The sequence below is a fragment of the Manacus vitellinus genome, unplaced genomic scaffold (genome assembly GCF_001715985.3).
Source record: "Manacus vitellinus isolate BGI_N305 unplaced genomic scaffold, ASM171598v3 scaffold_1_pilon, whole genome shotgun sequence".
In the NCBI taxonomy this organism is placed as follows: Eukaryota; Metazoa; Chordata; class Aves; order Passeriformes; family Pipridae; genus Manacus; species Manacus vitellinus.
This window is the reverse complement of record NW_021939396.1, coordinates 50,388,131-50,933,691: the sequence shown is the minus strand read 5'-3', so window position 1 is coordinate 50,933,691 and position 545,561 is coordinate 50,388,131. Positions and strand designations below refer to the sequence as shown.

Below are 545,561 nucleotides of genomic sequence, written 5' to 3'. Positions count from 1 at the left end.
CTCCAGCTCCAGCCACCGCTCCGCCCGAGGCTTCCTGAAATAGACCCCGCGCTGCCTGGGGCCGACTCCGCAGCGGCTCTGCCCGCTCTGTGCGCAGATCCGCCCCCTCTGTCAGCCAGCCAGGCTGCTCTCCTCCCGCCGGACAAACTACTTTCCTCGCACGCTTTATTATAGGGGCGCCTCTGCCCGCCGTTTCCTATCAGAGAGCCTCATTTGGTAAGAAATTTTAATTTCCCAGCCATGAACTGTATAGTGTTGCCCGTTTATTATTTCTTTTCCCCGAGCTAAGACTTCATGAAAACGCTCTCTCCAGGGACTGGCAGCAACAAAATAACACCCACTGCATTATCTCTCTACTCAAGGCAGACACAGGTTCACCGAGAGGCAGAGCTGTGTATCCGACGGCATCAGCAAGTTCCTGGCTGTGGCTAAACTACAAAAGGCGTGGATCTGTCCTTTTGGAGCAGGGGGACATGAAATTACAGCTCTTACATTTGCAAAGCACCTGGAGAGTAAATGAAAGGGAGGAGAGGCTCAGGCGTGGGAAAGAGGCACAGCCTAATGGGGAGAGCAGAGCAGCTCTAGTCGGGATGTTTCCGATGCCTCCGCTCGGGCACAGCGGGACCTTGGAGAAGCCGCGGTGGCTGCCTTATTTGTCAGACGAAGGCGGTGAATGCGTGCTTAGCTCCTGAAGTCCTTGGGAGGCTCAGATCACCCACGTCTGAATGGTAGAGACTGCAGCGTGCCCTGGGGAGGACAGTCCCGGGCATTTGGGGAGGGCAGCAACCTGAAGCACTCTGTCCCCCGCTCCGCTCAGCTAGGATCAAGGCATCTCGCCGAAAGGCAAAAGCCCCAGGAGCTTCTGGAGCCTGAGGGCACCGCGCACCACGGGGCGGGTGGCCAGGGCGAGACCACGCGGCTGGCGCTTGGCAGTGCCAGTCCGGGGCCGGTGCCAGGCCACGTTGCCCGGGGAAGGGACGAGACCGCTCGGATATCCCTGGCCTCCGTCTCCCAGTAAACGATTCCTACGAATAGGCAGCACCGGCGCTGCCGCATGAGTATGCAACAGGTAGTCCTTACTTTGTAAAGGCTGCAGAGGTGAAAAAAATAACATTCAAATCAGAGCTGTATTTACAGGTCTCCAGGAAGTGGGAGCAGCTCGACGGCACCGCCCCGGGCAGCCGGCGTGTGCAGCGCCAGTCGGGAGAGCGCCCTGATGAGCGGCCTGCCGGGGGGGCGGGAGTCCAGGGCGGCTCCAGCCCCCGGGAGAAAGCTGGGGCTTAGGGCGGCAGCAGAGAGGGGCCGGTGGCCAGAGTCCCTCCCTGTCCCCGGCGGAGGGACAGATCTCCTCGGCAGGGCGGTGTGGTCCTTCCGCGAGTGGGCAGGCGATGAAAGCCCTGCTCCGGGGCAGCCAGCGGGCGATGTGATGCTGTTGTTGGGTGGTTTTTTTTCAATCTATTGACAAATTCAGCTTCTGTTAGTGCTCACATTTTCCACCCGTTGGCACTGCTGCCGGACAGTTCGGTTCCCGCATCCAGATGTGCCTTCCAGGTCACACGGCAAAGTACCTTTTGTGGTAAAGACTGCACTTGCTGCCGCCGATAGGTACATCTACTAGAGCTACCGGGAGGACTTAGTTGGGCCAAGCCCTTTAAAAATTATAGAAAATACTCTGAGGAGAGGAAAACACAACAAACCCGCTGACAGATGTAAGCCCCCTCATTCTCTCTCCGTGGGCAGCATTAGTAATTTACTTGATTGGGTGAGATAACCAGAAGCAATGTGAAGTGGCTGAGTTGATTTAGAAGAATGGCTTATGAAATATATACTACTGTTACATTTTAATGATATAGCATTTGTGTCAGGCCATCACACATTATCGGTGTTTCCTACCAAGCTGTGGTGCTCCTAGTCGGTTTGCTCTGGGTTTGTTTGTTTGTTTTGGTTTTGATTTTGTTTGTTGTTTTTGTTTTTGTTGTGGTTTTTTTTTGTTTTGTTTTGTTTTTTAGTGGGTTTTTTGTTTGTTTGGTTTTTGTTTTGGCAATACACTGCTGGTCAGTTCAAGTAATTCTCCTTCACAAGAATGCTAGAGAGTGAAAGAGATGACAAGTGCTGTTTTTCACAGTGAGAAATAGTAATTATTATGGAAACACTATTATGGATGTTGTCCTACATGAAAGATGTCAGAATGGTTGTTTTGTGATACTATACCCACATTCTCACTTAGTTTAGGCTATAAATTCCAAGAATATATGGGAATTCCAGCTTCACCAACTAGATTTTCAATGTGTTTATGTCTGTGATGAAAGGGGAACCACTCTGATAATTTATGAGTACCCTGTTTTGACTTTGCCCCATGAACAGAACGGTTCAATTCAAAAGGAAAATGAAAGGAAAAGTATGGCTCAAGATAAGCCACTTTTCTACAAACAATAGCTGAGGGACAGTGCCAGGCTTCTTTGCACTGGAGGGAAAAAGAATAAGGAAAGTGAAAAAAGGAGCACATTCACAAAAGGCTGAGAATTGTCTGGGAGAATTAATCTGAGACACTTGAGTGCCTGATGGAGCCCAGTTTCCTGTGGTTGCCTTGTAAATTTTACTTTACAAATACATGAATGAATATATTTTAAAAAAATCTTATTTATCTTTTTTCCCCACTAAATACTTTGTTTCAACTGCTAAATGCTTTATGTTTAAGATGTCTTGTTATATCACTGTGCATCACTGACCAAAACCTCCTGCAGGCAAAGAGGACTAAAACTCATCCTGACTTCTGAGGAGGTGCCCTTCATAAATGGAGACTCAGAATAATTAAAGGCCCATGACATGGCAGGGTGACCTCAGATCAGAAAGGAGACTGGAGAGTAGATACCTCTCTAAACATGTACCTTTGTGTTCTGTTCATCTTCCTCTCATTGAAACATACAGTAATGTTTGCTGTCCCAGGCAGCTCCAGTTCAACTATGCATCTTAATAAAGTGATTTATTTACATTAATGCTCAAACAAAATTGGGCTGTGGCACTGAAAACATGCTGCAGTCACACCAAGATCCCTTTACATTGTGTTGGCAGTACAAAGCATCTAATAACAAAGAAATGCAGCCCCTGTAACCCTCCCTGGGCACGTGCATGGCTGGGTGCAGATGGCAGATTTGTGTGGTATGAGGCCAGCTGTAGTATTTTGGCTGTGTTCCTCTGTCCTCTGCTGTCTGAGCAATGCCATTTGGAGATCCTTACAAGAACGGTGTAAATAGGCATGGCGTGAATGAGAATAAGACCCTCATATGAAAGCTAAGTACATACCACAGAAATCTCCATTGGGTTAGGCAAACGCCCACTAAGGATTACTGTTATCATATTACTTATTTATTTATATCAAACCATTTTTTCCTTTACTTAAAACTTGCTAATGATTCTCATAGGAACATGCAGTCACAGACTATCATGACCACCCTAATTCTCCTCTCTCTTTCTTTTTATTTGCTTGTAATGTCCAATTGTTTTCTCTTATCGTAAGTTAGTCATACCCTCCCTCGTGGTGGAACAGTTTCTTATATGCTTGTGTAGCTCTTAACATAATAGGACGTCTGGGTGTTGGTTGAATAATACAAATAATCAGACATAACACTTTTACAACACATTTATTTTGGCAATGCTGATATCCTTTGTCTGATTAATGCTGACATTTGATAACTGAGTTGTATTTGCACAAATAATTATGAAAAGTAAATGCTAAGCCCGACTACTTAGATTAGCTATCGTACATCTTACAAAGCATAAGACACCGTTTTTGGCAGTGCAGGACTGTTTAAATTCTTTTCTAGGGCTGAGGCACGAGAGAGTTTACAATTGCTTAGAGAAGATGTGAAGAGGCTCAATCTAAATGCAAATCTGTGCCTCAGCCAGCCCAGTTTACAGTAGCCTAAGCTGTTATTTTCTCCTATTTCAAATCCCTATTTGAGATTTTCTTCAATGACACCATAAAAGCAACCAACTTATAATGGCCAGGCTCGGAGTTATAAGGGAGCACTGATGTTTACAGAGCTAAATCAAAATAGTAAATGAAGACACAAATGCATCCATACAGGCCATATGTATGGATAAACCGGCATCAATCAGGTTGAGTCTATCATTATTGCCCCTTTATATGTTGCAGATCATAAGCTGTAATTTCTTTGTGGCCACATTGTGCTCTGTGATTATACCATCCCAGAGGAATCCTAATCAGGGCCAGCAGGTGTTACAGTGACACGTTAACAACAGCAACGAGGCATAGCTTCAACAGAAAAAATGTGTGACATCTTCAAGCTCACAAATCCCTTTTTTTTTTGTTGCAATCTCTCTGTCAACTGCTATCTCTCCCTGGGGAATTCAAAGCCCCAAAGACCTTTTTTAAAGCTTTATTCCTAGTCCCAGGAGTTATATCTAGATTGTCACGGCTTGCTCCTTATTTGTACAAAACCTGATTATTAAAGGTCTCAGTTCTTTACTGGAGCTTCTGTCCTACAGTAACAATATTACTAATTGCCATAATTCAATCAGGGAATGGAAATAATTATGTGATTAGGTCATATAAGGGACTTTAGCAGTAGAAGAAGAGTATTGGCAGACTTAAGGCACATTCATCCAAAACTGTCATCCCCCAAATCCCATCACGCAAACCCACAGACTCCTAACTCTATTGATAATCTTAATTTTGGCCATAAAGCTTCCTGGATGAGCAGAGCTTTTTCCTTGTATGTGTCCACACCTGCTCACTCAGAGCCCCTAGGTATCATGTAGTCACCACTAAGGCTTTCTACAGGGATTTCTGGTAGGGATTGGAGTCCACACAAAACACAGCTCTGATGAGAGAACAGCAGCACCTCACCTCTTGCAGAGGGCACGGTAGCCATGTGTCAGGGCAGTAAGTGAGAAGTCTGGCTTTGAAGCCTTCCTCAGACTGCAGGAATTAAAGACCAAACTCCCAAATACCAAGGGGCTGTTGGGGCTCGCTGACCGCTATCAGTAATTCCTGCTGGTGCTAAGACTTTGTGTCTGTGTGGGATCAGGCTGGGAAGCAAACATGGCTCTTGCACCCTTGCTGGGGGGAGAGCAGGCAGGAGGTGGTTCCCATAGGTGAGGCCATCCTTCCCTTCCCCAGCGCAGAGCTACCCCTTCTCCCAATTCCTCCAGCCCTGCCCAGGCTGAAATCTACAACCCCGTTACAGGTGGGTGTTCCCAAGTGTGCACAATTCCTCTTTCAATGTTCAAGGAAACGTCAAACAGCCAGAATGCAAAGTCCTATATGCTCAGCACCACAAGGCAGGGTTTTTTCAGTCTAGTGTTTGCTTGTGAATCACAAAAGTTCATGCTGAACACTGACTTGGTCTGTTACACACTGTCCCACCTTTGCATAGGACAGCAAACTGTCATGTCCAATGGGAAAAAAACCCTCAAAAATTAATATATCATGCTATCATACTAAGGGGCATCTGTGAACCTCAAACACTCAGGAGCACATGCCATGCTATTAGAGTTACTGCCTATTTTAGAACTAAACAAAGCAAATGTGGTTTCCAATATTAATGAATTTGTACTTTTCCTTCTCACAAACCACCTACCATGTAAATAAACAGCCACATGCACACTTTAAAATTTATCATCTGCTCCACACTGTAGGCACAGGTACTTAGGATCTGCTAGCAGAGAACTGTGTGTCACTCATTTTTCAGGGATCATTTACTGCCTTTCCATAAGTCTCTCTTTTAATTGATACAGTTTCTTTTGTCCCTGGTTAACTCCTAAATGCAACAGGTGCAGTTCAATCCAGGTGTTTTTTGGGGGGGAAGGGGAAGCTGGTAACTATGCTCAGTCAAGACTTTGAAAGTCATAAAACATTTCACTGTTTTGAACCCCTGGATGCCTGATGACATGCAAAAGGAAGAGACTAAATAAGTCAAGAATCATAGAATCATAGAATATTGGAAAAGACCTCCGAGATCATCAAATCGAACCCTTGATCCAACACCACCGTGGTTACTAGACCATGGCACTAAATGTCACATCCAGTCTCATCTTAAAAACCTCCAGGGATGGTGAATCCACCACCTCCCTGGGCAGTCCATTCCAATGTCTGATTACTCACTCTGTAAAAAATTTCTTCCTAGGCACTTGGCCTTGTTGAACCTCATCCTGTTGGAATCAGACCATCTCTCCAGCTTGTCCAGGTCCCTCTGAAGAGCCTTCCTGCCTTCCAGAAGATCAACACTCCCCCCCAACTTGGTGTCATCTGCAAATTTGCTAATGGGACACTCAATCCCCTCATCCAGACTATCAATAAAGATATTAAACAGAACTGTGCCCAACACTGATCCCCAGGGGACACAATAGTGACCGGCCGCCAACTGGATGCAGCACCGTTCACCACCACTCTCTGGGCTCTGCCCTCCAGCCAGTTCTTAATCCAGCACAGAGTGCTCCTGTCCGTGGGCTGCCAGCTTTCCCAGGAGTATGCTGTGAGAGACAGTGTCAAGGGCTCTGCTGAAGTCCAGATAGACCACATCCACAGCCTTCCCTCATCCATCAGGTGGGTCACCTGGTCATAAAAAGAGATCAGGTCAGTCAGACAGGACCTGCCCTTCCTAAACTTGTGCTGGCTGGGTCTGATCCCTTGTCCATCCTGTAGGTGTCATGTGATTGCACTTAGGATGATCTGCTCCATAACCTTGCCATGCACTGAGGTCAGGCTGACGGGCCTGTAGTTTCCCAGGTCCTCCTTCCAGCCCTTTTTGTGGATCGGTGTGACATTCGCCAACTTCCAGTCATCTGGGACCTCCCCAGTGAGCCAGGACTGTTGGTAGATGATGGAGAGGGGCTTGGCAAGCTCTTCTGCCAGCTTCCTCATCACCCTAGGATGGATCCCATCTGGTCCCATAGACTTGTGGGGATCCAGGAGGCTCAGCAGGTTGCAAACTGTTTCCTCCTGGATTACAGGGGGGCTATTTGGCTTCCTGTCTCTGTCTACCAGCTCCAGAGGCCAGTTGTCCTGAGGACAGTGTGTCTTACTGTTGAAAACTGCGGTAAAGAAGGTGTTAAATAGCTCAGCCTTTTCCTCATCTTTGAGAACTATGTTCCCGCCCATGCCCAATAAACAATGGAGGTTTTCCTTGTCCCTCCTTTTGCTACTGATGTATCTGTAGAAAGACTTTTTGTTATACTTAACAGAGGTGACTAGATTGAGTTCAAATTGTGCCTTTGTCTCTCTAGTTTTCTTTCTACATGACCTAACTATTTCTTAAACTCTTCATGAGTAGCCAGCCCTTTTTTCCATAGTCAGTAAATTCTCTTTTTGACCCTGATTTCCTTCAAAATCTCCCTGTTCAGCCAGGCTGGCTGTCTTCTCCACCGGCTCGCTTTTCGGCACACTGGGACAGCCTGCTCCTGTGCATTCAAGACTTGCTTCTCGAAGCATGTACATCTGTCCTGGACCCCTTTGTTTTCAAGGGCTGTTTCCCAAGGTACCCTCTGAACCAGTCTTCTGAGTAGGCCAAAATCTGCCCTGCGGAAGTCCAGGGTTGAAGTTTTATTGCTGGCCTTCTTTGCGTCCCTGAGTATGAGAATCATTGAGAATCAAAGGCTGGCTCTAATCACAGGCACCAAGACAGGAACAGCTCATTTTGGGTCTTTCTTCATAGGTAGTGGGGAGCTGGCACAGAAAGATAGCATTAATTTATCAGGTATTCAATGAAGAAAAAGAAAGATGGGTCGTATAATTGTTATTTACTGAAGACGGATGCTTTTCACAGTTCCTGATTATTGAAATTGATATCCATTACTGGATATATTGTTTGTAAAATATAGTTTGATAAAATATCAACACCAGAAATACTTCACGGAATTATGAAACATCGTACAAGCTGAAGAGACAGACTAATGAAATGACTGTTTGTTGGCAGTGTGATTAGTTTGGATATTCTGCAAGGGAAGTGTCACCTTACACTGAGCAAAACATCAGTTGGAATATTATAAATTATCTATTTCTAATAGTACAGCTTTCTGAAGAAAGCTGCAGAAAATATCATATTCTGCACACACACACATAGCTCTGATAACTAACCAATATCCCAATATAGCAAATATTCAGTAGGATTAACTTCCTAGATATATCTGTGCCAAATTTAGCAATTAGAGTCAGTATTTTTCCACAGTGTTTCATTCCCACTGTATTATTTCCTCCTACCCTTAGCACCTCTTCAACTACTTCTTTTCTGACCGTGACTAAGCAGGCTGTTCCCAGCAGAAACTAAATCCCAAATTTTTTTCATTCCCACTTCAATTCCTCCAAAGATGCCATGAGCAGACATGCCATATTCTTTATTTTATCTCTTTATAGTCATTTCAATTAATCTACCTCCAATTGATCCTAAACCTTTAGGACCTCTGACTTAAGTGCCAGTTCCCTTCAAAGCTGTTTTTGATTTAAGTCTGGTTTTTGAGACAGCTGCTCCCTAGTTTTCTTCTTGCCTCTGAAAAAATCTCGAGCAATTGCTTCTTACAAATACTCTGACTGTGATGGTTTAGGAGTTGCTTTGTCCTCAATGCATCTGCTGTTCTATTAGGGCTCAGGAAAGCTGGTTATTGAAGTCTGCTTCACAGTTCCTATGTTTCCACATGGAATTTCCTCTCCAACTCTCCCATCCGAATTTAGGGCACATCATTGCATCCCCATATGACAATCAAGCTCTTGATTATGCAGCACCTTTGAGGCAAGTGCATAGCTACTTTCTGCAGTTTAGACTCATCCGAGAAGGCTCCACGATAAGTTGAGAAATCAATGATTTTTAAGGAACATGCAAACTCTCACTCATCAGTGATTAAGTACCAAAAAATAAAGGCCCAGAAGAAGAAGAATCAATGAGCAGGAATGCCATATCCTAACATAAAGAGAAGTATAAGCAAGTAAGATTGATTTTCATACATCAGAGGGATGTTTGGAAAACAGACCACTGATTGTAGGGAAAGACCTACAATCTCAGCACAACCTAAGTCATCAAAAACACTACTAGTGGTATATTCAGGGTTCTATGGTCTTTCAGTAAATAAGGCATCAACTTTAATTTTTGAATTTAAATAAATATGCTAGCACTTCCTATTCAGAAGTTGAAGAGGAAGCTTTGCTTACTTCCTTATCTTGTAGTGTATTACAGTTTGTTTCTCATCAGAAGCAGAATGGATAGTGTTGTTGCCCTGCACCTGTAATAAGAGATTCAACAATAAAGATTTTCACTAAAACAGGGAATTAGTATTCACTGAAAAATATTTTCGGATCAGCAGACACCTGTACCATACGCAAGAAGTGTCCTTAGCACTGAATTAGTAGAATTTCAAAAAAGGCTCAAAAATTTGACATCTATTGTATCTTTACAACATTTGGGCACTTTTCTTTTTTGAAGCTAGATTGAAGCAGTTCTTTATATTTATTACATTTATTACCAGAAATGCTGGTGTTTTAGAAAGAATAAGATACCATATGATAACTAATTGATTTAGTGCATTTCAGGTTGCAGAGTTGAGCTCAGAATTGTGTTGAAGGGTCTTGCCAAGGCAGGCAAAATAAGGAGGAAGAAAAGTTTTCTAGTAATCTTAACTTGTAAGAGAACTTGGAGTCTGTTCTCCAGGTTCTGAAGGACGAAATATCTCTTTGTCAATTTTTTGCCTGGCAGTGGAATTAAAGTTCTAATAGTCTTTATTTAAAATTGTGAGAGGACAGCACAGTGCTAGCATTGACTAGTCTTGTGATGTTAAATGTACATGCCTTACCTGTGCAATAACTAGGCCAATATTCACACAAAGATCTTTTTACATTAAAGACAAGATAAACCAAACCCTCAGTTTATTGTATATGTATCTTGATCTGGGAGTGATTACAAGTTCACACTGCTGTCTTTCTTACACTGGCACTGCGACTTCCTAAATTAGTTTATCCTAATCCTTGGTAAGAACAGGCACTTGTTGCAGGGATGCCATGGAGTAGGTGTTCCAGGAGTGTTATTGTTGCGGCAGGAGTACGAACCAGCCCCCTTCACAGCAGGATGCATTTGCTGGCAGAGGTCTCACCCTGACCATAGCCCCTCAGCCCTGAGCTGGGAGAAGACAGAGCTGGGGTTCAGTTTTCCACCCTTTCTCCTATCTGAGCTGCCATGGGCTTGGCTGCCTTGCAAGGGTTTTTGTCCTCCATCCCCAAGAAGGGACTGGTGAGCTGGGTGGTTTGCTTATCTCTACCTAGCTGGGCTGTATGAATGATCTGGGAGTGCAGGCTGGAGTGTGAGCTGGAGTCCTGCATGTGCTGGCTCTGCTGCTTATTTCCCTGCAGAAGGTTAAATCCATTAACTATGGTGGCACAGCTTGTGACTGCTTGGGAAAAAAAGAGTAGGAAGATTTCCGCTTCCAAGAGGGGGTGTCAGCACAGAAGTGAAATCACAAACCAGCTACCACTCTGAATACAGAAGATGATTCAGCATTGGATGTACCATAGACATTAATTTGAAATAATAAATGAAGCCATTGAGACTTCCATAGAACAACTAACTTCCTTCCAAATACCAAGAGCTTATGAAATGCACAATAAACAATTTATTTCAAATTTTCTGAAGAGTTTTGATAAAATCTGACTTTGGAGGTTCTCGACAATTCATCTTGTCATGAGCCAAAAATTTACGGCAAGGTGGCAAGTATATAGGGATAACTGGCAAAAATGGAAAGCTGTTAATTGTTGAACTTGTCAAGGAATATCACAATACAATCGGCAATTTCAACCTGTTTACTTGCAATTTAGAAGATAAAGTGAACATCCTCATTCACCAAAGCTGCTCACAGTAAAATACCATTCTGGTGGCTCAAAACTATGACAGACTCTAGGAAAACCTTAACGAAATTATGTAATAGACAACCTTGTGGTAAATTAAATTTAGATCCATGCAACACTGGGGACTAGAGATGAGCAAATAATTTTTTCAAAAATGTATTCAGCATATTTGGGTTTTGCATATGCTTGCAAAATGATGAAGAGACACACCCTTTCCAAGTGGATGAAGAATAGCCAGGTGATGGAGGGCAGGGAGGAGGAAGGGGCTGGCAGAGGCTCCGTGAGACACTGTGGCTGTGTACAACACCTGCTGGAAGTGCCACTAACAAATCCACCCCACATATCACAGACCTCTGTCATACTAGCATGTCCCTCTGCTTTCTGTGTTCAGTGGTGCAGAAGCCCTTCACCCCTCTAAGGGTGAGCAGTTTTGCTCTGAGGAGTGCTAGCATAATGTGGCAATTCATGAGAAACATGGCAGTGCAGTTCCATTTCAACAACAGTGAGTTTACAAATGCCACCTCTCATTTTTAATTCATGGATACATTAATTTTGTATCATTTGCATCATAACTAGAGCCTTTTCTGCAAAGGGAGGAACACTAAGGATCCATTATTTTTATTCCCCCCTCCCCCCCCCGTATTCTGCTTTGCTGTTAGTCACCTTCTCTACATGAATCAATGTTATTTTTCCCAAGAAACAGGCATGTGGGATTTATTCAGGCATAGCACTGATATTAAAATTGGGACACTTCCCTTTAGCAATAAAGGGAACAGTGAACAATAGTATAAAGCACTATAGCATGACAGACATCACTTATCACCAGACTCATACTTTTTGCTGTCCATTAAGAGCAATGGATTCAGATGTGGCAGTGTCTCTGCATGCCACACAACAGGTTGCCTCCTCATTTCTTCTGGACTTTTGTACTAAAAATCTTGGTTGCCACATTTCAGAGATGTTTATCTATTTTTATAACACTTCTGTTCTCCACTGAAGACCAAGAAAGGTCCAAGTACCAAATTGGTACTTGTTGCTAATTATTTTTAAGTTTATCACAGTTTGTAAGCTCTCTTTAGTTCCTTTAATTTTGGACTCTGTACACCATCCTTTTTCCATTCAAGACAAGAGTTCACTATCTCAGGAGGCAAAGCCATGTACTATTTTAACAGACTCCACAAAAGATGAAAAAGTTATTAATGAATCCTGTGGTCTAGATGAACAGCTATTGTGCTCATGTGACTGCATGAAATACAAAAAGAGGATAAAAAGGCAGGTTCATTTTCAGCATTTAGATTCTCTTCTTTTACAATGCTTTCCCTTAAGCATGTCCCTGCATTTGTTTCCCTCTCCCCTTCCCTCCTCTCCCCTCCCCTCCCCTCCTCTCCAACTCCTGCTCATTTGAAGTATTAAAATCTCCTTTGTCCTTTGGGCAACATTAGTCCTCTCTTCAAATCGTTCTTGCCTGCAGCATAGTTTTTAAGGTCTTATCCTCCCAGCTTTGTGGAGCTACCCATGCTTCCGGCTTCTTTCCAAGCATAAAATATAATCAGGGTAAGAAAGATGCTGTAGGCCCACAGAGTTTGAAACCATTATATTTAAGTCTGGCAGTAGGTCAAGGCAGAGATGCAGATGCAAAGCTGCATTTTGGTATATATTTTATGCCTGATCTGTAGTAGAGGTGAGCTGGGTAAACTACCAGTTGAAACCTCATGTGATGGAAAATCTCGTTGCAGGGAAATATACCATCAAAAAGAGAATAGGGAAGGAGGGGGGAAAAGGTAACTCAGTGAACTCATTACCTCACTGTGGGATGAAACAAGGTGACCAGGAAAACCTAATCATGGGTATTTGGCAGTGTTTTCCTACCTTACCTCCTTAAGAGCAAGTAACACCCGTTCACATTCACAGACCTTCAAATAAAGTTACTTTTCATGATGGATGTAAAAATATGGCTTCGATCTCTTTTTTCTTTTTTTTTTTTTCAAAAATGGCACATTAATGGTGTTTGCCCTTGAAGAATTTTCAAGAATATGTACTGACTAGTTTGATGCAAAATTAGGAAAAGACTAGGAATTCCCTCATTTCATATAATATTTGTACCATCACAACAGTCCTTCAACCTCAGAGATCAGCCCCAAAGTTAGAGGTCAGATTCTCAGTCCTTATCTCAATGGCTTGGTAATGTTCCTCTGAACAGAGGAAAACATAAACTATTGGGAAAAATTCATAGGAAAATATAAGCTGTAAACTCAGTATTCCCAGATGATATGCTTTACTTTTTGTTCTTTGGTATCTTGGTGAATTTGCCCATAAATATGTGTTGCTACTGCATGTTTTATCTGATATGGGATATTAAATAATGCTAATATTTTTGCTGGGTATCATTTGTCTCAATTAGTATGCATATTTGAAATTTTACATTGTATTAAATGAAGAATATAATCCAATAAAAACTATCAAATGTAAGGTTAAGAATTGAAATCTATATTGTTAACTGAAGGCTACCCCACACTATAGAGCAAAGCGTTTTAAAGAGTACTACACAATACATTATGGATCTAAGCTTTTCAAAGAGGATATGCAGGATTAGGGCTACATTTAAATCCAAACATGATAAAAGGAAAAAAATAAATAGGCAAACCAGGACCACTTTACAGTGATGTTATGCAAGAACTTACATAGGAAAATAATTCAACCCCTGGTTCTATCTTGTTATGGTATCAGGAGCTAAAAAGGTATTTAAAAACATAATTTTTTTTTTTAACTTGTCCTCATCTGATCTGATACCATAAATATCAAAATACTTTAATCCAAACTGTATGGTTATTGCTATCACAGTGCAGAGCTCATTTTGTTTGTAAGCCTCAGTACTGCATTTTCTGTTTCAGCACATTTCAGCTTCTCTTCAGTACCAGCTCAGCTTTGACATTTTGGGAGTTTGTGACTACTGAAATGCTGAGCTTCGTGACACTTTTCAAATAACTGCAGCATTATCTATACTACATTCTATTTTCAAATTTGTGACAGATATTCTCAGTACTGACTCAGTCTTGAAGTCCCTTGCATTTTCAGGGAAAACTGCTAAGATTACGCTATCCTTTGGGACTATGCATACTGCCTACATAATATATATCTATTTTGTAAGCAGCTTATGGTAGGAACCATGTATTACATAAAGTTGAGTGTATAACCAATGCCCTTATTTAGTAATAATAACCCATGTTCTCACTCCTTCTGATTCCAGCGCCTGGTGGCAGACTGCGATTTGTTTGTGAGCAGATGAGTGGTAGCACAATAACATCTACGAAAATACACTTGTTATTCCTGCCTTTCCCATTCAAAGATGAAGGCAGCAAGCAGCCAGCGGCATAAGCTCTTTGGTAATCAAAATGCATAAGAGGCTTCTAGATCCTACCCGTGTCATTCCATCTTCTACCTCCCCAGGAAGAAATGCTGTAATGGAGACGGCAGCATTTTCCTCAGGAGGGTACCACTGCTCCCTTCCTTCCTTCTCTCCCTCTCTCTCTCCCCAGTACTCCCAGAGAAATATGTTGCCTTTGGAAACTCACATGCCAGAATATTATTCAAAGATTCATGGTTCCTGATTCTCGCTACAGTTCGCTCTTGCGGCTTTGTTTACTTGGCAGAGTGAGGGAGGGAGGAGGGAACTGGATTAGCCTCAAAACCCCACAACAAAAGGCAGAAAAGCGCTGCCTTAGGCATTTAATAATCTGCCTTTCTAGAGAATTACTGAATATGCCGGAATTATCTCCTGAAAATCTGGTGTATTTTAAAATAGTTATTCATAGCACTTAAGAAGCACTTCATATCAGAATAGATTTGAAATCAACAGGAGTTTTGTTCTTATCTGGTAACCACTGTTACATACCATAAGAGAAGAACAAAATGTTCTGGGTTTATCCACTTTACCTTTAGAAGCCTAAACATTACACTGATAAAAATAATCAGAACCACTGGGATGGGAGCACTTGGAAAAATAAAGGGAAACAATTCAAATTTTTTGTCAAGTGAATAATTACCTTCCCATTTGCAAAGACCTTTACAGATGACAGGGGACTGCGCTATTTCCCTGAACATAACGTGGAGAGAGGACTGGAGTCTTGGTTTCGGTTTTTGGTTTGTTTTTTTTTTTTTTTTTAAGAAAGGAAGAAAACTAGCTACTCTTTGCTCATGGCATTGGACAGATACCATGCAGTGGCTCAAAACGCTAATTTGTTTAATTGCATTAGTCCACTCCCCTCCTGTTAGGGGAATTCAAGCTTCAATGGCAAATTCAATGTCCTAATGAGATTATGGTGATGTTCTCAACATGAGGCTGTGGGGTGGCTGTAAGATGGGCAAAGGAGCCACATGTTTCCTTGGTGACTGGTTGAGTGGTTAACCCAGGTAAGACAAGTTAGAGGGAAGAATCAGTCTGACTGACAGCACTTCATCCTTTAAACTTCAGTTCATGGCTGAGCAAAGCAGAAATAGTGCCAAGCAATGACCATGGGGAAATTACCCTTGTTTTCATCTCTGTCTCTTCCAGCTGATGTCAGTAGAAGGAGACAAGACAAAGGACCTCAAGCTGTGGTTAAGATCATTAAAACAGAAGAATATAAAGGCATGGACATGCCTGTACCATCTATTAAATATTAATTTCAGTTGTTATGCTGTTTGATACTATCGTTATTATTATACCTTTAATCCATTTTATATACTTTTATTCCTTTTTTAAGCTCCTTCATAATGAAGGTGCCTTTTAGTCAGCTCCACTAGCTAATCAGATTGCTTTCCCTTCATTACTCACTTTGAGCTTTTAAAGCCTGAAGCCTAAGCTAACTGGAATATATGCTCACGATTTAAGTAATGTGGAAGAGCTGAAACTATGCCAGAAACAAAGCACATAGCTACGTTTTTATTGCTGTCATATTGAGAGCAGGTGAGATGCTTTTGAATTAGGGGACTATTTAATCGAAAATGTGCCCAGTTACTGTACAGGAGTATAACAGATGTGTTTATCACTCACAAATTTCAGTGGAAACGACTAACAGCCTTTTTTGCCGTTTGTCCAATAAATTGTGTTAAGACAAATGCAGGGCAACAGTAAAGAGATTGTGTCTGTCAGCAGAGACAGACAAGAATTTTGGGGGGTATATTATTTTTTCCCAAGGCAAAGATATTTCTGAGTCAGAGGACAGTGCTGCCCACAGGCAATTAAGGAGTCTATAACCTACACACACAGATACCCCAAGCCTGGTTTAGTTCACAGCAGTGCAAATCTAGAGAATTTCCACTGCTGTCAGTTAAGTTAAGCTGTGGTCAAAAACACTCATAAAGGCAAAATTGTTCCCTCTTTCACAAGACTGTGTATGTGAGGAAAGATTGGAGGTACAGACCTGTGGGTAAACCTGAGTGAAGGGCTTCAAAGACTACATGAATCCAAAAGTGATAGGAAACTTACTCTGACCACTGAGCACCAGTGGCGGGTGATTTGCCTCTCCAGTATGTGGCTGCTGCTCAGGAATGTGGTGGTGGGGAAGAGCAACCTGGTGCAAGGGCAAGAAGAAAGGAGAGACCATTACTATGTGACACCAACAGTAGCAATTTCTAATTCCTCTACACTCTAATTTAGTACAACTGAGAGTGTCATCAATTGCTGAAATCTTTTCACTATTTTTAAAGCGTAGGGAGCAAATGGAAATCACATTTTAAAGATGGAAACTTAATTAGGGTTTTTGAGAGCTAGTCATTTGCCAAAGGAGAAGTGACAAGGGCAGTTCTACATTCCTTACCTCTTCTCTCTTCTCCTCTGGGAAGGTTTCTGTTGTATCTGCTGCCGGTCCACAGAGTGTTTCCTTTATTGTGGATTTATCTGTGATGACTCCCGGCAGATCAGTTTGATGCAGCCAGTCATCAGCAGTAAAATGGAAGAATCAATAGGTTTTTCAGTTTGTGTTCTTGTTTCCCTCAGCACTTTTAGGAAAGGCTCTAATTCTTACAATCACATCTTGACCTTGGTTCCCAAGAAGATCTATTTTTGAAGATAACTACACTGTTATCAAAGTTTGCTAGTTATATGTGTAGCAGCTTTCATCCAGCTAGATTCAGATTAAAGGTTCCTGCAACAATTAGGCCGCTGAAGCCAATGGCTGTCACAGCAGTGGAGCCCTTATGGCCCCACAAGGCATGCTGGGCATCTGCTTGTGAGGACCGTAGGCTTAGTGGCCCTTCCCATGACAGCTCCTGCCAACCTTGCTCTGCTGGAGTCACACTTTTGCCTCCTAGAAATACCTTGTTACCCCCGTCATGATCAATTGTCTGTAGTCAGTTCTTCAAAACACGACCTTCTTCAGTCCTTCAGCCCAAATATTTATGAAGTGAATGGCCACTTTTGCTCATTAGGTTCTCACAGTTCATGTGGGCTGAGAGCAGTAGCTACTGTTGTGGCTGTGATGCATATCTGCTGCTCCTCCTCTTTAGCTCTGGAATTTTTTTTTCTGAAAATTTTTCCATCTCGGCTTTCTTCAAGTTTCTTTGTTGTGTCCCGTGGGTCTAGAGCTCAAGAGAAGTTGTTCTGGTGTACTTCTGAAAGTTCACCAGGCTCAGTAAGTTAATAGCTTAAGAAGTTGAGAGGCTGGGGAGAAGACGAGATATTCAGAGCACCTTTTTAAGGTATTTGATACATAATCAAATACAATCAAATATTTTGATAAATAAATTAGGAACCTAATTTCTCTTGGCTTTCCTAACAGTGAAAGAGATGACTCGTCCTGATTCCATTTGGTGGAGGAACCTAATTTAAGCATCCAGATTTAGATGAGTTAAGTATATGATGTGATGACTCCTTCCCACTCCTGTTCATTTTTCCACTGCTCACATGGCTGGGAAATTCAGATGTATGTTACTATTTTTTTTTTTAGCAACGTGATGTGACCCCTTATTGTTAATGAGAAGAGATTAATCTTTGGAAATGTGAGGATGAAATTACACTCTTTCAGGACTAGAGCCACGAGCTAATATAATCATGTAGAGCCTAGGAAAGAGCTATGGAGACACCTGAATCTCAGATCTGAAATTCAAGTCTATAATGAGAAAACCAGAACATTTACTAAGCAATTATTTAAGTAGGCTCAGGGTCACAATCCTAACCATTTCTGCTTTGGCCAGGAACAGAGAATAGTTACAGAGTAAGGATGCAAACGCAGACCTCCACCCACAGTTTCAGTGGGAGAAAAAGTCATCTTCCCGCTGGGTTTTGCCATTGACTAATCCTGCGAAATCAAGAATTTTTATTTGCATGGAGAGGCCTAGGAACTAAAATGAGGTCTTAAAATGCAGCCCCAACAGTTTTTGGAACTGAATTTTGGGTGTGTAACTTACACTCATGACAGTCTTTGGCTGTACTATGTTTTGAACACAGCTGCAAGCACACATGTAGTCATTCCCTTAGAAACATCCATCTTGGTTATGGAAATACTAGAATTATTAGAAAATAACTACTAGTCATTATGAGAAATCACACTCATCTGACCAGAAGGACTGTGAAATATAGGTAATATTTGGGAAACTTTAAAAAAAAAGGGGTATTAAGGCAAAGAAATGCCAATATATACCTTTGTTATGTTGCATCAGCATAAACTATAAATAGATGGGAGAAAATGCTGTCACAAATCCAATTCAGAACTTGAGGAATTGCCTAATTACAGCTCTACCAGAGGTGAGTGGTCAAGGACACCACTCTTCTGAATGCCAGCAACATTTTCAAACTACTTGACATATGCTTAGGTGCTCGGCCATCCACAGGGGAGGAACAAGAAAGTATAATGTAATGGCCTTTAAGTAGGTTCATCCAATTGTCGTGGTTTAACACCAGCTGGCAACTAAGCACCACACAGCCACTCAGTCACTGTCCCCCTGCCAGTGGGACAGGGGAGAGATTAGGAAGATTCAAACCCATGGATTCTGATAAAGATAGTTTAATGGAACAGAAAAGGAAGTAAATAATAGTAATGATAAAAGAATCAGAATATACAAATCAAGTGTTGCACAATGCTGTAGCTCACCACCAACTGACAGGTACCCAAGCCAGCTCCTGAGCAGCCAGTTTCCCCTCCCAGTTTATATACTGGGCATGATGCCATATGGCATGGGACACCCCTTGGGTCAGCTGGGGTCAGCAGTCCTGGATGTGTCTCCTCCCAACTTCTTGTGCCTCTCCAGCCTTCTCAGTGGCAGGCCACAAGAAGCTGAAAAGTCCTTGACTTACTCCAAGTTGCTCAGCAACAATTGAAAATATCAGTGTGTTATCCCTGTTACTTTCACACTAAATTCAAAACACAGCACTGTACCAACTACTAGAAAGAAAATTAACTTTATCCCAGCTGAAACCAGGACACCAATGTAGAAAATACTTACCCACATTAATGCATCTCCCTTTTGGTTCTACTGTCTTGCTCATCACATGGAATGTCATGTCAAATATTGCAATACTAGGAAAAGAGGTTTTACTAGTGTAATTAACATAGTTTCAACAAAAGCTGAGGGCTAGTTTTCTGTGCCACCACAGAAGTAGCCCTACATATATATTTCAGAAACAACCAAAGTACGTACAGGTGGTCTTTAGTTGAAAGATGCTTTCACTCATATGCTACCCTTTCTTCCTTCCTGCCTTCCTTCCTTCCATCCCACCCCCTCTAATTCTTCTGCTCCCACTGCAGTAGTGCTCTGGAGGCTCCTGGCAGTCCCATCCCATAGTTATGAAATGTGCATGAGACTTTCATGTGACAGCTCCTTGGATCCTGACCCAAGCATCTGAGCCCTGCTTGTTCACTGGGGTTGCCAGAGGAGCACTGGTGTGCAGCTTGTGCAGCATTCAGATGCCCCCCCCTTTTGACCAGCAAGAGGCTGTTTGATGGTTCATTTGGGCACACCAGGAGCTAGGCTCAGCTAGTGTTGACAAGGTAGGCATCTCCCCCACTAATTCTGACAGGCTGACAATACAGGTTTAATACTAAGGAGCACAATTACTTCTCCTTGTACCCCATTAATATTTGTTTGATTAGTCTCATGTCTTCTTCCTTTGCTCTCCCATCTAAATTCTCCCCTTTCACACTCTCATCTAAATTCAATCTACTTGTGACATACTCCCATCCATTATCCATTCTCTGTTTTCTCCTCAAATGCTCCTCTAATTCTCTTCCCCAAAGTAAGAGTGGCCAAGCGCACCGAGCAGTTAAAGCCCAGATAAGTGGTTACTGAGCTTCCAAGTCCTCCTTAACACAGGGTTAAATGAGCAAGAAGGGGACACAATGGCTCATGCACTCAGGGGAGAGGTCAAGGTGCTAGCCATGGCTGAGACATACTTTCTAATGATGAGCTTTTAAGGGAGATCAAAGATTAGGTTGACCAGACGTGCTACACTTGCAGTGTGGCAGAGAAGGAAGGAAACAGGTCCAACTCCCTGAGGTCTATCTTCACTGAAGCCCCTCACAGGGGAGGGATGAGATGTAAAGAGAGATGGAAAGCATGAGGCACCGAATGGCACAAGTGACACAGGGTAGATCTGACCCTCAGCTGAATTACTACCTGGTGTGCAACATTTGAGATTTGAGGTTTTGACTGTCCCACATACCTACTTATATTTGCATCCTTCCTCTTATTAGTTTTAATTACTCTTATGTTTTGCTATAATAGGAAGATGAGGACCTTAAAAGACACACCACTTCCAGAAAGCCATTACTGCAGCATAACCCCCTCCTCTCATGGCAGAGCTGGGACAAGTCAGACTTTCTCTGAAACCACTGACTTCCTAAAGTTTTTCAAAAAACTGAAGCAAACAAAAAAGGTCCATACTGATTTGATGGGAATTCAGTTTCTAGATGGTAGCTGATTAGAACTAGATGACTGATTCAATTTTCAAGCCTGATGCCTGTTGATCAAGCTGATAACTAATGTACTGCAGGGACTGCTTTCTGACCTATCCAGAGATGGGCAGGCACCTGGAGGCAAATGTCTAATTTTCATTTAGACCCCTACATCAGACAAACCTCTTTTTTTTTTGCTTTTTTGTTTTTGTCTCTCTAACACTAATATTTACTTATGATGCTTACTTAGAGCCCTGCAATGCATAGCAAAAGTTGGTCTTATTGCAGAGAAACTGAAGTTCTCTTTTTCTCACTGACCAAATTGTATGCTGTGTCCATTTGGTGGGAAAAGAGAAGTGGACAGAATAGATCTCTTCCATTCTCCTTTGGGTTTCATTATCAAAGACATTTTCTATTTCAGTAGACACCCAAACTTTCTTTACGAGCTGCTAGCACAGTCTAGCACAATTGCCACAATTTAAATATCTCCTATACAAATACATTTTATCCATCAGTATCTTATGACCCAGGAAAACATAAAACTCAAATTACTCATTAACCTTAGCTTCCTGAAACTGCAATTACTGCCCTGTGCACAGTCAGTAATTGAATTGAATGCGGGTAGCATGCAAATGCCAGCCAGTGCTAGCTACTGCTAAAAAGCTAATCCTGCACGCTTACCAAAATTGCATGTGGCATACAGACAGCAGGTAGTAAAGCTAGAGTGTTAGAAAGGAAAATGCATAAAGTAGCATGTGCAGGGATTAAGGAGATGCAAAAGATCAGACTCACAGGAACCCACTCAGTGGGAATAAACACAACATTATATTAGCTCAGGTTTATGGTTACAGTTAATAGCATGCAGACTTTCGCACTGAAAAGCATTTTCTGAGTGGATGGTTTCACCACAGAATCAGATCTTGTTTTTCTCCCTGCCTTTTGTAATTCAAGATGCTAGCTGGCATTTTACATAGCCTAGTGTTCCTTGCCCCAACTGTCAAAAAAGAAATCAAGACATTACAAATAAGGACTGGATCTAACACAATGAGATTCAGTTTGAAGTATACTTGCCTTTCAACGTTGTTACTTTCTATTTTTTTTCTCCCATTGAATGATGAGTGTATGCTTTTCCAGGTTTGTGGAGAGTGTTTTTACATTTTTCAGCTTGATCTAAGTGTAGATGACCCTGGTCTCTTGCAGCTACATTTAATATCTCATCATGGCCCTTGCAGAAATCTCTCACTAGCTGGCTAAGTGCATTTATCATGAAATCTCATATTCCTCTCACATTTCACTTGTTTTGTCTAGTTCCCTGGTTCCAGCGCTAATTTCTTACTTTCTTTCTTTGCTACTTGAAGGTGCTCCAATAAGTAAAAAATGCCACTTAAGAGCTCGAACGCCACAGTTTTGAACTCATACAAGGCATGCCTATGCTAGCACTGGCTGGCATTTGCATGCTACCTGCATTCAATTCAATTTTAATTCAGATAAGGATCATCCCCTCTTGCTGCACCTTGGTTCACATCATAGAACTTCATGTTTTATGAAAGGGATTTCTACTAGAAGACCCTAAATCACAAGCTGTTCTTCAGGAGTGCAAGTAACAAATTCCAGCTGCTATCAGCAGTCACTGCCTGAGGACAGACTGGAGCAAGGCCAGAGCCATCTCTGCCCTGGAAATGTCCAGCACCAACACAGTTTGACAGTGCCACTCATTTTGGATCACATCACTTTTTAAGATTGACATAGCATCCATAGCATAAGTATACACAACTTTCTCCTGTTTATATTTGGTGGTGCCTCGCAAGAAAGCCCCTACAGAGGATCTACAGCTACCTAAAGAAAACAATGTTATATTGATAATCTTTTTTTGTAAGCGATGCCTCTTTAATCTGACGTTTGACTAGTTGTCTGGTTCTCCTTGGCTAAACTTGTCTCAGCCTGACTGGAAACCTCGGTTTAGCTTGCTGAGATGTAACAACATTTTTTTTTCTAATGATCAGACACATAATACCCATTCTGTGTAATTTTGCATATTTTAGTCATGTGATGTAATAGTTTTATAATGGTGGCAGCTGGCTATTCTACGTAGAAGGATGTATTTGGGACTCGAACATACAGCAACCAGTGCAAATATATAAGAACAATGGCAAAGTATGACAGCAAAAGCCTTCAAAGTGGGAACACTGGATGTGGTCTAGACAAATCAGTCCTGGACTGATAAGAGGGGGCTTGGGATAACACTAGGGATGCAAGTACTCACCAACGGTAAATTAAAGATACTCACAATTTGGAGCTGGGCAAAACCGGAGTTAGGAGTAAAAGAGAGCAAAAGGCATTGCCCAACACAGGTAAAATGCACTGTATATTGTAAATGCAGATGTAATGTACTTGCAGACCAGTGAAGAAAGAATAAGGTCTAATAAAGTGTCAGTAAACAGAAAAATAGCCCCAAGTGGAACCTAGAGGGAGGAAGAAGTTGCCAACATTGTATTCCTCTTGGCAAAGAGGAAGAAACCCAGTCATCATCACACTCCACTCAGTGTGTGTGTGCGCTTGTGTGCTTTTCTCTGCAATAATTTAAATTGATTTTTTTTTAATACAGTGAGAAATATTAATTTAGTAAGATAATTGGGACTGTGAAATTTAGTAACTGGACTAATCGAAGTAAATGTTTATTGCATTTTATTTAAGTCTACTAAAATGTCAGTTAGATGAACAATAAATTCTTGGCTTCTCAAGTAAGGTTTGTCCCCATTTTTGCTTACAACGAGATTTTGAGAAAAACAAACTGATTTCAATTAAGATGTATTTTGTTGCCATTTTGAGTAATCCCTGTCTGGATTCACAGGGTTCACAAAAACCTGCAAAGGAGAGTTATTTGAGTTCAGATTTGTATCCAGAACAGCACCAGTAGTGGAAGTTAAATGTAACCAAGCTTAAACTTCTAAATATGTCAACATGGGGATTTTCACTGCTTTTAAACTCCTTTCAGTCTGCTCTTAAGATGACAGAAACACTGCAACCTGCCTGTGCTTCCCTTATAGTGGTGACTATACACATCTTGTGCAAAACCCACCCATCTTGTCTGCCCTCCCACACACATTCCACGGAAGAGAGTTCTCTAAGGGACATTGGAGTGACATCATTTTGGGATAGCTGGTAGATACTGTAATCAAATAATAGAAGACATGTAGAAAAATGTCATGGAAGAATATCTGTAATATTCAGCCATCACAGACTGCATGAAAAGGGAGATCCACTTCATCTAATTTACTTAGATTTATAAAAGCCATTCAACCACATCTCTCACTGAAGGTTCTTAGAGATACTAAGATGCCATGGGACAAAAGTCCTCTTCTGGTAAAACTACTGATTAAATTATAAAAAGCTGTTGTGTAAAGCAATGCTGAAACCCCATTTTTCAATGCAGTGCCGGCCTTCTTGAAAAGAGATGGTAAAAGAAAATATGTACAGACGAGGGCTGTAAGGATGTTTAAAGGTATGAAATGGAAGCAATAACAGGAAGAACTGAAGATAACAGGGCTTGCCAAGACTGTAAAGGATATGACTGATGGAAATATTTGATAAAAGATCTTAAAATTATCGGAAGTTATTTTACCATAGAAATGGTGAAAAGGAAACAATTGTTCATCTGTTTCTTCTGGTAAGAGAGCGCTGGGGGATGAAACAAATTAGCAGATAATAAATTCAAAATAAAGAGAAGCTCTTTTTCCCATAGTGTATTGTTATGCTGTAGCAATTGCTACCACAGTGTACTGAAGATATCAATAAACAACATGGGTCTAAAAAAATGCAGGCAATCGGACCAAATCTTGGAAGAAAAATCCATTGTGCTATTATGATTCATTAGCTCAGGGACAGCAGAAATTTACCATCAAGACTTCCTGCCTAGCAACCTTTATTTTCTTTAAATCCTTGCTTATTTGAGGATTGCAGTAGGGAAAAAGTCTCCATTTTAAGTTTGTCTATAACGCGGGATTAAGTTAATGAAGCTTGAGCAGCCCCTTCCATTTCTCTGTTCTTAAAAATCAAAACTGCACTGGAGCAAGGAAAGCAATGCCCTTATGCAGAGATCATCACTGGCTGCAGATGGATGTTCTAGTCTCCTCTTTCTCCCAGTGGTTATTAGAGCTCTTTGCATTTTGTCTCCCTCCTGATATGCTCTCCTGATTTGCCCCTAAGACTCCATTAGGGGCAGCTGCAGTAACCTGCAAGAAGGACTGTAGTCAGGAACCTGTAGCATAAAGTAATTTCATAATTTGGCAGGTAACACATTTTGACCGTCCTACCGCCTTCCTTCCCTCTTTTCAGGCAAGCTTAGACAATTCCATAAAGCCTGTGTTTACACTGCTACTGTGAATCTGCATCACTGTGCCTGAGAAAAGTGCTTGATTGCTTTCTTCAGTACCAGCCAGTTTTTAGGGACACAAAATCTTATGCCAGATAGGGAAGGTGTCTGTAGAACTGTGTGTACTAACACACTGAGACACACATGGTAGATTTTATAATCTTTAAATGCCACATGAGAAGGCTTTAGAGAACATGATAAGGAATCTGGGTTAGAGGAAAATATAACAATTTTAATTTTAAAAAGCATCTTAATTCCCTCATGACAGCAAAAATCACAGCCAACACCAAACAGGATTCCTCCTTTCTAAGAGCCAAAATCATCTTCAGGAAATAAAAATTCAAACTTATAACTAAAATAAAAAATTTCATAACTATCTGTTAGGATCTAGAGGAAGTTGGATTCTTTTGTAAGGGCTGGCACTTAGCCAGACTGACATAAAATTTTGTTTAAATGGGATTGACACTATAATCCTCTGTAATAGAACAGTATCTTCAAAGAATAATGTATAGAATCAGATCTCTGAAGTACTTGATTGTAACATATAAAGTTTACCTTTACAATTTTAAGGAAAAGCAGTCTTCACCAGAGATAGTTTACCGATATTTTGGCCAGAGTTGGAAGAAAAAATAATTTCACTCAAGACCATCTAATCACATAATAGTACAAAGAACAAATTTTATGGACAATTCTAAAATTGCTCCAAAAAAAAGAATGAAAAAAGATATTATGAGTCCTGATAGAATGAGAAGTAATAAATCACACTGGTTTTTTTGGGGGTACATTTTGATTCATTTATTAGGAAATTAAGAAGGCCCATCTGGATACTTGATATTGAAGTGGATCCTCAAGAAGTACAACAGGTTGCACCTAACATGCAGATCACTGGAAGTTAGCTAAAAATATCCTTTTTGTCAGAAAAGACACTTAAGCAAACACAACTTTGCATGCAGAAAGAAAGGTGTCTTTTTAATCCTTCAGTATTTCTTTCTTCTACCAAAACAACACACTTGGGCATTTCTTTGGCAATATTTTTAGTGCCCACAGCTATACACCACTATTATACTTTAAGTTGTTGCTTTGGAAAAAGCAGGAGTTTTGACGAAAGAGACATTTACACAGCAGGAAGCAGTGAAAAGGGTACCCTTCATCTGACGGGGCAGGGAACACCTCCACTGGTGGAGCTTCACTGACCCCTAATGGACAATCTCCACCAGTGCACTGCCCTGGCAGGAATTTCAAGTCATGCCAGAAAACCTAATAATACTCGAAACTTCTTTCAGCCTAATATAAACTCTGACATCTCAGCTTTTCATTATTTAGTGCGAACATATTTATGCCACCTTCGTATTTGACCGTTTGAAATGTTCTAAGAAGCCAGAAGGAAGAGAAAGGTGAACAAACACTATGTTTAATGCAGCCATTCTGACATCTAGTTAGGAGAGAGCAAGGTCAACTCTTTCAAAACTACAGGTTTTACATCTTTCAACAAAAAATAAAAAATGTTAAGGACTAAGATCTCCAACTGACCCATTTAAACTGTTTTAAAAGGAAGAGCTGCAATAGGCACAATCAAGAATCTGTATAAACGATGGCAGTAATTTGAAAGACAGAGTCCAAGTATTTATGCCTTTTCTCCCCCAAGTATGACTATATCTGCCATCAGGACAGCAATGAACCGTTTCCATTACAGGGAAAGGATTCTTTGCTTCAGCAAAGCTACTACTGTTTCCACTGAATGAAAAACTGCCAACGCAAGAAGGGAGAACGAATTCATGCTGGTTGGTGCAGTTTCTTTTTGACTTTCACAAACTGCAGAGATGAACTCATGAGAATGAACTCCCAGTATAGGAAAGCAACTTTGTCTAGAAAAGGTTTTTGTTCATGTTGTTTACTAGCTTGGTAGCTCTGCTCCCCTTTTCCTATATACCTTGCTTTCCTTCCCACCTCAGAAATGTACCTGCTATAAATCTTCCAAACTAGTGAGATTTTGACATGCAGAAGGTAATGGCATGGAACAAAAGGATCCCAGAGCTGATGCTAGCACTGACAGCTAGCAGAACAGCCCCATTTAGAAAAACAATAGCACTAGACTGTAAGACAGCTACTGGCTTCCATGGCTAACTGGATTAACCAGAAATCCTTGCCTAAGTCAAAAAGACTCACCAAATTTCCAATCCTGCTTAAATCTAGCACTCTAAGTAATGATCACTTCATGACACCCCTTTCACAAACAATGATGATAAAAAGGCAAACCAATTAAGGCAAGCCCTTTGCTGCCAGAAATTCTTTGCCCTTCAGTGTGGTGACATAAATTACAGATTAAATTAATTTAATCTCTGGTTGACAGAGCCCCTTGAGAGGCAGTATTGAAGGGTAAAGGAATCCAGGAAGGCTGGACATCCTTCCAGAAGGAAATCTTAAAGCCACAAGAGCAGGCCAACCCTTGTGCTGCAAGACAAGCCAGCAGGGAAGACTGGCCTGGCTGAACAGAGCTTTGGCTGAAACTCAGGAAGAAAATGGAGAGTTTATGGCCTTTGGAAGAAGGGGCAGGTAACTCAGGAGGACCTACTCCCTGTAGGTTATACAGGGAGAAAATTAGAAGGGCCAAAGCCCAAGTAGAACTTAATCCGGCTACTGTCATAGAAGACAATAAAAACTGTTTCCATAAATACATCCACAACAAAAGGAGGGCTAGGGGGAATTTCAATCCTTTAGTGGATGCTTGGGTAAACACAGTGACAAAGGATGATGTGGCTGTCGCTATTCCTCTAGCACACACAGCAACAGTGCATCATTTGAGACATCCTCAGAAGGCAGTGGTTTTCATTTTTTCCCATATTGTGATCAGGAGACAGAAGAGAAATTTCCAGTCTTTCTATGTTCCTGTTGTTCGCTTCTGAAGAAATAATCTGTTAATTCAACCCACTGGCTGAATGCCCAGGTCTAAAAGTTTATGGACACAATCAAATATTATTTCAGTCTCTTGATAGATATAAACTTTGGTTTTGGTACAAGACACAGTGCTAATCTTACATAATACAGTTTCAGGAATTTACTCGATTAAATCCTAACTATATTGAAATCAGCAGCAAACCATCATTCAGTGGCCACGATCTATAATTTTTTCAATATTTCATTATTTCTGTGATTCAAGAAAGTCAAGAAACCACCACTACTTCGGAGCAGATGTTACTGTCCTATTTCTGACACTTCTGTGATTTCTGCTTACCAAAAGACACTCCCGTGTATTTTCTTCCATCATGAAGAAACTGCCAGGGACTAGAGGACCTCAGTAGCATCTGATGAATTTAGTGGTAAAGCATGTATTAGAAGGAAACAGTCCCACACACTCCCTGAAGAGAGGGAATGGGACCCCCTTAACTGAGGCTTCTAAAGAACATTGATCTGCTAACACAGGTTAGAACAGACTGAGAGCTGCAGCTAGTGGCCACCTTCCCTTTTTCTTTCCATCCTGTGATCTCTCTCAGTGGTTGTTAAGACCATTCAAACACTCCATCATTAGATGTCAACAAAGGTTGGGCTGACTGCTGAACTTCCCTATGAGGCAAGGGAGCAGCATGAATAACTTTCTTTTCCCACCCCTCTTTCTGCATCACACCACAAATGTCTGCTAGGTGGAGCAAGGACATAAATGCAGTGGTTTTGACTCATATAAAATCTGCAGAGATAAAATCAAGAGCCAGAACCCTCTTCACAGTATAATGGATGCAAAGCAAACAGGTTTCCTGAACTTTTTATGATTTCCAATGAATGATCAAATACATTCAAATACTCACAAAAATATGTCCTTCTCAAATGCAATAGTTTTTAATTTTTGGTACAAGAGACTGAGATTCCAATCTGCCTATATACAAACAGCACAGAACTACAAAAAGAAAGTTTATCTAAGTCAAATGTCTTAATTTTTATTAAATTCAAAAACTGCAGGAAAAAAAAAAATCACAAGTTTCTAAGTACAAATAAAAACAAGTCAGCTAAAATAAAATAGTTGTCAAGTTAAAATCCATTTTCCATAAGATTCCCTTCCTTGCTATTGCCCACAGTATCATCAGAACTAGTAGAAGTGCTTTAGAAATTTATTTTACCTTGCCAATATGATAGCAAACTGTAAGTTTACCATGTAAAAAAGCAAACTGTTTAGGCACAAGGTGGCAGAAGACACAAATATCAACCATGCTTTCCTTAATTTGTCAGTAGAAATCCAGGTATGCTTAAGACCTGCATGGTATTGTATTCAAACTGTCAGAGCTTACTCAGTGAAATAAGGGCTCTTTTTTTGGTATGGTTTTGTTTGTTTTTTGTTTGTTGGTTTGTTTTTTTTTTTTTTTAAATGTTAAAGGTTTCTTGTATCTTTTTTCTCCCATAAAACAGAGAGAAGCTGTTTAAGTCAGCAGTATGCCTTACTGTTCAGTGCCAGTGTTCTGGCTAGAAGAGTGGCAAAAGCGACAAAATGTGTTCCAGCACCAGAGAACGTGAAGTAGAAAAGCTGTAGTGTAAAAAAGACCGGTTCATACTTGTGTTTTCTGTGTAATTAATAGTCTGGCGACCACCTGCTAAGACAGCATGACAGGCAGTCACATGCTATTTTTGAAGATATGAGCTGGGCTAGGTCATCAGCTGCTCTCCCAACAGAGCAGTGATCAAGGTGAACAACTAACGTCTGCTGCTCTTCTCACTACACCTAAAGGAACTGTCAAGCAGAAAATTAAATTATAACAAAATTAAAACAAGTGTTGTTCCATATTCCAGATTCTACCTTTTACCCATCACTTGATTCTTGCCATTCTAATAACAGGTGCAGTTCCACTGTCATTCATAAATACAAAATTTTATTTGCACTTCATTAGTTTAGAAAGACCACAATGTTTTTCAATACCACAACATTCAGGACACACCAAGTTATTCAAATATGTATCTACTGATTTACCACAGCTAAACTAAACAGTGCATTTAATAAAAGATATACCAAAGATATAATTCACAAGTTAATTATCAGACAAAATCCTAACACAATATTTGCTTGATGGGAATAATTTCCACCATTAGGAAAGAAAATAATTTTACCTTAGGTTCCCTTCCCCCCAACCCTACAGATGTCCAGACAAAAATACACATATATATTCCTTAACACAGGAAAAGTATAATCTTCATTTTTTTTTTTTAAGAATTTGTCTAGGACAGCAGCATTGCTTTTTATACTTTCTTTTAGACCTTGAATATATATCCATTCTTTTATTGAAACTTAGTGATTCTTGTAACCCAAGTTTATGTTTATGCAGAAAATTATATATGCTATTTCAAAGTGCAATCTTAGATCTGCACCAGATGTGATGTCTTGGTACACAAAGAAAGGGTGCAGCATTAAACAAAATAAATAGAAGACTGCCAAAAATTAAACTTAGCTTTTCAATAAATCCAGTCAGCAGAGGATGCTACAGCCAAAAAGTGTTTTCACTACATTAAAAGGAAACATAACGCCCATTATGGAAGCTTTGTACATAAAGTCCTCTGTTTTTAAAAAATTTGTCTTTAAAATAGTTAGCAAAGCACCATATACTTATCTTCATACCAGAAGAGCTTCTGCCTGCCTGTTTATAATAACAAAGAACTATTACAACATTTATGTCAAGAATAGGTATAGATTTAATTTTTTCTTCTCCTCAACTGGATGTGTGGCAAACCCCCAACGACTGTACAGTATTTATAACACTGGGGCAATGAACAAAACATCATTGTGAGGGAGAGGGGTAATAATTAATGTTATAGTTGAATCCTACATAGGATTGCATATTTGCATATTTACAAGTTAGTGTGTAGCTCTGACTTGAATAACAAAGTGCAACGAGAAACTGCCAAATGATTGTAGTGCAGAGTAGTACAGATACTTTCTTTACCCTCCTGCTCCTATTTTTCACTCTGTAGGAAGTAACAAGTCAACAGCAACGGACATGTGGCCTTGGAGGAGGCAGTTCTGGTGGGATTTCTGGCTCTGGCTGCAGGGACAGGATACTGTTGGACAACTCATTTCTTATAACATCCAGTGGCATCTTAAAGAAAAGAAAAATCACCTGTAACAGTCATCTGCATAGAACTCAGCACAAAGAACTCACTTCAGGAGTTCACTGTCAGCCAAAGCCTCAATTTAAGGATCTTTTGGATCTTACTAGTGGAATACATCGGTCAGCAGTCTGTGAACTACATCATGCCCGCTACATGTTATCCAAAAATTTCACGTGACCGTCTGTACTTGCCCTCTACATCCTCCCAAGCATGTGCAGTCATTATTTAAACACTGACCATTTATGTGGTCAGAGGAACTACCACCTGAGTATTTTACCTTCTTCAGAATGTCATCAACAAGTTTTAGAAATATTTCATCCACATTAAAATTATCCTTGGCACTTGCTTCACAGAACCGCATCCCGGTTATTTGCTGTGCAAACTGATGGGAGAGAAAATAAAGTAACTCCATGAAGATATGCACAAACTGCAAAACATAGCAAATATACCTACCCTCCCCATAAAACCTTAGGAAAAAAATCAAACACACAACTTTCCCCAAATCTGTGACTAAAGTCTAATTCAAATAATAATCCTGAATCTGCATGGTACAGCAAATACTGCAACATACAGCTAATTTTTGCTTAAAATCGGTTTATTGGGAAAGTGTTCTGCATTTTTCCAGACTTAAATCTGAGAAATTCCCGTATTCAGTTGACACAAGATTGCTGCAGACAAAAAGTAAGAACTTTTCAGACGAGTTAATCTTAACCTTATTATTCAAAATGCAGAAAAGGGAAGCACAGATGTAAGAATTAGCCTTGACTCTCTGGCAGAAAACACTTCACTTCCAAATGTTTGTGTATGCCCATACTGATATTGTCCTGATGAAGATAGTGCTATGAGTATCACACTGATGATATGAGTACCTTGACTGCTTGTCACTCTTATACTCTCTAACACTTTTGGAGTTGCATGAGAACATAACAAATATGAAAACAAAGGTGAGCTCAGTAACCAAGCAGGGCTGTTGCCTGTCCAAAAACAGTACTGAAAGAAGGCTCGCAAACATGTCCTGAGTAAAAGCATCTTCATTTGTGATTCAAGTCTTCACTTTCAGAGCCCAGAAAGGGGTATCTCCAACACTACTGTATAGTGTGAGCCTACTTACAGCTTACTTTCTTTAGATCATACTGCTCCAGCAGGAACATATATAAACTGCGCGTTCTATAGAAGTAAATACCATATGAATTTTGCCAGATCAACACCACTCTCAATATGCTCCCTACAACTAACAGTCTGAACAAGAGCAGCCATAGACCATCAACAGCAGTGCCACAGCAGCTTTGCTTCTAGACCTGTCCTTACCTTCTCCCCCTGCTGTCGAGTAATCTCTCGATCAACTTCACAGTCCAGTTTATTTCCAACTAATAGAAGCTCTGCATCTTCTGAAGCATACTGTAATTAAAACATTTTTAATTAACTAAACTTAGAAACGTAAGATTTTGTAATGCAAACACAATACAAAAAAGGGCAATTCCTCTACTAAATGGGGAAGCACACCAAATCAGTTTATATGTAAACGTTCTTCCCAAAAATTATTTCAAAAATTTTTAACTTCAATTTTTAAATTCCATCTTTAAAACAAGACTTGAGAACTAGTTGTTCCAGTTTATCTAAGAATGAACATAACAACCTTATTTCACAGATAGGAAATAACCCCCCTCCCTTTACTGCACAGGTAAATGAATAATGTTACAGAATTCCACTGACACTTCTAGCTGGGACAATTCTAGTTCAAGGAATTAGGAACAGACAACCATTTTGCAACAAAATCAAATTAATGTTAAATCCTGGCTAAAAGAATCCAGTGAAAATCAACTGGAAGCAGTTTAAAAAATCCTAACTCAATGCTGTAAAATGTCTGACAGAGATTTCTCTGGGGGAAAAAAATGCTTCTTGAAAAAAGCATGTAAAAAGAAAATACTTAAGGCATACCTTATCAATCATTTTCATCCATTTTGGTAAATCGTCAAATGTTTCCTTCTTGGTGATATCATACACCAAAATAATTCCCTTGGCACTTCTGTAATAAGCTGAGGTAATGCTGTTGAATCTCTCCTGACCTGCTGTGTCCCTAAGAAGCAGCAGCAAACATTGGCACAAACATTTCACCAATTTGCAAAGTACAGAATAACTTTTTTTACATTTTAATAATAACACCCCCACACTCATTAGACACTCTACATTTCCTCCTGTATGTGTGAATTTCAGGGAAAAAAATGGAGCAGTACTTTCAATCATTAAAAGTTTTCATATTAGAGCTATTTATCCCATACTAACTTCACCAAGAAAGGCCACCAAACATTTCTACATGTGTCTGAGAATGAAGCTGTCCAATGAAAATGTACCAGCAGATAAAGCTGGTTTTGCATTGCTGGAGTTTGTTTTTTCTTTTGTGATCCCTTGTTTTGGTTTGTTTTTTCAATAGCTCTGAAAAAAATGAAAAAATAAATGGATACATCCAGACACCCAACTATAACACAAGCAATGCATTGATCATTTTGATTTGAGCTTTCAGAGTCTTTTTGGATCAACCACAGCAATTCAGCCACAGTTCTAAAACTACTTCAGAAGCTACTGTCACAGAAGTCAATGAAAAGAATAAGCAATCCCCAAATGGTACAAGTTTTGAAAGTAGATACCTGGCTTTCACACTTGCATCTACTTATCTGAGGCGTTCAAATAACATTTCCATGCTCACTGTCAGCACTGTAGGTATTTCAGACAGGGTGCATTTACACTGGAGATTATTATCCAGCAATGACACTAAGTCACCCATACTAGCTATGGCTTCTGTTCCAAAGTAGATGAGACAGAAGCATAATTTTTTACTGAACCATGAAAACCCGTGCACTGCTTTTAATTGTATCAAGACTGCTTAGGGAAGATTTTTGGCAGTTATAGTAAAAATACAGCTGGTGCAAACCCCAAGTCCTAAAATGTGACTGGCATCTCAACTGGAAAGGAAGTTATATGGTACCCCAAAGTGATCAAGCATTTGTTGCTTGAGTTCAGCCCCCAGATTAAACGGATAATTTTGAAATTTTACTTAGACCAAGTCAGAAGATGGACCAAATTTAAGAGTGGATGGAGAAAAATGTGTGCATTTGCGTTTGGACTCAAAAGTTCAACGTGAACCCTCTTCAACAGTCACATTTTAGACAAAAGGAGGAGGAGAAGAATGAATTTGGGAATGAGATTAACAATGGAGACCTGAAACACTTGTTACCAAAAAAAAAAAAAAAAGTGTGTTCACAAAATGCCACATCAATTGTCCCAAAGATTTAATCCTTTTAGGGTCTGTGCACAACAAGCAGTAGAACAAACTACCACAAACCTATCTTACTCTTTATGAAATCTTTAGGAATTTCAAAAAAGCAAGTTTAAAAGTGAAGTACTTAACTTTCTCTTCAAATTGCCACAAGCGTACTTGATAGCAAAAAATATGTGGCAGTGAATTCACAAAGTAAAGCAGTGTCCACTAGAAAAAGATTTTGAACCTCTGCTTCATAGCCTGTGGAAACATATTGACTTATATTTCACAAGCCAATGACATTGCAACATGAGGCAGAAGAGAACAAATTCCTATTGCATCCATTTTTATTTGATTGTTATTCAAATCCCATTCTCAGAACTTCAGAATTACATTCATACAAACCTTTGGGAACCTACAGAAGGTGAAAACAGGTAGCCTGTCTCAATAAGGTCATGCACTAGTAGTATTGCAGACCAGTTTTAGATGGTTAATTGGTTGCTTTCTTATCACTAAAGAGGCATTTTTATTAAAGCAATACAAGTTCTGGCAGCTGAAAATACATATAATAAGTAGTAGTCAGAGCAAGTAACTACTTTATTTTCCATTACTTCTTGGCTACGGTCAGATTTATTTATGGAAGGTCCTTTGGACGTTCAGTCCATGAAAAATTTAAAAATTCTAGTATGAACCGTTGATTTTCCACATATGGATAACATTGCTCTACTGCTTATGAACAGAATTCTCAGAATTCTGCCATCTGTTGCTAATCCAGCCTACTGATCAAGTATATTGAGGATTGGATGCCTTTGGTTCCATCATTCTGAGCAGACTAAACTAGGATGGAAGGTGGAAGGGCATACCTCATGTAGAAGAATATAACAATTTTAGCTTTGTCCAGAATAATGGGGAAAGCTGCTTTTGTTGTCATTGTGGGTTTTTTTGTGGGTTGGTTTTTTGTTTGGTTTTGGGTTTTGTTTTGGTTTGTTTTTTTTCCTGGCCAGTCTTTTCCCTCTTTTCTTTACCTCTATCGGAACACAGAAATAAAGAGGGTGTTTCAAAGTCACCTGTCTGTGCCTCCAGGTGACTGCTAAGGAGCTTCAGCAACTCCATCACAGAGGGGCCACCAGGGTACCAGATCACTGGGTCCATCCATTATAAAAACCAGAGGGGAAATAAACACACTAATGTTCACCTACCCTCCCTGAAGTCAGTCATCAGCACACTGGTTAAGTAAGCAATGAAGAGAACTACACAACATTATGCAACTCTCCCACTCCAGCTACCTCCAACTCCACATTTCCCCTAGTTTGCTAAGTGCTGTATCGCCAAGTCCACCTGGTACTATCAGCTTCTCCTCACTCTATAACACCCCTGGGCTCTTTAAAAGTTTATGGTATTCCTAGGTTGCTGCACCCTCAGATCCTGTGCTTCCCATTTGTGTAGGTCCTTCACCCAAATGTCACACAACTTGTAGTCTCGCTTGCTGGCTATTCAGGACACACCACATGCTGTGCCCAGTTTAAAACACCCGTGGACAGCCTGGCTGCCCACTACTTAAAATAAATGGCCAGATGGCTACTGACTGACACCTGCCAGTCGTGCCAATTACTGTGGATTATGGCTCACTTTCTCCGCCTTGCTTTAAGTCATCGACTTCTCCACACTTCACACAACCTCTACTGCTGCCACAGGTTGAAATGAAACCAGTCAGCAGGTTTCTGATTGTAAGCGTGATATTCTAATCCTTGTTTCCTTTGAAAAGTGGAAGAAAATAAGCTGAATTTGTGATCTCTAGCATTACCCTAAAATTGCATTTGCTGTCAAACAGTAAGGTGAAAACTGAAAAACTATTTCTGCAATAAGTAAGTTTAGAATGCAACACCAAGCTACCTAAGTAAACTGCAGTTTGAGAAGAATAACACGTTGATCTTTTGCATGGAAAAATCCCATTTTCATCTTATTTTTCACACAAATGTGCAGTAAATCCTTCTAATATTCAGGAAAAAATCACAACCCTCAATGGAGAGCTGCCATTAAAAGCATATCCAACTTCAAATGCCTTCCTTTCATGTGCAGTGCTGGAGCAATAGTTTGCTACACTATTTTCATCCATGTATTACACTCCTGCAGCTGGAATATTTTACTAAGGATAACTATTGAAGCACTAATGGAAAGGTGGAAGAAGAGATGACCACTATTTTACTGGGCTAACAGTACGTAACTTCATCAACTTCATAAGTGGTACTAAGTGCTACTAGTTCTTTATTTGCTCTGGTCAGAATCAACGCAATAGCCTAAGTCAGTTGAATTTAATTCAAACTCCAGAAGTCCAAATAATAAGTTACTACAACTTAAACAATGATCTAGCATAACTGAAAAAAAAAAAAAAACAACAACAAACCATCAGATTTCTCTTTTTTAAATGCTAAAAGCCTTTTGATTTTTTCAAGAAAATTTTCTAAAGGAAAAATACTAGTATTTCTAAATTGTAATCAGAAACATACAGTGAATGACTCCTTGACCAGCTATACTCTGCAATTATAGAATCCAATCGCTTGATTGTTTTTCTGCTTCCAAAACAGAAATTGGACACAAAATACAAACATACATTACACCAAACAAAAGAAATTAAAAAATCACACAAAGCCCATTTTCAAGCGTTGATATGTCATATTCTATGTCATACTGCATAAAATACAATACAAATACAGTTGATTAAAATATGTTTGGATAATTTTTCTTTTACATAAATGTACTCTGTGTCTATCTACACCAGTTGAAACAAACACATGGACAGACTCAAAACTGTCTCTGGCTCTGTACTTAAATTACTTTTTTATGAGTGGTGGTGTGAAGTGGCAATAGAAGAGAAAATATTTTTAAAACTTTAATAAAAATTTAACACTTAATTTAACACTCACATGCTCTATGCTTTTATGGAACCTACAGGCAGTATTTTAAAAAATGCTTTAAAGTAATTTTAGAGGTTAATTCTACTTGTCAAGATGAGTTTTTTTCCTCCCATAATCCAGAAAGATACTTAAGATCTTTTATTATATAAATAATTTATTTCAGAGGTACTGAACAAAAGGAACTACATTCTGTTATACTCCAGGACAAGGATTTTCCAAGACAACTGATCCTTAGATCACAGAGCCGGCAGAATGTGCACTGAGAATGCACCACTTTAAAACAACCTTCAGAAGCAAATCAAGACTATTTTGTTGCCAGGACACTGGCTACCTTGGGCATTAGGCCTGTAGAGGTAGAGAGCCCCTTTGGCTCCAGCAGGGAACTCGGTGCAATGGCAGGGCACCACTGCTTCCAGCAACCAGGTCCTTTCAGAGGGGAGGCTGGAAGTGACTGCTGGTCACGTCAGCTGCTTGTGTGAATGAGTGCCCAGATGACTCACGGAAGAGGGCACAGTCGGACACCTCACTGTCCTACTGAGCAACAACCAGCACATCTATGCTTCAAAGCATCAATGTGGAGCTCCTATTATTTGGTCTGGGTTTCCAGCTTTGAAAAAGTGCTGATTCACAGATGCCTGGATTCACTTAGACACTCGAACTATCCAGTAGTTCTGGTTACCCTACCCCATGGCTTGAGCTGCATGCACACATTACTTTTTATAGAACACAGGAACTTGTTTCAGCCAAGAACTGTGATGCAGGACCTGAATTACTGCATCCCACTACTTTTGGCAACCCAAGGGGCACTACTACTGTTCCAGGTAGCACAGAAAAGATGGACACTACTCTCTGTCCTCAGTGGTGCTCTATCATTGCATAATTTAAGAAGTACAAGGTTGTTTCCTGACTGAAAGTCATGGAAACAGGGGAAGCAGGGACCAGATAGGAACAGGTAAAGCTAGAGGTGAGAGGGGATGCCTCTGTGATCCTTAGGGCATGGTATCCCATTACAAAGGGAATACAGGTGATGAGTCCTTTTGTATACTACTCTACTAACAGCAGCAGGTGTGAAAGCTGCTTTAAAAAGGACATCTTGCACACCCAACTGATTGAAATATTCAACATGGTACTACTTTAATATATCTTTTGATAAACTCAAGTGGTAGAGCTCTATGGAAAACATTCTGCTGACAGAGTGGTCAATGGAGAAACAGGTCAAGTGATCATAAAAATACCAAATTTAAACTTTTTTTAAACTGTTCTTGTTTGACTTTTAAAGTAGAATCAACAAATGACTAAAAAAAAAAAAATCCAAACCCTGATGCTTCAAAACATAACTTTAGTCATTTTAAGAAAGCAAATAAGCATAAAGTTCAGAAATTATCTGTTCACTGAATAAAACATTTTTTGTAGTAAAGTTACTGCAATTATATGTAAAACTACCAGGAAGTATGAGGCAACCTAAATTCTGTCACTGTGTAGGTATGAAAAGAGACTGACTTATGATTAGCTATGCAATTGCAGTCTGCATTTCTAACTTCCAAGTGTTTGACTTACTAAATTGCTTTCCTCTTCAATCTAACAATTGAAGATACAATAAGGAGCTGAGGGAGCTGGGGTTTTTTAGCCTGGAGAAAAGGAGGCTCGAGGGAGACCTTATCCCTCTCTACAGCTACCAGAAAGGAGGTTGTAGCCAGCTGGGGGCAGCCTCTTCTACCAAGTAACCAGTGACTGGACAAAAGGAAACGGCTTCAAGTTGCACCAGGGAAGGTTTAGATTGGATATTAGGAAAATAAACCTCTTCACCAAAAGGGCTGTCAAGCACTGGAACAGGCTGCCCAGGGCAGTGGCTGAGTCACCTTAAGAGACATGCAGACATGACACTTAGGGACATGGTTCAGTGGTAGACTCGGCAGCAACGGGTTATAAATTTGACTTATTAATCTTAAGGGTCTTTTCCAACCTAAATGATTCTGTGATTCTGTGTTAATAAGAGTTTATAAACAGGTCCAACAAAATACATAACAGAATTCAGCATAAATTAGCAAAAGGAGTGCTTGTCTAACTACTTTTCTAAAAAACTGGAAGTAAGCCAAGACAGTTTTAAAGATTCAGTATAAGAACAACATTTTAACAGCCACAGTTAGAGATGAAGTGACACTTAGGAGGAGGATGTTGTGTTCGTGGATTTTATCATATTTTAAAATATTATCTCATTACACTGTGTTTTCCTTGCTATTGTAGCAGGGCTCCACACAGGAGTCATCATCACAATTTAGCAATCTCTCAACTTTTAGTTTTAAGTTTCCTATATCCTACTAGCATATTCTCAATATGTGGAAAATAATGGTTTAAACATCTCTTTTCCAACAAAACTTCTCTCCTATAATGTAGTTATTCAACAGGAGAATTTTTTTGTATCAGCTTACCACATTTCACAGCAAGCATTCATATTAGGCATACAGTAGTATTTCCACATCAGAATTTTTTGTTACCTCTGTCAGCTCCAGCAGACCCTGGCTAACAATTGCTGGCTCAACTGCCAGTCTTGTGGTCATAGGTTTCCAAACAGGGACAGATGAATGAAGACATGCCACTAACATTCAAGTGTTAGGTGACTGATGAGACCAAAGATGAAGCAGCAGTTAACTCAGAGGGAAGCAAGACAGACACATGGTGTGACAGACAGAGTTGATGGTGACCTGCCAAGAGGAGTTAGTAAGCTGAATTCACTGCATCCATGTAGTTAAGAACGACAAACCACCAGAATATCCCAAAAGTGTAACAACAAGAATATTTAGAGCTTTTTCCCCCCTCTATGGGTTGTTAGCAGCTTAAACAGTTTAACTACAATGCCAATTATGCATCATACACTGTTAATAAACCAAAGCTAAGCTTCTACATAGTAGTATATAAGGTTAATGTATAGAACATAGCTGGTTTATTCTCTCATAATAATGTTTATGTATTGTACTACTCCGTAAAACAAAGGAGCTGTTAAACTCAATAATTTCTAAATAAAAACTAACATGGAGAACCATTTTCCCACACTGTTTAGAGTGGATATAATTTACTTAAGTCTCAAATGCCCTTAACTTTGAAATTATTTCAAACAGCATCAAAGAAACAGCACTGCCTATACCAAGTTTTAGAAAAACAGTTTAGAAAATACTTCATAGTTGTTTTATAATTGCTGTTACAATGAAGGTCAGTTTTAATCAGTCCAGAAAAATAAAGAAAACAAAGTGTACTTTCTCTAGTGTCTATTTAGCACAGTCACCTTTTGTTGTTTGTAGAACTCCTATTTCTTCTGTAGGGGCTCGAGTCGTCTGTGATGCATTAATATTTCAGTAATTACATTCATGCCCTACTTCTAACTTTATCTCTCCTTCTCCTCCTTTACCCTCACAAAAATCTAAGAGCTATTTGGTTTTGCTTAAGTCTTGTGGGAATGGAGGAGAGGAGCAGTAGGGTAAGAGCTAAACCAGCTTATAACAGTTAATAGGAGTATTAGACAAGCATATTAATTCATGCTAGAACATAAAATTAAAACATACTGCTGGTTGCATATTTGTTTTACTTACCAGATTTGTAATCTAATTTTCTTTCCTCTTAGCTCTACTGTTTTGATTTTAAAATCAACACCTATAAATAAAATACAGTAAACAGAAAAGGAGGAATAAGAAGCAAAAGTAATGAGGGTGTAATTATTATTTTTTGATACCTTTTTTAAAAATATATCAACTTGTAACAATCTCAATAAGCAGAAGGGTTTGCACCACTATGGGCCAACTCAGGAACATCATGGGGATTTCACAACCACTATATAGCCTGTGAGCCATCCAATTTGGCAGCATCACAACATAAACCTTCCACTTTGTGCAAAATTTCCAGCAGCAGGTAAACCCAACATAACAGTAAAACAACAGGCACAGTATGTTTGTTTCTCCCCTGTTCACCTTGACTGTCAAGGACAAGCCTGCTCTACTTCCAACTGGCACAGATGCCCGGGAGGCTTGGAGCAAAAACAATCCCTCCACATCAGTTCTGCTGTTGGTGAAGCAGGAACAATATATGTCTGGTTTCCAGAATAGATGCTTAGCATCTGCTAAGTGCTGTCCTAGAAGTGCTGCAACTATGGTTGGTTTATGAAGAAGTTTGTCAGCAATATCATTCTTAACTCCTGCAAATATTTATTAGCAAACTTCTTAGATTTAAAGAGGGTATTTGATTTTTAAAATTTATTTTATACCTGTACGGTGCTTTTATTGATCATCTCAAATCCAGTCACATTCTGAATGCATGCTAAATATCAAAGATAGAACCATGAAGACTTTGTTATACAGAAAGATCTATCTTCTATAAAAAATAATAATGCTGGCTATCAACAGATAAGACATACTACGGTCAAACAATACCTAGACACAAAAGCTTACCACCTTAACTACAAGAATATTTCAGGGAATAAATGCCCCAGCATATTTGTAGACTGTGAACCTGTTCATTTTAGTATACATTTGCAGGAAGATTTTTGCTTCAGTTCTTCCTTCTAAACATCACCATCCCTTCTAACAGTGCTAAATCAAAGAGGGAGAAATGAGAAGACATGGTTCAGAACGGCACACTTAGAACTCACACAGAAGTGCAGAAGCATAGTGTGTTGGAAACACTTTTGGTATTTCACATACAATTGTACACTAAGAATAGGAATGAAACTGAAGAGGAAAAATCATTTTTATTTTCTTTAACAAAAACTACACATTTTCTCAATGTCTACCCTTGGTAAAAGCTGAGTGTCCCTGCTGATATTGTTAAGAGTTGAGACTGAATTGTATCTTTGACAGAAAGGACTGAACTTGGTCCTTATGTCCATATTTTTAGTTTGCAAAGCAGGTGGACGTTGTTCAGCCAGATGAAATAAGCAGAAAGATCACTGACCTTTATTCTCCTAAACAAAAATCCCTTCAAACAGCTTGCAGTTGCACATTATGCAGTGATAAAAGTAATGGTCACCACCAGGACATTTGTCCTCCTTCTCCATGTCCTTAACAGTGTCTAGCACACTTATTCACAATTCTTGGAGCGCTAATCAGGACATACAATGCTTTCACTTCGTTTACCAAGATGTATCTCATTCAAGCCCCAGGAGCTAAAGAGTTAAACTGATTTGTACTATACAGTCTAAAATTTTAAAGGTAATTTTCAAGCATTCATATGCAAATTGAGAAAAAATATTAGAATTATTAAAATTTCAGAGCATTTATTAATCCTAACTTCAAGAAATCTTTTTCTACACTTCTGAAAAACGACCATCTGTGTCGGTGTAAAAGCAGAAGAGAAACGATCCAGCTATGTTCTACTATCCAAAGTGTGTGAAATAGGAATTTCTGTAATTACTGCTTTCCTATTAACGAGTTTTTTTAAAGAAACATAGAACCATTTCTATGGTTTTAAGATTTCCTCTACATAAATGCATTTAAACTATAGAAACATTTTCCCTAAGGGTCACAGCTTTTTCTACAACAAGAGAGTAACTTTACTTGATAAGGACATGATCAGCATTAACTGAAATTGCTTGCTTCAAACTTCTCCCGTCCTCAAGGAAGTTTGAATATAACTGCGCACACATTCCCAAGCCCAATTCCCAATCCCGCCATTCTGCCATACACAACCTTCTAAATGATTTGCCATTCATGTGACATTAAAAAAAAAAAATCTTCCTTTTCTCTCCCACAGAAACATAAATAGAAAAAAAGAATCTACGATGCTCACACAGGTGGGTATACTTGTCTCAGGCCGACAATTTTACTTGTAGAGGGACTTGATGTGAGTGCTGAGAGAAGACAATTCTGCTGTGTAAAGGAAAAGCCCTATTGTCACACACGAAAAAAGTCTAAATCATCTCTGATCACAAACTAAGTATTAAAAAACGCCACAGGGATTTCATGTAAGTTTCAATAATTACAAAACTAAAATATTTTTATTTTTACAGAAGTGGTTGAAACACTGCTGCCTTACACAAACAAATAAACAAAAAGCTTTTGTTGTATTTTTAAAAAAGAAAAATAAATAATGAACTATGGAAAGAAGATCCAACTGTTACAATAAAGTACATTTTCAACTTGGGACTTTCTGGAACTAGTAGGCACAATATATGAATTAAAAAGTAGGAAAAAAGCCTACACATTAAAGAGATCGTTTCAAAATAAATGTCAACAGCATTCTTATTTCAAAGGCAGATCTTTCTATTAATTATCTTAAATTCATACTATGAAATATTTCCCTACTGTTAAATTTTACAAGGAACAATGCACACAAGTAAGAGTTTTGGAAAAGCAGATTCTTCTATAGAACTGTTTGAATCATTTAACACTTGAGTCAGACAGAGTGCCAGAACTACGCAAAGGTTGCTCAACTGCTTTTTATAATTAGTAATGCTCTGCAAGCATCAACACAAAATCAAAAGCTTTATGTCTGCCAATACTGAAGAAAAAAATCTGGCAGCTTTCCTTTTGCACACGAAGAAACAAATTCCTAAGCCTGTCAGGTTTCATTAGCATGTTCCACCATAGACTGCCAAAGCCAGTGCTTCGAGTTTACATACAATTTAGTAATTCAATTAAAACAACAACACAATAATTTGTTTTCCACTTCAATATCAAATATTGCATTGAGTTAAGAAAAAGTTCAATGGAAGAAATTATTTAGCTTGACTTATGTTAATGAAAATACCTAAATGAAAAGTTTTGTTATCCATACAATTACTCCAGCATGGCTTTAAATATAGTTCAATAAACTAGAAGAATCAACAATTACAACTGCATTAATCTGAAGAATTTATCTTATAAAAAGAAAGGATTTTAAAAGGCTCTCTTTAGCTGCTACAACACCAGCAAACTATGGCTGGTTTGCATGCTATCTAGTTTGCATTTTAAAGGCCGGCTGGCTAATTTATTGTCAATGAAAAACCAAATATACACATGCCAGCGAAGCCAACAAGTGCATGTGCTTCTGATCATACTGAAATGTGCCCTTTGCCAGTTCACAGTGATTTAAGGGGAATCAAAGGGCTTATTACAATCTACCCTCCCATTTAAAAGTTGGCCTCCTGTATATCAGGCTTGCCCAGACCACAGGCAACCAATGCATTCAGCTTATCTAAAATTGTAAACTCAGACCACAAGTAAATCTGAATCCCCACCTCTATTTTTATGAGTTAAAAGTGTGTGTGTTTTGGATGGCATATTCTGACCCTCATTTTTCACTGGAGGCCTTTTTGGGAAGTTCAAATATCCTGTAAGAACTAATGAAAAAGGCATAAAAATACAAATCTCAGCCTCTGGTTTGTGTTTCTGATTTTGTATCTATTTAAACATTTGATTCAGCTTGCCCTACAACTTAAAACTGGAAATGAGCTGCTGCCCTTTCCCCACAGCCTAGATTTGTGTCAAATAAGGCATTACATGCAGCAGCACCTACGTGGTGTGTGTAACGAAAGATTATTAGTTCAGGATTTTCAAAATTTTATATAATGCACATTGGTTTTGTTAACAGCACATGAACTTCAGATTAAAAATATACTTTGTGAAAACAAGAAAGTCTATTACAACATGCGCTCAATTGAAACCATGCAGGAAAAATAAAGGGCTAGTAGAACAGAAGGGTTTTTTAAAAGTATATTAAACACACAGCCAAACAACCTGTCTGCACTCTTTTCAAAACTGAACAGCCCTAAAAGAGAACAGACACTCAAAATAGAAGTGCACTAATGAAGTTCTAGATAAGGGCAAGTCACTGAGGATGACGTATCTTGTCACTGAACCAAACTTGAGACTGTTCCAAACTTGAGACTGAAATCCCATAAAAATGAAGCCTAGCCCAGAACAAAATATAATAGATTAACTCCTCACTCTAAACAGAAACTAAAACTTATCTACTAAGGTACAAACTAAAACACACACAACTGGGTCTGTCCTTTCTCTTTAAAGCTAAAAAAAATTGTTTAGAAATAAATAATAAACTTCTTCCTATGCTTTTTATGTTCACTTTTTCAATTTTTTTTTTCCCTAAGTGGCAAAAAAAGGAAGTGGAAACTGTTTTGCTTAATGCACACAGAGTGACCTTTTGGTGGCCAAGATTTCCTGGTAACAAAGCTAATGGAGGAACTGGGAAAACAGATGTAAACAGAGCACAAAAAAGCCCCTCCAACTAAAATCAATTCCAATGGACTAAATTTTCAGAGGCCTATTAGTGATTTGCATCAAAGCAATTCAATCAGTGAAAAATAATCAGACCATGTTTAAAGAAACAGAATCAGTTTAAAAATTCAGAGGTTATATACTAATTAACCATTAAAACAGACATATGATTTGAAGACTACGACAGTTTATTTAATTTGGACATCTGACAGCATTATGCAAACAAATTTTCTTACTTATGCTACAGTTAATGACAAAGGTTGCATGATTTTCAAAGTAAGAACCATCTTTATTAGTCCTGGTCTGTAACTCAAACAATACAATACTTCCACCTATCCAGAAATTGTCAAAGCCAATGAAAAGGTGCTCAGTAGCTTTGATACTGATTTCTAGAGTCTTGCATGGCGGTAGGGGAGAAGCAAGCAACAACAAAAGGTACATAGGGAGGACAGGAAAAGGTTACAGAAACTGTTCCCAGAAAAAACCCGAAACCATTGTGTCTTATTTTAATTGAAGCTGTAGGACAAACAGGTAGTTTCTAAAACACACTAACGTGGAAATACCTCTTTCAAACTGCACATTATAAATTTAAAGATTATAAAAAGAGATTTGGCAGCATTTAGTGTTATGTCAGATATAAGCCCGTTTGGGGATTATTTTAGAGGCAGGTAAAGTATGTTGTCCATAGAGCTTCAAGTGTGTAATTCTAGAATGATTAACATGCAGACATTCGAGACCGCTTGCCTAAAATAAAAGTGTACCCACATCTCAACTGGCAACTGTGCTACAGACCAGAAAGAAACAGATACCAAATATTTTTTTTCTGTTGGTGTAATACACATGCAGTGAGTAAATTTTGAAGGTGAATTAAGCGATTTTTTTAAAATGTCCAATATACAGATTCTAAACATCTCAGATGTTTGGTACTTCCCAATTCAGTGAGAATGAAGGAAATTCTGATTTCTTTATATTCTTGTGGACAGTAAAATTATAAAGCCTTTCACAAAATGTAGGCTTTTGACACTAGTTAAGGTATTAAGTTCAAAGCATGCACCAAAATGTTGACAAACAGAATGAGGTGGAAGAGGAAACTGGAGGGAATATGGCTTTCTGTGCCTTCATAAACAAGACTTATTTTCAAACTGATTACAGAACAGGAAAGCATACTGAGGCACTGGTCTACAACTACCTGACCTGAAAGGAAAACTGAATTTGAGGAAAAAGTAAAGTTATTTCATGAGCAGCACTATTCAGATTTTAAAAAATGGAATCTATTTCAAAATCAGACTGAATTTATCATTTTGTTTTGGGTATCAAGTTTCCCACTCCTTGGGATATCAGAAGAATTAACTTGTAAAAGTGTTGCTATACAATTTCCAGAAAGAAAGTCCCTAACCAAGAATCATATGGCCCTATTTTCTTTGCTACTGACATGCCCAGCTGTTCACAGAGACAGAGTTTGACAGCTGCATTCCACTCTCCTCACAAACTAAACTGCCCATTTGACACCATTCAAGTGGCCTCTTCATCTTGCCTGTTCTTTTACTTGCACAGTCAGTATATGTACTAACTAGGGACTACATGGTACTGTAGTCCTGCAGTGTTGATATAACCCAGTACCTGACTATTTCTATCAGCTGAAGTTAACATCTAGTTTACAAATGAAGTAAACAAAGTCGACTTCAAATTGACTTTTCTTTGCAACCTCTTGTTGACTAAAAACCCCATACCTCCCCAAAACCCTATTCCTAAACACTAACAATTTATATTACCTACCTACATTTCTCTATTTTCAATTACAGTTTTGTTCACTTATGAGGATTCAAATGGTTACACATAGAAAACAATTGTTGAATAAATCAAATGCTGTAAAATACACTTAGCTGACACATGCGAGACAAACAATGACTTGTCAGGTGCTTTCACTTTCTGGAGTCTCTGGAGTGTCCATTACAAGTGACCACTCTGCTCCCAGATGTAAAAGGCTGGTTCCAGGGGACACAGGCTTCTGTCAAAAGTTGCATTTCCTAAGACAAACAAGGAGGTTCACACATGCTCCCTAATTATCTGTAGGTTTTGTGTAAGACAAAACTGTTTTCTGTTTGAGTTTCCAGACTCCTGCTCTCCTCTGTTTGTAGTTTGGCAAGACACTGCAGCACACCATCAACAATGTACTTATTCGGTTTATTTACACTATTCTGCACTAGTCAAAAAGCCAACACATAGAACCAGATGTATTAACACTTTGGATATGCAAAAGCAATAACAATCAATAAGAACTGTTGATTTTCACAGAAATACTTATCTCTGATCAGAACTTTCTTTTTTTGTACAACAGCAAAAATTTTTCATGCTGACTATAGAGCTGATTTTGGATTAAAGCAAGAACATCTTACTGTTACTTTGCCATGATGTGGTAAAGCAAGAGACATCTACTTCTACTCTTTCTTCCCTCTCGCCACCCCAACTAGACTTTCAGTGCCATGTTATGAAAGGGTGGAAAAAATCCAGTTCTGAAAAACGACAAATAGATGCTTTTAAAATGAATAGCCCGATACTTCTAAGTGAATTTAATTATGTTCTATGACAAGCTTATGGGAATGAAACTGAACATTTATGTTGTTAGTCCACATTTTTTAAGGATAAAGAGAATGAAGAAAGGGTTTCAATTGTCAGAGAAATCCAAACATATGTATACACACATATAAAAGTATAATGTATGTATTTGTATATCATATATATGTATGTATATATATTAAAACCAGACGCTGCCTTACATAAGATTGCTCTGATAAAAGACAAAGCTAAAGTTTTCACAATTGTTATTGTTTATTTGATGGACATTAGGAATTTTGCATGGAGATAGGTATTTTAAAAATAACTCATATGGAAAATACCGCTTGGAAGGAAAAGCTATGGACCTCTGTAAATCTCAAGAGTTGCCAACCACCATACCATTTCACGTGGAGGTGAAACAAAGTCAAAGAGGATTTCTGTGAGGTCAAAGGAGTCTTGCACCACAGTGCCTTTACATGCCACCGATCTGGATCCTTCAGGCTACAATTAGTCCAGAACAGATCACGGGTCACCACATTCCCATTGTGATCCACAACGAACCTTCCCACTACAAACTCCACCTATGATTTTGCTTGCAAAACAGGACAGAAGGAAGCTTTAGTGTTCACTACAAGTGGTAGTGTAGTTTCCTATGAAGAGCTGCTAAGAGCCAGCAATGCATGAGGCACAGAAATTGCATTGGCATTACCAAGGGCAAGGCCTCTTTCCTGGAATGCTTTTAGACCTGGTGGAAAAGAGCTGAAAGATAAGACTAGGTCTTAAGAAACTTCACATACTGAGCCAGCATGTAAAAGAAAACCTGAGGAGCTAAACTTGATTTGAGGGACCATGAGAATCAGCATCCCAAGAAGTGAGTCAGTGCAGAGCCACAAGTTTGGGAGAGCAGGAACCTCAGGTTCAGAAAATAAACCCCAGAGAGAAGTGTAATGCCTGTAGCAGAATTAGATGGACAGGAAATACTGCTGAGTACAGGAATTCTGTAGATCTGTCATGGAAGAAAAACAGCAGGGAGACTGGGAATGAACTAAGATTTGGTGGATGACGTAGGACACACAACCATGAGACTGAGCTGTAGTTGTACAGATACTGGGAAGAGAACAGAGGCCATTAATTATTAAATAAAGGCACTCTGATGAAAAAGAGGGTGAGATAGTACAATTTTAAAAAATCATTTTATAAATTATAAATTTATAAAGATCACCACCACGATGGAGATCTGAATTACAGTGTATTCCTTTTAGGATAAGAACTACTTGGGGTAGGGTAAGGGGAGGAAGTCATGGAAGAAGCAGAGGTAAACACTTTTCCTTTGCCCCAGTCCTTGAATGTTCTTACAAATGTGGAAATGAGTATTTATCCATTACCCTTTTTCATGCCATATTTGGCATATGTGGTCTCAACTGTCAAGTTGGAAAAACCTCCAAGTCATAGTTTTGGATTCTGCTCCTGTGTGAATAATGCAGGTGCATGGAGATCAAATTTTATTTTAAAAGAAAAAGTGTAGCTTTATGTTTGTTGACAAAGATAATACAATGTCAGTATACCCTGGTACAAGCATTATTCCATTGCAGAAAAGAAGTTAACTACTCTGGATTTAACACTGGCACAGAGAAAGTAATTTCACATTTTGCAAAAATCAGTAAATATTTGAGCATATTGAGTATTCTCAGTGCTATGTAAATAACAGATTAAATAGACACAATATTCTATGCAACTAATTTAATGCCCAAAATAAATACATCAAAAGAATTTTAGATCAACAGCGCATTGTGTGCCATTATGAATAATGTGCTGAAATCTGCCAAGCTATTTTTGAACACTTTCAAAGAACTTCAGCATCTGAGATGCGACTGAAGACATGTTGATATGTTTTCATTACAGAATTTACTTTACCAATCTGGCAATGTAGGCTTCTTAAATTAGCATTAAAATACTGCATCTTTCTTAATTGAATCCCTACATCCCCTTTTCAGCAGAAACACTCTACTTTACAATGACACAGCACGATTATCCTAAACAGCCCTTAGGGACAGGAGACAGAAAAGTTTTAGGACGTTTGCAATTCTTACACTGTTAGAGAAGACTTCCAAGTAGCCTGTGCACTTTCATCCAAAAGCTCAAGGTGTTAAATGTTTTTCTATTTGTCCTATACATCTACAGTTTAATATACAAGCATAAATGTCAGGTTGAGACAATTAATGTCAAGGTAAGGAAGTAAGCATATATTCTAGCATTTCACTATAAATACAGCTTTGCTAATATAAGGTAGGTTCAATAAATTTTTGTTTGGTTACATAGTCTTTTCAATTTTAATCTCAAGATATATTCAGTTTACATAAGTTCCTCTGAAACTGGATCAGTCACAGGGTTTTCACTGATGTTTCAAAACACATTCTCCACTTGCAATTCTTGAAAACCACTGCAGTTAAGCAGTGACAAAGGAAGAGCTTTATGATTTCAACTGTGTATCAAAGGCTGAACTCAGGTTGTTTTGGAGTGCAAGGTATATTAAATGTATCTATATTAAATGTAAATAGCAGAGGTTACTTTTTCTTACAGAGCAAAAAAAGCAGGGTGCGAGCTGACTGTGAAAAGCTCTTTCTTTTAGCAGTCAGAGGATCTGGGGGAATCTCAACAGCTCTCAAGTTAGTCAGAGGACCTTGAAAGAATGCCATTACTGTCAAGTCCTTCTGCGTGTATTTTGGCACAAGTTGATTTCCCTATGCTGCTTTATGTTGGCACACTTTGTACACCAAACATTACATAACCTTCTGTCTAGCAGCATATCACCACTTATTTCCTGTTTCTTCTCTAAAATAAGGAAGCTTCTCTGCTTCAATCACTGTCTCAGTTATCTAGGGAATCAGTTTTGCTTACAAGGCAGCAGCCTAGAAGTCTGGATCAGGGTCTAGAGCACCTCCTCTAGAGCAACTTCCCAAGATTCACAGCAGGAAACTAACCCTAGTTACACAGAGCAACCCAGGCTTGAAGGAACCCTTAATGTAGGTCAAGCCAAAGATACAGGAGAGCTCAAATCAATGTTTAGACCTAGAGAATTTATTAAGAAACATTCCATGATTAGTTCTAATTCAGCTGTACCATAAATTTAATTAAATCTGCCCATCTACAGAAGCTATCAGCATTTCTTCATTACAACACATCTCTTGAGGATTAATGCCTCAGATATGCTATTATTGTCTTTCTAACTTCAACAATGTTAACAACTTCAAACCAAAGAATTTAAGGGTGCAATCTGCACTATCAGATTTGGATTCCTAGAGAACATAGGAAAGAATTAAAAAACTGATAAAACACACATTAAAACAAAAGTATAAGTAACTATGTATTATTTTGTCACAGGAAGATGGTTTTGGATAGTAATAACTCAGCTTCTAAAAGGCATTACAATCACTTTTCATCAGATGTTTCCTCACATTCCAAGCTACAATTAAGCCATGTATTTTCCAGTGACACAAGACTTTAACAACCACCTTTCTGCAATACTCAAGAGTTCAATTTCTAGGACAGGACTCTAATAACAATACAGACTAACTAGCTTGTTTTCCTACCTTTACACATTTGTGTATTAAAAGACAGCAGGCATTAAATTACCTCCAAGACTTGTACAGATGACTAAACTATGAATAAGACAGCACACTACAGAAGTAGGAGGTTCTCCTGAGTTGTGTGAGGAGCCAAACACGCGGCGTGCTCAAGAGGTACTACTCTTCAAAAAACCAAAACTTCCTCGGACCTAACATCACAGAAGGCTTCTTGAAGAAGGCGTAACAGCCACCTGGAGTTAATCTAACTGCGGTCTGGAAAAGCAGCTGAATACACTGAGAAGAGTACGTTGGATACACAATGAGCAACTTTTCAACTCCTGAAATACTTCTGTCTCCTTACATGCAACATCTAAGACTTAAGCACAAAAGCCTGCTTTACCAACCATCTCTAATATTTCCCTTTAAACTGTTTGCCGTTAGTAAGGCTGAAACTGGACACCCAGCACCTTCTCAGAACTTCCAACGATAACTAGGGCATCCGCGATCTTTCCGAGCAAAGCTGTGAAGTTCGGCACCAAGGGCTCCCGCGCCATCGACCCCCTGAGCTTCCCACGGCCCGGGAACCCACTCGGCGAGACCCAACGCCGCTCCGCTGGGCGGGAGGCTGGGCGGGAAGGGGACGGGGACCACTGCGCACCCCGGGGCGGGGAAAGGTCTGGGAGGGAAAAATGCCTGCGGGGGGCAGGGGGGCAGCTGCAGGAAGCGGGAGAGGGGCGGGGGCGGCCGCGAGCCCGTTCCCACGGCCGCCCTGCGAGCACCGAGGGCAGGACAGTCCCTTCCCCCGGACGGGACGCGCTCCTCTTACCACGGTGACTCAGGCCCTCCGCAGAAGGTGTCGTGTCCGAACCATGAGGCTGTCCACCCCCGCGACCCGATGATGATCACCTGCAGCTTTGCGTCGGCCGGCGCGGCTGCTGCTTCCTCGCGCGGGACTGCCCCGGAGAGCCCGCGACCCGCCGCCGCCCCGCCCCGTCAGCGCCCCCGCCCTGCCGCTTGCGCAGCCCCGAGCCCGGCTCATCACACGCAATGCGCGGCGCCGCGCTCCCTCCCCGCCTCCCCGCCACCGGCGCCGCCACTGCGAGGCAGGGGAGGAGGGGCAGCAAGGACGAGACGACCGCGCCCGGGCCCTGCCTGCCCTGCCCTGCCCGAGGGGAACGCGAACAGCCACAGGAACGGGAACTGCGCGCGCCCCGCCGGAGCGGCGCGCCAAGCCGCGCCGCCGCGCAGCGCCTCTGCCCGCCCGGAAGCCGCCGCGCCGCCCGCGCCGCAGTGCCGGGGCGGGGAGCGACCGCCCCGAGCGGCCCCTGGCACCGAAGGTGGCTGGGGGCTGGAGCGTCCCTCTTGCGAGGAAAGGCTGAGGGACTTGAGCCTGTTCAGCCTCGAGCTGAGACAACTAAGAGGGGCCCTTATTTATGTGTATAAATATCTAAAGAGGGCGTGCGAAGAGGACGGAGCCAGGCTCTTGTCCCTGGTGCCAAGCAATAGACAGGAGGCAATGGGCAAAACTGATGCACAGGAAGTTCCACCTGACTATGAGGAAGAACTTGTTTTACTGTGCAGGTGACCGAGCACTGGGACAGATTACCCAGAGAGGGTGTGGAATGTCCCTCGCTGGAGATACTCAAGAACCACCTGGACACAATCCTGTGCAAGGTTCCTTAGGATGACCTTGCTAAAGCAGGGAGGTCAGACCACATGGCCTGCTGTGGTGCCTTCCAACCTGACCCATTCTGTGACTCAATGATTCTGTTTCACCTAAATTTATCTTCAGGGAGTCAAGCAGAGCCCTTGAGTGTGGCAGCACATGCGGGCCTGGGATCAGCCAGGTTTGGATTTCACTGTCAAATCTGAACCTGGTACCTGCTGGCTCATGGGCATGGACCTTTTCATAACAACCTCCAATACCAGCTCAGTTGTATTCCAAGCAAAGGAAAACATGGCTCTAGAGGAAGTAGAATAAGAAATCATGTGAAGGAATAATTATCAGGATGAGTGTTACTCATTGTAATATTTGAGGAAATTTTTAACTCTCCAAGCACTGAGGACCAAGAGTTCAGAGAATAGAGATTTTTCAGCAGCAGCCAGAGGCAAAGAGCACAGAATCACAGAATGGTAGAATGACCTGAGTTGGAAGGGACCTTAAAGACCATCTAGTTCCAATCCCCCTTCCATGGGCAGAGATACCTTTCACTAGACCGGGTTGCTTAGAGCTCCATCCAACCTGGCCTTAAACACTTCCAGGGACAGGGCATCCACAACTTCTCTTGCAGAGGTAGGAAGGATTCATGGTTTTAAATGAGATCTAGAGGCAGAGATAGCATCCTTCTGAACACCAAAAGAAAGCTAGTGGAGATGTGAGAAAATTTGGTCCCCTTTTTTAGATTCTCAGTAGCATTTTTAAGATAAGGAAATTCTACAAGGGAATGTCAAATTGGGATTTACATTTAAGAAATCATTGCCGTATAGGAATGATTTTCTCAACAGCTAATTTTCTTGAAACAAGACCATTTCACAGGATGGCTATGTTGTCAAGAGCAAAAAAAACAACAAAAGCAACAGAAAAAACATTTTTCTTAACTGCCACTAGTTTTCATTGCCAGAATTATTGGCAGTCCTTCAAGCAAGTAGAATGGTCTAAACCTTAAAACAGGCAAACCAATTCCATAATTTCTTGTGCATTACTCTCACCCCCTCCTCTTCTTATTGATTATCCGTAGTACTATAATTAGGTATTTTGAAGGGGCAATCCATCTCTAAGAGTGAAATAATCTAGCAAGTAGAGCATCATAACAAGATAACCTTTTTGGTTTGAGTTGGGGTTTTTTATCCCTTAGGTTCTTCCTCCAGAACTATAATGTTCTCCAAAATCTGTAACTTTGATAGATTCTCAAGACGGCTTAGCTCTTCCTGAAGGATGCAGAGCACTAGGTATGTTGTAGACATACAGTCTACAGTTGTAGACTGTTCCCCCACATTCATTATTGGTCATTAGAGGAGCCTCAGTTCCACATGCTATTTTGTGTTCTACCAATTCACTTTCAAACAAGCTAATTCAAGCAAATCTAGATTGACCACTCTATTTCGGTACCTGCATATAGATATTCAGCAACATCAATATTCATTTTCAGTCCTTCATTAGATAAACTGAACTGTGAATACCAGGCTTCAATTGCTTAGCCTTGAGTGGTTTGTGTCTCCAGTTCCTTTGTGCCTCCAGTTTGTCATGTTTAGCAATCTGTCACCAGCCATTGCCTACCTTCCTTTTTATTATTCTCTGGCTATTAAGTGGGGTCATCTCATAGATTTTTCATGTTAGCTAGTCTCTGGCATCCAGACTTTTCCTTCAGCATCTATTTTCAGCTTCCCCACACTGACATACTGAGTATCATAGAATTATAGAATCGTTGAAGAGAATATGTCAAGTTGGGAGGGACCCATAAGGATCCAACTCCCAGCTCCTCACAGGACTGCCTAAAACTAAACCATGTGACTAAAGTTGTTATACAGGTGCCCCATGAACTCTGACAGGCTTGGTGCTCTGTCCACTGCCCCGGGGAGCCTGTTCCAGTGAGTGACCACAATCTCAGTGAAGAACATTATTCAAATGTCCAATCTGAACTTCCACTGATGCAACTCTCTCGTGTCTCACTGGCACCAGTGAAAAGATCAGCACCACCCTCTCTGTTGCCTGCCTTCAGGAAACTGTAGACTGCAATGGGGTGCTCCCTCAGCCTTCTCTTCTGCAAGCTGAACAAACTAAGTGACCTCTGCTGCTCCTCCTAAGTCTTGCCCTTGAGGCCTTTCGCCATCTTGGTTGCTCTCCTCAGGACACTTAATAGTTTCATGTCTTTCTTGTATTGCAGTGCCCAAAACTGCACACAGGAGTCAAGTTGAGGCTGCTCCAGTGCAGAGCAAAGCGGGACAATTCCCTCCCTCGACCAGCCTGATGGCCCCCAGCCCTCCTGGCTGCCAGGGCACTGCTGATTCATATTCAGCTTGCCACCAACCAATCCAATAGACCAAAGACTTGCCATCAACCCAAAGCAACCAGTAGAGCAATAGATTCTTATTTGTCAAGATCAAACTAAAAATCTCAGGCAAAATACGAAGTATTTGGACAACTTGCAGTACTGCAGAAATGAGTTTGTCATACCCTCAACTACTACACTCCAAAAAGAACGAGGTTTTTTTTTCCCCTAATAGGTGGGTGTGGATTTTCTTTAGAAAACCGACAATACTATCAGTAGCTGCTGATGGAAAATGTTTCAAATAGACTTTCAAAATGGTCTTCTGAGTTTTGCTGTTTTATATCAGACAACTTAATTTGTTGCATGGAAGGAAGTTGAGAGACACTGGTGCCTTCATCTAGATTTCTTCCTCTCCTACCCGTGACAGAAGAGTCATTATAAAAACATGGAAAATGGGTTCTCTGGCTGTGCTGGAAAGAGATGATATATAGGAAATGTAAAGTCTGATTCATGGCATAAAGAAATTATTCTGAATTAAGACTGAATATGATTTTAATTACTTGTATTCATCTCAGATGACTTTAACTTCTTTTAATTTTAAAAAATGTGTTTGATTTCAGGGATAGAAGGTGTTAGAATCTGAGCTGCATGGTTATAACATAGATCAATTTGACTGTGTGATTTTTTAAAACCAAAATACTGTTATCATTCACTATGTGAATACTCTTTCTGTTATAATGAGATTTATATTGGTATGATTCATACACTTTCTCTAAATGGGAGCCTATATATATCATGTATTAAGTGCATGTGTATCAGCAGAATCATATCTACCTACATACCTACATACATATATATATACACATAGGAATGTACTGATATTACTATATAAAAATTTTTTGGTAAAGCTGTACAACTTTTATGGATATTCCGGCCTACCTTTCAACTCATTTATGTACAGAAATAAAAGATGACCATGGGGAAAAAAAACAATCAAAAACTAGCTCAAAAAGCAGAGAAAGAGATGAGATTTTGATTTCCTTGTAATTGTTTCGTGAAAAATAATCAATATGCTAGTAGGTAGTATAGTCTGAGTTGCAATGTTTTCATTACAAATTAAATTGGTATTGGCCAGCAGAAAAAAGCTTGGGGCAAAGCTCACATAGTTGGTACAGCAGCAGGGATGAAATAGAAAAAGAGCTTCTGTCCTCTTGAAAACAAAGAAACAAAAGAAAAGAAAAAACCCCAAGCCCCCAAACTTCTCATTTTATTAATAAGCATTTGTATGGAATAAGAGCTATTTTAATACTTTATCCCGCTGTGTTCTTGTGGCAAATCTTAGCTAATATTTCCATCCCTCCTCTACATTTCGGGGACTCTTAGGGCAGCCGGTGCATGTGTTTATGTTCAGAAATGTGAAAGGAGCCTTGCTTCAATGTGACAAGCTGTTTGGAGATGTCACTTCATGTTTGTACATTTAATTTCCACTGTACAGTCTTCAGTATATGTTCCCTATATGTCATCTGTCATGCCCAGATCTAAACTCTTTCTTTTCATGCAGGTTTTTTTGCCTTCTGTTGTGTCTTGTGCTCTTCTAGGTGAAATTTATTTCAGGAGAATTATTTAAAAGAAAATACATGAAGTGTTCTTTTGGAGAGAGTGGGGAAAGCAGGGCTGACTGGAGTCTAGATCTGTGACTGTCAAACCCAGTCTCTCTAAGCTTGAAAGATATTGAAGAAGTATTGACCTATTGGTCATTGTTCCAGTGGAAGGGACTCTTGCTACTCAATGGAGTACAGCATTATAGTTAATTTAAATGTCTCTTTAATCAATCTTTCTCACAGTCTGTTGCATGATACTTATACCATCACATCTGAATTATGTTACTATTATGATTAATTTGTATTTTCAGTACACATCTAAAGGGATACCACTACGCCTATATTACAGATGGGAAACTGAGGCCTTGATATTTATGGCTGTGTACTCTTTTAGACTGATTAAAAAAAATCTAGATGATTATTTTATATGTTAAGTCTTGACTATTTCCTTCATGAACTTGTTGGAATATGCTTCTTTTGGAAAGTGAAAAAACAGAAAAAGGTAAGACCATAGCAATCAAAAGGAACACAAGATAGGGGCTGGAAGCTTACACGTGCGTGATGCCAGAGTAGTCTAAAAGCAGGACTTCAAGGCTTCTGCTATAGTACATTGGAAAATTTATAGCACCTCAGAAGAGTGATCCAAGAAATAGTAGTCTTGACCTACTCTGCAAGAAATGCTAAGCATAGGGGTATAGCTAACATCTTTATTCCCCACAGGCTTCAAAGTTTTATAGAGCTTCTTCAAGGTGCATAGCAGAATGGAGATTCTCCCTCTCAGATAAATATCCTAAAACAATCTCTCATCAAATAGAAATTAACTCAGTGGCTTCTGTTGGCTTAATTTTTCCTTTTTCTACTTTATGAATTTGTGAAAAGGTATCAGTGCTCTGAATCTATATGCAAATTTTTTTTAAAGAAATATTACCTTATTTGCTTTGTTTGCAGAAACTTCATCAACTCTGATTGTTTTTTCCTCCTCATTTCAGAGTCATCAACTGTAAATCCCTTGTGAATTTTAGATATACTTTTTAAACAGTTTTTATTCTGAACAATAAACCTCCTTTTTAATATGTTTATTCCTTTTCACACTCAAACGTTTTATTTACTGAGTGAGTGGACTAAAAGAACCTTTTTCATAGGCCATCAGAACCCATTCTAGGATATGAAAGAATAAAAATATTGAGTGATATCACACTATGCTTTAGTTTCCCAGTATATTTTTCCCCCGAAAATTCAATATTAGCATTATTGCATCCATATTAGTTTCATTTTTGAGAAGTTTCTTACATGGGTGGGATATTTATCATCCAGTGTCAACGTGTCAGATTGAGTATGATTAAATACAAGAAAAAAACAAATGAAAATTAGGAAAGGTCCTTCTGTAAACAACTCTGTGGATCTTTTATTGTATTATCAATTTTAAGCAGGTCTTCTCATTGATTTCAGTGTGGAGTTTGGTTAAAAATCAATAGTATGAGGTGGCCTCCTGATTATGCATTTGTACAAAGACAATAAAAGGATTTTATGTGTGGGAGGGACCTCTCTACTGGTACCATCAGTGTGAGAGTTAATGGGCTGTGTTCTGATGGCTATCACTTCTGAGTAAATTTTCCTTTGACACATCAATCACACAGAGAACAGATGTACAACGTAATCCATACCTTTCTTCATGCAGGAGTGAACAGCTTTCCACATCTTTTTGTGATCAGGGTTGATTTCTACATATGCAGGGACCCTTGGGAGTGGTAGAAGGAAATAGCTAGGAGAAGCTGGCACTCACTTAGCCCTTGTTTTTTTAAAAAATTTGGAGACGAAGAACACCTAATACCCTTTAGCTCTTGCCGTGGAATTGTCTGGTCTACCACAGGAATTCCTAGTCTGTCCTGTGAAGGCGAGCAGCTCCCCCTCCCCAGTGGAAGGGTCTCATAGAACTATATTTTGCTGAATTCCTTAGTTCACAGAAAAATACTGGCACAAAGGAGCAACATCTTTCTCATCACTGACTTCAGTGGAATGACTTAATGGCTGCACAGTGCCTTTAGATTTGGCTTTACTTCTGTAGTCATGCTTTACATTCAGCTTTTCCAGCTCTCTGGTTTTTTTTAATCTAATGGGAGATTTTTGTAAAAGAAGATGGCAGTTTTGAAAGCTTCAGTACATGTATAAGATCCACACACCCATCCATCCATCCATCCATCCATCCATCCATCCATCCATCCATCCATCCATCTATCCAGGTAAGGCTGGCTTAAGTTCTAGATGAACTGTGGGATGTAGTGAGGGAGAACAAAGAAGTCCAGCCATGACCAGTATGTGGCTTGGATGGCTGCTTCAGCCTCTGGTTATCAGTGTTTGAAGCAAGTCCCACACTTCTCTTGGTCCACCCACATCATAGCCCTTTGTGATGCCAAAAAATGTAATTCAATGACATCTATGGAATCGAACTGGTACATACTTTTTTTTTTTTGTGATTGAAGTTTCAGATAAAGTTCAGAAGAAAACTAAAAAATGTACGAAGTGGTTTTGCTGATGCCAGCATATTTGCCTCAGTCCTGTTGCTTCAAATAAAATATATTTGCTATTGAAGTGAGAAACTCTGTAAAGAGTAAAAATTAAATACTGAAGATGAATGGATCAACAAACAAATTCTTAGAATAAAATTAAAGCTAATGATCCGATCATTTCTGACTACTGTAATATGATAAAACATGAAACATACTTTCAAAGTATGCAATCTTATGGAGCTCAGGTTGTTATAATAAGCTTGACTGACCAAGTTGCCTCATCTCTTCTAATTCTATGTTTTTCTTAGCAATTTCAGAAAGATATTGTTGGTTAAATGAATTTTTGATTCATTTAAACAGAAATAAATTCTGAGGTTTGATAATCAATATTGCTAATTATTATTATTAACTTGAAGGCCTAGATTTTAAAATGGAAGGGTTACAATTAGATGAAGGCATTTAAGTACTTTGCTCGCTATAAATAATAGCAGATTTTTTTGTAAAATGTGGAGTCTTTATATGAGTCATCTTCATTGTAACCAATGACTTTTAAAAACTCAAGAGGTTTTTCTTCCTTGTATTTGTCCGTGAAATAAAGGATAAATTAACTCTAGTTAAAGATCTAGCTCTCAGAGAAAGTAAAAAGTAGAATGTTTGCCCTCACATGCTAACACATTTACACATGCACATGCACACACACACGTATGAAAATTAATATTTGCTTTAAGTTCATTAAATGTTTGCTTCAAGAACTCGGAACTGTTAACGTGCACTGTTTATGCATATCAAGACCACTAGGTGCTGCCTATTCACTGCAGCAAATGTTACAGTCTCTTATAGTGAGTGAGAGGAATTAAGTGAATTATTCATAGTATCAAACTGAATTTGAGGCCTTTTGCTTCCCGCTGTAATCTGAACAACTGAGAATAAAGCTAAAAATATGGTAGAGGGCTTATGTTGTGTAATTAGGAGAAACATTTCCTTGGCCATTTAATTTTGAGCCCTCAATTACTGACATGGTGAATAAAAGGTATCAGGAAAATCCTGCAAAAAGCCTTTCCAGTGTTTTAAGTAAGGAGAACACAAAAAACCCTCTCATATTCTAGTCTGACTGGCATAGGAGGGATTTACTGTCAGGCAATTACTAAAAATTGAAAATGTAATTAAGGTTCACTTAAAAGTTTATAATCTCACTTTAACTCTGATGCTCATTATCATCTTAAATGCGACATCTATTGTTTTTTAAATAATGTGTGAAGAGCTGGGTTCTTACAGTTAACACTCAATCCTTCCTAATATATTTCATTACCTGCTAATTCTGTACGTGCATCTGCAGATTAAGGATAGACAGGAACAGGAGAAGAAAGTTTATTCTACATGGTTATAATAGAAAAAAATAATTCAAATATCTAGCTTTATACAAGCCTGTCCATGGTAGTTATAAATATGCTTAACAGTGAAATGCCAGCAGCAATCACATGTGAGCTGCCTACCCACAGATAAATGGAAGCCAATGGCTGCAACACATTTCATGGAAACCTTTGTGATTTTACTGTGCTTCACAAACCTGTATTTCTATCCTCTAGAAGGTGGACTACTGTATGAAGTACTGGATTCTGCACCTGGGACAGGGCAACCCTGGATGTACTTAGAAACTGGGGAATGAGAGACTGGATAGCAGCGCTGTGGAAAAGTACTTGGAGTTCTTGGTTGATGGCAAGTTGAATATGAGTCAGCAGTGCCCTGGCAGCCAGGATGGCCAACTGTGTCCTGGGGGGTATCAGGCAAAGCATCACCAGCCGGAGGGGAGGAGATTGTCCTGCTCTGCTCTGAACTGGTGTGGCCTCACCTTCAATATTGTGTGCAGTTTTGGGCACTGCAACATAGAAAAGACATTAGGCTATTAGAGAGCATCCAAAGGAGGGTCATGAGGATGGTGAAGGACCTGGAGGGGAAGCTGTATGAGGAGCAGCTGAGGTCACTTGGTCTGTTCAGCCTGGAGAAGAGGAGACTGAGGGGAGACCTCATTGCAGTTTACTACTTCGTCATGAGGGGAAGAGGAGGGGCTGACACTGATCTCTTCTCTGTGGTGACAAGTGACAAGACCCAAGGGAATGACCTGAAGCTATATCAGGGGAGGTTTAGGTTGGATATTAGAAAAAGGTTCTTCACCCAGTGGGTGTCTGGGCAATGGAACAGGCTCCCCAAGGAAGTGGTCACAGCAACAAGCCTGATAGAGTTCAAGAAGTGTTTGGACGATGCTTGTAGGTGCATGGTGTGATTCTTGGGGTGTCCCATGTAGGGCCAGGAGTTGGACTTCAGTGATCCCTGTGGGTCCCTTCCAACTCAGAACATTCTATGATTTCTATGACTAGTTTGAAAATAGATATGGGACAAGAAATAGAAATAAAGAGCATTGATAGTGTGTCTATATTAACATTATGAAAAATGAAACATTGAAATAAGTTGTGCAGTATGCAGAAAGTAGGGTTATTGCTCCTATGTGTGTTTGATACCACTGTTCTCTTTTCTAATGAAGAAGTGATGAAATTTCATTTATCCTTTGACTCAAATGGAGCATTTTTTTTTCAGTAGTAAGAACAACAGAGATGTGAAACTAATGTTGAAAAGCAGAACTGAACATTATAAAAGTTTTTTCAAAGATTTAGATAAAAAATTTCAAGAGTATAATTGTTCTTTCCATGTCACTAAAATGACTCTCAGAATGAAGCTGTACCCACATTATTTTCAAAGTCTGGAAAAAAAAGTAATGCTCGAGTAAACAACAAAATATAGAAAATTAGTAGTCTAGGCAAAGAGATTCATCACTTCTGTAAAATATCTGTCTATTAATAGACAGATATTAATTCATAGATAATATATTAATTCATGTAAAGATTGTCTTAAGAGAACTTATATTCAGGTGACAGAACTCCCACAGAGTAAGGTCATAATTAGAGCATGGGTAAGATTCTGAAGCAAAGTTTAGAAACTGTAAAACCCTGCACATTCAACTTTTCCTTTTCCCTCTCTTTAATTGCAAGATACAAATTATATATCCCACAATGATGTTATCGTCCAGAAAATTTAACATGAATCAAAACACACTCAGTGTTATATTTTTCAGCAGGAAATCCCAAATTGATTGAAACTAATGGGAGGTTAATTTTTTTCATCTCTAATTTCACTATAGTGAAAATCCATCCATGTTTCGTTTTAAGCACTGGCTAGGAGGTGCAGGCTGCTACCATTTGTGTGGAACATGCACAACATTCCTTTCCACGTCCCTGAAACCCTCGTTTTTCACAGCCAGTGCCACATTTGGGGCCATCCAGTCAGTGTTCTCTGCTGCAGATGTTCTCTCCTGTTACAGAACAAGAGACTTGGCATCAGCTATTCATACTGGCAGCACTGTGTGATATTCTTTGAATATGGTCAAAACAAAAATGTTGTGCCCTGGATGTGGGAAAAGTCGAGCTCATCTGGTCCATGCCACTACTTTGTAGTGCACATTTTGCTTCCCATCAGTAAAAATGTGAATGACTTGGGGAATAGTCTAATTGTCTGCATCATTCCCTTCTCCAGGAGATCTGCCAGAAAAACAGCTTTCAATCATATCTGGGAGCGTGGAGGAGGTGCTGTGGCAGAGCCTGCCCCAATGAACCAGCCGTGTGGGGTCAAAGCCTTAAATTCTAAATTCCTGAAAACCACCAGTTATTTAATGGTGTTATTTTCAGCTACACATGGTAAGCTTGACCAAAGGACCTGCCTAGTGTATTTCACTGTTCAGAAATTAGTGTGTAAATGCCAGACTTGCGTCTGATCTCACAGTTGCCCAAGTTACAAGGTGTAACTTTATTTGTAGTGAAGCTGGCTTCTTTATGACAAATAACAAGATCACTGTAACAAACATTTTATTTTCTGGGTAAGAAAGAACATTTACTCTACCTAAGGAATGTAAAAAGGAAAATATCTGGTAACATCTTCTACAATTAAATCAATTCATATGCTGTTAAAGTTCTACTTGAAAGGATATTAAATAACAATAATTTTCAAATTAACTTGGAAATCTGAAGACATGCCAGTGTGGATTTCCAGCATCGTTTTAGAGAAAATGAAGGAAACTAGAAGTTCTTCTTATTTACTTAAATACCATACAAAGTAAAAACAGTTAATTTTGTTAAAAATAACATAATAAACTTAAACTGTTAATCAACATAATTTCATGGAAAATAGATATTTCCAAACAAACTATTATGTTTATTTTATAGTGAACTGTGGATCTGATGGAACAGGACAGTTGTATTGATACACTATTGTTGGATTTCTCCAGTGGATTTGATATAATGCTGTACATTCTGAAAAAGAGATGATTATCATGGGACAGCCAGCATTCACAGCGTATAGATTTAAAGTTGGATTACTGAGAGGTCTTGAAATGCCCCTGATACCAGGCTGTCAGACCTGGGTGTCTCAAGCAGGTTCCAAAGGGGTCATTAGAGTACTTCAACGCTCTTTTTAAAATCAATTGTGGAGATGATGACAGAGAATCTTTGCCTGGATGGTTTAAAGATGACATAAAGATCGACCAGGGAGTATAATGAATACAAGTTGCTTTACAGAGAGGACCTCATTACCTAATTAAATGCAATTACTCAGTCCAAAGAACTGTGATTCAGAAGAGCCACATCTATAACTAGAAGTCATTACAGGGCACCGCAAAGTCTGAGCCAGCACCAAGTACTCTTCAGCAGGGCTACATTGTCTCGGCATGTGATTTTGACTATGCTGTCTATCGTATTCGAATGAACTCTCTAGGGGCCATCTCAAGCGTGTCTGAATTGGATTGGATCCAGTTGTTTCCAATTGGATTGGATCTTGCTTACTCTTGTCTTTGTAGATGAATGACTCAAAGAATAGCTGAAGGTTCACTGTAGGTGATCGTCTCAAAATCAAGCATTCAGGCTATGTTTTAGGAAGAAGGAGCGAAGGGAAACAGGGAAGTGACTTTGCTAGTACACATAACAATAGTAGCAGCATTACTAGAATACTGTTTTAATTTTTCATAGCTATGCTATGAAAAGGGATGTGGAAATGTGATTGAAAGGTGCAGAAATGTACAGAGCAATGTCAGCATGAGGTCTGTAGATATCCCTGCTGGTTAATTGGCTTCTAACTTTCAGAGAGTTTGAAAGAAAGCAGAATACCTTTCCACCAGTGGCTCGTGTTCATATTTCACTTGCATGGACTGTTCATTACTTGTTTAGAGAAAGGCTGAGCTAGAAGTATTCAGCATTGTTCTGAGAGTCACATCTGCCTGCTCTCCAGTCTGTGCACTGAAGCAGTTTCTCTCTTTAGGCAGTGGGACTAGATGATTGTTGTAGGTCCCTTCTAACTGAAATATACTAATTTAGTGTGGACTAGTCTGTTCTGCAGAGTTTGCCTTATCATTGGTCCTTTCTCTTCGGGCTTTTCCTCCCCCATTTGATTTTTAAGAGGTCCATATCTTGGGACGTTCTTTTTATGGAAGCCTATTGCACACCTAGAACAAGATGAGTAAAGGAGATTAACCAAATAAGCCATGCAGAAGCAATTGCATAACACTGTAGGTTTTTTTCAATTTAAACCTGTTTTTTTTAGAAAACGTTAATCATTGTATACTATTCTAAAGACCCTCTATAATTACCTTTTCATTTTCACTGACTTCACTGATAGTAGAGGGTGGACCAGTAATGATCTTTGACTACATAGCACTTTCTTCCTTTCAATGGAAGGACAATAGATAATTACAGCTTATTAATGGACAAGAGAACAGTTATATGCATACAGAAAAAAATGTTACGGTCTCATTCAAAGCTGCAGAGGGGAAACTTTCAATGCATAGAGGCATGCTGTTTTATCAAAAAACTTGTTTTTTGTCTTTCCCCAAACACTGATTCTTCAGAAGCTCAGTAATATTTTGCACACTGCATTATTTTGTTATGTAGCAGTGTGCAAGGATTTGCATCTTATGGAAGGAGAAATCTGCCCAAATTCAAAGATGTTTCTGATTTGATTTATTGACTCTAGTTCAATTATGTCTATCTTTTTTAGTTAACTACAGATTTGTAAACAGGAATTTTAAGTGTGATGTAAAATGTTCCTGCCCCTGAAAAACTCTTGCAATCTGCCAGCATCCTGGATGACATTTCAATGTGTGCTTTTGCTATTTTTAAAGATCAATTTTTTATGTAACTTCAGTAGCAACAAGTGTTATTTGAATTTAAATGGATTCCAGAATGTGTTGTAAGTCTTGTGGCTGCAAAAAACCCATATATCTCATTAATAAAGCTAGGCCACCTGCCTCCTGACTTGATCAGTACATCAGGTGTTAGGAAGGGATAAAACTATGCTGTAAATTGTAGCTATTTGTTTGCACTCCAAACCCTTTTAATTTTTTTTAAAGGGAAGAGAAATATGTCCTCTTCCCCAGTACCTAACAAATATTGCTATGACTCAGAAGTGCAATTTGAGATTAGGTTATTTCCATTTGAAAAGGAGCTTTGAGAAGAGCGGATATATGGAAGATGCAAAACCACCGAAGTCTTTATAGACCACAATTTCTGAACTGTAATAGACTTTTTTTTTATTACTTACTGTTAATAAGATGCACCACAAGATGTCTCTCTAACAACAAAAATAGTCACGACATTCAAAGCTGGTTCTAAAAATAGTTGCTGAGCTCTAGAGTGGGAGCAAGTTTACTAGCACAAACCTGTGTGTAGTGCTGTTGAAGCTGAGGAGAAAGAGTATAACCACCCAGACAACACCTCATGAATCCTTCTTTTTTTACCTGCATGTTGTAATTTGTTCACAAAAAGCAACTAGAATGTAAGAGAACTTACTTAAATGTTTGACAGTAAATAGCCATGGCCACCTGTGACAAGTTAACAGTGTATTTGTTACATGGCTACTGAGTGCAACGGCAGGAGAACTCAATGGGCATTTTTAGCTAAAGAATAATTTCAAAATAATTTATACCCAATTTTGTGTGAAAAAATGAAGCATTTCTTCTTAATTTGTACTATCCTACTGAAAGAAAGATGAGTATGTTTCAAACTTCCATTTATTTACAAAAATTATGTACAGAGCTGTTATTTGACTGGTTTGCTTGTTGGAAACAAAAACTTGCATGTGTGCAAAAGTGTGGGAAGAGAATATGCATGTGGAGAATACATAACCAGTTAAAGTATCAACTGCAACTTGTGTGCTGTAATAGTCTTAAGCAGACACAGTCAGAAGTGACTACTGGTAAAGGCCATCTCCTAGGAAGCATGCACTGGCTTTGCTGGAGATGAAGAACCAAACTTTTATATTCTTGTCCTTTATCTCATAGATTATTGTCAAAAACCCGAGTTTTTGTATCAGTAGCAAAGACTAAAACAAACTTCATTCTTTTAAAACTGTTTTTGGAGAGCCATTGGGTAGGTATACACAGTCCCAGTACAGGACATTTCATGTCTTGGGTAAATGAAAGATGCAGACACTAGTCTAACTTGACTAGTCTAGTCCAGTCAAACTCTTCTTGGAGCTTAAGTACAAATTACACAACACAGCAGAAGAAATAAGGTCAGCACCTAGGACTGACTCTCCTAGTCTTGCTCAGCAGATCAGGACACAGAACTGAGAGGAGAAAGTCAGAAACTTCCTTAGTTTCTCCTCATCTGTCGTTGCTGATAGTTGTAATTCAATAATTGCCTGTGTGAACACTTATGTACTGTGTTAGGACAAAAATCAGTTAAATTCACCTGTTTGAATTTCCCCCTAGATGGAGCAGAAGAGCCCTTGTAGTTAGTTAAAAACTTTCAGTCAAGAGTTATACACTATCCAATTCATAGCAAGGCAAAATAACAGATTAGTTTGAACTATCTTCAGCAGCTTGCTAAGATAACATGTCCTGAAAATGAAGTGCTCCCATAGTCAGACATAGCAGAGATGTGATGCTAGAATATTTTTTTCCTTCCCTCTCAGCTGCTAGCTGCTGCCTCAGACCCATACCTGACTGTGGAAAGGCTTAGGGAGTACTAATAAATCAAGGGAAGGCACAGATTTAATGTCTTAGTGGGTTTGCTGTGACTGAACTTGGGATAGAGAGCTTAGCCACAACCCAGTGTTACTATGGTTCTGATAGAGACCACTTCACAGAGGCTTGTGGTGCTAGTAATGAAATATAAGAGGATTACTGTTTTGGACAGAGATTTATATCTAGTCTTCCCAGCTCTAATAAGAAATGGTCCTAAGCCACATAAAATGGGATTTAAGACTTTCCTAAAGTTTAGTTGTGTTCTGAATGGGGACTTTGGTTCAGGGGAAGTATTTATAAACTTACAGATCCCGAAGTGTCTACTGTCTGAGACTCCCTATCTCTCTCTACAGCTCCCTCTGGAGCAGTCCAGCAAAATCACTGTGATGAAAGTTCTGCCTTGCAGTTCCTCGGCCCCAACCCTGTCCATGTTTCTTATAAAGGGCTCTTGTTGCTAAGCTGGGCTCTTTGGTTACTGCCCTTCATGTAAGTTATCCTTCACAGGGGTGAGCTAAGCTCACAGACAATGCCAGCGGAGTCCTCCTAATTTGTTATAATGTGACCACGGTTCGATTGCTCATGTGAAATCAGGGAATAGACTGTGTCTGTTGACTGACACCAAGTGAGATGATGCATTAGACACTGAAATGGCTGAATTAAACTGGAAGTCATGGCTGACTTCTCCCTAGTCTACAATCATCCTGATCATTCTCTTCATTGGAAGAGTAACCTCCAGTTATGATCTGTTGCAAAATTTAATCTGAAGAAAATGACCCATTTTAGGTGGTAATGGAACAAAAAAGGATCCCTAGATCTGTGGAATGGACCATGTGGATTATATCCATTGTTACAGAATCACAAGATAGTTGAGGTTAGAAGAGACTATCCCTGGAAGTATTCAAGGCCAGGTTGGCCTGAGCAACCTGATCTAGCGAGTGACGTCTCTGCCCATGGTAGGGGGGGTTGCAACTAGTTGATGTTCAAAGTCCCTTCCAACCCAAGCCACTCCATGATTCTTTGACCTTCTGATTGAACCTCACTGCTCAAGCAGGGCCCAGAACCATGTCTAGTCAGATTTTGAAGAGCTCCGCAGATGGAGACTCCACAACCTTTCTGGGCAACCTGATCCAGTGTTTGGGCACCTTTATGGTAAAGAAGTGTTTTATCATGTTCAGATGGAATTTCATGTGGTTTAATTTCTGTCCTTTGACTCTTCTCCTTTAACTGGGCACCACTGACAGGAACCAGACTCTGTCTTCTTCACTCCTTCCATCAGTTATATATATAAATTGGTAAGTTGTCTCCAATCTGAGCAGTTCCATCTCTCTCAGCCTTTCCTCATGCTGCAGTCTCTTCATCATCTTAATGGCCCTTAGCTGGATTTGCTCCAGTAAGTCAAAATCTGTCTTGTACTAGGGAGCCCAGAAGTGAATTCAGCACACCAGGTGTGCTGAATACACAGGAGAATTACTTACCTCCTCACAACACTCCTCCTCATGCAGCTCAGGAGACTGTTGGCCTTTGTTTTTTTACCACAGGAGTGCATTGCTGGCTCAGAGTCAGTTTGTTATCCAGCACGACTCCAAGGTCTTTCTTGCCAAAGCTTTCCAGCCCATTGCTCTCAGGGCGTGCTGCTGCCTGCTATTATTACTCCCTCTGCACTTCCCCTTGTTGAACTTCATGAGATTCCTTTCTGCCCAGCTCTCCTGCCAGTCTCTCAACAGTGGCACAACGATCTGGTGTATCAACCACTCCTCTCTCTTTTGTATTATCCGTGAACTTGCTGAGGGTATAATTCTGCTGCATTCTTGAGGTTGTTAATGAAGATGTTGCCCCCGTAATGGAGCCCTGTGATTTGTGCCACTAGTGACTTGCCTCCAGCTGGACTTTGGGCCACAGATCACAACACTCTGGACCTGGTCATTCAGCTAGCTCTTAATCCACCTCACTGTCCACTTTTCTAACCCATATTTTGTCAGCTTGTCTATGGTGATGTTACGGAAGTTAATCTTGAAGTCTTTACTGATGGAAAACAGTGTCCACTGCTCTCCTTTTGTCCACTAAGCTAGTCATATATCACTGTAGAAGGCTATCAGGTCAGTCAAACATGTTCTCCCCTTTGTAAATCCCTGCTGACTCCTCCACACAACCTTCTTGTCCTTCATGTATTTGGAAATGCTTTCCAGGAAGATTTTCTTTGTTGTCTTCACAGAGGCTGAGGTGAGACTGGCTGGCCTGTAGTTCCCTGCATATTTGTTCTTGCCTTATTGAAGATCGAAGTGATATTTTCCCTCTTTCAGTCTTCAGTAATCTCTCCCAGTTGCTATGATTGTTCAAAGTTAGTCAAGCTCAGCCAGCTCCCTCAGCACTCATGAGCACAGCCTGCCTGTTGGTTTAAGTGCTCCCTGAACTGTTCCTCCTTTAGCGGGGTAAGTCTTCCTGGCCCCAGACTTTCCCTCTGGTCTTAGGTGCCTGGGGTTCCTGAAGGATGAGGCAAAGAAGGCACCAGGTACCTCAGACTTCTCTGTGTCATTTGTCACCGGCTCCCTTGATGCAGTTGACAGTGGGGCCATGTTTTCTATGGTCTTCCTTTTGCTATTTATGAACTTGTAGAATAGTTACTTCTTGTCCTTCACATCCCTTCCCAGATTTAACTCCAAGTCAGCCTATATATGTCAGACTCTATACTCCTGGGTTACCTGCCTCTGATTCCACCCTTTGTACACTTATCTGTCATAGCCATGTACCTGCTGAAAATACTTCAGCAAACATGGAGCAAAGCAAAAAGCTTCTTCATTCTCCACCAGTCCTTTGCAAGACAGACTATGCTGAGTTTGTCAGCTTCTCCCTTCATATGGGCTCGTCATGGCTTTAGCACCTAACTGCTGCCAGCAACTTCTGCCCCAGAAGATGCATTGTCACTGTGCTGTAATGGAAAATATTGGGGAATAAGGTTCTATTCCTACTTACCTGGCTTAAAACTGAACTAGGTGTTACAGAGATGAAAACACTGCTGATCTAGCAAGGCCAGCCCTCCCAGCAGCGCCAGGAAGAGAGCTGTCAGAGCGTGAATAAAATCAAGACTCTGGTGGGGATAAGGCAAAATACAATGTACACTCATTTCTGCAGAAAACCCAGTGGAGCACTTTGCAACCAGCTGGATCTACCCAATGTGCAGCACAGGTTGTGCAGCAAGGGCTTCCAGGCCCCAGTGCCACAGTGGGAAAAGAAGGAAGCACAGTCGCTGCAGCAGCATCTTGTGATCTGCAGCAGAGTCGTTGTACTGGGCATTGCCATTGGATGTTACTTTCCTCTCCCATGTTTCTATTTGGTAAATCCTAACATGGACTTTTTTGTCTCTTGGTATATATTTACAAGAACAATGTATTTTTTAATAAATAAAGGTTAATGATAAAGAACATAATAAATATATTGCATATGTTGTTTCATTTATTTCTGTTTAACAATTTGTTATTGAAACTTAAACTGACAAAAGTGACTTGGCCAGTTGGAACATGCAATCTGCTGTATTGGTCTTTGGCAAGTGATGTTTTGGGATGCACAGGACAAATCATCATTGCAGTTAGTGTACCACGGAGACAACTGGAAAAATAGACAACACAGTAAAAATCTCTTGATCTTGTTGTAGGTTAAAATTCATAAATCTTTACAGATTTAAAGGAAGGAAAAATGTATTTTTTATTTTGTTAGGATTAAACTATAGAACATTAATAACACAAACAATAGCAATGCTTTGTAAATAGAAGTATAATAGTATACTCTGTGCGTTCTCAAAAGTTAGCAATTTCAGTAAATTCGGTACAAATGAAAATAAAGCACAATAAATTTCATCTGTGGTGTTCAAATATATCACTTCTCTATTGTGAAATTTGCAATCTGTGACTCAAGTAATGATACTTGAAAGTCTGAAGCAATAAAGCACAAAACAGTAACTCATACAGAACACAGAAATTGCATCAATATGCACTCCACAACAGGGAACAAAAGGAAAGAAAATTATGGTTATGCCCTCCCTGCTTTCAGAGACAATGTGGGGATAGGGTTAGGGTTAGGGTAGGAGAGAATAGGAGAGGAAGATACCTGTTTGAGAAAAATACTTCATTAAAAAAATTCTATTGACTTAGTCAGCAGTGAATAGTATTCTTCGTGTATTAAAGCATCAACCAACATATTTCATCTTGTGAGATCTGTATCATTAATCCATACATGCCCCCAGTGCAATGCTAGGTTAAGTAGGTGCATGTGGTTTATCAAAGTGCAAATATTTTCTTAGATCTGGCAGTCTCTGGGAAGATGTCACACCACTAATCAGCATTAGAAGAGGCAAAATATTTTTCCCCTCCATGTGGGAAGTTTATGTTCCTAGACAGCTGACAGGACACCAGAGACTTTTATTTTCTCATTATTAAAGCTGAGTGTGCCACCAGCACATGGCCAGTTTTAACTGAAAGGTGTAATTCAGAGCTAATGTTGATGAAGATTTTGGCTCAAGGGATACACTGAATGGACAATTTAACTTTCCAGGAATCAAGGGTGCCTGTGTGTCCTCACACGATTGAATCTGATCAGACATCAGAATTATTAATTTTCAGTTAGAAGCTGAAATACTGAAGGTCGGGCTGCCAACACAGTGTTGAGCCATCAAAGCACATGTTCCAAGAAGATGCATATCAGCATCAGGCTGCTCCTGAGCGAGTAGCAGTGGAATGGGCAATGCCCTCCTGGTTTTCTCTTACACTCATCTAGCTAGGAGAAATAAAGATTAGCCCTGAGCGAGGTTGCTAATATCACTTTGAAGAATATATATAAAAAGTCAAGAGGCTGTAGCACCAAATCCCAAAGTTCATCTCCTGGGAAAGAGCAAATGTTTTCCACTGTACACCATAAATTCCTTACTGGTGAAAGAGCTGCCAGTTTAAGAGCTGAGGTTCAAAATTTCCAGGTTTTAGCCTGCTTTGGCACACAATATTTTGTGTATTGAATACTATTGTTTTCCTATCTGTAAATTTAAGGACAGGCACATGTAGTGTTTCATTGTCCTAAAGTAGTTCCTGACACCTGGTCTGAGTATGCCAGGAAAAGCATCTTGCCTGGTTCTCGTTGTACCAAGCTTTTCAGATGTCCTATAAAAATCAGTGCTATATCAAAACATATTCAGTATAATGACTGTATTTAGTTTTTTCTAGTGAGGATGTAGCTATTAGCAGAGGCAGCAATAAATAGGTTAAAAAAAGATGAAAAAGCTGTTCACCTAGCAAGAGTATTTTTCAGGCTCGTATGCTACCACATACACACGGGTCTTTCAGGGTTAGTCCTCTGAGCATGGGGTGCATGAGTTCCTTAATATAGATAAATAATCTGTAGCAGAACTAATCCCCTGGAAGAAGATACTCATATGCCTGTGTGTGTGCAGGGCTCAGCAGTTCTGTATTTGCATTGTGCAGTTACAAATGCCAAGTTGAATGGCACTTAAGTGGTTAAATTTTTGCATGAAAGAGATACCATAGCACTATAGTAGATTGTCTGTGCATTGGTCCAAGGCAGTGTTTTCTACAAAATTCTGTACTAAATTACAATAATAATACTTTATTTGCTTAATGTCAAGCTATCATCAATCCCATGCAAATTGTTAGCTTTGCAGCAAAACACCATGTAATTGTCACTACAATCTTAAGCCTCAGCAGTCTTGATTTTCAAAATACCATTTCATCAATAAACCATTGTAAAGGCTTTAAGCTCCAACAGGAATGCAGTAAAGAAACTCTTTTCATCTGTGATGTCAATAAGCTGAGATGAGAACAGAAACTAGATTCATCCAAGTGACAAGTGGATATATATATTTTAACCATAATGAATAAATGACATCCCTATTAATTATTGATCTGCTTTCAACATTAACAAACAGTTCTAGTGATAACAACTAAACTTTTTTTTTGCATTAGAAAAGTAAACTGACACATACCTAACATAGTCAATTAAAGCCTAGTTCGATATTCATAAATGCTAGCTTAGTATATGGAAGCTGAGTTGGTAATTACAACCAGAGCTATTCATTTTCTTTTTTAAGAGTAGATATGTGGGAAAGCCATTTAGTCATTACTCAGAATTACTTGTTATCTTTGATGAACTTAGTCTGTGCTTTCATCTGGTACCAGACTTCATGCTAATGCCAATCAACAGTGTAAATATGCAAAGAAAAAATATTTGGGATGCGAATTTTAAATAAGCTTGGTGTCATTTTCGCTCCAGTCCCTCCCATTGAGTCAGAGACTGCAGTGGCAGCATCCTCTTCAAAAATGCTACCACTGGGACAAGAGGGGATATCATAGCGCTTAGAGAAATCCATCTCTATTCTTGTGACAAGAAATGCACTGCAAATGGGCATTTTTCCTGTCCCTCAGTCCATTCCATTTGTTCCTATTCTTATACCAATTTCGAGCCACTCACCCATATCCTGCCCATTAGAACTGGTTAGTACGTGCTGTTCATTTATCATACAGGAAATAGGCTGCTTCACCAGTCAGACGCTTTTTTACAGGAAGGTATCCATTTCAGCAAGGGCTTTTTCTGAAGGTTTGAAAAGCAAGAGAGTAGAGCCCTGTGTCCCATGGCAGCCCTACCATCGCCAGGGGTCACAGGCGCAGAGTGAAAACCGGTATCTGTTTGCTCTGTTTTGTGCAAACAGCGGAAACAGGTTGTTTTTATCCATGTACAGAGAAAAAAGCACAGCAGCAACAATAAATGTCACAACCTGAAGAGCTGCCACAAACTAGAAATGTCATCCTCCGGTCAACTTTTGGAGGCATTTAGTTTGGAGGTCTAACTCAGCATTTAGGGGACACACACACACACATACAAAAAAAACCCACCCCACACCAAACCAAACAAAAACAAACAAACAAAAAACCAAAAGAAAAAGATGATGTAGCTGTTTTTCTGAAATTGACTTCTATTTCTTTTACATCCTTACAGTTAAAATATCTATTTTAAGCTTTACTGTAGTGTCTGTCATCATCCCCTTTAGGTACTGCAGAGGAAATTTTGAAACACAAATACTCAATAATAATAAGAAGAAAAACGATAACAATAAATATGAATGTCAAGAAGACAATTACTCCTATTTTTGCCTTTGAAAAGTTCTCCCACTTAATCATTAAACATTCCCAGAGTTCTCTAACCTCAGTACATTTATCTGTAGGGAGATTAATGTTCTTTTGAAGTTATGGGTCATTTTTCAACATGTTGGTTTCCTCCTGTTTTCTGTTCATTTTTCTCAAGATGCCTCTGCTCCAGGGAGAGGCTGGTTAGTACATTAGCTCTTCACCTTTGAAGAGCCGGATGAAAGCTTTTAGCCTTTCGTACTTGTTCCTTATATTTACTCAGTCATAAACCACAGCACAGCTACCAGAGAAACAGAAGGAAACATAGAGTGGGACTTGAGCAGGAGGCATGGGTAATGTTAGTACAGCTGTGAAGGAAACACTTATTAACGCCAGCAGACCTAGTTAAATCTGAATTAGGCTGTCAGTACTGAAGTCAAGGTGCTTTATCAGTTAGACCAAGGTGAAATCAGGACTTAACCCCCCTTTTTCTGCTGGTTGCAGATTCAGTGCCTCACTCTAGCAAGACTGTAAGAGCTCTCTCCCCACCTTTGAAGAACAGACATTAACCTTGAAGGATAGCTATTTGCATAAAATATGTTGCAAATACTGGATTTCTGAACACAGGCTTCTGTTAACATATTTCAATGGAAGCACATTAAAAAAAAAAAGATGGTTATTTGGAATTGTCACGCATTACAGTGAATACAAATACACTCTTATAAATGAATAAAATGCTAAAGCTTCTTATGTTAGGATCTGTCAGTCAGTCTCAGTGGAACTTTATCCTCTTCATAAAGGCTTAAATTTTCTCCTGAAATAAATATAAATCAGCACCTCATTCTCAGTTATTGAAATGGCGGTTTGCTTTGTTTTCCTTGAGGAAAATCAGATGAGATCCAGTTGGCAAGCTTGTGATAAATGCCTCAGTGGTCAGACTAATCACCTTTAATCATTTCAAGCCCTCAGCCTTTCTGACATAAAAAGGGAAAATCCAGGCATTGCTGTCTGCACCTTCCTGAGAAAAACTGTCTTTGGGCGCAAAGCCCAGCGGAGGCCACGACCTGGGAAAGAAGGGCCAGAAGAAACAGCAAAGTCAGTTTAGCCTAGCCTGGAAATGTTCTTTGTCCCAGGAGAATGCTTCTGTGGCCCTTCAGGCATGCTTTAACCTAACTGGGGAGGTGCAGGGGAATCAGAGGGAAAAATGATATATAGTGCCTCCAGGTATGATGGGCTGTGCAATTAAGCAGAGAGGTGCTATTCAAGAGCTTCAGAAAGTAAGCTTTGAGAAGCTGGCTTCTCAAGCAAGTGTGTTGTTTGTGATTGCTCGCTCCCAGGAAGAAGGCCCTCAATCTCTCTTCGAATGAGGATGTTTTATAGAAAGTCACAGCAAATATCAGGCCAGGCATCAGGCACTTCTGAGGTCTCACTGTCCTCAGATTTCAGAAATAGTATATATAGGCCATTTTGTTATTTACACTGGAAATCACAGCTTCCTAGCAGAGACTGGGGAGGTTAAATGAGATTTGTTAATACCTCTGGAAGTCCTGCTGAGCTGAGGTCTATGGTAGGTCTAAAGGTGTTGATAGTGTCTCTGTATGACAAGGAGACAGCAGATAGAAATCAAAATGTTTTTTCATCGTGAGTGTGTTTTGGGACCACAGACTCTGCAGTACCCATGAATCATCTCTTATCCTGTAATAATAAGATGTAGAAAAAAAATTTCCTTTGGAAAAAACAAGAGAGCTTTTGAAGTCAAGTTTCTACCATTTTGCCCATCTTTCAGTTATAAGAGTTGAGAAAGACAGGTATTTTCCTCTTCCTCTTCCTCCCTCTTTCAGCTCTCATTTCTCCAAGATCTTCAAGCTCTGCCAGGCTCTGTCTGTTGTGCATGAGGTGCTCTTAGAGCTGACTGGTTCCAAACAACATTTAGGAAAAAACTTCTGGACTGGTACCAGAAACAAAGTGAATGGAAAGGAGGGGATAAGTATGTGTTACAGACCATTTGTTTCCAAACTTTTCTGTCCCCCACAGCATCATGCAATCAGATCTTGATTATCCACATTAACAGAGACTTAAGATGGCTTGTGTAAAGGAAAATATAGCTAACACAAACCATATGGCAATTAGACTATTGGAATATTGAGTGAAAAAATTAATGGGAAGGGAAATAAGACCAATAAAACTCTTAAGAGTGGAGCATGGTGGTCCCCATGCTAACACTGATTTAAGCTAGTAAGTCCACACTTAGCCCTGTAGAACCTGCTTTCAGATAAGGAAGAGCTGTAGAAATCTTTTTCTAGGAGTGGGTTACTTACCTACCCCTCAAACAGTCTGCTGGAAAATGTTCCAAAGGTAGTGACTCCAAAGAAGCTGCAGGACCTCCTTCCTTCCTGCATTTCATGAGGAACAAAGTCACAATCTCCTGGATTCTGTCCTGTCTTAAGACTGAGTTCAGTAAAGGACCCTTAATAGTCATGTCCTTTTCTGATTGGTTGGGTTAATGTAGTACCAAGTTGTTCTAATCTTCTTATTTGACAAAAATAAAGAAAACTTCACAGGGTCCCTCAGTTTACTCATCCCTTGCCCAGCAGAGGTCAGAGCAAGATCCAAGCCCTAGGCTTATTTTCTTTTTCTACACAAAGGTTGAGATTGACTCCTGTATTTTAATGCCATTGTAAAACACAACACTCACCCTTCAAGAACTGCATTGCAAACCTACCACTTGAAAAATTGGGCTTTAAAATTATTAATCCACTCTGGCTTCTTTGTGGTCTCCTGGAATAAAAGAAATATTTGTCTGTGCTCAGCAACCAGCCACTGCAGTTTAAGTTCCCCAGTGGTCAGCACTGAGGGACAGTACATGCAATCACAAAAGATGAACACCAGTTAAAGCTCGAGTGTGAAACATTCCACCTGCTTAATGCCTTGCCTGAGAAATGAAAGGCCAAGGATCAGAAAAGGTTCCTGACTGATGAACTGAAAATGACAGCCTTCGAGTAGTTCATTGCTGAGTTGTCCCGTCAGGCTTCAAAGTGCTTTTCTCATCAAGAAGATAAACCTGAAGAAATTGCTTGACCAAGATGTGTAAGAATAATTTGTTTGCGAGTTTACTGTGTTTGTCCTGTCCCAGTACACTCCAGGTCTCAGTGGAAGGAAACGAGAAACAATCCCTCTTAAAAAGGTTTCTCTCAAAACCAGGTGTCTGCTGATAGTTTGATTGAGATACAAAAAGTCTTTGCTGTTTGGGAATGTTGAGTGCTACCCTTTGGGATTAAAAGCAAAGACTCTAAAATGCACTGTGAACCAAATCCTGGGATTTCAGGACATGATGAAAACATATGGGGGACTTCAGATGTAAAGCAATTGTGAGGGAAAGTAGTAATAAGGAATCTTACAATGATAGGACTAAAACCACCAGATTCCCTGTGTGCTGTAGGATGTCACTTGTCTTGAAATCTAGCTCACTTATTCCCATAATACTGCAGTGAAATGACTGGAAGGATCCTGCAACCTCTCCTCTCCCTACCTGCTACGGCTGTCAGAGTGTCTTCTGGTGAGTCTAATATCAGACTGTAGTTCAGTAATGGAATACTAAGTGGAAAAGAACTCCATACACATCTGGGAGATAGAAAACCCCAAGGAAAAAATCTGTGCATGTTTGCAAAGAACAAATTGTACCACCCAAGCTAGATTATTTTTGATAGAATTACTAAATTAATGAATGATGGGAATGAAATCGATTAAGCCGTTCTGAGCTTTCAGTAAGGTATTTGATATAGTGTGTCACAAAATCTGGTGTGAAAAATGAGTAGCCATCTGAGCTGGAAAGAAATTGTCATGGATTGAATCAAGGACTTAAGAGGAGGGAAATAAAGCTCAAAAAATAAATGACAATGACAAACCAGAAGGACATATTTGCTCTGGGCTCTCCAAAATCCAGTGTTCATTTCACTGGTATTTCATGCCCCATTAGGGAGCTGTTGTGAAAGATGGAGGTGACAATAAATTAGGAGACTCACCTGAGTTGGAAATACAAGCAGAAATTAGTAGAAAGATGAATTTCCCCTCAGCCTCAGATTCACTCAACATCATTCACACACATACACACACTCTGGAGCCCCCCCAAAAAACATCCAATCGAACCTAATATACTGGGAGAAGGAGAGGGAAAACCAGCAGGACTGAAAGGTGCGCCTGGAAGGAGTGGCATGGTGAGGTCGGCACAGACCCTGGTGCAGAGAATGAGTGGAGACCTTTTGACCGGTTGATGTCTGGTTCAGCCCATGTTATCCAACTGAAGACCCTCCAGGCTGTGGGTTTTGGTTCTCTTTCACAGCTTGCTTGGCCTGACAGATGTGCTCTGCTTGGAAGGCTGAGAATTCAGCAGAGACATACAGAGATGGGAATTGCAAAAAAGAGAAAAATTGGCAATCCTACTCATGTGGCACAGAAAAAGATTATTTTAAGGAGTATACAGGAATGCTTCATATCATGTCATGGGAAGCTCCTGTCTGCACAGTGATGATGGAACTAGGCTTCAGCTTTGCTATACTGATTTTTATTGCCATTTCTATGTCTCTTCAATAATAACTAGTAATTTCTCTCCACTTCTCAGGTAAGCTGCACCTTTTGAAAATATTACTTCTTGAAAATAAGCAGACAGATAACCCACATCCTCGGATAAGCCCCACAAAATGGCAGTGCCCTGCCCTGCTTGGTGCCAAGGAAAGGGAAGAAGGAACAATTTCTGTGCCTCACTGCATAAAAGTTCTTTGATTTGCCCTCTCCTGTATTCACTTGACTTAAAAATATCTCATGGCTGTGCACATGACATCTATACTACCAACTTCCAAGGAATTTCTAAATAATGGGGTGGGTATGGTCTTTTTTATCTTCGTGTCCTACGTGGAGAATTGGAGGTGACACAATCAGGCTAAAGGGTCAGCATGGGTCTGTGACATAGCCTAGGACAAACCCCTGAGCCCCTGATGCCTTACAACTGAGTGCCAACATAATTTTTCTCTAACTTCTTATACATTTATTTCTCTCCATCACTCTTAATATTTACTCCCAAATGTCATTGTCTGAAACCACTTGTAGATCTGGAAAGTGCCTTTTATTCCATTATATGTGTTGCAGCAATTTCGATTCTGAAGGCCTTAGACCTTCTGTGACTCATTTTTTCAGGTGTTTTCAGATTTTTGAGCAAGTGAAGTAGCAAACCTGAGTGATGGTAAAACTTTGCCACACAGAGAGACTAATTTTCTTCTGTTGCAGAGATTAATGTTATTCTTTTTGGATAAAAAAGATATCTCCTGGCTGATGACCTTTGCTCTGACACTGGGCAGGAATGGCTCCAGATTTTTTTATTTTCTCTCTTTCTCCAGAACCGCTTTGCTCAGCAGCTATTTGTAGGATACTGAAAAAGCCAAGGAACTGTGCCAGTTCCTGCTGAGAATCAGTGATGAGCTCTTGTGCTAGGGGAAAAGGCAGTAGGAGCTGAGCCCTTCTGAGAGAAAGCTGCCTTGCTAAAGACCTGTCAGCTGCTGCCAAAACCAACAAGGCGAGCAGCCCTCATGGGCAACTGTGAACCCACAGGATTGGGAGGTCTTTGCTGGTGGCACAGTCCACTGGGTAAAAACACCTGTGGTTTGAAGGAGCCAGCAGTCCTTTCTGATTAACAACCTCTTACAAAACACATTTTCATCTAATTTACCTCTTTTGGCTTTCAAATAAGCAAGTAATGTCACACCTGCTAAGCAGCTAGAATTATGCGGCATAATAAATTAAACTTTTTAATTTGCCAAAATTCCTGGCTTATGCCGTTTATCATTCAGAGTCATCCTTCAGAGAGGCAGAATTGTTTCCTGCATGACTGCATATGAGAGGGGAATCTTTTTCCATTGTCCTGCAGCACAGGATGAGGCACAGTGGGCAGTGGGTGCCAGCAGCAGAAGCTCTCCAGAAGGGTGCATCATTAGTGAAGTCGTTAACCCAGGACACTTGTGTTGCAGTGCTGCGTTTTGCACCATGTACCTCCACAGCTGCTTTAGGCTGGGAGACTGGTCCACAGGTCCTGCTGTTTGGTTCCCAACGGCATAGTGCAGGCGCCTTCCGCCAGTGGGGCAGCAATGAAGAGGCAGCTGCTTTGCTGATGTCAGGTACTGTGAGAAGTCCTTACAAACAGGAGTATGATACTCACATCAGTGATGCTGTTCCAGCTGAGTAGGCTGGCATCAACTTCAAATGTTCTGCCATACGAGGAGGGAAAGTGCCCTTATGAAGCTGGGTGGTTTTGGCCTCCCTCTTCCTGTCCCCTGACTCAAGGCTCAAAGCTGCTTAACCCATGAGAGAGGGAATCAGCAAAGAGGCTACTTCTGTAAAAGCTTTTCAGTGATGGAAGCTGGGCTTTGAAGATTGTTGTCTCTTGAAAACTGTATATCTGTTGGAAAAATATTGATGAGATTGCGTTTTACATTAAAGAGCAAGGTGATGCTGCTGCTTAACACAAGCTCCCTGGAAGAGAAATCAGAAATGTGAGCTTGTCCCAGGTCTGGTAACTGCAGAAAAAATGGAGTGCCTGTACTCTCTTTTCCTGTGAAATTTTTTAGTGTATTTTCTCCCAGTGCCTTTCCTTTCAGGCCAAATGTTGAACCATTTTCATTGTTTGTAAAATGGTGGTGGGTTCTCTTTCCTAACAAGAAATAAAGACTTGTTCATGGACTGGAATAATTTGAGATCAGGGAATGTAGAGTGGAGATATTCTACTGAAAAAGTAATTTCCTCTTGAAGAAATATTTGAAGTCACAACAAATTGTTTGTTGAACAAATCTATGAAGAGTTATCTAGGCACCAAGTAATACAAATGAATTAAACCGCTTATAAGCATTTGCCCTTTTCCATAAGCAAAAAGTTCATATCAAAACAGATATGTGGATGTGCTGAGAGAAAAATAACTGCATTTAAAGAACGCAAAAATGGTCAAGCAAAAACACAAAGATGAGGGTGATTTGTGGTACCTTGAAGAGAGAGAGTTTTATTTGGACGCTACCCTTTCTTTCTGTAAAACATACACATAGCTGCTGGGAAAACAAGTTGGGAAGGAGCCAAGAAGAACAGCAGTGAATGGCATGAACCCCGCAGAGGGAAAACAAAGACCACCAACTGCGTGCAGCACAGCTTGGCTTTCCCTCTCTGCTGCTGGCTTTGCTCGGGCCAGCAGCACAGCCCGGGGTCAGAGGGCAAAAGGCGGGTTTCATCTGCTGGCCTGGCTGTTGGGAGCCTCCTCCCATTAACTGTGAACAGCCTCCAGAGGACCTGCAGCTTCTCTTGACATTCTGCTGCCTGTTTTACAGCCCCGCTGTTCCAGCAAGGGCCTGTGCCAGGGCCACAGCCCTGGGCTCAGGGAGATGCCTGCGGAGCAGAACACCATGTCCTGTGCCCGCTGTGCCTTAGCCTGCAGGGCAGTGCTGGCTGATGGAAGGGCTGTAATAGACTAAGCCACAGACAGAACTGTTTGGAAAATTATCCTGAAAAGGCTACAGTCCTAATACTTCAGGAGCAAACTTCGTCAAGGCTGGAGGTGTTTGCCAGTTCCTGTTTGCACTGGTTTCCCTCTGTGTGTCCTTCTGGATAGCCTTCTCCCAGTGGGATCCTGGGCTTTTCATGGGGAGAGTAAAAGAGCTGTGAAATCTCAGAGATACACATGCTTACATGAGACACCAAGACTGCTCTTTGATATCAAGCAATCAGAACAATTAATGGAGGTTTTATCTTGTTGGGGTCTCTTCTGAGAGAAGACAAACTCTTAATCAAGTTAAATATGCACATTGCGTATGTGATACTGATAAACAGTCTTCTGCTCTATATCCCTGCTGTTAGGGATACAAAAATCCTTTGTTTAAATTAAGACTAAGTTATTGCTGTTCACATCTAAATTAAAGCGTGGAAACCAAGTCTGGAGTAGTTACACACATCTCTTCCCAAAGGACTGAGCCATATTTATTCAGTCTAGGGATAGATGTGGGAGGCTCAGGGTCTGTATAAGCATATTCATGCCTATGATGTGCTGATACTGCTGAGCCCCTCTCAGCTAGCAATGCAAACGCATCCTATGGGTAGCAGAGTGTGTCTTGCTTCAGCTTACTGCTGGGCCTGGAGCAGCAATGTGACCTATTCCAAGTCCAGTGGTGGAACAAACCCCTCCCCATGGGTCAATACTGTTAAATGTCTTCTGGAATCCAAGTCAAGTAAGTTGGATACCTCATCACCACGTGAAGTGTATTTAGAACTTCACACCTGTGAGTTATAATAAAAAAATATGCTAACATATACAGCAATAAGGTGTGATTTGTGATGTTAATGACTTTCCCCTCTATACACTTACTGACAAAATATATTGCATAATTTATGGAATTGCTTTAGCGCTCAGAGCACAAATGGCACCTCCTGATTGGCTCGGTTCAGTGCCATATGTTATATACAAAATGTATTTATACTCAGTGAAGATGTAAATTGTAAGGAAACCTTGAGTACAATGATAAAATTATAAACGCATTTTCTGCTTGTTGAACAGAGAATTTATATTTGTAATCTTATCTTGGTTGTGTTGCAACAGTCAGCTTGGCTTTTGTTTTCACCCCTAAAGGCTTTCTTCAAATATTCCCTCACTAGAAGCATTTCTTGAAGCTCTACAACTAGACAATTAAGTGAGTACAAAGAGCACAAGAATGACTCCACACTGCAAGTATCATGTCATGTGTGGTAATGCCTTTCTTCCTCTCAGTTTATTTGATCTAGTGATATGTTACACTGAGAGACTGGCTTCCAAGTCCACATTCAACTCAGTTACAATAAGTTCCATGAGAACATTGCTGTTCATAAAATACATAAATATGCAAAAGCTCGAAAGCTGGAGAGTTAAAGTGATCCAGGGATTTTTCATTCTCACTAATTGATGAAAGCATTTCAATTTTAAACCCTCCTGATATAATCTGACACACACACACACACACACACATATATATAAACTGCATTTCCGCAATTGTTTATGTTATATAATCATAGAGCAAGTTACTTTAAACAGTAAGTTTGTCCTTTCTGAAAGGATTTAAGTGTAAAATATGCAAGAAGAGAGGAGAGAGTGGCCATGGTGCCCCTTGTTACATGTACATCATCATCATCAGTCTGTGGAGGCAGACAAACCTCTTCAAGATGTGTCACCCCGTGGCCATGGAAAAACAGTTTTGGAGTAGGCAGACTCCTAGCAGGGTCCTCAGTCAGATGGCCATGATGATTCAGAGCCTTGGAGCATGCATTTTTTTTGAAATACAGATTTCTGACAATTCTGGTAGACACTGGCCAAATTGGACAAGATTTTTATTCTTTCCTACCTCCTTTCCAGAGAGAAATGAAGGTCTGTTTAACTGCTGCCAACTTCGTTAGTTGATTGATAGGCTTGCTGGCCTGGCTGAGCACTGCTCTGAAGGTTAGGTTTCCTGAAAGCAGAAGGAAAATCCCCCCATGACCACTCTGGCACTTGTCGAACAAGCAATTTGTCTGACTGGTTGCTGAATGTATTAATATTTGAAGTTAATTTGTCTGCTTGAATAATCTGGTGCCAAATCATGTAGCCATTTATCAGCTGTACTGGGAAGACACCGCTCTTGTCTGACCGCTTCTAGAAAGTAACCACCATAATCTCAGTACATTTGACACAGCTGGTTGTGGAAAATTACATTGCAATATTGTTCTGACTGCTTGGTTACAAGAACTATTTAGTAGGTTTATATGCAAGGTTGGACTAAATTATATCTTCGTTGTCCAGAAGAAGTGTAACAGATGAATTTGCAGTTGTACTAAGCAGTACCAGTTAGGGGAGGGTGTACGATTCTTCCTAAGAGTCTCAGCTAAATAGAAATCTCATGCAACATGTATTGAAAGAGAGCATTTTCAGCAGAGGTTTTGGGAGGGGAGAGAATGCTCTTTTTAAAAAGATGGAAGGTAAATACCACCCAAACCAGTAAAACTGCCCACCTTCAGGAGATGATATTCTGCCCCAGGCTGCACCGCTGACAGATGTGCTGGGATGGCAGGCAGGAGAGCAATGCTGTCAGCATGAATGAGAACCTTTGCTGCAGAACAAATGGTTGGCAAAGCTGCCTGTCAAAACAGACACAGGATGACCACAGACTGATCCTTCAAGTGTAGTCAGACATTCAGAATGTGGGTCATAGTGATTTGGCAAAAGGAGAGGTTGGCAGCAGGAAGGGAGGAAGGAAGGGATGAGTGCCAACAGAAGGAGAAAGAAGCTCGATTTGACCAGCAGGCTTTATCATCTGATAAAAAGACAGTACAGTTTAATGTACCAAAAGCTTTCATTTAATGTATCAAAAGCTTTTATTCAAATCAACTACAGCAGCACTCGCTTATGTGCCCTTTTGGCTGTCAGGCCGAGGTGTAGCTCCACGCAAGGCAGCCTAAAGAAGGCAGAAGACAGACTGATAGCAGTTAATTCGTTTATTGTAATTGAAAGAGATACAGATTTGTGCATATGCCATCTTCTTGCTAGGACTTCACAGAGGTTGGTACAGGCAGGCTAGAAGAACCTGTGAAGAGTGGAGTATCTAGTTTGGGTGATGGCTCGTATTTTGCTCATATCCTATCAAGAAAAAAACTAATTTGAATAAAATGAAGCAAAAGAATTGCAAGCCACTGGCAGATGGTTTTTTAACAGTGCTATCTCCATGGATTTGCTCAAAAGCTGGTTGTTTTCAGATGAAGACTGTAATCGTTCCAAAACGCAGGGCTGCAATCCACTGCAATCCAGAGCTGCAATTCAGCGCGGCTGAATGTGTGCTGATCCCCTGTAACAGCAAAGCTACATTTTGTTTTATGTGGTGTGTAATATTGATTAAATTCCTGTACATGGCCAACAAAGGGTGTGCAAGAGTTTCCCAGGTGTGCAGTTTCCCACCAAACTGTGCAGACTGGAGAACATGGAAATGAACAGATAATGAAGCCTTTGAGGACCAACAGCAAATTCCATCCCACTTCTCACGTGGCAAGACAGTAACTGTATTTCACTGAAAAGACTTTCCATCCCCAAAAGGCTTTATATTATAGCCTGATTGTTATATACCGTATAAATCAGAATTTCAAGGGGACACAACAACAGGCTAGTTCTCTATGCATTCAGCTCAGCTTCTAAAGGTTACAAATACAGAGAGTAACAAGATGGCATACATACCAGTGTCTCTTTAGAGGCTGTCATTACTAGCCTGATGTGTAAAAGGAGTGTTAAGTATGTGATCCATTGTGGTGCTCTGCCCTCTGAGTAATCTTAAATTGTTAGTTTCTGGGAGAGCAACTCAGTGGGGTCAAATGCCACCCCCTTGAAAAGTATCTGCAGCTGTGCAGGCCCAGAGCTCTCAGGCAGGGTTCTGCTGCACCTGTAACATTCATTCATGGCATAGCAAAAGCTCTAGCAGAGGTTTTTTTTGCTGCAGTAACTGCTGGTTATAGACATTACTTAAAATGAATTGAATACTGTACAGATACAGAGAAGGCCAAGTGTCTGCCCCAAATTTTCTGCCACATACAATTAAATTAAATGTTTTTATCACTTTGAGTGAGTGGGTCAATCTGTTCCATCTATTTAGGTTCATTTTTAAAAGGTAGTTTTAATAACATACATCATGGGCTTAATTTTAAGCACCTAGGCAATCCTATTCATTTTATGACAAGTGAGCTCCTATTTAAAAATTTTTCTTGAAGCATATTGTTGACTGATGGATGTAGACCTACAAACACTTCAGTGCTCTGGTGGACTGACGCCAGCCAGCAGCTAAATCTCCACAGCTACACTTGCACAGTCCTTCCACCCTTGATGGGATGGGGAGAGAATAGGAAGAGCAAAAGCATGGTAATTTGTGGGTCAAGATAAAGAGAGTTTAATAAGCGAAGGAAAGTGGAAGGAGAAAGTGGGAAAAAAACCCACAAACAATTTATGCAAAAGCATTAAAAAATTCACCCACCTTCTCCCACAGACAGACCAATGCCGAGCCAGCCTCCTAGAAATTGCTTTTCCCCCCTCCGCCCCCATTTTGTTGCTGATGGGGATGATGTACAGTAGGGGATATTCTGTCTTTGGTCAGTGGAACTCATCTGTCCCAGCTGTGTTCCCTCCCCCTCTAGCTGATCTTGACCATCTGCAGGCTACTTGCTGGGGTAAAGGCAGAGAGAGAAGCAGAGAAGGCCTTGACGCTGTGCAAACACTGATTGGCAATAGCTAAAATGCTGGTGTGCTATCAACACTGTTTTAGTCACAAATAGAAAACGCAGCAACATATGGGCTGCTATGACAAAAATTAACTTAATCTCATCCAGACTCGATATAGCATCATGACAGGACATGCACAAGGACTGATGAACTCATATGCAAAATCTGTGTGAGTATCAGACTGATTTTTTTGTGCAACTTGGACTAGACAAGAGGGTATTACTGTGAACATTTGTAGGACTAGGCATTCTGATTGAATTTACTCAGGCCTGGCAGCAGTATTAATGTATGTCTAGCATGAATGAGACTTAGGCTTTAATTATGGCCCCTGAGCACATCATCACAAAAAAACAATTGCTAGAAATATCACAACTGTAGAGATACAATTAAAAATCTTCAAGTTGCTACTAAAAACACATCAATACAAGAGTTTCAGGAGTAAAAATACCATTGCTTGGAAAGACTGCCAGTGAACATGAGATATTAATCTCCCCTGACACATTCCCTCAGACAAGCTACAACAAGCATCACTCTCACTCTTCATTGTCGAAGCCTATTTTTCCTGTGCCTTTGTACATTGAATACTATCAGCAATATTAAAAAAAAAACATGATAGAGTGTTTGTAGACCTCAACCTCTTCCAGACTCAAATCACCCTTCTATCTATCTCAAGGCATATTACTCAGAAAGAGCATCACATGCTCTGGTGACAGGACTGGGAAGGAAGAGGGAGCACTAGAGGGCAATGAATCTTCCAGGAAGGCCCTTGGAGGTGGAGATGGGACAGCCTTGCTCTGAGAGTGGGTGAGGAGCTGGAAAGACAGACTGGAGGAAGTGGGGACAGCAGAGGATGGCTTTCAGGATTGGAGCAGATTAGGTGAGTTTGGAGAAATAAGCAATGCAGGAGTTGCCTTTTCAGCCTTTGGCGGAAAAGTCTGCTTGGAAATACCCAGCAGAAGTGAGGAAGGCATTTTGCTGTTGCTGTTTATTGCAGTTTGCAAAGGGTTGACAAGGCTTTGGAGAGGTTCCTCCATTAATGTGGGCTGGGATGCTGAAGGGGACTGTCGCCAGCTGAGTGGGGGTGTGCAGAACAAGCCCCTTCATGCCAGTGGTGTACAGAAAGCTCCGGTAGGCAGAGCATGCGACTGGCTGAGGCAATGCAAATGCACCCATCAGTTTCACCATATAGACAAGGTCTACAAAAGCAACCAAACAAATGAGATGCATTAGAAAGAACATTATTTTTCACATGATCTGTTGGGTTTTACTGGTACTGTGCCCCTAAAATTGACAGTGGTCATTATCTTCCTTAATAAGCATCACACAATAGACCTAAGCTGTAAAATTTTCTTCCATTCCTAATTTATTTTTCTTTTAATAAAGCCTCATGTCTCACGTGAGATATGGGCTGCATGAGATTTTGTAGTTCAAGGATCCAAGTTGATAAAAAACATGTAAAACCAACAATAAATGTAAAATAATCTGACAAATCATTCTGTTACAGTGATCTGCCAACATACCTTGCTGCTTCTGAAAGCAAATGCACGACTTCTTGAAGTTACTTTGGGAGGTAGAGCAACCAAATTGCCTTTGAATCAGAAAGCTAATGAGGCTGTAAAAACTCAAGTAAACTTTGAAACTTACTTTCCTTTAGTCATCCTTGATATGACGGAGAGGGCAGGGGGAGAAGAGATGAGACACAATACAACAATGAAAGGACACTTAGGAGCTGATCTTGCTGTGAGTGTTTTGGAGTGAGTAATGCCAAGGGGCTTTAGGTTTGCTACTGCCATTACAGCCTCTACAGGCCTCTCCAAAGGAAAATGCCTGGAATACCTGCTGCTGGAAGTGTCAATTTATCTTCATTGCCACATGTCAAAACCAAGTCTGTTATGTCTTCGCTACATGCCATTAAAGGACTGAGAAGGAGCATGCACAGTAAGCAGCTGGACCTGGGGGAAGACCTATATACAGTGAAATAAAAAGAAAAAAAATTCAGAGAGATTAAAGATGAGCCCTAACCAGATGAAGGAGAAACCCAAAATGAAGATGGTCTTGATGCTGCATAGTACCTTCAGATCAACTCTTTGTGGCACAGACACCCTTTTGAGAAACACTGCGTACAGCTGGTTAAGAAGTTTTTTCTGTTTTAATTTTTAACCTTACTAGATGTAGTCCTTAAGCTAGTTAGTACTCCATGAAGGTACCTGCCAGTGACAAACTCATTTTGCTGATAAAGAATCCCAGGAATCTGTCAGGAGCCTTGATGTTACAAAGATACAGCTTACCTGCATGTGATCACTTCTCTCACCATCCCCACTGCTGTTCTTTCAGAATAGCTTAACAAAAATCATCTACCTCAAGTCCCAGAGAGATGATGAGTTGGGTGATACATAGGGCTGACCATTTAAAGTATTTTCTTATTCAGTTATATACCTCTTATATATTGGGCATTGAAGAAAACATCCCTTCCTCTGTTCCAAACTCAGACTGATGTCTCCCTAAGTTCTGCAGCTCTAGTGGGCTTGCATTTGTGTAACTTTCTTCTGAAAAGGGAATTTGGTTTATTAACACTTACAGTGGCTGCCACTTTTGTTGTCTCCTCTAAAATGGCACATTCCAGATGACTTTCAAAGTTCTTGAATACCAACCCCCCATGTTGATATTGTCTTTCTCCTCCCTTCTGATTCCTTATATTTTCTCTGTTCCTAACTCCTGAATTATAGAATGGTTTGCACTGGAATACAGTAGTCCAAACCCACTGCCATGGGCAGGGACACTTTCCACTAGATCAAGTTACTCGGAACCTCGTGCAACCTGAACCCTTGAATGTTTCCAGGCACCTACCACCTCTTTGGGCAACCCATTCCAGTTTTGCCACCTCCATTTGAAAAAATTTCTTCCTAATATCTAATCTAAATTGACACCCTTTTAGTTTAAAACCATTACCCCTCATCCTATTGTAACAGGCCCTGCTACAAAGTCTGTCACAATCTTTCCTGTAAGCCCCCTTTAAATACTGAACGGCTGCAGTAAGGTCTCCCTGGAGTCTTCTCTTCTCCAGCCTGAACAACCCCAGCTCTCTCAGCCTTTTTTCATAGGAGAGGTACTCCAGATGTCTCACCATCTTCACCTGTTTTTTCTTCTTGCCAAAATATTGTTTTACCTAAGCCTGGATTTCTCTATCATTTGTACTGATTGATAGCTGTAGTGTGAGAATGAAGACACAAAGCTGCTTGCTGTGCTTTCTTTAGCTGGCTCCAGTTTTATGGCATTGTAGTTCACAGAACGCCTTTTCGAACCACATCAGACAGACTGTAACATATACCCTATAACTTCTGACTTATGCCTATGTGGAATGAATTAGGGAAAAAAGAGAAATATCAGTAAAACAATAAGAAACACTGCAAACCTCTTTTCTCCTCAACTCCTTCCATCCCTCACTACCAAAGACTTACCTGTGCAAGGAATGTCTGCAAGAGTACAGCAGGTGGAATAATGTCTGTCTGACATGGGCAGTTTCTGTCTTCAGGAGAGATACCCACAATTCTTGCTCCATTTCAATCTCATTCACATTTGGGATCACATTGCTGGCATCACCTTCTGTCCAAGGGTTCCTTTGGCACACTATCTGTCTTACTTATACTTTTTGAAACACTGGACATGCCCACATGTATTTCAATGGATACATCACAGATCCCAACTTTTTATGGTACCATAATTATTACAAAGAAGCATGCTTGGCTGGCATACCTGGTCTGTCAAGATGGTTGTGAGGAATATGATGTTAGAGGTTTTGATTTTGTTTCTGAACACTAGGCTTCTAAAATGAATCAGAGCACATTCTGCAACAGGCTGAAGGTTTATCCAAGGGCCATCATTCTTCTCAGGACTGGGGTTGGTTTTGCTAAGTTCTTCAGTACCTCTGTGCAATTTATAGCAATGGCCAGTATGTGCCGGCTACATTTTAAAGCAATTTTAAAAGAGATGCTTTCCAGCTGCAGAGGAAACCTATCCTCGTGTCTTCAGATCTGAATTTTGGGAGTGGTTTTGAACTGGGAGTTGACAAGCTGTGAGTCATTCTGTCCAAGCTGGATCTGTTAGATTCAGAGGTTCTCAAAACATGTTGACTGATACATTTATATAGCTACTGCCCCCATTCCAGATGGCTAGCACGTTAAAAGGATCATTTTAAGAGCTGAAATACTGTGCAGTCTGACACTTCCTTGAATTTGGTTTCCCATATAGCTTTGGAAGGCTTCAGTATTGAGCAGTTGCTCTGCCTGCAATGTCTCCTTGACACTTCTGGATGAGACGAAGTTCTGCAGTTCCAGCAGATGGTGGAACAAGCCATTTCTGGCTCATTTCTCCCTTTTGCTGCTTTGTTGCTGCACCTCCTGCATCCATAAACACCAGGTAATTCCCAGCATGTTCAGACACCTGTGCGTGCTTCGTAGAAAGGGGAACCATTCAAATGCAGTGGAAGGTCAGTAAAGCTATTCGTAGGACAGGCAAGAGCTTTAATGCTTTAACTTGTCCAGTGGCAGTACTGACAACAACTCTAGTAACAGTAGTTTCATGAAATTTTTAACAACTTTCCCCCCCCCCCCCAGTCACTCTAGTATTGGTATCTTTAACATCTTTAAGAAGAGGAATTGCAGTCATTCTTACCAAGAACAAGTGCACCGTCACCCCTTTCGCAGCAGCAGCAGCAGACACAGAGCGAATGGCAGGGAATGCCCAGGGCTGCAGAGGGATGCTGTGACAAGACTGAGCACCACTAGCCCAACATCATCTCTTCTTCAGAGCAGGGCATCTTTCAGGTTCTTCATTTGTGCACGTGCATCTTGAAACATATGTTCCATCTCTTTTATATACTGGCATGGCACAACTTTGCTCTGGTGAGACCCCACCTGGAGTGCTGCATTTGGCTTGCAGGGTCCCCAGCACAGGAAGGACATCAACCTGTAGGACCAAGTCCAGAGGAGGGCTACCAAGTTGATTACACAAACTGAACACCTCTCCTATGAGGAAGGGCTAAGAGAATTGGGTTTATTCAGCCTCGAAAAGAGAAGGCTTCAGGGTGACTTAATTGCGACCTCCCGGTACCTGAAGGGAGCCTAGGAGAAAGATGGAGAAGGACTTTTACAAGAGCATGTAGTGAGAGGACAAGAGGGAATGGCTTCAAACTGAAAGAGAGTAGGTTTAGATTAGGTATTAGGAAGAAGTGCTTTACTGTGAGGGTGGAACAGGTTGCCCAGGGAAGTTGTGGATGCCCCATCCCTGGAAGTGTTCAAGGCCAGGGTGGATGTGGCTCTGAGTAACCTAGCCTAGTGGAAGATGTCCCTGCTCATGGCAGGGGGGTTGACTAGATGATCTTTAAGGTCTTTTCCATTCTATTATTCCGTGATTCTATGATTCTATGACCTTGCTATTGGCTGGATCAACACTGGATAACATAATAAACACGCTCTGGAGGTAGCTCAGTATTTACTAGATTTAATCTGAAAAGAGGCTTAGTTGAAGGCTCTCAGATGCCAAGAGATACTAAATTAAACGAGATTTTATCATGTATGTAATTATTTATTGAGCTGAGAATCCATACAAGGTAAACAAATGTTTACACTATCATACAGTAAGCATTTCCAGGGCTTAATAAAAATGATTGTCACTCACTGTGCTTCACAAAAAAATCATTTTAATGAATAAATAATTTGATGAAATCAAAAAATATTTACAATATAAACAAATGAAAAAGCTTTGGATATATTAATCTGAACATCCTGTATTTTGCATTTCCTAACTGTATTTCACTCAAGATTCTCTCTCTGAAATGGGACAAAGTGGATAGAAATTACAACTCAACAAAGTTAACATGATTTGGTACATTTCTTTCTGTTAGTTCAGATAAGCTACATATGATTAATTTATTATGCACGTGTTAGAATACAAATATAACTAAAATAATATATTATCAAAATGCCAGACAGCATTCTCCACAGAACAGAAATGTACACTAGGCTGTGACAATAACTGAGAATCACAGGCAACGAAATATAACAGAAAAGTACAAATTCCTTCATAAGAATATAATTGTGCTCTCTTATTTACCAGAGGACTATGCTGCTTCACCACATCAATGGCTATGTATGAATACGGTGTTCAACAACTGCCATGTGGTTTGGTGTACGTTCATATGGGTGTCAAGCAGCGGCATTATGGTGGGAAACGGGCAGTGCAAGCGGTTTTATAAACACGTTTTTGGGCTCTTAAAAAGAGCCAATTATACAAAGCAGTATAAGCATAACACTGAGAAGTCTTCATCTCATTTACAAAGATATCATGAAGCGACTTGCTTTGTTTGTGGTGGTGAAAGGAGGAACTTTGTCTGTGCTGTTTATACAATCAGCCAGAATTCAAGTATTCCAAAGCCACTTCATAGCAGAATTTGTATTGATCCTGAAAAATCAAAAGAAAACCACAAAGTCAGTTACTGAAGAAACTTAATTAAGGGGATCAATATTTCTCTTCTGTTGAAATTATTTACTATCAGCTGTCGTTAATGGGAACCAGTTTGCAAATCCAATTTATATTCAGATAAGAAAATCTTTATATTAACCAGACAATAGACACTACACATGGTAATTTACGGTACTGCTTATGCTAGATGTGTATTCAGCTGCTCTAATACACTTGCATGAGAAAAACTGGCTGTATGTAAGCACATTGACTTGCAACCCTTCTGTCATCTGTCAAAATGCTCATGTAGCCCTTTACCAGAATTGGAGCTATTGAAATTCCTCCCTGGAAATGTTTATCTTAAAATAGATCCCGTGTTTAGTGGTTCCCAGATTGTAACTTTTATTTTAATGTCACTCATACACTTGCTACATTTCAGGGCAAGAGCCACTTACTGCTGGTCCTCTACATGCAGCCCGGACCCAATCTGAAAGTCTGTCCCCTATCCAGTACAACAGGCTTGTGAGATCAAGCCTGAGCTAAATTACTTGAATTCATTCCAGTTTATTTTTAACAATTAACCATGATGCACAAGTTAGGTTCTTAACAGCTCTCTTTTACCCAGAGTAAGTTTTCCGGGGCCATCCCTGTGCTCCAAACACAGACCTGCTGTTTTTACTTGCAACTGTGTGGAAAGAGAGTAAATCCTAGGGAAATCCCCTTCCTGAAGGATGCAAACCCAGTCTGCATCCTTCAGGGACAAATGGTCATGCCTTGGCCCTCTTCACATCTTCAGCAGAACAGAGAAGCCAAATGCTTTTGACTGACCTTTGCCCACTCTGCAAATTTAATGATGCAACTTTTAAATGATGCAGTCACTGATGCCTTCACAGTTTTGTATATGCACAAATATCCTTCTTGTTTTTTCATTCTTGCTACTCACAATACTATAAACATTCAAATGAAACAAAAAACCTGAAAGAAACAGTAGGTGCAGATTCCCAGAATCCAAGGGCTCTGGCTTTTGAAAATTCAGTTTGGAAACACCTGCCAGTTTTATGACTATTTCTGATACTGAAATGCCTCTTTCACTTATGCACTTTAATCAATTAATGAAAAGATAACTAGGCACATACTGTCATCTAGGAACAACAACAGACAACTAGCTGACAGCACTCAGCCTTCCCCATCCCCACATCACAAGTAGGAAGATGACAATTACTCTTTTCATTGAAGTAAACATTTTAGAGGATTAAGTCTTTTGGCCTGTACTTGTGTCTTTGGGTCACATTTTAGCTGAGAATAGAGTCCACCTTAACATGTGGAAGACCACGTGCTATTACAATAATCAAAAGGCCATCAACAAGCATGGACCATTTCCAAGTTCTTTTGTTGAGAGGTTTGACTTTAAAAGAAACTAAGGTTTACATATAACCTAAGTCATAAATGAGTTGTATGTGAGGTTTTAAGATGCTGCAAGGTTCCATAAACTGCTTGTGCCTTCTTCAGAATGAGAAAAGAATAAAAAAAAGTAGAAAGGAAAGGAGTATTATGTAAATCCCTTTTCTGCTTTTATTGCATATATGTTTCTAAATAAATGGAAATTATTCTGTAACTATAAAACAGATCAAAACAAGAGATCAGCCACTCATCCACTTCCAATCGTCCATGCTCATTTTATGCTGATTTACTGATCCAGCTGAATAAATGTCATTTTTAGTAAACAGGATACCTGTCTTAAAGAGCAAACATATATTATTTCCCACTGTCTTCACTCATGAGTGTCTTTTGTACATTTTTATTATTCACTTGACAGTGGATATTAAAAGGTATATTTAAAATTTTTTTCTAGGACAACTACAGGTAAGTAGAACAACATTTATCACAAAATGCTCTGGGCATTCCATAATAGAGATTTTGTAATACCAAGTGTTACCTTGTATGATGGCTGAAAAACTTCATAGATTTCCATATTGTATGGATGTGGTATTCAAATTTTTACACTTGGAGGAAAACCAAAGGTTTCAATGAAATAAGAGATGAATCTCTAAGTATGGATGTAAAGATGGCCTTTTAGCTTGTCAGAAAGTGTCCAACAGGTATTGATAGAGCAGTCTTAAAACTATTTTTGTGAAATACTGTCATGATTCTGAGCATTTAATCTTTTACCATAAAATTTTACAAGGTAAATGAATATTATTGTTCTCACTTTTCAGATATGGAAACTGAGGCAAAGACAGATTAATGTAAGAAAGGTCATAAAGGATAAATTCAGTAACAGGAGTGGGAAAAAAAAATCATGTGTCGCAATTCCCTTATACCATGAAGCAATCTACTTGAAAATCAAAACCTTGCTAATTCAAATATTTGTTCCTACAAGGTAGCAGACCAAGACTGAAGAGATGTCATTCTAACTCTGTTCAGTCAGTGCATTACGTGATAATGGGGAAAATTCTGATTGTCCCCTGCCTCCATTTCGCTGTCTGTAAAATAAGAAAAACAATACTGATCTCCTTCACAAGTGCTTTGAAATTTCAAAAAAAAAAAGTCCCTACAAGGCCTTTCAATGCCTTCCAGATATTCTCAATAACACTCTCAATTTACTAAAAGGTACTTTTATATTCTAAAATAAAACACTTAGCTTTTGATTAAAAAAATTCTCTTCTGCAAAATGGAGACAACTGCCTGACAAATCCATAGCTGGAGAACTGTCACAAATGGGAATTTATAGAGAGTATTTTCTTCAACTGTACATCTTCACACAGGTAATTTTCTTTTTTATTTCTATAAAATAAATGAATAAGATATCAGTGTGTTCTGTGGACTTGAGCTCTGGGAGAATGGGGAACAGCAGGCCTGCCAAGTCTCTGTCCAAACTATACTACTTGAATGAAGATGTAGGACATTTTTCTTAATATCTAGGAAATAAAAATGTATGGTTCTCAGCATGATGATTCTCCTCCTGAGAATATAAACTAGAGGAAAAGAAGCAAACTAAGCTGCTCCCTCCCTAGTGAAAGCTTGGTAGTTTCTCGCTGATTCAAGATTCACAGTTCCACATTGCTGGCTCATGGTCCTATGGTACTGCTTGTAATTCCCGCTCCTTGCTTTGCATAGCTGACAAAATCTGGTCTTTTTCCATGTGCCTGGTCAGAGCAGGGCCAGGGGAGGGTCTTGTACTTCACAGGCAGGCTGGAAGGGAGCACTGAGATGGGGGATGTGGTGGCAGCCACATCTCTTCTTCCACGTGAGAGATGGGGCACAGTGATACATGTGGTGGGGAGGTGGATATCCCTGCCCATCTCCACATGCACCTGAAAACCTCAGTCTTTCTGCCCATTCTCCAGTGTGTTTTGCACTTGGACATTGTTAGCTCACCTGAGGGGGGATCTCCCCTAAAATTACAAGAGCTTGGGTCATCTTAGGGAGATGCCTCCTGCCTCACCCTGGGCATGCTGTAGAAAAGTTGCCAAAATGACCCAAACTTGTTTAACCAGCACTTGCAAAATTGGATCGGATTGGGTTAGCATCCCTGAAAGCACCCAGATGCTGCTTCCTCCTGACTATGACGTTAAATCAAATACAGCTGCCTCTTAAGCAGCCACCTCTGCAGCAGGATGTTGTAAAACAGTGTCTTTTATAGCCCAGGTTTCAGAACAGGTTATTACACTACACCCATCCCCAAGTACAAAACTACACACTGGAGTGTAAGAACCTGCTGGTTTAAGCTGTTCTGCAGCTCTTCTGGCATAGCAGCTGGCACTTCAGCAATTCTCCTTTCAAAAAAAAAGCTCATAAAACACTCTCTAGGAAAATAATTGCACATGGCCCCCTGTTTCTGAACTTCTTTAATCTTTCTATGAGATAGAGCAACCATAATTAAATGCAATATTCTGGATGTCAAACTGAAATTCATGGCTTTGATAAATATTAGGCGATTAAGCTATTTATAAAATATATAATTTGAAAATCTGGCATTTCATTTTACATAACTATTATTTCTACCATGCAAGGGCTGCTCTCCACTTGGCTCAGCCTGCTAGAAACGAAAATTAATAAGGATGTTCATCTGAAAGTTTAAAACTCTTAAAAAATTCAAACGAATGGAGACAAAGTCTCCTTGGGAAAAAAGCAGTGTAAAAATACTCTTACAAGTGAAGTGACTTCATTATCCCCTTTGAAAATGACTTGCTTGCTTTGTGAACAACTCCCATTGCAAATCCTGGAAATCTTACTGAGTCTTCTGAGAAAAAGGAACATTTTCTATTTAGTGGTGCAGTTAAAAAGCTCATACCAGAAGGTCCACCATGTTAGGCTTATTGTTCCTCAGTGTTTTCACAGCATGGAATACGTCAACAGCCCTCTGATGTCGAAGCATTTCACAAACAATACTGATTGCACAAAATGTCCCACTGCGGCCACCTCCATTCCTACAATAAAAGCGATAAAATGGCTCGGTTACAATTGAGTCTATGTTACAAGTTTGTACAGCAACAGGGATGGCTACAGAACGCATGAGTTCCAGCAGGGAGAAGCCACAGAGCATTCCTGGCCTCAAAGGCTACTGAACTCTAGGCAAAACACACATTTTAATTGAAATTAATGTGATGAAAGATCTCAAAGCTGTGATTCAGAATTCAGCAGGCTGACAGCCTGAAGGGAATTGAATGGCTGAGTTTTACACCACTCTTTAGTGAACACTAGAGACAAAGTCCTTTCAGATTCAGTTCAACGCTGCTTTGCACTGTAAACACACATGGTTGCAATGAGCATCAGGCCTGGAAATGTTATAGAGAAAGCGAATCTCTGAGTTCTTTTATTCCGGATCCTAGTGCTTTGCTTCTGGATGCAAGGGCATTTCAGAGGAACAGCAAAAGCACCAGAAATTTCATCTGTGGGAGTCTGTCTGGTGGCTGCACACTTGGTATGGCACTGGCTGCTGCTGCCATGTTCCCCTGGCTGATGCTCTCACCCACTGGCAGCAGGCAGAGGGGATAACTTTTTTCGAAAGGACTGCTTTTAAAAAGTGTATCTAGTTCCCCTCCACCCACAGTATCAGAGGATGAGAACCCAAAGTGACTTGCTAACAAAGGAGCCAGGCACAAATGCTCATACGCATGATCAAATACAGCATTTAATAACACTTTATCCGTGGTTATTTTTAATCTTCAAGAGAATCTCTTTCTTTCTGGAAACCCCATTATTTCTACCGCAATTCTAATCAGAATTTTCAGGCTGCGCTTCACCGAAAATAATAAACCTTAATAATTACCAGAGTGCAGACTAGTTAGGTATCAGGTCTTTCAAACCAGCTTCGCAAATGGTTGATTTTCAAAGGAAGATACAACATTGCACATCTGTCACATCCAGGCAGTATGAAAAGAATGCTCTCTGCTGCCAAAACATTGCCTGATATTGTGGGACTCTGAGAATTTTAATTAAAATAAAGTAATTTAAAAGGATTATATTAGAGCTTTTTCTTTCTTTACTGCCTGGAAGTGACGCATGTGTGATGTTGTACAACTATTTAATATCATCAACCACCTCAGAGATAACAGTAATTTGCACTTCAAAAGGATCTTTTCAGCTAAAGATCTCAAAACATTAATTAATCACACTGCACAATGCTTCTTTGATGAAAGTATTATTATCCCCATTCTACAGATGGAGAAACTGAAGAGCAATGACTTGTTCAAGGTCAGTGATACTGGGAATTATTATTATATTCTTAGATTTTCCTCCATCATTCTAACATGGGGTCCCAACTTTTGAACATGGTTTTCCTATTACCATGACCCTTCTCCATCATGGCAGCACCTTTAAACAGATGTTTGGAGGAAGACAAATATAACTTCAAGCACTGAAGACTTCGTCTCAGAAGATCGGCTACTGCCGAGAGCAAACAGCATGTACAGGTATTAAACCACATCAAAAGGAGGATGGTGGCAGAGTGGATGAGAGTCTGCATCAGTGGATCACAAAATCACAGGAGGACAAAAATATATAACAGTATTAGAGAAAGGTAAGGCAATTACAGCATCATCGTAACTGGTCTATCACACCACTTTTGCTTCCGTGCTTTATGAGTGGAAGAGAAATCACCCTTCAATGCTACCTATTTCTACAGTTCTTATCTCTAGAAATAAAAGGTACATTGTTCTGAAGGTACAATTCTGATTTACTCTGAATAAATATGCAACTTTTCCATTTGCAAAAGTCCCTGGACATTTTTATATAAAATAGAGTTGACTTGTACCCATCATCTTCTCACAGGGGTCTAACAAAGGACAGAGAGGGAATTATGCAATACTGTATTATGCAGTTCCAGAATAGATAGATGCCTCTTCATCTCTTCACTAATCTTTTAAAATCTGGCATAAATTCTGTAACAGTATTCTCCTACTTTCTCTCTTCCTTTTCCAGTACTTACAAGCAATGTACAACTGTGCGTCCCTCTCCCCCATTGTATTCTTCCTGCCACTTATCCACTTGACGGATCAGCTTCAAGAAGGAGCGCTTAGAAACCGGAGTGTCTCTGTACATGGGCCATCCCAGGAATTGGAACTGCTGCACCATCCGATAGCCGTCTTGGGGCTGTAGAGATTCAGAAAAAAAGCAGGAAAAATAACAGCATTTTTTGGGGGGGGAAATAATTTAGATATTTGAATCAACAAGGAAAGTTGTTCAAACAGATGATTGCTAACAAACTGCTAATGTAATTTCAACTGCTCTTGAGGACTTATGACTTCTAATTTCCAACTAAGTTATCAGAACAAGAATTTTTAAATACGGTGCTATACAAATAGTCTGGAATAGAGCAATAATACAGCTGCATGATCAAGTAAATAATTAATTAATATTATAGCAGGAACTTGGTAGCAAAGATGGAACTGCAACACAACTTCAGTTATATACCCTTTTCACATACATGCTTCAGCAATTTTAAGAACGTTTATGTGTTTCTGTCTTTTTTTGTAAGAAAGGTCAAAAGCTTTCAAGATATTTTGAAGCAGGAAACATTAAAAAAACCAAACAGAACCCTCAGATGTTTCTGGCTTATAACATATATCTGCCTATATTTTGTTCTATTGTGTTCTATTGCAGCAGTCAGAACCCCTTTGGTGAAATGTTACTGAACAGTTGCTTTATGGTGATTTAAAAAAAAAGGAGCATAGAACAAGTGTTAGTGGCAGAAAACTAGTCCTTTGAAAAGGGCATAATAAACATGCATGTGAAAACTGGTTTTGTAGTCTACAATTTGCCACTTTTGTCCAAAGTGAGGGCATTTTAGTGCCACTCTTAAAATGAACAACACACAGAAATGCTGACATTACATTTTATTCTCTAGAGTAAGAGTTAATAGAGAGCATGTAAGATTAACAAGATACAGGAATAAACCAAACTGGATGCAGCATTAGGTATGTTCTCCAACCAGTTTTGTCTGCTTTATGTCAAAATTTGGAATTTACTGATTTCCTGTCCAGTTGCTTTCAGCTGATGGCCCCTCTTCCCAAAGCACAGAGCAGCCAGGCCCAGCGCCTGCTGAAGCTCACATTAACGATGCTGGAGGTTGTGTTTTCATATTGCCACACTTACTGAGAATACCAGGCCTTCATAGTATTAAAGAAGTATCTTGAAGTTTACAATCTGTTTCCCTGTTTGGACATTAGCATATTTTTGGGTGTGCTTTTGGAGTCTTTCACTGTACTGAGAGGTACCAGATCTCTTTTTGATCGATACCAGCCCAATGCAAAGGCTCCCTGGATGAGAAGAGATGCCTGGTCTGCAGTGAAATCTTTTTTCCTCTCAGCTTGAAAGACATGCCTCGTTTAGTCTTCTATTACCTTTATGGGAGCATAAAAGCTCGATATGAGAACCCACTTGCCCCTCTGAAGCTCTTACATATTTTATGAAGTGTGTTTAGTGGGACAGGATGTACACTAACTTTGGGACTGCTACTGAAAAACATGCCTGGTATTGCTGCACAGCTTTCTTCACATGACACAAGATACAAATATGCAAGATGGCCCATTTCAAACTGCTGAAAACAGCACCAGTTTCAGCATTTCCTGGCTACCACACAGTCTGAATACTGCATTTATTTCATTTGCATTTAACACACTTATGATATGCATTAAAATATTTTTTGCTTATACATAGAAGGATTTTTTTCTCATTCATTATGGTGTGACTCAGTATTGCACCATTGCTTTCAAATAAGTAAGCTGAAAAATGAAAATGGTTCTATGTGAGTTTAACTTTCATTTTTTTGGTTTGAGTAGAGTCAATTCATCTACTGATACAGAATTGTTTTGCAAATAACATCCTTACTCTGGCTGCATTATAAATTCGAAATATCCGGCTGATTATGTCTTCTTCTAAATCAGCTGATACAAACTCCACCTGAATAGGACCGTGCCGGTGTACTCCATTTTCTGGCCAGTACTGAGGGCATAGCTATAGAAGACCACGAACAAAAAAGAATACGGTTAATCATTTTGAATTTCATGCTGCCTCAACATACTTTTTTGTATTTTAATTTGTGATACATGTATTACTGAAATTCTAGTACAATATCGTTATAAAATACAAAATCTTCCACCGGTTTTGAGCACTCTGCTTTTACAATGCCTTTTCATGTAACTGAACATACTATTTCTTGCTGCTGCACTTGCTGTTCTCTGGTATTTGGAGTAAAACAGTTCTGACACTCAATGTTAATTCTGCAATGCATTTTGACAAGACAGGAGATACTGACAAGTATTACCATATCTCAGAGACAGCGTGGAGCCTAAAGACCAAAGGCCTGGTATCTCCAACTGCCCTGAAAGGTTACTATTAGTTCAAGCTACATTAGAATGTGTGATTTATACTATGAAGGGTTCATCAATTCTCAAAACTGAGGACTTAACTTTCACATCTGTTTCACCCGTGACCAATGATATCCTCTAATATCAGCATTCCTTTAAATTTTCAACAACTGCCTAATTTCTTCTGTGAATGACACCTGAAAATATAATCATGCTTTCTTCAGTGCTCAGAAGCCACTAGTTCTAGGTACCTAAAGATCACAAAGTAATATTACCATTATCTTGCACAGTTTTAGTTTCTAATAATATATGATGGCTTAATCCAGGAACCAATTATCATCTATGTTAATACTTTAAAGATTAAATCAACACTTTGAAAGGAGGTTTTTGAAGACAGACTCTGCCTGTCCATTTTTTTTTCATGAAAATCCTAATGATTTTTTTTTTTGCCAGGGATATTTAGAGCAGTTCAAGCATATAGCTTTTGTAAGCATTCACCAAAATTAAATATGAACTCATGAAATTTTGTTTGCTTGCAGAAGCATTGATGTCAGATTTGGAACTTTTTATTTTCATTCAGTAAAACAGCTGTGGTCTTCATTCTGCTGCATTGCTGTTGGTGATCCAGAGCAGAGCTGACAAATCACATTTACTCCAGATGTTGTTTTGCATTTCTTATAACACTTAGTCCTCAACAAAGCTGTTTAGAGATGGCTACATTTTAGGAAAACATAATCATTTACTACATCAATTAAAATGAAAACAGGGTCTGATTTGCAGGAGATCACTTTAACAAGTTAAAACCAGGAATTTCAAGTAGAAAAACATATTTTCATTTATTTTAACCCCCCTCTATGATTTGGTCTGCTGAGCAAACTGCTTTCCAAATACTGTCTAAATCTTTCACAAATTTTTTTTATGAAACATGCTAGTGTACAGGATAACAAAATAAAATGCATACAAGCGGTGCAAATTCCAGTGCTCAGATCATTTAACATGTGCACAATTTAGGACACATGTTCCAAATACACAGGAATACTGCTTTGCAGATATTTGAAAAATACTTAAATGATAAAAAGCAAAGATGTTTGCTGGAGCTGTTTTAGGAAGCCAAGATTTTCAATTTCTAAAGAAACCAAAAGCATTTAGGTCTGCACATTTTGCATGCAAGTGATACTAGCAACTCTCTTTAAGCCAGAGTCACTGTGGAGGGTTGAATTTCATTTCCCAATAGAGCATAACAATCCACATAAATGGTAATATCGAAACAGAACTTTAAACACTTCATATATACATAAATAATAATGATAAGAGTAATTATTAATAAATCTGAATGTAATGCGTGTTTTTAATAAGCTGTGCCCTCTCTCCACTTCTGTTTGCTCTGAGGGTTTTGAGATTTATTCCTAATGAAAAGATTGTTACTCACATTAGAGGTAAAAGGTTTAACATACTGCAGAGGCAGGTGCATTAACTGCATATCCCAATAGCTTTTAAATCCTGTGAGGGTAATAAATGCTTGAAATAGCCATGCCCTATTGTAAATTCAAAACACATCTGACAAATTAAAAAAACTCTGTTCAGCAGTCCCTAACAGCCTGACTCCCTTGAGTCTTTCCTTATTCACTCAGAAAATAATCTTAGATTCATGAATAAAAGTTTTGTCTTTCATTTCTATTTTTTCTCCCTGTAGACAGCGAAGGGCTTGAAATCAGAAATTCGGTCTTTAAAATAGCGTGTAGAATTCCTACAAGTTCCTTTGAAAGACCAAACGGAAGATTAGTATCTTTTAAAAACAAATTCTACATGTTAAAATTTTTTTCTAAGTGTGTGCAATACTGAACAAAGCTAAAAAGATTTTTGATCATATCACAAATAAAAATGACATGCAGTCTTCTATAAAAAATCTATAATTGCTCTTAACCAATAATTAACAAATATCTACATATTAGGAATCCAGATTACCACCACATTATTCCAGCAAAGGGTTGGTGCGATTTTTTGGAACTAAGGAAATTATATCTGTGTAAGAACTTGGAATTGCACAGTTGCGACCCAGGCTCTAGGACGCTTAGTGATTAATCCTAGTGATTAAACTGCCAAACCAGTAGGTTCGGTTTTCCAATTTTCTGAACAACATCTACAGCATTGTACAACCCTTTTGTAAGGTAATTACATTCCCCCACATGTTCCATTGCCGTGTTTTCTCTTAGGAAGGAAGCTTAGTCTCCAATCTTGTTTAGATCCTATCTCCTTGCTAATGACGACATAATTTTGTGCAAAACACAACACAGATTTTCACACTGGGAACATCTATTTCCCTGGTTAGCAGACCAAGGTCATTGACCTGTATCAGGCAGGCTAATGAATAGCTGTTGGCTTCTGTTTGTGACTTTTGGCTATCGTTAGTACGTTTCAGACGAGTCAGAATTTCACAGCCATCATTTTTGGGTTTTAGCAGCTCTTCCCAAACCATGTTCTCTTAGAATAAATTACAGGCGCATGCACTTATGTGTGTGTGCATTAAGATTTTGGTGGAGAAGCTGCTGATGGTCTGATTTATTCCCCTTTCCCTAAGTGTATCCGCAAGCTACAGATCAATTTTTTAGCATGTAAGTATTTAATGTTGTTTTATAAAACTAATTACATCCTAAAGCTCTTGGGAAATGCTGAAGCACTAGCTCTACTCTTTTAAATGAAGCAGTTTTCTGGACTTACTTGTGCAGGATCTACATCATTCAGCATAACTATTGAAGTGCAGTGATAATCTAGGACCAGTCTCCAGAAATCTTTGACGGTATTTGGTAAAGGATGCTGTGTAACTATAAAAGCTGATGGTTGCTTGTAGCTCTGCAAAGAAGTAACGAGACAATGAGAAGAATGGTAAGAGGTAAAAATTCATTTAGCAGAATGTCAGTCATAGCCCCAAAACTTTGGGACTAAAAGCACTATTGCTATTTCCTATATAATTAATATATTGTTTTCAGCTCTTTCTTGAGATCTTATATGCTTCAAAGTTAATAAATCGCGTTTGGGCAGAATATAACTTCTGCAGATGTTATATTTCTAAAATGTATTTCATGCCACAGGCATAGAGTAAAATCATAGAGTTGCTTCCAATTCAACTCATACAAAATTTTGAGCAACGGGTTTGTTTTGAGCTGCTAATGGACAGATTAATCTTCGATGTTTGCATTTAGCTCTAAATTTGAATGATGCCTGTGAAAGGAAATATCTAGTTATTTTTCAGAAATATTATTGAAATTCTGGTCTATCTGACAGCACTGAGGATACCCAGGGGATAAATTTTAGTGCTCTTTGTTTCTTTTAGTACCAGAATATGTCATTGACTGAGCTGTTTGTTGGAACTTTTCCACTGCGGATCTCAAACTAGCATTTTCACTTACATCCTCCTGAGTAGAAGGTTAGCGTGGCCATACTGGAGCCATGGTTGGGATGGGGGGCCCCTGCCTTCATTAAGGAGGGGGGGAAGTCTCTACAGGCCTTGAACTGAAGCATTTGTACCACAACAGAGATACAATCTGATCAGCTATTTGCAGACACGTGTTGTTATTCTTGGGGCTGTCCTGTGCAGGGCCAGGATTTGGACTTTGACCCGCTGGATGCCAAGAAGATGGTGCCAGGCTCTTTTCAGTGGTGCTCAGCAACACAACAAGGAACAATGGCCATAAACAAAAACACAAGAAGTTCCAACCTGAACATGAGGAAGAATTTCATTACATTGAGGGTGGCAGAGCACTGGAACAGGCTGCCCAGGGAACTTGTGGAGTCTCTCTCTCTCTGTAGACATTCAAAACCCACCTGGAGGTGTTCCTGTGTAACCTGCTCTAGGTGACTTTGCCTTGCCAGGGGGGTTGGACTAGATGATCTCCAAAGGTCCCTTCCAACCCTAAAAATTCTGTGATCCTGTGATCCTTATGGGTCCCTTCCAACTCAGGATATTTTATGATTCTATGATCTCTCTTTCAGAGATGATGTTTCAGCAGTGAAAGAGGGAAGAATCTTCAAAGCAAATATTAAGGGACGGCTCTTTCTGAGCATTACTTAATTCACAGAACAAATGGTGCTGAACTCTCCAGGAAAGAAGACAATATAAGGGCATGGTTGGAAAATTGCCGATTAAGAAAGCTCTGTTCTAATATGAAATGTCATTGACCTACTCTGAGAATCTATAGAAGTCACTTAAACTTTTGTTCTCAGTTTCTCTGCATAGACAAACATAAAGATACTACTCCTACCTTTTCACAGGAGTGTTTTGAACTTAGGCTTATTTTTGGAAAAGGCTTTGAGAACTTGGAAGGAAAGAAATTCAAAAACTGCTATAAACTGTTATTACCCTAGTTTCACTTTTTAAAAAGGCCATTTACAATGTGTTAGTTCTTTGCTAACCTCTGTTTTCTTGTTGTTTATGTGTTTGACAACTGTAATGACTACAGCTCTAAATCATCAAAAATAGACTACAAATATCTACAGACTGTAAAGGCAGTTTAAGTGTCTTTTTACTGTTACTCTATTAGCAGATTAGAATTACCATAGATGCGCTTGGAAAAAAAATCCACACACACATGAAGAGGAACCATTCATTCAAACAGAAATAAATGGAAAGACTGAAGTAATGGCTTGTGTACTATCTTGTGCTGACAGACAATTACTTTTTTGTTAATTACTGTTTAAATTATAAACAAAGGGAACTGAAATATTGCTGCAAACCTTATTATTCTATTTAACTGCCTTAATCTCTTAATAGGTAACTCTTGTTTTCCTAGGCCAGATGGTTAAAAATTCAAGCACTAGGGAGAAATCCAGACAGATTTAATTTATCAAAACTCCCTAAATTGCTCTCTGCGCATGGCTTTGGAACCTTGGCTGTGACATAACATATGTGTGATCCTAAATGTACTTGGAGGTTTAAAGATTTTGTGCCATGCTTTTGGAAAACAAAACAAGCTAGAAGGATTTCAGTCTTCTTATGCTGACTTCCATTTTCTGGCATTGCTCAGTTTGTAGGGCTGCTTATTCCCTTTTTATTATTAATGACATAGTAGAGACTTACATCCATCAGTGCAGCATTGATGTAGTTACTGCTCTCCCCATCTATCGTTATGAGGAAAGGCAGGCATCTGTCTGGAGGCAGAACATCCATACAACGATTCTTTTCATGATTTCGTGGTAAAAGCGCTATGCTGCAGTCTTCTACACGCAGTGTCGGAGTCACCATGTTTAAAGTCTTTCAAAAAGAGTAAACAACACAACCGAAAAAATTACCACAGCAGTGAAACCAACCCAAAATATTTAAGAATAGATCAGCTCAGCATTCAGTTTCAGTGGGAATCAATATGCAGAGAAATGAAAACACATCACAGTCAGCAGGGTTTGGAAGAAAAAAAAATCCTGGAAGCAAACAGATCTGAAAAATAACCTCAAAGAGAGCTGCAGAGTAGCCTGCCTTCTAGAGAAAGGACAGTAGAAAGAATCAACATATTTCCCTTGAGTAAAAAGAATATTTTACTACTACCCCATTGCATTCTTTCATGATTCAGCATCAGTCAAGAGCAGTGACAGACGTTATTTTTCCCTTTTTGCAGTCCTTCCCTCCCAGATCTGGTCCACAATTCACATGGTTATGAACAAGCAATTAAGCAGAAGTCTTTAGTATAGATAAACTATGGTTTCTAGGCAATGTTAGCCACTACTTACCCTGAATTCCTCTTTGATTTGGCTGGAGTTAGTTTGAGGATCCAGTTTATTCATTTCATAGTAAGCAGACCTAACTTGAGAAGCTGGAATAGATGTGTCTCCACAAAGGCAGGCCTCCAGGATAGCATCATGGATGAATACATACTGTTCCTGGTAAAGTAATTAATATATATAGTTACTGACAGAGAGAGCTTAGGGTATTAGTATTTTTGTAAATAAAAAATAACAACTAATATGGTTTCTACTTCTCTCTTGAGTTTAACAGCACTGAAGCAAGACCAGAAGGAATAACCACAGCTAATAAAATGTTATCCCACTCATTTAGAAATTAGTATAGAAAGACTGACTTAAACTAACTACAAGTAGTTAGAGAAGTGCAGTAACATTCCATAATAAAATTCAGCATGTTTCTGGTATTCTCATTCCTCTATGCAGATCTGTAGGTGCTATCACATAACTGAGCCTCAACTAGATGTACTCCAGAATGAATCTTTCCCAGAGAGGAAACACTCGTGGTTTTCCTTTTTGTAAAAAACCCCACAGTGAACCTTCAATGCAGTGTAACTGTGCAGTTGTTTGGGCAGGAATTCTTCGGGTTTTTGCGGGGATTATTTTCTGCGTATGATTAAATAAACTACTTTCTGGAGGGTGCCAACTACAAAGCTCTATCTTTATGGGCTAGAAGAATATTGTTTTTGCAAAGCAGTATTCCAGTAGATTTAACAATACCTCGGTCTGCACCATGTTAACTCTCCGGGATCGAAGCTCTCTCACGCAATTGTATATGTCTACAACACCTTCTCTTTCTGCCATATCTAGCATGATGTCAATAACAATGAAGCATCCAGTTCTGCCAGCACCAGCACTGAAGTAAAAGAAAAGCATAGTTAATGTTTGGCAGTGTGTACTGGAAATGTGAGGTGTAATGGTTCATCTCACAGGTACTCGATCAGTTGGATGATTACTGAAATTGAGCTAGGCATTTGCAGGACTTCAGACTTGATATTTACTCTTGTTTATATATTGCATATTTCATATATACGTATTCTTGTTTATACTTATAGTGGGTAGAGCTCCAGTGGCTTCAGCAACCTGTGTGGGGATGACACAGTACAGGAGAAGCAAAAGTAGGTCCTGGGTTTAGCACAAAACACAACAGAGAGATTTCTATGTTACCAACCTGCAGTGAACAACCAGAGGGCCAGCATTTGGTGGGCTCTTGGATTTGACCTGCCGCACAAATCCCAGCAGGCCTGTTGCATGGTAGGGTACCCCGTGGTCTGGCCAGCCAGTGAAGTGAAACTGACGTATTTCTCGAATCTCATGGGCACCTCTCTGTTGAAAAGGCAAGGGTCGAAAACTTCAAAAGCCTGAGCCTTGCTGAAAAGCATCCACCCCCTACCAACACAGTCTGTACAGACTGTTGGAGAGCTTTCTCATAGCAGGAGAGCAAGTTCAAAGTTTAGCTATCAACTGGTTTTAAAGCCTTACAACCAAATTAAGTAAGCACTAGATTGGCTAGAAACCTTTAGCAACAAGATAGATGCTCATCTCTATATTTAAGCACTAGGTTGCTTTGCAAACTGTGGCCCTAAGATGCATGCCATGATCACAGAATAGGTCAGCAGCAAGGCTGAACATAGAGTACAGATGACTTTTTTCCCCACTGCTCTCCACAGGAGCTTTGCTGCTGACTTCGGGGAACTACAGCTTCAGCACGATTTTCCTTATCATTTGTCTCCTTCATTGGTCTGAAAGAAACAGCTGAATAGTAAGAAACCTTTTTGCAACTCCAATCATAGGGGCTGCATTTGTAGTCCTGCACATGCTAAACCTTCAGATGATTTGCCACAGTCCACAAGGACACAGATACAGTGAGACAGGTATGAATGAGAAGCTGATTGTGTAAGTAATTTCCCATGTGACTTTCGGGAGCAGTCTGGATATTAGAAGTGTGTATGCTAAGTTTTATTTTCTTAGTGCTTGTATTTTCCCTTCCCCCTCTAAAAATGTAGCTGCCAATATTTTATTCTTGGGAGAAATCCACAGTCTGGAGGCCATCATACATACTTCATCAGCAAACAGCAAAATTATGGCATATCATGTTTAGGCTAGACTAAATGTCTACAATATTAATAGTTTATAGTTTACAGTTTTTCTTCTTAAAGACATATTTCCTGTCTTGAGCTGGTTTGCATATAAAAGGTCTTACTCTGTTTGCATAATAAGTAACATAAGCTTCCTAATTTATTACTAGTATGCATAGTCTGGGATTTTCGATGGTTGAGAAATTTTGGCCATGCCAGGGCTATGTGACTGGGGATAGTTTGGTGTATCTTGGAGTCTTTGATAGTCTGACAGCTCAGGCTGGGGGTATGTGGAAACAGGGCATTTGCTCAGAGGAATATCTCATCTCCCTTGGAAACTGTGACACAAAAAGACAGGCAAGGGACAGGATTGAGTGCACATGCAACAGTGGTGTAGACTGAGGAGATCACATCCTTGCAATAGAAATGACCTTATCTCCTAAAAATCAATTTTAAAGCATATTGAAACCCAGGAATAGACAAAACAATTTGCATTTTAAGACAGTCTAGCAAACACATTCGAATGCAATTTGGTCTCTGTACTCTGAGGATTTCAGAGTGTGTTAGTTAACACATCTCTTTGCTACTGTAAACAAGGCCTTCAACTTAAATAGCTGTGTGTAGGTAGGGTATCCATGTCTCAAACACTTTTATATTGCTTATAACAACTGCTCACCATCCCTTAAGAAACAAAGATCCCATACAAAATAGCAATGCCATGACTATATAAGCTGAGGACCGAAGTGAGTGCTCCATGCAAATACTTCATGCTGTATGCAGCCCAAATTTTCAAACAATTTACAAAAAGCAAACTGCCCCTCCAAAACAATGTGCCCAGCTGTTGCACAGATTAGGTTATGTCCTGTGTATCTTGTGCATTAGTTTTGAAAAGGCTGTCTGTCATGCTGACTGCCTTTTTGTCTATTGTTGATAACAGCTACTTAGAGAGGGTTTTGCATATAGGGTACTTATTTATAATGAGTTTCCTTATTATACCTCCGAAAGAACGATTTTCATGTCTGTAGTTTCCTGCTGGTTTCTAAACCCAAAATAGCACCACAACTGTATGAATCATAAAGCATATGCTCAGTTTGGAAAGACTGTATTTTTTACTTTTTCTTTCCACTGAAACGAATGGTGTACATTGCTAACAAACCCTAGGATGTTAAAAAATGCTACAAATGCTTATGCTGCTGCTCTGTGTTACTATATGACTAATTCATCTGAGTTAACTATTGTGCTGTTAAGGAACTGCTCCAAAGGAACTGCTCATTCACACAATGCAAAGCGTATCTAGGAAGTGGTCTTCAGAATCAGGCTGCACTTTTGGGTTTAATTTTCTTAGCATTATCCCCCTACTACTCAATATCCATTTAAAAAAAATTAAAATAAGTGATCAATTTATCTTCAAACAAATCAACTTCTAAACTGTACTTCAGGAGCATGTGATTAACAAAAAAGATGGTCAGAAGGGACCTTTGGAGGTCTGCAGTCCAACTTCCGACTCAGAGTGGGTCTGTGGGCAACACTAAATCTGCCTAGCTGAGCCCTGATGACCTCCAAGAATGGAGATTCCACAATTTTTTTGGATAACCTACTCCAGCACTGCACTGCTCTCCTCCTGAAGGAGTGTTTCCAGTGCAAGTTTTCCATACTGCAACTTCTTGGCCACTGACTCTTTCTTTGTCACCTACTACCACTGAGACAAAAGTGGAGAATTTGGTGCCTCTACTTTTCTAAACATATTTGAGGTCGTTGCAGGCTGAAATTAGATCTTCCTTACTCCTCCTCCTCATCTCTACCACACCAAACAAGGCTAGTTCCCTTAACCCTCTTCTTTGCAGTTCATATGTGCTAAATCCATAATTATTCTGGATTTCAGATGATGTCGCCGGATGTCAGTCTGTACTGACACTGGGGTTTAGGCCATATAAGGCACAGAACTTTGCGTTTTTTTCTTGTTGAATTACAAAAGTTCCTGTTAGCCAAATCTTCAAGTCTTTTGGAATTGAGGTTCCAATGATAAGTGTTCCAACACCATCTTTCACTTGGTATTATCTGCATGTTTGCTTAGGGTGCTTTCTGTCTCATCATGCAGCTTGACTTTGAGAACTTGAAAAGCATCAGTCCCAGTACATCAAAAATATAAACTTGAGAATTCTGGTGGAAGAGATGTATGGATTTGACCTTCCAGTACCACTGGAAGAGTTAAAAAATATGGAAAATAGGGTAAAAACAAATGTACTTTACTCAAACTACACTGACACTGCTTTTAGAGGCTTACTGAAAAACTACCAACTATTAAAAAGCAGTGTCTAAATAAAATCTTTTCAAATGGAGATTTTTTAAAAGAAATAAAATGTTTAGTGCCTTTTATCTCTATCTGTTCTAATGCACTTATTCAAGACAGTTTGGTTATGTTCAACTGTAAAATCCTCTAGGTCTTTTTTTCAGTCCCAGCTAAGAAGTGAAAAGCTAACATCAAAGCATAAGCTTAAAATTTGCAGAATAGAAATCAACCAGTGCTTCAGCTACTTCAAAGTGTAGCCACCGTTTCTCATCTGTTTATTAAAAATACCTAAATGGAAGGAAACAACAGGCTTGAATGAATTCAATGTACAATATGTATAGTGGTAAACATGATACAATATTTCAGTTCATTCAAACCACATAATTCTATTATCATTAGCCTCAGGTTCCTGTTTTGATGCATATTTAAGTATTAGACTGAAGAATAAAACAGGAAAAAAACCTAATTCCTTTGTTACTCTGAATGTAGGTACAGAAACCCTGTTGGGTCATCTTTTTGGCAGTTTCATCTACCTGGGTGCAGAATTCTTTGATGCTAAAGATTCTGTTCTTCAAAACCGTAATTGAATACTATTTCATCATTACAGAGAACCAGCATTTCACAAGAACTGCAACTAAATCAAAAGGAGCTTTCTAAGCTAATTAGTGGAAAATCTACTCATGGTGATACTGAGGGAACATAACATCGTTGTGCCATTAGGAACATCTAGTCTTCCAGAGAGGCTGTTTCCTTGGTGTTCTGCAACTCAGATGAGTCCTGATGTGTACCATTAAAACATTTCTGTTCTTTACTGAAGTCTGAATGAAACTGCTGAATTGACACAAAATGCGTGACAGCGTTGACTGACCCTGCTCACTTCAGTAAGTACCTTCTTTGTTAATTGTATGTTTTCCATATATTGTAAGCTGTTAGGGAGAGCTACAAGTTCTAGTAAGCATCAAACAAATTCATGGTATTATTCTAATAAACAATAATGCAACACACTGATTGGAATTCTCCATATAAAGACAGAGTCCACATGAAAAGGTAAATTGCCTTCAGAAGAAAAGTAGTTTGTTACAAATATATCTCTGCAGAGCAGGAACACACACTGGCCCAACAGATAGCAGTATTCTCCACCACTTCTGAATAATGTTGCATGCAGCCTCTGGTACAGACAGAAAATGATTGCAGGGAACATAAGATGGGAAAGCAGCACGAATGTGTTTTTCAACTGATTGTTGGGAGGGAGGCTTTGATTTCTCCTAGGCAAGGAATTAACTTGGAACACTTTTTCTAACTCAGGCAGGGGCCAAAAGTGATGAAAAGCACATAGAAGTTGCTGCATTTAAAGAAAAACACAGTTTACCGTAAGAGGGCGGTAGTCGTTTACCCAAAAAAACCTACAAACCCGGCATGTCAGTCGAAAGATTTAACTTTCCCTCGTCGAATCTCTATATAAGTTACTTCAGCAGACATCATTGTATTTAAGAAAACTGAATTTGGAAACTTACCTTTTCTACAGCAAATGTTCGAATCACATATTCAGCCAGGAGCTCTGTTTCTATTAGGGTAACTTTAATGTCTTTATATATCTCTGTGTCATCTGGCCAGTATTTGCAGCATTTGACCTTTAAAAAATACAAAATAAATTAAGGTTCATTTATTTTAGAAGGTTCACACTGAATCCATTCTGTATTTTGTGCAATGATTTCTGATTTAAAATGCAATCATGCACAGAACAGTCACATTTTCTGCACATGGAAATGATTAATGTTTAAGGAACATTGCCTCTTCTTTTTTTTAAGACAGTTTTCAGAGTTGCAGGTAAGCTTTGTGTTGTGGTTAGTGAAGTAAGGCAAATTTGTATGAAGCACAAGGGATATTTATACCCTGCACAACTCAGTTACAGTAACAGTTCATTTCCTGTGCTTTCCAAAGCAAAGTGTGCCCAGAGGAACAACTACCACCAGAAAGTTTTTTTCCTCAACCTCTAGGTGGTGATTTGTCTCAAAAATATCTTACTCCCTTCTATAATGAAAGTGTTTTGCAGACAGGAAGGACACCTCATTGCAGTTTACTATTTCCTCATGAGGAGAAGAGGAGGGGCAGGCACCGATCTCTTCTCTGTGGTGACCAGTGACGGGACACGATGGAATGGCCTGAAGTTGTGTCAGGGGACATTTAGGTTGGATATTAGCAAAAGGTTCTTCACCCAGAGGGTGATTGGGCACTGCAATAGGTTCCCCAGGGAAGTGGTCACAGCCTGACAGAGTTCAAGAAGCGTTTGGACATTGATCTCAGGCACATGGTGTGACTCTTGGGGCTGTCCTGTGCAGGGCCAGGAGTTGGAATTTCATGATCCTTGTGTGTTCCTTCCAACTCAGGATATTTTATGATTCTCTACTGTTAGAAAAGCACCTGTTTTCTCAGATTAACTTTCCAAAGGAACTGATGAGAGGTCAAATAGCAAAACTCGATGACTGAAGTCAGGAGGTGAGTTTTACGTCCAGGCTTTAACATTAATTTACTAGACAACCCCAACCACTATGGTTAGGATTCATCACTCTTAGCTTAACCTAAAATGAGTAGGACCAATGCCTTCTAGAGGTGCATTTATTTTTGTTAACTATGAAAAAAGGTTAGATGATTGCCTTCACCTAGCTGTTTGGCTTTTTAATGGCTGAGGTTAGGTGAGATGAACTCCTCTTTCTCCCATACTGCTATCGCTAGGCTTTTGGGGTTTTGTGTTCTTGGCAAATTCATCTTGGGAGATGGAAAGGAGGTGTATTTTTTGAACTGTATTTCAGATTTTCTAGGCCCTGGTGTGATCTAGATGGGATAGACTTCACAGTACTTACTGTATACAACATGCACTGTTCTGCTATTTTTTTAAAGTGGGTCGCTGTGGGGACTGTATGTGACAATGTAGATAGCTGACAGACTTAAGAATTTTCTCCTCCTTCTGATTTGTGTGGACAAAGTGGTGGGCAGGGAAGCTGACACATTACTTATATGTCTTTCTCTTACTCTGCTTTATTATGTCAGTAGCTATGCTATCACCACTGCATCTGGGCATCATCCAGTAGTGCGGTACGTGCTAGGAGTGGCATCTGTTACACATCTGCTGCATGGAATGGTTTCTGTCTTTTTCCTACCAAAGGGAAAATTTAAAATGGATCTTTTAATACATGTAAATGTGGCTTACTTAAATATGCACCTAAACGAGTTGTGTAAAAACCCCAAACACTTCAAATATTCAAAAGAAAACTGTTAGAAAAAAAAATAAAAAATTAAACTTCGCAACAGATATGAGTATTTCTGAAATCCATTTTCATGCCAAAATATTTGGATTACTATCATGTCTAGTCTTGAGCAAAAGATGGAAGCATGTATAAGCATACAGTGAAAACTGTAATGCATGATTTAAATGATTTATTTATACAACGTCCAGGTTCAGTATATAAAGGATTATATACTTGTCCTGTCAGGCAGAAGAAAATACTTTTCTCAGAATTTATTTCAAGGATGTAGGTTATAATCATGTGCAACTCCTCTTTACTGTATGAATAGAAGAGAGTTCTTGCCACATTATAGTAGTGACATTGGTTGATAAAATAAAAAGTTTGTTCAGGCAGGGTCAGTAGTTATGACCCTTTTTCTGACTCATTAGCAGGATAAAACTTAAATCTGAATAGAACTGAGTTGAAGGGCTGGAAAAACACAGCCCCACATCAGGATCCTCTTCAGAGAAAAAGAGTAGCCTGGTCAGAAGCCCTGGCTCTCAGCCACAAAATTAAACAAGCATCTTAACAGCTTATTCCTGCTTACACAGCTGATGGAAAGCTCCTAGAGCAAAGCTGAAGTTCAGGTAGCTTTATAAGCAGGTTTTTATTTATTTTTCTATGCTTGTCTTCAGACCCAGTAACTGCATTAGTATTAGCTAAGAAAAATTCTTGATAGTCTTCACATTTCATCTCGTATTAAGGGTGGTTTCTGGACAAGTAGCAAACACCAGTCTATAAAGCTCCCTTCCATAGCAAGAGGCTTGGAGTTGGGATACTGGACAGTCCTTACAGCGCTCAGCACTCCTGTACCAGGGAAAAGGGTAGCAAGACTGCTCCCCCCCCACGCTCAACAGCCAGCAAGCTGACAGGGTGTCAGTGGGGATGAGAAGGTTTCCACTAGCCAAGGGCCAAGCTGGGGGTCATTGCCAGGATGCCTAAATGACAGGATGTCTGACAAACCTGTATTTATCTTTAAAGCATATCTATCCGCTGTAAGCAACGAACAACCATTTCAGAAGCATTAAACATTGCTGCAAGCAGTTTAGTAGTTACTACTGCTATCTATTGTTGCATCTACTTGATATTTATTCAGATCTTATCTTGTTTGAATGTATTTCCAAAAATCCTCTGGTAGAAGTTAAGTGAAAAACATTGAAAGCTCATTGTTTTGTCTGTATTGTTAAAATAATCCAGAAAATTCACACTGTTCAAATCCCTCAGGGCCAGCAAACTGACCCTTCTATAATCATTGCCATGAACTCTTTGAAACAGGGTTTTCCTATGTATGGCTAAGATGATTTTTGTCTCTTCATGAAGAATAAGGCATTTTACACTGCCTCTGGGCTGGAGCAACACACTGACAACCCCTTCTCTGGAGTCGATTCCCTTTTCCTGCCTGTTCACATATCCGTTCCATAGGTGGAACCTGAACTACACAAAGACAGCCAGCACACGTAGGAAGGGAGCAGCTGCAGTGGTGACCCTGCACAGCACTACGGATCAGCACGTCTCTTTGTTGCTACCTTTAGCTTTGTTTTTTTCTGACGGGCACCTGCCATCCTCAAAACAGCTCTAGTTTAGGAAAATAAACAATCAGGGGGAAAAAAAAGCAACCCTGGCTGAACTAAATTGCTCAACCTTGAAGGAAAACATGCCCGTTTCTAACTTGCTAAGTTTAGACAGTCTGGATTATGACTAAAAACTAGGGACATTCAGAAAGACCAATTTAGAAGAGCACAGTCCCCATCTTATTATGCCTCGACTGTTGGATTTGCTTCCACTCTTTTTTTGAACCTTATTTAAGATGATACAGTGGAATAATTAGGGAAGCATTGGGGGATGTTGCACAGAAGTTACAGCCTTTTGTGCCTCATGCAACTTGGGCCCACCAGGGATTTCTTACTCAGCTGCACAGGGGATTTTGAGCACAGAGTAGACTGGAGTTGAGCAGAAGGATCCATGACAACACAATTTCCTGAAAACTCTCCCAAGTGGAATAGGGGCTGTAAAAGCCATGGGAACGGTGCCAGAGCCGCAGTCAGAGCCACAGACCAACTGATGATTCACTCACTGGAAGGGAAAAAAAACCACCACCCAAACTCAACTTTATTTTAATTCAGGCGTTTTTCCTACTTTTGCCTCTTGTTCTGCAATGCTCTGCACATGCTGAGCTCAGGACCTGGGAACTCCATGGACACCCAGTTAGCCAGAAGTTAAGTAAATGCTTAAAGATCCATCTCCCATTGTCTCCAGGACCACTCAAATAAATGCAAAGATGTCTTAAAGACAGAAGTAGATTAAATAGTGCAAATCAAAATCACATTTATAAATGCTTTTTGGATCAGGGCCTTTATTTGCACAAGGAAAGACAATTGCAACAAAATAGAATATGGTTTTACTCATTAAATATGAGAAACACTGCTGGTAACATATGCTCATTTTTTCTTTTTAGCATAGCTTTAGCTATCGTAACTTGATGAATCTCTTTTCCATTTTATAAACATTTGGTACATGTTTTACAAAAAAAAGCCTACTAACAGAAGGTTTAGCTAAATAATTGATACATGATTCCAGAACTGAATATTAAATGCATTACTTTTTTTTCTCCACACAGTTGCTACCATAACAGTAAATATCGTCCTCAAAGCAGAAAACATAATTTTGAATTCTCATCTGAGCAGAATTATAATTGAGAGTTTGTTCAGATACGCCCCACATTTATATACTAACCACATGCCAAAAAATACAGATGTTCATCACAAGATGAGATAAAGGGGTGACTGCCAGAGACACAATGAAAATGCTCTGGTTTAATCTATTCATCCCAAGGTACACTGTCCAATTGTTTCAAACATATTTATTTTACTAATAATTTTAGAAATTTGGAGAAGAGGATTATCTACATCCACCCTCTCATTCCATTAAACTAAAACAGTTTAATATGACAAACTCAGAATTAAAAATGAAGGTGGAAAGTTGTTGTTGGTAGTTCTAAATACAACAAACAATGTAGGCAGTGGATGGCTAACAAACCCAAATTGTGACTTCTGAAGCTGTATATTGAGCAATTTGGCAATGTGACACATCTAGCTAAAGGCAGTATGAAAGCCAGGACAGTAATTCATTTACTTAGAGGTTTGGAATAGAGTAATATTACAGACTTAATATGTGAGCGGGTTGTGAAATATACGTCGTAGTCTGTACAGAACACTTTAAATAACACTGATTATTCAAAGTTTCCAATTTCCTTTGATTCTGAAATACTCTTACCAAGAAGGTGATTTAACTGACTATGCCCTGCATGGATTGTCATTAGTGAAGAGCAGTATTATATATTCTAATTTAAAATTAATCCTGAACTAAGTAATGACGATAATGCAGACATAAATTTTGAAACCTCTTGGATATAAAATGAAATAGCCAACCAAGCTCACTGATGAAAATTTTTAACAGATCTTACAGATGTACCTAGGATAACATCATATACTTTTATTTGGCTGACTTGAAATAAAAGGACATCCAGTAATTGAAAGTATTTTTATCTAAATACTTTTCAAACAAAAAATGTATTATGATTTAAGAATGTTTTATATGTTATAAAACAACCTTTGACAGAAGATAAACCCCAGTCTTTCTTTTTTTCATTTTCTTTTGTTTGCTTTCAAGCAAGTCAGTTAATTGTTTTATACCTCTTTTTACAGGTTTCTAAAAGGTAGGGAAGAGTATTAAGAATTACAACTTTTGAGATACTGTTTGGTGCCATCAGATGAACGGGTCTCTATAGAGTCAGCCAGAAGTCTTTATGTTGTTCATAGCTTCCAGAGGAGGGGAGGTGTCTCCATGAATTTTACTAGCTCAGTCTGACTTCTTCCAGGGATGGCTCAGAGCTGACATAATTCTCCACCTTCTGCTGTTCTATGTTGCCTCAGCAGTGCAACCCTAAGTCACCTACTGAATGTACTCTCATATCAACTTCAACCCAGAATAGCTGGCTTTCTGGACACGTCCAGTAGTAGCCATACATTAACGCTTTTCACCTGAGAAAATGAGTGTGATCCCTTTCTTCTTAAGAATCAGGGATACTGTTAGCATGCCATCAACCTGGTCGCTTGGGTTAGATGAAATTAAACTGACAAGCCAAACTCATGGTGTGGTCTTTGGCCATAAAGAAGAATTATTCTAGAAGAATTGCTTTAGGGTAAAGGTAGACCAAGGTAAAGCTGTTCTAGTGTTCCTGTCTCCATTGTTAATACCAACAAAAAAATATGAATGGTTTCCACTTCATTGCTTATGTTTAGGCAATTTTGTGCACCTTAGTACAGCCCTGGAGGAAAAAAGGTTGAGCACAGAACACATGAGAAGGGTGGTCCCATGCCAAGATGAATGATGGTTACAGGATTAGCTGAAGCTCCTCACAGCTTCTCTTAATTCCTGATACAACTGTGAAATCATGAGTATATTACTCAGATCCTGTGCTCCAAAGACCTGATGTGCCTGCATTGAGCAGAACAGCCTGTGCTCTGAGCCATGCTTCCATTCCAAGAACAAAATCATGCCATTAGCTGAGTACAGAGCACCACCTAGTTAGTGGATTGTATCTGGCTCTAAAACCTGATCAGCTGATGCTAGGTTAGAAAGCTCTCCATGTTACTTTACTGTATAAAGTAAAACTGTGTCAGTGCCTCCAGGATACTTCTTCCCTTACAGAGAGACAATTTCACTAGACTGCTAAGGTGAGGAAACCTGCAGTTATGAAGCCATTTTGCTAGCCCCGACATCTCAAAGAACCTGAGGCCCTACCTCTTTGCAAAATGCACTTAAAGTTACATCCTACACCTTGGCAGCACTTCAGCTAGGCCAACAAGGGGGTCACTGCATTTGTGTATCCTTAAACCTCTTTTGTTTATTTCTCAAAGTGAATTATCTCAATTGGATTAGTAAGCATTAAGATATTAATCTCTGTTGATTAACATTCTTTGAAACATAGCTTTTACTGGAGAAGAGAATGCATCAAAACACTGAGAGCTGAAACTACGTCTGCTTTGAGCGACATGGGACAGTGCTGAACGCTTGTAGCTTGATGCTCTGTCTGATGATTGCTAATCTGGGGACATCTTTATTATATGATTGCAAAGAGTCCTTCCTTCTCTTTCCTGAAGAACAATGTCCAACTTTTCCCTAAGGGCTCCTCCCTTACTATATATAATGCAGTAATGTAAACTTGTTATTTCTGGTTAGAAGTCTAGAAAGCTGAAATCTGTTTTGATGACTAGAAGGGTTCACCGACTTGAAAGTTTGATTTTTTTTTTCTGTTTTTCTCATTGATACTCTGTAAAAGTATAAACGGTAGTTTATCTGATAAGAGATACTGGAATTAGAGTGAAACTGAAAGTATAACAACAGAATATAAAAACATGTGCTTATGTACCATAAGAACAAGTCCCTTTTTTTGGGGGGTAAACATTTTTAAGAAAAAGTTTTCTATATATGGGAAAGGAAACTATAGATTTAAGAAGCTGAGAGTAGAGTTACCTAGAGGTAGGTAAGGGATTCATATAGCAACCTTTTCCTCTCTTATTTACAAAATGTGGTTTCTTTCTTTCAGTAGAAAAGTTAAAATGAAATCTTAGTCACCAGTATGCACAAAAACTCTTTGGCACATCTCCTAAGGAGCACTAACACCAGTATCCGGAATTAATTCCAATGTAGGTAATTTGGCTTATTACATTTAGAGGTAGCTTCAATTAGACAGAGTGTTCCTCCATTTATACTAAATACAAATGTGCTGTTTGTGAGACGTGCTGAAGAGCCACTGTGTTTCACCTCTGCAAGATCACTGTATTGGGTGATCTGAATCTTAAACACAATTTAAGTTTATCTTTGTTTATTATAAAGTTCTTTTGCATGGAAGTTTCTCAAAAGTTGTAAAATGCATAAGTGCAAGCTTCATAATAGATTTGTGTTAAAAGATTCTGTTTTCATTCTAAGTGTAGGTAGCAAATCCATTGGAAATTTCACATAGATTTTATGTTGTTAGAATTTCCAATGAAGTTTTTGGTTTGCTCTTGCAACCTGTTTTAAGTAAGAAGTCTTTGGACAGGGCTTTATTTAGCAGTTTTTCTTGGATATCTAATGTCTGCCTAAAACAGAAATGGACCATCAGGTAGATCTGAAGATCTAGTTCATCATAAAGATTTCTGTATTTTTTTGTTGAGGAAACATATTTTTATCTGTTTTAGAAATGTCTGTTGAATGCTGACCAAGGCTGCACATCCTGAGCACCCAAGACATGAACATAAGACTGCTCAGGGCTGGGCCCACTGATAGGCTTTCCTGAGAAAAATAACTCTCTTCTGACAGCATTTATCTTACAACAGGGAATGCTTTTTAGCCAGCCAGCATCAAGGAGATACTCCCTCTCTGTCACAAGACCATTGTATGGATCTCCTTGCTGTCACATGGCATCCAATACTCTTTTACGCACGAAAAGTCAGAGTTATCCACATTTTTGTAGCAATGCAGATAAGTGCCACATGTCAGCCGCACGTCTGGTAAAACAAGCAAAGGAAAAGCTAAACCACCACTGTATTCCTTCTTTTGCCCTATGCAGACAAGCCATTCTGGCTGCTGGGAGGGAATTGTCACCCAGGAGGAGTGTGAAATGGCTATCAGGAAAGCACACCACTCCTGAGAGATAAGCTGGCAGTGAGAGGCTGTTTTGGTAGCACTAAGGTGTGCATGCAGGCACAGGGGCTATTTACTAGTTTACAGCTGACCTTCATTCTCCTGTTTGTGTCACATTCCTTCTGTTGTGGTCAACCTCGCTTCCTTTCAAAAAATGGGTCTTTTGTGTGCTTATTAACACTATTAGCCCTGGCTGCTTTCTAATTCTGGATAATAATTGAGAAACTCTAATTACTGTAATTACTATGCTCCTGGGGTGAGGTTTTATTTTTTATAATTATTTCTAGTGATTTTGTTTGTGAATACTTTTAATATAAAAGAGCATGTAGACAATCATGAGTCCTTGCACTGCATTTATTTAACAACTACCTCCACTAAATTTCATCAGTGCCCTTCACCATTTATTAATCAGATACTACTTAATTTCTTCTGCCTCAAGCAAGTGGGAAAGCGACTACTGACAAATGACAAATAATGTGACACGCCAAGTTTGATTCTGCCAACTAAGAATTAGTACCAGCCCAACAAAAGCAAAGATGGAGGTGACAGCTAGATGGCACAATTGAATATATTCTAAATCTTCCCCACATGACTCTTTAAGGAGGAAAAAATGCTTCAGTGTGTGCAAACACTGAAACAAAGCAAGAAGCAACCTTAGACTTTGGCCAGTACATAAACTCCTTGATCCATTCCCATTGCTTTCCACAGAAGGATCCAGTTGTGTCTTTTGGAGCTTGTACTCCAGAACAGTCTCTTGGAGTAAGCAAGATGTTCTCTTGTGTCTATTTTCTGATTACCCCAACACTGGTGGGATAAAAAGTTTTGTTTTTTCTAGAATAATCCACCAGATTATGCTAAATTGCTCAGGAAAAGATGTCCCCTGAAATTACACTACTATCTTCAGTTGCTTTTTCACTTACAAACATGGGCATAGAGGCCTCTTGCATTAATATAATCCAAAATACATTATTTTGAAATAGCTTGTTGTCACACTGATGTAATTTTATGAGTCTTGATTCTTGGTTATGCTTTTTACTCGTTAGTGTGTGGTTTGGAAAATTCTGAGTCTTGGACAAAAATGTAGGTATATTATACCATCAATTACTTGTAATTTCCTTTTTGTAAACTTTATTGTGAGTGGAAAGTTGTTGACCCCAGCATGAAGAAGACAGGGACTTTTTTCTGAGGCTGCTTCAAGGGTTGTTTATTTGTTTAGAGTTTTTTTGTAAAAGTTCTTATGTTAGCCTAGGCCAATCTCAACTAAATACTGCTTCATCATCTGTTATCAAAGAACTGTTCATGCAACTCAGCAATGATTTTCCTAAATGACTGTGAGACCTCATTTAGATTTTTAATAAACAGTCACATTCTAATGAGGTCTTCGTAAAACTGACTAAATATGTTTAGAAATCATTAGCTTAAATTATCAGTACAAAAGTCTCCTTAGGGAGCCCTGCAGATTTTGTGATAAGACTTCTGGCAGATGGATTAGTGTAACAGCGCAAGTGAGTTCTGAATTTCCACACAAGCAGTGTAAATGTGAGTGACTGGGTAACAGGCTACTTGATAAAGAGCTAAATGTCCCTGAGGTGGGTTCATTAAAGAGAGAAAACAATCAAAACACATTTCGGTGCCATTTAAATACCAGGTGCACAGCAGTCTGCAGGTGCCAGAAACACTGACAAGGGTCCCTTGCTGGAACACACAAGAGCTTAAAGGGATGTGTGGTTTTGACAAGTGTGCCTCAGATAATGACAGATATTGGCTGATGTACCTGGACCCTGCTGGAGGGTAATGTGGGGACTGAGTCATTTGCAGCAGGTGCTTGCATTAGGGACAGCCTCATGGTGATTCCTCTGCCCGCAATTAAAACAGTCCTGATGCATAATGCTCCAGGGCAAGAAGCAAGTTCCTAGCACCGATTTAATGACTATCCAGCTAGTCCTGGTAAACAAATACACATAAGCCCCCTCAATGATTAATTCATGAAGGCTGTATGCTGTGTGGCAAACATGTTAAATAGATATCCCTCTTTCCTGAAAATACAAGGGAATTTTCCTCCTCAGCTTACAATGGGTCAACAGGGTGAAAAAATAAAAATAATAGACTCCTATAAATCTTACACCAGCAATAGCAATTGAAATAGAAACCCTCAAATTTGGGAAGGTTATAAAGTTTGCCCTACAGGAATGTTACCAAAAGGTCCATTAAAATCATTACTAATCAAGGTGGCACCGAGCTTGTGTTAGGGGTTGTGGGACAGATGGTGTGTTTGTAATTTGCCTTCTTGTTACTGATGTGTCCAGCTCTGGGAGTGGCACAAAAACACCAATGGAGGAGTGACTGCATTGTTCTGTGGCTCATACAATTTCATTTCCATTAAAAGCTCATTTCAATTTCTGCTCTCTAATCTCACCTATGCTGGCCTCCAGAGAAAGTGAGAACAAAGTCATTTCTACCACTGCCAGAAACAACAAAGCCACAGATCTGTATCCCACTAGGACTCTTGCACCCTGAAGAAATCTTCACAGTGGCACAAACCATTATTTGCTGCTAAGGGAATGCGCTGTGTACCTAAATGCTGAGAATGGAGGCTGCCAACACTGGCACCAAGACTGGCGTCTCCCTTGCTGGCACCCGACAGTTCACTCTAATTGGCGCTTTCAAATCCTGACTTTAGGAAAACAGTATGTGGTTTCATGCAGTATGCTATTTTTGTTCTCAGACTTGTTTATTCATACCCTGAAAACATCCCTTTTTAAGTTGTCCACTTGGGTACTTATGAATGTGTATAAAGCTTTAACAAAGAGGTTTGCTGGAGAGTCTCCTATTCTTGCAAATCCATCCATTTTGAACTGATATGTGACCATCCCGCTATTTCTACCTTTTTCTTTGCTCAAGGGACTGAGGAGGAAGCAGCCTCCATGATCCTTTTCTGTCTCTGCAATTAGTTGTACATGTGTTCCTGCAGCAGGTGTTAATTGCAGTCAAAACCCCCATCTTTTTTATATCTAAAAATAATACTGGCACCTGATGTGTGCTTGAGCACACAGATAGCTTAAATGTTAGCATTTATATTATCAGTTGACAAAGGACCTATGGAAGAATAAACTGAGGTTGTAAAACTGGACTTGCTGAAAAGGACTTAAACTTACACCACACAAACAGTGCTCTCTCTCCTCATGCAAATGCCACAGGGCAGAGGGGGTATCAGACACTCCACCAGCATGAAATTAAAAACATCTCTTAAAACCATGCAGCTCACACTGAGATGTGTGCACTTGACTTCTTATTTCAACACTTCGATTTACAATAATTGCAGTAGTTCCCATAAAAGCAGTGGTTTTTTTTCATTCCAAATGAAAGCTGTATGCCAAGTTCTCAGGCAAATTTTCTTGAAAAAACATCCCAGATGAGAACTAAGACACCAGTGCATAGACAAAGCAGTAAATGAAAAGACTCAGTTATTGACAGTTGTGGGAAACAAAGAACAAGATTCCATTCAATACTTGTTGAAAACAAAATTAGCTATAAAGATTTGTGTAGGAGGCTTACTTTAGAAGTTATCAAGCAAAGAAAGAGAAGTACACAGTATCAACCAGGTAACTCAAGCTTTCCTTTACTACGCAGCTCCTGAAGATAACCTCCTGATAAACAAATTTAGAGTACAAATGAGTAAAACTAATTTTTTCTGGTTTAGTCCAGAAGGCTTACAGGAAGTAAAACCCAAACAAACCAGATTGATTTAGACTAATATACTATGAAGCAATTTCATACTTCCAACTACTTTTCCCAGACATCTGTTTCAGAATTAATCCCCTTAGCCTCCCTTAAAAAAAAAGATGATTCCATACTTTGTTCTGCATCAAATTCCCCGATTTCCTTAACTGAAATGGTATATCTGAGATATGTACAAAGATATGGCGCCTTCTTTCTTTGGCAGTCTTTGCAGACTCTGCTGTACATAATGCAGCTTTATCAGTTACTTTTTTATTGTGCAAATGTTATCAAAGCCAAGCATCCAAGGCACATTTAAAAACAATTGATAATGAACCTCTTAACACAGGCAGTCATAAATATTTTATGTGCTATACTTAGTATATAAGCATCTTGTTGGTCTTTTATTTAATTTCCATAAGCAAACACCCTGGATGTCTTTCATCTTTTTAAGTACAAAAATCACTTACCCTTCCCACTTCTACGAGATTAGTAACCATGATTATGCTGGCTGTGTTTTCATGCCATACCATTCTCCAGAAGTCATATATTGTCTCCTGCATTGGTCCTGAAACAATAAATCAAATGAAAGGTTACAATCAGAAAGTCTCATGATTGGAAGCTTGTCTCTGGGGAACTTTGAGAGGCCATGACTATACACATATATTCATATCACTATCAGCATATTTTTCATTTAGGGTCGGTTAATTTCTTTTCTGTCATCCCACCTATCTGCATTTAAGTATTTTCCTCCTGAAATAGTGTTCTGAAAGAAAGTTACTTCTCCAGTGCTTAGGTATTTATCTCCATAATACCCAGAAGTGCAATTATAAAAAATGGATAACATTACTCTTTCTTTTTAACAACTGGATGATAACCTAGGGAAGGTGTATTTGGAATGAAATGAGCCTCGATGGACTCTGTGGCCTTTCCTGGTTTCTAATATTTTTCTTAGTATCCATCAAATTAGCCCGGCTCCTAAACTGTAGTTCCTGAAGTGAAACAGTTTTTCTGCTGCAGTATATCACTTTGCAAAACAGTGGGGAAAGTGGCAAAGAAACCTGACATGCCATGGCAGCATGTCCTCTGCAGTGCTTTCCCGAACAACCTGTGCACTTTGGTAGATGAACACACTGGGCTTCCTCCAGCATTGTGATGAAGCTGGGTACCAGCCCACAGGAAATGCTAAAGAAAGGTAAAATGTTGAGAACCACCACGCCACTTTGCATATGCCTGGTCCTGCCTGTTTCTGGCCTACATGCCCCACCCTTTGTGTTTGGAGTACCACTCCAATTTTAAACCACTGCTGTAAAATCACTGAGCCAGTAAGAATAAACAATATAAACTATAAACTTAACATCCATACTGAATCCATTACCAAACTGTCACACTAGAGTAAGCAATTAGGGGTTTATTTAGAGCAATGACTTAAATCAGCTAATTGGAGAACAAATGGATAATGTATTGACCTAAATGTTCCTTTAGTAAAGAAGTAAAAACTCTTAAAGCATTACAAAACAAATTGACAGATTTCGGTAGTTTGCACCCATGTTTTGGTACTTTGAGCTCCCTTTGAAAATAAAATCTTCACTCGTGAAATAAAGTATTTTGTGGACAATGTAGTTATACATTATTACTATATTATGATGGCAGGGGGGTTGGACTAGATGATATTTGAAGGCACTTCCAACCCAAATCATTCTATGACTTTGTGATGCTGTGATATTATAGGCAAGCCAAAACCAACTCATGAGGCAAGTAGCACCACAGTTATGACATAACTTACTTAGAACTCAAATTTAAGAAAAAGGATAATAGTCTAAAACTCTGAACACTTTAAAATTCCAAATGATAATTTTATCATCTATAATTTGCATAGATCACTTAAAGAACTTATGCATTCTCTCCCTTATTTAATCTGTCTTCAAAAATGCTGCACATAAGTTTCACAAGTCTTCTCATAGTCACCTAACTTCTCTTTAATTGTTTTGGTTGTTCATGTAACAGGAGAAAAAACCATTTAAAACAACAGGAAGCTATGATGGTTAGAACATGAGAAATGTCAGAAGGTCTTAAAGCAGAAATAACAGGAAAGTCTAAAATTACAGTTTCTGAAATTACTAAATTCAAAATGATGCTGTAGCTGCAAAACTGGACATCTTTCTTTTTTTCTTTTAATTAACAGCAAGAACAGGTGATACTTTTGTGAGATTTCTTCTGAATTATGACAAGAATTAAATCACTCTCTATCATATGGAAATTTACAGTAAGTATTTTACTTCTACCAAAGTGTCCCGGATATGTAATACAGTCATGGTCCAAGTGCAATTTTGAATGTCACAGTAATATAATTAATACACATTATAGTGAGAGTTTAGCTTGTGTGTGTGTGTCAGTCACAACAACATTGAAAGGTTTGTGGCAGCCTCTCCTACTGATGAAAGGAAGGAGACTATTCTACTCACTGCAGGAAAATACTATCTCTGTATAGCGTCTTCCTTTCTCTCAGATTTCAAACAAGTATTGAGCAAAACCACTATTGCTATCATCTTGTAAGGACCACTGCTAAAAACAGGATTAGGGTTTTACACAGAGTAGTGTCCTGGAAACAGTCTGCAAATTCATGACCCCTTATTACTATTATTTAAGTTTGATCAAGGACAAAAAATAACAATACTATTGCTTCAAGAATCCTGGTTTAATGGAGAAAATCTAAATGGCTCCACTGCATTCTGTCTCCATGGGACTACGAGACATTTCAAGAAATTTCATCTATTTTTGGTAACGCTGCAGGAAAACTAAGAAAAGATCTTCTGTCCACACAGTTTTCTTTTCCCCTTGTGAGAAGCCAGAATCTTTGAGAAACTGAGGGGCAATGTAGCAAGTTTCTCTATGCATTAATACAGTTTTCTTTCCCACAGATTCACTTGAGGTACAAGACAGTTGGGCCCCAGTTTGTAACAGTCATTTCTTTTTGACAGCTCTGGGATAACCTGCAACAATTTATTCCTGATTTAATTTTTTTTTCCTTACAGACAGCATAATTTTGTCATGATTTAAATATTCCTACATTTCAAATCCTGAAATCATACAATACAACTGGGAAGAGATCCTAAACATTAATTTATTCCAGTAGAACTTGAATTTATCATTCTCTATAAAGAAAAAGATAATAAGTTATAAGAAAAATAAATCTTTGAATAAAGTAGCAGCTTTTTTTCAGGCCAGAGAGAGAGTTGAGTTCTGACAAGTCTCTCAAGTTCGACTCTCAAAGTACTTCTAGGAGAAATGTCCTATTCTGCAGTGCTGAGTATGCTCTTCTCAGTCTTATTGTCCAAATGATAAGAAAAATCATAATTAAAAGTGCGTGACAGGATTTCCGGCTCTCCTCATGTATTCTCATGTGTCTTCTTGCTTTTCCTCTCCAATTCTTACATGTAGCCTCCAAACTTCTTTTATGTTCAGAACACCAAAAGAAAAAAATCCCACCCCAAAACCTACCTTAAAGTTTCAGAAAGTAATTCTTCTATACCCCATTTTTCTTTTCTTCTTGACATTTTAAAAATTATTTTCTGACATATGCATAAATTATTACTTGTCTCCAGTGAGAACTGAAAAACATTAGAGACCAGGTAGGGTTGGAGGATTTATTGTCCTGAACAATCTGATTCCATGCACTCATGGCAGGGAGAGAAAGAGACTCTAATTGTTCTAAGCATCAACTTAACAGATGTGTGCACAACAGGTAGAAAGGTTATTTGCAGCAGTTGCCCCCTTGCAGAAGGAGAAGGTCTGAAGAGAAGGTACTGTGCTACCTAACAGTCAGCCTGTAGCGTACCCCATTAGGCCCACATAATAGTACTTGGTATCAAAGATCTCAGCTGTGAAAAAAAAGAAATCAGAAACATACTGCAACCAGAAGATGAAAAACAAAGGAAAAGAAGAAAAAGAAGTCAAACCTCCAAACCCCTAGCTAATTAAATGCATTATTGAAAAAAACTCAACAGAAACAATTGGTTGTATATATCACTACCACTAGTTGTATTGCCAGCAGTTGTTAGTTGCTGCTCTGGGAATGCAAAGATTAGGAAATGGAACATCACACAGCTTTTAAGAATGGTTTAAACTCTTAAGAAACTGCTTTTGTACACAAAGATTTCTAGAGCCTCTGTTTCTCCTTGCTATCGTGAGACCCAGTTTGAACAACCAGTATTGCTACTGGGGTATGTGATCAATCTGAAAGTGATGAACCAGCGCAGAATACAGGAAAGAAAGCAAGCACACCAAGAAACAAGTAAAACCTGAATCTTGAAATGTACCTGATACTTACTCAGACACAGGACTTGTAATTTTTCAATTTCTAGAAAAGCATCTTAAACAAGGAACGAATAGCTTCTAAAACATTTTTTCTAGCATAGAATGTCAAATCCACAAGCTAACATTTGGTCCACCAAGTTCAATGATAGATATTAAAGCTAGAAATGTGCAGAAAATGAATAGATACCCTTAAGCTCCAAAGGCTCCCCAGGGACAGTGCACGGGCACTGGGAGCCATAAGTATGTGCTGATAGAGGCAGTGGACTGACAAGATGCAAGACTTATATCTGCAGCAGTTAAAATCCATCTCGAGAAGAGTGCAAAAAACCTCCTCCCAGTGAGTAGATGCAACCACACCGCAAGAAGAGGTGATTATAAAATGGTCCCTTCACCTAATGGTTACTGCAGTCTCTAGTAGCAATGACAACCGTCTTCACTTTTTGCTGAAGTCAAACCTACTGCTTGCTACTGTGACTGCTTACAACTTGACTACCGAAGGACAACTAGCAAATATGCCTACCTAGAGGGAGCTGCATTTTAGCCCTCAATCTTTACTATGTATGTTCCATTCAAAATGAACTTGAGACACAGCAAATGTTTTCTTATTAAGAGATACGGCTGCATGGCAACAACAACAAGAAGCCCAAAAGCAATGATTCCCTTTGCAACTACACTGTCAAAAAATCCCAACCCCATTACATAGCAGAAATTGTCTAAAATACATATGAAAGCATAAAACCAGAGAGGGAAAAAATATTGCGAGAGGAGACTAAAAGATAATAGATTAAAGAATTCAAGAACTCTCATTTTCCTAATAAACCTCTTATCTGGGACAGATATAGCTGTTAGTAGGATAACTGAAAGAGTATTTCACAGACTGCAGGCAAGAGAACACATCCCGTTAACTGAAATACATTTTTCCCCTACTCAATAAGGCAATGTGCCCAAGATTTTATCAACAGGAATTTGCAGGTGCATCATTATGTGATCAGGTTTTCATGAGTGTTCTGTTCTGTTAGCCTCCCAGTTATCTCATGGAAAGCTCATAACTGGTCAGCAGCTCTGCAAACCTGGACACCTCTTTCTGTGACCAGGTGTAGGCTAAGGAGTATAAGATTGGATTCTACTTTTTCATAAAGTAAACCACCTTCATCTTTCTATCTAAAATAATCAGCTTACTATAAAGAAAACGTGTAGATCCCAGATGTGCTGACTTTGCCAACTAGCAAGATAAATTGCTGGTCCAGTATTTTTTTGTAACTGCATGGCCACACAGCAGTACAGCTCTTGTTGGATCATCTCTACCCTCCCCAAATGAGCTGGTTTCTGAATGGAAGGTACTTTGAGGATCTGACCAACTGTCAATAATTTGATTTGTCAAGAGCAGTCCTCACCATATGCTTGTTAAACAGTTATGATAGAGCATGCATTTACCTTTCACTCACACTTCCAGGAGTTCTTAAGGGTTTAGTGCCTCCATGGAAGCCAGCAAAGTCCAGAACAAAGCTGTGCTATAAGAACTTAAAAAACTCACACAGTCTTTCTGCCCTAACTTGTCTCAAAACCGGCTTAGACATTTATTTTCTACCATAACGTATACACTTTAAATGCTTACACAGGAGTGTTTTCATAGGCACAGTATGTATGTTCCTATTATGTGAATAATTTTGAAATCTGGGATAAAACCATGGTCAAGATATCATAAACCATATGGGCCTGCTGCTCACCAATAGCTATCCAAATGCATACAGATCAGTCTTTTGTATTTTTAGTTCTCAAGAATGTAATGATGAAAGAAAATCAGGTCATATAACCTGGATGTCTTCTAATGCTTTAATTAAAGCCCTCCCAAGTCTTTTCCAGAAACTAAAACAGCATCCAGGGTAAAACATACCCCCGTGCCAGCCACCTGTTCACTTTTACTGAAGTCTCCTGCAGGCCTATCACTGTCACAATTAGTACAGTAAAAGGCAACAGACACTTTTACTGGCAAAACTTGGCCATAAATGCTTGAGTGTTATTTATTAATTGCTGGTTTCTAGCTGTCATACTTCAGTATTCCTTATTGTTTGTTGCTTCTGTGGATTCCAGCCCCACACATTTTATGCACTAAAGAATCTCAATGTGTAATGAGCTGAAAAAATACATACTTGCTTTTATCCCTTTATTTCCTTTGAGTTACAGTGTTGACTGTGATGGCATTTGAGAAGCACCTTCCAACTTTGGGCTTACAAATTTTAAGTGTTACACAATCTTCATCAGGGGTATATTGTAATTATACAGCTATGCTGGATTTCCTGATAAAACTTTCTTAGAAATTGCTCTTGTCTTGAAAAAAATATAAATAAACAAAGAAGTGGATGGACTACCAGTGAGGTTGGTTCCCTATAGGTATGTTAAGCCAGTAAGGAGGGCTGAGGCTATGGCTATTCTCATGTGAGGTACGGAAAAAATCTGCCCCTCAGTTTTAGACTTATTTTAAACAATTTCTTGATCGTAGTAAATTCAGAGATCGCACACGGAGAAGGTACTTGTTTGCAGAGGCAGTAATTAACTCATAGTCAGGTAAGAAAAGAAACCATTTTGTAAGAAAAAATTCTAGTAGAACTTAATTCCCAAGCAAATAAAATTGTTCTCTTTCTCCTAACACTAGTTTTAACCCAGGTTTCAAAATATACCATGCATATAAAATATATGCAGAATCTATATTTGAGTGGTAGCCAGTCCACCATTTCTTTTTTTTTGCCTTTTGCAATGCTACCACCCTATACTGCAAGACCCCCAAGAAAACAGTACGCAGCAGCACTGTTCTACAGTAAGTCACCTCAGCTATACTCAAGTGAGTTAATCAGGACTGAGATATGAATTTAAAATGTGTTTTTCATTATTTCCTTACTTAGATGGATTGTCAATAAGAAGTAGATCTGACTGAATCTTGTTAGCTTGACATTTCAGGAAAACACTGCTTATAAGCTGAAATACTTTATCGGGACTAATCCTGCCCAGTGCAGCTACTGGCAACACAGAGGTTTTCTACTGTATCCTTTGCTCTGGAAAAACACAGCTTTCTCTCATTACCAGCCAAGGGACAGCAGAGTGAATAGTAATTGGCTGATTTTCAAGCACAAACTAAATCCTACCTGCTTTGAGCCAGCCAGTCAGCAAACCCTGCCGCCTGCACATTGCTATATGTGAAAATTGGCTTTCACAAAATGAAATGTTCAAAGCGCTTTCAAGTCCCATTAGCTTTCAACGAGGCTTACATTACTAAGTGACTGAGGAGCATGTAGAAATTCTATCTATAGCTCCCATGAGACTGGCCAGTGCTTTGGCTGGCTTTCTATACCACCTCCTCCTATATTTAAGGAGTCAGCACTATAGACCTCTTCCAGGAAGAAGAAAAGCAGAAGACCATTCTGTAAATTCTCCATCTCTTATCAAATATGAAAAGAAAATAAAAATGTTGCTATTTACAATGTACAGTAGTGATAAGCCAGAGTCCCACTGTTTTATGAATTACAGGCAAGTGTCTCACAGACATCTAAAATAAAAAAACCCTCCATTCTAAATTCCCAGTTTAATATAGAGATGCTTAAAAATATATATCCTTTGAGTAATGACAAAACTGATTATTCCAGAGGATTTCTTCCTCTTTAAAATTGCTCATTTTGTAAAGCTAGATAATCAGTTTGAAAATACATTTTTTTATAAGAGTATCTATATACACATACACATCAACTGTTGGCTAGAGCTGGATAATTTCTCTTGCTGGTATTTCCTCTGATCCGATTCTGCAGTGACTCTGAGGGTAGTCAGATGGGAGAATGTGGTATTTATTTTCTGGAATACCACATGGTATTTTCTTTTCTTTATTGATATAGATCTAACTGGGCTGGAACAGTGCACATCTCAATGCATTATTTTGTCTGCATTATGGTACCATCTAGAAATTCCAGTCCAGGACTGGAGCTCCACTGTAGCAGAAGTGCATTACATATTAAATGCCCATGAATACACAAAAGGTGTTCATGCCCCTCACAGTCACAAGTCAAACATACCTTGGAAGACAACAGAAGCAAAGTAGGGTTTGAATGAACTGAACAGTCTTGGTATAATATACAGAAACCACAACATGCCAGCCTCTACCATTCCTGACTAATCTTATGTGTTCCTGTTCCACATTAGTATTTCCACCATGTTCAGAAACAAGTCATTGCTGTACTTATTTTTAAGTCTGAGACCACACTTTATTTGTGTACTCTTGACAGGTGCTGTTTAAGACTTTTTTATAACACTGCAGCGAATGCTGCCAGCTAATTTTCCATCTAATAAAGTGTTACACACTTATTGACTGACATTTCTCCACAGCTAAATTTCCAATACTAGCTCAGTTTGTTCTATACGAACAAAATAAAATGAAAATGTCATATGGTTTCCCAAAGAATAAATAGCACATTTCCATAACACCGTTTGACTATTCACAGAAGTACTGCAGACTGGGAACAGAGGAACTGGCAGCAACAGAAATGGTCCAGATTTATACAGTTAGCCTGAGATTAGGCAAAGTTGAATGCAATAAAAGCTGTGTACATAGTATTAACACCCATGTATGCATCCTTATGCCATTCAAGAAAGTGGCTTTTTCTATCTTAACTGCAGGAAACTAAAAAAACCCCATCAAATCAGTGTAGTTGTAGTTTGATGTGGTTCATCCATTTTCACTGAAGAACTCTTTCTTTCACACAATTTTGCTTGCCACACAGCAGGGATGTTGAATGGTCTGTTCCTCATTAACATTTTCTGACTCTGGATAAATCCAGTATCTTTCAAATTTTGAATTACACGTAGCACTCCTGGGGGTTAGGAATTCCCTAGTGAGGGCTGTGGAATACCTGAATAAGGCTGGAGCCTTGAATCTTTACCTCGCAGCTTTTAAGACAGCACTGCTAGACAATGGCTCGCAGGGAGCATGTTTCAGTTTCTTCTTCTATGAAACTGGAATACTTTGAATAACTGTAATTACAGAGGCCTTGATGTATTTTCTGGTGGAGTGTACTGGCTATAGAGAAACATGTCTCACTCCCACATGGACCTTCTTTCTCTCTATGTACTACAATTACTACTGTAATTGTTTCACTACAGCCAAGCATGTTGGGAGAATGACAGGTGACTCATCTGGGAAACTGAGATACAGATCAAATAGCAACATGAGGTATTGTCTGAGGTCACAGCTCTGACTAAAGGCTTATTCCAAGAGCCTTGAGACCATGGTTCAAACCTGAACTCTCTCTGTGAAAGCAGTCCAACAGAAAGTTTCAGTTTAGCTGAATCAGTGTTTTCCGCTAAGAAAGCTGTTTTTATTTCTAATTTGTGCATACTTCTCAATAAGTGTGATTTGCATCACGGAAATATGAATACCTATTAATCACTCATTCTAAATAGCTCATCTGAGCTTGGGAAGACTAACAAATAGAGAATTTATTTTGTAAAAAACCATGCTGTCTCTCCAAAACAAAAATTTTAGGTAATTGACTTGTTGGACTGGGTTCTTCACATCAACTTGTAATGCAGAATGAATTCCGATGATGGATGAGAAGTTTAAGATCATTTTATCCCCTTCAGTAGAAAGTTCCTTAGGGAATGGACAAAAAAACCTAATTAGTCTTTTGCATTTCTACTTTCTACTTTCATGTTGAGTCAATAATAAGCATCAGGATGTAATAAAATCATCACTATTCTCTAGTTCAAAAATATGAGTTCATTTTGGCTACTTGTTTCTTTTATTTTTCCCCAAGGACCTTATTGTGAAGGAATATTGCTCATGCATGTGAGTAAGATATTCAGATGCTGTATTTTTTAAACTTGTACTGGGAGTTTAAGTGCATTAACGAGAACGTTTTACCTACATGAACAAACAAGATAATTTAGTCTATATTAAAGCCTAAGTAAAAATGTTAGAAAAAAAATGGTCTCAATTTATTGTCCTCATAGATATCTCATGAGTGAGATGTATCACTCACAATATATTTTTCTATTTAAGGCTAGAGATCATTGGTACATTCATTTCTCAGTCATAGAAATAGTCAGTAGCAAACAACTGTTATCCAGATCAAGACACGTATGAAAGTCATTAAAAACAAATGTGTATTGGATATTTTTCCTTTTAATATTGAGATAATGATGGTAAAAATTAAATCTGCACGACAACAAATTCTCTCAGCACTATTATTTGTTGTTATTTTTTGGGGAGCACACTGGTTATTTTCACCAGGGAGATGTTCACTTGTTATTTTCAAGCAGGAAAGGGAAATGCTAACCTTTTAATTCTATTTTTCATTATATTTTATGGGAGACTGCAGTATTTGAAGTACACTGTAAACAAGGAAAACCATTCCAACATGCCGAGTGTATTTGTGCTTAGTACAGACACAGTAACATGAGCATGCTTGCAACAGAAGGAGATTAGCAGCAGCAGAGGGAATCTCCACAGTCTACATCTGAATATGCATCTGCATGGAAGAATACAGATGGACAGGGAAAGAAATTAATGCAATAAGCCTGTATATTTTCTTTTTTCCAAAGCCAGTGCTTAAAAATCAACCAAACTGTCATGTTCATTGGTGGCCATATCAACACAGAGATTTCAGTTGCCATCAAAGGATACATAATAGAGAAAAGATGACAGGTTTCAAAGATTTGGATATGGTAACAAGACAAAAAAAGAGCTGCCTTATTTGTTTCTTGATACATTTGTTTCTGAAATACATTCTGTTTGTAAATTTGCTACACCCTTTTTTTTCCCCAGCAAATGAGAAGACAAAAAGCCTTCTTCCTTCAGGCTGCTGAAGACCAGCTGGAAAGTAAACTTTACAGAAAAAAAAGGATGCTTTGTGATTTTCCTGACAAACTAAATTTTTCTGCTCCTTCTGCTTTAGCATTAGGCTTCACTGATTAACAGGCCTTTAAACACTACTCTGTCAAGGGTGCTAGATACCCTCCTCATCAAGTCCAATTTATGACTGATTCTTTATCAAGGATGAAAAACTTATCATCAAAAATCAACTCTTCATAATTTGCATTGCCCAAAATACAGACATGCAAGTTAATTTATAAGGCTGATGTTGTATACATCATATTTTTTTTGTCTGGGCAAAAAAACTGGATTCCAGTTCATAATATAGGTAATTAAGAGTCTGAGCAGCATTAATAGATGGCCACCTCCATAATGTTCTTTTCTGAAAGTGTTTGGCTCACAAGACAGTTTGCTCAGCTGTTGAGTGTCAGGAAGAGCCTAACTTCCTTGTTTGCAGAATATATTTTATAGTCACATTTTTTTAAAGAGCATAAAGATATTACTTTTTACACAGTCTTGTATTTTTTATATTATAACCTTGAAACATTTCCTTTTGCCTGATTAACCTCTGTCAACTTATTTACAGAAATCTCTCATTTCTCTTACTTCTTACTTCTGATATGCAAAGGTCTGTTGTAACTATTCTAGACTCATTTCACAACAGAGAAATCAAAGCAATATCTTGTCTTTGAGAAAGAGATCTATATATGCTCTGAAGACCTTTATGTCTGATTTACTGCTGCTCAGACTTTGTGGGGGAGAGGATAGGAAGAATTGCTTTTCCTTCCTCTGTGGCTTTGACAATGGACTACAGAAAAATCATCAGTTTCTCAAACTGTTGTTTCACAAGCTGCATTAACAAGCAAGTGAAAGAACAGCCTGCATGGGATTTGGGAACTTTTATGGGCAAATAAATATTAAGTAATTATTTATAACATATCTAGAGCTTTTTTTACTTTCAAAGAATTTCCAAAGGTTTATGAAAGGCGGGCATGTATTCTATGCAAAACGTAGCCAAATATGTGAAGAAGTGCCTCCGTCCAGTAACGAATCTATCAGCAGTTTTGTAACAATGCACCCATTTCACTTGGTCTATACACAAAAATTCAGAGAAATGACACACTGCAACAAAGCCTAAGTCAACCTTGTATCACAGTAAACTATGCTAGCTCTGCATTTACAGCCTTCTAAGCTGAATGGTAAGCAACAGAGGTGTCTCATTCCCTGTACAAACAAAACTAACACAGAGCTGATTAAGACAGACAGAAAAATACAGAAATGACAAAAATGGTGAAAGATAAAGTGTTCTGACAGGTATCCCTAAAATCTCCTATTATAAAAAAAGAGGAAGAGAAACGCTGGTATTCTCATGTACCATAAAGTGGCAACTGTTAAAAAGTGTTTGATATTTACTAGTTTCTAGTACACACTGTCTCTTTTTGTACTCAAGTATCAACTTTTAAAAGAAGCTCTAATGTTGTAATCGTTTTCATCAGCCTTTGTTGGGAAATGGTACCACGGCAGCTAATGTGAATTTGCCATATGGCTTTACAATATAACCTTGAAATATACTTCCATATGTAAAGGGTCTATTACTCCTGTATGTGTTTGGGTTGGGGCAAAAAGTAACTTTGGCATTTGTCACCACTATTGCAAAACAGATGAAGGACGTGCTTCAGGAAGCCTCACTCATTAAAAGGGGTGCTTAAGAACGGGTTCATATCCCTCACTGAAGACGGATTGCTTCAACCACCTTTTTAACATTTTAAAGAAGTAAAGAATAGCATCAAACACAGTTGAATCTTCAAGATTAATACAGGCACATAGAATTCGATCACTTCATATATATATCAGAAAAACAGCCTGCCTGGGCTTAGTCCTACATCCTGCAAAAAATGACAGCACCTATAAAGCTGAAAAATTGTGTAGAACTATTTTGCTTTTCTGTTATTCATTTCTCCCTGAAGTAATTTCAAATGTTAATATTCACCTGGAGGCTAAAATCATAGAAGCAAAAGTTTCTTTGTAAAGAGAAGTGTTGAGCTTCCACACTGCTATAGTTTTGACAACTTTTGCAACATAAAAACAAAACACATGCCAAGGAAGTTAAGAGTATTATTATTCAATGCAGTATTTCTGCTTCAGATGCCTAAAAGAGAACTTTCAGTTTGAAAGAAATTGTATTTTTGTTTCTGAAAACCCTTAATAAAATGTTCACTAAACATATACAGTCATGTGTGGAAGAAAGACAAGTATTTTGCAGAAAAGAGAAGGAATATGAAAGGGGTTATTACAGTGGCAAGTTTATTCTGTTGTAGTCAAGACTGTAAACATTTCCATTGTAAATATTTATTTTCAAAAGTTTATAACTTATTCCTTAAAAAACTCTTTCTGACTGAAACTTAACTTGATGTCTCTCTACATAATAAGCAATACAGGCAGCAGTTTAGCATCTGCTTTAGAATTGGATACAAACAAAAAAAAAGACATTGAAAGGCTACACTAGGCCATTGTTTCTAAAATGGCTTTATTTTCAAGAGTCATTATTTTTAGAGTCATTAAGATATGCTCTGAAGTACTTTCACAAATTATCTTAGATCCGGTTCCTCTGCATGCTGCAGCAAGCAGAGACAATCTGAACTGTGGGGAGTATTCAAAAGTCTGAGATGCACAAATGAATGTACTTTATATACAAAGACACGCAGGTTGCATGTGAGTATCTGCTGTTTCGCATGTGATTGATCTGCTTGAAAAACAGCCCTGGTGGAAATGGCAATGAGTGATGCTGTAGAACTATATTAATATTCGTTTGTCACTCACAATTTAGTTGCTGGTGCTGTGGTGGAGGAAGCACACAAAACCTTTGACAGAGGCTTGCTAAAAGAAGCTAAGTGATAGCTCAGTTAACTACCCGAATTTCAGGACACAAGGAACAAGTGAATTCAAAACCAATTATTTTTTTTCCTGCTTAGTAATCAAGGTGAGACATGCAAGATCAACAGTCATACAGTAGTCAGAATATCCAGCAGTGTGTATAAGTACTGTACGGATATTCAACCCAATGCTCTCACTGACAGACCTGGTTAAAATTCATTGATTACCGAACTCCTGTTAAAAAAAACCCCTAGCTGCCAGTAAATTGAACAGATCATACAAGAGCTCGATATTTTGCTATAAAAAAAAATATATCCATGGGAACAAGGGATATATAAAGCAAAATAATGAGTTTTAAATTGCACCAGCTTGCTGGTTCTGCATGACCCAATACGCTGGCTTTTGACAAGGGATTCTTTTTAATCATGGTGACTCAGGTGCAGATCCCATCTGTTGATGCCAGACACAGCAGATAACCAAAAGCCTTTATTAGCTGTAAATTCAATCTACCCCTCACATTATACTTACCACATAAAGGAAAATTGACATTAATTTTATAATTGAAATTGCACACTCTGAATGTGTTACTCTTAAAAATGGAAGTAAAATCTTTTTTGATTCTTAGGTGAAAAAGCCTTCAATTAGGAAAGTCTTTTAAAAAATGTTTCACCCCTAAATCATATTAGCAGAAGGATGCTATAAATGCCAAGGTGGAAATCTACCAGTTTGTATGTCAAACTCTGGTTAGTATGGAAAGCAGTAACACTTTAATAAACAGGTGATTAGGCAACTCCCAGCTCTGTTAAAAGCAGATTGGTAGTCTATTACAAACTGATTAAATTTGCCACTTCTTCACTTCAAACAATTATATTTGCTCATTAACACTTGATATGTTGAATGCAGCTTAAGAAGAATATGGGAAAATTAAATATCAATCATTCTAACTCCTCAGAGATTTAAAACTGACTCACATAATGATACTTTCCTTCAAAGAACAATAGGCAAGTGCACCTGTGAAAGCTGCTGTGGAGGAGAAAAGGGAGAATGGGAAAAGTTATTTAAAGACTGATGAAAAGTAGACATCGAGGGAATTAAACACACAGCTTAACTGTTGTGCTGCACTGATGTGTTCATACATATCTATATGAAAGTGTGTTCTAAAACAGAGCATACACATGGTTGGCTGTACTGCAGGCTGTGGCACGTGACAGGCTTACTAGTAAGGAAGACAAAGAATAGAATCATAGAATATCCTGAAGTCCAATTTATCATAGTCCAGCTCCTGGCCCTGCACAGGACAGCCCCAAGAACTGCACCATGTGCCTGAGAGCATTGTCCAAACACTTCTTGAACTGTGGCTTGGTGCTGTGACCATCACTCTGGGACATTTGGAGGCATAGTCTGTTTAACCTGTGGGACAAACGTCTTTCCTTTCAGAGCCTTAAAGAAGTTTAGGAGATTATTCCCCCTTACATTACCACCTTTGCAAAAGACAGAGATGGCATCTTAATGGAAGCATTACTATTGTGCAAAGGCTTTGTCAGAAAACTGGGATACTGGAGATAACACTAACTAGCCTTTAGCTGCATCTATTGGGACATTGCAGAGAACTATAAAAAGCAGATGAATGTTTTTAACCCTATTCTGATGATGTGAAAGGTGAGAGAGAGGAAGGAAAAGAAACTTTCTCATGTTTCTTCATCAGGCCACAGAACACATAAACCTTCTGAGATCAGTGCTCTTCATTCCTCCAAACTAGATATACAAATCTGCTTTCCAACTGGCCTTAAAAAGTAAGAGGCTAAAGATGTATCCAGCCAGATAATTTTGAACTTGCTGTAAATTGTATGCCCATTTTAAAATGAATTTTATATTCTTTGAAGAATTAGTTTCTCACTTACTGCACCGTGGGAGGCATGCGTGGCTATTTACCATCTCTCCATCCTTGAGATGCATCCCTGTGTGCACTTACCTGCACCTACACAGTAGACACTTATGGGACCTGCCCCAAAAATTGATAGTTGGAACAGTTATATATCCTTTACATCTTGGAAGAAGATTAGTTTATACTTCTGTTCTTGACATCATATCAAGAAAAAAGTGTGGCAAAGAAACTGTTGGGACTTGCTGGTGGATGTGGTACATGGACCTTCAATATATTATTCATACATAATTACATACTTGGTTTTAAGATCTGAAAGTACAAAACCTCAAGCTTGGTATTTGCTACTCAAGTATTATGATGATTCTGATAAAGATTATGATTAAATTGCATTTAAACTTGCTTCAGGTTGGGATCTCATATGTCCATAAGAAAACTGTCTAGGAGATCTTCTGGTGAACTTCCTGATAAAAACTGTATTACAAACTACAAGCTAAATGCCAACTGTTTATCTTTTTATTTTTGGTTTCAATTAAAGGTGAAAAACAGCAGCATTGTTAGCTAAAGGTTAAATGGATCAAACCGTTACTTCTTAGAAGAGGAGGTGTAAAAGCCCAAAGAGAATTAAACAAATGTTGCGTTTTTGTCCCTGCTTTTCTGTCTGTCTGAAACCAGGACATTGGCTTGTGTGCAGAAACTGTGGACTAAGGAACAAAGTGGGAGGGTAGCTCATATTCTAAGATCACAAATTCTAAAAGAGTAAAATTCTGGTCTAAAAGTGTAATATTGACACTAGTGAAGTGGTTCTAGAAATAAGGTCCATGTCCTGCCCCACTGTCACCTGACATGAAGTACTGCTGCAGTTGAGACTGAGAAGAGCTAAGGTACAGCAATGTAAAGATACCAAGCCTCCCACTAGTGGAAGTGGGGACTGGAGGCTGCAGACTCTGGGATACTTAAGAAACAACAGAAATCTCAGCAAGAGCTCTTATTTGACATGCCCAACATTTTATCTGCTTTGATAAAAAGTCATTATGAAGTATATGTAACCTCTAAATCCAACACACGTTAAGATTATTCTGAGCGTATTACACCCAGTACTCCAGTTGGGTCCCTTAAAAGGTTGAAATAAGATCCGTGGGTGTAGCTCAGGTCCTTCAGATCCATGAGAAAATGCAGGAAGCTCTGGCACAGACTACCTATTACGGAAACCATTCCCTCCAAGCAGTGGAGGAGCAATCAAATTTTCACATGTATGCTATCCAAGCATAAGCAGGAGATTGGCATATTGTTCAATATTGTGATTAAGCATTCACAGAAGACTCGTCTTTCCCATTTGTTCCAGCTCTGAACTTGACCAAAAAATAAATAAGGACTGCAACAGAATGTGCAAATTATGTCTTTCAAGACAAGTACAAATTCAAAATTAATTTGTGTGTCGACAAAAGAATAGGTTCTTGTTCACAAGCAAGCTTTTAAATGATGGCCTGTAAAACTGTCTCTGTAGAGCCCTGTGACGAATCCCCCTGACAGTGATTAAATGTCTTTGGGTCCTCTACCAAAACTTGCTGGCTGAAAAGTTTTGTATTTTATGGACCTGAAGCCTAGCTATCACTCAAAAGTTAAGAGAATATACACTTTCATGACACTGTTGTCTCTCTGAAAAGTTTACTGAATGTTTCTACCATGACTAATTTCTTTTTCCATGAGTAACAACATGCTGAGTAACTTCTTCCAAAAAGGATGCATTTTCCTTTTTTTTAATCAAAACCTATTTTAACACAAAGGTAAAGGACTGCTTACTTAAAATACTTGAAAATTTGATAATAATTCAGTTTCTTTGCTTCTACCCAAGTGATTGAGCCTGCTCTATCCTGGATATTGACTGTGGCAAGAATGCATATTAGACAGAATAATTCACAATCCAAGTACCAAAATCTCTTAGCCTCACATAACCAAAAAGAAAGGATGATAAACTTACCTTGTGTAGCAATGTAGTGATTTGGTCTATGATAACCCTAAAAGAAATTGGAAAAAAAAATCAGCAATATGCACTTTGGCTATGTTCCTATGAATGAAATTTCATTTAGAATAATATTCAGGAAACATCAGTACAGGTATCAGATACAAAAGTTCTTTCCAATTGAGGAAGGGCAAGTGAGAAGGGAAACAAGAAACAAATGTGTTTTGTGCAAGATACCTAAGTTGCAGACTTGTACATTCAGGGCCAGAAGTAATATGTTCTTTCAGTCCCTTGTTGGCTCTGCTGAAAATGAACAGCATGAAATCCTCTCTAGCACTTGCAGCTAATGGCATCAGATGTTCTTGGAGTCTAAGATATACCTTCACCTATTGCTATTGACTGCAAAGTCTATCCCCTTTTTAACAGTTAAGGAATGTCAGATTTACATTCAGCCTGGTGAAGGGAGAGGGAGGATGATGTTCACTGTGCCCATGGTGAGCTGTTTATGTTTTATTTCTGAATAGTAAAAAGTAAGGTAAATTCTTTGACTAAATGGTTTGGCACGAATACACTTTTTCTAATCTAAATAGGAAGTACATAAAAAATTCTGTTTCTCTGACGATGAGAGCAACTTAATCACAAGTTGGTCAAGCAATAAAGATTAATACTCTATGTCTTCTTTGCAACATTGCCAAAATGTAATGATAGCATTTTTATAGTATTTGAGTTTCTGATGTGATGGGAGCATCACCAAATGTTTAGATGTTGGTAAATTCAGTTGTAGGAGTGTTAATATTTGAATAATGGCAATGATGCATTGTGAGTCATCAACAGGAAGAACTTAAGGCTGTAGCATGCATGCCATTGCAATTTCTTTCTAAAAGAGCAAGAGGAAGTATAGTGATACAAGGTGGGAAAGACTCAAAACAACCGAAGATACTTTGAATATTACAGAAATAATAACATGAATTACAGAATTGATTTCTTTACATGACATTGAAGCAAAATATGGAAATCTGAACTGAGAAGTGTTCAGAGGTACAGAGCGGATTTTTTTTTCTGCTGCATGTTACCTAATCCTTAGTGGCTGGGATCAGACACTTCTATTTCCCAGTGAAAAAGAAAAAAAAGGGAAGAAATACAACATAACCATTGTGTCTATGATGGTGTCATTCCCTTATTATCATGTTTATTCTGACAACACGACAACTCTACTAATAACTGCATGCAACAGCAAAATTAAAGCTGCTTCTGTAGTAGAAAAAGCAGCATTTCCCATGGAAACCTGAGTAGCAAGATTATAAACAAACATGCTGTGTTTTGTGGTAGAGCTGTCTTTGGAAGATGCCTGCAGTCCTACAAGCTTTGCAATGAAGCCATCTGCTGAGGATGAGGGACTTTTTTGGTGCTCAAGTGTTGTTGCTTTTAGGACCACATTCTCTCCATCCTCTTGTACTCTTTGTAAGCAAAAAAAAAAAAGGTTGCTATGCAACTATCTATCAGCATTTTATATGAGACTGTATGATATAAATCTTTATTCTTCACATCTTGAAATATTTTAGAGTTAGATCAAAATCTCACAGAAGAAGATTCTACTAGCATAAAATGAGAACAATTCTAAATGTTGGAGAAAATGTGAAAGTGAATTCAAATCTAAGTCCCTAGTGTGAACTCTTTCCTTTCATGACAGATTACTCCCTTCAGAGTTTAGTGAGGCATCTAACTAAATATATTTCCGTACGTGCCTTTACTGCTTGGTGACTGCGCTATTCTTTCAAACAGGAAGGGAATGAGCAGAAATCTGAGCTTAGCTTAGTGATTCTTGAACATGCTTATAGACATCAACAGAAGGAGGTATCTTCATAAAGTTCTGTCAGTCAGACTTCAGATTGTTACAACTTAAGCACCTACTTTTCTTGTATAGCTCTAGTTCCTCCACATTTTGAGAAAAAACATCTGTTACGTTCCTGTTTCATACCACTAATTAAATTTGAACTGCAAACTGTGACATCATTTTTCAAAGATGCCACTGATGAACAAGAAGTCTTCAGCAGACTAAGTTTCCCATGAAGCAACACTTGTTTTACTTAGCCTTACATCTAGCGCTCCGTGTAAACAGTAAAATTATTATCTTTGCTATCTATAGATTTCTGGTTTTAGATAATATTGACTTTCTAATGATTTTCAATTCTAGTTTTGAGCTCATTCTTTCAACCAAAAACACCTTGTCTCCTAAAGAATTCATTCTAATGTAAAACATTAAGTTAACATGATGCAGAATGAACAAAGAAGCCACTCTCAATAATTAAACAGCCTACATATTTAATGAAATGTCTTGCTTGCATTAGAAGTACTGGTTAACAGCTGCAGAATATACTTTGAAGGCGACTTAAAAGTGCAGAGATGACAAGAGACTGCAAATCTCTGCATTAGGCATTACAGAGTTTTGTCACATTAATATGCAAACAGCTTTCTTTTAAATGTGGAATGATGCCAAGCTGTTGACAGAAAGTGAAAATAACATTTTGCTAGCCCACATAAGCACCAGCAGGCAAAGTAGCCATACAGTGTTGCTGGCAAGGTTTCAGTCCAGTGGCAGTTGGAGGAAATGACTAATTTCATTCACTCATCGACAAAACCTTTGAGGCTTTTTTTTTCCTCCAGTGTACACCTAGCTTCCAAAGATAGCACTTGCCAATGCTAAGCAATGTTAGCATCTGATATTAGCTGTGATATCTATTACAAATTATGAATAATGTGAGAATAATAAGAGTTCCTTGACTGAACACAACATTAAGCTTGTTGACTACATCAGTATACGCACATCAATATAATTTCCATTGATGTAATCGGAACTTGTTTCTCCTTCAATAGGCTGCAATCTCACTCGAGAATGATCATCTGAAATGGGAACAATGGAGAGAAAAAAAAAGTAATTAAAAATACATTCAGTAAAAAAGCCTTCAAAATTCCTTTCAAGTCAAACTAAAACCTCAGCAATTGCAAGTTCGGTCTTGTTTGGCTGTCCATGAAAACACTGTATCTACATTTAAACCTCATTTCAGTCATTCATAGGCTTTCTAAATCCCCTCTGATTTTCAGTATGAACATCTTAAATATTCTAATGTGCAACCCACTAAAATTATGATTTTTGCCTTGACACTCCCTGCTTTTGCCAAGAAAATAACATTAAGTTGTCAAAAGTTTAATCACTTGGAAATGCTTCTACCAGTACTCAAAAGAAGCTGAAGTTATTCTACAAGACATACTGCCACCTCACAGTTTTTGAAGGAAACTCATTATGTTTTCAGTAGGGCAGAAAGCAAAATAATGACAAAACCCAAGCAGCCAGACAATTGTTTTGTCACTGAATTTTCCTCTACTGTGGTCATCTATATCTATCCAGGAACGTACAAACATTTCCAACTCTATTTTCCAAATTCAAATCCAAAACACCAATGGCATGAATTTGTTTTATGTCGGCTGCCTCATTTTCTTTATGATGTAGTAACACTGCTAGAGGCTAGTTCCCCACCCTGCACAACAACATCTGTATGCTGGCAGGACTTTTTCTTCTCTGAGACTTCATAAGCTCCTCTTGATTCTCTCAGTTCAAAAACAACAAAGCACAACGTTTTTTCCAGAATGCTGCGCAAGTTGTTGCTAAAACAATTTGAGGGTATATCTCAAGGATGGAGAGATGCTTAAGAGCCACTTTACTGCTGCTTTGTTTAGGAGTTACTTTTGCTAATTAGATACATGTGTATTATTGTTTTTGCTGCTCGCCTGCTGAGCTAATATTACTTGCAGCTGATGATAGACCTTCATGACTGTCATTATTTTGTTGTAAATGTAAATAAGCATTAAAACACCTGAAACTTGCCACCCATGTTCTGAACAGCTATTTTTTTCAGCTTTAAAATTCCTAAAAGATAACAAATGAATGAAAGAACATGAAGTGGCTTAAAAACTCAATCAGAAGTAGGATAATATTTGCCCACATTATGGTGGAGGGAGAATGGGGGAAGTTGTTCTTAGGATAACATTGTTTTAGAACTACAAGTCAAGAGATTTTCAAATGGCTGAGAAGGAAAGGAAGACGTAAATCCTTTACTTCATCCTCTTTTATGCTCCAAGTCTCAGGAACTAGAGATCTCAGAGCCTCATTTATTTCCCTAGGATTCCCGTGGAAGAGAGAAAGGGTACAGTTTAAAGCCAAATATAGTAAATCAGAATGAATTAAAATTCCACCTCTAAGTTCCACACAGGTCTTACTTTGCTATTTTCTTGTGATTATTTCATTTAACAGTCGTCAAGAAAGAGTTTTTCCAAACATGCTGGAATATTCAAATCAATTATGTTAATCAGGTTAGCCTTTTCAGACTCTTTATTCACTTTTCTGAGAATAAAAATTTATAGAGATGTGACTCTCCATTACATAACCCTTGCTGGTCTGATCCTACCATGCTATGCTTATCCAAGTGCTGTACTATTCTCTGCTTAATTAAGCTATTTATCAGTTTCTTCAGAACAGAGGCTTGGCTCACAGGACCTTAATTCTAAAAATCCATCTTACTTAAGAAAGATACTAAGAAAATTTCTAAGCTCCAGCCATGGCTGCTGCTTTTACAGTTTTGGGACCTGACAGAACTTCTGCTAAAGTCAGCAGACTCAGAAGTCAAGCTTGCTTGGACTCATGGTATGCCTTCATATTTTCATAATTTCCTGCATCATTACCTTATAAACATTCTCACCAGGACAACTCAGGCTAGCAAAGATCTTCAGTTTTATATTCCTGGATGTATTTAGGACAGGGTTCAGTTGTCTAAGCACAAACATCTCATACCACTTTATACAGCCATCAGGACATATTGCCTAGCTTTCAGCTGCCACTATGGAAATAACATGTCTCTCATGTGTGCTGTGTCACATTTGTTGGCCCTGTACAGATGTCCCAGGTCACTACAAGTCTATGTTTAGCCAACTGAACCCCATATTTAATGACTTACACACAAGTGAGTTCCATATTGGGCAGAACAAGCTTAAATTTCCCACTAAGAAATATCTTAAAAATATAACATCCTGTTATTTCTTTCTGATTTATACAACTGATTAATATGCAGTAGCATCTTTTCTTTATAGATTTCCTGTATTTTGTTCCTTTCTTTGCTTACACCGTTCTTTCCTTGCCGTAACTCTTGTTTCAGATAGAGCAAAACTAAAGAAGTTACTGCACATCTATATCTTCATATCATCATTTGCCCTTTTTTCTTCCTATGTGCATCTTTTCTAGTACTGAATTCTCAGATAGAGTTCTGTGAATTTTTTAGGTAATGGACTGTTCAATACCCATTTATTTGTGGTGAAACTGGAGTGACTCCCTTATTTTATCGCTTTGAAAACTCTAGTTGACTCCTTACTTCATGGCAACACTTCTCAATTTGAAAAAAAATCCTTCAGTCAACAAAAAGAAATGTTACTGTGTCTTTGCTGTGTTTATGTCAGGCAGATTTAGGCCTAAGAGGTACACAAGCCATATAGTCTTCAACATGAAGGTTGATTCTGAAACAGCCTCTAGGTTAACTGTCTAGATTTCTAGGGTATTTTTTCCTTTATACTTCAGCTGCTCTTGACAACTTTTATAGCTTTTAAATACTCTCTTTTCCATCTCATTGTTATTTTGATACCTTTCCATTAGGAGATCAAATCTAACTTTCCACTGATCACTTAAGCTTTCAAAATTAGTTATGATAGAATCAATTTGTCTTCATAGAAAATGGTAATAGATAATAAATATAAGCATTATATTCTTACTCTCCTCACATTACCCACAACATGAATATGCCACCCTTCAGACTGTGATCTCTAACAAGTCCCTTGAGCACCTGGTTGATTAGCATGCCTTGCCAATGACCCTTTCTTGGGACGTGCCTTGCTGATTCTTTGCAAATCAAACCTTTTATAAATGTCTCACCTAAAATCTTTAGCTGCTTTTAAAAGCTGTGATCAATATTCTCTTCTCATTTAGTCAATATTGAGTTAGGTAAAAATAAATACAGAACCCCCACATCCATTCCCAAATTACCTCAAGATCTCTCCTGAGGAAAATCCAATAGATTTTACCAAAATCCAAGAATAACCCTATACGATTAAGGCAGAAATAGAATCCTTCTTATGTAAAGAAAGATTCATTTAGCAGATTCATGATGGTTTTAGTTCCTAATAAGTAAACACAAAGGTTTTTGCATTCACTAAAGAAGGAGCATGTTTTCTGTGGGTGACTGGACTGTGATCATGATTCAACTTTTTGATGCAGTGGCTCACAAGTTGTAGCCACTCATACAGTGGGTAGGGCACGCTTGTAGCCAATTAAATGCACATCACTTGGGTAACATAAAGCATACTGCAATTTTGACAAGCTCCTGCAATGCTGGCCACTTGGTGCTATTGTTTTAGTTCCCTCTGAGAACAGTAATGACTACAAGCAATAATGTAACAGTAGTATCTTGGGAAAAATTTAAACAAAGAGGTTAAACAGAGAGAAAAAGATTATATTAAACACTTAGCAAAAAATATACATTTCATTATAATCATGCACCAAGGCAGTGGCATCTGAACCCCAGTATTTTTAAGTGTTTGAATACAGCATAAAAAGGCAATTTATTAAAATGCTTTTAAGCTAAAGCATATACTTTAATCAGCTATCTGGGACAAATTTTAAAAAGTGGAGCACTGAAATTGTACTTTCAGACTCTGAAAGAAAAAAGGATCATTTATCCAGCAGCACATTTATCCAGCAGATCACTGATCCAGAAAAACACATGAAATTAAACAGTTAACTACCTTATTTGCATGCATGTATTTAATGGACGACAAACTGTTTAGGCAGTTTCAGCTTCTCTTTTAAGATGCTGCATTTAATTCTAATAGATATTAATTTTAACTTGTGTGATCTTTGTTCTCACAGCCACATAAAGAGGAAGTGTTTTTGATAACAACTCCATCCAACTCCTTCCCTTTGCTAAACACTGAGGACATTTCAAGTAAATTGAGGTCTAAATGCTCTGAGTTATATCTGGCCTCTCAGAAAGCCTTCAGTATCACTTGTAATTCCATTGATTTGTGAATCTAATATCTTGTTTTCCCTTGGCTACTCATCACTTCATTACCTCAGACATAAGGCACTAGTAAGTCTTTTAGTTTTCTTCAACCAAAGGGTGTCAAAATGTAAGAAAATGGCTAACATGACATTAAAGAGGGGACTGACAACACTAAACCTGACTAAAAGAGGGGATCTATTTTAATAGACTTGGGCTGAAAATAAATCTCCACAAAGTAAGGATAAGGATAAAACTTCCTGGTATTCTTATTTCTACTTAAATGATTAGTCATTACTCAGCTAATGTATTGCTACATCCTCACCAAATAACAAGTTTGTTACACATTAAATATTGCTGGAGGAAAACAAGCAAAACCACATTCAGCTAACTTAGCTCCTTTTGTTTATGCACCAGCCCATCATGATATCCACATTTCTCTAGAAGATTTCATTTCCTTTTTCAGTATGTAGAACCATATACATCCAAAATACACAGCAATACTATCATGTCCACTCAAAATGATGTGGCAGATCACCTCTTGCTTGACAAGCACCTCTTGCTTAATTTGCCTCTGCCTCCGCAAGCATTTGCAGCAAGTTACAGAGCTGTTTTCTCTCTATAGACCATCTCAGCCTAGCTGGGCCTATTCATACCACCTACTGTAAGTCACGAAGTTAGGAGATGTTCTCTCTAGACTTGTTACACATGCACTGCAGAGAGGACAACCAGAGGCGGTGATTCAAAAGTATTCAAATGGGTTCTATTTCTGAATCATTTCTCTAGAAGACCTGTCCTTCTCTCTGTTAAGTTCATGTGGTATATTGATGAGGAAACCTAGGTAGATCTGTCCCTGGACAAGTGCCTATATTAGGTGCTGAAGTTAAGTCACTGTAAATATACACTACATGCTCCTTCCACAGGTTGTCTAAATGCTCAGACAATTTGCACGGCTTTTCTATGCTGTCCCACGTACTTAAGGTTATAAATGATTTCTAAACTGCAGCAGTATCACTCAATGATCCCTCCTTAAAGACCATCCTTCATGCTTACAAAACTTCTGACATGCTGTGACGGCTGCATATTTCTCTGTTTACACCTGCCTCATGCTTATCTGGCTGGCTGGTAGAAACAAATACGCTCCATATCTTAAATTTAGATTTTAAAGGAAAAATCAGGGAAGGGATCATCTCCTACAGACACACTGAGAACTTACTCTTTAAGTGCAACAATACCAGTGTGTAAATAATATATTTGTGGTGAACTTGATAAATTTTCTGCCCCCATGTTCATGTGCAGCATCTCATCACAACGCCCTGCAATCTCATAATGCCAGATTTAGGTGTCACTTGCCAAACCATGCTACCATCTCCTCAAGTTATTTGATTATTAGTATATCCAATCTTTATCAAGCTTGGCCTTTTTAAGTAAAACATACAGATTATATTTTTTTTCTTAGAGGTTGCCTAGCATTAGAAGGGTAAGTCGGGATAGTTGTCACTGTTATTGAGGAACACTTAAGCAGCAGTATTGTCTGCTCCTACAATATCCAGAACCTAAACCCAAGGTACCGACGTGACCATGGGTACTCTTGCACCAAACCGACAGGAGTAGTTTCAGAGCTGTTAAGAGCCGAGTTCTGGTTAAAGGTGTCATTCTCATTAGCCAAACGCTGATCACAGGATGAAAGGTATATAGAAGGTTAGTTCAGAAAATGCATTAAATCTGACAGTTTTCTCAAAAAAAAAAAAAGTTACATCTTCCCTCACTTTTCTATTCTTAATTAGAGAAAGGGAAACCTGATGTGAGCACAAGGCTGGTGGTCATTCTTATCCAGTTCTGAAGGGAAGTTAACAAAGTGCACAATTATGTTGTCAACACTTACATGCAATGATATTCCCATATCTATTTTTCATTCTGTTCTCATCTTTCTTAGCCGAATCCCATGGTGCAGACTGTCCTTCAAAGAAACTCTAAAAAAGGAAAGAAAGTGACATTAAGAAAAGCAAGCCTCAATAGTTACCTTGTAGGTAAACAAAGGAGAAAGGCAAACTGTACTTGTGGATATTGTTGTTAAAGTATCATTTAACTGATTCTTTTATTGAGCAAAAATATGAGTCTCCTGTTTAAATGGTATTTATGCATAGCTTCAGACGTTACTTAAAATTTGACATGAGATTATCTGTGTAATAGCAAGAAGAATTATTTGCGAGTGAAGTGCTATTAAACCTCTCCAAATTTGCATGCTTGCAACACTGAGAGTCCTTCATTTCTGCTATCCAGATTCCCCACATAGTTCTCATACACACATATGAAGCTGAAGGAGCTTCATCATCATGTTGGAGTTGCTCCAGTATTCGAGTGCAGAATTACGCACTGCACTGACACGTTTTATTTTTGACATATCAAGTTTCATTTACTTCTTGGCAGATGACCTCATTCGTCTAAACATATATAGGTATTTGGAAAATGTGGATTCAACGAGCATACATGTATCTTTTTTTTCTTAAACACAATTTACAATACTGCCATGATGATTGTTTTCTCAGACAATAATGTCATTTTGTGAAACATGCGATCTTATTCACCCAACCTCTATGCTCTAGCTAATAAAGTTCATGCAAATAGGGAAGTTGAAAGTGCTAAAAGTATATTTTTACATGAATAAAACACAGAAGCTGCCAAAAGGGCAGCAAGCAAGTTGTTATACCCTATCCATTCTGTGCTTTCTGTGGTCTAAAAGAGAATTTGCACAATTTCTTAATTTATGCACTGTATCCATAAGTCATATAAAGTAGATGCATTTTATCATTTCGTATTGAAATATTAATCTTGTGTTAAAAATATTTAGTTGCCAGGCAAACCAGTGGAATTCTATCATGATGATGACCAGTCTTAATTCATGTTTTTATCTTTTTTACTAGAACGATTAAATATTTTGATTCAGGAGGGACATGAAGGTACATGATTAACTTTTCTGCTAACAGAAGCTCAAAATGATTAAGCACTAACCTAAATAGGGAAAACCTTTGGAAGTTTTTATCTCTTGCAAGACCTCAGTACATTCTGAGTGGTTTAAAACAGATAACACCCATTAAATAGACTACCATTAGTATCCTTTGCCCTCATACTTGAAAAAATGTTGTTCAAATCTCAATGATTTCCAATAGCAAAAAGCAAAAAAGTCAAAATAAACCCTAGATCCCTTGCTGAAGTCAAAGGGACACAAGGGCATTCAGTGTCTAAAATGGATATTTCTTTAATAAGTTCACTAGAGTGCTGGTTTCCAAATTATGATATAGAAATTCTTGGGAATACGTTGATTATTTCTAAAAAGTTTGTAAATAACAACTCAAGAAAAACAGAAGGATTGTCAAATGACTTCAATCTGTTTGTCCTTCATCTCTCCACATTTTCCTTAGAAAATTTTTAATGGTTTGCAAATTGAAATGGTTAAAACCCATTAATACTAATAAATTTCTCTTTTATCATGGCATTCCATCATTGGGTACAGCTCTGAGAAATGCAGATTGTTACTAGGATAGATAAGCAAAACCCTGTAAATTCTAAGATGATTTATAGCTTTGGGGCTGTTTGCCAAAAAAGCATCAATTGTTATCTGATTATAGATTTGCCAATGGCATCTAAAGCAAGCAAGCCCTCCCACTCTAGAGCACTCTCCACTCAGGCAGGATGAAAAATACTTTTGTAATAAGCCCAACTGAACTGCGTAAGGAATGACTTTCTGTGGGCAAAGATCTATGTCTCAATTTCTTGCAAAGTTCACATTCTCAGAAAACACAGGATACTGCACAATTGAACACAGTTAAAGGCAAAATAGAGATGGAAATGTTCAACAACAAAGCTCCAAAGATAGAACAAACTAATCATTCATCTGATCTAAAATCTGATGTGGATTTCAGGATTTTGCATTTCAGACGTCTACACAGACTATTGAAAATTCTAGCTTTCTTATAGTCTCTGACAGAGACTAGTTCACAGAATTGATCCATAAGATATTACCCAGCAAGTGATTTTCAGTTTAATTCACTAAGCATTACATGTGCTGCTACAGAGAAAGTCCTGCTGGTACAGCTTCTGAGCCTACAGCAAGCAAAATGGAAGACCCAAATATACTCATAGGGACACCTTGCTTCTCTCTGTCCCATTAATGAACTTTTACAAAACCAATCAAATAAAGCAATCTCTGGAGACAACTGGGAAAGATTTACATGGTATTGAATTCAGGGAAGATATATAATAGGCAATGTACTGCTTTGGGCAGCTCATCTACATCTCATGTGCTAATGAACGGGTTCAATTTCTCCCACCTGTCTGGATCTTCTGAAAACAATGATAAGCTTAATGAGCCTTACAGATAAAACATCTCCTAACAATATGTCTGCAACATAGATAATTCTCTGCTTTAGAACACTTATATATCAAACCTCACACAATAGTGAAAACAAAGAGACAGATTTACATTTCCAGCTACTGCATATTGACTTCACTTTCTTTATTAAAAATGTATAGAAAATGAACTCCACATATATATTTTTCTTTGGGTTTTTATCAATAAATTAGTTAATGAAATAAAACATATCACATAGGGAAAATAAGACAATTTATGTAGATTCATTTTTCTTTTTAATTCATTTTGGGATACACATTGGTATTTCAGTGAGAAGTGTACAGAAAAGATAATTTGAAGGAAGAGGTATTACAGTGCAAAAGCATAAAAAGAAACAGTTATTGTAAAAGACAGCTGGAGTGTCATTTCCTAAATTCCCCACGTGCTGCCATTACGCAAACCGCAACAGAACGATAATCCACAACGTATTATAGGGAGAAATCTCATTTGTCCCACAAGTAAAGAACAGAGCAGATATCTCATAACAGATGATCTGTCAAGATCTTTCCTTACTTGTGAGAAATATATGTTTCATTACAGAAATTTTTCTAATCTCTTTCTGACATATCACTCTCCAGGGAAACTGCTGCATAGCAGCCCACACATTATCTTTTTGGCTATTCATTCTAATTCATCCTCAGAAGTTTCTTAAAATTGTGGGCCATTAGGAAGAAATATGCCCCCAAACAGCTTCACTCCACCAAATGCTTGGCAAGGGCAATGGAGAACTGAAAATGAGTGTAGGACATTTCTCATATAATTTAAAATAAGCATTTCTTTAACTCAAATCACACAGAACTGTGGTTACCCAGCCTCCATGATCTTCTTGAAAAATGAAACACTTTTTAAGCCAGCTGTTGTTACAGCAGACATTTCAGTACACAGTGTCAACTGTCATTCTGTTAGTAGAAAACATTTCAATGATCAGAATAAAACACTTTCTGAAGAAAAATGAATTACAGAGAACTGCTTTATATGCAACATGAAAACTGGTCAGTGATGCAGCAGCTGGACCATCTTAGGATGAATGTGATATTTTTGCATGCTTTAACTCAATACTGCGGTGGTTTTCCATTAGAAATTAAATATTTGACAAGGGCTAATTCACTGTGACCCTCAGACTAGAAAATAACTGCCATATCTCAAATGAAGAGGGACATAATAATCGCAAATACAGATTTTTAAAATTATTCCCTTTCCTCATTTAAAAGTCATAAGGCAAAAAATATTGGAAGGGACCTATATAAAACTACAATTTGAAGAGGCTGGAATGTGGAGAATAGGGTAAGATCTTCAGAATACAACTTATAACTCTGTTGATTGTCATTTTTGGCAACACACTGTCTATCCTAGATTTTCATGCTTCCAAGTAAGGATAATAAAAATAATACATCTTTGTGAGCGCTTTAAGATCTAAAAATGTAAACTCTTCAGTGAAATTACTATTTTTATTGTTAATTAAAAGCCAAGCAGCAACTTTTTCAAAAAATACTTCATAGTTGCTAGGTGACAACAGTGCAGACTCCTACAATGTCATTTACAAAATGCAAGCTCTTACAAGCAAAGAAATGAGAAGTTAAGGGCATCATAAATCTTGCTCTGCCTACTTAATAAGCAAGAATATTATTCATAGGTACAAAAAAATGCATATTGCACTGTGTAACAGTCTTAAGTTTGATCTGTGGATTTGTTTTTAAATGTATGACTCTTTAGGATATCTGTTTTTCTCTACTGACTCTGAGTTTCTCCACTGATAACATTCATTTTCCATTGCTATTTCTAGATAACCAGATTAAAATATATTTTGGCAAAATTATCAATTTGACCTATTCAATTATAAATACCTCTGGATTTGTTTTTAGGCAGAGAGTTATGGAGAGTGTCTAATTTAGGCCAGACCAGACAACAAACAGTGATCCTAATGGAGGTCCCTGTCTAAACTCAATTAGCTACAGAAGAAACTTATATTTCTACTGTCATCATTTGAATTGCAGCTAAATTAGATGCATAAAATGCCCTGAATTAGATAGTGAAGATTCACTGTTAGTTTTACCTAGATATACCACCTTTCACTAATGTTATGTCCATTTTATATGTAGAGATTACAGATGGGAAAAAATGCATCCATTACAGTCTAAGTTAATATCCTAGGGCCACATAAGACTCTTCTTTGTATTTACAAACCCTAGTAAATATGCATTGCATTTTAAGCAAGTTCAAAAATGTTTGGAGGACAAGGATCTTCAGGCTCATTTAATGAACAGCACAAGATTTATGAGTACAGTAAACCTGTCAGTTCATTGGTTTTTCAGTATTCAGAATCTGCTAAATATCTGATACGTGAAGCTGTTCTTGTGACTTAGCAACATTAACCGTTTTGGTTTTTTTTAACAGAAAATTGAAATAATCACGTTCAGTTTGTTGATAACTGAGTATTTAGATTATTAAGGAATTAAGAAGAGTCATTGATAGTTACGTTAAAAGAAATCTGCAGGGAGGTCCAAGCTATGAAGCAACATTTTTAATCTTCTAGTCACTTTGAGGGAAGATTTTATCATTGAAAATGCATTACCTGTAAGTAATAGATCACCCCAAGTGTTTGTGAGCAGTGGTAAATGATTTCACTGATGGCAACCCACTGTATGCAAGCAGCTCCTCATACTTCAGTCATTGCTTTGGTCACTGAAAGCATTTGTGGATGACAGCATGCCACTAGAGAATATATTCACTATCAGCTTTTCCTTCCCTGTCAGCTTCAATCACTGAGAATTATTTCCAGTTTTCAAATAATGGGATTTAAAAAAAACATTTTACTATGCCTACCCTTGAAAACTGTCTGTTGCAAGAGCCAATGTGAAAATCTATCTAATCAATGTTAACTGCCTTCAGCAGTTATAAAGCACTTACCAGTGTGTTACTGTAGCCTAGGTCTGAACACAGAAGGAAAAAACCCCCAACAATAAAGACTGTTGCAATAGAATATATTCATGTTACTGCTAAAACTACCCTTTGCTGTTCAGAATTTTCTGGTAAAATTAGGCTGGTAGTTTACATAAAGTTTTCTGTGTGTAAGGTAAAAGATGCAGATCAGTCTTAAAGCACACACACAGTTATAGTCTGACATACAGCATCTCTCTAATATTGTTACTGATGCTCATTTATGTGGTTGTGCCTCCTTGAACTGATGTAAAAAACCCCAGAAACCTCCACTTATAAAGGCTTGCATAGCCAGAGGTAGGAAGCAGAGTATTTTCCTTCTCAGGTGCATTTAGGTTAGTCTGCATTACACATGAGAAGAAGCAGTGCTTTCAATTAGTGTATTTGCTAATACATTTGTATTTTTAAAGTCCCAGGATTTGGCACTCCCTGGATAGCTGGCCAGTCTAGTCAACCTATAGCTGCATAAGGAAAACATACTAAAATGATCAAAGTGCTTCAGTGTGGTGCTATGAATGATATAGATACTTGCAGCAGTCAGCATGAATTAGATCTAGTTGACAATAGCATTAGCAAATATAGGGGAAATTCATTTAACGCCACAGGACAAGACGGTAGCTCAGTTACAAGAATAGAGAAGTAACTTCAGTGAAAAGTGACTTTAGTCACTGTGAAAGTTGTGAAGGTTTGTACACCTTTGGGAATAGCAGGTCGTGAGTACCAGCCATGGTGAAGGCTAGTTTTTAGGTGCCAAGTGCATTTGAACAAAACCAAGAATTAGGTATTTTTTTCCTACTGAGCATTGTATCTGAGAATCCGTAGGGTTGCTTGGGGACAGGACCCAGAGGATGAGGCCCTCTGAGAGACACTGTAGGAGACCACATAGCATGGCTGGAACCACCCCACAGACCCACATGACTTCTTTCCTGGAATGTGTCCTCTCTCCTGTGGAATAGGAAAGTTGTGCAATTTGTAAAATTGCATATATCAGTGATTGAAATATTTTGGTAGCTTAGTACATTTAGTCTCCAATAACCAATTGTCATTTGGTCTTAAACCTTGACAATACTGCAAAAAAGAGTGCCATGGTGCACTTCTGTAACAACTGATAAAAAGTTACTTTCTACATATTTTTAATCCAACCTATTTATGAGATCTGTTGATGTAACTGCTTATCTTGTCATCCAACATTGAAGATAACACCTGTAAGATTCAAAGCAGGAATAGAAATCTTTATAGATTCTGCAGGGTGGTCTAAAAATTTGATAGATAACCTAGTTTTGATAGGCTTTCAGAGCTATTTCCATTTTGCCCACATAAGTTTTAAAAACTCTGTTACTTTCATTCCTTTAAAATTCTTTAAGACTCTTGTAAAAGGAAAGATTTTTAGAAATATGGTGAAATGTGAATTAGTAAGAGGACTGCAATAGAACATACAATTAAAATTCTAATTTAGAAACTTATTCCCTGGCATACTAGATGGCAATAACTTAACCTCATTAATCTTCCTGATTTATCTCCAGCAGAAAAATATACTATGTTGATAGGATTTTATGATCCTTTTTTATAGAAAGGACCCTCTGGGTACAATAGACACACTTGCACTGTAACTAATATGCAGGACATATTATTTTTAACTTCTGGGTAAAAGGAAATAAAGTTGGTCTCAAGCAGTGCTTATTTCCTCTTATGAAAATAAATGTTCTGCTTTTGGAGGATTTAACAAATACTTTTCATGTACAGCCTGTGGGATTTTCTTATCTCCCCATTCTTTTCCCATGTTTTCTTTTCCACACAGCACGTAATTAAAAGTTTTGTTCACAACTATCATATCTTGTATATTTTCAAGAAGAGAGTGAACTTGAGCAACACTTGTGACCGTAACGTCTGTAAACATGAAGTGAATGAATACAGGCTACTCTGAATACCAACTAGTTCTGTGCTTTGATAGGAAACCTCTTTTGGGGAACTACAGGAAGACATTGATCACCACAGAGGCACTATCCATCCTTTTGTGAACAAAATTATCTGCTTCATTATTCAGTAACTCTGTCATCTCCCTGTGTTGTTCCAAAGGCTCTAATTACACGTCAGTTGTACACACGAGTGGTGCAGTCATTTATTTCTTAATGGGAATTCCTACTTACCAAGATGCAGGTATTTTTCACTACAAGGATGGTGTTGCACTGGAACAGAGAAGTTGTGGATGCCTCAACCCTTGAAGTGTTCAAGGCCAGGTTGGATGGGGCTCTGAGTAACTAGTGAAAGGTCTCCCTGTCCATGGCAGGAGGGATGGGACTAGATTATCTTTAAGGTCTCTTCCAGCCCAAACCATTCTGTGATTCCATGATTTACACAAAAGGGGGAGGACTCAAAGTTACATACAGTGCTTTGAATGTGTAGGTAAGATAAATTCTAGATTGGTTTTTTTATACCATCTTTGAAAGGCTAACATGTAAATACCTCAAATGACTCAGATGGAAGGAAAATATTCAGTCTGATCACTATGACATGGTTTGAATGAGGCCAAAGGGGAGAGGTATCTTAAGATATTGTGTGACACCAGAGACACCAGCTGTGAGCTAATGCTGGTAGCCAAGGTACCATTTCAATCATTTACTAGTTTACTACTACTACTACTACCACTACTACTACTAATGTTACTGTTATTATTGATCATGATTATGGTGATAATGTGCCCCTTTTGCCCCCACCTTTGAAAACTTGCCTCACTTTCCTGTATTAGAGGATGTGTTATCCAAAGTAGCTCTTGGCTGCCAAATTATCAGTGTAAATGACTCCTTTTTCCAATGTCACAGTGCAACTTGTGCTGCTTTTTTGTTGCAGTTGTTTTACAAGTAACCACAAGGACAGGCCCCTGGAACTTCCAGACTGAGCAAGCTGCAATGTTGCTGTTAAGGGTGCCACAGGCTTTGATTATTTGCATCAGGGATCTGCACTGTTTGCTAAGACTCCTTGAGTCTTCCTGTTGAGTAAGCATTGCAGAAGAAAGGAAATAACATCCCTGTTTTACCCTAGTAGCAGTTTCCTCTTCTTTCCTCCTTGGCTGCAACACAGTTTCTCATCTCCTTTCCCTCTGTTTGGAGTTACATCTACATAAGGATATCTGTATGCTTGTGCATTGCTACTCTATCAGAATTTGGAAAACCATGGAGTTGTCTCCTCTTGTTTTTTGTTTCCAATTTTTATTCAAGAAATTCTTTTTTCAGTCCCTTTCTGCCAAGCAAAGCATTCCTTCCACAATACTACTTAAAACTCAGAAGTATATCACCCCTAGATTTTCTCTGTTGCACTCAGAATGTTAGCAGGCAGATGGATTCTAAAAACTGTTTTTAGGTACCTTAGAGCTTTGAGAATATTATTTGGAATCTTTTTGTGCACTTTAAGTTTTAATTCAAAAAACTAACAGAAGATTTAAATATTTTTTCCTGAGTCTAGCCCATTTTTCCTCCTAAAGATTAGCACTTTGATATTTGATTTACTTTACAAATAATAAAAGCTTGCCCCAGAGAATGGTTTCAAAGAGTAATGAAATGTTATTAAAGCAAAGCATAAAAATACAATGTGCTATGAAAGAAGTAGGCAAGAACTACAGATTTGTTCTTTATACAGTAAAGAGAAGAGTTTGCAATTGGTTTAAAATATAACGAAAAAAGAAAACAAAAGGAAGGAAGAGGAAATTAAAACGAAAAATTGAGAGAGCGAGAGAGAGAGAGGGAAGAGAAGTAGAAAATACAAAAAAATTTAGTCATTCTAAGAAATAATCTGTATTTAGCTGAAGTGGTAAGCTTTGTGCTGTAGTCATTACAATTTTCTCTGTTCACTCATGTTTTACACAGTGATTGATGAGTGCTGCTTCACTCATTGCCTGCATATGTTACAAAATGCACAAAACAAGGCTTAAGGCTTCCAAGAAACTCCTTCTGAAGTAAGTGGGAAATACTTACTTTCCATGGCAAAATACTTACTTTCCATGACTTGATTGACATTGTAAACCTGTGACATTATTCTTTCAGCAACTATATTATTTGAAGAGGTACTATTTATTTAACAGCTGTGCACTTCTGCTTACTGAAGATTATTTCTAATGAAAGGTGATCAGCATTAAACTGGTGGACACATACACTGATAAGAAAGGTGACTTCTGACACATTTCTAACTAATCCAGTAATATTTTGATCTGATTTAATTTGAATACATCACTGTAATTGAGACAGTGCTCTGAGCTCAGAATTCACAAGAACTGCCTGACTCTAAATTATCAGCTCACCCAAGCACAGAAAACCTGATACGATCTTCAAATCCCCCGTAAAGACAAGTTGTTTGTGATTTAGAACCACACAATTTGGAAAAACCTTGAATGTAATAAAATTCCCTGAAGCAACAAAAAATGGCATGTGGAAAAACGAAACAAAAGCAAACAAATGTTGAATTTGAAAAGTGAACAAACCCCTCCCCTATCTTCATCCAAGTTGTAATGTACACACAGCTGATCTAACCTTTCAGAAGTGATAAAACACCCCTCAGATTTGGCTCACTAAGTGAGCCTCAAGGGTTTTCATGAGTGTATCTAGGCTGCTCTAGTTAATATAATTTGAATAGAAGATAAAGAAACAAAGCTCACATAATAAGATTTTAATTCTGCTACAGGGCGACACTGACATCACATTCAACTACAAGATAAAAGCCAGAGTACACTAGCGTGCACAGATGGAACACAAATATTTTGCACACTGTTGTTTTTCCCAGTGTGTATAACAGAGTACTTTTCAAAGGAAGTAAGAGAAGTAGTGTGGAAAATATCCCTCTTTTAAATTTAGAAAGACAGCATAATTCAGGGAACAAAGGAACAAAGAATTTATTTGGCGCGCCAGGTCCTTCTCTCACCGAGTTTTTTGGGGAGAAAGACCCTGTGGGTGTACAACTTATACATTTTATAGTTTTCCAAAATCCCACCCTTTTCAGATAAGTTCTAATGTATTCCTTTTTACCTAAAAAGGTTTCTTCTCTCTGAAAAGGGGCTTTCCCTTTATCCCATTTGGCTGCAAGACATTCCCTGTCAAAAGTGATGGATCTTCCTTTGTTCTTAGCCCAAAGAGAAAACAAACCTTGTGTACAAAATGGCCCTAAAAGATTTAATTTTTAAGAATTTTCTCATTTCCCTTATCCCGCCGAAAGAGACCCTGATACCCAAGTTCAGGTCTTGGAACTTGGATATCTTACAACTTCACGATACGTCTATTATTAAAAAAAAGTATTTTTATTTCTCATAGTAGGGTATGCTAAAATAGATAAGGGTCTACTTCCAGTGCCCTTTCAAAAAAAGGACAGCACTTCATTGTGCTGGTTCATTACATTTTTTGATCTTCACAAGAAACTTTGGTGCCTCAATGTCTGCTTTGCTTGTTTGCAAATAACACTATTTGCTAGCATATATGAAGTCAATTAGTCATTCCTCTGGGTTTGACTTTTAGCCCAGTATTTTCCTTGTTCTAAAGAAAATGATCTCCTATCTAAAGCTGCATGTCTACTTATCACTTTTCCTGGCTAGTATCCAGTCCCTGAGCCTATTATTTGCTACACTGTTCTGCTTGGGGGAGAGCAGTAATGTATGACAGTAGAGCCACTGAGTACTTCCACAGCAACAGGAGCTCCTGCTACTCCACTATTCAAAACTCCTGGCTCCAGTTTTTAAAGTTATGTTTCCTTTTCCCAGACACCCCTCTGCAGGCTCTCACTCTATAATTGCTTCCTGTCAATAATCTTCCCTTTGGACAACTGCACACTTACTGGGAAGGAGTGGGTGGGTAAAAACTTTAAAAAAAAATTGGTGTTGGTCCTAGATGATTTCCCATCTCTCTGAAAAACCATTGAAAGAACAATACTGAGTATTTAAGAGCAAAGAAAGATAATCAGCATAAAAACAGTAGAGGTAGTAATGGGATTGACAATTATGACAAGTATTGCTGTCAATTGTTAACCTAATTATTTTTAGTTTGCTCACTGTATACTGACAGCCAGCAGCAATTCAATACAGCTCCAAGACTACTTGTTAGAACAGAGTGTCTGCTTAGGCACACTAGCAAAGAGCAGCAGCTTACCAATCTGAATTGCCTTATTTTGATGTTTGAAATGTATATACAGCACTTTCTCATTCAGAGAGGCATCCCTGCAGCAGTTTATCAACCAAGCTTAAAACCAGACAGTTTATTTGAGTATATAATGTATGGAATCAAGGCTCCTCAAATGACCTAGGCTCAGCTAATGGGTCATGTGTAGACGAAGTACTCTGTGGAAGCTAATAATGAGGGACAGGCAAAAGGAGTTTCTGTCCCTAAATGCTGCCATTTGAAGACCACTTCTGCATCATTAATCTAACATCAGATATGTAGTACTAAGATTTTCCCAACAGAAAAATACAATACACAAGTGACAGCTTCACTACGGCATGTACAGGAGCTTATCAATGGACATTCAGACTGTCCAGCTCCCTTTCCCTGTAATCAGCTAGTATATTCCTGATGCCTGAGAACGAAATCTTCAAAGAGCCTTGAGAAATCTTCTGAACTTGTACTGACCTTGTGCAATACAATGGAGATCTCTGGATATCGAAGTGAAAATGTCTCTTCCTTTTTATATCACTCACACAGCTACACTCAGAGAATATATGCTGCAAGTGAAGTAAGTATTGGACTAACTAAAAGAAAAAAAACCATCTCCATCCATAGTGACGGAAATGGGAATTTGAGTGTCATCAGTTACCTACTGGGCAGAACTGCAACACAGATGTCTCTTCTACTCTAATTTCGTGGTGTTTTACAATCACTGTGTACAAGTAACAGTACAGTTTAGTAAAACAATGACCCAAATGTAATACTCACAGAGAACAGACTCTGGTAAAAAAAGGAAAGAAAAGTGCTATTGTTTGACAGATTAGTCTTTATTCTAAAGGACAACATGGTGAGGACACGAAGGTGAGTTGTTTATGAGTAAGGGAGCTAACTTAAAAGTTATGAAGTCTACGTTAACACAAGTGGACTATGAAATAAGAAACTTAACAAATAAAAGGTTAGTTACAAAGGAAAAAATGGTGTAAAATACTGTTTATACTCACAGCTTTAAGAACAGAAAAGGAGTAATCATAGTACTGCACTTAGATCACACCCATGACATTATTCTGTGGATTTTTTCCTGGTGTACAGCATCCTTGTGAACATGTCACCTAGATACTCCTTTGTTCAGATTCTGATTGTGCTGAGTATCAAAACAATTCTTCAGTAATGAAGACTGAGGTTTAACGACTTAATGTATAATTCTGGTTTTTGCAATCTGCTTCTTCATTTTCTCTTTTGGATTAACTGAGCAAAATACAGCAATTTATCAGCTCTCTGTGGACATTTCAAGATTTATATACATTGCAGCTCTACATTTTTATTCCTTTCATTAGAACACTGCACTGAAGCTAGATTAATTGAGGCAAGCCAACACTGTAAAAGCTCTGTTGAATAGCAGCAGATGCCTTTATTCTCTGCATCTCTCTATAAAACAAAACTTTTAAAAATTTGAATCACTATATAAATATTTCCCTTACAAGACAATACAAAGATTCCAGGCATCTGTCTCTCATTAAGCCAATTACTAGTTGTTTAAAATAATCCAATAAAGTCCATATTTATTATGTTTCTTATTAAAAGTATTTTTAAACTCTATGTGCCAAATGCTGCAAATGGAACAAGATAAAATGATGAAGAGTGAGCTAGATGGACAAGAGTGACTTGACAATGAAATGTTCCAGTCCTGACATTTGGTGGAAGTTCTAACTTTGAGAAACACCCACTTAAATAACAAGGGGAGGCTTACTGCTACGAGACTTGGAGATGTCAGCTCAGTAGGGACCAGAGCAGGAGTACAAGGGGGGACATATATTAAGGAGTAAACAGCTGGAGTGTTAGGGAGGTCAGCTGGAGTGTTCAAGAAATTCCTTAGTGACCTGGATGATAGGGCAGAGCGCACTCTCACCAACCACAGAATCATTTAGGTTGGGAAAGACCCTTAAGATCATTGAGTCCAACCATTAACCCAGCACTGCCGAGTCCACCACTAAACTGTGTCCCTAAGTGTCATGACTACCCTTTTAAATACCTGGCAACTTCACCTCTTCCCTGGGCAGCTCGCTCCAATGCTCAACAACCCTTTTGGTGAAGAAATTTTTCCTGATACCCAACCTAAACCTCCCCTGGCACAACTTAAGGCTGTTTCCTCTTGTCCTGTTACTTGTTATCTGGGAGAAGAGATCAGCCCCCACCTTGCCACAACCTCCTTTCAGGTAGTTGTAGAGAGCATCCATGCAAAATGTCCACAAATGTCCAAGAAATATCCATTGCTAATAACAATTTAGTTTGCATGAGGACCCTTTTACTGTCTGTAAAGTACCTGGATTTAGTGCAAATCTGTCAACATAACGTGGTGGTCCCATGTCCCACTCTGGTTTCTTACCTTGCCCTAAGTCAGCCTCTGTAAGTTGAATTTTAGTTCCATAAAAATATATTTAAAAGTGTATCTGAGACAACATCCCAAAAAAGTATGGTTTGCTTTTTTCATATTAGGTAGCTGAATTTGAAAGTTACCGTTCTCTATAACTTCATTGTAGTCATAACTGCTGGCAACTAAACTTGTCCTATCAGTTAAAATACAAATACTTGTTATGATACCAGGAAAAACCTGAATTCTAGCATAAACCCAGGTAATTTTTCTGTTTTTCATTAGAAGATGATGAAACTTTTCCAGGTGTGGGCAGAACTGCATGGTGAATGGAGTACTTCACTGCTTTATGCACATGCATTTCATGTGCACGGAGGTTTTTAAAATGTGGTGTGTATTAGCAACACCAAAATAGTACTTTCTGTAGTGTATTTTTTTTTCCTTTTTCTGCATGAAAATAGAGAGGGGAGCAACTTTTTTCATTTTTTTTATATTATTGCACTACTAAGCTTGAGCGCTACAACACAGTGCTCTTCCACACTAAAACAGTCATATGGGTAGCACTATGCAAATATTTCATTACACCAAAAAAATCACTTACAGACTAGTCAGGTTTCCAGGGACTCTGGCACTTGCTAAACAGCAAATCAGGGGAAAGAGGACACACAAAAACACGGCCTGTTCCTCCCTCAATCCCAGAAGCACAGAATCACTACCCTAGTATAACTCCTTTCCACAGCTGTTTCCACACCCTGACCTCCACAGTCAGGACATCTTCTCTGCTGTTTCTCTGGAGGAAAAAGGAGATTACTTATAGCTGAAAGAAGTAAAGCAGGAATGTAGTCCACCTCCTGCCCCTCACTTTCCCTGGTGTTGGGAAGGAGGACCCCCATCCACTGTACTGCTTGCTATGCTCAGAAGAAGGAGGTGGCAGTGGCCTTAGAAAAGGAATATTTTAAAAAGATTCAATCAGATCCCCTATAAGATATTCAAGGCAATTCCACTGTTGTGCACTTTAGCTAAAAGTTATGTCAAAAGGAAAGACATTTGCTTCCTTACTAGGCTGTCCTTCTATCTCAGCAAAGATCAAATATTGACTGATGGCATGATTACAGTGTTTTTAAAAAATGCCACCAAAAAATCACAAACACATAATCCCAGTAACAAGAAATAAAAAGCAATCCACAAAACAGTTAAACTTCAGAGAAGCCCTACATGCTGCAGATAGCATGGTTTTTTTAGCTTTCTTTGTGTGCCAGACACACATATGCTTAGTAAATATCAGTAAAATAAACAAAAATGCTATGCAAAAAACTGACAAATGGAGGGAAAATATGTCAATCTGAAACCAGATCTACAATTAAACACATAAAAACCATGAGCAATTTATGTGGTTTTTCTTGGATTCAAACATTTTTGTATGTTTGTTATGTACTGTTGGTTCTATAGACTTGATTCACAATGTAACTATCAAAATGCAAAATTCAAGCTGGTGATGTTGTAAAAGAAGAGACAATTAAAAAGTCACTGGTAAAACTGAAGTGTGTACAAAAATACCAGAAAAGCATCAAGACACCAAATTTGTTTAGATTTGAAATGTTTTTCTCAGTGCAAAACCAAAACAAATGCTTTGGTGTGGTTTGGAAGCTTAACCTGCTTAATTTCAAAATTCATACAACTGTATCCCTTTTGCTCCCCAAAACACAAGAAGTGGTTTACTGCTCACACTAGGAGTTTAATTCCACTACCTCAATGTACTGTAAATAATACAACTCTCTTGAAAGGGTCTAATTAATGGAAACAAGGTTCTTTGTAGAATAAAGCACTACTCAGAATAAAAGCTAAAGGATTAGGTTTTAGCATAACAACTACACGCACTTTGAATAAAAATATTTTGCAACCGGATTTCTTTTTTTCTCTTTCCCTTTAGAGCATCATTAACCTGCAGCCCCAGTCCACAGCAGTCCTATAGTCCAACAAGCAAGACAGTGGGCCAAGAAAACAGCAACTAAAGTAAAAGAACTAAAAACCACTGAGAATGCTAGCTGACCTAAAGAATAATTTTTGTTCTTTATAAACTGATGTTAGTTCTATAAAACTGACTACCAGTATGGGGGAAAAAAAAGAATTACCATTTCACATCACATTGTTTGCTTTGTATATACAGGAGCATTGATTTATTTTCTTCCTCTATATGTGTGTTAACAGCCATACTGGGTCAAAACAGAGGTCCATACAACCGATCAGTTTTTCTACACCAGAACTAGTAGTAGATGTTGACAAAAAAGTATGAAGAACAGAGCAAACAGAGAGTGAATCTTTCCCCAGCATACCCTTTTAGCTTCTAGCAATCAGTGGTTTTCCTGAGCAACGTCTTCCTCAGCCAGAGACTGCACACAGTCATTGTGTTTAATAATGAATTTGTCTAGCCCATTTTTTAACCCATTTATAATTCTGGTTTCACAGCATCTTGAGGCAATGAGTTCCACGATGTAATTATGTGCTGTGTGAAAAATATTTCCTTTTGTTCACGTCAAACCTGCTGCTTAATAGCTTTGCTGGGTGCTCCCGATTCCCTGTAATATAAGGAATAATAAATAATTGCTGTTAGCGTGGCAGAAGTAACACTGATCTCTGGCACAGCTCAGAATTTCCTAGTGGGATATTACAGCAGCCAGGAATGAGTGATATTTCATTACCCTGGAAAGCAGGCAGAGACTTGGTACTGGAGCTGATAAAAGGTATCAGCTGTGTCACTTTAAGGATTTCCTTATATAATCTTTACAGAGTTTCTGTAAAGTTTATGCCAACCTTAGAGAAGCTGTGTACAGCAGCATTACGCAGAGCATAAAACCTGGAGCTGAAGTATGAATGGGTGAATGAGCAAGACTACAAACTGAAAATGCAGTTTTACTGTAGTTTTTTTGTCCAACTTGACCAGAGACACCACCAACAAATAGAAACAGCCAAAGATAAAAATTAAGGCTAAGTGAACAAAAGCTCAGCCTAATGCAGTGGACAATGTTCTGAAATACTCTTCAAGCTAAGAATACAATAAAGTGTTCTGGCAATGACTAATGGTTGACAGTACATGGAAGAGCAATACAGGGATCACAAAAGGCTGAAGAACTGTTGCACACAGTCTATCTGAAGATTAAAAAGTATGTGTCTCGACAGTCACGCTTAGGTTCAGAGGATCTCGGAAGGATGTGAAAAATCTAGAAAGAGCTTTACACTACAAGCTTTTCTCCATCTATTTAAGTTTCCTCTGTGCTTTCCTACCTATTCGTATGGGGTTGGAGGTGGCTGCTTTTACTGTTCTTTCATGAGCAGAGGACACAGGATCTGACCTATCTTTCTAACATTCGTTATGTCATACTGGAAGTTTGTTGTTTGTCCATTCTTCTTGTAAGGAAAAGCACAGAGATTGCTCATGTGAAGGTATTTACTGTTAACAATGTGAATTATAATACCATCTCACATTAAAACTCTAAGCTCTGTGATACAGCCAAGTATTTAAGCATCAAAGGCAAAGAACTCCTGTTGTTTTCTCCCAGACTAATAACAAACTAAAACTTTATGCTTACTTCAGGAACCAATACTGCACTGCATGGGAGCCTCCACCACCCCAGAGCAAGCTGCAGGAGACATTCTATTCAGAAGAGACTGTTGTCGCTGTATGCATAGCACAGAGACAAAAATCTACAATTTCACTAAAAAGAGCTTATTGCCCCTTTACTGCAGGCTCCCTTTGTTAGCTGAAGGCAGCCACAGCTATATCTGCTTCTGAACAGCCCAAGCCTGTGCATCAGGGAAGGTCCTCACTTCTTTTTATTCCCTTTGGTGTGTGGTGTAGGAGCAGAGACAGCCTGTCTCTTAGAGACTCAGACATCTCTTGTAGATATAAGAGCTTCTTTTCTGTTATATATTAAGAATAGTTATTATTGAACAGGCAAGCACCTTAAAGCTAAATGAGTAATAACTAAGCTCAGCTGATTTTAACTTTAGAGAAACATATGCCACTTATTTTTTCAACAGACCAAAGCAGAGCACTGTCAGTCATGATTATTTTTAAGATGTTAAGGGGAAGAAACCTCATCATTTTTGTGTACAGATATTCAAGCTTCATCACCATTACATGAAAATGTCTAAACTATCATGTGTCTTATGTCCCTGGTGCTGCTTCCATTTATGTGAATGGTAAAATGTAAAATAAGAAAGAACGTATATTAAAAGCAGCTTCAAAACAATCCCTTAAATCCCTTTAAAACCGACTTGACTTAAAAACATGCTTAAGGTCTTCCCTGCCTTGGCCTCCAAATTGTGTTGTAAACCTAAACCTTTCAGCTCTTGTGTGTGGATTTACGTTGAGTGACTCCAGTCTGTTGTTTCTGTCTTGTGAAGAAGTTGTCAATATTATGACTTTTCATCAGTCTTGAACTGAGCTGCAGTAACTCCAATAATTTTACATGGTTGATGCTGCCATCATGTAATTTCTGAAATCCTGACACTCACTAACAGTATTTCACAAGTCCGAAAAGCCAGCCTGCTTTTCCTTCTTCTCACCTCCTTTGTTGCTTTGTTTCCGTGGGTTGTCCAGACTTCCCATCAGCTTTGGCCTGGAGGCCAATTTTCTCCCCATAGTTATCCTGCTAGTCTTTGCCTGAGCAAGATGCCTGCATTTTCTCATGGCTGCTTGGCAGGATATGTCCTCTACACCTCTTAGATGACTTGCTGAGGACTCAGGGCAACTTAACTGCTAATTAATAGGACAGATACAAAGCCAAGCAGTTAGAAGACATCACGGCCTCACAATAGAGCAGGCAGTGGCATGACTGAGATCCTGTGTGAAGGGTATCTGGGGAGCAGATATCACACTGAGGCAGAGGCAATGGCAGGAAACCAGCAAGAGAGAATAGAAGCTTGCCAGCCCTCTTGTCATCCCAGTGATGACCTGGCAGATTTTCAGTGAACTTAACACTTCCCACAGACTCTTTTGGGCCCATCAAATCAGAATGTTGTAACAAAAAGAAATCATTCCTGCTAGAAAATGATGATCATCTGTTCCACTGACAGGACAATTACTAAAGTACTACAGAAAACATGTAAGAAGTCGTCTTGAAATCTTGTATTCCAGTTAGAAAACTTCTTAAAAGGTACACTGAGCCACAGGCTACATGAGAATACAAATTTTCAGTTCCTGAAAAATTTATAATATTTAAAATTTATTACTTTAACTTATTTAAAACAAATACATTATAGTAAATATTGTGTATTTTATGTATTCTGTAGATAAACTGATGCTAAATGTAAACCCAATAGCTAAATTATGCTAATTTGATTTGAAAAGGGTTCCTCTCACTTTACAAACCGCTAGGAATAATGCTCTGGTCACAAGACCAGCATTGAATTAAAATGCCTAATTATTTGTAGTGAATAAATGCAACCTATAGAAAACACATAGGGTGCATATATAATTAATAATAGATTATAATTGCATTTAGCATCATTTGCATAATTTAAAATGGAATAACTACATGACTGATTTTTTATGTCTTTTTAAAGGGCACTAATAAAATATGAAGAAGGTAAGGAGGCTTATATGAGTAGAAAGTAATGAATAATATCTTGAACATTAAAGCACAATATATTATTCTGTGCACATAAATTGGACCAATTCATTTTTTCAGGTGCAATGGGAAAAGTACAGTACATCAGCAGTTTTTAAAAGTAAATAATACGTTAACTGAAGAAGGGATTACAGATTCTGATCAAATATTCAATGTCTTATTTGAATAATTAATAAGTCAGGCTGGTGCAAATATGCAGCATATAGCCTGCAATGTTTCAAAAACTTCTTTCTTTCAAATCATACCTGTCACTAGCATTTAGAATGTTTAACCTATTACCCTACTGCCGTGAGCATTAAAGCCATTCTTGCAGATTTCCCTCTGGAAACTCACATTATGACCAAAATGAAGTTCAGTGGCCCCATTTAGTTTCCCGCTGTGGTTTTCCAATAGCCCATAATGATGCATAGATTGGCTAAATATGAAACTAAACCCTAATTTCAATAGGTACAGAGAGAGCACAGATTTCATACTAGCAAAAACATAGTAGCAAGATCGGTCAGAAGAAGTGACTTGACTAACAGACAACCAGAGTCAATTTATACTCTGAGAAGTCTGCTCAGTACAGTTTGACTGTTTCTCAACCTGTGGCTGCCAAAGGGGATGAACACAAGAAAAGCTGGAGAATAATGGTGCAACAGATTCCACATGCTAAAATAGCGATGTGTCCATGTTGATTATTGAAAGAATAAGAATATACTGCTGTGTACATCCAAACATGAGGAAGCAGCAAGATGGAAAAGGTTAATTCTTCTCATTAAAATTATATAACCCCTGTGTTAATTACTTGCACTTATCAGATGTGGATACAGAATTTCCAAAGATCTGCTTAGTACCAAGTTGAGAACAACCACTGAAACTTGGAAGCTATGTCTTTTATTGCTCCAATTTTACATTGCACATGCCCACAAATCTTTCCAGAATAAATTGAGAAAGATTTTACAATGTCTTTAGAGAATAAAGATACTAATGATCGAGTCATAGGTCAGGAAAAAGGGGAGCAAGATTAAAATAAGTTTTGAAAGCTTGCTGTGGTGGCTGGACCCAAGAGGGGAAACAACTTCCTAAAGTAAATTGAAACTTTATTACCATGGGATAATTAAGGGCCAGAGGAATATCCACAGAACTGCATGCAACAGTTAAAATGATTCCATTTTAAATGCTTAAGCAGACGCACTTGTTAAGGATCAGGAATAATCAAGAGGTGCTTATTATGCTTTAAATTACTTTTAGGTTTTCAATCCAGCTATACTGAAATATGAAACGAATGTCTGCTAAATATCTGTACATGGAAAAGACTCCCAGGGCATCTTCAGGACGATGAGAAATGACAGCACATTTTTTATTCCTGATATATTTTGTACTCATTAGTATGTTTGCCACTGCATGCACCAGGACTACCAGACTCAGTAGATGCAGAGAATGACTGAAATAGCTGACAGAGTTTCTACATAAAAACAACCTGCACTTGGTTTATCCATTCAATTGATTAGCTTAAGAATCTATATCTCATGACTTTTGAGTGGGCCAACATTGTCCTGAGTGGATCGACACCACCAGAGTCTATTTTAACTGCTTAGAGGGATACAATGGTCATGAAAAACACACTTAAAAGCTACCAGGCTTTCCTCAGGACACAGTTTAAACTTCACATCCAAGACTGAGACTGGTAGACTTATATGAAGAAAAACATTGGGCTGAATTAGTCATCCTTGTTCTTTTTAGGCATCCTTGCTGCCTAAGATCCATAGACAGTTCAGATTGTTTAGGCTACTGAGAAGAAGAAAACAAGTTCGTACCCAAGTAAATCATAGACTGATCACTACCAAAAATAGCTGAATCACAGTATGAGCAAACAGCTGCCTATACCCCACTGAGAATAATCCTAAGGATACTGGAAGCGTTCTAGTCCTATACACTTCTGCAATTTTACTATTCAAACAGATAAAAGCATAAAGCCTTTCTAATGAAGCCATGACCTGTCTAAATCTATTTCCTGTGATAAGAATAAATTCTAATTAAACCTGCTTAAACAAAACAAATTAGAGAGTTGTTTCTGCATATACATGCACTTCTATTTAAATTGTTGGAGAGTGCATTTAGGAAGACTGGGAAAGGGAAACAGTGTGATTTAGAAAATCCTGGGACACCTTGACCACTAGGCAGCTAACCACACTGTGGCACAAGGCAGTGTCATGTGAATGATATTAAGCACTGTGACAGCACTTCTCATACATTGGAAATCTGTTAAGAAGAGAAATTCAGGGCTATTAAGGATAGGTTTAGAATTGCATAAAACTTGCTGACACACCAACAGCCATTCAACAAACTAAGTGTCCCTCCTCTGAACCAAAAAAAGTCCCAAATAAATTCCCATTAACTGTCATACAGTTAAAATTGTGGACAACTGATTCTTGCTGATCAACAATGGGAAGTCACCCATTCTTCTCTGAGACTTATTAAAGAATTAAATGGATATTGCATGCACTGGGAAGCTGTGTCACTAACATCGGTTGTTTACTAGTAAATGTAGTTTCAGGTTTGGGATTACTTTATTTCAACAACCTGGTATTGATCTGGAGTACCTCAGGATGTCCAAACCAAAACATGCTTTGTGGATATGGCAGTTGCTCATTTTTACTATTTCTTTCAACCTCCCTAGATATGATCTCCTCAATGCCAAGTCTTCCAGTGTCCAAGAGTCTGGGATAATCCCAAGCAGGAAAAAATTACCTGGGATTGCTGGAAGGCTGTTGTAGATCCCAGAGCAATCTGAAGAAACTGGATATGTCCTCCTTTGATAACGGAGGAATATCTACCTCACATAAAAGACCTTCATATCCCCATCAGTTGGAGTTACCCTCCATTCAGAGAATACTGACAAAGTAACATATGACTATAAATCAAATCAGTGCAACTTTCCAGTATTAAAGATTGACGATTCAACTGGGCATTTGGGTTCCCAGCTCCATCTAAACAGATGAAACTTGTTCTGAGCCCCATCTAAACAGATGAAACTTAAGAAATAATAATAGTGATGATCTCTATAGTTGAATATTTCTAACAATTTTCCACATAGCTTTTATGACAATAGAGAAACCATTACCTGCTCTTGGTTCTTGAGGACACAGATGCTGTCCTTCCTGTACTTACAACTGTGGACTAATGACCCCATTCCCACCCAATGTTTCAGAGTCTTTCTGTTTTCTGTGTAATTTGTGTCTTGTGGGATAGGAAATAACCTGCATTGATTGTGGTATTGACTGTCTCAGCTGGTGTTGCAGAATATCAAAATCAGAGAAAAAGGTGTGATAAAAATGTACAGGTTGGAAGCGAGGAAGGTTAGTTGCAGTCATGAGGAATATGCAGGAAAAAACAGCACCAGCTGGGTCCTATCAGTAGCTATATTAACATAACATAAAAAAATACCTATTTTTTCTACTATTTTCAAGATTTCAAAACACGGCCCCTGAAGCACAGGGCTCAGAAGTGTCATGTGGCAGCAAATTTGTGTTCCAGTTGAAACCAAAAAGAAAGAAAAGATGCGACTGGAGACTGGGTTTGAGTGACAGGATTCTAGTCTGCTATGGTTTTGCATGACAGCAGAAAATGGAAATTATATCATACTTCTTTCCTAAGTCAGACATCAATCTAACAGTGGTCCGGAGAAAACAAAACCTTAAGTAAGCACCTATGGGGCAAACTTCCTCCATAAAAAATCTCTGGCTTGCCTGCAGTACTTTCTGTTCCCCAAAACAAGGATCTGTATTTCTCCTGATTTTAGAGAGGTTTTTTTGCCCTATTTTGCTTCTTAAAACCATTTTGTATTCACCCCAGATGTTCCACTGGCCGGTGAAAAACTTGGTTTCTTTTGACTATTACACATCCACCTTAGCATATCTACATTACCATAACTTCTGAAGCTCCATTTCAATGAATATACTGCTGTGAAGACAGAATTTCTTTCATACCTCCACTTATTCTCAACACTCACCTCCAAATACTCTTTGAATTATCCATTTTTTATGATCACCTTTGACCACAATCCCCCAAAGTAAAACTGAACAATGACCATGGCCAGATAAACTATTTTTAAATAGTTCTACAAATCTATAATAGGTGCTAAGAAGTCCTAAACTGAAACGAATTCTTTAACACACATTAGATAATACATTTCATGTTCCTGACCTTGAGAGGCACTCTGAGCCTGTATTAATCTATTTAACTGCGATGATTATGACATTAATACAATTACGTTGGTGCAAGACATCAAAATGGAGACCATACAGCACAAAAGGGACAAAATGAGTGCAGTTTTATCTTGACTGCATATAACTTTACTGTATTAGAAACACTACTTGTTTAATGATATGTGTAATATAATTTCCTGACTGAAACAGTTAACTGCCAGAAAACTTGAGAAAGGATGTGTTTCACAGAAGGAGAAGGAAGACAAGAGAGACAGTGGAGGGAAGGCCCTAAAGATAAAGCCACATGGAGAAACCTTTTTATTAAACCCTGATATTGACCCAGTCCTGTTAGTGACAGTAAGTGAGGCTGATCTGAGCAGGATACCCTTTGCAAATCCTTGATTTTCAAAGAAACCTCTTGTTTTGAGATAATGGAAGCTCAGAACTCCCTGTCATGGAACATAATGTGAAATTGATTTTGCAAGGCTCTATCTACACAAAGTTGCACTGGTTTAATTAAAGGTGTGGTTTAAAATCAATTCTGTTAAACCAGTCCGAGCTCCTGTGTGGACACTCTGAAATCGATTTGAAACTGTCTTATGTCAACTAGCTTTAATTTGGCAAAGAACCAATTTACACTGAGGAGGCACTGATTTAAGTTCATCCAAAAATAGGGTTAAAAATAAAACATATCTGAAATTATAAGATTTTGTTGAATTTCTCTGTTTCTGCCCTAGCTATGCCAAGCTATGCTGGCCTCTAGTAGCATAGTCCATGTGTTTAGGAAGGAGATTGGATTCTACGGATTTCTGGCCTTTTGACAGACACACGTTCTTGAGAAAGAATACAGTGTAAAGCACTGTGATAACATGGGAGTCTAAAACCAAAAGGTGAAAAGTGTAAGGAAGAAGAAGTGACAGATTGTGAAGATCATTTTTCTCTTCTTTTCTATGTATTTTCTTTCTTTAATGCAGAAAAAAGATGAGCAATAAGCCTTCTTCATGGTCAGTAAAAGCTTTCCCATGTTGTAGTATTGGGGAACAGCTTAAATAACCCACAATTAGAGTAGGGGTGCACGGGAAATCAGGTCAACATTATCCTGTAAGTCTAAAACTGCTGGAACTGAGCTGAAATCTCTCCTTTCTTATGGCTCTGGCAGGAGATAGAAAGGATTTTAAAGATCCACTGCAGACTAGTTGTGTGGAAATTTCCCCAAGTTCAAGAATTTCTGTGCAATCCCAATCATTCACATTCCACTAGGCTGCAAATGAAGGCCTGCATTTGAGTCCACAACTTACAGAAATGCATCCACATTTTTTCGACACCTGAGAAACTCAAGAGAAGCAGGCAGTGAACTTGTTTCTGGTGTGCTGCTAAGGACACGTCTGCATTTGCTCTGGTTCTACAGGCAGAGTAGGCACAAGATGGGATGCTGCACCACTCCAGCCAAGAGGCGGGGCTTGATCCTGCTTGAGGGAACAAAAGACTTCGCACATGCCATCGCAGAAACAGGGTCAGTCTGCGCAATGTTTTCCTGCTGATACTCAACCAAAGTCTTTTCAGTGATGAGCAAAAGCATCTCTGCTCCTCCCAGAAGGAGAACAAAAGGGCACAATCCTGCAAAGCAGGATGTTCCTTCAAACCCCCATGCACTGGGAGCAACAGACACTCAGTATCCCAAGTAAATCCTACTGCAGAATTGAGCATTAAGTACCAGCCTGCCGCTGCTTAAAGATGATTTTTCAACCTTTATCTTTTGTGCCAGTTATTTTACACCAAAAACTTGTACATGACACCAATAGGACTTAAAAACTACATACGTGTGCTTAGAGGGTGAACTATAGCCTAATTATTGAGAATAGTGGCCCTAATTATTAGGTTTTATTTTAAAGTACTTAAAACTATGCATGACAGTAAGTGCTCTATATCCTTGCAGTCCTCTGAAGTGTTCCTAATGGGTAATGTGCTACTTTACTTTCTCTTGAGTTCAACAGATGTATTTTCAGAGTGAATCCTGGGTGAATTCCTCCTGAATCAAACTCTCTCCCTGGTGAGACTATATAATCCTGTTGTCTTGTTAGAGCAAAAACCATCTATGAGACTTCATTCAAAACAAATCCCCTGTCAAACTATTTCTTCCTTTTCATTTGGACATTTATCCTCCTGATAATATATAAGCAAAAAATTCTTTTGTTGTCCAGTTCAAATTTGTAAAGAGGACAGAATCAGTCTGACAGCAGTGTAAACAAAGAGATTTGCAATCTTAGCAGTGCTAGAATATATTGGGCAGTTGTTCATTGCATATGGAGGAAAACCAGCAGTACAGTACTATTTCAATGGGAAAAACCCCCTCAAAGATATGGCTACTTATAGTTTATTCTGATTATAAAAATTTCCATATATAAAGAGGACTTTTTCAGATGCAGTTGCACTATTTCAAGTTCCCCTTCCCTGCCACTAATAACAAACTGCACCCTAATGTCTTGCATCTACTGGTAATTAGTCACGACTACACCTACTGTTTGTAATGGGATGCCATTCATCACCTTGGTAGGCTCAGAATTAAGTGATTTTCCTGGAAATTGTTTCTCAGCAGCATCATTTGATCCGCTGTAGTTAAAAAGCTATGTTATTGGTTGCACTATAAATTCCATTTTACAGTCTTCATTTTTTTTTTGTAAATTAATTGTAGTTTTCCTCTAGGCTTAATGCTGGTATAAAAGGTTTTGGCTGATGAGCAAGTCTTTTCCAAAGACAAGAATTTTCAATTCTATCATTTTTAAATAACAGTGGCATAAAAAACCTCACAGGAAGAAACTTGTTTAAGTCAGCTACACAAATGAAAGTTGACAAGTGATTAGCTCCTTCTGGGAATGAATTGTTATCTATGTTTTAGGGGAAAAAATGTCTTCAGTGACTTTGGAAGTGGCCTGAAGCATGAGTTTTGGAAATCTAATTCTACAAATACCAGTTTAAACAATTACGTATTTAAGCAATTCTTATATCATGAAGTTGGCATGACAAAGCGTGAAGTTAAAAAAAAGCCATCTCTTGTAAAATGCAAGCAGTATGCACATTTGTAAAAACTCAGCAATGTACAAGTAATTGTGTTAGTCGTTTTGAAGGACCTGCAATGTGAATATATTAGTTCCTACCTTTGAACCTCTAGAGCAGTGCATACCCATGTATGCCCAAAGAGAAATTGTCTCTTGCCCAACAGGATGGAAGTAATTTAAATGACTTTTGCTGTTTGTCGTCCCCCCTCTCTTTCCATCACATAAAAAAAACGAGATTTTTTTTTTTTAACTGGTTTATACTTTGAGAAGACAGAATTAAAAGTGAATCTGCATCATTCTCCTTCTTGCTGGCTATGTCAGAGTCACATCACAGTATCACCCATTTATACTCTCTGATTTCTTACATTCTAGTTTCCATGGAAAAGAAACTTAGGGCTGTATACTGGGGTAGGACATGCAGTGTAATTTGGACAGGTTCCTCAGCTGGACAAATAGAAACTAACACATACAGAGGCTGACACAGGCTTTGTCAGGTGTAGCCTGCTCCCAGAAACAGGGGAGTGAACTGCTGGTGATCAGTGTTTGCTTTGTGGAGCACACAGCAGGGAACAAGTGTTTTTTTAATTCTAATCACACCATCTTGGGTCATAGTCCACATCAAGTATTAGAAGTCAACAGAGTATTTCAAAGGTGACAGCTTCAAGTCTGCCTACAGATCAGACCCCACAAGTTCTTATGCATCTTCCTACCTGATCAATCAGAATTATCTCAAAAATTCTTATACATTCTTTGACAATTTTGACAATTTATAGTCCAAACCTGACAATCAATCTTATGTACCTTTCCCCTGTGAAGTAATATATTTGTGCTACTTTGTTTTGTGGGTCCAAATCCACTGCATTGTAATCTGCAAGGAATTACTTGCTGTAGACATCTTATCAACCCATATTAGTGTTTCTGTATGTGAGAATCATTCGCTATAGATTCACTAGAATAAACTACTTAAAAGCTGAGCTAAAAGGCAGAGAAAAGTGGGCAAAAGACATTTATTGTTATCCCCTACCAATTAAAATATTTGACCTAAGCAGATTTTTAAAGGGTCTCAAATCCTCCCTCACATTAGGCAAGAAATGCAAGTTGATAAGTCTCTGCTCATTCAAATATATGATCTGGATGAGGAATGATGCATTCTTGAAACTCTTTAGCAAGGCTGAATTTTTGAAATCAGGCATAATATTACCCTTAATTTTTGGCACCAGAACAAGTTTTGTTAGTTTTTTGCTTTTTTCACTTCGCAAAGTGACTCATCTCACAAGGAAGTCAGGATCCACAGTGCAGTATGCTGAATTCCTATAGTATTTGCTAGGATGTAGTGGTCATGACATTTAAAACAATGATGATGACAGGGCGGAATAGGTTAATCTAGCATGAAATGAAGAAACAGAACTTGAATTAAAAAAAAAAAGGAAAAAAACCAGACTATAAATTCATATGAAAAATAATGAGGATTAGAGAGAGCCTCCAGCTAGTCCAAAATGGTTCAAACACCACAAAACAAATTTTATAGCCCTATGGGACTCTCTAAAGATTTTTGCACTTCCTCTCCATGATGAATACTGTTATCCCAAGAAATACTGCTTGTCGAACTTGATTTCTAAGCTAATATATTGTTACAGGGTAACTGCAATTAGACAATCTGCTATACAGAATGTTGAAAAAAAGCTTCATTCTTCAGTAGTAAAAGGAAAATATGAGAAGTTCTCGGACAACGCTACTGGACCTGTTTTTTTGAATACGCAGTTTCATGAAATTAGAATTAAACAGAGATTTCCAAGGAAGGTCGTTACGTCTCACTCCTCATCCTGGCTGGCTACAACCAGAAAATTTGCTCATTGTAGAGGTGATCCTTTACATTCAGTATGTTCCCTCACACAAGAAGCTGGTTCACTTGGTTGAGCAATTATTTTTCCTGTTCTGTGGTACAGGTAGCAGACAGACATAGCCAACAGTGCAGAAGACAAAAAAAATCAGTTCATTAGATCTGACACTTACTTCATACTCCTCTTTAAATCCGTAGCCTTCTGCACACTTCATCTGGGTGATGTGCTGTAGCAAGTCAGCCACACGGATGGCTGGATGGAGCTGTCCGGTCTGGTAGGGCACATCCACTGGATCTCTCTTCTTGTAGGTATGGGATTGGACCAGGCTGCTTGTGTCACTGACCATTGTATGGGTTTCATCTAGAAAAAGAGTATCTCACAATGTACTGGCTCATTTTCACTTATTAAAAGAAACAGAAACTATACAGATTTCTAGAGGAGTGGCAGAAATCTGACACCATCAGCATTGCTTCTGTCTGTGAGGGCTACACCAGAAGAACAGTAAATCCATGGAGTAGTTTGCACAGGGAAATTGTAAGACCGATTGGAAAGATGCAAAGTCCATAGTTCTACAATGGAAGCATTGCAGAGCAGTCCAAACTCTAATATTGCTTTAAATATCACTAGCTGATTACATTTGAAAATGGGCATTTGGTTTTAAACTGCAGAGAAGTTTCATTCTGAAACTTCAACAAGCTCCATGGAATGAAATAGGACTTGTATTCTTCAGAGATTACTGAAGTGCTATGTCTTACACTGCAAATTTAGAGCAAATGTTTGGAGTGAGCAAAATAAAAAGACACAAAAAATGGCTTATGGTTTCATCAAGCTAGGACTGCAATGGAAATGTAGATCTGAAAACAACATTTGGAGACACACTACAAGAGGACAAATGCAAAGGATCATCTGATAAGGAAAAATGTCTTGACTGACTACTGAACATGCTTTAGGACCACGGTATATCATGAGCCACCACACTAGGCATGGAATGTTATATGTCAACTGACATGCAAGCCAGCAAACAGGAGACCCCCGTGGGCTGGTTAAAATTTTTATGAGACACATACTCTCCCAACCCTCCACATTTCTTGCATGGGGCAAATGGGCAACTTACCATTGATTGGCACTTTTAAGAAGATACATATCAGGAGAAAAAAAGAGGAGGAGAAAAAGGAAACAGGGCATAAGCAACAGTACTACATTAATAATTACAGGTAATTTTATGTTTGTAATTTAGTCTTTACAGAATGATTACCTAAATGAGTCAGATTCTGATCCCAGTTTCACAGTATAAATTAGATTTACTGAAACCAAGGTATCTTACTGTGAGTCAATTCACACAGATGGAACTGAGATCAAAACCTACACTTAGCAGTAAACAGATAGATGTGCACTATACCTAAGGAAGCAATACAGCTTTCTTCCTGCTTAGATGGAATTCTAAAAAATTTTTCAGACTTGACAAAAGAAAAAACCCCAACCCAAATTCTGTGGTCCAAGTATCATCATAAATATTTTATCTGTTTACCCAAATAATATTTTATATATATTAGAGTTTTGAATTTTAAACAAAATTTAAATGCGGTGCTTTGACTTAATCAAGCTACTCCTCACTGGCTACAGACTAAATAAAAATACGAAATCTGTATAATGTTCATAAAATATGGTATTTATCAAAAAATGTTACTTTCTAAAATAAGCTGTATAAAAGGGAAGCATTAGAATAATACGTCCACATTCATAAGTTAGATATATTACAGCAGAAAGTTCCACAAATACTCTGTATGAAAAGGTCCCAGATTCTCATGTACAACCCAAAAATACTAACACACCTTGTTAAAGGTGAGATTCTGGTTTTGGTTATACAACTGAAAATTGATGATAAAGCCAGAAAGCTCAAGGAATCATATTTCAAGGATGATTTGAAGTTTTCTTTATTCCCACTAAGACACATAAAATCTGGTCCTCAGTCAATATGAACTGAGCATTTACAGCTAAACCAAAAATAGCAGAGAAAAATTTATGGGTACGTGTATGGGCATTTCACTCCCTTTTCTGCCAGTCTGCTAACCTGATCTAACACAGAGGAAAGGGATTTACCTTTTAGTAATAAAATTTTACAACATACTTGTAAAGTGATATAAAATTGTACTGCAAAGCACCTCAGGATGCATGGCATGAAGCGTGGTATACAAGTGTAGGTACAGTATGTTGCTGCTGAAATGGCACCTGAAAACTACAAGGTGGCTAAGACACAAAAGACAAAAAAAGTGTAGAAAGTTGATCATGATTTTTTGGGTTGCTTATTTAAATTTCAGAAACAAGTAAGAAAACTTGGGGATTGACTTTTTTTTTGCAAACTGCAAAATTTTTTGCAGCCCAGACTGTTAGTAACTAAGATGAAGGCAAAGTTATCAGATAGCAGGGTCTTGTACTATGAAAGCAGCAGTTTAATACTTATTAATCTCTTTCCTGTGAGCTTCCTAGTTTTAGAGTAATTTTCCTCTCTCCATTTTTTAATCTATCTTCATTATTACTATTTTTCTCTTTTTGGGAGTTATCTTTTAAGTTGTTCTAAATAAAGTTCTTTCAGTCCTTGATCTATATGGTACATTAGGAGCCACATATATTTTTACTTTGCCTCAGTACTGCAGCATGAGCTTTTCAGGCTATGAGGTTTTCTAAGGGTGAGCTTCTCCAGATGAAGTGTTCATATGCAATGGAAAGTTTGTTCAGTTTAAATACTCCTATAGCTGCATTCTCCACTTACTCATTCCCATAGAGGTGTACAACACTTGTTAAATAATATACTTATTTACTAGTTAGATGAACTCCCAACATGGAAAGTATCTGGAAATGCAGATCTGGGCTGAGACTCATTTCATTTTCCAATTTTAGAAATATGCACATCACCGATACTAGATAAACATGACCTACAGTCATGCTCAGACACTATAAACTTGGCCACTATTATGCAAACTTGTTTGGTTTGTTTTTTTCTTTTTTTTTTTTAATTTCAGGGTTTCGCTTAGGTTATTAGGCCAATAATGAAAGTTTTCCTCCAAATAGAAGAAACTTTCCTCATCTGAAACTAAGTAGCCAGACTGTTGTCTTTTGCATCATTTAAAGAGCTCATCACTAATTACCAGTTCCTAATTCACGTAAATAGTCCAAAGATCTTGTTGTACATAAATTTGGAAACAGTAAGTGTTTTGTGTGGCTTTTCCAGCAAATTTTGAAAACTGAACTCAGCCATTCACCACATGTGTAAGCCTTCCCAGGAGGTCACACTGAAAAGTTCATTTAGTTCTAACTACAGGCTCAACCCTGCAGTTTAACACAACTTCTTTTGACATTGGAAGACAGCAAGAGCCAATATTAGTTGCAATTAAAACCCAGCATACTATATTCCCCTACCAATTCAAGCATAGCTAATTTGATTTACCTCAGATAAAACATTATTCTATTCAGACAGTCATAAACACATATTGGTAGAGAGATCTGATCTGAATTGAGTACCCTTCTTAAAATGGTGTGATATTTTTCACATGTAAGGTTACAAAAATATTTCTTTTATGCAGTGAAATAACTGGAGCAGTTTCTGAGATGAGTAAGCACAGGTTTGCTGTAGTAGACCATAAAATGCACGTCTAACTAATTAAAAATTTTACAGACTTAGTAAAATCAGAGAATTTATTTTTCCCAGTGTGTGTTTGCCTGATATCTGAATTACTTGTTTAGAGATTATTTCTTGTGGGGAAAAAACCTACCATAATTTCACCATTGCTATTATACAGAAAAGGATCACAAAAACAATCAGAGAAACCATTAACTAAAACTTAATAATACAGAAAGGAAATCTCAAAGTTTTTCTCCTGATAATAGTACTTTTCTCCTTCCCCACCCACAAGGTCAGAAAGAACATCTACTGGATGAAGCGTTGAATGAATGCTAAAGCACACAAAAAAAAAATCTAACATCTCAGGCAGTTAAAAGGCACCGCAAATTTCATTTGCATGCAGATTATTACATTGTTACAGTCACTACCATTACCTTCTCCCAGATTTACATAATGTATAAAACTAGCAAAGTTCCTTCTCAAAGTTATCACAGTGAAATGCACTGCACAAGATCACCTTCCTAAACTTCTGCCTCTTATATCCTTCACTCTACTTTTACATAAACCTGTTTAACTTACAGTTTAAAGGCAGGAATCTGTTAAGAGGTCTTATGTTTTTTACAGTGATTTAAGAAAAACTACGATATTTGTTGTGAAATTATAAATTGAAAAATGAGGAAATAGGCTTGACATTGAAATTTGAATTCTTGGTTCAGTGCAATGTTATATTTTGACTTATTATAAAAAAAAATGCCCCTGTTTAGTAAATTAGCATGGGAAGGTGTAAATGAATACAAGCCACAAAGCAGTTAGAGTTACTTAAGTACTGAAAATGCAATAGCGCTTCATGCTTATTATTTATCACTGTGCAGAAACCTTCCTCATTTTGACATTGGACAATAGCAGGTTATCCTAAATTTCCAGTGGAAATGCTTTACACTCTGACTGTATGTTGTTAACCTACAGTTCTTCTGTTTTATTTCATTTCTGTGACACCTGATGCATAATAAAGTATATACTTTAAATGTCATGTTATCATTTTGCTGTTCAAAATACCATCTTCCCTCTAAAACTTCACTTTGACAAGCACATCAGAAACTCTGCAGTATTGTGAGATGACATGATGGCTGGTAGATGGCTAAAACTGTATTTTGTCTGATTTTCTGTATCCTGAATAGTCTAATTAGGGAAAAAAAGTTATTTTTAAGAAGTGACATCTTCAGTCCTGAGATAAAACAGAAAAAAAATGAGGGAAACTATTTGAATTGCTGCGATAATCAAATTCTTTTGTGTCACTCCAAATACATGCATAAACATTTCCTTGCAAATTCACTTGTTAAAATTATTTCTCTCTTTTCTCCCCTGACTTGCACTATGACAGTAGTAATCAAGCCTGATAACTGTCCTTAGCACCTCAGTGTAGCCAAGTCTACCACCCCTTCCCTTAGCTTAAAACTCCAGCATTTTGCATACTATTGTCTGTACCCCGAGAACTGCAACTTCTGAAATTACTTCAGCAATAAACTTTGATAAAGGGAAATGTTCTCACCTAAAATTGCAGTTGGCACAAATGGATCTGTCATACATCATAAGCAGGTCAATGCAGAAAAGGTAAAAAGAGAGAGAACAGTAAATGATTGATATATGTTCCTGACTTTTCTTTCAGAAAGCGACTGTAAGCAACCAGCATGCTGCTTATATATGTATTAAATTTTGATGGCAAGAAATATAATAACATGAATATGTACAATTTTATTATGAAAAGGTCTATATAGGGTGGAAACCAAGAAAAAAATCGGTTACCTGGATAGTAAGAATTAGGCACTGTTGTGCTCAATGTGTTAGTTTTCATTGTAAATGAAGATGGTGAAGATACAGCTGTAAAGAGAAACAAAGCTGGTTAGAGACAGCAAAAGTGATATGCGGCTATATAAGCTGAGTGATACAGCATATGTGATTGACTGGGCTTAGAGTTCATCCTGTTGTGTTACTTGCACTGGAATCAGGACATAGGGAAAACCAGGCATGTCTAGTGACTGAAATCGCTCATCGAATTTGATCAGTTCTCTAAAAAGAAATGTCGTTGGAGAACTCATTTTGATCGGTGATGGCAAAAATACTTCTTACATCACAAGATTAGACTGAATACTGATGCTTGAAAAAAGACATCACAATGACAACAGGTGTTTTTGACAGAAACTGATCTTTAGGAAGTTTTCTTAATAATACTGTAAATACTGTATGCAATTATTATACTAGGGTTTATTCTTACCTCTCCTTTCTTTTTATGCGGTTTGTTCAGCCAGGTGGATAACATGCACAGAGATACTAATAGACCCTGAATATTACTCTTTGTTTAAGACTGGTTTTCAGGGAGTAACAAACAGACCAATGCTTACATTGGTATTTAATCATTTAGCCATTTGTAAAGCCAATGGGAAAGCCCAATGGATCAATTAAGTTCAGTTTGCCCCCTGGTATACAAAGATCATGCAAATTATGGTGGTAAACACAGATACATTCAACAGGTGGGAGTTAATCTCAACATTTTACAGAATGTTCAGCAAATGAGTCATCAAAGGCTTTTAAGCAAAGCTCCTTTCAAATTCAGCCTTAGTTATTTGTCTACACAGATCAAATTCAGTTCCATCAGTGAATGTAAGCACATTCCAGATACTTGTAAATGAGTTAACAGGAGTGTGTGAAAAACAGTTGAGAAATGTAGGATCTGCTGGATGAGGACTGAGATTACTCCTGCTGGCTTTCATCCATCTTTTTTTTTTGGTTGATCTTCTAGGGCATAGAGTTACCAGCCCTTGTTAAGATGGGGCTATCTCAAAACTGGCTTAAATAATTCTGGCAGTTACCATTTATCCTATAAATTAGTATATCTTAGACAACCTTCCTTTGATTACATCTCCCAAATGAGGAGATTACGTTTTCTTGATGGAAAGAATGGTATTCCTTTTGGGTACACTTGGATGCAGAGATTAGTTGAGGTCAAGGCTGCAGAAGCTAATAAAACTTGCTCAATAAAGAATGCAGGTAGAATAATGAAGTTTCACAGGAAGTAGGAGTGTTCTAAATCTCTTGACTACAGTGCCTTACACAAATATTATTCCTAAACACTGTCAGACTGCTTATTCTGGTGACTATGCTTCTTATGGAAAGTCTAATTAGAGGTTCTAGCCCTCGAGTGGTATAAAAAACTTGCTATGGCAGTAATTGCAAACAGGTTTGAGGTGGTTTACATAAAGAGGATTGAGTCTTAGGAACTCACTGCAGCTTCTTTTGTAGTTATGACCATTCAGTAACACTACTGGAAAACTACATCATGATGATGGAATATGAAGTCAAACCTCTGGATTTTCTCACAGGAGTGAGCAATCTTATTAACTTCAAGGGTATATTCTCACCAGAAAGGCAAGTCTGATTTGAAAGACCTACTTCAAATCAATTTCAAAAATAACTCAAATGCAAACTAACATTGCAAATTCTGAGCCTAACACTGCTGAGAAAAGTCTCACAGTATAAACCTCACAGAGTGTTTGTACAATTGAGCTCATCAAAGAGAAATTCTTAAGCATATGGTTGAAGAGTGGGAGTTGGACCTTGCAGATTGTTAGTACTTGAAACAAAATTTAATCTTTGACAAATTTTGAAGATGTTAAAAACCACTGGTAAAAAAACCTGAGGTTCCTTATGAACTACAGAATTAAGAAATTTTTTGAACAGAGTCATTCTTTCTAACAGTTATAAACCCCTGTTTTTTTAGTCTTTGCTTAGTGCTAACTCTCTGATAGGAGTGAGAGTTGACTAAAATTCTAATGCAGGAAATTTTATATCACAAATTTTATTTATTTTGGGATAGATCCAAGAAGACCCAGGATATAGAATCTCTTATGAAATTGCAGAACAGATAATTCCACTGAGTTTTTCCTTTGCACAAGCATCATCTAAAACTGGAAATAATAAGACAATCAGATCATCATTATTAAGTTATGACACTCAAAAATAAATTTATCTTAGAAAAAAGAAGTGAGCAGGGGAAGCATTTGGATGACTTGGGACAGCGTGAGGAATACAAAATTTCTAATATAATAGAGATTGGAGAAAGGTAGAACTACTGTTTCAGCGATGTCATTGCCCTTCTGCAGAAGAAAAGGATGGACAGAAAAAAGCTCAATTATCCTTATTATTTTTAAAGAAGTCTATTCTTGATGTCTGACTGTCTTGCTCATTTGAATAGACACTGTAATGCTCTGCACAGTGGGAAACTCTGGGTCCCATGGATTTTCCATGACTGAGTAATGAGGAATATTTTAAAACCCATTTGCACCTTTCTTTCACCTTCAAAAAGAAAAGAAAAGAAAAGAAAAAAAACTTACATCTCCCATTTAGATTGTGAGTGTCCATGAAAGAGAAAGCTTCGTCACAGTTGGTGCCTTGCTCGGTGTAGCTTTTATCCATTGAATTCACCATCACTGTCATTTCCTGCCGTGTACTACTCAATGTCTCTTTCCGCTTTTTAGCCAATTTTCTTAAGAAATGAATGATGAGAAAAAAAAAAGAAAAAAAAACAACTCTCAGTAAGCAGACATAGTCTTCATGTTATTTATATCAGTATTGTAGTTTGTATCCACATTATTAAGTAACATTTACATTTGTTTCTGCATTTCTGAAACCTTAAATTTTAGTCTCATGTCTTTCAATCTGATAATCAAAGGATAGTTGCCAGTGCTCTGACTTATGGTCCACATCTTAATCCTTGGGGACCACCACTGAATTAAAGGGGACTACTTGGATATGAAGGTGATGTGACCACCTATATATGAGGTTAGATCTGTTTAAATATGTAAATAAAAATGACAGGAGAGAAGATTTCACTGGAACTGACAAATCAGTAACAATGCTCACTTCACATGTGTAGAACTGTCTGGAGTTGTTTCACTGAGACACCATATAACACAGCTATCTGTTATTTACGTAACACTGTATAGTATATATTTAAGCACTTAATACACATTGCACACTCAAGTGACGTTTTAAATTGACTTGCATTCCTAAAGACTGTTTTCTGTCACTCCTGATTTCAGGAAAACTAGTTACATGAATTAGTTGCTTCTCAGTGGAGTGACCTATCAGAGACAAAATCTGATACTACAGTATCATAGAACTGCTTTGGATGCACACAACTTTTTTTTTTCATATCTGTCTGTTTCAGTCTAAACTAAAGTCTGACCATCTCCCCCCGAGTTATGTTGAACTACATCATAAAATAAGATGTCTGAAACTCCTGTTTTTTCCTTCAAGCTCTGTGAAACATCTGTGATCCTGATGACAGTGGATCCCATAACCACTTGGCTTATTTCCCTGGCCTGCAACTTTGTCTTAGACTGCGCCTTTCTCCCAGTTCTTACCTACAGCATTAATTTAAATTGTTCAGATTCCTTCTGTTAATTCAATGACTTTTCTTCTGTGGAAAACAGAATGAGCTACCTCATTCATCTGCCAGGAATATCTTTTACATATCTTCAACAGAAGTTACAGGAGTTTATTATCTCATCTAGGTTTTCTTCCACTTCTAGAGGCCAACTGCATCAAGCATAACCAACTTCTGCCAACTTTCAAAGTCTTTCTCTTCATTAACTCTCATTCATCATGAAGAGATGATTCCCACCACAGACAAAAATTTTATACCAGCCTCCCCTTCATTTTCAAAGAAGCACATTTGTCTCCACTCATTCTGCACAGGAGGGGCTTATTGTAACCCTCCCTACTCGTATCTCATTATTTTGCTTCAAATTACTGCCTGTAGACACACTTTGCAAAGTCCTGATATTACTGCTCACTATGTTGAGCAGTAATGCCTCTGAGTCTTGTTCATGTCCCCCATTTACCTGTTGTCACGCATGGCTCCCCTTCCAATCCTCTTTACCCTTAAGCTGAAGTTACATACAGCTACTCCCAACACCTGCCAACAACTGAGCAATTCCCAGCTTATCAGGGTTGTGAAACCAGAACCTGAACAGTGACAATGACAACATCCACAGTGTGGTCACTGAAACTTCATCTCTAAGTCACGTTACCATGCTTATTTTATTTCATGGCTGTGCAGACCTTAGGAAAGTACTTCAGGACAATCCAGCCCTAGAGCAATGCTTCAGGAAAGCACGCAGAAGGAGCTTTTCTTCATGAGCTTTCCCTTTCTTCAGGCTGGAAGTAACAGTTTCTTTTTAACCAACTGTCAATCCAATTAGCTACCTAAACCCTGCATACTCACTAAAGCCAGGAAACTGCAGTATACAGTGGCCTTCCCCTGTAGGTCCTTCAGTGGACCTGTGAGTACTATCTCTATTCACAAAACCTTTAATTGCTGTTAATCTTGCTAGTTCATCACTTTATCCAAGAACCTTTGCATCTGAATAATGTACTGGTGAACAGACAAAGAAAAGTTATTAGGAGAATCACCCTGAGCAGAAGTATACTGATACTAATCCATATCTGAAAATCCACAATGTGGTAAAATACATGATACCAGCAACTAAGTGGGATTACAAAAAAACCCAGTCTCACTAGAGTGTACATCTTGAGCATCTGCTATTACAGGGAATGTCCTCTGTTTTACAGTAAAAATTGTATCCTTCACAAGGAAAGACAGAGTTCTTGCTTATTGCACCAAATTTTATACAAGTCAGATAGTTTTCTTAAAGAAATTACACTAACATTTTCTTCTTTCCTTAATTCTTAGTTTTGGCCCCATAATCACTCAAAATAGATTTTTTTTATGACAGTAACAACTGTACAGTACTTCTAAATCTGAATCTAATTCTGGAAACAGGTCTTGTGGGAAAAGTTCAAATCTGAAAGAACTGTTATAGGAAGAGAGTGATACCAGCCAGACTTCTGTACTGTGAACAAAAACACCCACTGGACTTAGTCAAGTAAACTTTATCTGAATATAACACTTTTAACATCTGCAGTTTTCAGATATTGCTGAAAGTGTTGCAGTCTTGCAGTCTCTGCAACTCATCCATTCCTTGGATCTCTCAATCCCCAGGGGGCTCTAGCTATATGAGATTTAAGACACTTGTAAAACCAAGGTGCCTTACATCACTATCACCACTCATGCACTTAGATTTGAAGCAAATTTTGGGGGGAAAAAAGGCTTAAATATTTGATCATCTTCACTCACAGAAAAGATGATCAAAGGCTACTCTCTGATGTTTCCTCCTTCTTAAACGAAAAGAGATCTACAACCAAAGGAAAAGAATAACACAGATGGAAGCTCCCAGATGATTACCTAGGATGAAATTATTTTGTAGGGAAAGCAAAAATTATCAGCTTACCACACAAATAGTGTTATCATCACTATATGAGGAAAGAGAATGTACTACATCTCAGAAATGTACATCTCAGAAAAGAGAGCCTGATATTCAGAAAAATCTCAAGACTAGCTAGGAACTGTTGGAATTTTACTGCACAAGAAATAGCAAGAAGTCAACTAGCATAGTGGTAAAAATACGGTAAAATGCAGAGCAGACAAACATACAGACTTCTGCTGCAAAATTGTGCGGAATTTAGAGTATCATTTATTCTGTTCTGTTACAAATCCTAATCAAAAAAGCCTAGGAAAATCATAAGCTAAACACTTCATCACAATCTGTCCCCATTTTATATACCGCTGTGAAACTCTCGAATGCTTTTCTCCCGTAAAGTCCCCTCTAGGTGAAAGGATCACCCTGTAAAACTTTTGCAAGCGTAACTCAATACCTTTCTCAAAATCTTTCTTCTCTGTAAGTTCTCCCCCAAACACCTCCAACAAATCAACTCCAATAACTGCTAAGTTTCTATATTGTCAGCCTCTGTTTGCTTCATTTTCCATCTATTTTCCTGTATTCATTTCTCTGTCCTGTCTTGACTTCATTAACAGACACTTTTGAACCTAGCTTGCCTTTTCCCTTTGTGTTTATAAAGCACTGGGCACAAAGAACAGGGCACAATGGAACACCACCATAGTTATCAAAAATAAATGTAAAAAAAAAATGCTGACTGAGGTTGTTAACTGGAATCAACTGAGGCCCTGGAAAAAATGTGCCTTCCATTTTAATTTAGGAACAGTGAGAAAAGCATATGATTTTGAATCAAACAAAAGCACTCACTTCCTGCTTCCCCATTCCAAACTGAGTAGTACTGTCCTTTTTGTATCAGTATTCCTCCTTTCCAATGAGGAAGATATTCACTTGAGACAAAATTCAGTGTTGACAGATATAAAGTCATGCAGATGGGAAAAATAATCCTAATTATACAGACACAATATTGCATATAAGTGACTTCATAAACTACAGAAGAAAGAAATCTGGTAGTCACTGACTTCCTGAAGACAAAAGTTCAGTGCTATCTATAGTCAAAAAGGCATGAAGTCATCAGAAATGACTAGGTAAGGAATAGAGAACAAAATGAAAAATGTCATTAAGCAAATGTATTAATCCATGGAGCTTTCGCATTTTGAACACTGCATGCAGTTCTGCCACATGCCTATCCAAAAAAGACTTTCTCAAACTAGAGAAGATATACAGAGAAATAATGGGAAGATCAAAGGAGCAGATCCTACCAGAGGAGCAGAGGTCCTTAAATAGATAAGGAGTCCCTAGTTTAAAAAAGAGGCAGTTGAACTGAGAATATGACAAAAGTATATTAAAAAAAGGAGAAAACGAAGAAATTAAGAAAGAATTACTGTTTCTCAACCATGTTAGAACCAGAATCAGAGAGTATAAAAATTTTTTAAATACAAAAGTAAATACTTTCACAAAACTCAGAAAATGCTCTATTCTGCACTGGTATAGCCTCACCTTGAGTACTGTGTGCAGTTTTAGGCACTACAATATAAAAAAGACATTAAGCTATTAGAGAGCATCCAAAGGAGGGCCATGAGGATGGTGAAGGACCTGGAGAGGAAGCTGTATAAGGAGCAGCTGACGCCCCTTGGTCAGTACACTGAGGGGAGACCTCATTGCAGTTACAACTTCCTTGTGAGAGGAAGAGGAGGGACAGGCACTGATCTCTTCACTCTTGTGACCAGGGACAGGACCCGAGGGAATGGCCTGAAGTTGTGCCAGGGGAGGTTTAGGTTGGTTATGAGGAAAAGTTTTTCACCCAGAGGATGGCTGGGCACTGGAACAGGCTCCTCAGGGTAGTGGTCACAGCACCAAGCCTGACAGAGTTCAAAAAGCGCTTGGACAACGCTCCCAGGCACACAGTGTAATTTTTCAGGTATCCTGTACAGGGCCAGGAGTTGGACGCAATGATCCTGATGGGTCCCTTCCAACTCAGCATGTTCTATGATTATATGAGAATTATGCAACATATCACCACAGGACTCTAGAGATATCAAGAGTTAATATTGGTAAAAGAAGAACTGATTAAGGGCTGAGTGGAAGACAGTGAATGCATTACCTTATCTTTACTCTGTTTCTGTATTTATGTAAAGGTTTGTCACTGGCCACTATCAGAGACATGATGTGTACTTTTATTTCAAAATTTGATGCCATTTTTTATTCTATTTACAATCCCTGCAAAGATTATGCAGAAACGGGATGTAAGTACATTATTTGCTTTTCTAACACTCAGAAATATGCATTTTTTTTTCATTCTTTAGGCTACTTATGACACCAGCAGTATTAACTAACTCACAAAATAATTATTTTGCCCATCTAATTTGGTTTTGTAGAATATGCTAAAAGAAGACAGCTAATTTTGAGGAACATGCTTTAACCTGAAACAATTCAATGAGCATAACTGATTCAGCGACATTCAGTACGAAGACGTAATTTTATAACAGTTCTCCACAAGAACCATGTAAGAAAGTCTGCGAATATAACTGACTTATTCCTTATTTGTGGAGTTTTTATACTTTTTTCCAACTTATGTTGCAATTACTTTTTCTTTTAACAACAAAACATCCTTCTCAATAAATGTGAGTGCTTTCTTGTGTTCAACAATGGGTCCTCTAAGGCAGAGACAAAACCACACATCACATGTCATTGTGAGAATTACATGTGTGTGATGGGAGTTTAGATTTAGTCTATCCTCTCTGGTTTGCAATAGTATGCATTTGGTAACATTGGGTATTATTCTAACCTGCATTAGAAAATGAAAAATACTATTTTCCATTTTTTTATAAAATTGTTTTAGCCATACCTTGAATCTCCAATGCCTCATTTGTATTCTTTATACTGCTTTTTATTGTTAAAAAGTCCTCATAGAGAACAAGTTTTAGGAACCTGAATATCTAATCCAATTCAATCAAAATGGTAAAGTTCTTTAGTTGTTATTAAATAAATACTATTACAAGTAATTAATATTTTAGTCTGGTTTACATTTCTTATCAAAACAGCACCACTTCGCACAGAACCCTTTCTATCTCCCACAAATGGACTGAAACACAAATATGAAGCAATTGAAATCAAGTAAGGAAGTCAAATATAAGTAGTAAGGCATCAGTGATAGTGAAGTTCTGCTCACCATGAACTTCTGTCATTCAATTTCACATTTATACGCTTTATATTGAAATGCCATATGTTCAAGACTGCAATTTCACAGTGACATTGAACTGTGTTCTGTCAATATTCTATCAGACAGGAAATAAAGTTAGGAGAATTATTTTTAAAGGCACTACATTTTGCAGCAAGAACTAGCAAGCACTTAATAAAACACTTCAAAAGTGGTTCCCACTTCAGGAAATAGCATTTCTAGAGAACAACCACAGGGAAAGCAGTTGTCAGGAGAACTAAACAAAAAGGCAAAAGGTAGGCAGGATATCACTGAATTCTGTTGTTTCTTGCTTATGTTCCCTTAGTATGCAAACCTGTAGTAGATTACAAAATTATTCTTTGTCCTAAGAAGTTCAATATATATTTTGTATTGACATCAGAACAAAGTAGAGCTACAACAGCATGGAAGACTGATGTAGAGATTATGAATATTTTACTATAGCCAAGGGTGCATAAGCCTTTTTACCTGACTTACAAAGGGGTGGTTTATTATAATTTCTTTCAGGTGCCTTCTCTTTGTTGTAATTATCAACTTCCTGCTTCAAAGCAAATGCTAACATTATTCATTTCATTTTTATCATGCTCTTGCATTCTCTGATAAAGAAAAAAGAATTAACTTTTTAAAAAATGCTGTGATGACGCTCAAATTTTGGGAACAGCATTCCTGACACTAAAGGATTTAATTTCCTCCCTTTTCATCACTGTGACTTTCATTTTTTTTCACAGACTTTAGATGCACTTCCAGTGACACCAAAACTAGTACTGGGAGATAAAGAGGACATCCCAATACTAGCAGGACTGTCTAGAAAGGGAGAACGAGAAAAGAATACAAGTAAAGGGGTGGGGGGAAGGATTCCTTTAACTCACAGAGTTACAAGATTTGAGTGTAAAAAGAGTGCAAACTTTTTACATGAAGGTGAAGGTTAATGAAAATGGTTTTGATTCTTACTACCATAAACAAAACCAGTTTTGATTTTTGTGGTATTTAACTTGCCTTTTTACTCACTGCATATAAGAACTTTAATGGTCTTTTTTGTTACTAATAGATTGGTTCAGTAGCATCACAAGAAATCAAAGCAAAAAGAAAAGTTATTTGGCAACATCCCAATACCAGTGTAAGCTCACAGGTAGAAGTATGGCAAAACTTAAGAAACAGTGGATCAGAAAAGAGAAAGAGAATATGGAGGTGAACGGAAAATGAGAAGGAAAAGATGATGGAAAAGTAAGGTACAGAGCTGCAGTCACAGATATGCAGCTCACCTACTTTTGCTGCTAAGTGTTCTTGAATTCAAGTATAGAGCACCTGCTTTGAGATTTGCTTATAGTTACATAATTAAAAACTCTGCTTATTTGTTTCTTAGTTTCTGCTTTATAGGAAATCCTATATCAGGTTATCTGAGTTTCTGCAAGTGAGGGTTATAGCATCGAACTGAAGAACACCTCAGGTCAAAGAAGGCTGACAGAATTTCTTTGCTGATGCAGTGGCTGATGCAGAGGGGGAACACCTGTGACTGACCGATTGTGAAAAAAATGGAGCTATGTGGTGCATCAGATTAATGTAACAACATTTATTTGAAATGAGCTGACTTTTGTCTTAGCTCTCAGAGGAAGTTAATTTCGTGGTTACAGTTTAGTTCTTATTTGTCCATCTAAGAAGACCTCAGTATATTTTAGTATGATTGACAGGTTCTTCAGGGAAGGCTCTAGGCTATGGCAGTAAAAAGGAATTTGAGAAGCTTTGGCAGAACTCTATATCTGCAAAACTTCTGGCTGCACTATTTTTGGCTCAAGTTAGTCACTGGTCTTGGTCTACATAAAAATGTGCTCACACACCTTAAAAAAAAAATTCAACACCCTTCTGCCTCCCCAATAGGAGAATAAAACAGTAATGAGACATAAGCAGCAGTATTTTTTGTAATTTACCATTATCTAATTTTGACCATGACCTTGAATATTGTAAGTAATGAATCAGACACTAAAATGCCCATTCTACTCAATTAAACTAAGGAAAGAAAAATGAAAAGCACAAATTCTCTGAATTTGTTTCAAAATTTAAGTTTTGCAACATGAATTTTGATCTGTGTTTTGATTCTTACAATCCTCAATTTAACCAAGAAAAAAGTGAATACAATGTTTAATTGACCTATAGGTCCTCCTGAATTATAAGGGCATGTAAGAAAAATACACAGAATATTAAAACTTTTTTCCCCTCAAAATTAATACAAGGTAAATGCTTATGAATATGTTAATTTCACTAAAGACTTATTTACTTAAGTGATTAGAACAGCCGTGTGGAACTACTTGCAGGATGTGGATCAGGGTGCCACTTGGAATATGGGGGAGGCCAAAGTATGACAAATCCTTTACAAGCACAGGGAGGAACCCAGTAGCCCAGCTGGAACACTTGAAGGCCAAAAAATCACGGAGTGACAACAAACTGTGTGCTTGTCCTCTCTTCCTAGTAAAAGAAGATGACAGCCAGGCATCTGAGAGGGCTGTTATGGTGAGAATTGCAGGGACCTGGTGCAGCTGGGACCAGCTAAATCAGGATATGGAGATGACGGGTGAAACGCCTGCATTTCACCAAAAAATATCGCTATAGTATTTGACACAGGAGCAGATCAGCACTGAAGCCTCTCTTATGGCTGATGGCCCTGCTCATTAAACCAGGAAGTCACACTTTCTGATCCATTCCACCTTGAATTACTTTCTTCAAAGCAGCATATTTTTAAAGGTTTTGGAGAATTCTTCCCATTAAAAACCATGTATAACCAACCACGAAACCAACCAACCAGCCAACCAACCAACCAATGCATTAGGACGTTCTGATAGAAAAGGAAACGGACTTTCAAGTGTTGTGTGGTTGAACAGGGAGTTCAGCCTGGATCTCTCTCAACAGACAAATCCTGGACAAGGAGAGATGGAGAGAGCTGTGCTTGTTCAGCCTGGAGAAGAGAAAGTTCAGAGAGGATCTTCGTGCTGTTTTTAACTACCTAATGGGAGAGTATAGAGGAGACAGAGCTAGACTCTATGAACAAGGAGAAAGGACAAGATACACTAGACACAAATTGCAATTCAGGAAATTCCTATTAGATCTTAGTAAAGTTTTTGTCACCACTGGGGTAGTCAAACAGTGGAACAGGTTCTCAGAGGGGTGGGATCTCAATCCTGGGAGATACTCAAAACCCTGATGGACAATGTCCTGAGTAACTTGATTTAGTTTAAATCTGCTTTGAGCAGCAGGTTAGAAAAGATGATCTCTAAAGGTCCCTTCGGATACAAATTATTCTAGGACACCCACTAAATGTTCCGGTAATAGGGTTTTTTTTCATAAAAAGGAAGATATGGGGATTTAAAGCATTACAGATTTGAACACAATCCTTAATTGTGCCTTTTCTTGGAAGAGTCCTACATGTGAGATTCAGTCAGAACCAATACAGGATAATACTAGTAAAATTACAGTCAAATAATTAAATATGATGATAGATACAGACTCTTCCTATTTAATTATATCATTTTTAATCATCATTTTCTGCCACATGTACTAAACCACCCTTCTAACTTAAGGAGCAAAGCTTGTGTAAATATTTTTATCAATAAAGCCTTTTCATCAGCGAGCTAGTTATAGTCACGTTGAACTGCATAATGTGAATGTAAAAATTTTCAGTGAAAAAAGACAAATTATGTTTTGATTTTCTAAAATGGTATTAATAATAACATGTTCTTATTTTAATGAAAATTAAATGTTCAATTTTCCATTATGCTTCATTTGTATTAATTTCTGGTACATTAATTGTACGTAAATGTAAAATGACATTACACTACTTTACATGCTTTTATTACTCTATTTCAATTTTATTGAAATGAAGTATTTGAAGACTCTGAAGAAATCCTTTTCTGAAATATATGGTCACAGGAAAGTTCCACACCTGACCTTTCCTTTGTCTTTCTCTTTACTAACTCTGTTTGAGGAACAGTAAATGAAAATCCACACAGAACCTCCACTTTCTCTTTTTTTAGCATATATGCCATTTTACTTAGAATTACAGAATCATTAAGATTGGAAAACACCTCCAAGATCATCAAGTTCAACCTTTGACTGACCCTGCCAATTAAACCACAGCACTAAGTGCCATATCCAGTAGTTTCTTGAACACTTCCAGGGATGGTAACCCCACCACTTCCCTGGGGAGTCTGTTCCAATGCTTAACCACCTTTTCAGTGAAGAAATTCTTTCCCATGTCCAACCGGAACCTCCTCTGGCACAATTTGAGGCCATTTCCTCTTGTCCAATCACTGGTTGCCTAGGGAAAGAGACGGACCCCCACCTTGCTACAACCTGCTTTCAGGTGGTTGTAGAGAGCAATAAGGTCTCTCTTGAGCCTCCTTTTCTCCAGGCTAAACAAATCCAGATCTATATTTAAGAAGAGTACCTAGGTTCTTTTGTATGAAAATACATATACATACCTCATTTTGTTTTAAAAGCCAAAACTTGGAAAGAAACTACTTAGATGAAGAAAAGATGTCTATGTCATATTGGGCTCACAGAGAGATATATTTCATCCATAGTACTGTGTATGTGGATATTAAAGATCCTGTAAACAGTAGAAGAATACCCTACTCATAATATGTTGTAAAACATATATTTTGCATTTGACATTGCAATCCTTCCCCTTCGTCTCAACAGCTTTTCTTTTTCCTCTTTCCCCCATCATATTACCCTATGATCTGAATAAAGAACTAAACAGACAACACTGGGGCCTACTCAGGAGGAGGTAGTTGCGTGATGTGCAGTGCCAGACAACATGAACATGAAAGCTTTTCACAGGAATACATCCACGACAGATTTTGAAATTCTCTTCCAGAAACTAATTATCATTTTAGAAAAGGCTGGCTAATGATGAAAGAAAATACCTTCTTATCCCATAGCTGTCAGTTTTAAGCAGGGTCTCAAACTCCTGGGGATGGTGTGCACTGTAGGTGCCCAAAATCCCTCTGCTTTCACAAACGAAGACAAGAGGCAGCGTTAAACTAATGCAAATTTGCGCTGGGATGGTTTTGCCCACGCCAAATTTTCACCATATTTTCAGAGGTGTTCTCACTCAGCATGAGGAATTGCAAGCTGTACGGCAGATGTATCTATTATGTGGTAATCTCACATCCTCTCTTCCCACTAGCTTCTGTCTCAGATTTGCTATGATATTATGAGTCCTTAAGCATGGCCAGGTAAATGTTTTTCATTAAAAGTAAATCTGCCACAGGAGCAGTTCCTTCCACAAACAGAAAATTCCTAGCCCCACAGTGCATCGCTATCTGAGGCTCACCTGGGTGCAGGACAGGTATCTTTTATGTGAAATACCTTGTTACTTTCACTATGGGGTTAGAAGGTTTGCCTTCCAAGACCCAGTGGAGAAAACAGATCCCCAGATCTCTACAGCATCTAACAAGTTTGTTCTAAGGCTTGCATAGGCTCAAGTTGATAGAAAGCAATAGTAACTGGGACAGTTTTAAATACAGGAAATAGTTTTCCCTCAAGGTATTTAGGTCTCTACATAGATATCTCTCTCACCGGCATTTGAGGGCCAATGGATCTGCTGGGTATACATCAAAAGAAGCAAGCTTGTGATCGGCATAGTCCTGTGAGGCCAGGTTTAACAGGGCTTTGAGTAACCTGATCTAGTCAAAGGGGGTTTCGAATTAGAGGTCTTTAAGATCCCTTCCAACTCAAGCCATTCTATGATTTAGTTTTATCAGTATAAAGACATAAAATGTTGCAAAATAAATTGTTTAAAGTTTTCTGAAACTTTCCTTAAAGGAATTATCTTTAGCATATTATCTATTTAAATATATGTATATGTATTGTATGTATTGCATACATTATATGCATGCCTGTATATATGTAAACATACAATTAGATATATGTAGTGGTGTAGTGCAGAACCAAAAGGAAAGGTTTTGATAGGTTTAATCTAATATGGCTCATTCACTGCCTTACTGCTCCCCAGCAGTAGAATACAAAAGAGGAAAAGGTTTTTTGCTGACAAAAAACCCCACTGTGTTAGTACGGAAGTTCTGGTAAAGAGATAAGCATCCTGACCTAGCTCCTGAATAAGTCCTGCAGTGGGAGGTACTTTTTTGGTTCCTGGGTATATTGCCTGCTATGAAAGACAGAGTTCCTTGTTCATGTAGGCTTTTGATCTACAGTCCTCACTTGAATAGATAATTTTTGCCTCTTTGTATCCTAATACAAGCAGCAGCCTGTACAACATATTTGCTAGTCCTGGTACTGAGCATTCACAAACTTGCACATGTTTTTTTCTGCACTACATACACTTCATCATGTGCCTTTCACTTTTTCAAGCAATTCTCTCCTTCAAGACTTCCATAATATTCAATACACCTCAGCAGTTCAAAATATCCAACTGCATAGAGTTTTAATCAGTCTTTTAGAGGATTCTATCTTCCTTTTCAACCACAAGAAGTAATCTGTCTCAACAAAAGTCACTGACTAAAAGCCCAGAATAGGCAATACTCAGTCATGTAAGAAAGAAAATCATTTTTCCTAGGGGGCTGCTGAAATTGGGCCATCCCCTTAGGGTGGGTAGAATAACTAGTGAGATGCATGAAGATACACCTGGAGCATAGTGCACTAACGTAATAGTGCTCTGTGCTCACTGGGGGAGGGAAGGTGCTGAACAGTGGTCCTTTAGCAGGATGTAGCTTGTAAACCATTCAAGTGCTCTCCCAGGCCATGAGTATATCATTAATTGGCAGTGGAAGCGCAGTGGCAGATGGACTGCTGGTAATCCAAAGACATGACTAGAGGAGGAAGCGGTCCAGCTGAGGCCTTGTGCGGCTGATACTATTTGGTCAGTCTAAAATGCAGCTGCACGCTCAATCCAATTTAATCCCACACAGCAGAATGCGGCTTCTGGGAGAAGCTGTCATCTGTTCCCTGTATAAACTGCTAATGAAGCTTTCCAGCCCCTATTTCTCTCTTAGCAGGTGTGTGTGTGTGTTGGGGTACTGTATCCAATGGCTCATAAGGAAGATATTAATATGAGGCTTGTTTGGCAAGGAAGGTTGATTAATCCGCTTTAGGGGCTCTTTATACCATGGTGGAAAGGGCAGCTGAAATAGCTGCATACCATAGTGGCTTTAGGTAAGAACATTTCAAACACATATGTTTAGATCCCTTCATTTCTAATTCTGGCAAAGTTGAACCTATTAACACCAAAGACTTTTTAATTAAAAGATGTAAGAAAGGTGTCAAGGAAAGCTTCTCTAAATCTTCCTAATACAGTTTCATCTGAAAAATAAAATCAGTTTTATAGACACAATAACATTATCATTTGAAAAAAAATTTAATTAATGACTGCATATAATATGGGATTTTCACTCAGAGCTTTGCCACCCACAAGCAGAAGGATAATCCAAAGACTGAGGAATCAAAATTTTTGCATGGCACTACCTTAAAGTAGTAGGCACTACCTCTGTCACAGAAACGCATACAAAAAAATGAATGCCTTGTATTTGTGCTCAAATCTAATCCTAATTTCTGTGAAAATACACTTTTAAAGACAGAAAGACATCTTTTATCCTCAGAAAAGGAAAAATCTGAAACTTCTAAACAGAGCTTGCACAGTAAAATTCCTTTTGAACAACAGAGTAAAAGCTATAAATAATGTCACAGTCCTTCCCCTGATGAAATCATCCATTACAAGAATATTATGTGTATTAAAATGAGCTGCTAGGCACTGTGCTGTTCAGATGGCAACAACCTCAAACAACTAAAATACTATTGTATCATTAAAAAATCAGCCAGTTAGAATTTGCAAGTTTAACAGTAATGACAGCTGCTGTTTTTACAATACACAGTCCAGTAGTTCAAATATATTGAAATTTTAAGTTTAAGGTAGTGATGTAATACAGTAAGTACACTGAGATTTATAGAGATACACAGACCTGCCTGAAGGGAGGAGGCAATGACGTCAGAAACAGAACTAACAGGCTTTTGTGTTAAAAATAGCAAACTATTCCTTTGCAATAAAAACAGACAATGGTGATTTCTAAGATACAATGTGTTAGTGTTAAAATTAACTCTCCAACTCATCATTTACAGGAAGGATATAAACTGTGACAGCTGCAAACTACTTGCTCTGTATTAAAAAAACCCACAACCCCCCCCCAGCATAATTTAATAACAAAGGAAGCAGTATCTCTGTAGCAAAACTTAAAAGAGTTCCATCAAAATGATTCTGCACCCCTGTATGTAATGGTTAATCATATCCTTTCTATGAATTTACTGAATAACATATCTAGGACAGAATTCTCTGTTAAAGCTCTATATGGTTTGAGAGATCGTATTTAGGAGGGAGCATCTTAATGTCTGTAATAAACTGTAGATTAGGTCAAGAGACAGATCTGGGTAGGAGTCCCATTAGCAGAAATCAGAGAGAGAGATGTTAGCAGGAGATTAAATTGCAAGACAATAGTACCAGTCAATAACATTTGGGAATATGTGGATATTTAATCCTCCCAGAGAATCTGCCGAAATTTTTTCTGCACTTAAAAAAAAAGTGAGTAGGAATGCTTCTTAAGTAGTGTAGTACTTACTGTGAAACAGGTTCTTTTTAAGTTTCGGCACAAGTGTTGGTATGTTTTCTGATAAAACAGGGTAAGTAATCCATACTATATTCATTATGGCTATTTAACTATAGGAAAGCACCTGAAAATATCTATAGTTTTGTGATTGTTTTCTAAACCTAAAGAAATATGAATGCACAATTGCAAATATATCACATCCATAAAATAGATCATAACAATTTCTGTTTAACATATTGTTTGATTCAAATTATAACTACTTTAGGATCAGATGGTAAAAAAATGTTTTGACTAGACTGACATTTCCTAGCCTATCTAGACAATTTGTTAAAAAGGAGTGCATTTCAAAGGAAATTACAAGACTCCTTAAAGTTGACTTCAGCGGAGAGTTAAGTGAACAAGGAATTCAGAACAGAACATTCCACTCCTGCCCTTGGAGAAAGGAGTGCTCTTTCAAGGAGCTAACAGGCTTCCATTTGCTAACTTTTACTTGTGTGAGACCAAACGTAAAAGCAGGATCTCTGGTATATCCATTAAACCCAGTCACTTAGTAAACTTAGTAATGGAATCCTCTTAGTGCAAAGATGACCTAAGTGCTGCACCATGGGTACTTACAAGAGCATTACAGCATTTAAAAATTACCCCTTGACTGAGGGTAATGTTGTTTCATACAAGTCACTGCATGGAACAACATTACCCTCCATCAGGGGGTAATTTTTACCAGCCATCAATAATCTTTAAACTTACAAACATTGAATAAAAAATAGTACTGTGATAGTTTCTTTAACAGCTAGGAAAGAAGTAACTTGAAAACAGATGAGTGGACATCTGTGTGATTGATCAGGGACACACGTTCACTATTTAAATAGCATCTTCTTTTAAAATGCTGCAACACTATAACTAACTAACTAACTAAGAGTGGGCAGTGACATTCTAATAGTATTTTGGCATAGGTGAATTACAGGTGAGGAGACTCTAGTTGACTTTAGATGAGAAGTTATGGTAACAAGAAGCTAAGTAACAAAGAATTTTCCCAAAATCCAGACTCAGAAATGCAGGCTGAAGGAGATACTGGGCGCCTGGATCAGACACTTGGACATAAGTCTGGGTAGAATTTTAAATGGTAGTAAAACAGTATTTCCTCTACTATAACAGCTGATTTCAGAAATTAGGCAAAGTTTATGAATTATTGCCATGTGCACGTTATCACCATCATGGTTAGGCTTCACGAACGAAGATTTGGGAAAGGCTCTACCCACGTTTGTTAGAAGCACGCTGGTGGCTAAAAAGGCCAATATGAGACAGGCACGTCCAGTTGCAAAAGGCACAGCAGAAAGACTCCTTAGGTGGTACATTCTGCAAGGCACGATTCTTTCTGCGTTGTCTTTTTATTTATTTTTTTTTTCAGTTTTACGTGCACATAGAAAGAATTCCATGTGCACATAAAACCGAAAAAAATGGCTTACTCTGCCAGAGGCAGACAGAAATGTTTGCATAAACTGGAAAATCTGTTTTACATGTCAAAATAGCCTACAGATAGGAATGTATTAATATTGTGGCCTGCATCTGATAAGAACAACTTATCTCCCCTCTGCAGTCCCAACCTGAGTTTGTCTCTGCCAATTTCTAAATTTTTTTTCCACTATGATCTGTGAAGTTTGTGTTTGTACACAATATAAGACTCTCATATGCTATTCTTCCACTTTACTAATATCACTCCTTTTACCTGAGGAGGTTTAAATATTTCATAGAGTTTTACTAATTAAAACTTAACATCACTCTCTGTGAAATATGTATGGTAAGGGGACAGACAAAAACCACTTCACTCATTAGTAACATGGATCTTGTAAGGAAGTTAGCAGTAGGCTGACAGCAGTGTTAGTCTTTACACAGAAGATGGAGAAGACTACTGCATTCAGTTGACAGATGAAAGGATTTCAGTAGGATCAGTGTTTTTACCTAAAAACAGGGTTAGTTTAGAAAATGGAAGCTTTGCATTTTCAAACAACTTTATTTATGAGCAGTACAACTAATGGATTCAAGCTTTCTATGAATTAATGTCCTGTGTTCCCTAAGTATTGTTTTCCCAGACCTCCTCTTGATTCCCAGCACCCGCTCTCCAACATCTCCCAGCTACCTCTCCTATTTGTATAATGAACTAAGTGGCACTAATTGCTAAACAGCAACAAGGTTAAAAAAAGGAAAAAATTTTAAGTGTCTCCAAATATCTGTAAATTCCTCCATTTAATATGATACAATGGATGGGCAGAGTGCCCCTCAGCACTGTACTGGGACAATGATTCAAAACAAACTTGTGGATTTCAACTTAGATAAGAATTTAAAGAGAAGACTATAACTTCAGCTCGATGTAGGATTGTCTCTACAAGTACTGAGCTCCAAGCAATCACATGATGACGAGGCAGTTATGGACCACTTACTGACAGACTGGGAGCTAAGCATGTCTTGCTACATTTATTATTTTATCTCCTACATCTAATGCCCCTCTCTTAATTTACTTTACCTACTTTTTCTGTCTTATGTTTTGGATTTCAGGTTCAGCAGTGGTAAGACCTTCACTGATTAGGTGTTTGAACACTTAACGTGAAAGTGTGACATGGAATAGCTTGAGTGAAGTATTTAGATATTTTTTTACTAGCAATTTTAAATTAAATAACAACAAGCAAAAATATCACAATATAATATGAGGTAATCTCAGTGCCCTCTGGAGGTCCTCATCTCTCTCCAATGTTTTAAAATGGAAGCCAGGGATAGTAATACATTGTATTATGTTTATTTAGTTAGTATTTAAATTAGAGGGAAATAATCTGACTCTAATGACTCTAGCAGAACATGATCTGGTACACAAAATCAAACACGTTTTAAGTTTTCCTAGTCAAGGCCACACTAATGCATCAGCTCTTACCTGCTAAAAGTAGTTCAGGTCTAAAACTGGTTTGGGGCACAGAGAGAGAGGCAGATATATCCATAATATTTTTATTTTGGCACTGATCACAGCACTTGTCCTTTAACTACCAAATAAATCGCAGTGACTGGCCTATGTGCACATACTAGTGCTTCCCTGATACTAAACGAGGTCCTAAAAAAAAAGAATAAGGGAGAGTAACTCCTGGTAATGCGAAGAACTACTTTGCATGCATAACCACATCTGAAATATTTTGATTTGCTTCTTGGAACTAATGCATTTTGTGATTTGCAGGTACAGTCAATACAACACAAGTTGAGTTATTAAGAAGCAGGAGGCAAAAATAAAAAGAAAGAAACTGCTCAGTTTCTTCTTAACTGTGTGCCCTCATCACACCGTCTTTCTATTGGTTTCACAAAGAAAAAGAAGGGGTGTAATGGTTAATCTATTGTTTATTCAAAACCACCAACAGAAGTTAATAGACAGTTATAAACTAATTGAGTGCGTCTGTAGTGCTATCTCCTCATTCATCTCGCTTATTCGATTTAGCTCTGTTAGTGTTCCATATGGTACAGTGCCCCTGCTGCTAGGAAAAGTCATTTATTGCAAAAAAACCCCCTGTAACAACAGGAAGCTAATAGTTTAACTGTTCCTCTAAATTTGTTTGACAAAACTGACATTTAGTACGCCATGTCACGTTGTCAGTAATCTGCAATTTACCCTTAGGCAGGCAGTGGATGCTCATTTTATTTACCTCTCGTAGTTAAAAGCATAATTAATATTCCACTCTGAAACAAAGATTAGAGATTTGACAAACATTGCAATTTAAAGTCTCCATTATAGCAAACATTAAAATTAAACATCTTTCACACACCCCATTGCATAAAGGACACGTGTAGCTGTAATTTAACTTTTTAGTTTTTAATACCACAAACTAATTTCTGCTGTCAGTTTAATGAGGCGGAAAACACAAATCTTGTTGCACTCTGTGTGCACAGGCTGGGACAGTTAGATTGCAGAGAGCCTGAATCAGTTTGCCTCACAATGTTTCAGTCATGTTTCAGTCAAAATCCCCAAATTATTGTGAGTCTAAAAAAGAAAAAGTCTAAAACCAGAAAACATCTTAAAGACTTTGTTTAACAAAAGGCTTCAACAAGAACTTCAGGAACAAAAACAGTGTAACACCACAACAGTTTTCTGAACTGCTGTATGATTGCTGAAAAACTTCCAATAACCATAGTCTGAGCTGTAACTTTGCATCAGTGCTACTCATAGCATGAAGCCCAGATAAATTCTCCAAAGATTGCAAAAGGAGGGCATGCTTTCCTCCTCAGCATCTGACCTCCTTCACCCTGCTTTACACACAGCTGAGGTTAGGCAGTTATTCAAATCACTTAATCATGGGCTTAAGACAGAAGCAGTTTGCAGTGATTCCTGACCTGGGTCAGCTCTCAGGCTGGAGGCAGGGGCTTGGCTGGCATTGTCTCTGCCCCTTTCCCAGTACCTTTGAGGCTAGGCTGGCATACTCCTCCTCCGCCTCAGGCTCCTTCAGTCTTTGCTCCATGCCCATAGATTTTACATGTATAACAAATGCAAAACCAATTGCAGTGTTTTCTACTCACAGTTGCTGTGCTCTGTGTACAAGTCCCATTGCAGGCTGCTCAGTGGTGCCTGCGGAACAACTGATTTATTTGTGCCAGACTCTGTGACAACGGGGCATATTATCAAACTGGCAAAGTAGGGGGAGCTCTCAGAGAAATAAATGACTGCGGTTTTAACTCATGCTAATTTCAATTCAAATTCTAGCTCCATAAATTCTGTGTGACTGATTAAAATTATTAACATGTAGAACACCTTTAGGCAACCACGCTGGCTCATTAAACATGGAAGCCTAGAATTATCTCCTCTGTAACAAATGTGTGTGCGAATGTGTGTGCTTCAGAGATATACATCAGGAATTTTTCAATTTTTTTTTTAGATTTTCTTCACAGAAGCACTGATTATGCAAAAAAAACCCCAAAAAACCCCCAAACCAGACAACATAAACTCAACAAAGAGGCTGCTGTTACTCTCTTCTCAATCCATCCTATGTAGTAACCCACTGACTCCTGACTCCTTCACAAGACTTCATTAGTCACTGCCAACTTCAATCTGCTTCAGTTATTTTGCATTCAGCTCCCAAAGGAAAAGCACTCTCCCCCACTGATCACAGGCTAAACTAAAGATAAACTGGCTCATTTTATAACACATCAATTGAACATGTCCTGAATCACACTAGCATCACAAGCCAGGAAAGAAATCTCTGAATGTATCTAACCCTGTCACAATGCTAAATAAGAGAGATGCACATTTCTAAAACTGGGTCTCCAAAGCAAGAATTCAAGTTTTAGATGCAGAGAGGTTAGTGTCAGCATGTTATTTCTCTCTTAAATGTCATAAGGAATGCCTGCACGCAAAAAAATAGTAGTAGTATGCTTTAGAAGAGTGCTACTGATGTACAATCTGAGATTCTGTGAATAAATTATTTGAATGAGCAAATATTTGAAAAGGTTATAGCAACCGAATGGAAGTTACTTAGATTTTTATTTTATTCAAAATGAGATGCAGGTTATGAGGATGTATAAATCAGGTGATAAGTAGCAGAGTCAGAAAGGTCAGAATCACAGCTGTTGATAAAAGGAACCTCATTAATCATAATGTAAGAATTGCCATGTTGGATTAGACCTGAGCCCAACTGGTCCTGCCTTCATGAAGTCCTGGAAGTTTTAGAGAAATTATAAGAGATAACATGAAATGCAGATGTGGAAAAAACCTGTTTTCAATTCCTTAATGGCAAGAGATTGCTCCAAATTCTGAAACATCAAGCTTTACATGCCTTCCAAAATGCTTTTTTAGCAGTATTTACACGTGAAATTTAACCATTTTACTTCTGCATATTTTTCAAATCCACAGAGACGTCCACCTTTGAATCTCACTATAATCTTAGCTCAAGTAGCACCTGGTAGCAATCAGTTTCACAGTGTAATTGTGCATTATAGTAAAGATTTCCCTTCTATTTGAAATGCAAGTTAATTAAAAAACTGTTCCCTTTATGGTTGTATTAGCAGACTTATGGAGAATAAAAATTCCTGGTAGGATCTACAGTTTACTAATTTATTTACTTTTACTGTGCCTATTTTTATGTTTTTCCTTAAATGGTCAACACCCAATGTTTCAGTACCTGCTCATGTACCTTCTTTCTGCGACTGACTTTGAAATTTCTCTCCCCCTTCAATATTCTTTTTTGGATGAAGACGGATCAAATTAAGAGCAGCTTAGAATTGTACAACTCTAATGCTCACCTACCCCTTCAATGTTGAATTCTTTCACTACTTTACTCTAAACTCAATTCTTCCACTTTTTGTTATGAGATTGATTGCAACAGAGACTCTTGAGAAGCCACCTGAAAGCCTTTTGTGATTCTGAACCGCCTAACGACAAACAGTGGATTTTGTAAGAGCAAATTAAGAGAGAAACTTGCACGACAGGAAAATTTATTTCTTTCCAAATTCCGAGTAGCAACGCCTGACTTGACACGGTTAACTTTTCCTCTTCCAGGTAAAGGGAAAGACAAGATGGCCTTCAAGGAAAATCAAAGAGGCACAAGCACATTTTGGTAGCCTTCACATGTAATTAGTGTGCTCCACTGGGTCAGCACTACCATAAAAAGAAGAGGGAGGGACTTCTTCCCTTGGGAGTATCTAGAATGATATAAAATCCATTAAATTCTCAGGACACCAGATTTTCCATAGACAGGGGAAAATGAGAAAGCCTGACTTTCATTTGAAAAGCTAATAACCATACAGGGAAGGTGTCAGGGGTTTAAAAAATCTGGTTTATATCTGTGGTGGACATGGAGATCACAAGGTTTTCTGTAACCTGTTCAGAGCTGCTTTTGTCTGTTTGCCATCTGACTTGGCCCCTAGGACCAAATATGAAAACTAGCAACGTTCTCATTAGAGTCTCTGGGATTCTGTTGCGAGTTTTGCTCTGAATCACAAAAATCACCTGCAATTATTTGGGCTTTGCATGGCCCTCCCTCTCCACAAACTTCCTCCGTCTGATCATGCTACAAAAAGCTAGAGAAACCAACATTACTCAGTCAGGACTTTTATGTAACTTCATGAGAAAAAGAGAAGGAAAAAACACATGGGATGCACTTATTTGTTTTTTCCTCTTGCCCTACTTTTAAGAGAGAAATTAAATATACAACAATTGCTATGTCAATGGAACACCAATAATTAAATTCTTGGCATTTTCATGCTCTTCTAAGTGACACGCTCTAATCAAGAGACCTTTAACTTCTGTGAGAATGGTCTTCAGAAGAGACAAAGGCAACAGTGAATAAAGCATCCAGTTTGAAGGTTCCACTTGAAATGCTCCTATCTTTGAATCATGTCGAAGGTTCATTTCAACATTTCTACTCTAAATGCTGAGATGAAATTTATGAAGAACAGTCTGGTGGATTCTAATTAACACAAACTTCTGGGATTTTTTTTTGGTCTAATTTAAACAGCTCAACAAAAGCATGTCTTACTTCCTGAGTCATTCAAGAAGCTCTTGACTCTACCTGTGCCGCTCCTTTGAGGTACAATTGACAAACAGCATTTTTACTGATAGTGCCTTTTCAGCCTCTTCTGGGGGAATCTACCAGCAAAACATTCAGCTTACTTTCTAACTGTGAGCCATTGCAAATGCTTTGCTGAAACTGACAGAACTAACTTAGATTTCTAATCTTTTGCCATAAAGCTTCTTCTCAAAGAAAAGCAATTTTCTCAACATGGAAAATGTCACCTAATATAAACTCCACTTAGGAAACTGAAGTTCATTATACACCTAAAATGAGACTCTATCATATTATACAGAGTATGCCAACATTATGTCCACAGATGACTAGGTAGGCAATTAAATATGAAAGCTAACTGAATAAACAGTGGTATTTTTGGCAGTCTAGATCACAGCTAAAAATGTCTTTTTTTCTGATCTGTCAAATTATTTTCATATGTATGTATAATACAGATAAGTGTACATGCATCTTTCTGCATCACCAGACTAATGGTACAGGGCAATATAACATAACAAGACTTTCTGTATTTCTGTTATATAACCTCTTAAACAACCTTTTCCAACTATAAACTCACATTATATGCAAATAGACAGTTAACTGACTTTACCATTATATGTTTAATTTGATGATGCTTAGGGCTTCTTTTTAAAATCTTTCCCAGTGAACTAATTCATTCCATAAACTTAAATGTGCTCTAGGACATTACCGTATTGTGAATTGTTTTTTTTCCTTCACAAAAGTCTATTAAAAATTTTCGAATCTGCTCTGCCATTGACATTTTGGGATAATGAGTGAAAATCTTGCATTGGTATCTATGTGAGTGGGAGCTATGTGTGTAAATGCTTGTCACAACTCAAGAGTCTGTACCTCAAATCCTTTATGAGAAAATATGCTGTTGTAGTAGTTGTCATTTCTTGAACTTTTCTTACAACACTGAAGTTTTAATTCAGCCGACTTACCAATTCCTTTAAGAGTTTTTAGGAATTGAACAAAACTCTCCACACACTCTCTCATATTCCTTTTAGAACATGTGACTTAAAAATCCAAAGTATTGGTGTGAAATGCATAGAAAGCTCTGAAGGGAATGTTTACATTCCTGAAAGCCTAATTTAGGCATTTATCACTGCAACAGATAAGTCAAAAGTATCTACTTATTTTTCAGAATTGTTGGAAACCCTATGATTTAATTGGTTATATCAATACATCAAGGAACGGCAGAATCACAGCCATGGTATTGTTTTAATATTTTCAGAGTGGATTTGTGTCAATACAAACATAAGAAAAAATATCTTCATTTTTTCAGAACATGGATTTGTACCGTATATCAGTTCACTGCATTATCCCAAGAAGACTGTGAATTGAAGCTGTGCTGATTGGATTGGCCATAGATTTGCAGTAGAGAGTGACACAGATAAAGTTCTTCATCAGAGGCCTCTTCTAGTGTCACCAGCTTTTTTTTGATTTCTAGCTGTTTCTAATGTTCCTGGGATTCTGCAGTTTTCTAAAGTACCTGGCAGCTAATTAAAAGCTGGAAAATTTGCCAAAACCCCTTGCCAGTAAGGTTCTACTCATGCATGCTGTGTTTAGGTTGTGTATATACCGTGCGAATGTTTATATGTCTGTGATGGATGAATCATTAGGTAGATAAAGCTAATTGAACAGTAGAGAACTGTTGTGTTTAAAAAATTAATTTTGCCCATTTCAGGTGGTACCAAAATGTATTTCGTTTATAAATGATTATGACTGTAATGGTTTGGTATACAAGGCTTTTGCCAGATTTCAGTCTTAAATGGATATTTCAGTTCTGTGAATGCTTCAACACTCTAAACATTTGAGAACACACTGGTCAAGAGACTTGAAGTCCCCATAACCCAGCAACAGGGCACCATCCTGGTGTCCCCAGATCTGGGGCTTCCAACATAAGAAGGACCTGTAAAGTGAGTCCAGAGGAGGCCACAAAAATGATCAGAGGGCTGGAGCAACTCTCCTAGTCGGACGGGCTGGGAGAGTTGGGATTGTTCAGCCTGGAGAAGAGAAGGCTCCAGGGGGACGTTATAGTAGCCTTCCAGTACCTAAAAGGGGTCTGCAAGAGGGACTGTAGAGGGTATGTAGTGATAAGACAAGGGGTAATGGCTTCAAACTGAAGGAAGGTAAGCTTGGATTAGATGGTAGGAAGAAATTCTTCACTGTAAGGGTGAAGGGTGGAGGACCGGAACAGGTTGCCCAGAGAAGCTGTGGATGCCCCATATCTGGAAGTGTTCAAGGTCAGACTGCATGTGGCTTTGAGCAATGTGGTCTAGTGATAGGTGTCCCTGCCCAAGGGGTTGGAACTAGATGATCTTCAGGGTCTCTTCCAACCCAAACCATTCTATGATGCTATGATTTTATTCTTTTGGCTAGAATACTTATCTAATTGACAAGCAAATTCAATAAGCTCTCAGTATTTAACTTGGCAGCGTTTGGATCAATAACCACTCCATAAAAGCAGCAGCAAAGTTACAAGCAGTACAGGTACAAGCAACTAGAAATTAAGTATCTTTTGAAGTTTTCATATAATCTTTTTGAATACCATAACTATCTCCATTACTAGACCTGAGCATTACAGATCACAAAGAACTGAGGGAATTCAAAGGAACAAAAGTAACTTAGGATGAAAGAAAGTTGAAAAGAATAAATCAGCACATGGAATAATAGGCTGGAGATGATGTATTGGTATGGAACATCCAATCCAATCACAGCTCTGTATCAGGGGGAAATACAACTTCAGGTAAGTTTTAAGTGAACTGCAGAAGACTGACCTTTCTTACGACACCACCTTCCATTCAGCACACTTCCCTGATGCAGATATCAGGCTGAAAGCCAACTCCTTTCATCTCTGAATCTTTCTCTCCCTCCTTTTCTCCTCCTCCATACCAACCCCCACCCAAGAAATCTGTTACTGACATCAAGGTATGTTTGTCCCTTTTTTCCACTGTTTTGTAGTCTGTAAGCAGCCATTGTGCTTTCAAAACTAATCTTCTTTCTATTTATATATCAATAAAAAAGAAAGCCTAGACTGCAGCATTTCACTAAACAACTTCAGGGATTTGAAAAGAAAACAAGCCTATTTCACTTCAAAATGTCAAGATTCAATTCACCCTACCACACTATTCAACACACACAAAGAAGGGATAAAATATATCCCAAAGTGTAGTGAGTAACTACCAATCAAAAATGTCACATTTAGGTAGAGAGCTATTGATAAACCTGGGGGAAGAACAGGAAGAAGTGGGAACCAACAAAAATTATACATGCACACACCCCTGAGAGCGGGAGAAAAAAATGTGATAATTAAGACTGTAATCTGTGTATCCAGAATAAATATTAACTGACACTAAAGCAACAGAAATGAGTTCACTGTTGTCTCTGTTAGCATCCAGAATACAGTGATAGCATCTGTCTGTGTTCTGTTCCTACGAAAATAGCAATGGCAGTTTAAGTAAGTAGAGAGACTGTTTTGAAGATTTTTCAAGGGTTTTTCTCCCCCTTTTCTTCTGTCTTGGAAGAATGCCTCTATTCTAAGGAGGTGATTGCAAAATAATTTAAGGAGGACACTTTCAACTTCAATACCAGCCACTAGAATTCCTCTTGTCTTTTTTCTCCCATTTTCATGACATTATGTTTACTAAGAACAAATTCACAGACACAAGCCAAGAAAGAATAAATCACTCCTAGATATATAATGAAGATTGGTCTTGAAAGCATAATTTTCAACAGTCTGCAAGGAACTAAACATTGGAGAACTGCCTTTCAGCTATTAAAGGTATGCTCTACATAATTTGCAATATTTAATTAGTTGCTTATTTATCATATCAAAAATGCTAGCAAAACCCTCTACTGCTTTAATGCAAAGGTATTTTGATCGCACAACATGTTTTCAGTACATATACTGTACCACTCAGGGATTTATTCTATTCTTGTTTGCATTGTGTTGTAATGACTCCAGGCAGTTCAAAGGAGTAATCTAAATACTGCAAAGCACACAGAGATGCACTATTATTTTCTGCTGTCAAAATATCTACCTTTAACTTAGCTTTAGATTAGCACAAGATTGCATGTACAGCCAGGAGAAACAGAAGAGACTGTGTGGAGGAAGACTGCATGTCAGTTAAATTAAGAAAGATGGAATCAGTGCAACTTGCTTCAATGAACCAGTTATGCCTAACTGTCCTCATCACTGTGAAACCTTCTTGTCCAACTAAAGACCTAGGACTGCAGGAACAGTGATTGATTATAATCCCTGAGAACCCAGGGATCAAAGGACAACACTGCCAAGCAGCATACCATGCCACTTCCTCAGTCTCCTAGTTAGCAATTAAAATGCATACTATGCTAAAAGTGCTAAAAGTCATTCATCATAAGATTACGTACTTTCTACTATTAAACTCCACCATCCTCTCTCCAGCACTTTTGTCCTCAGTCCCCAGTTCACCCTCCTTTCCCTGTCCTATATATTTATAATGTTTGCTAACTCATCAGTAAATTTCATTAGCACACTTCTATTTTTTTTTTGTGACATGACAAGTAATGGCAAATCATAAAAGATCAGTCTTAAGATTGACACTTAAGAAGCTCCTATGTCAAAAAGGAGGTTTTGCCACCAACATAATGTATTGGGTCTGGCTGAGCTGGAGTTCATTTCCCCACAGTAGCCCTCACAGTGCTGTGCTTTGCATTGGTAGCTGAAAGGGAGTTGATAACACACCAGTATTTTGGATACTGCTGAGCAGGGCAGGCACAACATCAGCACTGCAACATTCCTTCCTCAGTTGAGGGCAAGATCCTGGGAGGGGACACAAGCAGGCCAGTTGACCCAAACTGACCAAAGGGATATTCCATACCATATGACATCAGCTCAGATACAAAAGCTGAGGCAAGGAGCAGGTGGGTGGGCATTCATTGTCTCCAATGGCTGCCTGCTGAGGAACCATCACATGTGCTGAAGCCCTGCTTCTTGGGAGTGGCCGACCATTGCTGCTCATGGGAAGTAGAGAATAAACCCCGCCATCTTTCGCTTCTGTGCGTGCAAGCTTTGTTTTACTTTTTGCTTTAAATAAACTGCCTTATCCCAACACATGAGTTGTTTTTTCCACCTTACTGTCTCACCTGTCCAGCTGGGAAGGGGAGGGATAGAGAGGCTGGGTGGGCACCTGGTGTCCAGCCAAGGTCAACCGACCACACATAATCAAGCATCTCTCCTTTGATCACTTTGTATGCTTCTATTTGTGTAATAATTGCCATCCTGCGTAGTTTAAATAATACACATCCCAATGGTATTGCACTGAATACCAGGCAGACCAACCAACTGCATTCCTGCTGTGAGAAGATCATTTATACTATTACAAAAAAATATCCTACCTACCCTGGTAAATCTTCTTTCGTACAATTTACCTTTAATCTCATTTCCAAATTATTTTATTAAAAAAAATTCTAAAGTCTTGAATAAAAGTCAGATTATCTGAGACAACAGTCGCCCATGTAGTTTTTTTCTTAATATCTTCCAGTCAGACAGAACCACTCTGATGCAATACCTCTATTAAAAACTTTTCTAGTGGACCTGTCACTTCATCTGACACTTTCCTTGGAATTTGAGAAGGAGCATCGTTTGCTTCCTCCAGCTTGGGGCATCGAGAGTACTGAGTTTTGCTTCTACCATACAGGGGTGATTTCCATTTCTATACCTTTATTCATGTCAGTCATTCTCCCTACAGGCATTTATCCCCATGTTTAACATGATGATAAAATATAAACATAGTCTTTGTTTATAGTCTAGTGTTTAAGAAACACTTTTCAGCATGAAGACCGGGAAGAAACAGCATAAGAAAGATAAATCATGAACAGAGAACAGGTATTATGTTGAATGGCTCAAATCTTTGAATGCTGACATCTTTGATGATTTGCTTGGTTAAGTTATGTTATAACTGAACCTTATGGTAATAACCTGAACTCACAGCTATAGGAAATTACTTGAGGAATACTAAAATTATGTTGATTTTGTGGTTTCAATCATCCCTGTGTCTGAGTACTGCTGAGAAGCAAAGAAAATATATTTCCACTGGTGCTCTGATGAAAAATATCACATTGCTCTATTCCAGAGAGAAATAGAAATTTTGACATGTCCCAGGATGTGCAGAAAGATTTTGATAGTGACAGAAATTTTAACGCAGCCTTGGGATACAATTTAGAAATAATCCTATCTTCCTATTGTATGTCCTATAATTTAGTATAAAGTCACACACTTATTTCTAGCATCAAGGATTTCTGGTAAAAGCTGAGAACACACTAAAGTAAAATGAAGGAAGAGGTAAAAGACCTGGGTATGTTATTTATCATCAGATCATTATAAGCCATCAATATAGTGCAGCCTTAAATAAGGAAATCCAGTTCTCAAGTGTAACAGGACAGACTTTTCCAGAGACAGAGAAGTATTAATGTCAGGGTTGTCAGGGTATGAGGCACCAGCAATACCTTATCTGGACTCCTCCAGACAGGAAAAAAAAAAAAAAAGAACTCAAATTGGATCAGCTATGAAGTAGGGGTTCTGGATTATCTAGAATGGAGACTTTATTTAACAGAGGAGAATTTTCAAAAAGCACATACTGAAGAAATGACTTCCACATAGGACACATACAGATATGTGGACAGACACATGAAGACTATATACAGGTAGGAAGAACTATATGTCTGCCTTTGACAACTAATAGCTTGGAGATAAAGAGAACCACACAAATTAGAGGACAGTGCTGGCATAAAATAAAAAAAAATGTCTATAAAGTGTATGTGCTGGAAGTAGTAAAATATGGACCAAATTGTCAATAAGTGGACCAACCTTCAAGACAGAGGAAGCTTCTCAGTAAGTATAAATTTATGAAAGCAATTTTATTACATCATTATTGAGAAAGTGATTAGTTTTGATGATCCTTCTAATCTGAGTATCCTACATTCTTAGAAATTTATGTGCTGTGATAATCAAAATAACAAAGCAAAATTTTCATACATGTGCACATGGGTTTTTATTGATTTATGCAACTTGGCAAAGTAAAATACCCATATTGTGACAGCAGGTGCAATTTTCTGTACATGAATTTTTTGTAGCTGGATAAATCGTATCTGTTGGAATGTCAGTGGGGACCAGTATCTGGCTACTAAGCAACCACGCAAATCTAAAGTACTTTAAGTTTTTACACTATTACAAGTTATTTTCTTGACAGATCAGTAAGGAAAAAAATCACCCAAGATGGGCCAAACCTTGCTACTCCATCATTAATAAAAAGGTAGTCAATGAGAGTACAAAGAAGACAGAATACAGATAACATGTTAAACCTTTAGCTTGTGACTTAGATTTCACTCATTGTCAACAATTTTTTACAATTGAATTGATTTAAATGTAGAAACTAAATGAAGAGGGTTAAATGGAGCTGCCCATCTTGATTAAGTGGAGTACCTTTATGAAGCAAGGGCATCTTGTCCTACAGTTTTACTCTGTACTTGCCTTGTCTGATTTATTCCTAACGGAAGACCTGTACTAAGAAGTTAGTGAGTACAACCCTCTGTGACAGATTTCAGCAGAAACATGGCTGATCTGTAGACAGACATGAGTGCTAAAAAAAGTAGCAGACATAAACAAGGTATGAGTCAAGCAATGCTGATCACATGTAAAGCTTGAATTCAGTCCAGTTTCCTACATAAGGAGGTACTTTAATGTGGTACATCAACGGACGTGTTATGAAATCCTGCATCTCATAAGTGGCTTGCCTGAAATGGCAGGAAAAGAGTCTCTATTCTTAGAATGACCATACTGAATCACAGTAGAATATAATCTAGTCTATTATTAATTTTAAAAAAAACCTTCCCCCTTCCCCCCTGCCATGAAGTGCATAAAGCTCAGAACTACAGATTTACAATTATGGCTTTCACTGAGAGTTACACACCCTCAGCTCTCTTGCGCTGCTGCTGCCTGAGATAGCATGTGAAAGGAGTTTGGTGATTTAGTAATACTGTAAAATGGAAACCCAGAACTGCATCCAGCTGTAAATGAACAGAGTGAAGCTCAATGATGTGCTTCCTAAAGCTGAAGCTTTGGTGTTTGGTTCAACTTACAGAGTGTCGTGACTGTACTGAAGAGCTAAAGTGAATTTGGGATGTATATAAAGATGTGATTTAGGCCTTCATGACTAAGCTGGCTACTTTTTCCCAGGAATCAAGGAGAATATTCCCTTCTTGCTCCTCAGGAGTAGAATAAAAGTATATTAGAAACAGAACCTAATTGTCTTTCCATTGCTTTTGCAGTGGACAAAGAGAATCACAGTTGAGGCTGGTTGTAAAAGCTTTACCTCTAAGATATCTCATTTAAAACAGCTGGATCAATACATTCCGGATGTATTTTTCTGCTTTCGCAGTGGAAAACAGACATAAAGTTGACTTAACTGGGTAGTTAAGTCCAGTTAATGGCTGGTTTGAATCTCTAAAGTATCGCAAAGCAGTTGGAGCATAGTAGTGAATCTGGCCTTTGCAGTTTTATTTTGTCTTTAATAGCAACATTTTAATGAGGTTTTCCTATGCTTAAAGTGTATTTGTTTTTAACCTCAAGTCTCTCAAAGTATTTTGGGATAAATTTATGATGTTGAATTGGATTTTGGGATCTTAAAAAAATAAAAACCATCAAATAAAAAGCAATTTCTCCAATGAAACCTTTTTTCCCCCCAATAAAATAACAACATTTATATTTTATATAGTTAATATGTACACAAAGTATCTTATTTTTTTCAATTCATTATTTTCATTTTTTTCCACCTCTTTACACCTACTGCAGTAGCAAGCAGCTTTTTTTCCCAGATTCTGCAATTTATTATTGAACAGAATATCAAGTGCTGGATTATGAAGTCTAGGGGTTCAGATATAAAATGAAAATAGTTTCTCATATGTGTAATTAAAGAGATGGTCAAAAATATCCCTTAAAAGAGGATTTACTTAAAAAGTTGCTTGATTTATGTATTTGATTTTAAATACTGCAATTTTTAATACGTTTGTAGCAACTGGGGGCAAACTGCAGAGGCAGGGCAAGATACAGGAAATTTGCAGCACGGTCCGGACGATGGACCCTGAAAACATCTTGTGAGATGTCTACTTACATAATGTATTGCTATGCAAGGGTCATTTGCAAACTGAAAGCATGAAAATGCTGAGGCTACTCAAAATACTCTGTATTAGCAGAATCGCAAGACAGCATGTGGTCTGATTAATCTTATGAACTCAGCATTAACATATTACTAGATCACAATGTAGATTACACATTTATGAGCATATCAACATCCAATGCAGAGTAAAATATGCCCTGGAGCACCTCTTGAGTGTAATTTTCTTCTACAAATAAAAACAAAGGTTTCAGAGCAATGGCCGGTAGCACCTTCAGGCTCAACAAGAAATAATTTGGTCATATTACTTTCAGTTGCCACAAATGGATGCTTCAAAATTCTATCTCCAGTTTCAGACAAAGTCTATGATTACAAATATTAAAAAAGAGAATCTATGTACAAAGAATTATTTTCTATACAACCCTCTCTCAAGACATATGGAATTCAACATTTACCATATACACATGTTGCTCATTTTAACATGCAACTAGTCAGATGGCAAGAGGGGAACACCTTGAATTTATTTCTCTGTGTTGATGGTGTGTGGTCAATCACCAAAAGAAAGCATGCCAATAAATACATGTACCACTCAAATGATTGTTACACTCTAAAAGAAACAAAGAAAGACATCCTGCCTGCCATGGTTGAATCATATGATTTCTAATATTGCCCATGGGATTGGTACTGCCTAATATTACTTTCTGACTTTACACTGGATATAACTGAAATATTGAGACGATGGGAAACAGTATGAAATCAAAGGCCGAGAAGGAATAAAATGTATGTGTCTGGGATCTTAGATCATGCCTGATGTAATCTTGATACAATATTTTCAATACAGCTCAACACAAAAATAAAATAAATCTTTCTTGCTCTAAAATGATTTTCACTAATTTTTTCACTATTTTTTGAATCGAAGAGCCTCTGTGCCAAACATACCTGTTTTGAGACTGGGTCACTGAAAAGCTGACATTTAGCCTGTCTTTGAGCATAGACCCACTTGAGCAGGCCCACATATACAAAAGGCCCCAAGCTCTGACCAACGATATTCGGTAGGTCTGACAATGGATACGATAAACACACCACTTGTTTTGCACACACATACTAGCTATGATGCAATGGGATTACTGCATTGGGAACAACCATGCTCAGTGTTTCTAGAAACATTCAGGCAGCCCAGCCAGTTGTGAGATAAATTTGCCAGTGTCAGAGGGTCTGACACAATGTAAAGCACATAAGTTTTGTCTTGCCCTTATTTTAGTTTAGCACTAGGTGACCATATAGCATCTATGATGCTCTTCCATTTAGAATTGCTAACAACTACAGATAAAATAGGAGACTTGGAAACAGTCTTTGAGTCCTGGCTCCTTGTGCATACCATGAAATACTGAATTGCACCAGTCTAACTTTGTTTACCCTTAGTGACCTGGTTTCATGGACAGGAAACATGAAAAGATCTGTGTCTGGGGCTTACACATTGCCAGTATGGTTTATTCTGGAGGAAACCTCAGATTCAGGATACAGCCAGCCCAGAATTGTGGGGATGTAAAGAAGTTTTTTTCAGCACACTTTCACAAGAGCTTCCTTGAAAACATATAGAGGGCTTGCTGAATAATTGCAACACAACTGTTAAGACTTTTCACATTTTATTTAGTGAAAAAGCTTTGTGTAGCTCAGCTTTCAACTGACAATACAGTTCACCATCCAATAAACAAAACAGAAGAAGTAAAGATTAAAAGCATGATTGTGAGGGATAACCTTCAGTTTTTTTTTTGAAAGGTCATTCTGAATGATAAAAAAGTTGCTGAGGTTATTTCCTACTTTATTTATTTCTAAATATCAGGATAATCTGCTTACAAAATACATATCACATCTGCTCCTACCTTTTGTCATCATGATTTACTGTACCAGATTCTAAACACCTGTGATTGCTCTATCAAAGGCATTTCTGAATATACAGGACATTTTGCTAGAACGAATTCAATGACTTGCATATGATGATGTGACAGGGGATAAGTGTCATCAGACCAGATGTCCTCACAAGGTCCCATCCAACTTAAATTATTCTGTAAGCATGTATCTGCTTATCTACTGATACTTCTGATGATCAGAACAGCCCAAGCTCATCAAAGAAAAGGCTACAACTAAATGAAGAATTATAACAAGGTTTAACATGCATTTCACTGCTCCTCTCAAGTGATCTGAGTATATGGTAGGAATTTGTACATAGATTGTACCTCAGACACGGGAGAAAAAAACTCAGAAAAAAAATTCCACTTGCTTTTCTGTTAACTACATACATCCTACTATGAAATTCTTTCATGTTCTGACTGTGCTCAAGCCAAATATTGTTAATGTAGTTAAACAAGCAGGAACTCTAGTAAGGAATTTTTTTCCTTCAAAACTGGGATCATTGTCTATTCACAATCACAATACAGATTGTGCAGAAAAAATAAACTGACAATTCCTTTTAGCACCTATGTCAGCATGACTAGCCTGGAATCCTTTGTTTCTCAAATATTACAAACTATATAAAACAATTTGGTTATGGTTGCACGCTGCATTGCATCACTGTAAGTAATGTCACCAAAATGGTAGAGTGTAAGAAGAGCACTATTTCCACAAAATAAACATTTTAAATAAAGTACCCAAAGGTTCTGCCATCCATGAACTGGAAATACACACTGACTGTCATCAGATCGAAGAGGCTGCACCAGTCCTTTGTCTTGCCTATGCCATTTTCAGACTGAGTAGGCAAGAAACAATTCCTCTGCTGCAATCACAGCAAATAAACAAAGCCTAATAAATAACCATTGCTACTTTAGACAAGTCAAGGTGTTCCCGTTCACAAAGCAGTTTGTGTGTATTTTTTCTATCATATTATGCCCTTGTAGTTCGCAATAGAACAGACGGAAAGCATCCTACTCTTTGCTTTGTTACCTGCTAGTAGGGCAGGTGTTGACTGTGGCATTACATAAGTTTATGAAACATCATAAATTGATTTATTTTGAAGTTTTCTTCTTTTTGCTATACATCTGCTGACATTCAACCCCACAATAAGATACTGCATTAAAAACTCAGTTTCCACTTGGCTGACATAAATTTATGAACATATTTGATATGAAAACATAATTTGTGCAACTGGTCTTCAAAAAAATTAACTGCTTTCCATGCAGTTTCCAAGCAATAGAAAAAATAATCTCTGTGAAAACACACTGCAGCCTTACCATATCACCATATCATAAAATGTTATGAATGTCTGCAAAGTAAAGTGAAGTGTTTAGCAAACAAAAGGAACGAAGACTGAGGACTAAGTCTTGCTGAAAGATGAGATACAGTCACCTGACTTTAGAAATAGCCTTTTAACTGCCAACTGTATAATGAGAGTAAATAACAAGTGAACATGAATTCACTGACAGTTATTGAGAGCAAAACAGTTGTGTCAAAACAATCCGCTACTACAGAATTGACATGGTAGGCTGCTTTTCTTAATAACTTGTGCTAGTTGGATTCAGCTTTTCTGCAATTTAACATGTCTCTTCAGAAAGATGGTCTGTTTCTTTGCTAGAAGTAACCTACTGAAGAGCTGGCTGAATGAGAGGTTGCTTTGCAGTTACGATTTGTTAATCTTCGATCCATTTGGCATAATTGCATATGGGAGAGTAATCATTAGATGCCTGAAACAGTGCTGCCTCTATCTGGAGCAAAATACTGTACCGTCATAAATGAGGTACAGTACTGACAGTCAAGAATTCTCTTTCCTTGGAGTCAATGGTTTTATATTTGGATGAAGATTAAGCATTGAATATACGAACTGCACCATGTGCAAGCCACACATACATGAAAAAAGGGACACTTCTGGCTCAAATATTTTTTTTATGTGAAAAGCAGACTGAGATACAGAAGCTTTGCTTCTAATGTTCTTTGTGAAACACCATTCTTTTTAAAATCTTCAATGGAATTTGTTCCAGAAATGCACCCTTCTATACTGCTACATCAACTTTACCTCTGGAAGCTTAGTCATCTATCACACTTTTAACCATATGATCATGTGTAACTAAGTAATTATAAGAGAAATGCATTTTCTGAAAATTAACATCATCTTCAACTCCAGGACCACTGAAGACTAAAGTAGAGTACTCTTTGCTTTTCTTACAGCTGTGGTGTTATTTACTTGGGAACTACTCATCCTTCTTGCTCCTTGTTAAGTCTTTTAACATCTGAAAATGCCAGAAGAATGTGATTTTTTTTTTTACCATTATTTTTCCATGTCAACATGAAAATGCCATTTTCTTTAACATTCTACATGTTGCCCAGAAAGAAAAAAAGATTTAGAGGCCTAGTTCAGTATAGAGTATCAGTATTCACATGCACATTTCTGGCAGAATTTGTTGCAAAATTATGGGTTGGTTTAATGCTATGGAATAGAAAAAATGGCAGCTGCTGCTGCTACAATAAAGGATAGCAAAAATTCCAGCTGTGGATATGCAATCCCTCTTTCAGTGTAATACAAAAAGTGATATTTCCTATGACTAAATTAAATGTGCAACTTTGGCTTGTTTCTCTCTAATCTCATGTTTTCAGCTACTTAACTTTCTTCAGGATTGAAAAAAACAGATGCTCAATGCACCACTCCCACAAACAAAACTATCCATGCAATAATTAATGAAAGCTGTGTAATTTCTTTTTTCTATTTGTGAATCAACCCATAATTTCAATCTCCTCTGATTTCTGTATAAACATTTATTTTTAGCTTCAGAGATGAAAAGCTGACAGGCTTGGTAAAGAGACATTCAAAAGAAATAAGGCATAGGAAAATTTTAATAGCTATTAGATATAAGCATAAAAATGCCATCTGTATATAAACTCCAAGCAGCATATAGGAAGAAAAAAATGCAGCTGACATGTTTAAATGTCTATATTTCACTGGGAAATTAGCTACTGTAGGAAATTTTCCAGTATCTGTAATAAAAGATATGGTACTGTCTTGTAGTGGAGCTGACTAGATAGATGGTGAAGGAAACATAACACTGTCCTGTTCCCTTAGATTTGCAACAGCAGAATTTAATAACAGAATCTCTTGTTGTATTCTGTTACAGACTAAACCACTGAGAGCTGCAACTTCAAATTCAGGCCATCCTGAAGCTTCTGTGGACCTCAGCCACCTCTTTCTTCAAAGCTTTTTATGTCATATGGAGTTAGTTACAGTACCACTGCAAACCGCAACAAGTGACAAGTCTCAGGTTCCTGCTGTACCTGTCTCCACTTCAGCAACACTCGAAGAGTGAGTGCCTGGCGCAATGTTGTGACAAGGTGTGTGGCTATCGGGTCAAAGAGGAGAAGGATCACAGTTACTTCTCCTCCCACAGAATACCTTTGCTATTTTATCACCAAGAATTACAGTCCAAGTGCTACCAACTAATTATTTCTCTGGTTGAATGGTTACATGTGCATGTTATGCTCTAAGAAATTTGTCAGCATCTGAGGCACTGTCAGCTGAGGATTTTCAATGCTTTTCCTTTTACTGAAAGTGCTACCGAAGTCTCACAGATATTTTCCTTGTCTGGTTGCCTCCTGGGCAACCTTTTCCTTACCTGTTCCTTTTTGGGTCACTTTTGTTCCTTGACAGAGCATACAGCTGTGTCACTGCTTATGGTTAAACTGAGGAAACCAGGAGCGCTCATTAGTTCCAGCAGCCTGGTGCACGCTCTGACTTCATCCTGGCTCTCAGATGAAACTGAGAATGATCATACCAAAATCCAGACTGCTTGGTTTCCTGGTAGATCCAAGTTAACCAACATACTCAAGAAACTAACATGTGGTGTCCACTTGTCTTGCAATGGAGTTCCTGAAGGATGGACTTAGTGGCTGAGGATGCACTGGACTTTCAGGAAAGTCATCAGTGGGATGACATAGCACATTGGCTGTTACCAGTTCACAGTCATTTGTCTCACATCTTACTATCTGATGTCTATGGGTTGCTTCAGTTGTCTCCTGCAGTAAAGATGTGAAGCTGTAATTGCCTTATGTCTTGAGACTTTTAAAAAACACAGTTAAATACCCTGAAGCACTCTAGCACGGGCTTCCAAATTTTCTTCTCGAGAAGTTTTGTTGAGTTACAAGAGAGCAATATAAAGAGCTGAATGCCTTGCTTTTTAAAAGACCATCCATGCACACACTGCCTGATTTTTTAGAAAAGGAGTGTGAACAAAATGGAAGTGGAAAGCTTGTTTGAAGATGAGGTCATAGCAGGCCACGTGCTCTTCTGCAGTGAAGTTTTATAGCTTGTTGCATCATCTTAAACTCACAAAAAGCCCATTTCAGGATAACAGAGTGAACATAAGCCATAATGCACTACTTCTCCAACAACCTGCAATAATGACGTTATTACAGAAAGACACAGGACTACACTAGTCCCTTTAAATTTGAAAAATGGTGTACACGGATTATCATCAGACTTCTTTCAAAGAACTCAAAGTCTTGTCTTTAAAGCTTGATAAAAAGTCACAGCTCAAAATCAACCAATGGAAAAGACTCAATGGAGGCACTTATTTACTAGTTATTGGGACAAAAACATGAGAAGGTTTACTGCGCAGGGCACATGTACACGCACATCTACAGAGCTCCAAATTACAGCCTGCACAGAGAAACAGAGGTATGAAATACCAGAAGTTAGTAGTCTGGCACATCATTTCCTTCACTTCAGATACATCCTCAAATGATACCAAAATAGACTAACTTACTTTCTGACATGACTAAGGATCTTCAGTTTTGATCTACATACAACTACATTAATAATAGATTAAGGGTTGCTATCAAAGCATGATCACATGCTCCAGAAGGAAGAAACTACAAAGTACAGCTGTCAAATCACTCTCACTAGCTAAAGCAAGGGCAAACTAACCATACCTAAACTTCTGGCACATTTGCTGGTCTATTCAACCTCTCTTTAACATTTTAATCCTGAGTAACGATTTGCATGCACATGACACAAACATTCTCCTCCTACTTAGTGACCTTGGACAGATAAGGAAAGATTTTTTTCTGTAAAGATGGTAGTATCATCAGAGTACTTAAGGCAATAAAACGAGTCTGCAGAGGAGGAACTATGGCATTAGTATTTTGTTAGTCAATACCAAAGAAATAGCATGTGACATAAGTTTACTTAGTATCTCAATTGAGTTTCTCAAGGATTACTCAATATTGAGTGGATGATGTCATTTCAAAATGCCAAAACTCTGAGTAACCATTTAACTACTTCTTGTTTCCTTGTAACTATGCCACTCTCTTGAATATGCAAATTAATCTGTTTGGCCTGTACATGTTTTAAAAATAGCTGTTTTGATTTACTTTCTGATAAACAACCAACAGCAAAACAAGCAACAAAATAAGACAGCCCTTCACTGTCTGTCCTCAAAAAGGCAAAGCCATTCTGCCGGAGTCCAGCGCAAAATCTGCAAAGTGGACATTTCTCAATACCAAAGAGAAACCGAGCACACAGAACTTACCAAAATGACAACAAATGGCTAATATGCATGAAGATCCCTTTTGTCACAAACAGACAAGATCTTCACAAATATTTACGGAGAATCACAGAATGGTTAAAGTTGGAAAAGACCTCTTGGATCATCAAGTCCAACACTACCTCGACTACAGGTACTCCGGAGGTTAGTGAGATACGGGGAAGATGAAGACAGGCCAATTTAGCTATGAACTTCTGGTGACTAATCAGTAATCATGAACCAGGGCAGTGACCTTTCCTGCTGAGTTTTCATTCCTGGTTAGTCACTCCAATTTATACGTTTTTCTTTGCTCTCAAATACTGCAAAATGGAGATATTTTTTCATTCACAGCAAATTCACAAGAATCAAAATAACATCAAGTGACTTTTTATAGGGTTTTAAAACTTTTTTGACCATTGAACTTTATCACCCATATTAGAAAATTTTAGGAAAGAGAATTGATTTTAGTGTAAAAGTCTAGATTCTCCACTATTAGTCAGATGTAAAAGATATATTATGAAAATACTACACTATAAAATTTAGCCTAGACTTTCACTAGACACTGGCAGGAAAAACTAGGCTCCTAAGAATGTCCACAAAAGGAAAATAGACCTAACAATAAAGAGGGAGAAATATGTGATGAAAATGTTAACCTGTTGTCAGTATTTTTAACCCACCAGGTAATAATGTGGTGATTGGAAACACAAGATATTAAGTGATGTGGAAAACAGCACTGCTCGAATGAATCTGTTTACAACAAAATACAAAATAGAGCAACGAATTTGATAGACTATTAATGGGATGAGCAGTATGACCACAGGCATTTCTTGTGTTACTTAAAAACGGTGTGAGATAAAAAGAAAGGGAAAATAAGTTTTAGTATTTGGATCCTGTGCATTCCTCTGTAAATAATCAGAATGGCAGTTATATGCAGAGTTCATAGCCAGAAGAGAAAGATGTGATTAACCAACAGCAGCATATCTTGGAGTGCACACAGTGGACGGTAACCTTTCATTTATCATTGAGGTTAATTTCTATTTCTGAGGGTCACTAACTTGATCATATTTGCTCGAGGTACTGTTGATCTTCTTTAATCATAGAAAAAACCTTTTGTAAGTAATGCCTGTCTGAATGCAGCTAATTTAATCATATGACCTTTTCCATCTTATTTTCACCCTGTGGCTGTATGACTTCTAATCAGACAGCAAATTATGAGACTGTAAGTGGCACAGTATGCTCAGTTATTTTATTTATACATTTCTGAAAATTATGAGATGCTAAATTATTATATTATGCTGTTTTATTGTTTTCATACCTTTATTGAAAGGAACCTACTATGGCAGTATCTGGGCTTTAAATAAGGATTAATTTTTTTTTGTCAAAAGAGTAACCCATGTGTGCAAGAGTTCAAGCAGTAAAGCTTGGATGTTGATTATTCCTACTGTGGGAAAAGAGGCAGCGCTGCAGTCACTGAAGTGTCAAAGCAAGTAGTGTCAGAGAAAACACTTTACACCTCCCCTGGTACTTTTGCAAGGGCTACTCATAAAAGAACATGTGTATCTGCAAGTATATGTGGCTAACCCTGACTTAGCTGGTGATGTCTCCATCACTGATTTTCAGGTACTAATATTCCAACAACATATATTCTTTAGAAACACAAAGAACAAATTTTCTCAAATCCAACTGATGATAAAGGAAGAATGAAGTACTCTGACTCCCTGACTATTGGACCTCTGATAGCAATGATACTGCTGCTTTGCAGCAGTTAATAGAAATCAAAATTTAATTAATGTGGAGAATACAGCTTAAAAACTTCCATCAGCAAGCTGGTGGCAGAAACTAGACCTCTTGATTCCCACACTCTTTCCATAACCTACTTGGAAGCTTTTTTAAAAATCAATTGCTATTATTAGATTTTTATGCCACGAAGAAGCCTACAGGAAAGAAGTGAACACCAGAATTTCTGAAAGGATGACTTCAAAGGTTTGCAAACCTACGGACCATACTGATGTGAAATGTTCTGCAAAAGAATTAAAATTACAAAACCAATGGAAATTGTGGAGAAATTGCAGCCCTACAAACTTCCACTGAATAGCCAAGTTTTTTCTCTGCCACCACGGCTCCATCACTCCTCAGTTAATTTCTTTTATATTGCATGGCAGCAGTCATGGCTATATTTAAAAATCATCAAAACCTGCTTTAATCAGCTATTATTTGGATCTGAGAGATGGTTATAATGTTCGTGGTGGTTTTATTGCCTTACTAAAACTATATCTCTGTTTTTAATACAAAAATGTACAACTGGGCCACAGATAATTTTCAGAAGTCAATACGTAGAACAAAAAAAAATGTCCCTCATGAGATCAAATCTACATTCTACCCACGTATGCCTTATAGCATCACATATTTATATGAAACACAGTAAACCAGCTAATTCATTACAGAACACAAGACAGTGATTTATTAGTCTTTTGTTGTGCTGTGAGAAAATCTGGAGTCTCTCGAATTTTAGTCTCAAATAGTTAGGTTTTGCAACACCCTAGCAATTCCATCCAGTTCAGTGTAGCATCTGACTCCATGCAGAACACAATCCTCTAGTCATCAGGCACAGAAAAGATGGATACCTATTCTTTAACCTTTAATTACTATTTAGCTACATTACATATGCTGAGGGGAAGATTAGCCATAAACGCTTCTAGGGGCACTGTACACTTACTAGTAACCACTGCACGTAGAAAGTATGTATTTCACTCAGAACCAGCAACTGGAAAAATATGTAGCACAGAGGGTTGGACAGCATATAATTAAACTCGCTTTGCATATTAGGTGAGTGACTAAAGCAGAAACCATTACTCTCTGTCCGCAAAGCAACTCCCAAGGTTGTTGCAGGCAGAACCACAGAGCCTTGCAATGCCAGGTGCATATGACCGGTGAAAAATAGGCTATTTGTTATGGCAGGGCTGAGACATCCAAATACAGGACCAGATTCTGTATAGTGCTGAAGTCAATGGGAATTGAGGGCATTCAGTACTTAAATGAATTTGCACAGCAGGATATCAGAATGGACCTTATTTTAGATATTTTAGGCAATCAAATTTAAGTGGTTATGATGAGTTTGTTTTACTCATTTGATGTTGGCTTTATCATTCCAAGATTTTAATTCAGTGAAACTTTCCACTGTCTAGTTAAATTACCAGATATTATGTACGACATTTTCTTTAAGGATATGATTTTAGGGAGCATGCTGATTTCATGACATTATACAGTGGGGGAAAAATATATTTATAATCTTAAAAATCTCATCTAATACAAAGCAATCACATATCAAACAACTAAAGCAGTATGTTCTATTGAATCTTTCACTGTTTTTTTTTCATGAGTATGTCAACACTTTTTAAATCTGAATACATCATAATGGACTCACACTAACTTAAGCTATGAACATTTTTGGTGAACAATATTTTCTACTTCTAGACTCCATGTCATTGAAAAGTCAACTAATAATGGATGCTTAGAAATTAATTTATTTCTGGTATGCTATAACAACCATAATCAGACATAAATCCTTTTGCCCTGTTTGCATTTACTGAATTTGCCTTAATTATACTTCTGCCTAATTATGAAACTCAGTCTAGAGGGGAACTCACAAGAAGCAATGATGCAGAAAGCAGAGGACAGTTTATTCCACTTCATGGATTTACAACTTTCTACTACTGCAAACCATTTGGAACAGACTCTATTTGTGAGGTCATTAACATGTAAACAGTGTCATACTGAAGACGCATGGCAATGACCTACCATGCTAATGAAAAGTGATATTGAGTTTGCTAATTCAGATAAGGGTACACAGATTGCCTTTTCTCTAATGTGCAAGGGCCTGTCACAGAAATAAATGCATGGTCCTTGTTGCAATTAATTTGATTCTTGTTCTTTTAAAGCTTTACTTGTAGATTTAATTAAAGCTTTCATGCAGCATACACTTTCAGGAAGTATCTACGTTTAATGGCTCTTTCCCCTAAATTAAAGAAACGAGTGAAGGTTAAGATTCAAAGAAGAGCAAGAGATCATAAAATGAAAAGCTATGCTTAATACAGCAAGCATTACCTTGTTTCGACATAAGTGAATATGCAGTATTTATATACACTTCTAAAAATTAATGCTATATTGCAGCTTCCATTGTGAAATCATTTTCCGTTGCCTAAGATAATTTTTTTCTTTTTGAACACAAAATATTGCATACTAAGTTTCAACCTGGAGGTGAATATTTTAAAAGCCTTAGCAAAATCAATTTTTAGATAATAAAAAATAAGCAAATAAAACCAGCGTATTGTTTCCCCAGGAAACTAAAGAAACAAACCCCAATTCAAAAAATTGTAGATGCGTAACTCAGTATTTCCTTAGTTTTACTGTGCGAAATGCTCCCACAGAGTCAGTCTATCTAAGCAATAATCTGTTAGTAACTATCAAGAATAAAAAGAATTAAAAAGGATATTCTGATTTTCTCTCTCTTCCTTCTACAGATTCTGAGGAGAGAGCTGGTAGGACTTCTGTAAGGCCTTTGATATGGTCCTACCCAACATCCTTATTTCCAAATTGGAAAGACGTATTTGAAGTGGGTACTATTTTGGGGATAAGAAGTTGACTGGATGGATGCAGCCAGAAGCTGTGGCAAGAAAGACATGGACGTATTGGAAAGAGTCCAGAGGAGGCCACAAAGATGATCAGAGGGCTGGAGCATCTCTCCTATGAGGAAAGGCTGAGAGAGTTGGGGTTGTTGACATTGGAGAAGAGAAGGCTCCAGGGAGACATCACTGTGCCCCTTCAGTACTTAAAGGGAGCTTATATAAAAGGGTCAGAGTGACTTCCTCTACAAGCAGATAGTGAAAGGAAAAGGGCTTTAAACTAAAAGATGAGAGATTTAGATTAGATGTTAGGAAGAAATTCTTTACTGTAAGGGTGGTGAGAAACTGGAACAAGTTGCCCAGAGAAACTGTGAATGCCTCATCCCTGGAATTGTTCAAGGCCAGGCTGGATGGAGCTTGATCTAATCTAGTGAATCCCCCACAGCAGGGGTTTTGGAAAAAGGGGATCTTTAAGGTCCCTTCCCACCCAAACCATTCTGTGATTCTATGATTCTGTGACATGGAGCAAGAACAAACGATAGGCAGTCTGCATTAAGTATTGGGAGATAAAGCAGAACATAGGAAATGAAAATAAGGTAATCTTAAGGAAATATTTTCCAGGATATGACAGACAATATAGTATCTGGGGGGGGGGGGGGGAGGGAAAAGGGGATAAAGAAAGTTAGGAGTAAGTAAAAAGATGAGTAGAGGAAGAAGAGAAACAACAGAAAAAGTAAACGATAAGAAGAACAGGGAGCCAACCTTAAGAGCTGCATTAGTTTCAAAACTAACTACAACAGTTTTGAAAGAGAAAAAGTAGCTGGAAAGAAGACAACAACAGTTAAGATCTATGGAGTAAAACCCTTTTTTGGGTAGAGAACTGAACAAAGACACTTCTACGAATTCTCAGTACTCTTGCCTCAAAATAGTGAAATAGTTTACAGGGCTTTGGATTCCAACAAAAGGCAGCTGAAACTGCATTAATCTATTCATAAAAAAATAAACCTGTTCTTGCTGGGAGCTTGTATTAGGACCAAGGCACCCTGTTCTCCATTTCATTTTCTTTAAAGCATATTGTAGGTAATCCCTTTAGTTTAGTAACACCCTTATGTGCTTCTATGCTTTTGTTAGTTTAAAATATCTTATATAATCTTAATCGTATTAAAGTGACATGACTCCTCCCTACTCAGTAAGCAGAAAGGAAAGTTCTACTTCCAGTAACACGTGGAAGTAGAACTTACCTGAAAAATGCCAGTAAATACAAAGCATTCAGTATTTCATCTGCTTTTGAAAATACACTGTAAGCCATGAACTTAGTTGAGATGAAATGACCTTTCCATTGATAATTTCCAAATAGGACCATAAATGGCAAAATACATGCCATTATATCTAAAGCATAACTAAACACTACCTAGCCCACCTAAAACTGTTATTTGCTGCAAAAAATATTGCATATTGTGTTATTATGATGAATATGAACATGCTGGTGAAATCCATACCAGAAGATTTTATTTTTGGCTACTGATGTCACCACATGGGAGGAAAGAACACTATCACTTTGCAATAGGGGATGTGGAGTGTCATAATCGCTCTGAAATAGCTGATTCTCTCATTCCTGTATGATTGTGAAATGCACAGGTTGGCATTTCACAAAGGGAATGCTTTGCTTTCCCTTTCCTTCAGACAAGACAGATGCCTCTGGTAGCTCTAACTTGTGTCTTCATGATCAGAAGGATCAGGGAATGGGAAAGAAGGAAAGAAGCTATCTCTCTCTGCAGGTGAACGGAGTATAATCGAGATAGCCCTGGACGTTTGGTTCAATATCTCACTGAGGGATCTCAGATCAAATGCAGAAGCACTCCTGAGCTTCAGCCGCTGAAGAGAAAAATAAATGTACTTCTTTATGTTCACCAGCTCAGTACTCACAGGAGCAGGTATGTCACTGCACAAGCCCTACAAAACTCTGCTCTGCTCCAACTACTACTTCTTTTTATTTGGATCACTCTGCTGTATGGTTGGCACAGGAACAGATGGAATTATACAAGACTTTCCTGACAGTCCTACAGATTTCTCTCCAGAGCATACACTAAATGTTACAGTCTAATAATAATAATAGTAGTAATAACAAACCTTTCCTGCACACTAGTAAATGCAAAGAAGTCATGATTCTAATATACTATGATGTCTCATAAAAGATGTTCTTTTGCAACAGGTTATCTAGGATTGAAGAAATACCAGGCACGTTTTGCTGGATATGTTAGTACACAGCACAGTCGTTCTTCTGGTTCCTTGCTTGATTAGTTTTTGTTATGCTCGGTTTCAAACCTGGTGCAATCTTCCCAGATACAACTTGCCCTGAAATTAGGAAGGACCCTGGTCAGATAGAATTCTCGTGTGGATTCTCACAAATGGAAACAGAAGGTCAGTGATCAAGAGTGGCAGAAGAAAGCAAGAGATACGGCTCTTTATTCTCTCATATCAGAAATAGGTAATTTATTGCAGGAAAACTGACAGAAAGAAAATTTGGAAATGAATGATGATTTTGGTCAGCTAGCCATTCCAGAAAGCAAACGGCCACTGTTGTTCCCTCCAGGGATCTGTCAGTCTACACTTTAGGGGAGCTAGAGGTGTACTGTAAATAAGAAAGGAAATGTAAAGGTGAAGTAACAGCAACAATAACAATAACAAAGGGTACAAGGAGGAGACAAATGATTCATGTGGAAACTCCCCCCAACAAGTAATATCGGACTGCTCTCTCTGCCATGCTATGGGACCTGTAACAGAGTCCTTTCCCCTGAGGCCAGCAAATGATGTGAGGTGGTACAGAATAAACTTCAAGTCCTGGCAGTGCTGCCTCCTGGCTACTGCAAAAATTAACCCTGTTCTGGCTGGAACCAGAACAGATTGTGTGACCAACACAGCAATCAATAATTTCTGATACTTCACCTCTCTCTGTCATATTTATTTGAAGAACCCAAACTTGCAGCACTTTACAGGTTATGGTTTCTAATTCAGTACATCTGGGATACCGTGGTTTTAAAAAGTCTGGGTAAGTTCAGAAATGACCACGGGTTTCCAGCACGGGTATTGGAAAAGTAACCTGGAGTGAATATCTAAACATGTCCAGAAAAGATGAACTAAAGCAGAGGTATTCCTCCACATGAATGATCTGATCTCTGCTGCACTTCAAGGAAGCTATTTCATATAGTCAGATCACTGCCCTGGGGGGCTCACACACTTCAGAAAGAGCTGACAAAATTAAAAAAAAAATACTTACTGGTGGTCTGTGTGTTAAGCATTATTTACAATTTTTCTACAGAGAAATGGGAATGTAAGCCTTGGCTATAAAGCACTACAATCAGATTCAAAAGAATCAGAAGATACAAGGAATCAGTATAAGAAATAACAACTTTAGATAGATTTTTTTAAAATTATGTAGCATATTTTAATTAAAAATAAAATCCCAATTCTGAGACTGCTCGGTATCTCTGCATACAAAGCATATACCTCTGTACACAAAGCATATGACACATAGCACACAAATGTGTTTTTCTGCAATGGCAATTTAGTAGAACACCCTTCTTTCTATTTTGGGACTAAGTTTTATCCAAAGATTTTAATATGTTGGCATCGTAGACTTTGCAAGATGCAACAAAACTCATGAGACATCCTCAAATCATTTTAGTCTAGCTTACAAGACAATTACAGGAATCCATGTTTATTTTTGATTACACAATTCTATGATACAAGTCTATGTACCTACGCATATTTAAAGATTCAGAAGAGATCACAGGTCTAACAGAATCAAACAGTTCAAGCACATTCATGTTTTTCTGTTCAGTATTCCCCCCCAGGCACAAGATGCAAACTAATGATCTTATTCTGGTTCCAGGGGCAGTTGCAGTTGAGAATACAGGACTGTTTCTAACCTCTTTCACTATTTTCTGCAGAAGTTTTAAATGTGATGACTGCATATTCCCTGGAATTACCCAGAAATGTTGAGAGATTTGATACCATTGATTTTTTTAAAATTTGATTACTCCAATTATTAGGGTCATTTTGTAAATCTACTAACCTTGTGCCTTCTGCCATAAGTATTAGGTCAATGGCAATGGGACTAGGAAAATGAGCCACAAATTAAGTCTCTGAACAGAGATCCAGAAGCCAGCACTGAGTACCTGCTAGCGATGCAAGAGACACACACATAACTAAACTGAGAACAGACTCCCAGGCTCCTGAGCTCAAGTCAGATATACAAGAAAAGCATATTTCAACTGGGCCTCAAACTACCAAATTCTTGGGAAAAAGGCTGACATTTATATGAAAAAGCTCAATGTTTGTGGAATTAATTCTCTTGCAGCAGGAATTCTGTCATCTGAGTCATATGTACCAGGCAACAGAACCTCTAGTCCTACACAGTGCTGGGCTTTGGGATTGAGATTTCCATACAGAGGATGAACCTTGATGCATTTCTATTCTAGATCACCTAACTAAATTATCAGTGCTGGGACAGACAACAGTAGATTTCATACTGTGAAGAACTCAACATAATTAGGATTTTAAAAGAATATTAGGCAATAATTGTCTCCTATTGAACTGACTTGCGAAAAGGCACAAAAATAGAACAAAATTATGCACCTAACTGCTGTGCAGCCCTGTTGTTGCATAAGTACTTAATTTCAATAATAATCACGACTTACAATTTTGATTTCAAGCTTAAACTGAAGAACAGCACCAAAAGCTGCCTTCACAACTTTGTATTTTAATTTGGTGTATGTCCTACTCACAGAAACATAACGAAGTCTCGAGTAAACTCCAGCGGTCCAAGCACTCACTTTGTCTGATACTTGAATCTGCATGAATCTAGCTGTTAGCTCCCGCCTAATGAATAACAGTCTCCAAGGAGAGAATCTTTATAAAAATTAAAATCTCGAATATAAAAGTTAAAGGTCAACATTCACCACAGTGGTACTTGTTGTCACCTTAACAACAGGCTTGCCTAGTTTATTTAACCATAATTACGAAAAAAAGAAAAAGAATGCATTTTCGTCTCTTCAGCCCATGGTGCAGTGGTTTTGCCATCAGAAAATGTGTCAGGAGTAAGCAGTCATACCAATGTTGCCTGCCATGCTGGGAACACCAGTTGTTCCAAGTGTAACTAACGACACTATCTCCATTCTTCTTTTTTCCCACCTGGAATCGACTGCCAAGTCAAAAGACCTGCTGCAGAGTTAATGAGCACTATTAAATTTGCTTAAATTTTAAGAACAAAAGAACTTACAGAGGACTAACTACAGCCAAACAAAAAAAAAATCTGCTGCCTGACTGAGGTGAAAGGTAAAAAATGCACCAGTTTTCAGGAACGCAAGAGTGGGAGGAAAGACTGGCAGAGGCACTTAAGCCCATTAAAAAGAATTCTCAATAGCAGCACTCAACTTCTTTTCTCTAATGTCTCTTGACTGGCTAACTAGTAAACACAAGATAAAATAGAAATAATTCTCTGCCAAATATGCACAGCTGTAGGTCCACCTCTGATGATTCATCAGCAGCTCCTGGCATCTGCCAATTTTTTCTTTTTTAATTTAGGATGGATCTAGAAGTGGCAGAGATTGCAGGGAAAAGGAGGCCACAGCACACAAGGAAAGCAGCACACAAGACAATAGTAACTATTTCAGTGCATAGATGCTTGCTTGGATGTTACAGCTTGCATTTACAATGACTAATCAGTAAATTTGAATATGATACTCAGTATAGAAGTGGTAAATTAGCAATGGTAGAGTACTTGAAATCATGTTTCTCAAAATATACAACATTTTATAATCCACACCAACTTTCTCAGCTAAAAATAAAACTGTAATGAATTCTGCATTCATCTAAGATTTCCATCAATTTCAGTGAAATTGCGTAGTGTGTAAACAGGTGGAGAATTTGGTCCAAAATACTTCCTCCTACTGACAGACAATTTTGACTGCTCTTTTCAGGGCTCTGACTTTGCTTCTTTTGCCAGACAGGGAACAAAAGAGCACAAGGTCAAGATCCCACAATTTCTTTTTGAAGACTTAGTGGACCCAGCTACAAAGTTACTGCATTTGTATCACACTAACAAAAAGACAGATCTTTTCTTGAAGCCACTGGGAGAGTATTTCAAATAATCCAGAGACACTCTCCTCCATCCACTGTTAACAGTCTCTATGATTTCAAAACTGGGGATAAAACATGTTCGTAAAACTTAAAAAACGCATTTCAATTTAGATATTTTCCTCTGTCAGTGGAAAAAGAGAAAAAATATATAATACAATTTCTTTGAATAATGAAACAGTGTTTCATTTAATGTTCCATTTGTTTCAATTTTGGTTTTGACTTAGCCTTGAGACATGAATCATATTAAAATATTTATTTAAATATTATTATGGCAACAACATACTATATGACTTACTGTATTACATTCTTTTGACATTTTAAAGAACTACATTTAAATGATCCCAAACTGAATTTATTTTTTTAATGCCTATGAAGATATGGTCTTTTTATCTCTGGAACAGAAATAAATTTTGAAATACTGTATCTGTGGCAGAGATAATTTTTTCTGACCTTCATATTAATACACTGCTTTAAAGAACAGTTTTAAAAATTGCATTACATGTAGAGTGTCAAAATAATGTAACATGAAATCTGCATTACCAAGCAAATGAGCACTTTCAATATATTCAGAAGTCTTATGGAATTTCAACTAAGAGGTTTAAATTTTAGTTGCTTTCATTCATTGGAAGCATGGTTCTGCTTACCAAGTTTTCAAGCTAGAAAATATTTACTAATCTTTCCATAAATCCGATAAATGAATTTTTGATCCTTTTTCAAAATATCAATTGAAAAAATATGTTTAAAAAGTTCGAAGAGCAACTAGAAAGGAACATGAGAAACTTCATATTGCTTTTAAATAAAAACATTACTGAAATGTGTTCCTTTCAAGAGCGTGCTACTACCATATGTACTTGAAAACAAGTACTAATATTTGTCTCATGCAAGTAACACCCAAACTTCTCTAACTACATAAAAATATCTCATAGGTTCCCATGACTTTTAAATCTGAGGTTTAGAGAAAACAGGTATCTACTGGACAGCTGATTTTTGCTGCTGGCCAACAAGATTAAACAAGATTAAATGAGTCTCATTTCGCAACTAAGCAAGACTTCTAATATTTTGTTAATCCAAAAACTATTATGTACTCCTTGTACCTGGAAAGCAAGTAAAGGTGAATAGCTGCAGAAAGGGATTTGCTAAATTCACAGAAGGACCCTTCTTATTCATCACCTGGCAGCAGGGAATGAAACGAAGGCTTTGGGTAAATAAAGAAGCATATAATGGTATTACTAAGGACTGTATCAAAACAAAAGGTTGTTACTTATTCAAAGTTATGCTTCATCCTGCCCTCATTTTTTAGTGCTCACTCCTTTGAAATTCACTTCAGAAATGGTAACTCATGATGTTTATGCATTATCATTATTCATGAAAAAGTAGTAATATGTACACAGCAACAAATGGAAATGCTTGTACATGTCTAACCAGTGCTATATTTTCAACAGAACAAATAAGAAAGAAACTGCTAAATAAATTCTGAAAATAGTTATTTAAGCATGAAGATTTGTCATCGACATGGTAGTGGTATTTATACCTACTACTTCTCAATTAAGAAAATTTCTTACATAATGATATTCAAAGGACTCTAATGCACAGTATGAGGCATAAGAAACTGTTATAAAGCTAAAAGTTAAATATTTCATTACATTATTGACCATGTTGTTTTTATCTTGGTAAAACTTTTACAAAGTATGTCTTTATACAGGAACTTTCAATATTAGCATTCACTACTTAGGCATGGAACAACATGGCAGAAAGTGTGTCTCTGATGACAAAGAAGTTACTTACAGGTAGTAAGTGTAGGAGTGATAGCTTCTTCTGCCATGATGGTGGAAGGATTAGGCAGTGGTGGAAAAGATGAAATGGAAGGAAAGAAAAGTCAAATATTAATGTATGAAAAACCAAGATGAAACTGAGACCTGAACTGGTGAAACAAATGAAAGGTAGCAAGAATGCATATCTGAGCATATCATGCAATGTGTCTGGAATAGACAGATGACATATCCAATCTTCATAAAACTTTGAGCAATACAATATATAATGCATATCCAACTGTTAAATCAAACCATCCTAAAGTACACCTACTAAGTAATGTTAGGTATTTAACGTTTATTTATATCTGCATATATTACACACAAACAGTCCCAATTAAAGTGCTAAAACACCTCTGATTACACCTCAGCTGCATTAGGAACAAGGATATGGAACTTCTAGCATGGTGTTACAAGGTTAGCAATACAGAATTTCAGAACACGTATGAAGTAGCTTCCCTTCCTGTCACAGCACTGTAGAATCTTAGGCTATCCCTTTCTTTACTTAAAGAAATCAGTTTTGTCATTGACAGGAGCTGAACTTGTTTCCAGAGCAGAAAAATCAATGGCCATGTTTTTTTTAATATCTCAGCTTTTTAATAGCCTTTTAAATTTGGAAGAAAAAGATACTTATTGTCATGCAAATAAAAAGGCTTTCTTTGCTGGCTAAAATTACATTGGTGGTGTTTCCCCATGTGGTAGAGATAACAATGAGAACTAATCCTGTATCCACATTATTTCTGCCCATGCGAATGTCACAAAAAACAACTTTAGAGACCTTCCACCACCGGCTTGAGGAATATGGGCTCAGTCAGTCTTGCACAATGTCTTGCACAGTCAGATCCTCCACCCAGACATGCTCTGTGTGAGCACAAAGTATAGCAGCCCCCAGCTATGCTCTTCTGCTTCACATCTTTTCCTCCCTCAGTTATAAGCCCACTACAAGCAGGACTGCAGCTCTCCAAAAGGGATAAGTTTCAACCTAAATGATTTCCATATATTGACTGCAATTAAAAAAAAAGCTGGAGATCTTAAAACATCTCTGAGCATAATGTCAAGTAGCATTCACATGTTGGTAAGATAAAAGACTGAAAGGAACCATGTAGGCATTTGTAATTTTTGGAGCACATGCATACAGCCCTTTGACTACAGAGGAAACATGTAAACAGGCCTTGCAAAGGACTATAACCAACGTTAACTTGCCTCTGGCTACATGCTTCAGGCATCTCTTTGAAAACTAGGCTTTCATCAAATTTTCTCTCTCATCTTCCTTGTGTGAAGATGCCGTTAGAAATATTTCCCAGTTTTTATTCCCATTTTTCTGATGCAAACAGTATTGTTCAAACACAAGAGGCTACATACTGAATATTTAATCACGTGGCACATCTGGAAAATGCATACCTGTTAGAGTTGAGTTTTAAAAGATATCTAAGAATAGAGTAAGGGGCAAGCTGCAAAACAGTTACATACTTCTTCCACCAGCACATACTCCATTGCATTCAGTAAGGAGCACAGGATCAAGTCCTGTGAAAGCAGATCCACTTACCTGTGCTATTAGCAAGGGGCTGTTTTCTGGTTCAGTCATAATTATAATTCCCCCTGCCTTTCTTTTCAAAATTACTTTTTCCCTCACTTTGATTTAGAATCAACACTGCCAACCCTGTTTCTTGCCATATGTTGCCATGAGAGAGATTTAATGTAATTAGTACAAATATTCTCCTACTTCTAAAAGATGTATAATAATTTGAGAAACAACAATAAATACAATTAATCACTGAAGCACTGATGGTACTTGTGTGCATAATTCTGCCAGATATGTAATAGAGATAAATTATTCCTTATGAAAAAAATGCTGAAAATCCAGGAGCTTTAATTGTGTAAATGTTCCATTAAGAATTTGTGTAAGATGAGAAAAATTGGAAGTCTCAAGCTCCAGTTATTTTTATATTGCTACAGTTGTGAGATTTTCCATATAAAAGTCCTTGAAAAAGAGCACTGTGGTTGTTGACTATCAAGAATACTGTACAGGTAAAAAGAACAAATCAAAATCCTACAAAACCAGAAAGTTTTACACTTGTAAGTCCTCAGGTCTCATGCTAAAGCACCATTCATAAGTGAATGGATTTAGCTTTTTAATAAATATGGACAAGTTCCATTTTACTTCCTACATAATGAGCATGAACTTAGGTCTTTGTCTATGCATGAAAAGCCTTTTTCTGTTAAAAAGACTGATGCAAAGATTCTAGTTAACCTAGGCCAAATTTTCTTATGAGCATGGCTCTTCAGTCACTTCCCAGTAGTCAGGTTATTTTATATCAATAAACTGTTTCTGCATATAGTGGCAATATAAAGCATTTTTATATCCTTTAGGACTGAAGACATAAATTAATTTCATGAATACCACTTGTAGAACAAGGCCCCACTATAAAATTTACCAAAATCAGCACTGCTGGCTGCAGGAGGATTGTCCCATTGGAAGAGAAACTTCTGGAACTGTGTCATTACCACAGTGTTTTCTTTCATCACCTCTCTTTTGTAGTTGGCCTAGAGGGAAAAATAAGGTTCAGGGAGAGGAGGCTGGAATTTTCCTTCAGCCTTATTTTCTTCAATTTCTATCCTAACTGCTTGAAATTGTTGGCAAAGGTGTACGTATAACTGAACAGCCTGATTTGCTACCAGGGAATGGGAACAATGCATTCCCAGCACAGCTCCACTGAGAGCAAAAGCCCTGCTTATCCACTGCCAAGAACCAGGGTCTCTGACTTAAACAGATGCCACAACTGCATATATTAGAAACTACTGGAAGGCTCAGGCATAGAGACAGCTGAAAACAGAAACTAAAGACAGGCAAAACAAAGTAACCTTTTTATGGAGAAACGTGATGATCAGAAAAACTCCATTCTACAATGGCAGCAGAAGCCAGTGTAATAAAATTTTAATAACAGCTTCCTTACTGCACTCCCACTGCAGCAAGAAGATGGCAGCCCTGAAAGAAACAGCTGCCCCAAAGACATATATGCTTTTAAGCAAATGTTGGACCCACAACTTATCAACTTATGTATTTTTTTAAAACTTAACTTATATAGAATACAAAGGTAAAGAAAAAAAGGAAAGGAGAAAAAGCTGTAAGTGTCTGATTTATGCAAGTCTTGATTTAATTGTTATTACTTTTCCAAAGCTGTGGGAACAGTACTCTCATTTTCACTGCTCCACTTAAAGTTGATCAAAAGGGGAACTTGCTGCATTCTTTATTTTTTATTTTTTTTTATAAAGTCCTATGCAGGTATATCAAAGACTGGAAGAAATCAAGGGCCTCAAGTGAGATTTAATATTCAGGATGAGATTCAAAATTCACTTTATTGTGGACCAATATTGTGGAAACACATGTATTGTTCTCATCTGATTTTGTGTTAACTCTTATATGGGAGATACAGAGCACAGCTGAGGAAGGAAAGCTTATTGGCATTATTCTGACTTAAGAGAAGAATCACTGCATTGGTACTACCCTTTTGCTATACGAATAGCTTGCAGGTTCCTAGGCTATGTTACATGACACCTTTATGCAGGAATGCAAATGGATAAAGAAAAGATAGAACAGAATAGATAAATAACTCTGAACAACCAAGTAGAGAGAAAAAGAGGAAAGCACTAAGTCTTCCCCTGACCCAGGCGACAAGTTTACAGATTTGGTTTACTTCAATCACAGCCTGAGTGCCCATACAGAAAATGTGTCCATGATGTTTCTACCCTCACTCTTGACTCCATACCACACACTGAATCACTAGGTCAGCTAATCTCTCTGTGACCTGGTTTATAATATAACTACTTCAGCAGACCATTATACAGTGAAACTAATAATGCTGCCTAATTACTATTGATATTTGCAGAACTTCTCTACCTATTGCTTTGATAGTGGCCATCATATCCAAAGCACGTCTGCACGGCACTGAAAACTGCTTGAATATTGGTCTTCTTCTACCTGGCTACTGAATTAAAAGTTCAAGAGACTGGTCTGTAATAATCTGTGGTGCATGGCACCAACCAAGCAAAGAATGGTTTTTGAGTGAAATGAGGTAGCTATTAAAGGAATGCATTGGACAAAATCATGGTTATCATGGTTAGTTTCACTTAAGTAAAACTGCTTTCCAGATCTCTTGATAAGGGAAAGAAATGGTTTGAAATTAAGTTAATTAAGCACTGTGAAGCCCCAGAGACAGAGTAAGTTTAATCTACTAGTGTGATCTGGAGATCAATTCTACAAGAATCTTTTCTGTGAAAGAATAACACGAAGTACATGCCTTGGCATATGCCTTGGAATAGTGGAATGTGAATGGGACACTGTTGAAGCCAATTCCAAGCAAGACAAGTTTCAGAACATGTAGCTCACTGTGGTGAAACCTAGCATTGTCGCCCAGTGAGTCTGCACATAATAGTGCAGAGAACAAAGTGGTTCTCAGAGGAAAGGTGACACTGAACTACAAGGTGTTACTTTATTTTTTACTCAGATCTTTACGCCAGTGAAGCTCCTGATAAAGTAAATGAAATAAAATGATCAAGTGCAGTAGTCAAACAACCCACTAACTTGATAAGATTGTTTCCCAAATTAGCACCTTAAGTATCATAAAACTGCAAAACCACTACAGTTATACTAAGCTTGTGGTATGATTTATACATTTTCTTCAAATGCATAATGTATATACAGTAACTGAACCAAGGTGAAACCACAAGGCCTCTCAGCAGCCCAGTGAATTAATGCACCAATAACAATCTACTGAATAATCGGTTCATCTTTTGCTTAAGTCATGAGTGTAATCGTATTCAAGATATTCTATGCTACAGTAGATGCTTTAGAGGCCTGGGTCACAATATACCCACCTCCTGAAACTCTCATTTACCCCGGTCACATCCTGTTACACAAATGAACCATTCTTACTTTTTAATATTCACTTCAACTTATTTCAGTTTGTTTTGCTCAAGACTGCAGCATCATTCTGGGATATGTTTGTGTTATTGGTATCGTTATTTCTGTACTACCCAATGAAACTGTATGTATTTGGTAACAGAGTTCCCGGACTTTTACTTTCAACAGTTTCATCTCTGTCACAAGCAGATTTATTCAAAACCCCAAAGAAGCTCACATAATACACTTTTCTTCTAGCAACAGAATTGCTATGAATAGTAATTACTCTGCTGTGGTAGACAGAAGGAATCAAGTATCCTTCTGCATTAATGCAAACACTTAGGATCTGAGACCTCCCGCCTCTAACAATTAGATTATCAAAGAGTTTTTCTCTGGAGAATTAAGCAGGAGCTGGCATAGCATCCATTTAGCCAGAGACCCTGACACCTTATTCACTTTGAAACTATTTGTATCATTTTGCAATGCTCTCCCTTCAAAATTAAGAACTTGTCTCCCTTGGGTGAATACATTCTACCTTTGGCAGAAACACTTAAGGAGAGGCTCAGAACTGGAAGAGAGAGAATGATGAATGCTGGTCAGGAAGTATTGGCCAGACAATGCAAGAAGCCTTCCTTCCTGCATGCCAAGTTCTGTGTCTGGCCCTAGGGAGGAGTTTGGGAGTTCAACTGTTAAAACTGTTAAAACAGAAGGTATGAATGATGCAAGAAATCAGAGTGAGAAGAAGAAAGTACTGCAAAGTCAGAACAAAACCCTGATACACTGTACTTTATGGAGCAGATTTGGTTACTGGGTCAGTTTCATTGCCCCAGTCAGACCTACCCTGGTGTTTAAGTCTCAGGCTCTTCTGTGTGGCAGCTTTAGACTGCTTCACCCACCTCTTGTCACGACCTAGCCCCCAGCCCTGGCCACAGCTCACATTTCTCTTCACAGAGACCTTTTAACTCATGGCCCTGCTTCTGTCTTCAAGGAGACTGAAAAGCATCTACTTCTGTTGCTTGCCCTCAGGCAATGTCAGACAGCTGCCTCCTTTGCTGTGCACCTCCACTGTTCAAATTCTGGAAGAAATTCAGGCAGCTCAGGGGTTTGGACTATCTCAGACCTGCCAAACTAGTTAACATACAATTAAATCACATAGTGTTGGAATGAGTAAAATCAGGCCAGGATTGCTCTCAAAGGAAGAAAAGGAGATAATACAAAGTGCATAGCAAGGAGGTGAGGGGTTACAGGACAATAAGGAGACTGTGGCAGAAGTGGAAGGAGAATTTGTGACTCAGCACCGTTACACAGCACCTGCATACTCCCAACCCCACCTCTGACAGCTGCAAATCTCACATTGCTCAGGATACAACCTAAAACCTTAATTCTATTTGCTAATTAATTTCTCCCAATCTAGACTTAGCTTCTAATATCACATGGGGGTCTTTTTCTTATCTATGCCTCCTCCCTAGATACAAGATATTTTTCCCATTACTATTTTTCCTTTTACAGTGTTGAGAAAGGAAAACAGTTTTGAAAGCCTCACGCTTCTAATAATGTAGCAGTTTTCAAATGATATTTGAAATAAAACAATCTCAATGTGTGTGTTGAACCAGCATTTGGAAACATACAGCACCACTGTGACATTTTTCTTTGTTTTCACAGAATGAAGTTTGTGCTAAGAATGGGGAGTATATTATTCTGCATAAACTACCTTAGCTCTAGTGCCTCTTTGACTAAGAATTTCTTTTACATGAAAGAATGAAACTACATCTAACTTTCAGCTGTTCTGTTGAATAGGGTGGAGACTCACACTTACAGGACAGAGATATTCTTCTATTATTAGAGCCCATCATGCAGTAGTGATATAAAAAATGCTAGAATCATTAGTTGGTATACATATATATATATGTATATATATATATATATATATAACGAAGAAAGAAACATTAATTCTCTGTGGACATGAAGGTGGTTGGACACTTCTACCATTATCAAATTGAGAACTGCCGTAGGAGATGCAATATGACTGTGTACATGGAAAACATCCACTCATTGCTCACCTTTTCTTCATTACCAGCACGACCCCCAGAAATATAATGACGAACAGCAAGATGCCTGCAATGACTCCAGCAATTTTAACAGTATGGTCAGTCTGTTTCTCAGGCTCTGGGTCCGGTTTTCGAGTGGCAGCCCCTATGGAATCATTAAAAGAGAAAGAGGAAAAAGAAAAAGAATAAAGGTGTTATTCTTTTGATGTTTGTATACTTAACCTACCAGTATTATTAGTCTTATCCAGGGCCAACAGATATCAGTACTTGGTCTTTTAAGAAAAAGTCCTGCTTTCATATGCATTGTCGGGAATAGAATTCTTTATATTGTTCCAAGACATTTGCAAGACCACAACACAGGTGGATACCACTGCCAGACCTAACCCTTTTACAGGAGCCTCTTCACAGATTCACAAATTTCTATATTTTTATTATCTGTGCTGGCTCCCTTTTCTTTCTGCCATTTAGAAACTTGCTAACAATACAATAACCATACTAAGCCTTTATCCAAATTTTATTTGCTGGAACATTTTCCTCAATTATTTTTCATAAATGAAGCTGTAATTCCATAACATATTAGCTTAAACACCTGGAAAAGTGAGATAAGCTCATTTACCATGCATTTTACCCACAATTGTTTTTTACACAATAGACTTTTTTTTTGCCTTTGGAAATCTAAATCTAGGTCACATCTGGTAGGAAAAAAGACTCCTTCTAAGCAATTTATTCACAAAGTGGGAAGCAGCTGATGATCACACCACTGGCACCTACATTTAATATCTGTTTAAATGAGATAACCAGTGCCTTACAGCAGCTACTGTCTTAGCTCTTCCAGCTTCTCCATTTAAAGAAAATAACATCGTTTGTACTGTTTACTGTATAATGTGATGGAACGTCAAATCCATGTCTGATGAAATATCCATTTCCCCTGCTAAATGAGTTCAGGATGAAAAACATTAAGGAAGCAACATTCAATTCACTAAGCTGATTTTATTTTTTTTAAGGACTTCCATTTTTTTTTTAATCAAAACGTGACAGCATTCATCATTTGAGGCACCATGCCATAAAATGGACACAGAGATTTATGAATCGCTTTCCTGCTGTGGTTTTTTTTGGGAAGGGAGAAGGAAGAGTAAAGCCTAAGTAAAGTGTAATATTTTAAGACCACATTCTTATCTCGCTGTCTGAGATAAGATCTGCTCTTTCAGAGAGGATTTTGAAAGCACCAACTATATTTTACTTGTTTCTGCTTTTCCTTTTTCTGGAGAGAAAGAAAATTAATGATCAACTTACATGCATAGATATATTCTGAAAAATACAACGAAAACATTTCCAATGTCTCTTCTCAGTTCTAACCAGGATATTTTAAGATGGAGAGCACTTCTGAGTGCCCACAGCTACACTTTTGGACTACATCTTCAAAACTCCTTGCTAGGAGGAATGCCAGGAAAACTTGCCAGAAAAGTGATAACCATCAATCAAAACATATCTAAAGCTAACTGCAGGAACCAGGTTCTTTGGAAAATTCTGGCTACGGTACTCAGAATGAGTGCTAAATCAGAGAAGAAGACTGGCTGCCTCTCTCTGTGCCCAGTCCCAACAGAGTATTAGTTTGACAGAAATACATACATACTGTTACAAATTAGCACAATCCTGACTTTGTATGAATAAAGATAACAAAATCTGGCTCTTTATTTTCTTCAATATGGATGCTTAAAATTCCAATATAAACAGTTCTATTTTTATTTTCCTGTATCATATATAAATAAATTTGTTAATAAATAAAATATAAATATATATATTTTATATATATAATAGATAAATATATACATAATTTTGTTAAACTCTATATTGCTGTAATCTTCACAGCACTCAGAAGTGCAGTAGACGTCTAGACCATTTTCATGCAAAAAGGAGCTGTTGAGCTGAACTTGGCAAACAGTGAATCAGGACACTCAAACTCCCATGCTGAATCATCTATTGATTATCCAATTGAAAGATCATCCCAATTTTCTATGAAAAGACACGTAATGTCACTCCAAATTAAAAATAGCATAGAGTTTCTCACACTTATGGATTCAGCCTGACTCAGAATAGAGAACGTCTTAAACTGGAAACATGATGTTTGACAAGCCTTTTAAAAACTCCTATCACTAATAATTATTATAAACCCCGTAAATACTGGGATTATCTCAGCTCTCCTTTATTTCCATTCCGCAACTCATTCACTCTCTGACAGAATGTTGCTCCTTTCTTGGTGTCAGTGGTTTCCAAAATCTACTTGGGTAAACAAACCAAATTTGCCACCTTTCACCTTTCTTGAACATCCCTTGAGTCTTTTGATATCAGAAATTTGGGATTAACTTTCCTCATCTTATTCAATACTGTTTATTCTTTTAACATACCTCAAACCTACTCTTTATCTCCTTTAGCATTCTGAATGGTTTTATTTCAACATCAGATGGACATTAAACACGTCACCGGTGCATTGTTTACAATGAAACCTGCATCCCTTTCTTCAGTGCAGTGCTCAGTTTTGAACCCTTTATAAATTAGAAGTCATTTAAATTTAACTCTGGTGAACACTACATAGCATTTATCAAGACTGCAATTCGAGTTCGTACTACCTCTTCATTCAGTTTGCTTTTGTCCTGCTGAAATTCTTCACAGTCCTGTGTGAATCCTGCTAACCCATATCATTTGGCATCATAATAAAGAGATGCTGCCCCAACAGTGACTCTTCCACACATTTAATAAACAGACTGTACTGCATTTAATATTAAATCCTAAAGTGCATTAGCTATGATAAGCAGTGTCATTTTACTTCTCTCTGGTTTCTGTCTGATAGGGAGATGTTGTTCCAGGGTGATATTTGCCTCTCCCCTCATAATTACTTCTTAACTGACTTTAAAACTATAGCCACCCGGGCAATTGCATTGGCACCATGGAGAGAAGGGTGGGCTGTGCCTAAGGGGATTGAGGCAGCCAGGGGCAGTAGTTCTGAAATTTATTCTGCCTCATGATAAACTGCAATGTCAATTTGTGCATTGAGTTTTATTTGTATTTTTCAAGAGAGATTGGGAAAAGTACTGTTGTAAGTCTAAAAAAAGATGCCGTGGTTTCTCTTTTACTGTGCTGTACTGACATATGCTAAAAAATTGAGTCAAATGTCATCTTTTGTTACAGAAACAGTGTTACCACCTATGCACTACTGTATCATGATGCTACAATCTTGGAGGTTTATTTATTTTTATTGTTTCAATCACTTTTTCTAACACAGTAATTTTTAATTTCCTTGATCACCCTAGAGCCTTTAAGGATACATTGCTACAAGACTAATCCTGTATCTCCAGTAAAATATCTGTTTTTAATTACAGCAATGCATATTGATGCCAACAGCTGAACTATGCATCTCCCTCACAACACTGGACCTAATTACTTATTTGGATTTCTTTTGTTTGTTTTACTTTTAAGGTTTTGATTCTACTCTTGCATACAGAAGACTGACTTTAAACCTTGCAAAATAATCTCACTTCTCTTTTCTTACTGAGACTGTCTGGGCTAGTGGAGCCAGAATAATCAAGGCCAAATTGACACATACACTGTGGTGCACCTCTAGAAAGACAATAGGTCAGTAAAGAGCAGTGAGTGCAGGATAGCTCAAGGGAGCTGCTTAGAAAATGAAAGGACAAGGAAATGTTTCCTGCCAGTTTAAAAAGGATTAAGGTGCTGACTTTGGAAAGTCTTTACTTGATGAAAACAAACCAGAGTGCTTCCTGCCAGAAGTGAAAAACAGAGATACACTTATAGATAACCCCTAAGGTGCCACAAAACCCAGCAAAGTATTTCCCCAGGCTTCCTGCACTGAATGAAGTGGAAGACAGTAACATTGCTTAGTTCTACATACTTAGATATTTACTTTTCTAATTAATCTAAGCAATTCTAATTTCCCTTCTACTTATTTCTTTCCCATTCTTTGTGGCTCTCTCTACAGCAGCATTTAAAATGTGAAATATCTTTTTTCCTTCACTTAGGAAGAATGACATTCAGCTGGCCTGATTTATGACTTCTCCTCATGGGTCCCATTTTGTTCAGTACTTTGCAACCTCCAGTGATAATATTTCTAAGTAGTACCCATGAAACACCTGAAGATAGTATTTCACTTAGTTTTTACTCACAAGACCTATTCCATTAACTTTTCCTTAATACTGGAATCCTATTCTCTGACATTTAGTGATTGTTCAGCCACTTCATGATACCTTATCTTCTCTTCAGATTGAGAACTGAATTATATTCTAGTTGGTAATATTCAGTGTCTGCCATACTTTGAATTCCTAAAATTACTTTGTGCAGTTAAATTTCTTTTTCTGCACCATGGGTTAGAAGATTGGGTTAAAAAAGATCAACTCTCTTTGAAGAAATTCTAGTTCTGCCACTTCCTTGGGCGGAAAATTTCCCTTTCCTTTCTCACTCAGAAGGCACAAGTATGTTACTGATCAACCTCAAGACTTCATAAAGAATAATCTCCAGTAGGTAGTTTATGGATAGAAAAGTTGGAGAAGAACTATTTCTCATTAAATAGAAGCTAAGACTATTTGTTGACTGAACTAGTCAAGCAAAATGTCATTCTTTTGACTTAGATGCAAGCATTATCTTATTTTCCAAAACCAATGAAAATGTTCTTTAGTAAAAGAAATGGGCCTCTACCAAATTGAATAAAAAGTCTTCCCTTTTCTCTTTGTAAATGAACAAAGTCTGGACTTGCTTCTCAGTGTGTCTCAGTCCCTTCCAAAAAATGGACTTAGAAATTACTTACTGCTGTATAGAACAGATTGACCAACAAAATAACCCTGGCTCAAAAGTCTAGGAGCTGCTGGTTATACTTTCAAACAAAAGAATAAAGCTGTTACTATTAAAAACTAGCTGTAGGTTGCTTTGTCTAAAGCAATCTTTTAAAAATACACGTTTCTTCTCCTATTTGAGTAAAAAAAAAATAATCCCTTCAACTAATTAAGCAGACTGGTCTCATTTTATTTCTCCCACTCAAGGCTAACCATAGTTGCTGACTTTTTTATTCCTTTCTGCAGCTTTAAGTTCTCAAAAGGTACATGCTTGATAAGTCACTTGCAAGCCTTTCCCAACTGCATTTCATCCACAGGTGTTCCAGTGACTGATGTAATGGCTAACTTTACAAGGCTTTAAAGTAATAATACAGTTAGTTCAGATCATCCTAGTTTCCAGTCAAACTTGAAACTAACTTTATGAGTTAGTAACTTGACCGTGATTTTTTTATGCAGGCAGTGCAATTCAACTATCATGTCTCAGCACCTACTTCTGAGTTATTTCACAGAGTGAGTCAGGAAAATGAAATATTATACCCCCGTGTGACAGTTGCACTATGATTAGGTGGCAGAAATCATGCAAAATGGTACAAGGCAGAAGCAAGGCAGAGAGGTGTGATGCTTCCTTGGAACACCCATCACTGGGATGCTATTGTCCCCGCCACAAAGTAAGACTGAAAGATCAGAGAATTTGGATTTGCCCATGCTCTCCAAGGACAACATGTATCACAAAGGCTACTATCATTACTGCTCTCTATTATTTGTATGATAGTAGGCTCTAGAAGCTGTAAATCAGACTGGGAGCCCGACTGTGCTAAGAACAGTGCAGGCACACAGTGAAGCAATCTTTACCACTAAAAGCATACTGCCTAGCTGAGCTACGCTGTAACAGGCAGGTGTGGCACACACAGGTGGAAGGCGGAGGCAAAACTCCCTAAGAAAATGCATTTACAACACCCAAATAAACGAACAGTTTTATCCTTCCCACTCTTCTAGCTAGCTGGTATCACTCAGCATTTCCAGCTGGTACCATAGTAGAAACAGATCTTCAAGTGGGATTTGAGAGACAGAATAATGTATTTATGGATGATGTTGGTTGGGGTGTTTCAAGGAAGGAAGCAACATAAAAGTTCATAAAAATAAAGGCAGGAAAAGCAGACATGCCGTAAGTAAAGGGCTGGGATAAAGGGCAGTATGACAAGGTTACTGATATGAAAAGAGGTGCTCCACAGAGGTAGGTCCTTCTTATAAATGTCAAATGACCAACAGGAAACCCAATCTTATATCACAAACTGCAAAACTGAATGGGGCAGTAGTGCAAACTGACTGGTTTCCTCCATAAATTTGCTCAGCATTCCTACTCTCATCTCACCCATGGCTGCAGAAAATGGTACCCTCATTTTTAAATCTGTAGCAGCATTACCAATGTTGTGAAAAGACAAGCCCGTCCAACATGCTTTTTATTTGAGTTTCGAGTTCACTCCAGATGCCAGGATTTGAGGCTGTCTTGGAGAAGACCCAAAATACATAGAGATTTCTAGATGAAATGAATTACCACCCTGGATATTCTGTTTATACTGTAAGTGACTGGCATTCAGTCCTCATCTGCCAGCCAGCATGTATTCTGCTTGACAAAGTCTTTGTTTTATTACTCCTGGTAGAACTCCAGCTAAGGGAGACTTTTCCCTTGCCATTCTCATTGTTAACTTTCCAATCAGTGTTCCTCATTCTCCTTCAAAACTGCAGGGTTTCTGTCCATATGGTAGAAGTTACAAAGTGTTGTTGGGCAGGGTATACTTTTTGCCAGAAGGTGGTTTTGATCAGTATTTTTTCAGTTTGTTCTCTCTACTCCATGTCTTGAATATATTAATTTTGTCAATGTCTCAGAGTAAGTTCTGTTTATTTCTCCTTTTACAATACTTTTTCCTTTCTATTCTGGTTTCTTTTGGAAATGCTCATGTATAAACTGTTCTTTCTACATGGCAGAGATTATGTTCTGCTTCTGTTTTGCTAGGCACAGGAGTTAAGCGTTGAAATCAATGTAGTCCAATTTTCCCTCCTGTGACATGTTAGTGCTCACCAATCTATTTTTTTAATGTCTGGGAAAAAGGACAAGCAGCACTTAGACTTTAGCAGGACAGTATTTCCTTTGCAATTTATGATCATCAGTACAATACATATGGCTCTTCTTTTCCTAAAAAAGGTTTTCTGTACTTCCACAGGACAACCATATTGATTTGGACATTTTTTATTTGGTATTTTTCAAATGCAGGAAGAAACAGACTTGTTAGGTCTGTGGTAAGGGACTATCAAAATAAGGCTCTGCTGTGTAACAATAATTATGAATTATTAATTTTGTTTGTGATATGCTTTAGGAAAATGCAAATATAGGTGACAAAGAACTGCACGAATAGGACTCATTTAACTGACTATCACATGAATTGTATCTCTCACTGGTGAATGATTCATGTTGATGCATGTGAGTAGAAAGACATTTTCGGTTAAACATCTGTGTCTCCGATTGTCAGGAATAATAACATTCTTTACAAACTATGCTTAAAACAAATAAAGTTTCCACTTTTACACATATGTCACATTTGACACATTTTTTAAAAGGATTTTAATCCAGACTTTAGACTGGATTTTTCTGGAGACTGTGTTTTTTAAAAAAAGACTTAAAAGCAAGCAAGTCTTGATAAACAGCTCATTTGCTCCTTTATAACAAAACCACCAACCTTTCTGCTAACTCTTCTCTTTTCTTTTAATCAAAGAAATTTAAGTAATTAAAATTCATAAAAATTTTCCTCTCTAGTAGGCACTCAAGGAGTTGGAAGCCCTCATTCATTCTGGAAAAAAGTGTAAGCCCTCAGACTTTAATAGCACCGACATCATTAAGGGATGTTTAAAGATTACTCAGTAGCTACACCACAACCAGAAATTAGTAACAAGTGTCAAATATACAGACCCGGTGCATGTCCTTCTTGGAAATAAATAATTTACTAAGGAAAAAAATATAAAGTCTTTGGAACCTTAAGCTTTCAAATACCCCTAAAGGGTACTCCCACACACTTTAGAATATTTTTTGAGCAAAAACTGGTTGTTACATATTTATAAGTACGCACTATGTGTGGCCAAAGAAGTAGCCACAATGGTGCCCATCACAGATTTCTATGTCAACAAAGGAAAAAGTCATGGCAGCATATCTGAAAGACAGACCTCACCACTGAAGTGAAAGATAAAATCCTCCTGACTAATATGGAGAGAAGAAAACGGGTCAAACTTTACCAAACTACTCTCTGACTACCTAAACACAACAAAGGTCAATATGATGTCATAAGACACAAATTTCTGACCAAGGTTGACTGAGGAGTAATGAGAACATACTTGAATCAAATTAGCTGTATACACGTAGGTTTCATTCTGAATAAGGATGAGGAGGTCTGAGAAAGAGGCACCAGCAAGGGCTGAAACTTCAGGTGTCACAGTACTTTGAAATATAGGGCTTGTTACCAGCTGATGCTGTGTGAAAGAGGTCCCACTTGCAGCCACTGGAAGTGCAACTGCATCCTACAAAGCTGACTTCTGTGAACAAGAAGTCATAGAGGTATAATATCCAACAAGGGGAGCCTTTAGACCTAAAATATTTGATTTTATGGTTCTCTACATAATCTCAAACAGTACTCAGAGTAGAAGAGTAACTCTCAAAGCTCTGAGCAATTGAAAGCAGTCAGTCAAGACTGATCCTGTCCATACACAATGCATTTTTTAAGCAAGTCAGCATCACTTTCAGGCCATCCCTATAGAAGCAGGGGACTATTTATCATCACCCACACCAAGGACATTTGCCTAAGGAGACCTCCTGCTTTTAACACCAGATCTACACCTGAAAGTATATTGAGATGTGTCAAGAAGTATCAGGCATCACTGAAAGTTTATTTCAGCTATCTTCTGGAAACTGAAAAGGTGTGGATATGAAGCCTGAAGAGGACTCCGTCCTCTTTAGGGGAGGTAAAATATTGTTTTCTAATACTCAGTTGGCCTTCACCAAGCAGGGAAGACATGAAGCCAGATCACAGTAATGTTTCTGGAGCTGATCTACTCAGGGTGAAACTCAGCTACAGAACTAAATGTTCTTAGCCTGGACAAACACAGCTGTTTTATTTTCCATTCATGAATGCAAGGGATCACATCCAGCATGGGAATAAAGTAACCTGAAGCTATGGGTAGGAAGTAGTGGAGTAGTGGAGTGAGGTACCCTCTTCTGATCTTGCTACCAACTGAGAACTTAAGTAGAACACTAATGAACAGTTCCCAATGGAAAGTCAGTGAAGGCATGGTTACTTTGCCATTAGGAGGATGGGGGCAGAAGGACGATGCAGTATAGGAATCCCCAGGGAAGGTATGTACATCCAAGGATTTTTTGGCCTGTGCTGCCGTTGGCTCATAGATGAGGCTGACATTCCTGGTGATTTCCACTACCACCCTCCCTTCACTCTGTAACCCTTATGAAGGGTTCTTCAGAAATCCTTCAAAGACAATCACACTCTAGGAATTTACCTATCATTACTCACTATCTACGTATTTTCTTGGAAGAAAGCATAACACAGTCCATTCTACTCAAAAATAAATGGAACTATATATATAATGACACATGAAGAAATATATGAAAATACATTTGTGATAAATTAAAAAAAAACAGGAAAAAAAGACACAAACTTTTTTTCTTTTAAAGCTTTTCAGAGCCAACACTGTTTTTGGGCAGGAAGGTTGGCTAGAGGAACTGGAAAGGGGAATTGGCGCAACAAAGGAAAAATAATTCCACAGAATTCTAAATCTGTCTTTGTGCCGATACAGTGTACCAGCTCTTTTGTTCACATTTCAGAACCGTTTACAGTATTGCCAATAAAAAAACCTGTCCAGAGTGCAACAATGTTGAATGCACTAATATTCTAGTATGGGGACAAGAATAGACTAGACCTCCCCTGAAAAGTTTTCACTGATTTACGTTTCATTTCTCATATATTTCCTGTAGGTTTTAGGGGTTAAAGGAAAACCTTCATCTGCCCTATTTTATTAAGAATGCCTTAAACAGTCATTTTTATCATCAGTTCTTTTCACTTTTAGTTATTGACACATTTACTCATAACCAGAAGTGGTCTAATTCAATGACAGCACACTAAAAAGTGCAACTATTTTGCTACAAAAAAGTTTAAAGAATACTTCATTTGCTTCTGAACAATGACAATTTACCATTCTTCCTCCCTTTCCCTTTGTGTTTCTGATATGAACTCAAAAGATGAAAGAGAACCTGAAAATACTTATTTCCCCTCTTGACAGCTTGAAACCATATAAGACATCAACTTCTGTTCACTTTTATGCAAAACTGTGATTCAAGTTTCATTTGCATGGGAGTTTGCTACATAAACAAAAACTTCTTAGTGGTCAGCAGTAACAGAAAATCAGATTAAGAGAAGGAAAGGAAAATTCCATATTTGGAAAAATAAAGACTTGGAAATGCACAGATATACTTGAATGCATTTCCCAGAGCTCTAAAATCATCAGTTCTTGCAGTCAAACTCCCATTACTGCAGAAAAGGACATTTTCAATATATTGTCTGAGGAAGAAGGTGTTTAGAACCCACCAATAACTACAGTCAAGGCTTGCACTGTGTTCAGCAGACAAGTGTAGCTTAGATATTTATTAAGATTTCAGTTATTTCAAGGAATCTAAATTGAGTGAATCGCTGAAACATTATTTTGCCAAAGGTAGTATGTTATGTAACTCTTGATTAAAGTTGGCAGTACTACTCTCCTCTTTACTGCGCTACTCTATTTAACTGTAACACATTTGAATGTTCATCCATACATTAACACAGAGGTAATCTACGTAATATTGCATTACACATTTCTTAAAACTCTCCAGTGATACAAATATCAGATTTGCAGTTTCTAAGAACTACAGATTATTTTACTCACAAGTGGTCTGACATTTTATTTGGAATTAGAATTCTAACTGTTTAGCATTTTATGAATACAGTCAATAACTACAGATGGGAAACAGTGAAATTCACAGGAGTTTTTTAGTTACTTATTATATCTCTGAGTTTTCCTCTTTTCCCTTATATCTCCTTAATTTTTCATTGTGGTACATGCAAAACATGTTCTGCTTCGAATGTAAAAATCAGAGGCATAGTTTTTTTAATACAGAAATGAAATAACACAATATATGACACACAGCCACGCTCCAAAATTACCTACTGATATTTTTCCTTCGTTTTCTGTTTTTTGCTTCTCTGTACATGCTGGTGTTGAAATATTTTGGGTTAGGTGTGATACTGAACAGTACTAGTACTATCCAGACGGCAGAGATTCCTTCAGTTTGTTAATAATTTATCCTGGTGATTTCATTCACAGTGTTACTCTCATGACTGAGTTTTGTGTTTCCATCCTCTGTAATGAGATTAAGGAAAGTGGCCTTTCTCCCCAGCCCAACCTCAAACAGCCTCAGAGATATCCTGACATTAAGATTACACATTACTAAGAAAATAGATTATTTTTCAAGCTAGGATGAACCATACAGACCCATCTTTAGTGGTCTAAGTTAGATTCAGCTCACTCTCTTAATGAAAGAGATATTAGACACTGATACTTGAAATCATATTTTTCTCTCAGCTACAGACTGGAATGCTCAAATTTCCAAACTGGTTTTGTACTTGAGGGACATAACACAATTGCTGCAATGACTGACTATAACCTCTGTGGCAACCAACTTTTTAACTAATCTGACTCAAAGAAAAAACGTTGCTTCAATGCAAAACATACCTAATTAGGCTACTTGTCCTTCCTAAAGGGTAAGAAAAGACTGATACTTTCTTCTAGGTCACGTGATCTTCTCCAATTATTCCTATCCCAGGTCTGTAACACCACTGGCTCTGGTGATAAAGTGCCAGGGTAGCTGGAGAACCCATACCTTCTTGGCCAACCATAAGCACCAATGGCCAGAGTAAAACCGTGGATATGACCCATTGCACTTTATCTTCTCTACTCCCCTACTTACGAAGGAGAGTTGCAAAGGTCCCACTGTCTCCAACCCTACCTGTTCAGAGTAAGAGAAGCCGAATGGGAGGAGGTCCTGAAGCCCTGTTCAGAGCCTCTGGCTTTTCTGTAGTTACTTGGAATGCATTCAAAAGTCAGGCTGTTAATTCATTTTCAGAAAACCTTAAAGGAATTATTATTACTGTAAAACATGAAGTGGAGTACTTAACATCACTAATAGAATCCCACTGGTAACTGACTTCTAATCAGCTCAGGTTCTCTACTCTCTGCAGCTGGAAAGGGCTTGTATTTATATTATGGGTTATTTCACCATTTGTGAATTGTTATCAGCATTATTTTTGGGAGCTCTTAGGTCTTATTAACTTGAGCTCTTCTACAGGTGCTCTGTGGAAAATGTACTTATGCTTAAAATCTTAGATGCTCTGACTGCACTGTCTTACAGAAGACCTGACATTTGACTCTGTAATGTACTAGGGGGAAAAAAAAAGGAGAAAAGGAAACAGCAGCTCCCGTGGCACTCCTGTATCCTCTTAACATTTTCTTGTAACTATACTGTTTTATACATGAAACTGTCACTGCAAAAATGACAAATGTAACACATAAAAGAACAGAAATGGGCAATAAATCACAAGTGACACTCCAGCCCATTGAAATGCATTCAGCCAGTGCTGCAGAAAGTATTAACATTTCCTTGTTTTGCATTCTGCCCAGCTGAGCAAGAGGACCAGAATCCTTGAACAACCGGTACAACAATCATTGCAACCACCACATAAAAACAGGCTTTGAATTTCACTTTGGAGAGTCAGATCCATTCTCATTCTGCTTTCCTTGTCACTTGGCCTTGTCACAGCATTGTAATATGGCTTTGACACTACAGCACACAGGTGTTCATTCTCCGCTGGATAATTATCCACAACTCCCACTGATATAAATGTTGTTCAAAAGTATAAGAGAAGAATAAACTCCTAAAATGGCGTATTCAACCTGCAGACTGACACATCTGCACATAGCTTTGTTATTACAGACACCACTGTATTCTCAACTAGGAAACAGTGGGTTCTACATTACCCAAAATAGTACTTTAAGTTTCAGCATATTAGAATACATATAAATCAATGTTACATGGTTCAGGATGGAGGAAAAATGAATGTTAGTGCCTGTCCAGCCCATGTTGTTATACCTCAGATGCACTGTAAAGTACAACAAAACACGTAAATAGCAAAACGCTCCTTCTCAAATTCATGCTGTTGGGTCTTGTGTCAATAAACAAATTGTGTTTTCAATAATACAGTATAAACCCGGAGTAAATTCCTTGACGTAAAAAAATTCCATGACGTTGTGATTTAATCAATCAATGATTTCAGTTAATTTTTTTCACTTTTACAGTGAAATGACCGAGAACAGAATCTGACCCAGAATACAGCAATAAATCTTGCTATATATTGAATACACATCTAAAGAAATCTGTATATTTAATTATGTTGCTAACTTCATAAGGGAGAATAAGTCAACTGGGATTATTTTATCACTGCCTTTAACATGTTTATAAGATATGCTTCTCATTTAGACCTTAAAGTTTGCAGGGTAAAAATTATTTAAGTTTTAAGCTTTTGCCACTATCTGTTAAAAAAAAATCTTCCTAATTCTTAAGTATCAGTTATTCTACAAAACTTCTGACATATCTTGTTGCATCTGATTTGTACCATGAATTTAATCTACGAAGACTGTACAATACAGAACTCTCTCTTCCAGCTGCATGTACAATTAACAATGAGTAGTAAAAAGGGCATTCTGTAGAAATCAGTCTTAATAATATCTAGTAGAGTACTGGCTGCTCCACTAAATCACAAATGGAAATACTTTAATTTAAATATAAGTAGCTCAGACATATTTCAACAATTAAGAAAATGTGTGAAAGAATGAACACCCTAATCATAATTCCAAGCATGCTATTTTATCAGAATGCAGACAAAATACATGAGGGCCAAGTGAATACCAAATATGGCCAATTTAAACCTATTACATGAAGTGTCTCTTACAAAACAGTGAAGCAAACTGCAAAGGACTTCAGCCTTTCTCAAAAACATGGTTTCGTTATTCAACTTTAAAGTTAAAATCATACAGTGACATATGCATGTGATAAGCTTTTGGATAACCTCCTACATGATTTCAACTGTACTGTTAAACCATATTTGTTTATGAAAACATGGAGACAGTATCATGAGGACTATTATGCTTCATGTATACAGTGTTTTTTCCTGTCTGACAGGTGTTAGACAGTTTGATATTCTCCCTGTCTGTTAGAGGACAGGATCAATTGAGCGGATTTCAAGTCAGTTGCTTTTTGAAAGGATAACACTGAAAGCTAAACACTATCCCCCAAATTTGAATTCCTTAGTTACTAAGTTATTGAATCAGTGATAATAATGTATTCACTAATAGTAACAACACTAATTTTCCTATTTTGGCTTGTAAGAGTAAAAATCACACAGCTGCCTTTAAGCATGTTATCTTATGCTGTAACTCCAGGACAACTACATTGTAAGTATTTAAGTGCACCTGCAAGGAAAAGTTCCATTTGCTACAGGCTGCAAAGGCTGTAGCAAAGCAATGGGTGGCTGTCAAGATATTTAGGGCAACTAGCAGGTAATCCTATAAATGGAAGACATATTATTTTTATATGAAAAAGGAAAGAGAAAGGACAGACAAACAGAAATTAATAATGCATTGTTTATAAACTGCATCCTTAAGAGACAAGTTGATGATGAGGGTGGAGGAAATGAGTGCAAGAAGAATTGGCTTGAAAGCTGAGCTGTATTATCATGATATTTCTGAAGAGGAAGACCTTTCAAAATTAGTAACGATATTCAGGAATGCAGCCAAGATTTTAAATTTTCATTATGCAAGAAACATCAACTTCCCACCTAAAAAAACCTGAAAATGCCAACTTTGACCTCCCCACTGCCAGTTATGTATCTTCTCAAATGCTAAAAGACAAAAGTAATTTCTTGATCTCAAATGTAATTACTTTGATTCTAAGCAAAGAAATGAGGAAAAGGCACTGAACAGATAATGCTAAGTGATACTATCTAACAGTTACAGCTGTAGGGCTTGTGGTAACTAGAGTTAGCAACAATCCTATCCTTTCTGCATAAAGCAGATCCTTTCCACAGTCTTGGAATTTGTAGGAGAAAAATGTGGGGAGAATGTGCATCGCTCCCTGCTCCCTTATGTGCAGTTCAGCTTCTGTAAACCTCCTTCTAGAAAACCTTTGGGTTTCTCATGGATACTGCAGATCCCATTACTGCTGTACAGCCCTGAAGCTGAAAAGCCTGCCTTGTTGCTGTTATGGGACAACAATGTGGGCTGGGTGAGGTTTCTTCAGTCCTTATTGCAGCTGTGGCAAAGGAAAAGGAGGAAGATGCTTCTTTCCTTTCGAGCACACAGTCTTTCAAACATGAAAATGGGGTGGGAAATCATGGGGATTTCAAAGGCTTTCTAATACATTTCATGGATAGCCATAAATGCTGTTCACAGGTATCATCTGATACTTTCTTTTTCACTATAAAATTAAATTCTAGTAGAACTTCTGTTTTTTTCTTATTTTTAATAAAAAGTGAGCAAAAGTCACAGACTGCCAAAGCCACCACTGACCAAAACAACCAAATAAATACTTTGCCAGCTATCCTATGCTAGCTATATCTCTCACTGTTAACTATGCTAGCCATCTCCTTCTTGTGGAACAGGTACATCTCCAGTGTTTCCTACAGCTACCCAGTTTTGCATTGAAAGAAATAAAACAACAAAACGGAAGAAGAAAAATATTTCATTCTCCACATGGTAAAATACATAAGCTCATCTGAACCCTGTGATGAAGAAATCAAACTTGTTGAAGTTCAAGAATATGGAAGAGATCTTGTCTCTTCATTGCTTTATTCAAATTGTCAAGTAAAAAATTAAAATTGAGGTACAGTAATGTATGTGGACACAGCTTCTGACACAGCAGCTCTAACAAGAGCAAGCTAGTACTTCCTGGCATCATCCAAATATGTTATTCTGGTTAGTTCCTATGTTATTACATAATACAAATATACATGCAACAATTCTGTCTTGATTGATGAGGCAACTAAGGCATTATGGATCAGTCAACTTTGTTATGATACTACATACTCCCGAATTAAAAGCTACAGCAGACATGCCACTAATCCTCTTAAGCTGAATCATTTAACTGCCTCTTATTGACTACAGTAGTATCCAGATGCTAGGCATCTGAACTCGTCCTGATCTCCTAGACACCCCAGTAGCAACATACACGAGTTTCCAGAGGAACTATGCCAGCATTCTTGAAAAAGGCAATTATTTTCTCAGATGCTAAATGCTGATGGACTAGGTCTAACTTCCCCTGTTACACATTTCATTACATTCACCTCAGATTCTAGAGTTTTTAATGCTCTTGGCTTCTGTTTGAAAATAAAAACATTTGCAAATCCCTGAAAAGTTTTATGCATGTGTTTATTTTCTGAAAAAATGAATATTTTTCCCAAGTTTACAAAGATTTCCTGGTATATTCTGAATCATCCTTCAAGTCACATACAGGCTAATAATGGTTTCCCTTGCGTATTGAGTTTACTTTGACAATTAGATTTTAAATCCTTAAGTATTGTTCATTCTCGTATGTCACATGCTAGTTTATTTTATTTTAATTCTAGAACTCATGTGTGACATAATTAAAAAGGAATCTATTTTATTTATTTTAATTTCTTCCATATTGAAATGTTGCCAGAAAATATGATCTTCCCAACATCACACAGAAAAAACTCCTAATCCACTAATACTAGATCTTTATCTTAACTTGCACATAACTCTTGAGCCTAAATTCTTTAGAAATTCTAGTGTCTTGATCTAACTACACAGAAAAAAATAAACAGGTACACAGATATATATCTATATTCAAACTGTCATTTAATTTCTGGATGGAGTAAGACTAGATCTCTTTACAACATCAGGCTTAAAGGAACATTCCACAGGTCACACACACAATGGGCACATGCAGCGGAGTTGTACGTACAGGGATGTGTGTGTAAGTCTTGGTGCCAAGCGAACCATTTTATTCAATGGAGCTGAGGAAAAATTTGTAAACGAAAAGAAACTTTTAACATAGAAAACTGTTTATGAGCAGACAAAGAAGAAACTGTCAGGGAAAGGGAGCCAAAGAAAATGAGACAAAATGCGCATGATGACTTGTCTATACTTGAACATCTGACCTGTTAGTTGGTCGTCGCCTGCAGCAGGGGCGATGCGAATGTATGGTGTTGTAAGCTGAGTCACGATTATCGCAGCTAAGGCAAAGGAAGATTTCCAGGTCAGCATGCATGAGGGAAAAAAAAGCCAGACTGAAGCTATGCCAGCAAGAAGAATCTTGGTCAGTAGTTAATTGTCTGAACTTCTTACAAATAAAAACAAAAAAATTCCCACAAGTTTTCATCTTCAGTTGTTAGTTTGGTTATTCTGCAAATTAATAAGCTTTTTTATGTGACTTTCATTAAGGAAGAGGACTCAAAGCACATTATTTACATAAAATGCATTTGAGAAAACTGGAGACTCTTTGAGTCTGCTAGTCATAGTGCTGGGCTTTCCAAGTGAAAGCTAACTGCTTATTACTAGATTACTCTAGTATGAATTTCTCCAGGTAACTTGTACTAGTTTCACTTTTTATTTTCCTATTTCAGAATAGTACATTTTTCCTACAATTTTTTAAAGATAATTTTTATGTAAAGTATTTTTGAGCTAGTTAAGATTAATTTTTCCTATACCCACTTGGGTTGTTGTTCAGAAAGTGCACACACTACACATATACTTAACATTCAGCACACAGAGAATGACCACTTAGAGGTGGCAAGCTTTTAATTAGGTGTGTATGTAATTGTCTGAGGCCTGAGTTTTACCACTAAGACAAGAAAAAGCTGAAAACCCTGAACTGTTTATGTGTCTGAAGTATTCAGACTTTTCTGATAGAGCTGTAACAATCACTGTTTGCTACAGATAACTATTACCATGGCTCACACTAATAAAATCTGTTATTTGTTCATTTTCCAGCAGTTCTATGATTGCCTCTAAATGGTTAAGCACACTGTGATACATATATATTAAGGAATATAAAAAAAATTAAAAGGTCAGATCCAACATGATGCAGCTGGAGAATGATGCAAAGAAAAAATATTGGAAAATTAAGGACAAAATTATATGAAAGATCACTCATTTACATAGAACAGCCTGGGTGCTATTAGAAATGTGGCAACGAGTGAGGAAAATAGATCATCTACCATCTGCAGACAATTAAACTCAAAACTGCTGCTGCATAATATTTTGAAATATCCCTCTGCAACACTGAAATGCAGTGTTGATAGTAGCTTCTAGAGTACTGTTGCTATTAGATTTAAAATATTATAATATCCTTTTCTCTCTCATAATTAATGAAAGGCTTCCAATATTGCAAAATTAGAACAATGATGTCTCCCTCTTGAGAACTGGATTCCTAGGAGATAACCAAGATGTTTCTATCCAGACAGTGTTGTAAGTCATATCAGGAAATACAGTCTTAATATAAATCACAAACCACCCCAAAGTTGATATTAATAAACTTGGAGGAGTTTTGGAATGTTTTTAACTTTGTCTGCTGAGATTTTACAGTCATTTAGCTCGAAAAAAGAGTAGGTATATGAAAGCCATATTTCAAGCAATATATGACAACCTTTATTACCACTGGTACAAAAAGCTCTTCCTGATTTTTGTTTGTTTGTTTGTTTAATTATCTTGTCAAAAATAATGGGAGTGGAAACTCTGCAGTCTCCACATTTGTATATACACCAAATAGTCTCAAAGGTCCTAAATGCCTTTCTCTATAGAAAACTAAGATCAGGAGACTCCACATCACAAGAATATGCTGTCTGATCCTTCTCCTAACAAAGTCAGTGGCAAAGGTTTCCTTTGACTTAAGCAGAAGCAGAAGGAGAACTTTCAGCTCTACAAATCCCAATATTCTCATCCTACATTACACTTGCAGTCATTGCAATTAGGATTTTTATATGATCTCTAAAAGAACACATTTAACAGAGGTTTCATTTGCAAAGATGTAATGGTCATAAAACAAGAGCATTTTTTAAAAGGGTACAAATTGAGATTGCTTAAAATATACTTGATGGAATGAGAAAGTATTATCTAGCTACTGACCCTAGGCATGCATTTGATCCAGTAGAATTAAGCTGTACTTTTTTAGAGATAGGCTGTACTCTTCTAAGAAGCCTGTCAATATGATAATTGATGTCTGGTGCACTTTGTCTCTGATACAGCAACATGGTTTAACGCCACCAGTTGAGCGTGTGCTTCACAGTAAACCAGATGCATTATTTCTGTTGACATCAACTTGAGGGAAAAGTGTACTCAGGGTACAGAACAGTTCTTCTGGATCTAGGGTAAAACCACTCTACCTCTGTACTACACTTATTCATTTTTATTTTAACAAAAGAAAAAGTGTGTGGTGGGCCATAGGATGAACACTGCACGACTCAGTGATAAAACTGAATCTCAATGATCTTATGAAGGTCTTAAGGGCACCAACAACTTTATTATCTGGAGGTGAGAAAATTAAAGGAAATACAGCTAGCAAGTGATACAGTTATGCTCATGACATGTTCTGAACTGCCATATTGGTCCTGAGGGCAGACTTCAAACAGGCTAACCACATATCCTTAGTACAGACAACGAGGTGGCTTGGCCAATCTCAGCTGGCTCAGTGGAGCAGTTCTGAGGTTGTCTTAGGTGACCTTGATCTCAGGAAGGGCTGCCAATGCACTTGGTGCAATCATCAAATTCCACAGGAATGGAATTGCAGAAAACTTCAAGAAAAAAGCACACAGTTAGCTACACTACCATGTTTATTTTGCAGCTCATATTTTATGGCACAGGCCTTTATCCAGTAAAATACTGGATATGTCTAGTTACATATCTACTTCAAGACAGAATAGTTGCAATGTAGTCAGTAAGATTATTCTTTTGTGCTCCAAACTAGGTACATAACTGATTTGATTAAGGCCTAAAAGCTTAAGATTTTCAACATTCGTATTAAATTTTAGAGCACACCTACTAATTCCAATGGCCTACACAAGGCTGTAGATAATTTCAGGATCAGACCTTCATTTAAAAGAAGATTTCACCAGTTTTATACATGAATGGCCTAAAGCACTTCCTCTAGCTTTAAAAACCATCAGACTTGAACTTCTGAAGATAAGAGAAGCCCAGAACATAAACCTTTCAGAAATGCTACTAATATATGAAAACCAGATGTTGCACTGGAGAGCATTCACAATCTTATTTGTAAGAAGCACTACAGTGCATATATAGAGGGACATAACAAGCACATAGAGCTTAAGTAGCTTACTGTCTACTAGCTACACTGTAGTCACAAAGCTGGGTGGAAAATGGTGCAAGTCTGTAAGAAATCTGACACAGAAAGCCATCAGAGCAGCATTTGCTTACTGGGTAACAGACAATATGAATGCTGCACTTAGCTGTTTGGGTGGCGGGGGGAGAGAAAGAGAGGTGAATGGGAGAAGACAATCTTCTGTCTTGTTCTGATGCAGGTGTGGTGACCTCTGACCTACAGACATAAAGCATTTTCACTATCTTTTTCTAGTCCAAATGTGGGAAGTCCAAAGAGGGCACAGAATTCTGCTTTTCTCCTAAGTATTTCTGTTAGATCTAAAGGGAAAACACATCTGCCCACATAGGTATTATTAATAACATATTAAAATATGTCATGGGCAGTGCGGGCCCGGGCTGGCCCTGGACGCGTGTGGCGCGGCCTGGCCCCGGGCACTGGGGCCCAGCCCCGGGCGCGGAAAGGAGCGAGAGAATGGGAGCTTCGCCTGTGCGGAAAGTGCCATCGTGGGAGATGAGAGGGGAGCCCCAGAACACACAGAAGAGAAGGACAACTCTAAACCCGGGCAGATGGAGCTTGTTCAGCCCTGTAAGGCCATCCATCTAAGAGAAGGTCACTCTAAACAAACCTACGTCCTGAGAACCTCACTGCCACTGTCCAAGCTCGCTCGGCCCCGGCAGACGAACCTCAGGATTAAAGGGTGGGTTCAGTTCAGCGCACACTGTGTCTCACCTAAAAAATCCATCGCGCAGGCTCGAAGGCCTTACCCGCATTTGCAAAGCCCTGTATCACCAGCGCGCTTGTAACGAATGTGGGTGGAGACCTTTTCCAGATCTTTGTTCGCGAAGACTGGCCATGAAAAAAATATGTCATGGTCTCCATTTAATTTTTTTTATTAATACAGATTAAAAATACAATATAAACATTCAGTTGATGAGCAGGGAAATCAGTGCTTTACAGAAGCCCCCCAAGACAGTTTTGCACCAGGGACCTGGTTTCAAAGTCCTCACAACAACCTCTCCCATTATTTTACAGGCTTTGCAAAGGTATTACAAAAGATTATGAAACGTGCTTTCAAAACAGAAATGTAGGGAGATCTGTTTAAAATAAAAGCTGCATTTCTTACACCTCCACTGCCGAATGGGTTAGCTCAAAGTAGCTTGTTGCTATGGGAGCTATTCCAATCCACGAAGTTACCCTCGCTTCTCAAATGAGAGAGTAAGAATTTTCAGTCAGTTAAGTAATTTGAATAGTTGAACATCCATTAGTGATTATGAATACAAATCTTCAAATAATTTAAAATCCATTCCTCTAATCACCTACTGTGATTTCTGAGGCAACGAAGTCCACTCCTGGTATCTCTAAAACTACTCAAAAATAACAACATAGGATTTCACTTGAATCTGGAATTAATCTCTCATCTATATTATATTGGGTTTTAGTTCAGGTATTTTCTATGCTTTAGTAAACAGTCAGTTGGTAAATTAAAATTACAACTACTTCCTTTGGCTTGAAAAAAAGGAATTCGTTCAAAGAGGCATGAAAATGTATTTGTCACATCAGGGAGGATCCAGCCTTTCAACAGGAACAACTTCACGCTAACATTTCTGATACTTTTAACTAATGACATTCTCATCCATCCCATTTAGACTTAGTGGTGGTGGTGGAATTGTGGAGTCTGCATGTAAAGGAAATCATAGTGGGATCGGTTGCATCAGGGATAGTCAGTGAGACAAGCATGATCTCCTGCAAGATACAGTGGTATGATACAGTGGTATAGGGAGGAAGCATTTTTTGTTACATACTCTTGGCCAGGTGCCCAAACTGCGAGGTGATATTACCTGTTCCTACTCACAGCAGCACCTTCTTCCCTTTTCCTCTATTACAATCTCCAAATAATGGCACTACGCCATCACTTCTCTTTCAAATTTTGAAGTCGCCACCAGCTAGAAGTACTAAAAAGGTGAGACTACAAAGATAATCACAGACAGATCTAGACCCCATGGATAAACAGATCAGCACTATGTTTATCTTTCCTTGTTTAGGGATAAAAACTATAACTAGCACTGTCCCAGTTATACAAACTTATTTCACAAATGGTAGTATCATGTGCTGACAGTCAAATAAATATAGATGATCTGTACCATGAAAATGAAGAACATGTATTCTCCGCTTTTCTTTTATAAAGCAATTAAGATAACACAATTGCTTATGAATAAGGGGCAATTTTTCACCATGGACAGATAAGCAGCTAGTATGCACTCTGCAATTGGCAACTTTACAACTCTACTATATATATATTAAAGTCCAAAATATTTATTGTGAGATCATATAAAAACCCACAGAATATATTCTAAAAACTCTGTGTTCAAAAATAAGTAATGCATTTATTATTAAAACAAACAAACAAACAAATTTCCTAAATCCCAGCTAGAAACGCAAACGATTCTTTGAAAATTCTGTAATAGGTTTAGTGATGCCTTTGAGCAATATAAACTCTTCTGGAAGGTTGCAAGGACCATGTGAGGAGAAGGTCAGCAAGCTGAAGTACAGAATACATGACATAATACGAACATACCTTTTGTGGCTACCCTGACGCAGTCGATTTTGGTTTCCTGTGTCAAATAAAGAGGAAAAAGGTCACACCTTGTGTTTCTAAGCAGAGAAAATCATCCACGATTCTATTCTTAAAAGTACCGACAAAATGTCAGAGAAGAATGTGCCTCATTACATATTTAACTGCTTATTAGGTAACTCCAAAGTGTGTTCATAATAGGGACAAACACTGCTTGGGGTATGGTACACAAACATTTCACTTAATATTCCTCTAAAAGTAGAAAATACGTGAAAGATATTCACAACAGCACAGGCAAGTGTTCAGCTTTTAACTTTGGTAACGTAATGACTTTGAGAAATTTTTCTTTTTCTTACAGATAGTATAGTTTGAGGCATCATGCGAGACAATTTTGGAAAGAAAAAATAATCAATGGTGTTTCACATTTCTGCACTGTCAGTGCACTGTGAAAGAGGGACCATTATGGTTTCTGGCAGAAAACATTTCCAGGCTGTCAGCACAGACAGCCAAAGCTTATCAAGAGTTGAAGGGTTCTGAGTAGGTCTGTCCAGGAAATGAAAAACAATTCCAGGAAGAATTAGTCAGAAGAAACATGATCTGTGAAGATCTTTTTACACACTTTTCTTTTCAGTTCCATCTACCCCTTTTTCTTTTACTGTTTGGAGAAAGGGACAAAAGAAGTGGATTCTAATTCAATCAGGGCAACCAAACGAGAAAATGAGAGTTCAAGGCATTAGAAACTAAGGTAATAGGACTGGACATGCCAAGACAGATGTGCTAAAACCCACAATCAAGTTTGGCTTAAACTTAAAAAAAAAATCACAACATTCTCTTGTTCAAAGTAAAAAAAAACCAAAAACAAACAAAAAGGAAGAAAAAACGCCAGTCAAACATGGTCACTGGACAGCTTTTAGATAATAAGACAGAATGTTAACATACTACTTTGCCTGCTCACTACTGACAAAATGTGCTGTTTTCCCCTCCTCTTTCCTATAACTTTTAATCATTAAGCAATGCTGTGTTAGGAAAACCGCTATTTTTTAAACTCTGCGTTAAATTTCACGGTTACTTCATTTTCTCATTAGCAACTAAATTGGGAATCTTGCTAGTTGGTGCCAATCATTTATTTACACACAAATACTGAATAAAATCACGCCTGTCACAAGACTTACCCCATTGGCTCTGCTAGCAGCTTGAAAATAGATGCTGTAGCTCTTATGAGGAAGAAGAGGAGTGTTCCAGAAACCACTGTAGGTTTTGTTATCACCAATAGTAAAAGGTTGAGCAGCTTGTAAACCATTGGCTGGAATCTCCGCAGCAAAGTAGTACTGGGAATTCAAGAGTGAGGCATTCTGGAAATGAATGGGCACTGGGTAGCACTTGAGGATTTCAGTTGTCTTTTTGGTCCTCCGTGGGCGTTCTTCTTCAACAACTATTTGATAGACACTAAGAATGTAAAGAGGAAAGAACAAAAGAAACACACTGGTTATTTTAAGACATGGGCAGTCAATTCATTCTGAAACCATAATACAATATTTATGGGAAAAAAAGAACTGTTAAAAGCAAAGAACGCAAGAAGAAAGTGTCATTTTGATATTGAGGTGTATACATTTCTGGAATAGATATATACTTGCAAACAAATTCAGTTTGTTTTGGAAAAACAAAATTAGCCATACACACCACAGCTTTTCATACAATGGATGACAGAACATTTCCTTGTTCAACCTCTTGTACAGAAAACGTGTGCTTAATTAGTGCTAAAATGTGGAATTAAATATTATTTTGTTCTTCAAAATAAGTATAAAGCTATAGATTCCATTCTCCACCCTTTTTATCCTATCTAAATGAAATGAAATCAGTACTAAGTAAAAATGAATAAATAAATTACAAAGACACAGGGAACAGCATTTGCTTAACTGTTGACATTATAACTATTTATAAAAGCACACACAGAGTAAAGTTTCACTAGTATGTTGACTATTGCTGAGCAAGAACAGAACACTTTTTGATGGAAGTTATTCTCACTCAGAGAATAACTTTTACACACTCCTACAGATAACCATATTTTTAAGTGTTTCTGTATTCTGCAAAGCAATTCAGTTTGCGCTTGCAGTCTTCGCTGTACTGGGACCCAGAGAGAATGGTCCATCTCTCTCCACTGTAAAGGTGCTATGGACATTGAAGCAGGAACAAAGAAATTGCAATTTCTGCTGTATATGCAAACTGTAATCATTATACCCTTGCAGTTGCTGAAAAAGACTGAGTCGGTGCTTTTAAATTTGCGAAGTGGGAAGTCCATGTCTCCAAAGAGGACTGGCTTGCAAGTTTATTGCTTCACTGGGGACCAGTGATTCTTAATCAGTATTTGTCTTCTGGAATCTTGAATCCCAGTAAGCAAGTTAGTCTAGATAATTGATGTTAAAGTGGCAATGTGTCCACAGTTTTGCATATCATCCAAATCCAATAACAATTTATGATCTTTGAAGTCGATAGTTCAGAAAAGGTACAATCTCTGGGTAGGTCAAGTTTCTTAAAGACGAAATATCCACACAGACTTCTGACATGTTCCCATTCCATCATCTGTAGGTAGAGGATTGTGTTTATAGAATCACAGACTCAATTAGGTTGGAAAAGACTTCTGAGCTCATTGAGTCCAACCTATGATCAAACACCACCATGTCAACTAGATCATGGCACTGAGTGCCACAGCCAGCCTTTTCCTAAACAGTCCAGCCTTTCCTTAAACACCACCAGGGACAGTGACTCCATCACCTTTCTGGGCAGCCCATTCCAATATCTAATCACCCCTTCTGTGAAGAATTTCTTCCTATGTCCAACCTAAACCACCCCTGGTGCAGCTTGAGGCAGAAGACTCTGCCCAAAGTACAGAGACACTTGGGCTGAGCCTCTGCATGTCTGTCTCAGTCTTGTCCCAACAGGGCTTATTGGCTTAGTCATATCACTGCACAGCTATGGCTATTCCCCTTCTAAAGGCAAATCTTGTTTAGAAATAAGAGATGACTTTGTGCAGTCACCAACCCACCTCACAACTAGTGAGCTCCTGCACCTGCTGGGGCAGTGCTAGACTCAAGCTCCTTTGAGTGCTAGCATAGAGCTCTCCAGCTTTTGCACTCTCCCGAGCCTTACTCACTTAGCACCCAACCAGACTAACATACTGCTCCTACACTGGAGCTGCCTTTGCATGTTTAGATAATGCTGTGTGCTTGAATGATGTCCCATCAATGGGACTAAGTAATGTGGTCTAGTGGAAGGTGTCCCTGCCCACACCAGGGGGTCAGACTAGATGATCTTTAAAGGTCCTTTCCAGTGCAAACCATTCTATGGTTCTCTGACACCACAATGCTGGGTTTGCAGAGTCTTCATAGTTAATATCACAAACAGGCAGAAAATCTCTCCATCTCACTGTCTTTTTACCAGACTTAGTGCCACAGCCCCTGTTAACTATGATTTTGAGATCTAACATCTGCAGGAGGAGATGCTGCCTTCTATGCTGACAAAAAATGCCCAGAAAGTTAACACTAAGAATGCTTAAATACCTCTTCTTCTGTCTGATGCAGACTTTCACCACAGTGGAGCTTTAGTTTAATGTTAACACACTCAAATCTAACTGTCTTCATGAAGATACCTACACATATACAGATCTACATACCCTAAAGAACTGAGCAGGTAGAAGGTGTCTACTTTTAGGTCAACTTAATTGCTTCCCAGGCTCCACTGACTATAATAACTAAACGCTCAGCTCACATGTAGACATCTGTAAGTGGGCACCTAAACTTAAATGTTTAAATCTGATACTGAATTCCACTCAGAAATCTAACAATGCATAAATTTAGTACAGCCAGGGAGACAGAGAAATGTCTTGAGGGTCCACTTTAAGGCCACTGTCTGTACATTTTGCAGCTCTGTGCAATGAATTCTTCATATCAAACAGAAAGATTTTCATTAGTTGATTAATTCCATGCTGAGTAGTAAATGAAGGTCAACACACAGCAACCTTTCTTTGATCCTGTGAGAACTGATTTGTAAAAAAACTAGTCATGAAATATCTATATCACAATCTTGTTTTTCTCTTCCAAATCAATATTTAACATGATTTTAGAAATTAATTTTCTAGAAAAAACAGTTGCTTAGAACTGGGATTCCAAACTACTTTGAAGACAGCATGTTGCCTCCTCTAACTACTAATTTACAGTGAATCTACAATAAATACCAATTGAGAATTTAAATGGAGTATTGGAAAAAAAAGTAGAAGGTGATGTAAACATTTATTCTTGCAAGGCAGTGAAGCTGGATACACTCGCCTAATACTGCAGCAAATATAAGAATCCCTCAGTTTCACTAAAGCATGATGGATACTAAGCTAAGTTACCTGGCTGCCACCTTAGGAGAGCACTGTTACCTTTCTATTGTACCAGGATTGAATACAGAAGGGACCTCAGACCAGATGAGGTAATATGATCTGTTTCTGTACTGGCTGAAACGAGGATTCTATTCATTTTTCACTCAGTGAATAAAGCTAAAGATTGTAGATACTTTAGAAACAAATATGTCATTAAAATGCTCCTTTTCCTGTGGGAAATCTGTGTTTAGTTATACTACATGCACTACTCTTTGTATACATTTTAAATGCCTGCCATCTATTCATTCTCAGATACTTTAAAGAAAGAAGTAAGTTGAATGGAGCAATTTCAAACTCAAAATGTCTTTTAATCCTTACTCCACAGACAAATTAGATTTGCAAGCATCTAGACCTCAAATCTATTTGCTCTTTAATAATTTAAGCACTGAAAGGTCAAACAGCTCTTTTCTGTTCCCCTTCATCAAAGTCCAAGTGCTAATGAAAAATAACTAAATCCTATCTGCTGGCCAATTTCCACACACTGCTGTTTCCCTCATGTAAATGAACACATTATGAGCACCTGGGTCAATGGAAACCTGACAGAATTTTATGAGTGATACTTTTTACATTTGTAAAAATGAGATCATCTTGCTAATGAATTTTAAAAAATTACCCCAATTACAATTATAATCCAAAAGCTTTTTATAATTCTTACTATTAACATTGCTTTCTTTAATATGTAGGAGCTGAACTGCATCCTCTGAAAAGGATTCAAACTTAGTGAATTGAGCTAGCACTGCACCAAGATTCTATTATTCCTCTTAGGTATTAGTCAGATTTCCTGCTTGTTTGAAGTTGCATTATTCCTTTTCCACACCTCTGCAATTCAGAGAATAACGTTTTCCTATCTGTAATCCAAAAAAGAAAATCTACAGTGTAGTGAAAGGTGCCAAAAGCATATTGGCTATTGGTAGAATTTAGACTGATCTTTCTGAAGGAGAGAAATGTAATTTAAGTATAATTCACATTATGCAGTTCTACTATAGAATTTCCATGCCTTGGAAAAAAATACAATTTCTATTTTTATATTGACTGAAATTTATTGTTGCTTTGAGAAGGGAACATATGGGAATTATTTTTAACCTAGGATTCAAATATCTCAAATTTGAGGATTAAAATGGTGTAGGGGAAAAGGAAAAAAAATTATGTAATATTTAAGCTACTTTTTATTTTAAGAATTCCAAACCAGTTCCAAATGTAAATGATTACGCAGAGATACAGATCTGACTATAATAGCTTTAAGTTTTGTTAGAAATTAGACATAGCAGGCTTCTAAAATACTTATTAAAATTGGATTGCTTAAATTGAAATGGTATGCCAATGTCTGATAAATATACTATTTTTTTCAGAGTTAAAAAGTGACATGAAAGAAGAAAACATGTTAACACAGTAATAACAGATGCTCAGAATATTTAGACAAATGAACCAAACCATTCAAAAAATTTAAAAGAAGATTTAAGCATATATCTATTCTGAAGTACACAAAAGGATGGATTTCAGTAAATTCCTGAATCTGGAAATTATTCCATGTTACTGGAATGCAGTAAATCAAATTTTAATTAATCAAAGTCTCATCCAAAGTTACAAAAAAACTTTCCAAGGAGGACCCATTGGATACAAGCATGGACTTCAAGATTCTTCATAGAGGAGTCCTTAACATGTACAATCTACGCATTTATTTCTTGAAATTTAGGAATCTATAATTATACCTCCACCAAAAGTAATTCCAAATCATAAGCAAAAGGAAAACAAGCTTGATTACTTAATAGTTGAAATGTCAGTTAAATTTTGTCTCTCTAAAACAGTCTTGATGCTTCACACAACTGAAGCAATAGAGAATTTTTTAAAATTTCTTTTACAGAAAGAACTGAATATAGACTAAGACGATCTGAAGTTATTTACTAGTCTTAATACAACTGCTGTGTGTGATCCTAGGCCAGTCAATTCAGTATTTTGGGCCTCAGATCTCTAGCTGTAAAATGAGAATAGGAAACTTTCTTATTCCCTCTGGCCTGCTTCAACTGTTCAAAACTAAAAACTTTTCAAGACCTTCTCTCTTATTTTCCTTGAAAAAAGGTGGTTTTTTTCCCCTAGGAAATGTACAAAGCCTGCGAAGCTCTTAAGCTCCACTAAGAGTGCCCTGGTCAGCTGTGTAAACTGTTTTGCAGACTGTTACGGTGACACTTGAGCCTAATTTGAAGTTTTCTGCTCATTGCAGTAAGTATCTTCTTATTCTCATGCTTTATTATAAATATATATAACTCGTACTTTTTATAGATTTATTTCTGTATCTTGACTTGCATGCTTGCTTTGTTTTATGCTAACAGATTCAAACAATAGAATGACCTTTAATCTACAACTTGACCATTATTTCAGTTACTCATTCTCATAATCCTATTTATCTGTATGCTAAAATCACTTTACTGCATTCTTCTATTAAAATACTAGTTCCAATAAAAGGTAAATTGAAAAACCCAAACCCCACCCTGTTATCTCAGGTTTATGTCCATAATTGCTCAAACCATAACAGTCTATAGGGTCCCCACAGTTTCAGCAATACTTCTGTAGACCCTGAAAATTCGTCTGTGGTACTGCCATTTAAGACATAAGTTCTTTTAAAATATATATTGTTTTGTCAATGTTTTGCTTCTAAAGCTTCATACATCTTTGCTCATCAAGTGTGATGCAGGTTTATTACCTAACACTGCTTCTGGAAAAGAATATAATCTTCAGAAATTTTTTTCTATACAATATGCAACATAACTTCCTCTTCATCTCTGTCATCAGTTGAGTCTGAGACAGTCGTAACATATTTATATGAATTAAGATTGGAGATTTTGATCTACTTCTTCCTGCCCTTATATTGCACTAGATTCTTGTAATTCATCCTATAACTTACAATTTTATAGTACTAGAAATTATATGTAAATCACATCTTGAAATGGAAGAGGGAAATTACTCTTTAAAGGACAAATATTAATAATTTACAGTTAGCAGGCAAATAGAAGAAGGCTACAAGAAATTACCACTAACTCTCCTCCTACTGTGCAAGAGTCTGTGTATTTATTATAGGGGGCATTAAATAAAAGTGATAAACAATCCCTCATTTATCAGGTGTATCACCATCACAGCTACACAGGCTTTTCCAGTGGTCAGGAGTTCTAGCAACACCTAATATATAGTGAATTAAATATACTCTGTGTACAGTCATTTCCAGTACAGATGTGAAGCCAGAGAACCAGCTGAATGGCTGTCCTGTCCCTGTGACCACTGCAGAATTTTGCATATTTTATCAGAGAGGGAAGCACACACTGTTCAGCTATGGAGCAGAAGTAAGACCAGGGAGTTTTGATTAGCAGTAGGACAAGTGAGTACGCCTACTAATGATGGAGAACGCTGATCAAGGTAGCTCCCTCTATTTCAGGAACATTTTATCTGGGAGATCAGAGATATTCTGGGTTTTTTGCAAAATACAGCATTGCACACTATAACTGCTAAAATGATAAAAAAGTGAAGAAGCCTAAAAAAAATCCCTTGTAGGAACATAATGTTCAGAAATGAAAATATAGAGTTTACAGTAAAGAAAACCAAGTAGACCAAACAAAACCTCCAAATTAATGCTGCTATACCGAGGACAACAACAATATAAGCATTATTAAAGTAATATATTACTATGTAATTTATAAAGAGGGAAAAAGGGGAACTAGGTTATGCTATAAATAATATTAGCACAACACAGAAGTAATCAAAATTTGTCCAACTGTTCACATTTAAGCACTTGACATACCGGTGTTTAGAAGTGTACTGCCTATTTCTTTGTGTGAGTGAAGGGAGTCTTAAATGCTTTTAACTTTTTCTTTGCATCTTTACTTGGCATCGGGAGGTTTTATGTAAACAAAAGCTCCACAATCTTTGGCAGGTTTCTAACTCCGCAGGACAGTTGTTGCTTCACAAATGTAGGAAAGGGACTAATAAAATACTTTGTGCTATCAGCTTGTTGAAACTTGAATGGAATGATTCTACTTCCACACCTGGTTTTGTTTACTAGCTTTGCAGGTCAAGAGATAAGTCTGGTTAGATTCTCCAAGGCAGGGTCTGTCTTTACTCTAAGGAAACACTATTACTGGCATCTGAAATTTCCAGCCCATGGGGAAAAGTCAAACTGAAGAAATTTTTCTGAATCAGACCTGGAGTGAACACAAGAGAGACTAGTATTATACAGCACCTCCATTGTCATGCAAGAAGCTGTATTTCTCAGATCAATCAAAGCAGAAATACTTAAACAGCTGTAAAGGAGGAGATAAGACAGCCTAGGTTCAGTCTCTAGAGGTACCGCCAAATGTAAACTCTCAGGTGTCATAATAAGCTTTATCTTCACAGACCCAAGTCCATCGGGGAACAGTATCTGGTTTTTAATGTAAAAGTCCCAAGCTGCTCTGTGACTGCCCAACTCCTTTGTATGGACAGTCTCAAAACCTTAAAAGTCAGTATTTACAAAGGGGATTTTCTGGGAAAAACACATCCAAGCAAACCTCTCCTTACCATTCCTATAGATTTATACAGGAAATCCTGAACGATTTTTCAAATGGGAAGCATTATTTCACTGGAAGTTAAAGATATTATGCTTGTTCTTTTCTCCAAGGACAGTTACTACAGGAGGATACAAAGCCAGGTTCAGTTCCCTTGAGACAAAAAACATTTGCTACATAATATCTTAATTTTAGAAAAGTCAAATAAGGTCTGAAAGTGGTAATTCAACACCCACTATAAGTTCATCATAGATTCAAATGCTTTTTCCAAACACAGAAGAACTGATAAACTTCTCTTAATGCAAATCTAGACTCTCTAGGAACTAAGGGACACATCAGAGCCTTGGCTCCAAAAATTCTTAGAAGAAAAACTGCAAGGAAAAGGAGACAATGATGCACAGTCCAGTGGCCAGAGGCAGAGCCTTGTAATTGCAGACAACCACACACCATTCACAAAATGTTTCTGAAATGTCTCCGCTTTTAGATTCAAATGATAATTCAAAATACAGTTTTGTTTTGTTAGTGAGTGAATCAGAGAAGGAGAGAGTAAAAAATCCTTTTAAAAATTACTTTGATACTTTGCTATTTAGCAGGACAATAAAAGATTTCCAACGTGTAAGTAGTAGTAGATAATCTGTATTCTGTTTTACAGCGTATAGTGTACTGATGGACTGCAGTTTTAACTCTGGCCAGTCCTTTGCAAAAAATCAATAAATTCAATACATTTGCTAACCTACCCTTATTCAAAAGAAGTATTAATTTATCATTGAAACAGCATATTAAAATTTATAAGAACCATTTGCCCAACACATATATAAGTGGTGGTTAAACATAATGCCAACAGTAACTGTAGCACAAGAGGCTACTCTGTTGTTAACTGAGATTTGTGAACTGGCAAGGGCATCAAAACTGTTCTCTCAACACTCCCAACCCCTCTAATCCTTGATAAATTTTGAAGAAATTGTATTTTTTTTCTCCCTCGTTATACAGCCCCATTATTAAATTATTTCTACTTATTTAAATACCAGTGCCCAGCTAAGCCTTGGCTGTGGTATTACCACACTGGTTTACAAGTGTTAAGTGACTGCCTTAATTGCCATAAACAAAAAAGATGCAACTATGTCTTCACAACTGTTAAATACACTTCTACACCTGAAATTCCTTAATCCTGAACACTCATTTTCCAAGGGACTGAGTACTACTCTACAGTGATATGATCAATTTGATCAGACACAATGTATTAGCAACTCTGCGTACTTAGAAATAACCACATAATTCTATCTCTCTTTTTTTCTATATACATCCCTTTGTCATTTTGAAGGTTTTTAATTATTGTTTCTTCTGCTGAAAAAATAATTGTTCTAAAATACTGCAGGCCACAAAAAACCCCTATGATCAGATACATACTTTTTCTGAATATTTTTAACTTCTCTGTGGCTTCTGCTCTCCATACTTAATATTATTAATTTATGTATTTGGTTCTATTTTTGTCAAACTCAAAAATGTCAAGAAAACATAAAATTTTTGTAAATACTCTGTAGACCTGCATGGAACAAAGTGAGTAAAAAAAGAAAAAAAAAATAAACCTACTTATAACAGTATTGTTTCACACTGAGTTCAAAGAAGCTTTCTAGAGATGTCAGTAATATCATACAAGAGAGCATTTGGCTCTATATTCAGAAATTCTTTCAGGTATTAATTGTGTGTTATCTGGACAAGCAAAAGACATCTTTGACTACAGATCTTCCCCAATGTGCTCCATACTGTACCAGTGAGATCTACTAAATACAGACTGCAAGTGACAAGCTAAGAAAGGCACTAGAGATTTGGCAGTGTTTTTTGGCTGAGTTTTTTGTTTTGTTTTGTTTGTTTGCTTGTTTCAGAAAAAAAAATGTTTACGATGAAGGCATTGTAAGGACACAGTTTTAGTTTGCATTAAGTAACTGTGTATCTGAAAAGAGAAAAAAAATAGAGCAAACAGAACTAGAGAACGATTGAAACACTCAAGAATATGAAAGACCACACAAGGTAGGAATGTAGAGAAGAGAAGAAAATAAAAGGAAAATAAAAGAACACATAATGTACTGAAAACAGCTGGAGATGTATCATCATGTTTGGTAATCAAGAAGTGAAATAAAAAGTAATAGTAGGTAAGATAAAATAAAAATGAAGTCTATCTAACATAGTTACACTTTAAACAAAGCATTTTTTAACAACTTACAGTCAGCTGTTTTTTATAAATTAGATGCAACATACTTGTAAAAGGTGCTTGATTTCACAGCAATATTACAAAATAAAACACCTTTTACAAACAAATTGTGCATAATTTATTAAATTACTTTATTTCATAATATGGTTGTGAAATCATGTTATATACTTCTGTAAGATTGGCATTATTATCCAAGAATGACTGCTACAAGATCTCTTTACACTCACTGTGGTCTAGTCAGTATTTTTTTAAATTGTACTATCAACTGATATTTGGCTTCTTCCATAAATAAATCTGGTAAACATAAGGTTACAGTCTTTCCAATAGGCATGCCACCAGTACATTTTTGGCAAACATAAAATGTCTCTGCTGACAACTCTTTCATGTATATGGGACACCATCCCACTTACATTGATCATGTACTGGGTTTTTTAAACGCCATTTGAAACGGAAGATGCTTCAAAGCCTTATAAATAGACTAAGCCGCTACAAGCTTTACAGGAAGAAGTTCAGAATGTGTACCCAAGAACATGCCGTTAATCTCATTTTATATTCCACACGTCATCTGTGATACCCAGCTCCCACCCTCAGTACGCTCAGCAACTTTTAGTATCTCCCAAAAACTCGCTGGGAAAGAGGCAACACACGCTGTGGCTGTTTCTGGGCTACATACAGGCTCGCTGGTATGTGAATTGTAGCTCTCTACAAGGGGACCAAATGAACTGAACCAACTAACTAACTAACATAGCCCATCCTTCAGATGCTAATCTGGGTCTTTCATAGAGATTCCAAAATACATGAGAAACTTACTATTTATGCAACATTCAATTATTTCATATGTGCTTGAAAATTTCTAAGAGGTCCAATGTTAATAAGGGAAGAAAGGAACATACAGGCAGCTGAACAGGGTGATACTTAAGACTTTCTTTCTTAGGAAACCAGGAATCAGGTGTAAACTTTAACTTAGTTATGTTCCAGAAAGTTTAATTCTGCTCCTAGATATGTAATATAGCACACACAAGTGAAACAGCACTCCCTTTCTTCATTTTACCACTGAAAAGTTTTATTCCTACTGAGTAAGGACTCAGTCCCTCTAGGCAGCAGATACTATTGATCTTACTCCACAAGGCTTTATGCTCTTAATTTAAACCCAAGCAGCAATATCACTAACTTAAATGATGCTAGTCTAAACTGAACTAACCTAAAGCTTCAGATTCGCCAGGGATTTGAGACTGACTTCACTACAGAGAAGCATAAAATAGGGATGCCTCCTGCTTTCTTTATAGTCTGCTCACAACATGGCTTTAAAATGAATGCAAATCACGGACAGATTGTGAGGATACTAATTCCACAAAATAGTCCACAAAGCCACTATTCTGAGATCTTCCAGTGGTCAACATGGAAAAACTGAATTAAAAAAAAAATTGCCTTTAGAGAGTTAGCTATACAGATAGTTGCTTATTATGGCACTCCTCACCATTGAGAAGTTGGTCACAATCATACATAGATATGTTTTCCTCTATTTTCTTTAAAGAGGAAAAGGCTATTTCCATTTATTTTAACTTCAGAGATAGGAATGGAGAAAGCATGATATATTGATTTGCAGAAAGTTGCACAGTCTGTCCCTATCTGCATCAGAAATAAAACTGTGCTCCCATCTGCATCGAACCCCAGTGTTGTATCTTCTAGGCCATCCTTCCACCACTGCAAGATTATGGGTTTTCTGTAACCAGAAACACACTGCAGTTCCTCTCCTGACCATCTGAAAGTCTTCCCTCCTCTTCATCTCTGCAATAGAGCTCTCCCTCTGCTAAGAGGGGTCCACTCATTTCCTAACTGTCTTCATTGTGTCAAACAAATAAAAATTATTAAAAAAAAAAAAAAGTTGCAGTTGTAGATTTCAAGAGGTTATTTCTGCTGATATCAAAGAATTAATAAACCACTTCAAGTACAGGACTTCTACACTACCCCGCAGGTGATCTGCCTTAATCTGAGTACTTTTTTCAGCAATCATCTATGCAAAACAGTGAGGGAAAGAGGAAGAGGGTGAGAGGAAGGTGGGGAGAGAGAAGGAAGCAGAGTTAAAAAAGGAGAGAGGGAGAGGGGGAGGAAAACTTCTGTAAAATCCTGTCAAGAACAGGAATGCCAGCTAGTCACAAATTACGTGGGAAGCTTTCATAATGAAAACCACCGATCATCAAAGTTATCTAGGTTTATGAAACATTTCTCTCCAATCTTGTTTATAGTTATTTATATGATAAGACTTCCTCCATCTTTCAAAATTTTTATTAAAAACACCTTATTTCCATCAGAATAGCTTAGAGTAACAACTCTCCCACTCCCACCCCACCTCGGTAAACAGTGCAGTGAAAGGAAAGCATTTAGGTTTATTCCAGTTTAAAGAACAAATAGCAAATCAACTTAAATGCTCTCATTTTTACATCTGTCATGCTGTGGAGGTGTTTGTGCTTAGTACAGCTCAGGGAACAGTGTGTAACTCTTAGCACAAAAAGCATATGACCTAAACTGGTCTTGCGCATGAAATACAATAATGAAAACAGTTAATAGGCGGTCTTGCACAGACCATATTTGTTAGATACCTGTCATGGTCTGAGAGCCTCAAAATCTAATTCCCTAGTCCAAACCCCCTCCCACATCTCAACCCAGTGTGAGATGGTTTCCAGACACCACATGAGATTCAAAATGGGGGAAAGGGAATATATATTACAATGACTGTACAAATAAATACTACAATACATTATATACAATCTTAACTATCTCTACCATGACATAAAAGTATTTACAATGGATCAAATCTCTTCTCCCCTCCAAATAAAAGTCCAGGAGGGAAGAAGGAAAGATCCCTTTCCACTTTCAGAGGAGCAATATCTCTAGGGAAGCAGGTCTATTTGTTTCGCTCTTCTTCTCATGCAGCAGCTGGATCTCTGCCAGTACACACGAGGGGTATCCAAGCCCCTCAGCCACTCGTCTTCAAAACAGGGTCTTCTTCCGTGGGCTGCGTTTCCCAGGACAAAGGGCGCTATCACCACGTCATATCACGAAACACAGGGGTCTTCGTGACGGTCCTTATCTTCAGGGGATTCAAGTTCCCTACAGAGCTCTGTGCTCTGTCTCAAGCAGCGGGGGGGGCAAGGTCACCCCCTCTGCATTCCTTCTGAGCTTTACAGCTCTTTCTGCAGTGTTGTAGCACTTCAAGGCTCTTTCAAGTAAGAGTTTATCATCTTCCTCCTTTCTTGGAGGTCTCAGAGGGGTATGGGGTTTTATTTCAGTTCTTACCCCAACTTCCTCTCTCTCTGCTGCTGCTCTCTCTCTCTCTCTCGGTTCTCTCACACAACTCTGTGTCTTCTTTGGTTGCATGCTGTTTGCTGCTGCTTCTCTGGTACAGTTCTTATCTGTTGGCTTTTAGCCATAACCTCTGTTCAATGCTGTCTCTGCCGCTGCTTTTCAGTATCTCTTGCTGCGGCTCACAGTGGAGAAACATACCCCAGCTCATAGCTACAGATACACAGTCCAGCTTAACACTGTTCCAAGTCCCTGTAGCCCCCCTGCCGGTGGCTGGGGGGGCCCAGCCCCCAGTGGGGGCTCCTGCTGTTTCTCCTGGTGGCTTCACAACATGGCTACTTCTCCTACAATAACTACAACTAACCTTCTCTTCCGTTCTGCTTGTGATATGTTTACATTTTGCAGAAGCGCTCATTGGGTAGAACCTCAAAACTTCAAGGGTCACCACCCCCTGGGGTTTTACCATTTTATAACTGCAGGTGGAAAACTGTTTCCCCCCACCACCATACCACATGTCTGATACAATAACACAACACTGAGCATTTCAGTCTTGTAACTTTAATTTCTCTTTGTCCTGGCTTGATCAAAATAGGATCAGCCCTAAATTGCTGTGAAATATCAGCTGAGTACCATGCACGTATTTTGTATTCTCTCAACCACAACTCATTGCATGGAACTTGCTTGGCATCAATAAGTCACTATCGCTTCTGTGTGTGCACGCATGTGTGGGAGTGCATGTGTGGCTCAATACCCTGCTGCTAGGCTATTTAGTGATAAAATCTGATATAATAAAATATTAATTACAGTTGAAAGGTTGGGCGAGAAATATGAACTCAATTACAGTCCCATATTGTGAACAAAGGGTAGAGTGAAAAAAATCCTTTAGTTATAGAAGTTTGGGATAATAAAAGAACAACTAGAACATTAGACTCAAGCTGAGTGCTCCCTAAAAGGCCACCTGTTATTAATCTTCACATCAGGCATAGACATTCAACTAAATTAGGTCAAGATGAAAGATTTTTGCTCCTGATTTTTTTGACTTAACTAATTTAAAGATTTCTTTATCTGAGCATTTTTTCTTTGATGTCATTGCAATTCAGTAATTAGAAATTTGTAACAAGCACAAGGAAACATCAATTGTAATTAAAAGTTAGATATCATACACAGTATGCAAAATGATCACCTTACACGGTGACAAGAATTAGCAGTATATTCCAAGAGCCTTTGTTTCAGTCACACTGGCAGTTTCTCTGCACCAAACTGTAGCAGAAGTGGTTCTACCATCTTCGAAAGCCTTTTTTCAGTTTGTTTTGTTTTTCAAAAAATGCCGGCAGTGGAATATAAATTATTTTAAGATACATTCTTAAAAGATACATTTTTGTTAATCTGTTCAATTTACCTGAGTGTGAATTCAGATGCATTACCAAAGACTTAACAGAATGAGACCAGACTGTAAACAAACACAACCGTGAGCCAAAGTTAGTCCAAATCAAATAATATGACCTTGAAATCACATGCACAATAGTGAATCATAAGAACTGAGCCATCTTATCTATTACTGCAGGCTAAAACGTGCCATTAGATCATAAAATAAGATTTTCATTGTCTGAAGAACCATGTTCTCTATTAACAATGTTTTCTATTTCAACAAATGTTGCTGAAACTCTGGCAATATATTTTGGTATCGAGCCAGAAAACAGACTTCCAATGAATTTACATTTATGATACTTGGAACAATCCAAAGACTATTTCAAAGCTTCTTAATCAGCTTTATGTTCTTTGCTTAATTTCTTTTTAAAAAGAACACAGAAAAATGATAAGTTCATAAGTAGAAGATAAAAGTATCTTGGTACAGCAAGAGAGGTGCTTTTATAAGCCAATATTACACCATTTAACTCACCAGTTTTCAGGTTGCCAAGGCCAATTTATAGAACAACAGGAAAGTATGAGAAAAGGAGTAAAGTCTTGTCACAGATTAAAAGAAATTAAAGAAAGCAAAACTGTCTAAAATGATTTAGTCTAGAAAAGAACGAAGTTAGAGGGGATCTAAAAGAAATATTCAAAATTGAAAGCCATGGCAGGGCTGACTGATCCTTTCTTTTCAATCTGTCACAGAGAAAGAAAATACTGATGCACAATGGTACTGAAGTACAGATCAATGAGGAAGAAACAAAAGGAAATTCCAGGGGTCTAAACACATACAAACCAATATGCAACAATCTGTGAGATTACACAGCCCATCTTATCAGAATCAGAAGTAGCATTTCTGAAAGTGTATGCCTGACTTTCTGATACTGAAAGAAAGCTCACTACTGCTTGAAAACTGTAGGTCTGCTTCTGACTTGAGTGCAAAGATTCATTACAACCCACTTTCAGCTCCAACAAAGTTGTTGATGGCACGTGAACCATCAGATTCCACGTGGTTCCATCCTGTTGTGTAAACCAGGGTGCAAAGAAGCAGAAATTAGTTATTTTTCTTATTAAAGAATATGACAAACAGCTATTACCAAGTCTTCCCAAACTGGGTAAGAATAGATCTAGCAAGGTTTAAATGACCAGTTTACTTGTATCCCCAAGGAAATAGGAAGGCCAACTCCCACTTGACAGGGCCAGTCCTAGTTCTTTAAGTCTACATGGGATGAATGTGTTGTGTAATTTGCATTAAATAATTTTCAGATTCAAGTATTTGTTTTGAAATAAATACTATACGATGTTGCTATCATTCTACAATCTTCAGAGTAGTTGTATATAATAGGATAAAATGCTGTACTGGAATTAAAAGGAATAGAGTAATGGAAAAAAAGTGGCAGTCTTCATGCAAGAGCCTGCCCAAGCAATTTCTACTTTCAAAGAAGTCCAGGGCCCCTTGCAAACCAGAGGTTTCTTCCTCAATAGCCATGAACAAGATCAGTAGCTACACAAAGTTAAACTATAAGAATAATGGGAAAAAATACTTTAAGGAATAATGCGATATTCCTAAGGAATAGGAACATTTCCTCAGATATAAATGCGACACACCATCTATAATGCTGCTGATGCCTTTGAGAAAGCACGTAGGATCACTCTTGAGGAGAAAAGACAAAGCAGAAAGAATCGTGCCTTGCAGAATATACCTCCTAAGGAGTCCTTCTGCTGTGCCTTTTGCCATCGGACATGTCTATCTTGTATTGGCCTTTTTAGCCACCAACGTGCTTGCAACAAACATGGGTAGTGCCCTTCCCAAATCTTCGTTCACAAAGCCTAGCCATGATGACTGACACTATTGCTCATTCTCCTGTATTCAACTCCCAATTTCTGTTTATTATGTGTGATGGTGCATCCTAGAGCAGTGGTTTTCATTCAGTTCTCCATAAATTTCTACAGATGTAGTTTGCAAAAGGTAAGAAAAATATACTTAGAGCTTATAGATTTAAAATCACAACATAAAGATCTGCACATACACTGCAACATCTTCGGGGATTTACAAAGTAAAAAGAAAAGATTTCTATTAAGAGAAACAGATTACAGGTAAGTGATATACTACTTCAATATTTTCTAGTAAACCACAAACCACTGAAATTCTGTGACTATGCTCTGAAGAGTGTCCATGAGGTGTGGACACTGCAAATTTAACAATGTTCACATGCATAACTACAGTCAGTTGCACAGTTTTTATTTACAAACGTAAAATAATATGCACATGCATATTGATGAAGGAGCCTGAATGTTACAAAGAAATTTAGAAGTAGTATTTAGAGCAGAAGATGAGCTAATGGATTAATGACACTGTTAACACTAAAAGAATAAGATCTTTATATTATTCTACAAAGCTGTGTGCTGGAAATTCACTACTGAATTGTGCTAGGGAATTAAGCAAATAGATGTATTAAAATGAGTGGTTTATAAGTAGAGGGAGAACGCTTGTTTTCTCCCTTTTTTCAGGGATGCTCTGCAATCTGCTGGTTTGTGTGCAGCACAGAAAGAAAAATATTTGCTGAGGCAGCTGAATGAATACACAAGCCAATTTCAACAGGTTTTTTTGATTCAGAGCTTGAAAACTGTTTACTGCTCATTAAAGCACTCAAAGAGGATATGAAGTTTTTAATCTATTCAATGAGGGGACACAACATGGAGCACAGAGACACTAGCTCTAACAGATCTACTACGGTCATTTATGTTGTCTCATTGGTCTGTTTGCTATTGCCAGACGCTTTGTTTCATGGGAGATTGGTGGAAAGCAGCATGCGCCTGTGCTTCAGTTGCAACTGCAAAGGTTGGCGTTATCACTTAAGCAACCCAAGGCACAGACACATTTTTCCTGCTGACTCTGCTGCAGGAGAGCAGGACCACAGCAAAAATAACCACAACAAAATTCTTGCCTCTCAATGCTATCGTCTCTTTCCACAACTTAAATGCAGTGGGTTCCGGTCCAGCAATTTGGAAACGGAGATTACTGTGTTCATTTTCATTCTTTCTTCCCTACAAAAAGACTCTGCAGGGCATTTTAATCAGCAGTACAGAATGAGGCAGGCAGACACAAATAACAAGTCAGTTTTTGTGGCATTGTCCCCAGACTCTCAGGACTTCTGTGGATAAATACAAGGCTGACCTTCTATTCTGTCAGTGAAGGTATAACTCTTCCTCCTCCCTGCACTGGGAATGACTCTTCTAGGATTAGGTGGCATAGAAACCTTGGCAGCATGACACTGGTACAGCTCTTCCCACAGGAAATCTGGCCGTAGATAAAAGATTCTGCACAGTTCAGGATTAGCACAACTGTTAAATACAGATGAGATTTTGGTCTTGTGCTTCTACTACCCTTCGAGGCTAATCTTGAAAACAGCTTCAACTCTAGATGTGAGAATGCAGCTAATTCATCCATCCTCATCTGATTTCCCCACGGTAATTTCTTCCTAAATTCAACATTTTTATAATACCTTAGACATCTATCCTACTGCTCTCTGAGACTGTTTTAGGCTGAGGCATTTATACTGCTCCTGACTAAAGAGTTGCTGCTTTCAGTTGTAGAGCCCAGTAAGTGACTCTAATGTTTCTTTATGTCATTTAATGTAATCCAGTTGAGCAGATTAGCTTTTACTTAGCAATGCTTTAGAGTCATGATGCTTGTTGTAAATGCCAGTGATTTCCTTTCCTACTTAAATGAACAGTAAAACAGAAAGTTTTCATGTTAATGTTCAGTAAAATGAGTACTCCTTCAGCATCCAGTGTGGGAAATGACAGCATTTCACTCAGTGCATCTATAGCTTTTCTTCCTCTTTCCATGTAGCATTCCTCTTTAGCTTTTTGTTTCCTTTAACATTACTTAATATTAAGTAAGTTTGCTTGCAATGCATCATCAAAACGCTGTAGTACACACAGAATGGTTGAATCAAATATTACTTATATTGAGAGTTAGAAATTGCCCCAAATTACTTTGTCCTGGAAACCACAGTCCTCCAGCCATACATTTATGTATTAGTAACAAAATCTTTTTAAATGCAGCCATTTAGTCTTTGCTAGTGCATAAAGGACTTGCACAAACTTGCTCAAAATGCACAATATTGGAAGAAAAAATCCTAAAGTCAATGGCAGTATGAAAATGTACCACTGTCAAAGAATCTATGGAAAAATGGTACCAGTTACTTCTATGTTGCAGAAGTTGTGATTATGATATTGTGTTGCTTTCCTGCATATGAGAAAAGCCTCATGGAATTTTGGTTCCCTGTCACTTGGACAACTCAGGTCCATATGAGAATCTTGACAAAACCTTGTGCTTCTTTGGGGGGTTGTCATGTACAGAAAACTAAAAAAAAAAAAGACTCTTGGCACCACCGTGCTGTGTGACTAACCCTCACACAGCACCACATCTCATAATTATTTATACAAACTTAACTAGCACCACCTTCCTCACATGTATATCTACCTGTTCCAATCCACCACTGGGTAGAAAATTTATATTTGAGCTGTTTATATATATATGCTCACTGAACTGAAACTGCTTTCCTTCCCCTCTGAAGTTTGTTCCCCTGATGTATTTTTAAAAAATAACCACATCTTCTCTTGGCCTTAACAGGCTAGCTCAAACAAGTAGGGTTCTCTTGGTACCTCCATATGTAAACACAGGTTTTCCCTGACAATTTATGCCATAACACTCCACTGCTGTAGTGCCAGTAAACTGGTATTCGTAGCTCAGCACTAGGCACAGGAGTTCACTTGAGGTCCTACCAGTGTCTTGTACAATGGTGTTCATTGCTTGTCACCTTTGCTGGAAACCCCACACGGTGTGTAGCTGGTTTGCCTGTTTCACAGTCATGCCATGTTTTGATGATTCACAGTCACACTGAAAGCCATCCGTACACACTTTTTTCTCCTATGTTATTTCCAAAAATGAGCCTCTATCTTACAACATGCATCTTTGTTATTAGCTCATAAAATGCAATCTTTGCATCTCATCCTGACGGCTATTCAATATTTTCTGTGCAACATTCCAATCCAATGCTGCAGGCAGGATTACTGTTAAATGAATTATAATGTGTAATATTTATATTTTATATCTATAAACAAAACACTCAGAATGTCATTGGGTCACCTCTCAGTTGATAATTCAGTACTTCACAATACAGCACAGTGAACTTGTACTTATATCACGGTCACTGGTTTAGAGCTCTTGTGAACCACTTAAAAATACATAGCTGATTTAAATACTTATGAAAGAAAAGGAGCTGAATCTCAAGAACCACAGAAAATATAAAGTGCATGACATAGCTAGAGCACAGAAAGACTGTTGTGCAACATTGCCAAGGCTTCAGTCCTAACAGGGCCCAAGAAGATATGGCTTCCAGTATGACCTGCAAACCTGGCTTCAGTGCTTATTGAGTCCAATGATTGAACCAAAGTTCACTTGGGACACCTCACTTGGGCACCTACCACTCAAAGAGTAAAAATACCAATGGGATTCAAACCTTCACAAAAACCAAAGAACTGAGGTAAGATGATAAGCCAGTGTGGAAAATACAATTTCACATAGGATATGAGAAGTGCACATACAGAACACACAGTAAGATCAACAGTGAAAGCTATGGGTTATATGTGCCTGACAATTCATAACCAGAGTTTTACAGGAATTTACAATGGGTCACTCGGCACTGTGGCTACAGACCAACATACAGCTACTGTGATACACACTGTCAGAAAATGACTTTAAAATGTCTCCAGAAAGTAGGTCCCCACATAATCCTGTTCAACAACCATTCAGGGAAATGTAGCTGACTCATATATTCCCTCTTCAATCCTTCCACAGCATAGAGTAAAATTAAAACAAATCCCTGGCACATTTCAGTAAGCACAGAGCAACAGCATCTCTTACATATTCAAGAAGTGCTCTGGTTGTTCTGCGTTTGATCTTGGGTATGTATAAACTGAGTACCCTTTCAAAAATCATGCAATGCAGTAATTTACATTAATGTTCATAACTCTTTCATTATGGTCCCTCCATTAAACACCTCTTTCTCTCAAGGCAAACACTCAAATACATTTGAGCCCCTCTCAGCAGGAGAAACGTGTCTCTTTGCAACTCCAGAGGACTACTCTGACATGATGGTAGGATATGACCTCTTATACTGTCTCTATGGGTTGATCAATGGGTCCTTTAACTGAGGAACTTCCTAAATTCAGCCAGAAGTAGATGCTTACATTGAAAGACCTAAAAGGCACCTTATTTGGGGCTTTACTGTATAGGTCTGTATCTGCTTAAGATACAGATGTCTGAGCGCTCTCATGAGAGATGTGACAGTCATGCCAGTTTCTTCCACAATAACCCAACAACTCTAGCATGTTCTCAGAAATTGGAGTCTAGGGTTCAACGCTGTTTTCAACCTGAGAGGCTTTCACCATACTGCTCCCACACTCCAGCCATCTGTACAGCACTACTGTGGTCTATCCTGAGACTGGTCTAGCATGAAAACAAAAATACAAGAAGAATCAGAGAATCAGGAAAGCATTCAAGAAGAAACCTGTCTAATCAAATGGAGATTCTCCTTATTCTGTCCATTATTTATGGTTTTATTTAAATACCATCTAAAATATAACACATTAAAAGTCATATGAGAAAGGAACATGGACTTCAGGTCTCTTGTTTGCCTAGGAGGAGCTTTAGGAATTTTGTACTTCTAGTTAGAGGTTTCTACTTGTTTACTGAGAACATGAATATATATGAGAACAAGTTGATGGCTTAGACTTGCTAACACTGAGCTGCCTAAAATCCATCTAACCTATATGTGCAACATTCTCTTCCTGTTAGATGGTTTGAAAGGTCCCCAGCAGGGCTGTGGCACCAGCCAGCTACCACTCTTCCCAAAATTTCTAGACATGAATCAGGGCCCATTCCCAACTAGTAATCTGTAAGAGGTCCCAGTGTCTGGGAGCTCTGCAGTATGAATATGGACTGTTTTTAGCCAGTTGGCCTCAGTACAAGAGAATGGTACTGGGCATACAAATTTCACTAGTAAATGCACACACTTTAAGTCAGAACTCAAGCAGGTTAATCTGAGAACTGAGCAGCCATTCCTTAGAAAGAGATCATGACAAAATGACCTTGTTCTGTTCCTTTCATACTCAGAAATCAAGCTGTTCATTTTAGTGAATAGATTTAATAAAAAGCATTTTTTATCAATGCTGACTGATGTTGGCAGCCCAGAGCCAGCAAAACAGGTATGAGTTCCAAGAGCTTATGATTCACTGGTTGAAATGCTGCTGGACTTCAGCCTTCACCAGGCAGATTAGAAAAACCCAGCGGACTAAATGATCTTAAGAGAGAACTAGCCTAGCTGAACTAGCCTACCGTGCTGTCAGAATGAGAGGTATGCAGTAGGGAGGACTATCATTAGGAATTATGCAAACGTATAGTCTCCACTGCAACCTACTTAAGGCCAGCATGTAGAAGGAAGGTTAAAAAAAAAAAAAAGAAAGAGCAGTACCTCATAACAGTGCAGCAAATTTTTCAATTGTTAATTATAACCCAAATCTGTGAGCAATGATTAGCAAGTTACAAAACTGAAAAATAACCTCTTCAGAGACATGGAATAATCTATTTTCTCTTTCATTCTTGAATTGCTCTAGCTTGCTTTATTTATCATGGATTAATTTCTATTAATTGCTAAATGACAGACAGCAATATGTTCTGGGTTCTTGGTGACACAAATTAGTACTTAAAGAAATCATGGATCAGTAGTCCTTTACCCAGGGACCATGTGAGAAGTCACAGGAAAAGGACCATGGAAATTTCTGAACAAGCCAGCAGGACATGTGAAGCTGCACCATGTATGTCCAAGCAACACATACCATAAATTCTAACTCAGGTCACAGCAAAAAGCCAAGAACAGGTTCTATTGAATAACAAAAAAGAATTATAGCATTTTTACAGCATAAGCAATTATCACACTGTTATCTCAATGAAACTGAAACTGACCTTTCTGTTGTAAATAATGATACTTGTTACTACAAAGAAGTGACAATTAGGGACATTAATAAAACCCAGTCCCCTTTGTACCACTGATATCCTCAAAGAAGTTTACTGGCTGCCTCACAGGTTTTAAAACTATGATTTGGAAAGAGCTGATCCTACAACACACAATTCAAGCCTTTATCCAACCCTCAAGCAATTGAAATGATGTTTGTGGCAAGCAAATGAAGGAATGGACAGTAAGTTCCCTTCACGCTCTTTAGACCTTGTGGTCTCACAGTATTTAAAAAGGCTCTATTTTGAACACAGCATTTCAGAATACTAGTGAGTTAGTAATGCTACTTGAACACGTATAGTTACATTATTTCAACATAACCATTTCTTTATCATAAATCCACCAAATATCCAGACCAAATATCCAGAGCTCTGGAAAAGCCAGAGTTCACTGTTCATTTTATTGGGAAGTTTTCCACTGGTTAATCTACAGTTCTGATATTTCTCTCTCAGGTGTGTCTACATAAGCCTTTTTTTTATCTCTTATTATTTGCATTACTATGTAAAGTCACTGGAAATAGAAGGAAATTACAGTAACATGCTAGCATTACATAATGTGCAAGGTAGGAATTGTGAGAGGACAAAGCTAAAAGTACAGATATTGTAAGGCCTTTATTTCCATGTGCTGTTGCCATCTTTCTGCCCACACAGAACACTAACACATCTCTTACTGTGCAAATCAGCATTCTTCCATTTCAAAACTCACATCTTCATGCATCTTGAATTTATAATCATACCCATGATATCTGTCTCCATAATTCACACATGAGAATCAATGTTGCACTCTTACCATGCAACACAGAAACTCAGACTGAGATACCAGTACCTCTTCTTTGAGAAGAGGACTGCAACTTTGAGGCCCAGGCCTGTGGTTGCCATGTGCTCACAATACCAATGCAAGTGGTTTGTGTTATTTTTGAAGTTATGGAAAATACCCTAAAACTTTTTTATTCTGAGTGTTTGAAACCCTGCTACTTTCTGAGTTCCAGTGATATCTGCCATGAGTTTCCAAACACCCTGTCTGGCTTGCTAGTTTTTTGGGGGTTTTTTTGATTTCCTGATTGCCAGGGAAACAAATTAATCTGCTGATCTCCTGACCAGTTGGGTGTTTTTTGTAAAGATTGTACACTTCAAGAATGAAAATAGGCAGTGTCTTCTCTGGAAGGCTGTCTGTCAGATTGGAGAATCCTGAAAAATCACTCTTAGGCTTCAGATGATCCCATTTCTTCATACAGAAGCATATGCAGGACCTAACTGATGTGGCACAGGTAGTGAAAACACCTGCTGCCAGAAGAAAGGGAAAGGAGTAGAAACAGTGACAAAGCAGAGATGATGACCAGCCATGAGGAAGGTTGATCCTCATAGCACCAGTCATACTGAAGGAAAGAGATGAGGCCCTAAGACATATTCTCCTGCCTTGTAATGTGTGTGGCAGGAAGACAATTGTGACCTCTGTTTTGTGTGTAGTGCATGGTGGTTCTGGCAGGAAATGCTGCATCACATACGAGTCTTTGCATTTCAAAGGTGATGCCCTCAGTTTAACTTACTGCTAGTCAGTGGGTAGGAATTGGGTGTCTTCTGTCATTCAACTAAAAATTATTACACTATGAGTGCTGATGAAATGGCTAAACCACATACGGAATGAAGTAGTCCTTGGACTTAGGTTGACAAAGGTTTTTTTACACAATGTATCTTCCTTTGAATCGTGCTGTTCCTATTCCAGAGACTGTGTGCAGAAGGCCTTCATTCCACCTGAGACAATGAACCAAGTATTTAAAGGGTGCCTCTAGAGGTCTGCATAAGGCCAATAAGAAGTCTAAATCTCTGTGGAATTTACGCAATCTGAACATCTAATGAAGACTTCCTCTAATGAAGTAGTAGAAAGGAGTGCTTATCACTTCAAATAACATGTAGTTTGAAATTTCTACGTTTATTTTCAGTTGTAATGCAAAATACTTAATAGTTTATTATTGCCTTCTGAGCTGAAATACACATTATTTCTTCAGGGTAGAGAGATTAAAAGTACGTTTCAAAATTAAGCACTTCAAGTGAAGTGATATTTGCTATATTTTCCCAGTAGAGTTCTTATTTATGCATATTGAAGAAGACAAAGATGACAAAGGGCATGCATGGAGAGTACACAGATTGCCTTAACTCTAGAACAGTCAGCTTTCAACTCACATAATTCAAAGCTTATTTACTTCCTTCTGCATGTTTCTTTAAGGTACTTTTAAATTATACTAGTCAGCAATTGCTAAAGTTCTCCCTCTTCTATCTGAGTTTTGCAGCTCTCAGTGCTGCTGGACTGACCCCAAATACTCAGAGCAGAAGTACTCTGGCATCTCAAAGTATTACATCCACAGGGCTTTTCTAGTTGACATATTTGGTCATCCTGTTCTCTTGCTATAGACTGGAAGAGGAAAGTACCAACTGCCTTTGGTATCTCTAAGAGCAGAAAGGTTGGCTGAGTGGGCTATTAGCTGGTCAGAAGGGTTTAATGGGGCAAATCCAGCTGAGCCAAACTCTGTAATGCAATATGAAAAAGAGATCAGGAGGCAGAGTAGAGCCTGGATGTTCTCGCATTCTCTTGTAATCATTTTGCTCCTTTCCCCAGCCTGCTGCTCCCAGAGTGCTTGCCATTGACAGGTGGTTCCGGTGTTATCTGGGCCAAAATCTTTGGGATGTTTACTGTTAAAGTTTTTTGAGGATGTTGCACAGAACAGCAGGAGGAGGTGGTATGGGGACAACATTTTGCTGCTTATGTAAACAGATAAAAGGAGTGGAAACACTTGACCTTTATCATGGCAAGACTGAATAGAAATAGGTGCAACAAAGAAAACTTGCTTCTCCCCACTGAAGCTAAAAACTCGTAGGAAAACTTTTTCAGAGAAGGTCATAAGAACCTTTTATAATGGAACATGGCAAACAACCTAAAGCTTTTTCTAACACAGATGAATATATAAATAACACAAAATACATGCAGTCACTGAGCATTACAGCTCTCATTTCTGTGTATAAGCCACATCTTTGCAAAAAATTAGCATTCTATAGTTGAAGTATATGGATATACATTTGCAGACAATTTGGCCCCTGAGTCTTCTACTTTAGGCTGATTTGCCCTGAAGAAGTAAAAGATACAAATGTCACTGCCTTGGAAGAGTGACTCACCCCTCAACAGATGTTGAAGAGCCCTCATAGAAAAAAATATTTGCATTTGTATGATTTTTATACAAATTCTTTAAAACTTCACTGACTCCTACATACATATCTGAAAAAAAAGAGAATATCCACAATAAGATATATACTACACAATTTCCACAGAGCCATCACCTTAAATTAAACTTTTTTTGTTTAATTTAAGTCTTGTAAATTACAATCACTCTAAAAATAAAAATAGCTTAGCCAGCTGTTAAAGAAGTACATACATTCATCATTACTGAATGCATTACTGCTTTAAACATATATAATTCCAAAATAATCTCCTTGAAATAAACACAGCAAGAGCCATAAAACATGCTGGACCCAAAATTGAAGACAAAGCAAGCAGTATTTGTTGTATTACAAATCTGACAAAATACATTTTAATCATGTCCAGTCTTATGAATTCTCAAACAACCTGGAATGCCATTTGGCCTTCATGATTAATGTGTACTTTATCATTGTAAACAGAGTTTTTTGAACCTTTCTATAAAGACCTTTTGAATCAACATTTAAACAATCAGCATTGCCCCTTCTCTCCTTTTATGCTGTGGTGGTTGTGTGTAGATTCTAAACGGCATAAGGTATCAGGATTTTTCATATTTAAGCAGAGAAAAAGAATCTAATCACAACAAAAAGCTGGAATTCTGAATGACCTAAGGTATCAGCTTTGTTGACTTGAAGGGTAGAATTTGTGCTCTCCTTATTCATCTCAGCAATTAAAGAATTTTATGTATCATGGGTGATGTGTTGATCAATAAAACAACAACAATCACTTACACCGCGAGTTTAGCGCAGTTTCAAAAATCTGCATTAACCAAGCCAGTAGCTGCAGCAGAATCAATAGACAAGGCATCTTGCTTAGTGGTGTCGATAAATGAAGTATGACTAAACTTTTAGCATCCAATGAATACAGATTAACATGATAAAATCCACATGCAGAATGTTGGCAGTCAGCTTTGCAGTCAGCATTCATTTTAAGACCTGTTGCAAAGGACCTCAGTAAATTTGCTGCTGTGTGTTCATCTGTCAGTTCTATAGCTTCATGTCACTTTAAATCTCTCCTCCTATTTTCCTAATCACTCATCCACTTATTTGGCACACTTTAATCTCCTAATGAGCTCCTTTCTATTGTCACTGAAGTTTCTGATGTGTCACTACTGCTATAGGAGTCAATCATCTTTAGTTCATGATGCAGATAAAAGGAATGAAACCATTTTTTTATTAATAGCCTAATACGTTCATGTTTAAACAACTACTCCAACTTGTATTATTTTGATTCTTGAATTCAGGATTCTTGAATTCAGGAGTACACTAAGCTTTTTGAGATAACATAAGACAAACATCAAGTAATTCTGTTTCTACTATAACCTGTTAAATCATTTTCATTAAATGTGCTCTAATGTTTTCTGCTTTTTTCATCAGGTGGTTTGGACTTCCCCAAAGTGTTACATTTTCTTTTTAAAAAGCTGTCTGAATGACCAACTGGATAGCATTTCCTAAATGCATACCTATGAAAATATAATATATATAGCTAATAGTAAAAAAAAGAATTATATGAAAGGCTGAATATTTTTAGGAAACCCAAACAACATTATTTTCATTCATGCATATATGAGAATACCAGATCTGTATTTCCCAGACAGAAACTATCAAAAACCTTATCATCAGGATGAAAATACTTGATAGTCACTCAGTATAGATGGAAACTCTTCCTACAATAATAAAAGAATTAACAAGGATACACAATGAGCCAAACGAAAAAACATCCTAAAGCTCTGAAAAGTCTCTCATCTAAATAAAGAGCTAATTTCTGGTTCTCATTCAAAATAATCTAACCATTCCTCTGTTTTCTTCACTGAAAAGCAGGCATCTTTTATTCTAGCCAATGAAGAACTTACACAGTACCATGTATCTGGCAGGGAAATAAATCTCTGAAAATTGGAAATTCATTAATGGGTGCTATATAAAACTAAAGAATACAAGCTACTGGTTTTCCAGGTTAATTTTTAAAATTATTATTTCTGCTATCATGGTCAAATACATGTAAATACTTTATGAATGTGACATACTGTTAAAACTGGCTAACTTGCTAAGAGTTGACTATCTTAAATCTGTGAAGTAAACAAGAAAACTGAATATTAAAGACAGTAGCTCAGCATAAAAAATGTGATATGCCCTTGAACTTATAACACTGCAGTAAGCAATTACCTTAAAGAAGCCACCCACACAACAGAACTATGGCTTTGTTCCTTATCTTCAAAGAACAAGCCACTTGCATCTGGATCAAATCCTTTAAACAATACACGAACACTCAACATCAAAGCACTTGCATTTTCTTCAGTTATTTAATTTAATTAGAGCTAATACAGACACGAATTTAGACACTGATTGCTGTGTAGAAAATCCCCAGAAAACATGTTCAAGAAATTAATCAATTTGGTTTTAATTTTATAAAGATTTTTTCCCCCAGTACCTGACAGGAGCGCCTCTGCTCTGTGCAGGTTTCAGCAAGACTGTCACAGTGCTGTCAGTTTGATTCAAAGGTGTTTCAAGTTCATATGGTGGCATAGAGGGTGCTAGAATAAGAAAAGAAAAGAAGCAAATAAAATCATTATTCCTGTGTTTCCTCTTTCAAGATCTGTATCTTTATTTGAATATGTAATTTTAAAGGTTTCTTCAAATACAAAGACCACACTGTAAGTCTAAGATACTTTGTGTTAAAGTGCAACTGTGAGACAACTGTTAAATAACTTCAGGAAAAAAATAACAAACAAATCCCAAACAAAGAAATGCCGGTTCACTGCCAATTTCAAGACAGGAAACAGAGACTAGTAGGACTAAGTTTGCAGAAGGTATTGAGAATCCATGACTTGGAAATGAAAAGTTATCTTGAGAAGAGCATCTGCAAATGAGCATGCAGTGACTACAGCTTTTGAAACAGAGCCCAGCTTTCTCAATATGTCAGTTGTATCAGGATGCACTCTCAGAATTTCTCATTCCTGGAATTTTAACTAGTGCTATAACTGTCTTGGGTCTATTGTCCACCACAGACATCATTTACAATGATGAAGCAGAATTATCACCATGACATCTTATCTTAGTTTCAAGCCACACTCAGCACTTTTGCAAACAGTGTCTTCATTGAAGAATTACAGTTGTGATTAAAACAAATGATGCCTCAGTTATTGTCTTTTACTGTTGCTACTTTCTTCAGTGCTATCCTCTAGTCCCATTTTTATCACTACATTGGATGGATGGCTACTCAGTTAATTGGTTGTTTGACAGCCTGTCGCATCCTTATTGTTCAGTTGTTAATGATAATGCACATTGAACAGATTTAAAGGCTACAGAAGCAAAAAGTGGTCATTGCAATGGTCTTTTCTGACCACAGGAATAATGCAGGGCAATGAACTTCCCTAAACTAATTCCCACTTGAAAGAGAAAATACATTTGGTGGGGGAGAACATCTTTTCCTCAGCAGATTCTTCCAAAGGCTAATTATATTCCACATGTTGAATGTGGAGACCCATTTGACATCTCAATTCATCTAGTTTCTTCTTCCAGTCACTGGATACCTTGTGTGTACCATAACAATGAAGATACTCAAGAGTGTATTATGCTCCACATACAGATAATATCAACCTCTAGGCTCCTCCAGCAAATTAAATAGCTCCAACAATGTGGATCTTTCTTTCAAGTGTATTTTCCAATCATTTTCACCTTCCCAGTAGTACCTGCATCTACTTGAAAGGTAAATTAACTTCTCTCTCCTTATCCATATTGCCCTACATATGCAAGTAAGGACTGCATTAATACTTTATTGTGGAACTCCTCAGCGAGTTGTGAAAACATTAACATCTTCATTGCTTTTCACTGATATTTATCAGTTTTGAAATACTTCACAGATAAAAAAAATTAATTCTTCAAAAACCTCCTTGTAAGCTGAGCAGGTTTTATTCTGTTTACAACCCTGGATATAAGGTACAATCATTTAAATTAACCATTTTAAGTAATTTGGATACCCACTTAAAGGCATAGTATTACACAGTATTTTAAAGATTAAGAGACAGTTTACAGTTTTGCAGTTTTGAACATCAGAACTTGTTCATGTAAGGCCCCAATCTCAACCTGGCCATCCCGAAAATAAGGATGGACATAACTGCATCTCCAAAAAGCTGAAGTTCAGAGTATGAACTCTGAACATTATTGGAATACCCGTCACTTCTTGCCCTTGGTCTCCTGCCCACACCTTAACAAGTCTTTTAATTTTCCTAATTTATGACTTCTAAGTCCCTATTTGCTCTCTTTTCTAATTTCAGTGTCCCTATCAAGACCAAAACTGTCTTCTTGTGCCAGATAGGATTTTTGGTTCTCCCAGTCACACCCTTTAGTCCTGGCTACTTTTTCTCTTCTCCATTTTCTCCTGTCTAGGTTATGACTCTTCCTTCTCCACACTGCCCACATGTAAAGAAGGAACGTATCAATAAACAGAGAAAACAGGAGATATTCTTCCTGTACGCAGTTTTTGCAACTGCACACCCTAGTCTTCAGCAGCAGAAAGCTCAGAAGTACTCAAAGGTAGACTACCTGTGTTTGGCCACAATGAGTTGATGAACACAGAGGAAAGGCTCTAAAAGTTGGAGAACTTCAATATGTTTAGTGAATATGGCAGCTATAGTGACGTACGCTGCTCAATTCTGTTGAGTTTCCACCATTGTGTGCAAACTGCAACATTTACAAGTTGCCTGAACTGAACAGATTTTCAGAGTGATGGCTGAGAGTAATGTCTCTCTTGCTAAATATTTAAATCCCCACTTGAAAGCACTTCAGTAACTTATTGGTCCTCAGAGTTTTTAATTATGTCAGCCGTGTCCCTGAAATGGATGAAATTCTTCTCAGAACGAAAGGCAGCATACAAAATTTCAGTATCCACAGCTGACTTTTCACGAAGTTACACACAACAGAAAACAGTCTTCTAATAGAGTGCCCATCAATTTTGATAGCATGTACTGCTACAAGTTCTGCCTTTGGTAATATGTAGATGAAGATCACTTCATCCATCAGTGCCAATCACACAACTGTAGAATAAAACACAGCAATGACTTACAGTACAGAACAGCACTACTGAAATCACTTAAGACAGGAAATGTAGAGATTTTTATTCAGAAGAAAATACCATCTAGAGTTAGACAAAGTAAAATGCAGAAATTGATCACAATGCACTGTTGCCATTAAGCAGTTGAAGCAGTTTTCTCTCACATCTGTCCAAAATGGAGAGCACTGGCCACATGAAAGAGCCTAAAAGCCTTCCAGTGAGACAGTGAAATTACAGACCAACAGCACTGAAAAGAGGGTACCATATTCAACAGCTAAAATGTCAGTTGTTCATTTTCCAATTTTATTAAAAAAAAAATGCATTTTGTTTCTATTCTAAATTCATCAAGAGATTGGTTTTAACTACCCGTGGACAAGTCACAAACATTCCTTGTTAGTACAGTAACTAAGAGGAAGCAATGAGAGAGTGGAGTGCAGACAAGACAGTTTGCAGAACCTTGCCACATGGTGACTTGGAGGTTAGCCTCACTCCCTGTATGCCTGCAATGTCTATTCCTACTAATGATTTTTTTTTTTGGTGACATATAATTTTAGATAAACACAATTTAAGATCTGGTACTATTCCCAATTATCCATATTCTCATCCATGCTCAATACCTCCTTCATTCCTCATTCTAATAAGAGCTGATCCTGCCATCCCAACTCATACAAAGTTTTGGTGTGTCAGAAATTGATTTCTGACAGAGAAAGAGAAACCTTTTGCTCAGTATAGGAAAGGGGATGGAAAATGAACTCCATTTTTACTAATCAGTGTTAATTCTGTTTAGATGTCCCATAAAGAGTAATTGTCTCACTAGAAAATTAACAACTTTTTTTTTTTCTCCACGAACACCAGTATTGGCAGTAACTTCCACTTTGCATTAACTGCCCTTTCCTATAATAAGAAAGAAGAAATCACCCTATTTCTGATTAACACTTGTTAGTTTTTTTCATTCCAATGAGGGCGGAAAATGAGGGATGGGGAAAAGTATACAGAATGAGAGTAAAAGACACAGACAACTTTGGACCCAAAAGCTTTCCTTTATCCTTTCTGAAAAGCACAGTTGACCACAAATAGATAAGGCAATTTTCTATAAATATTGTCAAGGTGCTATAGTTCAACTGCCAGTTTAATTCCAAAGCAGAACTGTAGTGAAGTGAAGAAGAAAGGGATTTCAACTATAACTTTGGAAAACATTTTGTCCTCAATTACATAAGCATTTTAGAGGATGTAATAGTATTGCATCCCGACAACCAGAGAAATGAAGTGTTCCTCTACCTCTGGGAGGGCTTTAAAATATTGCTCAAGGATCTGCAGAAGTGACAGAGTCACACTGCTGTTATTTGAAAACTACCAGTCCTGATGTTCTTGTCTAATACAGTTTCATATCCACTTCAGTCCACACGTCTGCTAGGAACATATGCAGACTGGCAGTTAACTACACTTTCTAAGCGAGCACTAGATGTATAGTATTTCTACTCTACTCTCAATTGTTCATGGCTCATTAAAGAGATTTTCCAGCACTGTTACTGTACTAATTTAGAATCATGTCAAGGCTGACTAAGCTCTGAATGAAACCCTCATCTTCAGGTCCAAAAAACTCTATGCTAAATGTTGCAACTGCAGCTGGCAGTGGCTGCAACACATAATTCATACGGTTTCTTGAGTGATATGTTACAGTTGTGAACAGGAATTTCAAAGTATTAGCTAATATTGAAACACTTGGAAGTTCTTCAAATATGGTAATATATGTCACTTTGACATCTTCAGGGATGAACATGTTTTTTACTTTTTCAGTTTGCTGCTTGTTAAATGATAAAGAGGACGTAAACAACAAAAGAATTACCCAACTCATTATCATAAGAAAATAAGATATTCTTTGATCAAGTACCTGATATTTTAGTGGTGAACTGATTTGTTATTGGAGGTCCAAACCCTTTGGCTGTGCTGGCTCTGATGGTAAAAGAGTAGGTAGTGCCAGGATACAGTCCAAAAAAGAGATAGTGCGTTTCATTTCCTAGCTTTGAGACTCGTCCACTTTGATTGGATAAATCTATTTCTGGGTCAAAGGAACTCACTGCTTTGTAGGTGATCTGCAAAAGAATAAGAAAGTTATAAACTGCCTTGAGGAGATTGCATCTTTATCCAGTAAACCCTTCTGATGTATGCGCTGTCAGACATTTTGTGATAAGCTATCTTACTCTCTTATACTCTTCAAATCCCAAATCCCACGAAGGGACACAGAAAAGTCCTAACTGGTATGAGTTATTACTTCTATAGATACAGAGACTTAGAGGCAGCTAGATTACAACTCTAAACGATGGGTTCAGGCTTACATTAATTCCTTCAAGATGTTAGCTTTAACTGTGTCATATTTTGAATTCATCTTACTGTTGGTTTTGATCAGCAACAATAACAAAGCCAAAACAACCAGGTAAAAACTAAGAAGTGAACAACATGGGGTGTAGCCCCCCCCCCCCCCCGTTCCAGCTGACTTAACTGTAATTACACTTTGCCCTGAATAAGGAAGTCCATAAAAGATAATAAGTGCAGCTTAAGGCAAATTTTTCAGAAACTGGGTAAAGCTTCTATTTTAGTCTGAAGCTTAGCTATTACATTTGCTAATTTGGAATTTTTCAGGTTATTATATTGTACCTAGGTCAGATTCTCATTTGGAGGAAAAGAGATAAAATGTTAAGTAATATATGCAGAGTGTATACTGTATCCTCAGTTTGATTCAAACAGTATTTTTAGCTTTCATTAGAAATGTTAATATAAGTTCACAGTAAAACTTGATCCAGATTTCTTCTATCAATTACTGATTTCTTTGCACTGTAATGAGAATTTAAAAATAAGAAAACCATAAAAAAATTAAAAAGTAAAAATTATTCATCCCTCCTTTTTACTTTTAAAGTTTCATTTTTATGTGAATAATTCCAGCACCCTCATTATATAAAGTGATAATCGACATTCTTTTTGCTATGTTTACTCCATATCATTATAATTAAGAAGACATATAATACAATACATAGAATATCCAAGTGTTGGCATTACACACCTCAAAAACTTGCAGCTTCCTAAAACCTTTGACTTAATGAAAACTGATTTTTATATGACCCATATAGTATAACATCAATAAAGTGCTGGTAATTAGTAATAAAAACTTTGATACCATTTAAATAAACCCCGACATTTCAGTAGATATAGGTAGATCCTCTATAACTCCTCATCCGTAAACTGAACTAAAAGTGCCTTAAAAATGATTCAACTAACCCTTCTAATTCTTACAGATGACAGAAGATTACATTACCAACTATCTGAACTTCTATCAGTAGAGAAATTGAGGTTATATATTGCTTAACTGAATCTTCCTATCTCATGCTAAGTGTTTTTATGTCTGCTTTTGGGAGAGTGGGTCATAACTTTTTTCTGAGATTTTAAAATACAGGTTAAACAACTACATCACAATTAAGCTTGAAATACAGGTGATCCTGTTTGCCACAGATATGTGAACTAAATGACCTCCTGCAGCTCCCTTTAATTCTGTTTTCTATATTTCTATGATTCTTAACTCGATTTTCCAAAATCTCATTTAAGTTTTATTCAAAATGATACCAGGCTATCAGAGACTCAGTAGTATATGTTAGATTCTTACAAAATTTTTGCAGTGGTTAGCTATTAGATAGCTAAATGGCTGATGTTCCACAATGAAACATGTTCTTCCATGGTTCATGAAGAACTCATGAAAAAAATAAGCGTTTTTCCTGGTTAAAATAAACTTGAACTGTTTCTGTATTTCACTCCTACTTGAAGGATGGTTTCTATGTTTGGGGTTTTTTTCAAACTTTTGCTAATGTCAGCTCAGCTCTAAAGTGATGAAAAAAAGGGGCATTTTCTCACTGGATGTTGACTATTTTTATTAAATTTAGATGAAACCTTGCCCAAAGGACTAATACCTTTATTCCTACAATTGTGGACCTGTACCGGCGACAGTGAAGCAAAATGGAATAATCTGTTATTATGTTTTTCTCACCACACATATGAAAAGTCTGTCTTCTTCAAGTACTAAAAACAAATAGCTGCCCCCAGAAAACAGACTAAGTTATGAGATTTTTAACAACACAGAGACTTAGGTCCTCTAAGTAAAAAATGCTAGACACAGAGTTGAGATTGAGCTTTCTCTCTGGGAACAGGGATGGAGACTCAAGACTGCACATTAAGTTTATCTGTCTGCTGGGATCGAGACCCTGGGACCTCCTGCTGAAAAATGTCTGCTGCTCTAATCCTAAGGCTGTCCTTACAAAAAATAGCTACCAGCTAAAGAGTTTTCCCTGGAAAGAGCAACCATGCTTCTAGGTCTAACTCAGGCTTACATGCAGTTTTGCATTACCCAAGTTGTGGGTCTTCTACTCTAAAGTACTCGGCACTCTCATACTTCTTTTCCTCCTGGCACTTCAATTCTTTCACCCCTGGTTGTGTACAGTCCAGTGGCAGGTGACAGGCCAATGGAAGGAGCATTCAACCCTTGCTATGGCTCTGTGCCTGAATCGTTCCCCTGCAGGCAGATCAGAATGAACTGGGGAATCTCTCAGGCTGAAATGTCTCCTACCCAGGCCTTCCCCTTACTAGCTTAGTGCTTGTCTGCTAGACCAATCTCTAAAAGTTGAATGCCATGAGTGTAGTTTTCATGAACATACCAAACATGGCTTATGTTTGTATAAAAGCAGCTTTAACGGCTATGCTTTTCAGATCAGAATTGTGGATGCATACACAGCCAAGGCTTAGATGTCTCTGTCTAAGCTTTGGCTTACAACAGGGTGCAGACAGGAGCTTGACTCCTCATTCCTCAAGCTTGGGTGATTTGGAGCTGTGCTGGATGCATTACCTTGAAAGCCTAACTATCAGCCTGAGGTGCCTACTGAGATATCACAGATAGTCTAAATCAACCTATAAAACATCGGTACCTAAATTTCATCTGTCTTGTCTGGATCTGATCCTGTTCAGTTAGCTAAAATATAACCGAAGTATACTTTCATACTTCACCAGAAGTATACATTTAAAACAGGTAATATGCCACACTGTATATTTGTTGGCCCCCAGGTAGTTTATCAGTCATATCCATAAAAACTTTGTGAATACATTTTAGGCTTATAAGCAAACATCAGGGCAGAAAAACAACTGACAAACAAGCTTCCAGCAACCAGGTGCCTGTTCATATTCAGCCACCTGACTGGACTGAGCTAACATCTTTAAAACAAGGGACAACATGATTGCATCAGTCTGTTGGTATCTGTCACTTAAAAATTAATTAAATTATGTTTCTGATTTAACTGATGGCCCTGCTCCTCCCACCTCTGTTTTGAGATGTATTAAACAGTATAAGGTGATTTTCTTTCCAAAATCCTCTTCACTGTTGGAATGTTAGGTTCTTTTGATGTTCAGAAATGTGCACTGTCTGGACTACCTTAGGAAGTCTGGTCCTTTCCCATCTCTGAATACACCTGCACAAGTCCCAGTACAGCTGACGGAGTTAGATTCATGTATACATTCAGGAATGAACTGCCCGTATATGTGTGTATACTCCTCAGTAATTACACACTCATGCATGTTCCTAAGTACAAAGAGGATTCACCACTGTGCGTTTCTATACACATAAGGTCTAACATCAATAATAACATTTAACACTTAACTAAAACATTTTGATCCCTGAAGACAGACAACTGATGAACTAGATACAAAGTTTTTAGCTTTATAAAAAATCAATTCATACTTTTTCATAACATTTTATCCTTCGACAATAAAGTAGTTTTCAAAACAGTATCAATAGGTTACTATTCAATTTAACTTTTCTTTTACACCATATCTCATTTAGGTGGGGTTTTTTAAACAAAACATTTCAATAACAATTTTGTAGTAAGGTCAGGTAAGAAGCTTAACAGTGATTACTGTCTGACAGCTTAATCTGTGCAGTCTTTTGTCAAATTTTCTAAGAGGTATTCAGGCAGAGGTTCCACATGAGAAAAAGTAGTGATTTTTAGACATCTAACAACATACAATTTTGTTGAATTTGCATTTAAAAAATGCTAGATTTTTTCTGAATTATGCCTGCTTGTTTCTATTACAATAGGCTTCGTGTAATGAGTCCTATCTAAATGTGACGTTGACTGTCGCTGCTGTGTTATGTCTCCTATTTTTTTAAGAAATTCACTAAGATCTGTCTTTCAATCTTTTAAATATTTCATCCAGATTACTAGATAGAATCCTATATCACATGGTTGTAAAAACAGCAGTTGTCTTAAAGCTGGTAACTCAAGGACATTCTGGGTCCTGCATAATTCACTCCTACATTATATATATTTACTTTTCAAACGGAAGTTAATTTTAAATAAACTGTAAAAAAAATATTAATTTGCATACTAATTATGCACTTTTGAAAATCAGAACTATACATAAAAATTAAAAAGTGGCAAATTTCTAGATACCTCATACAAAGTAATAACACCATATGTTTGCACTGGTTCTCTCCACTGAAGAAAAATCTTCTCTTCAAAGGTACTCCCTTGAATGGATTCAAGTGGTACAGCACTCGGGACTAAGAGATAAAAAAAGAAAAAAAGAATTTAAGAAAAAATTCAGAAGGACACACTCTGTTTAATATTTGCACTGCTGAGGCATAAAAACCATCCCACTATTATTTCTCCAAGACTGAAGCAAAAGCCAGGGTAGCTCAGAAGGAGAATGATTTATTTAACAAGACAGTGCCGTTATGTGTCACCTTCAGTGTAAGAAGGAATTTGTGAGCATCACACATTTCCTGTAAAACTTTATGGATGATAAAAGGACAAATCAGCTTTTTATAAGGAATTAGGCAATATCTCAAATAACAATTTTTGCAAATAAAATCTACTTGTGATACCTACTTATCAACAGTGTTACTGTCCCAAAATGGCAAACACATTAAACATTCATATATGAAAATGGACAAGCACTGAAGTAACAAGGTATAGTTTCAGGAGACTGAACTAGAAAGGTTAACTTGGAAAGATGAGCCACATGTTGCATTGAACGGCAATGCTCACTGACATTAGGCCTGAAGACCTACAACAGGATGAACATAAGAAAATTATGAAACAGTCAAACTAAAAATCTGACATTAATTTTTCTTAAAGTCTCTTAATGTATGAGAAAGACCTCTGAAGAATCATGGAGGTCAGAAGGTTCTGATAAAACGTATGTTAACCACCCTCAGGTATCTAATTATGTTTCCCTTTTGTTCTGCAATCATTACCTTCCCCCCAAGCCAATCTCAATGCACTTTTCAGAGAAGGAGACATGTAAACAGCACGTGGACATGCACCTGTGATTTTATTTTGTAACACCACTGTCAAAGGAACGTGGAAAGAAAATCCCCCAAAATGCACACAGGACTGTTGTGAGGCAAAAGGCATTGGGGTGTTAGCATCTTTCCACAAACTGCATGTGAAAATCCAACAAGAAGATACACTTAACATTTTCCACTTGCTACAGAAAGAAGGCAGAAACTACTTTCTGCATTGGTTGAAATAACTTCTCATATTCCTTACTGAGATTTCCCTGAATGGTTAAGGAAGAGAAAGATCTGCAAGCAAGATATTTGGTGACTCCTTCCTGTTGACACTTTTGGTAGAGCACTATCCTTCTCCTACTGCTCCATGCTGTTGGTATGGGAGTTTACAAGGTCCATAGCTCTTCACAGAGTTCCCTGTTCTACCAAGGGGAAGATCCAAGGACACAAGAGGTGGTTTCTGAACTGGCCTACCAGTCCTCTATGGACCAGTAAAACAAAGTCTATAGGGCAGCTTTAATTCTGGGCACTAAATCTTGCTTCCAAGTAGGAGAGAACTGGCAAAACTAATTTGGAATCATGGGGTTAATGACTTATGCATAGAGGAAGAGAAATTAAACATAGCATAAGAAAACTGAAAGTATAGCAAACCTCTGTAGTAACCCTCTAAAATTATCTGAAGGTCATAAACTCTGAGCAGTTATGCCATAAGGGGGGGGTCAAACACTGGCAGAGGTCACCCAGACATGTATTCAAACTCAACTGCACAAGTCCTTGAGCAATCTGCTCTCACTTAACCTTCTCTGAGCAAAAGGCTAGACTAAGTGAGCTCTGGAAGTCCCTTGCAACAAACATGACTGTGTGATTTGAAAAATTAAGATGATTATTTGGGTTGGTATGCTCTGTTGTGTTAAATTCAGATTTATACACCTTAATGAATGTGTATGGTATACTAAAATCTCGTAATTTTTGTCCAAGGTACTCTTTCACCCTCTGATGCTGGGTTTTAATAGGTCTTAGACTAATATAAAGTTCCAGAGGGCCATGAATAAGACAATTTAGATAAAATACATAAACATCCCTGATAACAATAAGCTCTTTAGCTTTGTCATCCTACAATTGAACTGAATCGAAGTTAGAGGATGACACCAAAATTAATTCTAATTAAACACTTTTTTTGTTAGCTACGCTTTGTTGAATCCATTGCATTAGTAACTGTATATTCCTAAATTGTTTAATTTATTCCCTCATATATTTTGATTAGAAATTAGTACTACATAAAACCAATGCAGCATACATTAAATAATTTAATAGGTTTAAATGACAGACTTCAAGTATTTATTATAAAAGGAACTCATTACTGCTGAAGTTTTTACTAGAAATATTTCCAACATGTTTGCAGTAAACCTATAATTGATCTGGAAGTAAATACAAAGCCATTCCTGTTCAGATTGCAGATGATAAGACTGGAAGGAGGACAGATCTGTTATACAAAGCAATACCAGTCATTTGATAAGGTTTCTTTGAAATATATGCATTTAAAATAGCTAAGAGTAAGGTCAAAAAAACTAAGGTACACTTGTAGAGGGCACTAATAGACTATATATCAGCACAGAATGTTCTGGAAAGGTGAAACTGATTCCTGGTGCATGACCAATTCAACAGGGAAGTCCCATTTTGGTATCGTAGCTAACAGAGCTCCAGTAAACTCTCTGCATGTGTAATCAAAGTAATATCACAGAGGACTTAGGAGGATGGTATAACCGTTTAATGCAATATTTTTAAGAGCACTAAAAAGACACAGTAACCAATTCTGCTGTCCCTGCTTCAAAAAAGACATTTGCAAATTACATTGTGCTCGAAATAAAATAAAATTTTTTAAAAAGAGATATGAAAACCCCTTGTGAGTTGAAAATTATTAAAAGGAAGGGAATATCTGTATACTTCAATGTCTGTATATGGAATTGTTTAAATAAGCAACTAACACTGTCCAGTGGTTAGGAAGCCAAAGAAAGAGAAACTGAAACCACAAATCAAGAACAAATATTTAATGCTGAGCACATCACTCAGTAGAAAAGTTTACATGAGTATACTGTGGACAATCACCTGAATTTTCTTCAAACTGATGCTGGAAGTTTAAAGTGGTAGAATACAGTTCAAGCACAAGTTATGAGTTTAATGACGAAATGATTAAACTATGTGTGATGTTACAGGTTATGTAAAAGATCACTGTAATAATGGAGCTTTACTCTCTTAAAATTGGTGAAGTTGGTGGAAAATCTCCTACAATTTTCAGTAAAAATAGAACATGCACTTACAGAGAAAACCGTACTGAGTATCAGGTCATGCACAATGTATATGTAAATAGAAAAACTCACCATCCTCATCAGTTTGCACTACAAGTTCTTGGCTTTCTTTTCGTCCTTCGGGATTCATTAATACTAATTTGATGCTAACATTTGTGTATGGTGACAGATTAGTAATTGTGTGCTGGGGATGTGAACTTTCTGTATCCCAGCTTACTTCTTCTCTCACTTGCTCTTGACCTCCAGCCTGGTAACGGTAATGGACTGTGAGGTTGTACCGATGGCAACGTGTGACATTATATCCAAATGGTTCCCAGCAAATAGTGATTTGTCTGGATTTGATCTCCACAACTTCTAGTTTTCGTGGTCCACGCATTGGATCTGCAAAATTACCGACATAATTCTAGTATGATTATTTATTCATATTATAATAGTAAGTAACATAAGAAATAAGGAGTCATATAGTTCTATAAATATGACATATAAGAAGAAATAGTAATCCATTGCTTTATAGAATCACAGTGTAATAGAGGTATAGGCTTCTGAAAAACACAAAAAAAAGTGAAAAGAGAGAAGTGCCTTTGATGAAAAACAAAGAGCAAACAAAACACTAAAAAGTTCTTAAACTCAAATTGCATGATACAGTTGAAATGACACTTACTTTTTTACCTATCTGTTGCTTGTAAAAATTAAGTCCAATTTCTTTTTACAAATTAATTTGCGTTAACACTTTTAGAGCAAAAACCTGCGAAAACAAGTATCTAAAAAGAAAATGTAATTTCAGAGAAAACTAGCAAATACACAGTGATTTTCTTGAAGGCCTGTTTATACAAAGGCTAGATGGTTCTTCAGCTATTTCATATTCATGTGTTTTTAAGTTAGACTGAATGCAATTACTTGATCTCTATTTGCCAAGGACATTAAGTTAATAATACAATCCCCTTAAAATAGTTCATAGGCATTTTTTCCTACAAAACCATTAGTTGTTAATAGTGCAAATACCTCAGCTTGTCATAGTGGTTTAGCAAAGAATCTAAAGAAATAAGACAGGAGACACATCAGCTCCTATTCTACTGCATCTGTGCTTCCCTAGCGATATTCCGGTTGATAACGAGCCATCAATCACATCTACCAAAATCCACATAACAAGCACCAAAGATTGTGGTTGATGAAGTTAAGTTCTCTTCAATCCTACTGATCCCAGCAACTGAGATAAAAAATTGAATTAAAATTTCCACCATATTACAAGCAGAACCACTGAGCTGACACCCCCCCCATGTTTTCAAAACACTGCCATTAATAGAGCTATTATACATATTTAGCAATAATCTGGGTTTTTTTCATATTTGAGTCCTCCACAAGATTAAAGACAATGTCAGGTTTTATCCACTGCTTCACTAGTTAAACACTTAGAAGACTTTTAATGAGTTAGAAGCCTCTTATATATAAACAAATTAATATGCATCTTCCCTCTTTTATGTTTATTAATCAACATGTCTTCACTAGGAATGTTCTAAACAATTTACACAGGATTTCATCTTTTTATTTTTTAATATAGTCTCTGCATGCTTGAAATATTTGTTCAAAGATGTTATTCATCTTAACTCCTTGAAGAAAAGGTGTTAAGAAATTGCTTGTTCTAACATCTACAAAGCAGGGTATTTTTCCCCTCCTTTCAAATCATCCAGCTTTTTTTTTTTAATTAATTTTCACTATCAAACAATGTTGATCACCAGTACAGAATATTTGGCAATTGGTGAAAAAATGGCAAAACAAAACAAATTCTAATCCTGGTCTCCTTTCTAGTGACTCAACTGAGAGGTAAAAATGTCTCCAATAAGGATAAATCACTGTAGAGACATTTACCTGCTTCCATGCTCAGGTATCCCAGCTGAGAATCACAATGTTTGGGGGGTTTGCAATATTTTCTACTGCTACAGCAAATAAAATTAATAAGAAGTAAATCTCAAGGACTGGAAAGTCTTAAGAGTTTCATATAACCCTAAACATTTACTTCTGTGTAGTTCAGACATAAATTTCATGGAAAAGGAGTTTTCCTTTTTTTCTTTTTGTTTCTTTTCAGCTTCTAAGAATTTCTTCATTTAAGTGAGATGATGAATAGCAAAGGACATTTGACAGGTATTGTGTAACTGCAGTGCTATCTGAATGGGCTAAGTAGGACTAGAAAACCAACAAAATTGAGGTGACCCTGACATAGAACATTAAGCAATTGAACAAAGCTCCTAGCTGCAACAATATGGAACAGTCTGCTTAGTTCCATAGTAGGCACATCGGAAAATTCACAAGGGACCTGAGAAATCATTTTATTAGAGACATAAAACTAATTCATAGCATTTTAAAACTGAAATTGAGTGGCTGTACAAAATAACTGGATCAAAACCTATGCAAGATTTGTGCCCAGGAGAAAGATACTCCTATGTCATGTTACCTTAATAAGAAGTACAAGGTAGCTCTCTAGTTAAATCTTGAAGTCATTGCTATGAGAATGACATACATTTTCACTTCAAACAAAACAGACAAAGGAAAAAAGAGATTAGATTGTAAAAGATGGAGACAATACAGCTTCCGTTGATATTCACAGGATAAAGCTCATCAGACAAGGCAGATGCCCTGGTTGCTTTTGTTCCTGACTTGATTCTGTAATCTATAGCATCAGATAGGTACAGGGCTCATATCTATTTTTCTTACCATTCATTCAGAGATAATGCAACTAATAGGGCCTGATGACCCCTGTTGCAAATGAATGTTTTAAGGTCACTACTTTTAACCATAAAAAAAAAGCTAAGGTAACAAAAGAATTTGGGGATTTAAAAAACATGGGGCTCAAAACAGTCATTAAAAATAGCAATTATTGCAACAAAAGACAGAAAAAGAAGTTTCCATTTGATCAAGTTAGCACTGAACTTCTCTGAAGGTATCAGTGTATACCCCAGAGAAAATATTTCATAGAATAGAATCATAGAACCATCAAGGTTGAAAGAGACCTTTAAGATCACCAAGCCCCAGCACTGCCACTGCCAGCCAGCACTGCCACTGTAACCTCTAAACCACTAAACTATCACCCAGATCCAGACGCCTCTTAAGCACTTCCAGGGATGGTGACTCCATCACTTCCCCGGGCAACCTATTCCAATGCCTGAACACCCTAACAGTGAAAAAATTTTTCTAATGCCTATATATCTATCTTTAATGTAATACAGTTCTGAGAGCACAGTACATCATTTCCAATACACTGGAAGGTATATGCTTTTCATCAGGAAGGACGCAGGATACTTGGGGAAAGAAAACTGCATAAAAAGAATGACAGCTAATGACTATGATTTAAAAGGGAAAGCTGAATCAATTACTACAGCATGATGACTTCATTTAGTTGATTTTTATTTTCTACAGGATCTTTTTATCACTTTCCCACAGTGAGTTCCCAACTTTAGGTGAAAAAGTGGGCATTTTGTAGAGATGCTGCTATTGTGCTTGTGAGACTTGCACTACCTATTCATGCATTAGTGGAGGGTTGTCATCCTAGCAATGGTCTGCTGTTGGTAACTTGAATCGGGTAAAGTAAGTGATAGCTACATAAAGAAGTGTCATTTCACAGCGCTAATCACAACTGAAATCATATATTTAAAAGATGATGAATAAGGAGATTAACATACCACACCTATTGTACTACATACAACATACGCACTTCAAACCACAAAAGCTATTTGCTGAATCTTTGCTCTCTCCTTAGTGAACGCCTACCTGCAGAGAGGTCATACAGCCAGATCTCTCCACCCACTGCAGTTTTCTAAATGAACCGAGCCTCTGCTGCTCCTCAGTATTCTAGCTATTTTCTTATGCCTCACTGGTGAGGCGAATGGGGAAAATAAGGTCTACCAATTCGTAAGAGAAGAGGTTTTCTTCCCAAAGGAGCACACTGCCTGTCACGCCTGAAGCTTAGCCAGGTAGTTCTTACCAATTCCCCTGCTGGTGCCTGCAGCATTTTTCATACTGCTCTCCTTCTGCCAGCTTCAGCAGGGTATCAAGCAGTGAATTCTGACAGTTGCAGCTCTGACCTGAGGGACCAGCAAGACTGGCTCTAGCCCCTGGCACTTCAGCATCCCATTTAATCCGTGATCTTGGCTCCTTCTCTGCTCCACAGTTTTCCCGAGAATATGGAGCAGAGACTGACAGACAGGATCAATTTCCATTGCAGTTGCAATTCACAGCTCATTTCTCTGGAACTTCACACTTTACTTCTTACCACAAGTGCAATGCTTTTTCAGAAACTCAATTTCAGAATCACAGAGACATTTAGGTGTATTTTTAGCATCCTGTCATTGATCATCAAAACCTGGGTTTAGAATTAACACTCAGACTGAAGTTTTGTCTTTTTGTCAAAGACTGCACAGACCTATTGAAATAAGAGATGAAGAAAGTAATGGCATGGTGATTTTCTGCCACTCCATGATACTTCAGGAGTTACAGACATCTGGTATGTGTTAGATACTATTTGAAAGACACACAAATAATAGGAATTAAGAATTTACTTCTTGTCTAGGCAAACTATTAGTGGTTTAGCTATGTAACAACTCTTGGGACTTGAATTCCAGATTGAACTCTACTGTCCTTCCACAGGATGCAAGAGATAAACAGAACAAGAAAATATACAAATTTAAGATGAAACTGAATGATTTGAGATTTACATTATTATCCACTATAGCTCTTTTAAACACAATATTTAATTAATCTTAATGAAATGTAAAGACATTTTTGCAGATTGCCTAAGCAGTCTTTTTCAAATCACTTAACATCTTTTCACATCAATTCACTCTGAGTAAAGTGGGAGCCATAGCACTCTAGCATCAGTATCCAACTATCTCATATAATTTCATGAACACCTGCAAGGAACTTGTATACTACAGTGATGGAGACCATCTATAGGGCAACAAAAATAGGTCTTGTGAGTCAGGTGCTATCAAAGGTGCTATATGGTTTGCTTCTAGAAAACAAATCTACAGATTTGTATACATCTATAGTTAACAGCAAACAGGAAAATAGGCAAAACAATTTACTTGTTTGTCTTGTCTTTATTTGAATTGATTTGATTTGATACCCAATCTACACGACTGCTAACAATTTGAGATTTTTTGCAAACTTGGTCAGACACTTTTGTAAAAGACCACATTCAACTGTGGTGGAGTGATTTTTATACTGTAATTATTCTTCATCTGAGTTCTTCAACAACAGATTGAAGTTCAAAAAGAGCTCTTTCTTCAAAATACCACATGATCTACCAGATCTGATAACAGGTCAGGGTTTTTTGAATTTCAGTTTACCAAAAGCTGCAGAATGCATTGAGGAAAGAAACAAGGGCCAAGATTTTTGTTGGCGCAATTTCACAGCTTTTTAACACATTTTTATTTCAGTCAGATTTGTTAATATAAAGAACTGCTTTGTAGTTAGGATTAGAGGAAGAAAAGGAAAACTTTACACTTTACCCATATGATTTTTCATACTGTCCATTATTTGGGTTATAAAAGAAGGGAATCCAACAAAGAGAAGGCAAACAAAGAAACAAAGGGACAAATGGTTCATGAGCAAAATCAGAATCCTAATAAGAGGTTGGATTGTACTGCCGAGTCCAATTATTTTAAAGTGAAAACAAAGACTAAGCTGCCAGTGTGCACGAAACTGTTAAAGATCCAGAAACAACCCCTGGAGTTCCAAGAGGGACACATTAAAGGTTGGTCATCTTACTCATCTAAGAACACAGCACGTTGAGGCAGCAAGTAAAAATGTTAAAAAGCAGCAAAGAACAATTGTAAATTTGTGGAACCCTAGTTTCATATAAAATATCTCTACTTCCTGTCATGGAGTTATTAAGAATATTCAGGTAAAAGACCAAAAAAGATACACAGCACCTCCCGGAAAAGATTCCAAATTATGGTGTTCAAAATTCTTAGCACCCTTTCATATTACTAACTAATAGCATTTCTAAAAGAATATGTCCCTAATTCTGCAAAACTAGATGCCTCCCACTAGAAGCAGCACTTCTATCTGTCTTCTAAATGTACTCCCTGACACTTGAAAAAATAGTGGGATGCAAGCCCTGCAGAGCTTCAGCACTAATGAGAGAAATAACTATGAGACAGCAAAACTGAAATGGTAGTCACCTGCAATACCACAGAGGAAGGAATAATTTGTTTTATATATATATATATATATACACACAGAGAGAGAGAGAGAGAGAGAGTGCTGAAAGCTGGATTATGCTTTTTTTTCTTTGAGCAAATTCTGGGGGAAAATGGCTTCCTTTTAATTGTATTTTTTTTAATTATTCTTTTTAATTATATTCTTTTAATTAAAATAATTTTTTTTCCACAGTCAAAATGCCAGTGAAAGAAGATGAACAGAAGGGTGTATATGCCCTAAAGTTGGCATGCTAGCTTTAAGCAGCAGCCAGTGGGGAGCCCTTCTGCACTCTTCCAAGTTATTGCAGACTTAAGAGCATTGAGAAGCAGGAATTGGCCTCCTACACACATTTCCCCCAGCACCTTTAGTACCATGTTCAGCATCCACAGCGTCACAATGGAGAGAAGGTGTTAACAGGACAAGACCGAAGTGAAAAAAACCCCACATCTCAGGGCAAGCCCATCACAGAGAGTTTTCTGTCTCTTGACTAAACTACTCCCCAGCATCTGACAACTGGAAGATTCACACTTAGAACATGTGGTCATACTCAGGCTCCATTTACTGGCCAAGATGCCAGCAGCCTATGGGCAAAAGAGAAAAGCTAGCATCTCCCAAACCACCCTGCTCTTAAGGTTATAGCTAACATCATTCTTCTGCAGCATGGAACCAGATGCAAGACTGCTTGTTTTATCATATACTTCGGAAATACTGTGTAGTTAAACCTTATATCTACATCGGGTATGAAAACAGCATATCTGCTAGTTTACAGCCAGAGAAACTGAAGCTCAAAAGAAACTAATTATCTGCTGAAGGTTACAAAGCATTAGCAAAAGCCGTGGAACACAATTCTCAGTCTAATTTCTAAAACATCAGAACACAGCACTAAGAGAGTCGTTTTCGTACTTTGTAGCCAGAAATGGCTAGTTCCAAAATGTAGGAGCTCAGAAAACAATAAAATACACACTCACAGCAGTAAAATGAACAGGATGAGTTCTTAAAACAAGCCACCTGGAACTCTCAGTCACTTCACAAATTAAAATGTAAGAGGTAGTAGAGGTCTCCTTTTTCCAGGAAGGATTATAAGTACTAATATCAGCTTATCATTAGGAGATTTTTTTTCTGTGATATTTCGAGATGAAACACAAGTTAAAATATAGGAATTCTTGGGAGAGAACCATAATATTTAGCTAATTATAGAAGATTGATTGAAAGCAAATTCTAATAAGCACCCAAGGTATGAGCTCACTACTTAAAAAAATAAGTGTAGTTGTTGCTTGAAAGCAGATCAGGCATTGGATTTAAGAATTTAGTAATGTATTATTACAAGCACTGGATACGGAAACATGAATGAGTGATATAATCCTGAACAAGATAGTTTCCTTAACTTTTTATCTCCTCCAATTCATGTCTTCATATATTCCATGAGGCCTATGTCTTCAGGCTGACATTCACCATTGCAAAATCTATAGGTCTAATCATCAATAACAGCCTTTTAATCATCTATTACATCCTTTTAAAGTTAGTAGCATTTTTAACTGTTGGTTTCTAGACACTATTTTCTTTCATTAGAGGGTTGATATGAACTTTTCATTTTATAGTAAAATTTAAATCTGAATCAATACAAATTAAATCTAATATTTCTTTATGTTGTCATTTTATAGGAATGGTATGTCATTTAAATTCTAATACATTTAAATAAGGAACGAAAGAAAAACATCATTCGATATATTTTTGTCAAATTACCTACATTATATGATTACTCCTCCACAATCAAAATCAGATTTTAAGTATGAATGATACAAACAAGATTACATTCCAAATCTGCAACAGAGATTTTAGTTGCTTGTTTAAAATGACATACCTAGCTATTCAGTAATCACTTTATAATAACCCCTTTCATTTCTAAATCTTCTTAGCCATCAGCCAATAGTGAGGAAAATGCTGGCAGTGGGTTTTACAACTACACATTAGTTTTATATTTCATGACAAGCTAATTCTACAGAGTTTGGAAGACAGACAAGCATGTGTTCTTAAGGATTTCTTTCTTTTGCATGAAGGAAGCACATATCTAACTGAGAAATGAAAAATAAAGAGTGCAGACATATACTTTTCATTTCACACATGTGCCAGTGACAACTTATCCCAACTTCACCCCAGAAACTTCCATGAATATGTAAACCAACAAGAATTAAAAGGTGGTGACAAATAACTCTCAGAAGAATTACTATGTTAAGACAGCAAATAAAGTGCCTATGTGTGGCAGATGTTACCTTTGGTAGCTCTACCTTTGGTAGGTACTTGGACTAGAACGATCTTTGAGGAAAATTAAGATCAAATGACCTATGTTGCATATACTGTCCCTCTTGACTGATTCTAACACAGGCATTTAACCCTTTTACTGAGTTACCACATGACTGCTTTACAGTGTCATTATTGTCCGTGATGATCACTTCTCCATCATATGTTAACAAAGCACATGCCATTATCTCTTGATCTGACACAGAGATGCATTTAGGCAGACATGTACCTCCACACCTGTGGCACCCCTCAGAACCTGGCATAGACTTTCAGACCATTTATACAGCATGCAGACCAGACACTGCTCATATTTGAGTAGACACAGGGAACAAAGGAAGGTCTGAGGACCTGCTTCTGTGGTCACGTGACACACCTCCTCCACACAGTTATCACACCATAGACTTGTGGTAACTGAACATGAAACCGTCTGGTAATACAGGGTCAAGACATAAACTTTCAGAGGTACTAAGGAATGGTGCGGGTTGCTGGCTCATAATTAAGCATATCACGAGAACAACAGACATAATTTGACCATACACCATGAACAGGGGAAATGGCATTAATGTAACATACACTTTTCTACTCACTGGTCAAAAATTGGGAACCCAGGAGAATAGTATAAACGTTTAAAAGTTCTAGTGTGAAGGAAAAATCCATTCTAGCCCATTTTCCTGGACATGGTTGGAATACATCTATGGTGTTGCAGTATGGAAAACCATTCTTTTTATACACTAGTACAGTACATGTATTTTTTACAGTAAGTGTCTCTATCACCTCCTGATTGTGACTAATATTAATGGCAAAACTGTTGCTCTGTTGTGTGAAACATCAGCATACTCAAACTCATTACATTTTATGGCACAGTTGCTTGAGTTACCCCTGAAGTCAACTGGAGAAAAGATAAACCATTGTGTAAATTAGTGAAGGTTTCAGCTGTTCAATACCTGCCCTGAAAAACAAGCCCAGAGACTGTTTATTATGTTGCACGAAAGAATAAATGGGCAGTGCTGTTTCATAGATCAGTCAGAATAAGATGTAGCAGCGTGTTCTGGTTATCACTGTGGGCTATTGCCACTGACAAATCACATTAATTCAGAGCTGTTATGTACAGCAGTGGTAGTTAAATTGGGGATTGAAAACAGGCCTTTACTGAACCAAGATGACAGGACAACATGGTCATATAAATCTACGTAACAGAGAAAATGCCACCAATCAATGTTATTCATCGAAAAAGAGTATTTACCATTCTTTCTAATCTGACATGTGCAATCAACCTTAACCAGATGATGCAGAGTGAGATCAGTTTTGACAAACAACTCTCAAATGCATAAACCTGATAAATGAATCAGATTCTCTGTAGCAACTGGTAAAAGAAACACTGAACTTACATACTTGTCAAAGGGGAACAGAATATTCTGTCTTCCTACTCACTATTATGTGCTAACCACTGTTAACATGTAAGTACAATATTAAATGAGAGGTAAGTACTATAAAATTGAGACAATCATCTGTTTAATTTGTGACAAGACTCACTTCCTGAAAGAATCTCCTATGTAATTGCCACTCAGTCTCAACACAGTCTTTAACTTTCCTCATGTTAGGTCATCCACAGACTTTCCCAGGAGCTCCACACAAACCTGAGGAGGTACTAACTACTGAGTAAATGAAGGTGTTTTTTTGGTCGCAATGTAAACTACCATCTTTGTCTTTGATACTGTCAGCAACTAATAAATTTGGCTTCAATATCAGTTGCAACATTCAACTATGCATGGAATCTTTACATATTAAAGTATTTGAAAAGCACTTATATTAAGAGTACACACTGTTGACTTACTGATTGAATATATTCAGCCTTTTTTTTTTCCTGTTATATCACAGTATCTAGAAAAATTCTTCAAGAACTCCCTCAGATTCCTCCCTCTCTGGTAGATTTTTTTGGATTTCCCTGCGACAGATCAAGAAGTTATTTGCCACCACTCTTCTACGCTATGCCATTCCCTGCAAAAAGCAAACATAAGAAACTATGCTTGCTGATGAAGGGAATTTATACTGTTAACACTGTACCACAAAACACAGAGGAAACAAGACCATCCTTGTTTCTGACACAATTTAACAAGGAGAGAAATTGCCAGTGGGGGAGAAAGGAGAAGGGCTGGAAAAAATGGATGTACTGGATGGTAAACTGTTTCAAAGTTAATTCTTTTTTCCAGTAAGGTTGAAAAGAGTCATAAGATTCCCACAAAAATGTATATACCTGGGAATTTGATATCTGCCCCAATACAGACATATATGATCTCCTGACAAGAAGAGAAGAGACAAATGAATACAAGCATGGAATAAGGAAGAAAATAAGAAAATAAACAAGCTTTTGAGTAACAGATTAGTTAAGCCTGCATTGTTTATTTCCTTTAAGCCATGCTTTATTTCCACACATGATCTTGAGCTTCTGTTGTTTATTTCCTTTCTCTAGTCATAAAGATTAATCATTTATCAGGACTACATTTCCCTTTGCTGCCTCCAGCATCCCCTGCTTTAATCACTACAGGTCACTTTGCATTTGGTTATGTCCTTTTGCTTCCTTCTCCTTTTCTAAACTTGGTCTGTCAAATGGATTAAAGAATGTGTGCATTTATGCCAGAACCATAACTGACATGGAAGAACACAAAGCAGACATCAAATATTCAGGAAAGCGGGGGTTATGGGAGGTTGCTGAAGTACCTGTGCTCCTGAGCAAAGGAGAGGGGCCAGGATTAGATTATAGTTCCGCTGGTCAAAGACAGGCAGTTGCTTTACTCTTGAGACATAAATCAGCTCTGCAGGTCACTCACGAGCCTCAGATCCCAGTTTTACCACACAACTCAAGGAAAACACAGAAGAGGTGACTAGTAGAACTCCACCAGATATAAGCTGGTGTGACAAATTACAGAATTACATATGGCAGCACATACATAAATCTGAAAACTCTCTAATTCTATCACCAATGACTTGGGATTCAAAGTCCATTAGTCATTGGTTTTTTCCAGTTGAACTGAACTAATGGGAATGCTGAAAAAGGTCTCAGAGCAATAAGAAAAGCAAGTATTATACCATCTCTGTTTATATGTTACTCTAATTTGAATTTATAAACTGCTGACATATGCTTCAAATCATGCAGTTTTCTTCCAAACACAGACATTTCTCTTTGCAGGCTTTCCTCTGTCTTTATCACAATCATGAAACTGAAAAATTCAGTATAGTAAATTAATAAGAGTTTGTGGAGTGCTCAAGTGGAATGTTTTAATGTTTACAGATGCCTTTCCTAACAAAATTGGGAAGAGAGTAAAAAGGACAAAAAAATTCGCCAAAACCCAAATGCACAAAAAGCAACAAGAGCCTATAAGTGCTCAAAATGAACAGTTCCCAGAGTTTTATATCAATGAATAGCCACAGAGGTGTCCTTATTTGAAAATGCTACTAAAGTTTTAAAGAAGTTGAATTTTAGAAAACAGGAAATATTCAGAAAGACATAAACCATACATTTTACATGACACATTTTATGTATCAAAATTTGCATTTACATGAGAGAAAATGCAAGCTATTATGGCAAATCACAACTGAAACAAATGAGAAGGTGACAATAGAAGAGCTGATGCTTTTGCATTTGCAGAATGGTGTAGGGGTCATCTATTTTAATCCTGAATTATGATGATGCTTATTTTTTTCTCAGTAGTTTCTAGATTTAGTATACAGATGCACACAGGATGTAGAAATATTCATATAATGTATAACCAACTTCAGCTAAAAGTTTCTTGACAACTGAACAATTGCTTTGTGTTTATGCAAGCCTGTCAGCAGCACAACTGCATTTTAAACTACGTTATATTTGTTGGAACAAGTAAATTCATTGACTTGTAAATAGGACTATGATATTAAGGACTCCATTTCCAACAGTTAATCTGCAAAAACGGAACATAGCCATTAATAAGGTATTATAAACATTAATTGATATTGTTGTACTAGATCACAGAATCACAGAATGTTCTGAGTTGGAAGAGACCCACAACCTATCAGCTAAAGTCTGCGTGGATCAGTATTACTCACACAGGTGTTAGGGCTTAGTGGAAAGATCCCTGTACTGGAGAATTTGAAACCTCAGCTCAATTTCTGGATTAGGTGCTTGTCACTGTAAGATCATAAAAATCCTGCTCACTACCTGCAATTTGCATAACTAAATCCTCAGTTTGTAAAGCACTTTGATATTTATAGAATCACAGAATAGAATCAAAGAATCGCTAAGGTCGGAAAAGACCTTTATGATCATGTAGTCCAACAATTAACCCAGCACTGCCAAGCCCACCGTTAAACCATGTCCCTAAGTGTCACACCTACATGTCTTCTAAATACCTCCATCGCTTCCCTAGACAGCTTTTTCCAGTAGTTGACAATCTTTTCCATGAAGAATTTTTTCCTATTACTCAATCTAAACCTCTCTTGGAGAAACTTGAGGCCATTTTTTCTCACCCAATCACTTGTTACTTGGGAGAAGAGACTTGACACCTGCTTTCCTACAAGATCCTTTCAGGTAGGTGTAGAGATAGATAATGTCTTCACTGAGCCTCCTTTTCTGCAGGCTAAACAACCCCAGTTCCCTCAGCTGCTCCCCATGAGACTTGTGGTCTAGACCCTTCACCATCTTCATTGGTGTTGAATTGGAAGCAGATCTTATCATTTTTTCAGTATGCTCTGAAAGTGGAAAGAAAAGCAATATGAGAGCCCTCAGCAATTCATACAACTGCATCGAAGCTACACATGTGGCACTCTGTTTTACTGATACATGACATCAGAAACGATGACAAACTGATGTCAGGAAAGGCAAATGCTTAATTCAAGACAAACAGGTGCACTAGGATGGTGTCCTGGTGCAGCTACCCAGGCACTGGCAGAGGGGCTGCAGGGTGGCCTCTGTGAGGAGAGGCCGAGGTTGTCCTGTGCCACACACAGACAGCTCCAGCTGGCTCCAACCAACACATTGCAGGACATGGTTGAGAGGATGGGCAATCTTGTATTTTCAATTTGTCTTTGTTTCTCACTACCCAAGTCTATTTCAATTCACAGAAATTCACATTCATTTTCCCCAAGTCGAGTCTGTTTTGCCTCTGACGGTAATTGGTAAGTGATCTCCCTCTCTTTACCTTGACCAATGACCTTTTCCATCTTATTTTGTCCCCCATCCTGTTGAGGAGAGGGAGAGAGAAAGCAACTGAATAAGTGACTGGCAGCCAGAGCCAGCCACAAACTGATTTGATATTTTGAACCTTTTTAGTTGCATTCAGGTACTAGTTCCCTGAATGAAGAACACGGTATCAAAGCCTCCATATATAGCAGCTTAAAATAGACAAGAAATTTTTTATACTGATTTTTTTTTAATTTTTGATGAATTCACACTGTATTAAGTATTGGAGGAGAAAGCAATCCTTTTAAATTCTATCAGCACTAGCAGCATGTAACCATGGTAATTAAAACAATATTATTTTTTAAAATTACAAAAGACTACTCAAGACATATAAAAAGGAAATATCCAAGAAGGAATATCTTTCTTCTGATTACTACAATCTGTTAAGTCTGGAAAATTATTAAAGACAGACATTTTTTACTCCTGCTAAACAATTAGTTAGATATGCCACAGAATAATGATTTTAATTAAGAATTAAATGAAAGAGGGAGTTTGCATGGACAGAACTTTCAAGAAGCCTTAAAGCACATTACTGTTAGATGTCTGAGTATTTTGATTAGAATTTTCTTTCTCTGTATTTATACGAAGATTTCACTACCTTAACGTATATTTGCAAGTATTCTAATACAGGAGCGGTTCTCAACCGTAAAAAAAAAAATTCACCACCAAAACCATAAAAAATCTGTCCTTTTAAGAGTTAAAACAGAAGGTGCTCCCATGACAGCTCAGAAGCATATAAGTCCACTTCAGTCCTTTTACTGAACTGAACGTCTAGTACTACCATTAAGAATACAAGTGAATAGAGGTTGAGGGACTGGTCCCTCACAATGTAGTCCTTGCTTATGACAGACGAAAAAACTCAGTAGGAAACTTTAATACTGATTTATATAACAGTGTTTAGATGACACAAAAGCATTTTTGATTTAACTCACTGATCTGAAACTTCTTCTAACACTGGCTACTGCCAATAACAAAAAAAGATACATTCTTGGAAGCATTACAGTTGTTCAATAAGGCAAAACAGCTATCCCTGGAGAAAATCTGGTTTTGATTATGAACTAAAATAAGAAAAATGCTTCTGCAAGCCCAAATGTAGTTGTTTCCTCCCTGAATTCATGAGTGAATTCAGCCACTGCATAGCCATACACGTGGTTGTCATAGAAAATGTTCTGTAGCCCATTACACTGAAGAAAGATTTGCAAGTTAAGAAGACAGGTATCCTTTTCCCTTTCCAACATGCTGCAGAACAGCAATTTCCCACAAGGGTCATATGGTGCATAGGATCCCTGTAGAGGCTTTCCACCTACAGCAATGGGACCTTAAAAGTTCCCAGACATTACCTGAAGACCATTAGTGAAAGTAAGTTAGCAACGGCAAGTTTTGCCTTAATTGAACAGGAATGTGAGTGACAAACTACTGATAGGTGAAAGATGTAAGATAAACAAGTCTCACACGTTCCCAAGTTTCCCATCAAATACAAAATTGTAACCAGAAGTCAAAATACAACATGGTTATTAACACTAGGAGACTGTGGCATTTAAGGTTAACCTCCTGTCATATTCAGGGGACTTCTCATCCTTCCCACTTGTATTTAAACATGCAAATGCCCTAGGAGAGATGTCCACCACAGCACTATCATGCATCCCTCAATGCATGGGCTCAATACTATGAAATGTCCTGTGCTCTGGATGCATCCCAAGAACTTGCTGCCTTTCCTGAGTGACAGGTGTAGTAAAAGCTGCTGGCTCACATAAACAGGAAAACACATTTTTGGTTTTCTTCATTTCTCTCCGCTGCTCCTGGCAAAATGCAGAAAGAAGTGGAGAGGGGAACAAAGGCTTCAGCTATTTTCAGTTTCCTACAGGAATCATAGGGGACCCACCACAGACATGCAATTGGATAATGAGGGAGCTCAAGGATGCTGGAAACCTTTGGTTATTTCTATGTGGCCATGCAGAGATTCTTAGTGAAAGCTCCAAGTTAACTAGACTGCCCAATAAGAAGCAGAAGTCCCAAAAGCCTAATCAGAAAGCCTTTACTTGGTACTAGTTGATTGTTCAGCTTAGCAGATTCAGGGTATATAAAAAAACAGCTGAATAAAGACAAAAGGTGATTATTTAAATTATGCTTTGGCTCAGAATGTCATCTGTCACTAGAGGGAAGCACTACATGTCAATGCCATAGGTGAAAGACCAAACCATGTAGCGTTTAGGCATGCTGTGCAATGCTACCTCATGTATTTATAAGAGGGCTTTAAAAGCACAAACAAAAAGCTTAAAAAGCTGAACCTATTATTATGGTGATTTTGCTTTCTAGCAGAGAGAAGTCTAAATCATCTATTTTCACAAGTTCATGCCAAATCACCTATTCAAAATTTCTTTAGATAAATTCGCAGTAACAAGATTAAAAACACATAGAAGAAGTTAGTTGCAAATGGCAGAACAAACCCTAGGAGGCTTCTGGCAGCTTCACAGGCATTAATCATGGTCCATACAAAAGTATTCCCCAGGAATTCACATTAAATAAGGCAATAATTCCATCTAAAGTTCCAATGACATGAACAAATGACTCAAGATTCAATCCTGTTGTTTATGATGTTGCTAGAACCTCTCGATAAAGGTAAAGCTTAAAGTTTACAACTACAGACACATTATTTTTTACAGTATGTTCAGCAGACCACAGGATTACCTACACAACTGTATGTTGTTGTCATAGTTTGAAATTGGCCCCCCTGAGAGGCTGGGGGGGCTCAGGGTGATTGGGCGCCAGGGCAGTGTTCCCTGGAGGGCCAATCACCATCCATGTTGTTCGCTTCTGCTCAAAATCATATATCACAGCACTGGAAATGGTTGGCAGTTCTGTCTTGGTTGTTTTGCTGTTGCTGTCTGCTGCGTGTAGGTGGACAAGGCCAGGGGGTCGCAGGGCTCCCCTCTCCCCCCCCGGAGGGGGGCCAATTTCAAACTATGACAGTTGTTGAAACAATTCTGCTCTCAGTACAACTGAAAAGCTATTTAAAATTACAGCAGATAAACCCATTTGCTCAAAAAGAATTTGCAATCCATTTCAAATTTTAGAGTAGAAATAGTTTTCCTGGTTATAACTTAGAACTATCTCTTAAGTTAAGAGGGAAACATAGGGACAACAAAACAACTATAGCAATACTGTGGAGACAAAAGAAATACGTGCATGAAGGCTTTCCTATATCTACATGAAAATACTTTACTCTTGCCTAAGACACTGTCTGGAATGTCCTGAAAGAAAATTCCTAATAGCTGGTTTGAACTTTCTCCATTTCTTTTAACAAAGATTGAAAAAGAGCACCTGAAACATTCTGAGAGTAATTTACCAAAATCACTAATATATAGTTCCCCATATAACACCCAGTAGTAATTATAAAGATCACTTTACATACAAATGCCACCATAAAAACATGATCAACAGTCACAAAAAGGCCAGACAGTATCACAGACATCACTGAAAGTCCCAAGCTGCTTTAGTAATTAAAAAAAATTAAAGAATTTTATTGTTTCTCAATAAAGCTGCAGAAGTGCACAAACAATGCTGGTATGCATTTCAGTTCTCTTGTGGTTATCTTGTGTATGGCTTTAGTACTACATCTAGAGGTAGGTATAGCTGTTTGACTTACCAGGAGAGAAATTTAGCAGTTATCTGCAAATATCTCACTTCCGTGTAAATATATTTTTATGTGCATTTAAGTCTGGCAGTCCATATGGTAACACTAACTGTTTCCATTTAAAATATATCTACATATCCAAAATTTAAGTAAGGCAATGTCAGTACATGAATTTTTATCTTGGACCGTCTTATTACGTCGTATTAAAAAAAATCCATACTTAAAAATCTAGTATCATTTGCTTTCCTGAGAATAGACAAAATAGCTTGTAAATAGCTGGCTTTTTAGTTGAAAAAGAAATGGATCATTATAGAGGTTATGGAAAGAAAGTAAAGAAAAATCACAAACTGCATGAAGATGCAAGCTGGAGAAGAGCAAAGAGAGAGTACTATTGGAACTTGGGTTAGCACAGCAAAACACTCTTTTTATTAAAAGCACAATTTCACAAAATACAGGATTTTTGTTCTTGACTGCCATTAAGTTTACGGTTGTGATCTCATATGAGATGTTTACTGACAAGCATGTGTACTGACAAAAACTGAGCTCTTCATGTGACAGCTGGTATGGTGCCACAGAACTGTCCTAAGTCATTGCAGATCACACACAGGTTGGCGGTCCAGGCACAACTGCTCAGAAACGCTGCAATGGCAGGAAGAGACATTCCCAAGTGCTGGGGAGGAAAGGGCAGATAACACTGCTTTGAGCACTCACAGGAGAGCATCCTTACTGGTGAGCAGAATTTAAACAGCAGCAATGACAAAGCCAAAGTTTAAGGAATGGAAGATACTGGAGAGATTCCATCGGAGAAAGAAGTTTTCTATACAGAAGGACCATGAAAAATGAGAAGAAAAAGGAAGGAAAAAAGAACTTTAATTACCACCTTTACCTAGCAATTATTCCAATCAGAGAAGTATATGGATAGTCCAATCCATACACTTGTTATGCTGTGAATAGCCATTGCATTTCACTTTTGAGTTTGCTATTCTTTTATTTTCAGCAATGTTGGGGAAATAGAAAACTTAACTTTTAAAATGCAATATCTGAGGTTGAAGAAGAGCAGAAGTCATTTGTATAAATCAAACATTCATGGCTTAAGGTATATGGCAAAGTGAAATTGGTAATTTTTATGGTTTTCTTTCCTTTTGCAACTGACTCTACTTTCTAAAATGCATCTGTTTCACTTGCATCCAAAATAAAAACAACTTCATCAGATGGCAAATGGCTCACCTTGTGACCACAGGCTAACGTCTCAATCTTGTATTATAGTAAAACATTGCCTACAGTAAAACACACTCTGTCATTTTGGGTCAGGCAGCCTGATACCTAATGTACACATCTTGGGGGCAGAATTGGCCATGTGAGTGCAAAGGAAATAAATCCATCCCTTTGACAAAAGACAAATTACAATGTTACAAAGCTAAGCCAAGCACATTGCCTAGGGTATCTGCAAAGTGCTTGCAGACTGTTCATCTACTAGTTGTAAAGTAAGAAGACAGAGGACTAGAGGTCCTTGTGCTACAGTGGTACATCAGACCTGAGGCCCTTGAATCTTAAAAAAACCCAAACAATAATTTGAAACAGTTTTCAAATCATTACTCTTTTACTCTTAAAAGAATATTTTCACTTAATGGTTCTTCTTTACTCTTTCATACCAATTTCTAGCGTGATTAAACAGTCGGCATCCACTTTCATTAAATATTTGAGCTAATTACTTAGCTCTCACAAGGTGAAAAGTTCCTAAGTAGGTTTTGGATGTTTTGTAAAGTCCTAAAAGTACACAAAGAAGTGCTTATGCCTTAAAACTTAGGCATACACTGTGATGCAGAACAGCTAGTCTGCATTATATCTGAGAAATGCTTTAGTTCAAAATAAGGCACGAGCATTTAATATGTAGCAACCAAAGGCTTGACTGCACAGTTTTGTTTTTATCCACTAATTTCAATGTTTTTAGGAGTAATACAACTTGTCTGTGCTATTATGCATCATTGGTCTATTTTGTTAACAAAAGTCATGAAGGCATTACCTATCAAATGAAAGCATTTACTACAGTGCTTATCTCTAGGAGTGGAGAGAAGCCTCTGTGAAGAAATAATGTTGGCAGTTGATTTAGTCTGTAAATTCAATCTGGAGACATCTCTGCCTGGGAAAACATTATCTCCAGTGCTCACAAGCCTTGCTGACTTTGTTTCTTTGGCAACATAGCTCTGCAAGTTTGTGATTCTTAGCAAATGGATTCACAGTAGATCTGATGCTAATGATAACTCTTGGCTTGTATATGCTCCAGTGCCATGTTTTGGTAAGTTTGTCAGGAAACCAACCATAACTCAAGGGTTTGGAATGAGTGCACCACTGGCCTCAAAAATCCATATGACGACTAAACTGTTGTGATTGTCAAGCAATGAGGCTGCTCTACCAGACAAATGACAAATATAGTCTTGCAATCTGTCATGACATTTTCACAGAGCACTTCAATTTCTGTGAACAAGACAGTTTTCCTTGATAATTTCCCTTCAAGGTAGAAGGCTGGCAAAGAGGAGTACATTTGGTCAGCTACTAATATCCACTCTGAGATGAATTATCAGACACACGTTTATCCACTGGGCAAAAGATTCAATCTATGTGAATCATATGGCTTCCACATGTGATGAAAGACAAGACGTTAACTTTTCAGATCACCCTACTGGAAAACGAAACAGCAATGAACAAAGAATGTTGAAGCCTGAGATTTTATGATGGATGTCAAGGTTTCCAGGGAGTGTAAGATCCTAACTGGGATATTGAAAGGACATTATCACTGCTTGAAGCTACTGCCATAAAATCACAATAACTGAATGCAGTATTCATTCCTTATGCACTATCTTTGCTTTGCAGGCAGATATCAGGAAAACACAATTTCTGGAATACACTGATTTCTCTTTCTAGAAGGTATGGAAGTAAGAGCATATTCCCTCTTCTCAGTGCATTGCAGAGCTTCCCCCAGCAGTCCAACGACTAGGTAATGATATCTACAAATATAAGGTGAGAATTGCCTAAAAGCCTCACGGCTTTGTTTTCAGCTGTCTAAGGTACTACTACAACATAAGGTGAATCGGAGGCCTAATGGGAGGTCTGTACAAAGACATGGCATCCTTAGCAAAAGTTTCTCATTTATTTGCAGTTTTGATAAGGAAAATGGTCAATAGTTTCAGATTCATTTAAATGACAGGAATACTATAAGTCCTGGTCCCATCTTATTCTCAGGTGACACATGGAGTCTCATGGAGAGAGCAGCTCTGCACATATTTCACATCTTGCTTTGCTTTCGCAAGAATTGTGCTAAAATATCCAGACTTTGTAGCTTTGTCACTGTAAGAGTATAATTAAAGGTCAAGTGTGTCCGCTGCAAAGCTCTGCAAGTGTACAGACATGTTGTTTGTAAGCTGTGAGCATCTGACTGACATCATACTATTCATAGAGAAACAACACGGTGTTGGTATTTCCCACAATTTGTAGATGAGAGTTGTAGCAGCTGTTGATGCATCTGGCAGTACTGGGAGCTGGTAGTGATGGAGTGGCTCCTGTTGTCACAAAAGGAGGGAAGAAGTGAGACTTCTCAAATGATGGAAAGATAGCTCCAAAGATGAGCAACTCCCAGTGTAACATGAGCAGCTGACCTGGAATGACCACTTTTATTAGGTGCCACACCTGAAATCTTCACATTACTAGAGCTGCAAACACAGAGTCTGGAGACCCCTTTCCAAAATGATGCCATTATTTCTATATTAGCATAAGTATAAATGACATTTTTCCTCAGCCAGTGTGCTTTCAGCATGTTATCTGAACCATTTCCAAAGCTTAGAAATATAACTAATAACAAAGACGTTTTATTTGGCCTCTTCCTTTCTGTTAAACTGCCTCCTGGTAGATAGGTAAAATTGAAGTAGTATAGGAAAAAAGACTGCAGAATCAGAGCTTTCTGATACACTGGAGGAAAGCTTCCTACTTCTTATTTTAATACAGAGATATAGTTTGTATCTTTGATTGCAAATTACATGTTTAGAACTCTTTTTTCCTGTTAGTGTCTGTAGATCTGATGAACAAATTTGTTTAAACTTTCCTCTCTGTGCTCCACTTCTCTGCCTCTCACAGTTTTTTTAATCTTACAGTATTTGTTTGTGTGACCACATAGCATAGCTCTGGTTCTCTTTCAAGTAGTAGCTGTTAGGAACATTGAAACAAAATGCACTGCTTTCCTTATGCCATAATTAAACAAAATCAGATCTCAGAACATAACAAAGAAGAGACTGGCTGAAGTAGAGACCATATTTTTTGTATTTTTAATTGCAGCTTGAACAAAAAGACAGGGAGAGAAGGGATGTGAGATAAAACCAAAAGTAGATGAACGTATTATTGAAGGACTCAGGCTCACAAGTGAAAACCACTGTTTCTAACTTTTTCATTAGTTTCTCATATACTGTATTTGACAGAATTATTGCTCTGCTTGCTGATGTAATCCACTGTCCTCCAGATACTGTGACAGCAATCTCCCTGTCAAACTTGACACCTGTTTTTCATGTCCAACTGTTGATTCTCCTTCTTACAGCCAAGGTATTTCATAAGATTAAATTATCATTATCAGTAAAATATTGATTAGACTGCAATTCCTACCTGTAAATTTATAGCCTTAATTTTCAGTAGGTTTCATCAGTTACCCTCAAGCAGATGAAGATGTAATGGAGTCATTAACATGTTTGAAGCAAAATGTGAGCTAGTCTCCCATGTATTTATTAAAGTTTAACGAAAACAATGAATAAATAATTACTTCTATGTAATTGGAGAGAAAGAAAACAATGAACAAACACCTGTTTAGGGACATACAACAGAAACTCAGAATTATAAGCTACAGACCTTATAGATAAGTAATAACACAGGCAAAAGTCTACAAGGAAAGAGCATAATTCTTGTAGCTGCAGAGCATGAAAGAGGTTAAAGCTCTCCAACATCAACCCTATCTAAGTCTCTCTACATTCAACCTATTACCAAGGCCAGTTCTCTCTGTCCCTGTGGTACTATCAAAACACAACTTGTCTGCAGACCCTGGTTCCTGAAAGCCTCCTTGGCTGAGTTATCCTGCATAAATGAAGCTCTCTCTGGACTCCACATTTCTCATATTCCACCTGAAATAGCAGAACCACCTTCTGCCATTTGTTCCTATATCCTGATATATGCTGTTTTCAGTTTGGCATGCACTGTTTCATTATATGTAACTTCCTCATCATGGGAGGATATTAATTTTCCCTACATATTTCCACAGTTGAGATCCTCCTGATTCCCTTCTCTTTCACTAAGCTTGCACTAATTATTTTCGTCATATCAGTTCCTCCCCCTTGGCCCTTAACTGTTCTTTGTGTGAATCCATGTTTTCTCCTCTGAGTCTTTTTTGCGACTTTTTCATGTTCTGCCCCTTAACTCTCTTTCCTTGTTATTCTTCAGGGCCATGATGATGCTAGTTAGCTACTGTAGAAACACTTCACAATGCTCTCTTGTAAAAGGTTCTGCAACAAGCATTGTGCTCCATCATTTTGCCAGGTGCCTTATTTTGTATGTTCAAATTGAAATCTTGGACCTATAACCTTATGATCATAGAAGAAGAGGGGAGGGTGAGAAGTAGCTTTTTTTAAAATGCAGAGTGATTTGTCAAAGCAGCCTATGAATGTAGCTCTTCTGAGCCTTAGAAACACATGAGGACACTTTCCAACATACAGTGCACCTCTGAGACGAACAAGACCTCTGGGAGATCAAGGGTACTCTTTTTTCTTACTACTGTTAAAAAATACCTTTTTTGCTCCTTCAGTTACCAAATCATCACCATCTGTACATTGGAAGAACAAATGAGGCATTTTCATAGGGAACAAAAAGTAAATTTGGTTATTTAAACAGTGTATTTCTAGAAATTACACTGTTCTGATTTAATTGATTCAAAATGCATTTAAGGGACTAAATTAAGGATCAGAAATTTGACATTTTTCACACAAACGTGTTTTTGCAAGTTATAGCTAAACAAAGAAATGTATGTGAAGGTACATATTAGTCGTGTGAACCTTACGAAATTATTTCATGAAAACATATATTCCAGAAGATTATGAAGTCTCAATACCTCAAGGCCAAGAACATTTCTGATAATGCATGATGTATTACCCACTTAGTGGATGAGGGAAAGACTGTGGATGGCATCTGCCTAAGCTTTTCTAAAGTTTCTGACACTGTTTCCCACAGCGTTTCCCTGGAGAAACTGGTTGCTCATGGCTTGGATGGGTACACTACTGGATAAAACACTGGTTGGATGGCCAGGCCCAGAGAGTGGTGGTGAATGGAGTTACATCCAGCTGGAGGGCACAAAGGCTCTACAGAGGGATCTCAACAGGCTGGATAGATGGGCCGAGGTCAATTGTATGAGGTTCAACAAGCCAAAGTGCCAGGCCCTGTACTTGAGTCACAACGATCCCATGCAATGCTACAGGCTGAGGGAAGAGTGGTGGGAAAGTGTCCCAGCAGAAAAGGACCTGGGGTGCTAGTCAACAGTGGCTGAACATGAGCCAGTGTGTGCCCAGATAGCCAAGAAGGCCAATGGCACCTTGGCTTGTATAGGAAATAGTGTGGCCAGCAGGACAAAGACAGGATCATAACCCTGTATTTGGCACTGGTGAGGCTGCACCTCAAATCCTGTGTTCAGTTTTGGGCCCCTCACTACAAGACACTGCGGTGCTGGAACATGTCCAGAGAAGGGCAACAGAGTTGGTGAAGGGTCTAGGACACAAGCTTTGTGAGGAACAGCTGAGGAAACAGGGGCTGTTTAGCCTGAAGAAAAGAAGGTTGTAGCATGGTGGAGGTCAGTCACTTCTCCCAAGTAACTGGAAGAGAGGAAATGGTCTCAAGTTACTCCAAGGGACGTTTAGATCAGATATTAGGAAAAAATTTTTCATGGAAAGGGCTTTCAAACACTGAAAAAGGCTGCCCAGAAAAGTTACCATCCCTGGAGGTATTTAGAAGACATAGATGTGACACCTAGGGACTTGGTTTAATGGTGGGCTTGGCAGTGCTGGGTTAATGGTTGGACTCAATGATCCTAAAGGTCTTTTCTAACTCATGGTTCTATGTAATCCCAGAAGCCTCTTTCTCTGTCTTCTCCCTGTAACATATAATTTTATATTTCTTCTTCATTATTCCTTAAGTAAAGAAGTTATTTTATTTTCTCAAAAGAAGTGCTTTTACATTGAAAATATCAATCTAAAGTAAATGTATGTGATTTATTCAAAAAACTTGTGTTGTCTTCAGCTATACTGCCAATGATACAGCTAGGAATGAAAATCCCATATATACACTACACCGTTGACAGTGTAAATAGAGCAACTCATCCTTCATTAATTAACCACATATTATGACTGACAAATGTGAGAGAGACAAAATGACTGTAAGAAGAAATGCTACATCTTGGCTCTTCATTTATGTCTATATGGACATACTCAAAATTTCCCTGGAAATCAAGACATAACAGATGAGATTTACATGCTCAAACAGCAAACAGCATCAAATTCAGGTACTACAGAGGTTTCTAGGGAAACAAATACATATACATTTTTCAAATTATATGCAAGGCATTTACATTGCTAATGTTGATATGCATTTCAGGGAGAGAAAAATGCAGTGTTTGTTGTGACTGACAGAGCTGTGCCTAAAACCAGAGAGGCAGGTCATTACTCCTTCAATTTACAGTGCATAATACAAACTTTGCAAACTGTAAAAACATTATGCTCGTTTATTCTGCTGTTGTGTTAACATAGTTTATGGTTGGTCAGAGTGACATTTTACTTCCGAATAATGCAGAGAGTCAGCAGTCCAACACAGGAGGGAGACAGAGGAAAGGATGCTTTGGGGGACTTGCAGAAAAAGTTTACTTGGACTCTGCATAATAAACAAGTCCCAAGAGACCACTAAGTAATACAGACATCTATGCAACCAGGTCTAATCCACTATCAGTTTCTCTATACAGAGATTGGAGGGCTTTATGCATCTCTGGTACTTATAACCTATGAAATTCTCATTGGCAGCTACATCTTGAAAAGTAGATGTTACCTTCTTTAGAGCAAAGGTGATGATGGTTAAGGAGTTATCCAAGTTTAGAGAACCATTCTATGTACTTTCAAGCCTTGTAGATGAGAAAGAAACATATGACAAAGTTGGTGAAATCACTAAGTACAGATGCCTGGCCACAGAGACAGAATCAGAAGGGTGCAGCAAAACTGTGTAACTGTAAAAACAACTGTGGTAAAAAGAATACCAAAGAGATAAGAGGTTTGCTATTGAACAAAAAGGAAAAGCATTCAGTATAGACATCAAGACAACTGAAGTACATAATGCTCTACAGTAAAGCCTACTAAAGCCTACAGTAGGGAAAGAACAAGTATGTTGAAGGGTACTCAGATCTAAGTTGGATATTTTTACATCTCTAGGCATGTTGGTCAGCCTCCTTACTTAAAGAAGCTAAAGAGGATTAGCCTAAATGAAGATATTACACTGTGGACTAAAAGAAAAATCCCACTGGAAAACCTCACTGAAAATGTAGTGATCTGGTACCCTGTCAAAGTGAAAAGCTAAAAGGATCTGTCTAGGATCTGTAGCTATTCAAAATTTTCACTAATGGTGTGTGCAATGGCAAAGTTGAGATGATCTTGGCCACCAAATCTGAAAAGAAGAGAGGAATAATCCCACCGTACCACAAACCATGAGGACACTATTAGTAAGTTAAAGTTGCAAGCTGTTACAACGAGGCAGGAACAACAAACTGCACAAACTTTTTTTGTTATTTTTATTTAGCAATATCACATGCGGAAAAGGTGATGCTGTTGGAACTACTTAGGACTCAATCAGAATGCCAGGAAGACAATAATCTTTTCTCTGTGTCTATAGCTGAAAAATAACAGATTTGCACTGCAGCAAAGAAGACTGATCTTAGAGATTAGAAAAATTTCTAATACCATGAACTTCTGGAATAGGTGGGATGAAGAAATTACAAAACCTGATTTCTTTGAGAACTTTCAGAAAGCTACTCAAAAAGATGTCACAAACAACAGAAATATAGCTGATATGCTATACAGAATATTTCAGGATAGGGAAGGAACACAGAAGGCCTCAAGAGAGTTTTTCCATTCTAGGACCCTATGAAAAGCAAACCATGGTGACACACAGAAATAGAAGAAAATACTAAACAATTTATTTAGGGTTTGGCTTGGCTTTGTTTTTTTGTTCATAGCTCTTAGTAAGAAATATTCAAATATTATTATTGCACCATTATTTTGAAATGTAGCTCTCAGTTACTAATGTGGTTTGCTTTGGGCAAGCCTCTAGGAAAATCAATTTGACATTGTTTCCTTGAATAAAGTTTCTTAGTAAAAACCAGGAGAAATTAAAAAAAGAACATAGATAGCTGCTTTCTTTCCAAGAAGAAGTTTCCCATTAATTGTACCCGCCCATGCTTACCTTTTGAAATGCAATGCTATGAATGGACTAAATATCTAAAGCTTCAAAAAATCTAGACAAAGGAAAATTTAGCTTCCCCACTGGCAATACATCAGCATTAGAAATAAAATGTTATGGACTCCTTAGAGACAGCAGTATGTGATGAATAGAGAAAACTGAGAGCTCCAGGCTGACAGGTAGAATGCAGCAGCCTCTTCTATATTTTGTGACTGTAGCTTCAGAACTGTATCTCACAGAATAACAGCATATTCTGAGTTGGAAGGGACTCACAAGCATCGTCAGGTCCAATTCTTAAGTGAATGGCCCATATGGGGATCAAACCCACGACTTTTGAGTTATTAGCACTCTGCTCTAACCAACTGAGATAATCTCGGGGTATGTGCAGTACTGTGCTCCAGAAACCAAATTCTGATTTTAGCTTAAAAAACCAAACCAAACCAAACCAAACCAAAAAATAGCACAAAAAAAATTCTACAAAAAACCCCAAGCCATCTTGCATTTGACTGCAATCACAATGATGACAATAGACCATATATTAGACATTCTTCTTTAATCTACCAGTAATTTAAAATGATAGCTTCAGGAGACCTAAAATCTAACTCTGCTGTCAAGACACGCTTAGTTCTAAAATCTGTCTACACATCAACATCATTAACTACTTGCTCTTGCTGGCTGGCTATTCTCTCTTGCTCCAAAGGCAGAGGCAGTGGCTACTCTGATGTTAAAATTCAGGATATAATATTTCTGGGGGCTTGTCTGTGTGTGCAGGAGAATGAACACAGAGGTGCATGAACTTAAGTGGTCATTTACAAATTAGCCCTTCTCTCTGCTAAAAGAAGGGAGTTCATCTAGATATGAAATGGCATCCTAGATTCATCCAGTTGGTATTTTCTTCATCTCCTAAAGAAGCTTAAACGTAATGATGTCATGCCAATAAAAGTTTCATTTCTTTTGATAAGTAGGCCAAAGTAGCAGATGTCTAGTTTAGCCTGGAGGAAAGGATGTTTAATAGTGTGTTACAAACAAGAAGAAATTAAAAAAAGGCAACATTTTTTCAATACAGTCTCCTTTAAAAATGTGGTTTTACTGTATTATTTAAGTTGTACACCTCTGCTTATATTGCATTAGAATGACAGTAATAATTTCTCGTTCAAGACTGGGTATTAAAAACCACCAGAGTGACCTTTAATACACTTAATAGTTAGCTCTTGATTTTATTAAAGTCTTGACCCACTACTTATCTCTTGAATGGCCATCTACAAAAACTGGAGCGTGATGGAGTTAAATACAAAGAATCAGTTGTATCATTCCTTTCAAGCCCTCCACACATGTACACTGTAAACTCCAGTTGGCTCACTTGACTGGTTTAAAATGCAACATTGGTTTCCCAGAGAGGATAATGGACTAGTGTATAAACAGAAATGTAAAACAAAGCAACAAGGTAGCCCAAGTGATAGAAACTTCTTGGGGGGAAAAAATAATCTTTTGAAAGGGAACAGATGCTTTAGATACTACCTGAATATAGTTTTCAACATCAGCCTACTAAAAAACCCATATGACGCTTTAAATATATTAAAAATAATAATGTTGTAACATTAAATTATCAACAAAGCAGACAATACTCTACCAGTAGTGTCTAATCTAACACAAATAATGGTAATAATCACATATTACCAGTGGGCCTAGATTATATAATTATTCAATATTTCATTGACCTAGTAGCTAAATACATACAAAATTAAATGAGAGCACCTGTTCCCTGTTTGCAATCTTAGCAAAATCAGAGACCACAGAACTGATTCACATACAGGAATGGCAGAGAATAAGTGAAAAATCAGATAATATTCATTACATATACAACATGTACTTGATGTTGGGGAGGGAAAATTTCTACAATCTGTATTTTAAAACTCTGGAAAAAGACTATCTACATATCTCTGGCAAATCTCTTTGATAACTCCATCTTATCTGCATCTCGTTTCTTTTCCCATAGTGGATGAAGGATATTACAGAATTAGATGTGAAGAGATTCTGATCATCTTGTTTTTCATTCTGGATAGTCCATTAAAAATACTTAGTATTTTACAGAATACAGTTTAAAAAATACTCCTCCCATATTCTTGTTTTTGGAATAAAACGTCCCTAGTGTGGTGGGCTGGATTCTTTAGTTAATTTTGAACCAAAACATTCTCTGCAGTACTTATGCAGGACTCTTGCATACGCTGTGATCTCAGGTGAGCACAAGGGAATATATGAAATAGCACAAGCCTGAAAGGCACAACGCCCCCCACCTAATTCTGTCCTCCACAGTCTGTATGTAGGTTACATTCCTTCATTTCCCTTTTCACATATTACAACATTTAGCAAACCAAAATGTGTTTCTTCTATTTTTCACCAAAAGTCATGGACACAGAAACAAAATTTGTCTTTCACTGCTCGACTGCATGTTTTTACGTTTCACAGAAATTCATACTCCAGAAGTTCCTTTGGAGAGCAAGGTGGAAAAGGTGAGATCTTAATTTAGGATGTTTCAGAAGAAGCTTTAAGAAATAAGTTGACTTCCCTTTTACTATTAAGAATGAAATAAGGAAAATAGCAGAAATTGTGAATAACCCTGTATTATTTTGTCTAGTATGTGTGGCGAATGTTGTGAAAGGCATTCTTTCAAAGCAGTGATTAGGGTCAGTGTAGAAAAGAACTGTACACATTGTACTTGTGATTACATACACAGTTTATGCCCTTTCATACTGTGATTTAGTCTGCAGTGGATGCTCTAAATAACACGTAACTGCAGATTTACTGAAAGGAGACAATTTCAGCAGTTCAGTGAGCTTATCAGAAAGAGTTTGCAGATGAAACTGCACAACATTTTTAGAAATGAAATGTGAAGGACAGAGATGAGCAAAGTCTTTTTCTTCAAGGTTCTGGCTGGCTACCAGAGCATACAAGAGGATACTTGTAATTGACAATTTTTCTCTGGATTTATAGCAATACATTACTGGGATGCAACATAAATGCCTAACAGTCACAGGGAATAGTGCATATTTTCCACAGTAGAAGAGGTTTTTTGACAAGATCTACAGACTTAGCTGATTGCAGACTCCCGCTCCTCATACATGAAAAAAGTGTTCCTCACTCAGAACCCCAAAGCAAGGAATGGGTTCCCTTCTCTGTCAAGCTCTCCCCTTCATTATTGCCTACTTTGATATCAACTTTTCACATTTCACTTAGCAGTAAACAACTGAGGCATAATGTACTCGTAAGAGGCAATTATCCTCACAGTGCTAATTGCTATGTAATATTTCTGCACTTTAAGAGTAACAGAATACAAATGCTTGCCTTCTGCAGAAGCAGTATGAGAACGAAGATGCTTCTGTACTAATCTCTCAAGATTTCACCCACGCAAACAAATAGCAAAATCTGAAAATATAAATGCATGAACAACAAATTCATCCACAAAATAAAGTGCTTTTCAGTGCAGTTTAGTTGCCTTCTACCTGAAATGTTCCAGCATATCTGACTGATCCATAGAAAGATTTCAGACATGATGGGCTCTGTGGGAGATCGTCTTTCCTTCTGGACTGGCAGAGAGACCAGGAGGGACGCTACAAGGAATCTCCGAAGATACTCACAAGTTGATTGTGTTTAGGGATCTGAACTGAGCCTTACAATTTTAAGGAAAACAAAGTAAACATGATTACTTAGTACCTTTTAAATAACGTTTTGTTCTACACATGACTTCATGACTTCTTTCTTTACCCACTACTGCTGTACTTCTTTTTTCATTCTTCAGGAAGTCAGAAATGCAAATAACAAAATTAACTTCACAACGATGGAAAAGAAGTCCTTCAAGTGCTAGTTCTGTTTCAGAAAAGTGTAATGCTACCTGCCTGTAGCTAGAAAAAATTCAAAGGTGTGAAACGAATTCACACCTATTGAGACACAGACTATTAAAAGTTAGCTTTGTGTTTCAGAAGTGGCAGGGAATTAAGAAAAGGGAAGGTCTTAGAAGTAACTGATTATGAAGCTCTTTCTCATTATTCTGTGCAATTTTACACTGATATCATCAATATTAAGCTTCTTGAGCAAAGAAAAATTTTTATTCCAATCACAACATGAATTCCACATTGCTGGATTGCTGGAGGAAATGACATTAGGGAAGATACACATTTGCCCTTTGTAGGTTATTAATGTGTTTACCTGCTTGAAAAGTAGCGCTAAAATGAATCAACAAAACCTGCCTTGCTGCTCTAGTTGTGGGTTTTTTCACCAGCCACCCTTTAGCTATTTCCAACAACACTTAAAAAGAACCCATCACCTCTTAATTTTGCATTTTGGATGCTGACGTTAGTATGATATGAGGCCACAGGACAAAAGTCTGCTCTCAGCCTTCCATGTTGGAGCTTAGAAATGCTTCTCCAGTTGAACCTGCAGGACTCAGAGATGTCCCATGTGTTTGGGTAACAAGCTGAGTCGTGCTCTGTAAACTGAGTCCGAGAGCACCATTTGCTTTCTGAGCCATATACCTTCACTGAGGTAAAACTAATATCCACATTCAAGTTTTCCAAGCTCTTGTGCAACATAAAGCCACGGATAGGTGCCTTAGCAGTTTTGTAAAGTGGAACAAGCAAAGAAGATTTTCCTTGTTTGTCTTACGGATAACACCCATTTCCAACAAAAGGACTGAAGCTATGAAAAGAACCAGAAGCTATTCCTGTTACTATTACTCCAAGGAAAAGACAGTCTTCTGCCTTGGAAAAGAAAATCATGTGCTTTGTTACACACTTCAAAAAATTTAAAAATATTTGTTTCTTAATACGTTCATAGTGCTGTATGAAGATGATTATCTTTTTCTTTACTGATCTGTTCTAAAAACAATATATAAAAAAAAAAAGAAGAGGTGTGGGGTTTTCTAAAAAAAATTATTTTAAGCTTAATAATGAAACATTTCATCACCTTTCTTCCTCACCCATTAATTATCCCATAGTGTGTCAGAGCAGTTGTTTATTGACTTTCAACATCTCTTTTGCATTGTACAGGACACTGTTAACCTCCTCCTGTACACATCTGATAGTCTGCAATTTCCATGCTATGTAGGAGGGTGATCTGATAGTGGTAGTTAACATGACAGCAATAATACACCTTCCTAAGTAGGCAAAGACTTGTTACGTAATATTCCTCTGCTAATTTACCACATATTCCAATCAGGAAATAACAGGCTGAAAACTATTCACCTACATTTTACAATTCATCTCCATACCCAAATACTTGATGATCCTCTGTGGGGGCCTTTCAGGGCATATGACATCTAAAATTTTGTAATATACATTAACCAGGCATGCTTCATCATTTTGCAAAAATATTCCAGAACAGCACTGAACTTCTGTCTTTTCCTAATGTTCCTAAGATATCTGACAGCATTAAAAATTAAAATGCTTTATTTCCTTACAAAATTTGCATCACATTTGAGTTAGTATTAAACAGGTTCATCCAAGTAAGGATGTTAGTTTGTTAATATGCCCCAGAGTCACAGCATGTCCCTATTACTTCAGAAGCTATAAAAATTGTTTTTGGGCATTATCTAACTTAGCTCTTCAACACAGCTACTGTGGTTTTAAGCAGGACATAATGATTACAGAACTCAGTTTTATTTTTATTTTGTACCTTTCTTGATTTCTTAAGCAAATACCTCTAGACAGGAGGTAAATCTGCCTACGTGATGGAAGAACAGACCCACAACTAAATACTACACATCTGGCTTTATGGTAAGTTAACAAGTCTGGCAACCCTAAAGCTTCTGCTCAGAGCAGAAGCTACAATCCCAGCACATCATACTTCCTGCCACCATTTAAAAGCTACTGCTCAGGAGGCAAGAGATTTGCCAAAGCTCTTTTTTAACCAAAGAAGCCATTTTTGAAAACAGAAAATTTGTGAATATGGTGCTTCCTCAGGACAAACTTTAAATATCCCTGGAGACTTGTTCCTTCTTTGCAGGACTAAATTCAAACTCATGAGTAGGATTTCACAGCTCACATGAAACCACATAAAACCTCAGATTTTGTTCTACTGCTTTGTAACAGTTTTAACAGAAGTATAATTTGGGTTTCATGGGCCATATTCAAGTGTCCACACACATAACACTCCACCAGACCACTGCAGACTAAGGTGGTGGAAACTATAGTGCGTTGGATTTTCTTCTCACCATGGCTGGCTGAGAAGGCGGGAAGCACAGCCACAAGCTGCTGAAGAAGACTGGAGCATATTTGTAACTATCAAGAACCAAAAATCCTCACAATAAACAGATGAGAAGTGGTAAGATGAAAATCTTAAACCAGTTCAGATAAAACACTCCAGCCCTTTGTTCAAATTTGTTTGAGAATGCCTTATTTAGCCCAAACAAGTTTCTAGCTACCTTAACATTACCTGAAAATTTAGAGACTGCATACATATTTTACTCAGGCTACATCAGGTTACAAAAAACTGGACCGAGAAGACCTTTTTAAGACATTTAGGTTAAACATTATGCCAGGTCAAGAAAGCTATACAGTATCTGGAATTTATCTGATTATCATTTGGCCAACTTGTAGCTCATGCCTCAAAAACCAGTATAAGGCCAGGACTCAAATTAAACCACTACAGCCTTACAGGCATACATCATAAACTACAGTCAGCCAGGTTTGCATGGCTGTGAGCAGCTAAATGAAGATACAATCAATTATCTATTGCACAGAGTAGTGGTAAGATGAGATAACTGAGATGTAACACATTTGTATAAATCAGGTCACTGCAAAGTTGAAATGGAATGTACAGCATGGGAATAACAGAAAAAATCCAGCCTGTGGAGAAGGCTCAGGAGGAAATGCCTATTCATCCTGAGGGGTGCAATGCACAATCTCATGCAAACACAGCCATGCAGCTTCCAGACCCCAGTTAGCTCACTGGCAGCCAGCTCAGGTCTCTGCACTGGTGGCACAACCTACCCTGGATAACCGTGGGCTGAGTGTGGCTCAATTTCCTGGCAATGTACTTTGTGATGGTAGATCATGATAATTAGAATTGCTGTTGCTAGAAAAATAGTAGCTGAGAAATAAGCAACGCAAGCCAGTAAATGTAAAATAAATATTTAGCGTTGTGGGTTTCACCTGGAATTTCTCTCTAGTCTACATGTCACACATTTCCTTCAATGTATATAATATAGCTACTAATTTTATGTGATATGGCTATAATATATAGTTAGAAATATAATAATAGGTAATAATACAGTTTAAGTATCATATTATAGAAAATATATTTTCTATAATGTAGCTACTACTTTCATAACCCATATAATTACTGTTTAGGGATAACACTACCTTTAGAAACTTATTTTCTTCCTTAGCCTTTGCAGTGAGTTATTGGTTACTGGGTTATGTATGGGATTTGTTTTTGAAAGGTAGAGAGGGCAAAACAAACAAACAAAAACCAAAAGATAAGAAAATAAGCACATGTAATTTTCTCTACTTGAATTGCTTAAGTTGTGTACAGTCTCAAGAATGTTCTGCCTGTATAAAAGAATCTGAACCCTTCCAGCATAGGTTCGATGTCTATTGATAAACTAGAACAGAATAGAATACTGTATCCCTAATTAGAAATATTCTTTAAACTATAAATTATTTGTCTAGGAAGAACAGATTAACATGGTAAGACACCAGTGCATAAACAAAGTTTGACCTGTATTCATTATTTGGGAACATATATTTTAGAAAAAGCTGGCTATACAAGTATTTAGGATGACTGGATTCCAAGAACTTAAATGTCCAAAAGTTATTGTCTAATGTTTAAGGGCATTGTGCAAGCACTGAGCATTTTCAGGATTCATTCCTTCTAATACAGAAACTTAACTTAGCAGGTAAGCTTCACAAAGCACAAACAAGTAAAAGTGCATTTTCCAAATTCTCACCTGTATTTTCACAGGTAGTTTCTCTTTTTCCTTGACTGAACCTTTTACGGTTTATTTTTTTCTTTTCTTAAAATCATTCACAGTTATCTGATATTCCTTACTAATACCTAGAAACAAGACACATGTATTTGATCTTTGAAAACACTTCTTTCTACTGTCACTAAAATAAAACTTGTTTAAAACCGTATGTAAATAAAGCACACCACAATAACAACACTGCCTTATTCTATGCCCAATATAATCTCTGTTTTGGTATAGACCAAAAATTGCCTGAAGAACAACTAAAAAACTTCACAATGGAAGTGTATCTGGATGCTTCTTGCTAATCAAAACTTTACCATATGGAACGGATTTTTTTGTGTACTGAACAATCAATATCAATTATGAGCAACAGTTATGGCATGCACTGTTTATGTGAAGTTTAGGAAACTCTTACGACATTCAGCTGAGGAAACTTTTTATGTTGAGCTGTTTTACATACAATAAACTTACTATTATAAATGCCTTGGAGCAAATAGGGTAAATACGGCCTAACATTTGTATCACTATTATTGCTTATCTCCGATCTTATCACAGTGTTGCAAAACTGAGGCCCTCAGACGAAAAGTCCTAGCCCCTGTTTCATGCTTCTGCGGGCACTGCTGGGTTTCCCGTGGGTATGAGCCTTCAGAGCAGGCCTGTCTGAGCTCCAAAACCTCTTCTATGCTTCACCTGAGGTGCTGCAATAGGAGTGCAAAACAGGACTGTGATGTAGCTCTTTACAAAAAACACATTATGCTTCTAACCCCAGGAAGAGGAACAAGGCAAAGAGAAGTTTTAGCCCTGCTCACACCTAGAGTCATTCTCCTAGCAACACTTATACAGACCTAATTTGGGTTAACAGAGATCTTATCTATTCCCACCACTCCTAGAAAATTCTATTTTCTCTCTCTCCCATTATTCCTGAGTCAGCAGATACCTTTAACCCACACTGTTCTGAACTGAGCTTTCAGCGTTGATCAAATGAAAAAGTCTGAGGAGTTTCGTGTTGTACTAAAAGGCTACAGGCATGGAGATGTGTCAGGATTTATGGAGAATTTAGCACAGGTCTGAACCATCTGCTAGAAAACACACCCTAAGCAACTGAGTAACGATCATGTGGATGTACAATATTTGTAATTCCCAAAGTGTCCCTATCCAATTTAGTCTAGATGACACAGTTTACCATAAACCCTTCTATAAATCACCAGGATTGGTGTTTCTCAGTGGAGATTTCTGGGGCTCCATCAATTATTTCTATGTGAACCTCAGCAGGTAACTGAACAGACTTCTAGTCAATAAGATTATATGCATTATCCAGAGTGCTGTATGCAGTAATGGCACAGCTGTACAGCTGTTAAAATTTTTATGGAGATCTACAAATGAAGGACAGGTGGGAAAAAAAAACCCCAGAATACTCATCAAACTCTGCTACCTAAACTTAAAGCTATCTGATTTATCAACACAATGAAGGTACAAATTAAGAGCTGTAACCACCATGTCTCCAAGAGTAATTCTGAAATTAAAGATTTCATGAGGTTGCAAGCCATTTCTCGGGGAAATATCAATTAAAAACAAAGCACTAGTGAAATTACCTCTCTGCCTGCAATTTTACATAAGAGATGGTTGTTACCATTATCTGCATCCAAGACCAGGCAGTTTTGATCCCTCTGAAGATGAGGGCCTGAGACTTCTCACAGTCACAGTGACGCTAGTTACTCTGGCAACAGCAAAGCTCCTGCAGAGAAAACAAAGCCCCAAAATCTGGACTTTTTGCCTGCAGTTTAGCAGAGTCAGTTCAGCACTAATTGAGTACAGTCACGAAAAAGCCTGGAAAGGACCACACAATACAGACTTTTCAGACACCCAGTCGTAAAAATGAAATCAATAACTGGTAACAGAATCAGGCACAATCAAATCAAATCAAAATAAATCAAAATAAAAGCATGAAAAATACATGAACCATGTCACAGGCTGATTTTACATGACTTATTTCAGTGAAAGTCAGGTGGTGTAATTAGTTTCACATCATTACCGCGACGTGTTTTGGAACCACACTTAACTACAGGTATCATTAAAGTTAAGGAATTGCTTCTTTTATGAGGAGAGAAACATTTACAGCTCTACAAAACACAGACTAGCCATCAGGGAAAACATACTAACATCTGAATTTAATCATATGTTCCTTCCATCTCAACAAATGGACTTCAGAAAGTTTAGTACCAATGCAGTTGTATCAACACAAGATGTGGAAAATATTCTTCTGGTTAGAATGTACTTGGAAGAAATATTTCAGACTGCCATTTTCATATGTCAAGCTTCCCCCAGATTGAAGTTCATAAAGAAAACAAAAAAACTTTTTCCATCTACTTTGCTCTGACCATTTTTTATTTGCTGCTTGCATGCATGGAAAAGAAAGTTGATTTTGCAACATGAAATATTATGACTTACAGCTTGTTGAAAGGATCATTACATATTTCCTCCTATTTCTTTCCTTCTGCTATTAACACTTTTCCAAGCAATAGCTATATTCTGTATAATCGTATCTTGACAGCAGATCTCTACACAAATCAACATTTAAGGTATAATCCATGACATTTAAAATCTGCAAGTGCTGTTCCTACCTGATGACGATCCTGCTACTTATTATAGAACAATCTGCTTCTATAAAAGAGGCTGAATAAATTGGCTTTTTCCAGGAAAGAATAAGGTATCATTTCTGTATTTTCTAAAGATCTTCCAACCCATGATATAGGAAAAATTTCACTATATATCTATCTGTATGGTAATAGGATTTATATAGGCTGTAAATCTCTTTTCATCCCTTTTTAAAATACTGATTTCATGATTCTTTCTTAGAAGACTAGGCACCAAAAATAGCTTTCTCTCAGTATCTCTGAGTTCTCTCAAAATTTGACTTTCAAAAGCAAAACAGTGAGAAAATGAAACTGGTCTGTGAAAAACCAAAAGGCCTCCAAGCAAGTATCATGGCTTGTGTGTATCTAATGGAAAAAAAAATCTGTGGCTAAATCTACTTGGACATTTGGTTATCCACATGATAATTTTTAGCTCTACATTTCCAGAGAAACCACGAAACTGGTGCAAAAATTACGGGAAAGCATATGTGCTGGGGCTGGAATCCAAACCTTTGGGAAGCCAATACTCCTCCTTATGTCTTTCTGCAAAAATACTATTTGAAACTAGTCCAAGAACTATTTCCTAAAAGACTTCTCATTACTAGGGACTTTCCTCAACAATTTAACACTCTCATATTCCAAGATGCTAAGGCTGTGCTGCTTTCTGACTAATGTTCAAATTCCTAACCTTACTCTTTTTCTGAATGTGCTCTGAATTCCAGAATGATGCCGTCTGCCAGCAGACCCTCCTTGCACTCAGGGTTACACACGTTCGTGTCAACTAAAATATTACTAACTGGATCCCAGCTACTCCTTTGCATCCAGGAATGGTTCTGTGCTGAAGTTAGCACTTTTTGAGCAGGTTCAGTATCTCTGTGGGGAAAAAAATCATTAACTCTGAATAATCCAAAACATGATGTATCTCTGGAAATCTGTGCAGAAATGCAGCTTTCATTTTTCTAAATCTGATTTCTGAAAGAGCAGGTCTGTCTCTTTCGGTGTTTGAATCCCTGGAGGAGTCAGTGGTCCACTGAAGATGAGACTGCTTTAGATTTACTGCAAATCAATGAGTGCTGAGTTCACAATTCACTGTGGTTATATTCTAAGTGACTTTTCTCTTTGGATGATGGCTTGATAAAACTGTCATTCAACTAAAGAAAAAAGTTCATCACCACAAGTTTCAAAAATGCTTTACTAATTCCTGGGATCATAGAGAAGCCAAATGGCACATATGGATCAACTATAAATGTCTTTTCCATGCTGAAACTTTAGGTAAAAAAAATCTCCTCCCTGGTCTGAAAAAACATCAAAGAAACTGTCAAGAGTTTCTTGGATCAAATTCAGCTCTGAAGTAGCTCTTTATTTTACAAGGAAGATTAACCAGATGATGCAGGACATTCACACTTCTTTGATTCCTTTGACATTATTCCCTTTGGGATTTCTCTGATCTGTTTCACAAGGCGGTTCTGCTTGAAGCACCTGAAGAGGGCCCATGCCAAATATAATTCCTCCACAGGACAGAAAAGAGCTTCTTCTCCCTTATTGGCATTCCCTTTGGATACTTCAGCAGACCTTGGCTGGCCAAGGACAACAGATCACGACTGAAAGAAACACTCAGCCAAAGCTTCACAGAAGTTTCTAGCCCCAAAAGTGGAACTAAGGAGAAATGGAAGGGCTCAGAGCACAATCTATCCTAGCTTAACTGTCAGGTACGCAAGGCTGAAAACATTTTTGTGGTCATTGCTATGGCCAAACCTCTTCTATCCTGTGACAATTCACATCTCTTTCTAAAAGCATTAAAAAAAAAGTTTCATCCTTTTACAAACAAAGCATTACAATGTCTTATTTCAAATAATGTGCCCATAGCTTTAAATTTTTAAAGAATTCTTTTGATCATTTCTAGTACTTTGAAAAACTTTAAATCCCATACGTATTAGATTTTTTGTTAAAACCTATAAAAAGTTGGAGAAAAAAAAAAGATATTTTCCCTTAGATCATAATCCCTTAGTTGATTTCTTTCTAGCATTTCCATTTCTGGTGGACAGGATACTAAAAGTAAAGACACATACAGTCTGCATCTTAAAACTAGGTATATTTTCCTATTTTCACTCCATTCAGTCTTACCACACCAAGCAGAGCAAAATGGAATAGCAAAAAATTACCACATTCTTTCAGGTGGGCATATTTATGTCACTGGGACTTAAGTGTAATGCGATCCTAAATGCTATGCTTTTGAGGGAGGGCTTGTCTAAACCAGAAGCAAAATACACAGCAGAGGAAAAAGAGTAAGAAGTAAAGATTCTAGACAAAAGAAGTCATCAAAAGAATAAACTAAGTGAAATAAAGTGAAAAAGCAGGCAGCACAGGATGACATTCTAAGAATAATCCGTACTGTGTACAAATGCCCAAAACGCAAAACCTATGCTGGAACATTAAAAAAAGAAAAAAAACCCAAAAGCAGGCATACAGGTAATCTATATCTCCTATACTGATTTACCTAAAGCAATGTATGACGTATATTTTTAGGAATATAATTTAGTCTTTTTTTAACTGTTGACTGGAAATTAGAAAATGTAATGCCCATTTACAAGAAGGGGCGGAACTACAAGCCTGTCAGCCTGACCTTGCTACCAGGGAAGGTCATGGAGCAGATCATCCTGAGTGACATTGCACACCATGTGCAGGCCAACTAGGGTATTGCACCCAGCCAGTATGTGTTTAGGAAAGACAGCTCCTGCTTGACCAACCTGTCTGCTTTTATGACAAAAGTGACCTGCTTAGCAGATGAGGGAAAGTCCATGGATGTTGTCTACCTAGATTTCAGTAATGTGTTTGACACCATCTCCACAACATCCTCCTGGACCAACTGGCTGCTCACGGTATGGATGGCTGTACTCTTTGCTGGGTGAAAAACTGACTGGATGGCCAGAGAGTGGTGGTGAATGGAACTAAATCCAGCTGGTGTCCGGTCGCAAGTGGTGTTCCCCAGGGCTCAGTATTGGGGTTGGTCCTGTTTAATATCTTTGTCAATGACCTGGATGAGGGGAGCAAGTGCACCCTAAGCAAGTTCGCAGATGACACCGAGTTAGGTGAGAGTGTTAATCTGCTGGAGGGCAGGAAGACCCTGCAGAGGGATCCAAACAGGCTGGATAGATGGGCTGAGGCCAATTGGATGAGATTCAACAAGGCCAAGTGCCAGGTTCTGCACTCAGGTCACAACAACCTCAGGCAGTGCTACAGGCTGGGGGCAGAGTCATTGGAAAGCTGCTCAGCAGAAAGGGACTTTGGGGTGCTGGTCGGCTGAATGCAAGCCAGCAGTGTGCCCAGGTGGCCAAGAAGGTCAATGACTTCTGTTAGACACCAGATCAGTAATTATAGGGTCGGGTCAGAACCACCTTGTGGGGAATGTGTGTGTGTGTGGAGGGGGAAGGGATGGGTCAAACCTCACAGAGGTGGGTGGCAAGTCCCTGGAGCCCACACAGGGAAGCTCTGGAGTAGCTGTCAGTCACAAATAGCCCAGGAAAACTATGAGACATCACACCTCCTGGAGCCCCTAAGCCAGGGTCAGAATGGCAGGGACAATGAGGACACTGCCCCTCACCCTGGCCTGGAACCCCAGAGTGGCTGGTGGGTTAGAGGTCCCACCTGAAGGGGTTGGCCACAGGGACCCGGGCAGATAAAACCAAAGGCATGTGTTTGCCTCGTGTCATGGCCCTGCCACCTGGACGTGTGAGAGCTGGTCTCTACAAAGTTTCAGGGGTAGCTATCTCTTCTTCTTTCTCCTCCTCTCTTCTTGTTCCCTCTGCTTCTCTTTCTTTGCTCCTTTCTTGATGTTTTGGGGTGGCTTGGAGCTGGAGGGATTGGATTTTGACACAAGTGTTGAGGATTGATATGTGCTGGATTGGTATTGTGGTGGAACATTTTGTCTAGCTTGTGCAGTGCCCTTTTTGAACCTTTGCCAAGTTCCCTTATCTTCTCCCCTAAATTAGAAAAGAAATCTCTTGGGAACAAGTCTGTGGATTATTCTCTTGATGCTATCTCGAGATATTAAAGAACCCTATACCTATACTTTAAAGTAAAACTCCTAGCTGAGCCCATGAGCCTGCAGCTCCAGGGCTGGAATCTTACAGCACCCTGGCCTGTATCAGGAATAGTGTGGCCAGCAGGAGTAGGGCAGTGATTGTCTCCCTGTACTCAGCACTAGTGAGGGCACACCTCAAGTGCTGTGTCCAGTTCTGGGCCCCTCACTTCAAAAGGACAATGAAGTGCTGGAGCATGACCAGAGCAGGGCAGCAGAGATGGTGAAGGGTCTGGAGCATAAATCTTATGAGGAGCAGTTGAGGGTGTTTAGTGTGGAGAAAAAGGAGGCTCAGGGGGACCTCATCACCCTACAACAACTTGAGTAAAGGGTGTAGGGAGGTGGAGAATGCTGTCTGCCAAGTCTCAAATGAAAATATGAGAAAAAATGACCTTAGGTTGTGCCAGGAGAGATTCAGATTAGATATTACCAAAAAAAAAAAAAATTTCCACTGAAAGTGTGGTTAAGCATTGGAATATATTGTCCAGAGAGATGGTGGAATCACCATCTCTGCAAGTCTTCAAGTGTCTGAATGTGGCACTTGAGGATATGGTTTAGGGGTGACTATGGTTGTGCTAGTCTGACAACTGGACTAGATGATCTTGCAGGTCTCTTTGAACCTTGATGATTCTGTTATTATGTGAAATTTGACGAAAAAAGACCCTCCAGACAGCCTCTCCTCTTACATCAAGAACTCTTAAAAATATCCAATCCTTCTGACAAAACCATAGAATTATTTTTCCTTTCTTCTAGAATATGAAACTCTGCCGGTAACACTACACTGTTGTCAGCTTATTCTTAAGTAGCACAGCACCCTGGCATCTCTCACAGTATTTCAAATCAGTTGCATAAAATCCACAACAATGGACTTCAGAATTTGGTCTTTTTATCTGGTATGGAAATTTCCTTGTTTATATCAGATCTTTGGACAACTTCTAACTCCACTGACATAACAAATAGTATCATCCTTGAAACAGTTATTGAAAACGAGCAGAGTCAGTGTGTTATACCTCAACCTTGGCAATGGCCCATCTCAATATTAATGGATACAGTTGGGAAGATTAAGGAGACATTTGTCTTCTCTATTCAGAGTAAGAACACATTCTGCTCAGATTCAGAAAGTCAAAGCACCATTTCACAATATATCACAGAACTTAATCAACAATGTCCTAGCAGTGAGGCTTTAAATAACATCTTTATTTTAGGAAAATAACTGTTTTGAGCCCTTCATCAATGGACATTAGAACTGACACTATCACTGTTTCAACAACCCAGGCAGGTCTTTACATATTTTATAGGAGCAACTAATCTTGCCTTCATCCTAGAATGCTTTATCCCCAAAGAGACTTGTGGGTACTTACAAAGATGCAAAGATGTTAGCCCCCCCCGAAGCATTTTATCATTAGTGGAAACATAAGAACATTTAAAAGATTAATGCAAAATAGGAAATATAAAAAGACGTTCTTTTACTCATTTAAAAGAGGAGTAAGAACATCTTGTTTAGATCCTGCTTTGAATCAACCTTTTACAAAGCCTGTCCTTCCATGCTGACTACAGAAGTTATGAAAGATACACTGATAGCATATGTAAAAGCTGGAGGCAATTCTTAATTAGAAACCCATACTTCTGCCGAATCTTAAAAAATAAGTTTATGGGAGTAATATTTACTGTTTCCATAGGCACTAAGCTGTCTAATTCCTTAAATTACTCTTAGCAATTCTGGGGCAAAATCAACAGAAAGGTTATTATGAAAATATTGATAAAACCTTTCCAAGTTTGATCACAGGAGGCAAAATTAGCCTAGTCTTACTGGCTGATATTTACTTTTGCCTAAATAAAATAACCCGATATAACAGCATAGTGGCAATACAATTATACAGCAGAATCAACTGATACTAGATTATAATTCTTAGAGAAGACATCTAGGGCTATGCCACTTAAAACTTCTCAATAACAGAAGACAGCTCAAAAATCTTAAGGAAAAAACCTCTTGTCTGGTCCACTGCAGAACTGTGCATCTATAAAGCTCCAAATGCAGAATAAAACCTTAAGATGTTATCTAATTGCAAATTAGGTAGTTTTAACAATCAGTGCATGAATCACTTTCCAAGGATTAAAGAAAGAGACATACAAACTGGTCTCAGCAGCTTGCAGTAACATCCAGGAAGCAGCTATTGCACTGCAAGAAGAGTACTCTTCTGCCAGATTCTAAGATATTAACACTGACTGTTTTCATAAGTATGGTCTGTAAGTGGAAAGATTAACAGTAAAGTAATAGTACATAGAAAAGTAAATAATCACTTCGAATTTTAGTAGACTCTGAATTTCAAATTATCATTATGAAAATAATCTATTTTTAAGTCACTTGTTTTAGGAACTCAGTACAATATTGTATGCTAACTGCTTAGCAGCGATTGTCCTTTTGCAACACAGAATAAACTAAATTAGTTTTGGAAGATTCATGCCAAACTGTTCTGTGATGTTATCAGAGTACAAATAGTTCCTTGTTTTAACAGACTCATAGGTAAGATAAAAGGCATTTTTAATCAGTCAAGAGTCCAACTTTTCTGTGAATGTAAGAATCATATTTTAAGATGAATGGCACATACACTTTGTTTAAATAATGAACAGATAGTATAGTAAGAGTAATCAGTGTGCAATTAGACTTGTGTCTAATTAACAGTGATAACGAAAGCACATAAAACACTTCTGTAAACACGGAGCTCAAATGAGTGTATGGAAGAAGAATTATTTATCTAATCATTAAATCAGAGTGATTCTGATCTTTGCTGTTGCCTGTGAAAATTTGGTGCCCAATCTCTTTAAAATACTAATCTTTGCTGGCGCTCCCTTTGAAATTAACAGGGTAGCCTCATAATGTTTTTGTTCACTGCCTTTGAGACTCCAGTACCAGAAAGCAAAGGATTCATCTCAGTCGATAATTGGAAAATTTGTAAATCAGAATATGTTGTCACTTCTTCTATCAGAAACAATTCTGTTCAAGATATAACAGAATATTGATAAAATGGCCTTAGAAAGATCCTACTTCTTCATGAACAGTCTTATAGACTAAGTCAATATCAATGAAGAGAAACAGTCTGAGAAGGCCTATCTGCATATTACCCTGAATTACTGCAAGACTTGATTCAACCACCAGAATTTTTCAGCTCCTTTTACAGTAAGTGAAAAAACAACAAAAGAATTTTTAGTTTCTTTTTAGAACAACTAACAATGCAATGCTGTTTGGCAGTGAAAGGTTTTTTGACAAAAGAAATGCTTTCATTGATTATCCTGAATTATAAATTATAGCTCTCTAATTCTTCCTCTTATAAATGAATACTCTTCACAATCTAGTCTCACATGTCAGACAAAAAAAGATGAAACTTTTATAATGGAAATTTAATTATAGTACAGTTTTTGCCAGTTGTCATTCCAAAGTCATCTATAATTATGCTCAGGTCATTAAATTTATTTTTTTCATTTACTTGGCCAAACATGCCAGTTACACATTGGTTCATCCTCTCAAATTCAACACTATACAACAGTAATTAAGTAAATTATTGAATTCTTTTTTATTTTTTAAGCTAATTGCAAACAAAACATCTGCAAAAACAGTCAAAACAAAGAATAACTGACAATTTTTTTTTTTCCAAAGAACATAAATTTTTAGAAATGAAAAGGCACTACTGCATGTCAAGAGTAACACTTATTATTGCCTTTTTGCTTTACGTGCATTTCCTATATGTATAGTTCTAAAAGATAAGAGTCCACTATAAACATAATTTTCTACTGCAACATTTCTGCACCAAAATACCTTCAGAGAGCTTTCTGAAAGTTCTGAATTATGAATTAATGAATAAAACTAAACTCTCTCCTTCCCAAAAGAAAATCCTCTTTTCTCCTTCCAGGAAGTGGATCAAGTTTCACAGAATGAGACGGCATGAACTAAATAAACAGATAGTTGTTAATAGATTTAAAATAATAACAAGGGTGCTTAAATGATGGTATACATTGAAAGACAGCTAAATGCAGACATCAGCTATATAAATTTGAAAACAAAATTGTTACAAGTATTTCAGATGGTTGGGCATACTGAAATGCAAGACCCCCAAAACATTAACTTCATGGGCAGTTTTGTTTTAATCTCCACTATTCTTCTTTTAATACAGTACCTCACGATAATGCTATGCAATGCATTTCCCCATTTTATTTCTTATTTCTTTTTAGATATTTAAGTAAGTATTTGCTTACTCAGTGCTTTCATGGTCAAATGTTTTATTTACTTTGGGTCAGAATTCATCTAATCATGTAGGTACAGAGTAGCAAAAAAAAAAGAAAACAGAGAAACTTTCCTCCCTCAGATGTTTGTGCTCTACAACAGTTTGAAAGAATCTCAGTTCCACAGGGATGCCCCTCCCTGCCTAACCAACACACTCAGGAGCAATTAGACAGATTGCCAAACAAAACCACTTTTTTACATCTATAGAAGTTGAGGTCTAGCACTCTGTGAACTGTCTCAACTTTGCTTTTCTGTAGTTGTAAACAGAAACGAGATGCACATTTGCTCACCAGGAGAGATGCTTGGACTGTAGGACAGCATTATCTGTTTACAGCACTGCAGTGACAGTGCCCTGAAGAAAAAGAGAGAATTTTTTGTTTCTCCCAAGTCAGGATACTTTTTCCGGATCTGCCCTGATTTCAGGTCTCAAACTAGGCACATAGTCTGCAGTCTAGGTTATAAAGTTGCAATTGCACTTTATAGCAAAAAGTAGTACCAGAAAAGTCAGAAATCACACCACCAGCTCTTCTTCCTCGAAATCTTCAGGAAGCTGGACTGAATTCTGTGTACAGCTCTACATTTGTAAAACAAATAGGTCTGCAAAGCCAATATGCCTCCCAGACACTGAAAAAACCTGTGGTGTCATTGTTCATTTTCCTTTGAAGTGAGGTAAAATTAATATACCATTCATTCTACAAACCTTTGATATTACTTTTTTTTAAGCAATTTAAAAAACCTCAAACTACTAAAAGGTTTAAAAAACTGAAGTATCTCTGTGTTTCCATATAGTTCCTGTATGTTTCACGCTTCACAGATACTTCAACAGAATATAGTTATGTGTTTTTACAGCTGGCCAAAGCTGCTGGGCAAGACAGCGCATGGTCTAACAGTCTCAAACAAAAGAGCAAGCCTTAAAATATCAAAACCAAGGAGCATGCCTGCCTGTTCATCCATTTCCATCTTTCAACACCTATTAAAACCGTTGGCAAACTTCATCCAAATAACTTGTTTAAAATTTAAACTTATTTGACACGGTGGTGCCAGAATTTAATTCCACAAGATGAGAGAGAGTCAAAGTAGGGCCCTCATTCAGGAGGTTCAGAGCAGGCAAATGCAAGTCAAATACTCCATTCAATACCAGATTTGTGGTTAGTTGGGTGCTGCTTCTTGCCTTGCAGGTCTGTTGTAAGGGAAAATGGGATTACCCTCATAATGTGGTGATATTTAGTAGACAAATCTTTCAGAAATTAGGCTTCTGTTGTCTATGGGACATCTTATTTTCCTGACTCCTCAAACAGAAGGCTCAGAAGTTCATGCAACCTTTTTTTTTTTTTTTAATTAGAAAACCTATCCTTTAGAGCCTAAATCCCCTCTAAATCATAGAGGTGATACACTCATACATATATATGAAGGAAAAGAGATGGAGATACGTATGTGTGTGCAAGTGTCTGTATATACACATACACAGTTGGGCACACACAATTAGTTATTCTTTTAGACATGAATTTAAGTAAATATACTTCGGAAACTTCAAATGTATAAAAGATTTTGCTTTGGTTTTGGATAAGACCTTCTCCATTGACGAAGTCAGAGGAAAAGCCATACTTTCCTGTCTTATTTCCTAATGTTTTTGCCAAAGGATCAGCATTTATTAATAGTGAAGTTTGCCTATAACTGAAAGGCAGTAGGGCATAACTGTATGTGGAAACTGGAATAGCTGATGTAAAAATTGGCCTCAGGAGAGGGGAGAAAGTGCTCAGCAGAAAGTTGTTACAAAAAAATTCAAGGCACTCACGGAACTTCACAGGGAAAGCACCTATACCCAAAGCATGCCCTTTCCCATTATTTCTAATTGCTTTTAATAATAGAGTACCAATACATTTATTTAAATCTGCAGTAATAACACTTTTGAAAAGAGAGATCCAAAGCAACTGTGAAACAGTTCATATTCAATTTGTTCTCAACACAGTAATACTAAGGAATGCCCTATCAGTACTTTTCACAAGTGTATCTAATTTATCATTTCTATTAAAGGTGCCTGCATACCAGTCTTTTGTTTATAACAAGTACACTCCCAACTTGCTGGGTTTTTCTCACTTCATAATGAGAAATTCTTCCTGAATTTAAGTTGGGTAAAATAATTGTTTTGAGTGTGTGTTTTTTGGAGCTTATCTTTATAATTAATAAAAAACTGCAACAATTCTGGAGATTGAGATATGTCGTAGCAGAAATCATATTATCTACTTTTTCTCAAGGGTCATTATGTTTTCTTCACATTCCCTCTACCTGGCAGATGCGAAATTAATAATTTTGCCCCTCAGGTTTGCTGTAAGTTGGTGAAGGTTCATTTGTCTCAAAGAGCAGGTTAATTTCCTCCTCTGCAAATGTTTTGAAATGGGAATCTAATGAAGTGAAGAACTAAGTCTCCATTTACATGATTGCTTTTCACATGACCAAAGACAGTCCTTCTGGCAGTTCTTTTTGCACACACTCAGTTTCCACTCCTGTATTAACACAGATGTAGCTGTCAGGAAAGAATCCCAAATACTTCTCCTTATTTTCATGTGGTGCTTGCTCCTCAAAACAAACTAATCTTACAGTCAGGTTCCATAATCTGTGTCTTTACCATCACTAGAATGTGTATCTATTCCTACATACTTCAGCACACATGTCAGAGAGCGGGCCAACAGACCTAGGTATTTGCAGTTTTCCTGTCCTCTTTTTGCCCTCCTTGTCAGCTGGTGGGAAGGGAAAGTATTCTGTTTCTCAAGTGAGATCTCTGGATGCTGTAACTAACCCAAAAATATGTATTTAGGGACTGATGGAGACACAAAAGTATAGGTATTAGTAATTTCTACATAGCACCAGCTCGCTTGGTTGCTGAAATTAGGAAAGTATTTTTATGTGATTTCCCCTGCAAAAGAAAGACACAATTGGAATGAAAGGGCAAATACCCTGATAATGTTCTACTTTCTAAGAGAAAATGTTTATTTTTCCCTCTCACTGGCAACCACAAATCTGAAGAAGCATCCAGAATAATGTGGTGGAACTCAAAACTTTTGTCTGTAATAAAGTCTTCTCATCCCACTGTACCTCGCTGTTTACACAGCTTCAGGGAATGACAGGAATACAGTGATCGTGATACATCCCTGCTTGTGAAAGCAGAGTCTAGGAGAATTTAACAGACACCATGGTCACAGCTCCTCTTCCTAGAATTTGACAGAAACTCAGAACCACAGAAAGGCTGAGACAGGAAGGGTCTGGTTCATCTGGTCCAACTGCCCTCTCCACCAGCCTTGCTCAACTAGAGCATCTGGTATGTTGTCCAGATACCTTTTGAGTATCTCTTCTCTCTCCTCACCCACCAAACCATTTTATCACATAAGGCTATCACATTCATCAAGCATGACTTCCCTTCTGTGAATCCATGCTGACTTCTTCTGATTACATTTTTGTCCTTTATGCGCCTGGAAATGGTTTCCAAGACTTGTTGTTCTATCACCTGCCCAGGGATTATGGTGAGGCTGTTCAGCCTGTAGTTCCCCAGCTCTTCCCTTTTGCCCTTCTTGAGGACAGGAGTGGCATTTGTTGCAGTTGCAGTCACTGTCACTTACTGCATTTATTTTTTTTATCCTTTTAGAGACTTAAAGGACTCCCACACGGGAATTTTAGACTGTGAGACAAAGAAGAGGAGAACTGAATTTAAAGAGATCTTTTATGGGAGGAATTTGGATTATTTGGGCTTTTCTTGACCCGAGATTTCCAGTAACACAAGGGAAGGCTGTTTTGTAAGATATCATCAGAGAAATCATCTTAGTAAGGAAAAGCATGGGGACTTGTTTCCAGACAAGTGGTTGCCAAAGAAGAACTTTAATATACTAGTCACAGTTGAACATCGTTTGTGTTTTCTGTAGGGCCCTTTACAAGAAGATGCAATTTTTTGTTTCTTCATCAGAAGTAAGTGACAAGTGACACAGAGACATGGACATGCACTTTGTAATATTTTCTTGGAATTCTATTAAAGTCCATCAGTTTACCTTCTGCACATCCAAAAGCTGAAACTCACCTGCTACAGTGCAGAAAATTCAATACTAGCTTTTACTCTTATGAGAAAATAGACCTTATACGAGAATGGTTTGTGTATCAGAAAGGCATTAGGAGAAGGGACAATACAGTAGGCAATTACCTTCACAATAAAACCATAAATGAATGTAAGTTCACTGTGGACTTCTAGCACTGATAAATCAATGTAACTTCCCACTAAAGTTTATTACAGTTTCAGGTTAGTAATGGGGACTTTAGAAATATCATGGAACTTTTCCATGGAAAATAAAATGGTGCAATATCTGCAACCCTCCTCCTCAGGATTCAGGTGCCTGTGACCTGAGGTCTAGCTCTAATACAACACAGCTATAAAACCTTGGTTTAAACTTCTGAGAAAACTGCTAAGTTCTGAGAAAGAGCTGTGGAAAAGAACCTGCAGTACAGCTTGAAGTTGACATTTTCTTATGATCACAAAACGAAGCCATGTTAAGACTTTGTTATCTGCCTGAAAAAAAACTTGAAACTCTTCACAGGCAGTCCTCCAAGGTAAAGCAATGAGTTGGAATAACTTAATTCCCAGTAACAATAAGATCCTTCCTCTTTTCTTGAGACAAAAAAGTTAAAAGATCCAAAGAAGCCTTCAAGGACAAAGAAAGGCAGCTGCCATTTCAACCTAGAGAAGTTCTTAGGAAGGAACTCATCTTTCCTAATAGTGATATAGAATGGGGAAGGGCATGGAAATAAGCAGTAAGTACCACTGAGATCCAAGAGAGGCTAGGGCATGGACACTGACAAAGGAGGAGACTAACTACAGAATTAATAACAAAAGAAGATGAGAGGGTAAAAACCAGGGAAGACCAACTGCAAAAGTCACTTTGTATTCAGAATGTTGTACACTAGGGGCTGCAGACAGTCTTTCTTGTAGGACCTAGCAAGTGCTACATGTCATAGGGCAGGAGGAAAGTGGTGCCATGGAGTGCTGTCTAGCATACCTGAGCACACTGAATTTACATGCAGGCTTCAACACAGTTGCTGGTCTGTACCACTTGCCTAAAGATACTTCTATCTGTGGCAACCTGATGCAGGTCTTAAGTGATAAGAGGGAAGAGGATACTCATTCCATCAGTGTATTCTGGCACATGTAGATTTTTTTTTCACAGTGCCAGTGGATGCCAGTCCACAGCACAGAACTGGCGAAGTGATTTGTACACCTTCGGAAGGTTATCCAGATGAAGCCAGGGCAGTAAGCAAAATGAGTAAAATAAAGACTATTCTTTTTCAAGAGTGGGGATTTAAAGAGTTCCTCTGCTCTGCTCTTATGGGTTGTAACAAGCCTTCTAGGAGTACCAGGCACTTTACAACAAACCTGCAGCAGTGTTTCAAGACCTCAGTTGTACTGGGAGTAACAGCTTTCCTCCTGACAAGATCAGGAGACGGAGTAGAAGAGACAACAAATTCAACTATGTTAATTAAAACATTCCTGTTACTTCATTGTATGAAAACTGTTGGTTAAATTGACAGTGACTGTTTTTGCAAATACTCCATGGCAATAATTGTTTCTCGGCACAGAGAAGTAGAGTTCTGACTGTTAAAAAAACCCCACAGTTTGGGGATAATTCATCAGAAGTTACTTACATTGCAGTCTTATATTTTTTATTTTCTTAATTTCCAATAGATTTTCTGGTTCAGCAAATAAAAATATGCTAATTTTCAGGAATTATTCAAAATGTCACAGTGAAAAAAGAAAAATTATGAGAAAAAAAGCAATGATTTTCCCTAGGGGGCCTTAAAAATTCCCTCCCTTAGCAGGAGAGAGGATTTTTTTTACCTTTTCTTCCTAAGGTAGCTGTCTTTAAGATGTATCTGTTCACCAGCAGATTCAAGGAACAACATTGCTTAAAAATAGTCTACTACTAGAGAAACCATAGCAAAAAAAAAAAAATTTTGCAGGAGCTCATTTGGCTGGATTTTTCAGGAGTGTTTTAACTGGGGTACTGTCTCACCATCAGAGTGGAGGGACACATACTAGATCAAGATTTGTATCCTGCAATGCATGTCAAAGACAAAACTGAAATAAATAATTTTCTACCCACAAAAATATTGATACAGGTAAGAAGAAATTACAGAATAGTCTAATGTTAATCCTTCAACATACCCACTTAAGTTTTACTATGCACAGTTCTAGTGGTTATGGGTCAGACTGGGTCTCATCAACAGCTGTAGTGACAGGACAAAAGGGAATGGCTTTGAACTGAAAGAAAGTAGGTTTATATTAGATGTTAGGAAGAAATTCGTTACTGTGAGGGGGGTGAGGCACTGGAACAGGCTGCCCAGAGAAGCTGTGGCAGAGAAGGCACTGTTCAGGGCCAAGCTGGATGGGGCTTTGAGCAACCTGGTCTAGTGGAAGGTGTCTCTGCCCATGGCAGGGTGGGTGGAACTAAACAAATTTTAAGGTCCCTTCCAATCCAAAGCATTCCATGATTCTGTGATTTAGAGAAGATTTGATTCTGGACTTTTTCAAGCACCAGAGGATTCCCAATCTATTTCAGTGAGAGATAACAGGGTGATTTTTTTAATAAGTACTGATTTTCAGATCTTCAAACTTCTTATATCCCGTATGGCAGAGTTGCTCTAAGTACTGTTATATGCCTGCATACAAAGTGATTTCTTTGGTTCAAATACTTGTGCAGCTATTTCTCTGGTAGCAACAGCTCACTCAAGCTCTCTACAGCAGTGATTGACATTACGAGCCTCACACCTGGCTAAGAGTCTTGTTCCTCAGATAATGGTGCCTGAAGTGTGAAGCATTCTGATAACCTACCCCTAAATAGCTCTAATTGTGGGTGACTATTCTAGAATAGTTTATACCAGCCTAAAAATGTATTTCCAAGTAATTTGAGATATACTGTATAATGGAAATGTCCTGCCATGTACCTATCTCCTAATGAATTTTCTTCCCATCTGCCCCCACCCCCCCTTTTATTTTAAATGGCAGCAGTCTCCTAGGTTCAACCATATGAGATGCCTGTGGGAAGAGGGAGCTCTGAGCACAGTAACTGGTGACTCAAATTCCAGACAACCCGGGGAGGCCTCCATTTCATACCCTGAAATGAGAAAACCCCTTTTTTCTAAGTCTGACTCAAATGTGGTTCACAATGGTCAAAATCCATTAAACTCCTCTTTTTCAAACCTGAACTCCACATTCTTGGTTAAATCTAATCCAGACCTGAATGTAATTCCTGAGCCTTCCTGAACATTACACTGAAATAACACTGACATTTACATTATATTTCACCAAAAGGAAGCAAAGCACTTCCAAAAGTAGTAACTGCTCCACTGAGCGTGATGCAACCAAGTTTGCAGAGATATTTTTTTCTTTGCATTCTAATTATAGATGCTTTTATTTAGTAAAGTTACAGATAAGACTTGTCTATTACAAGCCTCTGAAATCTCATTTTGCTAAAATGAAAACATATTTCAAATGCTTTGGAGAACTATTAAGATTATTGAATGCCTAGCATACTGCTTCAAGTCTCCAAGTGGTTCACTATCTTCCCCTAGGGAACAGGCAAGCAGCATACAATTATCACAGTAATTAAAAAGGTGCAATGATTCTTCTCTTAAAGACTCCTGTTTTATTAATTCTATGGTATGCTTTGGAGACTGGCTTTATTTTACTCCTACCCAGCTTAATTATACCGTCATTAGTTTATCAGCATCTCTTTTCAAACCCCTGGGCCGGTTATTAGCATGTCACTTGCTAACAGTTAACCAATAACCACTACACCTTCAAAGCAGGATATTCTTCTATAAAAAAGCCAGTTTGTAAAGACAGATTTAATATTATCATTCAATTTATATTTTTCAGTCACTTCATTTTCTGTTTTTAATTTAAGAAGGTTACTGTTTAGCTTAATGAAAACACAAATAATTCTGATATATTACAAGATGTTACCAGGTAGTAAAATACTTCCAGTACAAAGTGGTTTATGAAACTGAATGCATGTTTTATTACTCAACAGTATGTACCAAAGAAAGCATATGATGTTCTTAAATATAAGTAAAATTTTGGATTTCACTCTCTACTAGGTCTGGTTGAGATGGAGTTAATTTCCTTTATACAGCCTATATGGCGCTGTGTTTTGGATTTGTGACTAAAAACAAGCTTGATAACATACCATGTTTTAAATGTGATTTCACAGTCTCAAGGTTTTCTTTTTCCCACTCCACTCCCCCAGCAAATATACTGGAGGTGGACAAGAAGCTGGTAGGGACACAGCAGGAACTGCTGACATCACCTGACCAAACGGATGCTCCATATCATATGATGTCACAGTCAGAAATCAAAGCTCAAGGAAAGGAGGAGGAAGGGGGGACGTCAACTGTTATGGCACTTGTCAAGTGACCAGTATGTGTGCCAAGGCACTATTTCCCAGGAAGTGGCTAAACATCTGCCTGCCAATGAGAAATAGTGAATAAGTTCCCTATTTTGTTTTCCTTACAAGTGCAGCTTTTCCTTCACCTATTACACTGTCTTCATCTCAATCCATGAGTCTTTTTGCCTTTCATTTTCTCCCGGTCCCATGGCAGAAGTGACCAAGTAAGCAGCCCTGTGCATACTTGGCTGCTGGCTGGTGTCACCTCACCACACTTTCTAACCCTTTAGTACAGACAAGCTCACTTAGCATCCATTAACTGGTCATATAAGCAGATGATCAAACCACAAGAAAAACTGTTTTAATTTTAAAATAACTGAAGTACTTGTGTATTAAACACATACTTACCTTGTCAAGACAGATATTTTATGTTACTACGAAGGGAATAGTGACCCTGAAATCCTCCTGAAGGGAGCTATAAATAATTTTTATGTTTCACTGTTGACTAACTTGAAGTTACCTTAGTCTAGTGCAGAAAACCCTACAAATACTAAATACTTAAACATTATTATAACTTAGATGTAGTGCTTTTGGTATTTTCCATTAAATACTTCTTTTCAGTAACGAGAGGAAGAAAAAGAAAAAAATTAACGAGTGAGTACTTGTATAAGCTTGCATCTCTGAAACACAAAACTGGATTTTGAAAGCTGCTGTATTTCATTTTGTGTTTGACATCACACTAATTCAATTTAACTGAAATGCCATTTAGTTACTGACAGGTGGCCAAGTGACTTCACAACAAGTAACTGTACTTTCATATGCAATGGAAATACACAATTATTTCTGTTAAAGTATGTCATTTTTCCTGTTCAAAGGACAAATAACACCAAGCCATTCTTTAAAATACTAAGAACAATAAGCTAATACTACTTGCTTACTCCCATTTCCTCTAGGTACACTCCTGCCTGTCTTCCACTAATTTTACAGCAGCAGAAAGAAGATTCAAAATATTGGGGGAAAATACTAATGACCAAAAAAATCCAGGTCACAGTATCCTCTATTATTTTTGAGCAGCTGAATCTCCAAGTAATATTATTTTTTAAGCAGCTGAATCCCAAAGTAATATCACTGCCACTCTTACTGAAAATTATTCTGCTTTGTATGTTTTTACAATCAGAGGTCAGGTCTATTAATTATAGCATCCAAAACAGAAGCCAAGATTGCTACAACGCACCAGCAATTACACTTTCTCATTTAATAAAAAGACATGCTGTCAGTCACTCAAGAAAGCAGTCCTTTGCTAAACCTCATCTGCTAATTGAGACTTAACAGTGAATGCTTTTGCTGTTACAAAGGATCTTCTTCCACTTTTTATTGTTTGATATAACTGACATTGAAAAAAGGGAAAAAGTAACTTTAGCCAAAACAAACAAAATTTTAATCAAGCTTGGGAAACTAGCCAGGGAAAAAAAATAAAAAGAATGAACTAACCTGAAACTCAAACACACACTGGCAAGAGATGGGTGTAATGAAATGGAAAGAGCTCAGTGCATACCAGACAGTAAAGCATGATTTCATCTACAAACTGCAGTGGCACTGAAGGTTGGTTTCAAGGTCATGACAGCTGGAAAATGTTAATAGCTTATACTTAAAAACATTCAGTCTTAATTCCTGCAGGTTTTAAGACAGACAGTAAAAACTGCTAGCGAAATAACTTATGTTTTCAGCCCTAGAAGGATGCTTACAACTTTCCTATCACTTGTGAGTACTCACCAGCACATTTTGTTCTTGTTTTGAGAGCTGGGCCAGGAGATCCTGTTCCTCCTTCACCTGGTCTTGTAAGTAATACACTGATTTCATATTCTGTATCAGGATCCAGGTGCCCAATCTTATAGCTTGTGGAGTCCACGGGTTGTATGTCATACCAGCTCCCGCTTGAAGTGCGATACTCAACTTCTCTTTGAATAATTGGTCCATCCCCATTGATGGAATTGGCATTCAACTGTATCCACAGGTAAGTTGCACCGACTGAGGACAGCTGAGGTGGAGCAATGGGGACTGGTGGCTCTGAAGGACAGTTACAAAAACAAGCAGTGATTATACTTGCAAGTTTTCTGCTTCTAAAAACATTCAAATAAGCGATGTGTTTTGTACCATATTAGAGCTGAAGACTGCATAAAAATATGGATATAAAGGAATCACCACGACAGATTGACTTATTTTCATTAAACTGCAATATGCACGCTCTTCTGCTTTTGCACTTGGAGATTTTAACATGAAGGTTTTGGTTTATACCACATAACTTCAAACAAGGTGCAAGTGGAATTCTATTCATTAGACATTACAAGGCAACTTAACTTCCAATTTAAAAAGAAAGATTATCTCAGGTTTTTCCTGTTCAAATACAGTTCTTCCTGGATGTTAATAGTATTCCTACTCAAAACTAACATTTTTAAGGTAAAATTGATGTTGTAGTCTATCCTTAGACATAATCAGAACAGTAATTTCTTAATGAAAACAAAATGAATTTTTTATTCATCACTTTTCATGTACTTAACTACTCAGATTTCACGTTTACAGACTTCTCTGCAAGCAGAATAAGTATAGTCATTTTTCAAGTTTTATACTCTGGTTAAAATGAAAGAGTTTCTAGAGGAAAGCTGGGGGATTTTCTGAAGTTTTTACTACAAGCCTGATTCTACTTTATGTCATGGTTTATTTTCACTAACAACCACATGGAAGCAGTACTCTATCACAGAGCAAGCATGCGTGTGATATCCTGATAGTTTGGACTCCAAAGATTTTAAAGTGAGCAAAATTTTAAAACCACTTTTATTTATTATGTGATGGGCATCTCATTTTAAATTAGACTGCAAAAATAATTGACAAATATAATCTCTTTTTAAAGGTAAATAACAAATTGGGGTTTTCCCTACTGGTTAAATTACTCTGCTGTTCCGTGCATCACATCTGCAAAAAATTCACCTTCCCACTGGTTAAATATATTCAAGTAGAATGAAACCAGGCCACTGTAATAATGCACTGTTTGATCCAATATTCTTAACATATCTATCAGCAAACACTGCCACCTTCTTAAGGATACACAGAATATGTAATGAACGAGGGACATGCCTTTGCTAAGCTTTAGATTCAGATTTATCCTCTTCTGCTAACCATTTCCCTATGTGTTGAGATATAGGTAGTCAAACAGACAAGAAGCTGAATTTATATATTTCATCATTTTCTCAAGGACTTCAAAGTCACAGTTAAAGCAAGAAACATAAAAGAATGAAACAAAAGGGAAAAAAGAACTCTGGAAATAATTCAATATTTCCTGAGAAATAAGAGATTTGCTATTTTAACGAACATGTAATTATCCTACAGTATGCTTTTTTTAATTTACAGAAAGAGTAACTCAGAGCACTAAGTGTATTGATGGCTATGCCTCAGATAGATGGTGTTTCTAATTAGCACCATACACTTGTATGCAAACTTCGATCTGTATAATCTATTAGCAATTGCTGAATATGACATTACAAAACAGCAAACATAGGCATCATCACTATATATTCTCATCTTAAGAAACTAATTGATTATTATAATGAAGAACATGATACAAGGGCAATAAACCAGCATGTGTTCAAAGATGTCTACTAATACTTACTAATGGGAACAGATATAAAAATAGCTTATAATATGTGGTAGATTCCAGCATATAAGGACTATTGTTTACATTTTCAAATCAGTAGGGAAAACATTGCATTAGCACTATATGACAAACTGATGTTATCATTGGGTTAGAAACATACTGCAGTTATATTGAAACTATTCTTCCTGAAGTATATAAACTCTGGTTTCATACAGTGATATAGCATGTCTGGAAATAGTTCTGACTTGACTCAAAATGATTTAGAATCAATTTAGATCATTAGGCTGTTTTGTGAACCAAGACATGAAATGGAACTTTTATAGAGCATCCTAAGGCATTTACTTAGCCATGCTGAAAGAACAGTTAATTACTTTCAAGTTTCAAATGCTACTAAAGGCTGTTGAAGTGCCATTCAAAATGCAAACTCAGGAGTTGGGTCACTAAGGTTAGTGGTTACACCAATTCATTCCAAGTATTACAAGTACTTGGAATAGACAGTATTTTATTGTCTTCTTATACCTCAGGGCATATTATTCATTTCTCTATGGCCACAATGCCAAAGGGTAATGCAAGCTGCATTATTTCAGCAAAACCCACTGAAATAATACCATTAGCATAGTTTAATACCATAGCAGTTTAATACCATTAGCATAGTTTAATACTAAAAGTTGTCTTCTTACCAGAGATCAAGACTACATAAAATCAACCTTTCATTACAAACATGATGTCTATATTGAGAGACTGTTAAAAATATAAGACTCAGGTAAACAGATTCTTTAATACAAGCACTACATATCGAAATATGATGAGCCAATTTCATGACTGTCTTTTTCATTTATGTTTTCTTTAGACAGAATAATTTAATTTTTTCAGGATACTGAGGAGTTTGAATCACTTAGGTCAGTACCACACTGCAGCACTACTGTCTTTCACCAAAATCAGTTTTATGGTTGCCAGTGGGGCAATCTCAATCAACTACCATGCAAATTAATACCTTTATAAAATGGCACAATAAACCTGAGATCTTACAGCTGTGTTTGGTCAGGGAAGGAATTGGAACTGACAGTAGAAATAAGTTTGTAGCAGTGGCTATTTAGTACAATGACCTAGCTTAAATAGGAGTTCTTCCTTGCAGATCTCTCCTGAAGCAAGTAAACAAAGCTATTCAGTACTGTAAAACTCTCCAAAAATGGTTTTTAAAATAGAATATTAACTAAAAAAAACCAAGGTAAGCTTACGCATATATGCAACTTTTACACTTTTTAGATTTTGGACAGACATGCGACCTCTTCCTGAATTCTATGACAAATTATGATGGGCACAACCCTTTATGGAAAGAAAATAATGGCTGCCTTACAAAGCCAGATGCTTCAGGCAGATACTCTGTCACCCCACACACTTTATATTAAGAGAAAAAGACAGCCCTTATGATAAGGAGCAACCCTTGTCTTACGTGGAGGATAAAAACAAATGTAGCCATACATGCATGCAAACTACTTATTCTTATGCACTGCTATATTAATTGAAAACATACTTGAAACTACAACTCCTTCACTTAAATTGCTTTGTACTTAAATTACACAGAATTTCCAAACATTTTCTACAATATCTTAACATCTTTATGCTTTGCAGTTCTTTTACAATTTTAATTGGGAGGGGAAAGGCATCACACAGAGATGCCAGTGGATATAATGTGGATAATGTAAATCTCTAAGATTTGAGTTAAAGAAGACCAAAATAATAGATATTACTTCTCTGTGGCTCAGAACCACTAACCTGAAAAATGACAAAACCCTACTTCAATAGTAAAAATAGCATTTTCGACTTTTCTTTTGAGTCTGTACAGAGTGGGAGATGGAGCCATGTTACATTTGCGGAGGAACACGGAAGAAATATTTGTCCTGCAAGCTGATTCACCTTACTAAATAGTAACTATTAGAAAGACAACACCATGATATTCTCACGTGATACTGTTCACCACATCATGAGCAGCTGAAGTGAAAAAAATGAGGTATCAATCATCTCTGATGCTATGTCCACATTAATAATATCTTAATTACTATAAAACTAATCAAATAATTACAAATTTATACTGTTGAAATCAACTGAACTGCATTAAGACTATTTTTTTCCCATTTTTCTCTCTATTTTTTTATGCATATGTATTATTGTGCCCCTCTTTTGAGCATGCAAATTTTTCCATCCCTTTGAAAACTATGGAGAACAGTGCCTTTTTGCAACATTTAACTTTGGATAAAGGGCAACAAATAACCTCACTGATAACAAAAGACATGACTATGATTTTGAAACACCACAGTTCTTCATGCAATTTTTTTTTAAAAGTCTTGAAATAATTCCTGCCAAACTATTTAATTATTTAATTAAACAATATCTCTAAACAGTATCATGGATAATATGTGAGCTAACTTTACACTGTTCCTTTACTGAAACTGCTCAGGATGAAAACTTCATGTGACTCAGTATCCTAATGTTCCTAAAATTACTTGTAAATTCATCATTTAAGAAAATGTCATTGTTCTATTTTATACATATTTTAAAATTTAAAAAAAATCCCAAGGGTCCTTGTACTGTACACTTATAAGCCTATGCAGGTACAATCTAATTAGCTGGACACATTAGTAAATATCCTGCTAAGCTCTGTAGCAGTAGTAGTACTTTTACCACTCATCCCTAACTTAGCACAGTTTCCTTTCCCAAACAGGATTCCTCCCAAACTCAATTGCTCCGACTTGTGTATTCCAGACATGCTACCTCCCTTTTAAGACAGAGGTGTCTCAGCCTGCACTGTACTCGCTCCATCCTCATCTCCTTACTTCAGTGGTCTAAACCCATCCACCTTTCTTCTTCTCAGCTTTGCTCAGTTTTTTTCTCCCCACACTATGGTCACCACCTCCATATTACAAATACCACTAAATTTCCACTCCAGGTTTGTTTGTGTTATTTTTTACCTCAGGCTTTATCAATAAGCTCTGTGCCTGCTCCTCTCCTTGCCATCCAGTCTGCTGCTGTTCTAACCATGCCTCTCCTAGCATCTGCTTTTCCTTTCCCCTCCTGCAATAGCAAGTTATCCTTTCCAGATAGTTCCTTTTTCCTGGCCCCATTTTTTGCATATGCATGTTTGTATATATGTTTATCTTCCACTCATTGTCACAGAATCATAGAATCAGGGATGGTGACTCCACGACCTCCCTGGGCAGTTTGCTTCAATGCTTAACCATTCTTTCCGTGAAAAAATTTTTTCTGATGTCCAACCTGAACCTCCACGGTACAGCTTGAGGCCATTTCCTCTTGTCCTGTTGCTAGCTGCCTGGGAGAAGAGACCGACCCCCATGCTGATACAACCTCCTTTCAGGTAGCTGTCGAAAGCAGTAATGTCACCCCTGAGCCTCCTTTTCTCCACGCTAAACAACCCCAGCTCCCTCAGCTGCTCCTCATATGACTTACTCTCCAGACCGTTCACCAGCTTTATTGTCCTTCTCTGGACATGCTTCAGCACCTCAATGTCTTCCTTGCAGTGAGGAGCCCAGAACTGGACACAACTTGAGGTGCAGCCTCACCAGTGCTGAGTACAGAGGAGGAATCACTGCCCTGGTCCTGGTGGCCACTCTATTTTCTGATACAGGCCAGGATGCCATTGGCCTTCTTGGCCACCTGGGCACACTGCTGGCTCATGTTCAGCTGGCTGTTGACCAGCACCCCCATGTTTTTCTCCCCAGCTTTTAGTGTTTATTTAGTCCCAATTTTCACCTACCTTCCCTTTTATTTCAAAACACCTCCTAGTACGCCATACCTTTCAGTCTCAAGACTAATAATTTCATCTGGGTATGCAGCTTCTTGCTCTTGCACTCTGCGCTATCCACATCATGCATCTCACCATTTTACCCTCACAGTTCAAATGGAGGACTGCATACTAAAAGCACAGAAATGGTAAGCTCACAGGTTTTGATTCCTGTGCCTGGATCCAGCCTGTTCCAGAAGAGCTCAGATCACTGCTTGCCTTTAACTTCTGTTCATTGTATCTAGAATTTGGGGGCAATCTGAGAGATTAAATCCAAGAAGTCTCAGGGTCTTGGTGGGTTTTATTTAGTAGCTTGTAAACTGACTATACTTGAGAACAGACTTTCACAAGAACAGAAAAACAGCATTCTTGACACAACTAGTACTATTCTGAAAAAATGTTACTGCTTCAGAGTCTTCAGAGCTTTCCTGTGGCAAGTTTGCTAAAATGGATGAACTGTATCAGCTGCTTTGGCTGTAGGTTTTTCAAAATCTTCAGGCTGAGGCACACATCTACACTGAAAAATACAACTCTCAAGTCAATTTGCCAAAATAGGAGCATCTGAAAGCTGAACTTCATGATAGGAATTGTTAGGCAACCATAAAAATAAGTCCTAATACCAGCACCATTTGTAAAAAAGCCGTACAGACTGACGGATCCAGCATGAAAGGTTAGTTGGCAGAGAGCAAAAACAAATGTCAAATATCTGTGTATTTTTAATTTATGAGAATAACTGATACCACAGATAAGCAATTGTTAATATTTTCCTACTGTGTCTCGATATCAAAATGACTTTGCCCTCCAGAATAAATTCTTTGCTCTAGAGGTCCTGAAGGGGTTTGGTTCTGTTCCCGGTGTTAAATTTTTCATTTGGAAAATGCAGACATTTAAGCTGCCAGCATTACAGATGGCTACCTTTCTATGCCCTTGCTTAAAAACCTAACCAAACTCCTTTTAACCAATTTGACACCTAGGTTTGCCTTGTTTGAACTCAATAAGCAGTCTGAACTCTGTAATAATCTGATGTCTGCTCAGACAGGCTCATTCTGTTCTCCTAAATCTAATCTGTGTTGGATCTGCCCACTATTATAAAAATTCAACCTAGGGACCCTATGTAGAACTCTAATTTACTTCACCAAATACATTTAATCAATTCCACCCTACTATTTTCCTTTTGCTCAATGTTTGATTACTTTTATGTCATCTATTAGATACGAACTGCCATTTTTTACAATAAGTGGGTGATCTGACAAGGCCAATTTCATGTCTCCCATTAGATAAAGTGACATTTCAATCCAATTCTCTGACAAACTTAGATGAGGATACTGTGCAGTTTGAGCACACACAATGACAAGGCACTTGTCTTTTCAGCCTTTCCTATCAGAACAAACACTTGGGTAAATTGAAAACCTTCCCTTAAGGATTTATTTAAATAGAGCAATCAATACTTTATTTCACCATCCTCTAAAAGGCATATAACACAAAAAAGTTTTAAAAAAAAAATCCCCTTTTCTCCCTTGTTTAAGGCCAGACTAATTGTTCACTGACAGCCCTTTTCTCATTAACTAGACAATATTCATGTTTACAATTCTTTAATAAGAGAACATGGGATTAACTGACAGCTCTTTAATTGAGCTTTTTTCTCCCTCCATACTGATGAAAGCTTGCTATAATGTGCCTGCTCAGGTAAAAAAAAAAGAAGAAAAAAAAAGAAGAAAAAAATCACATCTGATAATTTCTGACATATATTTCATTTGAAAGATTTCATTCCTATTCCTTTGTGATTTCAGGTTTGGTTTGCAGCACCTGACACTAGAAGACCTTCAGCTCATTTCAAAGGTTCTAGTACCTGGTACCCAGTGCTACATAACATCATGCCACAGCAGAACTACAAACCTTAAAGAAGTTTACATACATAATCGGAATCTACTTAAAATAAGTTCTTATTTAGTGAAACTATCTCTACAATGAAGTAGAATGAGTGTTGTATGGAGTTGTAACCCATTCTACTGTGCAAAGTCTCTACTCGAAAGCAAATATATTTTGAAAAAAGCTCTACTGCAGTGCGGGACTTACTTTTTGAAACTTGAGTTAGAAGTTCAGTAACCAGAATGAAACAGAGCATGATAAATGCGAAGAACTGATTCTCTTTAACTTCAAATGCTCAGTTTGACTCTCCTGTCATCCTAGCAGTGTAAATACAGAGAAATTCCTCTTAAGTCAGTTTAGTTACACCAGCGTAAAATGAGAAGAGAATTAAATTCATTGTTTGTAACAAAGAGTGGGGAGTAATTACACCACTGTTTCTACACATACTATTATTAAGCCATCAGTAATTCCCAAGTATACTAAGCATTACATGCAGTGTGGGTATATGTACATTTTTCATGATTTATTGATAGTAATGGATTTAAAAAATATATAGCTGCACTGAAATCAATCCACTATCTTTGAAAAAGCTGCTAAAAATTAGGAAATACAATTTCTGAATTATATGCCATCAATAAGAAAGCATATTTACTAATTAGCCCCTAATGCTGTTATTTCAGCATAGTCATCTAAGGTTTTAGAGCACAATGTTCAAAATGGGTCTTTTTAGGTCAGAAGGAATGACCTGCAGGTGGTCTCATAAAAGCTCCAACACAGCCAATAGGGATTACCATAATTACTTTGCCACTTTACAAGTAGTTAATGGGATTACACCCTAAGGTTATTGATTTGCTCACAGTGCCCAGTGCAAATTTTCTGAAAGAATCTGGGTAAGCACAAATGCTTTAATGATACGTTTCATAATTTCATCTACCGTACCTCAAAAAGAGCACTAATAAAATAAAACACCCTGAATCAAAGAAACTGAAAAAAAGCTAATTCCTTCGGCTCCCTGTACCTCCTGTCACTGAGGCAGTAACTCCTCCATCTGCCTCCTTCAGGCAGTCTCTTTTCTTCCTTGTTTTCACTCATGTTAGGCCTGAAAGATGCTTCATCATTCCTACTGGGGTTATAGTCCATGCTTCCTTTCTTTGCTGACTTTCATACATACCTATTTTTGGCCTACCCCTTTATTTCGTTTTCATTCTTGGACTCAAATGACCTAATTTTTTCCACCATGCCTTATAATTATATTCTCATCTCACCCATTCTATTTGTTTCTTTCTTCATCTGTCCATTCAAATAGCTCATCTAAGTTTTCATACTACAATTTGTTTTGTCCTTTTATCTTCATACCCTGGTTATCTTGTCCTGTCTTGTTCCTCTTCATTTTCTCTACAACACATTCACTAAAACCATATTCTTGGTTTTCGAAAATGGTCTATCCTTCATTATGGCTCTCTTGCATCTTCTTCTATTGGTGATGGATTATTTCCCAGTCTAACTGGAGAGGTTCCAGCTGATTGGAAGCTGTCTAATGTTGTCCTGGTTTTCAAGCAGGGCAAAAAGGAGGACCTCAGCAACTACAGGCCCCTCAGTTTCACCTCAGTGCCTGGTAAAGTCATGGAAAAGATTATTCTGGGAGGTATTGAAAAACTCCTGGAGGACAACACAGTCATCATTTACAGCCAGCATGGCTTCATGAGGCTAAAGTCCTGCTTGTCAAACCTGATTTCCATCTACAACAGGATAACCCACCTAGCTGATCTAGGAAAGCCAGCAGGTGAATGCTTCTGGACTTCAGCAAAGTGTGTGCAGTTTTGGGCAACACAATATAAGAACAGACATTAAGCTTCTGGAGAGCATTCAAAGGAGGGTAAAAAAGACAGTGAAGGGCCTTGAGGGGAAGCTGTATGAGGATTGGCTGAGGTCAGTTGGTCTGTTCAGCATGGAGAAGAGCAGACAACCTGGAGGAGAGGAGATTGAGGGGAGATATCATTGCAGTCTTGAACTTCCTCATGAGGGGAAGTGGCAGGGCAGGCACTGATCTCCTCCCTCTTGTGACCAGTGAGAGGACTTGAGCAAATGGCATGAAGCTGAGTCAGGGGAGGCTGGATATCAGAAAAAGGTTTTTCACCCAGAAGGTGCTTGAGCACTGGAATGGGCTCCCCAGGGAAATGGTCACAGCACCAAGCCTGTCTGAGTTCCAGAAGCATTTCGACGACACTCTCAGGCACATGGTGTGATCGTTGGGGTGTCCTTTGCAGGACCAGGAGTTGGATACAATGATCCTGATGGGTCCCTTTCAACTCAACATATTCTATGATTCTGTAACACAACAACATGGCTTCACATCTTAGATGCTAAAGAATCTGGTTCTGCCTCTGATACAACAAAAATAAAATCCTGTTCCTCCAAAATACTAATATAAAACTAAGAAGTAATCAAAATGCAATTTAAATATAATGAATGTTAAAAAATTGCTTTAGTGCAGTTTTCCATAATAAGGATGTGGAGTTCTCTATGTATTCTATTTACATTTAAGTGTTTCCCAAAGTTTCTAAAACACCCCTCCATATACCAGAATGTGTGTTTTTTATGTGTTCATTTTAATGTGAATGTTTCATATTTTGCAGTAAGTATATATTTAGAATACAATCTCCACAAAGGAGGCAAAGAGCCATTATTATATTCATACTTTTAAATAAAAGCTTGGAAAGATGTATAGTTCTAAACAGTGCATTTGAGGGAAATCTTTAAAACAACAATCAACAAGTAACTAGTTAATTAGCCCGGGATGCTTCTGTCGTTCCCGTGTTACAGTTGGCTAGACTCTTAAGTTTTACATAAACAAAATCTATTTGTTGAACCTCTGATTGAGTTTATCAGGCTATGGGTGACATTATTACTGCATTAGCCATTGCAGATCCTTATTCCACACATTGAGCATGCAAATACTGATTTGTATCATGAAATACCTTTCACTATCAGTTCTGCATAGTTTGATACACCAACTCCTCCTTCTGTCCGAATCATGCAGCGATAGTTGCCGGCGTCCCTCTTCGTGGCATTTACCACACTAAAAAGAGCTACAAATCGTCGAGCATTGAACACTTTTATGTCCTTCAAAGGTGCATCCCTTACATAAATTCCCTAGGCAATGAAACAAAAATAAAGAATATTGTTAGTCATATTTAAAAAAAAGTACTGACAACCAGTATTATTTCTCCCAAGTTCCCCAAGAGGGGAGGCGAGGTAAAAGCACAAGTCTGTATGTTACTTTTACAGATATTTATGCCGTGTGAGACTTTACTGCCTTCCCATATAAGTTAAACCATTCATCATGAGTGGGCAACTATTCATCTGGAACAGCTGCTTTCAACTCTTCATAGGTTAACTAATAGAAAGATTTAAGAGCAATATAATATTTACTTGCTTAGCTTGTCTTACACAAATATTTAAATTAATTTCTTTTAAAGAAATAAGAAGCTCTGCATAGTCAGTCTCTGCTTTCTCTTCCCTCCCTGCATCTGCTACTCGGCATATGCATTTTGCACATATGCAGTGCACAGATACATCAGTGGATGTTTCTCATGGCAGCACGCACATGAGGTAGAAGAAGCAACTCAGGTAGAAGAAACGAGGTACAGATTTTCCAGGTAAATAACCAGCAAGGTTGAAGCTGTCTCTACCTCTCACTTTCTCAGCATGGTACTGGGAACCAGGCAGTTTCTACTCCAGTGCAGTGTCTTGCTCTCTATTCAACATACTACACTTATGGCACAAGAAAATGAGCCATGTAACAGCCGAGGAGAACAAAGAGTGAAAAAGAGAGGACAGAAGACAGAAGAGATGACAATTTGCCATGTTCTTTGAGGGCAAAGAGACTTGGCTCTCAGATCCTCATCAGAACTCATGCTCCGCCTGGCCATGAAATAGGATATGTACACTATGAACACTCAAAAACCCTTAGAAAATGTGTAATCATCAAATTATGAGAGCTGGATGGAAAAAAAAAAACAAACAACCACCACCAAAATCTAATAACATTTACTCAAGTCATGTGCTCACATTACATCCAACCACACTAGTTTTTCCTTTTTTCTAGTCACAACATCAGGAAGCTTTACACAGGCTATTTCATCCTGCCAAGAAATAGGCTAAGTTATTCTCTAGGGAATAACATACTGCCACATACTGATTAATTCTAGTACCTAAACTAGCTCAGCTCATTTAGAGTGTGAACAAACTCCTCTGCGCTCCAGCCTGCACAGCACATCCACCCTTCCACACAGGGCACCTGCATCCAGAATTTACCAGGACTCTCATGAATTACAACAAATTGAAGAACCATGTAAATACTTTAACAACAATTTCTACTACCACACCATGCCCCTCAGACCTCCCAGCAGCTGGTAGAAATCTTAAACTACACAGTCTTGGTCTTCATATAAAGCACCAGCAATGCTGAAAGGGAACCACTCAACAGCCAGCCCCATAGGGAATTATTTCCCACCTTCTTCGTGCCTTTGTAGAATGAAAATTGTAGCTAATCAATGCATTGCAGTATTTACAATAAATTACTGTCTCACTTGGGTCCCATAACCTTTTTCACCTGCTGATTCTCGAACACACTGATCGCCTGATTTCAAATATTTTAACTGCTGTTCTATAACAGGAAGTCTCAGTTTGATCAAATAATTGGCTTTGTGACACATGCTATCCATTCACATATCAACAATTTTAGCTGAAAAAAAGAGAAGCCAAAGCACATTTCAGAGGCACACAATTTGCTCAAATGAAGAAGGTACATGAGCCTTAAATGTAACTCAGCTTGGCTCTACAGAGGATTTGAGCATTTTTATCCTCTACCAAAATCCAGATGAGAAAAGATTACTAATGATGGCTTCAAAATTCATGACCAAGCTCTGGAATAAAAAGCCTTTATTATTATTACTATAACACACCTGTAAAATATATATGAGATTATTATGAATAAAGATTATCTTGACTGACTTTTCTTGAACCTTACAAACTCACAGAAGCAAAGTATAGAGTGGCTAATTATATCTTAGAACTCAAACAGTCCCACAGAAATCACCAGCATGACATTTTCTACTAGAACTCAATGAAGAAAAAGCCCCAATTTTTTTCTTTAGTCTCTTTGGGAAAAATATTTTCAAGGAAAACATAGTGTCTGGAACAGACAAAGACTAAGAAACATCATTGCTTTTTCCACCAGAAAAAATACAGCCCAAGAGAACAAGTCTTCCCTTTCTTTTGGGACAACAGCAAATGAGTAGGAGAGCTGCCTAATTGATTTAAGCCTAAGCATAAAGGAACAGTAAGGAAGGTAATGAATTCAAGTATAAGAAAAGTTCAATCCATAAGCATGGAAGGAGGGAGTTAAAAAGGCTGCACAGAAAAAAAAAAATAAATCCCACAGCTACAACCTCTCCCAAACTCTTATTTCAGCAATGGAATGGCAAAAGACTATTTCTCGTCTGAAAAAAGTTATTTATAATTTGATAACATGAATACAGAATTGTTTCTGTTGTAACTACAGCCACATGTCAAGCTTTGCTGCTCTTATTTGTGATTCACGTTTTGTTCTCTCCGACACTGCAGTGACTTCAGTAAGCTACTCAGGTATATCAGTGGTTACTTTTATGGGTTAGTTAACTATCTGAAATTTGGATGAGAATGCAATAATATTTTCTTTTCCAGTATTTAACAGGTCCATTTAAGCTCATTGTATGATAAATTACAAGCTCTCAGCGCTTATTGTCAACAGCTATTTCATTTAGAATGGCCAAAAATAACATATCAAGTGAACATTTGTTTATTAAACATATTAGCACATCCCGCTACAATTTTTTTTAACAAAGAATTATTTTTAGTAGCATCCAAAAAAAAAGTTTTTAGCACTCATTAATGCAACAATCTGAAATCTCATAAATAAGAGTTCACTTATGATATACTGTTTTACTGATTATGGTCATTAAAACTTTAATCTCAGGTTTCTTAAGAGATTCTGAAATTTACCAGTAGGTCTTGCAAACTCCCACTTTTTATGTGAAAGCCTGAGTCTTCACAAATACATCGTATTTTATTGAAAATTAAACAAAAGAATGTCAAGTCTGTAATTTATTAATCCAATTCCAGAAAACAGTATAAAATTCATGAATTACAATGCAACACTATGGTGCTCATATTAAGACCCATTAGAACAGCTTGTTGGAGCAAATTTGTAGTATCTTGTTTTCTGGGTGGGGTCTATTTCTTTGTTTTAAATACAATTCAAAAATAAATATGGTTCTTTTACTTTCTTTACTTTAGCCCTGATTTGCCACATGAAAGGCTGGGGCTTTACTACTGATTAAAGCTGTTAGCTTTTCCTGCCTCTGGGACTTGGAGAACTGTGTGAACTTCATGCTTTGGAAAGAGGAGACTGCCGAAATAATTTAATTCTAGACCTGCTTTGACTGCAAAGGCCATGTCCCCAGGGGAGAGCTATCTAACCTTCTTAGAGCAGAATTATGACCACAAAATAAATATTACAAAATGCAGTGATCCAAAAATGAAAATAACAGATTCCATTGGGCTGCTGAGCAACTTGTGAGTTTTCAAATGCTCAGAGAAAGTTTTTAAAAAAATACCTAATACGCATATTTGAAAATGCTACTTAAGCCAACTTATGAAAATATTTAACTGGTAAATCAGTTGTAAGAATAATTTTTCTATTAAACAGTGAGCTATTTAATATATAGGGATATAAAAAATAATCTTAATTAACCTCAGGATATACACAGCTTCAAAATCCATATTCCTAGTACCAGCATATTAAATGCATACAGAGACAGCTTAAAGTACTTTAAAATGCACATTATTTTTCCATCTTGGGCAAGTTAGAATGAAAAGAAATAGGTTGATGGTTATTTACATTAGACTTACAGGCTCTTTTAGGCAATAAACTAACTCTAAGTCTTTTAAATGAACAGCAATTTCATCACAACAATCTATATATTAAACTTTCAGAAATACTTTTAACAAAAATTTAGCACTAATTCAAAGGAATTGAACTTCTAGGATGTTATATCCAGCACTACCACTGCATTAATCACTCTCAAGGCATATATCAACAGTTTTGCAAGAAGAGAGTTAAAAGGAAACATCAGTCACCCTCTGTCCATACAGGTAGATTAAGCAGCTTTTCATACATTCAATAAAAGAAAGGGTTGGTATTAGCCCACTTTCAAATAGGCACATTTATAAAATTGTGATTAGAGTTATACCAGTGGGATCTCAAATAACATCAGCAAGGCCAGAAGTAATTTTGTTTAAAATATGCATAAAATCTAAATCAAATAGTAATTAATACCTCAAGAAAATTGCTTTGCAGAGTTCATATAATTCCAGTAACTAAGACAGTTGGCTCTACCTCTGAATTTCTAGAATTGCTTTCATAACCAAGACAACCGTTTGTCAATCTAGATTAGAGCCATCACAGATCCTGTGATTATCTTGTATTTATTCCATCTGTGTAAGTTAACAAGTATATTTCATTCAAATAATGAGGCCATGCTGGAAAAAGATTATTATTGTCCTATTTGAAATTATTCTGCTATGAGCCAGAATTGCACTCTGCATGTGGAACTAATGGGCATGCAAGCAAACTGTTATTATTTTACCTTTCAAGAAAGATTTCAGCTTTCAGTATTTTAATGTTTGATAACTGAACCTTTTCTTCAAATCACACAGCTCTCCGGAAGTCCCTGTTTATTATGACTAAACCTAAATAGTGGCTGGAGCTGTCAGGTAATACTGTAAAATACTACTGAAGTCGCACATCCGAGTAGTCACATTATCAAATATTAAGCACTGACATCTATCTGAAGACATATTCAAATACACAGAAAGTAAACAAAGACAATGAATTTTCTGGAGTCATCAAACTCAGTGTAATTTACCCAAAACAGTTACTCTGTACTTATAAAAGGAAAAAAACAAAACAAAGCCAAAAACCAAACCCCTGTTCAATCTATTTTTTATTTTTACATTAAATTCAGAGAAGCTCAGCAGAGTTAATATTCTCTAACAATTTGTCAGTGCTCACAAAGTATGCAAAATTCCAAATCTTTTTTGGATTCATCTTTAATAGCACACAGTAGAATACAAAACGACCTGTAGGAAACTAAATCCTCAGAAACATCTGGAAAACACAGAGCATCAGGAAATCTCTCTTAACTGGGAGTTTAATACTTTGGATAGAAATTGTGGCAGTGATCCACGCGTCTGCTAAGCATTTTCTTGAACTTGTAGCCCTACTTATAGTCACTTAATCTAATATTGTATCTTAATTCTTTAAAGTATGCAACACTTAGTACCTCTTATCATCCTTTTATTTATATTTAAATTCCAAGAATTAGGATGAACACCTTGCTAAAAACTGAAGAGAACATACACAGAATTTTAAATACTCTGCCTTGGTGTTCTGCAGATGCCAGGCTTATGGGGGGCTGGGAAGGATCAGAGTGAGGAGGAGAAAATGAGAAAGTACAGTTCATTAGCATAATTTTCATTCCTACACACAACACAAAGTATAGTAATTCAGGTATTTGCCTTTTCTATGCAACTACATAACAGGAGACTTAAAAAACAGTGTGCTCATGTCCCATATTGCCATCACTGGGAAAGTGTTTTCTTGGGAAGAAAAGCAGCATTGGGATGAAGAAACTACAATATGCAAGTTCTGGGGACAACCTGAAGTCTATTCCAAAATGTAAAACAATCAGAATAACAGTCAAAGTGATACTGAGTCCTACAAAGCAGGTAAGGAAGAAGCAGCTATGAAAGAACACATATATTTGATGGTGAGAAACCATGCCCTCTTAAGGACTCAGCTGCGGCCTCCTGAAAAGATGCTTCTGAACGGGAAGAATGAATGGTGAGAAGAGAGGCAGGCCTATGGTTAAGCCAGCTGTAGTAAACTTTCAACAGTGAGATTGTAATTTGTGAATAAAGACAACTACAGCAGTAATACTTCTGACACTCTTTATAGGTATAACGTGCAACAGAGCATTCTCAGTAAATGTGGAAGATCAAAATCTACTAATTTTTCAGGTTACTTGCAAACAAACTTTGCCAAGTAGTCTCCAGGTCTCTTGAGGTTTTTCACTGTTGTCCATAACCAAGGTCCTAGTGGATTTAATAGAGTTTCCAGTTTACTTCTAAAAGAAAAATTTCTAAAGTTCATTAATTTTTTGGATTTATTTTTTCCCCAAAACCTCTTTTGGTCATAGGAGATTACCAAAGAAATAGAGGATTAAGAGTAGTATTTTTGTGATAAAAAGGCTTTTTCAAGACAAAAATGTTAATCCCTCTATTAAAGGTTTTCAGTCTCTAAATATCATCAAAAGCAGGATCAGTTGGTATAGTAGCTGAAAACCAAATGCGTATTTTAGTGTCACAAGCACCCTCTTGGCAGAGCAGACTCCTCTTCTGCTAGACAGGTGCTGAAAGAAGGCCTTTGAAGAACACCACCCATTATCACTCCTGGCGACTTGATGGATGACTGGTACCACTATAGAAATAAACACTTCTCCATCCACAGTACTTTTTTCCTACTGAATCAAGGCTTGCTTACTTTTCTTGAAAAAAAATAATCTTTGAAATGAAATAATCAAATTTGCTCACAATTTGTTCTTAGTTTCTTCTTTGGCATCACTACCAATGAGGTCTGTTGTGCTCGTGGAAGAGTTTACAGGTTTTGAGTAATGTCATAAAACTTCACAGATGCTTCTGTCAGGTATTTTCACCATACTTAAACTATTTTGGATAACGCTTGCTTTCACACCATTTAGGAATGGTGGAGCTGGTACATGAGGATAGGAGTGACATTTATTCTTCTGTTTACCCTCATCTACATTATTTTAGTATTAATAACAAAACTCACTGACAATTCTTTGTGGTTACTGTCATTTGACTTTTGTACCAGGCATTGCAGTCTGGGTGGACTGGGAGGCTTACTCCACAGAACAACTTTGCTGGCCAGGCTTTTGCAGTGTTTCTGAGCAGGAGAATATAAGGCTTCTTTTTGCTTCCACTATTACAGTGGCACCATCTCATACAAGTCATGTAAGGCTAGAATACAGACCCAGAGTAGCTATGGAACCACGAGGCATTTGAGTTTTTCAGCTGTGCATCTCACTGGTCACAGTATAAGTGAGATAAGAGTACACAGCACCTGATGTACCACTTAGTGCCGCTGAAGCTAACTTATAATGGAAAAGACCATGTCCAAGAAGGAAAGTTACTCTTAACGTACATTCCCACTGCACTCCAAACACATTCTGTAAATGCTGTTGCCCGTGGTTTACTAATAAAAACACCAGGCTGGTGTTTCTGCTGGTCAGCTCTAAAACACCACTGAAGTCAAAACACTTCACAGATAAGATAGATTGATTTTAAGATGACTTTTTATTTCTTGCATATGTTCACTGGGATTTATCCTTAACAGTCCACTATGAATTAATTTCTCCCAGTAGGCATCAGATTATTCATATTTAAGACAGATAATGAAGCAAAATTTTTCATCAAATATCACAGCTCCTTAGACATTGGCTAACATGAATATGATACAGATCACAAGCCTCCTATATTCTGTTCTTCATGGAAGTTTTTATGCCATATAGTAAGATTACTATGCAATTACTGAAAAACAATTAGAACAGATTAACATCAATTAATAGAAAATACAGAATATATACTGCAAGAAAGCCACTAAATATATACTGAAGTGGAGATGGGGACACAAAGAAATTAACATACCAAAACCTGGAAATATTATTAAATGGTCACCAGAATTTAAAAAAAAAGTTTAACTTTCACCTATGCAGTAATAGTTAGTGTCCATTAATTATCCTTCCAAAGCAATATCATCTCAGTTTATCTACAAAAAAACACATCACGATGCACATTAATGTATGTGCATGTAATGCATGTAATCTTGGCAAAATTTTTAGTCGACTGATGTCATTAAAGCTCTTCTCAAGGCAATGGACTCAAGACAATTTGCTGAGCACCAGGTGGCTTGGCCAGACTCAGAAGACTGTGCTATTTAAGAGCAGGAGGAAGAATGTTCTTGTGCATTCCTGTAGTACACAGATACACCTACTGATCAAACCCCAAACATTTTAATATCCAAAAGAATGTCTTCTATCCCATCCCATCGTACAGTTTACTTTAATAGTTCCACCTGTTTGTGTTACCAAGTTGTTACATATGCATATGATTTAATCTAACAGGTAGTGTTTCATTATCTTAGTACTCAAAAATGGCTGAAACATTTTTTTCCTCAAGTACTTCAAAACTTGGCAACAAAAATAGTAATTATGCGACAGTCTCAGAGAGTTTACAGCACAACAAAAAAATTCTTACGAAACTCCAGGACTTTTGGTTCGCATTCTAGGATATTTTATGCAATTTACGTAAACAAACGCGCGCGCGCGCGCACACACACACAAACTATTTTGTATATCTTCTCAATATATTTTATTTTCATCATCTGTCAGGATGGTTCTACATTCTTACAAGGATGTGTTTGATACCTCTCATTTGTGTATGTGTGTATTCCTGAGGAAAACAATTTGCTTTCCAGAACTCCCTCTGACACAGGACTATATCTCTTCCTTTGAAAAAATAATAAATAATGCATACAGGTAGTTTTGTAATACAGATGAATAAAATCTTTGATACCCTTCATACCTTCAGCAAAAGATTACTGAAGATACAAAAAAAGATACAGTGAATAAGGTGAAAGACAGCTTTCAGGAAAGACAAGAAGAAAAGCCAAATCCTGGATTAACAGGTAATAAACTCTTTACATGGGGTAGAGGAGAGATTGGCCGCAGGAGTGATACTGTTCTTAGTTTCTTGGCTGCAAATAACGCAGTACGTGTTCTGCATGCATAAACCACAGGTATGACAGATTTCACCCTCTCCCCTTCTATCAGAGAACAACCATTAGTCTCTTGCTATTGGTAAATCTGATGAGACCCTTACTACAGCTGTCAGACATATCCTGAGATCCTATTGCTATTTGCTTCCCTCCAACAAATTTTTACTCCTAGCTCTCTATTTTTGCAATAAAAGTTATATGTTTGAGAATTACATTTTAAAATAGTTGTTTACATTTCAACCATATTTTAGAATGAAGCTAGAAAAAATAAATAACTTCAGTGAAGTGATGACCTCTCTTTCTCATCAACCGCAGCTTTCCATTGTTTTGGGAACCTCTCCCAAGAAAGGCTACCCACACTGAGTCAAGGCACGTCTAAAAAATGCCACGTTTAGTGACACTACAATAAATCTTTAGAAACTAATGTAAAAAGATTGTGTTGGGAAAGATATTAAAATGGAATTTCATGATACCGGGGTATCATGTGACAGCAATTTCCCTGAAGTCACACTCTAGACTGTTGTAAGAACAAGTAGCATACTGAGGGAACTGAATGAGCCCACTGCAAATCAGGAGAAGTAGCAGATGAAGATAGGAAAATGAAGAGAAGGAGCCAGGTCTGAGCAGCTAAGGAAAAACAAGCCAATTGTTTGCAGCCCATAGGCTGCACCAAAAACATGTTACTTCCAAAAAAGAATTCTACCCCCTCTCTCCTATAACACAGATTTGTGTTTCCACAATTTACTAAATACTAACACAGGCTTTTCAGAAGACATTGTCTCAGCTGCTTTCATTTGACCATTAACTTTTCTGTGTTCCATCTGTTCATTTCTTTCCACCGTGGGAGCAAAGGAAAGAGCACAGGAATGACATTTTTGCTCAATCATTCAATAGAAGAGTCATCCCATACTGGTAATAACCATTATTGCCCACAAATATGAAAAAATCAAAGCAGACAGGATGCATCTATTAATTATAGACATTCAGATTTATTTTTAAGGTATTTTTATGTTTAGAACGTTAGCTAATAGGGATGTGAATTCATAAACAGACAGTCTAACAAATGACCTTATTAACTGGACCCTCATTACAATAACAAAATCAACAAAATACCAAAAAACCCCAAAATAACAAAGTTGTATGATACTGTGTTGTGTTCTTTCATTTTACTTTAACCTGAAATGGTATCACTGAAAATACCCACAGCTTGTTTTCAAATTATCTGACAAGCTTGCAATCGTAGCTCGTGCACCAGGGTGCATGTCTGTCTAGTGGAGTGAAGAACAATGTTTTTCTTACAAAACACTACACTATGCAATGGGCAAACAGCTTGCTTTCTTCCCCTTCTCGAAAGAGTAAATACTGATCACAGCATCACGAAACAAATTTCATGCCTCAGTGGTCTAATTTGGGCAGCTATTGTACTAACTGTGATTCCCTCATCACCCTTGCAATTTCAAAAACTTTCATAATACTCCAGAAATTAACAGATTTCATATTCCCTAGGGAATAAGAGTGGGATAGGTTTGAAAAGGCGGGGGGGGGAGTGCAAAAAATATGATCTACGGATTTCACTTAAGACTGCTTCAAGCCCTTGGCATTATTAAACCAAGAACATCTATTTTCAAAACTACTCGCCAAAGACAAGGATACTAAAATAACCAATCAACTTAAAACTATTCATTTGTTTTAAGGAACATATGTCACTCACAGTCTAACAGACTGTAAAAAGTAAAACATTTGTTCACCAGAAAAATGTGTCCTACCAAACTTGAAGTCTGATGCATAGAAATGGAGAGGTACTATATAAAAGAGATAGAAGTAAAGGAGCAAAATCCTGCCACCAGTGGAAAGAGCAGAAATATCATTGAATTCAGTGAGTTTGTGTTTTCACCCTTGCCTGTACTTCAGACTAACAATGTCAATCTGAAAAAAAAAAAAAGACAGGTACCGGAAGTCATTTGGGAGCAAATTATAAATTATAAAAGTTATTTGGGAGCAATTCTGGAATTGCCACATCCAGACAGATTAAGCATCCTGATATGACTCACATGGAAGAAATCCTGAGAAGCCCCTGATAAAATCACTCAACTGTATTTATTTATTTACTATTATTTCCCCTTAAGGTTTTATAAATGTAATTAAACAAACCACCAAAAAAATAGTAGAAAAGGCTTAGTATTACTGGTGAACAAACTAGACATACCAGAGAGATTGCATGATTTGTTCATAGTACCACTAAAATCTGAATCCCTATGACCTGAGTGCTACTGGAAACGTTTCCAGAGAATGGTGTTCATTTTATTCTGGCTCTAGTGCATATAAGAATTTCTTTCACTGGGATGTTCTGTAGTTTCATACTGGTTCTAGCGCTACCAGGAGCGAAAGTATCTTTAATGTCCATTTGACCAGTCACGTGATGTAGAAGATGCCATGTTCTTTGACAGCTATTACAGACAGCTGCATTGTACTCATGGCCCTCTGGCAGCATCATGAGATGTCATACACAGGCATATAAAAAATTCCTCAATATCACAACATGAAACCAGACAGTCAGTCAACTGACTGATGGAGAATTGCAAGGTCTGAGGATCTGTTACCTGATAACCACAGTATCACTGAATATGCTGAGTTGGAAAGGAGCCATATACATAAAATATAGGTCATAATGACCTAGTACGCTAAAATAAAGCTAATCCTTTCAGGAACTGTATCTCATAGCCTTGATTTGCAGCATCCCACACACAGAGCTGTTTGTTCAGTCTTACTGTAAGTTGCAGCAGACATCTGTGGAAACTGGCAAAGAAGTACAAAAATAAATCCAAGCTATCCAGGAGATCCTGTCAACTTCTAAAATGTTCTTATGCAAAGGCACACCTGGAATATGCACAACCTTGGACTGACTACCAGAGGGACCTCTAATTGTATAGGGAGAATAAATACACAGTGTCCCTGCAGGAAGATAAAATTCCTCAAAAAGTCAATCTGTCACTATTTTCTTATCCTCCATATAAAAAAGAAATCTCCTAATCATGCATAAACAAGGAATTGAATTAACTAAGCTCAGCAAAGATATTTGGGCATTGCTACTGCTGTTAAGAAAATTGTTTTACATTACATAAAACCTAGAAGGATATTTAATTTCTACAATAAAGACATTACATTCCAGCCTTGTAAAGAATTTATGTATGTCCTAAGCTCCACGAAAAAAAATTAAAGCTGAAATTATACTGTCCCGAAACATATGGAAAAATTGAATGGAACAAGGACATCCCTATGTTGAATTCTACCTTCAATTTCACAATAGAGAATTATGCAAAAGTTCAAAGGTTCTACAAAGGATATCATTGATGAAATAGAAAGCCATTATTTTCTCATACATGCTAAACCCTTTTCACGAGTGGAAAAATCATTCTTTAAAAAAATCTTGGTGGCTTAGGAAACACAGGAATCTAATTCTACCAATTCAAAAGTGTAATATTGTCTTTAAAGGTGCTAGAGAAATATCAGCCTTATATCAGCACAGAGGTTGAAAATAAAACCCAAATAAGGCCAAAGCAGATTTTCATTGCCTTCTACTGTGTTTGATCAGGCTCTTTCTGAATAGACATAACAGTTCATCATTCATATACAGATAAATATGTCTTTGCTTTTCAAGTGGTTTTACTTATTTTTTGTGCGTGCTAGATTACATATAAGTACTCAGCTGTTTAACCTGTCACACTTATATGAATAATTTATGAAATACAAATGCAATGTTAAAGGAAAACTATAGTAAAAGCCTAAAATTGTTTAAACATCAAAAATAGAGAATTTCATTTCTAAGTCCCACCTGTTACCATTGCTTCAAATTCTCTTATTCCTCCTTCTCCACTAACTGCAGCTTCATCTGACTGATCTCCTTAGGCACTGTTTTATTTATTTTAATTGCCCTCATTTCCTTCTCATAGACAATGTCTTAGTTCTAGCATGTTGTTTTCCACGTATGGAAATCACTGGGATCTGGAGGTAGGTATATACCTAATGCTAAGTTCAAATACTGACTAATTGTTTGCTGTAGGGAACAACTCTGTAATGATGGCAGCAAGACAGCAGTCAAACCTGCATGCCCATTACTAAAAGAGATCAAGCAAAAAAGGCATATTTTTGATAGAAGACTACACGTCTGGGTAAGGGAGAATGTCTTTACTGAAAGAAAATGAGTTGGAGCAACACTTTAAACCAGGATCTGACACCTATCTAGAAGCTACTTTACTGATTAAGTAATAAATAATGGACTCAATGAATATAAGTAAGATTCTTTGGCTCTATAATAGAGAAGGTCAGATTTGACTGTCATACTGGTCTTCTCTAGACTTAAAGAGTAACAATGCAATTTTAGCTGAAAATACTAAGCAGAGATAGAGGTAAATTAAAAAAAATCATTATGTGTAATACAGTAGTTGGCCAGCACAGACCTTGTAAGAAAGTCATGTGCTCTTCCTTGGGGATTTCGCCTTTACTCATGATTGCCACATGTAAGAAAAACAGTACCTTTATTTTTAATAAGGCATTCCACTGAAACAAGAGCGAAAAATCTTCCAGAATAATTTTCTACAACAGAATACCTACTATGCAGCAGTTCAAAGGCACTATAAAATCTAATATTGATGAAAAGGACAGTCCTATAATTTTTCATGTTTTACGTTCCTCTCAAGAGTCTCTCCTCTCTCTAGATCTAAGTGCATCAGGAAAGAAAGAAATTACCTGTAACCAGAGTCTGTCACCTGAGTCTGTTCCACCATTGGCAGTGCATTGAAAAGTAGCAAACTGTCCTGCATTGACTTCCACACTCTGAAGACGCAAGAAATGGGGAGTTTTTGCTGTTGGAAAAGATAAAAGTATTGAAGTTATGCAAGACAAAAGTACTGGCTATGAAAAATACACCAAGCAAATGAAAGTTGTGCTTTAAAAGATTCAGCTCACTTACTACACATTAGATTCTAGGTTGGTTTACTTCTGTACCCGTGAAAGAGCAGAATAGAAGGGTGCTGTTTAATTGTTCCTGCTGTGTAAATTATCTTAGCTCAGCATCCCTTTTCTAATAACATACTATTAATAAAAATCATAATGGAAACTAACAATGTTTTCAAGGAAAACCTGTTATATGCTTACACTACCAACTAGAAAAGACCGTAAGAGGTTAAGTGATGTTATCAAGGGAACAGGTTTTTCTTTTCAACCAAGCACAGCGTCTACAGAAGAGATTAGAAAATGCAGAAATGTAGCACAACAAACAGCTAAAATACTAACAGAACACCAACTACACCTGTATTCTTTAAATGCAATTCTTTTCAACAACACTGTAGAAAAAAAACAAAGCACAATACATTCTCCATACAAATGCTTATCTTTCATTTAGAAAGAGAAAACAATCCCAGTAAAAGTTAAGGAAATATACCTATAAATAACCTAAAAAATGAAACTGATCTTCAAACAACAACTATGTCCACTGAAGGAGGAAAGAGAGTGTGTGTATTTTTGTTTTACTATAAGGAGTCAACTACATGACACAGAAAAACATAGATACTTGATACAGAAACTTATCCTTTAAAACACAGTATTCCCCAAACATTCAAATCCTACTGCAGACAGGCAGACTGCTTGCACTGTCTATACTAACAGATAAGCCAGGCTCTGAACATTGCCTTTTGACCTGAAAATCTTAGTACTAGTATTAGACTAGCAAACTAAACATCTTTTTTTCTAGCAGAGCATCACAACCATTTAAAGTGTTGATATTTTTTAAAAGACCTTATTACTGGGACAAATTGCATTTTTAAGGAATTTATAAATAACCAGCTGCCATAATCCAAGAAAAAGTTGATAAATATCCAGTGCAAGGCAGCATAAGAAGGAGGAAATGGAATAAAATAGCCCAAATTAATATCTAAGTATGAAATATTTTCATGATAATGATCCTTATGGCAAATTGATTACAAATACTGGGGTTTTTTTTCTTAAACACTTCCCAGTTAGGACAGACAGACTCTTTAGGCCAGAGTCATCCTCTTCTCTATCAAACTATTAATGTCATACTCTGCAGTAAAATTCTTCAGTATATTCCCCCTGTCTCAGGCACTTTTTTTTTTTAACTTCTGCTTTTACCCCACTCGATTTTACTTTTTTCTGGGTCTTCTTAAACTCTGGAAAACTAACTTTATTGAATTACCAGGTATGGCCTAAGTGGAGAAGGGCATTAGGTTTTAAAAACAAATAAACAACACAAGAAAAAACCTACCCACCCACCACAACCCATCCCTTTCATTTTTAAGTGCTCACAACTTGAATTCTGCCTTGTCTTTGTACTACACAAGGAATTGCCTATCCAACATTTTTTGCATTTAAATTCTTTGTTTAAAGAGTTAATAATTCCAAAAGTATTTTTTCTGGCAATATACAGAAACAGCATTGTGAACTTTGCCGAGTTTTAGACACAGAGTAGTTCTATTCCAATTTTCACACTTTTTCAATTTTCTTGTAGACAATTTAACTGGTTTGATGTCTTAATTTCTAACGTTTTAATTACTTCATCAAAGAACTTTTCATTAAAGCTTTTGCATTTCAACACTACCACGTTAGAACTCTACATACTAGGGGCTATAACTCAATCTCCACAATAACAAGAGCTACTTGCAGTTTTTGAGAATGGATTGGTACAAATGCACAGACCAAACCTCTCAAAATCTGTATACAAAAAATAGTAAGCTGCTAAAATGCTGCTTTAGACTTACCCTACCTGAACCAAAAATACAAATTCAAAATGCAGAAGCACATATATTGTCTAACAACATGAGAGCCTGCTGTGTTTATTAGAACTAAGTGATTCAGAAATAACAGCTGCTGATTCTGCATAACTGTCTCTTGTACCTGAAGAAATGTGTGTGTCTTCTTGCCACTAACACTAAACCCATTTTTATGAGTGTTATACACTACTTTTTATTTGGAATCACAGCTCTTACTTATAGCCACAATAAATGCATACAAGATCAAAATTATATAAGAACAATTACAGAGAAGTTGATGTCTTCTTCCACTCAGTCATTTGGTCAATAAGACTACAACCTACTATTCCATGTATGATCTTAATACACCTTTGTGGTAGTTTGGTCTAGGTCTTCCTTGGTGACCAGTTTGTAACCAAGGAAGGGTCCAGATTTACCCAGTATTCCCTGCGATTTTTACGTAAGCCAGACTATAAGAAGAAAGGAGGAGAGGCCTTCGCTTTTTCCTTCTGGCGGCTTGGAGGTGCAGGTTCCCTGTTGTTGAGTCTGCCGTGTTGGGGAGCGAGGCCTGGTTAGGCTTTGCCGACCTTGGGAGACAGAGGTTGCCGACAATTGTTCCAGAGCGACTCTCAGTTGTCCCAAGGAGAGTAGTGAGATATTTCTTTGCTAACTCTTTTAGTTGTTAGATACTGGGCCACTAATCGGGACATATATATATATATTTTATTTTGGTTTTGTTCCTTTTCCCTTCCCCCTTCCCGTTCCCTTGTGAAATTGTACATATATTTCAATTGTATATACCTGTAACATAGGTGTAAATATATTGATATATATATTGCTTTAGCTGTCTCTCTTGTTTCAGGTTTTCTTGGTTGTTTTTCTCCCTCTTCTCCCTGAGGTTTGGGGGGGGGACCTTTTGTGGTAAGGTTTGGAGACTTGGCAGGGAGCCAGCTTCAAACCATATCAACCTTATTTAACCAATATATATGAATTAATAAGTTATTTAAGTAGTCTGTTCAATTACATCTGGATTATTATATTAAAGTTTGATTTACAAGGTTTGGTTTTGACATCATTTTTAAGAGAATTTAGAATAGTTAAGTATTATATATCCTTAATAATGGAAAAAGAAAATGTACTTTAGGAAGTAAAACAGTGCAGAAATTGAGCCATGAACCTCGGAAGTACCCTAAGCAGTCTCAGCCCTCAACCAACTAAGTTTTCTTCCTTCCAAGCCCTGGAAACAACAATTGTACATATATTCAGCTCTTGTGTTGCTCATCTGTTCTCACTAGTGTCTCAGCTTGTGCCTGTACTGAATTTTTGATGCAGACAGAAAACTCGTTCACAAATCTTCGAATCACAGAATCATGATGACTTGGTGATTTTGTTCTAAAGGAGTTGCTATATGGTCCAGTTGGGGTCTGGGATTCATGCAAGGTGCTGTACAAGGTGCATACAGACAGATGTCTTTAAAGCCAACAGGGTGTAATGATGCTATGTTAGTGTATGCAACACTTTGTACATACTCAGCCTATATTTACAGCAGCGACATTGCTTTCTCACATTTTCCTTATCTTTTGCTCCACATTTATTGAAACATAGTGGCATGTTCATTTTAGGGGTCTGGCTTTACAACAGAAGATAGGTACTTACTACATGGATGTCCTAAAACTTTCACTTCATCAATAGCCACATATCCTGGGTGACCTGAAGTAATCACTTCAAAAACAACCTGAGAGGTAAAAAGAGAATTTCAGTTAGTTGCTTTGTAACACAAGGAATATAAAACTATTCCATTATATAAAAATACATCAACACTTTTAACGTGTTGAGAACACCCTGAAAACAAAATACAATCATAAAACCCTCAAAATGTGTTGTTCATATCATTAAAATTAACCAGAACATTTTTTCATGTTTACCTCACTTTTAGAGATTTACAACTGGGATCATATATAGCTCACAGTGGATATAACAAAATCTCCCCAATATCTAGTCTGCCAAAGTAGTTATCTAATAATCACTTTAAGTATTAAGACTGGTATTTTTATTTTCAGTTCTCTGTCTTGCAGAATAAACTGCTTTTATGTTAGAAATTATGGTTCTGTAGTATACAGAGATTTGCAGAGTATCAGACACAAACATACCTATTTTCAGGAATGTATTTTCCATGCTGTTAATCTTCCACCAAATGTAGAGAATTAAGTAAAGCAGATCCATTTGCCACGGTTTGTTTAACGGCTATAAATAGGTCACAAAATAAATGGACCGTTCTTGTCATTTGAATTAAGCACACTCTAAAGTAAACCTCTCCAAACTTTGGCAGCCTTATCTTTGAACATACCAAGAATGTTTATATGGAATAGAAGAAAATATGTCAGTAATGTGAGCAGGTACATTTCTAAACCATTGCTCAAGAAGTTCATGCTAAAATCCAGATTGTGATTTCTTCTTTTTTTTTTTTTAATACTCCCCTATTTCTTGGGAAGTTAACTCCAATTGCTTCTTGCACCTAATCGCAGGAAGCACACTGAGGAGGACAAAGTTTAGAAACTATTTTTCACACACATGCTGTATTTGACCTTGGAGCAGATGTAGACACTATGTTCTTTCAGCAGAAAGAGAATGATACAGAATGCAAACATATTACAAGGATAATATACAGCTCCATAATTTATCACAATTTCCTGATGTTGAATAAACAGTCAGAGAACTGATTCGGATTTTTAAAAAAACCTTGAGGTGAGAAAAATCTTCGCGCCCTCTTGCCTCTTCCTTCTCACTTCTTTCTCATTGCTTTACCTGTGGACACCGATCCTGTTGTTCTCTCCCAGATATCAACTTCCTAAACTGTGTACATTTCTCTGTCCCAGTCTCCCTGGAGTGAAATTGCTGTAAATATGGCTTTAACTCCACATATCAAAAATACTTTTCATTCTAGTTCTGCCTCCTGTCCACATAAGTATTTCAACCTATGGCGCCAATGTTGCCCAGAGGTGAATCACGCGGTAACAAGGAAAACAAAAGGCGGCAATGAGCAAAGTCCAAATGTCACCAAACAAATTTTTCAGAAGCAAGTTCTGCCAGAAAGGGATTGCTCAGTCACAACCCTCAGCCTGTGACCCTCTAAACGCCGGATGGCACTTTACTGGTGTTTAAAGTTGGTATTACTGATCCACAGTAACATGTTGAATGGGGTATGGATTTGGCTTCCAGCATTCGGTAGAGGATCCAAACCAAGACTATTCAAAATTTCAAAAGATTTCTTTCCTACAAAGCAAAAACATCTCCTGGTGAAACTGGTCTTAAGAACTATCTTGGGAAACAGAAGTTCCTAAGAAGAAAAAAAAGCAGAGATGCATAAAGAATAACTTGAATTCAGTAACCTTTCTCTCTTAACTGCTCTCCTAACTTCTTTGAAATGAAAATACAGAGAGAGGTGATGTACACAAAGTAACCCCAAGTTTTGATGGCAGTCCGAGACCCAGAATGCAGTTCCTGTTTTCACTCACTGAACTTTGAACAATGAACAAGCATTTCTCTCTATTAGTAAATGGGACCAAGTTGCACGTTCTCCATTTGTGTTACGATCTCTGAAAAAAAGTAATTATGCTGGTGCCCTTGGAAGAAGGTAGAGATTGCTCTGTTACCAGAAGAGCTACCAAGCCTATTCAAAATGGAGAACATCCGAAATACCATAGGGTATGAGAACCATGGCACAGCTCTGGGAACCTGCACTTAGTACAGAGATCTCACAACACAGTAGTGAAGAACAGAGAGCAGACAGACGGGTCTCAGAAATGGTGGAAAGTTTCCCAGGGAAATACACTGCCATAAAGAAAGTCCCTGAGATAACCAAATCCAGTCGTGAAAGCAAAGACCTGCCTGTAAAAACAGAGGGCTGGGGACAGTTACTGATTTGTTTTCTGTATTCTCTAGTGGCTTTGAGTTTTCTCTGTTAGGAAGAAAAATACCCCAACAATTAAATTTCTGTTTTTTATTGAAATATAACTTTTTTTAAAAAATAAAACCTCTCTTTCTTATGGAATGCTCAGTATAGGAAGATCTGTGCAAAGCCATCTGAAAGGCCTACCAGATCCATGATGCTATTACTGCAGAGCAAAGTAGGTCTTTTCAGGTTCTCCACTTATAGACAAAGTTCTAAAAAAACACCCATGAGGAACCGGCACATGCACACCTGTGGAGCAGCCAGCCAAACCAGTCTTCAGTTTTCTGCAAAAAATATTACTGCCAGATAACAAGGACTTTACTATTTTTTAAAATGTTGCATAATAATGTCTTTTCTAAAGAACTTCCAGCAAGACCAATAACCTGAGCTTTAGGAAAGAAAACATATGCAATATCTGAGTAGATTTCAATATAATTTCTGTAATTCATAAAAGGGGAGCTTAACTACAGGCTCTCCAACAGGTCTGAAGTATTTCAGTATTGCAATACACTCACAGACAAAAAGCAGCTTGTAAATTCTAAACACAAAGCCATTCCTTCAGTTCACAGGCAGAAACTACAACCTTGAAACAACTGAATTAGAACTCCTTATGACAACAGCAGAGAAAGACTCAAAGATTGGTCGAAAATACCCTGCTGTATCTCTAGACAACATACCAAAAATGTCATTGCCACAAATAAATCAGACAATGTATCAAGAAACTGCCAGATGGACATACAACTGAATTACAATTATTGACATCATGAGTATGTTCCAAAGAGAAGTATTAGAAATTGAAATACTGTCAGTTTAACCATGCCTCCATTAAAAGCAATAGCCAAGCTAATATCAACTGTAATAATGGTAACTTTTAGTCTCTTCTGACATGAAATGTGCCATTTTTAGTAAATGGAAAGAGGCACTACAGCCAATAGTGATGCATCATGGTCCAAGGGACATTGCTAATGTACCTTTTACTTCATATACAAAAGAACAAATATACACAAATACAGACTAGGCAGAGAATAGAATGAGAGCAGCCCTGATGAGAAGGACTTGTGGGTGTTGCTGGATGAGAAAGTCAGTATGACCCAGCCATATGCACTTATAGCCCAGAAAGCCAGTTGCATCTTGTGCTGCATCAGAAGAGGATGGCCAATAGATCAATTCTCCCTTTCTACTCCACTTCGGTAAGACCCCATCTGGAGCACTGCATCCAGCTGTGGGACCCCCCGACATTAAGGGATGGGAAACCTATCGTAGCAAGTCCAGAGGAGGGCCATGAATATGATCAGAGGGCTGGAGCACATCTATGAAGACAGGCTGAGAGAGTTGGGGTTGTTCAGCCGGGAGAAGAGAAGACTTCAGGGATCACAGAATCATAGAACGGTTTGGGTTGGAAGGGACCTTAAAGATCATCTAGTTCCAATTCCCTGCCACAGGCAGGGACACCTTTCACTAGACCAGATTGCTCAGAGCCTCATCCAACTTGGCCTCATTATGGGATACCACATTACAGGTACACTATACCCATATATATATAAAGGAGATCTCACTACGGCCATCCAGTATCTAAAAGAGAGCTGGAGAGGGACTTTTGACAAGGGCATGGAGTGATAGGACAAAGTATGCTGGCTTTAAACTGAAAGAGGGTAGATTTAGATTAGATGTTAAGGAAGAAACTCTTTACTGTAAGGGTGGTGAGGCACAAAGTTGTGCCCCATTCCTGGAAATGTTCAAGGCCAGGCTGGATGGGGCTTCGAACAACCTGGTTTAGTGAAAGGTGCCACTGCCCGTGGCAGGGGGGTTGGAATGAGATGATCTTTAAGGTCCCTTCCAACTTTAACCATTCTATGATCCTATGAACATGCCAGCTATTCTAAGTATAGTAATATAATCCCTCTTCTGTTCACAGGTTTTGAAATACTATCAGCTGTTATATACAAATCTGGTATTTTGTTTTATTTAAATTGATAAATGAAGATTATGGACTCAAATATCTCCTTATCTAAGCATTTTCTCTTTTTACACTAAAAAAATAATTTGATCATATGCATGACATGTTTCTGAAAGTCCTAGCAAGTGGGCTGCACACTGTAAGAGTGTGCTCAGGAAGGGACCTAGAAACACTTCCAACAGCTCATTTATTCACTGAAAATCTTATATTAGGGATATCAAGACTCTTCAAAAATCTGGATCAGTTTTGCTAGTAATTCCACCAGAAATGAAACATAGAAACTTATTTCACATCCAGTTCTCTCCATCATTTCACATTTGAAAAGTAGTTTGCCTGCTAAATGTTAACATTTTTACTTGTCCCTCCAAACTTTGCCTTTTCTCCTGGATGACACAACTCCCGCAGGCAATGTAAAAGGCTCCAGTCAAAATAGAGACAACACTCCAGCAACGTCAGACTGGGTGGCCCTTGGATTTTTTGCCTATTATTCCACCACCTTATCAGTCCGGAAACAACTGGTTAAAACACTGAATTCATTTGCTCAGGAAAAACTCCGCTGAACACTGCCCTCAAAGCTGTATAACACCGTTCTCCCTGCTGCAGGCCTGCCAAACAGGAACCAGGGAAGCAGCTTAGCACTGCACTGTCCCTGATCCTCCCTGCTTCAGTGAAGAGCAAAATTAGCTTTTCATTCCTGCCATTTCCCCTTGCTACATATGAACAAAGAAAGGAGGTCTGTTCACCAACATAAGTGCTTACTGCTGAAAATGTGCGACTCAAGATAACCCGTCTGCTCCAAAGAACAATAGAAATAAACAGGTTTTGTTGCCACACAACCTCACTCAGTAAATTCCTGCCTTTGTTGTTGCAAAATTACAACGCTTTTAGTCAAAAGGTGGATTGTACCTAATATAAACACTCTCTACTTCACACGACTTAAAAATAGAACTTTGCAAAAACAAGAAAGAGAAAGGAGTATTAAGAAAGCTGCTTAACGTCAGGCTGCAATCCCGCCCCGCTGCATCCCCAGCAAGCAGGCGGTGCTGTATCACACGCTGCCCGCATCACCACGCTTCCTCTTTGCCTGCTCTGCTTTCTTTGACTGTATTTTACAAGGTGTTGGGAACAGTTCCTCTCCAGAAAATTGGCACTGACTTGCACCCTGTGGGTTGAGTTCTTCTTCCCTTTCTGACTCATAACTGCTTTATCACCACAATCACAGCAGGTCTTTCCTCATCAAAGCCACGTGAAAGGAGACTCCTGACCTGGTCCTTCCCAGGCCCCACAAAAGCCCATCACAACTTATTGACTTGGGCTGCCTAAAATGTGTTCAGGCCTCCCTGGCTAGGAGTTCGCTTCATGCCGTTTCCCTCCCCACCTCTCACTCCTACACAACTGACACTTGGCATTCACATGTGCACCCAAGCACACCAAACAAAATTTTAGTGGCTGCTGCCAATCTGAGACTACAAAGTAATCTCTTATAAGCAAGAAGGACTGAAAATTGAGCTCCTGACATTAAGGTTTACTAAATCTTATTCTTCTCTTTTTGTTTTTAAACCAGTTGTTGTCTTAACATTTCTCTTCTGAAGACCAAGAAGCTTTCCTGGTTTAGGAATAAGGGACAGGAGAAAATAACAGAGCCTTGTGTATATGACAGAAAGCACATGCCTGCTGATTCTTGGCCATTTTTAGACTGCTGGGGTTTTAAATTTAGATATGTGGTTTGCCCTGGTGCATCTTTCCCAAAATAATTATTTCCAAAGCACCCAAGTCAATGAAGAAGAGATGTTTAAGACGCCTAACACAGGTTTTTGATTCCAAATGCAATATGCATTTCAAAGTTTCTCTGGAGTTCCAAGTGCAGTTCAGGAACTGTATGTGTGCAGTTGAATGCAACATACAAAACATATGAGAATGTGAGCCTGACCTTTACTGCACAAGAAGCTTAATTCTCTGTCCTGGCTGATGACTTAAGTACATTGCATGAGCAAAACTCCAAGCAAAGCATGTACAAAGCAGGTTATGAAACAAACGAAAGTTTAAAAGTCCAGATTTGAAAAGGTAGGTTGGATCTACTGCTTCTTATTCCCTGAACTCCTAATTTACAGTGTAAAGTGTGAGAATGGTAAAGGGTAAATCTCATCTCTGTGTGAAGTGAAACCATGTAACTCCTTTGTGTCCTTACTAAAAAAGATCAGGAATTACTGCCAGGCTCTTATCCCATTTTTTCATTCTACCTTCATAGGAATTTATGTCTAAAGATGGTGCAGTGGCATAGACAGTTACGTTACTCCACTGGAAGTTATTTTTAATCCTTTCAATTCCATCTCTGGATTTTAAGTCTGCAGAGTTTGTTGTTTTATTTAATCAAGATTTGTTTCAGTTCACTGCTGCGATGACTGACTCCCAGTAAAGTACAAAGCAAATAATTCAAAATACAAAAACTGATAGGAGGATGGTGTGTAGCTTCTAACGGTGCTGTGCTAAATTGCTTGCTTGCAGGGTTAGAAGCAGGGAACACAAAGCCACTCACCAGAATCAACCCAGTAGTCTCATTTTGCATATTGTAATGTTCCAAAATGGCAATACTTCGAAAACATAAAATATATTTTAAATACTACTAATTGGTCTGAGAATCATTAACTAATCTAGGGAAAAATAAAAAAAAATAATTACTCCTTCACCCCAAACACACAAAACAAGAAAATAACCCTGAAATGAACAGATTTGCTAATCAACAGATTCCTGCTAAGAAATTGAAATGAGAAAAAGAAATCAAAACCTAGAAGAAAATAAAAACATACACCAAAAAAGCCTCAAATACTCCCACCCTCTCCTGACTAGAGGAGCTGCCTTTTCAGGATTTATTTGTCAAAGCGTAATTTTAGAACCTCTCAGCCTGCTAACACTGCTCCCCAAAAATCTAAAAGCAATCTCACCACTAACCATAGAAATCTACATCACGTTTAGTCCTCTTTTTCTGTATACATTCTAATTCTATGCAAGTAAGGAGGAGGTGAAGGTCTTAGCAATTATATGAAACCTTGTTTTGTTTGCAGGCTGTCTCTAAAGGTATGATATAGTCCATGATGCTCTTGCTTAAGATGCACCAAGCAGACAATAGCTCAGTAAAGCAAACAATTTCTCCCATGACCAATGATAAAAAGAGGAAGGTAATGCTCCCTCAGGGGAGCACTCCTAAAGCGATTTTATAATACAAAAGTAGAACTAGTTCCTGTAGAAATATAGCCGCTTCAAAACAAATAGTTCAGAGACCAGGAGGCACAGCAGAAAAGAACAAGCTGTGCTGATTATCTTTGACCCTCAGAAGGTGTTTGGAAGCTTGAATCCATGCTAGTGCAACTATACGGTAATCACTAACTGGACTGCAACACAGACATATCAGTGGCAGATGTTAAACAGTGGTACTTAGAAGACCATTAATTATGGAATTAAATATATCCTTAATCATCAGAATACTTGACAATTTAAGTTTAAATAATCTGTAAGTAAAGAACAATTAATGTTCTTACCTGCAGGTTATAATTGTGATTTATATATATAATACATCTTTCGCACAGGGTGAAACACACACAAATAATATCTAGTAAAAAGAAAAGGGTACACTAAAAGAAAGTAATTACTTTTTTCAAAGACTTTAATTCTACAAAGTCAATTCTAAATGTAAACCCAACCTGAAAGGTATTGGACAACTGGCGATACAATAATAAAGTACTGTTAATTATTAAATCTTTTGAATGCTTTGCATGTACGCGTTCATAATACATGGTTTAAACAAATAAATCTTTAGAAGTTGGATTAAAACTCACTCCATACTACCTAATCTGATTTGCAGTCAGCTACCATTAGCGGGAGTTATTTCGCCTATGTTTTTCATAAACCAACAGCAAAACAGACACATCACACTGTGTTTTTAAAAATTCTCAACTGTATAAATAACTCTGAAATGTTATCATATATAACTGGTCCTCAGAGTTCTGTAGTACATTTTGGTTTCATTTGCAGCTAGACATCTTGTATGTGCTCCATTAATGGAATGGAATTATAAGGCATTCACAGACATGCAGATGGATACACGGATTATGAGATTTAAAACACAACAAAGAATGATTACATTGCTTTGTCCCTTCATCTACTAATGCCACGTCTTCTCCTGAAGATTACTCATCATGAACTTATCATCCTTCATATAAAAGAAGCTAAAAGGTCCTTACAAATTTTCTTAGTGGACTTCTCCTAATTTTGTTCAATAAGGCCAGACAACCTTCGAAAATCACTGGGAGGAAGCCTTGTACATTTTGGAGGTTTTGTGAAGAAAACATGGATTTGTGCCAAAAGAGGTTGGAGTTTAGGAATCAAATGAATAGCAGCTTAGGAAACAGACTGGGTACTGTACACCTGTCAGATGGGTCCTCTGCCTTCTCCCACCATTCATGCAGTCATCTGAGCTGTCACCCAACTTGGAGGCACACTCTCACAAGATGCACATATACTCTCCTCTTCCTGCCCTTCTCCCAGCTGCTTGCACAGCTGCCTCCCCCCACAACTGACTCTGTGAACATGGAGGAAGAGTTCAGAAACAATGAAAAATCCTAAGTGTCAGCAGGTGAGTGAGGAAATTGCATCACAGATTTCTGAAAGGATGCAGGCAACCAAAATGGAGACAATTGACCATAAGCTGTCAAAGTAGTGACAGCACTTCCTCAAGAGTAAATTAGCTTATCTACAATAAAACCAGTGAAGTTAAACAGTATTTAACAGTGATTCCTTGCATCACCATGGATATTAACATAGCATAAGATGTTTTGGCACATCAGCTAAATTGCAGTACCTAACCAGGTATTATTTCAGATTAGATGCAGCAAATGCAAAGAAAACAACTTACTGTACTCCTCAGTGAAAGAAAGATAATGCAAGAATTTCTACATTTCCAGAAGTAAAGAGAGCACATGGAACCCACGACTGACAGGTTCAGGCACCTATTACATATCAGATAATGCATTGTAATTTGCCAAACTGCAGTACCCCATCCAAGCATATAAGGGTTCACCTACAAATAAGGACGAACAGTTCAGATGGCAGGTTTCAAGGAGGAAGAGGACGAGAAAGGTTATCTTTCTATTTCTGTGGCCAAGTGCCCATATTACTCAGACATCAGTTAGATGTATCACACTGTTAGAAATCTGATATAGATTATTACTAATAACATTAGTAATAACATCTGAAACTGTCGGAGCTTGTATGTATTTTTATGAATATGTTAATTTACCTTAAAATTAATAGTCAGAGTCAATGCTGCTTCTATTAAAATTCCCCAGTCCACATAGCCTTTTGGTTAAGAGTTACAGTGAGGCTTTGCAACACAACCCTCCTCTTTACTGACTGATGATTTGCAGAGCAATTCTGTTGCATAAAAACCAGACTCTTTTCAGAAGAAGGAAACTGAAAGCTCCTCCACTAATTCACTCCACAGATGGGGACATTATGGTCCAGACTTGGGCATTAGTGACACATTCACACATTTGCCCAGTATTCAGTGCTCCTGAATGACCCAGCATGTTCATAAAACCCTCCAGTAGATTCCATGTTACAAACAGCTCAAAGTTATATCCAATGTCTGCCACGAAATTGTCTGTGGGATGCTCTATACTCTTCTCCCACCATCCACTGAGGCTAACCACACAGGCTGGTCCTCACTACTTCAGGCAACATAGAAAGGCTTTTTAGCATCACTGGAGGGTGTTCTCAACACTGGCATCAAATTGGTGATGTGAGGTCTTGCTGTAAGGCCAGAGAATCGTGGAGTATCTTGAGTTGGAAAAGATACTTAAAGATCATCAATTCCAACTCCCTGCTCCTCACAATACTATCTGAAGCCAAACCATATGACTAAGAGCATCATCTAAACACTCCTTAAATTCAGACAGGCAACAAAATCTTTCAGCCTGAGAGATGTAAAGGTATGGCTAAACCACGCTTGGACTCTGTCATCAGGATATAGCCTCATGCTCCAGAGTCAGGTAGGATACAGCTTGTCCCACATGGCTGCAGTGAACCTCAGCTCTGCTAATATGCCTGCCCTCCTGGAAAAGGCACTAGTATTATCTTGTCGAGCCTGCAGCCAAGTATAGGAGATCAATATCATGAAGTTTGATGAGATGTTCATAAGCTTACCCTGAATCCTCTCCAGGAAGCCCCAACAATGCAGCTGTAGCAATTCCTAGCAATCTTGGGCAGAACACTGGATACAAATGTGGACCCTGTGAATAACCCCTCTACAACATAGCCACACACGACAGAAGGCCAGGGAAAATTAATGAGTGTGTTCTCCTGGGTCTTCAAGTATTGCATCCACTGACAGGTATCCCAAGTTCCAAGAGTAATATGATCCTGCCACTCCAAACTCATCTTTTGGACCAGAACTTTCTGTTTCATTGCAGGTGAAACAATCACAGCGCTAAAAACTCTGGGAAGTCCTTCAGTTTCTTTTTTTTCCTTAGAAGAAAAAGGGTTCAAAAGGAATGAGTTCAGTTCACTTGAGACACATCCTCATATATCAGTTGCTGCAGCTACAGAAAGAAGTCCACTATAACCTCCTAGAGTACCTCAGAGTGAACACTGACAAACTCATCATGAGAAACCTAGTCACCTGGAACCACACAGGCAGGAACAGAAGCAAGACTCTGCTACACATGACACTGATAATCAGGGCACTGATGTAGGAATTAAGATGACCCCCCCTGGAAAAACATGGTGGAAGAGCAATATTGTACTTCCTAGGGAGGTCTACAGTCAAAGAACCCATATCTTTGGGACAGCTTTTCTTCAGAAATCTTCACGCCATAATTATGGTGACAATGTTCAGTATAAGGGACCAAATAAAATCCAAACAAAACTTTCCAAACTGCAAATGAAGATGGAGGAGCCTCAATAACATCTGTGTTTTACTGGTCTGCTCTTATTACACCACATTACTTGTTTGTGCAGATACGGACTATGCTTTCATGGGAAGAAGGAGAAAACCTGTTGAACTACTACACAACAGTAAATATCAGTATATTCTGTAAACCTTCCTACAGAAAAGCAGCACCCTAAGGAACTGTCAAGAGAAATTCTCCCTAAATCTCTAGGATGCAATCAGAACTCCATTCCTATGACAGCTACTATTATATTTATGTTTACTACTGGACAGAATAAATGGATATTACATTCAGAGCAAAGACTTAAACTGAAAATTCAAAGGATTTGACTGGTTTTAAAGAAACAAGTATTGCTGATCTGAATCAAACTTGAAGATTCTACTGTAATAAAATTATTGGCATTCAATTCCAGCATCCCTAATGAACTGAAAGAATGAGTGAATTTATCACAGAGAAACAGAGGTAATTGACTGAAATCAATGGCAAAATTTCTAAATTGTTTCAACATAATTAGTTCATCCACATTTAAAGCACATGAGTGTGCATGCATTTCATACACATCTATAAATATATATATAAACATATAAACACAGCCATATGTATGTAAAAACATTTAGCATCATGTACAAAAAAGTAATTAAGATAAATATCAACTAGACATACTGAAAGGTATTTTGATTTAAAGTCAAAATTATGATTAAGAACCAGGTGACTATTATGAAAAACAAAATTTCATAAACAGTAAAACATACCTGATAATAATTGGGCCAGAAAGTGCTAATTGCCAGTTCTGTTCTGTTCCAAGCACCAGTGATAGATGTGTTCCAGACCGGGTTACCAATAGGACCATCATTAACTTTCACATATATATTCAAAGTGCCAGGGCTAGATCCACTCTTGCTTGAAACATAATAGTGGAAATCAATACAATGTGTATCATTTTCTTTCAGATGGGGCATCAGGAGCTGAGCTTTCTGTCCCGCAAATCTCCCAGATGTATTAACCAACATGAAAGAACCTGCAAAAACAAAGTCACTGGTTCAATTATTTCGTTATTTTATTTTTCTCTTCCTAATATGGTGATCTCTAACTAAAGCACCATTAGTAAAATAATAATAATAATTCATCTATTTTGTTTTGCTTCTATTAACATAACAGTAGTTTGTATTCTGTAGGTATTTAATCTCAAATTACTTTTGAAGCATCTCAAGATTCTTTTGCAAAGCTAGTAGATATTGCAATCCTTATCCTACAGTTATAGAAAGGAAGAGACAGAAAAACCCAAACACTGAAGTGATCTGCACTGTGCTAAATCTAGAGATGTTAGTACAGAATCAACTGTAGGTCTTAACTACCGGAGTGTTTCTATATGCGAGTCTTTATTGGGTTTGCCTGGCAAGGTTTTGGTGTGGGGGAACTACAGATGTGGCTTCTCTGAGAAGCTGTGAGAAGCCTCCCTCCATGTCCGGCAGAACCAATGCCAGTTGGCTCCAAGATGGATCACCGCTGGCTAAGGGTGAGCCACCAGTGATGGCAGTAGTGCCTCTGCGATAACATCATTAGGTGGGAAAAAAGAAAACTGCAGAATTGCAGCTAAAGAAAGGAGTGAGAATACGTAAGAGAAACAACCCTGCAGACACCAAGGTCAGCGAAGAAGGAGAGGGAGGGAGCTGGTGCTCCATGCACCAGAGCAGAAATCCCTCAGCAGCCCACGGTGCAGACCATGGTGAGGCAGCCTAAGAAGTCTATGGATGGAGTAGATATCCACCTGCAGCCCATGGAGGATCCCACACCAGAGCAGCTGGATGCCTGAAGGAGGCTGTGAATTCATGGGAAGTCCACACTGGAGCAGGTGTACTAGCAGAACTTGGAACCAGTGGGGGACCCATGCTGGAGCTGTCTGTGCCTGTAGGACTGCACCCTGTGGGAGGGACCCCACTCCGGAGCAGGAGTAGACTGTGAGGAGTCCTCCTTCTGAGGAGGAAGGAGTGGCAGTGACAATGTGTGATGAACTTATCACAGACTCCATTTCCTGTCCCCCTGCACTGCCGGGAGGGAGGAGAGAGAGAAAATCAGGAATGAAGTTGAGACCAGGATGAAAGGGAGGGCACTTGGCATCCAGCCAGGGTCAATCCACCACAAGAGATGTAATGAAATTTAAGAGAATGATATGTGTTCAGATGGTGGGATGCAGTGTATGACACAGACGGAGTCTATCCAAAACCTTCTCAATTTCTTAGCCTTACTCTAGCTAATCACAGCTTACTCTAGCTACTTGACTAAGTGTGACAATTGTCTCCCATACTCAAAAGCTGACAACAGAATGAACAAATTAAAATACAAGCAAACCAGTAAGCTTTACAGCTTAAAAAAAGGCATGTTGGTGTGAATTTTATATTATTGTCACAGCTTAAAACAACAAACAACAAGAAATGTAAAAGTATTCACATAAAATTACATTCAAGCAACCCTCACATGAGCAGCTAGTCAATTTATGCTCTGTTTTTCAATGCCTATTAATGCGTTTCATTGAAGTGTACCTTCAAAATAATCATATTACAGAACAGATGTGAAACTAAAGAATTTGAATGGCTATATAGACATTAGAAAAATATAACATGATTTTCAGTGTGTCACTGAGATGTGCTGTTTTAATGTTTCTGCTAAAATGTATCTGGTAAGCTCTTCCTAGTTCATGAGAGGAGTAGGATGTAAATAGATCCTCTTAATTGTTTGACTGAACTATCATCTGAATCTCAGGAAATAAGACACTTGGCAGTGTCATGACAGGTAAATCACATCACTTTTTGGGGCAATTTGATTTCCCACTTGTGCAAGTCTCACCAACTAATGCTTTCAGAAGCTGAAGTCTCCTCTGTTCCGGTGCAAGTGGAGCAGCAGCTTCACCCGTAGAACTTTTAAAGTTGAAAACCAAAGGACATTCAGCCATCTAGTGTGGCCTTCTAAACCTAGAGTTGATTAAATAACTTGTAATATCTTGCTGTATCAAACATAGTAACTTCTACTGTGGCCTAAACATATCTTCCAGACAAAATTTAAGGAAAACTTTCCTGGAGCAAGTAGGAATCTAAATGATGGATCCAGGAACATTGTACTGTAAGAGCCTGCTTCTGGCTTCATAAGAGAGCACCAAACAAGGGTCACACCTTGTGTGCATGACAAAGAAATCCTGAAGTATCTGTAGATTAAGCTATGTAAAATCAGTCTGCTTAATGCAGAGACATTTCAAGCTAACCAATAACCAAAAACTGATTATAGATACATCTGCAACATTACTCATTTTTTAAATTGCATCCTTTGCTGCAGGTACAAGAATGTGCTCTACCTAGAATGGCTAGCAGTGCTTTTTTGAATATACATGCTTAGGTGTCTTCTTCCAGTGGACCAGATGAACATGAAACATGCACACAAGAAGTCCCAGGTACACACCACGATCAGCATATGGGCAAATCTAATTTCAAGTGTAAGCCATCAACACTGTGTGGGTTTCACTGAGGTCAAGCAAAAAGAGAACATGGATAATAAATTTCATGGAAGCCCCCAGCTGATGCCTTAACTCTTATCTTTGAAAGGTTGCCACATGATATAATTCAGTACTTGATTTGACAGTACCAGTTTTTCCCAGTATGTGAATTCTGATAAAGATCAACTTAGCTTCTACACCTAGCTTTAACTATGGATCTTCCCACAAGAAAAATACCCCAAAAACTAATGTGTATTAAAATTAAATGCCATAATCACCATCATATAATCAAAGAATGGCTTGGGTTAGAAGGCACCTTAAAGATCATCTAGTTCTAATCATTATATATACATATATATTACTTAAAGCTATACAGTGTGAGTCACAAAAAGTGAATTGAATGCAGTAAAATCTTTCTTACAATTTTTTTCAAACCAAGACAACTTATCTTCAGTGTTAAGCTATGTTGAAATTTTCAACTTCACTTCTATCCTCTGTTAGATTACTGAATACTACTATGACAGAGGATTATATACATCAAAAGCATATGGATAAACTCAGTACACAGATAAACACTAAATTTTGACACAAAAAAAGGGGGGGGGGGACAGTTCTTGGCCATGAAAAAAAACACAAAAACCAAAAACCAACAAAAAAAATCCATGGCATACTTTCTCACAGTGGATCAGTTCTCCAGAATTGCATATCACATATTTGAGGACATAACAAATACACACAAAAAAATAACTGCAGCACACATAAAATTGTAGTCATTCATAAGGAGAACAAGTGCACATACTACTATAAACATCTTCCTTTTTAAAATTACTAGTTTCCTTAGATGTACTTTCATGTTTAAACATAGGGATTATGATAATTTCTTCAGTCAAAATGTTTAAATGGGTTTTATTTTGGTTCAGTGCTTAGGTCTATGTTTAGGCATTACATGTATCTTGATAGTTTGAAATTAACACTGAAATCTAACTGAGGATAACACCTAAGGTAGCTGATGGTGCTCAACATCCATTAAATTTAGGCTTCTTTAGTCCACAAACTTGCTGAATCACCCATATGTCATAATTTTTGCCAAGGGGTTTAAATCAAGAAAGCAGTGAATTTCCTAAAGTTGCTGTTGTTGTTTACAACTCTTTATTGCAAAATGTTTCAGCACTAATTTTGCGAATATTTAGTTCATTAAAATATTAATTTTAAGAAGATGCAATACTTGAAAAATTAAAATATAGAGTTACTCCAGAGTAAATGGGCAATAGAATATCCTGGTTATTCTCTTCAGCATAAATGGAAATTTTCTGCGAAGTAAGCATAAAGGAAAATGAAATATTAGACATAAACAGATGCCAAAAAGACACAAGCATGACAAAAGAACTGAAAAAAAAAATGTTTAAAAAAGAAAATCTGAGAAGTGGAAAAGCAACGTAATGGCCTACAAAAAATGATGGGAATGGCACAAGAGAGATTTTTCCAGTCACTTCTGCAAGTTTTCACCTTGCTAAGATACACTTTTTATATTGGGAATGTCAAATGCAATGAAATTGAATGCAGTATCATTTTTCATGCATGAAGAAAATGTCACTAGTGAGCAAAGAGAGCTACTTTGTTGATTTTTCACTACTCATACATGGTTGAGGAAAAATGATTAGTTTTACTAATAAATATAAGTAAAAAATTACTGATATTTAACTTATTTAGGTATCAGGACTGGTTGGTTTTGACTCTAAATATTTGAAAAATGTGCTAAATGATGGAATGCAGAAAGTCTGATTTTAAGAACAGATATTCTATGTATTACTTTACTGAGAGAGCACCCTTAGGGTGCAGAAAGGTATCAAAAATGCTGTGACTGTACAGTTCATAGAATCATAGAAAGGCTTGAGTTGGAAGGTATATACAGAGAGTTACCTTTTATTAACAAAACCTCATTCCCTAAATGCCAGCCAATACTACTGCCATCACTCACAAGGGATTGTGACTACTGTGAGTGTCTAAGACTAAGTATGGGACTGTTAAAGACTCTGGAACTGCTGTGCATAAGCAGATGAATTGTCAGGCTCAAATGTAATGGTCACCACTTTCAGACAAGGGAAAGTCAATATGTATGTTCTTTTATTTATTGTATTTCATGTGTACAGACCACTTTGCAAGTATTGCAGAAAGCAGAAGACCTGAATTCAATATCAGCCCACCTGGCACTTCAACTCCCAAAGCTTGGAACAGAAGAATTTTTGTCTGCAGTATTTTTTCATACTATTTACTGATTTTATAGATAAAAGAAAATATATTTTCAGGTAAAATTTGCAAATTATGGAGCTGCTGTAATTTGAGAAAGCTCTCAAAGCATGACTACCACTACCTAAAGAAGCTGGAACTTTCATTCAAATGACATCACCCAACAGGTATGTGCACACAAACATCAGTGCCGCTTACACCCCTGAACTGGCATAATGAGATGTGCCAGTTGAGAGTCTTCCCTTCAGTGCCTCAGCTAACATCCATCAGTTCTGCTCATTAGCTTACAAATCAGTATTGTCTCAGGTGAATTTTTAGTCTTCTTTTGAGCAATATTTACTCATATTAAATTTAATGTGATAAGTTTAATCATTACTTATTACCCATCCTAAAACCATCATTAATCTCAACTTTCAAGTTGTTTATCTTCCAAATTTGCAACTATTCAAATTCTTGAAAAAAAAACCCCATTAAACTATTCCGTCATAAGTCCTGCATATCGTTTGAAAAGATTAATTCACTTCTACTCATAATGCCATCATTGTTTTACCAGAACTAATAAGACTAATAAGCCTAATAATCCTTTTACCAAATTCAATTTTTAAAATTTTTCCTCATCTCATATGCATAGATACATCTCCCATTTTTTGTTAGATATTGCTTTGATCAAGCTCAAACATGAAATCACATATTTCCCAGTAATAGCCAGTAATAAAAACACTGCTTTCTGATGAATACTGCTTGTTTTTTCAAGCCTTTTCAATATTTAATGATTTTGACTACTCACCCTGTAATCTTTTTAGTGTTTTCGTCATGACTATTATGTTTACAAACACTGTACTGACATTTTGAAGGCTACTTCTTATATAACTAATATTACCTCTTTACAAAAGCAAGCAATGTATAGTAGGTCCACACAGACAGACGCAAGTTCACAAGCTCTTAGAGAAAACAACTGCATGTGCATAAATTCTGAGAGATTTTTCTCAGGTTTCAGATTCAAATTCTGATGCAATCATTGCATTTTAGGAAAAACAGAAATCAAAGTGAGAAAAGACTTCAGAACAGGCAGACCCAGACCCAGGGAGACTTTTAAACACAAAGCTTCCAGAAGCATCTCCCCAGGTGTGGAACAGTCAAATTCAGGTTGAGTATTCTACTTAAGTAGAATATATACCTGCAGGGAGCAGGTATATACTGGAAACAATTAACTGAAATTAATTGAAAGTACTTAAAATCAGAAGACAATGTGGATCTTTCCAAAGTCCTAGTATCATAGAATCGTTTAGGCTGGAAAAAGACTAGAATGTTGATTTGGAACAAAGATTAGTTAATGCTGAAGGGTGGGGAAAAGGGATCACATTTGAACTGCAGTTCCACTCATAAACATGACTGGAAAGATTTTAATTTTTGTTTGGCTTTTGGTTTTTTTTTTTTTGGTAACAGGAAACCTGACAAGCCTGAATTCAAGGTTAATGCAGCTACAAAGTAACTCTCCCTCTGTCTGATAAGGTGGGTCATGTGCAGTGTGGGCTATGAAATCTCCAAGGAGTTGTACTCAGAAAATCCACAGGCAGATAATCAGTCAAGGTGTACACCTTCTTGGGAGAGTTTTTCACTTTTAAAAGAACTGTGCTCCTTCTGGGCTTCAAAGAGACAAGTTTGGTGCAGGACAACTTTCTTCTTCACTTTAATTTCTGTCATCCCACATTTGGCCTATCCCAATATGCTCTGGCAGCTCTACCACTATCTTCTACAGCCAGTAAGAACTGTGCTACAAAATGCTAAAACTGTGAACTGATTTATCAGTTCACTCACAACAGAGAGCTTCCCACAGAAGGTTGCAAGTTTTCTTCAAATCTCTCAAGACTCCTCATGATGCAGTCAGCTGGACTTCTTTAAAGGTGACCTAATATATTTCCCCAGATATAACATTTTTTAAGTTTTATGCTATGACTGGATCTCAAACATGCCACAGCTTTGAGACAGATCTGTCTGCACTTTTCCTTTAAAGTGAACCAAAAATACTGAAAGGGCTTTGAAGAAATGATGTTTTATTAGAACATAACTTGAACAAACTGTTTTCCGTCTGAAAACCCAGATTCTTTTGAGAGAGAGTGGTAAAATACAGCCATTTGAAAACAAATACCTTTTCTGCCCACAGCTTTGCAACAAGGACCCTTTTCCTCCAGACCTGCTCTGTACAGTAGCAACCTTCAATAGCCTTTTTGGATTCAACAAACTACTTGTTCTCCTCTGGGTCAACAGAAAAATCTTCCCTCTTCTCATCATCTCTGGCCTAGTTTTGTGTCTCTTCTCTATTACTTTCAGAAAACCTCCCAGGTGTGAGCTCTCCAGTCAGCACACATATTTCTGCCTGCCCTGTTCTTCCATGGAAAAACTTCTCCCATGGCCAGGTGCTCTCAAAGAAGGAATGCTCTTCTCTCCTGAGAACTTCCCCTAACCAAAAAGCATGCAGTTACCAACCATGGACTTATGACAGCATATAACATACATAAAAAAATAATTTTAAAAGACACCTTGAAACATTACCTCATTGTCACACACAGAATGATAGCATGTGCATGAAAAATTTTTTGCGTATTCCTTCTGTTTTCAAGGAAATGAGATGAAGTTTCCAACATCACCAACAGAATAAAACTTGTTCAGCACAAAGGCTCTCTCCCTGCCTCTGAGGCTACGCTCACAGATGTTTCCTTGCCTTGTTTGTTCCTAACAGGGCACAGCTCCACTAGTTGATTGTTTAGACTGCATACCTGCAGTGAGATTGAAGAGGTCTGCCAGACACATCTGCTAAGCCTACCCTGAACAAAAATAAGGGAAGTCAAAATACAGGATAGGGTATACAAAGGATTAAAGGATAGGAACAGAAATAGTAACAATCAACATTGTAACAAACAAATGGGCCTTGCTAAAAAAAAAAACCCAAACCAACCCTTGCGTTTACACCTGGAGGGGACTGCAAGTACTACTGAAAAAGACAGCAGCTAAAGATATAAAAGACTTCTGTGAAGTGCTTAACACAGTAAACAAACTGAGCAGCATAACAGAACACATCATATTAAAACCTGAGTAACTGAAACAACTGTTAATGAAGAAATTCCAGGAAACATGGGATGAGGCTCTACAAGTAGGATTCTTTGCATCACTGTTAAATCAGACGCTATGTAGCTTCTTTAACAAGGACATAAAAACAGATGTAAAATTTTCTCTAAGTAAAAACTGAATTATACAAACACTGGCAAAAAACCCACTAAGTGTCTGAGCAGCCAAATCAAGGCAACCCTCAGAGTCCAGGATGAGTCTTCCATCCTGATGGGCACAGGGCTGCTGCAGTTCCATTGTCCCCAGATCCATCTGGTGGTGAGGCTTCCCAACAAAGGCAGACAGACAGAGAGGGAGATGGCCTCACAGATCAAATATAGACAGAAAAAAGTGCCTTTACCAGCATTCGTCTAAACCCACAGAGCACTCACACAAACAGCATGGACAGCCCCACCCTGTACCTCCTCTCCAGGCAAGGGGAATCTGACCCTGCTAGAGGAACCCACACCCTGCTCCTCCCCACGAGCTGGCCCCCACACCCAAAAGGCTGCAACTTCCACGGTCTCACACCAGCTGCTGGCACTCAAATCCCTTCTACTATTCCCTGGTTAGCCTGGTTTGAAGTTTATCAGCATTCACACACACACTGAAGATCAGAGCACATCCACGCACAAGATGGTGAGAAATAGGATTTAATAAGAACTCAGGACAGATTGTGGTGATCAAGCATCAGGCATACTGATGTATGCACCAGCATACCGAGCGGTCAGACACATACACGTGATAAGACTCTTTTATCCCTTTGTCCCTCTATTTCTCCCAAGCTTGCCCCTTCCCAAACCAACTTTACTCCTGCCTTTGGTCCCCACATTAACAGCTGCAAATGCAGTGAGAGCAGCAAACAAAATGGCAAGCTGTGTTTTCCAGTGAGTCGCTTACCCTATCAACTTGCATTTTATTATAACTTGGCATTCAAAGCATGAGACAGTTGTTCTGTCAATGAAGATAAGTATCTTTAAAACTAACCAGCACATGCTAACAATTACTGCTGCTGCCCAGAAAGTCTCCCTTCTGTTCTAAGCACATTCTCTTTGCTGCACCACCAATAACATTAGTCATTATTTTCATAAACCATTCAACCACGCAATTCAGCATTTAAGAAACAATACTCAGGAGATAAGCACAAATCAGCTTTAACAGGTTTCAGGGGAGCTCCTAGGGCAAACCAGTTAGCTTTCAGATAAAAGCTTTGGGGAAGTAAATATAAGAAAGGAGGGAGGGGGGGAACATGGCTTGGTCCTGCATGTTAGCCTTATCTGAAAAGGGCCATCTCCGAGAACAGGGTTAAGTGCTACTGGTGCTCTTCTCTCTTCCCAATGACAGGCTGAAAGGTCTGTTAAACACAGAGGTTAATATAAAAAGCTTCTGAAGGCCCAAAGACAGTGAGCTTTACAACATTTATAGAAATTCTATTTTCTTTCAGCTTCAGGTTGCTAGGTTAATGTTAGACTAACGATCATACCTATGTATACTCTTCCAAATTTTAGAACACCTCAGCAATAAGTTACTTTTAATTTAAAAGCTCACTGTCATTGTACTTGCTGCATACAGTATTTCCTGGAAATCATTCTGCCACCTCGCCAATTACTAATTTCCTAACTACTGGTAAAAGCAAATTGTTATCATAATACTATCAGGTGTATATACTGCAACTAAGATGTTGTACAGATGAGTATCTGCAGTAACAAAGCACATGCAAATAACATCCATCTTTTGAATTACACTCAAATGTCTGACAGTCTTCCACAGACCTGTAAGGCATAAAACAAAAAATTACTATATTGCCTATGGCAATATAGAGCCTTCTAAAATCTTGCTTGACGTATCAGTAATTTTAGAAGCATATTAGCCTCAAGGGCCTTTCTGTTACTGGAGTAATCTACTCCTGGTCTCATGAGTGTGAAGAAAGACAACTCATAAGAAATCTACATTATCCATCAAAGTATCTATCCAACAAAACAAAACAACTCCACATATCTACAGTAGGTGACAATGTAATGTTTAACCTACTCTTCCGAATCGAAGCAGCCATCTTTGTCTCATCTGTTTAATACATTCATCTGAAAGTTCCCTTAGCATGGGCCATGTATTGCCTCAATTCTTCTACTTCCACATGAAAAATCTTGCTCAGAAATTAGAAGTTCACCAGTATAATTACAATCACAGTGGCTTCTCTAAAATATACTTTTATGCTTTGTTTTTCTAAACCGAATCACTCATTGAAACTCCAAAATACAAGTCGTGGGCTTTCTTCCCTAGTTAAACTACAAATTACTTCAGATTAGTATTCACAGCATTTTTCTTACACAGACACACTTCAGAGACCTTAGACAAGACTTGCTGAGTAAAATTTTAAGCACATCAGGGCCTGGGTTTCACTGATGAGCAACAGGATGGCTCAGGACCTTTACTCCTGAGCTCATGTCCCACAGGAAAGTGTCATTATACCAGCACAGAGGCACGCGTGCACCCCATGGCAAGTACAAGACAGTTTTAGCCTTAATGGATTAACTACTGCACTTTCCACAGGCTAAGTTATACACTTTAGTCAACCTAAATTATAACAATATGAAAGCTTTAAAACTGATAGAATAGCATATGCAATTGGGGCTGTTACTTCAATCTTAAGGAAACCACAAAACAAACAAAAACCCCACTAACATGAATTCAAAATCTGCATTTAAAATGGAATTTAATACTAGTCTACACCAAGATTTATATATGCATGTATGTGCATTCATCAGCTTGGAATATTGCCTTAATTGGATTTTGTACAGGAATTAGAGACCCATTACACCTCCATTTCTGGACTTCTTTTTCTCTTTTTTTTTTTTTGTAATGTATTTATGCTTTTGCCACAAAAGCAGCTGACATGATTTTCTACAAATTGGTATATAAAGCCATATTCCACATTGGTTTTCTCCTCTTAGGGATCCTGTTACACTTAGCAATGACAAAGAGAAGAATGACAAATGAAAAAAAAATACTTAAGGCATAAAGATTGTCTTCCTTAAAGAACATATTAAACTATTGATTCGATATATTTGAAATATCACCTCTAAAATAAAACTCTTTTTGCGAAAAAATGCCTTTTTGGCAGGAAGAAAAAATACTTACTGTTAGTTATTTTATTTTTCACACATTAACCACTACAGTACAATCTATCTTTAAAAGCTGTTATCTAAAAGGGATTACATCACAAACTACATCACAAAGAATGAATACTGTGCAGGTTGCCAATTTATCTGTGTTTATTCACACAATAATTTCCTTCACTGTGGCAACCGGCAGACTTCCCAAAGCCATCTGCACACTGATAAAATGGGAATTTCGCTTTTCACTCTTTTAAAGAGACTTTTTCCAAGCCACAGATGGAATTGGTTTTAAGTCTTGTATTACTATGGCTATTTGCAACGTCCTAGTTAGTCTCCACTTGTATCCTCCTTAAATACAGCAGAAAACATTCCTAAAGCATTTAACTGGTATACATAATAAAGTTAACATATTTACCACATGGAACTATATAGTGCATTTTTCCTGTGCAGTCCCACGGAGAATACTGTTTGATGTACTTATTTTCAAGTTCTAGTCTGCTAGAGAGGCATTAAAAACATTAATTTGGACTTGATTCATCCCTGAAACAAGCCTTCCAGTTTCCATGACTCACAATCCCAGGAACTAAGATTGTCATTAAAGAGAACAACAGGATCAAGGGTTTTTTTTTCAAAAAGGAAAGCTTAAGACTAATTAACACAAGGGTTTAATGATGTGCTTAAGTACCATTCAGGAAAGCACTTAGACACTTACTTAATTTGGCTTCAATAGGATTTAAAATTGAGAAGGTATATGCATAATGTTTCTACATGATGCTTTCTGGAGTTCTGATATCCTGCTATTGCAGGAACCTGACATTTCACAGCTTATTTTAAAAATTGTTAATTGTGATGACATTGTATTGACACGCACAATTTTTTAAAAAAAACAAACAAGTAATACAGAAATCCTGGAGTTGATTTTATGAGAGCTAATTTGTCAACAAAGAACAGCAGCTAAAAACAGCTACTTAGGAGCTGCAAGCTGTAAAATTATATTGGCAGATATATGTACTATGCATAGTAGTAGTACATCTGAACTAACCCTTGCCCAGAGAAGGAAGTGCTAATCAATTCAGTAACTCTTAAACCCTGAAACTACTTATTTTTGAACAATATTCAGGCATTTATCAATAGTCTTGGAATTCCCAAATTATATAGGGAACACAAACCACGAAGAACCATATTCAGCACCATTCAGTATTGTGCTTTCAGATAAATCTTATATTAAGGGTGGCTGGTGGTCTGTAAGAAAAGTTAAGGCTTTGTATCTGTGCTTAAGCCAAAAAAGTTTGGACAACACTGACATAAACCCTTGAAATTTTTTTTTTAGCCCTGAATTTAATCCAGAAATTAAATATTTGGGCATGTGAGTGATTCTGATTGGGAAAGAGGGATAAATAAGTGCTTTCACTGCTGTGAAAGGGGAATGTATATTTACATATATTTAAAATATGCTGCAGGATAAAGCAGAATCAAACAGAAACCAAACTAAAAGATGACAGATGCTCTACCCTTTTCTTCTTCATTGACTTTGTCTTACCTTTAAAAGCTTCTAGGCCGAAACCTGGAGAGAGTAGCAGAATCCCCTGGATATAACTGTGTATCAGTCAAACAAAAACTAGGGAACTGAAACAACATTTATTTTTTTTTTAGCACCTCGCCCTTTTCTGCAATAAGTTTAGCCTGGCACCCTCATGATGCATTATGCTTCTCAGTTCCCCCCTTCGGAGGTGTGTCACTCCCCACTTAAGCTTTCAGGGGCGTCTCCCCAGCGAGACCTAGGCTGCCATTTGAGCCACTGCTCCATCCTCGCCCCGCTGTGCCTGCCCCTGCCAAGCTGTGCCTGGCTGCTGGGAGGACAGAGGAGGCTCCCAGAGGACAGGGCCGTATTCCCCAAAAGAACTGGGTGAGCTGCCCGGAGTGCTGAAGTACTACACAGCTTCTGTTGTTGTTACATTCAAACCCTGTTTCATATAACCAGATAAGCTATACTTCAACAGCATTTTATGGGACAAAAATCTTCTACTATAAAACATTATCATAATGAAACAGATTACATTCAAATACTAAGGAAAAGTGAAAATTTTATAGTGAATAACTTGTAGACTCAATTATACTTTAGAGTATAATAAATACTATGTGTTTCATTAAGACTACAACTTGGTGAAAAAGGGGAAAAGTAAAACATAGCAATATAAATTTATTTTTAGGCAAGCAACTTGGATTTACTAGAGAAACTGTAGCATTTATTTTCTCTTCTCTCACCTCACTTGTTGCCTTTTTATGCTGCCTAGTATAGTTATTTAACCTGATGTTATTTTGGTTTTATTTACTAAAACTAAGCTTGCAACAACCACAGTTTGTTTTCCTGGAATTTTTTCTGTGATCCTTTGAAGCCCAGATAACTTAATTTTGTGAATTTTCAAGTGTTTTAGAGATGAAGTTTGAACTAAACAAAACATTGAACCAAATGCTAAAGACTTACCTGTGATCAGACCAGAAATAATTTGCCAAGGAAATCATATTAGTGGTAGAACATACTCAAACTAGAAACTCCACTTCTAGCCCAGGTATTTTTTTAATCAGCTATTATTACAAGCATTACCTACAACTCTAGTACTTAGTCAAGTCCCCATTTTTCAGTGTACTTGGTGTGTGTGTTAGACAATACTTCCTATACAGAAGCATTGAGATTCCAAGCTGGAGATGGAATGGAAAAATAAAAGAAAAAAACTAGTGGTAGATATGGTTCCTTAAACGCATTTAAAGCTACTTTGGAAGTTGACTTGTTTTGAAATAGAAGTCCACTCTTCCAGCTTCTTTAAGAGTCTTAAGTCTCTTCTTCAGAAAAGGTAGAAAATAAACTATAAACAAAACTACATCTCAGAAAACACTCTCTGAAAAGCCCAGATCCTCAGGCAAAATGGATTGTTTGCTAAGTCTGCTGTGTTAATCTGAACACTGAGCACTACTCACTCACTCAGTCACTCGCTCACTCTCTGTTTATTACACGTGTCATATTCTTCAATTCCTTCTTATCATCTGCTAAAGACGAGCAGAAAATTGAGAACAGTCTACTGGAAAGCGAATGCACACTTAGCAGACGTCAGCAATCTATTTCACATGTTGCACAATTACGGATCTACAAGTTGAGAGATAAAAATTTAAGAACACACTGAAAACATATGAATAAAAATTCTTGTAAACATATTTCTTGAAGTGTGAGGATATATTAAACAAATATTCTGAGATGCCTGCTCAGACACAGAAATTGCTATGTGGATCACAACAGATACGTACTGAACGCTGTTTATGCACAGTATGAATTATCTGTCATTCCCAAGAAGCTGTACACCACTGTTTGCATTTTGTTTAAAGTTTGCACTAACTTTTTTAGCTAAAGAAGTCTGTTGAAAATAAATCCTCTTTTTACTCTCTTACGTAAGTCTCTAGAGATAGTGGGCTTTTTTCATCATTCAAAATGTACTTATTTTTAAAAGAAAAAAACTTCTCAGTTAGGCAGGGACATCACCCATTTCATAACACTCAAACCTGATTTTTTGTGCAGATTGTAACTCGACAGGCTTTGCAATACGATGAACAATTACTAGATAAACGCATCTAGGCTATTCCTACTCTTTGCTCATCATTTTGATAAGGCTTTTCATGAGATAGGAGGCAAGACTCACTAAGCTTTAACAGAATGTAAGTTAATTTCCTGAAAAAATAATGTAAGGGAGATTTTTTATTAAACTCTAATTACTTCTACTTCATTATCACTTCAGTAGGTGGATTGGTTGATATCATTATTGTAATGGAGGTCAGTGAGAATTAATCAGTCCAGTCTTACAAATATACTGCTTCCTCTCATCTTTTTGTAACAGACTGCCACCTTTTCATGTATTTCAGTAATAAAATTCAGAGAGGTCATACCAGGAAAGTGAAAAAGCAGTGACTGAAAAGGGTCAATGATAGACAAGCTCTTACTGCCTTTTTAAAATAAAAACTTCATTCAGAACTTCCTCGACGTGTATGGGCTAGCAATATTGCTAACATGAAATAATTTAACATTCAGCCTGGTTTGGCAGATGAGAAGAATACGTTATGAATCTCTTGGTTTTCTCAGAAGTAAGGGGCAAAACTTCTCCTCAAGCAAGTAGACTGGAATAATCTTGAACTTCTGTTTTCTCTAGAAAGCTCTTTTTTTCCCCAGACAAATATTTTAAAACAAGATTAGCACTAAAACTAACTTAAATGTTTACAATTTATAGCTTGTTTCAGTTATTTAAAAGTCTTTGCCCTTCATAAAACAATTGCTGCCTTGATACATTTCGGGTAAACTTTTCATCAACAGTAGTCTGTAACTACTGCTATCCTATCCTTCAGAATAAAAAGCAAACAAGGAAACAAAGGTTTAGGAAAAAAAATAAAATCCTACAAAACCTAATTCCTTTTAAAAAAAGAGTTGCTTTAAAAAAAATTATATTTATGTAAAGCTAGGATTCCTGAGAGGAGAGGTTGGTTTTTTTCTGATTGTAGCTAGGTTCCCTGTGTTATTATTAACAAGTACTGGCATTTATTTCGCACTAGTCTAAGATTGTCACAGTTTATATGTCTAATTCTTTCTTTCATTTTCTGAAGTTTCTTGTCCTGCCACACTCTACTTAGCTTCTTTCCTCCATGAGGATGCCAACCTCATCAATCTCTTTGGCTTCCTCCTGACCATCTCATGCATAACTTCCTTACGACTGAATATTCAACAGCCCAACCCCCTTTCATTCTTCAACTAAATAAGTTTGAAAGTGCACTCAATATGTTAACAGACTAAAGAAGATGATTTTTTAACTTTGCAGATTCCTCTTGAAAGGAGGATTCCTTGAATCACGATTCCTTGATTTCTGTTAATGAGGGAAACAGACACCATAATTTCTAAAGCTGTAACTGGATTGTGTATATAAGTATTTATATTGCCTGGCTTGTCCCAACTTCACAGGTACCAGGAAGCTTGCTACATGGTAGATGAAGCCTTTGAACTTCATCAGAAATACATAAAATTATACGAATAGCAACATAATGTGATCTAAACACACAAAGAGGGTCTTAAAGCTATAGGAAGTATTCGCATCCTTACATCCCTCAGTTATCTATCTACCCATTATGTGTTCTAAACTATGTGTGAAAACCATTCTTTAGATGAACTGATTTTAATTCTGCATTAAACAACAAAAATAGTATTTCATACCTTTAAAATCTCAAATGATTTTCTAACAGATGGAAAACCAGTGACTGAGCCAAAATACAAGCACTTCAATTATTCTCTGTAGCATTCTTTTTATTTCATAGCAGCTAAAAAGATCTCTTTTTTTTCTCTTCTTTTTAAAGAGTGAAACACTAGCTCAGTCCATTAAAAAAAAATCTGAAAAAGATTTTCTGAGATGCTACTAAAAATGTTGTTTAAAGGTTCTCAAATGCCCAAGAAAATCATTACCAGGAAATTACTTCTTAATCAAGCATGAGGAGGAAAGTAGAAAGTATTTTATTCCCTATAACAACATAACACATGCTTAAATAGTTAGAAGCATTATTTATACTTCAAGAGAGATTGTATCCCCAGAAATAACTAAAATTCTCTAATATTTAGCTTTTATCCACAGGGAGATTTAAACTCATATTTCCCTGTAGCTTACCTTTGCTTACAAATTTCTAGCATAAAATCATATTTATGATTTTTCATCTGTCTCAGCTAGGACAGCAAAACTAGCTGTTTGTCCTTTTACATTATGCAACTTCAGTAGTTAGGTTACTAAGACCTAGAAAGATCTTTCCAATCCTTCCTTTCTTCTTTATTTTTTTTAGTTGTCTGATAAGAAGAAATGGATACTTAGTACTGTAATTACTTAACAATGACTCTGATACCTCAGTAGCACAGATAAGTAGTATTTTAGGGTTGGATGTGTCATGAAAGCTCAGCTAATATAATAAAAGAGCAATATAAACACTCACTATTTTTAAAATATAGTTGGTGTTTTAATAAAAAACCCAGTGGAAATAATTTTGAACAGTCTACTAAAAGCTCTGTATTTATATACTTTTCCTTACCCTTCTGCTTTGTTTTTCCATAGATCTTCACACAAACATGTTACAAGTTTTAGTCTCAAAACGGTCAAATTGATCCTGGGTAAAAAGGGATTCTCAAGACCTTCAAATAATCATCAAAGATGCTGAAAAACATGACTAGTGACCATCTAGACCTGCATGATGACTTGGTCTCTAAAATGAAAGCCTTGGCAACGGGAGACTTAGAAATTTCAATTGCCAAAGAAACACTCTAGCTCTTTAAAAGCAATCTGCATCACAAATCTGTGTCACCTGATAACACTGAGAAATTTAAAAAAGATATTTAGTACTGTTGGCAAGTAATAACAGAATATTACTGTTTATAAATGAGTGTAAAGTAAAATTATCTGGAGAGAAAATTTCACATTTGGAGCACTTATACAACATTCTGTCGCTGAATAGAGGCTGAAGAGGTTTAGCTCAGGCTTTCTGAAACAAAATTCCCTAAAGAATAAGAAGGACTTTTACCAACTTTGTACTAGTGTAAAGAGATGCTTCACCTGAGTCATCTGTGAGTTGAAGCTCACTGCAGTGAGAAAGATACGCAACTTTTGAAGCAACGTCTGTCATATTATGTGGGGATACCTGCACTGCTCCTAGTGCTTTTCTTTGTAATCACCCAGTGCTGAGTGCAAATATTCATTATAAAAATTTGGTATTTTACCAATGCCTCTTTTATTAGGACTTTCTATATTTCAATGAAAGCTTGTGATAAAGGTGATTGCAGATTTTAAGTCAGCATTGGTACTCTGGAGTGGAAAGCAAAGCAGGCGTCCTGTTAGGAATCATAAACTAGTTTAAGTATTTATCATCTTTATTTCACACTCTGCCACTGATTCATTATCTCAAGTGAGTCACTTAACCTGCACAGGTCAATTAGATTGTCTGTAAATTATGCAGGACACCCCACAGCCTCATGGTTGATATGAGGTGTTACTCATTTCTGGAAAAAAACGCTTGACATTCTTGGATAAATAAGAGCATAAATTTATTACTGCCAGCTAATGGGAAATTAGCTTATGAGGGCCATACTATGTGCTGTTTGCAGTTATTTTTGCATGATAAATGATTCCCACAAATAGTCATCAGTGATCAATGTCACTTTTCTCAATCCCTGCCCTGTTTTTCGTATTTGCAAGCTTTTACATTACCATGCAAGAAAACTGGCATGAAACAAGGACAATAACTGTCAGTTCACACAGAACTGAAACAGAAATGGGCACATCGCATCCACAAAAATGAGATACAGAGTTCATTTTGTTCTGGAAATTAAAACAAATAGTAACTTTTTAGTGATTATTACTATGTCCTTGATTAATTTTCTTGTTTCCTGAAAAGTAGAACCAAACTGCGTAAGTAGTACTGAGTACAAACACTTAGTTTACAATGTACTATTATTTATTTGTCAGTTATGTTAGTCAAGCCCATTGAAGCTGTTTATATGGGGTTTACTGTTTTATTAGTACTAGCAGAAGGCGGAAACAGAAAGACTAGTTACTACATAGTAAAAAGCAATATTTGGATTTATCAGGCTTAAGAGATACCAAGGTCATCAACTTTGAGTAAGGGAATACACTTTGCTTGGTTGACCCACAGGAAATATCTTGTTACAAACACCTTCTTCTGGGCTTTTTTCCCCCTTATTTTAATTAAAACAGGACTAAACTATTTTTCAGTTTTGCTAAACAAACAGAAAACAGATCAAGCTGACAGAAGAAAGAAAAGGTCTTTTCTCAGGAGACATTTCTTAAATGCATAACCTCCAATTACCTTACCTTCAATAACCTTTAGCTTCTCTAGGTACAACATGAAATTTTGTTGAATTCAAATGCAATTGTATTTCAAACGGGCAAAGAACTGTTTGAACTGTTATTGATACACCATCTCTTACATATCAGCTAGACACTCAGAAGCTAGTCTATGAATCACTTCAAAGCCTACCTATGTAGCCAAAACTGCTCTTTAAGCCCTATAGACTCATACTGCTACTGAAAGTGATTCACACATTTCTACCGTGACTTCCTATTTTTCTGTCCTATGAGGCTGCACAGTAAACCAAACCAAGGACTCAACTGATTTTCTATTTTCTCTGTTGTTGGGGATTTTTTAGTGCTGGAATGTGTGAGACGGTGGTGTCGGATCCCCAAGGGGCACTATCAGGCCATACTGTCCCGCCCTGTACCTTGCCCATGGTACAGGGCATTTCAGTGCAGTCCTGGGCCATCAGTTTCTGTATCAACCACTGACTCAGACCCCTTCTCCTTCGGCTCCTGCCCCAGGCCTTCAGTTGGACCCTGGACCTGGGACTTCCCTTGGATCCCAGTGGCATGACGTTATTCCTGTTACTGGCTCTGCCAGTTGCATTTAGATGCTGTGGAACTGCACCTCGTCTGTGAGGGCACAGCCTTGCTGCTCATCAATAGAAAAAGGAAGGTGTTGATCAAGTTGATATAACCACATGTGAAATTACTGCCTAAAAACTAGGCAAAGTTAATCCATAGGAAATAAAAGTAATGTCTGTATTGCCTCTCCAGTTGTACAAACCTCAGTAAAAATTAAATCCTAAGCAATTCTGATATTTAAACAATCCTGTTTGTTATGTGAGATAGCACTTACCAAAACAAAGAGTATTGCTTCAGGTCTCCTGCAAAAGCAGTTACAGCAAAGTTAAACAGTTCCATCACATTTTAAATGTTTGCAGTCTAACAGCTAGAGAGGCACTTCATTAATTTCAGTGAGAAAACTTATGCAAGAAATCTATCCCTACCCTAATAACTGCTTGATCCTTAATCTATTTTAAGAAAAGACATTATGGCCCTCCCAGTTCTCATGCTAATGACAGACCAGGAAAACTGACAGGGATGAGCTGACAGTGTCTACCTCCAACACAGAAAGTAACAGCAGTGTGGCCTATCACATTTCTTCCAAAGGATGATTTTGTACTGCAGGAAAATAGGAGCTGAATGCATAGCATGATCGTGAAAGGCTTCTAAAAGCAGGAGCTATTCCATTCCCTTTCAAAATGTTGAAGAAAGGTGTTTCAGGATAAGAAAGGTAGATTCATTTGACAGAACCCAGAAAGGCCTCATTTCAACTTTATATTGCTTTAGTACAAAAAGAAACTACCGAAAAATACCCAAAACAACTCCTTTGGGAGTTTTAGTATGCATTAGACTTGAATGAATCTTAACACACAATTTTCCAACATCCTATTGGATATTTTATTTTTTAAATGCCTCCTGCCTTCCCAATTCTGTTCCACAAGCTACCAATTTTACTGACCACAGATCATGATTTACCAACTTGCCCCACTCCAACCACAACATGATCTTTGTCTGCTTATCTAGCACAGATTCTTCTGACTCCCATCACAAGATGAAAAAAGGGACAACATTTATTAATTGGATCGTGTCTTGAACTAGACTTCAAGGATGATTGTTGACAGACAGTATCTACCACAAGACCATAAAATAAGTATGTACTTTTCCTATTTTCTTATTTTGTAAGCACCCTTTTCCAGTTGTTTATTGTATTTGCTCTTTCCCCCCAGCCAATCTAACTCTGTATGTGTACTCCCTTGTCTTGCTTCTGATTTAATTTCTCACACTTAAAAACAGTTTTCAGAAAATGCTTATTTGGTCATTTAAAGGTTTCCTGCACAGCCAAGTGTAGTTTTACAATATGATGTAACTAATGAAATAAGTCTAAAACTCCAAGAGAAACCTACCTTTGAGCACTAAGTCTGAGTAACATTTCAGTTCCTCTCTTGTCTCTGTTGAGAGGTATTGCAAAATACTGAGGGGAACTGCAAGAACCTCAACTGTGGCAATACTAGGTTGGATCTGATGCCAATCTATTCAAGCAGTTGGCATCTTGACTGGGCCCAAAACCAAAAGCAGCCCTTTGGAGATAGGGCTACGAACCATAAAGCAGGGTGGGCTGAGACAATCTGGATGCCATGTCAGTCTTTTCCTGACCTCTAGTAGTCAAAAAAAAAGAAAAAAAAAGTTTTATAGAGGCAAGAGAAGCTAATGCTCCCAGCTTAGGGAAAATGCATGCTACAATATGATGCAGCCATATGGTCCACACAGCAAATTTCTTCCTTTAGCTATTTGTGTGGTAGCTTTTAATATCTGCTCTACATTTAGCACATCAATATTTAAATATTATGCTACTTCATTATACAGTTGCTTGTATGAAAGTAGTTGATTTATTGTTTCAAAAACTGCAGTGGTTTTGGTTTACTGGAGCTTGGGTTTTTTTAAGAGTTTTTTGGGTTTTTTTTAAGAAACCTAATATTCCACTCTCATTGACCAGAAGTAATACATATATTTGAAAAGTGCTGCTGTTTGACTATATAGAATACTAAGACATGTTGTAAAGAAACAAAAAACAAAAATAAATCCTTCTCCCAAAGGAACTTCAATAAAATTAGAGTACATTCCCATTTGAGTTTCAAATTGAAAATATTTCAGGGATTCTTACAAACCATTTGGAACTGCAAAGTAAAACTACAGTTATATTTCCTCAATGTAAAAGAATTATCAGTATAATACCCCAAATTAAGGTAAAACAATTATACAGAACAAGCTACTCTTTCTTGTTCCTGAAAAAGGATGTGAAGGCAGAGGGACGAGCAGTACGAGAGCAGGAGAGGAAAGAATGAAACAGAAAAATTATTCGATCATGTTCTCTGCTTAAAAGTTTATCATTATTTTGAATTACAAGCAATCTATACTCCCAAAATACAGTGCACTACAACTGAGTTGTGAGTATTTGGATATATCTAGCCTAACAAAAGAAAATAAGGTTCAGATGAAGCCAATGGCAGTGATAGACATGGTAACTGTAATTCAGCTTCAGCCCCCAGTTGGATACAATGTCCGTTTTTTCAGTCCTTACATTACTGAAAATAAACATCTTGTTTAAATTTCAAGTATGCTCTCCTCATAACTTCCATAAGGAACTTTTGTCTTATTATAATAAAACATTTATATTAAAAAAAAATTACTTAGAAATTTCTAACAATGAGGTATGGGTCTTGTAAAAGACCATAAGAATACTTGATGTAAAATACTTTTTGACGCTGTAAGAAAGAATGTACTGAACAAAGAAAAACAGTAATTAAAATTTTTGTTACAATGCTATAATTAACATGTCATGTATAACAAACTTCAGAATTGTAGACAAAGAATATCAGATGAGGGCAAAACTTAGTGTCATCTGCTATTTGCACTTAATTAGCAACCAAAAAGTTGCAGAAAATTTTTATCAGTTTATAATACCATGCTTTTTCACAATTTAATCTTGACATGGAAAGAAGCAGGTGTTACACGGCTGTGTATTAAGTATTGAGGTATTGAAGAATGCCTTGGAAAAAAGCAGACTAATATTATTTATCTTGAATATAAGTAATGCATCTGTGCCTGCAGAAGCCAAGTGAAACCAAATCTCTTCATGTGTTCATTTCAAAGTAAAGGCAACTACCTTGCTCAGAATATCCTGTGGCTCAGCAGATGTACTGAAAATCATCAACGTGGTTATATCCAATTGCTAGTCAGGCCTTCTGGAGTCGAAATACACGCAGCCATAAATATTAATGTGTGTGCTTTTCTAGACCTATCTTCAAATGTTCCATCAAATTTTCTTTAAATGAGGAATAACATAAAGGAACACATTTTAACAGGCAAAGCAAAGCAAAGCTCAGGCAACTATTAGGTAAAAAAGGATATCTCAGAATCCTTTAGAGAATTTAACAGTTTCTGCTTCCCTAGACTCTGCATCATTGACATGTTTAAACGCGGTACACCAACAAAGCTTTCTCTAGGAAATGAATCCGTTGAAAAATAAAAATGCTCAGAAAAACCACCTCGAGTTTAGAGGTGGCAAAGAGAAATTTGGCACATGATAAACAAACATGACAGCTGATGTAAAATGTAAAGTCTGTGTGTGCTTAGAGGATTCAGCACAATTTAGAGAGGCGATATGAATACTTTCTGTACACAGAAATCTCATGAACATACTGAGCTTAAAGCAGAAGGATAAGAGAATTAAATTCTTCTTGTACATAAATATATTCTCCCAGGAAGGGAGAACAGCACATGAACCATGCAGAATAGGAAAAAGAAAAGAATCTTGAAGTAACAAAACCCCAGAATCTCAAAGTAACAAAAATGAATAAATGTTTTGGCAATTAAAGTTTGCTTTCATTGCAAAGATCTGTCATTTAACAAATGCAGCACAAAAATTAGAACTTCTTTTAGGCTTCAGCTTTACAGTAGTATTGAAAGGCTCTTTAATGGTAAAATAAAGGAAATTCACACCTTCATCGTAAAAGCAGCCTACCTATTTACACACAAAATAGCGGCCTCGGGTTACATAATTTCAAATGCTTTTCTTCTCAATATGAATAAAATTCACCAGTGAAAGAAACTAGACAACCTGAGATTATACTAGAGGATTTTCTATATTCTTTATGCTATATTACACAGCACAGGTTTTATTCGCCAAACACAAAAGATAAATAGCAGCATCACTGCAGTATCCATTTTTATTTCCATATTACAGGTGGCAAAGTAGCTTTAGTAGCTTTTCCAAAGGAGTATTTTTATTTGAATGACAGTAATATGGGTTAATAAAAGATCTCAGAGGAGCCCTTTTCTGGAACTTTAAAGGTAAATTCATTAATTGGAAGCAAACATACAAAACTTTTTATTTCTGTCTGGGTAATTTCACATGTGCATTGCTAAGTATCTTTCAGTATATCATAACAATTGTAGATTTTAGATTCCAGAAATAAAACACTTTGGTGAAGATTTCTTTATGATCTATTGGCTGTTGAGTCAGAACATACTGAAGTTTAGTGAAAATGACATCTACCATCTATAAAGGGGAATAACCTGATAGAAAAGGATGTATTTATACTGAACCTTATACTGAACCTATAGAGAATGTCAAATCAAGAGTTGGAGGCATTTCCCATACATTTAGGCTTCAAGAGAAGACGGAGACAAGAATGACGAAGCTACAGGGGAGGCTGGACAAGGTTAATTAAAACAGATGTGTACCACCAGAGAAATACTGTCATACTGCTGGTGCTATGCAGCTATGAAGACCACATCTAATATAAATTCACTTTTTACATGTAAAAATCCAGACTTCATTGGTACATACAGAACATATCCAATGTGTATTCCACGGGCTTTTTCTTTTTTCTTTTTTTAATTGAAATTTGCTTCTTTATAGACTTGTACGGGAGCTAAAATGATCTGTTTAATACTTTCCGTTACCTTAAAAGTACAACTCAACGTATACAATCTACAACATGGATAATTTAAATTCAACAGGCGCTATAATATATCCTTGCAAAATATAGCTTTTCCTTGTTGTAACTAAAATAATAATTAAATTCTTACTAATTATATAGTTGTTAGTACTTCTACACTAAAAAGTAGGAAAAAAAAATCTGCCAGTAAAGCTGCTTGCATTTTGCAAGCCATGTAAGTAAAGTGTCTGAATTGACATTTCTCTAAACAACTTTCTGCCTTCGCCAATGTGCCTCACACTAAAATTAAACACGGCAAGAACATCATAGCCAACGTAACATCTAAATGTGATTGCTGAAAAATACCACTTATTTTTATAATTGGTACATCAATTTATTCCACTAAAATTTGAAGGCCACAGGCTGCCTTAAAAGTTTCACATAGCACAGGGTGCACTCATGAAGGAAACTTAATGCTGTTGCTAATCAAGTCTACTCTAGAATATGATGACTTTTTTGTTTCTGTCACCTAATCATTACTATTGCTGCTACACAGTGAGTTTCCAGAACTCAGGTAACATCTTCACCTTGTCCTGCCTGATGCTTTCTAGATTAATCAGTTCTGAGGGGCGTTAGCTCAAGAGTTGGTGCACAATATCCAACCCATCTCCTTGGAACAGGATCCTCATCAACTATTACCCTGGAATTTTCAAAAGTGTGGTTGCTTAATAAGGAAACCTCATAAAGAAATGCCAAGAAAAGTGACAAGTTTTACATCCCATTCTTCAGGTACCCTGCTAGCTTCTACAAAAGCACACTTCCTTATTTGGGATACAGAAGAGTCCAGAATCCTCCTCCAAAAGCCTGTCCTCTCTTTCAGTTTTTTCTTGGGATATCACTTGTAAGAGATAGTGACACTGTCCTTTCAAGTAACAGTACAGTGGTAGGATCCCTTTCCTAAGATGTGAGAACCCAGGGTAAGTGCTGTCTGCCACTCAAACAGCAATTGGATTTCTATTAACTGAAAATTCCTGAAATACTGTAGGGGCAAAAGACTGGACCAGAGACCTGCTTCTCTTCACCTTCTATTTTCCTTCCAGAGCCTTCTCAAATGCCTGACAAATCTTAATTTCTCTTCTATAGATTGCTTTCTCATTGATTTCTTCCCTACAACATGTCCATGTGCAGAAAGAGGGCAAACGACCAGCTTAGGTTCTCATCTTGGGAAAAGCCATTTCCTTGCAACTGTAAGAAATGAATGTAAAAAAGCTTCAGAAAGAAGCATCTCCAATTCCTTTGAGCAGTGGTCTTATTGCGCAGGCCTTGCACGGAAAGAAATTTGCCTCTTTAGCAAATTTTCATTCCCTTCCCTTCTTTTGTAGCTCTCAACACGTAACTAAGAGAATACATTAGGGATCAGCCCATCGTTGCTATGTCTTTAATCTGTTTCTTGTGCAACTGCAGGAGACAGACATGTTGGGAAGAACAACCTCTGACTCCAGAGTTCAGGATGGTGCCACCATGCTCAGCTGCACACGCATCAGGCACTTGGAGAACTCCCCTTCATTACAGTGTGACTTACATAGGTGCTTAGGTGCTTTCAGGACCAGGTGACAATGCTCCAATCTATCTATCAATGAGTTTCCATCATCACTGTTTTGAACCTGTGCACCTCAATTTTACTCTTATCCTACTGTTGGTTTCTATGTGCCTTTATGAATCCAGGTGTCACGCTCACCTTTTTCTGATGTGAAAGTGTTTGGGGTGTTGGGAAGAGCTGAATGCTGCAACACAGCAACCAATGTCATCCTTCAGAAGAAACCAGAATGGCACAAGATTTCACTATGACATCTGGAAGAGGTAAATGCTGTAAGAGTATGGGGAAATCAGGAACTCAAATTTGGCAGAAGCACATTTCTCCCCTCTAAAGCACGCGGAAAAACAAACTAGTAAAAATTTAAGTAACAACACAGTCATATTTAAACTTAATGCAAAATCGTAGTATATGAAGATACTGGAGAGAAAACTGCATCTGTGGCTTCCATGTTCTAATATGAATACATGTGTACTGAAAGGTGTTCTGCAAATCTGTAACGTGAGAAGCACAGAACTATGATCAACTGTTTGCATGCAATTATCACAAATATCTGATGTTATTAGCTGCTGCAACATTATCACTTGGATAATTACCTGCACCTCTTTTCTCATTAAATGGCTGTGTACATCATTACATTTTCAATGAGGTCCAGATAGGATTTTTTTTCCGTCATGCTACTGAAATACAGCTGATTGGAAATGCGACTTCTAGATGCAGAAAGCATCATGTCAGCTGGTGAGGGAAATAACTATATTGCTTTAACACTGAGAACAAAAGTACTGAGCTCTTTAATTCAGCTCATGAAGTTCCATGAAAACCTTTTAATTGCTTCTTCTCTGACTCTGAGTTCTGTAAGTATATATAAAGGATTAAGACTGTGTCTGATATGTTGGGAAATACCAGAGGACTTAAATACAACCCAACCATTTTGCTTCTGCAATAACTGAGCTCTGCTGCCACGTTTGCCACGTGACAAACTGCCATATAACTCTCCCCAACTTGGGAGCAAAGTCCTAAAAGTGTAGAAATCTGTGAGCACTTGAAGACACATTGGAAGCAGAAATTCTAGGTGGCAATACATAGTCTCCTAAGTGTGCTCCTTTTGGCTGAACCAATTCCTTTCATTGGAAAAACGTTGTTTATATGCCCAGACACTAAGTGTCTGCAAAATTTTAGCCATTTTCCAGTACACTTCTACTGTGTATCAGATTTTAAAATACTACAAAAAGCACTTCCTATGAGGCTTGATTAAGGTTAATGAAGTAGTTTAAACCACATAATTCTCTGGTAAAAGAAGAAAGACAACAGGAGATGGTAAAACACGTTGTTTTTTAACTGTGATGAAAATATCAGCATACAGGCCTGGTTTTTGACACTGATGAGGAAGAAGCTTGCTTTACCACTATCTTGTGCTTCAGAGTAATTTCAAATTCAACCTAAAGAACCAGTATTCTGCGAACAACAGGCTTGCCAAATAACTTTCTGATACAGCATTTAATGACCTCTGCCTCAAATCAATGATTTTTTGGCCACTCTTACTACAGTCACAGCTAGACCTGCTAACAACATACTATCAGTCATAAATGCTTGCCAACAAATTAAGTGTTGTAAGAAGGGATGAAAAAACCTCCCATAAATATAATTGAGACAAGAAATCCCTCTTAAATTTCAGCAAAAAACCTAATGTTTGTGCTCCTAAAGAGGAGTGATGGAATCCATCTCCAGCTCACTGCCACTGACTTCCAACTCGGGAAACAACTGACTTAGGCTCTGAAATGGAGGCAGTCACGTTCCCCACTTTAAAGCCTGTAGATATAAGGAAAGGTTTTGATCCACACTTTATTAGTTTCTAAAGGGCAGGATGGATGAGAAGAAATCTAATGGGATAAGTATGAGACTGAAAGAAAAGCCCTGAAGACTGCAAGAAATTAAGAGGTTTTTTTTTTCTCAGTAGATTAATTACTAAACAAGAAAAAGCTTATTTAGGAATACTCTCGTTATTCTCTTTTCTCCTGATCCTGCAATGTAGTGAGTGTAGCTCCTAGAGGAGGATCTTCAGACTCACTGTTTATCTGCATTCCTCACAGGCTTTTTACTGGCCACAGCTTTGCAGGAATTGGTATTTTCATTTTTCAACGGAAGAGAAAAGCCAGGCAAAAAGCACAAAAATTGTATTGCTACTTAACACAAGTCTGCTAAAACTAGAGCAGAAACTGTAGCAGTTTCAGTAGAGACAGCCATGGCACAGTGCACTAACATGCCTTCAGCACTGAGTACCTAGGGAACCCTCCACTAAAGCATGTGCTACTTCATTTATACTTTTAGAGAGTCTCAAACTACCTAGATTAAAGCTTCCTGAGGTACATTTATACGTCTTGGGCATATAGCCAGGACAGAAAGTTTACATTCTTCTCATGGTCTTTCCTGAACCAAGAGCCCCTACCAAAAGTAAATTCATTTTTCTTTTCCAGACCAATATTCCACTTGAAAAATGCCAATTCACCAGAATGTAATGAAAAAAAAATATATTTTTTACTGGCTTTACAGCATGAAGCACTTTGTCTCTCTCCTGTTGGGATTCTCTTACCTCAGCTTCCTCTCTCCTGTTGGGGTACTCCTACCTCATCTGAAGGAACTCCTCATGAATACTCCAGAAAGGGAAAACAAACACACAAACAAAAGCCCACTTATTCAGTGTAGTTCTACTTTTAATTTAGCAGGGAAATATGAGACTAGATTCTGATGCACTTAACCAGCAGGATAGTGTCTGGCACTATGGGTGGAAGATGGTGAGGGATACTGGGTTTCCAATACAAAACAGTAAAACTTTCTAATCCTAAACATTTTTGTTGTCAAGAAATCCATCGTAAACTCAGCTCCAGTGTCTAGTTTATTATGGTAGCTGCTTCTCAGCATATATGATGGCAGGTGTTAGATATAACCTCAGCAGGAGACATGTAATCACAGCAAGGTAAATGAATTAGGCTAGAGGACTTGCTTAGCACTCTGCAGCACTACACGGTGTTACACAGAATTACCCTCAGCAGTCAACTTTATCTTTCAGGTTACTTTGAGAATACTCTGTTTTAATGAGAAGTGACTTCCCAGATCTTTCATATAGCCTCTGTCTGTCTTCAATAGAAGAGGAGAGTTCCTCAAATATTAAAAAAATGCCATAATTTATTATATCATCATTTTCGAGCCAAACATCTTTAACAAATCTTTATCATCTATTGGTGGTTCTAATACAGTGTCTCCCACTTAATTCCGTGAGTTGCAGAATGTTCTGCAATTATGTACTCAAATATGAGAGGGCTGATGCAACTCGTAAGCAAACAAGAAAACTGATATCCCAAAGTTAGTTATGAACACTACAGAAACCCCACTGCTTCAAATGAAAATTTGAAAGTCAGTAATCTGTGTTAAGTATTACCTCATGAGCCACACTGTTCATATTCAAAATATTTTGTTCTATAAAAGAAGAAAAAAGTGTAAACTAAAAAGTCACATGTAGAGAACATCTATAACAAAAGAGTAAGGAAATCATTAGCACTAATTTGTTTGAAAGCTACTAGGCTTTTTGTATTAGTCTTTATTTGTAGGTAAAATACGTTAAAATAAATTGTCTATTTTAGGGTTAAGGAAGCCAAGAACATTGTCTGTCATTGATTCAGAAAATGGGTTTCTGATGTTAATTAATCTTTTACTTCCCTCTGCAAGAATATTGGATGCTCAATGTTTGTAATAAACACAGAATTTGTGCCAGGTTTTGAAATCTGTAAGTCAGATCAGAAGTTACAAAAATGACTGTAAGATTCCTGTAAGTTATAACAACAAGCAATACCTCAGACATAGCTGGTGGCATTATTCTGGTTTTTGAACAAACATGTTAAGTGTCCTACTCACTAAGTCTTTAGGTGTGTTTTTAAAGTAGCTAGCCCCTCCAGTACTTGCATGGCAGCACAGAGGTAGCTGGGTCCCTATTCTGGCAGTTTGCTCGGTCTGATCTCCGTGTTGCTCCACATTGGTAGCAACTGGTATTAATTTACACAGTTAATTGGAAACTGGCTTGAATGTGTCAACATGAACTGGAGCTGCTTTGCCAAAAGGCATGTCCTTAATGGCTGCAGCTATTACCTGGATGTGCAATAAAATGCTAAACATGCTAGTGTTCCAGGTCTAGAAAATTCTATGAAAAAATTTAACACAGTGAGCAAGCTGCAACTCCCACACCTTGATAGTACTTTATGTTATTTCTTGATAGCGTTCAAATGAATTAAAAATACAGCTATTTAAAGTAATCTGGGGGAAACAGGACTGAATAAGAAATGTACTGGATTATCTTCAATATGAATGAAAACAGAAGAAAAGCAGCCCCGCTAACATAAAACATAAATGCAATGCCGCGCTAAAAAATATTTAATGACAAATGGAAAATCAAACGAACTACAACTTCACATGGTAAGACACTAGAGTTGGCTTGAACCGCACATTTGCCAACTGATCACTTTATCTGTCTTTTTAAAATGGATCACAACTCTTCTATGCACAATTAAACAACAATGTACATTTTTCACACAACTACTTCACATTCTACAATATAAAATACTCCTCTGAATCACTGTCTAGTTTATAGGACATCTGCTAGTTATGCATGTCTGGTTACTAGGTCATTTAAAACAATAATTAATATAAGCATTTTCTGCAGACGTTGCATAGGCATTGCTAAACATTATGCAACATTAGATATTCAGAATACAAATAAGCATACTAGGCCATTCAAAAAAATCACATATAGCCATGAAAATCATCTATTTTCACCTCAAATAGCACAAACAGAATCCTCATCCTGGCTACGACCAGCACTGTATTAAACACAGAAGGTTTCATTGCAGGAAACATCCTTTCAACGCACTGAAAGGCAGCCTGTGAAGATTTGATTTTTATTTGGATTTGAACTGTTTTAAAATGAATGAAAGGCCGATGCCAGTGACTCATTGCAAATGCAGTGACATCCCCTTAGAGATATCAAACCAACCACTGCCTTGAATAAAAATTATGCTACTGTCCTTTAGAAATCAGCTGGAACTGCGAAACACTGTGGAAAGATTTTACACAACTGAACACAGTGTTTCGTAAAAAAAATACATGGACATGAATAAAATTATATCCAGCAAATGACAAACAGAGCAGACTCTTGACAATATTTGTATTTTTTAACAGTAATCCATAACATTCTAATTGCATCGCTGTCAGTGACGACTTCCTGCAGCAGAATTAATACAATGCACTTAAATATCTCAAAAAAAAAAATCTCTTTCCATGGCATACAGTCCTTCAGGAATATACTGCTGTGGTGTGGGTAGCCCACAGGCCACAGGTCCTGCAAGAAATCCTGCCCCTGTTTGGGCTCCTCTCCATGGGCTGCAGCTTCCTTCAGGGCATCCACACCTGTTCTGGCGTGGGGTCCTTCACGGGCTGCAGGTGGATCTCTGCTGCACCATGGGCCTCCAGGGACTGCAGAGGGACAGCCTGCATCACCATGGTCTTCAACGCAGGCTGCAGGGGAATTTCTGCTCCAGTACCTGGAGCACCTCCTCCCCCTCCTTCTTCACTACCTTGGTGCCTGCAGGCCTGGTGCTCTCACATATTCTTACTCCTCTCTCTGGCAACTGCTGCCCAGTGTTTTTTACCCTTTCTTAAACATGCTATCCCAGAGGTGCCACCAGGACCTCAGCTGTGGCCAGTGGTGGATCCACTGAAGACAGCTGGAATCAGATGTGTCCAACACAGGGCGGTCACTGGCCTCTTCTTGCAGAGGCCACTCCTGCAGCCCACACCTTGCCAATAGCATAATGTACTGTTTGGGCATATTTTTCTGAAGACATCTTTATTGGACTACAACTAGAGGACTTACAGTCAACTGTAATTGTGAATGTGTATTATATAAACACATTAATATCAAACCGCTGTAACTGTTCTGTTGGATAATGCAAGATGGCATTAATAATGACTGTTTCTATAATTATAGTTGTGAACACTGTTATAAACACATTCTTGGAACAGAAAGACAATGAGAAAGACAGAGGCTGAGAAAAGGGAAGAGCTGCTCTTCCTACAGCATTTACTCCATCTGACTCACAGGACACTTGAAACAGAAGAGCAATGAATTAACCACTCTCATTTAATTCATACAAATATATACAGAAATACATACATGTCATTACTTTTTGGGTCTATTTAACACAATTTCAGATCAGTACTAACTCACTAAAAGCCATGCTTTTATTTATCAAGAAAATTAGAGTACTAGCACCCTATTTACTTCAGTAGTAACTTCATATTTCTCTGCTACAGTAACAATCCGACTTGCACGGTAAGAAACACTTTTAGAAAGTTTTTATTATTATCTTTGATATATCTCTCCAATTTTTATCTAAACCAAAATCTCTCAAATAACTATTAATATTCACAAACATGTAAACAGATAATGTGCACATTAAAGCATGCACACATATGCACAAATCTTATATGACATTTCTTTTGTCCCACTGAAATAACATATCAAGCCAAAATATTTATCTATCTGAAGTGCAGCTATGCTCTCAACAGTCTCATGTGGATTAAAATAAATCAAATGCCATAACTAGTGTGTTTCCCCTCCTGACTGCCACCAAATTATACAAAATATTATATATCGACATCAACTCACTTACTGAAGCATGTTGCCTGAAATTAGGAATGTTACGTGCATTAATTTTTTTCTACTGACAAGGGAGCACTGAACTGAGAGTTCTTGTTTCAGTCTAGTATTACAACATTGTTGCACAAAGCATTTTGCTTTCAAGCCAAGAATTCCCCACAAACCATTAATCCAAGATGTTCTATTCATTATCATCTGAAGTTATTTCTTCTAAAATATGTAGCTCAGAAACTGCTGACAAACTACTTGAAACCATTTTCTAAGTGTATCACATAACCCTCTGGCTAAGGCTAACTGAAAACTAATTAAAATCATTAAGATGATGATTTGAACAAGAACAGGAAAAAACTGCTTAGATGAAATTATGAGGAAAAATTAGATACCACTTGACTGAATTGTGCCCTTAGACAACTGTTTCTCATTTGCAAAAAATGAGCATTTCTTTCCCTCTCCAAGGGGTTTTTGACCTTTTAAGGCACCAGTATCCTCAACCCTCCTCAGACTAACTCGTTCATCTTCTGACCCAAGGCTCCCAAAGCATATTTCACTTCCTTTATGGGCAGAAATAAAACTCCCCAAACCGTAAATACAACTTGTTACCAAATTTAATACCTTTTTATTTGATCATCAGAACATTATTTCAGTTCTGATAAAAAGGCAGGAACAGAAAAAAAGAAACAAGCTTTATGATATCAGATAAATAAAATTCTATGTATCATTTTCCCTCTATAGAAACACCAGTCCCTAGCCTGGACTCTTGCCACTGGGAAAACAAACCAAAACATCTTCAAGCCTGTGGTCATCACATAAGAGAACATTGATTTGGACCTCTTCTATCTGCCAAGAAGACTGAACATCACGTACCAACAACTGCCTTCACAAAACTGAAGTGTGGTAATTAATGAAATTCGGAATAGAAAGAGAATTTCCAGTGATTGAGAAAAAGAATGTATACCTTGTACTGAAAGCCAAGATGACTGATAAGCTATGTGTGTTAGCTCCAACTTGAGAAACAGTATTAAGCAGTAATGAAATAGTTCAGAAAATGTTTAGCAGTATACGCCAAGACCACTGGACAAAAGCCAGTTTAGAAAGGAATTTGAAAGAACCTCCTTTATCTGGGACAATGAACTTATCCTAGAAGGATGATCCAAGTGCCAGATAAACTGAACATTCATCTTGAAGTTGGGAATCCTGCCTTTGCCAGAGGAAACAAGATGCTGAAGGAAAAGGTATTTCAGTTCAGCAATGAACCTCAGATAAGATGTCCACAACACAGGGCAGCATTGATAAATCTACAGTGAAGACCACTGGAAGCATTTTTGTAAGTGAAGGATACCTAAGGCCAATTGGTACACATCATATACTACTACATTTATTAGTACACTACTGATGAGTGCATATGTTAAGGTTTTGTTCTTACAGTCACTTCTGAACATTCACATTGTTTATCTCCTAATTGCCTTATTCAAAAACTAGTTCTAAGTGTTATGGATATATTTATACTGTTACAAGGCTAATGCAGAAGTCTCTCAATGCTACAATCAGTGATTTTATGTAGTGGTCTTTTCGTTTCACCTTCTTTTAGGTGACAATAGTCACAGGAGGCTCAGTCTGTAAAGCCAAAGCAGATGCTGAGCTGGGCTTAAGGCAGTCATCTCCCAGGAGATGGAAATCAGTACATGGGGGGAACTCTTAACATGTCTAGTAAAAACCAGAAAAAAAGAACAACTGGTAAATTTTAGGCTAGTGAATAGTTTAAAACCAATGGACAGATTCTACAAATTTGTGTGGGTGAAGCCCTAAAGGAATGATTGAATTAACAGTGTAAGTTTATAGTTCAGCAGAATGCAAGGGTTGTTGCTATGGAACAAGGTCCTACTGTATGCACTGCACAAAATACATTAACTAATAGTATCACAAATGTCTTTTAAATGCAAAAAGCACATTATCATTGAGACCCTTTGTTTTGGGATATCTCTGCTTTTACTCTCACTTCTTTTCCTCTTTCTTTTCATAGCAGATTTTGATTAATATCTCTTTCAATGAAAATGCCTAAGGCCATCTTTGTTTTATCTCTTATTAGTCCTTCTTCCTTTGAATCTCAGTAGTCCCGTCTGCCCGTTTCTAGTACTACTTCAGATTCATTTTCATGACACCATTCTGTTTTCTTTCTACCTTCCCTGATGACACCAAGTTTCTACTTCTATTTTCTAACCTTTATATTCCCCACATAACAAAAGAAAATCTTTGATTTGCAAAATACCCCTCATAAAAATCACTTGAAAGATCTGAGGATTGCAATTAACAGATTTAGATGAAGCAGCACTTTAACAACAGTACTGTCAAGAAATGCTGAATAAACACATAAGCTAACGTCAAAGAGAAACGAAGCAAAATAAAGACCAACCTGATGGCATCCCTTGACCTGAGGATGGCTTTATCGGTGCGTTCACCTGATCCCAGTTAAGATCATCATCATCTGACTGACTATAGCCACAGGAACTGAGAGGCTCATCAAAAGTACAGCATCCTGTTAAAGAAACACAAAAAGAAAAATTAAACAAGGTATGCGGATAACAGATTATGAATAGCTAATCCTAGCCACTGAAACATCATTCAGTGCAGGCTGTGTCCTTTTTAAGTATCTTTTAATACAAACATTTATCTATTTATTAATCATCACTTTCTGAGAGGGCATAAAACCTTCTTGTCGTGAAAACAAAATCCCAAAGGTAAAAAAGCAGATTTAGGACTGCAGACAAATTTTCTCTTATGAGGTAATCATCAGATATCAAAAAGTAAACAGCAAAATAAAAAACAGCAAAACTCAGAATATTACAAGATTGCAATATTAGCATTCCTTGGGATAAACAAACTGTTTCATGCCTGAGGACCTAAATTTTAGAAGAAAACCATAAAGGTGGGAACATCAGCTCATATTACTGTACCTTGGTTTCCAAGTAAGGGAAGGCCTAGGTGCTCCCAGGTGTGCTGCAATGCAAACAAGGGGTGGGATCAAGGCCTCTGATACAATACAGCACATCTGCCGCAAAATGTCAACCTATGCTTAGTCTCAAGCTCTTAGAAAGAAAACAGTATTATTTCCTCTTTTTTTTCCTCACTCTCTTCTAAGTAAATTAGAAAAGAATAACATGTTATAAAAGCCCATTCTATCCCAGGCTGAGGTAGGGAAAAAACTAACGTTCTGAATTTAGAATAGATTCTGACATCATCCACAAGAAAACGGAAAAGGTTTGCTTTTTATCCTGTGATACAGAGGAAACTTCTCCAGCTTTTTTACATCGTTATCAGCCAACAGGAGACTAACACGGGGTTACAAAATTCTGTTTTATTTGATGTTTCACTCCAGTGAAGAATGACATCTTTCCTATTTGGGAAAATAAATATAACGCCAGTCACAGATATTTCTGTCCATATTAAAGGAAATTCTGCAGCTGTTCAAACAAAACTAAACTTTAGGGCTATTCATCATCTTTGCTATCTCTCCATAGGCACAGTAGGCTTAGCCTTGCCAAGCTGTATTAAAATAGGAAACAGACAAAATGTAGCTTTAAAAATTACTTCAAAAATCTAAATTTTCATAGAAAATGGCATTACAGAATACCTTAACAAAATGCAGAATAGAAGGTAAAATTTCATTATACTTGACAAACTTCACCTAACTGAAGTCCAGCCTTCCTAATGGTTAGTCCAGCTGTATATTTGAGATTCATGGCAAGAACTTTGCAAGCATATAATCTTCAACAGAAATTATTTTTATATGCAGTTGCCGAATAATTTAATTTTTTATTCTCTTAACGGTGAGAGCATTACATTGGCCTTTCCAGACACACCATGTTTGGCCTGCCCTCAGACACAGGTCATCCTGTATTAGTCTCTGTTCTAAAATATCTTTCTATAGGAAGTATCTGTTAAGATCTAATAGTATGAGGGAAATTGGCATCTCTGGCCACTGCTTCTTTCTGTACAAATTAAAGTGCAAAAGATTCAATTAAATAATCCAGTGGGAACAGAAAACCCATTAAAAAACTGACAACTCCAAACGCTAACATTTCACCTCAATGATAACAATATATATAAACTCTCTCTCTCCTGAAGTTAAACAAATTGAGAAATACAAGAGATTTTTATAAAGTATATTAAATAACATCTGCAACATTTCCAAAGGGAAAGCTTAGAAATTTAGGCAGTCATTTATGCATTTGTTCTAGTACTTGCATTACTTGCATAAATATTACTCCAGACTTCATAAAATATGTCACAAGCTAAGTTTCAGACATAAACACTAAACATCAACTTTCACAGGCTGTGTTTTTTATAAGGAATAACAATAAAAAACCCACAGGTGAAGCAAAAGGTAGTTTCCTTGCATAAGTACTACAAATGATAATAGGACATAAATTCAAATACCAAATTATGCAGCGTACAATGTAGTCAAGTTTGGCAAAAACTACACACCCAAGTAAAATCTGGCATAAATCAGGGTTTACAATCCAAACCAGGACCAATGAATGTATGGAATAGTTCCCACACCTCATTACATCATATATACCTCTAGTGTTAAGACGGAAGAGTTTAAGGTGTCTTCTCGCTCAAACCCAGAAGCCAAGCACTGCAAAATATCCAATACTGGAAAAATGGCATGAGTTGTGATTCCAGATTGTCAGTAAAGGCTCTTTCGCTTCTCATGAATTAGGAAGATGTAAAAAATGTAAATAAATAGAATGACTGTTCTACTTGTCTAGACCTCTTGTCTGTCTCACCGCTTGTTTTTCTTCATTTCTCTTGCAAGTCTATAGCTATTTTTTTTGTCCTTTATGTCCTTTTGCCATTAACATCCTTCAAACTTTTGCAAGTTTACTATTACTACAATTTCCTCAAAATGAGTATCTAACCTTCACATCTGCTATAGGAAGAGTTTTAAAGGAACTTCTTAACTCCTATTCCTAAGCCCTTTCCACCCACAACTAATAAGGAAAGTGCAGCAAGTATTACTATGAGTAATCAAGCTGTACAGTCACCCATCCAGAGAATCGACCAGCATACAGAAGATCTTTAACAGCACAGATGCCAAGCCATGTTTCTTTTTACAGCCAGCCATGAAGGATAAGATGAACACTAATGAAGGCTTTACACAGCCATGACTTCTTGTAAAGTCTTTTTGGAGATTAAAATGGCATATATAGCGGTTGGAAGTGGAGGCAAGCTTACAGACTGAACATCTTAATGGAAAAAAACAAAACACAAAAAGAAAGCTTAGCTAAATTAGCCAAGATATAATTACTGTAAATCAAGAGTCATCAACGGGCCTAATGGCTTATGCTCTCTCCCTAAAGTTCTGACCCTCACATCTGACTCTACCACAAATAAGATGAAGTTCTTTAGAAACAGTTCATAACATTTGACAAACCTCTACATTTGCCACTTCTGAAGCCCTACTGCCTTCTTCTGCACTTCGTCTATTTTCCAATCACGATGCCCTGACTGTACAAGGTCCCAGTTCATAAAACGTTATGGACACATGGTATCAACAAGCACTGCTAAAATCTGAGCAATTACCAGCGGTCTTTAATGTCTCCCATCGTCACACCATTTTGAAACACGAGCCACTGCCAAGACAGGCAGTTGTTTATAATCAAGTAGCACACTTGAGAAATTCTGCTCATTTTTTGCTATTAGAATTGAAAATAACAATAATACATATTGTGTGTTACACAGTTTAATCAAGCAAAGCAACTTCCCTGCCTGTTATACTGACATCACAGTTTGGATAGCCAAACTGTATTTTAAAGGATGAATTCTGTGCTGACTGAAATATTTATAAGTAAAACAGGAGATCCATATCCCACTTAGATTCTTTGGTTTATGGTGCATTTTATAGATATTTTTGGATTCCTAAGAGGACATGAATTGACAAATGCAAAAGCTGCAACACAGTCTATTACAGCCTGTGATTCTTTCAACTGCAATTATCCATTTAAGCATCATGAATCCAGTTCAATATAACCATGTCATTGTCTAAATGTAGTCCTTTTTTGATGCTTCTATTTTTATTTGGTTAAATTACTCTAGATATTGAAAAATTTATGAGTTTAAATAAGGAATATAATTTAAGGTGAAAGCAACCAATTACAGTAAAAGGGATAAAGAATACACTATATTTTTCCTATTGTGAATAAAGTTTTATTCAAACTATTTTGTGTTTTACAACTATGATGTTTGTTATGAAGTATTCTCAAAGAATATCTTAACAAATACTAGGATAGTAAAAGACAAAATCCATTAAGTCACAAAAAATAATATAGAAAAAAGTTCAAGTTACACTGCACACTGCTTTATTTTTGTTGGGTTTATATACTTCAAAGATCTCAGATCAATATGTACTTTCCATCAAAAAATTTGCTGCCAAGTGTGCAAGTGCTAATACTTGTTGTGTTAGTGCTAGCACTGGCAAGGGGGGTATGTGCATACCAGAACTGATGCAATGGCCCTGCTTCAGGATAAAATCAATTTTTTCTTTACAGCAAAGCCCTATGGTTTATGGTTTGCCATAGTACCATGAATCCTACTGTAGAATATGTGAACCCAGAAGATGAGTTTACTGAATTCCCCATTTTACTAGTATTCTCCTTTATCTTATTTAAAAAGTATTCTGAATTCTGCTATCTCTATATTTTCAGTTTCATACTGAGAATATGTTTATGTCAATTAACTCTTGTGTAAATACAATGTAGCAACTCTTAGAAACAGAAATAAAGATTTTTAGATCTGATCTGAAAGCTGGACATCTAGACAACATGACATATTAGGGAGTTTGGATAATGCAGTGAAAGATTCGTGTCCTGTTAGGCAATGGATCTTTCCTTTCTGTCTATAACAAAAAAAAAAGCCTTTGCCCAAACCAACAATACACCCTTCCTCAGCCAACAGCATTCCGTCCTGTGCTCATGAACACCACTGCATCCAAAAGCAATGGACCAAGCACATCACCAGGACAACATACCAAGGTAAATGAAAACTAAAATAACTGAAAAACTGTGACAAACTACAATTGCTAAGCTTGCTTAAACCATGAATGAGTCAGCTTATCCCCAAGGGTTACTGCTCTGGACAATCACCCTATCTAGGCACTCTCATGACAATTAGAAAGTGATCTTAGAAACACAGCATTAGGAAAATGGGATCCTGAGCCTCTAAGTTGACAAACTATCCCATCAGAGAACAAACAACTACGCCTTTGGGGGCAGATAAGCAGTCATAAAGTGAAAACCAAAAAATCAATCCCAATTATAAACTCAATAATGGAGAAAACAACAGTGGGAATTAATGCACAATTTTTAACATTAAAAAAAAATTAAAATCCTGCCTTTAAACTTGTGCCACAGGTCTGGTCTGCTGAATAACTTTACTATAGATTGGGTGATGACAGGAATTGCCTAATACAAAACTGTTTGCTTCCCTGAAATCAATAAATTGTTGAGCTAATAAAACTGAAATAAAATTCAAGTTTTACTTGAGTAAACAAACTGGAGGTACATAAAAGGACGGTTTAAGGAGCATATTAGAAACTGGACATAGTGGTCTGCCTGGATCTGCTTTCTGTGTAGATTCTCAGCAAAAAAAGGCTCTACCTGCCCTTTCAAAGTTGTTATAGCATTGTATGTTTAAAGGGCTTTCCAGACATGCAAGCTCAGAGATAGTTAGTGAAAGAAACTCTTCTCTGTGTGCCTCCAAAGTACACACAGAGCTGCCACGTATCTGCAGTGACATACATGCACCAAATATTCTTATCCAGGCTTTACAAGCAAGCTTTCAACAGTGGGTAGTCTGTTTTAAAATGGAACATTTATTTTCTCTCAAAATATACCAAGTTTTTCATTTCTACTAAAGGCGAGTGTTCAGAGCTCTAAATTAAATCTTGTAATCTATATTACTGGTCAGGGAGTCTGAAAACCCATGTGCTGCATAAAGTTGATCAAATTTAAAACAGTATCTACATTTTGTCATGTCTACATATGCACGGGGGTGAGAAAGAAGAGCAAAAGGAAACAGATTTTACAATTAGATAACTTCTCTGATGGTGGTTGTGCTCAGAAAGGGTTTTGAAAACGGCAGAGGATGGAGGAACTGTCTGGAAAAAATCTCATGTGCCAGAGTAAAGATAATGAGGTAGAAGTATGCTTTACAACGAAGAAAGGCCAGATATTAATTCTGTCCATGAGGGAGAACAAGAGATAAAAAAAATTATACAAAAATGTACTAAGACATGCTGAAAAGGCGGTATGAGAATGCTAGAGAGTTATGAATTCATGGACACAATTTCAGCAGTATCACAGGTGATGACAGTATACAGAAAAAAAAATAATTTCAGATAAACATTTAAAGCTGTTTTTTATGAGACTTCAAAAGCTCACCACATGTTCATAAAACATTTACAGTTGTTCTCTCTGTTCTCCCTCCACTTACCTGACAGAAACTGAATCAACATAAACGTGGTCAAAAATGTTTAAGTTTTTGTGACACAGGACACTGTAGCAAAGCTGAATTTACATATCTGCCAGTTCTAACTTTCCCCCACATTTAGGCAAATAAAATATTTTCTAAACAATTACATTTGCCTAATAAATACTGAGAAGAATTCAAAATTTGGGTTTCTGGACATTGGTGAAAAACCCTGAAAAACGTTTCCTCTCAAAATGTGCATTTAAAGTCCTTTGAGCTATGGGACAGACACGAGAACAGAGACCACTCACCAAGCCAAGACACTGAATAAGGGTCCTTAAAATAAATATCATTCATCTTATGTAAGCAAATAATATCCACACATTTGTGTCATTTTTGTATCAGTGAATATTTATGACGTCTATGGAAAAATGGGTGCATATTCCATGAGCAATCTTATTTCTGGTATTTTTTTAATGCCAGAGTGTTTGACTTTGCAATCTTAGTGATAGATAATATCATCATTAGCTAGGATATCTACCAAGAGAAATATCTGGGTGTTCAAACCAATAAAGAACCTACAGGATTACACAGAAATTGAGTCAGGAAATCCTATTTTGAAAGGGTTATCATATTTTATGCTTTAGGGCAGGATATCATGCTAGGTGTTAAAACTACTAGCTGGTCTTCCAGTTCAACAGAAGTGAATACTAAGAGACATTTCTTGTATGAATAGCTGCTATGGATAAATTTTAGTGGTTGAGGGATTGTTGGGATTTTTTTTTCAGTTTTAATTTCTTTTTTGGTATAAATACTGATGTCTTTTTCAATTATTAATTTAATGCCTAAATTGAGTTTGAGATTAGGGAATTGACTTTAGAAATGTATGTTACAATAACTTTCTTTAAAAAAAGCCTTATAAAAAAGCCTTTTTTATATGAGAAGTACTTTGGAATGACTTTCCAAGAAAAACTAGAAGTCCAGTTTGTAACACCTATTTAACCTATACAGGTGTACATATCTTATTAAAAAGATCACATTGGACATAACGGTTGCAAAAGGGAGGCAGGTGATTTACATTTTTATTGCAGCTGAGTGAACCTGATGAAATTCTGGACCATGGTCAAAACCACTACAAAAATGAATAAATAAAAGGGAGATTTGCCATATGTTTTGCATCTTGTTTATCACAAATACATGACAAAAATGTTCTTCCAAATGCAAAAATCTCTTTTATAAACTTTCTGAAATGTTTTGACATAAAACTTTGACCTGTAGACAACTAATAAAAGGAACCGTCTTTTCACATACTTAAAACAGAATTAAAAATTCAAACGATATTCTGGCAGTGGAATAAGCCTACTGAGAAAAACAAAAATGCAACTGCACACCTATTTCACGTAGTTTATATCATAGGATTTACTTAATTTATTTTCCTAGCTACCACCCAGGAATGCACAAAGCCACTTTATTAAATATGTAAAAGCATTCAGTCATCCTGGCTGGCAAAGAAAGCAGTTGCTATGGAACAGAGATATGGGAGACATTATTTTTTCCCCATTTACTTGAAGTGGAGATTAGTAAGGACATAACCAGGGGGTTGGGATGTACGCAGGGCATTAATATATACAGAAGGTAACAATTAGGCATACTTTCTTTTGACACCATGCAGTATCTCTTAAAGGACTTGAAATGACGCCTCTGTTTTGAAAAACTACAGTAAAACACATGACAATGTTTTCTGTACTCTTTCCTAGGGAAGAAAAGAAAGAGGGGTGATTTTCAGCCCAGCTCCTGGACCACACACACCCCTACCCCAATTGTGACTTCGAAGCAGCAGCAGTCTGCAGCACTTCACCGTTCTATCAGCTGAGGGACAAAACACATACCATAGGTATCTCTTTTCCATTCAGCATCTATTTGTGATTTCTTATATTGGTAATAGATGCTGACCCTATTAATTTAATTATTATGTAGAATACCTCTATCCTTTCCTCACTTGGATTTTATCGCAATTTTACCTCCTTTCAGTTCACTGACGAGATCTATCACCAAAATATGCCCAAGTATGTGCAGCTGTAATGAAAAAGAAAATATCTAAACACACTAAGTAATTACTAATTTCATTTCTTTTTTTCCTGGTTTAATTTACTCCTATAAAGCTACCAAGGTCTAAAGGCAAAATCCTAAATTGTTTCCTTAGGTGAAGTGCTGCCCTGAAAAAGTATAAGCTCAAGAATCACTCACTGTTAATCTGGTATTTACTAGGGATGTAAGCAATTGTGCTGATCTGTTGAAGATAAACAAATTCCAAGAAAAGAAGACAGCTGTCTGCTTTCAGTATTTTCATATTCATTCCAGTTTTTTAACTGATTATCCTAAAAACTGCTTAGTCCTTTTCATTTCACCTCACCAGAGTACCCCAGCACCTTTGTAACTCACTAAAATACAGCACAGCAGAGTCCCAGAAAGATTCGTCCAGGGAAGGGAAGAGCAGGGGAAGACATTTGGGAAGCCACACAAAACTGTACAAGTGGAAAAATACAGAACTGCACAGATTATGTTCAAGAAAGAACCTTATTATAATGGGAAATCTGAAGTGAATAAAATGCAATTCAGAAGGAAGGAAAAAACAGGGTGGGGAGATCTACTCTTCACCCCCCCAACCCAGCTGGGAGGAAGAGATTGAAGTGCACGCCTTGCAGCCAATATTTATCATAATAAAGGGTCCGTTCACCTCAACACTTTATTTAAATCACAGTGCAACCTAAGAAACATACAATCATCAAGACTGCCATTATTAGACCACACCAGACCATTTCTCTAACATCTGTTCGGGAAACACTGTATTAGACTTTCAGTTTGTCATGAGGACAAACCTTTTCATGCTACATCCATCCTAGGGATCTGGGGAAATACAGCCTAATAACAGACAGTCAAACCACCTTTTCCACTGGCACTGCCAGCCATTCAATTCACAAAGCCATTAAATTCCTGATCCCACTGGATTCTGATTTTCACTAAGGTACTTTTTATTAACTTCGAAAAATAGAACTTTTTTCTTAAAATTAGTAAAATCCAACATGTTAATTCTTGGTTAGAAATTGTGCTATTCAACTACTCTCCCCCCAAACTTTTTCCCTATTCCCCATGTAATGTATATGCATGAATGAATGGATGTGAATGAAGGCAAAAATAAACAATACGTAAACAATAAGCAAGCAGTCACTTCTTTTGTCTATGGGTGTGACAGGAGTCATACAAGTTTTCACAAAACAAACAGCTATGAGCTGCATTTCTGGATATGATACCATGAAAAGAAGACTATGTTGCTTCAACACATCACATAAATTTACAATTCAGATTGAGATAAAGAACACTTGTTCTCACTGAACAAACCAAACCAAAGTGTTACTTCCTAGGTCAATGTCTCTTTGTTCACTCCTTGCCTTAAAGCATTAGGTAAATGGACAGACATTAACAAGTAATCCCTAAACTCTCATAGCCTAATCAAAACCTATGATATTTTAAATGACTTTAACTAACTACTGTGTAACGACTATAACTGTATCTGTTAACAGCACAGATTATATCTGAATAAAAAGCAAGTAAGAGCTACATACTGATTTTTAAAGTTTAGTATCACGTTTACTAAAGTCAATAAGTACAACAGTGCAAAACAGTTCAGTCTTGATTAGGTAGAAGCCAGCTCTAAGACGATGGGCCCAACATAAACTTTAGGATACCACAGCTCAACTGCTGGCACAGGAAGAACATCCTCAAAGGGATATTCTCCCTTCTTGCCCAGCTTCCATGACTTTTACAGGCAGTTAATACTGCCTCTGAAGTTATCAGACATCGGGACTGAAGACAATGTGTTTTATCAAAATCCAATTCTGATAGCTGAGATATTAACTATCATTTCATCCTACTATCAGGACATTCTGAGCTGAGTAAGTTTTTTGGGTTCGGTTGTTTTATTTTTTTTCCTGATGACATCAAAAAACTACTAAAACATGCCATTTATCTCTATATAAAGGGATTTCATTGAGAAACCTGACGGCATTCTTCTCATCTGCCAGTTGAGCTTTTAAAATGTATCTTCGCCTTTAAACTCTTCAAGCTAAAAAACAAAAGTGTACTTCAAGCTAAATCATTCTCCCTGGTGCTGCTCATTTTTAACGAGCCTCTTGTCTTTACCTCTCCCAGCAGACTCCACAAAGCAATCTCAGGTGACGTGAAACCAATGCTTGATGCTTCTCCAAACCTCTGTCTTTTTTGAGCCTGAAATCTTCCTGCTAAACCCATATGGGACTGATGGGCCATTTCAGTCAAACCCAATTTCACTTATTTATCACAAAGCCCCTACTTAGAAACTCTGCTGTGGATTGCTTGTACACACAATCTGTTTCCAGCTTTGAACTTTAAAAAGGATTTAAGCAGTCAATCTCAATATCATTATAAATCCAACATGCATTACTTGTCTATTGATTGTGAGAAAATAAAAGTTTGAAGCTTGATTTCAGGGGTAATCTTCCCATTTGCTTGATGAGTTCTGCAGTTGTTAGAGAACACTTAATGCATCCTCTTAGATAACAACATATTAAGCTTGGATGAGAAATACAGACTATTTACAACACAGTTCTAGCTTTAAGTAAAGAACAAAGGCAGCATTAGCTTTGCTAGTCTCAAGAGGCTTTTCAGCTATGCCACAATTAAAAACAGAAAAAACACACACACACACACACAAATTTTTTATAAAGGATTTCACAGCATCAAAATATTTATTAAAAACTAGTAACATTAAGATGAATTTTATAATTCTTCTGCCCAACAGATCAGAAGTTTATATTCTACTTCTTCAATGGGTAGAGCAAAAGAAAAAACAGGACACGCATGTATTCATTCCTCTCCTTATCAGACTGCCTTATAAGTGGTATTTTTCCCTATAAACTCTAAGTGAAATAGTTTATCATCTAATTAAATGAGCTCTTTATGTTTTGAGTTCTAATGTGTCTACTGAGACATCTGAGAACAAATGCCATAAAAGTATTTTATATATAGAAAGAATTCAAACAGATATTAAAGCCCATGCAGCCCCTCTCCTGCCTGCTAATCCAAGAATTCTCCCAGCCTTTCTTTTTTTTTTAACCCGTGGATTTTCCTTCAGGCAACAAAGGCTGTTACTCTTTTTGGTTTGCTTTTTAACGGTACTATATATGCATTTTCCCATGCAGTGAGTATGAACTGCTACAGATGCATCCCCAACCATTTAGTTCTCTGATACAGCTCTACCTACTCAATCAATAATTCAGGAAAATATTCATCTCGTTTTAGTTACTGCTGTCAGTACAACTCTGTGCCCAGATGAAAGGAGAGCAGGACCTCCCCATTTGGAGGTTTTACCTGTGCTGCTCAATGAATTAACCTGTAGGAGGTGCCACAGTGATGAAGCAGTCAAAAACCTCCAACAGGCAACTTCATCACACGGGTAATTAGTTCACTACATCAATAATGCCTCCAGTCATTAGCAGCACTAAGGCTGAATCCCAGGTCTGCTTGCTAAATTCAGTCCGCACAACAGGCTTTAACTGTGCTACAGGTATAAATAAATTTCTATTTTTAAATGTAGTTAGCTACTGCTTTTCTTCCTTCTGTTTTAGCCACTATCTCTTGCAGTAAATTATACTTTATTTCATTCAACACATCTATAACTTCCTTTCAGAAAGAAAAGAATTAATTAATTTGAGAAACCTCTGACAAGGTCTCATCAACTATAAGAGAGAACCACACTTGATACTACTGAAAACATTACCACTGCAACACTGACATGCCCCAGCATATACAACCCAAGGAGTGAACTCTTGAACCTCCCACATAGAAGAACAGGGTACTATCACTACACTACCCAGATAAAATAATTAGTTTCTTGCCTATAAGAGGATTAAGTCAGTAGTAAACTTGCTTAAATGTTGTACTGTTAAAAAAAAAAAAAAAAAAAGAGAAATGGAGGCCACACAGAGCTTCACACTTCCTAACTTTGTAGAAACTATTTCAGGTCTGTGTGTGAGGGACTGTAATCATCTAGGTACAAACAAATCTGAAGACTGTCAGGTGGATTCAAATAATTTTTTGCTTTCCATTAATTCCTGCTCCATGCCTGATGCAAGGGATGTTTTGTCCACTTCATAACACTGGGATAAGCATCTCTGATCCTTTGTGAAAAGGGTATGATATTCCTGGGACCCCAGTATGTTACACTGGGAAGGTCTTACACTCTCAGTTGCCAAAGTTTGCTTCAGGATAGGACAGTCTAATAAAAGCTAAGTGTATGCTCATGTCTCCAAACAATATAGATTAAGACAGTATCATTGATTTATGATAGATTAGACTAGCTCAGAGGTTTTTGGCTCAATTATCTAAAAGTGCCACACTCATCATCATCATGGCTGGGCTTCGCAAACGAAGATTTGGGAAGGGCTCTACCCACGTTTGTTGCAAGCGCGTTGGTGGCTAAAAAGGCCAATACGAGACAGGCATGTCCGGTTGAAAAAGGTGCAGCAGAAAGACTCCTTAGGTGGTATATTCTGCAAGGCACGATTCTTTCTGCGTTGTCTTTTCTCCTCAAGGGTGATCCTGCGTGCTTTCTCAAAAGCATCAGCAGTGTTATAGATGGTGTGTCTCCAGACCTCCGATTTGAGGCCAGAGTAGACCAGTTATGTAGATCAATATGGCCGAGGCTGAGATGTTGTTTCAGGAGTCCTTGTATCTTTTCTCTGGGGCTCCTCTCTTGCGGCAGCCGGTGGTAAGTTCACCATAAAGCAGGATCTTAGGGAGGCGGTGGTCCTTCATCCTGAAGACGTGCCCCTTGCTGAACAACCCTTTAGTGTATCAGCCACCCCTCCTAGTTTTGTGTCATCTTCAAACTTGCTGAGGGTGTTGTTCCATCACCTTCTGAGGTGACACTGACCTGCCTGTCATTTCCTGGATCCCCTCAGTCGCTCTTTTTAAAACCAGGAGTCATATTTGTTTTCCTCCAGCTCTCCTCTCTCCAAATTTTCATGATCATTCAAAGGTTATGAAGAATGGCCTCATAACGTCATCAGCCAGCTCACTCTCATGCATCCCTTTCGGATCACAGTTACCAAATGAACAACCACTTTGGAAAAACTCAGTTTTTCCAAAAATTAATTCACTTAATTCTCAGTCTAAATCTTTTTAGTCACTCAGGCCTGTTCTACTAGTGGTCTGCCTCAATTATTAAACAGCAGTTCTCTACCTCATGCTTGCAAACCCAGATCAAATATTGTAAATCTGAATTACTGAATAGATTCTAGTGGCAGCTTTAAGGAATTTTTAAGGTGTGCTTCCAAATACACAGTGGTCCAACACAGTTCTTCTTCTGAGCTCCCCTGAGTTTGTAGTCCTTCATGAGTTGTGATGCCACATGAGCTAGATCAAGTATTCCAATAACATAACAATAATGTCAAGTATTCCTCCTATTTCAAATACATTTGATCACACATCAAAAAGCATGGTTTCTCACTCTTTTTCAATCACTGTTTCCTTGATAGTGTTTCTTGAGGCTGGAGGCACATCTTCATTTCTGTATCAGAACATACAGTGCTTTCCTGCACTCCAGCTTGCAAGATCACTTAGTGTTCCTCTGATCACTACTTACCATGGCACTAGCTCTGTTGTCATCTGCATGCTTTTATCAGTAATGACTCCATATTTCTCCTTCATCACTAATAGAAAGGTTAAACACCATCAGATTTAAAATTAATCCTCATAGGACCTCCACATACTCCACACTGATTACCTATTAACCATTTTCTTAAAACACGCTTGATGTACCCTGATGATTCTGTACCATTACAATTTCTAAATCAACATATCCCATGGCATCAAATCAAACATTTTACAAATATTAAATGTCACATATCTCTGCAAAGTCAAACTTGTTCTCTCAAAACATCACATTTTCCTGAGAAAAGTACTTTCCACAACTTTGTGCTGAGTAAAATTACCTAATGAAGAATTACAGATGCGTAACACAGTTGACTCCCAGGCAGCCATGCTACTTTGTGCCAGATTAATGTCTGTTTGACTTACTATTAAACCTTTTAGTGCTTTGTCTTACCAATTTTAAACAATTCCTAGCATCTTTTTTAATACACATCCATTTCTCCTTCTCCTCTTTCCCCCACTTCCTCTTCACGTTTATAACTTAGTTTACTTTCTGTCCCTTCTTAACAATGATAAACCAAACAATTCTATGATTCCAACTAGTAATATTCTGCATATAAATTTGACTATCTCTTCTACTACTTCCAAATCCACATTACTTCAGGTTCCAGAAAAAGCACCTATGGATTGTTAGAAAGAAATGTCTTATCTTCATGATAAACAAGCACACCAATACAGCTAATGTCGTTTAATGATGCTAGTAAGTAAATTGCCAACAGCAGAGGTAGAGACAGTACTAGGTTAATTCCTAATCTAAAAACAAGTGCTGAATTGTGAATCAGGGAAATTCTTTAGCAGGTCTATTCTTCCTTTAAACAAAACCAAACCAAAATCAAAACCAAAACAACAAAAAAAAAAAAAAAAAAAAAAAAAAAAAAAAAAAAAAAAAAAAAAGAAAAAAAACCCACCTAGTCCAAACCCTAAAAAACCCCAACCAAGACTTAAACATAAAAACAGCAACATATATATTTTTACAGAACCTACCAGTCCAAAATGTTTCATGAAAATAGCATATGAAGCCAAACACTCAGAGCAGAGGTGTAAAACAACCATCTACACCAGAAAATATCCTCACCATCAGTGAAGTCACTGTACTTTCAAATAGTTCCACTAAGATGGATTGAAACTTTTAGGAACATGCACATACACACATGCCTTTTCACACAATTCGTTTTATTCACAATGGTAAAAAAATTATTATATAACTCACCTGTAGCATGAATTGATTAGCAGTGTTCTGGGAAATATGGCATTTTATTTAGAAAGGCATTGATTTGCAAACAATAGGGATACAGAAATAGAGCTCAACCAAAGTAAATAAAGGACTGAACAAACATTCATGGAGACAGGAAATTCTGTACATGAGAACTTTCTGGAGAAAAATTTATAAGGTTTTGTTCTTTAAAATTAGGCTACTAGTTGCAAGATGAATGGCCAGTTTTACTGTTTGCAATAGTTTCTTTTCCTTACAAGGTTATTTTATTGATGTAAAATTTAAACCATGGCTGACAAAATGCACCTCTGTTTCTCCACAATTGTGAAAGTACTACAAAATAATGGATCTCCTTTCTTCAGAAAATTGCCTCATTTACAAGACAAGTGTCCCACATTTTATGCACACATTACATTTAGACATATTTTCCCACGTTCTTAAGCATTTTTTTCTCTTTCTCTCTGTAAGCTCAGGTAAGCCTGAGAGCAACTAAGAATTAACCTAAAGCAATCACAGTGAAATAAAATTTGTATTTCTCATTTACCTTCCAATTTTTTAGGATAGTATTTTAGTCTAGCTTCATGCATACTGTAGACTTATTTAAGGTGAATGGTATACTAATCCTATCGTAATTTTCCTCCGACACTGATTTGCAGCAGTAGATCTGTTCTTTGGTCCCAAAGGACTAGTGGTATTCACCCATACTCCACCCCTTGTACCTTTTTTGGGGGTGGTGTGGGTGTTTTTTTATGATTTCTTTCACAAAATAAGCATATTAAAACAAAAGAAATGGCCTACTCACAGTCTGTGCTTTTAACCAGCCATACTTCAGAGCCAGGTAGATACAGGACAGGAGGGTAATGAGGATATTGCACATTCACTCAGCTGCCCTCTGATCACATTCTTCCTAGGCACTAGAGCCTCCTTGTGTGCTTGCTTGCTGTTGATCTCATGACTTACCTACATGCAATGCCCAGAATCTGGCATTTTCTTTCCAGGGAACTAATCCCTGTGTTACAATATCCTCAGCATTATGTGGAGCCATGTGACATTCACCAAATCTGACAAGAAAGGAAACTTGAGGTCTTTTCTGGGAAAGCAAAGAGTAGCCCCTGTGAAGGTCCATCCTCATCAGACTAACAGACAATGAAGCCACAAAGATGGCTTCACTATTTTAAAAAGGACACACCACTATCAGGCCAAGTTATGTGTGAAGAAAGTTTCAAGATAACATCTGAAATTAACACTGCTGCAGCAGTTCTCACAGATGGTAAATCAACAACAGCTTCTGTGCTGTAAATCCTTTACTAAAAACTGTAAATCCGCGCCTTTAAGGCCCATCTCTCTGTAATCATCTTTGTTCATCTTTCACTCCATTGCCAAAAGCCCCTAATTAGTATCATCTTAGGCTGCCTTTCACTGCTCCTCAACCTAATCAGTTGACTAATTACCTGCACATAATCTCAGAGTCAGGTTAGAAGATGTTTTTTGAATGAAGATAAGCATGTGGAAGAATTCCCCTAACTAGAGGGCATGGAAGATAGCCTGTAGACAGCTTTGAAATGACCCTGAGTAGCAGGTAGGTAAAGCTATCCAGCCTTGCTTAAGGGAAGGAAGGGGGGAAGAAGGATGCAATTACAGCCAACACCGAATTTACAAACATGATAATCCACAAAGGCTGACAGCAGGAAGCTTTTAGTGAAGAAGGCAAGTCAAGGGAAAGACTGCAGTCTGAACACTCATTCTAGCATGACAGTAGGGAATGCGACTTTGGATTACCAATGGGTCATATGGGAACACCAGCAAATGCTGCAATAACTGATGGAGGAGGAGAGGAAGGCATACAGAAGTGTCTTCTGCAAAGGCAAGAAAAGAACACATCTGATTTAAGGAATATATGAAAATATTTGGAGATGGTATGCACGTGTGACAGAAAAGCAAGCACCAGACATGTACCCCCCAAAAAAAATTATGAGTAATTAACCAAGGAGCATGGGTAAGAGGAGAAAGAAGAACAGTGTAGAGAACAACACTTAAGAGTAGTTAACTGCCCCCAATTCAGCCAGCACTGATGCAACTACCTCAGTGTAATTATATGCATTAGAGAGTAAAGGAGATAATGCAGGAAAGAGGAAAAGGAATGGAATAATTTTGACACTCTTCTGCAAAGAACAGACCTCGTACCTGTGCTGTTATACCAACCAGCAGCCAAGGATGTGGATTTACAGTACAGCCAGAAACTCCAAGCAGAGGCTACGGGTCTGATGGAAGCCACATTCCAACAGTTTAAAGAAGGAACCCTGATAGCCCTTCAATTTATGGTATTTCAGGCAGAGGATGAAGATTTAACTCCACAGTTAAATCTTGTTGCAGCACGTCAAACCGTAACCCTCACACCTGGGCAGTGTCCAACAGCCAGTACATCCTGCCCTGTGGATCGTGACCAGGCATTGCTGTTACCGCATCCTCTCAGTAATTTCTACCCACTTTTGCTACTCTCCTTCACAGGCAGTGACATGGTCCAGAAGCAAATGCTCACTCTAAATCATCACGTGCCAAGACCTGGAATTCAGAGTTAGCATGCCATAATTTCTTTTCCATGAAAGTGGAATATCACAACTCCATAAGACAAGTATAAACTTCTTCTCACCTCACACAGCACGTAGATCTCATTAAATGGCTAATTGTCACATATGTAAAAAAATTACAAAGAAACTACTTGGTTAACTGGATTTTCCTCTTTATTTAGCTTATTTCTTACTAATGGGGAGAAAGTTTAGTTTGGCTAAACTATCATACAAAGCAACATACAATAGTTTATTCATCTTAACAAGGGAAGAAATAAACTGAGGCACCTGCTAAACCTAAGAGTTAAAGAGTCTCAGGGCTGCAATAGGATTCACCTCCCGTTTACTTTGGACACAACAGCCTAAACAAGAATATAGTTCCCTGGAGGTCCTGGCCCCCCACCATCTAATCCAGTGAACAAGGAGGTACTTCTAAAGGACACATGTAGTATGGGTTCCTATTTAGGTTTGATTGCTGCTATTTATGTCTCTATACAAGTTAGTTTTTTAAACAGCTTCAAAAAATCTCCAGTTCAAATTAAATGTTTCGTAATACAGGTCAAAATTGCAAGTCACTGAACAGTAGCAGTAAGCTGATAAAGAAGATGCAATTTGCTCAGTACTGTTCTCTGAATCTGCTAAGCCAAAAGTTGTTTAATACAATTTATCATACCCTGGAGTACAGGAAAATAATTGTGATGGATAGCAGCATGTCTAAGTCTTTTTCATTTGTTAAATTATGATAGATGAATTATGCACATTATTGAATTTCAATGTATTCTTTCTGTTCACCACGCCTGTTTCATGAAAAACATCCAATCAATAAATAGTCTAGATCCATCTCCATGCAATGTTCTACAATTACAATAAAGAAGTTGAAGGACAAAAATGTTTCAGAATAAGTCCCTTGACATCAAGAGCACCAATAGATGTATGCATTTAAGGTAACTAACACTTGCTACTATATCTTTTTAAAACAAAGTAACTCAACCTGTATCTGGTAAAAATCTTGTTATTAGCACTTTATAAGAACTCTGGGAGACGGAAGACTATAACGAATCAATCCCCCAAAAGACACAGACTTGGGTTTTTGTCTCTAGCAATTAGTTAACAATGGTATCGAAGTCACACCAATAACTGTGTAAAAACAATTCTTTCAAAAAAGAAAAGTAAAAAATACATTGCTAAATATAATAGAATATTTTCTAAGAAAAACTTCACTTGAGCAGCCATTAAGTCATTACCTGGTCTTTGACAACACCCTCACAAAGAGTCCTTGGATGTACAGTTTTTCACTTTAAAGAAATCCCAGGGTACTAAGAATTGAAAAAGAAAATCCATACCATCTACGTGACTGCATCTGACTTCTAGCCATCTCCGGTATCCATGCTAAACCAGTGCAGCACTTGAAGAGAACATTTATTTGGAATTATTCCTTCAACTGGATTGGTCTTTCTTTAATCACAGACTTACAGGCATCTGAAGTTCCTCCACTGAGAGGAAATTATAAAGTGAAAATTACTGATATGGATTCCCTTCAGAAGAGGACAGTGTATGTCTCCATGTATAGCTCTGTATATACTCACAAACTACCACAACTCAAAATGTCTGACAGATGTACTGGAAGATTAACAGAAACCACTTCTGATTTTAGATGTGCTGATGCGCACCAGGAGCACGTCTGAGAAATCTACGGAAATGCATCAAGGAAAGACAAGTCTGCAAGAGAACCTAGTCAAGCTTTAAATGTGTCCCTCAAGACTTATGAAAAAGGAAACAAAACCAAGAAAACAAAAAGGATTTGATTTGACAAAGTGCCACACATTTCAAAGATTACAGGTATTTACTTTAACTGTTGGTGAGGTATAATTTAAGACAGCTGAAGGACACATTATGTATATGATTCACGCTACGAGACTAAGGTACCTTCCACAGTAGGTTTTTGTCAAAAATACATAGAAGGACTCAACTTAGAATGGTTACTCCAAAGTATAAAAGGGGTAGAAAAAAAAAAAAAAGAAGAAGAAAAAATAAGACTATTAACTTCACTAGCAAGTTTCTCCGTCTTTGATGAGAAGACTTATGAAAAGTTTATGAAAGTACAGAAATGTACTTTTCAAGCAGTAGCTCTGTCAAATCTCAGCAATCTGGTCTGACTGACAGGTATACAGCTTCACAAACACATCCTGACAGTTACACACGCTACAGCACAAGGAATCTTATTTTAAGTTTGCAAAAACTAAAATGTGACATTTATAAGATTTCTGAGCAAAAAAACCTCAGGGACAAATTCAATCTGTATTTACCTTCATTTCAACCTAGCTTTCTTTGAATATATTGTCCCAGGGTTGTTCTTCTTATGTCTCCTATCCAGATACAGACCTAATGCCTAGGAACTACCTTGTCACTTTGTGTCTGCCAGGAGCTTTCAAAAACCATTTTTATCTTAAATATGAAGTGTTTTCCTGCTGGTAAAATGGTATTACATCTTGCAGAATTCTTCATTCATCCCTAGTGATACCACCTACTGTGGAAGGTTAGACCTGAATCATCTTCCTTAAAGGAAGCTTGACAGTTCATTTCAGAGGTTCCTTTTTGTCTCCAATTTCAAGCAGAAAGCAATGTACATTCAGAAATCTCAAGCAGCTGTGCACCACTGCAAGTGCCACAGAACTAAAATAACATTTCTCAGAATTAGCCTGTCATAGTTTAAAGCATCAAAATTGTTAAGCAATTCTCAATTGACAATGTAATTACAGAGTACAGCCTCAGTGATGCCATATATTTAAGGTTGAAAAACACTATTTCAGTCTAAAACACTATTTTCAGTTTCTTGCAACTTTCTCAGTACCCTTCCTTTAAGGCATACCTGACACAGGGCAGAGAGAAGCACTCTTTTTTGACATAGGCCTCCTTCACAATTCCAATTTTGATTGGCTAAACAAGCCAATCCTGTTCCTTGGAGATGTTATATTCAAAGAGAAAAGATAAAAAATTGCTATACATAGACATCACAGAAGAACAATTAATGAAAATCATTCATTCTTGTCACACTAGGTCCTACATGGATGACAAAAGCTATGCATGTAGCTAAAAGCAGGTTATGATAGCAATGTGGATACTCTGAAATGTTTAAAAAGCCCCTGAATTATTTCTAGTACAATTTGGAGAAGACTGTAACATCAGTTGTTATTTGTTGTCCCTACTTAGTTGTCCCATAATCCCGGACTGCCTAAACTCAGTGAGTGACAGAACTTCACTCTGCATTCCCTAGAGCTAAGGTTATGATGAACCCAAAAAGGCTGCATGAAATGCTTGCATTTGACTCCTTGCATAAGTCTGATTATTTTTGAAAGCTCAGCTGAATAATCAGCTATGAGCTGAGCCCTGCCACTCTTTCTCCACAAGTCTAACTTGTGCCAAATGCTATCACCCCTACTGAGATCTAAAAGTGAGACAGCTTCTAACTGCAGACTCCTGAGATGCTATTTGTAACACAGCCCATGCCTAGCATACATCCCAGAGAAGGAGTGCCACACAACACAGCAGCAGACACCTTACAAAAAGCAACAGAAGTGGGTTGCCCTGTTCCTTTTTTTAAAGCAACAGACTAGATCTAAGTTTACTGGCCAGCATAAAACCATCCTGCTGTGCAGAAAACGATGCAAAACTCACCAGCCCAAAGGTGAGGATACAGAAGGATGATGACACTACAATTTCACAATAAAGAGAACTTAACCCTGTGGATGAAAAACTCTAAATTATTACACAACATGAGAAGAGGAAAAAAAACCTAAAAAAAGGGGGGAAGCAAACAATTGCATTAAAGAGCAAGTTATGGATTGTTGGGAAGATGCATCCACCAGAAGACCCACTGAAAGCTTTTGAGCATTGAGCTGTCCTCATCATTTCCCTGCTGGTTAGATCTAAGCAGGCTTGACAAGGTGAGCTAATGAATCTGCCTGCCTACTCTGCCAACCATCCTGGAATACCTGTCTTTCTCCTTGTTTCACAGAGAATAACTCAAACGCATTAGGAAGACCTCGCATGCCCAACAACAATCCAGCATTTCACTGCAATAACCAAAAAGCTCCATGGTATGACAACTAAGCTCTTTAAGTATTTTTACTAGATTTGTACCCAATGCTTCTCACTTCAGGCCCTGAAAATCAGGAAGATCATGGCCCATTGATAAATTGTGTTCACTGCTTACTCTGCCCGATTTCAGCAGATTTCTGGTAACAATCAAGACAGACTAAACAGTTTTTGCCAGCGCCTTTTCGCAGTAGTCTACAGTACAGGAATACAAACAGCAACAGTTTTCTCCTTTTCTTACTTCTTCATCACTTTTTAATATTCAACAACTTCTCAGTTCTGTAGCTTCTTCTCAGCTTTCTCAAGTGTTTATTCACTTACAAAGTTTCACAGTGCAGGATGTTGTCAGTTTTATACAAAAAAATAGCTTTTTTACTCCCACTAGCAGTCATCTTCAGGAATTACCAGTCAATAAGCAAACAATGTCTATTTAGTCATATTAAAATTCTTCCCAATATATGTCATAACTGTTTCCTTACCAAGACTGCCTTTTTAATTGTTAAGCTGATTGAAGGACAGAAGGACAGAAAAATCATCCGTCATTCTTTCCATCCTACCACATCTACATAGTATTTAATCCAACAGACATGGCAATTTATCACACAACACATGCAAGATCATGAAAATTTAGATTTTGTTATTCAACTTCCACATTTTACCAGATTTAGTTACTGAAATTGGTCCCTGGGCTGCATGTAACAAGTGAATGTGCTGAATTTTTATTGATATAAAAATAGTAAACTCTCTTGGATTTACTTATTTATGTATCTGGGGAGCAGACTCTATTTCTTCCTTTTCCCTAACCAACACAGACAGCAACTATCCCTGATTTCTGTAGCTGAGGTCCCTAAATGTCAACTTATTAGGAATTTATTCTGAAGAACAGGAGAGAGTGAAACGGAAATATGTCTCAAATAAATAAATAAATAAATAAATAGATAGATAAATAGATAGATAGATAGATCCATAGATAAATAAGTGGGAGGTCCTTTTGGCATAGCGGAAGTGAGAGCTAGTGATCTTAATAAGTAAGTTTATTTCAAGACTGCTTAAAAACCACTAATGGCTTTAAAAATAGAAATTGATGGTAAGTCCTCAGATCCTGCCTTTCTTTGAAGGAAAATTAAGAATGCAAAGAGATCAAAAGAGCCATGAAAAACGATTATTCAGCAAATTTTCACAGAATATGTTGAGTTGGAAGGGACCCACAAGGATCAGAGTCCAGTTCTTAACCCTGCACAGAATCATCCCCAAGAGCCACACCATGTGCCTGAGAGCATCATCCAAACACTTCTTGAACTCTGTCTGGCTTGGTGCTGTGCCCACTTCCCTGGGAAGCCTGTTCCAGTGATCAACCACCCTCTGAGTGAAGAACATCTTCCAAATATCTAATCTAAACCTTTCCTGACACAGCTTCAGGCCATTCCCTCGGGTTCTGTCACTGGTCACCACAGAGATCAGTGCCTGTCCCTCCATTTCCCCTTACGAGGAGGTTGTAGACTGCAATGAGGTCTCCCCTCAGCCTCCTCAAGGCTAAACAGACCAAATTACCTCAGCTGCTCCTCATAGGGCTTCACCTCTGCAGAGCAGAGTGGGACAATCGCTTCCCTCAGCTGGCTGGGGATGATGCGCCTGATGCCCCTCAGGACACGGTTGGCCCACCTGGCTGCCAGGGCACTGCTGATTCAGATTCAACTTGCTGTTGACCAGGACCCCCAGGTCCCTTTCCACAGCACTGCTTTCTATCATCTCATTCCCCTGTATGTTCTGTAGGTACATCTGGAGTTGCCCCATCCCAAGCACAGAATCCGGCACCTTCCCTTGTTGAACTTCATATGGTTGGTGATTGCCCAGTCCTCTGATTTGTGGAGGTCTCTCTGGAGGACTTCCCTGCCTTCGAGGGAGTCGACAGCTCCTCCCAGTTTTGTGTTGTCTGCAAACTTGCTTAGTATCCCTTCCAGTCCTGCATCCAAGTCATTTATGAAGATGTTGAAGAGCACAGGGCCCAAGATGGAGCCCTGTGGAACCCCACGACAGGTCACCAGTCTGATGTCACCCCATTCACTATTAACCTCTGCGCTTGACCCATGAGCCAACTGCTCATGCAGTGCATGTGTTTATCCAGCTATGTGCTGGACAGTTGGTCCACCAGGATACTTAAAACAATAGTTGGAAGAAATTAAAATAAATACAGAAATTTGTGAAACCTACCACACAGACTGAAGACAGAGAAAATCATAATTATTATTAGATAATAAAATTTTTTATTCATCTTGTTCCTTTCCAACTTCCAACCATAAAGCACTAGATAAATTTATTTTATGCAGGTTTGAAATAGAGCTCTTGAGAGAAGAGAATATGGGTGGGGTTAAACCCGCAAATACCTTTTCCATCTGCAATGACCAATCACTGAAATGCACCAACATAACTAACCAGTCCATTATTTTAAACCTGAACTAAAGTTGAAGTTCTATCAACAAAGTGTATTATGTGAATTTTATTAAGACATTTTATTAAGACCTAATAAAAATTCTTTCTCTTTTGTATGTACAGTCAACATGACATTTTTCCTTCCTCCCAAAAGCTGGAGACAAAAGAATTAATTTCATCCCATTGTGAATAACCTAGGCCTATTTCAATACTTATTACATTTTCCTGCAACAGTTTATAAGCCGAACACTTGCAGTGACAAACACTAGGATACAATTTTTCAGTAAAATGATGAAAAGAACACAGTAAGTAAATAACAGAAAATGTTTTCAGCAAATAAATTGCTCCCTTAAAAATATAATCTCCAGCAGATTCTACAAAGGAGGCCTGATTATAATTTGCAGTCCTTCAGACCAGGTTAATTCAATATAAAGAAACTGGAGACCAAATTTTTTCACAATTACTGATAGTTATGTTTCACATAAATCACCACCATAAAATATGTCTCAAATTTAGCCTAGAAAGCTGTATTTTCTCTTAATTCAGCTATTTTCTTCCCCAAAAAATCATGTAGAAGCACCTTGTATGTGGACAGGTGACAAACTTTTATAGGTGTTCTTGAGAGAGGCTGTTAAAAAAGTCAGAACTAGTCTTTCCCAAGATGAAAGACACAAGGTGAGAAACAGCAATGCTCCTCCATGCCTTCTGCTTACTGTCAAGGGATGACAGTGAGAACAATACAGGAAAAGGCATTTCCAATCCTTCTACCTACAGACATTCCCCCAGTAGTTTTATTTACTGGAGTGAACTATGAAATGCATAGGTTTCCATAAAAGAATAATTCATGCTCTAATGTTTAATAAAATGCTGGATTTTCCCCATATCAAGAGTCTACTGAGGCAGCTTATACAAAGTCTATACACTTTCTGGCTATGAAGCACAAAACAAATACAGGACTTTGCAGCTTATTCAGTGACAACAACTGGACATTACTGTTAACTTCAATGCAATCAATAAAAATTAAATGTATACGTTACATTTAAAATAATTACAACTGCTTGAATAACTTACAGATATGTCCTTGACAATAATTAGAATAGACAAATAAATGGTAACTTTTTTTTTAATGGAACTTTTCTCTTAGTAATTAAGCTTTTCAGAAAATTAATCAAACATTAAGTTTGTAACAACCACTAATAAAGTTTGAAAATAACATGACCAGACCTTCAGCCTCCAAAACTAAAAATGCAACACTCAGTTTAGACATATTTTTCGATGTAATAATGCCATTTATTCCCCCTGTTTTGGCAATTTGCAAAAGGTCAGCTTGTTATACACTATGGAAAGAATTCTTAGACCTTAAATTATTGAACTGAGTTACATGACATTCTTCATCAACCCTAAAGTTATTCCCTACTAAGAAGTTTTGCAGAAAAAACATTAAATTGCAAGATTTTATAACTACACCTCCAAACTGCAAATGCTTAGCCTTTCAAATATACATTGAGAAGCAGAGGGAAAATAACCGTTATATCCAAAAGGAAAGGCACTGACAGAAAGGAATTGTTTTTTAAAAATTCTTAATTCTCCCTGTGCACTACAGAACATCAGAAATCCATTCTTTGATGATGCTGTAATGAAAGTAAGTTGCTCTGGTAATATACACAAAGCCCCAGATAAAAGCTTACAGGATTAAAGGATTACATGAAGGTTATTAAAGGGGCTGGGGAGGGAGGGAGCAGGATGCACGCTCTTTTAAATAATGATCATCATTCTGTTTGGAAACATGATAAGTTTGTTTTTAGGTTGTGTTTTAGCTTTAGTAATAAATGCTCTACTTACTGTCTTTTGAGCAAAAACAAACCAGTAATATGTACGGAAATGAGTGCTGAACTTGGTCCTCAAATGCAGAAGAAAGATTTGTTTGCAACATAAATCTGTTGCACTGGCATAGCTTCATTAAACAGAGTTTCAGTTCCAAACTGGTACATTATATATTGCATTTTTATCCATAAGACTGTCAAGCACCATATTTTCAGTATTTTTTCCTATGGAAATATGGATCTAAATGAAAATATGATGTATTGGTGTAATGAATTACACTGTTTATTACTTCTAAAATAAATATGTGACTACTGTTAATTTACTCATGTCATCCATATACATTATGCATGAGTGTCACAGAGTTTACAGTTCACCAAGATTAAATCCACTGTGGCATCTTATTTCACTTGCTATTGAAAGTAAATGCAACTGATCATTTGAGCAAACACCTTTTATAAAGAACTTGGAGCTTTCTCATACATCTCAAATCGTCAGGTTTCAGCCCATCCCCAAAAAGAAAATTCCATCATTAAGAATATATAACTGTCTCCCAAGGGGGAAATCCTCTATATGGTTTGGAGTTACAGTGATTATTTAAAAAGCACTGGGTGCACCATACCCACTATGGTTTTATTGACTTCAGTGTAGTTAAAGTGACTTTATTACATATAAAATACTTATCTCAGACATATAAAGTATTAGACTAATGGGTTATTATTTTCTTCTGAAGCAGCTGTACATTTAACAATTAAAGCTTCCTTGAGAATTATCTTATTTCTTAAGACTGTAAAAAATAAGGAAAAAATTAAAATCAAACATTTCTTAATTCTAAACAAAATACTCATGTTCTCACAGTATCGAGTATAGTTGCTATAGAAAGAAATGAGTGAAGTAATTGAAACAGCACTCTAGCTCTTTGCAAATATAATGAAATACATGACATCTCCTTGGGGACTCATTTGTTCTTAAAAATTAAGCATAAATTGAAACTCTTGCTGAGGGCAGATCTGTAAACAAGTATTTACCGCAGCTATCTAAGAAAACAGGGCAGTCTGTCTATTCTGCAACCAGCAATTACTAGCAACTCAGAATCACAAAATGGTTTGGGTTGGAAGGGGCCTTCAAAGGCCATCTAGTCCAATCCCCCTGCAATGAGCAGGGACATTTTCAACTAAAGCATCTTCAACTCGATCTTGAATGTTTCCAGTGATGGGGTATCTACCACCTCTCTGGGTAAGGTAACTTTTAAGGTAACACTTGGATTTAAGCTCAAATATTGGGACTGTACTCAGTAAATGTATTTCATTTTACACATAACAAATCCTGTTCATATATTATGCAGTTCAATGAAAAAAATCAATTGAGAGTTTATCACTTTCCAAAAGCAGGTTATTTTGCAAGTTCACACAAGCAAACATTTTACAGTAAAGTATTTCTTCTACACCTTATAGTATTTGTCATAGTACCTACCAAAACTGGTACAGGAATTAGCTGAAGACTTTGTGACCAGATTTTTTTTACAAACCTATTTTAAAATAGTTCATGTAAAATATATTCACAAATTATGTAATAACTGAAAAGATCCAGAAATCAAAAACATAAGTATGTGTTTGATATCCCAGTTAGGAGGCATTTGACACCAACATTTTAAGTCTTTTTGCCAATCACTATCTTACAGATAACAATGGGAAAAAAGGCCAGAAAGTGAACATGCAAGAGAATAATGAAATGTAAGAGAAACCCAGATAAAAAAAAAGCTTTACAAACAATACTGAGAGAACATGGGAACATTATTTAAATATCAATTTTATCCCTTCAATAGTCTTTTAACCTGTTATCCTAATACACCCACTGGAAAGAAATATTGCTAAGTAACCATGGATGGGTACAGAGGATTTACAGTAATAATTTTATTAATGTTACTAGGTGCCACTAGCGTAAACCATAATCAGAAAAAAACACAATATAAACCTCCAAACACAGATGCAATATGTACATAATTTTGCTTGCATTTATAATACATTAATCCACTATTAAATCCTTGTGTTGCACAGCAGTTGCACAAAATCCTGTCTTGTTACTGGAACCTTCATGGAGAAAATGTCTAAGAAGTTGGTAGGAAAATTCCAAGCAACTGAGAACATGATTTCTCGATTTCCACCTCAGTATTTCCTATGCACCTTTCATTCGTCAATGTGAGAGGCTTTATGCCCATTAAAATTATCAAGTATGCCCTCCATTCTGTTGGTAGGGAGAAACTATTAAGAGACACAAGTTGGAGCATACAGACAAGTCACACTTTTCCCAAAACATTCTGTCAAGCTCCTGGCATGAGAAAAATCAGTAGTAAGACCCCCAGCACTCCAAAGCTGTCTTGCACAGTAACCATTAACAGAACTTAACAATGGCCTGACAAAAGGGCACAAAATTGAACCGCTCATTCTGCGGCCAGACCCTGCCTTGGACCCCTTTCTCTGCTGAAGAGTCCCACATGTCATTTATCCCCAGTCTTAAGTACAAGCTCAAATAATCTGCATCCCAAGGATATTGCAACATTTTCTACAGATGGGCAGTACTCACTACATTAGAAAGTTCAAAGATGCAGCTTCTTTGGGTACTTTACATCACCATAGCAGGCACATTCATAAATTATCTTTGTTGTGTTTCATACCTTTCGCTTGCAGTACTTGCCCAACTTGCTCCAGTTAGAAAGCTTCATACATATGGATAATGCTCCTTTGTATGTGCTAACAATCCTGGCAGGTTTTCCTTCAATAAACCACTCCAGATGTTAGTCTCAGTAATTATGTCTGACATCTCTCAGCTTTGGTAATGAAATACTGCTGATACAATTCCTTGTTTGTATTTCTATGGATCATTTTCAGACATAAAAACTACAGAGTTAAAACAGCCACATCGACGAGCACAGAATGAAAATCTGCTAAAATGAATACACAGCAACCACATGATTAGCATAAACAGGATAAATATGGAAATAAAGTATTCTATGAGAAAACTATCAGTTATACAGTATACTTCACTCTTCTGCTTAACAAAGGTGCCCTTTAAAACATTATATATACATATGTATGAACTACATGAAAGACAAAATTACGACTGTTATCAATATCACGTAACACCATATAAGATATAACCTCTTTCTTGCTTCAAAGAATCAGAATTCAGCTTCACACAACAGATCTGTTGCCAACAAGGTATGAGAAGAAAGATGCACAGGGGAATTTCTAACCTGAGAAGTCAAGATTCAATACTTACTTTGCCTATGATATTACCACATCAGCTAAACTGAACATTAAAAGTGCTTAGGCAAAAATGTAGCTAAATAATTTGCATCCAAAAAGCTTGAATTTTGCAGATTAGATCTTAGAGAATGCAGATTCTGGAAGGTATATTATGAAGCATGTACAGTTTCTACATTGCTAAATAAGCCTGCTCAAGAAGTCCTCATAGGCTCATATAGTTCTCTTGGGGTTTTTAAATTACCACATTTAATGTCAACACTAACAATAAAGTAATTAAATCAGTACACAGCTACTTCTGATGCCCAAAATTTCAAATATTAGTAGTTCTGTCAATGTTGTATGGTACACACAGAAGGGAATTTAAGCAGAAGCTGATTTTTAGAAATAAATATAAGTTAAAAATAAATATTTCTTACAGTCTTAAGCTGTAAGAGGTGCCATGCTAATACTTCTGCTAACATTATTTTACGTCAGATAAATTATCAAATAGCGTTGACAACTTCTTAGTGATAAAAGCTTTTCTAAATATTACACACAATAAAACCAGACATATTACACAAACATATTAATTACTATGACTGCCCAGCACCATTAAAACCCATCATTAAGAAGCAACTTTTAGAATCTATTAGCACAAAACAATGTTTGGGGTTTTTTTAAAGTAAGAATGTAAAAGTCACTTCAACTACTGACTTCGGGAGGACTGAAACTAAACCAAAGTAACTTAAATCAGTAAAAACTTAAGTGAATGCTAATTTGAAGTCTCCTTAATAAAAAATCAGGAAGCCACTCATATTAACTGTAATATGCAACTCCACCATTTTCATCACATAAACCAAAAGCTTCAGCACATAAAGCAATGAAAGAACTTCCCCACAGGCTACATGAAGTATGAGAAATGGGCTGTTTCCCAAATAGTATTATGACTGTTCATATTGTTATTCTGCCACTTCATACCATAACTGAAAATCATTCATAAAAAGACACATTTGCCATAAGGATGTCCCATCACTGAATATTTTGTTTACATAAGCATGAGCAAATGTTTTGAACAGAAATACGTGCATGCACATACAGCTGCCAATTCCCAAGACAAAAATCCCAGAGACTCTTACAAAAGCACATGCAGTACACTGGATGTGCTTTTGTAAATTCAAGGTCATCCAATACAGTTAATGGTTTTGGACTTCTCCAAGTATTTTGAGGCATTTAAGTCAGCAAAATGTTTCTCTAACTACAACATTCAGTTAATGATCAAACAAGAAAACCAGTTAGCTGGCCACCCATGACAAAATCTTATGACTAGAGTTTACTACTGAAGCAATAGTTATGTTTTGTAAGAAATAAGGAAGTCTATGTTTCAAAGGGATTCATATATTACAAGAAAACCCACTTCATATCTCAGAAGAAAGAATTAGGGCTTACCCCATCAAATGAGAGAAGAAAGGGAAAAAGAATTTAGAGGACTGTTATATGCAATTCTGAACATCTCAGTTTTCCCCATCACATGAACTCTGTTAACAACAACAGTTAAGTGGAAGAAGTGAATTGGTGCCAATGCTGTCATTCATAACAAGGTATATGAAATGTCTTGATAATAAGATGATTTTATTTAACCTAGACTGTGCTAATTACTTTGCAGGTTATTTTTTTCCTGGTAGGATGAAAGAAAAGGACTAAGAAAAGCTCAGCAGACTTGGAAGGGAATGATGTCAGCAGAATATCAGCGTTGGATTTTGAAGGGGACACATTAGGAGAAATATACCAAATGCTTCAGATGATTCAGAAAGCTCAAGTAGATAGTGCTACAGACACTTGAGATTTTAAGTCATCACTGCTATATCTGACTTTAAACAGAGAATCATCAAGTTCAGAAATAAAATTTTTCAAAAAGCTGCATATTTTAATTGTGCAGATTCATTAAACTCCCTGTGTTTTCTTCTAGAAAAGTCTAGCTGAAGCCTAGAACCAATCAACAGGAAAGAGTTGACACTGTGGATTACACCCTGCATGAGTACATCCGAACTTACAGAAAGAGCTCCTTACAGAGAGGACAGAAAGACCAACAGAGCATTAGTATGGGCTTTTCTAAGACTCAGATGAATGATTTCACGACCTAGGACAAAGCTGACACGCTGGTAAATTAAATTCAAAGGCAAACTTTCCTTGTCCATGCACATGGCCCATCTTGAAGTTATACCATGGAGAGTGATAAATTGAATCTCTTAGAAGCAGTAGTGCAAAGTAGCACATCAGAGGCACAGAGCTCTGTCTTCCTGTAGCCTAGGCCATCAACCTATGTTTTTATATATTCACGCAATGTAAAATAAAAATGTTAAATCTTATATACTGACTACATGAAAAGAAAAGAAGAGCCAGGGGAAGATAAAACAGTAACGACTACTCTTTGTGAAAAACAATAAACTACGCGTTTGGAATATTTTATTATGCAGAGTAGATAAAATCACTTTAAATAGCTCTACAGTGCTATTGTCTGTGTCTTCTCTGAGAGGAGAACCACCTCCAGCTAAAGAACTACCTCTTGATCTCTCTGTTCTTCAAGTAAAGCATTCCATAGCACTAACACAGTATATAAAAATGTACTTACTTAGGATCCAAAGAGCATCATTATTTTGACAGGTCTGCCTACAGAACAATATGCTTGTGCTAGACTACTTTGCTTAATTGATATCTAAAGGTTGAAGTAATGAGAGAAAAAACATGAACTCCATCACATTTTCTAAGGCAAACTGACTACTATGCAAGACATCAATTTCTACAGCCAGAAGTTCCTATTAAAAAACCTTTGATCTGTGATTCCTTTCAAAATGGCTTAATAATAGAGCTTAAACACCTCAGTTTAAGAGGGTTCTTTAGAGAGAAGCCAACACCAGTCTGAAACCCATGAGAAAGAAATAGGTAGCTTATGCCATGCCTGGATGTATTTCCCAAACAAGGGTTTTTCACAGTATCAAAACATTATGAATTCAAAGACTAGTTTTATGTGCTCTCATACAATATCCAGCAAACCTGTTCCTCAATCTTCTTCCTCAAACCTGTTCCTGAATCTTCTAAAAACACAAGACCATACCAGTCTTCCATTACCAGGTATCATCTTCTCAACTATTTTTACAAGTACAAGCATCAAGTAAACTCACGTTAAAAGTTTCTAGAAGAAATATTAACTCTTAAAAAGCATCATTACTGCCTTATAAATTTTGAACCATGTAGAAGGGCGTGCACAAAACAAAGCTGCAGCCTTCTCCCTCCTGGCCTATGTGGTGCTGAACCAGCCGGTCATTCTTTGAAAAGGCAGACTCCTATTTGTGGTACTTAATGCCAAGCCTAAGCTAGCTGCATCCAGAAAATAATAACCACTTTTATTACTTGGTTTTTGAGATAAGAGGATTCTGTCATTAAAGCGTTCTCTTATGCAGTGCTTATTCCTGCTCTAGTATACTGGTTGAGATTGGGAAAGCTTGGAATTGATCACTTCCATTTGCTTTAATAAACTGCCCTACTAAACTCCCAAGGCTGTATTGGCTTCATTCTCCAAGAGGTTCTGATGACTCTGATTAAAATATGTAATTTTCAGATTACTCCTAATTATTATTTTTAAAGGAAGCATTAATTTATTACGTATTTTCAGCAAACTACACAGATATCCTATGCAAACTATGAAGATATAAAAGCCCTGTTTATATTCTCAATGGAATAAGTAGTATGTTGAACAAAGTTCCTGTACACAAAAAATGTGACACAGCGAATTATTATGAGTGTCTTTCTGCAGGTGAAAATATCTTGACAGCTGCACTGCTTGAATATTGTTATGTGTTTACATGATCATATGGTTCCAGTAGGTTTTGAGTATGTTTTCCAAATAAAATTCTTATTTTATTTGAATCCTAGCAGTGCCGTATCCAGGTCAGCTGAACACTGTTACTATGTGCTTGTACTATGTTTTAAGGAACAATGACTGCAGGGGGCTTTGCAATATTTCCCCACACACACGAAGTGTGCAGAACATGATCAAACCCAGTCTCAGAGGAATGGGTACATGGCAGTACTATGCCAATAAGACTGCATCTTCAAGTAAGGACAAAAGTGCAGACACCTTCTGTAACAAAGCAGCCTCCTGCAGCACTGAGTCACAGCACAAGTGAAAGGTAAACAGAACAAGCTCCTGAATCTTCTCAGGCTGCAAGTCTGTGACAGAAGAGTTGAGCTGGGGCAGAGGAAAGGTCTCATAACCTCAGATTCTTCCCCATAGTTTTTTGTGTTACTGCGTCACTAACAGATTGGAAATCACCATTTTCCCCCCTTTATCTCCAACTATTAACACCAGATTATGCTCAGTTCTGTGCTCCCCGGTACAAGAGAGACGGAAGCGCAGGAGAGAATCCAGTGATGGGTCACAAAGATGATGAACAACTGGAGCATTTTTCCTATGAGGAAAAGCTGAGAGAGTTGGAGCTGTTTGGCCTGGAGAGGAAAAGTCTCAGGGGGGTCTTATCAACATGCACAAACATCTAAAGGAAGGGTGCAAGGAGGATGGAGCCAAGCATTTTCAGTGATGCCCACTGCAAGGAGGCCTGAAACACAGGAGGTTCCCTTATGAACATCAGGAAACACACTTCTCCTATGAGGATGACCAAGCACTGGCACAGGTTGCCCAGGGAGGATGTGGAGTTTCCCTCCTTGCAGATATTTAAAAGTCATCTGGACATAGCCCTGGGTAACCTGCTGTAGGTGCCCTTGCTTGAGCAGGGGGGTTGGACGAGATGACATCCAGAGGCCCCTTCCAACCCCAGTCATTTTGAAATTTTGTGAATTATGTAGAGATCAAAAATAATGTCTGATCCAGGAATTGCCTGTTACACCCAAATGGCAGGAACACTTATTTTCAAGTGTCCATTATAAACCTGACCAATTCCTTCAAGTTTTGACTGCTAGGAGATGCATATAGTATTTTATATTACCCCAATCAGATTAAATTAAATGATTGTAGGAAGAAATTCATATTTTCAAGAAAGTTGTGAATCCCTGTCTGACTTACCTTCTTTAACTTCTACTGTATTTTGAGGCAGCACAACAATTTTTAGAAACTCAGAAGTTCATACATAACTAAAGCACCTATTGGAGTATGACCGAAAATAATTGGTAAACACTTGTATCTTACAGAACATTTACTATCTGTTTATGTTGGAACATGGTTAAAGTAATGAATTTTTTTTTTTTTTTACTTTTAATCATATGGTATATGTTATTCTAAGTTTTAACATCAGATACAATTTATTCATTGTCCCTTTTAAAATTTTTTCCTTTCTATATCAATATCTCATAACATGATACAAAAACTTGAAGTCTGACCAGTGTAATTAATATTACGTAGCATTACCATTTATATTCTAAAGTCAAATGGCTAGCCAGTATCATGCCAAATATATCTTATTTCCTGCATATTCACAGGAATATTAGTTTAAGAATCTATTTACCAGAAAATGTGATTTTCTGTAGACACAGAAAATACACTTTCTTTTGCAGTAGTTATTTGTCATAAAGCAAATATCACAACCTTTTTGGTAAGCTGTTACTCTCCTACTCAAATTACATCCTTCGGCTTTCTGTAGCTGTCATTAACTTTGGCCTCTTCTTTATCTTCAATCTGAAGTTAATTCTCTGGCCAGCATGTTGCTTGCCGCTTTGAGGGATTAAATATAAGGGTTTATGAAGAAAAGGAGCTTTTCATACAATGCTATTACACCATGATAGCTTTCACAGAAATTGTTGACTCTTGAAAAATGCACATTAAACATACATGCTGTTCATTTAAAAAGAAATATTATCATATTGCAAAATAATAAAAAAGGATTATTTTAAAGCATTCACCAAACATATACAAAATCCTATTACAAGAAGCAGACAGTAACATACCGATATTGTCAGCACAGCACACAGACATTGGGAATGCTGTTTGCTGTTTTTATGCAGTGTACCATTATTCTTTTGAGACATATTCAAAATAATACCTAAATTCTTACTTACAAAGGAAATTCTCTTAAGGAAATGTTAAATCAAGGGAAGCATTCTACTGTTGCAGAGTAACAAATATCTGTTGCTGTGGCATCAGTCTTTCATTTTACCTCACTTCAGCTGCTGATGAAATGAAACATTCATCTACAGACCAATTTGGAAATTTAGGACAGTAATTAATTAAATGGTTTATGCTAACCATAGTAGAGTGTGTCTGTACTAATGTCTAAGATCTGTCTAAACGAATGGATGCAACAACAGAGGAGAAATTTTGTGTATTTGTGGACAACACTTCCTTTCACACATACTTCAAAACAGAAACTCACAGGTGATTCTTCAGTGATAATACATACCTCAATTCTTTAAAAAATTAGCAATTTCAGCTGACCCTGCTGATCTAGCAGAGTACAAGTACAGTACCCCAGGCTTTTCAATCACAAAAATCTGGGAAAACCTTAGAAATCTAAAGTACGTGTCAGATGGTAGCCAGGGTTAACCTGGACCAGGTCCTCAGTTGGGAATAACAGCAATATCACTGTCATTTCCCTTCCCGACATGTTTTCTATCCCATAAAGTGCAGAATGGTGTAGGAAGCTGTAAGAGACAACACTGCTAACAATTTAGCTACTGAAATATCTCCACAGTTGAGGGAATTTTCCTTAACATCTCAACATCTATCACTACTTATTATTATCCATTTAAAGCCCCAAATTCTGCATAACGAAAAATAAAGAAAGCCACCAAAGGTACATTTCAGTCAATGTGACAGAAAGCCTGTCTCTGTGGAAAGAACATGTTGCACCATGATTTCGTTTCATTGAAAATCACATTACATGCAAAAAAGAATGTACCTATCTCAGTTTCTTCTACAACCAATAACCACTCAGATGATGTGTTCTCTTGCCTGAAGTACTCTGAAATACTAAGATAAAGACTATTTCTAACTTCAGTTAATTTGCACTGGATTACAGCTGAGAGACTTAAGTAAAAAAAATATATTATTAATATTACATCTGTTACAGATGGAATAAACATGGATAAGCATAATCTTTTCATTGCTTTATGGAACCACAATCCACCAGCAAGTGTACAAATCCGCGTGATATCCCTGAGTGCTGGATTTAAATTTGGGTCTTGGAAAGAGGTGAAAGATGTGCAAGAACTTAAGTACACAAAGAATCCTTAGCCGACTAAACATATAAGCTAGTTTTTGCAACTCATTTGCAGGGATAAAGCACATCTTTATTTCAGTATAATCAACATAATTTCTCACTTGTTCCTGAATTTCTAAAGGGTACAGAGAATAAATACACAAATGGATGCAACTGGGGCCTTGGGAACCTGCAGCTCATCATGGCACACTGTACTATTCTTTCCACAAGCTCTCCATGAAAACCAGAGATGAAAGCTTTGCTGGGGTAGCTCTGAATGCAAAAGCCCTGACATATATATCCACTCAGAAAGGGAAATTAACCGTCAGCAAAAGTGTTTTTGTTCCAGTGTAACTGTATATTCACTGGACTTCTGCACTGCAGAATTAGCAGCCTACATAATGTATAGTTATTCATATTTTGAAATATGCTAATACCCATATCTCACTTTTCTGGATGACACTATTACCTTTGAAAACATTTTGAGTTTATCCCTTCAGACCTTGGTTTCAGATTAGAAAAAACTAAAAGCAGAAACACTTCCCCTGAAAACATTCTAGAGGACTGAAAGACATTAAATATTACAAAATATGGCAGATAATCAGAGAGAATGAAGAGTAGATGTCCTTACAGAGATCTGAAGTATCACTACTTTCCTGCTAAGTACACAATCTCTCTCCTTTCCCTAAGTGTCCACCACTGACCATGCAGTAACTCCAAAAAGCTCTTCAGCTCACTTTCCATTTTTAAACAAGCTGAATATGCAAGCACAAAATTGCTGTTCCACCCATCCACATGAGATTTTTCCTTGGCAGAATGAATACTTTTCACCTACTTTACATGCACAGGCCAAAGGGGAAGATGTCAAGCAGTCCATCATTTTTACATTCCTTGTCTTCCTTAAATACTTCAGATAATTAATTCTGAATATTTATTTAAAATCTGAGCTACACAAAAGACACCCGTCTCCCTGATGAGTGGCTGTGTATTAGACCAGCCTTCATACTGCGTATTCAAGAGATGATAGACAACATACAGTCAACATGTAACAAGCAAGGCATGGAACTGAATAAGGAGCATATTGCCAAATAAGGTACAAAAGTTAGCAAAGTAACATATCCCAACAATACTCACCAATTATTACAGAATCACAGAATCAGTAAGTTGGGAAAAGACCTCTGAGATTGTTGAATCCAACCTTTAAGCAAACACCACCATGTCAACTACACCATGGCACTAAGTGCCATGTCCAGTCTTTTCTTAAACACCTCCAGGGATGGTGAGTCCACCACCTCTCTGGGCAGCCCATTCCAATGACTGATAACCCCCTCTTGAAGAAATTCCTTCTAATGTCCAATTTGAACCTCCCCTGGTGCAGCTTGAGGCTATGTCCTCTTGTCCTATCACTAGTTGCCTGGGAGAAGGGACTGACCCCAACCTGGCTACAACCTCGTTTCAGGGAGTTGTGGAAAGCAATAGGGTCCACACTGAGCCTCCTCTTCTCCAGTCTAAACAACCTCAGCTCTCTCAGCTGTTCCATAGGACATGTGCTCCAGACCCTTCACCAGCTCTGTTGCCCTTTTCTGGACTCACTCCAGCAACTCAATGTCTTTCCTGAACTGAGGAGCCCAGAACTGGACACAGCACTTGAGGTCTAGCTTCACCAGTGCAAAGTACAGGGGGAAGTAGCCACTGGAAGATGATGGAGAGACAAAGGTAGAAGGGATTCCACCCCTAAATGTGATAACTAGCGTGATCACACGGATGGAGCCCTCCAGCATCTAGGAAAGAGGGCTTTAATACTTCAGCATCTGCTCTTCAACAGGCATCCTGCTGAAAGCTGAGGGGAGGCCCTCAACTACTGGAACTCTACGGAATGAGAAATGGCTCACTCTTTTTAAAAGAAATTGTTTAGTCAAGACCTCACATATACTGTTATTTATTGTGGGGGAGTGTGGAGTGTTAATTGAAAAGGGCAAATTAGATATGAGGTTCAAAGTGAAAGCTAACAACAATGTACTCAGTCACTTTGATTAACCAAGCAGCATTCAGACAGCACTTGTCTCTGAACACTGGCTCAGCCTGTATGTGAAATCCAAAACTGATTTACCTAATTATCATTTTAAACTAGGCATGAAGCACTTGAAACTTACAGTACAGGTGTAACAATGAACAGTAAACAAACTCTTTACAGATAATACCAGCACAGGTGTCTATGGGATACTTTGTGTTACACAAATAGCAGAGGAATTATTATTTAATTAAGCTTGCCTTGAAACCATATCCAAAGAAGCCCAAAGCATCTGCTTCTCACAGCAAAATTTTGCCTTCATAATACTATCTACTGACAAACACATCACACTCCCAAAATTTCTGTCATCATTCCTCTTAGCTGACTCCTAACTTCATCTGCACAACTGAAATAAGTTGATGTTAGTTAATAGTACTACCGAGACCTATAAAAGCCCCTTGATGGCTTGAAATAGTAAATCAAGAAGAACTTCGTAGTCCCAGATCCTTAAAAAAGTAAACGTATTCTGAAGAAATTCAAACTTGACGCACTTCATCCAGTAAATTTTTGGACACCATCAAATCTATATTGTCGTCTTCAAAAAATAAGAAATGCTTGTCCTTAGGAACAACCTATTTAGACAAGAATATTTTCTTTCTTTCCTTTGCTCCCTAGCTGGGTCACAAACCATTTGTAGTTGAAGCTAAGCCTGACATTTAGCTCTCAAAGGTAGTTTAGAGAGAATTGAAAAACAAAAGCTGGGGAAAAAAGCAAACAGCCAACATTTAGGGACATTATATTGCAAGTTGGAGTTTTTTAGAAATAAAAAAATAATTGAATCCAGTTCAGAACTTCCAGCCCAATAATATGTATACAGAACTCCACAGGAAGTATCCTTCTCTCTGCAGATGCTATCAGGTGGTTGGAAGCCTGCTCCTGAACAGGAACCTGAACTCAGTCAAGAGAATAAAATTAATCAACTTTAAAGCCCAACTTTACATTGCCAAAATTAAAAGTCTACTAAAATATTAAATAGATTAAAATAATCTTGTGAGCATGTAAGCTTCAATTAAAATCTTAGTGGAAGAAGTGAAAGAGCAGTAAAATGTAAATGTGACATGGCAGAACCCAAGGACAACGAATCAGTTTACACAGCACAGAAGCAATGAAGCCTGGGAATGGACTAAATCCCACGCTGCCTTCTCAGAGCTACAGTGGGTTTGATTTAATACTTATCTCAAATAGTTAGTGTGAGCTGAAGGAAGCAGGTGAAAATATGGTGGAAATTATTAGCTCACATACTAACACTAAACAGCCCAGTGACCACTTCCCAGGGTGTATTTCAGCAGTTCCCAGGTTTATGCTGGGCACCCCTGCCAAAATGACTGATCCAGTCCAGAGCGTGCTCAGTACTCTGAGTCAACAGTGAAACTGGACTTTGCATAGGATGCTGCAGTTGCTTAAAAAGCAGAGCTTCACACCATAAAAACTCAAACTAAGGTAGCCATTACCTTTTCAGGTGAAATTCAGTTTATTAGTGTTTTTTAAAAAAAATACTCAAATAGACCTTACAGATCACCCACCCTCCTCACACCAGGTTCCTCAGAGGCAACGTATGTGTTCTAGTAAGAATTCCCCTCTCCTCACAGAACTGAGAACTCATATGACAAAGTTTACTGTATAAGGCTGTTGATACTGGTACTTTTTCCTTCATTTCCATTCCTCATTAAAGTTTTCTTCTTGCAACTTCACAGATTACATACAAGATCTAATTCCTTCTCCTCCACCTCACCTCAGCCTTACTCTGTGGGCTGCAATCCTTTCATTTGTCATATTTGCTAAAGATATTAATTCAGTAAAATCAAGGACAAAAGTCTTTTACTATATATTTTTTGCTTATTCATCCTTTTATTCGTAGGGGAAAAGTCTAGAGCATTGAGTAAATACCTTGAGGAAAATATACAAAACATATTTCAATTAAAATAATTTGCCTCCAGAATAAATTCACCTAGTTTCTCCTGGAAACTGAATTTTCAGTTAGTTCTGTCTGAACAAAGTAAACCTGGAATTTGTTAGATAAAGGAAAAGTGGGTCAATCTAAATCTCAATTGTTCATGAAGCAGAGGATGGTTCACTGTTGTGTGTCAGGATCATAACTGGTTTCAAGTTTGTCAACTGTAGTTTCTCTGACAAGGGCTGGTAACAAGTCAACTTTTATTCTTTTACCTCAAGGCTGAGAAAAGAAGAAAATTCTTGAAGGAACATTAAACTGACCTCACAGTGCTAACTCAGTCCACTCTAAAGTGATAAATGACCAACTCTACAGGGCTCCACTTAGAAAAACTTTAAATAGCACAGCTGACCACTAACACTAAAAGGTTCTTCAGTTTTGACCCATACTTTTCCTTATAGATGCAGAGAAAGGGAGGGGGAAGGATTTTATCCTGAGGGCAGGAAAGAGATGCTGACTGAAATCTTAAATGATACCTCTACTTAAGACGCTAGAGAATACCCTTTTTTATGTTACTAAGAGCAATAAATACACTTACTGCATGTTTAACCTTGACTACTCGAGTTTTTCTCAAATCACCTGAGACACAAATACAGTAATACAGAGGCTATAAATTCTTTTCCTGGTCAAACTGTTCAAAGGTTTCCAATTTAATTAAAATGTTTGTTAATTTATTATCAGTTCCAACTGACTTGTCTCTATATGTTGGCAGCACTGATTTTTTTAGGAGGTTTGGTGGGGTTTTGTTAAGGGGGTTTTTTATGGGGGTCTTTTTTGTTGTTTTGGTTTGGGTTTTGTGTGGGGATTTTTTAGGTTTTGTTTGGTTTTTTTTTTAACCAACAATTTATTCATAGTGTTATGATCAACAGCAGATATGTAACTAAGTCATCGATTTTGCTTATACTATTGAAAGGACGTGCTTCACCTATTTGAGTAAAATTATTGATTCCTGCTGATATCAGAGTGCACTGAATCACCGTTTTTTTCAGAAGTTCAAAAAGCATGTTTAAGAATATCTAATTTACAAATTATGGTTACATAGCAATATGTCATGCCAGCTATAATTTTTTATGAACTCTGAATTTCTTGTTGGAAGTGCTGAAAATAAAGAACACGTTATCCCTAAGACAATACTTTCATAAGATTGAAATATTTATGTAAGATCTTCCAAAATAATCTCTTATCATTTCTATTCCCACAGCAACTGCATACAGCTATCCACCATTGAGAAACTTGGGCCATGAACTACATAAAATATAATCAGATGTAAAAAAGATACATATTAAGGAAATTTGTTGACACTCAATGCATTTATTTCACAGATACACCCTATGTGAACCTTCAGAAGACACTGGAACATTTTTTTCCCAAATTAATAAAATGTAACATTCATCCATTCACTTAAAAAAAACAACAAACAAGCGAACAACCATCCCACACCTGCCAATGAACAAGTGTTTTCACTCAAAAGCCCCAATACATTCCTACAAACATGAGAAAAGTAACCCAGAAGTTATGGTGATTACTCTACCAATGGACTCAAAAGTGTCGAAATGAATAATTGATCGACTGTGACACCGCAATAGCTGGGACTACACAGCAAAAGAGAGAGGAAGATCCCTAAGGACCAAAGTGCACATCTCTGTAGTGGGAGCAGCTGTAATAAATCTAAGCTGACAAGTATTCAGAGACTGAAGCAATGTTCCATCAAATATTTTTAAAGTCAGTTCCACACAAGTCAACCCAGCTTCGCCTGGAGATTTATCAGACATTTAGCTGGTGCACGTGATCACTTGTTAAAGTGAAGAGGAAAGCAAAAGAAGTGGACAAATGAGAGATACTGGACCACGGCACAATAAGATTGTAATGCCTAAGGATGAACTTTCACATTTCATTAAAGTTTAGAAACATCTAAAAAACTGTTCTCACAACTTGCATTTTTAAAATATCTTTTGTTTTCCCCTAAAGGTTTTCATTTAAGGGAAAGAATTGAGAAACTACTTTCTTTATTTTCCTAAAATTAGGAATGTGTTCCAATCAAAGTTCCTGAATATTATTTTTTTTTCAAGTTGCATGTATATGTTTTCTTTATGTCCTAACACAGTTGCACATTTTAAATTTCTGAGGTTTTACAGAGAAGTTTGTAAAATGCTGCTGGGAAACCCAGGAAAGAAATCATACAAAAGCAACCAACACATTTGATTAAAATGGACTTCAGGAAACAGTACCAGAAACATAAGATCTCATTTACTCAAGAAAAATCAGTTTACTAATATCCTTCACAGTATCAGCAAAAGAATAAGAATAGTCATGGAGTCCCTGTTCAAGAACCACCATCCTCAACAGCAGATCAAGTCTCTTTAATACTGGGAATTCTTCAAAATACTTATCAAAAGGGACAACTTGACAAATCCTTAAGTAGGCAAAAAAACCCCAAAATATATCAAGTACCTGATTATTCCAGGCTGACTCCGTATCCTTCTTCAATCTCTGCCTCCATGAGATATGTGAACAGCTCTCAAATGCTGAAACTCAATGCAATTCAAATGCAGACACCATTAACCAAACTCTGCTAAGAACAAGCCTTCCCCAAAATATAGAAAATGATAAAGCAGGGAGTGGAAAAAGGAGATGGGGCTGGGACTAGAGCAATACAGAGAGGAAAGAAGAAAAAAATCAGCTAAAGGTCATAAAACAAGACAAGAAGGTAGAAATCCTGTACCATTTCACAAAGACTGTTCAGGGATAGCGGAGCTGAGAATCAGACATTCTCCAGTGTGAGCTGTGGCTCCATGCTCCTTCTGTGCATATGTCTGGTAATAACACAGAGTGCAAGCACAACCCTGTTCAAGGTGTTAATGGTAATTTTTTTGTTTTGGATTCATACAAGTGAAAGGTAAAGACACTGTGGAAAGTCCTCAGTGGTATTCCAGACTCAAACAGGCTGTCTGCTCCCCAGAGGTTCACGTTGGCAAAATTTAATGAATCTGAGTCAACTGATTTAGGGATTCAGGAGTCTGAAGGTTTTTCTACAGAAGTCTCTGAATCTCACTGCCAGCAGGAAATTCTGTGACTCTTCCATTCATTTACATCCACATTTTCATATCCAAGTTTGATGACAGCCATCTACTGACAATTAGGCTTAGGGAGTGAACATAGATGGATAAACTGTCACACAAACTGACATCCACAGTTTTACTCATCCGATGATGGAAGCTGGCACCAGCTCGTCTATGTGAATGAGAGACGACAGCACAGGGTGGAGACGTATCATAAGGGCTGTTAAGGTCCCTGAACACAAACACAAAGACTTTATAATTGATGAGGTAAAGATGTAAGAGCCAGATGGATTTCTATCACACCGTCTTTTTTCATCCTCATTATGTTCTCTTCTGTTAAAGTATGTGGGAGTTGCTGGTTTCAGTGATGCAGTGCTACCCTACCTCATACCCATTGTGGCAGAAATGTGCCATTACATCTGGGAGTCCTCCTACTGCAACTGCCACGGAGAGCTCAGCACAGCCTATTCCCAAGAAAGGAGATGCAATTCTACCTCTGCTGTAGAACCAATACTGTTACAGTACACAAAGAAACAAGGACTACAGAAAGATGACCAATTCTGTTTTGAATATCAATCTGTTTTTTTTTTTTAATTTTAAGCTTATGACTAACTTTAAAATTACTGAACCGCTTCTGAATTTTGAAATTCACAGGTAACCATTTTTATGGACCAACATTTATCAACTACAAACTGAACAACAAAATCTAATTGTCATAGAAAGGTCTGGATTGTAAGGGACCTTAACGATCATCTCGTTCCAACCCCCCCTGCAAAGGGCAGGGATACCGTCCATTAGACCAGATTGCTCAGAGCCCCGTAAAACCTTGAACACTTCCAGGGATGGGCATCCACAGTTTCTCTAGGGAACCTGCCTCAACACCCTAACAGTAAAGACTTTCTTCCTAATATCCAACCTAAACCAACACTCTTTCAGTTTAAAGTCATTATCCCTTGTTCTATTTTCCAAGACCATTCTGTAACATTATTAATTTGATATCTTTGATACTGAGACCCTCCAGAGTTACTGTATTATTTACTAGTCTGTGTAGATACTAACATGTAAAGAAAAGCTTTTTCATCAAAAGGTACTAATACAGAATGACATGCATGTTAATTCAAGTTATGGAGGGGGCCAGGGACAGATCAAGAAAAAGCAAGAGTGCCCATTTATTTCTGCTTTACAGGGCCCAGTAATGACAGAATTGATGCTGATACCGTGCAGCTGCAGCACCATATCTGAAGAGGATTCCCAAAATACCAATTAAAATACCAATGAAACCACTCACTGTATTTCATCTCTCTACAAGTCATCGTTTAAATCAGTCATTTACAACCTCTCTATAATAAAGATTAGACAGACATTGTATAAGCTAATTCATCCCATACTAAGAAAGGCAGCCAAGAAAAATGAGATGTGTGACCCTACAAGAAGTCTCTTGCCACTGTCAACTGGAGAAGCTAAAACAACTAAACTAACACAAGATGTCTGACTTCAACACATGAAGTCAGAAAAAATATTTCAATCCCGTTGTTTGCTTGACTGAGTTGGGGTGCTTAATTTTATGTTAACTGAAGAACTTACTTTCCATGATCTTCAACTACAAATAGAAGACAATGCTTCAAAAGAAGCAAAAAGCAGCAAATGAAATTGATTTATTTTTAGCTCTTTGTCACACTTGAAAAAAATGACAACTCAAGGCTGATGTCATTCACAGAAATGCTATAAAAATCACAGAATGGCAAAAATTAATTTTTAAATATATATATATATAGATAATTTTCCTGGTTTTCTGTAGTGCTTTTTAAAACAGCTGAGAGGCAACATGGACATTGCCCACTCCAGCTACTGCAAAGCAGAGAAAGAGCTCTAATAAATTTTGCACTTGTTTCAGATAGGTTGGAAGATTGAGTCCTTATCTTAAACACTAAACATGATTAATTTTATTTAATGAGACTACTCACATTAGCAAAACTATTTGTATATTTGCCTGTTTGCAGAGTAAGACCTAAAGCAATTTTGTTCTCCTTGACATTCTTTCAGGCAGAGGCCTTTTATTTTCCACATACAACACTCATATTTTATACATGGCAGCTTGGAGAGCCCCACTTTCATCAGCCTCGGCACCTTTTTGAAATCCTCTGTTGCACTGAAGCTCGTGTCAGAGCACAGCAAATCTGTATTCTGCACTTGAGATAAAGGAGGAAGTTGTTGTTTGAAAACACAACACAGAACAGTGAAATAAAGTATGTAATTTAGTGAAGAAATAGAAATACATAAGATTCATACATCTTTCATGGGTTTTGTATCACAAAGACAATGCTTGCAAAGTACACATATATTGTGTGAGCTGGACTCCGATAATTTAGGATTAAAAACTGAATAAAATAAGTAAAATAATTATCTGAATAAGCAAACATTAATAGGAAGTAATTTCCTTCATTTTCACTTCTCTGAATAATTATACCTGTGGGCTATTATGAATAATTTATGAGATGGCATGCAGTTTACATGTAGCCTTGAAAGTCTATGCATTTATAATACGATCATTCCAAATAATTCTGGGGCAAACCATGCCTGGTAAGTGACTTCTGCACAAATAGTCTTTCAGCCTTAGGATACTTTAAGCTTCTGTTAACGGAGCAAGGCACACCATAAAAAAAAAAAAAAAAAAAAAAAAAAGGTATTTTTAGTTATTTAAATCTCTCTCCCGCAAGTGGCATTCAATAATTCATTAAAATCTTGTAACTCCAAACTTCCTTTAAGCTTTGCGAAATATTGACTAACTACTTTATATATTGATCTTTACAGTGATTAAATTTTTAAGACACTTGAGACTAAATTCTGGTAAGGGCAAGATCCCCTTTTTCCCAGCAGCATACAAATTATGTCGTGCAGCCCAAACCCAAACCATTCTGAGTACCCTGCTCTAGTTTTAGAAGTACAACATTGTGTCAAGAACAAAAAACCAACTCAATCCCAATGTTTTATTTTCTGACACAGTGCAATATATGGGAAACATTTAAAACAATTACATACCATTCTATTGAAAGTCCCGTTTGCCAAGAAACAGTTTATTGTACAGATACTAAAAAAACCCCAAGAATATGCAAAAACCTTTTTTTGTCTACAGTGAATTTTAGTCTTGACCAAAGACGAAACAGCCACTTGCAAAAATACAATAAGACTACACATTCTTTTCTCTCAAGATTACTGTGCAGATTTGTAAACACACAGTACTTTGTCTTCCAGAAGAAGTAAACTATACTTAATGATGAGAGGACCACTGCATGAAGAGATAAACTAGAACAAAAGACATTCTGCAAAACACAATTCATTCTTTATGCATAAATTAGCCATTTACAATACTGGCACCTTTTAATAAATTTTGGCCTTTAAAGTAAAATTTTTTTGGTTTTCTTTGTTTCTAACACATTTACTGTTTTCATAGTACATTTTATTCTTTTCTTTTCAAGATGCAGTGGAAATAATGGTCCACCAACAGACACTGTATATTGCAAAGCCTGTAAGTTTATTTATGAATTCCTCTCTGCTTAAAATGTGTATCTCCAAAATATGTCTATTGTGTTCCTCTGTACTTTAAATTCACAGGCTGGAGTTTGTTGTTTCATCCATATTTCACTTGTACTTCTGAACCTATCTTCACAATAAACTATAATGTTCCTTAGAAATTAAAAAAAAAAAAAAGAAATACGTTCTATCCAAAGCACTGACACAGCTCCATCTTCTACCCACTACACTTTGCTAATTATATCTCAACAGCTCAGTTTTCATAAGGCAGAGAAGAAAGCAGATGACACCATCAGTATGCCAGGCAAAAGAGGTAAGGGAAAAAGTAACATGAGTAAGCAAGGGAAACCCATGAGGGAGGAGAATGGAGAGTTGCTAAATTTTGTAGCAAAAACCAAAACCCAATCCAATCGTATGTAAAGATGACGTGCTTCAAACTTGCGCTGAAGCCACTCTATGCCAAGAACTACTATGTGTACTACTTCTGTGCATAAAAAGGTTGTTCTGCACACAAATTTTATGTCAGAATAAAAGATGTGAGAAGAAAAGAAAAACAGCCTATTCAAAGTAACATAGGGGAAAAAAAGACTCAAAGGTTTCCTCTAAAAATAACTTTCCTTGTCTTAAGATCCTCCGTCTCTTGCTACTTCGTGTTTTTACTTCTCTCCACCAAAAACATGACCTTTTGAGCTTGGACTACTTTATCTCTTATATCTTCTCGCTTTCGAGATCTTCCAGTAACACCAAGCATCTTGCCTACCTTCATCCAGAGCAACTCTCATCCTACTAGCACTTAAAATTACTGAGCACATACCAAAAATACCGATTTTTATAAACACAGTTGGTACTCTACCAATAACAAAACTTAGTAACCCTTAGCCCTGCCTGGAAAGGGTATTGAGCAATACCTACCCTACTTGGAAGCAGTTGATATATCTGAGAAGTTAGTCTACTTCCTTTATGAAAAAGTAAAGGTCATTGGTCAAAGAACATGATTCCAGATGTCCTTTCTTGACTTTATTGTTTTCCATTTTGCTGCAAGAGTGATTACACATAAAATTTTCCTTCCATAACATATGTTACACCATATTCAAGCATATGCTTAAATTGTTTATAACACTGAAGTACACAAGCTAGTTTCAACATCGAAGCTCTAGTATCCTCTTCATTGTAAATGAAACAAACATTTAAGATTCTTAATTTAGAGACCCATTCATGCAAGTGAAGGGGAGAAACTACACAGCTACACAGCACTTACTCGTGATACAAGGAAAAACAAGTTAATTTTGAACAGGGAGAAAAGCAGCAAAAAACATTCTATTTTAATTCTGAATCAGCAATGCAAGTATTCACATTGACCCACCCTTTCCTGCTATCTATTGCCAATGGCACACCACAAGAAAATTTCATCAAAATTAGTAATACACCTATAATAACTAGAAAAAATTTCTGTGGGCCAGATAACCCTGCATAAGACTTTTACTGCATGAGAAAGAGAGAGAAAGAATCATAGAATCATAGAATCAGCCGGGTTGGAAGGGACCTCCGAGATCATCAAGTCCAACCCTTGATCCACTACCACTGCAGTTACTAGGCCATGGTACTAAGTGCCACATCCAGTCTCTTTTTAAAAATCTCTAGGGACGGAGAATCCACTACTTCCCTGGGCAGCCCATTCCAATGTCTGATCACCCTCTCTGGAAAGAAATTCTTTCTAATATCTAACCTAAACCTCCCCTGGCACAACTTGAGACCATGCCCTCTTGTCTTGCTGATGGTTGCCTGAGAAAAGAGACCAACCCCCCGCCTGGCTACAACCTCCTTTCAGGGAGTTGTAGAGAGTGATGAGGTCTCCCCTGAGCCTCCTCTTTTCCAGGTTGAACAGCCCCAGTTCCCTCAGCCTCTCCTCATAGGACTTGTGTTTGAGTCCCTTCACCAGCCTTGTTGCTCTTCTCTGGATCTGTTCTAGCACCTCAATATCCTTCCTGAACTGAGGGGTCCAGAACTGGACACAGTACTCAAGGTGTGGCCTCACCAGTGCTGAGTACAGGGGGAGAGTCACTTCCTTGGACCTGCTGGCCACACTGTTCCTGATACAGGCCAGGATGCCATTGGCCTTCTTGGCCACCTGGGCACACTGCTGGCTTATGTTCAGCTTCTTGTCAATCCAAACTCCCAGGTCCCTCTCTGTCTGATTGCTCTCCAGCCACTCTGTCCCCAGCCTGTAGCACTGCATGGGGTTGTTGTGGTCAAAGTGCAACTTGGCCTTGTTGAACCTCATCTCGTTAGAATCAGCCCAACTCTCCAACCTATCCAGGTCCCTCTGCAGAGCCCTCCTGCCTTCCAGCTGATCGACACTCCCCCCCAGCTTAGTGTCATCTGCAAATTTGCTGATGATGGACTCAATCCCCTCATCTAAATCATCAATGCTGTTCATGTAATGATTCTCTTGATAGGATACCTTAGCCAATTTCAAACCCTTCTAGCAGAAAGGGCATGTCAAGAAGAAAGATGACAAGACCAAAAAAAGCCATGTTCAGCCATATCCTAGCAAATGCCAGTATAAAAAGAGCATTAAATGCAAAAATGATTCAGAGAAATTTGGTTTTACTTTATGTGAACGCCCATTCTGTTGTATAGTTTAAAAAGAAGCACAACACAATCTCCTCCTCTATCACTTGCAGTTGAAATGAGAAAAATAACATATGATGCCAAACATTTTCTGTTTCATAAGACATGAACGGCACCAAAACAGTGTCTAATTTCTTACAGAATACTGATTTTTCATATTTACTGAATAAGTAGCCATTCAAGATATTAGTTAATCTTAACCCACATGGTTATTTCACATGAAAAACTCCAGTAAACTGGATCTTTGTTTTCTATTATCTTCTCCCCTGACAAAAGTATTGGTCAGGTTTCAACTACCTATGTTAGAAGACATATGAAAGCAGACAGATTTCAGAAAGCACAGAGGTCCACTGGATACTGAAGACCCGGTTAAGTGCCAGTCATTGGGCAAGCAGAGTCAGGAAAGACAAGTCTGCTCCTCAAATGAGACACAAGTGGGCAAGCAAACTCTAGCAGGTTTTTGGATCTGAAGCATGGTAATACCAAGCAAAAATAAGATGGAAGCTGCTTTAATAACTGCATGTAATCCATGTCCTCCAAACAGGGAACTATTTATGAGGGCAGTTACAGAGTAAATCAATTTAGCAAACTTTTGGTAATTGAAGGCTTCACAGAAGTTTTATTTGCATGGTGTACCAAAATTCACGTGCCTACAGAAAAACACCATACTTGAAAAACTTTCTTTTTTCGGAATTATCATTTGACATAGACTGGTTTTGCTTTCTTGTCCAGGCCTTATTTAAGAGGGTGATTTTTGGAAGTCTCTGTATTCTGGAGTTAAACACAAGTGCACAAGTGCAAGAGAATCATGCATGTCTGATTGAAGCATCTATGATTAAGCAATATAATATCCTGCCCTCATCTCCACATACATTTAAGGATAAACATGCCTTAAAGCAGAGGAAAAATAGCTAGTAGACAAGAAATTATTTTTTAATTCATGTTTGTAAGGAAATAAAGAAGAAATGCTTGAGGAGCAACATATGTTAAACCAAGAGGCAGTCAACACAAAGAAGGTTTGCACATTTATGGCATGCAATATTTTACTATGTAAATGCTAAGAACTAAACCAAATAACTTACCAGAAGAAATCTAGATTTTTCACATGGGAACCTGGTGCTATATCATCACATATGAAGTCTAAGTGCTATCATGTACTCCTCCTCAGAGTACAAATGTCTGGAATAATATAACTTAAGTAATTATTTTAATGCAATCGGAAATATTATCTGCAAAACTCTTGCCAGGCACACTGTACTTTAAATGGTCTATTAAAAAGGAAAGCTGGCTTATCTCTGGAGATCAGTCTTTCAAATTAATATCTTTTAAGTTCTAAATAATGTATTGTAGCTCAGTAGCAGAGAAATTGGAAAATTTATGAGTAACATTATAGATGATTATAAAAAATTAACCTTTTCATTTTTTTCTTGAACGAATCTTGCATACTCTTCTTTTTCAACTCACAGTGAAGCATCTACAAATACTCATGATATTCGTTTTTATATTTTCAACTAGCAGCTTTTCTGTATTAACACTAAATATGCAGTAGCAGCATCCTTTTAGGAACAGATATGATTTTACATGTAGTTTCTATCCATAAAATAAAGTTGGACAAACAAATCAGTCACAGCAGTCAGCAGAGCTTCATAATCCCGTGTAATGAATATCTCTATGTAATAACGGACACTATGAGAATTTTTGCATTTTCAAGAATGGTGGATTAGAGATAAATGAACAATGTACACGCCTTTATTTTGGAAACAAAGATCAAACCTTTCTCTGTCCTCATAATTTGTCCCATGGTAGCTCTTGTGCAATAGGATTAAACGGCATAAATGAAGACCTAATATATTTTGTCCCAGAACAACTTCCCTTCAAAAATTTTGACCTTAATTGTGTTGTATACAAAAGGAGAATTGGGAAAACAAAAAAAGTTTAATTTTTTTTATCACATTATTTCTTAAGACCTGACAATGTTAGAGTCAGGAGGGCTGCAATGATAGAAGGCAAGAGACACACAGTCGGTATAGCTCTTCATGATCCTTGAGTAAATAAGCATACATTGCTAAGTTCTTCAACAAATGCGATCCACAGCTGAAGAGCTTTCTATTTTCAACCATACAAAATAATACAAAAGCTCACACACACTTTACAACTGAGCAGGCTACAGTTTGTCTGGTCTCCAGTTTGCCGGTGGGCCCCCTCAGCTTAAATAATCCTCTAGAATTTGATTTAAAGTCTCTGAAATTCATTAAAAAAGTGTGAACTACCACAGCTCCATAAACTGTTCTACACCACACACAGGAGCATCTGAAGGAAGAAACAGCAGACGACCGGAAGTCTCATTTTAATTCACCCTTACCACTGCCATTTGTATTTCCAGTGGGTTTGAGTAGATAAACATTATTTCCTATTCCAAAAGACTATTTTTTTCCCTTTCCAGATTAGTACTTCAATCATAAACCCACACTCAAACCATGGAATACAATACCTGACCATAGATTTGTAATGGGTTTAGTATTTTTGATAGTGGTACTGTGACTGTAGTAAACTCAGAAAATAGTTACAGAGTACTAAACTGAATACCTGCACATTCTTTAGTATCAATGCTTCATTAAAAAAACAATGAAAAAGTCCCAAGCAAGTAAACAAAAAACCCCAAACCAAACCAAACCAACAAAACCGAAAAAAACCCCCAACACTTTATCCTGAATGATAGTTGTATAAGGTCAACGTCAATTAAATCTTAAGTGTTCCATTCATGGTTCAGTTGTTGAGGATCCCTATATAATTTTGCTAGAATATACAGCATATAAAATGAGTAATGGAGCTTGTATTTGTATTCTGTCATTCTCTATTAGTGTTGCATACAGAAAACAAGACTCAAACAGTTAGTGATGAGTGAGGTGAAGAAGGGAAATGAAAATGTCAAATGCAGGAAGAAACTGTTAAATGGCACCAAGTGCCTGGGTGAGGTGTTTGTCTACCCATGTGCTGCTTGTCTTTCTCAATCTATCATCAGAAAGGACAAGGAACCTCAGGAGGGATGAATGTCCAAAGTCAGAAGGATGGAGTGGGCTACATCTTTGACTGCCTCAGGCAATAGCATGCTTGCCCTAAACTGTCAGTTTATGGTCTTCACTGCAATCTGCCTCCTGTCAACGTAAAATTCAGAAATTGAAATCCGATGTGACTTATAGCCTTCAAAAATAAAGACTATACTTTTTTTTCCGTCTAAAAAAATGATAGAGCAATGATTACAGGCATGTTCATGGGAGGGGGTCACAACATGGGATGGGACACACATTCCAGTGTACCAACTTGCCTTGTTTTTCACGCAGACTGATGCTGAGATAAGAGACTGACTGGGAGCAGTTGGCCCAAATGACCATCTGACCATGAAAGAGAAATACGGGCTAAAATTCGAAAGGAAGTCCTAATGGAAACGTAAAACAGAAAGAAGCCGCACTGTCATTATTGTCAGTAAGAAAGGACTGGAATAACACAAGAAAGTTGATCAAAACAGTTAAAAATGAGAAAAGATACAGAAACATGCTTAAGTTTCTACGGATCATTTCACCTCTCCTGTTTCATAATAAGCAATGAGATGACAAACAGGAGGCAAGGTAACAGGTAGCATACTCACCATTGTTCTCAGAGATGAGCTACAATTCTGATTGAAAGACCACAGGTCACCTACCTCTACGAACAACAGCATCATGAACATGGTAGGTACATCTGAGTTTATCATAGTTCTATTTTGCCTTTTTTTTTATTTGTTTGGGTTTTTTGAAGTGTTTTTATTTTTTCATATGATGCTGGGTGTTTGAGCATATTACAAACAGAAGAGGTCTCTATGAGTGCTAAATTCAGAATGACTGCTTCCCTTTTACAGCACAAAAACTTACTAAGAGGGTTATATCCCATTTCATCACTGAACAGCAATTTAGAGTTTATTTTATTAAATCTTCCTTATAACTGGAGATTTTTAAGGAGTTATTTTCACATTTTCTAAGAATATTTTATAAATGAAGGCACATTACTAAGATTAAATATTCCAGAATGTTTACAATATTATCAGAAACCATGGATGTTCATCCCTTGATCAGGCACAGACATAAAGTCAAAGCACAGATCTGACAGTATTTTACTAAGAAATCTAAAGTTCACAATCCTTTAATAAAGTCTAAGCCACACCGGACTTTTACACTGGAAATTTTTATTATAGAGTGTTCTCGCTGAGTACACAGTAAATTAATTAAACCAAACACATTTTGTGTAAGATCTCCAATAAAGACTTTCACTTACAGTCAGTTTACAACTTGAAAAACAATGTTATATAACTTCTACAGTCATAAAAATCAACAACACAAAATTTTATTATTTTTATATTCAGAAGCAACCTAGATCTACTTTTGGTTTTTTTCTGAACCCCACAGCCCAGATACCATCCAATTAAATGGCAGTACAGTTAGGTCATAGTTTAAATCTGAGACCCAAACTCTGCATCCACAAGGATATCTACATGACAAGGATGAATGTTGGGTTTTACATGCAGTATACTTAGGACTAGATGTTGTGCTACAGCAAAGCCTACTGCTACTCTCGAGCAAAACTAGCACCCTCTTTTCATAACAAAACACCAAAGCCCAGAGAAACATATGCTGGTAATTTACAAACAGACAGTATAGGTAGAAGGATGCGGAAAACACGGGCATGAACACACTAGCTCTTGCAATTCATGCCCAATTTGCCAGATGCTTTAAGCAGGAATCCAGACAACCTGCACCCAGCACAGTTACTGTCTTTAGGGTAGCTGCATCAGAATCAACAAGATTTTTTTGAATAGACTCCAGAACCTTAAGTAGTTGCTGGCATAGGTTACACCTTGGCAAAGGGGCATGCTTGAAAGCTGATACAGACTAGAAGCTGACTGTATAATTCTGACGGGGTTTTGTGCCAAGTCAGGCCATGTTTTCACCTTCTCCCCTACATGATGAGCACTGCTTCCAACCTAATATCCATATATAAACAGCAAATAAAACAGTTGGTGGAAGACTGTCACGCAGCATGAGTATCTGGTCTGGATTCCTCTAATGGTGTTGTATAGTACAAGCATGAAAAAACCCATAAAGCTTCGATCATCAACATATGTATTACTGCAAGAATTTTGCAATCTATTTAAAGGTATTGACAGATGCAAAAATTGCTTAAATTGAGAGTAATTTAAAGAAGGGACTATTTACACACTGATTTTGATTTTGCACTTACTCCTATTATTTGATCCCATCAGGAGACAGCACTGCAAATTGTGTCTTTGGTTGTTGTTGTTGCTGGTTTTGTTTTTAAATGCAAAATTGTCCAAATATCTTGAATTGTAGCCTTTTCCACTTACAGACACACAGAGCCTGTAAGATAAACGCAGTGTGGGGATCTATCTATCTAGCTATCTCCATACTCATGACTCAATAATTTGGTGTGATACCAAGTAACACCATCAACACATCATTCTCCCCCTTCCACCCCATCCCTTTATGTCCTCCCCCCCAAAAAAAAAAAAATTAAAATTAAATTACCCACCTTACACTACCTTGGAAAATAAACCCTAGCAGAAGACCAGACAGTTGACTGAAGACCTTTCATCCCCCTTCTCCCTGCTGACTCCCAGCTTGCTTTCCTTTCCCCTTCTAAGCTCCCCAGTCTCTGAATCTTCACAGGCTGGATTTTCTACCTTTCAGTAGTCCCTCTACCTCTCACAGTCTCACTTTCCTCCCAGGATTCTTTGCACAAGCAGATATGGCAAAATATGCAGTGTTAGGCTCACTGATAACATTCAGGGGGAGATAGCAGGGGAAAGGACTTCTAAAGACAAAATAATTTTTAAGGAATCGCACAACAGTGTCTCTATATTCACTTCCACAAAACAAGAGTAAAAGAAGTAACTCTGTAAGATTTGCCATTCTGCCTCAACAGCACAGTCTTCTCTATGGGAAAGAACAGAGAGAAACAGGCATGGGGCTACAGAGGAAGAAGAAGAAAGAAGCAACCTCAATGACTTATGACACAAGATTTCTCTCCTAGCAGAACTAATCTCCATTTACTCTAGTAAGATGGATCTTCTTTATGGAACACTTCATATGCAGCAGGAGATTATTGATTCACTGTCCATCAGAGACAAATTTTACTTTTTTGTTTTTAAATGGAATGGCTTTGTATTTAGAGTTCTGCTGGATACATGTAATAAGACTGCTTCTTATTTAGTGGCTTGTTCCCAGGTGCAGAAATAACACCCCAAATATAAAAGTAATTCAGCTTCACCCTCATCCCACCATAACTATATATCTGTCTTGACAGTATGATCGTCATCGACCACAGGTCAGATTATCTCAGGTCAAGTGAATTTGCAATGATCTTATGATATAAAAATAATTTAATTTGAAGTGAAGAGAAAGCCCCATAAGATACAAGTAAACGGCAAACTGCTCAGTCTTTAACTGCAAAAAGAGCGGCTTGCTCTCAGACAGCCCGGGTTTCCTAAATGAAAAAGGGACTCTCACCCCAAAACGCCAATCAGCAAAGCCAAGAGGGGCCTCCAAAGAGCCAAAAGAGGAAATGCAGCTTTTTTATTCAGCCCAGTGGAAAACAATCCTGATGGCTTTTCCAGCATATGCAGATTCTGATCATAAAAATATTCTGCTGGGTTTCTTACTGAATTTTTTTGTAAATAAATTATTATTGGTCAGCTATTCTCCAAGATTGGACAGACTCTTCAAAGCCTTAGCTATGGGTTCGTATTAGGAAAACTAGAGCCAGTCAGTGCATTAGAGGATACACTAACAGACACAAAACTGAAAATGCAACCGTACCAATTCAGAAGTTGAATCCACCATGGTGTTGCTTTTACTCCAGTAGCTCTGGTAAGTTGCTTAAGGTTCGAGTTAATAAAAGGTCACTCTGTACCATTTTTTTTACTTTATTTTTTAATGTCAGAGAAATCCCCAGGGCTGTTGCCAGTTCCTCTGAAAATGCCATAACACAGAATGGAAGAGAACAGCTTTCGGGCTGGGGGCAGGCATCTGTGAGAATCCAAACCTTCTTGGTCCCCAAGGTGACAGTAAAGATGAGCCCACTGAATAGGTTTAGGAAGACAGACAGAGCTACTGAAGGCTATGACAGTCTGCTCTCAGTGCCCTCACATAAAACTGCAGAATGAACCTCGCTTTTCCTCAATCTTCCACCTGCTCGTAGTGTACACTAATCACCTAATGTTTCACCAAGTCAGGAGAGATGAGAGACTTGGAGAGGACAAGGACTGAAAGCACACACAATTCAACTACAATCATTAAAAAAATGGTAATTTGGAAGATAAGCAGTTCAGCACAATAAAATAATCACTTCAAGACAGAAAATTCTCACTGAATAAAACAAACTAGAGTGTTATATGAAAACACTGCACATCAGGAAGACTATAATTGCCCTCTGAAGAAATTACAGAAGGAAATTACAAGAAGAAAAATGAACTAGAAGGTAAAGCTGTTACTTTTTGCAGAATGAAGAAAACTGATCTACTACACTTTCATCTTTATATATAATATTGGTAACAGGAGGTGGTCATTCAAAATTATGGAATCTATGAAACTGGGCACCATAGCTAGCACGTTTCTGATCCACTCCAGCTTATACTGACTGTATTTTTTCCCTCAGTCCTTCCACTGAGGGGAAGAAAAAAAAAATCTACATACAACAAAAAGAAACTGTTAAAACACAAAACATTTAAAACCAAAGTTAGAAAGGCAACACAGGAACTACATGCAAGTCTGCTTTGTGCTTCACGTGGTCACGGCCAAATTACACTACTCATGTTTCTTTCAATAGGGAACATAGTGAACACAGGAATAAGCATCCATACCTGTCTCTCCTCCATATTAGACAGCTGATGCTGAAACGTAGCCCACAATAAGAAATCACTTTAAACTCTGTGCAGAACTCTGCAGCCTGTACACCAGAAAATGCAGCTACACAGGCCACCTATGGCACTAATGCAATGCCAAAGTAGATTGACCCTTATTTATCTGAAAGCTCTCATTTCTGCAAAAGAGACTTTAGTCACACTACTGCAGCTGTGACAAATATGATACTACAGCTAGAGCTCCAGTACTGAAAGGATGAACAATTAACATCGTGTTTTCTAATGTTCTAGGCATATTGCAAGGTTGCTAAATGTTCACAAACACAGAAGACCCAAAACATTTTCAAAATAAAATTACTTCTGAGCACTTTTTACCACTGGCAATAAGTTCATATAAATGGTCAACTTTTACACCATGAGCATGTAACTAAAAATTAGCAAATATGTGTTTGCTGAACAGACCTCTCTCATTCATCTCAGACTGCCAACTGCTTTCATTCATTTATCTTAAGGTGTATTGAGTTTTTTATGTTGTTGAAGTTTTTAATGACTATGTTTATTCCAGTAGGGTTCTGATTTGAAAGATCTTTAGGTCTACCATTAAAAAATTACGCCTCTGTCAATAACCATTTTGCAGAAGTAATGCCATTATATCCAGTCTAACTATTCAAAAGTGCAGATGACCACCACAAGATGTCAATGAACTCCACGGATAACGTAGTCTAATAATAAAATGTTTGTTCAAGCAGTTGTTGCTAATTTCCAATTAAGAATACAGAGTATGTAACAAGCCAATGCACTAAAATAAACACAAACAGAATTCCACCTGGCTTTGGCTTCACATTAGGTGATACATTTCAAGACAAGAAAGGAAAACAAATATATTTGCTTATCTCCCACCTGCCTCCATATTGCATCCAAGCAGGGATCTGTTTGGCCCTAGCAAGGACAAGAATACGACTGCCCTCAATTAAATCCCCACAACCCTTTCAGTAATGGGGGATAAGGCAAGAGTACATTTTGGCAAGTGGATTTATATATATAGGTCATGATTGACCTAGAGGCTGAGTTGTTTTGGCAGCAGAATAAGGAGGAAACCCTCAGCTCCTCATTTTCTGTGGAGTTCAAAAGCCAATTAACTGACCTAGAAAGCAAAATATACTAAAGAGGCTAGTGGACGTGGAAGCAAAGACAGCGGCTGACTTGCAATAAGAAGCAGCCAGATGTACCTCAAGCTTTAGAAAACGTAGGCAGAAACTATGAGGCCACAGTGGACAACCTTTCTTAACCCAGTGCAACACAACCCTTACAAACGACTTTGGTATTTCTTGATAACAGAACTAATATTGTCAATACAGAGGAATCAGAGCTCCTTCATGCCTGGCTATGATTAAAGACAAGTTGCTATCTGCCATTCAGTCCTACATGATGTGTCTCTACCCTTCCTGTCTCTGCATGTGAGCCAAATAGGATTGGCAAGGTTTATCACTTCAGCCATTACAGCACTTACAGTGTTCTTGTGAAAGTACTACTCAATCAAAAGGAGAAACCACCTATAAATCCTCTTTTATCTCCATAATATAAGGGCACATAATCTGCGAGTTCAATATACTGCATAAGTTACAAATTAAATCAACTGCTAGCATTTTGAAGAGTTCTCATTTTTAAAAGCTCGTGCTTCAGCACAGAAATGAAGCAGCTTGTTCTAAAAGCCTACAAGGAATATAAAAACTCCTCTGGTTTAGTGGAATTGCTGTGCTTCATAAGGATCAGACATTTCAGATGCACTTTTGCATTAATAATAATAGTTAAATGCATCTAGATTAATAATATAAAAAACCTGCCCAGGCTCCTTTCGGTATGAATTTGGTATCAGAGGTGTTATGGCTACATAGTAAGTGATTCATACAACAGGAGACTATACATACTAATGAAAATAACACAGCTATTTCTCAAATTTATGTAAGCTGCAATAGCTGTTTACCAGCTTAAAGGTACGACACAACAGAGCTGTCACTTGATTTTAAGAGTATCAACCACACACCGTGTATCTGCTTTAGTTTACAGTTCTACCACCATTGCTGTTAATGACACACTGCAGTCTGATCCATCAGAGGCTAATCCTGAGGTTTAAACAAATGATTCCCTATTATCTCTTGGCCTTAGAATGTGCCACATCAGAGATCTGATGGATTAATGAAACACTGTTCCTGCTAATTGCTGACACAGGAGTATTCAGGGCACTGAGGCAAGCACAGGAATAAAAATAATAATTAAAAAAAAAAAGTAAAGGAGAGAGAGGCTTCCTAGCCTTTCCTCTGTAGTACATTAATCAATCACAAAATGTCCTATTGTGAAAGATCACTAAAAATATGCTTTATCGCTTGGTCCCAAACAAATCAAGTCTTTTCCATAATAAATGTTCTTTGGCTTAGCAGCTGTACAACCAACAACCAAAGATACTAAACACTGACACAGAGCAAAAGATAAAGAAAAGTATGTGCACTGAATTCCTGTAAAACTGTACATAATGAAGGAATATGCTAAGGAAAATGAGAAAACTCTTAAATGATATAAAACTTGGCACCTGATCCCTAGGAAGAAGTGCTGGAGCATTTGCAAGAGTACACTGATCAGCCTTACTTTTAGTGACATAAAAATCTAAGACTGGTATTAAACAACAAGACAGGTAGACAGACAATTTCACTCAGAAGAAATCACAGCTTTTTTGTTGAACAGTGTGCGTTCACTGTGAATACCTGTAAAGGAAGTGGAGGTGCTTTGTTTTGTTTTGAGTCAATGACCAGAAAAAGTCCCTAAATACACAGACACCTGAACTGCTGATGATCAGTGTACTGAGCTCACCACTGAGCTCTTCCACACTGTCACCAAGTTATCCAGTAACAACATAAAAGTTTAGTAAGTTCTGTAAATTTTTATCAAACTGGTTCCAAAGTCCCTTTAAAAAGCTCCACCATTAAAAAAAAAAAAAAAGAAAAAGAAAAAACAAAACCTGATGGAAATATGGCAAATATGCAGTTTACGGGGAAGTATACAATAGATTTTCTTTCTACTTAAAGAAAAAATACTGGTCATTCTCTGTCACCCACCAAACACTAATAGGCATGTTCACTTGCTATATCACAAATTATAGAAACAAAAGCACAAAACCAAACAAAAAACCGTCACACAGGTGAACAGAAAAGATGGCCTGCCACCCTTGGAAAAAGGCAAAGCACTAAACCAAACTGCTATTCAATGATAATGAGAAAACATGCTTAAAAAACTTCTCTACCTTTGCCTGCGCAATGAGAAGACAGGACCCTGGCATGGCAGGATAAGGCAACACAAAGATAAAATTTAAAGAGAGTTGACCAGAAAAAAAAACCCAAAACATTTATGTGTCTTACTTCTAAATTAAGACAAATAACACCAATTAATTAAATAAACATATCAACTAATTCCTCATGATTTTATGCAATTATCTCAGCATACAGACATCCACTCCTAAATTTCAATTAATGAAAAGCTATGCAACACCATAACACCATTTTTCAGCACCATATCCAGTTTAGGATTTCCAAAATTCAGAAACCTCTCGAACTGCCAACATGTGGAGGTCAAATGCTGCAGCAGCAGCAAGAGGCAGCATTTCCAAAGCAAGCAGGAAAGTGCATTCAGCCTGTGCCACACCATCCCACCTTCCCGCAGCCTGGGCACAGAACTGACCTGCATTTTTAACTTCACAAGACCTCTTTCACATATTCAAAGTGAGGTAACCACAAACACTACAGCGTTTAACGCCTGGGTATCCCACAACCGTTATCAGTGCCTTTACTGTGGTTTGCTACCATGATCAAAAGTGGTTGGAATTATTCCCCATCACCAGAAGATTACTGCCCATAAAACTCACTCCCATGAACTTCAGAATTTTAATTCAGAACAGACATCCTGAGAGAGCATTTCTATTTTATCTCAAAGAGCATCTAGTCTGAGTGTTAAAACTCCAGAAAAAGTGATATTAAAGAGATCTGCTACCTCTTACTGATATTACACAGCTAATGGTGCTTCTTGTCAGTGTTTTGAAGAACTTTCCTAACTGGAACAGGCCATAAAAAGTATTTGCTAATTTAACTGCTTCACAAAATAAAAACAAGGAGGTGAATAATGCAACACACAAAGAAGTATGTTGAAATTCTGATTTATTTCTCTTACCATTACATATCTCTACTATTATTCACATGCTCTTGACACATTATTTTTTCATATTTTTTACTGTTCATCAAAAATTGAACTCTATCTATCTTAGAAATCAATATGAAAAATTATCAAAATCATCTATTGCAATATCTGATATTATCTGGAGATTTAAAAAAGGATTAAGATGCTTTTCTCTAGGAAAAGAAAGAGTCAAAGTAGAAAGACTTGCTGTTCTGTAACATTTTTGAATACACACAACAGGCTGAAAAAAAAATTCTGAAAGCCTGAAATTAAATATCATTACAAGCATACTAGCATAAGTTTCACATGATTAAATATACCGTATTGCTTTTTTAAAACTAGATATTTATGAAAAATTTAACACTTAGAAGTAGCTAATGCAGTAGAGGCCACCTCCAAATGTCAAGATTCCCGACAATATTACAGTATGTAGTCTTTTGCCAGAGGTGAGTAACATCCGAGTCACACAACTTCTGGCTGTCACTTCCAAGAACAAGCAAGTTAGAAAGTGAAAAAGGACTGTTGGAAAATGGAAGACAATTGAAAGTAAGACTGGATAACAACGAACTAGTACATTGAATTTACACCAAAAAAAAAAAAAGGGTTGAATTTAAAAAGGGATCTTTTTCCTTCCTTTTTTTTAATCACCTGAAATAATTCCCCTGGTGCGCTGGTACTAAAAGAGTATTGAGAAAACATCCAGTAGACTTCAGCATATGCTGCAGTTCTGACCAATGTCATGTCATAGGAATTGCTGCACTTTAGCAGTTTGTGTATCCCAATAGCAGAAACCAGGACGGACACATGTATTCTGTTAAGGGCAAGCAAAATGCATTTTGCTTCAGACAGTAAGCTAATTCAGTCATCCTAAATATGCATTACAGTTTTGGGGTTCTAGTTACCCTTTGGCTGGAGCTATGTAAACCATGGCAGAGATATCTCACACCAAGCCTTTGCTTTAATGACTACTCTGCAGTCTTCCTGTGGTGGAAATACGAGAGCCAGCAGGTGCTGGAACATCTGAGTGAGGCTGTTATTACACACACATGCATCATGGAACTGCAGAAAGACAACCCACGTAGACAAGTTACTAAGCAACTCGGAGACATCAACCACTGCTCTCAGTATGTGATTCTGATCTTAGCAGATCACCTACGAGCCAGCAACCAGAACTGTCCCCAAGTTTAACCAGGCACTATGTGTCTGGGCACTAGGTAGAACAGAAAGATTGCAAATGCAGTTATACAAGCTATGGAAGTAGTTTCATCATATTATGATGTTCTATACCAGATCTATGACATTTAGAATCCTGAAGTAATAGGATTTTTACCCTTGTCCCATAATGAACTTCTGGTAGATGCGTATCTTCAATAACTTAAGACCTAAGAACAGAAACCTACTGAAAGTATTTTAGATATATCAAAGATAGCAACAGATAACCTCATCACATGTAGCATTAAAAAAATTGCAGAAACTTTAGCAATTTTCTAATTCACTTTCTAGCCTATGTCCAAACATTACCAATTACCTAAATAACCACTTCCGATGAACTGGGACTGCTTTGCCCGATTACATTTCAACTGATTTTAGCAGCAATTATTTTCTATGCATGTTGCTGTGGCCATAGTGGCATAAACAATTAGAACAGTGAATGACTGAGCATGTAGAAGGTGATAGCTGGGAGTAAAACTTACAGTCATGTAAAAAATCTTCAAGACAAAAGAAAAAAAAAAGGGAAAAACATAGAAAAGGGACACTGTGCAATGTCATTTAAACTATTAAAAAAAGCCTTAAACCAGTTGTAATTTATAATACTTAAATAAGATTACATATTTTACTGCTTTAAAAACTCTCCCCATCTCTTTTTTTTTTATTCAACAGATAAATTAGTAGAACACTCATAATGTGTCACTGCACTTCAGCTAATCTTTCCATCTAATAAAGCAGTAACAGTAATTTTAACTGAAATTATCATTGGAAAAATGGCAAATTTGTCATTTTGCAAAGATCAGATTTTCAAGGGTTTTTTCGAGACAAATAATATCCATTATTTGCTATAATTCTCTTTCAGGCTTTTTCAGGTCAAACAATGGTAGAAATACTTTTTCTACTGGGTAACATTTATTAGTTGAAATCTGCCTGTGAACCACTGAAAAGGTATTATTCCTTCTTATTTTACTACTGTTCTGATAAAGCAACCACATCATCTACTAATATTCAGACTAATTACTTGTGATATTGTATCTACTCCTGACTAGAATGGTTGGATTTTGATTTTAAAAGTTTGTGGAATACAACCAACCCAGTATTATTCAGTAAAACTGAACCACAAGATATGTATATTAAACTTTTTTTTCCCCTCCAGGACAGTAAAAGCTATTTAATTATTTAAAAATTTAATTTAATTTTTGAGGACATATACACAGAGTGAATCTTCAGAGACAACAGTAATGTCTCCTCTGCTTAATTTAGTTCTTTATATTAGTATTGCAGTCCTAATGTTTTCATTATTTGGACTTTAATGTGCTGATTACTTTGTTGATGTAGTTTTATTAATGAATGGGCTTAGTGCCCCCAATTAGTGCTTTTAATTATTGGTTCCTTGCTGGATTTTTCCTTCCTTTTTTAGTTGGTAGGTAGCCTTCAATTACTTTTCTAGTTTTTCATTTTTTTCTCATGCTTTTCTTAAAGACAGGGCATTTGCTTCTGTAACAAGAACAAAAGTATATTCATAATAGCAGCAAGCATTAAACAACACTTTCATAACCGGTACTCTTACCAAGGTCATTACATTCAATATTGGTTTTTGTTCCTTTGTTCTTTGTCACCTTTGTGAGTGATGTTCTCACAGCCAGAACCTCATTCACATGCTTTATTTTCAGTTGCTTCTTCTCCATGTTATAGTGCAGCTCTTGTGAAAATCCTGATGTTGTACAGACCACAAAGTGACACATCTATTTACTCAGATTGTCTCTGATTTTCCCTATGCAGCAGCTGATTGCCAAGGGTTCAGTGAGGTATTTGTGAGGGGAAGAGGGGTGGAGGTGTGGGGATTGGCAGCACTGAAATGAAATTTGAGTCAGCTACTTCGGAAAATACGTTTCTTTTTGTATTATACTCTGGCAGGGCTTTTCAGCAAGGGACGCCTAACTCTGAAATTGGTTGATTCTGCAAAACTACACAACACTGACCTTCATGAAAAGATGCAAAATGTTCCAGTTCTCTCAGAATTTTTCAAGTAGAGGATGGCTAGTAAGGAACAAGCAGATCAGGAAGGCCTGTAGCTTTCCTGAAGACCGCTGTTAATGTAATATTTTTGTTTCTTACACTAGGTTAATAGCGTATTTCTATTGCTAGTCTGGTAAATATTTTGCCATAGTACTTTATTTCAACTATCTTTACTTGCTGTCCTTCTTTGTAAAAGTCTGACTTCAGAGCCCCTTGTATTTTTGAGCATTTTTTCAGTACAGGGATGTACAAAAACACAAGCTAGCCAGAAATTCCTACAACACAATTCAGCTCCCACACAGAACCCCCGTTAGCTGCTATTCAGTCCACCAACAAAAATGATGAGCTGGCATTCTTGTCGGCAACCTGCATCAGGGCAAAGGGCTTCCATGGCACTCTTGCTGTCAATACGTACAATTCTTCCACTTTATGTCACTCAGAAAAACTTAACAGAACATTCATCTAATATTTAAGTTTAACCATGCTGAAAGCAGCACCGCTACTTTTCCATGAAACCTTGTTTTATTTTCTTAGTTTTTAAACAGTATCCAGGTTGCTGATGTTTTCTTTTACTCAATGTTTTACTGTGTTCCAGTCACATAATTATCAACTGAGACTTGTATGAAAACTTTGGCTTAGATACCGTCCACCTATCTAACTTCAGGGCAACAACAGACTTCTGAAAATAAGTTTAGCTGCCCTTTGCCACTCCTGTCTCATACCAAATTAGTTCAGTTGATAACAAAAAAGGTACAGACCTTAGCATTTCTAATTTTTTCTTACGTCAGGGTGGAGAGGGAAGCAATCTCACTAAATGCAGCACTCTTAGAAAGAAATGCAATTTGACAGGAATGAAAGCAGCCTTCATAATTATTCTTCTTCTATCCTCTATCAGGTTTTTTGGTTAGGTTTTTTAGCTACCATAGAAATACATAATCCATGCTTTGTCATGCAGATCTCCTATCTGTGTTTAGGCCAAGATCACAAAAGCAGTGACAGACCAACCAGCTAATCATATTCTTCAACTTAAAACCTCAGGCAAGTGACCTTAAACACTGCAAAACATAATCTTCATCAAATCCAAATAGAAGTAATAATTAATTCAGTAATGTTAATATTCAGAACCTTAAAAACCCGTCCTGAGGACACAGTAGAATGTTAAATACACTAAAAATAGCCTTGAAAGAAAATACAGTAATGAAGAGGCAAAATATCTTTCTCAGAAGCCCTCTCCACTGCACGCCACTTAAAAGTGAATTTTAACTTGCATATTTATGTTTTATCAAAGTTAGAGGAAGAAAATCAGCACTTCATCTTCTTTCATAATGGAATTAATATGAATTCTAGGAAATATTTTTGACCAGGATTTCCTGCCACAAATTAATATATTTTATCACAAATTCCCCAAAGTGGCATCCTCACATTTCCCTCAATACCCTGATGCTCTTTCTGCCTCCCATGAGCTGTGACAGAACCCCACTGTGACAGTTCCAGGTGGGCGAAGCAGCTGGCCAGGAGCACTGCAGCAACCGCTCCCCTTGCACACACTGACTCAAATCTTCCTCCTTTACTCACTCACAAATTTACACAAAACTAACAGGAACTAATTACCTCTTCTTCTGAGATTTTGTTCAGCTTATAAACGCAGAGAAGTAGGTTCCAATGTTGCAACAAGGGACTGACAGAGCAAGAAGCACAGTGGTCACACAGCACTTAGGACAGTAAGCTGCAGATACAACGCATCTGGCAAAGCTAAAGCTTTGGTTTCTGACTCGAGGTTTACATAAAAACTATGTATGGTCAAGATAATCCATACTTACTTATGCCTGAAATTCCCTGACCTTCATGTTCAAACAGCACACTTGGTGACAGTAAGGTGCAAGATTACAAGCCGGTTTTCACTATCACTATCAATCACACAGGTATAATCCCACACACCTCCATTTGCTTCCAATGCAGTTCCCTGGTCAAATTCAGATGAAGTTGGCTAAAATTGCCCAGCTGTATTACTAACCAACAAGCATGGCCTGATTAACCTGGTCAGTTACTGTCTGCCTTTTAGGGCTGAGGAACTCAAACCCAGAAAATTCTGTCAAGTCACTTATTTCATTAAATAAAGATGTAAATAAGGTTCAATTTTAGACTCGCTTTAGCCTCTGTACATGAGAAACACCAGGTAAAGCATCCAAGGCTGCAGACATGTTACCTGTGTCAGAAGACAGAGGAGGAATTCTTCTCATACAATGCAAAAACATAGCACTTTTTTAGTAAAGGAGGATATCAATCAATGACTAACATCCCCTGGGCAGCTCTTGTAAGATCATGTAGTTTAGATTTTCCAAGACAGATGACTTCAGCAATTTCTGAACCATGCATAGTTATTTCAGGAAATAACTATGCAAGAATTGAAGTCCTGGAATAGCAGTAAATTTCAGGAAATAAAGCTGTAATCAGAAGATAAAGCTGTAATGACAGGAAAAAAAGACAAGAACAAGAAACCTCTTGAACTCTCCCTGGATCCTGGAACAATCCCCAGTGAGAGAACAGCTGTTACAAAGTTCAGTTAAACTACCATAAATTAACACCAGTTAATGGAGATTGCCTTAAAAAACCTGAAGTGTGTGCTTAAAAGCCAATTTTTCAAAATATTAGTTTCGATGCATTTTTTTCATGAGGACTTTACAATAATGTATCAGAAAAATCAGAATACTACAAAAAAAATTATATTTCTTAATTTAAATAAAACCTAGTCAAAGATATACAATAACTACCTGGAAAAAGAAAACACAAAACATAAAGTTGGTGTGCAGAGGGAGGTCTTAACAAAAATGTTCAATAGGACAGTGTTAACAACCTTAAAGAAAGCTGCACCATCCCCAAACTGAGTTTGAAGATGACAAAGACTGAGGAAGAAACATTAAATAATGAAGAGCATTACACAGCAACCTCAGTAACATTCAGTGAGACAAAGACTAATATATAATCATATTGACAAACACATACAAAAACCTATGTCTAGAAGGAAAGGATGAGTATGGAGAAGGAGCGCCTCCATGCCAGGAAGGAAAGACTGCAAGAAAAGACGGAAAATAAAAGCATTTAAAAGCAAACATTCCAACCCAAACAAAACCCAGACGTTTAACCAAATGTGGGTTCTTCATAGAACGCTGGGGGCAAAGAAACACACATGAACTACCTGGACACTAAATGCTAGGTACAAAGAGTATGTAACTATGGAAGTTGCTACAGCCTAGACTATGGAGGTAGACAAACCAACCAATCCACAAATACCAACCCCACCTCAGTTCTGGTATTATAATCATGTAAAAATTTCCATAAACCCAAAACCAGATTAGCTTCCTTTAAAAGGAAAGAAACAAAAGACGGAAACTGGCCTCTAACAGACAATTAGTAATCTCCTAGCCTTTCCTTTTTTTTTTTTTGTTCAAAAATACTTTTCAGTACCAAATGACTCTTAGGCTCCAAAAAAAGAGAAGTTCTTTTCTATTAAAATCAACTTTTCACAACAGCAAACTACGATGATTTTCTGAATAAAAAGAAATCTCCACCAGATCTCCACAGCAAAGGATAAAGACTACTAGAATTTCAGTACAGCTCTAATACAGGATGCAGAGGTCAGGTGGATACTATTAAAGCAACAAAACACAGAAATACTAAAAACTACAAGAAGGGGCAACCCTTGAGGTTACAGATATTCAACTAGCAGGACTATAATTAGTAACCTCTGGAATTTTTCATGAACTCTAGTAGCTTCACTGCACATGCCACTGTATTGTACAGAAACTAAACACTAAGTATGCGCTAACATACATACACAAATTTCTGCCTCGCCAAAACAGTTACGTACATTTTCTTCTAATCATCAGCAGTTTCAAAGGCAAAGAGGTATGGAAATTCACTGGTTTTGGAGTGAAGGAGTAATGGCTATTAGAGAAAGCAGCAACCCCTTCTGCGTTTCTAAGCACTGTTAATATTCATAACATGACTTCAATAGTACCAAAGTGGACTTTTTATTTCATATTATTTTATAATATTATTGGAGGCTGAGGGTTGGAATATGATCCTAATTTTAAGCTAAGAACTTACTCAAGTAATATTTAAATGCTGAGCAGAGATGAGTCAGGTAACACCAATGTGTAGAAATCAAAGACAAAATACATTCTTGAAACATTCTTCCCTTACACTCTTTAAATAAAGTAACTGATAAATGTATGCAAAATATTAGCAGAAACAACAGAGCAACAAAAGCAAGGCTGCATTCTCTCAAAGGTGAAAATTTATTCCTTAAATCCAGCACTAACAAGACTATAAATTGACAAAACAAAAAGCAACAAAAAGAGAGCTGTGAGCTCGTCAAGCTGGATTGCCTCTTAGCTTGGGTGACCCTGAGCTCAACATTTCCTGTTACACAAACATAATGCAGGAGGCCCAGAAGACTTCTTTACAAGAGAGCCATCAAGAGCAGATTTATTCTTAGAAAAGCTCCCCCACAGACTCAGTCTGCCCTAAACCACCTCAAGACTGGTAAACAAAGTTTTCACACGAATTGGTAAATACCAGTAGACTCAGGAATTCTATTGCTGTATTTTAGAGAAACAGAGTGTGCCATGGATTTGCCAGAGAGTTGCCAGTATTTGCAAGAGCGGGCATACTAGCCTGCATATACTAGCATTTTACATTTCCAGAATAAAGAGCAATTAAGTTGTTTTAATTCAATTAATACTCGCTCTTTTATGAATTATTTAACACTGTAGAGTATCCACCTATCCTATTTCTCAGAATAGCTATTATATTTGAATTAACTGAGTTCCTTTCAGCACCACTAGTTGCCATGATTTGCTTATGGACGACTTCAACCTACACTGCAATGACCTCTGTATATACAGCTGGAATGTTATCACAGGATTTCTGATTCCCGCCCTCCTCTTTTACAAGTACACTGTGGAGAGGCAGACACCAAACATCAGGGGCTTGTAATGATCAGATCATTAAATTGCCCAATCTAATGTGAGGACACAGAGTGCTGTTCTTGAAAGATTTACATTTCAGAAGTCTGCATTTCTTTAGGAAATTAGTTCTCTAGCACGCATGCACTCTCACAGCAACTAAAACACGTTATATTTTTGCCAGCATCTTCTCAGAGTTAGTCCAGTTATTCCATCAGTGCCAATCACATGATTTTTCAGCCCTTCGCAAGTCCACGTGACAGAATTGCTGAAATTGTACTTTGCCTATGAGCTTACAGGTGAGGATCAGCCACCTGAGCAACTACTTTACTTTCCAGTTGATTCCACACAGAATTCATCCCAAACACTTTGCAGAGATACTAGCAAATAGCTATAAAATGCCTTACTTCATTGGTTCCCAAAAGATTAAGGAGAACAAACCTGTCCCATTTCATATTCCTCATTTCAGAAGTCTTGTGCCTCACTTCACAATTGAGAAAAGAGTGCTTGACCTGGAAAATGGCACTGACTTTCCTTAAAATGGGAAGAGAAACTTGTAAAAGCTGACTATGCCCTGAAAACATGAACAGAATTGTAAGCATGCTATTTCTCAGATAACAGGAGGTGACCAGTCTTTAGGTTGCCAAGAACATTTCAGAGTTTAGCTAACGAAGTCCCTGAAGAGATGATCATTTTTAAAAGGCAAGTAAATGTAACAGTATCTCAGGATGAGGTCTGCTGACCTGAACAAAAGTGCCCTTACTTCCACAGCAATAGGTCACTAAATGGACTGTCAACCAAAGGAAGTCCTGACCAAAAAAAAAAAAAAGGAAAAAATAAGAAGCAGGTGAGTGACTAAAAGACACCACATAGCTTTCAGAGACTGTTGGAGATGTACAACATTTTCCTGTTCCCCCATGGGAACTGTGAATTCATCTATCATTTTGACAGAATCCTTACAGAAGAGAGCACATGTCCGGATGGACACTTCAGATATTACCTGAAAGTCTTCTGAGGAAGATTTACAGCTTTTCTTTGCGGTGCCACTCATTAACATGGCTCTTTCTTAGAAATAAGCAAATTATTTCAACTGCTACATATTCTGCTTTGGTTTCAGCCTGCTTGGAAGCAAGGTCTGCTCAACATCACAGTGCCCTCTTATCCTGGCAGTAGCCTTCAATATACTTTCCATTTGCCATCAAATTCCACAGGCAAATTGTTGCAGAAGACAGCAAGACAAGACCAAATAAGAGTGGATGTTCTTTTTACCTGCAAGGGAATCTAATCAGACTGATTCTGACTCCACTGGAGACTAAGAGCAACGCATCAGGTGTGAGAGTATTTATCAACTATCTGAAGGGACCAGTGTACTGGGTACAGGGTACTGGCTTTCATGATGCAGTTGTAGTAGTAGCAGTTGAAGTAGTTCAGCCTTTTCGTCAGACAAGAACTTCAGCTTCTGAAGTCTTTGGATGCTATTATTTAAGGGATGGGGGGGGAGGAAAACTAACCCAAGAGAAATAACAACCTCAAGAATTAAAAACATGAAGCCAAGGTCAAAAGCCCTCTACTGCCAATATTACAATCAAAATACTCAACAATAAAATACACTATCACTTTTTTTTTTGCTAGATAACTTAGCAGACTTCAATGTACAAAAGACAATTTTGCCAGAATAAATCAAAGAATCATCAGAAGAAATGCATCCATTAATGAAGGTCTGGAAAATCTGCCATTTAATAATAGACCTATAACATCCAAATAACTATTTCAGAAAGGTTTGAGAGTCAATTTACTTATAATCTAAAGAATTTAATGAACAATAAGATTTCTGATAATAGGGAACTTTATCCAGAAAAAAATGCATAATGAAATACAACAGAGCAGAACCTCAAAGCTTAACCAAACTCAAATTAGAAACGAGCATTCATTTAAATTCTCTGAGTGACAGTAGTTTACCACTGAAACCCCTTACCACAGGATTGGGGGTTTTAGCCATCAGACAGACCCCTGTATCAATACCTTTCCAGATACATGTCCAAAAAAAAGTGCAAAATGTAATGGGAAAGCCTGTGTAGGCAATAAAGAAGTAATTAGCATGGGCAGAAATTAGATGAACTGAATAGGCTTTTCAAAGCACTGAAAATTATCCCTGGTTTCTGTGTATTCAACTAGAAGAGTTTCTCACATTACATTTTGATCCCCGTAGTAAAGCTTCTAAATACAAGATAGCTCATTAGCAGGTTTAATAAGAAATTTAAAGAGGGGAAGGAAGTATTGGAGGGGAAGGTTTTGTACTTTTTAAATTTGGAATCCTCAATAATGTTATTCCACTTGGCAGAAAACAAAGGAAATCCTAGGCTGTGTAAACCTAATATTCTTCCAGTGCTAGTAGCATTTCTGCTGCCTCCTCCTTTCAAAGAAAAGATCTACTCCACATATTAAGTAAATCTTAGACAAACAAAAAAAAGAAAAAAAACCCAAGGTCAAAACAAAACTGGAAACCTGATTTATAGGCAGGATGGGTGTTTATCCACAATCACACTGTCAATGCACACTTCCTAAATGTTTTAATAAAGACCTTATTAAATACAACTTGTTTATGAAAAAATCATCATAAAGGAATTTAACAGCAAACATCTCAAATTATAAGAAATCCCAACTATTAAATAGTTCAATAATTGTAAGCCATCCTCACAAATGTAACATCTTTCTTTTTATGAAGAACATTTTTGAATCTTAAACACTTCTGTACAAACCTCAGACAATCCCAATAGATTTTTTTCTCTTTTTTTGAATCATCAGTAAATGTTCCCTGGGGCAAAGCTCACACAAAAACTACAGAATGTCTCCTGGTACTAAACCTTCTGTGAGTCAAGCTTTTAGATACTTGCAACGCTCTGGCATCAAGACGTTCATACAACTCTGAATTATTTATTCATCAATCTTTGTGCAACTTCCCAAACACCAATGGAGACCAAGACGATTTCAGCTATTTGATGTTACATCTTCTCAAGTGGCTAAAGAGGCTATAAAGCACCCCATTGCTTAAGCCTGCCATCTCAGTTCCATTAGCAGTAAAGACCTCTCTATTCAAACTGCTAAGTAAATCCTCTGAGAGCCCGGGGACTGTTTCATGCTTGAAAGCAACTGTTAAGAATTTGACAACAACCAAACTGTTCCTATTTAATTCTTCTCCCAAGGTAAAAAGAATTATAGGTAAACATATGCCTTCATTATTTGCTTTGCTGCATTTCAATACTCAATCCCACACAAAATTGCCAGCCAAGGATTTAATGCAATCTCTTCTGTATTTCAGAGCTATTGCCTTTACAGAATGCAAAAAGCTTAATAAGGGCTGTAGAGTTGGTTAGCAAACAACTCTATTTCCTATAACGCACACTAGAGATTTTGCAAAGGTAACTTTAATAATGCAAGGAGTTTGGGAATTTTTTTTTTCAAGTCAGGATTTTTCAGGTAAACCAGAATAGTTGTTAATTCATTCGATCTGCCAATAAGTATTTTTCTTTTCATTTAAAAGAAACAAAATTGATCTATTATGGAGTACAACAACTCTAGTTTTAGTACATACACGTATTTCCATAGGCTTCTTTTGAGTTAGTAATATGTATGTTAATCAAACACTAGAATATCGAGGAAAGCTTCTTAGATACACTCAGGAATAGAGTAATATGAAAACTTTAAGCCTTTGGTCAAGTTTAATTCAGAAATTAAAGAACTTCAAAGTTTTTCAATGAGTCCAACACTTTGTTACTTTCTTAGCAATGTACAGCGCCCTCACCCACGCAGTCGCTGCGCAATCCTCCTTCTTTATGATAAAACATGAACCATTATGGATAGAGACTAACGACTGAATGAAAATAAACACACAGTTACGCTCTGTTGCCAGAGTCACCAACTGACAAAAAGACATCACAAAGCAGCAGCAACTCCCGCAGACAGCTGCCACAGTCCTCGCACTAGAAGCCATGGACTTCTGGTCATCCCAGCCATAAGGGCTTCAAAACAAAATGGTGCTGTGTGCTGGGAGGGCCCTGTCGAGCAGGACAACCAAGCTCAGCCATAGCCCACACTACTCTTGACTTGAGATTAACTGCAATGCAGTCTCGAGGAGTGGACACCCATTAGCATCAGCAGACGATGCAGCTCCTGCACTGCATCTCCCACTTGAGTTTCACTCAAAAAGAATCCAAATTTGCAAGCTCCAAAATAGTGTGACAGTGCAAACTCAGATGCAAAAACCCAGGCAATTCCAGAGTTCATTTCGGAGGTACATACCTGACTCAAAATATAACATAAACGTAAGTGTTCCCTAAGAATGTAAGCGACAGAAGGATTATAGAGAAGTCAGTGTATTATCCCAATTAATATTTTTTTAAATTGGGACGAAAAAACCCAAACAATAAAGACCTGCAAAGAGCAGACAACCTTTCACAAGCATTTAGTCAGACTGCAATCTCATTTGGAGACAAAACAAGGGCTAATATTAAATAGAGGAGGAATTTTCATTTAAACGGACAAAAGAAATTCATACTTTAAAATGAAAGCTGTGGACAATTCATTAGACATTAGAAACCAAAGATTAAATCCAGATCTCTCATTAAATTTCATGGATTTGGACTTAATATACAGTAGGTCAAAAGTTACACTTACATATAGTACAACAGATAAGTCCAAAATAATTTATACAGTTCACACAATCATGGAATCACAAAATAAGCTGATTTGGAAGGGATCCATAAGGACTATCGAATCTTAGCCCTGCATAGGACAACTCCAAGTCACACCATGTGCCTGAGAGCATTGTTCAAACGCATCTTGAACTCTGTCAGGCTTAGTGCTGTGGCCACTTCCCTGGGAAGCCTGTTCCAGTGCTCAGCCACCCTCTGGGTGAAGAACCTTTTTCTAATATCCAATCTAAACCTCTCTTGACACAACTTCAGACCATTACCTCAGGTCCTTTCACTGGTCACCAGAGAAGAGATCAGCATCTTCCCCTCCTCTTCCCCTCAGGAAGTTGTGGACTGCAATGAGGTCTCCCCTCAGCCTCCTCCTCTCCAGGTTCAACAGACCAAGTGACCTCAGCCGCTCCTCATACAGCTTCCCCTCAAGGCCCTTCACCATCCTTGCCGCCCCTCCACTGAACACTCTCTAATAGCTTAATGTCTTTTTTATACTGTGGTGTCCAAAACTGCACACAATGTTCAAAGTGAGGCCACAACAGTGCAGAGCAGAGCAGGACAATCACCTCCCTCAACCAGCTGGTGATGCTTTGCCTGATGCCCCTCCATAGGGGGCCCTATATGTCAGAGGACTTTTTTGACAATTAGCCCTTTATTACCAAGAAGCAAAAACAAGATTCATATATTTAACTGACAGGGAACAACTAATCACTGGGAAAGCTAAACCTGAAAATCAGAACCTTGAACTTTAATGCTTAAGCTAGAAGTCAAAAACAAAACTCCCAAACCATTTTTATACCATGCATCATTTATCATACTCCACTTCCTAGTGGGTTTATCACACACACCTTAGCGAGCAAAGCCCGTTATTCATTATAATAATACTTCCTGCAAGTAAACAAGGAGGTCATGAAAACAAACATGAGCCTTGAAGACACCCAGACAGTTACTGTAAGGCTACCTACGCTATTTAACGGAAAAGAAAGACTTCCTAGCTTAATTTAAGCAGCAAGAAAAAGCCACTACTAGCTTTGAAAGCTGCAGCTTTCCCCACCATTCAATTAGGCTTTCTTCTTTTTCCTGCACATTCACACATTAAAACTTCTTGTTCTTTTCATAAACATTTAAATAATAAATTCCCTTTTCTGCTCTGTACTGCTTAAGGAAATGGGCACAGTACAGCCTTTATATTACTTCTACGCTTTTTTGCCATGTCAAGTCTCTACAGATGCCTTGGTTGTGCTTAACGCAATACTAAAGCACTGCTGAAAGCATTATGACTGGAGCAGCAGATTAAAAGGCAGTATCTTAATAGTTGTTACTTTTCTTTTACATCAACTCTTTAGAAACATCTAAAAACAATTTGGCATTAAAAACATCATTCTTTTTCCTTTCTAACTCATGGCTCTGTTCTAACCTACGATTCCCCTACAATATTTGAATACAGTAGTGCACTAAATTAATATCTTTTGAAGAGAACAAAATATAACTAATAATATGTCATCTCATCCATGTGCATAAAGAAGCTCAAATGAGGACCTAGGTGGACCGATGCTAAAGTAAATATTTTGAGACTTCAATATATTTAGCATATTTCAAGTTTCTTGTTATTCTTCCTGAGAAAAGCTGCTCTGCTGAGGAGCTTGCTTGTTAGCAAAACTCTATTCTAATGGAAAAGAGTGGTAAACTAAGTGCACAATAAAAACAATAAATGTGTACAGTAAACTCCTTCATTCAAATGAAGATGGAAAACGAAGGTCATGATGGAGAGTGAATTATCTTAATGATATTTCTTAGGTAGATTGGCAAGGTTTTGTACATTTGTTCCATACTTTACCATCTCTATTTAGCTTCATTAAAAACATCACAAAGTTTAATAAAAATTTCACACACAGTAGTCAAGTACAGAGTACAAAAGCAAACAAAAAGTCTCTTGGTAAACAACCAGCCACTTAATAGCATCAGTCTTGACACACTTTTATGTGTCACTCATAATTTTACAAAGGTTACTGCTAGACAGAGATATCTGCCACCTTACAAATAGGGGATAAAGCTAACCAGAATCTTAGCTAGATAGTTGTTTTCTTAAGAAATTGTTCTAATAAAGCTGCCGTGATCAATGTTTTGTTCTCTGCATTGTCGACCTTGTCCCTTATCTGCAGCTTGTAGGTTTCTCCTGGGCCAAAAGCATCTACTCCTCTGCTTACACAGTGCTGGCCATGATGCCCATTTGGTTCTGAAGAACCATCCTGCTACTCACAATGAACAGTAACAGCTTTCTTGCTTTATATCTGCTTCCATGCTCCTTTTTTTGTGTATTGTGGTTTAGTATTCCTAAATAATAACCAACTGCTCCTTTACACTACTGACTTAGGGGACAAGAATCTTGAGGGTTAGATGCACTATACATCACATGTATTGCTCCTAAAAAACTCAACAAGGCACAACTCATCTATATTCACGCCCCTACATCTGTATATTCCTTTCTATAATTATGATATTGTACAGTCCACAAACAGCCTAAGCACTAAATGATACACTGTAGCTGTTGCTAAGGCAGCAGTAGATTTACATGGGTGAAATCTAGCCAGTGTACCACCCTTGTAAATTATCAATAATTACGCTGCTTCTCCATTAAGGCTGCCACAGCTAAAAAAAGAATTGAAATCTTTATTTGTTATGAAAACTTAAAGTAAAATAACGGTCCATACAGTAAAGAGACCAAATATTTTCCAGCTTTTAGAACATTTACAACAATTATTTTTTGAAAGCGCAGCAGCGACTCATGGGTTATGTGTCAACTCACACAGACTTCTACAGGAAAGAAAAACACCAACCCAAAACCAGTTGCGTCAAAACTGTTTCATAACCAGTTTCACTGCAAACCATCATGCTTCATCTAGGTTAACTGCATTGCAGGTATTCCCATCTTTGGGTAGTTTCAGTACACTCCTATCTCTGTCCCTCTTTAAGTCAACACAAGTACTCACAACAGCAAGAATTTTGAAGACTTTTTTGCATAGAAATAAGTGAGGTTTGTTTACTGTTTTTACCTAGCTGAAACACTTTCAGACGAAGAGTAAAAATAACAAAGAGTTTTTATTCTGAAGCAGATCACGGATAAAACTTTGCTAAAACACATTACCAGTCTGGCATAGAAATCTCTACATATAACCCAATTATAATTAAAACCAACTGTGAGTCACTTAACTAAACTTTCTAGAACTTATTTCCAAAGAAGTGGCTGAGTTTATCTGTACACAATTTTTGGAAAACTGAAAACATACGCTCAGAAAGCTGTGTATCAGAAAGTGAGCACAACTTTCCATACTCCAACACAGAGTACCAAACCATAGCAAATTATTAATATCAGCTCAACTGATTTTATTATAAGTTCCTGCTATTATGTTAATAAAGAATTAGTGGCAAATTAGTAAGTCACAGTAGTTGCATTACAAGACAGTGATATTGAACATGATAGTTTAAATGAGACTGGTAAAATATACTTAAGCAGAACATTATTTGCATAAGGAGCTTCATAACTGATATGTCTTTTTCTAATTAAAACAAAAATTAAGCTAATTTTTTCTGCTATCTCCCAACATCACTCCCATCTACACACAGCAGATAAGCACTCTAATCTATACTGTGTAGTATTTGCTTATTCCAAAGCTTTTCTATATTAAAGTTATAAATATTTTGCACGTGCATACAGAATTCTGTCTAAACTAGAACAATATGACTAAAACATCTGAAAACTGGGAAAATCACCAGGACATCATTCTTCTCGTCTTAGATTATTGTCATAATTTAAGAAACGTTCAGAAAGCAGCAGTTCAGTTGCAGGTATTAGCGAAGTCAATATAATTAAAAGTTGTTTCTCTAAACATTACAAACCAGTATTTGTAGTCATCCCTAAGGTGATTCTATTTTTCTCATATCACCCTGACTGAGAACCTGGTTTTCCCACTGCAACCAGCATAACTTTAGAAGGAATAAAGAAATATTTCAATTATACCAGCAATGAAGCATACAACAAGCACTATGCCCATGAAGCAGCAACTGCACAAGAGAAAATTATGTGAGATCTAATTAATCTAAGTTTTTGAAATGTCTGAGAACACAAAATAAAAAGAGGGGTGAATGTTATAGACTCTATTTAAAATATACACAATCATAACCGTATGGATTGGTATTACACTACTATTTGGGGACAAAAAGTCTGAGCTCTATTTACAATTTAGACACAAGCTTTGAAGAGAAGTAGATGATGTGGTACAGTTAATATTTTTGCTTTGAGATCTGCTGAACAAGTAAATAAAGAACACTGCCTCGCTTCTGTATTACTCATCAATTCACTCTTCAGAAACCCCTTGGTGCGAAGTGAGAATAAATCATTGTAAGAGTACCTATTACAGCCCTAAGCAGAAGTGGACTGTATAATACCCCAAAGAGGGAAAAATAATCACTGAAGGTGAATTTTTTTTTAATGTTTAATTAAAAAAAATAGAAAAAATTAAACAGTCACAATAGCTGTCGTATTTTTGCACGCTTATCTAACTTTGAACAGCTGTGGCAATGTAAACTCACACCAACAGTAACAAATTCCCATCTCCGCGTTTATGTCTCTTACACTGTCTCTCGGGCTTTTATTCTTGTTTCTTCAAGTTAGTAAGATGCCAGCTTCAGGAACAGCTACTGCAAACCACCCAGTAACAAACACAGAGGAGGAGGGGGAGATCTTTTACAATAATCATCATCTTTTGACCAATTCAAAAGATTCCTTTGAAACTACTCCAGAAGAAATAAGAGTGGAATCGAATGTAATAAACATGGAGCAGAATGAAATCAGAACTTTCTTCCATTAAAATATGACACAAGTTACACACAAAAAAAAATCCCAAGAAAAGGAATTTACAGTATAAAGCACTATAACGATTACATAGATACTTTTCATAGTGCAGCTGGAATACCTTCAAGCTGGGCTGCCAGCTCTGCTTTGCAAGCACTGGTGGTTTATGCCACTATTTTGCATGCAGAGCCTCTAGAGAACTCCCTCTCCACAGCTAGTAAAGAACTGCCAGTACAATGTAAATCCACACCTTAACCTGGTGCACAGTAAATTTACCGGTACGCAAATCCTAAAAGCAAGATAATTTACCGTGTTTTTCAAATTGTTAGCCACATTGTCAATGTCTATTCAAAAGGGAATTAGTGCCATCTGACCTCACACACTAATTCCTGAGCACTCCTCTTCTGATGCTCATAGGTGTGGCATTACTTATTCTTCATTCAGCAGCAGTTCTTGATCTATGCCCCAGAGATCAGGGGAGATCATGATCTAACAATTCCATCTAGCCTTAAAACACATTATGTTACGCATTTGCAGTAAAACCAATTAACTACTGGAATTCCACTACTTACTTAATAAATATTTAAAGTCAAAAGATAATTTAGTCATCATATATAGGGCATTTTCTGCAAAAGGCACAATTTTATTTTAAATAATTCATTCCACATAAATGTACCCATAAAAGACTATGTGCAACACCAGCGGAAAACCACCTGTTCAATCAGAAGTAATAATAATAAAAACCCAAAAGACTGATTAAACAAGTTACGTTGTACAATTACGCAGATAAAATCCAAAATCGCATTTCAATCACTAAACTTACATGTACCATAGAAATATTTTTCGCTGATGAAGTGACAGTTGTGCAAGATCAAAGCATTCTCCCACGTTTGCCTGATGAACTCAAACACCTAATTATAGCTGTAGCAATTCAGTTTAATAACGTATATACATGTTATAATTCAATAAAATAGGTATGAGAACATATTAGCTTAAGTTCAATAGTATATCTTTCATTATATATATATATATATCATGTGTTTTATAAGTGACGACCCACATAATCCCATACACAGATCTACCAGACTATTTCAAAACATCAGTTATTTGCTTCGTGCGATCAGCTTGCCTTATAAATGGATTGAGCATCAAATAATTATATTTTTTTAACTGACCATGTGGGGTGTGTTTATTCATTTGGGTTTTGTTTGCTTTGGCTTTTAAGTTATAAAGACTATGCCTTCCAAAGGATGTCAAAAAGAAATGAAGAGCAACACATTAGCCTCAAACTTTGCCCCAATGCAGTTTTGTGAGTATTGACAGGTCAGATAAAACCAACTAAGTCAGTAAACAGATCTATTTTAATTTCATGCTCAATTAAAAACACAGTGGGTTGCCCAGACTGAGAAGAGTGTGGAAACTTTTTTTTTTTTAAGTTTTCTAATTTTAAAGATTTTTGTAAGGGCAAACTATCATTGCAAAGAAAGAAACAACTCAATACATACTTATGGCTGAAATGCATACAAGAACTTGAAAAAATAACTTGACATCTGTTACGGAACCAAATCTACCTGCAGGAGTGAAAAATGCATGTGCCATCAGGTACACACAAAAAAAAGCAAGCTCTTCAGACAATATGTAATTTGTTTAGCTACAACATACTGTAACTAGTTCTCATTAAATAAACTGAAAGCTTTGAGTTTGTTGCTGGCTTTTGTTTCATTTCATTCTTCCCTTCCCTACACATGAAATAAATACTTCCGTATGTTCCACATCCCTCACTCATTTTTTTTGCCTTTCTCTTTTCTCTGCCTCTGTTCTCAATAATTTCTTGCTCTTTAGCTTTGCAGAATTCTCTACCCGTGTTTTTCCATTCCCTTTCTTTTTCTGGTTCTGTTCATACCCTCCACCTCTCTCCATGTTTCAAATACAGCACCACACCATGATAATCAGACAAATTCATTTAAAATATTCTAATACAAGATAAGTATAGCCACAAATAGGTGGAACTGCTGATGACAATGATTGGAGAGAGTCATGCATCTGTGCTGGTAACAGTTTTCCCCAGCCTGAAGCTTCCTTCTCTCCCAAGCACCAAAAAACCAAGGCCGTTACCACATGCACAAACCACTGCACCAAGATTTCTGTGAAGATGTTCCGGTCGTCAACTACTGACATGAAACAAAAGGAAAAGTAAAATGGAAATGCAAACCACCATTCACTGCTTACTCTGTTTCTCCCATGCAGGGGTAAAAGTCACTCTTACAACAAGTAACAGTCAGTGGCATAAAAAAGCCACTGTAAAATTAGCCAGAATTTGAAGCTTCAAGTTGCGGCAGCATTAGCTGCTGTTCAAAATGCCCTCCTCCCAACAGCAAGCAATACTTAAACAAAACAGCCACAATTACTACTAGAGTAAAAATGATGGTATATCAGTGTTGAAAAAAAGAGACTAAAAGTAGCATGTTGTGTTCTGGTAGTGCCAAATAATGAGATGGCAAATGAAAAAAAAAAAGAAAATCTACATTTCAGAGGTTTGTTTGTGGGGTTTTTTTATTTCCCTGTTGGCCTAAGTCAAATGTTAGCTCTGGGGAAATGTTCACAGATATCTTTTATGTACACTAACTCCAATATTCACAAGTCTATTCATCTGCAAGTGTAAAGTGGTGGGGTTTTTTTAACTATTTATATTTGTCTTGCTTTGAACTGACAGTTCTTAAAATTGGCATTTACGTGTCCATATGCATGGACACACAGATTCAAATAATAGCAGCTACGTGACTAAATGCAGAAGCATGCTACTTAGTCTTCTGCATTTTATCCCCTGATAAGACAAAATCAGCATGCTGTTACCTAAACCAGCAGTAACCAAATAAAAAGAACAAAGAAGGCCTTTGCAATGTTTTAAAGAACTTAAAAAAAGTCCTACACCCACTATGCATTTTAAACAGTGTAAGAATTGCATCTGGAATCTAGATTTGATGTTGACTCAGAGCCTGTGGAGATTCTTGAAACACAAAAAGAAAGAAAGAAATTTATTTTAGTCATTTGTGAAACCTCAGCTATAATACACCAACTCCTAATTAGAAGTCTGACACCATAATTAATTTAAACATGGAATAACCTATAACCTTATCGCTGTTCAGTGATTACTAGCAAGATGTTTTTACTGTGACTATAAACTCTAGAATTCTCTGAACACATGAACTCTAATCCCCTGGAAATGACCATTATGTGTCATCTCATTACTTAGCACATTTCTGGCAGGAACAAAATTTATTGCCGAAAGGACAAATAAAGAAAAACAACAGCAATGGATAGCAGCATGCCTGGGATCTAAGGGGATCTAAGCATGTCTAGTCAGGCCCATTTCTCTGAGTCTTTTTTTTATTTGTTCTCCAAACAAAATGAAAGATTCAGGTTTCTACAGCACTTGGAATTAACAGAACCCTACTGAAATGGCAGCCAGTGATAGTTAAATGAATTAAGAAATAAAAAAAGTAAAGGAAAGAATCTTTGGACATAGTATAATAACCTCTAGTTCCTCTACATCAGGAAAACATGTTTGTGCTTGTTGTTTCTTTCACTAACTTCTCTAGAGGCATCACTCACTCTTCCTTCCACTGTTTTAAAACTCCCCACAGAGTCTCACGGTTACAAGTAACAACATTTCTTTCCCTGCCAGTGTTATCTGGGACAAAACTCAGTTACCAATCTGTAGTTCTCATCCTCAACTACCAATTTCCCTCCACTGGGATTTTTTTTCAAATACATTTTACTCATTTTGTTGGTTCTGCAATTTGTTTTCTGTTTAGTATTGTCCTGTATTTTCTCTTTGCTGAAGTTTTTAATGGGAAAAAACACCATCAGGGAGAGCTCCAGTATTCTCTGTTACTAAACAGGAATGCTGGTACAATACAACGAAAATTTCTGCTATGAAAGTAGCTGCCTATGCTTTTAAGTTACATGAATTTGGAAACCAAATTAAAATGTTTTCTGGAGCAACTCTCTTACTTGATATAGGTCATCATTTTATTATTTGAAAAAATAACACAATCTGAAGCTGGTACAACCACATTCATTCTGAACAAACCAGGACAGAAAACAACAGGAGTTAATATTACTGACACCCTTACAAGTATTTGTCAACAGTATGGAAAAGTATACAGAAAAACATTCCTGACAGATGTATTTCAAATACAGTGCATTCAGAAGCCTACAGAAATTCTGTAACTTTTACCTTTTATGTTTTAATATGCACCGGAATATTTTTCCTTGTACGAAAGCACTGCTCTAACTTACTGAGAAATTTTTAGAGCTCATATTTTGTTTTACAAGTTCATATAATACAAGGTTGTAGAACCTCCCTCCATCCTTGAAGAACTCAGAACTCAACTGGACAACCTGAGCAACACTATTTAGCTTTGAAGTTAACTCTCGCAACACCCAGCAGGGGATGAGCTGGACAAGCCACAGAGGACTCTTCCTGTTTTCATTTTCTCTGACTCCAAACCCTTCCAAAAGCAACTGAAAAGGAACTGCAGCACATAAATGGAAAGTATTACAACTGATGGCTTAAAAAAAATTGCTGCTTCTACCTAGGCAGGGTATTGAGTGGAAAGGCATTTCTCCAACTCCACATCTACATTTCACAGTCTCTGGAAAGCTGTTTAGAACAGCAATATTCATTCTTTGAGGTAGAGAAATCTATTAAGTGTGGACCAAAGCTGTGTTACTTCTCCTCCTCTTGGTTTCTAGACCTGCTTCTTGAAGGCAAAGTCTGTCAAGAAATATCCAGGGAAAAGCCGACAGCAAAAACCTCACAGTCAAGCCTCATTTAGCAGGTAGTGGCATTTTCTGGCTCCATCTTCTATCTCCATCTGGTGAGGCTGCCTTTCAAGATTATAGGAAGACAGTCAAAACACAATAAAGAGTGAAAGCCATAGTTGCCAAAAGTCAATCTCTTTTTAGGTCTAAATGCTAATTCCTCTGGCGTCAAATTCTACCTGTCACTGCTCAAAAGCAGGTGATGAGTGAAAGAGCTATCTCCTCAATGCAATGCTCATCATAATGACAACACAGCTCATTTGCAATTTTTGTCTAGTAACTTCTGGCAACACACTATTCATACAAACCAATTTGGCATAAACATCAAAGTTGTATATGTATATACATTTTTGTTTGATCTAGTACACTTTTTTTAAGGATTCTTCAGCACCTTTAGTAAGTGATTTAGAAAATGGGCTGCTAATACAGCTATGGCTAGGAGATGCAGTACACCCCTTCTTCCAACAGCATCCAGCCCAGCAGATACAGAGAGAAACCACTTCACTCACACTTACTATGTAGGAGACAGACATTAGAAACAAAATCTCAAGCTTAAAACTTAACTTTCAAAAAATACAAATAAAAAACCAGAATCAGACATTCTTCGCCAGTGACGTTGTTACTTTTTGCATTTAGCCAGCAAAACAAAACTGATTTTTCCTAATACTTTCTGACTTCATAAGCAAATAGTTAATTCCCAGTGCCATGGGATTTTGCATGCAAACACTATAGGAAAATATTTTAATACATAAACTATGTTAATAAAGACACCTTTCAGTTTACTAACTTTCTTTTAATTATGAAATGGCTCACCTATTATCATTTTTATTTCTAAGAACAGAGTTTTCTACTTGGACCTAAGTTCTTAACTGTCCTTTGAAATGTTTGTACTGCCTAAGTATGTAAAAATACAACGGAGGTACACAGGTTTTAGCACACAAGGTCAAACCCACCACGTTTTCAAGTGCAGCACATTGCCTCTGGCAGAAACCATTAGCTGGAACTTCAGAAAATAAAATACCCATAATGCATCCAACTAGTTTTGTTGAGTTTTTTGGTGCACTTTAGAAAAACAATCCTGCCATCAACAAGTCTAAACTACTGCAGGTAATACATTTAGGCATTATTAAAAGTTCCTTGTCTTTAACAAGAGCACGCTTAATCAATAAAAATCTCAAAGCCAAATCGGTTTTTCTTCTTTCTTCTTGATCATACCAACTCAGAAACTCCCAATGCTACAAATTACCACTTCTAATCCTTCTCCCACACAGTAGAGTCCCTCTTCCTTTACAGGGAGGGTCAAGGTGAAATGCTTGTGATGTAGAGCTGAAGCCTTGCAGTTCCCTAATTACCAAGCCCTCCAGACAAGAATACTGGTGCATGTGAACCAAATCCAAACAACACTAATGCATTAATGACTGACATGTGGCAGAGGCACAGACACACAGATGCAGCATGACATTAATGGAGAGATTTGCCTGTGGTCATGCACATAGAGGGGGGGAAAAAATAGACCCACCTGCCTCATGTTTTAACTTGAGTATGAAATCAAATGTCAGACAAGATTAATTAGATGCCTAGAGTTTTATTCTTTTCTGTTGATAGAAAAAGCACATTTCCATAATGTGAGGAAGCATTTATGTGGATAGCAAATCAGGTTGACATTGAGAGAAGGTTTACTTTATTGTGAATGCTAGCTGTGTGGTGCTTGTCAGTGCAATTACTTTCTACTCAAGTGGTTTGCTTTTTAACATTTTATTATCTTAACAATAAAAACCCTGGAAGCAATAATTATTTATTATGCTAATTCTTTAGCTTTTTTATTATTAATTTCTGCCAGACCATTAAAACTTGCTGTTTTCCAGAAATAAACCTGGTTTATTAACATTCAGCCAAATAAGAAAAAAAAAAGCAAAAACAATCTCTTTACTGGTAATTAGTTACTAACCAGTCAATTTGTACACTTATCAGCTTCCCCATAAGTTCTATTTTCATTTATTCAATACCCAACATTTCTAACATCATTCTGATTGAAAACAACTTCAAAACACTAAGTCCACTGCAGCGTTTTTTATAAAGAATGATTTAAACAGTCTGAGAGGCACCAGGATTTTAGACCACTTTGAAAATGCACTATACTCAAGGACTGCATTTTAATTATGGAAACCTTTTAGAACATCCCTGTTTTATTAACAGTAAGTGAAAGACTATAAACAAGGTTTCAGTATGCACCACTTCTTCTCAATCCTGCCTAAAGCCCTCGGGGGGAAACAGCTTCAATGTGCTTTCATTTCTTCCCCCAAGCATTCTCATCTCTGAATGCCTCTTCTCACCAGCTTTAAAATTCACTTAACGTAACAACCACACAGTTATGCTTTTTTCTTCCCTTTTTTTTTTTAATATACAAGTGCTCCCTCCTTTAGGAATAAACACTAAGGCCACAGCTCTCAAACTCCCACGGCATAAATGCAATATAGGAGACCATAAACAATCTAAGCAGAAAAGCACTGCAACTAAATGTACCTTGAAAAGCTCTTAGTTTGCAATGCTTTCATAAAGCTTCGTGTCCATGCACAAACTGTCCCTACATTTCACGCAGTGACAGCAGTAGTAATCCCTTGAAAACTTCTGGAACAAATTGTGTAGCTCAGAGCACAGTTCTCTCTGAGCCAGTACAGCACAAGCTTCTTCCATGGCAAAGGTTTGTCAGAGCAGCCCCCCCAGGTTCAGTGAACAATACAAACTCCCGTGCTGCCACACACAAGAGCAGAGCCAGGTTTCTCCATCGCTCTCTGCTTCTGAAACAGCTTTCTCCTGTACCTCCCACTGGGAGATTTTGCCTGTGGCAGCAGAAAGTTCCCTGTTAATATGTAATATATACCATAATTAGCACTGTAAAGCAGGTAGTTATCTCACAACTATCTACCCATCCCTCTCTCATAATCAGAAAAGTTTATTTACAGGGAAAATAAAGGAAACAAAAAGAACCTCACAGAATCTATTCAAAACCCAAACTATTTTCTATATGATCCCAGCCTCTTGTACAAAAACAACACAAAGAAAACCACCACAAGAGCGTTACCAATGTTCAGTTACCACTCTTCATCCTAAGGAAAAAAACAAAACCAGACTAAGAAAACTACCAAGATTATTTCACAAAAATCAGAATAAAAAGGCACACTTCATAAAGTACTTTTTAAGTACAGAGTCTAGAGATGAAGGAATTCACTTGCTAAATACATCAGATTAGGCCTTTGGGGTTTGTAACATTAGTTCAGCCTTTCTGATAAAGTGTGTGCCTCAATGACCTGCATTATTCTCTTCTACAGAAGCAGCAGCCTGATTTGGTATAGTCACTGTATTCCTAGCCATGCCTCTGACAAAGTATGCAAAAACCTTGAAGTTCTGCCAGTTCCTGGATCCCAAAATTATTTCACCTGCAAATCTAAGTCAGTGCAAGTTGCATTTGCTACCAAAAGGGAGGTAAGGTCAATTGTGAGTTTCAGCCTGATATCCCCTCTTCAGCAGAAATTTAGGATCTAGTGCTCTTAAGCTTTGTGTCAAGATATACTGTATTTGATTAAGTAAATGCTAGATTTTTTTTCTTTTGTAAAACATACAAAAACTCTCTCAAAAACTATTCATCTACCAAAATATTTCAATAAGCAAATAAATTCAGGAGCTACACAGAAACGCCTAACAAATTCAGGCTTCTACAGAACACACCTGAAGACAATTAGCTTTTGGCAATGACTTTTGGTTGCTCTACTTGCCACAACGTAATACACAGTATGGAGGCTGAGAAAACCAACGTACATGGAACAATACAACGCAGAAACCTCTGATTTTTCTCTGTTAGGACAGACATCAATTTTTTTATTAATATACTCCACAAAGCACATTACTAAATGTGATGCAGAAATAGAAACAGAAAAAGCTCTTTAAAAAGATAAGATTTACAGCCTATTATCTTCATTTATTATCCATGCTTTTCAAATGGCATTAATTTACAAAGTCATTAAGTACATAGAGGGCTCTGATAGTTTCAGGTGTAAAACAGACTAGTTTCTCACAACAGCTTAGAGTTCTATTGTGCACAGAGTAAAGTGTATAGAGTAAAACTCGATGCCATTGCAACTCTTATCTCATGTATACACAGGAAAATGTATGGAATAGCTGTAAATATTTACTCTTAAAGAAAATTAATTGCCCTGGGTGCAATATTCCTGTATCAAGGTTCAGTAGTTTACAGTTACCTTCCACATTAACATAAAAATTTATCGCAAGGGATGTCAAAATCCATTAAGTCCCATGTTGTTTGTTTATTACTGATCCATTGCTGGAGGCAATTAGCTCCATCCCTAACCAGGATGCATTAGCAGGCTGACTCCAGTGCAAAGTCAGAATGGGGAACATAAACCACCCCTGAAAAAAACAGATTTGCAGACAGAAACAAATTGAGGAGTGCTCATGAAATCTATCATATAGCTGAGTAATAAAGGAAGTATCTCTGTCTCTAGGTGGGTAGTGAGCATCTTTGGAAATAAAAATCTAACTCAAGTGATTTGTTGAAGTTAAGAGTTCATCCACCTTACAGGAACACACCTCTACTAAATTCATTATCCTGTTATATAACTAGAGCCATTTTAAAGCTTTTGAAACATTTCAACAATTCCCACACCTGCACAGTGTGTGTACACAAGATCAGGGTAATCCTTTTCTAGCGCCAATCACAGCCTCACCTCAGCTAAACACAGAATCTTACTTCTTTAAGATATCCGGGCCCGTGACTGGAAACCTTGACCTACGCTCAAAGTCATCCTGCTTTTCAAACTTATGATTCTGTTGATACTGTAGAAGCCAGCAAAAGAAATCAGCTGCAGTCTCAGAGCTATGTAACTGAAGAAAAGACACCAGTAAAACTTGCTCCTGTCATTAAAGAGAAGAGACAAAACCCAACCAGCATTCAGCTTCCCAAAGCTCTGTGATCTAATTCTACACAAAAGGCTTAATAAGGTTTAGGCTCATAATACAATTAGTAATTTAGCTCACAAATTAGACTATATATTAACACTCCAGCAGAGACATCAGCCATATGAGGATTAAGAAGGAATCTTCTACTCTCAGTACAGAGCGAGAACTTGAATGTTTTAATAGACCACTTCAGCTTCTACTAATGTGAACATATATTGCACTGTACAGAATGATATGAGCATGGTCAGCACCCTCTCATATACTGAATTTTCATCAATGGGAACCATGATAATAATTTGTGTTGAGTTCATCTTAAAGCATAACTTTAGCTGGTAAAAATATGTACTGACAGTACAGAATAGACTGCATATGAATTAGATGTGCACATAAAAACAAGGGCCAAAATTAAAATGTCAGCATGGACAAAACACAGGTTAACCCAAGTTATGGATATTAAAATTACAACATTTAACTGCAAAATTTGAATAAAGAAACAACTGTTATCCAAATCTTTGCATACAACATTTATTCTGTATCTATTAAGAATGAACACATGTAATAAAAGATACTTCATCATCTTCTCCCACAAAAGGGCCCAAAAAATTTAGAAAATAACTGATATCTCTTGCCTACTACATAATGGCACATTTTCACACAGGAAAAATATTCCAGATCAATTTTCAGAGGTAGGCTAAAAAGGCAAAAGCCCCACTCTACTTACTACAAGGAGCTAAAATTTCAATTGCTGTGTCTGAAAAGTGCTGCAACTTACAGAAAACTATATGTGTAACTACATTTCTACAAAATGCCAATATTGGTGTGTTCATGCTGACTTGTGTTAACACCTGATTTACTTGCAATTATTATGTCAACAGGAGCTTTTTGTAATTACTTTCACAGTATGCCCAAAACGGACTGTATTCATCTTGCGGTTTGAGCCTGTGTTTGTATAATTAGGGCCAGCATTGCTAGTTCTTTTTAGCCTGAAAAACAAACAAACAAAATCTTCATCAGTTTACTTCACACTCTAGTAAAAACCATTCACACCCAAATAATATTATGAACAATGTCCATCTGGTCTGAAATCTAGATCTGGCTGCTGTATCTCATTCCCCACCTGCACTGCCTGCTGTTCCTATCAAGTGTTCAGTGTGAATCCATTCAGTGCAAAGCAAGACTTGAACTTCACTCGTTCCCAGAACTTTCTCATAAGCACATGCTTTGCTGGCATGTGTGTTAGCCCGTGCATGGGACCACTTTGGTCTTATTTGTCTCAATCAAAAAAAAAAAAAAAAAGAGGCAAAACCCCCTAACTTGCCCTGACTTAGGCAGTCAGGAATTGTATCCCCAAGCTTTTACCACAGCCCCCCAGAGGGTCTAGGGCTTTCTCAAAACATGCAAGTAGGTCTCCAAACTGTAAGGCCAAGTGGCCTATATCCACAGAATATCCACATCAGAGCTACCAGCCTGCAGGCTCAGCTCTCTCCTCAGCTCAGTCTGAGCTGCCCAAAGGATGGAGTTGGCAGAGGAAGACACAAATGATTTGAGGAGAGGAGAAGAGAAGGTTGCATGGAGACATCATAGGAGCTTTTCAGTATCTGAATGGGGCCTACAAGGATGCCAGAGAGGGACTCTTCATAAGGAACTGCAGTGACAGGACAAGGGGGAACGGATTCAAACTGAAAGAGTAGGTGGAAGGCCAAGTCGGATGGGGCTCTGAGCAACCTGGTCTAGTGGAAGGCTCCCTGTCCATGGCAGGGGGGTTGGAACAAGATGATCTTTAAGGCCTCTTCCAACCCACACCATTCTATGATTCTATTTGTGGAACATAGTGATGAGGAGCTGAAATCAACAGAGAAAAGGAGGTGGAGATAGCACAGGAGGTGGCAGGTAAGCAATATATTTTTGAAGGTGGCCTGGTGGTTATCAGCTTTGTTAAATATGTATGATATTTGCTCTGGAATAGATGCTACTAAAGTGCAATTTTATAATTGTGAGCAGGTAAGAACCCTCCCTCTTCCTCTGCACAAAATTCCACAGTACACAGCTCTAGCAAATTACTATAATTGACTAATTCTTTCTTCTATTGCTAGACCACTGGGCAGAGTCAAAGCACTGAAACAACGGAAATGTGGCTGCTGCTGAATGTCACGTATTTGCTCAATGCCAGTTTGAAGCATACAGATCCAATTTTTTTGCAGTTCCGCTCCCAAAGGTCCAGAAATACACATCATCTAAGTCTGGCGTACAAGCAGGAATTAATTTTTCACTGCTGCAAACCTAGTGTGACACTCTGCAGTTTGTGAAGACTTTAACAGAGTGAGTTCCGGAAAAGTGAGATTTCTCACTCACAGAGAGTGAATGGTTCCCAAACTGTGCTTGTGAAACTGTGATCCACCCAGTATGTGCAGTGCACTGATTTGAAGCAAACAAGCCTGTGAGATACTCCTTGACTCGAGGAGATTTACTGTGAACCAATTCATGAAACCACCAGTTTATATTCATTTTGAAATCGGAATCTTCAAAAACACAGTTTTCATTGCAAAGTCTTTGAGTTTGGGCTACACATAAGAAACTGACTCCATTTTTTGCAGAGAATGCAATGGAAGTGACAGGCAAGCTATATCTTTAAAAACACGAATTTCCATGTTGCAGTCTAAACTGCATCCATCACATGTAACAAGAACCTCCAAAGTAGTTTCTGACTGAAGCCATAATGACTCCATTGCTTCTGTTTTCCATTTCCACTTGTCACCAAGTCATTACAGAGATCTTCCAAAATAAAAATTTAGACTTCCAAAGGCTGTACCTGTTTCTCTGTAAAAATCAGAGAAAAAATTTCAAATGCAGCAGACCATGCATGCATTATTTACATTCCTGCATTCCCCTTGAAGTGACCTTGGCCATTCAGCTAGATAAAGCCCAGACGGTCTTTATCTGAACTTCTCAGTCTGAACATATGCTTCACTCCTACTAGCCAGAATTACTATTTGCTCTTCAACACTCCAAGTCCACTATACGACAGAGGAAGGTACAGGAGGATAAGGCTGAATTCCACATTCGGCAATGATCTGCCAGTCAATCAATCCACAAGCACCACAGCATGTTTATCTACAACTGAAAATAGAAGTAGCTGAGCAATATTATTCTTAGGTGGTTATTTCCATGTCATTTCCCGGCATGGATAATCTTATTCTAGATACTGGGCTACAATTTAAACAAACATTTTAAGGCTTTTTATGTATACACCTTTTTGTGGCCATGTTAAGTTTTTAACAAGGGTAACATTTAACTGCCCGATATTCAGGATGCAAAGAAGTAACAGATTTTAGCAAACTTTCTGAAGAGCAATTGCACATCCAGCTCTGAAGCTTCTGCAAGACTCATTTAAAAACCCCAATCCACATCTGCTGTTGGTGCACGGCTGCTGCAGAAGTCAGGTTTTTATTTGTCAAGAGTGCATTTCAACTAGTCTCAGGCTCCCAAGCCCTATGCAATTTCAATGCATATTTGCTCTAAACTGCATGTGCTTGTCTCAAACACTCCTAACAAACCCCAGCGTTTTCCAAACCCTCAAATGAAAATTCTAGGCTAATTCACATAAATCCCTTACTAGCCTAGATTTATGTAGGCAATTCTAACAACAACTCCTGAAGTAAAAATAAATAAAACACACCTCATGAACTTTATATGCGATCTTCAATCCACGTGCTTTTGCTGTCACTATAAACAGGAGGTAGTAGTGTTGGGCAACATACAGGCTTCCACCTGGCATTTTCAACCTCTAAGGTTTTAAATAAATATTAACTTTAATTGTGTTTTGGTTTTGTTGGTTTCTCAACCAAAGGTCTGTGACACTCACAGACCTAACCCCAAAAGATTTCTTTCCTATTTAGAAAGTTGCTTGTTCTTCTGAGCTAGCACTGAATCAAGACGACGACATCTCTCAGACACGGTAAAAAGGGCACCAGTGGCACAGTGCCTTAGAATTATTACCAGGACAACAATTTGTCTTACATAACTGAGAAATTACTTCAGTATCAAGATGTATCTGCAGAAGTCAAAAAGAAAAACAGCTTAAGTGATGTGTTATGTAAAGTGCTTATAATAAAGTGTTAAATGCCATGCTTTGTAAAATAATCATCTACTCTGCAGAATTCAGAAAAGGTAACATTAAAGGAAAAAAGGCTATAGCAATTTTCAGTCATTAACATAAGAACTACCCCACTGAGACCTATGGTTCCTGGAAATGTCCACAACTGTCTCCATCTCCTAAACACGTGACAGTATTTAAGTACTTCGTTGAGTTTCAAGGGAAAACTGAAGTTACAGGTGGTGACAAATGACAGTTGTAGATTTTCTCTAACTATTTCGGGGGGTTTTGAACTGTCAGCCTCCTTTTTTTTTATTTTTTTTTTTAAATGGAAATTTAGTAGATTTATCAGCTATGGGGGGGCAGGAGAGGAAGAAATTCCTACCGGTTCAAACTAAACAAAAACCCCATAGAATGAACAGAAAGGAAAGTTTGGCCACGAAGATCCTCACCCATGTCACAGTCAAATTCCAGAGCACAGATTTAAATCTGGGTCTCCCACACCTCTGTGGGAGTTCTGATCACTAAGCAACTATTACAACAGGAGTTAAAATATATATCTTTGTCTTCATGCTGTGCTCCAGGGGCATTCACGTTAGGCTATGTCATCCCAGTGTGGAACCAGAAAAATCTCCAGGCTCAGAAAGTTCCACTGAGAGAAAATCATTTCCCTTTAGGAAACCTCAGCCTTTGCTTGAGACAGAAGCTGGTAACATTTTTTTTTTTCAAAACTGGGGATCCCTTTTCTCAGAAACTAGAGAAACTCTACACTCAGAAACTATGTAAACTTGGTAACCAAAACTTTAAAAAGTGGATGTAGATGACAACTTCTTGGTCACAAATTACTGTATCAGCCATGGCAGAATTATGAAGCATCAGCTCTCAAAATAAGGAATTGTTTGACCATAGTGGGAAAAGAAGGAAAAAAAAATGTACCTCCCCTGCAACTACCTATGGTGCAAGTACACCAGGAAAAATGCCAGAGTCTGCTAATGGGTAATTAATTCATCAACTTTAAGACACAGACATACAAACTGCATAGATTACAGGTATATACACAAGTACACAGGAGCAGGTATCATGGATGGAAATTATTTACTCAGTCTAGTGTATATTCACCGGAAGAACAAATGTGAATAGCCACCCTATTCTTTTACCTATAACAACCCCATTAAGAAAACCTTAAGCATTATGTTTTACTGGTCCACTATCCATCCACCTGGAAGTGCACAGAAAGTCCTGTAGTATCCTCCTCAATCTTATGTTAGCATGTTATCAGCACAACTAAACAGTTTTTTCACCTAATCAGCCTACCTTTATGCTCTACATAATTAAAGGGCCACTGATAAAAATATTCTATCCACTGTATTACTTATAAATAGAGAGTTTAAACAATATTTGATTTTCAAGTTAAGGATAAAAGATGTGATAGGATTCAAGATAATAAAGCACCATCTTCCTGAAAACTTCCTCAAAATAACTGTGCCTTAAACATTAAAAAAAAACCTCAAATAACAAAACAATAAACAACCAACCCCAAACAAATACCGGGGGGGAGGGTGTCAAATAAAAACCCTGCTCTAATACAGGCGTGTGATGCTCTATTTCATTCTCCTAGACGATGAAGAGCTAAAGTGATGAAAGAGGTAATTAGCTGTTAGTTATTCCAGAGTAAAAACACATTTCTAGTGATTAACAAAAAAATGTTTTAAGAGATATTTATAATAGCTTAACATTGAAGAAGATTAAAAAGAAAAAGGGGGGGGGAGGTATAAAAAAGCTAATCTACCCCACAGAAAACCCTACTGTAACCAAAACTTACTGATCTCTAAATCAGGGCACATTACATGTGGGGGGTGGGGAGGGGAAAAACAAACACATTCATAAGCAAAATCTTGGGTTTACATCATTCCACAGAAAAAAATTAGAGTCATTAACATCATTACATTTAATCATATGTGTAAAGATAATCAACTATTGCTATGTAAAGTTGTCAGAAGGCATATTCAAGCCTTGAATATATTATTAAAAACAAATGTGTTTAAGATAAAAAATAAGAAAATGTGAACAATTATAAATGCATTTTTGACTTTACTTTTTTGGGGTTTTTTTCCAGCATGTCTTCCAGTAAGGTTCATCTCTTCCATTCTGAACAACTGTGGTCATTACTTTTTTTTCCCCTCCTACCATTTCATTTTATGCGGCAAAGGGTCACTGTTGAGTCAAACCCTTCTGGCTGAGAGCTTCTTTCCTATTCCCTGTGGCTATTGAGCATGAGTATGTGTTAAAGGCATAAATACACCTTAATTTTTACTCTCAGAAATCTGGGCACAAACACGTCTTTCCTACATTTTTAAAGCATATGTGGGACCCTACCCTCTGTACCTCCTCATAACATTAATGGAAGCCACGTGGCTTAAAAAACAACACACCTTATGCCAAAAGTAGAAGAGAATTCCACTGACAGCAACATCAGAGCTGAAGATTACTATTCTGAATGGAACAGAAAGGTTCTTAATAGGTTGTGAGAAGGCTAACACAACATTTAAGGTTGTATCTTAACCATCTTGATTGATCGTTAAAAAAAAGCTTATCAGATCTCTGCAGCAATAACCCTTGCATTTAAAACACTAGGGAAGTACTGACAATATCTTTGTAGTTTTCTGCATTTTATTATGTACTTTTGCCATATTAGAGCATTCATTCGTCTTTCTGATGAATACTGAAATCAGCCTTTTTACCAGTAATTAAAAGTTCATTTGTATTATAATCAAACTGATGCAAACAAGCCACCAATTCTCTAGGTCACAAAAATCCATCATCTATTTTCACACTTCCCCAGCTCCAAATACACCTACATTCTTACAAAGCCCAGTTTATAGTCCTTCCTCTTTCTATGCTTAAAGAAGTGGATTTAGAGATGCAGCTACACCTAGTGATCAGCAGCAGGTCACAGCAGGCAAAACTGAAAAACACTGCAGAAGTCTCTGAACACAGTTGGGTGAACAGAGTGACACAGGAAAATTTACTGCTAGATTTTTATTTTTTTTCCTAAATATATAACCATATGCTCAAAATTTGTTTTGCTTTCTTGAAATCCTCTTTAACACATTTATAGCATTATACATCAGAAATACAGAACTGGAAGTTATCAGCAAAATCAAATTAAATAAAGAGGAGACTCATTTTTTCCCCAAAAAAATGAGCAGAATTCAGCTGCATTCACACATTTACAAACAGTTTGTTCCTGTTGTGAAAATTTTCAGAACTACTACTTCTTTACACAAGAGTCATAAATGTGAGCTGAAAGGTTCATAATTACATGTCATTTCCTGGGGGAACATCTTCAAAACTTAGTGATTTAGCTACCTCAAATTAAGTGTTTGACAGTGATACTAACAAGTTTGAAAAACAAGAGATACCCCTCTCAAAACAGCACTTACTTTAGCATAAAGTTACAAAAGGTAAAATACAGGTTCAGTTCACAGGTCCTGACCCCACAACATCACTGGACTTTGTTCCACCAAATCTACACCTATTATCTTCCACCAGCTGAACCCAACGATGTAAATTGAACAGATGGTCTCAGCACTAACATGTAAAACTTCCCTGGCCACCAGCAACGAGGCTGTTTGACATATTCACTGACCACTGCAGTGCACGAGTGAGTGCACAGGAGAAACAAACCACCTCCACACATCTTCAGGTCAGACTCAAATGACATTAGTGAGATGGAGTTCAGGAGCTTGCTCACCAAATCCAAACATATTTTGTGATTTGCCTGAAGATTTGTTCTCTCTAGCTGTCAATCTAACAACTTCTGTGAGCACTAAATATATTATTTTTTCATACATTATATGCTGTTATATTGTTTCAGGATACTGTGATTTGTTTTCCTTATTAATTCTCATGACTGCTAAACTGTGAGACCAAATAAACACCACGGCATTTTTTCCCCCCTGTGTTATTACATTCTTGCAATATTTTGTAGGATTTATTTTTAATTTCTGATGAGGTTTCATTACTAACTTCATTATTATTTATTTAGCTGTTCATAACTAACATTCAGAACAGTTAAATAAAATAAATCTAGAAAACCAACCCACATACCCACCACACAGTTTCTTTTTCAACAAACTGTGCCACTTCCAAAGCCCAGACTCATTTTTACCTGAAGCATTCTAAAGTACATGCCAATTTACAGGGGAAGAGAAACTTCATTTCATTTAACTGTAAAAAGTTAAAACCCACCACATTTAGAAGCTGACTCTTCAAAATGCTTCCATTAATTTGCTGGACTATTTTGAATATGAATAGTCTTAGATGTAAAACAGAAATCAAGTCATTCACCTATTCACCTAACAGCTGTAATAGGAACAGCAAAAATCTCTAACAGCAGGAAGTTTAGTCTGAAAATCTTCTCCCACAGCTCTCACTGTTTAGCGAGGCCAAGTCCATGCTATAACTTTAGCTGGAACAGTTTTCTGGATGAGCTGACAACTGCGTCAGCCACTAATAAACCTGCATTTTCACTACCATATGTTACTCCCCTTAGGAAGTGCAGGCATACAGACTTGATGGATGGGTGGAAAGAAAGAAAAGCAGGTGAAATAAACGATGCAAACAAAAGCAGAATTCGTTAAAATGAGATATAACAACACTTGGAGATCTTTGCTGCTGAAGTGATCAGAATAGCTATTAAAGGCTCTCAAACAGAGAAATCTCTTTAAACACAGTTAATTATACCAAAAACTTCTTATTTCCTAGACATTGGTAGGAGCTTCATTTCAGCTACAATAGGACCTATGAAGACTTAACCTATATTCTTTCTTTTCATTTTCCTTCTCTGCAGTCACCAAACATCAATGTGATCACAGTAAGTTTCAACTTCAGCACGTCAAACTTCTCCTTACATCTCTTTTCTGGAAAATGTGATCCTTCTTTTTAGAGTGCCTACACCCAAAAATGAAACAGATGAATCTAAGGCACAACTTCTATTCAGAATGCAAGTTTTCGTATTTTTAATTTTAATCCATGAAACAGCTTGAGAATTACTATTCTCTATGTAAAACCTTTACTAGACACTAAGAAAAGTAACTTTCAAGTTTTGTGCAGCACTCTTCCTCCTGTTCCTTTCTTCATAATTGCCCCTAGTCCTGGTGCAAAGTTCATTACAAAAGCACTTTCAGTCAGTCCATCCATCCCTCTCATTGCAACAGGACTCATGCCTTCTCAAAGAAAAACTAAAACTTTTTAAACCATTATTGTAAAAAGATAATATACACCCTTAATGCTTTTCATGGCAAAAGAGAATATAACAGACTAATAATAGTCCTCCCTGAGTCAGATTTTGGTTGTAAGCAAGAAGCACCAATTTCACAATTCAGGCTCTGTGCAAATTTACATCTATATCTGAACATGATGACTTCATAAACACAGCGTCTGAGTTCTATGACACATTTCCTTGCCTTCATTTTCAGCTCCCCATTTTGGTATTTGACAGAACTCATCCCATTCAGACCCTTCATTTTATGCAAGGCCAAATATTTAAGTTTACAATGTCCCTTCTAACTTCCCACATTTTTATGTTTGACCTAAATCCCTTCCAGGAGCGAAGTGCTTCCCCTAGCCTGAATAATCTACCAAGTAGGTGGAAGAAGGAACACTGTGGAGTCAGGTGGCATCTTCTATGACAGAATACCACATTTCAGAGACTTCTGTAACATTAGCATTCAATCTTCACACAGAACCACTTAATAACATTTATGCTAAAATTATAAACAAAAACCAGATAAATGAGGTGTGGTACAGTTTCTCAGAAAGAAATTAAAAGATAGTAAAAAACCCCAAACGCAAAACAAATCTTGCAGAAAGATCCCAGCTACTTTTAAAAACTTAGGATAAGCATCATTGTCCATTTAAGACAATGTTTTCAGTAACATCTCTTGAATTCAAATTCATGAGATCATTTGCTTCTTGAACTGATGAATCCAGAATTTTAAAATCTTTATTTAAGGACTCAGAGAAAATCTCATTGTTATTTACTGTTAAGCTGCTTTCAAAAGATTACTTGAAATCTCCCAGGCCTTAAAAAGCCAAGATCTGATCTTTCAGTAAGATTATTTTCTAAATAAGAAACTCAAATAAAACAATAGCTGAATGTAATGTTAGAACTAATCTTCGTAAAACAAATCCGTCAGTTTAGAAAAGGGTAAAAATAAAAATGGAATTATAAATGCCAAAGATTACCTAACTCACACTGCTATTCTTTGCTTAGAACATGTGTGGAGTTGGTTTTGTTTCTTTTTTCTTTGTTTGCTATTTAACTTTTTTTATAGGGTAGTCATATAACTCCTGTCTGCAATAGGGGACAGCTATTACAAAAGATAACTACCCAACTCAAGGTTGGGTTTTTCTGTCATTTAATTTCTATGGCACTGCTGCATCAAGGTTTTAACAAAAGGAACAGCGTTTTTTCCCCCCAAGCCAAAATGACACCCAGGCACACGCTTCATATGGTAAAGTATAAAAATGGAAATTTCATCAATTTTGTTCTGAGTGCCAAGAATAAATATTTTTAAAAAGAATTCTCTACGTGCATCTTCACAATAATCTTCACATTCAATATTTAACATACATGTACATATGCATACATGGGGAGAAAACAGGGCAGATTCTGCATCCCATGCCACCCTTTGCAACCTCGTGTGAATTGCAGCCTCTGTTATACAGTACTTCAGAAGGTCTGGAATCGCACCTTTGAAAAACCTATATGCACGAGTCATCTGTGAATTGTTTGTGGTTTTCAGCACAGTTCTCTCCACTGTGTGTATCAAGGAAATGAATACAAATCAAACACTAACGTGGGATTGTTCTTCAGCAACATGAACAGCACTTCAGTGCTGACTCTAGTATAGTACCAGCACATCACATGCACAAGCCATTTAAATATCCAGAAACAGAAGAGCTGCCCCAGCTTAACTTTAAACAAGAAGAAAGACAGTTCACTCAAGTCAGCAATGAGTTACGGATTTATCTTAATAAAGCAAGAGCTCCCATTGAAGTCTGGACACTAGACTCCCAACATTAATGAGTTATAGGGCTAATATAACTGAGTCCAGTTCCATAATTCACTGCAGAGCACAGCTTCATCCTAACAGAAGTGTTTGGAAAATATTTCATCATTGTTATATATCACCTTGGAACAAAACATTTTTCTGCTCAGAGATCTTCTGTCTCGTCTGCAATAAAAATCTTGGCAAGAAACTAGGGGAAATGCAGCTATGTACACAAAAGGTCCTTGGAACCAAATAAAACTCAGAATTTTTAATTTTTTTAAAAAGTTTTAAAACAGGCAACCAATTCCTACCCATAAAACTTGGTTTAGCTACAGTGCTGCATAGAAACAACATGTAATGTACAAAATATAAACTACTCTGCAGCCTGAGCAACAAGGAGTCAGAAATATTACTTCCCACCAGATGAAAGCACACTTCACATGAGCTGAAGACCAGATGTCTTCAATTTAAAGTGCTTTTCAGTTGCACTAACTTCATGTTAGGAACAAAACAAACCAAAAAAATCTGAAGTTACTCTTTGCAGTGAAGCGCACAGAACTATTTCACAATCCAAATTTTTGTCTAAAATTACGCGTTTCTCCAACATATAAATAGGACAGGGGTGTAGGCAAGGCGCTCGAGACCAACATAGCCATCTGCAGGTCCGGGGCTTGGGGGAACAAGAGGAACGCTGCTGATGGGGCACTTCGCCGTGCTCTTCCCCGGGTAGTGCATCCCGGTACCGCTTAGGCGAGGGCAGCTTCTGCCCTGCCCTCTCAGGTGACGATCTGGGGGAGCTGCAGAAAGCGGGGGGCCAGGGCTCTAC

At 37.7% G+C, this 545,561-nt stretch overlaps 2 protein-coding genes across 7 annotated transcripts; both read right to left on the bottom strand.

The window, feature by feature from the left end:
• Positions 1–28,902: 28,902 nt before the first annotated feature.
• On the bottom strand, positions 28,903–40,985 carry RAB12 (RAB12, member RAS oncogene family; the record flags this gene model as incomplete). The annotated part of the gene is made up of 5 exons (XM_029959320.1): positions 28,903–31,158; positions 31,449–31,553; positions 32,480–32,569; positions 33,110–33,248; positions 40,927–40,985. Coding segments are annotated over 5 exons (507 nt in total), but the record flags the coding sequence as incomplete, so codon positions are not given.
• A 51,802-nt stretch (positions 40,986–92,787) lies between these two features.
• Positions 92,788–444,403, bottom strand: PTPRM (protein tyrosine phosphatase receptor type M). 6 transcript variants are annotated; one of them, XM_029959314.1, is made up of 33 exons: positions 444,280–444,403; positions 408,989–409,254; positions 397,040–397,118; positions 393,366–393,481; positions 379,639–379,813; positions 369,117–369,410; positions 313,191–313,499; positions 309,971–310,080; positions 305,380–305,581; positions 300,867–300,969; positions 272,411–272,684; positions 271,242–271,278; positions 248,342–248,474; positions 241,359–241,388; positions 189,838–189,989; positions 187,253–187,327; positions 186,999–187,025; positions 182,945–182,956; positions 182,003–182,190; positions 153,149–153,236; positions 146,991–147,067; positions 144,185–144,221; positions 126,748–126,845; positions 114,104–114,220; positions 109,393–109,547; positions 108,942–109,077; positions 108,213–108,362; positions 107,569–107,742; positions 105,213–105,344; positions 102,016–102,141; positions 100,115–100,278; positions 97,979–98,114; positions 92,788–93,684 (listed from the first exon to the last, which is right to left on the bottom strand). In XM_029959314.1, the coding sequence occupies exons 1-33, from the start codon at positions 444,287–444,289 to the stop codon at positions 93,631–93,633; spliced, it is 4,236 nt and encodes a 1,411-aa protein (XP_029815174.1). In that variant the 5' UTR covers positions 444,290–444,403; the 3' UTR covers positions 92,788–93,630. The 6 variants fall into 6 exon arrangements, with proteins under 6 accessions (XP_029815174.1, XP_029815170.1, XP_029815171.1 ...); XM_029959310.1 differs by lacking the exon at positions 182,945–182,956 and adding an exon at positions 265,491–265,565 and having other exon boundaries at positions 444,280–444,382; XM_029959311.1 differs by lacking the exon at positions 241,359–241,388 and adding an exon at positions 265,491–265,565 and having other exon boundaries at positions 444,280–444,382.
• Between the last annotated feature and the right edge of the window lie 101,158 nt (positions 444,404–545,561).

Bases quoted from the DNA above. Each gene is read 5' to 3' on its own strand.
- PTPRM (XM_029959310.1), bottom strand. The intron at 272,685-300,866 runs GTACTGGGGGAA...TTACATTCTTAG, and splicing joins AGCAGAGGCGCTCCTGTCAG to TGTCTATCAAATAGTTGTTG. The intron at 98,115-100,114 runs GTAAGTACTGGA...CTTTTATTGTAG, and splicing joins CGCACAGTTGTACATTGCTT to GAATGGAGGTGGCCGCAGTG.